Genomic DNA, 576,716 nt, shown 5'->3' on the forward strand with positions numbered 1-576,716 from the left:
TGGAGAATATTTCATTTTTAATTGATTTCCTTTTGTTTCTCCATTATATTAATTTAAGGCCTTATATCAGTTTTCCACTTCCCTAGATTATGTGTAGAGCTAGACCACATGGCTGTAAATGTAATTTCAGGATAATAAAGGTGGCATCATGAAATATTTGTTCTCAAAAAGGGCTGTAGGTCGTTTAAAACTGCAATTCCTGTTCTACTACCAGATTATTATTTATGTATAATGACTCTGAAACTAACAGAAGTTGAGAAATTTGCCCAAAGCCACAGAGAATATTAATACAATTACACACATACATACTCTTAAATGGTTAAAAAATGTTGACATGACAAGCATGGGGCTAGGAATGTAGATGAATAAAAATGGCTTTTTCTGTCCAGTAAAAAAATAATTTCTACACAGAAATGATAAAAACTCAATTAAGAAGTGACTGGTTTAGCAAGCAAAAATTCCTAGAAAATGTGATTTCTGATAAGTACATTAATACAAACTTTTCATTGCTGGAAACTTTCTTGCTATATTTAAGACATATGAAAAAGCAAAAAACAAAAACCTCTAGAAATCTATTTCTTAATCTGCAAAATGGGGATAAAAATATGTACCTCATAGCATTGTGTGACTCAAACAAGTAAGTGATGTGATCCATGATTTCCAAACATTAATGTTCTTATAAATTACCTGGAAATTTTGTTAAAATGTAGAATCTGATTTTTAAGTTTCTGTGGGAGTTAGAATTCTGCATTTTGAACAAAATCTTCAGTAGTTACCAATGATACTGGTTAGAGATAATTTTGAATGGGAAAGATGGAAACCCCTTGGCACATTGGAAGGGGCCAGTGTTGGTTGGAGGTCCTTGGCTTCCACTCTTGTACTAGCTCTTTTTGAAGAGGCATTGGCTGGTTCCCCACAGATCTCACTTGCTTCTTTTATTTTTAGATCACTCCCATTTCACTCATTTATAGGTTTTAAGAATGAGGGGAGTGATTAGATGAAGACTGTTTGATGGATTGGTAATTAATACTCAAAAATAAATTTTTGAATATGCTTCTTTCTTCTTCCTATTAAAAGCATAATGTTCTGGTACTTTGTCCACGTTTAAAGCAGCCTTTCTGCGTTACTATAGCTACTAATAGAAAGGGGAGAAAAGTTGCTATGGTTAGAATACGTGTGTTCCTCTGAAATTCCTGTGTTGAAGCTTAACCTTCACCGTGATGGTATTAAGAGATGGGGCCTTTGAGTGGTAATTAGGTCATGTTGTAATTAGGTCATGAGGGCTCTGCCTTATTGTGGTGAGAGGAGAAGGACTATTGCAATACAGTGAATGCTCTGACCATAAGATCTGCAAGCATCTCAAAGGGCAGGCAGAAAGGGCTCCTCTTTTATAGGAAGGAGTAAACAAAGCTAGAAGGAGCTGGCTGTGGGAGTCTCTCTCTCTCTCTCTATATATATATCTCTCCAGACAGATAGATAGATAGATAGATAGATAGATAGATAGATAGATAGATAGACAGACAGACAGACAGATAGACAGACAGATAGATAGATAGATAGATATAGAGTCTCACATCTCACTCTGTCACCCAGCAGGCTGAGATGCAATGGTGCAATCGTTGTTCACTGTAACCTGAAATTCGTGAGCTCAAATGATCCTCCCACCTCAGCCTCCTAAGTAGCTATGTTTTATTTTTTTTTTAGGGATGGGGTCTCCCTGTGTTACCCAGGCTGGTTTCAATCTCCTGGTCTCAAGTGATTCTCCCACCTTGCCCTTCAAAACTGCTGGGATTACAGTCATGAACCACCATGCTGAGTGGTTAAATACGCTTCTAAAAGAGGCTTCAAAGAACTGCCTGTCCCTTCCATCTCCTCTGCCATGTTTTTACAAGATTCATCCTCTTTTGCCCATCTGCCTTCCACCATCTGATGAGATGCCACAAAGTGCCACCTTGGAAGCAGAAAGTGAGCCTTCATCAAATATGGGAAATATTGGCATCTTGATCTTAGACTTCCCAGGGTCTAGAACTGGAGACATAATTTTCTTTGCTTATAAACTACCCTGTCTAAAGTATTTTGTTACAGCAGCAGGAATAGAATAAGATATAGGTATTATTATTATATTCTTCTGGAGTGACATTCTTATTACTAATATATAAATATTCATATCTACTTATCTAAAACAATCACATTTCTTATTTTACAAAATAGTTTTACAGTTCCTCAACTGGGATACAAAAAGCCCACTTTTTTAGCGAGAAAAAATGATAAAATGAAATACAAAACAGTTCTACTAGCCTCAATATTCTACAGATGCTTCTTCAATGGACCTAAGAATGGTGAACAGATTTTTTTTTAAAGACATCCAAATCTAAGACACCTTGTATTTTTCAGTTTTACCAATAGATGACACTAATGATACACACACACACACACACGTATATAATAACATTCCAAGAAAATTCTTCAAGTCTGCAGTCTTGGGGATAAAAGCCCAAGGTAAAGAAACCAGTAACACTGAGTTGTTAACATATTAACATTGTTTTTATAGAGTGTTTTTTATTATTTTCATAGAATTTGCAAAAGCATCTTCAAAGACAGTTTTTGTGGCAGATGACTGAGCATCTGAATTATTTTTATCAACACACAATTATAACACTAATCCTGAAATGAGAAAAAATCAGAGGGACTTCATGAAAGGAATATGTGAATATATATTTCATCTTGTAAAAATTGGTTGCTTATTCCTTCATCTATAAAACCATGTGGTCTGAATATATTGTTTCTCAGGCTCTGGATGGAGTACCAAGAATGCAGCCTAGTAAGGCAAGACATTGCCTAAAAAGATGGTCAAATTATCTAGAAAAATTAGTAATGTAATCACACTCTCCAAAGTCCCCATGACATGGGAGTTTCAAGGGTTGTCATGCCTTCCAGATGTGAGGGACCATAGTTTGTAACCTGCAAAACAATATTATTGTGAGTGGTGCTTTTCTTTAAATGATGTCTCTAAAAGCGATTCACATTCTTGATACCACTTTGGAATTGGAGATATTTCATTTAGAGCCCTTGAGATCTGAGTACTAGTGTGCATATTTTATGCCTGCCTTTTCTCTTGTTACTATATGCACCTAAACCGAGTATTTTTATCATAGGTTTTTTTGTTTGTTTGCTTGTTTTGCTTTTTTTTTGATAGAGATTGGGGTTTCTCCATGTTGCCTAAGCTGGTCTGGAACTCCTGGACTCAAGCAATCCACCCATCTTGGCTTCACAAAGTGCTGGGATTACAGGTGTGAACCACCATGCCCAGCCAATTTTTATCATAATTTTAAATTGGCAACTAACCAGATGCTTTATGTTACCCCCCCATCATCTCCTACAAATGACTCCATGTCAGACACAGACATTAATCGGTTTATGGAGTTAAATTTACAAAAAGGAAATAGGAAAAAGCGACAGGTGCATGGTATTACGTGCTGTGATGTGTATTAAAAGAGAGATCTCACAGATTGAAAAGGAGATGTAAATACCAGCAGGACATATTTTTCAAAAGACACATTCAGAAGAATCCCACATAAGGTTGCCTGTCAAAGGAAGCCATTCCATTTTAACTGAATATTTAAGAATTTTATAGTGACATAGGTTTCATTTGGTTCATATATAAGTGATATATTTTATTAGTAAAATATGTAGTGCATGATTATCACTACCCAGATATGAAGCAAACATTGCATAAATCATTGTAATTTTTGATGAAACAAAAGAGTATTTTGTAATGCTAATTGTTATTTTATTTTTTCAAAAATTTGTAAAAGTGAGAGGCTAATGGGAAGCCTAACCATTGGCAATGAAATAAATTCCATTTTGATTTTCTTTTTTAATAAATATTGCTGCACATTCCTTTCCAGGATCAAGTTAAACTCCTTGCTGATTCTTTCATTGAACAAAATAATCGTAAAGAAAACTCGTAACATATTCCGATTTCAGCATCCGTGGGTATTAGTAGTCACATGATCTACCTTTAGAGACAGAAAGTTGAAATCTGATTTTTTTAAAGAAGTTAAGTGCAGTGGCTATTTCAAGTGATTCTATGCTTTTAGACAGTATTGTCTTCAATAATTAATTTGTATAGATAAATATAGCGTAGCATCTTTACATATTATTAAAATATTGTTTTGAGATTGTCATGGCAATATACATGCACAAAATATGTAGACTGGAACAACAACACAAGGTACTCAGTAACATTATTAAATGAAAAATAAGGTTTTTGGTTACGTACATCCTGGTTCTACTCTTTTTAAAAAATCTTAATTCATTAAGAAATATTTATTACAGAGAAAATGATATATATTCAAATATGTATTTATATGTATTCACATATATAATACATAAGATATATATAAGCTATGAAACATATTAATTAAAATAACCATCACTACCCTACTTAACAAAAACCATATATTGCAGTCTTAGATAAAGTTGAAAAAAAATTATTGGTAAAAGTTTCTAAGTATATCTACTAACAAATAATTAGGCCTTTTAATTTTTAATTATCAAAAACTGTATGTTTATTTTATTTAAGGGTAAAGATTCTCACAGCACACATGCACAACCATGATATATAACATCTAAGAACTTATTTCTGTATACGGTTGGGCAGTAAGCAATTCTATAGATGTATACACCTATATAACCTATATTAAAATATGGAACATTTCCAACTTCATAAAAAGTTCCCTAGGGTTCCATTTCAGTCAATATACACCAAGATCCAAACAAAACTGATCAATATTCCACCAATATAGCTTACTTATGCCTGTTGAGAACTCAATATAAATAGGATTATACAATATAGACTCTTGTGATATTGTGATATAATAAGTAAGTTACATTTGGTCTCTGCTCTTGCTTCCTGACGCACCGCTTCGAAAACCCTTAGAGAGTGTCTTTTGTATGCCAATGAGCTGACTGGTGGCAAGGGTTCCTGAGATAGCTTCAGGATGGGGGCTGTTCACCAGAAAGACGGAGGCATGATTAGAGAGTTGAGACTTTCAGGCCCACCCCGCAACCTCCATGAAGGAGGGAGAGGCTGAAGATCGGTTGAGTTCATCACCTATGGCCAGGGATGTAATCAATTATGTCTACATTATAAAGTCTTCATAAATGTCCAAAAAGACAAGAGTGTGGAGAGCTTTCAGGTTGCTGAACATGCGGAGGCTCCTGGAGGGTGGTGCACCAGGAGAGGGTATGGAATCTTCAGCTCCTTTCCTATACCTCACTCTATGTATCTCTTCCATCTGGCTGTTCATTTGTATCTTTTCTAATACACTTTGTAAAAAATGGATATATGTAAGTGTTTCCCTGAGTTCTGTGAGCCATCCTAGCAAATTCACAGACACCAAGGAAGGAGAAAATTCACTGAACCTGCGATCTGTAGACAGTCAGAAGAATGGGTGACAGACCATTACAATAGTCCCTTGATGTCTTCCAAGATACCTTGTGCGTACCAAAATCCACAGATGATAAAGCCCACAATTGGCCCTGCAAAATTCCCAGAAACAAAACATCAGCCCCCTGCATCCCTCTAACTCTGTATTTTTTGATCCTCAGTTATTTATCCAAGAATATGGAACACTCAGATTCTGAGGGCTGATTGTACATGTGATTGGTGTCTGAAGAGAGGCAGTCTTGTGGGACTAACCATTAACCCATGGGATCTGACTCTAACTTCCTAAAGTTACTTCAGTTCTGACATGATAGTGGTAGAATTGAAATGAATTATTGGACACTTAGTGTCCACTAGAGAGTTAGTTGTTAGTGGGGAGAAATCCATACACATTTTGGTGAGCAGAAGTGAACTCTTCTCTGTTGAGTTGTGAGTTGTGTGCATGAGAGTCAAAAACAGTTTGATGTTTCCCATCTTTTCCAATGGTTCCTTTTCTAGCTCAGACTCTCCTCTGTGTCCAGCTTCACTCACATTATATAAAGTCTGTGAGGTTTTTTCCTTCTGTATGTACAGCAACTGTTTGTTCCTTTTAATAGTTGCGTAGTATGAATATGTAATTGCTGGTGTGCAGCTATTATGAATAAAGCTACTGTTAAACATCTGTGTATAAGTCTTTAAATGGACATGTGTTTTCATTTCTCTTGGGTAAATTCTTAGGTGTGAAATTTCTGAATCCTATAAGTGATGCGTGTTTAAGAAACTGCCAAACTGTTTATCAAAGACCTTCCACCATTTTATGAACCCCTCAGCAACGTGTGAGAGCTGCAGTTACTCTGCTCCAGGCAGTCATCAACTATTACCAGTTGACTCTCCACTCCCACATTCTACTGAGTGTGAAATCATATCTTATTGTAGTTTTAATTTGAATTTTCTTGATGATTGCTGATATTGAGTCTCTTTCCATGTGTTTGTTTTCATGTTTATATTAGTTACAAAAGGCCATTAAATAATTTAGAAACAAATATTTTGTCAGAAATGTTACAAATATTTCTTTTTAGTATGGGGGTTGACTTTAGAATTTCTTCGTGTCCTTTGAGATTAGAAGATTTTCATTCTCTTGGAGGCCAGTTTTTTTTGTTTTTTTTTTTTTTTAATGTTTCAAGCTTTTGTGTGTTCTATCTTTGAAAACTCATAACAACATTTTCTTATATTTCTGTCTCTGGAATTTTTATAATTTTACCTTTTATGCTTATATCTATAATTCATTTCAAATTACTTTTCATGCTTGATGTTAGTAGGGGTTGTAGTGAATTGAATTGTGGCCTCAAAAAGTCCTATCCCCAGTACCTGTGAATGTGACATTATTTGGAATAGGGTCTTTGTAGATATAATTAAGGATCCTGTGATTAGATGATCTTAGATTTAGGGTGGGCTCTAAATCCAATGACTGGGGTCATTATAAGAGAATAGAGATGGTGATTTGAGACACGGACACAGGGGAAGGTCATGTGAAGGCTGAGACAGAAATTGGAATTATGCATTTTCAAGCCAAGGAATGTCAGGGTTCACAAGCAGATACCAGTAGCTGGGAAAGAAGTATGGCATGGATTCTCCTTCAGAGCCTCCAAAAGAACTAAATCTACCAACACCTTGATTTCAGATTTTAGGCCCCTGGAACTGTGAGAACATAAATTTTTGCCATTTTAGACCGCCAGTTTGTGGTAATCTGTTGCAGCTAGCACGCGGGGCGGGGGTGGGGGTGGGGCGTCAAGGTTTATTTATTTTCACAGATGGCATAATACAGTTGTTCTAGAACACATATCGAAAAGATTGCCATTTCATTGTTAATTATTTTGATGCCTTTGTCAAAAATCAAAGTGCAGGTCATTCCTAGACTTGCTGATTCTGTTCCATTGATCTATTTTTGCACCAATACTATGCTGTACTTCACATTTTCCTGTATGTCAATTCTCTACTGTCTTGATAACAGTAGCTGTATAACATCTTTTGAGATCACATAAGATAGCTCTTTCAAGTTTGTTCTTCCTTTTCAGATATGATTTTTGCTATTCTCAGTGTTTTGTATTTCTATATGAATTTGGGGATTGACTTGTCAATTTCTACATTTTTTTGTAGAAATTAGCCTAGGATTTTGATTTAAATTGGTTCATGTTTATAGGTCAATTGGTAGAAAATAGATATTTTAAAAACGTTGAATCTTTTGAATCATGAATATAGTATAAATGTCCATGTTTTTGAGATTCTATTTTTGTAAAATTTTCAACTGCATTTTCCAGTTTTTCTGTACAGTTATTGCATAGCTTTTGCCAAACTGATTTATAATTATTTTATATTTTATATTATGGTAAGTGGTATTTTAAAAATTTATTTTTTTCAATTATGTTAGTGCTAGCATATAAAAATACAGTTAATATTTATATATTTACCATGCATCCTATGACTTGCCAAGTTTATTTCTTAGTTCCAGCAAGAAATTTTTGTACCTATGTCAAGATTTTATAATGTGGAATATCACATAATCTCAGACTAAAGAGTTTTAGCAGTTCTTTTTTTTAATCTCCATTAATTTATTTGCCTTTTTGGCTTATTGCACTGAATATGATCTGTAGTACCATATAGTATAAAATTAGTGAGAACAAATGTTTTTTATCTAGTTTTCTCATATTAAGAAAAAAAGCACTCAGTCTTCAATCATCATGTTATGTCAGCTGTAATTCTTTCAAATATGTACTTTATCAGGCTGAAGATGTTTACTTTTCTTCATAGTTTGCTAGGAATTTTCATCATAAATTGGTGTTGAATTTCTAACTGCTTTTTCTGCATCTATTAAGATAATCATAAAATGTGTATCCTTTGTCCCTGAGATTTAATAGATTTTATTGGTTGATTTTTTAAAAACATATTGAACCAAATTTGTATTCCTTTAATAAGCACCCCTTCAGTCAAGATGCATTTTCCCTTTGTATTTTATTGAATTTAATTTCCTAATATCCCATTGAAAATGTTTGTGTTCATATGGGATACTGAATAGTAATCATATTTTTTTCTTTTATTGATATGTCATACTAGTACATATTTTGATGGTATGTGTGGTAGTACATGTAGGCAGTGTGTAATAATCAGCTTTTAATATCAGGGAACTTCCAGCCTCACAGCATTTGTTGGAAAGAGTTTCCTCTTCTATTTTCTAAAATAGTTTGTGTAAGATTGGTATAAATTCTTTATTTAATGTTTAATGGATTCTTCAATGAAAGAACGAGTCTGGTGTTTTTCTCATAAGAAGCCATTCCTTTTCTTTTTTGTACTTACTAAGTTACTAAACTTTTTTATTTTATCTAATGTTTCCAATTTTTGGGATATATTTCCTCATGATTTTATTTTATGTTCATATTGATATTTGTAGGTTTTATAGAAATATGCTCATTTTATTTCTGATATTGTCAATTTGTGTTTTCTCTCTTTTTATTACTCCTGTTTGGAATAATAAGTTATCAATATTATAGATCAATACTATTGGTCTTATATCAATATTGATATAAAATTGATTATTGATCTTTTCAACAAACCAACATTTGCCTTATTAATTTTTTCTATGGTTTATTTTTTTGTTTTGCTATTGTTATTTTTGTTTATTTCTGTTTTACTTTTGCTAAAAGTACTTTTCAGCTTCTGTAGGTAAATATTTAAATCATTAATTTTAAATATCTTTTTCTAGTATTGATACTTTAAAAATTTATATTTTATATTTAAACTGTACCACTTTTGGATAATGTATAATTGGATCTGCTTTACTTCTATCTAGCCTATCAATTTCTGTCTATTAATTGGGACTGTTTAGTTTATTTACGCTGAATATAATGATTGATCTCATTGGTTTAAGTGGACGAGCTTACTACTTGTTTTCCATTTGACCCTTTGGTGTCTTCTTCTCTTTTGCATCTTTTTTGCTTTCCTTTGGGTTATTCTTTATTTTAGCATTCTATTTCACTTCCTTATTGACTTTGCAGCTATATCTCTTTATGTTTTTAATTGGCTCTCTATGGTAAACAATATGCAGCCTTAACTTGTCGGAATCTGTTACCCCTTCACTCTTCACATGATCTGAGAAGCCTAAGGAGGTTTGGCCCAGCACAGGGATAGCCCAATCCTAAACCAGAGTCTCCTACCGTGAACTTAAGAATCCCTCTCCATTTTGCTCAGCTCTCTTCTCTCCTGGGTTCTGTCCTGCAGATTCAAGCCACTTCAGCTGCCTAAACTCTCTTGCCTGCCCCATCAGGTCAGTGGAACACTCCAGCTATGCTTGGATTCCAGTTCTCTCAGATGTGATCATAAAATTATACTCAGGTAGCAGTGGGTTTTCAGAGTACTCACCTTGTCAGGTTCCCTTCTCAGTCATCACAGTTTGTGCTGCATGTTGACCACTGCCTGAATTCAACTGCTTCATGTATTTTGTCAAGTTACAAAGTTTTATGTGGTCAATGGGCTAGTCTGGTACCAGTTATTAAGTTATGACCAGAAGTAGAAGTCTTATTAGAATGTACTGTTTTGAAAAGGAAAAATACTGACATGTACAGCAAGAGCAAACTTGGGGTTGGAGAAAGATTACCGTATAATTATAAAGATCAACAATTGAAAGGAATTTGTGTGGGGAGGCACCACAAAAAGTAACATGATTTATAAGCAGACACGTCTTTGTGTCTCATTTTTCATACGTATCTGTAATGTAAGATGGAGTTAAAAATCACAGTCTTTTGAGTTACACAAAAACGGATTTGAATCACTTTTGCCTCATATAAGTTAGATGAATATTTCTCTCTTAAATATCAATTTACCCATCTATGAAGTTGAAATAATAAATAATATTACATATCACAAACCTTGTTTTGATGGTCATTGAAAGTAATTAATGTAAGTTATGTAATGAATCTGAATGTAATGAAGTTATGGAATGAATAAAATTATGTAATGAATCTCAATAAATGTAAGTTATTATGTTTATCATCTGCAGTAGAATTATTATTACTGCCTTATCATTAAGGCATTCTTAAATACTTTGTTACAATTAGATGGTTAATAATATAAAAATTATTTTTTTACAAACTTAAATTCTTACTGAAGAACTAGGTTTATATGTGGGTGTGTGAGTGTGTGTGTGTTAACTCAAAATATGCAATGCCCACACACTATATATACACAGTCCTTTGAGTCAATACATAAATTTAGGTACAGCATAGGTCCAACTGTACTCTATGTTCTTTAACTTGACATTTAACTTGACATATGCTGAGTATAGCTTTGACCCACAAACGTAACATTATTTAGATGTATTTTAGGATAAGAATGTAAATGTGAGTCATCATTTGGTTATGACTTTATATTTAGTTAATTCTTAACTAAAATTTTAACAAGTTTCAGAAAGACATTGCAGCCTGAGTTTGACCTACAGATCAATCAGATGAAGATCAAATTTGAGCAGGACTTTTTCTTTCCCCAATTTATCTGTCTCTAGAATGGTTATCTATGTAATACAAGAGAATTCTTAGCTGCACTCACCCATGAAAATAAAAATTCTACATTATCAGCAGATAATTTCTGTTTTAAGATTTCTGGGTGAATAATTCATTATTATGTTCAGCAACCCAAATAGTGACAAGTTAAAACTTTACTCAGTAAGGACAATAAAGGAGATAGTACCCATTCTTATCTATCACATTGGTCTAGTTGAAAATAGAAGAGCTGACATCAGAGGCCTTTATAGTCTCAGATAGTAGGTATTATACAAAATTCTGATCACTTCCATATAAGATTGAAATGGAAAGAGTTGGAAAACAGCTGTTTTATCTTGTCAGATCCTTTAATGGGACTTAAGGTTCACACTAGCAGAACCCAAGAATATTTGCAAGAAATTGCTAAGTAATGAAAATTTATCCTGCAGTTCCAACCAGAAATGAAAGTATCATGTCAGTGCAATTCCCATCAGATGGTCTTTAGATAAAGAATCTGGGCTTTTAACTTCATTTAATGAAAAAAACCTTGGTAATCAGTCTTGTAGTGTAATGGAACTTTTATCTCACTGTGTAAGTAAATTATGGATGGAGTTATACACCCAGGAGGTGACCTACATAGTATATTCAAAAGGGAAAATTAAGAATGGTATTCGACCTTGAACCAAATTTCACACCTGTACTGAAAAATTAGGGGTAAGCTTGGTCAAATGCTGAATGCAAACATCTCCCAGACAAGCCAAAGTATTTTATTCCCCATACATTCCTCCTGGATGTGGATCCTTACTAAATCTCAACTTTAGGAGTTCTTCTCTTGGTTGGGCACGGTGGCTCAGGCCTGTAATCCCAACACTTTGGGAGACCAAGGCAGGAGGATCACTTGAGCCCAGGAATTCAAGATGAGCCTGCACAATGTGATGAAACCCCATCTCTACTAAAAAAAAAAAAATACAAAAAGTTAGCTGAGCATGGTGGTGCGTACCTGTTGTCCCAGCTACACTCAGTCCCCGGCTGAGTTGGGAGGATCACCTGAGCCATAGGAGGCAGAGGCTGCAGTGAGCCAAGATGACTCTACTACTGCACTCCAGCCTGGGCATCAAGCAAAACCCTGCCAAAAAAAAAAGAGAGAAAGATAATTTTTCTCTCTTTGTTTTCTTTGTTTTTTAGAGAATAAATCTGAAACTGCTTGAAATGTGTTAATCTACACCTTTGGTTGAGACCATGACCTTTGGCATTAGAAAGACAATAGTTCAAACATCAGCTTAGATATTACTATATTTGTGACTCTGGATGATTTACATACAACTTTTGAACCTCAATTATCTTATATGCAAAATGGGACTAGAACTTGCCTGGCAGAGTTAATTTGGTAAATCAGTAAAATAATTTAAAAGAAATGATATTACTATGCTTAACACATTTTAAATACTCAAAAGTAGCTATAATTATTATGGATGATATCTATTTCAAATGTGTAAAGTTTTAAGCAAGGTACTAAACCTATGGCCCCCTTTTCCTATAGTTAAAGTGTGGATTATTTAAAGAAAAAGAAATCATTATATTAAAGATACCTGCACTGGTATGTCTATCACAGCGTTATTCACAATAGCAAAGATAGAGAATCAACTTAAGTGTCCATCAACATGAATGGATAAAGAAAATGTGATATATAGCTATATATATAGGCAATGTATAATATAGACATATATCTCATATATATATACCTTCAAATATATACATCTATATATATACCATCAAATATATACATATATATATACCATCAAATATATACATATATATATACACCATCAAATATATACATACATATATATATATAGACACACACACCATGGACATAAAAATGAATGAAATCATATCTTCTGCAGCAACATGGATGGAACTGGAGGCCATTATCTTAAGTAAAATAACTCAGAAACAAAGAGTTAAATACTGTATGTTCTTACTTATAAGTGGGAGCTAAATACGATGTACACATGGATATAGAGAGTAGAATAATAGACACTGGAGACTCAGGAAAGTGGGAGAAGGGGAGGGAGTGAGGAATGAGACATTACCTATTTGATACCATGTACTCTATTCAGGTAACGGTTACATTAACAGCCCAGATTTCACCAGTAGGCAATATACTCATGTAACAAAACTGTACTTGCATCCATTAAATCTATAAAAATAAATAAGTCATAAAGTGAGGATATTATAACTATATTATAAAGTTGTTGTAAAAATTAAACAAGTTATTGCATGCCACATGAGGGAAACAGTGCTTGCCATTTTGTAAGTGTTCCATAAATGTTAGCTTTTATTTCAAGTGAGAATATCAGATAGCGTTTAAGAAGAACACCAGCTGGCTGTGGAACCTTCCTGCCAGGAATTTAATACTAGCTTTCTCAGTTACTTAACCTCTCTGTGCTTCAGTTTCCTCATCTGTAAAATTTGTGTTTCAATAATAGCATTTCCCAAACAAACTACTTGGGAGGATTAAGTGGGCTAATACATATAATAAACTCAGAATAGCACCTGGCACATGTAAATGCATGATAAATGGTTTTGTGCTTTTGTATGTGAGTATATGCTATTTTTTCCAAAAAACAAAATAGAGAAAATTATAAAGACTCATATAACAAGCATCCATATGCTCAGTACTAAAAAGTAACAAGTGCTAACATGTTGTATCATTCTAACAATATAAAAATATTTCAATACCCTTTTTATTCTGAAGTGAAATATTGAGAGTTTTTTCCTTTTTTCTGTAACCCTGCCACACTGAATTTTAAAATGCGAAATACTAGATATTAGTAAAGACCATGTGTCCTTGAAATCAGATTTCTTAAGTTTGAATTCTAGTTCCACTACTTAGTACCCATGAAATCCTAGCTGTTTCCTAAACTTCTTTTATCGTGCTTTCTCACCAGTAAAATGCTGGTGATACGTTCTTTGCAGGTTTGTTACAAAGGAAAATAAAAGTAGGAAAAATTCTCAGCACAGAGCTTTGCCATATAGTAAGTGCTCATTTCACTGGAAAATAAATTCCTGAAATATTTTCATAAAGTCATAGGAGTAAAATGGGATTTGAAAAGCCAGCTAATCTACTCCCTTTTTAATGCAATTTTTACATCTTTAAATTTATGAAGATCTCACTGGTATATTTAATCTCCTTGAATAGTGATTTTTTTGGACTATTTGTTTTAACATTTTCATAGGATGTAAAGTTATTTTAATTAGTTGTGATCAGAATTAAAAGATACTCTATTTCAATTTAAGCTCTACAAGGGCAGGGTTTTGCTTATTTCGTTATGTATATATGTATACGCACACATACACACACACACACATCTCAAATGCCACATGGTAGATGCTCAAATATGTTCTGAGTGTTAAATGAATAAATGAATAAGAACAGGATTGATTCAAATGGTTATTTTTAACTACATAGATTTCAAATATTTGTTTGAATAAATATATAAATGTTGTATTTCCTTCTGACCTGAACCCCATCATATAGTCTATATGATTTACGCATATAGACTATGATAGCTAACATTTATTTAGCATTTACTACATGCTAAGTACTATCCTCAGCACTTTGCCAGTATTAGCTCATTTACTCCTCATCCCAATCCTGTGAGGAGGCCATTATTAGCCTATTTTTAAAATGGAAGCTGAGATACAAAGAACTAAGTAATTCTCTCAGGACTAAATAGCCAATAAATGTGAAAGCATTTCACAAATTCAGCTGTAAACCTTGGCAGTAAAGCATTTGCTTCTGGCTAGAGTCCATGTCAGCCCGTTTGTTTGTATTTAACAGACAAAGAAGAAGATACTTTAACAATGAATCATTCTTGTGAGAAAAAAAAAAATGGTGATGGTAGATTCAGTTCTAAAATCTCACCAGATGACACAATCTTCTACCTCGTGAAATACTGCAGAACTTAAAAGGAGAAAAGAAAAGAAGCCCTCTTTCCTCCTACAGGGTAAAAGGATTGGAAAATCACTTGCACTTTTCTCTTTATCACTTCTGTTGACTTGGAATGCAAACTTTCAAAAAGTAACATGTGTGGTGTAGTGTGATTTTTAACTAAGGTTGGATTTCAGTTTCACTAAAGAGCCAGAAATAGATAGAACAGACCAACTAAGCCCTGCTTTGTTTTCCTAAAAATCTTTCCTTAAATATAAAACTGTCCTTGGACCTGCTACCATCTTTCTATGCTACACCAGAGTGCATTTCACCTTACTCTGGGCCACCTTTTAAAATGTCTATTAACGGTCTTGTTTTATTGACACATCTCTGCTGTCTACATCGCTGGTTCAAGAAATTCTCAAGAATGGATTGTTTTCTCAATCAGTTTTATCCTAGTGCTTAGCACAGCCCAGAACTTCTTGAGCATTCCACAAATATTAGTTTAACCAGTGAAAGAAGGATGACAATGGTTTAAGAAAAAGGGATTCTGTCTATACTCCCAACAGGCACACTGTACTGTGGGCTGACAATCAGAGGAAAATGTGTTCTTTTTTAGCTGTAGGTTTAAGCTCTTAAATGAATAACAAGTGAAGACCTTCACCCACACTAAAGAAGGCAATTTCATTATTATTAGGAAGATGCTTAACACATTGTTGATTGTTGACACTTGATTGAGGTATTCTTTACTTGAGATGGCCATTGAAGCCTCTAAGGTTGAAAACTGCTCAACTGTGAAGGGAAACACAAAAGATAAAGGTCTGCATTTTCTTCCATCTAGTCAGGGTGTCTGATTGCATTTTACTCTCTTTAAAAATGGTATCGGATTGAACCTTAACTGAGAAAAGAGCGATAGGAGATAGACTAATATTTTAGACATTTTCATATTAATTTAGAGAAGTAAGGCAACAATAGGGCTGCACCCACAGACCTTTATTCAGTTTTGAATCTAAATTACTTGGGGATACCAATCCTTCTTCATTGTGCCACTACATGCACCCGCACAACATATACAGAAATATATATTCCCCCCTTTCTCTCTCTTTATTCCCAATTGTATGTTCCTTTAATATGCTGTACTTAGATTTTTATTCATATGTTGTTTCACCTTTGCCAGAAAAGAATGCAGAGCCTCCCAAGGGTAAGAAATACTTTGTTTGTGTATCTGTCATACACATTCTCAGCACTTTCACCCACTTGGGTTTCCTGTCATAAGCTTTTCTTTAGATTGAGCAGCTAAAGCTCAGATAAATCAGAAGAATTGCCTCAAAGATGCACAGATCATATGCTTTATTTTTGGACCCCATACGAGGGACTATCATAGGGTTTAGTGCTGGACCCCATACAAGGGACTATCATAGGGTTTAGTGCTGGACCCCATACGAGGGACTATCATAGGGTTTAGTGCTGGACCCCATACGAGGGACTATCATAGGGTTTAGTGCTGGACCCCATACGAGGGACTATCATAGAGTTTAGTGCTGGACCCCATACAAGGGACTATCATGGGTTTGTTATCTGTGTGAAATGAGAGTACATATCTGTGTGAATTTGATCTGGGTGACATGCATAGAATCAAGTTGTGTTTACCTATATGCCTATTAAACCCATTCCAGTGTAGGTTTCAATTGAGTATTGAGTAGTGAAATCTAAAGAAGATGCATGTGTTATTTTCTGGTGGAATAATTTTATTTTCCCTTTGTAGATTGGCAAAAAAAAAAATGATGAGAACAGCTTAAATTTTGTTTTGGCGAAAATCTTTTAACAAAAAGTTGTTGTCATGAATTTTGTTGCTTTATGTATCTATATCTATATCTATATCTATATATATATATATTACTTCTTCAAGGTCCTTTAGGGACTCAACCATTTTTCAATAACAGATTTTTAGCAGTAAAGTTGCATATATTCCCTATATCATCCCTTCCATGAAAGGAAGTGGATCCTAAACAACTTGGGTTGTAGGAATGATAAATCCCCAATGTTTATGTGACTCAGCAGATAGAGGATAAAGGCTTAATTTTTGAAGGTATATTAAGGTAAGTAATTAGGGAACCATTATGTGCTAGAACAGTATTAATGTATCTCCAAAGACAATCTACTTCTACTTAGCTTTACTGACCTGCCCAGTAAATTCCACAGAAGCTGATGGTGTAATCCAAATCCAGCCTATTCCAAGAAACACATTTAGATATAATTTTAGTTAGAGTCATTGTTGAGTTTGAAAGAGATGAACACATTTCCCTTCATCTTGAAATGTTCCCTTTTGGAAAATCTAATTCTCCCCAAGAAAATGATTGGATACTTAAATCATCTTTGAAAAGTAAAATCCTTCCCTAGATCTTATCTCATATTTTAAAGCTCATGTGTTTGTCTCTGACAATGCTATAAATGCATTTTCAAGAGAGGAATTTGTCCTACTCTTTAAATTACTTTTATGAATAGTCAAAGTAATTTTCCTTTAGTGTTCAAACTTCCTGCTGATGATTAGTCAACACTTCCAGAAACCAAAATATATAAAGACTTCTTCCTAAATTAGTCATATAGCTTTATATTGGGCAATAAGTGAATACTGTGCAATTTTGCTTTGTCAGTAATCTGACAAATACTGAAAAATACTGATGTATATCAAGATTCAACTTCTGAGTGCCCAGTGGCTTTCTAAACTGATCAGTTAAAAAGTTTTGTCAGACGCCTGTAGTCCCAGCCACTCAGGAGGCTGAGGCAGGAGAATGGAGTGAACCCGGGAGGCGAAGCTTGCAATGAGCTGAGATGGTGCCACTGCACTCCAGCCTGAGCCACAGAGGGAGACTCCGTCTCAAAAACAAAAAAATAAAAAATAAATTTTTAAAAAGTTTTATCATCCAATGACAACAAGTTTAAAAATATTTTAAGAGAAGTATGAATAAGTAAATACTGTATCAGATTGATTATAAATTATAGAAAAGTTAAAATAGGTCAGATTTTTCATTCTTCATTTTCATAGTTTGAGATTCTTAGATTATTAAAATAGAAAGGAACTGGTTTTCTAAAGGAACTGGATTCAAAGTCACTTCTATCTTATGAACCCATTGTATACATGACATCTGATGAAGAAGACCAATATGAAAAGCAGGGGAGAGTCTCTGGTTGAATCAGAAAGCTCCTGGCCACCACAAAACTTGTAACTTGCTCCTTGCCCTGGTGGCTCAAGAACTTTGTGAGGTATAGTTTGAAAACTACTGATCTAGTCAAACAGTACTTTATAGAGGGATAAAAAAAAATTCTGGAGATGTGGCATGAACTGAATTATTTAGGATCACACATAGAAGTGAAGGCAAAATTTAGAATGGAAATCAGCACACCTTTAAAACAACCTTCTCCATGGAAACATCCCTGAGAAACTTTCACCCTTACTTATCATTTTGTCTTCCCATCTTCTCAGCAAACACATCATTTATTGGCTATGTCCACAGTAACATAATGTAATTTGTGAAATGTTTCAGGTCAGTGAAGTAATCTGGGAGAATTGAAAATGTTTTGAGGGTAGAACTACATATCACAGCTTTTTGAGTCCCATAGAGTGCTTTTGGTCTATATAAACAAACAATGGGATAAAAGGAAGATAAGACCAACAATACAGTATTATACAGTATTGGTTTGGAGGCAATATATAGCACAGAACACTTTAATACAGAACGTGACAAGTGTTTCAAAGGAAAGGATTTCATGCAAAAGTAAACTTGATAAAGTCTGCACTAAACAAAGTTAAACAGTAACGATTGCCTCCTCTGAGTTTTGAATATGCTAATGTATATTAAGAATCTGCAATAATGGGAATTTTTCAAATTTTCCATAGAGCCTTAAAAATATGATAGATATTGCATGCCTCAAGTTAATGGTCTGCAGAATATATTTAGTAAAATTTAAGAAAGGAACAAGACTAGAAGTCAGAAGTTTGATGTTTTGAACTCAAACTCTGTGCCACAAAAACTTTGGAAAGCAACTTCTCTGATCCTCAGTCTCTTCATCCATAAAATAGCATTGCCTATCTGAGAGTTAAATATCAAAGAAGATTAATATAAAAGGCTTTGCAAAAAGTTAAGCTCCACTGAAACATAAAGCATGTTTATTGTGTTGTAAGTTTACAAATATAACTTTACTGATTGACTTGAATAGAGGCACAAACAGCATCCCTTCAACAACATTTTCAGAATAAAACTGATATTTCTAGACAATAGTGTCTCAAATAAAAAACCAAAGTTTTATTCAAATAACTTGCAATTATGATAGACATTTTTCAATTTTATTTAGTAGCCAGGAATTTGAATGTTAATTACTTTATCGTGAACTTATTTCTTCCATGAAGAAGCTAATTGAAAAATTACCAAATTCTGTATTTTTGTAAACATAACAAAAAGATACATTGAGTAAATATTTTAAATCTACTCAAGTTACTTGAAGATTTTTCTTTATGAGAAGTTACAAAAATTAAATTCACATTTCTAACAAAGAACAACATATTCTCTCTACAAATATATACATTGTATAATGTAATACTAAGTCTAAGAAGATATGCAAGGCATGGTGGCTCACACCTGTAATCCCAGCACTTTCGGAGGGCAAGGTAGGAGGATTGCTTGAGGCCAGGAGTTCAAGACCAGCCTGGGAAACATAACGAGACCCTGTATCTGCCAAAAAAAAAAAAAAAAATCAACCAGCCATAATGGCCATGGCCTGGGGTTCCAGCTACTCAGGAGGCTGAGGTGGGAGGATTGCTTGAACCCCAGAGTTTGAGGCTGCAGTGAGCTATGATCACGCCACTGCACTCCAGCGTGGAAAAAACAGACCCTGTTTCAAAAAAAAAAAAAAAACCTAGGAAGATAAATTTAAGCTATTGGTTATTTTTAAAATAATTAGTCACAATATTTTTCTAAGGAAATAAAGCTCTTTTGAAAGAACTAATATTTTGATTTACTCTAATTTGCCTTGCCCATGTCATCAAAACACTTTTGTTATAGAAGGACTACAAAAGGCTCTCATAACTAATAGTCTTATTAGAAATGTTTTAATGCATAGAAGTAGTCATTTAAAGGAAAATGAAGACTTTTATGCCAAAAGAATGTTGAATTGATATAAATGGAAAAAGTAGAACAGGGTTTCCCTGTATTTACATTTGGATAAAATCAAAGAAGAATATAAGTTCCATGAGGGCATGCATTCTATCTACTTAGTTTACTACTGAATCTCAGAGCCCAGAAAAATATTTGAAATATGCAAGGTCCTTTACACAAATACTTGTTCATATGATCCAGGATTGACAGTGCCCTGGTGCCTGATGGTGGCAAACAAATATCCTTTCTGGAAAAAGATAACATTGTCCAAGTTTTCAAATTATTTCTACAAACCCTGTTTCAATATTTCCTACACATAATAAAATACATCCAGGTAGATAAATAAATTGCAACACAAGCGACAGGAGAAACAGAAGCACAGGTACTACAGATAACTGGAAATAAAAAAAAACAGATAAATTTGCAAATTTGTAATGAACTCTCAACTCAGAATTATATAGTCAATTAAAATATTGTTCAATAACCAGGTTAAATAAATAAAATGTAATATAGCAGGTCTAAAAATTAACCAAATAAAATCCTATAATAGATAAAATAATCTAAACCATTTAATAGATGTTATAGTGGAAAAACTAGATTTACTGAAACAGTATTTGGTTAAAACAAGTAATATGCTGAGAGATATGTTAGAAGAAACTATCCAGAATTAAGACAGTCAAAAGGACACAATATAGAAATCTGAGTAGAAAACAAAAAGAGATGATGAGAAGGTCTAATAGAAGAGTCATGAATGGAAAGAATAAGAAGAATTAGGCAAAGCAATATTCCATAAATGTTATGATCTGAATGTGTCCCTCCAAAATTCATGTTACAACCTAAGACCCAATGTGGTAATATTAAGAGGCGGGGTCCTTTGGAAAGTGATTAAGTCATGGTGGCTCTGCTCTCATAAACGGTATTAGAGCCCTGGTAAAGGGGCTTGAGGACACAGCGTTTGTCCCTTCCACCATGTGAGGATGCTGGGGTAAGTCACCATCTACGGAGTAGAGAGTGAGATCTTACCAGATAATGAATCTGCTGGCACTTAGTTCTCGGTCTTCCCAGTCTCCAGAACTGTGAGAAATAAATTTCTATTATTTATAAATTACCTGGTCTAGGGTATTTTGTTACAGCAGCATGGACAGACTAAGACAATGAGGTTGATCCTTGCCCAAAAGAAGTAGAATGCATAAATCCACAGGATCAATAGGCCTAACAAATATGGAGCAGTATAAATGGAAGTTAGCACCTAGTCATATTGTAGCAAAATGTCAGAAAAACAAATAGAAACATAAAATTATAAATGCATTAAGAAAAAAAAAGAAAATAACAGGATGCCTTCAAAGGAGCCCCAATTAGAATGGCAATTAACTTCTTGAAAATAATAATAAAAAACAGAAAACAGGCCCGACATGATGGCTCACACCTGTAATCCCATCATTTTGGGATGCCAAGGTGGGCAGGCCACTTGAGGTCAGGAGTTCAAGACCATCCTGGCCTATGCATTGAAGCCCTGTCTTTACCAAACATATACAAAATTAGCCAGGTGTGATGGCATACCTTTGTAATTCCAGCTACTCAGGAGGCTGAGAGAGGAGAATGACTTGAACCCTGGAGGCACTGGTTACAGTGAGCTGAGATTGTGCCACTGCATTCCAGCCTGGGTGACAAAAAAACCAAAGCAACAACAACCAAAAAAACAGAAAACACTGGAATAATATCAATGCACTGCAAAAAAACAGAATTAGATAATATTCAATGAAAATATTATTTTGTAATACTGAATATTAATTTGTTAATAATATTCAATGAAAATATTATTTAGTAATATTGTTTAATAATAATTTTATTATTTAATATTAATAATTGTTTAATAATTAAGGTGAAATAAAGACATCTTTCAAAAACAAAAATCGAGAGAATTTACCAGCAAAACCCCCTGAGTCAGGTTACATTTTCCAATTATTGTTTTTTAAAAGTGTGACTGGCACTGCACCTGCTCAGAAATAGGATCTATGTTGTCTCCCCTGGAATCTGAATGGGCTTTGTGACTCCTCTTATAAATAAGTATGGAAGAGGTAATACTTTGAGATTTCTACAATAAGGTCACAAAGATTATTCTCTTCTCTCTGTCTCTGTCTCTCTTTCTTGCTTTCTTGAATTTTGCCTTTGGAACTCATGCATGCTGTGAGGAACTCCAACCCAGGCCACCTCTGGGAGAGCACACAGAGAAAATAACAGGAAAAGAAACTGAAGTTCCCCATCAATAGGCAGCATCAATTCCAGACAAGTAAGAAAACAAGACTTCAAAGATTCCAGTCCACAGCCTTTTAACTCTTCCAACCAAGGCTCCAAACCTGTGGAGTAAAGATTAATTATCCCCCTATACCCTATCTACATTTCCAACACACATAAACTATAGAGACAATATAAACAACTTAGTGTTGAGACTTGTAATGTAATCACAGTACCTGAAACTAATTTTGGTACCAAGAGTGGGGTCCTATGTAACAAAGACTTTAAAAAGCCACAATGACAATGAATGGGACAGATGGAAGTTGAAAGGGCTTTGAACAGGCTGAGAGTGGAAGCCTGATGGAGACGATCAGTGAGAGATTATTTAAAAAAATAATAAAGGAGGAAAATTTGACACTTGAAGAAAGGGAATCCTTGTTAATATACTGGCAAAAAGTTTACCAACACTACACTCACAGTAAAGTAGTAAGTAGAAAATGTACTTAGTGAAATGGATAATTTATTTAAGGAGATTTCTGGGTAGAGTGTAGAAATGCTTCCTGGCTTCTTTTTGCTGCTTATAATAAAATGCTAGACAAGAGAAATAAACAGGAAGGCCTGTTAAGTAGAGAGGATCCAAGACTTGGATTCAAAAATAAAACCGTCTCTCTTTCCAACATCCAAGATTCTCAAAAAAGAAAGTATTTCAGAGCAAAGCAATATTCTTTATAAAGACTGCCAGTATATGAAATGGTGCCTATGAGAATTGTAGAGTGAAACATAAGTTCCTTTATGGATCTTAAAGACATGCTATATTTTTTAGAATTTCATTTAAAAAATCTCAAATTCAAAGTTAATAAAACATAAGGGTTGACTTTTCCTGTTAGAATAATATTTTTCCAATGCCCCCAAATTGGATTGACCAATAATTTTCTATTCATGCAATATAGCATTTAGCTTCTTGCAATATGCTGGGGTCTTCATTGACCACTTAATAACCAGGAAGCCAAATTAATAATCTACAGCATAAAATGAATATAATTTCTCAAATCAAGAGTACTGTATTTCATTAAATCCAGCCATTGATAGATATATCTTTTATATAAAACTAAAAAAACTGACAAATAAACTATGACACAATACTCTCTTATTTTATAAAATCTTATTACTAAAATTTGTATTTATACTCATTACGTTCAATTATTTAAGGTTTTTTAGCTTTTTTTCTTATAAATAATTTCCGTGTGGTATGTAAAAAGATAAATACTTTTGAAATGTTTAAAGTACTTCTAAAACATCTTAAAATTAACTTCTAATGATCTTGATTCCCTTTGTATCTCAGAGCTGTTGATGTCATTGTTTTCCCACACCACAGTTTCTTTTGTGCCATCCAAGACATTATTGCTGCAGCATTTCTGAAAGATTCCTCCACTGTTGTCTGTAGGATTTTCTTCTAAGCTCTGACATCTCATCCATTCTGCAAATTTTACTGCTTTCCTGATTTTACCAGATGATAACAATAGAAGGTTTTCAGGAAATATCTAAAACACATAGTTCTCAAGTGATTCTTAGGCGATTTAGTATTTTAAATGTCAAAAGGTCACAGGTATCCAGTGATGCCACAAATAATAATGACAAAATTTATATGTGTGCAAGCCACTACTTCATGGATGCCTTCTGGCCAAAAATAATTTTAAGATGTTCTGATTGTGAGCTCTCTCTAGATTAAGATGCTAAATTATGACAAAATATGCATGCTAGAATCAATAAAGGATGGTATTTTGGGTAAAACTATATGTCACTTAATAGCATGTGTTGTCCTAGGCCTAGAGTACTTTATTTTTATTTTTTATTTTTATTTTATTTTATTTTATTACATCATATTTTATTTTATTTTATTTTGAGACAGAGTCTTGCTCTGTCACCCAGGCTGGAGTGCAGTGGCAAGATCTCGGCTCACTGCAAGCTCTGCCTCCCGGGTTCACGCCATTCTCCTGCCTCAGCCTCCCGAGTAGCTGGGACTACAGGTGCCCGCCACGACGCCCGGCTAATTTTTTGTATTTTTAGTAGAGACAGGGTTTCACCGTGTTAGCCAGGATGGTCTCGATCTCCTGACCTCGTGATCCACCCGCCTCGGCCTCCCAAAGTGCTGGGATTACAGGCATGAGCCACCGCGCCCGGCCAGTCTAGAGTACTTTAATAAGCTCACTTAGATTTTTTGTGGATCCAAGAGTGACATCCAGTAGGATATAAATGAATTAGATTTTCCCTTTCCCAAAGGCAACCTGAAAGTTATATTAGAGACCCTATAAAGTGAAGAATTGGACCCTGCCTACCTACAGTGGTTTAATTTAATCAGAATCACAAACCCAAGCTAGTTGGTTAGTTACTTCTGCTGCCTAAGCTCTAGATAATATAAATGAAAATTTATATGGTGCCAGTGCTCCTCTGATCAACATAGCTTTGAGTAGCAATCTGTTTGGTGTGAGAAAATTAGTAAAATTTTGATAAATATCAGGGCTCTGCAAGTTGAATCTGATGGTATCAAGCAAGTCTAATAATAGGATGGGGTATTATCATTCATAGGTTTTCAAGACTTTCATAAGCTCATTTGTATTTCCACAGTTCCAAATGTCCTGGAGAATAAACACAAGAGTTACAACTTGATGATAGATCCCTGTGCATTCCAAATGGCCACAAACAAGTACTCTATTCATGGAAATTTTGCTAACCCTGGATATTTACACTGGTTTTAAACCAAGTTCAGTGTTCCAAATAACAAGTGCTCCAGAATTATGAGAGTCAAACATTCTCTTTAAAAAATTTGTTTAGCTAGTATTTGGGCATAAAAGTACTTTTTTTGCTAAGAGATATAGAATGTATTTGTACTGATAGCTCACTATTTATGAAATGTATCATTTATATCTGCTATCTGCTATTTAGGCCCATCTATATGTATATGATTATTTGCAATCTGCAAATAGTTATAATTAAATGTAGCCAAGCAAAAGCATGATACCTGCAAATTTCTCTCCAAACTGAGTATAATTGCTGCTGATCAACTAGTTATCCAATGTCTTTTTTCTGCTTGCTTTATATCAGTAATTTTAATATGAACGTATTGATATTTAAAGCATCATCAGGGTAGTATGTTTCTTTCTGTTAAACTTTGCTATGTGTTTTAGTGTTTGGATAGAATCAGTGAGTGAAATTTTGCAGGCGTGTGTTTAACATGAGAGGAGGCAAGATAAAGTATACTGCTTTGACCAGGTCTGCAAGTAATGTATTAATAGTATTTACATTCCTGACCTCAAAAATCAGTTCATGTAAATTTCTATCTTGTTCAACATATTGGCAAAGGCAAGACTGCCGGAAAGACAATTTAAAATGCCAAGGTGGTACAAAGTAATAGGGATGTCCAGGAGAGTTTGGAGTGAGTGAGGCTTTCAAATCTGGGCCCGTGGCGGAAAATGGGGGGAAAAAGTGCACGTTCTCTGGCTTTGTTACCAAAGTAGGAGGGTAGCATTCAGATGTTGCTCTGTCCAATAGCAGGGTACAGTGGTAAACGCTCTGAGCTTAAGATTTAGAGGACTCAGAGAGAGAGGTTAAGAGGCTGGCCCAAGGTAACTAACATAAAAAAAGCAGGATTTGCAGTTTATTCTGATGTTTTGTTTTGTTTTTTTACTCTATAAAAACAACCACTATTATAGGTAATCTTGTGTATCAGAAATATACATATATATATATATATATAAATAATTAAATCTCCATAGATAGCTCTTCTATGGTCTTGAATTCACTTCAATGTGCATGACATCATCCATAAAACTTAGTGGTTTAAACTAATAAGCATTTGTGATTGCTTTGACATCTATGTGTCAGCTGAGTGGTTCTGCTGATCTGAGCCAGGCTTGGCCCATCTTGGCTGGGCTTCCTCATGCATCTGTGCTCAGCTGGCAGGTGAACAGGGCAGTGGGTGTCCCTTTATGGACCTCACCCATGTCTGGCACTTGGCTGGCAGTCACCTGGCACAACAGTGCACAATAGGCCTTGTGTCTTTCATTGTCCAGCAGAGTATACTGAGCTCGTTTTTATGTTTATGGCAAGTATTGAGAGTGAGAGGCAATGTGCAGGCCCTTGGAACTGGCATTTTTCACGTCCATCACAATCTTTTTGACAAAGCAATTCATGCAACCAATCCAGATTCAGGGGGTAGAAAAAACATACTCTCATCATGATGGGAAGAGCTATAAAGTCACATTGCAAATGGCTTGAATACAAAAAGGACATATTTTTAATCATTCTATCAAAGCTTGAATAAGAATGCTTTAGAAATCTCAGATAAAATATTTCAAAAGAGGTCACAGTTTAGCTGAAAGTAAGAGTTAAACAAATGTTATAAATGCAACAATAAAAAAAGTTGACTGTTTTGGCTCATGTGGAGATAAAGGAGTAGAGTACTAATAGTGTAAATAATTGAAGTTTCATGATATCAATTTTATGTAGAAGTACTTACTTTAATTTATATGAAGTGTTAATGGTCGAAAAAGTGAGATGAAGAAATTACACTTATTAAGTGAACTGATTAATTCTAAAATATTACTGTAACATAGTTTATCTTCTACTTGCAAAATTTCTATATTTGGCTACTGAGCCTAAAGTATTCCGATGTAGATTCATATGAAAGGTTCTACATATCAGACAAACCCAATTAAGAATGTGATAGGGATATAGCATCACAGAGCAATTTATTACAAGTTTTTTTAAAAGAAAGTAATTGTTAATGTAACTATTTGTTTTATTTTTCTTCTAATATCCAAGTACATAAGAAAATAACAAAAAAGACTGATTGCATCAATACAAAAATAAAAACAGATGGTCATGAACTTTTACTTAGAATTATTCAATGACCTTAGAAAAATATAAAGATCATTCTCCTGCTTTGAACGAATATGAAAGGTCATCTGGTTTATCTTTCTGACTTCAGATGGAAGATTCTTCTCTTAACACACAGTTCTATATTTAGCAACAACATTTTTTAGACCAGCGTACACAAAACAACAAGAGATTAGTCGTTTCAAAAAACGAGGTTAAAAAAACCTTGATTTTCTACTGCAATTAGTATGTCCCTGCCCCCCACCTTGAACTTATTCTGTACCTCCATTCTGCATCTCCATTCTTTCCAGTGCATTGTAGCCTCTGAATATGTTACCCAGGGACAAGACACTTATCTTCACTGGAGTCATTTTCTACTTTTGTGAGCAGGAGACTTATATACTGTTAAAGTTGGATGCTGTATTACATGTGATTACACTAAAAACCAGAACACTGTAAATGTTAAGTGTGGATTTTGCAGACACATTGGTCTTTAAGTCCTTTTTCTGTACTTTCTAGTTAAATCTCATTGGTCAATCCTTGAGCTTTATTAGACTTGATGTCTACATATGAGGCAAGCAGATAATGACATTACCTCCCTTAGTTCCCATGACAAGTAACTAAGAAAATGCATTAAATGAGTCCCTTGCACATTTCCAATGTGTGGCAAGTGCTTCCATGGTAGTCATAAAATGAATAAAAAAATGGTTAGACACGTCAGTTTTTCCTAACTTATTTGATATAGATGATAAGCTAACTATTATTAACAAAAGAAGATAAAAGACTGCGGTACCAAGCTCTGAGCTGAATAGAGCATCGGTCACTGGATTACTCCAATCAACTTCAGGTTTCGTAAGCTTAGGACCACAACAGATGCACATTGGACTCGATGTTATTCAATCACCACAAACAAAAACATCCACAATCTCTTTGGAAGAAAATTTTTTATTAATTCATTTAGTGTTTTATTTAATATTATAATTACTTAATTGTTAATGACTTTCCTGCTCTACCTAAAAAGTTTCCATTTAAAGGTTATCTTTCTCATTTATTAAGAATATTCTAAAATCTCTTTTTTTCTTCTTATCTCTCAATTTTCTCCAAACAACAAAATTGTCCAGTATCTCCATTTTTCCGTAGCTATCTTTAGCTATTTTAACTCTGAACACATCAATTGAACTGTGCAATAATTTACATTTGTTCAACAATAAATAAACATATAGAAAGCTGATAGATCAATGTTTCCCTAGGCTTACAGTGCAATTATTTAATCTCTACATTGTATAAGTCACCCATATTTATTTTTCTCCTGTTCATATATTTTTATGTCCAGGACAGTAATTTCCTTACAGGAGAGTTCCTAATGTTTTTGTTTGTTTGCTTTTATCAAAGCAAAAATAAAACATGGAGCCCTAAATTGTTTTCAGGAGTCAACAGGCTTTGTTGGGGCAAGAATGTATGCATACCAGAGGAAGTAATGAAATCATTTACTCTATTCACTTTCCTCACAAGAAACCTGCCAAGAAAACGCGAGTAAAGACACAGATCGATTTTTAAAACTGGAAAGGACCTAAGAACTTCTCTAGGTCAATCTTTTTATTACATCATTGAAGAAACTGAGGCATAGAGTAAGCCACTGTGCAAGGACGCAAAACTATGGAAAAATCTCGATAAGAATATAGGCTTTTCTTCTTCCTAATTCAGCATGCTCTTCTCTACACCATGGTAAGAGGAAGGAAGGGAGATCTATAGAAAACTTTGGTCCCTATGTGGTTCTGCAACCAAGCATCTGGTGATAGACCTGGGGCTGCTATGGGCAAAAGCCATCCGTGGAAAAAATGATAGGCACAGAGTGGATGAGAGTGAGTATACCTGGAGCCTGCCAGGCACCTTCGTAGTTGCTCAAGGACTCCATCTGACTATGACAACCTACAGAATGTAATGGATGTACCACTTCACTCACTCCTTCCAAATCGCATGAAAGTTCATCTTTTGACCAAATCTAACCTGTCACCATAGAGTGAATAGGATTCTGGGAAAAAGAGTAAAGTTTAGCTATGCTCTCCCAGTAAAACCACCCCAGCTGGTAACCTCTGATCCATTCTAAGTGTAAAATTCTTCAGGCATCACTCTGCTAAATTTATTATTTTAGAACAGCAAAGTTCTAAGGTGAATAGAGTGAAATACAACTTTTTGAAACCTTTTTAAATTTCTACATTGTAATATTATTGTGAGCCTTGATGAACCTCAGTTTCTTTCTTCAATATCTCTCATCAACCAAACCTTTAAAAAAATATGTAATACTCCTTCCTGTCAAAATGTTCATAAAACAGCTATTTGGATCTCTCTTTCTCTCTCTCTCTGTCTCTCTCTCTCCTTGTGTCTCTCTCTCTCTTTCTCTCTTGTTCCATCTCTCCCTCTCTTCATCTCTTTCCATTACTCTCTCCATAGCTAGCTAGCTAGTTAGCTAGTTAGGATGGATAGATAGATAGATAGATAGATAGATAGATAATTGAGAGAAAGATAGGTGGAGAAATAGTTTTAAACAGCTTCATTACATAAAAGACTATTAAAGTTCTGAAACTAGATTGGTTTTTTTTGTAAATTTCAAAAGAATGTAGACTTCTCTTTTTCTTTAGTCAAATTTTTGGTGCTTTCCTGGAAGCTAAAACAGCACTGATGCTGAAAGGGTGGCCATTGCGATCATACTGTCTTCCCCATACATTTTCTCAAGTGTGTTGAGCCTTCCCACAGATGAAATGAACTCTTAAAGGGCAAGCACTGTTTGTAGTGCTACCAAGAGGAAAGGTTCCTTCTATAAAACAGTAACATTTATCAGACCCACTCAACACTGAGAAGAAGGATAGGGATATGGAAGCAATTGTCCTGGTCATCTGAGGAAATAACCAATGGATACTTTAGGCTAAAGCATGTTTGGCCTGAACTACCCAATAATGACCTCCTAGCTCCATGTGGATATGTTTGAATGTCCACTTAAGTTTATGTCTCTCTTCACTTTTTCCTCTGTTTGTCCAAATACAATATCAAGATCATCCCCAGGTGATTTTTTATTATACTCTGCTTGGGTCTTTCAGGGAGTACACTCCTAGGTAGAACCAAGGTGCCTCTGTCCGGGCAACGGAAGCCTCTGCTTCCAATTATTTCTGCCCTGCAGGCACTTCTTATAAAGGAGCTTTCTTTGCCAAATTCTAGTTATTATTTCCCGAGGTCTTTTTTTTCCCTTTCCAGATACCTCTTGAGAGCAAACTTCTGATAGAACTGCAACTTTGTGACACTAGATATTACAAGAATCTCTCATTATTTTGGTTTTTTCACTTTCTGACTTTTTACACACTTATAATTACATGCTTTGCAGTCTTTCCATTCAGATTAAAGCAGTATTCTTTAAGACTTTTTTTTCCTTTCCTTTATTTCTGTGGTTATGATTGGAAAGAGAGGCTTCCAGGAACCTCCCTGAAAGTACCAACATATTTCATTCATTTTTAAAGTTCTCTTTAATTTTTTTCTTTCAACTAGTTATAATCTGAATATTATTATAACCATAATATGGTGGCAAAACTGTCACCCTCTTTGCACATTCACAGCTGCACTTAAAGAGACACTTATGGTATCACGGATGGAATCACACGTTGTTCTTACTCGTGTGTCTAAACAAAGTTAGAAATATTGCTGAAAATCGTCAAAGGGACGTAGGTTCTGGATATGCCAACATTTTGCATGATTCTGAAAATACTTTATAATTGTGTCTTTCAGGCAAATCAATCAGAACTTTAGTCACAGTCACAACATAATCAGCGAATCCAGTATTTCCCTTTGGGTCATATAGAAGGAACATATATCTGATCAGTATACCAATAAAAATCAGATTAGTTCTGAGATTCTCCTTATGATTGAGAATCTACTTCATCTCAAAACTGCTTTACAGGTCTGACCTGCTACAGTTCAGGTTAATAGCACACATGTGTGACTTAAAATTACTTAATTGAAGCTACAGATGTGTTTAATTTAGATTCCGTAGTAACGTGTGTGTGCATGTGTTGGCATGCATACATTTGTGCAATCAAAAAGACCATCTAATTACAAAATAAAGTAAAAATTGAGGATTTTAATTATGCATAAATATATTACAGATAGTTGTACGGCTTCAAGTCAATTGAAAAGACCATTGGGACGTTAATAATTAAAGTGTGGATTTAGAAGCTTTATTCACTGCTTATGCTACTTAAATATAATTTTCTTTTAACTTTAAATAAAGGGAAAATTGATTCTGATTAAACAACAAAATGGAACCATTGATGTTAACTAATGCCGTCTATTGAAAGCCAGATTTTTCTAGCGTAATCTTTTTTTTTGGAAGACAATATGAGATGGAGATCATAGGGAAAACTTGACGAAGCTTGCAAGATAATATTCCAATTAGATATACAGAAACATCTTGTTTGAAAAAACATTAGCACACAGAAGGCTTCATATTCTTCAAACACACTTATATACCTTTACTCAATTCAGAAAAATAAAACTGTAAGCTTGAGCAATATGTATAGACATCACCCTTGTGTTAGATTTTTAACCTTGCAAATTTTATTTGCGTTGGAATTCGATTTTCCATTTGTAAATTGGAATCACTGAGTCAGTTAGCTTACTTGCTATAGATATCCAAGGATACCAAGCTGCAATATACATCTGAAGACTTACTAAAACACAAGCAACCTTAGTGAGCAGGATATCTGTGGGATATAATATAGTGGGTTTTGGAACCACATTCACCAGCATTCAGAGCCTGTCTCTGTTATGATTTAGCTAAGTCACCAATTCTGAGTCCCAGTGCCCATGTCTATAAAATAAAGATAACCATATTTAAGGTTTTATAACAATTCAGTGAGGTCACCTAGGTTAAAGACTTTTTACTGAAACTGGCATATAGAAGTTAATGTTATGGTTCATACTATGATATATTTCAACCTTCTGTTACCAATGAGGTAATATGTGACTTGTCTCGAATCATGCTATTATAGCATGTTTGGGAAAGAAAATGAGTTTTCTTATTCTTTTTTCCTGCAGTGACTAAAAGAAAAAAGTATTGTAATTTTTGAGAAACATCTCTGTGACAAATATGTGATCTAGAAGATGTCTCTGGGTACATGGATAAATGAGCCATGAAAGAAATGGGCAAATAAAATTGTCAATTTTTTGATAATTCAATCTGTTTGGGTAGGAACTTTCCTGCTAATAGCTTCCCAGTGGGTAATTCTTTATCGGCTTTTTGTCTTATGGTTAAAACGGCACAAGTGGTCCCAGCGGCTGTTGGCAGAATAATCTGACATTTTATGTTATTGGTTTCAAATTCCCACCAAAAACACCTCCCCATGACTAGAAGATTTAGTATAGTCCATAGACAGCCAATTTCCAATTTTTTGGCTCAACCTAGAAGGGTTTTGTCCCATTAAAAAATATCCCACATCTATTCCTTGATTGATAGGATTCAACTGCTCCACTTATTTTGCCATTTGACCAGACTTTAATCTAATAGATACAGATCATAACTAACAGCCAGCCTGCCAACAAATGATTCAAGAATGCTGTATGGAGAATTTTTTTCTTTAGTAAAATCAAAATCAACTAAGCCGCCTGCTGAATGATATTGCTGGAAGCATTATAAACACCATGACCAAGAAATTCAACTGCAACCTCTTCTGTAACAATCACTAACAATGTTCCTCATAGCTTGAAGCTGAACTGAACAGAAGCAGAATGTATAAAACAGGCATGTTTTAGTCATTGACACCTAGATGGGAGGATCTCACTTTCTTGTTCTATAAATACAGCAATGCTACTTGGCTGTAGGTAAATAATGAAGTAAGCAAAATTATGTTCTTCATACCCAGAGCCTTGAGTTCAAGTGCTGGCTATGCTCCTCATTAGCCAGTTGTGGGATCTTAAGTATGGGACCACAGTATGTTGGGATTGCAAAATGAGAAAAGTCAGAATAAATTACTTTTAAGTTTCTTTTTATCTAAGTTTTAAAGATTGTCCTTTTCTACCCCCAGTGCAGGAACACAGAAGTCTCAAATTTCCACTTACAACATAATAATAAACTTATTTATCCCTTTATTTTCTTTGTTTAATTTGGTTATTCAAAAAACTTGCATTGGATATCTGTTATATGTCAGGCACAGGGCAAAATTCTGAAGATGAAACAACAGTCCACATTATTAGGAAACAAATCATAGCAATGAGTCAAGCTCTGATCCTCTGTGATATTTCTTGCTTCATTCAGGTCACTGCTTTCGCTTATCTAAAGTGGCAATTATTTGGGTACGCAATTCATGCTATTGCAGGTTGCAGGTTGCCCTTGGTTCCTTATGAAATACAATTCTTGACAGTAGTTATGGCGAGGAGTTGGCTCTTTTTATTATTTCAAAAACATTTACCTTTTTTTTTTTTTTTGAGACCGAGTCTCTCTTTTACCCAGGCTGGAGTGCAGTGGCGTGATCTCAGCTACTGCAACCTCAACCTCCCCAGTTCAAGCCATTCTCCTACCTCAGCCTCACGAATAGCTGAGACTACAGGCAAAACCCACCACGCCTGGCTAATTTTTGTGATTTTTGTAGAGACAGGGTTTCGCCATTTGGCCAGGCTTGTCTGGAACTCCTGACATCAAGTAATCCACCTGCCTTTGCCTCCCAAAGTGCTGAGATTACAGGTGTGAACCACTGCGCCTGTCCAGGTTTTACTTTTATTAAAGAAGCACAAACTGAATCAAAAAAGTAAAGTTTAAGGTGAAATTAAATTAATTCTCTGATGTTTCAATTATATTATAGGCTGATAAAAATTTCAGAATGTGGCCAGGTGCGGTGGCTTACACCTGTAATCCCAGCACTTTGGGAGGCCAAGGCGGGCAGATCACGAGGTCAGGAGTTTGAGACCAGCCTGACCAACATGGAGAAGCCCCATCTCTACTAAAAATACAAAAATTAGCCAGGTATGATGGTGCACACCTGTAATCGCAGCTACTCAAGAGGCTGAGGGAGAATCGCTTGAACCCAGGAGGTGGAGGTTGCGGTGAACCGAGATCGCACCACTGCACTCCAGCCTGGACGACAGAGGGAGATGCTATCAAATAAATAAATAAATAAATAAATACATAAATACATAAATAAATAAATAAAAATAAAATTCAGAATGTTAGGTAAAAATTATTTTGATTTAAAAAAGGAAATATGTTAACAATTAGTTAATAAATTGTAGTTTATTTGGTAGAAGATATATTAAGACATGGGATCCAAAATGGAATTAGACTATGATTGAATAAGGTAATATTTAACCTCCCTTTAAACTTAAAATGACAAGATTCTTCATACCTTTGAGTTGCTTCTTTAGGTTTCAGAGTTTAAAATTCAAACTTCCACTTTTGGACCCATATGGGATCTCAAGTTTGATACATGATACCCAGAGCCGATGTTCTTTCTTCTCTTTCTTTCTTTTCTTTTTTCTTTCTTTCTCCTTCCTTCCTTCCTCCCTGCCTGCCTCCCTCCCTCCCTCTCTCCCTCTCTTTCTTTCTTTCTTTCTTTCTTTCTTTCTTTCTTCTTTCTTCTTTCTTTAACAATATAACAGAGAAAGTCTCCAATCTGAGTAAAAAAGAAATGATCCAGCTCTGGAGCCTATGTAACACTAAAATAATGGGTCACAACAGCACCACAACAGCAAAAGTAATTAATCACTTACTTTAAGAACCCTATGAAACTTAAGACAGTAATTTCAAATGGAGTTCACTGCAAAAGCAGCCAAAATGCTGCCACAAAACATTTTAATATTCAAATTAAACTTGAAATATTTTTTACCAGACTGAAACAAGTGTAATTAAATACCACACAAGCACACACACAACACACACACACACACACACGCACCCACACACTTGAAGACAGAATTTCTGATAAGATTCAAATGCTGATTTATATAGCACCAAATAACTTTAGGGTGTCCAGGTGTTAATTTTAACTACAAAGAATATTATAGAAGTAACACATTGCTTCCCAAGAGTATATAAACAAAAATTTTTCTGTTCTTTATTTTTTAATATAGCACCATAGATTCATTGTCAGTTTGCAACAGCATCTTAAAGGTTCATTTAGTCAAAAGTATGACCAAAGGTCCTAAAAAAGCTGTTTAAAATATTATCAAAGATGGGGGGAATGGAGTTGTTTATTATATGTGGCTATTTGTAATCCAACATGAATTAAGATACCAGTAAATTCCTGCCTGGAAAATGTTGTATTTTCTATCAAAACTCTAATTTGTAGTTTACCACATCATATTACTTTTAGCTGTATTGAAAAGTAGTCTTTAAATCAATAGACTACAAAATTATCGCCTGCAAACTTGCAACAATGGAAATAATGAAAAATACAGTCAGGGATCATCTAAATGTTGTAAGCTATGGGAAAAAAGTTCAACAAAAATGAATCGAATTTAGTGTCTTTTTGAGAAACCCCTACATAAAAGCAAGATTTGTTAACAAAACTGATATTTTAGGTCTTAGCTTACAAAATAAATATTAGGAGAATGGAAGCATTCAATCAACTTCTTTTCAAGTCTCATTTTCCATTGCCTAAATAAATAGCCTCTTTAGGGGTACTCAAATAGGCTGGATGGACAAGAGTTATGAAAATTGTGGATTTTTAAAAATAGTTTTTGAAATAAAAATGTCAAAAGACAAAAAATATAAAGTCAAGACCTATAGGTATTATATTATTGTTTGTTTGTTTTTTAGTTTTCAGTTGGAAGGCAGGAATTCCTGAAGATATACTAAACTTCCTTCTGAAATATTGGGAAAAAAATAAAAAGATATAACTGTAGAAAACATAAACTCAAACATGACATTATCTGAATTCTGCCCTATTATATTAATTGCAAAATGTTCCCTAGACTCCATCATTTCTGTGCATTGTCCTCAATTTATATACAAGGAAACTGAGACTTAAGGACCAGAAATAATCCAAAAGAAATGAACGTGAGTGTGGCTTAGTGAAGACTCATATTTTTTAACCTTGAGAGGAATAGAAGCTAGAACAGGAAGAACTCAAAGAACAGTTGTGGTCATCACAATCAAACTCATTGTTCCCAGAAATATATTTGACAAAACTTGAGAGTAGCGTTTATTCTGGTTTTATTATATCAAATTGTTTTTTTCCCCAAGACTTTATAACATGATGTGTATTGGAATTACAAGTAAGAATAGTTCTGAATATATATTTGTTTATTCACCCATTTTTGCATTCAACACCTATTTCTTGAATACATTCCTGTCTCAAGAATCTAAAAATTTAAGATACAGAGGGAAACCAGATAACATAGTTGTTTCCCTCAAAGAGTTTACAGGGTGGTGGAAAAGACAAATGTTAGACATATAAGCCCAGTGAAGTGTGATACACACTATAATCACATAATATGTAAGCATATTACATAATAGAATTAAGTGATTGTAGAAAGTTCCTAAAAGAAGTGGTATTTAAGCTAAGTTCCGAAGGACAAATATGCATTAATTAGAAACCAAAAGGTAATGATTGAGTGTGATTGATGACATTGAACTCAATGAAATATTAATGTGTTCAAGTGCCAACAGCTACATTTGCTACAGTATAAAAATATGATTAACACTTGACCTACTTTATTTACTGAACTCTTGAACTTCTTAAAGTCAATCCAAAGTGGTCCTTTAACATAATTGTTTTCAAACCTTACAGGGAATTGTTGCCATTTCCAGATGTCAGTGATTTTCAGAAAGTGCTTCATGTTGAAATGAAAATCTACTCAATTACATACTAAATCACATTTCACAAGAAAACACATTACATAACTAAATGAAAATAATTATGCACCCTTCAATGAGACTATGAATTTTCTTAACAATATTTTTTTAAAAAACATTTTGATGATACAAAAATTACATTCTTAAATATAAGTAAGTAAAGGTAGTCAGAATACCATGGAAAATAGTCTTCTCTATTTATTTAAAATTCTTGTAATATGAATTGAGCACATTAGATTTTATAATGGACTCTAGTAATTAAAAAATTGATCTAACTATAAACATATCGATTTCCTAATAAAAATATAAACCTAAAGCCCCATTATATTATATAAATATGAAATAACTTTTAGTAATATGGTAGACTGAGTTGGTGTAGAATGACTTCTCTCCTGACCCGCAACTACCCAATAACAGTAGATAGAAATTCTGGATAACATGTAACACAAGCAGATTAATAGTGTCATCGTCCATCTGCAAAGAGGAGGGAATGGAGAAGGTAGGGGGAAAGAAACCTTCAAGATGTCAGCTACAAAAATATTTTTTCCAAGTGGCAAAATGTTACTAATGTTCTAGCTTCTCACATAGTTGGGGGTAAGGTTGAGGGTGGACGTGGTGGGGAGGAAACCATTAAAAATGAGCTTATAGCTAAAATCACAACCAAAGTTGTGATCTACTCTGAGGCATAATTAACAGGATCAAGAAGTAGGAGAATCAACATATAGAAAAATACAAACATGATACTTTAATTATATGTGTCAAAAGTTACTAAAAATCAAGAAAGTTTTATGACTAGTAATTATTTATTTTTAATTTTATTTTTATTATACTTTAAGTTCAGGGATACATGTGCAGAACGTGCAGGTTTGTTACATAGGAATACATGTGCCACGGTGGTTGGCTGCACCCATCAACCCGTCATCTAGGTTTTAAGCCTCGCATGCATTAGGCGTTTGTCCCAGTGCTGTTCCACCCCGTGCCCCACACCCCCCAACAGGCCCCTTTATGTGATGTTCCCCTTCCTGTGTCCATGTGTTCTCATTGTTCAACTCCTACTTATGAGTGAGAACATGCGGTGTTTGGTTTTCTGTTCCTGTGTTAGTTGGCTGACAATGATGGTTTCCAGCTTCATCCATGTCCCTGCAAAGGACATGAACTCATTCTTTTTTATGGCTGCATAGTATTACATGGTGTTTATGTCCCACATTTTCTTTATCCATTCTATCATTGATGGGCATTTGGGTTGGTTCCAAGTTTTTGCTATTGTGAATAGTGCTGCAGTACACATACGTGTGCATGTGTCTTTATAGTAGAATGATTTATAATCCTTTGGGTATATACCCAGTAATGGGATTGCTGGGTCAAACGGTATTTCTGGTTCTAGATCCTTGAGGAATCTAGAACACTGTCTTCCACAATGGTTGAACTAATTTACACTCCCACCAAGAGTGTAAAAACGTTCCTATTTCTCCACATCCTCTCCAGCATGTGTTGTTTCCTGACTTTTTAATGACCACCGTTCTAACAGGTGTGAGATGGTATCTCATTGTGGTTTTGATTTGCATTTCTCTAATGACCAGTGATGACGAGTTTTTTTTCATATGTTTGTTGGCCGCATAAATGTCTTCTTTTGAGAAGTGTCTGTTCAAATCCTTGGCCCACTTTTTGATGGGGTTGTTTGTTTCTTTCTTGTAAATGTGTTTGAGTTCCTTGTAGATTCTGGATATTAGCCCTTTGTCAGATGGATAGATTGCAAAATATTTCTCCCATTCTGTAGGTTGCCTGTTCACTCTGATGACAGCTTCTTTTGCTGTGCAGAAGCTTTTTAGTTTGATTAGATGCCATTTGTCAATTTTGGCTTTTGTTGCCATTGCTTTTGGTGTTTTAGTTATGAAGTCTTTGTCCATGCCTATGTCCTGAATGATATCACCTAGGTTTTATTCTAGGGTTTTCATGGTTTTAGGTCTTACATTTAAGTCTTCAATCCATCTTGACTTAATTTTTGTATAAGATGTAAGGAAGTGGTCCGGTTTCAGTTTTCTGTATATGGCTAGCCAGATTTTACAACACCATTGATTAAATAGGGAATCCTTTCCCCATTGCTTGTTTTTGTCAGGTTTGTCAAAGATCAGATGGTTGTAGATGTGTGGTGTTATTTCTGAGGCCTCTGTTCTGTTCCATTGGTCTATATATCTGTTTTGGTACCAGTGCCATGCTGTTTTGGTTACTGTAGCCTTGTAGGATAGTTTGAAGTCAGGTAACATGATGCCTCCAGCTTTGTTCTTTTTGCTTAGGATTGTCTTGGCTATGTGGGCTCTTTTTTGATTCCATGTGAAATTTAAAGTAGTTTTTTTTAATTCTGTGAAGAAAGTTAATAGTAGCTTGATGGGGATAGCATTGAATCTATACATTACTTTGGGCAATATGGACATTTTCACAATAGCAATTCTTTCTATCCATGAGCATAAGATGTTTTTCCATTTGTTTGTATCCTCTATTATTTCCTTGAGCAGTGGTTTATAGTTCTCCTTGAAGAGATCCTTCACATCTCTTCTAAGTTGTATTCCTAGGTATTTGTAGCAATTATGAATGGGAGTTAATTCATGATTTGGTCTCTGTTGTGTATTATTGGTGTGTAGGAATGCTTGTGATGTTTGCACATTGATTTTGTCTCCTGAGACTTTGCTGAAGTTGCTTATCAGCTTCAGGAGTTTTGGGGTTGAGGTGATGGGTTTTTCTAAATATATAGTCATGTCATCTGCAAACAGAGACAATTTGACTTCCTCTCTTCCAATTTGAATGCCCTTTATTTCTTTCTATTGCCTGGTTGCCCTGGCAAGCACTTCCAATGCTATGTTGAATAGGAGTGGTGAGAGAGGGCATTCTTTTCTTGTGCTGGTTTTCAAAGGGAATGCTTCCAGCTTTTGCCCATTCAGTATGAAATTGGCTCTTTGTCATAAGTAGGTCTTATTATTTTGATATATGTTCCATCAATACCTAGTTTATTGAGTTTTTAGTTGTTGAGTTTGATCAAAGGCCTTTTCTGCATGTATTGAGATAATCATGTAGTTTTTATTATTGGTTCTGTCTATGTGATGGGATATGTTTATTAATTTGCATATGTTGAACCACCCTGCATCCCAGGGATGAAGGCAACTTGATCGTGGTGGATAAGCTTTTTGATGTGCTGCTGGATTCTGTTTGCCAGTATTTTATTAAGAATTTTCGCATGGATGTTCATCAGGGATATTGGCCTGAAATTCTTTTTTTTGTTACACCTCTGTCAGGTTCTGGTATCAGCATGATGCTGGCCTCATAAAATGAGTTAGGGAAGAATCCCTTTCTTTCTATTGTTATAGTTTCAGAAGGAATGGTACCAGCACCTCCTTGTACCTGTGGTAGAATTCGGCTGTGAATCCATCTGGTCCTGGGCTTTTTTTTTTTTTGGTTGGTAGGTTATTAATTACTGCCTCAATTTCAGAACTTGTTATTGGTATATTCAGGGATTCAGCTTCTTCCTTGTTTAGTTTTGAGAGGGCGTATGTGTCCAGGAATTTATCCATTTCTTCTAGATTTTCTAGTTTATTTGCATAGAGGTGTTTCTATTATTCTGTGATGGTAGTTTGTATTTCTGTAGGATCAGTGGTGATATACCCTTTATCATTTTTTTATTGTCTATTTGATTCTTCTCTTTTTTCTTCTTTATTAGTCTGGCTAGCAGTCTATCTATTTTGTTAATCTTTTCAAAAAACCAGCTCCTGGATTCATTTATTTTTTGAAGGATTTTTTGTGTCTCTATCTCCTTCAGCTCTGCTCTGATCTTAGTTATTTCTTGTCTACTGCTAGCTTTTGAATTTGTTTGCTCTTGCTTCTCTAGTTCTTTTAATTGTGATGTTAGGGTACTAAATGCCACTTTCTGATGTTGGCATTTAGTACTCTAAATTTCCCTCTAAACACTGCTTTAACTGTGCCCCAGAGATTCTGGTACCTTGTGTCTTAGTTCTCATTGATTTCAAAGAACTTATTTATTCTAAATTAATTTTGTTGTTTACCCGGTAGTCATTCAGGAGCAGGTTGTTCAGTTTCCATGTAGTTGTGAGGTTTTGAGCGAGTAGATGCAGTTTCTTCATAGTGTCATTGGTCTTTATATTTTGGTATGTCTTTGCAGTGGCTGACACCAGTTTTTCCTTTCCATATTTAGTGCTCCCTTCAGGAGCTCTTGGAAGGCAGGCCTGGTGGTGACAAAATCCCGCAGCATCTGCTTGTCTGTAAAAGATTTTATTTCTCCTTCACTTAAAAGCTTAGTTTGGCTGGATATGAAATTCTTGGTTGAAAATTCTTTTCTTTAAGAATGCTGAATATTGGCCCCCTCTCTCTTCTGGCTTGTGGGGTTTCTGCAGAGATTTGCTGTTAGTCCGATGGGCTTCTTTTAATAGGTAACCTGACCTTTTTCTCTGGCTCTCCTTAACATTTTTTCCTTCATTTCAACCTTGGTGAATCTGACAATTATGTGTCTTGCTGTTGCTCTTCTCAAGGAGTATCTTACTGGTGTTCTCTGTATTTCCTGAATTTGAATGTTGGCCTGTCTTGCTAGGTTGGGGAAGTTCTCCTCAATAATATCCTGAAGTGTGTTTTCCAACTTGGTTCCATTCTCTCCATCACTTTCAGGTGCACCAGTGAATGGTAGGTTTGGTCTTTTCACATAGTCCCACATTTCTTGAAGGCTTTGTTCGTTCCTTTTCATTCTTTTTTCTCTAATCTTGTCTTCATTCTTTATTTCATTAAGTTGGTCTTTAATTTCTGATATCCTTTCTTCTGCTTGATCAGTTTGGCTGTTGATCTTTTGTATGCCTCATGAAATTCTTGTGCTGTGATTTTCAGCTCCATCAGGTTATTTGTATTTTTCTCTGAACTGGTTATTCTAGTTAGCAGTTCCTGTAATCTTTTTTCAAGGTTCTTAGCTTCCTTGCACTGGGTTAGAACATGTTCCTTTGGAGGAGTTTGTTATTACCCACCTTCTGAAGCCTACTTCTGTCAATTCGTCCAACTCATTCTCCATCCAGTTTTGTGCCCTTGCTGGCGAGGAGTTGTGATCCTTTGGAGGAAAAAAGACACTCTGGCTTTTGGAACTTTCTGCATATTTGTGCTGCTTTTTCCTCATTTTCATGGATTTATCTAGCTTTGTTCTTTGATGATGATGACCTTTGGATGGGGTTTTTGCATGGATGTCCTTTTTGTTGATGTTGATGTTATTGCTTTATGTATGTTAGTTTTCCTTCCAACAGGCCCCTCTTCTGCAGGTCAGCTGGAGTTTGCTGGAGGTCCACCCCAGACCCTATTTGCCTGGGTATCAGCAGCGGAGGCTGCAAAATAGCAAAGATTACTGCCTGCTTCTTCTTCTGGAAGCTTCACCCCAGAGGGGCACCAGCCTGTTGGCAGCCAGAGCTCTCCTGTATGAGGTTTCTGTTGACCCCTCCTGGGAGTTTTCTCCCAGTCAGGAGGCATAGGGGTCAGGGACCCATTTGAGGAGGCAGTCTGTCCCTTAGCAGAGCTCGAGTGCTCTGCTGGGAGATTTGCTGCTCTCTTCAGAGCTGGCAGGCAGGAATGCTTAAGTCTGCTAAAGCTGTGCCCATAGCCGCCCCTTCCTCCAGGTGCTCTGTCCCAGGAAGATGGGGGTTTTATCTATAAGCCCCTGACTGGGGATACTGCCTTTCTTTCAGAGATGCCCTGCTCAGAGAGGAGGAATCTAGGGAGGCTGTCAAGTTACAGTGGCTTTGCAGCACTGTGCTGGGTTCCACCCAGTCTGAACTTCCTGGTTGCTTTGTTTACACTGTGAGGGGAAAACTGCCTACTCAAGCCTCAGTAATGGCAGATACCCCTCTCCCCACCAAGCTTGAGCATCCCAGGTGGACTTCAGACTGCTGTGCTGGCAGCGAGAATATCAAGCCAGTGGATCTTAGCTTGTGGGGCTCCATGAGTGTGGGACCCCCTGCCTGACAAAGACCACTTGGCTCCCTAGCTTCAGCCCCCTTTCCAGGGGAGTGAACGGTTGGTTTTGTCTCGCTGGGGTTCCAGGAGGCACTCGGGTATGAAAAAAACTTCTGCAGCTAGCTTAGTGTTGCACAAACAGTGCCCAGTTTTGTGCTTGAAACCCAGGACTCTGGTAGTGTAGGCACCCTAGGGAATCTACTGGTCTGTGGGTTGCAAAAACCATGGGAAAAGCATAGTATCTGGGCCAGATTGCACCATTCCTTATGGCACAATCCCTCACGGCTTCCCTTGGATAGCAGAGGGAGTTCCTTGGCCCCTTGCACTTCCTGGATGAGGTGACACCCTCACCCTGCTTTTACTCGCCATCCATGGGCTACACCCACTGTCTAACCAGTCCCAGTGAGATGAACCGGGTACCTCAGTTGGAAATGCAGTAATCACCTGCCTTCTGCATTGGTCTCACTGGGAGCTGCAGACTGAAGATGTTCCTATTTGACCATCTTGCCAGATTCTCCCCCATGACTAGCAATTGTAGTATCATAAAATATTAGCTTGAAATGAGCAAGTTAATACACTTGGTATGCTGCCCTTACTTTAAGAAAATGATAAAGAAGTAAATTGACAAGGTGATTTTGTTTTTCAGTTTTGATCTTACCCAGTGCCACCTCTCAAAATATGTATACATGTATTTATTTTATTGTTTTGATTGATTGTGAAGAATCGGTTTTTAACCAAAATAATATGATTTTATTAAATGACACTTTCTCACAAAAGCCATTTGAAGCAATGCAGAATGGGATTTTTCTCTGAACATGTCAAGTTGTGGGAGAACATTTTTAGTGTAATAGAAAACTATATTTTATCTATTCAATTCTGTCATGCAAATTGGAAAAGAACTTCTGAAGGAATTACATAGGACTTCAAAATATAATACTTTCAGCAAGTTAATTGCATGAATTAATAACAACATTTTCAGACAATCAAATCAGCCCACTCCACTATGATATAAGCACGAAAAGCATGGCTCCAGTTTTGTCATTTGTGTGACCAAGATATAACACTGATTTAAGCTTGTCTTGGACAAATGAATTTCAGTTATTCAAATGAACAAATATAACAGCAATGTATATTAATTTGAAAATGTAATTTCACAAGAAAATATAACAAATATTTTTCAAAAAACTACAAGTGAGAGCTTTTCTATGAGAAACCCAGTTAGCTTTATTATTAGATAGTAGCTGTTGGTAATCACACTGTTTACACAGCTGAGGAAGGCCATGGATTCAGTGCTTTGCTGTTAATAACATTAATAGTTGCACTAAGCCCTCGTCAAATGTCAGACCTTTCTCAGGCTTCCCTGTGATGCAAAAGTGAAGATGTGATAAAAATGTTAATGCTGGTGATCATTGTGAATAAGTCCATATATCTTCAGAATGATGATTTTGCGCATATATGCTTTGGTTTGAATTTCCTCTGAAGCAGATCCTGAGACAAGAAGTTAAGAGCAAATAATTTCTCTGACAGGTGCAAATGACATTGATAAAATTATAGGAAAGTGTTACAGGGAAGAGAAGCAGCAAAAAGTGTGATAACAAGCCAGGAACCATATGAATATCTGCAGCTCTGTTCTACAGGAAGACTCTTAACCAGGATGAAAAGCACAGACCTCAGAATTACTTCACAAGTAGGCCAAGGAAGCTGGATAATTATACATATATTTCCTAGAACCATTGATTGAGAACTTCTCTCAGAGGTTATTAATACCCTAGCATTTCCATCCTACAATAAACATGGATAAACAGCTTTCTATGGCTCTGTAAAATGCCTTAGGCTCAAATATGTATTTGCTGGCAATTGGAACTTGGTGGAAACACACCAAAATAGTGAGTTCTGAGGAACATGGGTGGGGCACTGAGAACATCTGCTGCAACTGACAAATGATTTAGCTAATTAAACAATGCATTTTAATGAGTTATCTATGATTAATTCCAAATAAAAGTAGCATCGTATGAAATCAGCTCACAATTGTTTACACATTCTTTTGCTGATTAGCAATATCTTAATGATATAGTGTTGAAAAGAATGCTTTTATATATATTGAAATTCTGCATATTAGAATTGATAATAGTAAGCCATCTGCACTTTTTAATTTATACACGACTACTCTTGGGCTCCAAGGAACCAAAACTCCAACTGAAAGAGCTTAAACCATAAGAAGATTAACTATTTTGTATAAGAAGTCCTAACACGTGATGAATACCGAAATGGTTGGCTCAGCAACTATAACAATATGAGCTAAGATTCATGAGATTCATTGCCTCTTTAGCAGATGGACTTTGGCCCTTAGGACAGACATACCCATGATTACAAGGTAGGTCTTGGAGACCCAAAACTTACAACTGAAGCAATGCACAATAGAAGAAAGGTTTATTTCTATCTAGGTATCTCTTTAGGAATGAAGAAGTTTTGTTCAACATCACCAAGCACAACATTTATTTATATTCTTTTTACATAATTTACTTTTAATACTGATATAACTAATATATGACACAATTTGCCATTTTGAAGTGTACAATTAAAAAATTGTTGGTATATTCACAAGATTGTGCAACCACCTAATTCCAGAACATTTTCATCATCCCACAAAAAAACACAATACCCATTAGCATTTACTTCTAATCTACTTACCCGTCCTCTGTAACTGCTATCTACATTATGTCTCTATGGGTTTGTTTATTTTGGGCATTTCATAGAAATGAAGTCATATAATACGTGGCCTTTTGTTTCTGTCTTCTGTCACTTAGCGTAATGTTTTCAAGGTTCATTCATGTTGTAGCATGCATCGGTGTTTCATTCCTTTTTACGACAAAGTAATATTTTATTGCAGTAGTAATAGCAGTAGGGAGAATATGAGAAGGATGAATTATAATAGTAATAGTAGTAAGTAGCAACAGCAGTAGTAATAGCATTCAAGACCACAGTTAGTTTATTCATTCATCTGTTTATGAACATTTGGTTTGTTTCCATATTTATCTATTATAAATTATGCTACTGAACATTTTTGTAAAGTTTGTATGTGAACATATGTTTTTAGTTCTCTTGCATATGCATATGCAGAATTCAAATTCTTTATTGTATGATAACTCTATGCTTAAGTTTTGAGGAACTGCCAAGCTGTTTTCCACTGTGGCTGCACCATGGTACATTCTCACCAGCAATGAATGAGAATTATTCCATTTTCTCCATATCCTTGGCAGAATTTGTTTTTGTCTGTTTTTCTTTGAATATAGCTATTCCATATGAATATGAAATGGTGTGACATTGTGGTTTGATTTGCATTTCCCTAATTACTAGTGATGTTGAGCAACTTTTCCTATATTTATTGAACATGTACATATGAATTTTAGTGAAATTTCTATTAATTGCTTCCCCATATTTTAATTGGGTTATCTTTTTATTGTTGATTTGCAAGTGCTCTTTATATATTCTAGATACAAAACATTTGTCAGATATATGATTTGCAATTATTTTCTCCCATTCAAGCATTCTATTTTAACTTTCCTAACAGTATTATTTGAAACACAAAAGCTTTAGATATTGGTAAAATCCTATTAATGTACATTTTTCTTTTGTTGTTCATGCTATAGGTGTCAAATCTAAGAAACCACTGCCAAACTCAGGGTCATGAAGATTTAACCCCATGCTTTTTTTTTTCCCTAAGAGTTCAATACCTCCAATGCCTCCATTGTGGTCCATTTTGTGTTCATTTTTGTGTATGGTACAAGGTAGGGGTTTAATATCACTCTTGGATGTAAATATCCAGTATTCCAGCACAATTCCTTGCAAAGCTATTTTTTTCCACAATGAATGTTCTAGCCAGGGGTGTCCAATCATTTGGTTTCTGTGGGCCACTTTGGAAGAAGTATTGTCTTGGACCACACATAAAATACACTAATGCGAGGCCAGGTGCGGTGGCTCACGCCTGTAATCCCAGCACTTTGGGAGGCTGAGGCGGGTGGATCACGAGGTCAGGAGATCGAGACCATCCTGGCTAACACGATGGAACCCCGTCTCTACCAAAAATACAAAAAAATTAGCCGGGCATGGTGGCGGGCGCCTATAGTCCCAGCTACTCGGGAAGCTGAGGCAGGAGAATGGCGTGAACCCGGGAGGCGGAGCTTGCAGTGAGCCGAGATCGCGCCACCGCACTCCAGCCTGGGAAAGACGGCGAGACTCCGTCTCAAAAAAAAATAAATAAATAAATAACAAATACACTAATGCTAACAATAGCTGATGAGCTAAAGAAAAAAAAATGCAAAAGACCCACCTCACCATGTTTTAAGAAATTATACAAATTTGTGTTGTGCATATTCAAAGCCGCCCTGGGCCACATGAAGCCAGTGGGCCGTGTGTTGGACCAGCTTGGTCTAGACACCCAAGTTGAAAATCTATTGGCCAAAGAAGTATAAGTTTATTTTTGAACTCTCGATTCTATTCCATTGATCCGTACGTCTACCATTTTGCCAGTGCTGAACTTACTGGACTATTACATGTTTGTAGTCCATTTTACATTCAGAAGGTGTAAGCCCTCCATTTTTTTTTCTTTCAAAATTGTTTTGGCTATTTGGGGAACTTGCATTATCATATGAATTTTACAGCCATCTTGATAATTTCTGCAAAAAAAAAAAAAAAGGCAGGTAAAATTTTAACAGGTATTGTTTTGAATCTGCAGATCTATTTGGATCTATTGGAGAGTACTGCCATCTTAAGACGTTAAATCTTCCATTAGATAACTACAAGAGGCTTTTCCACTTATTTAAGACTTCCTTAACTTTAGTCAACAATGTTTTGTACTTTCATTGTAAGACTTGCACTTCTTTTGCTATGTTGATTTCTAACTTTTTTTATGCTACTGTAAATCTAATTATTTTAAATTTCATTTTCAGATTGTTCATTGCTATGATTTAATGCAACAGAATTTTGCATAGTGATCTTGTATCCATAACCTTGCTGAACTCTCATTTATTAACTCTATTAGTTTCTTTTTGGAGGATTGCTCTATCTTACCATCTGCAAATATAAGTAATTTTAACGTTTTCTTTCCAATTTGGTTGCCTTTCCTCTATTTTCCTTGCCTAATAGTCCTGTCTAGAACCTCCAGCTCAATGATGTATAGAAGCAGTGAGAGTGGACTTCTTTGTGTTATTTTTGCTTTGGGGGGTTAATTATCTGGTTTTTTTACAGTTTAGGATGATATAAGATTGTGGTTTTCTATAAATAACTTTTATCAGATTGAGGAAATCACCTTCCATTATAAGTTTGTTGAGTGTTTTTACCATGGAATTATTTTTTTTTTTCTGCAATCATCTGCTCATTTGGCTTACTGGCTAATCTATTACCTCAGCATAGTGTATTACATTGATTGGTTTTTGTATGTTGAATGAACCTTGCATTCCAGGATAAATTTTGCTCTGTCATTGTGCAAAATCATTTACATATGCTGCTGCTGGATTCAGCTGCTGTTATTCTGCTGAGGATTTTTGTGTCCATATTTGTAAGAGATATTGGACCGTAGTGCTCTTGTAATGTTTTTGTCTGGTTTAGGTGTCAGAGTAATTACGGCCTCAGAAAATGAGTTATAAATTGTTTCTCCTCTTCTAAACTTTCAAAAGGGTAGTGAAGGACTGGTCTTAATTCTATAAAAGATTGATAGAATTATCCAGTGAATATCCCTTAGTCTTGAGCTATTCTTTGAGAAAAGTTTCAATTACTAAACCAATTTCTTTACTTGTAGGTTTGTAAATATTTTCTATTTTTCTGCAGTTGGTTTTATTAGTTTATGTCTTTCTAGGAATTTCTTTTTAATATCACTTGTTGGCATACAAGTTTTTATAGTATTTCCTTATAATCATTTTTTATATAAGGTCATTATTAATGTTCCCTCTTTGATTCTGATTTTAGTAATTTGAATTTTCTCTCTGTTTTCATGGTCTGTCATGGTAAAGTTTATCAGATTTGCTAATCTTTTCAAAAAATCAACTTTTGATTTTGTTGATTATCTCTATTATTTTTTCTACTGTTCATTTTATTCACCTCTGGCCTTATCTTTATTATTTCCTTCTATCCACCAGCTTTGGGTTTGGTTTTCTCTTCTTTTTCTAGTTCCTCAAGGGGTAAAGTTAAGTTATCATTTTGTAATCTTTATTCTTTATTTTTGAAGGTGTTTACACCTTGTACTCTCTGCCTGCCTTGCTTCTCCTACATTACAGCATATTATGTTTTCATTTTCATTAATATCCAAGTATTTTCTAATTTTCCTTATGATTTTTTTCTTTGACTTATTAGTTGTTTAAGAATGTGTTGTTTAATTTACATGTAGTTTTAAAACTTCCAACTTTCCATCTGTTACTGATTTCTATCTTTATGGTAGTTGGAAAGATACTTTGTAAGCTATCAGTTTTTAAAAATTTATTAAGGCTTGTTTGTGACCTAACAAATCTGTTCTGGAAAATGTTCTACATGCACTTCAAAAGAATGCGTATCCTGAAGTTTTTAGGTGAAGTGTGGTCTATATGTCTGTAAAGTGTGGTTGGTTTATAGTGTCATTCAAATCTATTTTTATATTGAACTTCCATTTAGATATCCTATACATTATTAAACATTGGTTATTACGTCTTCAATTACTACTATAGAACTATTTCTACCTTTCATTCTGACAATGTTTGCTTCATAGATTTTGATGCACTTTTGCTTGATGCACATATTTGTTTTTTTTTAATTTTATTATTATTATACTTTAAGTTTTAGGGTACATACACACAATGTGCAGGTTTGTTACATATGTATACATGTGCCATGTTGGTGTGCTGCACCCATTAACTCGTCATTTAGCATTAGGTATATCTCCCAATGCTATCCCTCTCCCCTCCCCCCTCCCCACCACAGTCCCCAGAGTGTGATGTTCCCCTTCCTGTGTCCATGTGTTCTCATTTTTCAATTCCCACCTATGAGTGGCACATATTTGTTAATATTTTTATTTCTTCTTGGTGATTTGAGCCTTTTATTAACAGATAATATCCTTCCTTGTCTTTTGTAACAATTTTGACTTAGAGTCTATTTTGTCTGATATTAGCATAGCCACAATAGCTCTTTTTTAGTATATATGTGCACACACACACACACATACATATAAAATCTTTTTCTGTACTTTTACATACAACCTAGTTATCACTTTGGATCTAAAGCGAGTCTCTTGTAGACAAAATATATTTGGATTTTTTCCCATTCTGCAAATCATTATCTTTAGATTGAGGTTTTGGTCTATTTACATTTAAAAATGTTACTGATAGAGAGGAAGTTATTTTTGATGTTTTGTTATTTGTTTCTTTATGTCTTAAATAATTTTGTTTTTGTTCTTATCAGTCTTCATTTCTTTCATTATTGCATTCTTTTGTGCTTAGTTTATTTTTATATCCTCCTAATTTCCTTTTATGTATATTATTGTATTGGTCAGGGTTCTCTAGAGGTACAAAACTAAGAGTACATATATTACGTATATATATAGTATATATACTATATATATTATATATGTATCTAATATAATATATATTTTATGTAGATTGTATATATATAATTATATATAATGTCCTTTCATCTCAACATGAAGATTCTCTTTTAGCATTGGTTATAGGGTAAATTTTGTGGTAATGTTCTTCTTCATGTTATTAAGGTGAAATGTCACAATCTCTCCCCTATATATATATATATTTCCCATATATATATATATATATATGAGTTTATATATATATATATGAGTTTAGTAAGTATTAACTCACATGATCACAAGGTCCCACAATAGGTTATCTGCAAGCTGAAGAGCAAGGAGAGCCAGCCCAAGTCCCAAAACTGAAGAACTTGGAGTCTGATGCTCTGGAGCAGGAAGCATCCAGCACAGTCTAAAGATGTAGGCTGGGAAGCTAGGTCAGTCTAGTCTTTTCTGCCTGCTTTATATTCTAGCCATGCTGGCAGCTGATGAGATGGTGACCACCCAGATTAAGGGTAGGTCTGACTTTCTCAACCCACTGACTCAAATGTTAATCTCCTTTGGCAGCACCCTCACAGACACACCCAGGATAAATACTTTGCACCCTTCAATCCAATCAAGTTGACAGTATTAACCATCACAATTATTAACATATTTTTGTGTTTATCATTGAGAGTATACTTAACATTCTAAATTTATAACAATCTATTTTAAGTTGATACTAATATAACTTTAATAGCATAAAAACTATGCTTTTATAGTTTCATTCTCTCTTCTTTATGTTGTTGTTGCCATGTTGTCACAAATTACTTATTTATACATTGTGTACCCCAAAATACAGCTGTATATTTTTAAAAGTTTATTTTATTTTAAAGCTTGTAAGATAAGCTTTATTAGGAGTTGCAAACTCATAATACCATAATACTGACTTTTTAAATTGCCTATGTATTTAGTACAATCAGAGATCTTTAATTATTTGTATGGCTTTTAGTTAGTCTAATATATTTTCATTTCAACCTGAAGATTCCCTTTTAGCATTGGTTTTAGGGTAAATTTTGTGGTAATTACTTTTTCATGTTATTAAGGTGAGATGTCACAATCTCTCTCTTTGAAGGATGATTTTGTGGGTATAGAATTTTTGGTTGACAGTTGTTGTTTCCTAGCACTTTTAATGTAACATCCCACTGTTCTCTTGCTTATATGAATTCTGATAAATAATTAGCTGTTAATCTTATTGAAGAATCTTTGTATGCAATGAATGTATTTTTCTTAGTGCTTTTAATATTTTCTCTTTTTCTTTGGATTTCAAAATTTCATAATATGTCTTCATATGAGTCTCTGAGTTTATCCTATATGGAGGTTATTGAGGATTTTGGATTTATAGAATCATGTCTTTCATTAAATTTAGGAAGTTGTTAGCTATTTCTTCAAATATAGTTTCTGACCCTTTCTTTCTATATTACACCTTCCACCTCCACCACACCTGGGAAATTCTATAATAAATATATTGATTCGCTTGATGGTTTTCACTGGCCCCTCCATTCTCTGACTCTTTCCTTTGTCTGCCTGAATCTATGGTTGAATGCCTCTAGTAAATTTCTCATTTTACTTATTGCACTTTTCAGCTCTAAAATTTCTGCTTTGTTTCTTTTTATAATTTCTCTTCATTGATATTCTCATTTTGTTATACACAGTTTTTCTGATGTCCTTTAATTCTTTATCTATATTTTCTAATATTGTCTATGTTTTCCTTTCCTTGGCCTTGTGATTTTTCTGTTAAAACTTGGACATTTGAATATTATGATGTGGTGGTCCTGGAAATAAAATCTCCCCCTTTATCAGGGGTTTGCATTTTTCAATATTATTAAGGCTGTTATCCTCCATTTATTTAGTGACTTCTCGAAACTTTATGCAAAGATGGTTTCTTGTTGAGTGTGATCCCTACAGTCTGTGGTTTCTTGTTTGTATTTACTTAGTGTTTTAAAAGAGATTCATTTAAATTCCAGAAGCCAAGAACAAATATACAGAAGAATAAAAAAAAATAACCCTCCTCCAGTCTTTGCATCTTGGGTCTATGTAGGACACTTTCTCAATATTTAGCCAGGCTTGCACTGAAGTTTTAGCTTAAGATGAAAATTTATGACCTTCTCAGATTTTTCTCTGAGCATGCATCTTATCCTAAACAAGGTTCCTAATATAGATTTTTTAATTCCCTTCACACACAAGTCTTTTTGGATGTCCTAATTTTTTGAAGATACTCTCCCAGCTTTTGATCCTGGGTCTTACACAGTCTGTTATATGTTTTGACTGTAATCATTTGGCCCAGAAATCTTGGTTGGTTAGTTTGCTTTGCAGTGTTTTTGAGCAATGCCCGTCACTTTTCCAGCCTATGTTTAGAGGTAGGTAAAACAAATAATAGTGTCCTTAATCAACCTCCCCGCTATCATTCAGGCAGGTTAGAATAGAAATACACAATAATCTGTGAATAAGGTCTTTGCTCTTTCCAGAGCAAGAGATCAGGGTTCCAAACTGGGAACCCAAGATTTCCTCTTCGATTTGTGCTGTGCCAGAAAGTGGTGGCAAAAGTACAATTAAAAATGTCACAAAGCTTTCCTATCATTTTGGAGTTACATTTCTTGATTCAGTGTTTGCTTAACTGCTGTAAACCTTTGACTCTCTCCCAGAGTTTTGACAAACTTGGTTCTGACACTTTCTGCTTGGTTTCCAATGTTTTAGCTGGGGTACAGTAGCTTGAAGCCATCATTTTGCTGATGCCACTGCTTTGGCTATGAGTGCATTGTCTTGGTTCAGAGAAATCAGAATGTATGTCTCAGAGCTTGGAATAAGGCCATCCACTCCAAAAGGACAATGTTTTAAAGAGAAATGTAGCTGGAACTCCCTGTGTCACCATTACTTAGTTTTATGTTCAGGAAACTTTGTCTAGAAAAAAAAAAATTAGACCACCTATGTTAAGATGTCTCAATTGTATTTTCCAAAAAACCTTCTCTAAGAAAGCTAAAACTACGTATAAATACTTTTTTTTTCTTCAGGGAATTCTTGAATATAAGGGTATCTTAGATAACTATTTGCTCACCTTAACAACCTGCTTGCTTATGAAACAATAAATTACTTATCAAGGATTACTTAAAGACCTTTGCCTTACTATGTCCATCAAGCTTAAGTTGTTATCTTAAATGTTGTCCTACCCAAATAATTTATTTTCCCTGAAAGACCTTCCTTAACACGTGTAAATTCAGACCCCAAGTTCTGTAAATACCCAGCTTATTGCTTCTCCTTCTGAAAAACTGGCAAAACTGTGTCAGGCTGGTGTCTCCTTTATTGCATGTTTTTTAAAAAATGTTAATTTTGATTTATGAACAGATTGGTGATATTTTGAAGAATTCTATATTAAGTGAGCAACAGTGTACATTACAATATCTAATAGTTACAGTAGAAGTTATTGAAACTTTGAAATATTAAAAAGTGTGTTTGAGTTCTATACCTGCCTATAAGTTTTAACATCTGCTTAACTTGGAGTATTATAATAATCTAATCCTGAGGACTTCATAAATTCTAATGTAGTATTACACTTTACATATACTGATGGTTTTAAAATAATTTACAAAAGTTATGTTTTTTTGATAATAATTCTGTTCCACAAAAAAATCATGCATATCATTTTTCCCAACCTTTGAAAACCTTGTTGCTAGATTATATTATGAAAAACTAGCAAATAAGTAATTGTGACCACTTAGCAAGTGTCACCGTCTGAGTTGCCACAAGTATCAAGTAAACTTCTTTGAGAGCATAATATAGATTGTAAAGCAGCATGTTTGTATCCACAGATAGAATTATCTGTCCACCAAAGATAGTGAAGTAATTAGTGTCACCTCTTGCATTGTGAATAGTTGGATGGATAGAGTTGGTTGAGATTGCTGAGGTGCTTATTATTAACGGCTTAACTCTTAAGTATTTTCTCTCTTTAAAATTTCCCATTAAACTACCACACCCACTGGTTAATTTCATTATTAGTTAGCTTTAAGTTTCAAGTTAGTGGAGGAAAAAATTTTATGCGCTTTCTCCTCCTATACTGGAAGAGGAACATGAAACAGAAACGCAAATTCTGGGTTTAATGAATCTAAGATAAATCAATATCTTCAAATGGCAATATAAAAAGATGGAGAGCTGAAGACATAATAATAGACTAAGCAGAAAATCAACAATTGTGAAATTTTCTTCCTTGGTGAAGAAAATATTAACAAAGTATACACTGACTTACTCCGGGAAGGTTAACGTTTTGAGGCACAGGTTGATAAAAATACTGTAATTTAAGTTGGTGTTGGATATGATGAAAACAGACACTGTTTAAAAGTCTGATTATAGGACAAGAACTCAAGATTGCAAGTTCCAATATTCATGGGCAGGTGGATAACTCTTCCACATTTCAAGAGATAGAAGATTTAATCTTTGAAATAATTCAATTAGCTACTCCCAACTTCAGGATCCAAAGAAGTCAGACACTGCTTTCTGAATTATGAGACTTGAGTTCTCATTTTCTTCTTAACTTTTAGAAAAATGACAGAGAGACTTGTTACCTTCAAGGAAGAATATAGGTGTATCCTTCTCTGGCTAAACCGGACAACTCCAGGTAAGAGACACATAGATAATTGACATTTGGGAGCAACAAATAAAGTTCAAACAAATTGCCAAAGCTGGCCAGAATTTGAGGAAACACTCTAAGGTGGGAAATGACCAAATAAACACACTTTTTAAAAAAGAAAAGCTTTACAAAAAAGCTCAGGATGAACAAGGCTTTGCAAAGAGTAGAACACTTCAAAACTGTATAATCTGTACCCCTTGGGAAAACCCAAAATAAGAGCAGAGGAAGCTATACAAAAGCTATAAAAATTGCAATTAGAGATCAAGATAAGAATTTTAGAAACTCGACAAATGAGTAGATAAAATTAGAAACATCTGTGAAATTTTGCAGGATATAAATCAGGAATTCTTTTGAAAATTAGGGGGATAAAAATCAAGAAAATAGTAGAGAACATATAAGAAAATTGAGTGAGTTAGGCAGAACAATATCCCTCTAGGAGATGTCTCAGAAAGAGACAACAGAGGAAATACTGGGGAAGAAATTAAGAAGGAAATAATACAAGAGAAAACAATCTCAGAACTATAAGAAATAAGTCTCCACATTAGAAGGGCTCACCAAGTGTCCAAGAAAATGAAAGTAAAAGAATTCACTCTGAGGCATGTAGTCATACATTTTCTTCAAAATACTGCTTATAAAACACATATCCTGAAATCCTCCAGATAGTGATAATAAAAAAGTTTCATACAAAGAATATGAAATCAGCATGACATGAGGCTCTTTATCTGCCACACCAAATGAAAGTTAGAAGATAATGGGTAAAACGCCTTCAGAATTCAGAGAGAAATGATTTTCCTCTTTAAAATGTATTTCCTCAAATAATATGACTGAATCTGGATTTCAGTATGAAGGTAGAGTAACAATGTTTTCAGATATTCACTGTCTCAAACATTTTCCTTCCATGCACCCTTTAAATAAAAATTGAATATAGGATACACCCCAAAAATAATGAGAAAAGAAAGAAAGGGGAAGGATAGGATTCAAAGAACAGAGGATCTATTGCAAGAAAGAGATCAAGAGAATTCCCAAGATGAGGTCAAAGGAAATATTGTGAAAAGAGCCTGACAACAGGTTTAAATAAAAGCAACTGGTATATTTTGGAGCAGTATGAAAGTAACCCCAGAAAGGATATCTACAGAGGAAAAAATAAAATTGACAGATTTTCTGACAGGTCTTTCTATATGAATATTTTATTGGGAGGACTTTTCGGATTTTTTGGATAGTATAAAAATTTGGCAAAAGATCCACAGACTATTAAACAATAAAAATGAATAATGTTTAACTATAAGGAAACCAACAGGGGAAGTGAAAAATATGAAAGTATAATTGTAGTAAACTATGACTCAATAGTGAACAATATTTATTATGATGTCATAATAATTAAAACACTGATTATGGCATTAAGCAAAGATTGTGATATAACTACATTTGAAATATAAAGGTCGGGAAAGTAGACAGTAAGAAAGCTTAAATCCTCACTTGCCACAGTAGAAAATTTAATGAATAATGTCAATGTACATCTATCCACCAACATAAGCATGTTATTTGGAACTATAGAAGCAAGATCCAAAAGTTTCTCCTTCCATGATTGGCATGATGGGAGCAGGAACCCTGGTGTTTATTCTATGCACTTAGCACTATTGAATGCTCAAAATGTTTTCCTTGTTTTCCTTTGATAAAATATTAATTAATTAAAAATTGTTTGGCACCAGTACATGTGCTTGGCCATTGTGAGGAGTGCTAAGAAAAAACTTTGTTCTGAATTAAGAAATTGGGTTAAAAGCAAGATGCCCAAAGAGTTTGGCTTTAAATCTTGAGTTCTATTCCACGTATCTGTATCTGCTTGAACATTTATTTACTCTCTTTACTTCATATGCAAATATCAGATAATTTTACTACTTACCTTGTGAACTTGTTGATTCTTCTCACTTCTTTGTCAAGGTAGCAAGATAATGATGTAAAATGCTGGGCACAGGAATAGCAACTGTTTAATGAATGAATGACTGATGATGATGAAGACAATAGGGAAAATGGTGATGAGACCATCATAAATCCAACAAAACATTCATTATTTCCCAAGCATCCTCAAAAATTCACAAACTATACAGTAACCTACCTTATTCTCTATTCTTTTATAAAACTGTATCTGATAGTATCATCTTTATTGTCATCAAAATGGCTGATAAAGTGAGAAGCATTTTCATAAAGACATACAAATTTGGATTATCCTAATAGTAATTAACACCAAAGTTATTTGGATGTGTATTTTTTCATCATTTTTCTTGATTATGACACCATTTTTTGTTGACGTTTTTTATCCAAGTCGATATTTTTCATTCACTTTGACTATTCGATGTTTTTAATATGCATCTCTATTTAAACTTGAAGAAGGCTCCACACATGTAAGATATACACAAGTGGGAAGGTGGGGAAAAGAAAGATGCCCTCAGTGGGTGGATTGTTTGATGAGGAGTGGGTTAGAAGAAGGCAGATAAATTATCTATTACTATGATTTTTTAATAAAACATTAAAGAAGGATGTAAAGATTGAAAGCTAATTGTTTTTTGCCTAGTGAGATTCTGTCCTTGCCATTTTGACTAATGTTTTCTCAAACATTAGTTTGAGAAATCATACCATGATTTGAGGCTATTAATTCCCAGGAAAAGAGCATATGACATTTTGCTGCTGAATCTTGTTTTTAATTACTAATTACTTAAGGAGATATGAGAAGCATATAGTGGCTTTTAATTTCTTTTCCAGTTTACAATTTAAAAAATTAGTTTAAATTATTTACAGAGAAGATAGTGTCACATTAGTACACTAAATTGAAATAGAATTGTATTCCACTGCCTTGGCTTCAAATGACTTAGTGTGCTTGAAATGACTACCTGTATATGGATGGCTAAATAGAGAAATATTAGGTGTTTAGTATGTTGTGAACTTCTTCCTGGCCTATTTATTGCCTAAGTGGCACTTAAGAAAATTAGACAAAATTTTACACTAAGCCTGATGCATAATCAATCTATTCAATAATTCCCACTACGCCTTGACCTTCATAAGGTCACTCCACTGTTGACAAGTCTTGACTCAAAGTCAGTGACTTAAAGTTACAGACAGCTGGATAAGCCCATCGAGTGTCACGGACACATCTATTTGGGCACTTCTTCAATACTTTGACTTTGAAAAACTTTCAATTCACCAACTGGTATCAGTGGTCTGAAGAAGGTCACTTCTTGATTATCTGACAGCTCCAGGAGATCTCTGTGTTTTTTTTGCTTCTCTCTAAGAATAATTATAGATATAAAGGCTTGGAATTCATTTTAAACCTGTGATAGTGTGACTACAGTTCAACATAAAGATTGGTAATGTAGTGTCTGTTATGACTCATATCTTAGCCAGTTTTTGTTCCCCAATGTCAGTTTTCATGTTGTACACATTTCCTTTTAGTTGAGTATGAAAAGTAGAGCTAGCAACATATATTTGGAGTTTTTGAGTTTGTGGGCATCATTGCAATTGTAATAATTTTATACTCACTGAGAGGGCCACAGTTATGTTTTAGGTACATTGTAATTGCCTGTGATTCCTAGCTTTGGTTGGCACTGCTATTTGGACATTAGTCGTTGATCATCGACCTATCCACAAATTGTTATTCAATATAATGGAATATTCTGAACAAGAAATTTTGCAATGATTTTGAAAAGTTCATACATTTTGGCTATGTTGACCGTGGGCTTCAGACTTGTTTCCAAGAAGCATCAAGATAATTAAAACTAAATTTCAGGCACAATAAATAGCCATGTCAACTTCCATATCTACATGATAAAGTGAGAACGGTTTGGGAGTATACAGCTGGGTGCATAAAGTTACAAGGGAGTTTCTTTGAAGAAAACAATATTTTTCTCTTATAAGAATTAATTCAAATGCTGCTGGTTTGTGGTGCTAAAAAAATGTTTCTAGCTACAGTGTTTTAAATTCCCCTGAAGAAAACAAAATGTGTTATGAATATTAGGATTCAGTTTTAGACTTTCTTACATTTGGAAACAGGGCTCCTTGTTGGAGGGGTTCTCATTTAACTTCACAGTGAGTGAGTGGCTCCAGCTGACTTCTTGGGTGCTTTGATGAATTGGTGGAATAGGCAATAGTGGTGAATGACTAAACATAGCAGACATAACCATTAGTAACTCATAGTGACTTGGAAGACACCTCAAGGGAAACAGAGTTCAGCCCTTTCATCTTTTGTAGCTAGGCCTTCGGTCTTTCAGTTGCAAGAAACTTAAATTCAACTCAAACTAACTCAAAGAAAAGAGAAATTAATTGACCCATATAGTCAAGGAGGGATTTAGGAGTATTTACCGAATAGAATTTTTAAAAAAACAAACAGCAGATGAATTAAAGATTTGGAACCCACAGTTTAACGGTGCTGGGATTTTCTTTGACCTTCTCTCGCTTCTGTTTCTTGCTGTGTGTTGGCTCAATTTCCTTCTAGTGATCATAAGCTTTAAAACAACCACATTTTAGCAACTTCAGTGGGAAAGCACATGAAATTTGTAAATACTTATGGATTAATATCAAGCAGAGAGTTGGATTTATCCATCCTTTGAGCCAACCACTATTGTCTGGGAAATAGGTTATAATATTTGCTAACTCCTATTGCTCATCGCTATGACCAGAGGGCTAGTGCAAACTACAGGTGGAAGAATATAAAAGACATTCTTTTGTAGAAACAGGAAAAAAATAACACTGGCTAGCACGTCCACTGCACCACTTCTTGTGCAAACACCTGTATTACATCCTTACAGGTACTCCTCAGCATTAACTGGGTAAAATGTAGGATATGATGAAAAGTTTATTAGACCTGGCGTCTATCTCATCTCTGTTTCTAGCCAGTTTTGTGGTGATGAAAAAGACATTTTGCAGCTCTGAACTTTATTTCTTCATCCATAAATTTGTTGCTCTATCATTTTCAATCTCTATGAGTAGGAATTACTGACTGACAATCTCATTCTGTTGTTGTGGAACTCAGATCAAGCTCCACTGAGCTAAATGTTGTCTTTCTTGCATTATAATACAGAAATTAAGAGTGAACTCTTATATCAGATAACCCTTAGTTTGAATCCTAGTATGTGGTACTCAGCAATTCACTCAAACTCTCTATGTCTCAGTTTCTTCATTGAAAGGATTTAGTTAGAAAATGTATATAAAGTGTTGGCAAAATGCCTAGCACATATAAACACTGGATAAATATTAGTCATTGCTCTTATTAGTATTTTTGTTTTCATTATTATTTTTAACTTACAACAACTGGAGTTTGGCTTGTCAAGAGTCGTGCAGAATTAAAGAGTCTGTCTTTCATGGGGACAGATCTTTCTTTCCCTCCTGCTTCACTATAGTTTACAATTCTTTAGAGAAGAGGCGCTTTGGATACTTCCCCACATAATACAGACAGTATCTTTCATTTCTAATTGCCCAGGATCAGAGACTAGTTCCACATTAACTAAACGGCCTTACCATTTTAATGTGTTTTGAATCATTTACAATCCAGAGATATGGAAACATAGAAAATTTTACAGTAGTGGTAAAAAGCACCTGGGAACATGGTATAGGATGGTGTAGGAGCAGGTAATTGAGCACAGACAGTTCATTTAAATGCCTAGATCGTGTAAAATTATTTACTTGGAACTGGCCCAAGTAATTTGCAATAAATGACCTTATTTTTTGCATGTTGAAAACTGCTTTTTTTTTTGCTTCAGACAAAATCTCCCTCTGTCGCCCAGGGTGGGGTGGAGTGGCACGATCTCGGCTCACTGCAACCTCCACCTCCTGAGTTCAAAGGATTCTCCTGCCTCAGCCTCCTGAGTAGCTGGAATTACAGACACCTGCCGCCATGCCCAGCTTTTTTTTTTTTTTTTTTTTGGTGGTATTTTTACTAGAGATGAGATTTCACCATGTTGGCCAGGCTGGTCTCAAACTCCTGACCTCAAGTGATCCACCTGCCTCTGCCTCCCAAAGTGCTGGGACTACAGACGCGAGGCACCACCCCCAGCTAAAAACTGCTTTTGATCATTAATTTTTTGGCATGTGCTATTATCTGGAAGAAAGTAATAACAGGTGAAAAAATAATTGTTACTTTAAATGATTTCTTAGGGACAGCCAAAACATACCATTAGCTAGGGCAAAAATTTATTCAAACTACTTCGGAATTATGTAGACAGTTTTTTTGTTTGTTTGTTTGTTTGTTTGTTTTTTAATGGGATGGGCATTTTTGACCGAATGTGCAAAATACCTTAGCGTCATTTTTTATGATTTTTAATTTTCTGTCTTAAACTTATATACTTTTTTGAACAGTGGTATTTTAAATTCATATTAATGTGGAAAATTCAGAGCATTCTTGTTTCATCATCTTGACAACCACGTTAGACTGGTAAGGTGGGAATTATAATGATTATCTTCATTTTACTAAAACAATTTTCCCAAGGTTACACAGCTGGTCTATGGCCAACACAGACTTGCACACATACGTATTATAACCACAAGAAGGTGTTCTTATTAATAGAAAATAGGGTGAGGCATTTGTTCTGTTTTTTTAATGTTGCTTTAGATTCTTTAGACACATCATCTGTGCTAAGGTTGCTTATAAAAGCATCTGAAGATCAATGGAATTAAGTTGAGACAATTCTGAAGTGAAAATTCAAGTGATGAAATTCCCCAGAGTTCAATTATTTGAGTTAAAAGTGTTTGTAATAACAGATCTATTTACATAGCTGGCACATTTCTCCGTTGTGTTTTTCCTCTTTCTATCACCTTTCAGTTTCTATTACAACACTCTTAGGAAGTTTACTAATAAATTAATTATTGGAAAGCATATATTGCCTCAAGGTTTATGTACCAGTAGCCATTAGCCACAACATGCCTAGAATAGATATGTCATTTCCCGGTTGAAATACCGATCCAGGAGAACAAATGAACAAATGATCAATTTGGACATGCCAAGAAAAAAAAAAATTGAATAGTAGCCATGTTTATTTGAGACATTTTACTCCATAAAGCATGTTTAATAAAAAGGATGAGTTCATGCAAGAATTGCAAACAGCCAGTCAGAGCCACGTGATGGTACTGGAAGTTGTTTTACAAATGTGTGTTCCAGTTTAGGAGCATCCTGTCTTAGTAAAAACTTCCTTTCAATAGCAGCATCTTAGGCACTTGATCCACAGAAGGAAGTAATTAAATTTAATACATGCAACACTCATTTTGAGGACACCCTCGATTTAAAGTAGCGGGGGGGGGGGGCATAATTAAGTCTAATAGAAACCATGGCTTGAGAATGAAGATACACTATCAAGCAAACACAGACCAAGTCTACACAGAACCAATTACCTGGTTAATTAGGGCTACAAGCTGCGTTTATTTCATGTTATTCAACCAAAGCACAGCTTGAGGGTTGATATTTGTTTGTTTATTTATTTAGTTGGAATTACATTTATAATTGGAATTAAATGAATATAAACCACAATATTAAATGAGCTTAAGGCTCATATATAGCCACCCAAAAAGAAAAACAAAGAAGTGGAATCATTAACTAAGTGTTTTTAACTGAAAGAATAAATTTGGAAGCATACATATACATAGCCTAAACCATCAGAAAAAAAAACTATATTCCCCTTTCCACTCTTTATCATAAGTATAACTTCAATTAAAGGAAATAACTTTGATTTATAGTTAGACCACAACATAGTATCTGTTGTCCTGTCTGTTATAGATCAAGTCAGCTTGGTGTCATGGAAACAACCCTGGCTTAGGAGTTAAGAGTTCGTGGTTTTTATCATTTCAATTCATTTATACTTCTGTTTGTCAAACATACGTTGACCCTACAGTGTGGTAGTCAGCAGAGGGAAAGAGGGGGAACATAACTAAACCAACAAGATCTAATTCTTACCATTGAGGAGCTTGTAGAATACTGTTAGAAGTAAACATTTGAGAATAATTATGGTAAGATGTATTTAATAGTAGAATGGATGTTTGTAGAAAGAGTTGTAAGACATAAAGGAGGAAGAACTGAAAAATACAACAGGAATCAGTTACTCTGTATTTTCCCGGACCTTAAAGGGTGATAACCAAAGGCCCAGGGAAGGGCAATGGAGGTAGAGTCAGCAGCACATGCAAGGACATGAACAGAGGCCCAAGACATTCCTTTGAGATTCCAGATTATATGGGGGATCTGTAGTAAAATGGGCGTGGGACTAGGAAGTTCTGATTGTTCAGAGCAGATGAAAGCTGAGGTGAAAAAGGAAAAGGGAGGCCAGATGCTGGGTACACTTATGGGATATATTTAAGGTTTGACTTTACCTTTTGGAAAACAATCTTTGAAGCCAAGAAGTTCTTTATGTTTTGCCTATATTGTTACCTGAACCCTGAGACCTTATACTTCCTTTTATCCAAACAGTGTCTGGTATGCTGTGTGTTGAATGAATATGAGTGAAGAAATAATTGGTAACAATTAGTATTCAATTTTATATCATAATTTTTAATTTATGATTTTAAGGATCATGCCCTTAATAAATTAGACATACAGTGGCCTTCCTGGAATACTTTTATGCCTAGATACAACACCAGAAGCACAATGTAAATTGCCGATAATAAAGAACTGACACATGTGTCAAGAAACAGCAATGTAAGCAGTTGTGCCTCAGAGAAAGGCATAGACAGTTTTAGCAAAACCTGTGCATTGGGTAAAAATCATGGAAAAAAAGCCAAAGAAAAGTTAACTCAGGCTCTCCAATAATCCGATTGTGAGGTTTCATTCACATCATTCCTCTAAGTTTTATTAATTAATTATATAAGTTTTTTGAGCACTTACTGTGCTCAAGGACATTAGGGCATGAAGCAACAATGGACACTGTTCTCGTCCTAATTTGGCTTGCATTTGAGAGCAAGCAACAGACACCACCATGAGTTCTCACTAGCCAAAACGGACTTAATTAGAAGCACCCAGAGTAGCTTACAGATGGAAAGAAAGATGGAAATCCAGGCTTTGGAAAGACCAGAGATCAACAAAATAGAAAATTAGGTAGTAGGAATTAATAGAATATGGAATATGTATACAATGGACCATGGGGTGCAGTGGGGGAGCAATTTTGCAAAGGAGAATGGAATTATCATTAACAGAAAAGATAGGGTATATTGAATAGGCAAAATAGAATGTTTGTACAAAAAAATCTCTTTTTCTTTAGATAATTTCTGAGGCGTTTTCTGGTTGTAAAAGTTCTGGAAGTTGGCAAAGGATCATGGTTTGGTGTTTCCTACTTTTTTTAATCATATTTTTCTTTCTTTAGAATGCAACCCTGCCTTTTGTGAATAGAATTTCATAAGTGAAGGAAGCTGGCTTTCATCTCAAAGTGAAACTAAAAAAAAAATAGTAAAAAGTTTTCCTTTCAAAAGAAGAGGCTGTGATTGTCTTTAAAGTAGTTCTATAAATAAGCATTCTGCAATCTGTGACACACTTTAGAGAAAGAGCAAAGTTCAGTTCTATAGCTCATTTAAAAATATCCTTCTTGAGTTGAGATGGTCCCACAGAGATTTATTTTCATGGATTTATAAGCTCTGAGAAACTGCAGTTTAAACATAGGCTGGCTGAAAGATGCTTAATTCCTCAGTTTGGTCACTGAAGCAACAGCATTAGCCCTCTAGTTAAAGAAAATGACAGTGTTATCAAAATTAACCTGCAAAGCTTTATTAAAACTATCTTTGGTGATAATCTCTTTTAAGAATGCATTGTTTTTAATTAGACCTTGGCTTTGAAAGCAAGAAGGGTCAATGAAAAAAAATTTAATCATGTCCAAGCTCCTGTGCTAGATCTTTACAAAATTCAATTATTTCTATCCAGTGTGGCACAAGAAACATTTGGCAACTGATTAAAACAATTCTTAAAGCAAATTACAGCACTGTCAGAAAACAAGAAATCAGAATGTCAAAATACAAGGACATTTCTATGCAAAATGTCTTGCAAGTGTCTTTGACAGAGTATTTCTGTCTGCTTGTTTTATTACTTTCATTAATTTGGTCCACATCAAGTAAAAAGGAAAAAAAAATACTTCCAAATGTTAGCTATTTGAAATAAAAATTCTCAAATGAATAATATTCCCAAAGATAACCAAAGTAGCCATGTGGGGAAATTTTATGCTTTAATTTTATCCAAGCTTACTCAGCACTGTAAAAATCTATGTTGAGGTTTCTAGCTGTAGGGATCCCAAAATAACTGCTTTTTTTTTTTTTTTGGCAGTAAATCCACATCTATGCAATTTCAGCTACTACTAATATGTAGATGCAATTAGACGTAGATATTATGTATTATTTCAGAGCAGAATAAAACATAACAATATGTAATTTATAATATATTTGATGTGCATTTTAAAAAGTGAAGTTTCTTAAAGTTTAGAATGAATAACAAGTTTGTTTTTCTTAATTATGCTTTAAGTTCTGGGATACGTGTACAGAACATGTAGGTTTGTTATATAGGTATACACGTGCCATGGTGGCGTGCTGCACCCATCAATCCGTCATCTACATTAGGTATTTCTCCTAATGCTATCCCTCCCCCTGACAGGCCCCGGTGTGTGATGTTCCTCTCCCCGTGTCCATGTGTTCTCATTGTTCAACTCCCACTTATGAGTGAGAACATGTGGTGTTTGGTTTTCTGTTCCTGTGTTAGTTTGCTGAGAATGATGGTTTCCAGCTTCACCTATGTCCCTGTAAAGGACATGAACTCATCATTTTTTATGTCTGCATAGTATTCCATGGTGTACGTGTGCCACATTTTCTTTATCCAGTCTATCATTGATGGGCATTTGGGTTGGTTCCAAGTCTTTGCTATTGTGAATAGTGCTGCAATAAACATATGTGTGCATGTGTCTTTCTAGCAGAATATTTTATAATCCTTTGGGTGTATACCCAGTAAAGAGATTGCTGGGTCAAATGGTATTTCTAGTTCTAGGTCCTTGAAGACTTGCCACACTGTCTTCCACAATGGTTGAGCTAATTTACACTCCCACCACAACCTCTCCAGGATCTGTTTTTTCCTGACATTTTAGTGGTCGCCATTCTAACTGGTATTTCATTGTGATTTTGATTTGCATTTCTCCAATGACCAGTGATGATGAGCTTTTTTTCATATGTTTGTTGGCCACATAAATGTATTCTTTTGAGAAGTGTCTGTTTATATCCTTGGCTTGCTTTTTGATGGGATTGTTTGTTTTTTTCTTGTAAATATGTTTAAGTTTCTTGTAGATCAGGTTATTAGCCCTTTGTCAGATGGATGGATAGGTTGCAAAAATTTTCTCCCATTCTGTAGGTTGCCTGTTCACTCTGATGATAGTTTCTTTTGCTGTGCAGAAGCTCTTTAGTTTAATTAGATCCCATTTGCCAGTTTTGGTTTTTGTTGTCACTGCCTTTGGTGTTTTAGTCATGAAGTCTTTGCCCATGCCTATGTCCTGAATGGTATTGCCTAGGTTGTCTTCTAGGGTTTTTATGGTTTTAGGTCTCATGTTTAAGTCTTTAATCCATCTTGAGTTAATTTTTGTGTAAGGTGTAAGGAAGTGGTCCGGTTTCAGTTTTCTGCATATGGCTAGCCAGTTTTCCCAACACCATTTATTAAATTGGGAATCCTTTCCCTATTGCTTGTTTTTGTCAGATTTATCAAAGATTAGATGGTTGTCAATGTGTGGCATTATTTCTGAGACCTCTGTTCTGTTCCATTTGTCTATATATCTGTTTTGCTAACAGTACCATGCTGTTTTGGTTACTGTAGCCTTGTAGCATCCTTTGAAGTCAGGTAGCGTGATGCCTCCAGCTTCGTTCTTTATGTGTAGCATTGTCTTGGCTATGCAGGCTCTTTTTTGGCTGCCTGTGAAATTTAAAGTAGTTTTTTCTAACTCTGTGAAGAAAGTCAATGGTAGCTTGATGGGGATAGCATTGAATCTATAAATTACTTTGGGTAGTATGGACATTTTCACGATGTTGATTTTTCTTATGAGGATGGAATGTTTTTCCATTTGTTTGTGTCCTATTTCCTCAAGCAGTGGTTTGTAGTTCTCCTTGAAGAGGTCCTTCACATCGCTTGTGAGTTGTATTCCTAGTATTTTATTCTCTCTGTAGCAATTGTGAATGGGAGTTCACTCATGATTTGTCCCTCTGTTTGTCTATTATTGTATAAGAATCACAAGTATAAGAATGCTTGTGATTTTTGCACATTGATTTTTGTCTCCTGAGACTTTGCTCAAGTTGCTTATCAGCTTCAGGAGATTTTGATCTGAGACAATGGGGTTTTCTAAATATGCAAATATGTCATCTGCAAACAGAGACAATTTGACTTCCTCTCTTCCTATTTGGATACCCTTTGTTTCTTTCTCTTGCCTGATTGCCCTGGCCAGAACTTCCAATACTGTGTTGAATAGGAGTGATGAAACAAGGCATCCTTGTCTTGTGCCAGTTTTCAAAGGGAATGCTTCCAGCTTTTGCCCATTCAGCATAATATTGGCTGTGGGTTTGTCATAAATAACTCGCATTATTTTGAGATACATTCCATCAACACTTCATTTATTGAGAGTTTTTAGCATGAAGAGGTGTTGAATTTTATCGAAGGCCTTTTCTGCATCTGTTGAGATAATCAGATGATTTTTGTCATTGTTTTTTTTTTTTTACGTGATGGATTACATTTGTTGATTTATGTATGAGAACCAGCCTTACATCCCAGAGATGAAGCAGACTTGATCATGGTGGATAAGCTTTTTGATGTGTTGCTGGATTCGGTTGCCAGTATTTTACTGAGGATTTTTGCATCGATGTTCATCAAGGATATTCGTCTGAAATTTTACTTTTTGTTGTGTCTCTGCCAGGTTTTGGTATCAGAATGATGCTGGCTTCATAAAATGAGTTAGGGAGGAGTCCCTCTTTTTCTGTTGTTTGAAAGAGTTTCAGAACGAATGGTACCAGCTCCTCCTGGTAGAATTTGGCTGTTGATCTGTCTGGTCCTGGGCTTTTTTTGATTGGTAGGCTATTGATTACTGCCTCAATTTCAGAACTTGTTATTGGTCTATTCAGGGATTTGACTTCGTCCTGGTTTAGTCTTGGGAGGGTGTATGTGTGTAGGAATTTATCCATTTCTTCTAGATTTTCTAGTTTATTTGCATGGGGGTGTTTATAGTATTCTCTGATGGTAGTTTGTATTTCTGTGGGATCGGTGGTGATATCCCCTTTATCATTTTTTATTGTGTCTATTTTATTCTGCTCTCTTCTCTTCTTTGTTAGTCTGGCTAGCAGTCTATTTTGTTAATGTTTTCAAAAAACAGCTCCTGGATTCATTGATTTTTGAAGGGTTTTTCATGTCTCTATCTCCTTCAGTTCTGCTCTGATCTTAGTTATTTCTTGTCTTCTGTCAGTTTTCGAATTTGTTTGCTCTTCCTTCTCTAGTTCTTTTAATTGTGATGTTAGGGTGTCAATTTTAGATCTTTCCCTCTTTCTCCTGTGGGCATTTAATGCTATAAATTTCCCTCTAAACACTGCTTTAGCTGTGTCCCAGAGATTCTGGTATATTGTCTTTGTTCCCATTGGTTTCAATGAACTTCTTTATTTCTGACTTAATTTTGTTATTTACCCTGTAGTCATTCAGGAGCAGGTAGTTCGGATTTGAGTGAGTTTCTTAATCCTGAGTTCTAATTTGATTGCACTGTCTGAGAAACTGTTTGTTATGATTTCCATTCTTTTGCATTTGCTGAGGAGGTTTTTACTTCCAATTATGTAGTCAATTTTAGAATAAGTGCAATGTGTGTTGAGAAGAATGTATATAATGCTGATTTGGGGTGGAGAGTTCTGTAGATATCTATTAGATCTGCTTGGCCGAGAGCTGAGTTCAAGTCCTAAATATTCTTGTTAATTTTCTGTCTCATTGATCTGTCTAATATTGAAAGTGGGGTGTTAAAGTCTCCCACTATTATTGTGGGGGAGTCAAAGTTTCTTTGTAGGTCTCTAAGAACTTGCTTTATGAATCTGGGTGCTCCTGTATTGGGTGCATATATATTTAGGACAGTTAGCTCTTCTTGCTGCATTGATCCCTTTACCATTATGTAATGCCCTTATCTCTTTTGATCTTTGTTGGTTAAAGTCTGTTTTATCAGAGACTACGATTGCAACCCCAGCTCTTTTTCGCTTTCCATTTGCTTGGTAAATATTCCTCCATCCCTTTATTCTGAGCATATGTGTGTCTTTGCACATGAGATGGGTCTCCTGAATACAGCATAGGGATGTGTCTTGACTCTTTATCAAGTTTACCAGTCTGTGTCTTATAATAGGGGCATTTAGCCCATTTACATTTAAGGTTAGTATTGTTATGTGTGAATTTGACCCTGTCATTTTGATGCTAGCTGGTTATTTTGCCCTTTAGTTGATGCAGTTTCTTCATGGTGTTGACGGTCTTTACAATTTGATATGTTTTTGCAGTGGCTGGTACCAATTTTCCTTTCCATATTTAACACTTCCTTCAGGAGCTCTTGTAAGGCAGGCCTGGTGGTGACAAAATACCTCGGCATTTGCTTGTCTGTAAAAGATTTTATTTCTTCTTTGCTTATGAAGCTTAGTTTGGATGGATATGAAATTCTGGGTTGGAAATTCTTTTCTTTAAGAATATTGAGTATTGGCACCCACTTTCTTCTGGCTTGTAGGGTTTCTCCAGAGAGATCATCCACTGTTAGTCTGATGGCCTTCCCTTTATGGGTAACCCGACCTTTCTCTGTGACTACCCTTAACATTTTTTCCTTCATTTCAACCTTGGTGAATCTGACGATTATGTGTCTTGGGGTTGCTCTTCTCGAGGAGTATCTTTGTGGTGTTCTCTGTATTTCCTGAATTTGAATGTTGGCTTGTCTTGCCAGGTTGGGGAAGTTCTCCTGGACAATATTTTGAAGAGTGTTTTCCAACTTGGTTCCATTCTCCCGATCATTTTCAGGTACACCAATCAAATGTAGGTTTGCTCTTTTCACATAGTCCCATATTTCTTGGAGGCTTTGTTCATTCCTTTTCATTCTTTATTCTCTAATATTGTCTTCACACTGTATTTAATTAAGTTGATTTTCAATCTCTGATATCCATTCTTCTGCTTGATCGATTCAGCTATTGATATTTGTCTATGCTTCACAAAGTTCTCGTGCTGTGTTTTTCAGCTCCATCAGGTCATTTATGTTCTTCTCTAAACTGGTTATTCTAGTTAGCAATTCATCTAACCCTTTTTCAAGGTTCTTAGCTTTCTTGCATTGCATTAGAACATGCTCCTTTATCTTGGAGGAGTTTATTACCCACCTTCTGAAGCCTACTTCTGTCAATTCATCAAACTCATTCTCCATACAGTTTTTTTCCGTAGCTGGCGAGAAGTGATCTTTTGGAGGAGAAGAGGAGTTCTGGTTTTTGGAATTTTTAGCCTTTTTGCACTGGTTTTTTCTCATCTTCATGGATTTATCTACCTTTGGTCTTTGATGTTGGTGACCTTTGGATGGGGTTTTTGTGTGGATGTCCTTTTTGTTGATGTTGATGCTATTCCTTTCTGTTTGTTAGTTTTCTTTCTAACATTCAGGCCCCTCTGCTGCAGATCTGCTGGTGATCCTCTTCTTCAGACTTCTGTGCTGGCAGTGAGAATTTCAAGCCAGTGGATCTTACCTTTCTGGGCTCCATGGGGGTGGGATCTGCTGAGCTAGACAACTTGGCTCCCTGGTTCAGCCCCCTTTCCAGGGGAGTGAACAGTTCTGTCTCGCTGGCATTGGGGTATGAAAAAAAAGAAAACTCCTGCAGCTACCTCGGTGTCTGCCCAAATGGCAGCCCAGTTTTGTGCTTGAAACCCAGGGTCCTGGTGGTGTAGGCACCCAAGGGAATTTCCTGGTCTGTGGGTTGTGAAGACCATGGGGAAAGCATAGTATCTGGGCCAGAATGCACCTTTCTTCACAGCACAGTCCCTCATGGCTTCCCTTGGCTAGGGGAGGGAGTTCTCCAACCCTTGTGTTTCCCAGGTGAGGTGATGCCCCACCCTACTTTGGCTCACCCGTGGGCTGCACCCACTGTTTAACCAGTCCCAATGAGATGAGTACCTCAGTTGGAAATGCAGAAATCACCCACCTTCTGCATTGATCTCACTGGGAGCTGCAGACCAGAGCTGTTCCTACTCGGCCACCTTGCCAGCCACCCTGAAAAGTGAACTTTTAAGTTACATAGGTCTGAGCCATGTGTTCTAAAATATATTGTTGTTTTGACTTCAATTTAAGTGAGATTTGTGCTTTTTAATAGAAGGTTGCACATTTTTCTTCTCTTTTAAAGCTTAACAGAAATCCAAAGATACACATTATAGAAAAGTGAAGCTCTAGGTTGATAATAAAATAAGATAAACCACAAAAAAACTGCCTTTTATTAATGTAGTTCTTGTCCCATGTCAAAATTCAAGCACTAGAGTTTTGTATTCAGCCTTATTGAGTCAGTTAGCTAACTCTATGCTTTGCTTCTATGTGGCTGCTTGTTTTAGTGAGGCAGAGCCTTGGCTATAGTAGTTATCCAACACATTTGTTGAAGTATATTGAGATAAAGAGCTATAAGAACAGTTGAGCCTATTTGAAGTGCTTGGCAAAGAACTATATATTCAATGTTCACAAATTTTATGGAATTGGGTCTTAACTTAAATAGAGAAAGAATTTGAATCATGGAGGAGTTTCTAATTATGCCTACTATATTGGCAACTATAATGTTGTATAAATCAGATCTCTTTTAAGTAATAAAACCTCAGCTGAAACTGGTTCAAGAGATAGACAATAGATAGATAGACAGATGGACAGATAGAGTTTTTTAGCTCAGGAAATAATGTTTCATAAGTAGTTTGGATTTGATTTAGGAATTCAAATAATGTAATCTGGATTTATTCTCTTTCAGACACATATGTGCATAGGCACACCCACACAGACTTACACACGCTTCTGCTTTCTTGGTTGTTGACTTCATTCTCTAATAGCTCACTCCCTCTACGTAGTTGACTCCAAATTTCTAGGCTTACACTCTTATATCTTAGCAAGTGGCCCTGGTGGAAAAGCGATCATCCCTAATTGAATAGACATAAAAATGTCCCAGATTTGGGAATCATTCCTTAAAGTCAGCTGCTCTCTCTATGGGCACAGAGATGAACTGGACTGGCTCTCATCATAGGTCTGTGTTTGTGTCTGGGATATAGTCTCCAGGGACATAGATCAGTCCCGTGTCTGGGATATAAGTTCCAGGGATATAGGTTGGTCCCTCCTGAAAGTGAATGAAAATAGAGACAGATGGCTCACCACATGAAATATCATTGTGTTAATTCCAGATGAACTGTTAAAAACTATTAAAATAAGTAAATACAGTCAATGTTCACAACTGGTATGAAACATAGTAGTGAAAAAATATAAGGGAAAATTATATACTGTAACATCACACTTGGCTTGTGGTCTTCATTAATATCTCTTAACTTCAACATGAACCTCACACAATGATTTAGTGTCCTCAACTCCAGTGATCTCCATTCATTAGAAAACAGAAGTCAGTGTTTGTGGCTTAAGTAGGTACTGAAGACAAGTCTTGGCATACATATGGGATGGAGGTAGCTTAGTGCTGTAGGTTTGAAACCATGTGGAGCTAAACAGTCTCAAAATTCCAAACTGACATTTCCAACTCTATCTGCATATACCTTAGTATGACAAATTCAATTATTACAACAGTAAACTCATTCAGTATGTCTCAAGATGAACTGATTCTTTCCTGCCAAATCAGTTATCTTCTAACTTTCTATTAAACTCCTCATGATTCTTCATTGGAAGCTTCCCCATAATGGCTTCTACAACATATTTTGTTTTTTAAAAATTAATTTAAATTTTGAGTATATAATTAATTCACTTTTAGCAGTAAAAGGTTTTTCTCTCTATCTGTTAGCTCCCTGTATGATAGTGTATGCAAACACTACTATAAATTTCTTATAGGTTATCTTTTAAAAGATACATATGTATACACCAAAATGCATACTTAGGTTAGTCTAAAATAAGTTATGTTCCAGGATCTACCTTATTTTTAAAAATACATATTTTTTCAAGAGACAGAGACTCACTGTGTTGCCCAGATGAAATGCAGTGGCTGTTCACAGGCTTGATCCCACTACTGATCAGCCTGCGTGTTTGGATCTGCTCCACTTCTGACCTAGGCTAATTCACACCCCTAGGCAAGCTGGTGGTCCCCCACTCCAAGAGGTCACTATATTGATACCAAACTTATTGTGGATAACCCAATTAGTATAGCAAACCGCAGCCCAGAGCTCTAGGGCTCAAAAAATCCTCCCGCCACAGACTCCCAAGTAGCAGGGACTCTAAGCACCTGCCACAGTGCCTGGCTGGGCTCTACTTTTTATCCCTTTACAATATATCTTATAGCATGTTTTTATATCAATTTAAAATAAACAATCTCATTTTAAAATGGATACCTAATATGACCTGATATCCATGCATATAATATATGTAACCAGTCCTTTTTTGATGAGCATACATTTCCAACTTTTTGCTGTTCCAAGCAATGCTGCAATAAGTAACACTGTACATATATTACATATATATTTTATTATTGAGTTTTAAAATCTCTTTGTATGTAGTGGAAATTAAGCTCTTGTCTATAAATTCTAAAGTTTTTTTATTCAAGTATGTAATAGCCATGCTCACAGAGAGGAAGAATCAACATTGTTAAAATGGCCATACTGCCCAAAGCAATTTATAGATTCAATGCTATTCCTATTAAATTACTGTTGATATTCTTCATAGAACTAGAAAACACTATTTTAAAATTCATATGGAACAACAACAACAAAATGTCCAAAAAACCAAGGCAACCCTAAACAAAAAACAAAGCTGGAGGCATCACAGTACCCGACTTCAAACTACAGTAACCAAACAGCATGGTACTGGTACAAAAACAAACACATAGACCAGTGGAACAGAAGAGATAACACAAAAATAAGGCCACACACCTACAGCTATCTGATCTTCAACAAAGCTGTCAAAAACAAGCAATGGAGGAAGGATTCTCATTTCAATAAATGGTGCTGGGATAACTGGCTAGCCACATGTGGAAGATTGAAACTGACCATTTCCTTATACCACATACAAAAATTAACTCAGGATGGATTAAAGACTTAAATATAAAACCCAAAAGTGTAAAAACCCTGGAATACAACCAAGGCAATACCATTCTGGACATAGGAATGGGCAAAGATTTCATGATAAAAACACCAAAAGCAATTGCAACGAAAGCAAAAATTGACAAATAGGATCTACTTAAACTAAAGAACTTCTGCACAGCAAAGGAAACTCTTGAAAGAGTGAACAGACAACTTATATATTGGGAGAAAATATTTGCAAACTGTGCATCTGACTAAAGTTTAATATCCAGCATCGATAAGAAACTTAATGAAATTTACCAGAAAAAAATAAACAACCCCATTGAAAAGTGAGCAAATGAAATGAAGATGCTTTTCAAAACAAGACATGTGTGTGGCCAAAAATCAAATGAAAAAAAGCTCAACATCACTGATCATTAGAGAAATGCAAATCAAAACCACAGTGAGATACCATTTCACACCAGTAGGAATGGCTATTAATAAAAAGTCAAAAAAGTAACAGATGCTGGTAAGGTTGCAGAGAAAAAGGAACGCTTATACACTGTTGGTGGAATTGTAAATTAGTTCAACCGTTGTGGAAGACAGTGTGATGATTCCTCAAAAACCTAAAAACAGAAATACCATTCAACCTAGCAATTCCCTTACTGGATACATACCCAAAAGAATCTAACTCTTTCTATTGTAAAGACACATGCACACTTATGTTCATTGCAGCACTATTCACAATAGCAAAGACATGGAATCAACTTAAATGCCCATCAAGGTAGACTGGATAAAGAAAATGTGGTATATATACACCATGGAATACTATGTAGCCATAAAAAAGGACATCATGTCCTTTGCAGAAATATGGATGGAGCTGGAGGCATTACCCTTAGCAAATTAATACAGAAAAAGAACCAAATACTGCATGTTCTCACTTATAAGTGGGAGCTAAATGATGGGAACACGTGGACACATGGAGTGGAGCAACACACACTGGCACCTATTGGACATTGGAGGGTGGGAGAAGGGAGAGCATCAGGAAAAATAACTAATGGGTACGAGGCTTAATACTTGCATGATGAAATAATCTGTGCAACAAACCCCCATGACACAAGTTTACCTATATAACAAACCTAAACATGTACCCCTGAACTTAAAATAAAAATTAAATTAAAAAAATAAAAACTAAAGTGTGTGGGTTCTAAATTCAGAAAAATCATATTTCAGAGTTTTGGACCTACATATTGAAGCTGTGTGAACCAAGACTAACTTCCATGTAATGTGCAACTTATGAAAGTATCTATAGGACTCTATTTCCTCAACTATGTAATGAGGTTAGTAAGACTCAGTTGCTATGAGAAATAAATGAGGTGATGCCTTCAAGCCACTGATTATTTTCATTGACATAATATTTGAATTTGCATCATTGGGTAGACTGAATCTCTTTTATAACATTGGATATATACTCTGCTTTATAAGATAACCTCACCATGTAAGATAATTGCCATGCATAATGTTCAAAGGATCAATATAGACCACTCACATGGCTTGAGGATGAAGACATGTCAGCGTTTGAACCAATTTCTTAAGCAATACCTACTAGAAAACAGATGCCTCAAAAAATCCCGATTGAATATTAAGAATTTTGTCAGTCTTCAAGAAAAAAAAAAAAAGATACTGTATACCTTCACAGTCAAAATACTGGAGATTTAAGGTGACTGGAATACTGCCAATTCTTTTGTTTGAAATTGATTTGCCCTTTGAAGTGTTTTGGCAGAATTTTGGCCTCATTCTCCCTTTTCCCAACAAATGCATCTATCCGGCTACCATAAAGAAGTTACAGAAATGTTTTGCTTTATATAATCAAGGGAACTAGCTAAACTTGAAGAATCAGCCTGAAAACCATAATCCAGGGTGACTATCTCTATATTTTATCAAATTGGTTTAAAAAGTGCAGGATCTTTACTTCTGGTAACTTCAGGTGATGCTCTGTGCACATGCCCACTGCCTTATCTTGAGGGAGCAAGAACCAGGGGATAATGTTTCCTGATTTCCTGCTTGAAATCCCTTAGGTGAACATTATCTCCCATCTCCCTATTTACTTGTAAACAAAATAAAATCCAGAAGATTGAGAGTGTTGCTTCTTTCAGAAACTTCCCTTTTGGTGAAAACCATTAGTCAGTGAAAAATAGCTCTTCACCTAGGAGACAAATAAATTAGAAAAGGCCAATATGTTTGTGAGAATTTCAGGGAAAGTATAAATGGAAGAACCAGATTCACAAGGAAAAAATATTTCTTCAATTCGGAGAGGACACTAGAACAAAACAAAACAACTTGATTTAATACAATCAGAGGGAGAAAAACATTTAAAATGTGTTGTGTGTAGGTGTGTAATGCCCTAACGGAGACAGATGTTTATTACGTATCATTTATTCAAAATTTTAGTGTGCGTGTGTGGTGTTGTGTATTTGCTGTACACGTTTCTGAGTAATACTTCCACCAGTTTCAGTTCAGCAACCTTTGGAATTTGTTGAGAAAAGCCAGGAACTGTACTGTAGGGTCAGAATGGCTGACTTCACTCCATGCTTTCACTTGGGTAACGAGGCAAGCTGTCATAACTATGGTTTCTGGTGTACAGGGGAGGTTTTGACTCCAATGTCATAAATCTCAGCAGTAGAAATAATCAAATAGGTGAGTTCTTTTTGTAGGGCATGTCAGTACATGTCCTCTGCCCAATTTCTAAAGTATAATGTATCTCTTGGGTTTTCAAAGTCAGGCACAAAATCCTCAGTTTAGAATGTACACAGTGACCCTTACCATTACTGAATGAATTGCTTCATGCTGTACTGTCCAGAAATATCAGAGAGTAGGTCTCTGTGTTTAACAAACACAGCACTGACTCTATTTGGTTATTCCATTTGGCTAGGTTAGCAGTTGTCAACTCGGGGTGAATTTGCCCCCGCCTCCCCAGGGGACATCTGGCAATGTCTGATCATGTGTTTAATTATCACACCTGTAACCTAGTGGGTAGAGGCCAGGGACCCTCCTCCACCACCCAAATGTCAATGGTGCCAAAGTTGAGAAAGCTTGGGTTAGTTTTTGGGTTGGGCACAAATTCAGATAAAAACATAACTCAGCTCCTTAAATCAAAATTTGATAAAGGAAATGTAACAATGAATATACTGAAATTTCATTTTGAAGTCCCTGAGATTTTGTCATATAAAAACATGTGGGCACAGTTTCTTACCCCTTTAATTCTAATTCTCTTCTGACAAATGGATTTTGCCAAGTGAAAGAAGACTGAAACTTACCTTCTCTAGGAGAAAAAAATAACTTGGTTGTTTGCATTGCAGTAGCTCAATTATGAATAATCTATAATTTTCCAACCCTTGAGAAATGGCTTTTAGCTATTTTTCTTTTTTTTCTAAGAAAATGTAAGATTAAAATGGTTTTTACCTATGCAGGTATACCTTGCCTTAAGCAAGTTCTATATATACGAAAACACAAATTTATAAAGAATATTAATCTGGGCCAAGTGTTTGCTTTAGAAAAAGAATTTGCTGATTTAAAAAAGACAATGTGGGAAGTTACCTGCAAATTTTTAAATCATGGCACATTTACAGATAGTTTGACCCATTTTCTGCTTTGGGAAACACATAAATATTAATTGAAAAATTAAAAATATAAAATTAGTGAATCAATTAGCCGTCTTAAAAATATCTGCTAATTTTCTAACAGAAATCGCTTCATTTGGCTGAGTAAATACAATAGTTGAAGTATAGGCTTTACATAAGTATTGTATGTATTAAACAGGTTCCAATAATGTGCTTTTCTTTTCTCTACACTGCTATCATTCTTCTGTGAAGAATGGTACCTTAATCTTATATTGAGGTAATCATTCTTATGTGAAAAACTGCCAAAATTAAGACTTTTTGTTTTTCTTATCAGTCTAAGTTTTCAGGGGTGTTAACACAACTGAACAGGCTTACATCTAATGCAGTATTGCTTCATGGATATGTCAAATACATATTGAAAATCACAAGAAAAAATAGAATAACAGCATTAAATATAATCCAACACAAATCCCTAGCAACTATGTTCAAAATTTCTGCAAAATGCAGACTTTATTCACTTATTCATTCATCCCTTCCAGCAACAATTATATATCTAGTACCTGTGGGATTTTAGTACCCAGGAGAGGCACTCTAGCACCTGCATCTTTGGTTATGGCTATTCAGTTTTTAAACCACATAGGCAAGGTCCTTCCCTAAGTTTACAGTATAGAGGTAAAGAGGATGAGTCAAACTCAGTCTGCTCAGTGGACAGCTGATGAAGGGCAGGGCCATGAAACTGTACAGAAGCAGCAAAACTAGCTTTGTCCAGAGAGTCAGGGACAACCTCTTAGAGAAATAACTTAGGAAGAAAATCTTTCAGGAGATCCAAGAAAAAGAGATGACAAATGAGAAGATAACCTCCTTAAGTGCTCATGGAAATTTGAAGTTCACTTCAAACCATTCATTACATTGTTATTTAATAAACTCAGATATAGTGGTGGGAGCATTTATTTGTAATAGAATCCAAAAGCTAGACTAGAATATATAGAAGATTTTTTTTTAATAATCAGTACCTAAAAGTGTATCAGTGATATAATCTCCAGAGTAAATTCACCCCTATTTTTTTTTTTTTTTTTTACTGACAGGAGTCTATCTTTGACCAGGGTATAGATTCAAAGAGTAAATCCATAATCGATGAGCTGCACACCCTTGGAGAATTCATGAGTCTACTCTGAGTCTCAGTTTTGTCATTCTTAAAATAGGCATAATATCTACCTTTAGAATTTTGTCCTGAGAATTCAAGGTAACTCCATAATTTCTAGCTCATGGCAGGTACACATCAAGTGGTAGTTTAATTTTTCTCCTAACTAAAAGAAATTGGTCATCAAATATAAAAACATAGTTCCCAGACAAAAATTACTTTTTAAAGATAAATGATAAATCTACACATATATAATACATATATTATCTGTGAAAAGCATTATAAAATAATTTAATTTTTGATAAGAGAAATAATTTAAAAAGAACATTTGATAAGACGGACTGGCAAACCTGAAAGAGATTTTTATTATTGCAATATAAAAAAATTATATAAAATTGTTAAACATGACAAAAATGGAAGATGAGTAATAAGCAAAGACTAAAGTAATATGTACACAAAACTGTATGATATGGAAGATAATCAATTCATATTTAACCTATTACGTTTTATAGTAGGCTGAATTATGAGCCCCAAAAATATGTCTGTCCTGATTTTCAGAACCTGTCAATATGTCAACTTGTGCAATAAAAGGGACTTTGCAGATGTAATTAAGTAAAAGATCTTAAGATGAGGAGATTATCCTAAGCTATCTGGGTGAACCCAATGTAACCAAGCATTAGGATTTTTATAAGAAGGTGGTGGGAAGATGAGACTTAGTAATAGGAGGTGTCACTTTAGAAGCAAGAGGTTGGTGTGATGCAAGAAAGGGCCTGAGAGCAGGGAATGGAGGAAGCTGGAAAAGGCAAGAACGTGAACTCTCCCTCTGAGCCTCCAGTGGAATGTAGCTTGGCCAACACCTAGATTTTGGACTTCTGACTGCCAGATCGGTAGGGTAATACGTTTTTATTAGTTTACCCGTTACGTTTGTGGTAATTTGTTACAGCAGCAATAAAAAAAAAACTAATACAAGTCTAAAAATGCCCAGGTGTTCAGAAAATCATGTGAAGGAAGACGGCTGACAATGGCTGATACAATAAATGAATTGAACAGAGAATGTCAGAAACCAAAATGTATTATAGATGTATATTTTCTGTTGCAAAAGTAAGCAAAAACATTTATTTATTTATTTATTTATTTATTTATTTATTTATTTATTTATTTATTTTTGAGGTGGAGCCTCGCTCTGTTGCCCAGGCCGGAGTGCAGTGGATCTCGGCTCACTGCAAGCTCCGCCTCCTGGGTTCACGCCATTCTCCTGTCTCAGCCTCCCGAGTAGCTGGAACTACAGGTGCCCGCCACCATGCCCGGCTAACTTTTTGTATTTTTTTAGTAGAGACGGGGTTTCACTGTGTTAGCCACGATGGTCTTGATCTCCTGACCTTGTGATCCACCCACCTCGGCCTCCCAAAGTGCTGGGATTACAGGCCTGAGCCACCACGCCCAGCCACAGACTTTTTATATATTTAGAATTACATAGTTTTCGAACCATATTAAATCCATTTTATAGCAGTATGAAATGAGACGAGGGTAATGTGTATTGAAATACCCTGCGACATTTGTAGAATAATATGGAAGTATCCTAGAGATACCTCGTTCCTCAGTGAGATGCATTGCCATTTTTGTTTATTAACAAAATCCTCCTGGTCACCATTTCAGCTCACCCAGAAGTTAAACTCCTTATTCTGTATGTTTGTTCATTTGTAATTAATGATAAGTGTTTTTAGTGTTAGTGTCTTCGTGGTTAGCACCAAGGAGCTTTAGAGAAGCCTCAACTTGTTTCTAGAATTTTAGTAAAGTTGATTTCACCATAGAGCAACTCCTCTTTGTGTATTTACATATCTCTATTACTGTAATTTTAATTTACTGAGCAAGAGTCAACATCTATATCATTATGTGTGATTAGACAAAGAAGATCTATTAACGTTTTCCTAAACTTATATTGCTTTCCCCCCATGGTTGACCCTACCACATGAAAAAGGGACTTGTGGTTGAAATGGTACATTGGATGAAAACAATGAATGACAATAAAGGTGGAGAGAGGGGAGAAACAACTGCTGGAAAATCTCTCTTATCCAATGTCCAGAATGCTGATTGTTGTGGGGAGGAAATAAATTTGTATTGGCTTAGGGGAAATCAGTCTGTGGATAATTCTGGTTTGGGGAAACTTTGTTGCATTTCTAATTTCCTGACCTGGGTCGTTACAATCAAACAAAATTTTATTCTTTTCACTTGCACTCCAGATGGAAGAAAATGTAAACAGCTGTCCAAGCAGTGATGGAGCCTTTTCTTCCACATTCTTGCATGTCGTTATGTTAGAGATTTACTTTTTCAGCAAATTGAAACCTCTAAACCAAGCAATCAAATTTTTCCCCCTCTCCCTCTCTTTGTATTCCAACTGTCATCAATTGCTTACTTTCAGAAATAGTTTTCTAAAGATGAAGCTATGTTGAATATGCATGGTCATTATCATATTTACTCTCATCAGTACCATATAGCATTATGTTGTTTACAATAATTAGCTGCTGGAGGCAATCCTCTAAACACAGCCATGTGACAGCCCAAATGGAGAGAATCAAGTCATTGTTAAGAAAGAGAATAGGAATGCGCCGGTTGGACTCCTATGCTGTGGTTATTGGTGGTGATTGCAATGTATGGGTCCAGTCCAAAAAGAAATCTCTTACTCAATACTTCTCTAGTTGCTGGGCACATATGAAAGAAATGAAGACATGAGGGAATTTAGATGGTTAAATAAAGCTAACAAGACAGATTTTTCTTTTTAAAATTTTGTTTAAGTCTGTGGGCTAACTATATTCACTTAGGAAGCAATACATACAGTAAAAATGCAAAATTAATATATTTAACTTAAACAAATTTAGATTTATGCATAGGGTATGCCCCTATTTAGGGTACACCCCTATTAGTCATATTAAGCAGACAGTTGATGCAATCACACAGAAAACAATCAATGCAAGCTATCAAAATCTATGAAAGTATGTATAAAGTTTATTTCAGGGTTTCCTGACCATTAGAAAGAATTAAAATTCACTGTTTAAGCGAGCCTCAAGTAGATAGTGATAAAATTATCACTATTCTTAGGGAAGAAATTGAAGAAAATTGAGGGCAATAAAGAAATATTACTAATATAGAATTAGAGGAGCAGATATATATCTGTGTGTATATATATATATACACACACACACACACACAAAGCTTTATATGTTACTTAATGGGAGTTTTATAAGCTTTTCAAGGATTATTTTAATTTTATGGAATTGCTGCTTTCCTTGAACTGCCTTGAAAAATGTTACTCCACAATCTATTAACTAATTCAACACACATTTATTGAGTACCTCCTAGATTGAAGGCACTACTCCATGGAGAAAACATGAAGAATCAGACACTTTTGCTTTTAGGAGCTGACAGTCTCAATGGTACTGATACATCAAAGTAAAATGTGATGCAATTTCATAGCAGAATCAACAGTGTGCTAACCAAGCATGAAGAAGTATGGAAAGTGATGTGAGAGGAAAAACTCTTTATAATTTGTTCATTAAAATATATTGCAGTTTTAGAGTTCCATTGTGTTTACCAAATTATCAAGAGAATACAGAAAATTCCAATAAATAGAGAAGAAGTGGGTAAAATGTAGGTCTTTACTAGCTTATTTTAAGATAGAGTAAATGTATATTAGTGCATATACTTTTGTGTTTTGCTTTTCTTTTTCTTTTAGTGAGAGAGGGCATAAATTTTCAAAGCTGTGTTGTGGCTAGATAGGGAATACACAATTTAGATAGTGAAACAATCAAGCCCATTCTAAGTGCCAAAAGTTTAATCCCTTAATGAGAATCTAAAAAAGGTTTTTTTTTTTTAAGTGTCTCTGAGAAATACTAATGGTAACTTTAAAAATGTATATATTTATATGCTTACTTTTATTAGTGATTCTTAGTAAGCTCCCCCATACCAATAATTTCATATTACTGAGTGATACTGAGTGATTACATGAGTGATTACTCCATGTAGTTAGAGCAAAAGTCTTCTGGTGTTGTACGGAAAAATTGATCTTTAGCATGTGTAGTGGATGTTGTTGTTGATTGGCACAGATCTTTTCTGGGTCTGCACTTGTCCATCAGCTGCTGTGAATATTATCTCAAAGTTGTCTTTTGTCGGCCAAGCCAGAGCCCCTATGGCTAGGAAGGTATGCTGCTCTCTACCTACCCTCTTCCAAAGCCCAGAGCCAAGACTGACTGTTTTTCTTGCCATAAAATGGAATCAACTTTCTGGCACTATCCATACTCTGGAGCTTCCCACTGGACAGGCTGAAGTTAGGTTATAGCTACTTAGCTTTTTCCCCCTGGCTTATCCTGCTTTTTTTACTCCCCTTATCCAGAGAGCACGTGTCCAATACATTACTGGAAAAAAGAATTCTCATCTCAGACTCTCTTCTAGGGAGCCTGAACTAAGTTAATATCCCTACATTCCCAGTACCTAACCCAGTGCCTGACATATGTCAAATTCAGTTAGTGATAATTGAATGAATGCTGAATGACCTTTGCATTCATGGTATTAGCCATTTGGCAATACTCAGGACTCTCAGTTTATTGCAGGATATATGTCTTGATAGACCTCTCTACACTACAACATTCAAAAGGGAAATCATTTTAGTGACCACTTACGGATTCATGAAGTACAACATTGAAAATCCACTGACATTTTTGTTCTTTGCTTTTTTTTTCCTGGTTCCTCTCTACTTAAGGAAGTCAATTTTAGAGGTGATCCACTTATCTGATACTAGATTCAGCCAAGTTGCAGAAGCAACAACCAACACAACTAAGAAAAAATAAAATGAAAATAAAAATTTAAAAATCTGGAGTTTAAAAACCAAGCGTGTTGTAGTCAATAAAGTGTTAAAATTTTTTAAAAGTTTTCAAAACTACATGCTGTAAATAAACTGAGGATTGACTAGCTGCACAGCTTCAATAAAAATATTGAAGACATTATGAAATGGTACACTTGCATGATGATTTATAATTTACACATGGATATTAATTTGAAACTACCCCAAAAAATATAGCCTACTTACATAGCTTCAGAGTTTAACCCTTCTCCCATTTTTCCCCCAAAAGTGTCCAATTATCTCCTGTCAGACCTGACAGTGAGTTATCTTGTTAAAGAGCTTGCAATTCCATTATAGACAAGCTCCAAATATTGATTTGTGCCTTTTATTTCCTTGGTCTGTGACATCATTGTAGGACTAAAAATGTTCAAATCTGTTGCTGCATGACAGAAAGAAAATGGTCAAGAGATCTCAGATACATCAAAAAATAGTTTACTGAATTTATACTTCACGAGACACGGTTTTTGTAGTGTAGGCCAACGTGGGTCCAAAGGAGAACCAAGTACAAAAGTGTGAGCAAGGAACAGCTTTGGAACACACTCAGTAAAGGTACCTGGAAGGGGCTTGTCAGGGAAGCCTCCATGGAGTGGCCTCAGAGAGGCACATTGACATCATGGCAGCCAACAGAGAAGGAAATACTGTCTTAAACAGAATTCACAATGCCTATTTTGTAGGCATGCAAATTATTAAATATTTAATGTGAGCTCTTGGGGTAAAGCAAACAAATATATAAACAAAAACTCTTTGTCTCTTTACCCTTTGAAATCTATGTCACCATAAATAGCTAGAAAAATGCTCATTGAACAAATAAATGAATGAGTGAATGAATGAATGATAAATTCGGAATAATTACTTTGTATTTATTTGGCACTAGATGGGGGAATAAGATATGTTTCTTGAACTCCAGTTTTCATAATCGGTTTGTTCACCTGTAATTGATGATTTTCACTTGATTTTAGGAATTTTTGGTGTGATAATAGGTGGATTTGAAAATGTCAGGTTTTATCATTAAATAAATAGTATTCTAATAGAGAAAGTAGAAATTGAATAATTATCTAATAAATTCCAACAGTGAGAACTACTAAGTTAGATAACCACCCTGAAGTAATTTGTATTTTTCTTTCAGAGTAAATTCTTTTAACATATGTTTAATTTCTTTAAATGACTCCACTCAACCTAAGATAATAAGAATAGCAGTGGCTTTTTAGAGCATTCAGATTTCAAATACATTTTCTGGTAATAATGTTTCTACCAAATAAAAGAGGATTAACTCTGTAGAGTATTTTAAAGTTGTGTTCTTACTGTATAATCACATAGACATTTATAGTTAATGCTACATTTCTTCCATTTGCAGATTTAACTAACACTTTCATGAACATTGTTCCATTTTTTTTGTTCCAGTAGTTTATCTTTACAATAAACAGGTAACTATAAGCAAAGTGCTATCCTGAGTTCTGTGAATCCTTCTAGAAAATTATGGAATCTGAGACAATGTAATGGGAACCCCCAGATTTGTAGCCTGTGGGTCAGGACCCAATGGGAATTGGTTACTGACATATTAAGTGAGAGCAGTCTTGTGGGACTGAGACCTTAACCTGTGGGCCTGTGCTATCTAAAGACAGTGTCAGAATGGAATTGAATTATTGGATATTCAGGTAGTGTCAGAGAGCTGGAGAAGACACAGCATATTTGATATCAGGAGGAAAAGATCCTTTTATCAACTGAGTCAAATTTTGAGCTACACCATAAAAGAAAAATGTCAAAATTGAAAAAATTTTAAATACAATTAAATGTGTACAGATAGACACAAAAACACTGAGTGGAATAACTTGGAGATAAATTTGAAAAAATATCCCTTAATTAAGATAAAAAACAGTCAAGGAGAGATAGAGAGTAAGAAAAGATATAACAAATTTCATTGGATCAATCCGATGAATTAAACACAAATTTATTATAATCTTTTAGAGACAAAAAGCAGACTAAGAGTGGGGGAAGGTGTCATCAAATAAAAAAAATTACCAGCACTTGAAAGACACAAATGTGTCTAGGAATACAGAGAATCTAAACTGATAAGTGAGAGGAATTTTTAAAAATAACATACCTAAACATACCATCATAAGATCTCAAAACACCAACAGAATGTGCTAAAAGTTCCAGAAAAAAGAAATCTACAAAATATTGAGAATCAGGCTGGCATCACATATCACATCAGTAAAACTAGTCTCTAGGAAATAATGCTTTCAAAGTTTGTCAGGAAATTATTTTGACTATAAGTCCTATTTCAGTCAAATAACCAATGCCAAAATAAATATTTTTCAGACAAGAAGACTCACGGGATATTTGCAGGTATGTGCCAGAAAAAAACTTAGAGTGAAAACCAAGAGAAAGGAAGATTTGAGATACAAGAAACAATGACAATAACTTAGAAGTGCAATGAAAATAAGCCTCAGGATGATGCCCAAAAAGGGACCAATTTAGAAAAGGAAATTCTAAGAGGATCTAAGTTGAATGTCTTCAGAAAATGAAATGGAGTCAATTAGAAGTAATAATGAATAATAAACTAGAAAATGCTAATTAATATTTGAAAAATATTTTCCTTCTCTGGACAAGAAAAATATAAAATAAATGAGAAAATTACAAAAATACTCACAAGGCATCCAAGTTTCAAATAAAAAGTAAAATAAAATGTACTATGATCCTAAGCAACTGATGAGTTCAGAAAATAAACAATTTATCTGGACGTGACTCAAGAAATAGTTTTTATTAAATGTCTTAGAAGTAGTGGACACTGAAACCACAGGAAAGAAAAGTGAATCCAAAATAGTTTAAATGTTGCTAATGGTTTTCAGTATTTCAAATCAATTGGTAGAAAACCCACAGAAGTCTTAATTATGTTTACTGGACCAAAAACAATGTTATCACAACTGACAAATGTAAAGGAAACTAGAGGCTGGTGGACAAAGTTGAAGGAAGAGTAGGAATACTAATTTTTTTGTTTTTTTACATAGTGGAGTGTGTAGAAATAGTTTCTAAATGTGATGAAATAGTGAGATGTTTAGGTGTAGTATTTGCAGATTTAAAGGTAACCAACAGGATAAAAATAATAAAGCTCAAGATATAGGGAGAAAAGTTAGCTGATAAATCCTTGTGTTAGTAGAAGCCGGAAGATGCTGTCTAAAGTTACTTAAGCAAATAGAACTACAAATAAGTATTTGTAAACTAAACATAGCACTTTGAATATAAAATTTGAAATAACTGAAACCCCATAAAGTTAAAAGTACTTGCATCTGGGAAGTGTAGCTCAGCATGAGGAGGGGCAGAATGCAATCATTGGTAAAACACAAAGCAAATCTTTGCTTTTCTTCCACATTCAAAAGTGCCAAAATCACCTTTTTTAAAAGTAAAACTAAATAATAAAAAATGCAACAATTTTATTTCCATTTCTTTGTTTCTCATAACATTTATTAATAGCTCTTGAGCACCTCTTCCAACCCTTTCAGCCTCCTGTCTTGTGTCAGCTGATTCTGTGCAGTCTTTGACCAGCACACAACTGCCATCTGACAGCATTTGCCTCCAGTCCTGCATTGTGCCCTTTGTTTTCTGCCTCAGGGCTTCTGTGTCCTCATAGCTGTGAAATACCCATGACTACCTGTTTAACATACACATATACACACAGCAGATGGCACATGTATACATAGGTAACAAACCTGCATGTTATGCACATGTACCCTAAAACTGAAAGTATAATTTAAAAAAATAATTTAAAAAATGATAAAAAAAAAAAGAAGTGTGAAGGAGTTAATGACCTTCTGGGACAAATCTAACAAAAAGGGAGTCAGAAGCTGGGGGAAAGATGCTTCTGAGACTTACTTAAGTTTCAAGTGGTCCAATGGGACAGAGCAACAAGTCATCATAGCAATAGAATAGACAATGACACATCCTTGTATTGACTCTTCTTTCTTGTCTCCGCCATCCCTCATGCTTCTTGAGTTCATATTCTGGATTTAACCACCCACATGGAAGCCACTATCTCTGGTTCAGCTTTGAAGAAAACCAAGGCTAAGACCCAGGACGTGTAGACTGTAAGGGAAGTGGGAAAACTCAACTGTGACTCCCTATTTGATATTCTGAGAAAGACAGGAATCAGTCTTTAGTATTCTTGGTGAGAGTTCCCGGAAACTTGGACGTGACAATCCCTAGTAAATAAAATTAGGCAGCAAAACAGCCTCACCATTGTATTGAAGAAAGTTTCAGAAGACTTAAAATGAGGAGGTTAAAATGAATTTTCAGGAAAGCCTACCCCCTTACCATGATTCCTTGGAAGGCTTAAAGGAGAATCCCTTCAAGAAGACAGCGAAGCTTGCCCTGGCAAGGGGAGCAATGGTCTCTTTGATGGTGGCTGTCCTTTGTAGACTAGATTCAGCATCATTGGATGTAATGGAACAGGGCTCCCTCGTATTAATAGGAGAGGTGAAATTCCAGAATGGTGGTGACATCTTTCAAAGTTTATTTTTAAGAGCAAGGTAAAGACCATAAGCATAATTGGCAGTAAGGCCTGAGTGACAGCAAAATGCCTTTACTGTAGAAATCAGTGGCGACTAATAGATTATGATGTTCCTTTGGACGTAAAACATTGCCAGTCTACTAAGGGGTTACTGGACTTGTGATATTAAAAACAAAAGTTTAAAAGAGAGCTAAGGAGCAGAAGGCTGATATCAAAGATCACAATGAAAAATCCACTGTGTTTTTGAGTTGTAAATTTCCATATGTCAGTTCTAACCCAGGGCTACTTGGCTACCTGATTCAAGGTGGACCAGGAAGAGCCTGTAATGACACTACAATTGTACATAGTAAAAATGCCTCTGATTCTTCCTTAGAGAGAACTGTGGCCATTTACCACCATATTTGTACTCTGGGAGGAGGAATATCCAGAATTTGGGGAATTTTTGAGAATTGTCGGTTATAAGTCTGAACTGACACCTGTCAAGCTATGATAGTCCACTAGTTAATGTGGACTTTGGAATCCAGATTGAAAAAAAAAAAGACTGACCCAAGTCTGTGTGTGCACTGTATATATGGACCAATTATTTGGTTATTTCCCCAATTCCTTAATATAAAATTGGATAGATATGCCTAATTGGCTTCCTACCATACAGAGTAAGAGTTGCTATGATAGAAAAGCCAACTGAAAGATTCCTAAATATCCTTTCCTTTCCCTACCCCCAGGCAAAAATATGAAATCTGAAGAAATAACACATCCCCTGAGGAAATGTGCAAATTAGCACCACCAGAAAAGATTTAAAAATTGTAATGTTAGTACTCCATTATATCTCTGTTTAATTGAGCTACAACAACAAAAACAATAACAACACCAAGTGGGTGGGCAGTTGGTGAACTACATATACCATTAAGGTTGTAGCCCCAAATGTAACTGCTATGCTACCTGTGTTCTCTTTGCTAGAACATGTCAACACAGCCTTTGAAACTTAGAATGTAACTATTGGTCTAATGATTGTGTTTTTTGCAACTCACATCAGAGGAAGAGAACAAAAGCAGATTGTCTTTTCATGTGAATGACAGTAGTACATTTTCAGCGTCTTGTTACAGGGCTGTTTACATTCTCCTACCTTGTTTTCATATTATAGTCCAGGGCACCTTGATTATCTTTGAATTATTCAGAATATTACTCTGTTGCACTATACTGAAGATTATCCTAATTGACCTGGTCAGCAAGAAAGACAAGTAATTTAGATGTCCTATTAAGATAAACATGCCATATGGTGGGACATAAATCCACAAAAGCCCTGGAACTGTTATATTAAAAATACCTTTGGATTTCCAAATATCTATGGCATCCTAAGACATCCCTTCTAAGATTAAGAAAAACACCTTATTTCATCTTATAATTCTTATTATTAAGGGCAAGTCCTATTACTTGGTGGGCTTTTGGATTTTTGAGCCAATATCTATTGTACCTATAAATACTGACCAACTGAAGAGGGAAGAAAATACCTCAAGCCTATGTAACAATTCACTTGGTGTGAAATGTTTCTGTGAGCCAAAAGTGGGCTGATGTCTCATTGTTTTTCATCTCAGAGGTGGTTCTAAACAAAGTGGCAAATAGAAATCTTTCTGGAAGGTGGAGCTGTGAGCTGTGCATTCGTTGTTCTCTTTTTAGGCATGGTAAAGTGACCAGAGTTACAAATACACATCAACTCTTGACCAGTGGTGAATGGTTTGTCTGGTTAGTAAAGAGTCTGGTAAGGACAAGAATGGAAGTTAAAAACAAGGAACAAATCTTGATGATGATGGACTTTTGGGAGTAAGCATTTGCTCATTTCTTTGTGTCTCATGTTAGTGTCCACCAGAGGGCACCCACTGCAAAGAGGCGGTCAACCACCTAGCTGTTGACCAGTAGAGAACAACCTGCTTGGTGAATGTCAGTTTTCTTTCTTTGGCCACAGGAGTGCTAGTGCAATGAGCCCATGAATTGAGTGTCCATGGCCTCAGGAATAGTAGTGAAGCATGGATTCAACAGCATGGGCTCCCTCAAAGCAGAGAAGATGAGGTGCTGCCACTGCTGATTGCCTAGTCCACTGGCAACAGAGACCAATCATGACTACTTAATATGACATCATTCCTCAAGGAGTCCAGCCACACTCTTGATGATTATAATAGACATTATCTACCCTAAAGGGAACAGTGATTTATTCTTATCAGTACTGAAAACTACTCAGGATATAGATTATTTTTTTCTCTGCCAGCAACACCATCTGAGGACAGAATGCCTAATTTATCATTATGGTGAGGTATATGTGTGTGTGTGTGATGTGTGTGTGTGTGTATATGTATATATGTCATATATATGTCATATATACGTATATATGTCATATATACGACACACGTGTATATGTCATATATACGACACACGTGTATATGTCATATATGCGACACACGTGTATATGTCATATATACGACACACGTGTATATGTCATATATACGACACACGTGTATATGTCATATATACGACACACGTGTATATGTCATATATACGACACACGTGTATATGTCATATATACGACACACGTGTATATGTCATATATACGACACACGTGTATATGTCATATGTCTATATATGTCATATATGTATATGTCATATGTGTATATATGTCATATATGTGTATATATGTCATATATGTGTATATATGTCATATATGTGTATATATGTCATATATGTATATTGTATATATGTCATATGTGTGTCATATATATGTATATATGTCATATATGTGTATATGTGTCATATATATGTATATATGTCATATATGTATATATGTCATATATGTCATGTATGTATATATGTCGTATATGTATATATGTCATATATGTATATATGTTGTATATGTATATATGTCATATATGTATATGTCGTATATGTATATGTCATATATGTATATATGTCGTATATGTATATATGTCATATATGTATATATGTCGTATATGTATATATGTCATATATATGTATATATGTCATATATGTATATATGTCATATATATGTATATATGTCATATATGTGTGTGTATGATATATATGTCTGTATATGATATATATGTCATATATATCATATATATAAAACTAAGATCAAGGGACCCATTTTGTAGCAAAGGATGAATGACAATGAATGAATGACAATGGAATTTTCAACGGTTTTCTCATGTACCCTGTCACTCAGACGCAGCCAGTCAAAAATAGTGATGGAATAAACTGTACAAGATTCAACTAAGTTGAGAGTTCCGGGAACATACCCTGCAGAGTTCATGCTCGGTCCTCTAGAATATGAAATATGCACTAAGCCTGCATTTAATATATATGGTTCTGTGCGTAGTGGGTGGAAGACATGGATCCAGGAAATAACAGGTAATGGTAACATTAGTCTTTCCATTTGCAGAATTTTGGCCTCCCATCCCCATGAGTCCTACCTGTTCTCTTTAACTATCTTATTCCAATAGACCCAAAGAAAAAGAAAAAAGTTAATATATGAGTGGATATAATTAACCCATAATGCCATAAGAAGCCTTATTTGCTGCTACACAGTGGCATCTGGAAGAAGTATGTTTGCAATGCTGGCAATTCAGTGGAGTATCTCCTAAGATTTACTGTACAGTAATAATTATGAAAGGGCAAATACAGCAATATAGTTTCACTAGGGCAAAGTATGTAAGATTATCATCTCTTCAAGGAAGACTGTCTGGATTACTCAAATAGATAAGCAACCTGGAAAAGTAAAATTAGTAGTGAAGGATGAAAAAAGTCTAGATTTGGAAGTAAAGAAATGAAATGATGGATATGAATTACGGCTTAAGACCAAGTTCAGTAAGCTTGTGAATTTTTTTCTCTAAGTCTGTTACCCTTAAGTCATTGCAGGCAATTTGGCTGACACAATTCAGAATCTGACTTAGTTACTGATTGGACTTAAAGAAGGTCATGAGTAGATCTGAGTGGTTCAAAGGAGGAACTATATTCTATGCCTTGTTTTTCTGCATCATTTCAAATATTCTCATCCTGACCAAACATTCAAGCTAATGCTTCATTCAGCCTAACATAAATATTACCTGACAGTGATCCATTTCTCACAATTCTCATTTCCCATCCGGCAGTTTCTCTGATACTGAGTACTCACACAAAGCTGACTCTTACTCATATATGTATGTACTCTAGACGTGTAGAAGAGTTAATATCCCACAGGACAAACTTTGACCAATATGTGGGGTGGCCACACAGCCTCACTGGCTCAGGATTGATTTCAGCTATACCAGTTGTTTCAGCATTACTATTATTAATACTTTCTCCTTTCACTCTGGTTATTGCCCTGTTTTACATAATGGGGTATATGGTCACCTTGTTACTAAGGTATCGGAGCCAATAGATAGATGCTTCTTCCATGCTTAATTCAGGTGGAAAGCCCTGAGAGGCATTTGATACACTTTAAAGATGTCTCTATACTATTGAACACGTATTCCTATATGGTGTTGAAAAACTCAATACATCCTTTTATTGGCTTTTCCTTGCTCCATTTTTAACTCACACTGTGATTACTGTTTTCTGAGATCACATTTTGAAATGAGTGGCTAACGTGACAAAAGGCAAAAACTCTTTGACTGAAGCTCCGCTCTTGGGAGAACCCAGACTAAGTCAGCTTGGTTTCAATAAGTGATAATATTGCATCGACTAGTTATGGTTCCATGGAAAATCATTTCAAAATTCAGTGGCTTAAGACAAGAAGAATTGATTTCTCTCCCATGTATACAAGATGGATGAGGGTCAGGTCATCTAGGCTGTGCTTAGTTGGGCAGCTCTGATGTTTACTGAGATCTTTGGATCAACAGGAATAGCTCTGTTCCAAGTACTTTTCATCCTCCATGGATTGCAGTTTAGCCAAAGTGAGTTTTTCTATGGTAATAGCAGAGGTAACAAGAAGGTGAGAAGAAACACAAACGACAATTAAAGCCTAGGCTTATAGCCAGCACGTTGTGACTTCTATTCACATGTTATTGGTCAAAGCAAGTCACATGTTTAAGCCCCAAATCAAGGGGCAGAGAAGTATACTCCATCTATGATCAGGCAATGGCAAGAGTGTATGTGCAGGGAAAGGTGAGGAATTGAGGCTAATAAATCAATCTACCATATGATTGTAAAAGAAATATCAGTATATTTCCTGTGAAAGAAAAGCCTATGACGTGTTTCTGGTAATGATGCTAGTAGGCCAACAGGTAAATTCTATTTAATGGGAACTAATGACTCTCATGTTTTCTATGTCTAAACATCAAAGAAACACAACACAACAATTTTTACACTTCATAAATTACAAACAAAAATGGAGGAGACAGAAAAGTTATTTAAGAGACTACACTCTTGATGCCTAGTAAGATTTTAGAGGGTATGGCTTCTGACCTCTTCATTATGTCTGGGAAATAAGATACAGTAATAATTATTACATGTGGAACATCTCTCAATCTTCAGAGTTGAAAAAAATTAGAGTAGAAGAAGAATAGCATTAATGAAATACATTTATTTTCACTGGGGCCCAAGCAATGTATTCTATAATTTAGAAAGATCACAATGGGCTTTATGGTAAAAAATACCTCTAAAATAATAAGCCTTGCAGAGCAATTGGCACTCATTAAAATTCAGTGTTGGAAGCAGCAGGTGGCAGGCAGTTTCATGGAACAATTTTGCAGTGTCCTTCCAGGGTTGAAGCAAAACAATTCATGTCATAAGATACCAGGTCTTACCCAGTCCCCATTTTAAGTTGCCGTAAGTAACAGTTCTTCTATTTTCATATGAATAGATTCAAGGAACTTAAATTGAATGTATTACAATAGCTTTCTAAAATATACATTTTCCTACCATGTGGTAGAAGGTGAATATATGCATTTCACTTACTATTTTCCCTTTGAAAAGGAATACGTTTCACGGCAAAATGTTGTGACTTGTTTTTCCAGAGGGAAGTGAAATTTGAATATCTGTAAAATTACACATATGTGGTATAAGTGAAAAAAATGGTTTTGGGGGCAAAAGACTAAGGAAATTGTTATCACCCTCCCTTCAATGCACTTTTTCCTGAGGGAAAGTAAACGTTGATATGTGCAGTGGATTTCTCTTCATGACACTCTAATCCCTACCACTCCCTCACCAAAAAGGAAAAGAAAAGGCAAGAGAAAAAAAATGATTTCCATTTCCTGGGACCATTTAATATTTTCTATTCTTTACCAAAGCACCGTGGAGGTTTGAGACAAATAATTAAATTCAGACCATTTTCATGAAAACAAGCAGTTCTTTGAAGAATGTCGGACTTAACTATCTAATTAATTGTTAAATCTTGGCAGTTATAGCCTAAAACGTTACATATTTAAGAGAAACTTTTTACTATACCTTCAACACTAGAAATAACCATAAAATTATAGCACTTATTTTTGCCTTCTATTTGATATACCAATGGACATAGCAGGGGACTCTTGACAAGAGGTTTAGAATACAAATGCTGGGGTTAGGTGGACTTGGATTCACATCCCCGTTTATCTTTTTACCGTTGTGTGATCTTGGCAAAAACCTCAATTGCTAGTCAAAGGTGATAGGAATATCTGCCTCATAGGGTTGTTACCAGGACTAAGTGAGATTTTGGATTTGGTGTCTAGCTCACAGGAAGCACTCAGAAGATTATAGAAGATTATTCATATTTTGGTAATATTAGAAGTGTCTGTGGTGAATGGAAGAAAAGTATGTTATAGAAAATAGTTTTTTAAACAATGGTTATTTAGAAAAGTTGTACATACCAACGGGCATAACAAACCAAAGCAATAAATAACACCGAGACAATATTACTCATGTTGGTATATGACAGATCTTTAAAATAATTGTGCATGTTCAATAAATTATTATGTGTTAATCTTTGCTTTTAATTTATTTGGAGAAAAAACTGTCATTACAGGTTTCTTCACAACAAGGCAATTATTTAAGAGCAATAGTCAATAATATTTTCCTGTAGGAGGCAGAAGTAGGTCAGGGTTTTGTGGAGCCTGAAGTTTATAGCATTTTGAATGCCCACTTCGAGAGTTGGCAGTTAAGAGCAACCCAAGTATTTCACTGGAAAGTATCAGGAAAAGTACAGACATTGGATTTTTTCCCCCTCTTTGGTAAGGAGAGAAGAGGAAATAGCAGCTATAGGAAGAGGCTCCCCTTGGGGCCTTGAGGGATTAAAAAAAAAAAAAGGCAGTGCTTCCTGGTTCACTGAAGTGGATTTTACTGGCAAAGAAACTTTGCCACAGCATTCCTTCAGAGAAATTCTACTTGTGAGCTTCTGCCTAATGTCAGCGTCCGCTAAGCGATGCAATTCCACTGGAATGTGTGGAACTGAACTGTTGGGATCAATACCTCCCAGGCCTTGTGGGCCTGTGTAGGCTACTTGCACCTAAGGAGACTCTGGAACCGATGCCTTTGCAGACCTCAGAAGGAAAAAATATATTCAGTACAAATGTTAGCTACTACACTAAATACAAATGGGACAAGCTACCCTGTAAAAAGACAACGTCAATTTTTTTTTCAGTCAAGCTGAATGATGTTTATAAGAAAGGCATCTAAAACAGTGAGAAAAAGTGTTAATATTCTAGTATATACAGGAAAACAAAAACCAGAAAGAAAGGAGAAATGCTAAAAATAATTCATGTCAAGGAGATGTAAACATATTTAAAAGGATTCCTAAGATGTTATATAATCATAAAAACAAAACCCACTAGAGATATTTATATATATAGTGTGTATGTGTGTGTGTGTGTGTGTAGCCTTTATTGGTTAAACAGTTTAGCAGCAGAATATATAGTACAAAGCTTCTTGAAAGATAATTGCTCCATTTGAAAAATATTTCTGGGAAATATTTAAGATACCGCTCACAGAACTTGACATGTCAAGTAGACAAAATGTGAGAAAGAGTATAGCGATTTGAATAATAAAACAATATTAGTCTAGATTCTTGAGTCAGGCTGCTTAGGTTTTATTCTTCCCCCACTGTCACCCAGTTGGATGTTCTTGGGCAATTTAGTTAAACTTTTTATGTTCCAATTTTCTTGTTTGTTAGATTTTGCAAATAATATCAAACCCATCAGGTTGTTATAAGGATTGAATAAATTGCTAATGCCAATGTAATGCTGAAGACACTACCTGACACATAATTTGAGTTATAGAAGTTGCCTATCAATATGATCATCATCGTCTTCATCATTGTCCAGAAAAAATATAAATGAATAAAACTAACTCAGATCTATAAGAAACTAAAATGTCTAAACATAAATTGAGATTAGAGAGGTGATTGTTTCACTAAACTCAATAATAATAATAATGTACACAACAATATTTTGGTAGAATGATAGACTTATTGATTTTATTTTTTCAAAGCCTTTGAGAGAATCTACAGTCTGTCATCATTTAATTCATTAAAAATCAACTTTATTGAGGTATACTTTACATGAAATGACATATACCCATTTGTCTAGGTTGATAAGATTTGTCCAATACATATACCCTTGTAATCAGTGCCACAATCAAAAACAGAATGTTTTTATTACCCGAAACATTCCCTGTTGCCCATTTGCAATTTATCTCTTTCTCCTTATCCCTAAACAAACATTCTGTTTTCTGTCAGTATAGAATTGCTTTTTTTTTTTTGATATCTTTCTCTTAGCATAATAGCTGTGGAATTAATCCAAGTTGTGAATATCAGTAATTTCTGGCTTTTTATTGCTAACTTGTATTACAATTATGCATTCACCACAATTTGTTTATCCATTAACCTGTTGATGGACATTAGTGTTGTTTCCAACTTTTGGCTGTTATAAAAAAAATTTGCTATAAAATTTCCTTGCAAAAATTTCTGTGGACATACGCTTTCATTTCTTTTGGGTGAATACATAAGAGTGGGGTTTCTCAGTAATATTACTTCAAGAGTGCCAGCTTGTTTTACAAAGTAATTGTAGCACTTGATATTTCTACCAGCAAGGTATGAGTTCCAATTGTCTCACATACTCAAAATCCTTTGGAATTTTCAATGTTTTTATTTTATTTTATTTTATTATTATTATTATCATTATTATTTTGAGATGGTGCTCACTCTGTTGTCCAGGCTGGAGCACAGTGGCACAAACACAGCTTACCACAGCCTCCATCTCCCGGGCTCAGGTGATGCTCCCACCTTAACCTCCTGACTAGCTAGGACTACAGGCACCTGTCACCACGCCTGGCTAATTTTTTGTATTTGTTGTAGAGATGGGGTTTCACCCAGGTTGTTGCCCAGGTTGGTCTCAAGCTCCTGGGCTTCAGCTGTCTGCCCACCGTGTCCTCCCAAAATGCTAGCATTACAGCTGTGAGCCACCAGGCCCAGACTGGATTTTCAGTGGTTTTCATTTGAGCCTGTTTAATTAGTGTCTAGTAGCTGTATCTTGCGGTTTTGATTTGCATTTTTAAAATAATGATGTTGAGCATCATTTTTATGGGCTTAAATGTCATTTGGATATCTTTGCTAAAAATGTTCATTTTTTTTCATTTTCTAATGGGTTGCTTATTTTTTTGTTACTGAGGTGTAAAAATTTCTTAATGATATATTTCAAAAATCAGTCTTTTTAAATTTAATGAAGTCCAATATTTCTATTCTTTATGTTCTGTGTTTTTATGTGTGTGTATGCACATGAGTTTTAAGAAATCTTTGCTTAATCCTAGGACTCATACATTTTCTTTCAGAAGTTTTTTTTTTTTTTCAACTTTTATTTTAAGTTCGGGGTACATGTGCAGGATACGCAGGTTTTACGTAGGTAAACGAGTGCCACGGTGGTTTACTGCACAGATCATCACATCTCCTGGGTATTAAGCCCAGCATTCATTAGCTATTCTTCCTGATACTCTCCCTCCTCCCACCCGCCACCATGGGTACCAAGATGTGTGTTGTTCTCCCTCCATGTGAGCATGTGTTCTCATCATGCAGCTCCCACTTATAAGTGAGAATATGTGGTGTTTGGTTTTCTTCCAGAAAATTTAATGCTGTACCTTTAAGTGTGTGATCTATTTCACGTTAGCTTTTTGCGTGTGGTACGAGGTAAGGATTAAGGTTAACTTTTTTACAAATGAATGTTCATTTGTTCAAGCACCATTTCTTGAATTATGATGCCTTTGTCATTGAATTACCTGATAACTTTGTCTAAAATCCATTGACCTAAAATCGGCACATATCCATTAGCACAATATCCATTGAATTACCTGATACCTTTGTCTAAAATCCATTGTATATGTGCTGATCTGCTTTTGAACACTTAATTATGTTTTGTTGACCTGTCCTGCCAACATCACACCGTCTTTATCGCTCTATTACTAGTAGTAAATTGTAAAAATCACAGGCTATGTCTGCCAACTTTGTTTATCATTCGATTTTACTTTCCTGGTTAATTTTATTGCTACGTAAATTTTAGCCTCATTTGATGATTGCTACAAGAAAATCTCCTGATATTTTCACTGAGATTATTTTAAAGCTAAAAACCTATTGGGAGATAATTGACTTCTTAAAAATATTGAGTGTTTTTGACCCATGAATGTGGCATATTTCTTTACTTATTTAGGTCTTAATTAATTTTCCTTAGTAATTCTGTGTAGCCTTTAGTGTACAGACCTTGTTTTAGATCCTTGGTACCCACACCTCCTCCCCCAGTGTTTAAAAATTAATAAAATGAGAAGATATCAGCAAAGGGATCTGAGAAGGAGCAGATAGTAAACGAGAAGAAAATTTAAGAAATTAAGCAAAAGCAGTGCTTAAAGGAGGAGTACTTGGTAAACCATATTACTTGTGAGTGATACATCAAGTAAAATTAGGACTAAGTTGACCATTGCATTATTCTATGCGTAATTTAATATTGACTATGACCAGAAACACTTATGTGGAACAGTGGGGACAAAAGACTAATCAAAGTGGATTCAAGATAAAATGAGAAAAGATGAATGGAGACAGTAAGTACAGAGAATTCCTTCAAGGTGTTTTACTATAAACAGAAGCGAGGAAATGCAGTAGTAGACAGAGGAAGACGGTATGTTAAAGGGGTGCTGACTTTTAAAATGGGCCATCTAGCAGCAAATCTCTATGTTGTGATGCTACAGAAGGTAGGGAGAGTTGATGATTCCACAGAGAGAGACAAGTGGGTAGAATGGTCCCTTGAGTAGAAGACTATATAAAGCACAGGTGGATGGCTTGGTCTAAGGAGGGAGCACGGTTCACCTCAAGTAACAAGATGAAGGGAGAGTCTGTGGTCACAGGGGCAAGTATGTGACTAGATGTAGTGACAGGAGCTTATTGAAGTTTTCTTCCGGTTCTTATTCCTTTCTGGGTAAAATAGAAAGCAAAGCAATCAGCTGTCCTTGCATATGAGTCAGACTGTTGGAGATTTGAGTAAAGGGATATTCTTTAAGTTTGAATGAATTTCTTTCCACAAAAAAAAAGCCTACTACATAATGATTATTTTTCTTAAAACTCTGCAGAAAAAGTCATCTTGGCATTTTTACAAATAAGATATATTTTTATTCCTAAAGAGCAAGAAATACTTCTTTTTTAAAAAAAAAAAAAAGAGGCAATAAAAACAGATATTCTTTCTATAAAATTATTAGTCTAGTTTGCCTTCTTATGAATTGGGAGAAACAATAGGGTAGCCCATTTTGAGTTTACCTTGTGTTAGGAAGCATCATCTCCTTTCTAAAGCCTCTTATAATGTTGGTTAGACCCTGTGAAGAAATCCATAGACATAGTCATAAAATGTAGTCATAGAAACCTTCTTGCTCATCAGATGAAAGTAAACTGAGGCCAAGAAATATCTTTTGACTTATTTCCATTTGATTTGGGGATTTCATTTTCTCAGTATCCACTTACTTTAAGATGCTAAGAGTATAATTTCTTTGTATGCCAACATGAAAATAAGTCCAAACTATCATTCTTTTCTCATGTTATAGTTATGTTCGTATGCATTAGAGTCTCAGTGTGCATGTATGTGTAATTCCTATTCCTTAGTTTTCATCCTTCAAGCAGTTAGTCCCTTCAAAACCCAATGACAAGACCCAAACATATTAAAAAGTTTAGTTGGAGGGCCCAGGGTGAAACACAAAAACAATTCTTCTTACAGAGCTCTTAGACAAACATCGACACTTGTTCTCTGCCTCTGGAATTACAAATATGTTACTTGGAAAGCAGCAATACTCTTTTGGACTTGTTTGACTTCACTTTCTTTACCTGTCTTTAAGAAGCCTCATACACACATTTAAAAAATACAACTTAGAAAGGTTTTAGTGATAGTGCATACAATCATTTGATTTTATTTCCCTTTTCTCTTCACCTTCACTAATAGGAGTTACTGGCATGCTTCAAGAAGCTTACATTTGAATACTGTCTAAATCAGTGCAGACCCTTGACCAGCTTAATCTTTGCTTGCAAATGACAATGCAGTGAAACCAGAGGAAGAAAAAAATTACTTCCTTTCCTGTTGGAAACCTAATAAGTAGTTAGTCTGACCCAGTTTTCAATAAGAGAGATTTTCTGATGACCCGACAGGAGTGACTATCTCCAGTCAAAGAAAGAGGAGGGTGAATTTAATCTTTCATGCCCCTGGAATGGCAGCTGCTCTCAGCTCTCTCTGATTCTGTGAAGGTTGATGAAGATAGAGCTGGCTTTCAATGTAGAAGGAATTTTCCTTTTGAATATTCCAAACGAGAGCTTTGCACATGTGCCTCAAGAACTGATTGCCTGGGCTCCGACAGGAATGCAGCAGGAGAGGAGCGTATTTCATGCTTAAGACCAGAGAAGAGCCACGCAATACTCAGTGGATAAAAGGCTTGCAGTCCCAGCTGGGAAAAAGAGTCCCATTATCTCCCAGCTGCATAGACATTCCATACGGCTTGGTTCTGCCTGGACGCACAGCATGCCTGGCTGAGAGCTTGAAACAGAGTTCTGCAGAAAAACTGTAAAGATCCCGAGACGTTTCCCTGGTAAGATCTGTAAGTACAAAATTGTGCTGTCTGCTGCAATGAGAATATTGCTGGGCAAGCTGCAGCTTTTCTTCCTTTCAATGTCTTTGTATTAGCATAACAGGTAAAAGCTGGGGTTGGGGGAGAAGTCACTGCTTTATTGATGCTGTGTTTCTATGATGCTGATGTTTAAAATGCATTTATTCCTTGTGTGGGAGAAATGTATTGAATCTGTATTCCAGGAGGTTAGGATCAAACCAGGGAAAGAAAGACTACAGGTATATTTCTCAGTGTTTCACTGGTCTTTGCTGCAGTGAAACTAATGGGCAAGGCGGGATGACAGTGCTAATTCTGGGAGTTTCAGATGGCTACACGCCCTTTCTGTAACGGCAGATGGGAAAATGTGATTGCTAAATGTTTTTTGTCTTTTTTTTTTTTTTAATCAAAGGGATGAGGGGTGGGGTTTGCAGTTTTCACCGGATGATTTAAAAGAATGGTTATAAAGTTTCCTAGGGGAGAATTTGGTAAGGGGAGCAAAGCAAGACTGGAGGTCATATGGGCTCACCAAATTTTGTCTGGCATTTTGCTTTATACCCAGCTTCTAGATAACAGCCTCTGGAGTTTCCTTTCCCATTTACACCAGTTAAGTTGTCAGTATTAAGGTTCTTATAATACTTTATGAAAACTTTCAGAAGTTGATGACTTGGGAACAAAACTTTTAAGAGCTCTGAGATTAGCCACGTATAACCCATTATGTTAATGGGATACTGTAACATTGGGGTTTGGGGGGAAAATTGGAATTCATAGTTTTTGCTTCTCCAAATGAAAACTACTTATGTTTAAATAATCAGCATCCTGACTATGTCCTCTGAGAAACATTCACAGAATGATTAAATAGAAGTTATACTGAGAAAAAATAGAGAGAACAGTAGAATCACACAGAACTAATTTGGAAAATGAGGTATTCATAATTTTATCTACAGTGGCAATGTTTTCTGAAGATGTCTGTAAAAGAAGGAGCATATGCTGAACATTGAATTGCTTGTTTTGAGCAATTTTCATTTATCTGATGGGTTTATCATCTTTTTATTGTTGTTGAAGGTTTCACCAATTTATGTGCATTGTATTTTATAAGGAAAGAAATGTTTAAGCAGACTCTTTTTCCCTCCTCCTTCACACACATGTGTTAACATACGCGTGTTCACAAAACAAACATAATCATACAAAAATACTTACACAATTTGTGTAAAAAAACAGAAATACAGAAGCATTTCATCTTTGATGTTTCAGTGGGGTTTCTTTTTCTTTTTCTTTTTCTTTTTTAGCAATAATCATGGCTGTGCAGTCCAAAGATTTCAAATATATAAATGTGGAAACTTTTATATAAAGCTTTATATGAGGTTATATAAATGCATAACTTATCACATCTTAGCAAAAAAGTCAATCATTTATAAATGACTTCATTGCATTACTTCCTTTGAATATTTGTAGTGAAGGACCAGAATTTTTTTTTAGAATTTTTATGTAGCTTTCCTTAATGAAAACAAATTCACTTGTTTACTTAGGAAAGGATCACATATTTCCTCTGAGTTTAGACCCCCCCCTAAAAAAAATCAATTATGTTGTGAAAAGGATGTGTGGTATATTAAATTGATTGCATACTTCTGGGTTTTTTTTTTTTTGTAAGTAAAAATGCTCAGTAGTATAATAGTAAATTTGTACCTTTTAAATTCTTTTATGTGAGGAGAAGGAATACAAAATATTTGCTTATTTATTCACTGTTTATTTTAATAACATATTAATTGGAATGCAGAAGTATAAGTTCTACCTATTAAAAATGACTCAAACTATACATAAAAGTTCAAAAAGGAAACCCCATCACCTGTAAATAACAATCATGAAATTTGGCGACTATCATTGGAGACATACTGATGTCTAAATTCAGATAAGATGAGAGATAAATACTTTTGTAAGAATGGTTTCTTACTATACACCTTTTAAAAAATAAATAATAAATATTTAGATAATATAGTCAATAATAGATACTCTTCTGTAAGAATGAGATCTTATCCTACACTTAAAAAAACAGAAATATTGGCCGCGCGCGGTGGTTCACACCTATAATCCCAGCACTTTGGGAGGCCGAGGCGGGCGGATCACGAGGTCAAGAGATTGAGACCATCCTGGCCAACATGGTGAAACCCCATTTCTACTAAAAATACAAAAATTAGCTGGGCGTTTTGGCGTGTGCCTGTAGTCACAGCTACTCAGGAAGCTGAGGCAGGAGAATCACTTGAACCCGGGAGGCGGAGCTTGCAGTGAGCAGAGATCACACCACTGCCCTCCAGCCTGGGTGACAGAGTGAAACTCCGTCTCAAACAAACAACAAACAAAAAACAGAAATATTGAGTTTAACTTTTGATTTTAGATTTTAATTAAACTGAAAAAAGAGAAGTTGAAACAACATTGAAGAAATTGTTAAATTTCAGGTATAGATTTCTCTCCAAGGGAGATATTATGTCCAGAATAATACCCTTACAGTTAAGACCAAAAATTTTGAAAATAGAAATAGTTTGAAGATTTTTTTGGATGCACGTTTAAATAGTAAACAAACTTTTATAACCCTTGTTATGATAGTTAAATGCATTTGCAATGTGATTTGTTGTCATCAACTCCATCCATACCACCTCAATTTAAACTACAGCAGTTTTACGTTATTGAGTACATACATTCTGGCTGAATTCCCGTGGTCTCAGTTTAATCTTATTTCAAATTTGTAAGGAATTACTCTTTATCAACAGGCTTTTACTACCCAATTCACCATTCCTGTGTTCTTTATTTTCAATTATTTTTTGGGTTGTTAGATTTCAGTAAGTAGTACCTCTCCACCAAAGAAATAGTCATAGGTGCTATATTTTCTGTGAGTTTGCATACTTGAACATGTATTTCTTTTGCCTTAGACATGCAAGATACGTTATCTTTCTTGGATCAAGCTTAATTTTTTCTTTTGGAAATGTGTAAATGTTTAAACATTTTTGGAGACCCTTCCTGTACTGAAAGTTGTTTTGCAACATTTTTAGGTATGTCTGCAATTTCCGTCATTGAATGTGACTTGCTTTTTTTCTGATAAATGCCTACCTGATTCTTTTGTTGTGTGTGTCTTTGTGTGTATGGGTGTTTGCTTTTACAGAATATTCCTGGATTTGTTCCATTTTCATTAACTTTTTTTGAGGTTTGCCCCATTAATTTAAGATTCTTTTATTTTAGGATTTGTTGTACAATTTCTTTTTTGTCCCTTAACTGGGCGTGGCCAAATTGTGGTTATCTTGCTTCTTTCTTTTCTTCAGGATCACCAATTTTGTACATGTTGTATCTCATTTGTCTACTTTCCACATCTTTCATATCCAAATTTCTTTTCAATTTTAATTGACAAATTGGTTATCTTCTTTATTTGAGAGCCACTTGTTCTCTTGTTTGCCACTTGAATGAATAGTATAGCTTACAATAAACCTATTAAGGCACAACCTTCTGTATTGTGATCTTGTAAATACATGTTTCCTTCTCTTAACACTCTAGCAATTTCCTCAGCTGGCAGGTTTTTGGGCAATCTGTATCCTCCTGAAAGTAAGAGAAAAAGAAAGTACTTATCGGTTTTCTCTGATGTCCCCCAGAGGTCCATGATTTTTAGTATTTGGCTACAGTGGAAATGGGCTTCAAGTTGTGTTTTGGGGTTTTGTCCACTAACATTTTCATTGAAGACAGAGGGTTTTTGCTTTGTTTTTTATCCGCACCACTACCACTGCTACCTTTTATATTTCTCTTTATTGTTTCTGTGGGACAATAGAGGAAATTTAAAAATCTCTTTATTTAAGGAGTTTTAAATAGCAATCTTTCAGTTTGGAAGAATTCTTTGAATGAAAATTTTATTAGAATGTTGTTATTCTCAGTATTCATATTGAAAAGAGCTGTTCTAGTTAAAACTGAGTTCATCTGCATGATGTGTTGTAGTATTAAACATTTATTATAGTAAAGGCATAACACAGGACATAGTAGAGGAAAAAACGGAGCCATTGGGCATGCCTTCTGATAATGTCCCCTATTAGTTTATATTGATGAAGTCTGTGGCCTACTTAACTATTTTGCAATGAGTCCTAAGGTAATTTACCGAAACTTTACATCATAGTAACATGAATCAAAATCTGTAGACTCAAATCCTTTTTGAAAGTATACTGAGTATAAAACTTATATGTATTAGGTTTACAATTAAATGATAAATGAATGAATAAATAACTGAATTTCCCTATATCTCAAATCCTTAAAAGAGGCAATAAAAGAACATGATGTGTCCTATCAAGTATTATAAAAAACTAATGATCTTACTAAAAAGCAAATAGCAATTTCTCAGTGTCAATAAAATGATAGTGAGAGCAAGATTCAGGAGGCAAGCTCTTGAGCTGAAGTGCCGCCCATTGCAGATTTCCTCCCTATATCTAGCACAGAATAGCTCTATGGTCTTAGGCAAGTTTCTTAGCCTCTTTATACTTCAGTTTCCCCATTCATAGTGGAGATAATATTAGTATTGACTTTACAGTATTTTCAAGAGAATTCAGCAGGTAAATATGTAAAAAATCTTGGAAGAAAGCCTGGCAATTAAGAAGCACTCTATGTGTTAGTTGTTTAGTTATTGTTATATTATTATTGCTATTATAACATTTATATATGAGCCTTGGGATCAATTGGGTAAAAATAATATAAAACAATGAAAAGACTAAAATTATAATTATCATCTAAACAATTGTATTGGGTATTTAGTAGAGAATTAAATTTGGAATGTAAATCATAAGTGGATATTAAAATAGAGCTCAGGAAAAATGGTGAGAAGATACAGAGATGCTGGTCTCTGGATCCAACTAGATTAAAAATAGAAATGGTATTTCTGTATACACCAAGCAATGGGCTTGATCAAGAAAAAGGGTATATTTGCAGGGGGGGAGGGATAGCATTGGGAGATATACCTAATGCTAGATGACGAGTTAGTGGGTGCAGTGCACCAGCATGTCACATGTATACATATGTAACTAACCTGCACATTGTGCACATGTACCCTAAAACTTAAAGTATAATACTAATAATAAAATAAAAATAAAAAAATTAAAAGGGTATATTTGATGTTTTGATTATAAAAGCAATGAACAGAAAAGCACGAGAACAAATAAGCCAGAATTTCTTTCTTCAAAGAAAAACATCACAAATACTTGTACATTTCTTTCCTGTTGTTTTATGTTGTTGTTGTTCTTTTTTTATGATAATGCCTTAATCAAGTAATATATGCACCTGGAAACAACAACAATAAAATTGGAAATTATAGAGAAAACAATAAAATAAAAAATAAAGACCTTTCCATGATTTCCTGTCTTATTTCACAGAGATATTTCCTATACTTTATTTTATTGTAATGTTTTCCTTCTGACCACCATTATACATTTGAATAATATATTTGACTTCTATTGCAGAATCTATAAACTCAACATCATGTCTGCTGACTCCATTTTTTTAAAGATGGGCAGTTTTTCCTATTTTCACACTTTCACAAGACAATTTTAGGTGTTACATAAGTCTTTGAATTCTTTTGGCAGTAATGCACATATATATATATATTTTTTGGTAAAGTGGGAAATTTTAAGTATTCAGGGAAGGATTAAATTGAATAATGACCAATTCCCACCCCCAGAATTACCAAATGCTGAATTTTATTGGAGATTTAACATCTTCAGTATTCATAAAATGAAAATACTAATACAATATATAATAAGGGCCTACGTTGTAACTCTACCTAGTCCATTCCTCATTTTACATTACCATGAATTGTATATTTACATATAATTGCTATATATGTATGCCTATATAAAATATTGTTTTAAAATATTATGGAAATAGTATATTGAAAGCAAACTTATTTAACTTGTGTAACTCATTCCGTATTAGACTATTTAGACTCATAAATAAACACATTTCGCCGGGCTCAGTGGCTCACGCCTGTAATCCCAGCACTTTGGGAGGACGAGGCGGGGCGGATAACGAGGTCAGGAGATGGAGACCATCCTGGCTAACACGGTGAAACCCCGTCTGTACTAAAAATACAACAAAAAATTAGCCGGGCGTGGTGGCGGCGCCTGTAGTCCCAGCTACTCGGGAGGCTGAGGCAGGAGAATGGCGGGAACCCGGGAGGCAGAGCTTGCAGTGAGCCGAGATCGCGCCACCGCACTCCAGCCTGGGGACAGAGCGAGACTCCGTCTCAAAAAGTAATTAATTAATTAATTTAAATAAATAAATACAGTTCTAGGATATAGTTCACCTTATGTATTTTATATTCTTATTATTCATTCCCTTATTGAGGGATATTTAATTTATTGAAAATATTCACTATTGCAATGTTCTATTATCACATACATTGAAAACTTATACACATTAAGTGAGATTTTCATTAAGAATATCAAGTCCGTGCTGCATGTCAACAATTTCATGTTTGTTATTTCTGGTGTCAGAATTCCTATGTTTCAACAAATGTACTTAATTCATCCGCACCTACTATGATGTTGATGAAGTTGGACCTATTTCTTACTTCTTACTTCATATTCAACTAAAGTGTTTTTTAGTAAACAGTCTTTTATTGGTTTGAGGAAATATTCTTTATTCATTTTTTCAACGTTTATTAGTTAAAAATGGTATACTCCCTTTATCGTGTTTTAGTAAATAACTATTTTAACATAAAATGTACTTTTATATTTTCAAATAAAGACTAAAGATAGTGTATATATCTTCTTCATAAACAGGACAATGACTTGTTTAAATTTACTCTGAGATATTTCTCCCAGTGCTCATATTTGCACTATTTATTTTTAAACTGCCCCCAATATTTTTGTCAAGGTTTTTTTAGACTTATGACGTGATTTCCTGAGTTCTTTATTTACCATATTCTTGCTATTTATGTGCATCTCCTAGATTCTCTTCTTGTGCTCTGAAGACCATTTTAAGGTCATTCAAAAATTGTTTTAAACTCCCTTAAAATTTATTTGTTGAAAATCGCTTATGTTAGTCACATTCTAAAATAATACTGTAGTTCATCAGAGCACTCTATGTGGAAGATACTTTTCTCTCAACAATTTTTGCATATTCTGTTCCATGATCTTCTGGAATATAATTTTGCTTATGAGGGGACTGTTTATGATGTAATTATCACACTTTTGAATAAATATTCGTCTTTTCACTCGGACAGATTTTAAGAATTTCTCTTTGTCATTGATTTCTTCAAGTTCACTGCAATGTATGTAGTTGTGGAGTTGTTTCAAATTTATCTCATTTAGGCCTCTGCAAGCTCCTAAATCTTTCTTCCATTCTGAAAAATTCTCAGCTATTATATATTTCAATCTTGCGTCTTTTAAATCCCTTTATTTTCTCCTTCAGGAATGCTCATTCATTATTTCTAGGCTTCTGTCTTTGATTTCTTTGCATTTCTTTCATTTTCTAGTGTTGCAGTCAGTGTAATTTCTACCAATCTGTATTTTATACTTTTATTTTTTTAAAAAGTTTTAATTTCTATAATTTATATTGCTCTTTTAAAAATTATCCTGCTATTCTGCTTGTTCTTAATAGTTTCTCTCCCATTCTTAAGCTCTCAAAAAAATTTCAGTAAGTTTATTTTAGATTGTGATTGTTTTACTATTTTAATTTTTAGAGTCAAATTTCTTTATTACTTATGTCTGCTGGATTTCCCTCATGGTGGTTCATTCTTCCTGGTGCTCATAATTTTTTTATGACAAATTCACCTTCAACAGATGTTGTTTTCTATGGGAGACCAACCTTGTTTGAGTTGTGTATGCTTTTGCATAGCATCGCATTGCTATTGATTCTACAGTGGCTCTACTAATATCTCTGGTTCTGGACTATTTTATATGTGAATTTTTTGGCTTCAAATTATATCACCATATAGACAGAATGAATTTGGGCCCTACAACCAAGCATAGTACACATTCTGGGTTCTGATTGCCTTTTTGGGATTCTTTTTTCTACGAGATCACCAGGTTTCTATAAGGTCAGCTATGTAATGCAAAGGACCCCTTTTGGGGATGTTATTCCAACTTTACAATCTCCTTGCCAGTCTGAGTTTCTCTCCATTTGGTGCCTCTGAGAGCTTACCTCTTTAACATTTAACCTCGGCTATGTGTACTTCTTAAAGAGTTTTATACTTACATAGCATTTACATGTGTTTGTAGTGGAACAGAAATCCCTCTTCACGTTGCATGGTGCCGTGTACTTCCCTATACTTCCATGTTGGCTGGACTTGTTCCCATCCGCTTTCCATCATTTAGAAAGTCATCAAACTCTCACTCGCTGGTATTTTATTTTTATCAGGTACTCTCATGGTTTCATGGAGTTATTTTGTAATAGGCAATGGAACATTTGCTAATTTTTTTCTGGAAACATTGTCAAGTCTCAGGTATACAATCTAATAAGAAATGGTTAATGTCAATTGTATATGTCTTTCCATTGGCTCCACAAACACTACTGTAACAAATGAAAGTGCTTGGTTTAGTCCAATGAGAGAATATGTTAGGGAGCTCTAGAATTTAGTTAGAAAAGCAAGCCAGTGGATGTTATTAGTTTATATATTCTTTGGGAGTGGCAGCTCTATTAATTCCTTAAGTTTAATGGTGTGCAAATTCTTAACATGTAGAGGCAATTATTCAAAAACTTTGTTAGCACAGCAATTCCTAGTGACACAGTACAAGCTGAATGCTAAACGGACCATATTTTTAAGATGATTTCTGCTGAATAAAAGTGAGAATATTGGATGGGTCCTTTTAAAATCCTTTTTTAAAAGTCTTCTTTTAAGGCGGGAAGGAGAGATCAAATAAGATATTTGGTGAAGTTTCTAGTAATTTATCATTCATGCGTGTAAGAGGCCAACATGAATGAGCTCTCAAAAGAATGTAGACATTTTATTTTCAATGCCTTTTTTGCATATTGTTTCAAGGTTTATTTGGTTTCCCATATTTGTATGTCTAAGGTGGTTGTGTAAGGAGCTCTATATGGAGACCGCTGAGCTATCTTTCTAAATAGCAGGAGTGCAATATACTTGCTGGAATAGAGCTTTTAGTGAAAGAACATGATTTTCCTCTCTGGCATCTATCAGGGTCTCCCAATCAGTAAAGCGCAGTAAATGAAAGAGAAAGTCAGAAATCAGGTGAAAGTCAGAAATCAGGTGTGCTGCTAGTTTTCTATCAGCAGAGTTAAGAACAAATTAAGAACAGTCCTGCCGGGCGCGGTGGCTCACGCCTGTAATCCCAGCACTTTGGGAGGCCGAGGCGAGCGGATCACGAGGTCAGGAGATCGAGACCATCCTGGCTAACACGGTGAAACCCCGTCTGTACTAAAAATACAAAAAATTAGCCGGGCGAGGTGGCGGCGCCTGTAGTCCCAGCTACTCGGGAGACTGAGGCAGGAGAATGGCGGGAACCCAGGAGGTGGAGCTTGCAGTGAGCCGAGATCGCGCCGCTGCACTCCAGCCTGGGTGACAGAGCCAGACTCCGTCTCAAAAAAAAAATAAAAATAAAAAAGACAGTCCTTAAAGCTGTGCTGAGATGAAAAAGTTTCTGTTATTCTAGACTTGATAGAACACACTTGTTTAAAGTGGAACATGAAGGTGTTTTCTAGGCATTTAATGTCCTTAGTCAATTCCTAAACATGCTCAGTTGTGAATCTGTGTTGCTGACAGGTAGAATTTTGACAGCGCTATATATAAATTTACCACAAAAGTATATGCTGAAAATGGTTCTATTAGAATTAGCCGGTGCTTATAAAATATAATTTTTTCAGAGGTGCCGACTTTCCTTTTTTGTTGTCCCTTTGTGCAGACTGTGCCTATGCGGTTTGTAGAAAAGAGAAGGAAGCTTTCTATCTGCTTTCTTTAGGGCACTTCGGTGGCAAAAGCAATATTTTTACTGACTTCACCCTTATTCTGCCTTTTGTCATGCAGATGTGCAGAGTGATTATGCAATAAACAGAAACAACTTTCTCATAGAAAAAGAGAGACTGGAGTTTAAAGAAAAATAATCTATTCATTATGCGTAGTTCAACATAGGAAGCCAAACAGCAGTTTTTAAGAAATTACACATGCAAGACACAATGCCTGAGCCAATTGCTTTTACCATTAGGGGGCTCCTTTTACTTATGAGGCAAAAGTCATTTTTCCAAAGAAACATGGAACAAAAATTCATTTTCTGCCAGTGAAGTTTCAAGATTCACATATATCTTTAGATATCCAAAAATAATGTTAGTCTTTGAGTATTAGCCCCTGGATATTATTTTCTTTTATGATTTTTTTCTACATGAAACGGTCTTCAATTCGTACAAAAATTCTAGTTAATTCTGATAAATAATTTAACGTACTAAATTACCAATATTAATAATATTTTTATTCGACAATATATATTAGTAATAATTCCACAAATATTGGCTGAATACTTACTATGTAATAGATGCTATTTCTGGCACTAGTGATGCAACTATGAACAAGACAGAGAAGAGTTCTGCTCCTGTAAAATTCACATCTGATACGTATTCTTGAATTCAATGAAGTATACGACTCTACCAGGTGGAAGGGGGGGCTAGCATTGTTAATTTTAGGTCTTACCTGACAAATGAGCATTAGAAGCTATTAAATTATTTAATTCCAAGATGATTATTTTAGTAAAGTAAACTTGCATAGTGAGACTCACCAAAAAGACTAAATAAAAAGAAACATATATTTACTAAGAATAATAATTATTCCTCTGTTTTTATAGAGAGTGAGATATTCTGGATTTTTCAGAGGATTAACAAAAATAGGATCTCACATTATACACGTTTATGGAATTTCCTAATCACAGACCCAACTCTTTCCCTGAAAGTTATTTATTTTCGTCAAGTGAATAGTACCAGTGGATTTACTAAGAGGGTAAAATTTGTTCAAAATTTGCAAACTACACTAAATTATTGAATAATCTTGGTAAATTAGTACGTATATAACAAGTGAAGGAAAATTAATAACCAACAGAATATTGTTTAATACAGTTTTCCAATTATAAAATCACATATGTTTATTATTACAAAATGTGGAGAAGACAAAATATGCATGATTGTTATTCTATTACTCTGCATGTGGCATCCTTTCAGTCATGTTGTATATGTGCGTACGTGTGTGTGTGTGTGTGCGTTTAAAATACAAAATTGAAATTAATGCTTACGTTCTGCTTTATACCTTGTTTTTATTAATTAACATCTTATAAACAGTCTCAAGTATCATTACATATTCTCCTAATGCTGAAAGATTTTTCACCAGATGGGTGTTCCCTGTTTACTCAAACCAATAACCTATTGTTAGATATTTATCTTTTACACAATTTATTGAACAATGCTATGGTACATATCCTTGTACCTGAATCTTTTAATATGTGTCTGATTATTTCTTAAAAACAAATTCCTAGTAGTACAATTTGCATGTCCAATTGTGGGTTTTTAAAAGTGTGAGTGTGTATATTACTAAATTGTCCTTTAGGAGACAACTCCCTCTGTACTTTCAGGCAGGTGAGTGCTCTTTGTGACCATCCTTGTTAATACTAAATATTATTAATTGTAAATACTCTCCGATTGGATTACAAAACAAATACACAGATAACAGTATTTCAGTATTGCTCTATATTACATTTTTTGGAAAATGCATGCCTGAATGAATATTTCATGAGTGTTTGAACCATTTGTATCTGCTCATTTTGCTGAAGTCAGCCTCTGTCCTTTGTTTATTCTTTTGATATTTTACATTTTTTCTTATGCTCAGGAAGTTCATCAGATATCGATGAGATAACTTGTAATTTTCACTTTTCTTCAAGTTTATAAGACATTTAACTTATTACATTTTAAGTGTGAAACCTTGAAAAATGTTTTATAAATTATTTGAACCTCGGTTTTCAAATGTACACAGTGCAGCCAGTAATACCTGACCTGGCTTTCACAAACTCAGAATGGTCAGATAAAAACTGGAATAGTTAATGTTTCTAAATGTATTTTTATAGCTATAAGTGATATAAAGTTATTGTTCTAGTCTTATTAAAGATAAATCAGTGTTTGTCCCAAATTGCACGTCTGGTCGTAAGCAAGTCTACAACTTAAAGTTTCCTAAATATAGGTCCAATGTTATCAACTTTTTAGCTCCGGCACCTAGCGTTGTCTGGCCTGTGGTGTGTGATCATTAAGTGCCTGCTTAATGAATGTAGATTCTAAGTATACTAGAGAAACATAAATTAAATACATCTGTGCTCATTCCAAGTATGCTATTACAGTGTCATCTAAATGTAATGGTGAACAAAATAGCACATATTAAGATGATAATTAATGTTAAACTTCAATTTATGCCTCTGCCCTTGGCAACCATGATAATCCACTCCATGATGAAGCAGTCAGGAAATGTAAGTAGCTATTTATTTCATCACTACAAATTGTATTTGAGAGCTGTGTTTTGGAGGTAATCTACATTGTGGGCTCTTCAGGAATTTGGTATGTTAGGAAAATTCAGGACTGCATAAGGGGAACAGGAATAGGTTTGAGGGTAAAAGGAAATTGTAATCATCCCTGAATTAAAAAATAATTTATACGTTACACATAGGTAAAGTATACACAAGGTGTGTGATATTTTCTTCTTCAAAAACCCTCCCAAAATGTGAGATATATAACTTGCTTTTCCAGATAGTCAGAACAAGAAAGAACTTCTTATTTTTGTTTTAACTTGCATTTACGTTGCCATAACACATTATGTTAATATTTGATGTTATTTGACTTTGGCAGAACATAATGAAATAAGGTGTTTGACTTTGCCAAAGAGAGTTTTAGGAACAAATTTGTGTTTGATTTAGATCTGAGGCCAGGTGTTCAAGACGAGCCTAGGCAACAAAGTGAGACCCCTGTCTGTAATACACACACACACACGCACAATCTCTCTCTCTCTCAAACTTTGGCATATTTAGTAATAAATATTAAAGCCATGAAACAAACATATTTTACTTTTAGCTTAGAATAATCACCTTTATAAATTTCTTAAGTGATTTGTAGTACACTGTGGACTTGACTGTTACTTTTATATCAGGTTATAAGTAATGTTGGCTAGACGTCTATCCAATGAACTTTCCCTTTCACTTCACATATCCTCTGGGCTCATGGTTAGCCAGAACAATTTAGAAGCCAAAAACATAACCAAAATTATCACATGTATTTTTACTGCATGGTGGGATTATTTTGTTTTGTTGACATATATCATTTTGGTCAATAATAATAATAATAACAATAAAACAGTGTTGAGTTACTCAAATATTAGTTGGGGCTCTTCAGAGAAATAGAACGAATAGTGCCACATTATCTATCTATCTATCTCTCTAAATATATGAATTTTCCCTTTCTCCATTTTCTGTTTTAAGGGTCTCAATGGATTACATGATACCTACATTGGAAATGGTAATCTACTTTACTGAGTCCCCTGACTCAAATGCTAGTTTTATCTGGAAACACCCTCACAGACAAGTCCAAAATATTATTTAATATGGGCAAACCATAGCCTAGTCAAGTTGACACATAAATGTAATGATCACAATGATACTAGTAAGAGAAATTCAGTTGACCTTGCTGATAAATAGGTATTTTTCACACAAAAGCCAGAAAATGATCATAAAATATGTCATATGGTTTAAAATTATAATTGTTGAGTACCCATTTCAAAATATGATTGTTCATTTGAAGAATACATTTTAAGTTGGTTCAATTCTATAGATAATTATGACATGACTGAATATTTATTCATGGCAAATCCAAGAGCATTCATTTGCAATTGCCATTCATGTAGATGTCAAAGATGCCGCTTTTTATTGCACATATTGTGAGAGGGTAAAACAAATAACCTTTCCTCCTTAAAATTAGATTGCTCATTAAATGTGTCATTAATCATATTTTAGACTCCAAAAGATCAAAGTAAAATGGCTCTGAATTTTACATTTTCCAGGGTGACAAAAGCTGAACAGTTTATTAATGTTTGACCACGCTCCAGGTGTGGTGGCTAATTTCTGAAGATGATGTTCCTCTCCTTTCAATTGCCTTTCAGCTCTCATGGTAGGTGCTAATGTGTATAATTAGCATGATTTCAGAGTTGTGACCTGAACAACAGACCAATATCTGTAAGGGTTGTGGTCCAGCCAGGTTAGAATAATACCAAATTGATATGCAATTAATTGAGCTTACAAAGAGGTTACTGAAAGAAGTTAGGTCTAAATTGGGGTTTCAAAATAAATCACCCGAAATTATTTAAGAGTAGAACTGGGACTCCCCCAAAGTTACCTCCATCTGAAAGGTTTCGATTTGGAATCTCCAGTTGTGATGATAAATATAATTATAATTAAGGCTCTGGGTGTTAATGTCAGTGTTATGCAGAAAATTACCCTAGACATAGATAGCTCCCAGCATCTACATCCTGTTTTCAATTTTATTTCTAATAAAAAAATTTAACCCATTTGAAGTGACAAAATTCCTTAGAGAATAAATGTTTTTTAACCTTTGGTAGTAGAATAAAATATAGAGACAATGACATATATCAGACTCATGATATTACAGGTTGTGTATCCCTTATCCAAAATGCTTGAGACCAAAAATGTTTTAGAGTTTGAAATTTTCTGAATTTTGGAATATTCGCATATATATAATGAGATATCTTGGGGATTGGGACCCAAGTGTAAAAACAAAATTCATTTGTATTTTATATAAGCCTTATACATATAACCTGAATGCATTTCTATATGGTATTTTTAATAATTTTGAGCAGGAAACAAAGTTTTGACTACATTTTGACTGTGATGTGTCACATGAGGTCAGGTGTGGAATTTTTCAGTTTGGAGTCCTGTTGGTGCTCAAAAAATTGTAGATCTTGAAGCGTTTCAGATTTTGGATATTGAGCTCTTGAGTGCTCAAACTGTAATATCATTGAACTATTTAGAATTAAGTTTGTATTAATTAGAATCGTTTCTACATGTTTGGTGTAAAAAGTGCTTGTTATATTTAAGACTCTAAGGAGTCTTTGCCAGATTTGATTTGTATTTGCACTTTTAATTTTGTAAATAAATAACTGATTTTAGACTTACCCGTTTAAGTTGAAAAGTAATGTATATAAAAATTAACTAACTTTTTAGAAAAAGTTTTGAAATATTTAAAAGAAGTTAAGATTTACTATTTTGTAAGGGCAAATACAAGAATTAAATGCCTAGGTTTATCTTGTTAAGGACCTACTGTTGATTTGTCAGACTGTTTAGACACTTTAAGAGAACATAATAATTCAATTTTAGAATTACCATTTAAAATATTTAAAGCAATTGTAGTAAAGTAAGTCAAAAGTCCTGATTGTTTATGTGTGTTTAGTCTGTTCAACATGAAATAATTGAATTTTAATTGTGGCAAAAGAGAAGAAAGTTTTTCCTGTTTTAATAAGATTATAAAAAGAATAACAGACATATAAATGAGGCTAAAAATTTTAAGGAGGAAACAGCGTTTGCATTTGAAATTATAATAAATTTGATATTGTGATCCCCGATGAGCACTGAGGCTCTAAGAGGATTCAAGGGACTTGCCTGAGACTACAGAGCAGGAATTCACATTCAGATTTTCATATACGAATGCAGTGGCTGTGGTTTCCACATTCATTCTCAAAAACTTAATGTACCTTTTTGGAGATGCATGCAAAATTGTAGAGGAAAAGAAAGTAATATTTAGAATATAGTTTCTAATCTTTTATTGTTAATCTTCTTGTTTACAATTTACCAAGGCAAAAAAGAAACACTTTTAAAATGTCAAAATAATATAAATATTATCTACCATTGTTTTTCTATTCCCAGTTTAATAGACAAGTGTATCTGTGTGGCAATAATTTTTAACTCTAAACAGAGCCAGTAGCTCCTCTATTACTTTGGACTTTTTAAAAGATATAGTTATTTTGAGTTTGCATTCACACATATTCTAACTTAGAACATACAAAAATTTACTTTACATTATTTATTTTCTCTTAACATATTTGCAAAGATTTAGTTATATCTGCAAAAATGATATATTTTTTATTCTTCTATTTTTACCCAAGTTGTTGATGATCTTCTGAGATCCATCTGAACAGACAAGGAAGAGACACATACTTCTATTTATATACACACTCATATTTTGTGTGTGTATACAACCTTATTAGCTTCTTGACAAAGAAACTAAAGAGATTTAATTTTTAAATGCTTCTTCCCATACTCTATCCTTTTATTATAATTTTTAAGTCTTTAATTATTTTTACATATCTCTTCTATATACAGGTCTTTATAGCTGGGTCCCTACTGCTGACTCAATTTTGAACTACCCATCGATCTTATCTTAAAATTGTTGTCTAGTTAGTGGAGCATTTATTTATCAGCTTTTCCATTTGCTTGAATATTTTACATGGCCAAATATATATCTGACCAATATCCTTCTTTAGGAACAGTGCTTTGTGTTTTTCACATCTGATATTTGCATCAGGTGCATTCAAAAGGCGGTGAACCAAGTCCTATAAAAACAGATAGAAGAATCACTTTTAAGTATTAATGTCAGAAAAAGAGAACTGCTTTTTGATTTAGGAAATGTAAACAGTCAATCTTATTAAAAGATTGACTTTAAAACATATCCAACTCTGCTAAACAATGGAAGAATCTAATCTTTTTTTGATTGAAGAAACCACATAAAACAGGTATACCATCATGGGGAAAGTAGGTACTTTCTGTATTACTGTCAAAAGACAAAAATTGCCTCTTGATTTAGGATTCCATAAACTTTTATGGAGGTGTGCATGGCTGGAAGACATCAATACCATGCATTGTTCCTTGGATGGTGGGCTAGGCACATATTCTAACCTTTAAACATTTCTAAAATAGTATCTTTCAAAGCTGGCAAATTTGAGGAAAAAGAAATTCCTTATACAGATGAAGCTTGAAGGAAGGTGATGTATGTTGTAATGGGTTTGCTAAGATTTTCACTTAATATTCAGCAGCCCTGAGAAGCTTTCTTATCTTCTACTCTAAGTCAGTACTTTGAAAAAAAAAAATATGAGGAGCAGGTTTGACAACGTCGTCAGGATTGTGATTGAGATGAAGCTAGAACGATGTGCAGTTGAAGAGTCCTCCCAGGTCCTGATTCAAATCTACATCTGATTTCATGACCTCTGCTGCATTGCTCTGTCATGAGAAGAGCAGGGACTCTTAGTCCCATGACAGAATCAACCTTACCCTTTGGTTAATTAGAAGGGGCAGTAGTAAAGAACTCGAATTTTGGAGCCAGGCACATCTGGATTTGAATACTGGTCAGATGAACCACTTACTACATGATTGGCCAGAGACATACACTTTGATTTCACCGGCCTCATTTTTCCTATGTGTAAAATTGGGAAATAATAGTTGTCCCACCTCATATGATTGTATGGAGGATTAAGTGAGATTATTGAATCTAAAAGTCTTAGCACAATGTCTGACATACAGCAACTAGTAGTGAATTTCAGCCAGTGTAGCATTATTGAAATTGTTATGAATAAGGGACTATTGTAGATGTTATGCGGAAAGTGGTAGTCCCCTGGGGCCATATAGTGAACCCCAGTGCTATTTAGCTCATTTCTATTGTCTACGCATTATATGCAGTTCAAATTAGTAACAATCACAACAAGAACCACCACCAATTGATATAGTTTCAGGCACTTTCTTTAGTACTTTAGGCTAACATATTTAATTCTCATAAAAACCTCAAAGGATATGTGGTATCATTCCCCATCTTATAGAAAAGTAAAATGAGATTCAGAGATGTAAAGTAAATTGGTTAAACAGAAAAAACAGTTGTTAGATCGTAGAGTCAGAATTCAAAACCAGGCAGGCTTTTGCCAAAATTAACGCATTTTACCGCCACATTCTTAATTCCCAGACAGAGCACCAAGCACCCTGGGATGCAACAGTGAACTCAGAGAAGGATCATAGGATGTAATTAAATATTCCGGTGAAACAGTGATGCTCAACATCTGTCAATTACTGAGTGTGAGGTAGTTCCATTTCAACACGTATCTTATTCTATTTCTTTCAATATCATATATTTATTAAAGCTGGGTTTCCAGCGGATGTTGTGGTAAAAAGGAAATACTGTGTGAAATCAGTGTAGAACAGGAAATGAGGCTGGGCAATCTTATTCCAAGTTTTGAAAAGTCGTGCCGTGCCCAATGGAAGTATGCTTGTTATAAGTAGAAGTGGGTACTTAAGAATAAAATAAGAATGCTATTTTTCCTCTAATATATACATATTATATTTTTAAAGCATCCTGTAAGTCACTTGAATATAACTTCTTTGAACCAAAATACTTAAAAATGGAACTATTATATAGTTATTTTGCCCTAGGGTTGCCATAAAAATGATTGATCCACTAAGGAGATCATGATACGAATAAGCTGGGGAACCTCTGAACTACATTATTCAGTTTATCAGGGAAATATGTAAAACTTAAGGATCAGTTCATCAAACCTCATTAACCACCTGTTACTTCTCAAGTACTTAGAGATTCCTTTGTAAAAGAGCTCACAGCATAATAAGAAAGATAGACACTGTATTAGTCAGGGTCCTCCAGAGAGACAGAATCAGTAAAGTATGTGTATAGCTATTATGACAGAAGTTTATTAGAAAAATTGAGACTCTCGATTATGGAGACTGAAAAGTCCCAGGACAGGCCTTTTGCAAGATGGAGCCCTTGGGATGCTGGTAGCCTGGCTCAGTCTAAGTTCAAATGCCCCCAAACCAGGGAAGCCCATGGTTTAACTCTCAGTCCAAAGCCAAAAACCTGAGAATCTGGAGTGCTTCTGGTGTAACTCCAAAAGCTGGAGTTTCAATGTCAGAGGCAGGAGACTAGTGTAGCCCAGCTCTGGAGGCAGAGACCAATTCACCTTTTCTGTTTTTGTTCCATCCAGGCCCCCAGCTGATAGGATTGTGCCCACCCACTTTGAGGACAGATCTTCCCCTTAGTTCACTCAGACTCACATGCTAATTTCTTCTGGAAATGTCCTTGCAGACACGCCCAAAAATAATGCTTCACTAGTTCTCTAGGTATTATTTAATCCGATCAGATTGATCCCTAAAATTAACCATCACAGACACAACGTGCATACTGAAATACAGTGTGTGAACCAAATTTCCAAGGGGCCAGACTCCCAGGCAGGTCACGTAAATATTCAAAAGGCCATAGCATTAAGAAGTGAGAGGAAGTTGTATTGGGGAGAAAAGCAAACATAAGAAATTTTCCAGAAGAGATCAATGAAAGAGGTCCAAATGCATGCTATTTATAGAATAATGAGTATGGTAATAATGGAGCCCCCGCTAATTACACTATCACTTATTAAATACTTGTTACGTTCCAGGCAATGCATTAGGCACTGGGTTGTAAAGATGAAAGTCAGAGTGACTTTCCTCAGGCTCTGACGTCTCTTGAGGAGTCTGACAAGAAAAAAGTACATTCAGGCAAATGATAAGAGATGAGACTGGAAAGCATGGCTGCGGTAGAAGTAATATATTGCCTGTAACTTCTAAAGAGGCCAGGGACTTTTAGAATAATTAACACAAGGTCTAATTACTTTGGATTAACTAGTAGCCAAATGCATTCACAAATATTGATGTTATTCAAATTTGCTTCATCTTACTAAAAAAGATGCTGTATTTGTGTATTCGTCTGCCAAATAAACGAGAGGCATATGTATATTTTTCCAGAATCATGACTTATTCAGTTTATGGACTAATTTTTTGTTGAGAAGATAAGTAAATAACAAATTATCATATGAAAAATGTGAGACTGGGAGTAATTAATGCAATAAAATAGATTGCTCAATATGCGAACAACTTCATTGTAAATTCTAGGGAAAGGGCCTGATTTCAGAAGAAAGATAAAGTCATCAAAAGTCTTAAGGATTAAATTAAAAGATAATTTTAAACATTTACTGCTGTAGTATTTAAATTTAATGATTCTGGCACAGTGAGAGTATTGAATCTATGCTGCGTTATATGTTTAAGGGGATGGACTCAGGTAGTTAGGATGTGATTATTACTGTCCTACGCCCTCTAGTTAAACCTGGATAGAATTCTAGTTTTAACTGAAGACCTGTATTTAATCATAGGCTGCATCAAGTTGCAGACACAATTCATGAATACTCGTATATAATGGTATCATGCTACTAAGACACATTAGTTAAATACTCTCACTCACTCAAATGGTAGAGGAGAATCATCTTTCTAAGATATCTCTCCATGAGTACAGTATAGGCACAGAGCAAGGACAATCCTGTCTCCCACATGGTCACCATTCCTTTATTTATTCATTCAGTAGAGATTTTCGTGCACAGAGGCAGCTACTGTGATAGCACAAGTATTACAGAATTCAAAAGAGGAATAGATGATTTCCAGCTCGGCAATCAGGGAAGTCTTTAAGAAGTAGGTGGCATTCGACTAAAGAATACACTCTTCGGTTCTGTGTGGCTTGATGAGTATACACCATTACAATCGCAGACTTTGGCAGAACGGGAGGGTTGAAATAAGATAAAAGAAAGGAGAAGAGTGGTGGCAAAGGCAGGATGGCTGGTAACATTAATTGAAGAATTCTTTATTTGTATTCACCAGTGTGGGCCTCTTTCCTATTTAGCCCTCACTTGAATGCACGTTGTCATTAGCTTGCTTTATTCATCCTATGAATCAAGCCTTGGAGATGTTGAGAACCCAGTTTCTGTATGTGGCAGAAAAGTAAAGAGATGAATAGAAGTAGTGACATAGAATGACATCCTCTTGCTTTTTCCACTACTAATTCTATTCTGCCAGCAGATATTTAGCAGCTTTTTTGTGTTAAGTCCTATGTGGATACAAATTTAAGAAATGACACATTTTCTTTCTCAAGGGGATCACAGGTCAATAGGAACACAGGGATCTGTCAAAGATCATGATAAATGTAATAAATAAGAGAACATAAATGTGGACATAGTAAAATGGTAGACCAGAAAAGGCAAAAGATAATTATTGATGATGGTCAAGGAAGAATACTTCGCAAAAGTGGTATTTTTAGTCTCAAGACATTGAGCAAAGACTTTTTTTTGCTCTGGTCATCCCATAAAATGACTCTCAATAATGAATAGAACAAGAAACAAAAAACTAAATTTCATTTTCAATGAAACATAGAAGAAAAAAGTCACACTAAAGTGCTTTCAAAGGAAGACAACTGGAAGAAGCAAGTGAATTACTGTGCAGACTCCCCTAGAAGGCTCAGCAGCTGGGCATCTTAGGAGGCAGGGGTAGAAATGCTTAAACCTAAAATAGAGGGCTCATCTGAAAGTCTGTCACTTAGACCTTCTTTTTCTCTCAACCTACGGGAGGTTGGAAAATATCTGTAGATAAATTGAGCTGCAGGAGCTGCACAATTTCAGTTTTAAGACCAAAAAAAAAAAATAGCAGAAAGCTGGGAGTTTATATGATCCTTCTGTGTATAAGGTGAAAGACACATAAATATAAATAAATGTAACATATGCACATAGGCTCTTAAATACCCATGTTTAGAAATTCCCCAGTAAAAACCAGAGTTAGCCTTGATAACCTAAGAAGAAAGCCCACAAGTCGACAAGCCACAATGATGAGCACAGATAAATGAATGTATTGCTAGGGTTATCACATTTGAGGAAGTCCTCAGTGAAAGAAGGTAGGACCCCAACTAACTAATTACTGGCATTATGAAGAAAGATTAAGAACAGTTCCAAAACATCACCATTTTCTTCATAGAGATTTTAAAGCCTTTTTCAATCATAAAAGGGAAGCTTAAACAATAAACAAAAGGGCCGGGTACGGTGGCTCACGCCTGTAATCCCAGCACTTTGGGAGGCCAAGGCAAGCGGATCACAAGGTCAGGAATTTGAGACCAGCCTGGCCAATATGGTGAAATCCCGTGTCTACTGAAAATACAAAAAAAAATTTAGCCGGGCATGATGGTGCATGCCTGTAATCCCAACTACTCAGGAGGCTGAGGCAGGAGAATTGCTTGAACCCAGGAGGCAGAGGTTACAGTGAGCTGAGATAGTGCCACTGCACTCCCACATGGGCAACAGGGTGATACTCTGTCTCAAAATAAATAAATAAATAAATAAACAAACAAACAAAAGAACACCAACCGAGAATAAGAAAGAATTTGAGGACGTTTCAGTTATGATAGCCAGACTCACAACAAACAAAAAAGGCAACAAAACAACACTTATTACAAGAACTGTAAGATAAAATTGAATAAATTATCCAGAAAGGAGACTGGAAATAAAAATAAGTTGATGATAGTAGCAGTAACGTCAGAATGCTAAAGAATTTTTAATCCTAAATAAAATGATCCATATCTTGGAACCTTAGTGATACAGAGGACACCTTAAGCAAATATGAGAGTAAAATAAAAATCCTTTTTGTATTCCAAAATTATGTAAAATTTATTCCCTGTAATCAGAAATCTGAAGACATGCTCCAAAAATCAGGAATACACAAAGGAAGCTAAAGACAAGTAGTGTAAAGCAGGAGAGTCAACAAGGAGAAGGATTAAGGGAAGCCCATTAATAATAGCAGTTTAGCAGGCCTGGAGAAAAACAAATGTGTATTGTAGTAGTGTAGGAAAGGGCTTCAAAGAAATAACTCTAGCAAAATCGAAGGAATGAGTGGATTATCTGACAGGAACTATCATGAGGAAAATTGTATCAAGACGGTTTTATAGAGTACTTGAATAGCAAAAACAAACAAACAAACAAACCCTCTTCTGTAGATGCCAAAACAATAAAAGCAATGAAACTTACAAATAAATTATTAACTCTTAAATAAAAAAGCAAAAGTTATTTACAATGAAAATGTGATCATACTATTTGAATCTTCAGTGGACAACATTTGTATAGGCTTAAGCATGAAAGTACTGAATATGGAATATGGATGGAAAGAAAACCTGATATAGAATTATATTGGAAAACTGAGTGGAGAATAGAGATACAAGAGGGTCGTATTGTTACCTGTTAAAATTGGATGCCAATGGAGAATGCCAAGTCATCAAATCTTTTTTTTTTTTTTTTTTTTTTTTTTGAGACAGGGTCTTGCTCTGTCGCCCAGGCTGGAGTGCAGTGGCATAATCTCAGCTCACTGCAACCTCTGCTTCCCAGGTTCAAGCGATTCTCATAACTCAGTCTCCCGAGTAGCTGGGATTACAGGCGCCTGCCACCACGCATGGCTAATTTTTGTATTTTTAGTAGAGACAAGGTTTCGCCATGTTGGCCGGGCTGGTCTTGAACTCCTGACCTCAAGTGATCCACCTCCCTCGGTCTCGCAGATTTCCCTCTGTGGCTTCACAGGCATGAGCCACAGCACCCAGCCGGGGAATGCCAAGTCATGAATCAAAGTATCACCGTGTCATAGACATTATTTAGAGATATGGAGGTAAATGCCAGGGAGAATAACTGGAAAATAGAGTGGATGCTTACAGGGAATGGCCTAGGGAAGAGATTTATATTGCCTTTGTTGTTCTCAGGTTTATTTGGCTTCTTAAACACACGTGTGCATTACTTTTATATAAATATAAATAATTGCTTAAAATTAGAAAAATGAATCTCTGACAAAGATTTGGAGTACCATTTGGTGTTTACCAGGTGGACCAAGGACAGAAGAACATGGTAGCCAGAGAGGTAAGAAAGGTTAAAAACAAAAATCAGAAACAGTAAGTCCTGTTCAGGGAACTGCAGGTGGTTTGATATGGCTGAATAATTAGGAGGCAGAGAAGCAATGTGTTATAGTGGTTATGGGTTCAGGCTCTGGACCTTATGTTTCTAGTTTTGTTTGATCGATATGTGACTTACTGTGTGACCTTGCTAAGTTCTTTAACATCTCTAAGCTTTTGTATCAATTTCCATATGTGAAAATTGGGAACTTTAATTTGTACTGCAGGAAATGAACCTACAACCTGTTAGTATGCATTTAAGTTCACCTGCAGATACTACTGGAGAGTTCCAAGCTTCTCTCCTTCAAGTTCCTGCATTGCTCCCTGCATCTTTGAGGCTCCCCAGAACTTGCTAACCAATGCATAGGGCAAACCAGAAATGCTGACTGGAAGTAGCAACAAGTGATTTAATGTTCCCAGAGGTATTCCTGAACTGATGAAGTAAAAGAGTAGGTTGATAAATATACCAGGTTCTCCATCCCTTTATACAGCAATTCTAAAGTGTATATTATGTAGAACCTCAGTGGGTCTACAGAGAAACTGAGCTTCAGTTCTTTGCAGTGTGATTCACACCATTCTGCACATTTTACTGAATTTTCTCCCTTCCCTGTCTCACTTTCTCCACACTCTGATTTGTGCTTCTGGTAATCACTTCCCAAATAAGCCCTTGCCTCAAGGCCCACTGTTGAAGAAAGACAATCTAAACAAATACCTATGCCATGTTTTCAAGAGGATTAAATTATATGCTCCGTACTTAGTAAGGCTAAATATGTAACTCTGCCGCGGTGGTTGTTAAATGCCAGGATACGAGGAAAGTTCATTTATGCCTGTATTATCAGTTAAGTTATTATCCTAAAGGTGAAGAGAAGCCTTTCACAAAATGAGTTCAATCCACAGGACTCAGTGACTCACTGAACACGTGTGGTGAGGAGCAGGGCTAGGGAAAGATAGTGCTCTGAATGACTCACAGCTTTCTAACCTGTATATGACCTGTACGGAATAGTGATGCTCACAAGCAAGAAGCATAATAGAACAATTACAATTTTATTTCTAAACAAAGCCTAAAGTCCTGGTTTCATAAATGAAGAAAATAATGCTGTCTAGGTAAACAATTTGGCCAAGATTCACAATTCACTGATCCAAAGTCCTAAGTCCCCCAATAATGTCCTTTTTCTGTAAGTTTTTTCAACTGTCATTCGTCTTTATTATTCTTGTCTCTTGAGGTCATGATTGGTGCACAGGTGGTCAATATAGGTAACATAATTGCTGAAAGAATTAATAAAGATTTATTTCCTAAATCGATCCAATTCATGTTGTTTTCTTCTATTCAAGTACTGGTCACTTGGTCTTTCATATAGTCATGTCTCTCTAATTCATAATTTAATGGAAATTATTTTGGCAACTCCAGCAGACATCTGAGAGATAAGCATAGCTTTTGTATTGCTAGTGTTTTCTGCCAGACTGAAGACCTTAGTGTTAATAAGATGGCTGCTTTCCAATACCTCTAAAAAAACAAAAAAACAAAAAAACAACAAAAAAAAATCCATTTTCCTCTCTCCTTTTTCTTTTATTTACAAATGTAATCTCTGATCCATGAATTCATAAGGTGAGAACGGTGAGTGGCTAGCTTTTTATAGGACCATAAATAAATGGCTAAATTCAGTGATCCATCTCCCATCTTTCTAACTACTTAGGGAAGGAATTTGAACAGAAGTCAATGTGGCAGATTTGAAGGAGGGGCTGTTGGAAAGTGTGCCACAGGCTTTTTTACATTCTGTCTTCGAGACAATTTGAGTCTGCATTTTTTAAGTGAAACTATTAGTAACGTAGTGATTTCAAGTTTTTTTTTTAAGTTGGTAGATGTAGGTCATAATAGGACTATAATTTTATTTATTTGTTGATGGTCTGATTTTAAGCCCTTAGAACATTAATGTCTAGGAACATTTGAGAAAGAATAACAGAAAAGTCTTGTGTGTGTGGGGTGGGGGGCGGGGAGGGGGGAGAATGTCTCTTTGGCCCAGATAAACTCTTCGAGCTTTGACATCTTAAAAACTCTATGATTACCATATTTTTATACATAGTCAGATACATATAGGTTCATAGTCCTGAGAACTGGCTAAACTGAGTTGTCTTATTGCCGGGGTCTGAGGAAATTTGAAAGAGAGCAGCATAGAAGACAGTGTGTTGAACACTGTTAGGCTAGTAACAGAAGAATGAGAGCCACAAGACTAAAAGAGAATTCCGCTTGTGTGTAAACAGAACTTCAGTTACTAGATAAGCATGGCTTTTTCCTCCTTATTTTTCTACCCTTTCCTTTATTCACTTTCCATCACCCCCCTTAGTTCCCTCCAAAATATGAAATTGTGATTGACTTTATTAAGATATAATTCACATACAACAAAATGCACACATTTTATGGGTCCAGTTAAATGAATTTGAAAAATGTGTATGCCCATATAAATCCCTGTTCCTCCCTATCAAAATACAGAATACTTATATCACCCAGAAAAGTACTTTCACACTTTTTTGAAGTCAATCCTACCACATTTCTTGCCTACAATGACTGATCTGATTTTGATCACCACAAATTAGTGTTTTTCTGATTCTAGAACGTTATATAAATGGAAGCATGTAGTACGGTGCTTTATGCTGGACGTTTAGTTCAGCACATTGTCAGTTTCATCCATGTATTTACACAAATCACTACCTTTTTCCTTTTTATTGCTGAGTAGTATTCCATATGCCACAATTTGTTTATCCATTCACCTATTGATGGATGTTTGGTTTTTTTCGAGTTTGGGCTTATTATGAATAAAATTCCTGTTAACATTTAAGAGCAATTCTTTGGGTAGATACATGTTTTCATTTGTCTTACATTCTACTTTAGAGAGGAATTGATGGGTTATATGTGATGTTTATCTTAGTAAATGTTTTTGAAAGTGGTTGTGCCATTTTACATTCCCGCCAGCAATATACGAAAGGTTTAGCTGTTCTACCTCGTCATCCATGTTTGGCGTAATCAGTCTTTTTAGTTTTAGTCATTATTCTGGGTATGAAGTGCTATATCTCATTGTAGCTTTAATTTGCATTTCCCTAATGACTTATCTTTTTATGTACCTATTGACTCTACATATTTTACTTTGTAAAGTGTTTATGAAAATATTTTGCCTATTTGCTTCTTTTTAATATTATTGTTTTATATATTTTAGACACAACCTTCTATCAGATGTATGTATTTTGAATATTTTCTCTCAGTCTCTGAAGAGCAGGTAGTCTTAATTTTTATAAAGTCAAATTTATCTATATTTTTATGGTTGGTCATTTTTGAGTCCTAAGAAATCTTTGCTTATCCCAAGGTCACAAATATTTTCTCCTATGTTTCCTTCTAGAATTGTATAGTTTTAGTTTTTATGTTTACTCTGTGATCTATTTAAAATTGATTTTTGTGGATAGGGTAGAGTTTCATACAGATATCTTGTTTTTCTGATGTCATTTTTTGGAAAGATCATATTCCTGGCTAAATTACTTTCTTTATTGCAAACTTGGAAAAGCCTTTTTAAAGCCTCTTACCTTTTATCTAATGGTAGAGTACATAAAGTCTTCTAAAGTTTGTTTGGAGATTAGCATTATTCCTTTGAATATTTTCTACATTTCTGATTTTATTTAAAATACGAACATAGTAGATAGGACACATACTACATAATGATCATTGTTTAATAATATAGAAAGTAAATTAATATAGCCAAGTCACTGAGTTGGGAAGAAAGTGTGTGCAGTTACTGGCCTCTTTATTTTCTATGTAACTCCCTTTCCTTTTTCTGTGTCTTCATATGTATGTAACTATTTCTTGAGAGGTATGTAGTACTGAGCTACTCTATTGGAACACAGAGTTAAACAAATTGACAGGATCATTATTGATAGGAGTTTCAGGGAAAACATTGTTAGAACTAATCATTACAAGTTTTTTGAAATTGAATCTCTTATTTATAAAAAAGCACAGAAACATCAGTATTCCATAGCTCCTGTATAAGGTCTTTGTGTTATGAAGCTCATGTTGCAAGATGGATATTGAGTAGTTTGCCATGTTAATTTTGATTTGTATTTATTTGTAAGTATGATTTCATCACATTAAAACAAGAGCTACAATAACAGAACTTTAAGTAAGAGTTAAAAATATTCACCACCAATCTATTTCTCCTGCCTTACTGATTTCACTTGCCTGTGTTCTTTTGCTAATCTTTGTATATAGTCAGAATGTTTATATAAGGATAACCATACTACAGAAATGGTTTGCCTTTCTGATTTTTTTTGAAATATATAAGATTACAAATATTTTTTCATGTTGCTACACACCTTCATATTTATCCATTTTAATGACTACGAAGTAGTCTAGTAAGTGATGGTTAGTAAGACCATCATTTACCTATTTTATTACTATTGATGAGTTTCGGTAGGCCACACATTTTTGCTTAGAGCTGACTCCAAACATGAGAAAACACATGTGTATTGCCTTTTCCTTCTTTGTATAATTTATATTTAGAATATCAGCATAATTAAGTGCTTGAGAATAAAGAAGCTAGATTTTTGTATTGAAATCCCACTTTTGCCATTTTCCAGCTATTTCACTTTGGGCAGGTGTTCTGATCTCTCTAGACCTCAGTTTTCTTATTTGTAAAATAGGGATAATAACAGTGCCTGCCTCATATATTTTTCATGAAGATTAAATGAATTACTTTTTTGCAAATCAATTACAGCAGTAAAATGAATGTAAAAACTATATAAATGTCTTCTTAAAGTTCTGGTTAATGGAACTAGTATATTAATTTAATTTATATTGTCACTGAATGTATGTGCGTATCCAGATAGACCACAGTATGACCCCAACCTTGCAGGAAATATACATTTACAAGAAAAAAGAAAGAGAGAGAGAGGGAAAGAGGAAGAGAGAAATAAATAAAGGAAAAAAAGGAAAGAAAGAAGGGAGGGAGAGAGAGAGGGAAGGAGGGAAGGGGAAAGGAAGGAAGGAAGGGAGGGAGGAATGAAGGAGGAAGGAAGGAAGCAGTTCTCAACCAGGGGTGATTTAAAAAACACACTTTATTGAAGTATAATTCCCATGACATAAAAGTAACCGTTGTAAAGTGGACAATTCGGTTGCATTTAATACAGGCACGATGTTGCACAACCACCACTATCCTCTTGGAAAACATTTGCATCAATCCAAAGAAAGAAGCTCTTACCAATTAGTAAATTTCTCCCCATTTTCTCCCTTTCACTTCCCAGGCCACAACAACTACCAATCTGTCCTCCGCCTATATAGATTTATCAGTTCTGGATATTTTGTATAAATGGATTCATGCAATATATGACCTTTGTGTCCAGCTTCTTTCACTTAGTATAATATTTTCAAGGTTTATCTACGTTTCAGCGTGTGTCAGAACCTCATTGCTCTTTATGGCTGAATAATATTCCATTTTATGTATATATCACAATTTGTTTGTTAATTGAGCATTTGGGCTGTTTCCACCATTTGGCTATTTTGAATGTGCTGCTATAAGCATGTGCGTACAGGTACTTGTTTGAGTACCAGTTTTCAGTTATTTAGGGTATACACCTGGGACTGAAATGATAGGGTTACAAGGTGGTTCTATGTGGAGTTTTTTGGAAACCACAAAACTTTTCCAGTACCACACTGTTTTGATTATCATACATTCATATTTAGCTTTAAAATTGGGAAGTATAAGTCCTTCAAGTTTGTTCTTTTTCCAAGTTATTTTGGCTATTCAGGCCCTTGCAATTACATAGAAATTTGAGAATCAGCTTTTCCATAATCGTTTTCTAAAAAAGCCATTGGAATTTTAACAGGGATTGCCTTGAATCTGCAATCACATGAGTAGTTAACACTGACATCTTAACCATATTAAGCCTCCTAATCCATGAACATAAGATATCTTTGTATTTATTAGATCTTCTTTAATTAATTTCAGCAATATTTTCTAGTTCTCAGTGTACAAGTCTTTCACTTTCTCTGTTACATTTATTCATGGGTATTTTATCCTTCAGAATGCTATTATACATTGATTTTTTTTCTTAATGTGCTTTTCAGATAATTAATTGCTGGCATATAGGAACATAACTAATTTTTGTCCTTATTTTTTATTTGTTTTTTAATTTAGTTTATAAAACTAATTTTTATATTTTGATCTTGTACCTACAACTTTGCTGAATTTGTCCTTTAGTAGCTTTTTGGAAGATTGAGATTTTTATATGTAAGATTATGCAATCTGCAGATGGACATGGTTTTGTTATTTATTTTCTTCCCAATTTAGATACCTTTTATTCAGTTTTCTTGCCTACTTGCTCTGGTTAGAACTTCCAGTACAGTGTTGAACAGCAATGGTGAAGGAGACTATTCAAGTCTTGTTCCCGATCAGAGTGGGACAGATGTCAGTCTTTTACCATTGAGTATGATGTTAGTTGCAGGTTTCCCTCCAATGTCCTTTATTTTGAGAAAGTTTCTTTGTAGTCCTAGTTTTCTGAAAGTTTTTGTCATGAAAGTGTTTTGGATTGTGTTAAATGATTTTTTGTGCATTAATTGATTGATCATATGAGTTTTTCTCTCCCCTTCATTCTATTAAGATAGGGTATTCCTCTGATTGTTTCCTTATGTTGAACCACCCCTACATTCCTGGGACAAATCCCGATTGGCCATAATGTATAATTCTTTTAATATTCTGTTGGACTAGAGGTGATTTTGGCTCCCAGTTTACATTAGCAATGTCAAGACATTTTTGATTGTCATAACTGGCGGAGGGTGCTACTGGCATCTGGTGCATGAAGACAAGGATGCTCCTGGATGCTCTACAACAGAGAGGAAAGCGTTCCTTTCTCTCACAACAAAGGATTAGCCAGGCCAACACGTCAACACCACCCAGATTGAGAAACCCTGACTTATACCAACCCTGCTACTATGCTTAGTATACCCCACCTTTATCTCTCTAGCCTGTCATTCTGTCTTTTCCCCCTCCATCTCCTCCAAACACATAACTTTTTGTTTCAGTACTCCAACCACACTGAACCCCACTTAATTTATTCTCTTAGTCAAGTTACCTTTGGCCTATTATCTTCCACACCTGTACTTTTTCTAATCCGAACATCCGGTCCCATGAGAATGATATCATGGACTTTGGGGACTCAGGGTTGGGGGAGGTTGGGAGGGACCTGAGAGATAAAAGAACACATATTGGGTATAGTGTACACTGGTCTAGTGATAGGTGCTCTAAAATCTCAGACATCACTGCTAAAGAACTTATACATGTAACAAAAAACCACCTGCATCCTAAACATGATTGAAATATTTTTTTAAGAGAAAGAACATCCCTTCCCCTTCTTCACTCCCCAACATCATCACCTGGTTTTACTTATTATGATTCAATTTTCAGCCACTTCCTCCATGAAGATTTTCTGACTTTCCTTAGACCAAATGAGTTACTTGTGCTGCATTTTCCCCAAACACCAGCATTGCCCATGCCGTAGCACTTATCAGGGTTTATTAAAATCACGTGTTAATTTCTACAAGGTCTGGGAGGGTCGTATTATTGCTCCTATTTGCTCACTATTGGATCTTCAAGACCCAGATCAGTGCCAGTCACAAAGCAGTCATTTTGTTATTCTTGTTTTTAAGTTATAGAATGAATACAAGAATAAATGAATAAATCAGCCTAAATTTTTCTGTATCTGGAACATTCAGGAAATGTGATAGTTAAGAAATATGTTAATGTTTTATGTGTGTACACCTCAGATATGCCTGAGAAACAGAAATAACCAATGGAAATATTTTTATTTTAGTTATCTAAATCTTTACTTATCTGCCTTGGCCCTAATTGACTAAAACTATATCTGATTTTTAAAAAATTCTCAAATGTTTGATTCAGTATCTGTGCAGACTGAGACACAGACCCAAAGCTTTACAGTGTGAATTTTTAAAACTAAATCTTGAATAAATTATCAGATACATAAGCAAAATTTGGAAGGGAAATTTGGGACAAAAGAAAGCAGTTCATTTTAGCCTTTTACATCAATGGGCTTGGAACATGACTTCCAAGGAATTGCTGGTGTTCCCTGGCAGTGCCCAATTTCTGAAGAAAGAAGCAAAATGTAATCTGCACACAGTCAAATGCCAGAGGCAATGTGAGTATTGTGCAGGTTCAAACCAGGTCAGAATAAAAATGACTACTAACCAGCCATTCCGCTTGTAAAATGATAGAAGAACTAGTTCTTGCTTATTGCCCTTAACAAATATTAAAAAATAAGTCAGAGTGTCAGCTACTAGATGCACCAAGTTTTAGTGCTGCTTTATGGGCTAGAAGTGTTTGAAGTAAGAGTTGGCTGTGATGTGAATTTCTGTAAATTAAAGCTTAGCTTTCCACTTAATCTAATCAAAGTACCGGTAATATATTCTAATGACGATTTGACCACCCCAGACATATTGAGATAGTATCATTTTAGGAGAAAAGATTTGAGACAAAAGCCAACTCCATGTTGTGATGGTGAACTAGATACTGTTCTGCCTTTTGGGCACTGTAGTTTTCAGTTTGCTTTTAGTTTCAGTTTGGCTTTAGTTTGGATTTCTATTTCACAGGATTTTTCAAATTGTATTCTCTCTTTCCACCGTTAACTATACCCCAAAACACGCTAGAATCGTAGGAATTCTCCTAGGCCTAAGAATCTTCTCAAGCAATACTATTTACCCCAGAGTATTTTTGTCTTTCTCATATGAGTGTCTAAATATTTAAATCAATGACTGATTTTGAGAAAGTTGCTGGTTTTACTAGCTTATTTTCCTTGAAGGCTTTCTAAGCCTCCATTCCTCACTGGAAAATGGAAAGGTATACCGAAAGTTGAATCAGTATGTGATTTTCAAAAACATGTATATACATGTATTCAAATGTGTCCTAATTATAAATGTTTATTAAAATAAATATGATTCTACTGGTTAAGATAAACCAGATTCTCTAATTTCCCACCTTTGTCTTGCCATGTAGAATGGTGAGAGTCCATTTGGCTCAGAGAATGTTCAGATATTTGACCTTTTCCAGTCAGTTTATCTAAAGCAGCAGCAATGATTTCCAATCTCATCATACCCCAGGTCACTGTCTTCTTATCACATTTATTCCCCTCTTCATACTTATCACAATCTTTGTTAATTGTAACTCTGCCTATTTTCCTACTGTCTGTCACCACCATCTTTAGAATAAGAGCTCCATCATGGCAGTGAGCATGTTTGCCTTGTTCAATTTCGTATCACTGACATGAAGAGCTCTTAGCACACTCATCAATCAATATTTGTTAAATGAGCTTTTCTTGGCTGCAGACACCACATTTTATTGACTGGAAACAATGTCTTGAGCCAAGCCTGAAGAGAAGAGAAAGTCATAATCTTTACATTCAGAGTTACTTCCTGTGTCTCTTCAACGTGATTCTTCCAACATCACCAAGGAACTTCCTACATGATTGAAGACAAGATAGAAAGAAAGTCATCTGGAGAGTTAACACATTTCCCATTGGTGCTGAATATTATCTCCTAATATTCTGAAGATGTCATCACCAGGTCAATGGAATCTCAACATCCTAAGTTATATATAGATATCTGCATACATATGTACATTATATACAAATACAATATTATTCAATACAAATTATATAAAAGTATGCAAATTATATAAAAGTAAATTTAGTTTTTATATATTTTATATGTGCTATATATAATTTATACATGCTTCTGTAAAAGTGTTTACTAATTCATTTACAAGCAAAATGGAAAAGTTGAAAATGCCTGTTTTTCCCTACTAAGGGATGTGGAAATAGGGTTGCTTCAAAGACACATTCTAGCACAGTTTAATAATAATTACTCAATCACCACAGACAGGAAAAAGTTAATTTATTTGGAAATGCAACTTTATATAAATGTTACTAGTATATACCAATGATAGTATTACATAATGGACAAAAGGATAAATATTTAATAAGTTTGATACTTCAGGTACAGTAAGTAAAAATCCATTTTAATTACATAAATTCTTTAAGTTTAAAGTTACCTAGTCAAATTTATCTGTACTGATAGCTGCTGTCAGAATTACATGTAAACACATAGACCTCTCTAAGTGATTATGTTGTATTCTTCTATAACAGTGAGATTCAGTAAAAGCCGTGAATGATAACACTAGCCAATAATTTGATTCAACCAACACAACCAGAAGAAGCCTGTGAAGTCAATAAACCAGTTCCATGTCTGATATACAAAAATAATAGGTTGATTGAATTCTTACTTTCTGAATCTATTACTTTGATATGTATTCTAGACATTAAATATATTTTGTTGATTGAATTTTTGCACACTGAGAAAATACAATCTAAATATAGCTGGAGGGTCTTTTCTATTTTTTTCCAAATTTTTCAGGCCTTTCATTAGGCCAAAGCAACAATTGATGTGGTATTTTCTAATATCTGATACAGCTTTTCAATTTTGTGTGTGTGTATATATACATGAAACACAGATTGTTCAAGGGGAACAGAAGCCTATGAGATATAGAAACCAAAGGATATGCCTTTTAAATTGAGCGAGCACAGTCTTTAGGACCTACAGTTTCAAAGTTTTGTATTAGGGAATGGCTGACCACAGAAATTTTTCTAAATTAAGTGCATACCAACTAGAATTACACAATCGGCTTCCCTTTTGCTACTTGAAGCTCCCACCTTGAGCTGGTTTCACTCACTTATTGTTGAATTATAGAGACATAGATGTAACTAAATTTGGCTCTTTTACCTCATCCTTTGGAAATTGTTATCTTTCTTCCATCTCCAAATATAGTTTTGCAGACCATGACCTTCGACATTACTTCTGCATCATAAATGTGACTTTGGCATCTTGTTGCAGAATGCCTACTCTGAGGCCTTAATTCTCACATCTAATGATACCCTGAGGATGACATGTGAGGCCAAGAGGGAGTGAAGCCTCATCCCCACTTTGTGCTTCTCTGTTAACCAGGTAACAGTTATAGTGTTCTTTGTCATCTGGTCAACATCACTAATTTATCCTGTGCACAATTTGAGGATCACCTAGTCCAACTGCCTCCCCACTCCACAATTTGTCAAAGAGCTAACACTCAATGAAGCAAAGTACATTCCAAAAATCACACAGAAAATTAGGCATAGTACCTGCACCAACACTTAAGCACATAAATCAATGATTATCTAGAGAAGCCTGGAGTGATGGGATCATTGAGTTTAGAAACTAAGAACATAGCTGTGCTGGTTTTAGAGAAATAAAGTCACTAACTATTCACCTATTCTATTTTCCTTTTCCTTTTGAGTGCCAACAGCCTCCTGCAGATGCATATATTTATTTACAGAGCAACATGCTTGTGTTAGCTGTTTGTTTCTAAAGTTTTTTAAAAAATGACATTAGAACTTCCAATTTTATCTTTAGCAACCCAAACACATTTAAATTGAAAATTGAAATATATTGCACTTTTAATAGTTCAAGCTTTCTGAGTACTATTCAGTTCCATAAAACCATTTTGGATAGGTAACTTTTTTATTTCTTATCTTCTCTAATCTTCACTTCAATATTGGGACAACTAGATATATGCCTTCTTTTGTTTACATAATTTTTCTTTTTAGTGTTTATGTAAATACATAGAAGGTAAAAATTAGTGAACTATATTCAAGGAAGGGTGTTAGAATACTAATGTAGCTAATGCTGTGCTTGGGAACTACTTAGGAAGAAATAGATTGGTTTAAAAAGAAAGTTATAGAATTTAATCAATCTTAAGAGACCAGCAGCATGCTATTGTGGAACTATAACTTTAGAGAACATCTATATGACAGTATGATCACCAAAAACTTCAGCATATGCCGCCAAGGTTATGTGCATATTTTAAGTGCAAGTTAGAGGGCTCCACCTTCCCTTTTTGCCTGTGGTCTCCTGATTATAGCACTCAAAGTATTGCATCTGGGTAATCCTCCATTCCCAGGCGACTGGAGAAATTTGATCCCGTTGGTGTGACCAAAATTTCCAAGTGAAATACAGAAATTGTACCGTCTTCATGCATATAGGCACAGGCTGGGGAAAGGTTTGGGATGATTTTTGGCTTTGCCCTTTCCTGTTTTGTGACCTACAGTAAATTACCCAACTTTCTGCACAGTCACTTTGCATTTTTTCGTAAAATGTGAATAATAATGCCTTTCTCACACTTATTTTGGAGATTAAAGATAAATATGAACGTGCAATGAATTCTAATATGCAAAGTGCTATATTTATTAAATATAAGATGTTTTCTGTAACTCCAGCAAGTTTCCAGTGTCAATGTTGGTATCCAACACTTCCTACATGACATCTGCTGGAGGCACATGTCTATAACTGAAAGTTAAATGTATGTGACTTCTACATGAATTTAAGTATGAATTTCTATATATTTATCAATAGTTATTGATTTCACGTCTCAAGTCATGCTTTTGAAAACTATTTACATCAAGACTCTATTCATTTGTATAAAATAGTTTGTTTTTTAAAAACAGTTTTTCAAGACTTTTATAAAATAATATCCTTTTGAATAGATACATACATATACAGGTAAATCTAGATATATTTTTAATGTTGAGTTTAAGAAGTAGTTTAAAAAGCAAATCTTTAATTTTTAGTGTGATTTATCTATTAAAAGTCCTGTCTTCTCTATATTCTCTCTACTTAATGAAAAAGCCGATTGCAAAACAAGAAGATTGATTAGGGGTAATAAGCTTGGTATTCTAGTAATAAAAATCCTTGCCAAAGTCCAATCTTTACACAAGACATTGACTATATTTCGAGGCCAATTTCTAACCCTATATCTAAAACATGGCAGGGGTTTAATCATTGTAGCAGACGCTGTCTATGCCCTTAGTGAATCTCCTACCCTCGCTCCCTTTACCCCTAGGATTTGCCACTGTAACCCTGAAAGATAACACGGTGAAAACCTAACTAAGTATCCCTGACTGAAGGCTATTTTCTGACCTAGGAAGAGTGCTTTCCTCCAAGCAAGAAAAAGCAGAAGTGCCTGAGAGTTAATGCTCCCCAGAGCAACTCTCAAGCAATTATAGATGGGGAATTGATAAATAAATACCCATCTTTCTAGCCCCGTTGTTGAGTTCCTGAGCATTGTTCTGCACCACCTTCCAGTGGTCCCCAGAGGAACTGAGATCCAGTTGATGACACTGGCAAATGGCTTGATAACAAACCTTCACTGGTTTCATTCTCTTTCTGAGTAACCCACTATCCTACCAATGTTTCTTGGGATCCCAACTAAACTTGCATTCAAATCCTTGATTCAGATTCTATTTTGGGGGGATCTCAAATGAAGACAACAATGTTTGATCAGTACATCAATTGACATGTATGAAAAAATGTGCACATATGCAGACAAGAAAGCTTCTGCCTGTCTGTGTCAAAATAGGAACGATTTGTCTTTCTTTAACCTGGTTTATAGCAACTATTAGAAATGGAATTCAACTAAGTGTTGCAAGAAGTCCATCATTTATAAATTAAGATGGAACTTACTTACTGTACTTTGTCTCCAGAAATTCTTTGAGTGTAAATAACATAGACAAAATCATGGAATATTAAGAATGGCAAAGGAACTGAGAACTCTTTCTCACAGCTATCAGGTTGGCCCAGTGAAATAACAGGCAGACCCTGGAGATGTTCCGTAAAGCTGGCTGCTGCTAAGGTCTGCTCTGATACCTGCTATGTGATAAAAGTTCCTGACACTTAGCAGGAGTTGATGTCCTGGTATTCCACCTGCAAGTGGTAGGTCTGCAGGGCACACCAAGCACGATGATATTCATCCTGGAAATGTAGTGCTGAGCTCAGAAGTAAGTAGGGTGTTAATTATCCATGACTAGTCACATAAAATCATGTCTTATACTCAGTTCTGGCCTGGAATGCAGGGTACACAAAGGGAGGTACTCACTGATACCAGCAGGAGCTATATGCAAGCTTCCAAAGGAACAATTAGTCCTTCAGTGCCTCATTCAAAGGCTGCTTAGGGGGTTGTTCTCCTTGAGTTAATGGGAGTATGAGTGTTCAATGAATGGAGATTAGCCCCAGAAGACAGGGAAGCAAATTAAACCCCTATTTTGATTTGAATTGGGAGTGAATAAAGTGTTCACTGCTCACTAAACTCAAGTGAAGTTAACATGCAAGAATGAATGGAGACTAACTTCTCTGTGTGGCAAGGAAGACCTCAAGGCAGTTAGCACCTGGGAACCTCCAGGGATAGAGCTGAGACAGAGGTGGTCATTCATCATTCTCTGGGGTGATAAGAGTTTTTCAGTAAATGCTGTATCAATGTAGATAAATCTTCCTAGAACCAATAAAAATGCCCTTTGCCTTTTCTATCTTCTGTTACAAGTAATTGCTATTCACCTTGTTATGAATATCTTGAAAGTAGTCACAGAGTACTTGGAGTGCCTGCGGGATGGAAAGTTTGAAGGAAAAATGTAGCCGTATATCATTGGCATTCATGAGAAAATTCAGATTAGATGTTTGAAAGGCAGGTCCCCAGGAGGCAATAGAGAAATCAGGAAAAATATTGTGCCAAAAATACCACTCTGGCCAGGACATCAGGGAGTTTATGTCAGGTAGAGTGAAGGAAAGCAATTTGGAAAGAAAAGATATATGTGCTTTTCGATATGCATTTAGTTTATTTATATGCACACATCCTCTGAAAAACTAGTATGTTCTGGGAATCGACAAGCAGATTGGGCCTGACACTTCTAAAATATGTAACTGTGTTTATGTTTCTTTTACTCTAAAAACTCGGAATAACATCTTGCAATATGATCAATACTTTTTCAAACTCATGTCTTTTAAAAATCTGTTTGCAACCAATAAGCCAAAAATGGGATGTGCTCAGATATCACTTTACATTTGGGAGGTCAAGTTTATGCCATTGGAGTTTACGTGCAGATTACAAAATATTTTTTCTTTCTAAAGACACACCTTCTCTGGTGTCCTAAAAATCAGTTGTCTCACTGATGACACACCAGAGATACATGTTTTTTAAAATGTGGGCTGGGTATGGTGCTTCAAGCCTGTGATCCCAGCTCTTTGAGAAGCTGAGGCAGGAGGATCATTTGAGACAAGGAGTTTGAGACTAGCCTGGGCAACATAGAAAGACCCTGTTTGGGGCAGGAGGATCATTTGAACCCAGGAGTTCAAGGTTGCAGTGAGCTGTGATCCCACTACTGCATTCCAGCCTGGATAACAGAGGGAAACTCTGTCTAATAAATAAATAAATAAATAAATAAATAAATAAATAAATAAAAACGTGAAGATGTTGTGGATGATATCATCCTTGCTGGGGTGATATTTCTGCACAAAGAATTTCACTTCTTTCCCTCTTCTAGAGTGTCTGAATAACAGTCACTTGACGACAGTTAGTTCAGCTTAAGCCTACTTACTTTTCTTCATTCCCTTTATTTAAAAAAGTCTTATGTGTCTGCTTTCAAGGAGACTCTACTGAATTCTATCAAGATAACAAGAAGAACAATAACTCAAAATTATTATTGCTTCTGAGAGGCTTTTTCTATAATATACCTGAAATACATTTAAGGCACTCATAAGTAGCAACCAATCACCCACTCATTCATTGAATGAATATAAGTTAGTGCATCATGTATACAAGGACACATACACACGATCCTGAAAAATACACCAAGCAATATGCCGAAAAAGGAGACATGCCACAAATATTTTGTTTATTCATTTATTAAAGATAAATTGATTAGAAGTTGAAAGGAAAGTGGAAGTACTTTTAAATGAAGGTTTAATGAAAATTTCATAGAATAAGGTCATCGAATCTTGACAATGATAAAAATTAGAGAATTCCAAGGAGATGGACCAACATAAACAAAGATAAGACATTCTTCAAATAACTTGATCTTTTCAATTTGGTTGTTTTGTACTTACTTTTGTAGTAATAATAATAATAATAGCAGCTAGTATGTATTGAGAGTGCAGACTGCCTATAAAATATTGTTGTAAGCAGTTTATATGAGTAAACTTATCCTCACCTTAAATGTGGAAAGTAGCTACCATTGTTAGCCCCATTTTACTGATGAGGAAACTAAGGCACAGAAGAGTTAAGTAACTCACACAAATCCTTCACCTAGTGAGAGCCACAGGTCAGATTTAAACACTGGCAGCCTGGCTATATAGCATGGACTCAACTGTGACTGCCCCCTATTGAGGCGCTCATGGAGCCAGTCAGTGACTTTATTTTCTTTTCCATTTTCCTACAGACATGGGTAGACTGACAAAGTCAATGCTGTCTTGGATATGTGAGCTCAGGGCCATGCAAGATAAACTCCTAGATTAGGTTGGTAGCTATGCTCTAGAATTAGGACTTCTGATTACATCATGCAGGGAAAAAGGATTACTGTTAGGGAAACACGTATTCTCATATTCTTCTTTCCTTCCTTGGATCCTCTAAATCTAATCAGTAGCCATCAAGACTGAAGCAAAGGCAGTATCTGGAGCAACCGCCTGCTGTGGATCTCACTACAGCCCTTCCCTTCCTGGATGTTTTCTCAAAAGTACCTTCACAATCAATCGGCCTCCTGTGCTGTAAGCCAGTTAATTTTTTTTTCAGACTAATTCCAAATACATATATCCAGGTAGCTAACAATAATACTGTGCTTCCTGTAAATAATATGGAAAGACCACTCATTGTGAAGTCAAAAGATCTGGGTACACGGCCCCGATCGACCATATAACATCTATGTGCTTTCGATCCGTTACTTGAAGTAGTGTTACATTACTCGGAAGTCGGCCTCCTCCTTTTGACCACAGCATCTCGACTTTCACACTTGTCGTTACTGAGTTGCCTGCTCTCCCATCTCAATTTGGAAATCTGAGACCAGAGTTGTTGCTCCATTTACTCAACTAATGTTGCTGATGATAGATAGCAGGACTGTCACGGAGTCCTTTGGATTCCTGGCCCAGTGTTCTTTCCACTGAGCTAGTCTCCCCCAGTGTGCTCTGTGGAACCTAAGCCCTTGGGGAAGCTCTGCAGAAGGTACTTTTTCTTCGCTCTAAATGTGATTTTAGCATCCTGACATAATCCCCTCCACACTGCTAGTAGCCCGTGATACTCTTGCCTAGACCTGGATACAAATTAAGATCATAGTTTTGTCCCAAGTCACCTACATTCAGAGGGTCCAAAATGTAAAATAATGCTTTTAAAAGAATATGAAGAATTTATCCTCTGTGGTTACAGGAAAGTTAGCTAATCTCCCTGAACCTGAGTTTTGTTTTTTTTTTTGTTTTTTGTTTTGTTTTGTTTTGTTTTCTGGGTAGTGTAAAAAATCAAATGAGACAATTTATTTAAGAAAGCATCTTTCACATTATAAATCAGTTTACAAAAGCAGGGTACTATTTATATAAACATGAATTCCAGATATTGGAAGGTGGCAATGTCTGCTGTTAGTAAGAATGCAGGAAGCACACAAGCAGTGTTGAAAAATCTTAGATAATATTTTAGTCCCCTGCCCTTGGAGAAATGTATCATGAGGTCAGTGGGTGAATTTCTTTGCCTGCAAATTGTATCTCCTTTGGATACAATTTGCAAAGGGCTGAGGAATGAGGTTGGACCCCCGTGCCCCATACCACAAAGTATTTCTGCTCAGCAGTCATGTATTTCGCAAAAATAACCCATCCACAACGAAGTATTGCCTGATTTAAGTTTCTGCAATTTCTAAAAGCCAGGGCACTTAAGATACTGAGATGAAATAACATTCCCTGTTCCCAAATGAATAATGCATTTTCTCACTCTTTTTTATTTTTATTATTTCAAAATTCTTGCCCCTCTTTTGCAGAGAAATTTCCCAGAGTTTTACAGCATCACTGTTGACAGGCAACCACATTTTCCTCCCAAGGCGACTCCTATTTCTGTGAGGTCAAGATTGACAATGGGAGCACATATCAGGGGATGGGTTGATGGAAGAGAAGGCAAAAGGTCCAATTGTCCAGGGGCTGGGGACCGTGAACCTTAGCCAACAGAAACAGAATGGAATCAGTGTACATCCTGCTGTCAGTGCTCTGTGATTATTCTCCCCTTTCCTTCTCCTAATGGATAAGCTTGGAAGAAAGTGCATTCTTTCTCAGGAGAGAGCTCAGAACTGCAGGGTTTTACTGTATTTATTGTGCTACATATATACACACACACATACATAAATACACTGTATATACACTACATATATATTAGTTTCAATAATTCTTTCCTAGGTAGGTCAGAAAATTCACATTTCTATGCATTATTAAAAAAAAGTTATGAGGCCAGGTGCAGTGGCTCACGCCTGTAATCCCAGCATTTTGGGAGGCCGAGGCGAGTGGATCACCTGAGGTCAGCAGTTCAAGACCTGCCTGACCAACACAGTGAAACCAGTCTCTACTAAAAATACAAAAATTAGCTGGGCACGGTGGTGAGCGCCTGTAATCCCAGCTACTCGGGAGGCTAAGGCAGGAAAATCACTTGAACGTGGGAGGCGGAGGTTGCCGTGAGCCGAGATTGCGCCACTGCACTCCAGCCTGGGTGACAGAACCAAACTCTGTCTCAAAATAGAAGAAGTTATGCCATCATGTGTGGTTAGAGAGTCACTGATTGGCATGAAAGCAATTAAAACCCACCCAATTTTCCTGACCACTTTTATAAGACAGAAAATTTAATAAGTTAATCCCTTATGGATATCTTGGGCTCTTTGAAATTTAGAGAGCTCTATTACATCCTTTATTAATTGATCCTAAAAAAAATTAGGAGCAGTCTGTGTGGTAGGTAGTATGGTCACAAGATTTACAGTGGGCAACCCAAGAACAGAGATTCTAAGACTTACTCAAACTACATTGTTAGCTATTGACACGATTAGGACTCTAAGACCTCTGTTACTCTTGTCCATGGCTCTTTCCCCTTGATTAGACTTTCCCAAAGTGTGTTCTGTGAAGCGTTCACTGTTGGAAAAGCACTACAGAAAGCCGAATCCCATGATCATGGAAGTTTGGGAAACAGTGCAGGCTATACCCCTGTCTTCAAGTTCTGTAATGTACATTGGCCCTGGAGAGATACAGAAATCCTGCAGGAAAGGAACTGTTTTGCCTTATTTAGCCTTGCATTTTGCATATTATTTAGCTGCATGGTGCTTTTTTTAAGCCCCATAAACACACTGTAGGAAGCCTTACCCTGTGCCATCTAGCTTTATAACAACTCAGGGTGGGAGTCCTCAATTTGCACCTCTAATAAGTAGAAATGTTTCTCTTTCCAATGTTCAGATTTGAGCAAAATCTCCCAGAGTAAGCTTTCGGCAAAATTGTAAAGTCTGTAAGATCGGCCATCGGGATGAAAAACATGGACTCAGGATTCTGATGATACTGGTCAAATGAGGGATTTTTCTGCCACTTATCAGCTGTGTGCACTTTGTCCAGTTACTTAGTTCCTCCCAGTTTCAGTCTCTTCACCTGTAAAATGAAAGCAATAATGGTATAGCTCGTATTTGACTGCCGTGAAGATGAAATGAGGCAGTGCCTGTAACTCCTGGCATAGAATCTCGCTTCTGTTGGGTATTTGATAAACTCTATTATTACCATTATTCTCATTATCTTCCCTTTCAACCTACCTCCTGGCACCCCATTCTGTCTCTTCCTCCTCCTATTTTTCTATCTTGTCACACAACCTGAAAGGACTCTGCTTCCAGCTATCTTGCTTACCTGGTATAGTGCAGAGATGGTATACACGATGCCTTCCAAGACTGGGCAGGTAATATGAAAGAGTGAAGGGAACTAGGTGTGAGACAATAGGGGGTGTCCCCCAAACTATGGCAAACACTTGTGTTAAAGGGCCAGTCACTCCGGATATTTGTTGTTGTTAATGCCTTTTTGTTGTACTTTTACCGCATGGAAATATGGACTAGTGATGCCAAATTTTCAGATAATTAATGAGAAGTCAAATGTTTATTTTTATATGTAATTTTCCAATTTTTAAACACTCTTTTTAAGAATCTGTTAGACTACCAGTTGATGACCCCTGGATCAGGGGATTTTTAGCATCCTGTTCCTATATAGTAATAAAGAGCTGCAAATTTAGAAGTGTTTAAGAGGTCATCTAGTTGAACTTCCTACTTGATCGAAATATTATTTATAATATACTAGAAAAGGTGTCATTTATCTATTCCTAGTCAGAGAGAACTAAGCATCTCATGGAAAAAAACATTACACTTTGTATGTACAAACTCACTGAATTCTCTTATGAACCTCATGAGGTAGATGCTACTTTTTCCATTGTAATTATCATGTCATCCAGGCTCAGAAAACTAATTTACTTCTTCTAAAGTCACAAAGCTATTAAGTGTCTGGTAGATTTTAAGAATGGAATTCCAGACTGTTTAGGTTTCAAAGCCAGTGCACTTAACCACTGGCTAAACAATTCTACTTGTTAAAATGCTCAGGGCTGATATTAAGCTGAAATTTGCTGCCCTGAAATGTCCACTATTTGGTCCCAGTTTTGCTCTCCTGAGACACAAATAATAAGTTTAATCTTTCTTCCACAAGACAGCCCTTCAAATATTTGAAGATGACTCTCCTCTGCCTGCTAAATCCTCTCTTCCCCAGGCTAAACATACTCATTTCTTTTCACTGACCCTCATAAGTCATGGCTTTCAGCCACTTCATCATCCTTGCACTGCTCCCCAGGAGAGTATTTCAGTTTGTCAAAGTTCCTCTTAAACCATGATGCTCGGAAGAGAACACAATCCCTCTATGTAGTTACACAAGTGCAGGTCAGGATGGAACTAGCACCTCCCTGGTTTTGGCCACCATGCTTTTATTAATGCAACCTAAGTCATGCCAGATTTTTAGCAACTATGTAAAAAGAAAAGCAAACATTGAATATTGGTCCAACTTCACACTATAGAATTTTATTCTCTGCTTTTTTTTTTCCAAACTTGAATTGAAGGAAAGCCACTTTTACTCACTCTACTCCTACCCAATATATTTAAGCAGATCATTTTTAAAACTCAAATACATTACTTAGTATATATTCTTATTAAATACCATCTTTATTTATTTACTGTTTTGGCCGATACTGATCTGTTTTGTTTTTTCTTTAATTTGACAATTATAGCAAAACAGAAGAGAAAGAAACATTTTCTGTAGTGTGACCACTTTTTCTTAAATACATTAAAAAAGGGTTTTTTCCTCTACCACTCTAATATTGCTCACAGATAAATCTATTTATATTTTCCCAAAAACAAAATTTTAGAAAGTGCTTTGCACACATTCCTGTTTTAATAGGACCTTGCTATATTATTGCTTTGTTTAGTTTTTTTAAAAATTTGGAATATATGAAGAAGCAAAAACACTGAAAAGAAAATCTGCTGCTTGCCATTTTACTTACATATATGTATTATATATCTATATAATTATATGTTATATCTATTTGTATGTATGCATCTACCTTTTCATTCTTTTCATTCCAGATATTTCTGATTTCTGCTATCTTATATACTCACTATCTCTTCTAGCTTTCTGTGATTCTGAGGTTAATCAAATATTCAGTAGGATTGGGCTGCAAACTTACCACTAGAAACTTCTCTCTAGGCCAACCTTTAGCCCAGGGGTGGGAAAACTATGGCCATGAATTAATTATTCTTCACCTGTTTTTTGCAAATAAAGTTTTTATTTAAAAAACTGCCACTTCCATTTGTTTATGTCTTGAGTAAGACTAGTTTTGCATTCTAATAGTACAGTTTAGTAATGGCAACAGTGACCAGGCTGGAAGTATTTGCTATCTAGTCCTTTACAGTCTTTTACAGAAAAGATTTCCCAATCTCTGCTTTAGTCATTAGTAAGTAGTCCCTGCATTCTATTATTGAATTCATTGCTGAGAATTGAAACTAGCATAAATTCCTATCCCTGTACTAAACGGCACTGAAAGCAAAAATAATTTAGCTACTTGCTTCAGGAAATTCTTGCTTCTAGAGGACAAAACTTACTTTTCAAGACCAACATCATCATCTGTATCAAGAGCCTGACCTTCTTGTACTCATCAAATTAAAGCTATTATGCCCTAATCTCTACCCACATCTAATCAGCTCCTCATCTTGCAAGAACAACCTTAAAATCACCTAACCCAGATCACGAAGCCCTAAAAATATTGTTTAAAAAAAAATTTCAGCTGAATTAAATTGAAAGGAGTTTAATTGAACAATGAACAATTCACCAATCAGGCAACCCCTGATTCTGGGGCAAAGCCCAGAATCACAGCAGATTTGGAGAGACTCCAGGGATACCTCATCATCAGAACAAATTTGTAGAAAGTAAAAGGGAAGTGACTTACAGAAATAGGAAGTGACGTACATAAACGGCTGGATTGGTTACAGATTGGCATTTGCCTTACTTGAGCACAGTTTGAACACTCAGCAGCGTATGACTGGTTGAAGCATGGCTGCTGGGATTGGCCAAGACTCAGCTATTGTTTCAGGCACATATTCCTAAGTTAGGTTTTCAATCTTGTCTACCTATTAAGTCAGGTTACTGTTGGTCCTCAAGGACTCAAATATAGAAATATGAATTTCTTCAGGCCATTTCTAGTTTATATTAACAATATCACCCACTTATTTCTCCTTCTGAGAAAGTATTACAACTATGCCAAGTTGTATTCTCCCTGACTGTGGAAAGTCTAGCAAACTTAGATTTGTCCAATGAATAAGTATTTCTTGTCACCTTTTTAGGAATGGAAAGCCAACACTACAAATCCTCAAAGCTATAGCAGCGTCACTCATCCACATTCTTGTATTCTGATTTATATAAATACAAAGAGCATTTCCATAAGATATAATTACCTGCACATTGCAGATAGAAAAACAGGTGCACACAGAGGCTGGAGCTATGCTTTGGTGATGTGTGCAGTGCCCCAGATCAAGAGATCACATAGTAGGGGGGGACCCTCAATCAGGGATCTGCCTTCAAGTCCCAGCTCTCGTTCTAGGTCATGGACTAAATTTTATTTAGTTAACTATCACCTATATATGTAAATAATGGCAACTACTTATCTCCTCTAGGCCTCAGTTTCCTCAGCTATGAAAATAGAAAGCTGACTTCTATTATCTATATAGTTTCTTTCAATTGTGAAATTCATTGAAAGTATGATTTTTTAGCAGTCTTAAAACTAATTTCTTCACACTAGTATCTTTCAGCAAGACTTCATGGCGTCAAGCAAAAGGCATATGAGAGATACTCTCTTGATGACTGAGTTAAGTTCTACAGCTTGGTTTCTCTGATTAAAAAAAAATTGTAGAAATGATTCTGACTATTTCCATAACAAACATATTTGCATTTATTTCATGCTGTTAACAACTTAACATGTAATCATGGCTCCTCTAGGAAAAGCAGTACTGCTCCTTCTATGATCACATTAAACACGCTGTTATATCTTTCTACTAATCTATCATCTATTATGGCTGCGTATTTTGAGAGTTTGGCATAACAATTATCATAAGTGATAGCATTATATTCTGAAAACAAAGAATTTGATGGCACAATTTATCTTGCTACTTGGCCTAACTTAATGGTGGTGGGGTTTCCTAGTCTATACTATATTTTTCTCAGATCACAAATAGTTCACTTTTTAATTTATTATTGATTTAGCTTAAAAGTAAATAACTCCGTGAATGCTAAAGTTGGAAATCTGTTATAAAAATTATTAAAAATCTTCTCTTCCTTCTGGCCATGGATGTTTATCACACTGAAATAAAACTGTGGAGCTACCTGAAGAAAGTGAATTTGAGATTTTTAATTTATCTGGTGTAATTAACTGGTCAACTAAAAACAAAAGGGCAATTAGCGCTGCACACATTTGTTCTGATGATGAACATGGCAACTGAAAATGGATCTTGATCTTCACTGTGGAATCCTTTAGTATCAAAGCAATGTTGCTGTAAATAAGGGGAGAATGAAGCCCGTGAGGAGTCACGCACTTGCAGCCATGATGTCCTGATAAACTAAAGCCACACCAGTAAGACAACTAGAGAGAGAAGTTGGCCAATATTTCAAAGTAATATTCCTCCTTGACCATCCTACTGCCCTGTACTTACAGCAATAACCAAAGCCTTTTAGTAGTAGTTTCTACTTTTCCTGCCACCAATGTGAGAAAATCATTTCATGTACTGCCAAAGAGGTAAGAAAAAGGTATAATTTGTAATTGACCTGAGTATTTCCATAAACAGTATGTATTAATGCACATAATTCTCCAGCGTCCAAGTCCGTGTCACCTAGATGTATTTATAGAAATTAAAAAGCACAATGTTGACAGAATTGGACAAGAATAATTTTCTATTTTCCCCCACCATAGAGTAAGATGTTTTAAATTATTTTAGACATTCTCTGTAGCTTCTAAGTTAGGTTGGGAAGTACCAACCCTTCATGAGCACCTTTCAGAAGCTTATTACAGAGCTATGCATGCACATCTACTCTGCCTTTTTATTCAAGAAATTGACCCTAGTTCTCACTGGAAAAAATAAAGTTGGAAAGCTCCTCTGTAAAAGATAGATAAGAGAATAACAGAGGTGCCATCTCTGTTTAGGTTAACTCTCATTGTCTCTCAAGCCTGCTGGACAAACCAAGTTTAACATGGCAGCCACCTTCCAGAATTTTCCTGATGCCTGAGGTCCAGCCATTATTTGACTTACACATTTAGTCCTGGTTTACTGGCAATTGTGCACATTTATAGACTGACGAATGGTTTTAGAGCCAGGAGATGGAGTGAGAATTTTCCTAAAAAAACATGATTATTCTGAACCAAACAAAGAAACTCTTAATGTTGTTTGGGTTAAGCATAATTAGCACTGCGTATAACCTCACTGTCACAGCAATAATTGCTGAGTTCTTTCATCTGCCTTCTGGGATCAGAAGCAAGTCAGTGATACATGGTGAGAAGAGGTCGTATAAAGGCAGGGCTCACAGTCTGAAGCTACTTCAAAATACAGGATGGCATCTTTTTCTACTAAATACATGGTATTCTTGTTGAGTACGTATACACTGAATTAGAAAAATACAGTTGGATAATACTTTAATAGAAATCTTCACAGCCAAATATATTTTAGAGTTTAGAATTCATTAAATGAGAGATCAGCAAAAGAAAATTCCAGAAGCTCGAAAGCCAGAAAGGGTCAGATAATAAATATTTTCAGCTTTGCAAGCCATATGGTCTCTGGAGCAACTATTCAGCCCTGCCTTTGTAGCACTAAAACAGCCATAGACAATACATCAATAAACAGGTATGTTGGGTTGCAGTGATATTTTATTTACCAAAAAAAGGCAAAGAGCCAGATTTGGTCAGCAGGCTATGGTTTCCTGACCCTTGTTTTAGCCTTTAGAAAGGCAATGGGGTACAAATTCATATGTATTTCTATATATTTATAAATTTGTGTGTACAAATTTATATGTATTTTTATTTGCATGCATATACATATTATAGACAGATATGTACATTAAAGATACATATAAATTTGTGTGTGTGTGTGAGTGTGTATATATATATATACATATATATATGTATATACCCAATGAACAATACACTTATCATCAACCAACATCTCTGTTTCAGCAGAAAAATACATCAATATTTATAATAAGCTGGGTAAAAAGATCTAAGCAACCACACATTGCTTGGTGTGTATTGCCTGGGGACAGTTCTCTGCCACCAAATAAATTTTGCCACCAAGCTTACATGTAATTTTCAACTTTCAAAGATTCTTTTTAATTGCAAGAAAAGGGATTATAGGCCTGTACATACTCTTTCCTTGAAGTGTTTGAAATTATTACTTTTGTACTGAGCAATTTCATGCAAGAAAAAGTAAATACACGTTAGTTTATGAACCAAGATACTCACTGCTCTGGGCCAAATTATCATTTAAAAGACCTCATCTAAAACAAAATGCTGGTGATACATTTTTGAGACTCTTTTTAGGTTCTAGAAGTTTCTTTAAGTTAGATTTATATACTGGTTTTCCTTTATTACACCATTTTGCCTCAAGTGACCTGTAGGATTCTAGGAACCTAGAATGAATTCCTGTGGCTATTTTGCATGTCAGTGACTAGCAGAAATTTTACTCACTGAATATTTCTACTCGATTCTGCTGTGAGTAAATAACTACACTTTTCTTAACTACATTGTTGTCATTGAGCCAGAGTATTCTCCTTCCTCAGGCAATTTAAACTTTCACAAATGAAACTTTTACAAATGGCAACCGATGCGTAAATATTAGCTCTTTAGGCTAGCAGTATAGAGGAATGCCAAATAAAACATCTTTCGGGCTTTGGCCTCATTATAGTATGCTGATAAGCAATCAGATGATAAAGGGCAACATTTGCTATGAAATTATACACTGGATGGAATCAAACCATCTTAGAATATTAGAGCTGGAAGAAACTTGAAGGTGACTTCTAGGTCAAACCCTTCAATTTTCAAAGGAGGAAACTGACAATCAATGTGACTGTACATGAATCACTCAATGTTACTCAGCTGGTTAAGAGAAGGAGACAATAGTAGAAGCAAAATCTCTAGATTCCCAATGTAGCCTTTTTCTCTCTACCACCAGGTTGTTCAGCTGTCAAATGCAAACCTAGCTCATGCTTGCTGAATAGCTATGAGCTCTGCATTAGACACCACGCCGAGTATTACGAGTAAGTGTTACACATGGTGTTTATCGTCAAGGTAAAGTGCAAAACCCTTGGCAATATAATGGAGTCTTTGGTAAGTGCAAGCCTTAAGAGAAATACATTGAGTCAGTGTGCTCTAGAATCTTTAAGAGAAACTTCATATAAATTTGAGATAAACGATACAGGGGACTGGGCACTGTGGCTCACACCTGTAACCCCAGCACTTTGGGAGGCCAAGATGGACGGATCACTGGACATCAGGAGTTCAACACCACCCTGGCCAACATGGTGAAACCCTGTCTTTACTAAAAATATAAAATTAGCCAGGTGTAGTGGAGTGTGCCTGTGTAAGCCCAGCTACTCGGGAGGCTGAGGCAGGAGAATCACTTGATCCCAAAAGGCAGAGGTTGGAGTGAGCCAAGATCGCGCCATTGTACTCCAGCCTGGACAACAAGAGCAAAACTCCATCTCATTAAAAAAATAATAATAATAAAAAATAAAAAAATAAAAATAAAGAATGAAGGGGCTTGGGGCTTGTCGGATTACTTAGGAGAAGTAGACAAAAACAAAATACAAACAGGACTAGGCAAAAATTTGTCTTCTTGGCTCAGGTAAGATGTTTCATGATTCTACGATACTGGGTATGATTCTAGGTTCTTTGGATGATGGAATGATTCCCAGTAACACTCATATACAGAAAAAGCAGAACTCTGCTTCTTACAGCTCCAAATGAGGCAAAGGGCACAAAGGAAATTGTACCCAGGAACAGAACTACAGCAAGCTGGGACTGTTGGAGGTAGCTTGCGAATGGAAAATGGGATAGAGATGGCTAGGCTTTGCAGGCCTCTGGAGGATTGGGTATTTTAAATAATTTTCTAGCCCAAGGAAGCAGGGGCTGTTTCTGGGTGTTAGAGATTTGGAGATCTGTGGTATTTGGGTCTATGTGTATTATAACCCGGGATTATTAAAGCCTAATAAGGGATATATTTGGGGTGGAGTCTTAGCAAACTGTCCATGAAGGGGAACTGAAAGTTTTTAGCTGTAGCTGCAAACTTTCGTCAAGATAACAGTTGTGAGATATACCAGATCAACAGGTTTATTATCTCTTGATGACTTAATGGAGAGATTATACACTTTTTCTGATAATATTGACAGAGGTCCTGGCTTCGACTGCCATTGGTTTCAATTAAGCAATATGCTGAATTTTTTACAAAATATTATAGCCAAAGAAATAGATAACTGATTGACAATGACCTGGTCATATGCTTGTCCCTGGAGCAAGAAGGTGGAGGCAAGTAACTCCCCAGCTGTATTGTCTGATGGTACATAGGGAGATGGTTCCTCAAAAGAAAGTCACGGACCTTTTATCACAAGAAGGAGACAGAATTATTGGGTAAAAAAATAATGAATATCCGTTAAATAAGTGTACCATGTAATTTACGTTATAAGCTGAGGCTTTTTTGAGAAAAAGAGTCTATTGATAATTCTGCCATGACAATTGGATACATGGAAACTGTCCAGTGAAAACAAAGATTTATGGCCATGCTACCATTGTACAGGTTTTTAGGGAGATACAGACCCTAAGGAGGAATTCTATGCAAATTAAATGACATCTATATAGAGATAATACATAATGCACGTGCACAGGAAGTAGATCTTTGTCACTAGATTGGAAGTATTTAGTAGTAGTCTCCTTGGAAAAGGAAGATTAGAAACCTATTGTGTGTATAGTCTTGAATATCATTCCGAAGACTTTGGATGTTTGTGAAATTGAAAATGATTAAAGTCTCCATTGCATAAACTGGCATAATTGGACCAATCTTTGTTTTAGGAAGAAAATTTTGATGGTAATATTTAAATGAGTAGAAAGGAGAAGAGATTTAAGGCAGGAAGACTATTCAGAGATCCAATTTTTTTTTTAATCTTCAAAGCCACTACTCTATTTAAAACCTTCATTATTCCTTTCTTGTACTACAAAAGTAGCCTTTAATTACTCTGTATAATTCCAGTTTTTACTCCATCTCTTTCATTCTCCACGGTAGCCAGAGATATAACATAAATTTTGATTCTGTTCTGCTTAACATTCTCAATTATGATCTGAAAGTACAGCATTCATATGCATTAACATGACCTAAATGTCTTGTATATTTCAGCCTCTTTCCCTTTCTCCAACCTTGTCTCATGCCGCAGTTCTTCTGAATATCAAACCGGACTTTCTCATATCTTTGAACGTGCAGCTCAAGGCTTGCTATAGGACCTGAGCCCACTGTCTCTCTTTTGTTTAGGAAGCTAGTCTCATCCTTCCTTCATACCTACTGTAATCCCTACAGCTCTGCTGTTTTCACCCCATGTACACACACTCTTTGCCTGGCAAAGAGCTACTCATATTTCAAGCCTCAGCTAAAAAATGCTAACTGAATTCCACCCTATAAATCTCAAACGTATTACATTTTTCTTTATCATATCATATTTTTCTTTATCATATCATATTATTGTGTAGTAAACATTATCATATTTACTACACAAATATTTTCCTGTGTGTGTAAGGTTTTTTTTGTTTTGTGTCTCTGTTTTTGTTAAATGTCTCTCTCACAAGGGAACAGTGCCTCAAAGGTAGAAATGAAGGATCTTAGGCTCACCATTAACACCATAGTGCCCATTGTCTTGCAAAGAATGTGATTATATAAAGAAGCAAACAAATAAATAAATGCTTATGAAAATATAATTAATGAATGAATAGATATAACATATGATCTAATTTATGTAAGGCATTAAAGGCTGTGGTATCAAAAGGAATGGAAAGATGATGTCAGATATGAGAACATTTGAGAAAGAACATTGACTCAATATATATGTCGACCCCTGAATATTGTTTATTTTTCCTGTGATTTTTATCCTTTGATTAAATTTGGAAAGCATTTAGCTTAAATTTTATTTAAATGTTAAGTATAATCAATGTTTTTGGTTTAAGATGAAGTAACTCATGACAGAAAGAAATGATTTTTACAATTTAAAAATACATCAAGAAATAAAAATTTTATTATTTATTATCATCACACTTAAACTCCATACACTTCCAATAAATATTTAAGGTTGCAAGAAAATATATTTCCACTATGTTAAAGTTTCCAAAGGATCTTATCATTTGATATATAATAGTTTTATCAAATGTAACCTACTACATCTCTTGATAGAAAAGCTGCAAAATTATACCATAAAAAGGCCATAGAAATAATAAAGGCAATAATAGTGGCTGTTTTTGTAAACAATCAACCATAGTCTGTTACAATCATACAGTTCATAATAACTGAACTTAATTGTCAAGATTAATTGTTGAGCTTACCTACATGAGTTGTTACAGAACATGGACATAGATAAGTTTATTCTGAGCTTATTCTAAATTTTTATGAGTTTAGGAGTTTTTATGAACCTCTTATTAGATTTCTCTTTTGGGCTAAAGGCCAAACTAACATTTTATCTTGATTTCATTTATCACTGCATAGCTTAAATGTCAAAATAAATTAGAGAAAATTATGATGCAACCCCTTAGGAAAAGCAAGTCTCGTACCTGAAAGATAACACTGCTAGAAATTGATTTCTTGCAGAAATTTTGTAGCACAATATTAATTTTATTTCTTGTGATATTAGGACAAATAATGTTTTCTAATATTTGAGGTGTGAATTGAAATTAAGAAAATATGAGCTGACATTACTGGAACTCGCAGAACAAATGTATGTGTAGAAAGCATCCATTTAGGTTGCTTTATTTTGGATAATAATATTAATATTAAATTGAATTAATATGCAACAAAAATATGCTTATTAAAATATTCGTGTTTGTACGTTTTTTATTTCATGACAATTTTGTCTTTTTCAGACTCTTGAGATACTGACTGGAAGATAGACTGTTTTTTTCCACCTGATTGTATGGGAGAAATTTTTGACCTTAGAAAGTGGAAATGAGGTTGCTATGGAAACTGGTAATTCTGCTGCCACTCATAAACTCTTCTGCAGGTAAAGTGTTCTATTATTATAAGTTTTGATTGATAAATATATTGGCATTGTATTTCTTTCTACGGGTGAAGCAATTTTCAAAATGCACAATTTGTATGTTATTTGAATGACTAAGTGATAATGTTTTGAAGGTAACTTCTATGACTCAGACAGGGAAAGTTTAATCCTTAAAAATGTATCAAATGCAAGTTTTAAATGGAAACTAACATTATTACATTTATAAATTGGCAAATATGACATTTTTATACAATGTAATTATGTAATATTTAATTATATAATATACTATGACATTTTTATAAAAGAATGTAATTAAATATTTTTATCACCAATAAACAGTGAATAATTATTCTTATTTTCATTATAGTGAAGTCTTTAAAAAATTAAAATTAAAATACATATTTTCTCTCATGTTTAGAAATTGATATGGCAAAAAAATCAAAGCTATATTCATTTAGAAGAAAAGGTGATATAGAATGTTACCTCAGAACTAGAAATAACCTTAGATATATTTTCTTTTTAATTATTTTAAAAGAATAGACAAGAACATGTTCTTTTATTCAACTTGAACATATTAATATCTGTGTATCAGTTAACTTTTGCTTTGTAATAAGCCACGCCAAATGTGAGTGTAATAAAATAACAAATAATCATGTATTTAGTTGACAAATCTGTGGGTTAACAATTTACGATGGACTCAAATGGGTCTTCTTTTGGTTTTTGCCTGGGTGCACTGCAACTTCGATGAGCTGAGCCATCTGAGACATGACTAGTCTAGGACATTCGTAACTGAGACAGCTGTGCTGCCATGGCTGTGGTCCAAATGTTACCCTCTGTGAGTCTGGGTTCTTTTACATGGTGGCTGCTCAGGGTTCCAAGAAAACAAAAGACAGAAGAATGCAGCATTTCTTGATGCCAAGGCTTGGAACTGCTACCTTGCCATTTCTGTGAGTTATTTTGACAATTATAAGTCACAAGACAAGTCCAGCTTCAATAGATGTGGAATGACACTACATCTCTTGATAGAAAAGCTGCAAAATTATACCATAAAAAGGCCATAGAAATAATAAAGGCAATAATCGTGGCTGTTTTTGTAAACAACCAACCATAGTCTGTTACAATCATAGAGTTCATAATTACTGAGCTTAATTGTCAAGATTAATTGTTGAGCTTACCTACATGAGTTGTTACAGAGCATGGACATTGATTAGATCATATGATTATCAAAGAAGCCTCTCTTCTACCATACCATGCTTCTTCCCCCCGACTATGTGTTGATAGGTACTAGTGAAGTTTCACGTACTTATAACAAAGCAGTAATATATTGACAGACATGCAGGAATAAACATAATAATTTAAAAGGAAGAAACACAGTAATTGTAAAGGACATATATTTTATAGCAATCCTGAGAAATAGATATGCTGATCTTAAAATGAATGACAATGCTAAAATATGCAGAAATCAAACAGGAGAATCAGAAAACCATACAAATAAAAGCAATTTTACCACTAGCAAAGCTAGCAGCTAGAAGTGCCATAGTTATATTTACTCAAAGTGATTACAGTATTTTGATTGGTGACACCTCTAAGTCTCTATAACAAAGATTTGGGGTTAAATAATAATGTATTCTTTTTTTGGTAATAGATTAAGACAGAAAAAAACTCATCAAGGTGCCCCCAAATCATATATGTGTGAATAAGAATTATATTCCTACCCTTAAGTTTCATCTTCCTGTCAAAATTCAACATTAACATTTTGCCCTTTAAATATGTATATTGAATTAGCATAGGATTTCTAAAAGACCTTTTGTGTTAAATTAAAATAAATTATTAGTCTCAGAACATGTATCAAATCTGAGAAATACTCCAGCTCTTATGTTAACTTTTATTTATCCAAACTGGATGTGATTCAACATGTCCTGTTGCTTTATTCTGATGGGAGAAATCATCATATACCCTTGGTGCACAATTTCATTGTGAAAGAACAGATTGGATCTATTTTTTTAAAGCCATAGCTACTTAAATGAGATAATCTAAGCTAAACATTGCCCCAGAGGTAAGGATGTTGATAATGATATACACAAGACAACATTGCTTTAAATCTGTTTGTTTTGTTAGAGGTTTCATGGTGTGTCTCCCTATTCGCAGATACTATTTTAGTTTAGAAAATTAGATTGTCTGATGATAGAGTTCTGTGACTATGCATAGTGATAATATCTTGTGTTTCCAAAACGTACTTTTTATTCATTCTGAAATGCCAGCAAATCTTTCACAATTACTTACTTTTTCCTTGCTATTTTAATTATTATAATTTGTCTAACAGGTTGATACTTTAAATCTCCCCAGACTCTAAATTAAAACTTAAAATTTTTTGACAACCTCTCCTCTCATTTTCTAAAAATTAACTGCAACTTCTAGTGCTTTTACTATAGTCATGGCTTCATAGGCCTTTACAATGAAACTTAATCCATACAGTCATACATGATTGATTCTGGGACACTTTTAAAGTTTTGAGAACTTAAAAGTTTAATTGTTCTATTTTAGTATTTTTTAAATATTAGAAGAAAATGAAGGCCCATTTAATTAGGAAATACAGTTAATAATTATATACTTTTTAACTGTTTCATTGATATGCATGACAGGCTAAATAATGGCCCCAAAAGATATCTAGGTCCTAATACCTGGAACCTGTGAGTGCTACTTGATACAGTAAAGTGGATTTTGCAGATGTGATTAAGTTAAAGATCTTCAGATGGGGAGATTAAAATGGCCCTGGACTATCCAGATTGTAAGAAGGAGGCAGAGTTAGACCTGACAGAGGGGAAGGCAGTGAGGCAGCAGAGCAGAGGGAGATGTGAAGATGCTGCGCTGCTAGACTTCAAGACTGAGGAAGGGATCATGAGCCACGGGGTGTGATGAAGGAAGCTCTAGATGCTGGGAAAGGCAGGGGGACAGATTCTCCCCTCTATCTGTGGACTGAGCACGGCTCTGCCTGCACCTTGTTTTCAGCCCTGCGAATCCCATTTTGGACTTCTGACCTCCAGGACTCTAAGAAAATAAATATGTACTGTTTTAAGCCATAACATTTGTGGTAACTTTTATAGAAGTCATAAGAAACTGAAGTTTCTTCCTCACTATGCTTTAAGCTTCCAGATGGCAGGGACTATATCTTGCTGGTACTTGGTAGGGATTCAGTAAATATTTGTTAAATGAATGAATTAATTAATTACCAAAAGTTAATGTTGTTGGTTCTATTTATGTTATCACAGTAGAATAAATTTAGTCATATAATATCCTCTGGGGAACTGTTAGTCTGGTTCATTCCTTTATGGTTGCCAGTGTGTATTAAAGTTACAGTCATAAGTTTCTAGAAATAGAATTGTAATAACGTTTTAAAAGTTTTAAATCATGCCGTATTTGAAACTCTGTGAGGGCAGGAAATTTCATCTGGTTTATGCTTTACTGATTCTCCATCCCCTAATACACGGATTCTAAATATTTGCTAAATGAATAAAAGAAAGCAGGTTCATTTACTTCAACAAATATAGAAATATATTAGAAACGATGATGTGCCAGGCAAGGAGCTTGATGTTGACCTTCAACAATAGGCCCATAGTCCCTGCCCTCTTCAACCTGACAGTCTAAACGGGGAAACCAGCAAGTAAGTCCACTTAAACTGAGATTCTGCCCCTTGTGACAAAAAAGTTCTTGACTAATACAGCTTTAAAAATTTGGTTTTGAGGTTGAGTTAGTATCAGAACTCTGCTGGGATAAATGCTTATTCACTAATGAAAATGAGGAAAAGAGCAAATAAAAGAATTTTAAGAAGTCACAATAATTCCTGGAAGGAAAAAAAAATCAAGAGGTTTAATATAGACTAAGAACGTTTATTCTCAGCCCTGAGTTACTGAAAAATCTACATTTCTTAAAGTAGAAAAAATATGTTAATGAGATAATTTGGATAACCAAATTAATCAACGGAGAAAAACTTATAACTGTAAGTCTACTTTTTGTCTTTGTAGACAATGCACAGATTGTTTTCATGAAGAAATATTTTATTTATTTATTTATTTATTTATTTATTTATTTGTTTGTTTGTTTGTTTGTTTTTTGAGATGGAGTCTCCCTGTGTTGCCCAGGCTGGAGTGCAGTGGCGTGATATCAGCTCACTGCAACCTCCACCTCCTGGGTTCATGCAATTCTCCTGCCTCAGCCTCTTGAGTAGCTGAGATTACAGGCACGCACCACCATGCTGGGCTAATTTTTTGTATTTTAGTAGAAATAGGGTTTCACCATGTTGCCCAGGCTGGTCTCAAACTCCTGAGCTCAGGCAATCCACCCACCTCAGCCTCCCAAAGTGCTAGGATTACAGGCATGAGACACCACACCCGGCCAAGAAATATTTTATTTTTTAATAAATACTAAACAATGTCAGTAATGGGTAGAAGCTGAAAAACCACATAGGGTCAAATTTTGTTGACCCTAGAATGTCACCTGCATAAGAAACCCAAGATTAACTGATGTGATTAACTGTCACATTTTCCCACAGTGAAAAATTCTCAGAATGCACAAGATGATTCTATTTTATTAAATCTTTGACCTTACCATGGCTTTTATGTAAAATTTGAAAAATATTAGACAGATTTCAAAATTTAGTTCCAATCTTTAAAAATTTGATAATTATTAAAAATGTTTAATAAATACTTGATAATAATAGGTTGAATCGTGTGCTATATCTGTTCTTATGAGTTAACCAGGGTTAGAGATAGCACAATTTTATCTGCGGACTGTTAGAAGATCTGCAGTCCTTAAGAAGAGTGTCAGTGAGTGTCAATGGCTGCTATTATAACTCAAACATAATAAACAATAGCAGAATAGTAGTTACAAGGAGTGTGATTTTCCTGATACTAAATATTCATATCATCTTAAGAATTTCTGCCTAATGTATTCTCTTTTAACATTCTTATTTTAACTAAGTACTACTATTTAAATGGTAGTGTATAAAACATTCACTTGGTTCACAAATATAACCACTTTTTTGTCATTTGTGTTTGTTTTGCCATGGGTTAAGGACTTTTATATGTATTTTATGAAATTACGGACTGAATACCTATTTGGTTAGTCCTGAAGAAGTACCAGTTATTCAGTATGAGACTTGGTTTTATCATGAAGAAGTGCAATAATTCAAGAAAGTCAACATAGGGCTAGTCACATGTATTGGCAGAGTAGAATCAAAGCCCTCCTTGAGGGATTCTAATTATTGTGTTATGCCAACAGGGCCTAATGAGCTGGTTTCTCCTACTGTATTAATTACTCTTGAAGAATAAACTGAGGCTCAAAATTATAATAAGTCTTTGCAGCCATCATTTTTATGTAATGTTTGCTGACAAATGTGGTTATATTATTTTCAAAACTTCTCCCAAAGTAGTTGACTTTTAACACTAAAATAAAGTTGTTTTTAGGGCTGATACCCATAAAGAAAGAAAAAATCTATTTTGTCAGTATTTTTACATAGCTTACTTCCTTATAAATAACACAGCCTGAAAGTGAATCTGGGAGAAACTCTACCTCTTTCTAAATACTCACAGTCAGGCACCTAGGAAAAAGGGACATTGGAAAGTATTTATGATTGCTTGAATTTCACTCTATTTCAAACATAGCCTTTTATTGAATTGAGAGGCAGAGCAAACGAACTACCTGCGAGAGAAAACCAGAAGAATGAAAATATTCACTATGACCAAGATTTCTTCAAAGACAACGATGTATCACACAGCAAATCCATGAAAATTGGCAGGTGTAATAAACCTGCTTTGCTCAAGGATCCCAGAAGCACATAATGGATATTCCTCTGGGTCAGAGTGTGAATGAATATTGAGTACGTCACAACCCACACTCTGCCCACGGTCTTGTTTGGATTTATTGTTAGCATAATAACACCTTTAGGAATGGAACACCAGGCTGTATTTTTCAGCCAAGTGACATCTTTGCAATTTCTAATAGAAATGGTCCAATTTAGAAATGCTGAAAACACCATTTTCATGCAATGCCTACTGATAAAGGTGGTTATATGATTATCAAACCTTCTTCCAAAGTAATTGATTCTTAAACCTTAAATGAAATTGTTAGGACTGATAACAATGTAGGAAAAAAATTATGTTTTGTCAGCACTGGGGGGAAATGATTGGTATGCAGACTGGCATACTATAGGAAATGTAGGCTCTTAGTTGAATGGAATGTGAGTAATTGTGTTTTCACCATGAAGTCTTTGAAGGAGAGGGTCAAGTATTCTATGGAAGTAATAACACCAGGTCATATTTTCACTTTAAGGGTACTCAAAAATAGCTATGCTATGACTTGAAAATAGCATGGAAGGATTCATAATATTTTTCTTTTCTTTTTTTTTTTTTTTTTTTTGAGATGGAGTTTTGCTCTTGTTGCCCAGGCTACAGTGCAGTGGCACAATCTTGGCTCACTGCAACCTCTGCCTCCCAGGTTCAAGCAATTCTCCTGCCTCAGCCTCCCAAGTAGCTGGGATTACGGGCATGCACCACCACACCTGGCTAACTTCGTATTTTTAGTAGAGACGGGGTTTCTCCATGTTGGTCAGGCTGGTCTCGAACTCCCGACCTCAGGTGTTCCGCCCGCCTCAGCCTCCCAAAGTGCTGGGATTACAGGCGTGAGCCACCGCGCCCGGCCCAGGATTGATAACATTTTTCTTCCCCCGATTTAAACAACTCCAGATGCTTAAAATCAAACTCCTTGCCATTCCATCAAGTCATGAAACAATCTGGCTTCTTCTGCCTACCTCTTTCATCTCTACTTTTACTTAACTTCCCTTTGCTCATTTCATTAGAGTCACATTTTTTTCTTATGCTCATCAAAATACCAAGATTGTTCTCTGCTTAGGGTCTTTGCGTGTGCCGTTCAGTCGTGTGAAACACTCTTCACATCTTTCTATGACTGGCTTTTGCCATTATACCCATCTCCAATCAGTCACCTCCATAGTCTGACGTTCCCTTAGGACCTTGTCTGGGAAAGTAGTAGCTTATCCCACTATTGGTCCTAGTCACTCTTGTCAACCTTTTTTACTGTTTTCAATGAGCTCGTTGCTATCTGAAATTAACTTATTTATACATTGTTTACCAGTGCACTTTCTGCCTATACCTAGAGGAATATAAGTTTTATGTAGTTAAAATATTGTGAGTCGTATAAGTGGCTGCATCACTGATGCCTAGTACAGTGCCTGACACATGGTACACACTCAATAAATATTTAAAATAAATGAGCACGTTATTGACCTCTCAAAATAAGACCCCAAGACTGCTTAGGGATAAACCAATATTCCCAAACACCTTTAGCAATTGAACTGGTTATTGTTAGAATCTACTTTTAGGCATAAATGTTTTAGTCACAATATATATTTTGGGCTTAGGATTTTTTTTTAATTTTTAAAAACTATGCTGTGTACTGAAAGTAGAAAGCTATTCCTAATTTTTGAAACGAATACAGTTTACTTAGACACACTTGACCTAGGCAGGTGTAACTTCAGTGTGGTTTGTTCAGGGAGTAGCACATTTAACATACAGCCAGTGCTGTTTCAGTATTACTGGGTAGCAAATACACGTTGACTTTGTGTTACAAATAATTTAAATATTTAAACTTGTGGGCTGTATTTTATCTCAAGATGTATTTTTTTATTCCTTTTTAGTTCTGTCATTACCAGTCAAGTTGATCCACCATTGCCTCTCCCCAAAGACATTTGTACCAGCCTCCTACAGTTTCTCTCTATTTTGAGACATCCTCTGTGTCCTTTCCAAGACTTAGCTTATTGACACAGACGCCTATGCAGAGAAAACTTCATAAAGCACGGCTGATTTTGTCATTACTCTATGTCAAGACCTTTACAGATCCCATCTCCTATAAAGTTCAAACTGTCTAATCAAGCATTCAAATTCAATTTCCTTCAACAAATATTGGAAGTTCTCCAATTAATTCAATTCTACCTGTGTCATGAGCCATGCCTTCCCTTACTCTCCTTCATGTATCCTTTATTCAAGTCAGACTGTGCTACTTGTAAGATCTCTGCACTTTTTAAAAATCCCCAAGTCTCTCCTTATATCATTGTGATATTCTGCATTGTTCTTCTTCAGATCCATTTCCATTTATTAAAGGCAAATCCAATCTTTAACACACTTATTCGAATGCTATGTTCATTCTGATTAATCCTCCCGGTAACATATTCTTCCATTTTCTCCTTAAACCTTGATTCTGTGGAGAAGAATTTTGTCATTTCCACACTCTTTGCTTAGAATCAGGTCATTTCTCTCAAATATATGCTCATTCTGAGAAATATATAGTATTTACACTTGTTGAATTTGTAACTGTAGAATTCTTAGTCTTAAAGGGAAAATAAAAACTCAACTCAAATATTTGACTCGTTATACCTCATAACTAGTGCATTCGAGTTTATAAAGCACTTTATGAATAGTGTTTCATCTGATCTTGATAGTGGGCAAAGGAAGAAACTATATTTGAGTCTCAGACTTTCTTTCTTTCTTTTTCTTTTCTTTCTTTCCTTTCTTTCTTTCTTTCTCCTTCTTTCTTTCTTGCTCTTGCTCTTTCCCTCCCTTCCTTCCTTCCTTCCTTCCTTTCCCTCCCTTCCTTCCTTCCTTCCTCTTTCTTTTTCTTTCTTTTTTTCCGGTCTCGCTCTGTTGCCAAGGCTGAAGTGCAATGGCGCTATCAAAGCTCACTTACTGCTGGCTTGACCTCCTAGGCTCAAACAATCCTCCTACCTCAGCCTCCTGAGTATCTGGGACTATCAGCATGCACCATCGTGCCTGGCTAATTTTTTATTTTTTGTAGAGACTGCCTCTCACTGTGTTGCTCAGGCTGGTCTTGACTTCTTGGCCCAAGCAATCCTCCTACCTTGGCCTCCCAAAGTGCTGGGATTACAGGCATGAGTCACTGCACCTTGCCTCTTTTTTTTTTAATTTTTAATTTTAATTTTTCTGTGTACATAGTAGGTGTATATATTTATGGGGTACATGAGATATTTTGATATAGGCATGCAATGCATAATCGCAATAGGGAAACTGGGGTATCCAGTCCCTTAAGCATTTATCCTTTGTGTCACAAACAATCTAATTATACTCTTTTATTTATTTATTTATTTATTTATTTAATTTATTTATTTATGTACTTATTGTCTCTGTTGCCCAGGCTGGAGTGCGGTGGCACGATTCTGGCTCACTGCAACCTCTGCCTCCCAGGTTCAAGCGTTTCTCCTGCCTCAGCCTTCCAAGTAGCTAGGATTACAGGCATGTGCCACCACACCTGGCTAATTTTGTATATTTAGTAGAGATGGGGCTTCACCAGGTTAGCTAGCCTGATCTTGAACTCCCGACCTCAGGTGATCTGCCCGCCTTGGTCTCCCAAAGTGCTGGGATTACAGACATAAGCCACCACGCCTGGCCCTGTTATTTTCAAATGTACAATTAAGTTATTATTGACTAGAGTCACCCTGTTGTGCTATCAAATACTAGCCTTTATTTTTTCTAACTTTTATTTTGTACTCATTACCCATCCCCACCTGTCCCCCTCCCACCGTCCCAGTTTCCTTCCTAGCCTCTAGTAACCATCCTTCTACTCTCTATCTCCATGAGTTCAATTGTTTTCATTTTTACATCCCATAAGTAAGTGAGAACATGTGAAGTTTGTCTTTCTGTGCCTGACTTAGCTTAATGACCTCCAGTTCCATCCATGTTGTTTCAAATGGCAGAATCTGGTTCTTTTTTATGACTGAATAGTACTCCATTTTGCATACGCACCACATTTTCTTTATCAATTTATCTGTTGATGGATACTTAGATTGTTTCCAAATTTTGGCTATTGTGAATAGTGCTGCAACAAACATGGGCATGCAGATATAGCTTCGATATATTGATTTCCTTTATTTTGGGTATATGCCCACCAGTGGGATTCCTGGATCATATGGGGGCCCTAGTTTTAGTCTTAGTTACCGGATCATATGGTAGCTCTAGTTTTAGTTTTAGAGGAACCCCAAAACTGTTGTTGATAGTGGTTGTACTAATTTACATTCTCATCAATGGTGTATGATGGTTCCCTTTACTTCACATCCTTACCAGCATTTGTGATTGCCAGTCTTTTGGATATAAGCCATTTTAACTGGGGTGACATGATATCTCATTGTAGTTTTGATTCACATTTCTCTGATGATCAGTGACGTTGAGCACTTTTTCATATGCCTGTTCGCTATTTTTATGTCTTCTTTTGAGAAATAGCTATTCAAATCATTTGCCCATTTTTTAATTGCATTATTAGATTTTTCCCTATGGAGTTGTTTGAGCTCCTTATATATTCTGGTTATTAGTCCCTTGTCAGATGGGTAGTTTACAAATACTTCCTTCCATTCCGTTGGTTGTCTCTTCACTTCATTGATTGTTTCCTTTTCTATATAGAAGCTTTTAAACTTGATATGATCCCATTTAAAGACTGTTTCTTGACACAGACTCAATTTTTTTTGGTGGCAGGCAGGATTTTCCTCTGTCACTCAGGCTGGAGTGCAGTGGCAAGATCATAGCTCACTGCACCCTCAAATTTGTGAGCTTGAACTATCTTCCCACCTCCACCTCCTGACTAGCTGAAACTACAGGCTCATACCACAATGCCTGGCTAATTATATATATATATATATATATATATATATATATATATATATATATACACACACATACATATATACACATATATATACACACACATATATATGTGTGTATATATGTATATATACACACATATATATACATACATATATACACATATATATACACATATATATATATACACACACACATATATATATACACACACACACATATATATATATAGACAAGGTCTTGCTAATTCTTAAACTCCTGGCCTCAAGTGATCCTTTTGCTTAAGACTCCCAAGGAACAGACTCAAATTTATGTAACAGTTAACCTTTAAAATCTGAAACCAATTTTAAGGGGGAAATCACCCAGGGCCTTGTAAGTCATACTAAGGAACTGGATTGTGTTCAAATTACCGCCTAATTACCATAGTGGGGGCTTATTCATGGAGGATATGTGTCAATCCTCCCAGTGGATGCCTACAACCATGAACAGTCCCAAGCCCTATACGTATTATGTTTCTTCAGTCTGATAACAGAGCCAGCTCCTAAGTGATTAAAGGTGGGTAGCATACACAGCGGGGGTGCACTGGACAAAGGGATGATTTCCTTTCTGGGTGGGACAGACTGGAATGGAGCAGGATGGTGTGGGATGACTGGAGATTTCATCACACTACCCAGAATGCAGTTTAAAACTTATGACTTGTTTATTTCCAAAATTTAGCGTTTAATATTTTTGGACCTTGGTTGAGCATGGTAGCTGAAACTGGGGAAACTGAAACCACAGTTTTACTTGTGGATAAGGCGGGACTATTATATATAGAATTTTTTTTATTTTGGCAAATATACTGTCATTAATTTTATTTCTTTTTATCTTATAAAAATAAATACCTTAATATATTTATCTAGTATTAATTGACAGAACAATTAATCTATATAAAAATAATCTGGTTCTCAAACTTAACTTCACATTGGAATCACTTGAGGACATTTAAAAAATACTGTTACTACAATCCCACTTAGAAATTTAGAGTTAATTTATCTGTGTTCGATGTAATCATTCGTTTTTTCCCCCCCCCCCTCAAGACAAAGTCTTGCTCTGTCACCCAGGCTGGAGTACAGTGGCGCGATCTCAGCTCACTGCAACTTCTGCCTCCCAGGTTCAAGCAATTCTCCTGCCTCAGCCTCCTGAATAGATGGGATTACAGGCATGCGCCACCACACCTGGCTAATTTTTGTATTTTTAGTAGAGACAAGGTTTCATCATGTTGGCCAGGCTGGTCTTGAACTCCTGACCTCGTGATCCATCTGCCTTAGCCTCCCAGAGTGCTGGGATTACAGACATCAGCCACCACGCCCGGCCAATCATTCAGTTTTTAATTTTTATTAAAATCCAAAATATCTCAGTAAGTATAATGTGCATAAATTGTGTCAGTTCAATGAATTTTCATAAATTCAACCTACCCATGTAAGCAGCACACAAATCAAGATGCAGACCATGGCTGGATCCCAGAAGCCCTTTCCAATCACAGCTGAGACACAGAAGGGTAGCCATTTCATCACACAATTTACTTTTACTGTGTGTATATATATATATATATATATATATATATATATATATATATATACACACACACACACACACACACACACACTACCTATATGGTCATTTAGTGTGTATTCTTTCGTTTCTGGCTTCTTTCATTCAATATTGGGTTTGTGAGATTCATCCAAGTTGTTGTGTATAATGGCAAGTTTGCTTACTCTCATTGCTGCGTAGTACATTATTCCATTGTATGAATCTTTTACATCCTGCCTTTCCATTCTACTCATGATGGACCTTGGTGTTTTTACAAGGACCTAAGTGCTTTTAAAAGCTAAGCAAATGATTCTAGTATGCTGTTTCTGGGGTTGAGTATCACCAATGTAGTCATAAATGTACGTAAAAAAAAAAAAGAAAAATTAATTTGATATCCCATTAGGCTTCCATAGAATTTGTGGTAGTGTTTTTAAATTTGCATAATTCTCATTTTTATTTATCTCTAGTTGAAAATTTCCGACATATTTAGCCAGGGTGTGCTGGAGCTGACTCGTAGCAGCTCATGAAAGCTGAGTGTTAGTTTCAGGAATTTTGTAAGCAAGTTGTTTAAACACAGCTATTATTAAAAATTAAATAGACATCCAATTAAAATAATTATATTCAAAATTTCATAAATATTTAAAATTCATTACTTCCAAATTATTTTAGAATATTTTCCTATTACTTATGGTCTTGAGGTTGTTCATATCTATTGTATTTGTATGGTGGAATTATCATATCATGGAAACTACTGTGCATTTCTTCCCAAATTATGTCATGTTATTATCTGGAAATCACTCATGGGGAGTATTTACACCACAGCAATTGGCAAAAGCGACAAAGCAGGTCCTCACTTAGTGTTGATGCTGAAAGAGTTTCAGTAATGGATATAATTTGTATGACAGTGAGAAATACTCTAAGATTATATTGCATATAAGCTGTAATGATAGCAAATGTTTACTGGGAATAAAGTTAGCAGATTGGGATACAATTCCAATTGTCAGATCATGGTTGAATTGCAACTGAAGCTTAGCTAGAGATATAAATATTCAATAAAACTTAGCAAAAGCCTTCTATGAAAATCAATTGACTTATGGAATTTATAATAAATTATGATATTATATATTTTATTATTTTTAATTGTGGGCTACACATCACATCCATTGCATTAGTAAATTTGATAATAAACATGTGTATATGCATATATATACATTTATATGCACACAAATATATGTATCCACATTCTTTTCAGAGACATGGTTGTTAAATAACTGCTAGCATGCTGCTCTGTTGAGCTATGTTTTATTTTTTAGCCATTTTTATTAGTGGAATTATGCCACGTTTTGCAGATTTATTCGGTACAAAAAACAAGGTAGAGAAGTAAGTACCAAGACCCCATGGTGCCCTTAGGAATATATATACATATATATATACACACACACACACACAAATATACATATGTTCTGTACATGTATATGTGTGTAGATATATATTTTCTATACATGTGACATTACACTAAATGATATTGTAATTGTTTTGTCTATTTTAGCACTAATTTAGATTTTGATATTTTATTTTTCATACAGAATTAGTACTAAATTGAAGAACAAAGATAACATATTTGGACTCAGTTAAAAAAAAATCTCAATCTGAAGATACCTAATAGGTTACCAGAAAACAGATGAAGAGTTTCTTTCCTCCCTCATAAAAAATCAAACTTGGTTTACCTAACCTTGCAGCTAACAACAGGTGCTGTCTGCTCACTTTGCCAGAAGCTCACAATAGAACAGATTGGGTACACATAGAACTAAAAACAACATTTGAGTGAGGAACAAAACCCTCCCAAATGTTCTGACCAGCTCTATAATCAGTTCTTAATATTGAGCCTGGAAACAATAATGATTTCTTTAATGTCAAAATGGGCAAAGAACCTTGTTTGTTTTGTTTTGTTTTACCTGTATTTGTGCACATGGGAATTTCAGAAAACACTTATAATCAAACACAAAAGTGCTACATTTGGGGTTGTACAGCTCAGAAGGGAGGGGAAAAAAAAACCCCTTCTTCGTAAAAGTCTTACAGAGAATCACCAATCACAGAGGGAGAAGTGTGTTCTAATATCAAATCTGTGTGGCTACACCATCCCTTCGTAATTGCCAATTGTCTTTTCCACTTTGTCCTCTTTCTGTAACATTGCTAAACTGAATCTGAGGCTAGGGCTTTAACTTGATATATCTAAGTTCATGGCCGTACATTTATTTTACTTACTCAAACACTTAGTCTCTCAAATAGAATTGATGATTTGTCAAATGATTTGTTGTTGCATAATGACATAGCTGTGGAAGCCGGATCTTGCTTTATGTTTGAGAACACATTTCCAGAGTCCAAAAGCACGTGAGGATTGATGGCACAGATGGGCTTGAAGAACTGGTTTCAGAAGTGCCATCTTCTACTCAACTGCCAGTTTTTCTGTTTATCAGCTAGACATTCTGACCCTTTGTATCCTCCCATTGCTTATATTTTTACAACGTCAAAATCACTCCAAATGAGAAATGTGGGAACAGAAAAGCAAAGCAAAGAGTATTCAGACCACAGAAAATCATCTGTGCCTAGGGACTGGCCTGGCAGCCTCTTGTTTTCTGTTTGTCCCTTGAAGACAATGGAATTGTAATCCTTGTGCCAGGAGATCACAACATCCTTTCCAGTTCTGATTACCCAATGATTCTAAGATGAGAAGCGTTACACAGTTTTACAATTTCTTAATAGTTCTGATGAAAGAATATATGAGGACAACGCAGCTTGTTTTAGCTAAAAGGCAATTTGGGACTCTCCTGTGAATTTTATTTATCCATCTTATGCTATTCCCTTGGGTAATTATGAGTGAATTGCTCTGTGCTGTTTTTCATCAAACTTTTTCTGACTGTTATTTTGAAATTATTATCAAGAGCATCACTGAAGGAACATAGTCACAAATGGATAATGCTTATTAAACTGCAGTGTTATATTTGAATGCCACTATTCTATGGCTAAGGTTGTGCTATGCCCTCATGTGCCAGCCTTGAAAGCTCATTAATTTGTTTGGTTCTGCCAGTCAGGCTGGAGTGCAGTGACGCGATCATAGCTCACTACAGCCTCGAACCCCTGGGCTCAAGAGATCCTCCTGCCTCAGCCTCCCAAGTAGCTGGGACTGCAGGCGCATGCCACCACACCTGGCTAATTTTTAAAATTATTACTACTTTACAGATGAGGTTTTGCTATGCTGCCCAGGCTGATCTGGAACTACTCGCTTCAAGTGTCTTCCCACCTCAGCTTCCCTAGTTGCTGGGATTACAGGCATGAGCTACTGTGCCCAGCAAAGCTCATTGATTAGTCTGCCTGTCTGTCAATGCGGTCAATCAGTTAATTCAGTGAGATACTCAGACACTCCAAACAAACTATTAATCTGAGGAGAACAACCTGAAACACATGATTAGCAGCTGATGTCATAAGAACATAAACACTTAGCCAATCTGTAATCAATGGATTCATCTCAATTTAAACTACTGCTTCTTTTAGTGGTAAACATTGAAGAGCAGGGGAAATCTGCACCAGGAAACAAGAAGTTTCACTAGACTGACAACCTTGGCTGAGCTAGAACTATGTTTTCAGAATTTCTCTTCCCTATCCAGATCTGGATTAGAGATGAACAAAAAGGAAATTTGTGTGAGATTTGGAAGGTGGAAATGATGCTACTCTGTGAAAGCTGCATGTAAGTTTGTCTGGTGAGAAAGAGACACAGGTTAACAGAGAGCTCGTCCTCTGTTTCCTTCTTCATATCCAGGTTTTGGCACAACTGGTGGCACTACTGACCAACACTGACCTTAGGTCCACTCCAGTTTTAGAGGCAACAGTTCACAAACGCTTCCCCTTCACAAGCCCATTCTGGCAGCTGAACTTGCTGGCTTCCTTGCAAGATCTGACTTGACCACCTGCTCCAGTGCCCAAGAGGGCTTGTTAACAGTATCACTGTGATATTTCCCCTCTCACTTTTGTGCCATCATCTTCTCTTACAATTACATAAGGTCTTCCTCCTAAAATGAATCCTCCATTTTACATGATTCACAGTAGTTTTGCTTTCCTGATTGAACCTTAACTAATATCTGTACAGTTCAAATTTGTCATACATGACAGGGGAATGATATCCAAATCACTATACTTTGGTTTTTCCTATGATAGCTGGTGAATATGGAGGCTTTGGAGGGGCTATAGTTTTCGTGTAGAATGTGATTAGGATACTAAAGAAATTCTTGACATATATTAGGACTCAGAAGCCTATGCAACTTGGCATAGGTTTTTTTGGTCTCTTCCTCTGTATTGTGAAGCCTCCCTGTGTCATTCAGTTTTTAGGCAGCAGTTCCTGCTTACCATCCAAACCCCTTTTGAACCTTACAGAATCCCCAAAAGTCAGCCTTGGCCTTAAGTCCCGGAGTACTGTGCTTTACCTAGGGAGCATGTTAATTCATGCATAAAAATTAAGGACTCAAGGTACATTATATCACTGTACATCTGAGTGGATTTTTTTGTGACTTAACCTTGATTTTTAGTGCTGTAACCCAAATAAAGAAAAATGCAAGCATGCATTGGAGGGTATTGGGCTGTAACAAGGTAATAAGGACTGTTTCAGTGGTATCATATATAGTGCTTTACAGAATATAGGGTATTTTCACACCTCACCTCATTTACAGTTCACGATTTCTCATGACGTTATTAGAAGGTCAGAGATGTTACATGCTTGTCCTGGGTTATTTGTGTGGCTTGGAGGAACCAGAAACCAACCAAGTGTTCATATCCTAGTGTTCATTTCACTGAAAGATCTGGCTTTTTAATGAAGCCGTTGGCTCTTCCCATTCCCATTCTCATTACCGCTCATCTGGGCTGTTGCGGAAGACTCTGCAATCCTCTTTTCTCCTATTGTCAGCCCCACTCTTCCTCCCATTACACCAATAGGAAATCATAATAGTTTTATGTTTCTCATTTTGCAAATGAGTTTCAATGGTCCATCTGCTTGGATCAAACACTTCAAGTGCTGTCCCTTTGCTGCAGAGCCAGATAGATTCTTCTCAACCTTGTATTGAAGCTCTAGCAGGATTCCAATGAGCTTTTTCAAACTTTTTTTCCTACCTTTCTTCTATAAAGACACTTTGTGCTGGCCAAACTGAGTGCATCACCCCCACTACACACACACACTCACTTCTGCAAGGACTTATAATAATAATAATCACAACAGCTACCTGCATTGACCATTTAGTAGGTGCTGAGTATCTCACTAGTTCTTTACCTATATTACCCAGGCAATAACCATATGAGATGTGCATTACTACTGTTTCCATTTGTAATGAAGAAATCAAAGCTGAAGAGGTTAAGTGACTTACTCAAGATAACATGGCCGGTCAGTAACAGAAGTTGTATTTTAGCACGGACTGAATTTAAAAACGGCACTCTCAAACTCTCTGTGCCACTGCCTTTCTTCAAGCACTCCCCATTTCTTACAGTGCCTGATCCCTCTGAACGCACATTTTGATTTCTTCCTTCCCTTCAAGGGCCACTCCAAAATCAGTAAGTCTTCCATCATCTCCACATGACCACTTACCCACAGAGTGTCTCCCTCTCTGAATTCCTACATCTCTGAGAAGATGCATGAGGAAAGAGAAGTATAACATATGAGTCGGTAACATTCGGTGCTCATTTCTCAGTGCGTTGCTTGGATCCTGGCATGCAGGGGCAGCTCATTGGCATCAACTGTTCTAAGCACTGGCTAAAGACAAGAGACAAGCTCTGAGGCATATAGTCACAAATACGGGCAGTAAGGAGTTATCGTGGGAGTGGTGAATGTGGAGGGGCTCTGAGTGGGGAATAGTTCAATCTCATTTTATAGATCCCACATCTAGGATACAAATCAGTTAAGCCACCTGCCCAGTGTCATTCAGATAACACAAGAGTACCTGGGAGTGCTGAGATCTGAACCCAAGTGCACACATATTCTTCCTGCATTTTGCCAAACACAAGGCAATTTCTAGGCTTAGTGGAGTTAATGATGAGCAAAAAAAGGCACATCCTAGAAGCTTCTGGTCAAATGGCAGAGATGCTAAGATACAGATTAAAATTTTTTTAAGAAAATACAAGTTTTTAAAATTGTTTTAAAGGAATCAAACTACACATCTCATCCAGATGACAGATGCTGCTGGGGAAGGAAGCACAGCACTTATCTATCAGTAGGTCTAGGGAGCTCTTAAGCTGATTAAGGACACAGGCTCTGCAATTAAAAACACCTGTGGCACATACACACCACAGAATACTATGCAGTCATAAAAAAGAATGAGTTCATGTCCTTTGCAGGGACATGGATGAAGCTGGAAGCCATCATTCTTAGCAAACTAATACAGGAACAGAAAAACCAAACACTGCATGTTCTCACTCATAAGTGAGAGTTGAGCAATGAGAACACATGGACACAGGAAAAGAAACATCACACACCAGGGCCTACTGGGGAGCTGGGAGCAAGGGGAGGGAGAGCACTAGGAGAAATACCTAATGCTTGTGGGGCTTCAAACCTAGATGATGGATTAATAGGTGCAGCAAACCACCATGGCACATGTATACCTACGTAACAAACCTGCACGTTCTGCACATGTATCCCAGAACTGAAAATTTAAAAAAATAAAAAAAAGAAAGAAACAGTGGTTGTGAGAGAACAGCGCAGTAGAGTGGTAGGGATGAAAGACAAATTATAAATGGTGGAGGAGTGAGGGGAATAAAACAAAAACAAACAAACAAACAAACAAAAACACCTTGGTTCATACCTGGCACCTGACTACTTGTGTGGCAGGGCAAGCTACTGAACCCCTCTCTGTCTTACATACTGCATGACACATGATACACATTCAAGTCACGCTAGTTTTCATTTTTTCCTATCAGTTGCCGATTTCTTATACTAGAGATCTTTACGGGAAGGTCTTACCTAGGTGTTACCTTCCTTGTCATCTAGATGACGTATCTGAAATGTTGCCCAGATGGGGATCCATATCCAATGTATCTTTTTACTCTGTCTCCGAAGTACCTAACATGGCTTTGGTAAATATCTTTTTTTTTGGCTAGCAAGCACATATTAAAATAATGAAGTACCCCGTGAGTCACAATAATCATCACAAACAGCCATACAACATTTCCTATGCACTTTTACACTCTTTTAATCTCCCAGGTGATTATATAGATATATAGCTTAAACATACCACAAGTCCCTCAGGTGGGCAAATTGTATTGGCCCTGTTTTACAGATGGGGAAAATGAGGGAAGGGTAAGAAGCTTGCCCCAAGGTACAGAGTGAGCCAGTGGTGGAACCGGGATTTGAATGCAGGCTGTCTCGCTCCTGAATCTAACTTCTTAGCTGCTAGATTCAACCGCTGTTCAACAGAGTGAAGGGATGCTAACACCCAACATATATTGAGCACTCATATGTGCTTTCAAATAATTCCATGAGTTAGGATCTCAAAATAATTTGACGACATAGGAAATGTCATTCTTTTTTTCATTTCATTTATTTATTTTGAGATGAAGTCTCACTCTGTCACTCAGGCTGGAGTGCAGTGGCACAATCTCACTGCAACCTCCGCCTCCTGGGTTCAAGCACTTCTCCTTCCCTCAGCCTCCCAAGTAGTTGGTACTACAGGTGCACGCCACCACGCCTGGGTAATTTTTGTATTTTTAGTAGAGAGGGAGGTTCCCCATGTTGGCCAGGTTGGTCTCGATCTCCTGACCTCAGGTGATCTGCCCACCTCGGCCTCCCAAAGTGCTGGGACTACAGGCGTGACACATCGCGCCTGGCCTGGAAATGTTATTAACCCTGTGTTTTAGGTTGGGCTCCTCCAGAAGCCGACTTTCAGAAAAAAATATGAGTGAAAGTAATTTATTTAAAAGATAATCCCCAAAAGCCCCAGTAAATGGTAAGTGAGACAGGGTGAGAAAGGATGAGGTTTGTTATTGAGCAGTGCACATCTAGTATGACTGAGACTCTGTATACAGGAGGTAGTGTAGAACGCACCTCAGTGTCTTATCAGAATGTGACTAAGGGACCAGGAAGCTGCGACACTTGCCCGTCACTGCCCTTTCATCACTGGCATCAACTGTTCTAAGCACTGACTAAACAAGAGACGAGCTCTGAGACATATAGTCACAAATATGTGCAATAAGGAGTTATCTTGGGAGTGTTGAATGTTGAGGGGCTCTGGGTGGGAAATATTTTAACCTCATTTTACAGATCCCAAGTCTAGGATACATATCAGTTAAGCCACCTGCCCAATGTCACTCAGGTAACACGAGAGTACCTGGGGGTGCTGAGATCTGAACTCAAGCACACATATATTCTTCCTGCATTTTGCATGTTCTCTCTAAGCACAGAGCAATTTCTAGGCTTAGTGGAGTTAATGATGAGCAAAAAAAGAGACATTCTAGAAGCTTCTGGTCTAACAGCAGTGATGCTAATATATAGGTTAATTTTTTTTAAGAAAATACAAGTTTTGAAAACTTTTAACGGAATCAAACTATATTGCTGATAAAGAGAATAACTCAGGTGGACGTGAGTGGGAAGGGTGTTTAAAAAGGCGCATTCCTGGCAAGGGAAAGCCAAAGTCACTCATCTGTGGAGACAAAGCAGGCCAGAATGACTGATGGGGATGCACTGAGTGGCAGAGGAAGGATGGTATGAAATGAGGAAGAAGGAAGGGAAAAGGCAGACATACTAGTCTCAGAGGCCCTAGTCATGCTTTAGGATTTAATTCTAAAAGCAATGAGAATTTATCAAAGAGCATGCAATTGGCAGAGGATTTGTTCTTCTATTTAGCCTAAGAGGCCTCCAGATTAAATGTTCTTTCTAAATACTTAAAAAAAGGTGACATAGTCTAAAAGGGAGACAGCAAACCAGCTAGAGGCTGTGGTCAGGTGTGGGGAAGGGGGGGACATTCAGCCTCCTCGTTGTATTCAACCGCCTTCCTCAGCTCTGTCTTCTCTTTTCTGATTCTGTCCACATTCCACTTTAATCCTCAATGCTTGTGAGATGATCCAGAGTTTGACTGCATATTTAGCTTTTCAGGGATACTACAGATAATGATGAGAATTATTCATCTTTCTTCAGCATAAACCGTATTTAACGAGAGGCTAGAAAAATAATATAAAGAGGCTTTATGGTCAAGTTTCAGAGCTGAGTTAGGAAAGTAATTCCAAGTAGTAGAGTTTCAGCATATTTTATTTCCTCCTTTTACTTCTCTAAATTTTCCAAATGGATTTATACTATTTTTAAAATAATAATGGTCAAGCCTTTAAACATTTGTGCCAATTATATAGATAGCCTGCAAAGCTGAGACACTTCTCACTATACTAATCAGATAACTGGCTCAGGCTTTCTATTTTATTTGATAAACTTTGGTCATTCTGAATTTCCAAATATCACCAAAAATTCTGACTTTGATAAATAATCAAATATTTAGCTCTATTGTGTATTTTCTTACAATTTTCAAGTGATATGGGTGGCCCATATTATATTCACCTTAAATTTTATTAGAAAAAGAATACTTTTGCCAGTTGCGGTGGCTCATGCCTGTAATCCCAGCACTTTGTGAGGCCGAGGCGGGCAGATCACTTGAGGTCAGGAGTTCAAGACCAGCCTGGCCAACATTGTGAAGCCCTGTCTCTACCAAAAATACAAAAAAATTAGCCGGATGTGGTGGTGCAAGCCTGTAGCCCCACCTACCTGGGAGGCTGAGACAAGAGAATTGCTTGAACCCGTGAGGCAGAGGTTGCAGTGAGCTGAGATTATGCCACTGCACACCAGCCTGGATGACAGAGTAAGGCTCCATCTCAAAAAAAAAAAAAAAAAAAAGCAATACTTTTAATATGCTTACTCACACTATTCAAAGATCTTTAATTATAATCATTTAAAAACTGTGAGGTAGAAAGGACAATAAGTGTTATTCTCCCCAATATACAGACCAAAATATGGGTAACGTAAGCTAAAGACCCACAGTTAGTAGCAGAACCCGTTGAAAATCGAGTGTCTATTTAAATAACAAACCTGGGTGTCTATTTGGGGATAAAACACCCAATCTCTAGAGCCCTTTGATTTCAAAAGAACTGATATCCCAGGAAGATAGAGAACTTAACATAAATAAGAATAACCAAAGTGAAGCTTAAACATTTGTACAAACCTTGACAATTTCATTTTTTGTATTGTTTGTATTACCCAAGTCTTATCACAGGGGACACTGAGAACCAAATTAAGTGTGTCAAAAATCAAAAGAAAAGATACATAAGCCATGTCCTCTGAATTTTTTCCTCCTTCCCTTGTTTCTTCCTTATAAACACTGCTGTGTACTTAACTTTTAAAAACATGGGCTTTGAGGAAGGACATAGCTGGGTACCAATCCCATCTCTGCTCTTTAAGAAGTTGGGTTACCTCTGACAAGTTACAAACCTTGCTTAGCATCCATCTCTTTACCCTTATATTAGCCATAATACCCACTCCATGGAGTGGGTTTTATATATTACTATTTGTACAGACTTGCAAGAATGCAAAGTGCGTAGAAAGTGCTCAATAAACAGTAACTAGTGGTGACTGGGGTAGGGGTAGGGCCAATAGTTGCTTTAAGAACAGTTGAACTAGCAGCAATGGCCAATGCCATTGGCAACCAAATTGTGCTCATAACTCTATGGACCAGATCTTAAGACTCCAACACTGGGAAATTTGCTGTCATTCTTTGATCCCTGGGCTTAAATGTCTACTTCTTAATGCTATGAGCTAAATATTCAATGTTAAAATGGACAGGGGGTCATGCTCCATCTCATTTATCATAAGTGAATAACTGGGTTATTTTGACCATAGATCAAACTCCAAAAATTTAAGCAAAGAAATAATATGTGTAGGTTCCAGAAAGAGATGGGGAAAATGTGAAAATACAGCTAAAATAACCCACAATTTAAATTTTGGCTACAGAGTTAATATCCTATTTGTAAACCAGAATTTTATAATCTCAACACTACTGAGCAGATAACTAATCATATTTTGAACAAAATAATTATTTGCTGTGTGAGCCTGTAGATGTTTAGCAGCTTCCCCGCCTGTACTTATAAATGCCACTTGTGCTACCAACCCCCGGTTGCGACAACCAAAAAATGGCTTGACTCCCAAATCCACTGGAGCAAAAGTACCTTCGATTGAGAACCACTGCTCTATACTCTTTTTTTTTTTCTTTTTTTTTAGGCAGAGTCTCACTCTGTTGCCCAGGCTGGAGTACAGTTGTGTGAACAAATTCATTGCAGCCTCGACCTCTTGTGCTCAAGTGAGCTTCCCACCTCAGCCTCCCAAGTCCCTGGGACTACAGGTGCATGCCACCATGCCTGGCTAATTTTTTAATTTTTTGCAGAGACAGAGAGTCCCCATGTTGCCTAGGCTGTTCTTGAACTCCTGGGTTCAAGCCATCCTCCTGCCTCAGCCTCCCAAAGTGCTCGCATTTCAGGCGTGAGCTACCACACTCGGCCTGCTGTATACTCTTGACTTTAGAATGCTCATAATTCTAAAGAACCATGTTGCATCATGCCTTCTCATAAAGCCTCAGCCTTCAATTTCACACCATCCAAACCCACTGAAGCTCTTGAGTCCCTTGACATGGTAACTCCTATCCCTCTCCCATCAGACCATCTCCTCATGGAGGTGACAGACAATTCAGGAAAATCTCCCGTTAAATCCACTCCCCTAAAGCCCTCTTGGAAGAGTAACTATATGAACTTCATACTTCTCTCCCTCCCAACTTTGTACCTACTTTCTCAGAGGTGCTTAAAAAATATCACTTCTCTGAACCCCAGTTCTCTCTTTTATCAGTTTCATGTCTTCAAAAATAGCAGGATTATATTGCCCTCTGCAGATGCTACTGGTGATAAAGAATAAAAATTGAAACTGACTTTTTATGTAACAGCAGGAGGAACACAAGAAAGAAGGGAATTAACAATGATTAAACACCTACCATGTGCCAGCCTCTGCACTAAGTACCTATAATATTACTTCATTTAATCTGTATAGTGAAACTTCCGAGTGAAGTTTTCTGAGATCAAAAGAAAGTGCATTTCTGACATTATCTTGTAAATAAATGGTCATTTCAGATTGTTCCGCCCACTTTAGTGTACTATTTCCCAAAAGCATCCAAGAATCCTTGTGAAAAGTGAAGACAGTCTGCAATAACTGTCTCTCTCTCTGTGTGTATGTGTGTGTGTGTGTGTGTATCACAACTTAACCCATAGTTTTGGAATGTCAGTCATCTCACCAAAATCCGGAATGAACTATATCCCAGTGGATCACATATTCTTGAAAGGGCAGTCAGATTTCTGATAAGCAACTCATGTACACGAGAGCAAAGGCAAGGTTCTATCTATAGCCCTGTCATGAGGCGAGCTGTCTCTTTTTGAAAATGATTTAGAGGCAGCTGGCCTCTGGTCTGCTGGTCTGTTGGTGTCTTACTTGGCTGTTCAACATCAGAGGCAGGAATCTCTGCCCATTTTCACATAATGCACGTGTCTTCCTACTGGAAGATCTTTCTCCAGGAGTGGAGGGTTCAGGTCAAGGTCTCTGCTCACAAAATAAAGACAGAACTCAGCACTATTTATATCACACCAGAACTGACTCAGCGCCATTGCCCATTTAACTCACTTGTCTTGCTATTTGGAGATGTTCTCTCTCTTCTGGCTTTTCTGCCATCTGTGACATCTCTCCAGGCATACAGTAAGGAGAGGACATTTTGAAGGATCACTCTATTTGTTTCATCCTAGAAAAGTTTATATCAGTCCAATTCTGCTGCTAACTGGACTTCGTCTCTGGCTTCTTCATTTGGAAATGCTAAGTGCCCTTATATCACCTGGCGGTTTGCAAAGAGGTGAGTGTGAATGCTCCAGTAAAAACAGCTGCCTTTATTAAGCTTTACAGCATGTGCTCGATATTGAGCTAAGTGCTTTACGTGAATTATTTCATTTAATCCTCAGAAAATCCTCTAAAGGAGAGGAAGTATTATAATCTCCATTTAGATAAAGGCAACTAATTAAGATAAGCTAACAGCTGCCAAATTTCATACAACTAGTACATGACGAAGTTGGGATGTGAACCCGGACCCATCCAATCCCAGTGCCCGAGGATGTTCCACTGTATCACACCGCCTCCCTGTGAGCTTCTGTTGAGGTTATTTTTTTATTGCCTGATCCACAATATTATTTTCATCTTTATTTGGCTTGGCGGTTGACAAAATGAATGCATTTCTAGAATCTTCAATGACGTGAAAATTGGATTACAAACAAAACCATCTCTGGAACTGCCTGTTTCCTGTATTTTCCTTTTGGGGAAAAAAAAAACTAAAATAATGAGCTAGACGAGAATTCTGATCTCAGATATGCCACTACATGCTTCTGCACACCAGAGCAATGATGTACCTCTCGAGACTTCTGTTTCTTTATTTGTAAACTGGTGGGGTTGGAATTATGAATTGTAAATTCCTTTCTATCTCCAATACACTGTGATTTTCTGATGCAGTGGGTATTACTGCCTCACAAAGGGCTTACAAAATACACTGGAGAAAACACCAGTAATAGAAAATTCTACATTCATTGCTACTTAACTTTGTGCTCATTCAAATATCTTCATAGTGCCTCTCTCCAGAGACTCCAAGCACTTACTTAATTTAATATAGCCCTTTATAAAATGGGTCTTCTCTGCAAATCTCAGCTTGAGGCATTTCTCTGGTACCCACACAATACATTCGCTTTTACAGAGGCTTTATTTTTTCCCCTAAGAATTTCCTGTTCATTTAGCTACAGCCAGAGGTAAAGCTAACAAATTCGTACATCTCTTCAGAGGCACCCAATTTACTAAATGTCTTTTAATTGGCATAGGAGCTCATAGAATGTCCTCTGAGAGGTCACGTTAAGAGTTATTTTGTTAAATACAAAGGTAGAGAGGAGGTATTTTCAGGTGGAATCTGAAACTCAAAGGGAAATTTTTTAGCAGCATCTCATGGAACTTCTCAGTTTTCTTATCACAAGTGTGCTCATGTCAGATCTTCTGTCGTAAATATGACCCTGTAGACTGAACAATGGAAATGACAGCCACTGAATCCATCTCTCTTTCTCTTTTCTGCATTTAAAATTCAAGATTATAATTTTAGTACAAAGTATGATTAGTAACTATCAGTGTGAACTTTGGAGTCCACACTAATCTCCTAAAATTTCAGTCATCCATTCAACAATACTCATGGCTTCACCCACATGCTCACTTCTGTGTCCCTTAAATCAGTGGCTGACACATAGAAAGAACCCAATGAATAATAATGCTAAATTGATATGCCAAGCACTGTGCTACAGGTAAAGCACTGAACAAAGCTGACATTGCCCCAATCCTTAAAAAGTTTATAGTCCGGAAATAATTGTTTATTCTTATATGCATGTGCCCGCACACGCGTGTGCACACACACAGACACACTCCCAAGCACATCTATAATCAGTGTATTAAAACAAATATCTTGGCAGAGTGTGGTGGGCCATTCCTGTAATTCCAGCATTTTTGGAGGCCAAGGTGGGTGATCTCTTGAACCCACGAGTTTGAGACCAGCTTGGGCAATATGGTGAGACCCCATCTACAAAGAATACAAAATTTGGCCAGGCATGGTGGTGTGCCTGTAGTCACAGATACTCAGGGAGCTGAGGAAGGAGGATTGCTTGAGGGTGGGAGGTCCAGGCTACGGTGAGTACCACTGCACTCCAGCCTGGGCAAGAGAGTGAGACTTTGTCTCAAAAAAAAAAAAAAAAAAAAGACATATCTTTAAGAGCATGTAACAGGAAAATTCCACTTGATCTAAGGAGTTCAAATAACACTACCATAAAAAATTGACTTTCTAACTAAAATGTGAATAAAATTTTACCAATGATTAGATACAGTGGAGAAGAGGCATTTAGGATATAGGCAAAAACAAACAAACAAAAGAACAAAGTGAGGTATGGGAGAAAACACAGTCTACTCAAGGCTAACAGCAGGTTAGCCAATTGCAGATAGCAACTGGGAGCACAGCAGATGAGGCAGCAGGGAGAGGCAGGGACCAAACTATATAGGACTTTGTAGGTCCTTTTACAAATTACTAAGGATACTTTACTATATTGTAAAACAATATGAAGTTATTAAAGACTTTCTAGCTGTAAGAGGGCGGTAGAGCAGGAGAGGCAAACAACAAAGACATCATCTGATTTGTATATGCAAAAGACCCCATTGGCTACTCTTTGGTGAATATATTGTGAGAGTGGAAAGAATGAGAATTAAAAGGCAGTCATAGAAATCAAAGCCAAAATAGCAATAGTGTGATGCGGGACTCTTGCTGTAGCAACAGAACTATTTGAATAGATTTAGGATGTAATTGAAGGGTTAAAAGTGAGACTTGGTATTGCATTTTATATAGATACAATGGAGAAGAAGGAATTTGTCAAGGAGGACTCTTAGGTGTCTAACCTCAGCAATTGGTTCACTGGTTGTGGCATTTTCTGAAATAAAAAAGGAGAGAACTAAATCTGGGGTGAGATTTTAAGTGCTTCCTTCTACATTTTGATTTGAAAAGCTCTGAGTTTATTGTCCCTGTAGAAATATTGAGTACAAACAGTGGATGTTTGTGGAATAAAAAGAAGGAAAAGGAGTCGGAGTTGTGATGAATTTGGGAATCACCACAACATGTATAACAAAATATAGTAGAAATATTGGGAGGCCAGGGTGGGCGGATCAACTAAGGTCGGGAGTTTGAGACCAGCCTGACCAACATGGAGAAACCCTGTTTCTACTAAAATACAAAATTAGCTGGATATGGTGGTGAATGCCTGTAATCCCAGCTACTCGGGAGGCTGAGGCAGGAGAATCACTTGAACCTGGGATGCAGAAGTTGCTGTGGGCCGAGATCGTGCACTGCACCTGGGCAACAAGAGTGAAACTCTGTCTCAAAAAAAAAGCCCCAGATCAAACTTGAGGCTGTTTGATTCAACCTGGTTAGCCGAAGAGAGTGGCTGGTAGAGAATGACTAGCATGCAACAGTGATGGAGAAATATTAGCCACAAAGATCGAGGCAAACTAGAGAGTATGGAATCACAAAAAGCGAAGAAAAAGCAAGTTTTCAGGTGAGGGAACAATTTATAACTCTTGATTATTCAAGTATATAGAGAAGTTAAAAATATCTACAGGTATCATAACAAGCATGTCACCTACAACTTTAGTTGAACTATGTCTGTTTATTTAAGAGATAAGTAAAATTGAATTTACTAAGTGGAAAGTGTGGAAATAGAAGCAATAGATATAGACAACAATTCATAGATGTTTAGCTGTGAAGGGTTTTAAGATGTTTATGCTAATAAAGTATTAATGAGTAAAATGTACTACACATGATCTCTAAATATCACTCCACAGATTATTTCTTCATTACAAGCAGAGTAAAAGGCCTCCTCAATGCTAAGAGGTGCACTTTCTACTACAACCAAGTGATCAAATTTTGCATCACTAATAATGAGACCAACTGAAATAATACACCTCTGGATGACAAAAGAAAGCATAGAATATTACTCATGTCCTTTTCTTGCCATAATGTTTAATCTTAATCTAATCCTGAGGAAACCATCACAAAGTTCCAACTGGGAACCCTTCTCCATGGCCTGGGATCGTCAAGAACGTCAACGTGATAAAAGTAAAAAATGTGAGGCAAATGTTCTAATTAAAAGAAGCTAGAGATTGCATAGTAAACACAATGTTGGTTTGATATTTTAAAAATCAGATATAAAAAATTTGGGGGGGGTTGTTGAATAAACGAACATAGATTATAATGAAGTATTGTGTCTACCTTAGTTTTCTCAAGTGTGATGTTGTTATGATTATTGAAAGAGAATAGCCTTTTTCTCAGAAAATAATGCTGTGGAATTTAGGGATGAAATGTGATACTCTGCAACTTCTTTCAAAGCAGTTAAAAGTAAGAAATTTAAATTGTATTTTTGTCTTCATTTATTCCATTTATAGAACTCTTAATTTCCTTGTCGAGATTCAAGATTCTATCTAGCATCATCTTTTTTCTGCCTGAAGAAATTTTTAAAATATATTTTAAGTTCAGCTGTGCTGACAATGTAATCTCTGAATTTTTGTTTACCTAAGAAAACCTTTATTTCTCCATAATTTTTGAAAGATATTTTCACTGGGTATAGAATTGTGGGCAGACAGATTTTTTTCTTTCAGCACTTTAAAGACATCACTATGTTTTCTTCTTACATGCATGATTTCTGAAGGGAAATATTCTTTACTTTTTTTATTTTTCTGTATATATGTATAAATTTTTTTTTCTTTATTGGTAAGATTTTCTGTATGTCTTGATACTTTTATTTGAATATGACTTCTGTCTTGATTGGTGTTCACTGAGTTTCTTAAACTCCCCCTGCCCTTTCCATTTTTTTTTTTTCTTTGAGACAGAGTCTCACTCTGTCACCTAGGCTGGAGTACAGTGGTGCAATCTCAGCTCACTGCAACCTCTGCCTCCCGGATTCAAGCAATTCTCCTGCCTCAGCCTCCCTAATAGCTGGGATTACAGGCACCAACCACCATGCCTGATTAATTTTTGTATTTTTAGTAGAGGCAGGGTTTCACCATGTTGGCCAGGCTGGTCTTGAACTCCTAACCTCAAATGATCCACCCACCTCAGCCTCCCAAAGTGCTGGGATTACAGGCGTGAGCCACCACGCCCGGCCTCCCCTGCACTTTTCTTACTTTATTCTTCCAGGATTCCAATTACACTCAGCTCTTAGATGCTCTGTTCTGCTTTATTCACTCTTTCTCTCTTAGAGTTATTTCAAATTCTCTATGTGATAGTTCCAATACCTGTGTCATATCTGATTCTGGTTCTGTTGATTGCTTTGTCTCTTGGTAGTTTCTTTCCCCCCACTGTTTTCTCATACGCTTAATAACTTTTTGCTGAAGCTCAACATTTTGTCCAAAAGAGTGGAGACTAAATAGTTTCTAAACCTAGGAATAGGCATGTTTTTACTTCTGATAGGTCTTTAGTGTGGAAGTTTGAGCAATGTAGTCAGTAGTTGTGCTGGGTTTGGGTTTGTTATGTTTGCACTCTACCACTGGCTTCCACTTCCTTTGGTTATACTTGTGTTTACAGTGAGGACTGGTTTGCCAGAGAGTAGTCTGCTTCACTCCCATCTTTAGGGTAATCTCTTCACACTGCAACTCTCTGTTAGTCCATTTGCACTGCATTCCTATGTAAAAGGAAATCCTGAGGCTTGCATTTATAAAGAAAAGAATTTATAAAGAAAAGAATTTTATAAAGAAAAGAATTTATAAAGAAAAGAAGCCTATTTTGGCTCATGGTTCTGCAGGCTGTACAAGAAGCACGGTGCCAACATCTTCTGGTGAGAGTCTCAGGACACTTCCACTCATAGGGGAAGGCAAAATGGGAGCAGGAGCATCACATGGCGAAAGAGGGAGCAAGAATGACAGGGGGGAGGTATCAGGCTCGTTTTAAACAACCGAATCTTGCATAAACTCATTGAGTGAGAACTTACTCATTACCACAAGGACAGCACAAGCCATTCATGAGGGATCTGCCCTCAGGACCCAAACTATTCCCACTAGGCCCACTTCCAACACTAAAGGTTATATTTCAGCATGAGATTTGGAGATGACAAAACATCCAAACTATATCAATCTTGGAGTCTCTACCTACACACTTTTGTAACTCTCAAAGCTCTTAATCACTGTTAGATGTCACTGGAGGCTTTTCAGCCCGGCAGCGTGGTGGTAAGAGGAGCATTGCTGTTCTAATTAAGCCTTGGTTTTAGGCGAATTATGTCCTTAGGTTGGGTGGCTGCCTCCGTGTTCCAGTGTTTCCCACAGCTGTAATTCTGGGAAGGGAGTAGAGTTTTATTTTTAATGCTTCTTATCTCTAGCTGCAATGGCTGTTCCCTAGTTCCCTAAGACACTTCCTCCTGCAGTTTAAAGTTTTTCTCCCAAGGAGAATTAGGGGAGGGTGGGATACAAGCAGGACTTCTTGCCTTTCCTGCAGTGGCTGCTGTTCTCCTCCCCATGTTTTGTACGATGAGGATTCTACCACAGTCATTTTTTTGTGTGTGCATGAGCTTCTGGTGGGGCCCAAGGAAAGAGCCTATTCTGGGTGCAAATTTCCCTGTTATCTTGCCCCAAGGTTTTCTACAGTGAGAATCTACAAGCCAGTTAAAATTTGTTTTATGCCTGCAGCCAACTGAACCACATTCCTTCTTTACTAATTTGTTACCAGGTGAGCAAATGCTAGCTTACCCTCTCTCCCCATAGGCACATATCTTTTTTTAGGTTTTAAGTTAGTTGGTATTCCTGCAATCACAGCTCTCTGACTAGTTCAAGAAAAGTTATGAATTTGCAACTTGTCCAATTCTTTTTTAAAGCTGAGAGTGGGCATAATCCTTTTTTATTCCAGCTTTGTTCATCCCAAGCAGAAGTTGGAGGTCTCTGAAACTTAATTTCAAATAGTTCAGCAAAAAAAAGAAAAGAAAGAGAAAGAGTAAATGAAAGAGAAGGAGAAAGAGAGAGAGAGACAGTGAGAGAAAGATATATAAAGAAAGAGCACAAATGTAGCAACACATCAAGAATTAATGAATCAAGATGAAGTGGGTATGGGTATTCATAATACTTTCCATTTCTGTGTTGACACACAGGCAGTGCTCAATTAATTACCTTGAATGTAATTAAGACATAATTTGCTGAATGACAGTATTATTCTTGTTATTAGTTCCCACCAAAATAGATGAATCAATTTTTTTCCCTTTCTAGTTTGACATTGTTACCCTAAGATACTAATCCTGCTAACTCTATTTTTAAAATCCAGGTTTACTAAATATTTTGTCTACTTATCTGTCAGCAATGTTTCAACTAGAATAGAAATGCTTTTGCATAAATTCATCAGTCATTGAGGGATCAGCTAATTGGAAGGAGCATTAGATATGGAATTTTGAAAAACAGGCTTAAATGCAAGCTTATTCATTTCACCAATATTTATGGAGATCTTACAGTGTTCTATTGATTGTATACGAGGTTTGGGAGTGAATAGTAGCTCTGCTGCCTCTCAGTCCTTTGCACCTGCACAAATTGATATTGTTTAAGCCTTGGTCTCCACCTCTGTGAAGTATGGATAACAATGCCTCCCTCATTTGTGAGAGTTAAATTCCCTGTTATATGATAAAGTGCTTTGTGAATCATAAACAAATGATCCAAAAGCATATTATTCTAATTCTCTTTTAGTTTCTTCCTCACTTGTTCTTATTTTTTGTACTTTTTTTCTTTGCATTTTTGTAATGTCCTTGGCCTTGGTTTCTTTATTTTATTACGACAGCTTACAATGTTGTAGTCATTTACAACTTCATGTTAATCAAAATTGTGAATTTCGGCAAAGGCAACAGTCCCTGCCTAGTCTATGACCTTTTTTTCCCTTTGATCTTGGCATCTGAAAGCTTTTTATACATTCTAATTCTCTTCCATTTTAATAGCTCTGTGAAGCAGTACTATTTTCTTTGACTGATAAGATCATTGAAGGTGACCTGATTTTCTCTAGAGATGCACAATGAATAAAACACATTCTCCACTACACACTCACTTACTCACATCCCATGAAGGGGGAAAAATCCTGAGGTTGCTCTCTCTCTCTAAAGGTCACAGAAAAAGGAAATGACTTCTCAGATATTGTGATTATGCATGTATCATCAAATTATGCAAGCTGCTTATTATTCCAAATCTTAGGGGTTTTTTTGTTATTTCATCCTGTTTTACATAAAACTGAGTAGCAAAAGTGGCAAAACAAATATAGCATTTGTCTTTGTTTGTGTATTTTTAATGAGCCGAATAACACAAACACCTTAATTTTGAGGGTGCATCTTGTTGAGACACAATATTATAGATACCTATTTGTACTTGTGTGTATGTGTGTCTCCAGGTATTACATTTATGCAGTTTTCAGTTGGAAAGGTGACCTCTTTCTATGGAGTATGTGCCCTGCACATAGGGTATATCCCTTGTGACTGGTTTGTGTGTTAATGATTCATGGCTTAAACAGCTAGGTTATTCATGGGTGTGGAAAATTGATATTTGAGAGCATTTTATTCTGCTCAGTCAGGCTTATTCTTTATAAGGAATCAAAACAGTGATAACATTTACCAAAAACTACTGAATAGAATATTCAATGTGTATCTAGGCCACACATTGTTTCTTTCCATACACTCCATCATAAAATACCTCCTCTGCCTATCATCGCTCTGACAACATCACTGCCAAACCCCTATCCTCATACACTCATCACAGAACATCTCTTCATTTTGTTCAGAAACTGTGCTTTTCTTTCTTAATCGTTCTGCTTTTCAAAGCTTTATTCTTTCTAGGCATTCAATATATATTGAATAATTTCAAGGTATTTTTATATTCATTCATTCTACTAATATTTTCTTAACTATTTTCAGCTACTCTTCTAAACATCTTGTTCAGGAATTGTGGAAGAATCTACTCACTGTTTTGTCCCAATATCCAAGGGAGAAAAATAAAACTAGCTCAACATCCCTGTGCATGAACTTTCAGTAATTTTATTTCCCCACTAGAACTGGAATCTGATGATGAGCATCTTTGTTCTCCAGATTTCAAGCAGGTACTCCAGGTAGCTGACTTTCCACAGAGCCCTAGAAAGTAAATCATGGAGGTGAGGATGCTGTTCTCTGAAATTAATATAGAACTATAGTTACTTGGTAGTTTATCTTGAGCAAGTCTTGTTAATTCTACTGTAATTCAAAATGGTAGTATCATCCTAAGAAAGGATGACAAACATGTAGTTATAGTGAGTATTCTCTTGGTTTAAATCACAGCATTAATCAGCATTCTGTATTCAGAAAAAGGCAATCATTTGCCCACATTCTATTCTCCTTTTCCTTAGTTTTTTTTTTAATTTTTAGCTTCAGAAATGTAACTCATATACAAAGTACATTACAAAGTACATATACAAAAACATATACAAAGCCTATAGTTATACCATGTATCACACATTTCATATGAGTAAAAGAACAGAAATTTGATGAAACATGCCTGAATGCTTGTGATATAAAATTATATTTCAGTTCCAGCTATAAAAGTGTAATACAATTGAAATGTTTATCATGCATCTATGAATATTTTTTCTTGCATGCATAATGGTGTTGCATGAACAATTTAATTTCTTTTCTGAGAAAAGTCATCCTAGAGAGGTCTATTCTATATCTTTTTGACAGATTCATCTAAAGACCAACTCTATAAAAGTCCAGATTGAATGCATAAAATGTATTGTCTCAAGTGATTATTGCTTAAAAAAATCTAACTGTATTGTTAACTTACTGAAAAGCACTGGCATAATTCCGCAGGCATGGCCTCTTTTCTTCTTATCTTCATGTGTGTGCTAATGTTGTGATCTTTTTAAAATGCCAAGATGAACTGTCCAGTATACGAAGATAAAAGATTTTAAAGGCAACGCATAATGCCACTGAATTCCTATTGAAATTTACAGTTTTCAAAGAAATAGTATTCATTCTAACATCAAAATTATTGTCAGAAAAATATAAACATAGTAAAATAAAAGGCACCTGTGAATCCGAAGCTATCATGGTTCAAACTCTTCTATGAAAAGACAATGGCATTCAAAGACTTACTATGGCTTAATATCTATTATTAATCAATTAGTATTTTTCATTGTATGAAAAATTTATAACTAAAATTTTAAATTTAAAAAGAAATGGATTGATTAGAGGCCAGGTAATCAGGCTGTTGGCCATGACCATATTTTTTTTTTCAGTATTAGTTAAGTACCAAAGTATTTCACAAAGACCAGTATTCAATTGATTGCACAATACACAACTAGATTTCATATTTTTGTAATCCTTGGCATTACTTATTTTCTGCACATTCTGGACACATTCCTACATTTTTATTTAAATGGCTTTTACATCTTATAAAAAGAGTACTTTTTGGATTCAAATCCCTTATTCCATTTCTGGCAACCTTCCAAGAGAACTCTAGTCTGAATCATTGCATTGATTTTCTGTTGCTGTGTAATAATATTACCACAATCATAGTGGCTTCAAAACACACACATTTATTATGTCACCTTTTCTGTGAGTCAGTAGTCTGGGCACAGCTCATCTGAGTTTTTGCTTCAAGTTCTCATCCGAAAGCTGCAACCAAGGGGTCACTCATGACTGGGTTGTCATGCGATGACTCGACTAGGGAAGGACCGGCTTTCAAACTCATTTGGTTGTTGGTAGAACTCAGTTACTGATTGTTGGATTGAGGGCCTCCATTCCTAGCTGGCTAGTGGCTGAAGGCCATTTTCAGTTCCTTGCAATTAGGGCCTTTCTTACACAGATGCTTGCTTCATTACAGTGTGCAATTTGAGTAGGTAGTAGAGATACTCTCTCACAAGATGGAAGGTATAATCTTATGTACCTGGTCATGGAAGTGATATCTGTCCCATTTTCTGTGTTTTATTGGTGAGAAATAAGGCACAGGTTCCACCTACACTCAAAAACAAGGGATGTAACAGGGATATGAATGCCACGAGGCTGGATCATTGGGGGTCATCCTAGGATCTTCCCAGCACACTTTTTTTGTTTTACATTTGGTAGTTTGGTAATTTTTCCAAATGAATACTATAAAAGTGTAATAGAAGAAGTAGTATATGTCATTGAATGTAGTTCTAACCCAGAAATTACAGTGAAGGTAACGCTCATATGATAGGATGGGCAGTTTCATTATTATTTGTCTTGCCTGTTACCAAGCATTCTAATGATGTTTCATTGAGAAGACTGTTCTTTGAGATTAGTATGTATCATAAAAATGCCTCTCTTTAACTAAATTGTGGATATTTGTCTATGAAGTTCAGGTATTTGTTTTCATAATAGGCCGTATTTGAAGGACACAAAAATTTATATAAAAATACTAAACAAACTGAAGCCCAAATTTGTTACTAGTTCTAGTGCACCACCATGACATATTGATTACACTGAAATACAATAATGACTGTCAATATGGACATCTGAAAATTAATAATAACTATTTGATTGTCCTAGAAAATGATCTGCATAGCTAAATATAGTCTGACTAAAACTTACGTAGCCCAGGCATTAAGTATATATTTGAATGGGCAAATCTTATGAAATAATGCATTATTTACTAGAACATTTTCCCTACTGGTATTTTCTACTAGAAGTCCAAATTAGGGAATCATATGAGGATATAAAATTAATTCAAATATATAAAAATATTTTGGCCGTGTTTACAGCATTAACAACAAGCTGTACTCATTCTAGCATTACGTTAATGTACACTTGGTATGTATTAGAGGAATAAACAGTTCTAACTACCAGAAACAGTAAAAAAATAAGATATATATACTCATAAGTCTTCTCATTCTGTTAAGAGCAGTTGGTAAAGAATTATTTCTAAAATTTGTGGAATAATTATTGCTCATAAAATTTTTAGCTAATAAGAAACTTCAGATGGTTCAGAAGGTAATAGAATATGTCCTATTTGGCTCAGGAAACTTAAAATTCCTTCTCCTTAAAAGTGTTGGATTAAGGCGTTTCATAATTTTTGAAAAATTTTATATTTATTGGCAGTGGTTTTTACACTTAGAGATTCTTATTTCTTCCACAGTGAAATTGTTTATTTAAAAAAGATGTTTCTAAAATATGTGAAGAGAAAAAATGGTGCAAAATATTTACTTTGATACCAAGAAGAGCTTTGATTATACAGATACTCTAAAAAGGTATTAAGAACCTCCAGGGGTTCCATTTCCACAGTTTGATAACCACTGCATTAGCACAAATCCTTGGATGTATGAAGCACTTTGTCTATGTTTGGTATAAAGGCCACTGAATGTGCTAATCTGTGTGGCCTTGGCATGTAGTCAGCATCTGTTAATAGATTTCAGGATATAAATGAGATAGTGCATGTAAGGTACTTACAACAATCAATGACACAATAAATAGTATGTGTTAGAAAAGCTACATGTAGCATAGTAACTGAGAGTACAGACTGAAGACTGCATTGGTTCAAATCCTTGCTCTGCCCCTCTGTAAGCTTGAATAAATTATTTAATCCCTGTACCTCACTTTTCCCCTTTGTAACACTGAGTTATTAGTAATAACAACTTGTGAGTATTATATAAATGAAAAACACAGTGCGTTGATCACATTAAACACTATGTAATTTAAAAGATCATTGTAAATTATTTAGTTCCTAGAGACAGATATATTCTTAATACATTTTAGGCCTTTGTTACTTTCAGTCGTTTAACAAATATCAATTAATTCACCTACTACATCCAAAACAATTCACCAAACAGTATGAAGAATACAAAAGGGAATATAAATGTGATTTTTGTGATGGAAGTGTTTATTGTTTAATATAGAATATAATATATTCACATATATATTAGTAGCATATGGAAGAAAACAAAAGCACAAGAAATTAAATTCTCAGAGAAGAGAAAAAAAGTAAATTCTATGTATTTATGAAAGTCATTTTAAGAAGTGTTCAGAAGGTTGTTAGAATTGAGTCACAGAGATGGCTGATGTTACCAAGGGTTGCTTATCATTGGAAAAGAGATTCATAGGTACATGTTTAAATACGGAAATCTTTCATATCTTCAGACGTTATCGTCAGCTCAAACCCGATTTTCACACATGGCTTCACACACTGCAACTACTCTCTCATAATTACTTATGAGAGAAAATGACCTGTTTCCCTTTGGCCATTTTGAGAAACTTTCAGGAAAAAAAAAAATCTTTAATTTAGAATAACTTAAATATTGGGCCTTACAGATTGACTGGCAAAGTCAAATCCAAATGCAAGTTATTTCACTACTCTGCATCCCACTTAGGTGTTTTTCTTTCGTGAATTATTTCCTGGGACTTAGGGCTCTTCCATCTTTTATTCGCAAAGTGAAAAGCAAAATTGACGCCTCTTAACTGCTAATTTCGCTTTCTGAATGGGAAAGACAACCTGAAAGTGGCTGTGGGGAGGAGCGCGGCTTGGTCTAGCTGGCTGGAGACCTTTTACAGTGTGGATGGAGCCGCTTTCTCAGTGGTTAAGTGGCTGCCACACTCAGTAGCCTTTCGGAAGTCGCTTGGTCCCATTCTTTTTTTTTTTTCTTTTTTTAATAAAGGGGTTAAAAGAAAAAAAAAAGAGGTAAGATAAACTGCCCTTGACAGTATGATTCCGTTCCCTTCCCTCTGCCCAAATACAGATAGAAAAGAAGTCTTTCCATCTATAAAGGCCTATTTCATGTTGCCTAAGAGGAAAAGAGAAGTTGAGAAATGCAGCCAATTAGGAGAAAGGAGAGCAAAACAGGTAGTACCTCCGTGTGTCCTAGCAAATGGCCCAACACGAGGATTTTTACCTATTTTATCCACATAGAATGGCTTGCAAAAAGCCTTTGTTGTTGTTGTTTTTACAATTCATAGACTTCCCACTGATAAATTCCAATGGTCGATTTTCCCCTTAAAGTGAAAACCTTCCTCTGGGAGGCAAGCAACTCAAAAAAACCTGCCTGATGCGTCATGAAGTATGTTTTTTGTAACCCACACCAGTTCTATCCATACATACTTTTTTTTTTCTTTCTGACACCTTCACCTCCTGCCTTACGTTCCTTTGAGCTATGGAAGCCAATGAGGATGAAATAATTAAAGTTTGTGCCTGCTGTACAAAAATCATTCTCCATAGGCTCTGTTTTTATTTGATCTTTTGTAGAAAACACAGCGTCTTTATGTACACAGTTATAGGCCCATGGTGTCAGGCTACAAAGGCTTCATGTCCTGCTATCCAGAGTCCTGGTGTTATTCTCCAAGCATAAACTCCATAGTTTCCCTCCTCTAGCCCAGCAGCTGTCTGGGTTTCATTTTTGGTTGTTACAGTTTTCAGAGGGAGGCTGGGGTGCTCTGAAGTGTCACAGCAGGGATCCAGCATTACCCCTACCCAAAATTTGCTACATAATTTGTGAGGCCAAGGGAGAAATGCAAACGCAGGACCTCTTGTTCATAAATCATTAAGTGGGTGTTTTTAAACACAGTGTGCTGTGAGGCCACACAGGGCAGATGCCCAAGAAGCTGGCTCTGCCCCTACTGTGCCAGTCCCTCCTGGGCACATGGATGGCAGGGACCCTGTGTGTTGCCCTTCTGTGAAACAGGAAGTCTGTATGGTTGGTTGGGCAGTCTGTTCTTTCCCGTGCACTTCCTGTGCCCCCTATGGTGGTCCACACCTCGAAAGCCCCACACTGCATCACCTTCCTTGGAGAACAACTCTATGAAATTCGGCACAGCCGCCACCCCTGCCAAATCTTACTCTTTGTTTTCTATTTAAATGCCATTTATTCACACCCCCTACAGATACATACATGCAAAATCCTTCATAATGACCCGATGATGCAAGCAAATAGTCAAGCGATGCTTAATAGCAGTTGAAAAACCGTACCCCCACCTCAAGGGTAGAGAGGACTGAAGTCTTTATGAAGTCAATGGCTAGTCTGCATCCCCAGAACTGGAGGGGATGCTTGCATTTCTTCATTTAAGACTTCTCCCTCCTCCTTTCCAGAATGAACTGAAAGACTTCTTACAAGGCAGCACCTCTTATAACCCTTTCCCCCAAAAGGAGATCTTTATATTCAAAAACATTGTACATTCATGTATTAAGGCGTTTAGAATTAGCAAGGACTTGAACTCTTTGGAATTTGCAGAAGTTGATAATGCAATTATATTTTTTAAAAGTTTACATTTTAATTGCTTTAGAAAAAAATTTAGTGATACTGCATATACGGAATTAGCCACGCCTGTGTACACTTGCTTTTTCTGTGGTCTCCATGGACTGGAATTCGTTTAAAAAGGCAAGTTTATCAATTGAGGTTTTTAAAAATGCCTGCTCTTTCAACAAACCCAACAATAAATAATGAAACATAATTAACACTGTAATATCAAAAGTGAATATTGCCAAGGACGAAGATAAATGATAGCCAAAATTACAGTGAAAAATCTCAATTTAAATATAGGAAAAGGGAACTTGGCTTACAGAGAACAGTAGGTTTCCTCCCAAGCCTATGCTGAGTAATATGATGTGAAATTGTTACCACTGCTTTTCTATTAGAAATCTTCCAATTCAGTTTTCTTTATTGACCCAATTCCCTGGTGTTTAGGCCTAGGCTGCTTTTTTCTGTACACATGTGTGATTGCTTATCCGTCTAGCCTAGGCTTGAGTTATTTTATTTGATTGGTAACACAGACCTGGCAGAAGCTTCACCTTTGGCATGCAGATGTCCACAGGTGATGTGAAAAGAGATTGAAAAAGGCATTTGCTGATAAAAACAAAACAAAACAAAACAAAAAAACAAGCTCAGCATGATTTGATTGCCATCTAGCTACAAAGTGTAGCTAGAATTGATGCAGTAGGCCAGAAATTATAATTCTATCCGCCTTACAATTTCAGAACAGCCATGTGACCCAAGTTTACAATTGTTGGTGCCATAAGAGACAAAATAGCTGAGTAAACCACTCCTACAATGTTTTTGAATATAAAGATCTCCTTTTGGGGGAAAGGGTGATAAGAGGTGCTGCCTTGTAAGAAGTCTTTCAGTTCATTCTGGAAAGGAGGAGGGAGAAGTCTTAAATGAAGAAATGCATTTATACAAAACATTATACATTGGACCTTCATGTATTAAGGCTTTTAGAATTAGCAAGGACTTGAACTCTTTGGAATTTGCAGGAGTTGGTAATGCAATTATATTTCTTAAAAGGTTGTCCAGTTCCTTCCTGAATCCTTTAAAGTGCTTACCACATTGACTTGTACATCCTGAATAGACTTAGTATTTGTTTAATGAAGGGATATATGAAATAATTTTGGGCTGTTAGAGCCAGAACTTTAGATTATATATACCTTGACTGGTATTACATTGCCTCCTTCACGTTGACTCCATTTCATTATCTGTGGATGCTTGCATTTAGTACTAACTGCAATGAGAAGCCTTTGAGGCCACATCTGAACCCAATGGGAAAGAATCCTGTGATTGAATAGTAATGTCTGCCAAACCCAAGGAAGAGAAAAAAATGCCACCATCTCTACTATAAAGTGACTCTCCTCCACCAGAATGTGTTCCATCCCCTCTTTTTACAGGCAAACAAATTGGGGATCAGAGTGGCAAAGCATTCTATTGCATATCACAAAATTAGTAGCAAAATGTTGATATGAATTTAGGTTCTCAGACTCTGGTTGTATTAGTCAGCTCAGGCTGCCATAACAAAATACCACAGACTGGCTGTCTTAAAGAACAGACATTTACTTCTCAGTCCTGGCAGCTGGAAGTTTGAGACCAGGGTGCCAACACAGTGAATCTGGTAAGGGCTCTCACTGATTTGCAGACGGCAGCCTTCTCACTGCATCCTCACATGGCCTTTCCTGTGTGTTTGCACAGGAGAAAGGGAGAGAGAAAGAGAGGGGAGTGGGAGAAAGGTCTCTGATGTCTCTTTTTATAAGCGCGCTATCCCCATTCATGAGGAATTCACCCTCATGAACTCATCTAAACCTAGTTACTCCTAAAGTCCCCACCTCCAAATACCGTCACATCGGGGGTTAGGAATTCAACAAATACATTTTAAGGGCACATAACCATTCGGTCTATGACGTTAGTCACATGCACTTTATATGTCACCATGTCTCTTCTCCTATTAGGCTGACTCTAGTTCTCTTTTTACTGAAACCGCCTTGCTTTTTTATCATCGTTTTAGGCTTGGAGAATTATAAACAGCCTCTAGGAAATACACATGGTTGAGTTGTTTGACAGGTTATGAACACAATGTGATCAAATGCAGTGTCTGTTTATAAAATGGGTGCCTTGCAGAGGAGAGTTTAAGCAAAGTTTAAGAATTGAGAAAATCCTTAATCACATCTCTACAGAAAGAAAAAAATCTGTAAGAGGAAGCAGAATGGTACAGGAAATACTCCTCAGAGAACAGCGGTGAGGGAGGGATAATATGAACTATCTATAAAATATGCTCTTGACCAAGCATATATCACCTTCAGCCTGTTCTTTTTGACGCGTGACTCACTATCTAGGGATCCCCTTCTGTTGGCTCACTTGGCAGCCTCTGAGATTAGTTTTCCCAAAGCAATTTATTACCCAGGTGGTGGGTACATGTTACATAAGTCCAAAAGTCATTTCTCACCACTTTTCTTGTCTTCCTTTTATTATTCTTTTAAAATATATGCTACTTCTACTTCATTATTTTCAACCATCTCAGAGCATGGTTATTGACATGTACTTTCAGCATGAGGAAAGGAAGTTACTGCAGATAACATAAGAAGAAATATGTATTTAGTCTCTGTCCCTGGTTCTAATACTGAGCTCCTAAAACTCTTACAATTTCCTTAGTGATGAGTGCTATGAGCATCTTTTGTCCTAATATTTGTTTTTTGTCCCTGGTTCCTGACTCTGGAGCTCCTGATTCCAGAGCTTGGAATTTCCTGGATCATAGGAGTGTCATTTGTTCTAATGATGTGACTCATGGTGGGCTCCTGGATAGCTTCAGAATGGGAGCTGGCCATTGGAAAGCCCAGGTTGTTATTAGAAGCTTGGAACTTTCAGTCCCATCTCCCATCCTCCAGGAAGGGGAGATTAGGTTAATAATTAATAATGTCTATGTGATGAAGCCTCAACACCAGCCCCTAGCCTATGAGGTTGGGAAAGTTTCTGGGTTACAAATGCATCCATGTGCCAGGTGGGTGGTGCACCCCAACTCCACAGGGACAGAATCTCCTGCACGTGGGACCCTTCTGGATCTCTCCCTAGGTACCTTTTCACCCAGCTGTTTATTCGTATCTTTGTAAAAACCTGTAAATGTGACTAAGGTTATAGCAAATTATCTCATCCTAGAGGGAACTGTTGAAACTCCTAATTTGTAGCCAAGTTGAGCAGAAGTGTGGACAACCTGGGTACCCAATACTTGCAACTGGCACCTGAAATGGAGGGTGTTCTTGTGGGATTGAACTCCTAACCTGTGGGGGCTACACTTACTCTAGGTAGTTTAGTGTCAGAATTGAATTAAATTGTAGGACACTCCCAATTGGCATTTGCAGAGAATTGGAGAATTACTTGCTGTAAAAGAAAACCCCATACATGTAATGTCAAAAGTGTTGTGAGTAGAATAACAGCTTTCTTTTACTCTAAATTATAATTTTTTGAAAAATCACTGTTACAGTTCACATTCTGATCACAATAATAGGTAAGCAGAGCCTCATCTTGACACCTACCTACTTTACTGCGGTGCCGTGCTCTAGTATTTAGTCTGTATCTCAAATAACTCTTCAATCTGCCTCCTCCTTTTGATCCTTTTAGGTCAGTCCTTCATTATCTCCTGTTAGAAGTCTCCTAATTTTCTAATGGATAAGCTCATCTAGTGGATAACAATGGGATAATATTCAAAATTCTTACATGGCCAGAAAGCCTTCATTGATTCTTTTCTGTAGGGTACCACCAATTCTCACTTTTCTGAAGTGCTTATCTTTCCCAAGGCACTAGGATTTTAATTTCTCTACATCTTTTTTACTTGCTAGTGCCTCTTCCTAGAATTTCTTCCCTTACCATGTATTTCTGGCAAGCTACTACTAATCTTTCAAAACTTAAAATTAATATCTTCTGGCCAGGAAGCTATTTCCTGTCTAGCATTCTGGTTGCAGGAAACTGGAGCCCACATGGACCATACTATACATTATTTGCAGCATTTGTAGGCAAAGGTGCCTCATTTGCTGCAAATGTATAATCGACACTTTGCTCATTGAGCTCTATCTTCAGTCTACAGAGTCCAGAACTGCTTTCAGAAGTTCTGTTCTTCTGGAGGTAAATAAATGGAACCTAAGTCCAAAATTATTTATACATTGTCACAGGTGCACACCTGCTGCTAGGCCTCACATGTGCACCCCAACAACAAAGATGGCAATGACAACCACACACACACACACCCCTGTTGTGCTCATATATGTATAAATACACTCATTGTACAGAAAGCCTTAAAACTGCCCTTGAATATGAAAATAAGATATTTCTCTTTTATTTTTGTCCTCCCTTATCCAGCTTAGAATTAGTCTACCTTCAATGCATCCATTATTGCTTCCTCAACTTAGCTCACCCACACAGCAATTAAACTCCAAGTATTTGAACAACTCAAAAATTCCATGTGTGCAAGAGGCTAAGTGCATAAGAATCCTAGGGCCTAGATGACAAGAATTACTAAAGAAACGTAGCCCACTCCTTCTCACTCTTTTGCAGTTTTGTATGTTATATGTACATTAGTATGTTACATGTACATTAATTTGCCTGAAGTTTCTGTGTTGGCTTAATGGAATACCATTGCCACCTGCTGGCCATATTGAGCTATTAAAGTCCTGCAATTAACCAAATTAAGCGCAGGTTAACACAATCAGGTTTTGCTGTGCTATTGTTGTAAATAACTTTTACGTATTTAAATTTAGAGTGCACAGTGTGACACAGCTTGCCATTTAATGACTCAGCATGCATACAGTAACCTCAGCTAACCAGCATTAAGTGGAAGTATTATGTCTTGGCACTGAAGAATATAGACTGACATCAAAAATAAAGAGTTTCAAGGCTCAGTTCCACCATTTGTTAGTTATATGATCTTCGATAAATCACTTAACCTGTCTAGACTCACATTATTTAAAAAGGTAAAAATAGAATAATAGTAGTGCCTTCTTCATAGGGTTGATATAACCATTAATGAAATAAGAAATTTGAAATGCTTACATGATAACTACCACATGGTCACAATCAATGGATGTTCCTGCATATTATTTCTCTAGCATTATTACACCTTTCTTCTGATTGCCAAATATGTAAATTCAACTGTCTCTCTGGGCCTCCATTTTCTCATGAACTCTATGGTTTAATTTATAAATATGTTCCAGTGTAGTTTCATTTGTTTTATAAAATACAATCCACTACAGGTAGTGCTCCATTTGTTCAACCTTATTTGTATATGATGCAGTCCACTCTGTGAACATCAGATTTCAATCATCATTGCCTTCCCACTGCACTCACTTTTATAAAGTCAAAGCATAATTTATAGTAAATAAAATACAGTGATCTTAAGTGTTCAGATCAATACATTTTAAGAATTGTATATACCATGAAACTGCCATCCAAAACAAGATATGAAACGTTTTCTTGCATATAGGAAATGCCTCATGGCTTTTATCTATGTTTTTTTTCCCCAAAGCATGTGTTATCCTTATGCAGGCCCTATGCTAATCTCTGCATCATGTCCATTTTAGTTCACGCAACCAAAGTAGACATGACACATTGCAATTCTGATCACCTCTCTTTTTCTCACAAATCCAGTAGAAATTATAAAGAAGAAAAAGCAACAATTAATCCAGAAATGCTATTTGGTCAATTGAAGATCAACACATTCTAGGTGAGCGTTGCCCCAAGAATGTTTAAAGGGAGAAATCTTTTAAAATAAAATGCAACTATAACATTACTGATATTTTTAAAGGGAGACAACAGGATATCTCTTAGAGAAATGGAAGTACCTGTACAGGGCATCATGTTCTCACACTCCTCACTTCAGAATCTGATTATTAGCTCTGTGGACTTGGGAGACTGGGTTTTCTTAGCATTCTCAGAGTGGATCAGATCTTTATGGAGAAAAACTTGCAAAGAAAATTTAGAAAATATTTACATATAAATCAGAAAAATGATATATTTACTTACATTAATATATTAATATGCTAATAATGTATTATTGTAATCTGCTGTTTTCTTTTTTCATTTACCATATACTTACATCTCTTATCTAGGATTCCCTGTTCTCAACCTTTAGTTCATTATCACCCTCCTCTCCTCACAAAGGAGACTTTTGAGACCACTGCCAATGAAATTTTGATACTGCATTTGTATTGTATATCTGTATATATCTGTTTATGTATTTCTGTGCCTTATACATGGAAAGTAACATTTTCTTTCATTTCTCCCAATACCCCAGAGCCAATTTTCACCTCCTTGGGGGTGATGTCAACTCCATTGAGAACATATATCTTATTCCTTTTTTCCTGCTACCTGGCAGCATGAGATGTTATTTTAATCCTGCCTTTTTATTTTCTGTACTTTTGATGCTTTGACATCTAGGGACTTGCTGACTCTGGAAAGACTGCCCTTTCCAAAGTTAGGCAATTCTTAGAGATTAAAAAAAAAGACTCCCCTTCCAGCATCCTTTTCATATGCCTTTAATAGGCAAACCAAACAATCTACTACCCACATCCCAACCATCTCCTTTACTGATCCTTTACACTCCACGCCAGGTTCAGCTTGTCCTAATTATTCCGGGGCCAGGTTCCAGACAAATAAGACAGCCTCTGCACCCCAGAATCTGAAGAGATGATTGAACTAGCCATTTCTAAGCCTTCTGACATTGTATTCTTTTCCGTGGAAACCTCCACACAGGCTCTTGCCTATTTTTTTCTCCACTTTCTCTGCCTCTAAACTGAGCCTGGTGATCCCTCTGAAACTCTGCATGGTGGGTCCTGCCCCCTCCTCTTGGGACCTGTGAATAATAAACCATCTTTTCAATGGTAATCTTCTCCTGATTTCTTGGGTTCATGATACCTGAATAGTAATAAAACCTAAATTTAAAAATACCTATGTATCAGGGAGTTGGTTGGCCAGTATGGAATGTGAATGATCTTGAGAGATATTTGTTAGAGTTTTGATGAAGCCTTGTAAATTCCCCCTGTTCCTTAGAAAGAGTGCTATGAAAACACTACCAAACTCTTGTTCTTTTTACTTTTACTTTTCTTTTCTGGGTCTATACAGACATCTTTATAGTTAATTGACTTTTTAGTAAAGAGTAACTGATTAAACTCATAGCCTTTGTTTAGGCTCCACCTGGTTCTGCCTTCTTAGTTTACCTTTTGAATGAAACTGAGTGTCTCCAAACATTTTCAGGCATATATTTATAGTCAACTCTTGTGGCTATTTTGACAGGTGGTTGACCTCATTCATTATGTATTGAATCTTACTATTCTCACCTTTAGTATAATCTTATTTCTACATTTTTGGGACACATCACCAAAACCTTCTGTGTTCCATACGAGACCTGTACCAGATATTTCTGCAGCCAAAGAGTTTTTTTTTTATTTTTATTTTTTCATGAGCTAACACAAGGCTTGCACAAAACTCAGCAGCAAGTAATTCCTTTCTTGTCCAGTCTGAAAAAGTGCTGTCTTTGTCATAAAGCAAAAAGAGACAATGAAAGGTTAGGTTCTTATTGCCCCATCTCATTATTGTTAATGCAAAACTAGACTAATTTGCTTGTGGTTATGGAAATACCTCCTTTAACCTTGGCAACTGAATCAGAAAGAATTTGTTTTAGAGATGGGCATTGCTTAACAGCATTTGGCATTTGCTCAGGCTGAGCATTCATCGTGAGAGTATAAGCCTTCTTTCTTTCTTTAGTGTAGTAATCTCTGCAGAAATATCACATGAAATATGGTGCAGAAAACCTTGAGCATAGTGGCTGGGATAGAGGCAGTGTGCTTTGAGTAAGGCCCTTCAGTTGGGGCCTGCATTTTCTCTGGAGCCAAGATACTTCTGACCTCAGCAAATGGCTTAACTGCTCTGATAAAAAGTGGATGATAATGATAACACTTCCTTCTTTTCAGATCCATAAGAAGAAGAGATTTTTTTGTTTTTGTTTTTGTTTTTTTTGTTTCATCTCCTGCTGTATGCTTGGTCTCTAAAAGTGACTGGCAGAGGGAAGACAATAAATATTTGTTGTTGAATGAATGAAGTGTTATGATGAGGGTTAACTGACATTATAATGCAAAGCTCTTGGACCAAGACCTGACTTATCATAGGCCCTCGAAAGATATTCCTTCCAAAAACAATGACAGCAAAAACAAAATAAATGCTTCGTACTCAATAAAGTGTCTGGTGATGGGTTTATAGGAAATTTAGTAATTTTAATATTAAAAACTACCATTTACGTCATCTGATTATTTATTCGCCAAATATGTATCAAGCAATCACTACATACCATGCATTATTGCAGGTCCTGGAGATTTAGAGGTAAACAAAAATAGCCACAAGTAAAAGCTGTCCACCTATAAAACTTTCTGCCCAGCCTAGCGCAGGTTAGAGTTCCCATATGTCTATCAGTGATCAATAGCTGTGGGAGAAGAAACCTGTAGACCACTGAAAACAATAAAGCATTCAGATCATTAACTTTTTTATTAATCTTTTGCCATTTGTGGATCTGTTAGCTTCTCTAAAACTCTTGAGGTACAAAAGCATCTCTGAGACAAGAGATAATTCCCAAGCTCTCCTCTTGATTGCCCACGTTTGCCTGAGAGAATTTCTCAACCAGTTGTTTCAGGTTATAGACATAATTGGCTATTAGTCATTGCAGTGCCATTGTTCATTGACATACCTCTCAGCATCATCTCTCAGCCATCTGCAAAGCAAGGTCCTGGTTTCTGATTGATCTTTGGCTGGTCATTGACGATACTGAAGCAGCTCCTGGTTAATTAGCCCATTTTGTCTCTAACCTCATCCATTCTCTGGATGTAATAATAGTGATAGAGGTGGCAGCAATTGTAAGCACAGCCCTGAAAACTTGCTAATCGGCCTTTGTGATTTGCCAGAGGTGCCATTGTTTAAATTGTTAAAGCCAAATTGTTGTGAGAGGCAGTAAGTGGGCATTTTTATCTCCAAGTCAATTACACACATTTAGTGAAACCTAAGGAGCTCATAAATTAGAAGTAAACAAGTAAATAGGAAAGCAGCATCTACAACACTTAGTGATGTAAGTCACACACATACACACCACATACAGGGTGATAAAATAGCGAAATGTGCACTTATGTGGAGAGGAAGCCCACATAGTGATAAGGGGTGAGGGCTCCTGACTTTACCAGCTGTGTGAACTTGGGCAAGTAACTGCTCTCTGAACCTTCTTATCTGTTAAATGGAAGTAATATTAAAGCCTACAGGGACATCGAAAGGATTAAATTACATTAATATTTTATGTTATTTCATTAAACAAGATTTTATAAACTATCTCAAAGTCTGCTCTATTACGTGTGCTAACTATCTGGTAGTTACTATTATTCTAGAAAAGCATCCTATCCCCCCTAACTCATGCAAAGAAACAATGAACGTTTCCAGTACTTCACATTAAAAAAATTACTTTTACAGTATCCACAGGAAATCAGGTAAAAAGCAAAGACAGACAAGCTTAGCTCTTTCCACTGGACTTTGTGAGATGTGTCTAGTTGTACTAGAGTTCAGGCGAGCATTCTAAGAGATGCTGGAGGGCAGAAAATGAAGTGAACTTCATTCTATGAAGCACTTGAGACTTGTCTTTCCCAGTATTTCCCCATCATCTCTCAAAGAACTGCCTATTAATAAAAAACAAACAAAAAAACTTATTCCTTGATATGCTACCAAAAAAATATTCTTCATTCAAGTAAGTTTGGAAACCACCGAGTATTACATTTCCCTGTGAAGTATCATAATCATTATTTTGGTGTTAAAAGGCCTGAGAAATCAGGAAAAGCTCTAATAAAAGGAATAAAAAGAATAGCTTTGAATCCTTTAACCTAATTTTTCAAAAATACCCCACACAACATGTGTTACCACACAAATTGCATTTTGAAAAAATGCTGGCCAGGCACAGTGGCTCATGCCTGTAATCTCAGGGCTTTGGGTGGCCAAGGCGGGTGGATCACCTGAGGTCAGGGGTTCGAGACCAACCTGACCAACATGGTGAAACCCGATCTCTACTAAAAATACAAAATTAGCCAGTCATGGGGGTGCATGCTTGTAATCCCAGCTATTCGGGAGGCTGAGGCAGGAGAATTGCTTGAGCCCGGGAGATGGAGTTTGCAGTGAGCCAAGGTTGCAACATTGCACTCCAGCCTGGGCAACAAGAACGAAACTGTCTCAAACAAAAAAAAGAAAAGAAAAGAAAAAATGCTGAGCTACAACATAGTAGGTTGAAGAGTGTCCTCCAAAGCATCCGCACCCACTCAGAAACTAAGAGTGCGATCTTATTTAGAAACAGAGTCTTCGCATATGTAATTTGTTAAAAATCTTGTAATTCGTTAAAACCTGGATTTTGACTGGGCCTTAAATCCAGTGGCTGATGTCTCTATGAGAAAAGAATAGGACACACAGATTCAGAGAAGATGGTGACGTGAAGATGGAGACAGAGATTGAAATCATGCATCTACAAGTCAAACAATGCCAAGGATTGCTGGCAACCACCAAAAGAAACCAGAAAGTCATGGGATGGTTTTTCCTTCAGAGCCTCCAGAAGGAACCAACCCTGCTGACACCTCGCTTTCAGGCTGTAGACTTCTAGACTCCTGAACCATGAGAGACAATATATGCTTTTTTTTTTTTTTTTTTTTTTTTCCTGAGACAAGGTCTCCCTCTGTCACTCAGTCTGGAGAGCAGTGACACCATCACAGCTCTCTGCTGCCTCAACCACCTCAGGTCCAGGTGATCCTCTCACCTCAGCCTCCCTAGTAGCTGGGACTACAGGTGTATGCCACCATGCCCAGCTAATTTTTGTAATTTTTGTAGAGACGGGGTCTCACCATGTTGCCAAAGCTGGTCTCAAACTCCTAGGCTCAAGCAGTCCCCCCACCTTGGCCCCCCAAAGTGCTGGAATTACAGGTGTGAGCCACCACACCCAGCCAAATTTGTTGTTTTAAGCCACCTAGTTTGCCGAAATTGGTTGCAGCAGCACTAGGAAACTAATTCGTATTTAGTATTTTTAAATGGCTATTTGAAATGTAAAAAAAAAATGCCATGAAATATATTGCAATTAAAAACTTTGTTCTCTCTGCTGCCTATTTGTTTTGGTTCCATTTTTTGGCAATTTGAGGTAGAGGAATTGGAACACAGAGGGGAGGAGATAAGAAGCACTCACTGCTAAGTGAGTGATTAAGAGCTCACTCATGGCTCAAAAGGAAACTCTCCATTATATTTTCTATTATCACTTGCGTTCTTGTCAATATAAGTACTTGCCACTTGTGAATCATTTTGGCGTTTGCAAAAACTTTCTTAAACAGTCAATTTCTTCCATTCTACCACCAAAAGAAACAAATAAAATAAACAATAGACAAATGCAATAGCAATGTTTACTAAAATTAAGTTTTTCACTCTGCTTAGCTTTGAAATCTGTATGGAAAATTAAGATAAAGGCCTACATTTTCATAGATAAAGCGCTAGAAAACTTTGTTTTTAGACATATATATATGTCTTTTTTTTAGACATATATATATGTCTTTTTTTAGACATATATATATGTCTTTTTTTTAGACATATATATATATTTTTTAAGATGAAGTCTCGCTCTGTTGCTGAGGCTGGAGTGCAGTGGTTCAATTTCTGCTCACTGCAGTGTTCACCTCCTGGGTTTAAGTGACTCTCCTGCTTCAGTCTCATGAGTAGGTGGGATTACAAGTGTGTGCCACCACGCCTGGCTAATTTTTGTACCGTTAGTAGAGATGGGGTTTCACCATGTTGACCAGACTGGTCTCGAACTCCTTGCCTCAAGATATCTGCCCTCCTCAGCTTCCCAAACTGCCAGGACTACAAGCGTAAGCCACCGTGCCTGGCTCAGCATGTATTTTTAATTCAGCTCTTTGGAGAGCTGCATCTACTGAGCACTGCGTGGGCTTCGTCTCACTGTGTAGGTGAATCCTGGTGGATGGAGGCCATCTGTGGTACCTCTAAAGCTACAGTAAGAACAGCCAATGCCATGGCATCAAAGGAAGCCAGAGGCATTTGGACCTTTTGGGGTCTGGCAGGCAAATAAAGAAAAGACTAGATTTGGCCTTAGTCTAGTTTCTTCTCATCTGGACACTAGCTCATAGCTCATAACTGGGCTCTCTTTTTTAAGTTCCATAAATGCAAGCATGACATGCATATGTGTATACAGAATTTGGACATGTTTTCCAAATTGTAAATGTGATCACAGCCTTAAGTAAAATTTATGTCTCCCAAAGCCCTCAGGATTAGTTCCTCATTCTTTAAGGAGGCTCAAAATAACTTCATGTCACTTTGGTTATCTGTCTAGCCCCATTTCTTGTCAACTTTTTCCTTAAGAAGAATAACTTGACTTCTCTAAATACTCCTTTATTTCTCTCAGGGCATATGCATTTACTTACCCTATACTCTTTCTTCTTTCTTTCCCTTTCTTTCTTTCGTTCTTTTGTTCTTTTTTTTTTTTTTTTTTTTTTTTTTTTCCCCAAGGTCTGATTTTATCGCCCAGGCTGGAGTACTGTGACACAATCTAGGCTCACTGCAACCTCTGCCTCCTGGGCTCAAGCCATCCTCCCACCTCAGCCTCCTGAGTAGAGTAGCTGGGACTACAGGCACCACTGCGCCCAGCTAACATTGTGTGTGTGTGTGTGTGTGTGTGTGTGTGTGTGTGTGTGTGTGTGTGTGTATTTTTTGTAGAGACAGGGTTTCACTATGCTGCCCAGGCTGGTCTCAAACTCCTGAGTTCAAGTGAACCACTCACCTTGGCCTCCCAAAGTGCTGGGATTATAGGAGTAAGCCGCCATGCTCAGCCCCTATTCTCTTTCTAAAAGAATCCATTCGCTCTTTATTTCCCTATGATTGGGTTAGCATCATGGCTTCCAATGTTTGACTGAATGGTTTTAAATTCTACTCTCCATGAAACGGGAAAATTAGCTTTTTTTTCTCATGGAGTTTTGTTGAGATTTGAATCAGATAATAAATGCCAAGTTACTACATATAACAGAGAGTTGTCAAAAATATCATCATCACTCTCATTTTTCATATCCCAGCTTAACTATCATTGGAACTGAAAAACACTCCCTGAACCTCACAAGGTTCGATTAGATAAAATTAGAACAATAATAACTATTAGAACAACCCCAACATCAATCCCCTTGTATCCAGTAGTTCCACTTCTAGAAAAGTTTGCTAAGAAAGTAATTCTAAATTTAGGAAAAACTTTTATTATTGCATTATTTATAATAGAAAACAAAAATATGGAGCTACCCAAACATTTTCACTTCATTTAGACTTATCAGTCATGTGATGGATTGTTAGGGACCTTCTGAATCATATTATTCCATTAAAAATAAAAATTCACAAGGACAAATTAATAGCATAGAAATTCCTATGTTATATTGTTAACCGAATAACAGCAGGGATTAAAAATTGATGGGATAGTATAGAAAAAAATCCTGGAATTACAGGTGCAAATATCCTAACAGAATTATTTTGTAACGTAATAATTGGGTATTTTTTTCTCTATTTTTCTGAGTCTTGCAAATATTCCATAATGAGCATCCATTACATTTATAATGGCATAAAATAACAACCTTAATCTTTAAAAAATGCTAGTGGAGTAAATGAAACTTTTCCTGCATTTTCTTGCCAGTTCATGTCGCTGGGGAGTGTCACTTATTTCTCTTGTCTAACCGTTTCCCTATGGTGAAAAACATAGAAACATGTTGATAAAGAACACAAAGAAAGAATGCATGACTAGGAGTGCGGAGAAGGAAAAGCTTCATGCATACACAGCTGTAACATGTTTGGGCCGGGCGCGGTGGCTCACGCCTGTAGTCCCAGCACTATGGGAGGCCGAGGAGGGCGGATAACGAGGTCAGGAGATCGAGACCACCCTGGCTAACACGGTGAAACCCCGTCTCTACTAAAAATACAAAAAATTAGCCGGGCGCGGTGGCAGGTGCCTGTGGTCCCAGCTACTCGGGAGGCTGAGGCAGGAGAATGGCGGGAACCCGGGAGGCGGAGCTTGCAGTGAGCCAAGATGGCGCCACCGCACTCCAGCCTGGGAAAGACAGAGCCTGACTCCGTCTCAAAAAATAAATAAATAAATACAAATAAAATGAAATAAAATTTTTACAAAGTCAATGTAACAACTCAGGGAAACTATTTGTCTTCAAACATTGAAGTAAGAAAGACAGGAACCCAAATTCAGAACCGGCTGAACCTTGAAGGAATAAACAGTAAATGTCAAGGGCTTTTCTCACACAGGGAATGAACCGGTTTTCCTGCTCATAAAAGAAAACAAAAATATTGAGTATGAGTCTGAAAAATATGAACTTCCTCATGTTTGTCATCTCCATAAACTATCCCTGTCATTTTATCTTTATACTGAGAGGGAGATAATTTAGCAAAATGAAGCACGGGCTGCTATTTCATTTTCTTATTACATATTTGAATTCAGTCTAGTATAATTATGGTGTTTATGAAGTTTAAACTGATGTAGCAAGAGAGTAATAGGAAGAATAAGTGATCATCCACTCTCAACATGATAAGGAGCATTTCTTGATAAGAAAGTTGACTTTACCAAGTACAGGAAATATGTAAGAGGTTTTATCAGCCAATAATTTTAATTTATGAGATGCTTTCATTGTGTTCCACTAAGAAAATATACATTTATTTCTAAATAAGTTAAATCAAAGTGAGAACAACAGTAGCAAAAATGTCTCACAGTTACAGACACAGGCAAAACAAAAACAAAAATACCTGCCCCCATCTGTGAGAAAAGAGCTCACAGAGAACCAGGAAATTATAAATGAGCAGATTTGCCCTTGGCTGTAGGCAAGATCCCTGAGACAGTAATAAGAAATGAGGTTACCAAACATCCAGAGAGATATGAGCTGATAAAACTTAATCAGGCTAGTTTCACAAAGGGCAAATCTTTTCTGACGAATTTGGTGGCATTTTTGCATGGCACATGGGGCAGGAGAAGTACGTGACAGGAATGCGGGATAGAATTGAACTGATGAAGGTAGAAAGCCATGGATGATACACATGAAAATGAGGTACGGTCTTAGCTTTCCGAAGAAGAGCACTTGGGAGACGTTTAGCCCAAATGCGTTGATTTCATGAAGATATTTATGTTGACAATAAACATGAAGCGTGGTTGATGGACTGGCATGCTTAGCAGTGAAACCACGGTAGCAAAATTATATCTGTTATCATCAAATAATGCATGCTTGGGGTGTGTATGTATGTTTGCCATTCCAGATTTTTTTTAGAGTATTCTCATCAGTTATTTGCAGTCATGCACTGCATAATAACATTTTGGTCAATGACCGACTCCCCCCTATGAGATGGTGGTACCTTAGGATTATAATACCTTTTCTATGTATAGATATGTTTAGATACACAAATACTCCCCATTGTGTTACAGTTGTCTGCAGTACTCAGTACAGTAACATGCTGGCTGTGCAGGTTTGTAGCCTAGAAGCAATAGGCTGTGTACCATACAGCCTAGGTGTGTAGCAGGCTATACTGTCTAGGTTTGTGTAAGTGCACTCTGTGATATTCCCACAATGACGAAATTGCCTAATGACACATTTCGCAGAATGCATTTCCATGGTTAAGCCACTCATGACTGTATTTACTTTTTCCAAATGTTTATGTTATTAGTATATATAGAGAGAGCCAATGACATTTCAGAGAGACACACTCTTATCTCAAAGAGGAACCAATGGGCCACACTGCAATATCTCAATGATAATAATAGGTTTTACAGCATTTCTAGCATCTTTACTCTGAGACATTTTTTAAAAGCGCTTTTAGTTGTTTTGTGTACTTGACAGTAGGCTGTTATTTTTCAAAGGTTAATGTTGAAGTGTTCTAAAATTGGGAAAGTAATAGGGTCAAATACACAGAAGTTCAAAAGAAAGAATCTGAGTTTCCTGCTTAGTTGGTCCCTCAGCGTCAATGTACAAATAGGCTTGTCTCTTTCATCTTAAAAAGATAAATAATCAAAACTGAAATACATACGTACAATTTCTCTACGTCCTGCTGTTGTTTCTGCTCACCTCTCCCTTCTCTTTGCTGTCTGACTTCTTTATAGAGTAACCTGTACACCATTCCATAGTTTTATTTTAGTCCTCAGTTTATCTCAAGTTTGGCCTTTATGTCTCAATTCATCTTGATTTGAGAGTGAAATTTCTCCCAAAGAAGAAACAAGAGACTTTCTGATGATCAACATTAGTGCCTTATTGCTGTTGCTCTTGTTTTTCATGGTTACTCTCTAACATATGTAACTCTTAACATATGTAACCAATATAACTCTTAACTACATCCTCCTTGTTAAAAACTCTCCTGTTTTGGCCTCCCATATGATGGATGGCGTAGGCAGAATAATGGCCCCCAAGATGTCAATATTCTAATCCCTGGAACATGTGAATCTGTTAGATTACAAGACAAAGGGAAATTACGGTTAAAAATGGAATTGAGGTTGCTAATAAAGAGATTATTTTGGATTAGCTGGGGAGGCCTTTGAAGTAGAAGAGGGAGGTAGAAAAAGGGCCAGAGGAAAATGTAACTATGGAGGAATAGCAGAGTAATTTAATGTGAGAAGGACTCAACATGCTGTTCCTGATTTTAAAGATAGAGAAAGGTGTCCACAATCCGAGGAACGTGGGCAGTCTCTAGAAGTCGTATAAGGCAAGGAAACAGATTTCACTCCAGAGCCTCTAGGAAATGCAGCCCTGATGACATCTTGATTTGAGCTCACTGAGACCCATTTTGGAATTCAAACCTACAGAACTATAAGATAGTAAAATTGTGTTGTTTTACACCATTGAGTTTGAGGTAATTTGTTACGGCAACAATAGAAAAATAGTACGATGGTGTTCTGGCAAAATAGTCTCAACTTCTCATGCAGATCTTCCTCAGAACATTGGGCTGTTTTCTTTCTTTCGTCAATTCCCTAGATGTTGACAGTCCTTGGTTTTCATCCTTAGCTTTCTTTTTATTCAGTTCCATGCTGTTGCTGCCTTTTACAAAGCAATGCCATCAAACTCGGTCTCTTTCCCCAACCAGACTCCTGCTTGTGGCTACCTATCTACATCTACAAGTCCCTCACAAAATCCAAATTTAACATGCTTTATGATAGTTTTTAAAAGGGCAAAATCATCAATCTCAAAGAAATGTAAATGAACACATGAAAGATTTTCTTTAACTCACTGATCAATGAAGGGACCAGTAAAATGTTGCAACTTGTTCAAAGAAGAATCCAAAGTACCACACATGTGTAGGTGATAAGGAATGCTAAAATAAATGTATAAATAGATGCAAAACAGGCTTACCATGGGTAAATTGGATGGTATGTGAATTATATTTTAGGAAAGCTGTTACAAAAGCAAACAAGCAAAAAGGTTGGCTTATTCATTAGGGAAAAATAGAAAAAAAATCACCTGCGTTTCATTGGACACAGTTTATTTGCATTTCAATGACCAAAAATTATTTGCATTCTTAATAGTTTTCTCCTCTTTACATTGTTGCAAAGTAGTTAAGAGTCATTGAAAAGCAGGGTTAATCTTATAATCTGCAATCTGCAAGAGTACCTAATTGCAGGGTACTCTGCAATCTTTCCATGTCCATATTGAAATTTTCGCAAGTTTTCCTGATATGTCCTATCACATATCTCTAGTCCAAATACTTTCTCATTCTCCCGAAGATCATTTCACACCTACATCCCTCTTCAACCTCCCGTACTTCCTCTCCTATCATCTGTCTCAGCTGATGATCTTCCTACTTCCCAAGGAAATAAGAGAAAAAAACAGAAGATAATTTTAACTTGCTTTCCACCCCACATGCATCAGTGTATTTTCCATCTGTCTCCACTTACTGTGCCTTCCCTCCTGTTACTGTGGATGGAAGCTTTCTTTCTAAGGCCAACCACTGCACTGTGAACTCAGTGCCTCCCTGTCACCTGCAGGGTGTCACTCAAGGTATTGTCTTCTCCCTCTCCTGTATCATCATGTTCTTATGCAACTGCATCATGCCCAGAATCATGTCAGTATAAGGTAGTATCCCATCTCAACCAAATGCACCATTGACCCCATGTCTTTCTGTAGTACAAACCTATTTCTCTGGACCCTTTTATGAGAAACTCCTTAGAATTTTTTCTTTTTCAAATTCACTGTCTTCAATTCCTCTCTTTACATACTCCATATCCTCACTCCATTCAGGATGTACACTCCACTCAGCAACTCTTGCTAGGTCCTTAGTAACCTCTTCCACATTGCTAAATGCAGTGGTATGTTTTTTACTCATCTTATTTGCCTAGCTTCCCTATTTGTCAAAGCTGACCATTCAGCTTCTTTAATTTTAGATTCTAGTCCATCACTCTCATAGGACACTCCTGCAACATTGGCTACTGTTCCTCAGTCCCTTTACTGGTTCCTCCTCACCAGTGTGATCTTTAGTTGTTGCTGTGTCTTCAGGATGGGTTTGGGGTCTTTGTTTGTTTGTTTTGCTTTGTATACACTCAATCCGATGACCTTCAAATGCATATACCTTCAGTTCATAATTATCTCCAGAACTCCAGATTCATCTATTGGATGCCACCTTAGATATTTTAGTAGAAAGTCTCACAGACACCTCAAACTCAACATTTATAAAACCAAAGTCTTTGTCCTCCTCCCAACCCCCAGCACAAGCAAACTGTTCTACTTGAGTGTTTTCTCTCCCCAGAAAATGGAAAACCTATCCCTCCATTTCCTTAGGCTGAATACCTGATACTCATTCATGATTTTCAAATTTTTCTCCAACATATTACAAATCTCATTGCTTTAATATACAAAAAAAGATCTAGAATCCAATATTATACATCTATACCACAAATACTTTGGTCCCAGCCACCATTATTTTCCCTTAAATTACATCAATGCTTTCAGCCTCAGGGGGTTGACACTTGCTGTTCCTCTGCCTGGAAATTTTTCTCAGTGCATGTTTTATTATCCACTTTTCTTCAGATCTCTGCTCAGATGTCACCAGACCAGTGATGCCTTCCTTCACTGCCTTTTATAAAATAACACCTCACTTCAGCATTTCTAGCTCCCTTACCCTTTATTTTCTCCATAGCACTCACAACAATCTCATATACCCTCTGTTTGTTTGTTCATTTATCTTATGCCTCCCTCAGTTAGAATACAAGCGCTGTCACAGACTCAAAGTTATCTGTTTTGTTCATTGCTGTATTTTCAGGCTCTAAGATGGTTCTTGCACGTAGTAATCCCACAAATAAATGATTGTTCAGTAAATGAATAAAAAATAAATTAAATTTATATCTCCTTTCTCATCTTCTTTCATTCTCACTGCTCCTCATCTTTCTCTTCTCCTTCTTCCTTTAACAGCTAAGGACTTCAAGGTACATGCATTCTTCCATTCATCCCTAATAGCTAACTCAGAGTAATCTCTAATGCTGTCTTTGCCTCTTTCCTCACATCAAATCATTTATAATATTTTGTTGGTATTGTGCCTACATACTCCAAAAAAGCTCTCACATCATTCTTGTCCTCTTTATTCCTACTGACAATGCCCAATTATCTCAGTGGTTTCAAACGTTTGACAAATAATCTCCTTGATCTGTGGTTTCTCTTTCCCTATCCTTCCTCCCGTGAGTCATAGATCTAAACATATGATAATCTTGCTTAAAACTGAAAACACTTCCATGTTTTCTAACTGTTTACAGGTCAAATTCAAACCTCTGTCATATCATTTAAGGTCCTTCAAAACTGTTCTAAATCTGCCATTCCATCTTTTTATTTCATGACTCTCCTACCTTCCAGACTAGTTATATTCCTTTGAATGACAGGTATTTTCATATCTTTATTCAAGCTTTTCTTCTTCTTAAAACTTCCTTACTGTAACTCCTGTTTCAATGCCATTCTTATTTTCATTCTTTTACACATAGTTCAAATGTTGCCTCTTTTGGCATTCTTCCAAAACCTCTAGGTAGAATTAATTGCTTCCTTCTCTGGGCTCCTTTAAAATTATAATTATACTTTTGGTGTAGTACTTATCCTGTAATATTGTAGTTCGTTAATTGTTTTCTTATTGGCTTCCCTTTCTGGAGTATAAATCATAGTGATTTACAGTATGAGTTCTGGAGTCAGTTTGCCTAGACTCAAAATTGAGCCTCACCACCCTTTAGCTATTTGATATTGAGCAAGTTATTTCCATTCTCTAAGCCTCATTTTCTCATCTTTAAAATGGAAATATTAAAATCTGCCTTGCAGAGTTCTTGAAAGGACCAAATAAGATAATTCATATACAAGTTTAACTTTATTCCTGGCACTTACTATGCTCCCAAATTATTCTTATTTGAGTGTCAGCTTCTTGAATGTAATCCACTTATTTATTTTTGCATTGTCAGTGCATAAAGAAGGTTCAACACAGAGTTAGAGCTAATAAAAGTTGGTCGAGTTTACTTATGTTGGATTTATCACTGTGTGCTGGCAATATCTAGATAAGCAATGATGTAGAATTTTATTTTGGTCTGGCTTTAACCTAAAGAGATCAACAGAATGTGAAATATATGCTAATGAACTCTTCTTATTATAATTTACTTTATGATCTGCATGCCACTTCCAATATGGCATATACATTTCAGGCAGGTTTAATGCTTAATCTCAAATCACAAGGTCACCATAGATGTCTGACTGGACTGAAATACTTCATATTTCATATTTGAATACTGGATCTTCAACTTTATACCATGTGTATACCATTAGTTCATTCTGCTAGAGTAACATAAAAATAACCAGAATGATTCCATTATGTGAAAAGCAGCTTTCACATTAAGAATTGTCTTCTCAAATGTCTACTGCATGTAAGAAATAACAAGCATGGCCACTGTCAGGTGACTGTGCAGCTCCTCTTCTTCACATCTTTGGTGTTACCTAGAGTAAGAGGCCACTGAGTGTCCAGTCCTTAGACACAGTCCAGCTTTGCATCTTCTGAAGTGAGTGCTGATTTCAAGTATGGCTTGAATCTAACTGATGCTTGATGTTCAAGCTTTATTGAACATATACTTTTGAAATAATTCCAAATACATTTGTTGAAAGTATTATTATCAAATGATTATTACAATGAAAATTTATTTTTATTACAATTTAAAAGGCAACAATTCAAAAATCAGTCTCCCATCCTAGCCCTTAATACTGAGCAACATCAGTGTCTCCAGTTGTTGGTTGGACAGGTAAACCTGTGAGCCCCAGCACCCATCAAAATCAGTATCTGTATACCTGAATTAGTATTTTTTCCTAGTACAAGCATTCCTCTTTTCTTTATTCCTCTATTTTGAAAAACAACAAATATCTGAGCAATCTTTAATGTTTTCTTTTCCTTGAATCATGCTCCCACATTCAATTAACTGGCAAATCACCTTTTACCTTTGCTTTCAGTTCTTGCTCCCACCACCTTAGTAAGATGTATCTCTCTACTTAGACTAGTATAAGAATTTCATAACTATTTTTAAAACTCTAGCTTTATCATCTTTATTTTTGAACACAGCTGACAAAGTTTACCTTTTTCCTTTTTTCTTTCTCCTATGAAGTAAGTCTGACATATCTTCGCTGCATAAAACCCTTCAAAAGATAAACATCAACAGGCAGTGGGATCTCAGTTCAGAGCTCGATCTTTTGACTTAAAGCTCCGGTCTGCCTCTAGTTCTTAAGTAGGACACTTGACCTCTTTGGAATTACTTTTCTGTTTTATTTTTTTTCTGTAAATTAGGTAAACATTTCTCTAAGTATTTTTTCTATTTTAAAATTTTTTGACTTGACTGGAAGTTTAAAGAAAATTGGTAAAAGATAAATACATGTGGTAAGGGGAGGGAGAAGGAAGAAAGAAGGGAAATGAAGGGAAGGGAAGGAAAGGGAAGGAAAAAGGAAAGGGAAACGGAAGGAAAAAGGAAAGGGAAAGGGACGGAAAAAGGAAAGGGAAAGGGAAGGAAAAAGGAAAGGGAAAGGGAAGGAAAAAGGAAAGGGAAAGGGAAGGAAAAAGGAAAGGGAAAGGGAAGGAAAAAGGAAAGGGAAAGGGAAGGAAAAAGGAAAGGGAAAGGGAAGGAAAAAGGAAAGGGAAACGGAAGGAAAAAGGAAAGGGAAACGGAAGGAAAAGGGAAAGGGAAGGAAAAAGGAAAGGGAAACGGAAGGGAAAGGGAAGGAAAAAGGAAAGGGAAAGGGAAGGAAACAGGAAAGGGAAACGGAAGGAAAAAGGAACAGGAAAGGGAAGGAAAAAGGAAAGGGAAAGGGAAGGAAACAGGAAAGGGAAACGGAAGGAAACAGGAAAGGGAAACGGAAGGGAAATGGAAGGAAAAAGGAAAGGGAAAGGGAAGGAAAAAGGAAAGGGAAAGGGAAGGAAAAAGGAAAGGGAAAGGGAAGGAAAAAGGAAAGGGAAAGGGAAGGAAAAAGGAAAGGGAAAGGGAAGGAAAAAGGAAAGGGAAAAGGAAGGAAAAAGGAAAGGGAAACGGAAGGAAAAAGGAAAGGGAAAGGGAAGGAAACAGGAAAGGCAAATGGAAGGAAAAAGGAAAGGGAAAGGGAAGGAAAAAGGAACGGGAAAGGGAAGGAAAAAGGAAAGGGAAAGGGAAGGAAAAAGGAAAGGGAAAAAAAGGCTTAACTCCTTATAGACCCTGCATTCCAAGAAGGTATTAAGTGAGTTTAGTCCAGCTTAAGCTCTACAGGTTAAAGAGTATCAGTTTGAAAAACTAAGGTGGAAGCTTGGTAATAGAAGAAAAATAAAGTCAGGGAGGGTAGAGCTTTTATAGTACTGAAAGTATGCAGAACTCAAGTGGATGTATAATTTGTGTCACTCTGGACTTGGAGTCAAACCTGGATTTGAATGCCAGCTCTGGACTATTAATAGGGATGTGATTTTGAGCTAATTATTTAATGTCTTTAAGTTTTAGTCAGGTTCAACTACATCATTTGCAGACCCCAGGACAAAAGGAACATGTGAGGCCCCTTGTTCAAAAGGCAGAAAAAAATTGCCATTAAAGGTATTAAAATATAAAATGTTTTCTTACTTCCCTGGTATCTTTCTTGATCTGGAATGATGTTTTTTATTTGCTTTTTAATGGCACTTTCCTTTTGGGCATGGGAATACTTTCTCAGCGACCCTCACATGCCCTGGGGGCCTTGCCCCACCATTCAGTGTAAACATGACTCACTGCTGACCCACTGACTTCCAAGTTCTCCCTTTCATCAGCTGCCTAACCAATATGCAATGCCCCAGCTCATAGCCCCAACTCACGCAAATGGAAAATCCTCAAAGGCTTTGCAACATTTGTGCAAATTAGACTTCTGCAGTAGAAGATATTCTGGAGGTTCCAGGAGCCACGGTGGGGAAATAAATTGGGAGCAACAAAATTCTAACACAGAAAGATCTCAGGTACTTTATATCTGGGTGTGATCTTGGAGCTCTCTAGTCTTATCCCTGGGTGAAACCTGAAATTTACCCAGGCTCATACAATGTGATTCAGGTAGAACCAAAAATAATATGACTTTTAGTTCTGTGTTCTTTTAGATACAGGCTTTCTAATGTATGTGAGTTTCCCTTATGATTTCCTCTAAAAGCCCAGGTTGTCTGCACTTTTGTAGTTCTGGAGAGGAAAAGCAGCCAAACACTGGTCTCTTTCTATGGTTTATTTAAAGCTGTCTTTCTCAAGGCTGTTTTAGTTGTAAGAAACAGAAACCATACAATTAGTGGTTCATGTAACCTAGAGGCAGATCTCACTAGAAATTGAAACCAAAGATCTAAAAATTCAGGGAATAAAGCCTCTCTCCTCTAAATTACTCATTCTCTCCATCATTCTGTTCCCCCCACCCTCTCTCTCTATCATCTACTTATCTCAATTTCTGCCTTTGTGTAGACTGGTGTTCTCTACCTCTTCATGAGTTTTATGGACGATGGATATTATAAAAGTTATGAACATCCTCATCTCTGCTCAAGCAACCAGCAGAGACTAGCATCTCTTAATATTATATCTAAATTCTTGGGAGAGAGAAACACCAGAGCCCAAGAAGAACATATTCACTTCTCATCCAGTCAGCCATGGCCCAAGGAATGGCCTAAAGCAGATTGAACATGCCGTTAAGGATCTCCACAGTTTAAGAGCTACTTCTCCATGAAATGGTTCATGGGCCATTCAGAAATGCCAGAATGTCACTGCATTCGAATAAAAAGTTCTCAGTATTTAGGGAATAATAATGAACATTAGATACCGGCAGGTTAGATGTAATATTGCAGTCAGATCATGGAATTAACTTTTTAATTCCATAGAAGATAATGGAGGAAGAAAGGTAGGGCAGAACCCTATATGCATTTTCAACAATATTGTACAATTTTCATATAATTATTACTTAGAAACATTTATTTTTCAGTGTCCACCTATTCCAAAGTTCTTGCCTTACTGCCAAATAAAACTTGTTTTTTTTTGTTTTTTTTTTTTTGAGATAAGGTCTTGAACTTCTGGGCTCAAGCAATCTGCCCGTCTTGGCCTCCCAAAGAGTGGGGATTACAGGTGTGAGCCACCATGCCCAGCCTCTCTAATAAAACATTTTGTAGAGAGTACCATTATAATCATTGGTGATTACAATGTATAGTAGTATGTATACAAGTATAGTTTTTATATGTGTGTGTATATATATACACATACGTGTGTGTATATATATACACATACGTGTGTGTATATATATACATATGTGTGTGTGTATATATATACACACACACATATGTATATATGTGTATACACATACACATATAGTAGTATGTGTCTTCAATACAATTACTCACTGATTGTTGCAGTGGCTCAAAAATACCAACACCATTCTTTTTCCCAAATACATTCTTAAAGCACAAGTATTTGAAAATGCATTTTGATTTCTTGTTTTTGATATCATATTGTCACGTTTTCAGCTGTTCCTATACAGAAAACCAACGTTGTTCTTGCTTTCTGATTGTATAGACAAAACAATAAAGACTTGCTGTTATTTAATCATTTCATTACAGTATGAGAAAAATCTAACAATTTACCAAAAGACATTAAACAATTAGTTGAAACTAGACTTTTTACTTATCAAGTGGTATAAATTCAAGCTCCTAAAAAGTTGATAACAAATATAAATGAAAAAAAGGAATGATATCAACTGACCAATGATAATTCAACAAGAACTAACTTCTGTGTCTTTCAAAATGACCTAAAGTTACTTAGAAAAATATCTTTAAGTTTCTCATCTATCAAATGGGAACAGAAATGTGCATCTCACAAAAGGCATCACAGGGATTTAATTTGGAAACTGCTGTATGTATATATTTTTTGAAAACCACTAATCATTCTCACAAGTATAAGATATTATTAAGCCAAGTTATACCCTCAATTTGGACTACATGAAGTTTAAACCAGACTTTTCTCTGAGTGAAAGTAAAGGAAACAAATGAATTAGCATTTGTTGTGTGCTTGTTTTGTGCCTGGCATAATGTATGTTGCTTAATATGCATTATTTCAACCAGGTTTTCTTTTTTTGTGTAGGAGGTAGGGGGTTGGAAACTTTAAAGAGATTTTATGGAGATCTGCAAAAAAGTCATTCATATTCCCACCATCAAAAATTAAGTTACCATCTCAGCATATTTATTTCCCATCTCTTTTCTTCATTTTTTAAAAATCTGATGTTTCTTTAATATAATGCATTTTTATTTTAATCATTCAAACTATGAAATATTATGCAAAGAAATAAAAAACCTATCTCCAATAAAACTTTCTCTAAAAATAAAAATTATTAATATTTGGTAAAATTATAGCCATCTTTATATATAAATACAGAAAAGATATACTGTATTCATGTATAGATAGATAATAGCATAGAAGAATACAAATATTTTATAAAAATGAGATCATACCATAGATGTTACTTTTAACATCAAGATTAAATTTTATTTTAGAAAACAGAATAAAAGTAAAAATGATAAATAATTTGAACTTCTAATAAATGATTTGAGACAAAAAAAGAAATTTTTGAAATGATTTCTCTAAGGTTAAAAGATACAATGAATGATACAAAGAGGTCAGAGTGCCTTAGTTTGTAAATACAATAATATTATATGTATATATGTGTACATGTATGTATCTATAGACTTTTTGCTGTGAAAGATGATACTAGCGCTCATACTAGCTATTTATATTCCCTCATTCACTTCTCATTTTTCTATTTTGTTGTTTATCTTATCGAGCTTGTAGCATTTATATTCTGTTCTATAACTAAAACTAGCAGAGTTCTTAAGTGTAAGTTTGTGTTTCAAAGTATTCTGTGTGTGTCCCATTATTCCTCCTTCATTCTCAAGATCTGCATATTGATTCATATTTAATTGAATGGATTTCATTGTTAAGTGATCTCTTTAAGAATAATCATCTGTTATTTTTCATATTAGCTTTTTTATATTAGTTTTTTTAATGTTCAAATTGTTCAAATGCATTTGTTGGATGTCTTTTTTTTTTTTTTTTTTTTTTTGAGACGGAGTTTTGCTCTTGTTGCCCAGGCTGGAGTGCAATGGCGTAATCTCAGCTCACTGCAACCTCTGCCTCCTGAGTTCAAGCGATTCTCCTGCCTCAGCCTCCCTAGTAGCTGGGATTACAGGCGCCCACCACCCCGCCCAGCTAATTTTTTATATTTTTAGTAGAGATGGGGTTTCACTATGTTGGCCAGGCTGGTCTAAAACTCCTAACCTCAGGCGATCCACCCACCTCCACCTCCCAAAGTGCTGGGATTACATGTGTGAGCCACTGTGCCCGGCTCAGATGCCATTATATTTGAAAGATATATTGGTGATAATACTAAAGTCATCCTTCCATTTGGAATATTTACAGACTTTTCTTCATTGTCTTCTGGTATAAAATGGTACTGTTTAAAATCCCAGCTTATTCTGAGTTTTCTTTTTTACTCTGTGTATGTATGTGTGTGTGATGGGGTCTTGCTCTGTCACCCAGGCCATAGTACAGCAGTGTGATCATAGTTCACTGCAGCCTCAAATCCCTGGGCTCAAGTGATTCTCTCACTTCGTCTCCCAAGTAGCTGGGACTACAAGCACCCACCACTGCTAATTTTTCTTTTCTTTTTGTTTTTGGTAGAGACAGGGTCTCCCTATAGTACCCAGGCTCGGTCTCAAACTCTTAGCCTCAAGTGATCCTTCTGTCTTGATCTCTCAAAGTGCAGGGATTACAGGCATGAGCCCCCTGTGCCCATCCTTTCACTTTTACTTAGCTTGCTATTTCTGTCCAGTCTTCTTAAAGAAGCTTCCTCTTGATGTTCTTCAAATATTAGTCACTTAATCAGCAAATGCTTTGGTGTTGAGTACTCACTCTTTCAAATATTTCTGGAACATGTTCTTTCCATTTATAGTAACTTTTCTTAATGGTATTTACTGAGACATGTGTTTGATTCTATAACTCGGTGACATCAAGGATCTTAATGGTGAATCATCTTTATCTATGTTTCTAATCCATTACCTTCTCCTCATTGTTTTATTATCTGTGCTTTTTTCACATTATGTGAGATAATTACAATCATCTCAAAACATTATAGCAGTAATGTGACTTTCAGTGGGTATCTGTTTTGTTGCTTGCCTATTCCAATTGATTTATTTGTTATTTATTGATGTTGCCTGGGTTACAGTTTGTATCCTTAGGTTCATGGCCTCCAAATTTATCTGGTTCTATTGTCTGTGTATTTTTTTCATATTGACATTGTTATATTATTTTTAAAAACTCATGCTCTTATTCTATAGCATAAAACTGTTTTGAGGAATTCCCTAGGTTTTCTTGAGTTATGTTTTCTTTTAGATTGAGTATTTTCCCTGTCTTGGTCATGCCATGTTTTACTCTTTTATTGCTGCAATATATTTGCATAGTTATTATTCCATTTCTTTTCATATTGTTCATGCTTGAGAAACTGTGTACAGAAAATTCACTTTTTACTTAATGGGGAAATATATTTTTTGAACTTTCTTTTTATTATATCTGGGAACAATTTTTTTTCTCCTTCTTAGCTCCAGTTTGGAGACAGGATTTATGGCGAGTACCCACATTTTGTAGCCTGAGAGAATGATGGGGCCAAGGAAAGTTCAGCCTTTTTAGGATACCTGGGTGCTTCTCTCTATCCTAAGATTTCTTTTTTAATGAATTGTAGCAAGATTATTATTCGAAGAGACTTCAGTATACTTCATTGGAAGATGTAGCACTTTTCTAATGGGCTTCAGAGGCTTCACCCCTGAGTGCATGGGCATGACATTATGAATTGGTTAAACAGAGTCAGCTTTACTCTCCATATTTCCCCACTTTACCTTTTTTTTTTTTTTCCTAGAAGCCCTTTTCATTGCTCTTCAGCCAGAAAGAGGTAAAAGACAAAGATAAGACCTTTCCATCTGTGTACATACAAATCTGCTTATCTCCAGACTTAGAAGTTATAATGAGAATTCCCAGAATGCTGTTATTTCATCAGTAAATCCTATAGGGTGTGAGGACGACATTAGGAAATCAAGAACTCCTTCCCTTCTCTGAGCCTGACCAGACTGTTTTTACTCCACAGTTGTTTTTGGTTTTTTTCTTTAAGTAATTTTGTCAGGATATGTTCCTTTTCTTTTCAGGCATTGTTAATTTCTGTTTGTTTGTTATTTGTACTTACGACGTCTCACACATTTCATTAGGCACTGATACTGATATAAGAAAACTCACTCAAACATCTTCAATCCACTTGCTCCATCATCATTTACAGGAACACTAAAATATACGACATAGCATCCTCCTTTAACAGCTGAGAAATCAGAGAATAAGAGTGGTGAAGTAAATTGTCCAGCACTGGGGAGCCAGTAATTGACCAGGCTAGAATTAAAACCTCTATCTATCTACACTTCCAGGTCACTGATGAAAGGTGCCTAAATTACAATTTTAAGATGAGGTTAATAAAAGAACTTATTTTACCCAATTGCAAATATTTTAGAAGACTAATATGATGGAAGCAGATCTGAGTGGATGGTGAAAACAATGGAGAGGGAATCAGGAAGCTAAAGTTTAATTTCTTGCTCTCTCTTAAGACAGATGGCAAATTTGGAAAAGATGATTCAACTTCCTGGGTTTCAATTTCCTTCTCTGTAATAATAATGATGGATGATGATGATGATGCTGATGATTGTCATAATTTGATGACTATATATCTACTCGTTCTGAGGCACAATGTGACATATTTTATAAACAATATATTATTAAATCTCAAAACAACCATCTGATAGACACATTGCATCTATTTTAATAACAAGGACACAGAAGATCGCTTAAATCCCCTGAGGCCCATTTGATTCCAGAGCACACGTTCTTAACCATTAGCTCTAGTGTCTTTCCAACCAAGAAGTCTGACCTGAGTGGTCTGTAAAAGATCTTCCAGCTTTGAGGTTCTCTAGTGCTGTGGTTGATATAGAAGGAAATGACTATGGGTTAACATAGGAGAAGCAAGCTCACACATCACTCAAGTACAATTATTAGAGTTACAGACTGGACTTCAAATTAAGTCCTAACATGATCAGGTTTACGCTTGATGTTGTGCATTGCACTGGAGGGGAGAAAACATAATTTCTTTTATTTCCCTTTTTAGGTTTTTAGTTGAGACACCCTCCTACAAACAAAAATCAAATTAACAAAAGAAAAGCAGAAATGTATTAACACATGCTGGACCCATCATGCCGAGAGACATCAATTCAAAAGTATTTTTCTCAAGGCAGTGGCTTGGGGTGATGTTTCAATAATATTTTATCAAAATGCCATACATTCTACATAGTAACAAGGCAAAGGAAAGAACAGTTTTAGTCCTTTAAAAGGTGAGAAAATGTGAGAGGATAGTGAAATCTGTTCTCAGATTCCTCTGGTGCCTGCTGGTGCCTTCTCTGGGCTGATAACAAGTGCTGTCTGCAGTAAGGAAGCATGGATGTCCTGCCATCAAGCAAACAGAGGCTGAGGCCGGGTGTTCTCCTGCCTTTTCAGTGCCTTTAACTCAACAATCCTCAATATTTGGGGAAGAAATATTTTGGTTTCTTTCAAGACATTAAAAAATAAAAACCACAGAATTTCACCTTATACATGAGTACTAAGCTCTTCCTCATCCTCTTCCCCTTCCCTTTCTTTCATAGCAATTTAGTCCAAATGCCATGAATTGCAGCTGAGTGAGGTAGGCATCCATGTGCATGTGGAAGAGCAGAGCCACAGCAGTCCAGCCCGAGGTGCTGGAACCTAAGAGGGGCGAGAGAGGCATCCATGCAGGGCAGGGGTTAGGACAGTGGTGACTTGGTGTGAGTGGCAGAGCCCAAGTAAGGTGAGAAGGCCATACCTGTGGTGGGGTGGCCTGGCAGAGGGTATCAGAGCCTGAGGAAGGGGAAGAGGGTTCCATTGTTAGGGGAGGGTGTTGAAGGCAGAAGCCTGGAGTCTGGTGTTGGAGCCAAGGAGAAGGAGGGTGGTTTCTGGGGGAAAGAGAGCTCCCGTGTGATCTGAAAGATGTGAGAAAGGGAGAAAGCTATCCATGTAGGAATATGTCTGTGGACCAAGTGTCAGAGCCCAAGTGGGGTGAAGGAGGACATCCACACTGGAGGCAGACCCTAAACAGGGTCAGAATCTGAGTGAGGTGAGGAGGGAGGGATCACCCAGCTAGTGGTGTCAGGGCAGGTATAGGAGTAAAACTGGGAGTGGACATCAGGACCTGAGCAGGGGGAAGAGGATACTGACAGTAATACGAGACTAGTCACATACAGGGGAATTGAGCAAATGCATAAATATGTCAAAGGTAATGGGCACCAGCGTTCTCACAGTCTAAATGGGAGTTGCAAATATAAACCAAGGACAACTGTAAATCACCATAAATGAACACAACACACACATATAAAATCTATGCACACACACAAATTTGCTGAGAGGCTCTGGGCAAGAGCACCTCAAAAAAAAATGAGTACACTGAGCATCCTCATGATGGTTTCTAAATACCAATCTCTAATAAAGGAAGCCAGGTTGTTTTGTTTTGTTTTGTTTTTGTTTTTAACAACAACAACAAAAATGGCTACTTTGCTGGCAGAGCAGGTGAAATACAAGATGATCCTGGAACCCTTTCTTGTATCAGAAAGGAAGAATTCAAAGAAGGGTAAGGACATGCCAAAGGGCAAGCCATTTGAAAGCATCAAATAAATAGCAAATGTATTATAACTCATTTACCAAAATAAGAAAGCTTGGATTCACACCGATAAAACAGATCATCCTCATAGAAATATATAATAAAAAGTTTAAATGTCCAGTGAGGCATATTTGCATTGTCTAAAGTCCCTAGCCACAAAACACTAATTATAAAGAAAAAAAGATACTTACTTTTATACTGGAGAAGTCTGACAGGTACCACCTTAGACAAATGATTATTTAACTTCAAGAGCAATGGGACAAATAGAAGTCTTAACCTTCTACCTGACAGAACGCAGCATAAAGAGCACAGCATCCTGAATCCAATTGTAATGAAAGTGGTTTATTACCTCCAATGGTGTATCCAGTGAAGGAGGAGAGGATAGAGGGAAAGAGGGCAAGACAATGGGATCAGTGTACTTGCTGGCTGGGAGAAGCCTTTTTTATAGTGATTTTTAAAGCCAATTTTTACTGCTTTTATTATTATTTTTGAACATCTTTATAGACCCTTTTATTACATGTGCCCTTGGCATATAGCTCCTACCAATACAGGGAAGAGTCTGTGACTTGCCATTGATACCTGACTATTCAGACAAGCCCAAATTAGGTGAAACTTTACCACATAACTGCCTTGTGATCTAAGGTGTTAAAGTCAGGGAAATCAAGGAAAGACTGTGGAATTGTTGCAGATTGAAATAGACTAAAGAGACATAATTAAGAGAGGCCATGCATGGTGGATCGTGCCTGTAATCCCAGCACACTGGGAGGCCGAGGTGAATGGAATGCTTGAGCCCAGAATTTTAAGACGAGCCTGGCAACATGGTGAAACACCATCTCTACAAGAAAACAAAAATTAACCTGGCATGGAGGCAAAAATTAACCCAGGAGGGCTAGGTGGGAGGTTCACCTGAGCCCAGGAGGTTGAGGCTGCAGTGAGCTGTGATTGTGCCACTGCAATTCAGCCTGTGCAACAGAATGACAATCTGTCTCAAAAAAAAAAAAAAAGAAAAAAGAAAGAAAAGAAAAAAGAAAAAAAATTATCAACCGGATTCTTTTGGTGTAAAAGATTTTATTGGAGGCCAGACACAGTGGCTTAATCCTGTAATCCCAGCACTTTGGGAGGCTGAGGTGGGAGAATGGCTCGAGGTCAGGAGTTTGAGACCAGCTTGAGCAACAGAAGGTGACGCCATATAGCCAGGCATGGTGGCAGGCACCTGTAGTTCTAACTACTTGGGAGGCTGAGATGGGAGGATCACTTGAGCCCAGGAGTTAGAGGCTTCTGTGAGCTATGATCACACTACTGCACTCCAGCTTGGGTGACAGAGTGAGACACTGTCTCTACAACAAAAATGAAACAACAAAAAATAGAATTTTATTAGAAAAAATGGGAAATGGGACCTGAAGCTTAGCTGCTTAGAGCTGAATCAATGTTAATTTCTTGATATTGTTGGTTTTGGGGGTGTTATGCTCTTTGTTTGTTGGAAATATAAACTAATTTATTTGGGTAATAGGGGATTGGTTTACAAGAGAAAAAAATTCTTTGTCCATTTTTATAATATTTTTGTGAATTTGAGATTGTTTTAAAATAAAATAATTTTAAATATGTATATTGAATTGATATTTAATATAGACTTGCATTCAAAACAGGGCCACATTTTTTTTCATGTGATTTATTCTTTTCTTTTCCCAGGTGATGGTCTTTTAAGCCGTCCTATTTTTACTCAGGAGCCACATGATGTCATTTTTCCTTTGGATTTATCAAAATCTGAGGTCGTCCTGAATTGTGCTGCTAACGGTTACCCTTCGCCTCGTTATAGGTAAAATCCTACCTGTGGGCACCACACTATTTTGTTCTTCCTCACTGAACCAAAACATACACAAAATAAAGTGTTTTATAAAATGTCCTAATTTGTAGTGTACAGCTCAAGGAATTTCTCTATGGGTATGCAGCCATGTGACAATCACGCAGATAAAGATATAGGCATTTCCAGTACCCCAGGGTATTCCCTCATGCCGCTTTCCAGGCAATAATTAACCCCCTACCCACCAGCTCCAAGTAACCATACTAATGTCTCTGTCTTATTGATTAGGTCTGCTTAGAACATTTATTCTTGAGATTGGTGCCATGCATTGCCTTATTGTGGTCAGAATTGAGAGAGAGAGAGAGAGAAGAGAGATAGGGGAGAGAGAGAAGAGAAAGACAGGAAGCAAGTAACACAGGAAGCCAGGAAGAAAAGAAAGATAAAAGGAAAGAAAAAAATGAAGAGAAAGGAAAAAAAAAGATTTGTTTCCTCAATTTGAAAGACTAAAATGTAAGCTCATTTTGCATTTCCCACCCCTACCTCAATGCGGAACTGCAGCCTCAGTTGCTGCATATGCAATGATTATGAAAATGTTCTATAAAGAATGAATCAAGATGGATATCTAGATTTATTTCATCAGATAAAATTATATGACTTCACTGGTGGGTCACATCACCCAAAAATACTGATTTTAGAAAAATATGTTGAAGACAGCTATGTACCCTCTAAGGCAGAAAGGGAATTTTTATTCTGGGCAAATAAGAAAAAAAAAACCTATATTTGTTTCTCACATATTATTTGTGGAATTATAGGGAGAAAGGGTCAGTAAGTTTTTGTTCTTATTTATCAAGTTGCAGCAAAGGCAGAATTTGCTTCATATTGTGGGTGGAATTTACAAATTTAAAAATATATGCATACATAAATATACTAGGTAAATAATAAAGATATTTAGTTAGTAGAAACTTCATATGTAGTGTTAATACAGGAAAAGAAAATACATATTAAACTTTTGTAGCTTTGGGTTTTAAAACCTTTTTTTAAGTCTTGTTTTACAGATGTGAAGTTGATATGACACACACAAAGAGTAACAATTTCAGTGTATTTTGGCAAAATAAGCTGGTTTAGCCTAATTTTATTTTGCAGTAAAAATACACTCTTGATGTGCATAGTTATTTAGATCCTAAAATTGTCTAGATTAATTAGTTAAATGACTTAAATGCACTTAATTAGCTAAATGACTTCAAAGCTAAAGGCAATTCTACCTTATCTTGAATTTTTCTGAGCTAACTTCAGCATCTTCTTTTTACAACAAAGGAGCTGAAAAACCATGTCTTCTCATTACACATAATAAAGCTTCCTTGTCTTTATCATACCCAAACCAGTGAAACTCATCTGTCAGGGGAAGATCCTTCACTTTGCAAATTTGGGACACTCAATTCAGAGTTTGTTGATTTGTTAGTTTTTCTTAAATGATGAGCTGTCCTATTAGTTTAATATATGGTTAAATATATGAAATTTTGATTAATACATTTAGTAAGATCACCTAATACTTAAAGTAGTAATTTTATGTTTGAGAGCTAACTAGGTTGATCCTAGGGGTTAGTAGAGAAAGAATATAAGAATTCCTATAACATTTTTTGAAAGTTTGCTGAATATAAGACAGACACATAAATTACATATTTATATAAAAAATCTATTGGCTTTTAACAGTTAGAAGGATATAAAATAGGTTCTCAAGATAATTTGCTGATTAGTTTTATCTGTGAAAAAATACACAGAATGAAGGCGACAGTTTTCAATGTTGTTAAGTGGCTTTTATTTCTAAGATCCTTGTAAGCTAAAAGGCTAAAGACAAGTAATTTATGTGCTTATTTCCAGCCCCCATAACCTGGTTTGGCTCATTTCTATTTTTTTTAACTTTTAAGTTCAGGGGTACATATGCAGGTTTGTTATATAGATAAACTTGTGACATGGGGGTTTGTTGTACAAATTATTTCATCATCCAGGCACTAACCCTGGTGCTTATTAGTTATTTTTCCTGATCCTCTCTCTCCTCCCATCCTCCATGCTCCAGCAGGCCCCAGTCTGTTGTTCCTCTTACTCATAGACAAGAAACTATGGAAAGAGAGTGAGAAAAGAATCAAGTTTTTAATGCTTAAATGTCAGACTCAGGCCCAACTTTATTGATAATAAAGCAAAGGACAGAGGTATTTCAGATAACGTGCATTACCAAAAAAATGTAAAAGTTTAGTTTTAATATGACCCTTTCTAACTTAAATTTTATTTTTTAAAAAGCCTCACAACTATATTCACCTTAGATGGTGTGTCTGTGCATGTGTGTCTTAGAAGGAAAGCCTTCACAATTCACAGATTCTAACGTTATTTGAGGTTACCTGGGTATAGCGTAAAGCGACATAAAAGAATCCTTGACTTAAAGTTATCATTTCTAGTCACAGCTCTATCAATCCATTGGTGACTTTGGAATAATCATTTTTCTCTCCTGGCATCATCTTCCTTATTCATAAAATGAGGCTGGGTTTGATTTTAAGATGTGTTTTCTTTATTTTAGTAAATTCCATACAGCAAATGAAATCTCAGGGAAAATAAGCAATCTTAAAAGCAAACTTTTTGAAAGAGCTTAAGCTTTCCCATGAAAAAGGATTACCCTTTATTCTTTCAAAGATCACATAACACATGAGAATATGGAGTCCAGCCCTGAAGCCCTGCAAAGGGAAGAGAAATGGGCTACCCAAAGATGGTGCTTTGGAAGGATTGCTTATACCTGGAAAGTCTAGGAAAATCATGTAGCAATGAACTTAGTTCTACCTCAGAATATATATTTGATTTGGAAAAATGAAATAACATGCACATAAATTATTTCTAAATAGAATATACTCTCTATCAGAAAAAAGGATTTCTGACAATCTTCTCTCTGCCTGGTCACCAGAGGAGACTCCTTTCTGTAATTTAGTCTACTCTACCCTAGTCATGAACACAACCTTAAGTCTAGAGAAGCTCTAGGCCTCTAAGAAAAAACTATAATAGTATTGACTCTGCCTTCTGTTCTTTTTATTCATTTCCCGCAACTTTATCCTTTTAACAATCCTGTGAGATAAGCAGAATATACATTATTGCACACATCGTATAATTTGTGAAATGACTTCTGGAGAAATCAGAGGGCTTGTTCAAGTATACGCAGCAAAGGAATGTTAAAGCTAGGACTAGGATTCTTTGCACAGGGGTAACAGACTCAAATTCAGTGTACATCACAATCACCCAGAGAGACTTAAAATTTAGATTTTGATGTTCTCTGTCAGAGGTCTGGGGATGGGCTCAGAAATAAGCCAGGCAGAGAGAGACAAATATCATCTGATCTCACTCATATATGGAATCTAAAAAAAGTTGATTTCATAGAATCAACTCATAGAAGTAGAGTGTAGAATGGAGGTTACCAGAGGCTGAGTCAGGGAGGTACAGGAAGGGAAAGGGGACACCTGGGTCAAAGGGTGCAAAGTGATCTTTAGACAGGAAGAATAAGTTCTGGGATTCATTTGGACGGTAGAGGGACTATACTTAATGATAATGTATTGTATATTTCAAAGGAGCTGGAAGAGAAGATTTTGAATGCTCTCACCACAGACAAATGATAGATTTTTGAGGTAATGAATATGCTCATTACTCTGATTTGATCATTACAAAATGCATACATGTATGAAAACATCACATTACTCCCTATAAATATGTGCAATCATTATTTGTCAATTAAAAATAAATAAAACTCAAAAAAAAAGAAACACATTCTTTCAGCAAATATACCATGTAATTCTAAAGCAAAGCCTAATTTTGAAAAACACCAACAGGCACAAGCGCGCACACATGCACACACACACACAAACACACACATATTACGGAAGGACAGCCAACAAACACAGCCCACAACCATTATTCTTTTTTTGTTTTTGTTTTTGAGACAGTCTTGCTCTGTCAGCCAGGTTGGAGTTCAGTGATGCAATTTTGACTCACTGCAACCTCTGTCTCCCAGACTCAAGCAATTCTCCTGCCTCAGCCTCCCGAGTAGCTGGGATTACAGGCGTGTGCCACTATGCCCGGCTAATTTTTGTATTTTTTTAATAGAGACTGGGTTTCACCATGCTGGCCAGGCTGGTCTTGAACTCCTGACCTCAGGTAATCAGCCTGCCTCGGCCTTCCAAAGTGCTGGGATTACAGGCGTGAACCACTGCACCTAGCCCAGCCATTATTCTTGACACAGGACTGAACTACTTAAAAGTGAAGGATGTTTCCCAACAAAGGGTCAAGATTTTAGTTCACATCCATTATGTTTTCTGGAACTAATATGATATTAATTCAGATGCTAAAAGCAATCATTTAAAACACATTTCCTAGGTTGCATCATAGGAAGACACTTGTCAGTATGCAATTCTATCAGAAATGTGTGCATGACAATCATTTGAATTCATTAATACTGTTTCTCCATTGATTTAGACATATTAATTAGGACAAAGCCCACACCAGGAGTTGAACCCCTGATCTATATGTACAGTTTAATAATCATTGTACCGTAGCGATCAGAACGATTATGGGGATACTGTGAAAAATTCATTTGCTGCCGCTAAGCCAACAACTTTGAATTTGTGTTGAAAAAACAATTACTGAGCTTAATTAGGAGCATGTAATGATGACAGCGGTTATTTCAGTGATTGATTCCAAAATTAAAAGGAGCTGGCAAACTAAATATGGTATATCCTATGCTTTGAAAACGATAGGGAACATGGAAGTCTAAAGAGCAAATTATCAAAAACTATACTAGAGTGCTGGCAAGGAGAATATTGTTGTCTTGAGACAGGCCTAAAGAAAGAAAAGTTTTGAAGGGTTTTATTATTATTTTTTTTTTCACTTTTTTCTTACCCTAATATTGAAAACGAGCAGTCTCTACAAATTCCTCTAGAAAAAAACGATCGCAGAAAATCTAGGCAAATGAAATGTGCTCTTTGACTGCTGTCTTTCAGCTTCCAGGTGTGCAGGAAATGGCCAAATAATTTCAAAGTTAACAGAGTTAGTTCAAAACCTTTGACTGATTTGATATCTGATCCATCACATCTCATCTTTAACGTGGTAGAGGATTACCTGAATTCATATTTCTTTTCTACTTTGGTAGGCATTTGTCAGATTCTCCCCACGGGATGTTTGAAGACGCGCCCGAAGAAGTCAATGACATTTGAATTAATTCTGTATTTTTAGTAGAGGCGGGGTTTCGCCATGTTGCCCAGGCTCGTCTCAAACTCCTGGCCTCAAGCTATCTGCCCACCACGGCCACCCAAAGGGCTGGGATTACAGGCCTGAGTTTCTGCACCCAACCTCTTTGAATTAATTATGTAAAATGTCATTTTTTAAAAAATTAACCACTCCCACCAAAATATTTTTAATATGATTTTGGTATAAAGGGGAGAATCATAGCAAAGCTGGCATAAACCCTAAAAAACACAGTTTGGAAATTGGCTATATTCCATAGGAAAAGATCATTCACTTGTTTTCCTAGACGACTGTGATGGGGTTCAGGACATACCACCTCAAAATATGGCACCTTGGCATTTGAGAAAATAGCAGAAGCAGGAAGATCATTCTCACCTTCCCCTCACTCTTCTTCTCTGAAGCAGGTCATAAAACCTTTATTCCAGAGGTATCATTTCTATATCCAGAGGAAAGAAACACCCTTTTCCTCCTCAAAGACACAGAGAAATCAAGAAGAATTGGAACAAAAGGCCTTGCTAACTTCCCGCCAGTTTCTTACCGTTAGATCATACCGTCTTTTTACAACCATACTTCTGCAGGACTGTCTACTCTTCATCAAAACTAGCATTAAAAACACACAGGTTTTCCTGTTTTTTAGGATTTTTTTTTTCTGAAGGCTTTCATGTCATGGAATATTTATATTAAATAAAATTATATGTTTTTCTGTTATTAATCTTCCTTTCCTTTTAGAGACCTCAGCCATGAACCTAGCAATGAGTAAGAAAAGATATTTTTCTACATGTACAACTGTTTGTCGTTATTCAATAGTTTTAAGTGTTTATTTTAAAAAATGGTCTATGTGACTATAAACAGCCTGTGCCCTAGGAATGTATCTCATTAGATATATACGATTCATGCTTCAAAATATTTGGGGATTTTGATGGAGTTGGGAGTTTCAAGGTAGGAAAAGTGAGTCTGGTTAGAGATAATAATCAGGTATTCATTTGTCTTAAAAATGACCAAATAAAATTTCTAAAACTAGTTATGAATCTTTGAAAGTAAATATAACTCTAAGACCCTTCAGCTAGTTAATTCATGTACTAAAGAATTGTTGACTAATAGCTAAGCCAAGAGAATTTTTGCTTCTCAAAATAAAAACCTCTCAAACAGCATTTGCTTTGCTAAAGTATAATTTCAGTTTGGCATTTCTAAGTACCATTGAAATATTTTCAACATGATTAATTTTCCAAGTCACATACTAACAGAGGTAATCATGTTCTGAAGTAGTCAGGTTATTATTGTTTTGTTATCAGCCCTGAATTGGCATTGTAAAATTATGCTTGCCGTTTTCAATATACGCTTCTTGAATTCCTATCTTTAAATCATTTTGACATTCAATTTTGTGCTACCAGTTGTGGATGTTCAGGTAAGGTATATGTTATTTGAAAAGTCACTAAAGGAATAGGTTGGCCTGTATTATTGACTGACTGTCTAATTTTTATTTCTCATGTTGAGAGTTCTGTTTCCTCTTTGTATACATTTGGGTGAATGTAACTTATAAAAAGTACATCTTTCAAATAATCTAGTTACTGATCTCACCAAACCCACCAAGACAGCTACCTTTGGTAAAACTGGTAGGATTACCTCCACATGTAATCATGTTTTTTGGTGTTTTTTATAGTTGCAGGAATTAGAACTACATGTTTTTTAAGACAAAGATTGATTGACTCTGTATATTATAAGCATAATTTTATTTTTTTTTCCTTGAAGGTGGAAGCAAAATGGCACAGACATTGATTTTACTATGAGTTATCACTACAGGTTGGATGGAGGCAGTCTTGCAATCAATAGCCCCCACACAGATCAAGATATTGGCATGTACCAGTGCCTGGCCACCAATCTTCTGGGGACAATTCTGAGTCGGAAGGCAAAGCTCCAATTTGCATGTGAGTTTGGGGTAAATTTTTTAATCTTTGTCTCTGAAAATATAATATTCTTCTGATACACACATTTTAAAAATCTAGCTTTGCCAATAATGTATTTGAGAATGAATATGACTTTATGGGCTTTTGACAATGTTCATTTTGTGAATCTAGATTCTTGGGTATAATAGAAACCTGCTTCTAAAAAAAGAATAAAAAAAACAGGGAAAAGATCAATGTTATTATATTTTGTGAATTATTTTTAGAAACATTTCTAAAAGTTTCAGACATAAATATTAAGATAAAGATATATGATATAGCATTCTTTTTCTTTTTCTTTTGCATTGGATATTAATGCAATGTGGAGAGCACAGGAAGAAAAAGCTGAGGGCAGAGATGTCATCTGGGGGAGGTGGGCGCTCTCCCAAGAAAAGTGATTATGCACCCGTAGTTTGATGTAGGTGGAAATAAAGTGGTTGCCAAAGGCAGGCTTTATATTAACTGTAACAATGTCCAGCTGCATCACATAAATGTCATCCAAGTAATTACCTTGGTGACATTTGGGGACATTAGCAGATGAACAATAGACATACTGCGTCTAATATCCTTTATATATAGTGTTTCCAGGGACTGAAATGTTTCATATTGGATTCAGCAAAAGCCTTGCTTGAGAGTAATTATATCTGTTGATGTGGATAAAGTAGAAGGCTTGCATTTCTCCCTTTGCACCAACCATTATGTCCCAGAGGATCTAGCCAAGGAACCAAAAAGTGAGCTGCTATACCTGCAGGGCTCATAGAAATGTCTATACTGTCTGTTACTTTGAAAAAGTAATTGTTCTGAAATTTTATTAACAAATACATGACCAAAACTCACCTTGTGAAACTACTTCAGTCATCAGTAGATACATGAATTAATAACTGGGTCTGTTTCTCATTGCAAGTCTTGTGTTCCAAAGATTATTCTACACCAGAGATCCCTTGATCTACACAGAGTTCTCTTTATGTTGACCATTTTGGGGATGGCCTTGCTTCTGATTTTACACACACCACATACACATACACACATGCACACACATATACATATATACAGATATACACGCATAAATATGTTGCTAACTGTATCCAAATGTATTTGTATCTATGGAAGTAAGAAGTGAACGTGGAAGTTTATTAACCTAAATAGAAGGTGGGAAAGGGCCAGTGGCTACTTTGGAACATAGGATAAAAATATTTATAACACTTGATTTCTTCATTTCAGCTAAGACTATCACCTGGAAAAATAATAGGGAACAAAATAACATAAAAACTTATGTTATAGAAATAAAGAATTGTTCCAGACTTTGAACGATTCTGCCACAGTAATTGTTTATTTCTCCTGCTTGGATAGGAGATGACCCTACAACATACACATGATATGAATCAGATTCCATAATAATAAATTTGACTCTTTGGTAAAGGAAACTCCATACAGCATATTTATTTGCTATACCCTCGAGTTTCTCTACAGTTATGATTCTATCTACTCTCGAAAACAGTTGAATGTCTACATCTCAAATCAATGCACTCTTTTATATAACCATAGATTTCTTCTCCTTTGTTCTGTACTTTTTAACAAAAATATGTTTTAAAATGTCCTACATCATTATATCATACCTTCTTTCTGCTTTAAAAATTTCTTGCAACTAGAAGTTTCTCTAGTTAAAACTTATTTTGTTTATGCCATATCAGAATAAAAGTCTCAATTAAGAAGAAATTATATGCTTTCATCTGGCTAAATGGGACAAATCAATTTTTCTGTCCTTATTGACTTTCCCATCTTATCATAAAATTTTCCGTTTTGGGGCAGAAGGTGTATGACTGTTGATCTTGAAAAGCATTTCTATTACCTTTAATGCAGAAAGTAAGATGGCCTATATCCATTAACTAATCTTTCTTCTGCAAAGTTAAAGGATCTTAGGCTCTAAGAGCTTGCAAAAGCAAGGACCACAACATGGTGGTGGTGTCATGTCTGAAATATTTCTCATTGTATCCGGGGAGACATGTGCGAGAGTGTGGAAACAGAAAGAGTAAAGGGTATAAATGCCAGTCCCCAACCAAATGGAAAGTTCCTAAAGTGCATGAACTGTACCTTCATCTTAATTATAATTCCTCACAACCTCCTTCATAAATTTTTAACAATATCAATTTTGATAGAAAAGGCCTTTGGTAGGATAACCACAGCAGATAAATGCTGAGATTTTGGGAAACAGAGAGGTGTGAGTTCAAATTCTTTTTGTCAAATATCTAGTGGTATGAAATTAGGTCTTTTCTTAACAACGTTAAGCTTCTGTTAAGAAATCTATACGATGAGGATACAGCAGTAGCCACCACATAGGACAGTGACATGGAGTCACTGAGAAAATGAACGTCAAGTCCCTGATCCATTATGGACCCTAGGGAAATGACAGCTCTAATTATTCCTTTCACTATTATTACCTCTCAACTTGGACAGACATCTGTATATTTCAAACCACTCGAGTTTCTTATGGAAACTCTCCTAGTTTAGTTTACATTTGAAAACTTTCTATAGGCTAGTTTCTTGTTCTTTTGTTTTCATGTCAAATATAATACATGTGCTTTGACATATATTATTTCACTTGAATTGGACAACAGCTGTAGGAGGCAGTTGCTATCATTGCCCCCATTTTACAGATTAGAAGCCTGAGGCTCACTGATATCGGGGCTTTCTTAAAGTATGTTGTTAGAGAAAAGTTGGAACTTGTGTATAGACAAAGAAGACTTCAGACTCTAAAACTCATGCACTTCATGTCACAGTATTGAGTCCTTCTCAAACACTGACCACACAGTTCATGTGGGCCTTCTTTCTTTGTTTCACTTGCTGGCACAGTAATTGTCTAAATAATAAACCATATCTTCAGGACAGAATGGTTCAAATAAGCCTGGTAGTAGATGCTGGTGATTCCTTGTCCACATCCGCTTTTGCAAGTGATGTGCCAACCCCCAGCTATGAATACCCACAGATACCCCTTTTTGCATTTCATGCCCCAAACCTCTCCGTGGGATCAGGCTGAAACTAGACAACAGCTGAAACACCTTAATTAGCTTCTTCACTTGCTGTTTCCTTCTTCCCTCCCTGCCTTTCTCCTAAGAGGATATCCTCAATAAATCATATGCACTTGAATCCTTGCCTCAGGCTCTGCTTCTAAGGAATCCAAAGCGAGACAGAGATTAAACATTTAATATGAGATTGCCGATCTACTTACTGACAGAAAAAAACAGGTGCAGAAGCCCCACTCCCATGAACTCCCATAGATAAGAACAAGCTATGCATCAGAATAAAAATGGATCAACTCCCTTGCTTCCTGTCCGTTGGCAGTCCATTGTAAAATGTCACTTTGACCTTCAGAACGAATGGCCTTATGAACAACCTTTCAGAATCTACCCTGTCCATGGCAGAAACGCTGCAGGGACATACCTCTAGATAATTGATGGCGTTTGTTTGTCACTTTTATCCTGGTATTCAGTAATCCAAAAGCACACTTTGAGTTTATTTTAGACACAGACTGTAACACTCTGCTTCATTATGAATCGTCTCATCATGAAACCATCCTGAAATGTGGCCTGTATATAAAAACTACCTGTTGTGAAATATACTCCTAAATCAAATCTGTCTTTAACCAACTATGTAACTTAGACAAGTCATTGACTTCTCTGGATTTAGCTAAAGTATATTTTGAATTATTTGATTACAAAAGTCTCTTTCAGCTATTGTCATATAATCTGTCCTTCCAAATACTCAGGTAGATCCTATTTTAAGTATCTCTTTCTTCCCCAACCCAAACTCTACCCTAAAACAAATTCAGCAGGAGTCTAGTCACCAAAGGGTTCTGTTATCATCCTGGCATTCTTGAATGATAAAACTAGTTTGACTTCTGAAATCACTTGTAGCTGCTTTGAATTTCTTTTATTTATCAAAGATTTTGGTGGTAAAGGTTGAATGTAGACCTCTTCCTTTTGTATGTATGTATGTTAATGAATTACTCTGTACTTGTGTGAGAGAACATTGCATCTGTCATTGCTGTTTAAAATGTCATCCTTGAGAAAATGAGATAGGTGTTTTGAAAGAAACCCATGATATCACTCAGATGTAATTTTTAAATGCCCTTATAATATATAACTCTACCAATGAAAAGATAAACATGATAAAAGGTAGTCATGAATGGGACTTTTTGATCCTACATTATTTAATGTTTAATCACAGCTAGCATTTCAAATAAGTTTGCTCCATTATTGCAAAAGGAAAGGCAGCGGGGCTGGAGCCTCCTAATTGACCCTTCATTTATTCATCCTCCAAGCAACCGGAGAACACCTAATTTATACGCATCAAGTACTACACTAGGTCCTAAAGATTAAATGGTAGATAAGAAACAGCTACTTCCTGTCTCCACAGAACAGACAGGGGAAACCTTTAATACAATTAAAAATAAGAAGAAAAGGAAAATAAAGGAAAGTGCTAACGCCTACAAAGTATTATGTGGCAGGCATTGTTCCAAACTCTTTATGTAAATTAGCTCCATTGATCCTCACAATAACCCTCTGAGAGTATCACGATCTTCACTTTCAGATAAGCAGATTGAGGCACAGAAGAATGAACTAGCCTGCCTAAAATCACACACCGTATGTGGGAGAGTCTGTTTTCAAATCCAGACAGAGTGAAGAGTCCTACCACCTACTGCACTGTCCCAAAACATCAAGTGAAGTGAGAAAGTTGAAATTGACCTATAACAGAGTGGAGCTCAAAGTGAGAAGTAGTGAAGTTTGTCTGAATTGGAGAAAAGGCAAGGGAAGCCTTTCAAAGGAAATGGGGCTTGCATTGAACCTTGACATGTTAGTTTGTATTCTGGACAGAGAAAGTGGTAGAGAAAGTACAGGTCGGAAGAACAGTAAGAGGAAATGCAGATGTGTGAACAATCTTCAAGTATCGAAGAAAGTGTGGGGAGGTGGGCAAAAGACCTGAGAACTGAAATGCAGAAAGCTAGGGATCAGAAATGACTGGTTTTCTAGGTTGAGACTGAAAACTAATTTGGAGCCACTTATAAGTAGTCCTTTATATCCGGGCCTAATCTGCAAACAATAGGATAATTTAGAGATATTATGAGATGCCAAAGAAACATGCAAAAATCCATCATAGTACAATATTCCACACTCAGTATGACACTGTGTACGGTGTTAATTTATGGTTAAGTGCCAGTATTGCCCATTTCATATAGGGTTACTATGAGGACCAAATATATTATGTGGAAAGCAGAGGGCAAGGGCAGCTGATAGACTGGTATGAGTTGAAGATGGTGAGATAGGCAGGGGTCTGGCCATACAAATAGTAATAGGCCAAGTTTTGTATTTTACTGCTTATCCTAAGAGCAATGGAACCATTCTGAATAATGTTAAGGATGTTGAAGTTGTTTATAAAATGTAGTTTGAAGCCAGGCGTGGTGGCTCACGCCTGTAATCCCAGCACTTTGGGAGGCCAAGGTGGGCGGATCACAAGGTCAGGAGTTTGAGACCAGTCTGGCCAACATAGTGAAACCAGGTCTCTATAAAAAATACAAAAAATTAGCCGGGTGTGGTGGTGTGCACCTGTAATCCCAGCTACTCGGGAGGCTGAGACAGGAGAATCGCATGAACCGGGGAGGCAGAGGTTGCAGTGAGCTGAGATCGTGCCAGTACACTCCAGTCTGGGCAACAGAACGAGACTCCATCTCAAAAAAAAAAAAAAAAAAAAAAAAATGTAGTTTGAAATACCACATACTATTTCCTTAAATATGTTAGTCTGACATATTAATGATATTATTAATATTATCAAAACCATAGCACATATACTTAGGGGGCATCTCAAACCTCAGTTTTTATCATATACAATGGAGTGAACGAATTCTTGCACCACATCATAGGATTGATTTTAAATGGTTCAAGGTTAAAATGCAGTAAGAATGCATTTTAAAGGGCTATAAACATGTAGGCATTTACAATTATCATAATTTTTTCCAGAGGAATGCAAAGGGTTTTACACCTGCCATGCCATTCATCTTTATTCTATACCTGTAAGCTATTCTTAACCATGTTTTACAGGTGAAAACATTAAAAGGCAAGACAACTATGTTACTTGCCCAAGGTCAACTAACCTACAGCAGACCCAGAATTTCTAACATTTCCTTCTTGAAACAACTTTTTAAATTTATATTTATTTTGTAGACAGAGGAAGTAAATCAGAATTCTCATGAATTTAATGCCATATTCAAAGAAAAACAAAAAAGATAAAGTCGTAACATAAAGGTCTTTGACTCCTTGCAGAAGGATTCTAAGATATTTGTGCATTTAAAGGTGATAAATATTTTTATTTCTATCTTTTGACCAGGGTCTTATAAGCAAGAACAAAACCCCTCACATTCAGAAATAAATTTTAAGAGTTTCCAAATTTCTTTAAAATTCGTTCATATATAAGAAATGTAAAAGCAGTTATACATGCTCCCGATGATATGGTGATAAAGTGCATTTATATCAGAAAAAGAAATTAAGACCCAGGAGAAGAAGCTTTAAAAATAACATTTAAAAATGCTTTTGGAAATTGTAAAGTCTCCGATAATTGCGAAGTGCGTATTAAGTGGGTAATGCATACCTAATTATAAATGAAAATGCTAAATGGCTTTTAACCTTTTTTCTACATCAGAAAAGAACTAACTGAACAAAAGCCGTGAAGAAATATTTTTTCTTTAATTTCTTAAATTAAAAAAGTTGGTAAATTAGTATTGATTTTTTCAGTATCATTTGCAAATAGCATAAACAATGTTACAATGGATTTAATATTCTCAATTTGTCTTAATGAAATAACAGCATAACCACCAATTGTTATCATATCAAGGAGAAAACTTTGTCTTTGCTTTTAAAAATAATTCAGATCTTAAACAAATAGACTGTAAGCAGTTGCATGGTTAAATTATAGCAAGCCACTGTTATATTTATATTTAAAATCAACAGGGTAGTAGATTTTTCAATGCTTTAACCTCATTTTTTCCCACACTATCGCTGCTGGAAATCTATTTATGTGTCTTATCAGAAATGGTACTTTTTCAAAATTCAGGCCTTCTCCCACTGCCTACTTCTACTTATATTCAGCAGGAGCTAGTCTTTTTAGTTCATTTGAATAAAATTGCACAGGCTAAGAGTTGGATGGGAGAGGAAAATATAAGAAAGTAGGGGATCCATTCTATCACAACTGGGAGTTTCTGATTTACAAAACTGAGACAGATGCACAAGCTGAAATGCTTGTTTATTACTCCTATGTTATTTGACAAACTGTTTCAAGGAATTTATGAACATAGCACATAAAGATTTTGCTTCTAAGATTTATAAAATTGGTTCAAATTACAGTGACAGTTTTTTGCATTAAAGGATCAAATATTTCTATTGTTTATATATAAATAAATATATAATACATATAAAGAGCATTTATAAGTAATAATGTGTATATAATTATCTGAATATATATCCAATATTGTCTAAAAAGTAAATCAGATTCAGGTGTTTAAATAGCAAATACAGGAGAGAAGATGGCGGATAAGCGGCAAGACTAGCTTGCAGCTCCTGCTGGGAGGGACAGAGCAGCATGTGGAGACTCACATCATAGTTTGCCCCAGAAACTACCCCAGGAACACACCAGGAAAGCGAGAGAATCCACAAACCCTTTGAAAGAACTGGATCACCGCTGCAGGCTCCCTGAGATGCAGAAAAACTGTTGAGTCTGCTTGCTTTCTCAATAGGGAGGCTGGTGGTCGGGGGCAGGTTCTCAGCCCTGGTCACTAGCTGTCCGGAAATAGACTCAGTGCCGCTGGGGGCGGGTGGGGCATGATGGGAGTGAGACTGGCCTTTAGGACTCACGCTGTGTGGGGGTGGGGTGAGGCCTGTGACTGCGTTTTCCCTCACTTCCCTGGTGAACTGTATGACTCAGCAGAGGCAGCCATAATCCCCCTGGGAATATAACTCCATCGGACTGGGAACTGTACCCCCATCCCTCACAGCAGCTGCAGCAAGCCCCACCCAAGGAGAGGCTGAGCTCAGACACACCTTATCCCTATCCCAAGCTGGTGGTCTTTCTCTATGTATCCTTGTAGCCAAAGACAAAATCATAATGTCTTGAAAGCTCTATCGCCCTGCCCACCACCTGAGAAACCTGAATACTTAACAAAATGTCCCTAGAGCAAGCTTGCATCCTCCGTATAGGACCACAGCTGATGCACTCCCGAAGCGCCATCTCCTGACTGGAGGCCAACCAACACAAAACCAGCGCTAAACAAAAACACAACCAAGGACCCTCACAGAGTTCACTTCACTCCCCTACTATCGCCACCAGAGCAGGTGGTGGTATCCACAGCTGCAAGACCTAAAGATGGATCACATTACAGGACTCTGCAGACACTCCCCAGTACCAATCAGAGCCTGGTAGCTCCACTGGGTGCTAGATCCAGAAGAGCAAAGCAATCACTACAGTTCAGTTCTCAGGAAGCCCCATTCCTAGGGGAAGGGGGAGAACACCAAAACAAGGGAGCACCCCATGGGACAAAAGACTGAACAGCAGCCCTTGAATCCCAGATCTTCCCTCTGACATAATGTACCCAAATGAGAAGAAACCAGAGAGACAATTATGATAATATGACAAAATAAGGTTCTTCAACTCCCCCAAAAGATTATGCCAGCTCACCTGCAATGGATCCAAGCCAAGATGAAACTTCTGAATTGCCAGGAAAATAATTCAGAAGGTTAATTATTAAGCTAATCAAGAAGGCACCAGAGACCAGGCGCGGTGGCTCACGCCTGTAATCCCAGCACTTTGGGAGACTGAGGCGGGTGGATCACGAGGTCAGGAGATCAAGACCATCCTGGCTATCATGGTGAAAGCCTGTCTCTACTAAAAAATACATAAAATTAGCCAGGCGTGGTGGTGGGCACCTGTAGTCCCAGCTACTTGGGAGGCTGAGGCAGGAGAATGGCGTGAACCTGGGAGGCAGAGCTTGCAGTGAGCTGTGATCACGCCACTGCACTCCAGCCTGGGCAACAGTGCGAGACTCTGTTTCAAAAAGAAAAAAAAAGAAGCCACCAAAAAAAGGTGAAGTCCAGCTTAAAGAAATTAAAAACATGATACAGAAAATTAAAGGAAAATTCTTCGGTGAAATAGATAGTATAAATAAAAAACAATCACAAGTTCTGGAAATCTAGGACACAGAGTAATGTAAAATGCATTGGAAAGTCTAAGCAATAGAATCAAACAAGCAGAAGAAAGAACTTCAGAGCTCTAACACAAGGCTTTCAAATTAACCCAGTCCATCAAAGACAAACAATAATAATAATAATAATAATAATTTTTAAAAAACGAGCAAAGCTTCCAAGAAGTTTGAGACTACATTAAATACCCAAACCTAAGAATAATTCGTGTTCCCGAGGAAGAAGAGAAATCTAACAATTTGGAAAATATATCTGAGAGAATAATCCAGGAAAACTTCCTCAGCTTTGCTAGAGATCTAGACATCCAAATACAAGAAGCTCAAAGAACATATGGGAAATTCATCACAAAAAGATAATCACCTAGGCATATAGTCATTAGGTTATCAAAAGTTGAGACAAAGGAAAGACTCTTAATAGCTATGAGACAAAAGCATCAGGTAACCTATAAAGGAAAACCTATCAGATTAACAGAAGATTTCTTAGCAGGAACCCTACAAGCTAAAAGGGGTTGGGATTCTATTTTTAGCCTCCTTAAACAAAACAACTATTAGTCAAGAATTTTGTATCCAGTTAAAGTAAGCTTCACAAATGAAGGAAAGACACAGTCTTTTCCAGACAAATAAATGCTGGGAGAATTTGCCACTACCAAGCCAACACCACAAGAACAGCTAAAAAGAGCTCTAAATCTGAAACAAATCTTCAAAATACACAAAAATAGAACCTCCTTGAAGCATACATCTCACAGAACCTATATAACAATAACACAATGTAAAAAAAAAAAAAAAAGAAAACAGAAAACAAAACAAAAAAAACCACAAGGTATTCAGGCAACAAAATAGCACGGTGAATAGAATAGTACCTCACATCTCAATACTAACATAGAAAGTGAATGGCCTAAATGCTTCACTTAAAAGATACGGAATGGCAGAATAAACGAGAATTCTCCAATCAAGTTTCTGCTGTCTTCAGGAGACTCAACTAACACAGAAGAACTCAAATTTACTTACAGTAAACGGGTGGAAAAAGATATTCCGTGCAAATGGACACCAAAAGCAAGCAGGAGTAGCTATTCTTATATCAGACAAAACATACTTTAAAGCAACAGCAGTTTAAACAAACAAAGAGGGACATTATATAATGATAAAAGGATTAGTCCAACAAGAAAATATCACAGTTCTAAATATATATGCACCTAACACTGGTGCTCCCAAATTTATAAAACAATTACTACTATACCTAAGAAATGAGACAGATGGCAACACAATAATAGTGGAGGACTTTAACACTCCACTGACAGCACTAGACAAGTCATCAAGACAGAAAGTCAACAAAGAAACAATGGACTTAAACTATATTCTAGAACAAATGAACTTAACAGATATTTACAGAAAATTCTATCCAACGACTGTGGAATACACATTCTATTCATCAGCACATGGAACATTTTTCAGGATAGACCATATGATAGGCCACAAAACAAGTCTCAGTAAATTTAAGAAATCGAAATTATATCAAGTACTCTCTCAGACCACAGTGAAATAAAATTGGAAATCAACTCCAAAAGGATCCCTCAAAACCAGGCAAATACATGGAAATTAAATAATCTGCTCCTGAATGATCAAACAAAAAGCTGCCTCTTTGAAAAGATCAATAAAATTGATAGACTGTTAGTGAGATTAACCAAGAAAAGAAGAGAGAAGATCCAAATAAACTCTATTAGAAATGAAACGGGAGATATTACAACTGATATCACAGAAATACAAAAGATTATGGAAGGCTACTATGAACACCTTCACATGCATAAACTAGAAAACCTAGAGGAGATGGATAAATTCCTGGAAATATACAACTCTCCTAGATTAAACCGGTAAGATATAGAACTGGAACAAGATAGGGATGCCCACTTTCACTCCTTCTATTCAACATAGTACTGGAAGTCCTAGCCAGAGCATTCAGAAAAGAGAAAGAAATAAAGGGTATCCAAATTGATAAAAAAGAAGTCAAACTGTCTCTGTTTGCTGACGTTACGATTGTATACCTAAAAAACCCTAAAGATTCATCCAAAAATCTTCTGGAACTGGTAAATGAATTCACCAAAGTTTCCAGATACAAAATTAAAGTACACAAATCGGTAGCTCTGCTGCCTACCAACAGCGACCAAGCTGAAAATCAAATCAAGAACTCCACCCCTTTCACAATATCTGCAAAAACAAACAAACAAACAAACACTTAGGAATATACCTAATCAAGGATGTGAAAGACCTCTACAAGGAAAACTACGAAACACTGCTGAAAGAAATCATAGAGGACACAAACAAATAGAAACACATCCCATGCTCATGGATGGGGAGAATCAATATTGTGAAAATGACCACACTGCCAAAAGCAATCTACAAAGTCAGTGCAATTCCCATCAAGATGGCACCATGATTCTTCTCAGAACTAGCAAAAACAATCCTAAAATTTACATGGAACCAAAAAAGAGCCCACACAGCCAAAGCAAGACTAAGCAAAAAGAACAAATGTGGAGGCATCACATTACCTGACTTCACCTTTTTCTCTGAGGCCATAGTCACCAAAGCAACATGGTACTGGTATAAACATAGGCACATAGACCAGTGGAACAGAATAGAGAACCCAGAAATAAAGCCAAAAACTTGCAGTCAACTGATCCTCAACAAAGCAAACAAAAATATGCAGTGTGGAAAGGACATCGTATTCAACAAATGGTGCTGGCATCATTGAAAAGCCCCGTGTAGAAGAATGAAACTGGATCCTCATCTCTCACCTTATACAAAAATCAACTCAAGATGTATCAAAGACTAAATATAAGACCTGAAACCATAAAGATAATGGAAAATAACATTGGAACTACACTTCCAGACGTTGGCTTAGGCAAAGATTTCATGACCAAGAACACAAAGCAAACACAACAAAAACAAAGATAAATAGATGGGACTTAATTAAACTAAAAAGCTTCTGCACAGCCAAAGAAATAATCATGAGAGTTTACAGACAACCTACAGAGTGGGAAAAGATCTTCACAATCTATTTATCCAACGAATGACTGATATCGAGAATCTACAAGGAACTCAAATAAATCAGCAAGAAAAAAACAAACAATCCCATTAAAAAGTGGGCTAAGGACATGAATAGACAATTCTCAAAGAAGATATACAAATGGCAAGCAAGCACAAATGGGAAAATGCTTAACATTGCCAATTATCAGAAAAATGTAAATCAAAACCACAATGCAATACGACCTCCCTCCTGCAAGAATTGCCATAATCAAAAACTCAAAAAATAATAGACATTGGCATGGATGTGGTGAAAAGGGAACAGTTTTACACTGTCGGTGGGAATGTAAACTAGTACAATCACTATAGAAAACAGTGATGGAGATTCCTTAAAGGATTAAAAGTAGATCTACCGTTTGATCCAGCAATCCCACTACTTGGTGTCTACCCAGAGGAAAAGAAGTTATTATACTTAAAAAAAAAAAAAAGAAAAAAATTTCATGCGTGTCCGTGTGAAGAGACCACCAAACAGGCTTTGTGTGAGCAACATTGCTGTTTATTTCACCTGGGTGCAGGCGGGCTGAGTCTGAAAAGAGAGTCAGCGAAGGGAGATAGGGTGGGGCCGTTTTATAGGATTTGGGAAGGTAAAGGAAAATTACAGTCAAAGGGGATTGTTCTCTGGTGGGCAGGGGTGGATCTCACAAAGTACATTCTCAAGGGTGGGGAGAATTACAAAGAACCTTCTTAAGGGTGGGGGAGACTACAAAGTACCTTCTTAAGGGTGGGGGAGATTACAAAGTACATAGATCAGTTAGGATGGGGCAGGAACAAATCACAATGGTGGAATGTCATCAGTTCAGGCTGTTTTTACTTCTTTTGTGGATCTTCAGTTACTTCAGGCCATCTGGATGTATACGTGCAAGTCACAGGGGATGCGATGGCCTGGCCTGGGCTCAGAGGCCTGACATTCCTGCCTTCTTATATTAATAAGACAAATAAAACAAAATAGTGTTGAAGTGTTGGAGCGGCGAAAATTTTTGGGGGGTGGTATGGAGAGAGAATGGGCGATGTTTCTCAGGGCTGCTTCAAGCGGGATTAGGGGCGGCGTGGGAACCTAGAGTGGGAGAGATTAAGCTGAAGGGAGGTCTTGTGGTGAGGGGTGATATTGTGGGGATGTAAGAAGAAACATTTGTCGTAGAGAATGATTGGTGATGGCCTGGATACGGTTTTGGATGAATTGAGAAGCTAAAGGGAAGATACAAGGTCCGAATTAAAAGGAGGAGAAAAATGGGTATTAAAGGACTAAGAATTGGGGGGACCCAGGACATCCAATTAGAGAGTGCCCAAGGGGGTTCAGCATAATTACTTGCTTGGTTGGCAAGTTTTTGGGCTCTATCCTTGAGTTTTTTTATGTTGTCATACAGCAGGCCAGATTGATTTAGGTAAAAACAACACTCCTCATTTAAGAATATGCAGAGTCCTCCTTTTTCAGCAGTAAGTAAGTCAAGGCCTCAGCGGTTTTGGAGGACAACTGCAGCTGAAGAGTCAACTTGGGCCTGGAGGACTGATAACGTTTGTGATTTTGAGGGCCTCTAAAAGTATTAAAGCAGCGGCAGCCACTGCACGCAGACATGAGGGCGAGGCTAAAACAGTAATGTCAAGTTGTTTGGACAGAAAATCTACAGGGTGTGGTCCTGGCTCTTGTGTAAGAATTCCGACCACGCTAACCATGCCTAGGAAGGAAAGGAGTTGTTTTGTAGAAGGTGCTGGGGTTTGAGAGATCAGTCGGACACGATTGGCAGGGAAAGCACGTGTGTTTTTATGAGAATTATGCCGAGATAGGTAACAGATGAGGAAGAAATTTGGGCTTGATTGAAGTAATGGGGGCTGTCTGTGAAGCTTTGCAGCAGTACAGCCTTGGTAATTTGCTGAGCCTAATGGGTGTCAGGGTCAGTCTAAGTGAAAGCAAAGAGAGGCTGGGACGAGGGGTGCAGGGGAATAGTGAAAAAAGCATCTTTAAGATGGAGAACAGAATAGTGAGTTGTGGAGGAAGGTATTGAGGACAGAAGAGTGTACGGGTTGGGCACCACAGGGTGGATAGGCAAAACAAGTTGGTTGATAAGACGCAGATCCTGAACTAATCTGTAAGACTTATCCAGTTTTTGGACAGGTAAAATGGGGGAATTGTAAGGAGAGTTTATAGGTTTTAGAAGCCCATGCTGTAGCAGGCGAGTGATAACAGGCTTTAATCCTTTGAAAGCATGCTGTGGGATAGGATATGAGCGTTGAGCGGGGTAAGGGTGATTAGGTTTTAACGGGATGGTAATGGGCATGTGATCAGTTGCCAGGGAAGGAGTAGAGATGTCCCATACTTGTGGGTTAAGGTGGGGGAATACGAGAGGAAGACGCGAAGGAGGCTTTGGGTTGGGGAGAAGCGCGGCAATGAGACACAGCTGTAATCCAGGAATAGTCAGGGAAGCAGATAATTTGGTTAAAATATCTCGGCCTAATAAGGGAACTGGGCAGGTGGGGATAACTAAAAAAGAGTGCATAAAAGAGTGTTGTCCAAGTTGGTACCAGAGTGGGGGAGTTTTTAGGGGTTTTGAAGCTTGGCCGTCAATACCCACAACAGTTATGGAGGCAAGGGAAACAGGCCTTGAAAAGAAGGTAACGTGGAGTGGGTAGCCTCCATATTGATTAAGAAGGGGACGGACTTACCTTCCACTGTGAGAGTTACCCAAAGCTCGGCATCCGTGATGGTCTAGGGGGCTTCCGAGGCAATCAGGCAGTGTCAGTCTTCAGCTGCTAAGCCGAGAAGATCTGGGAAGGAGTCAGTCAGAGAGCCCTGGGCCAGAGTTTCAGGGGCTCTGGGAGTGGCTGCCAGGTGAGTTGAACAGTCCGATTTTCAGTGGGGTCCACACAGATGGGATGCGGCTTAGGAGGAATCCTGGGCTGTGGGCATTCCTTGGCTTGGTGGCCAGATTTCTGGCACGTGTAGCAAGCTCCTGGGGGAGGAGGTTCTGGAGAAATAACTGGCCGCTGCGGTTCAGGCATTTGGAAGTTCTTGTGTGCTGGAGACATGGCTGAGGTTTGTCTCACAGTGGAGGCAAGGAATTGCAACTTTTTTCTATTATTGTACACCTTGAAGGTGAGGTTAATTAAATCCTGTTGTGGGGTTTGAGGGCCGGAATTTAATTTTTGGAGTTTTATTTAATGTCGGGAGCAGATTGGGTAATAAAATGTATTTTGAGAATAAGACGGCCTTTTGACATTTTAGGGTCTAGGGCTGTAAAGCGTCTCAGGGTTGCTGCCAAACAAGTCATGAACTGGGCTGGGTTTTTATATTTGATGAAAAAGAGCCTAAACGCTATCTGATTTGGGATAAAGAAAAAGGGGCATTAACCTTGACTATGCCTTTTGCTCCAGCCACCTTTTAAAGAGTAAATTGCTGGGCAGGTGGGGGAGGGCTAGTCACAGAACGAAACTGTAAGCCAGACCGGGTGTGAGGAGGGGAGGCTGAGGAAGTATTGGGACTTAGCTGGGTCTGGCGATGAGCAGCCTGGGGAGGACGGGAAAGGTCAGATGGGTCTGTAGAAAAGGAAGACTGGGAAGACTCAGTGATGCTTGGGGTTGGGACCGAGGGGACAGGTGGGAGGGAAAGAAGGAGGATCTGGGAGGAATCGCACTGGGAACAGAGGCTAGGGAGGGAACAAAGTGTGAAAAATGCCTGGACGTAAGGCACCTCAGACCATTTGCCCATTTTTCGACAAAAATTATTTAGGTCTTGCAGGATGGAGAAATCGAACGTGCCGTTTTCTGGCCATTTAGAGCCATTGTCAAGTTTGTATTGGGGCCAAGCGGTGTTGCAGAAGAAAATAAGGTGTTTAGGTTTTAGGTCAGGTGTGTGTTGAAGAGGTTTTAAGTTCCTGAGCACACAGGCTAAGGGAGAAGAAGGAGGAATGGAGGGTGGAAGGTTGCCCATAGTGAAGGAAGCAAACCCAGAGAAAAGAGAGCATAGAGACACGGAGGGAAGGGGTTTGGGGGTTCTTGCCTCCTAGAAAAGTGGGACTTGCCGCTGAGGGTGAAGGAGAAGGAGTTGAGGGGTACTTGCCCCTGCCCCAGGAAAGCGGAGAAGAGGTAGAGAGGTAGGAGCAAAGAGCAGGAGGACGGGGGATTGATCTCCCAAGGGATGTCCCCCGATCCGAGTCACGGCACCAAATTTCATGCGCGTCCATGTGAAGAGACCACCAAACAGGCTTTGTGTGAGCAACATGGCTGTTTATTTCACCTGGGTGCAGGTGGGCTGAGTCTGAAAAGAGAGTCAGCGAAGGGAGATAGGGGTGGGGCCGTTTTATAGGATTTGGGAAGGTAATGGAAAATTACAGTCAAAGGGGATTGTTCTCTGGTGGGCAAGGGTGGATCTCACAAAGTACATTCTCAAGGGTGGGGAGAATTACAAAGAACCTTCTTAAGGGTGGGGGAGACTACAAAGTACCTTCTTAAGGGTGGGGGAGATTACAAAGTACATTGATCAGTTAGGGTGGGGCAGGAACAAATCACAATGGTGGAATGTCATCAGTTAAGGCTGCTTTTACTTCTTTTGTGGACCTTCAGTTACTTCAGGCCATCTGGATGTATACGTGCAAGTTGCAGGGGATGCGACGGCCTGGCCTGGGCTCAGAGGCCTGACAAAAAAATCTTTGCACACACGTGTTTATAGTAGCACAATTTGCAATAGCAAAATATGGAACCAACCCAAATGCCCATCAATCAACAAGTAGGTAAAGAAAATGTGATATATATATATATTATATATATATTATATATATATATAATATATAATATATATATAATATATATATAATATATATAATATATATATAATATATATATATATAATATATATGTTATATATATATTATATATAATATATATATATTATATATAATATATATATAATATATATATTATATATATATTATATATTATATATATTATATATATAATATATATATAATATATATAATATATAATATATATATAATATATATATAATATATATAATATATATAATATATACATAATATATATAATATATATATAACATATATATTATATATATATATACATATAATATATATATTATATATATATAGCATTGAATACTACTCAGCCATAAAAAGGAATGAAATAATGGCATTCACAGCAACCTAGATGGAATTGGAGACTATTATTGTAAGTGAAGTAACTCAGGAACGGAAAATCAAACATCATACGTTCTTATTCATATGTGAGAGCTAAGCTATGTGCACCCAAAGCATAAGAATGATACGTTGGATTTTGGGGATTGGGGGAAAGGGTGGGGGTTGGTGAGGGATAAAAGATTACATATTGGGTACAGTGTACGTGGCTCAGGTGACGGGTACGCCAAAATCTCAGAAATCACCACTAAAAAGCTTATTCATGTAACCAAACACCACCTGTTTCCCAAAAACCTATTGAAATAAAAAAGGAATATAAATAAATAAATAACATTATTGGAACAATAAGAAAGCCAAAAACAAACAAATAAACAGCAAATACAAATAATAAAGAGTTTTGATGGAAATCCATTGAAATGTTAATTATGTTTTAAAGCAGGAGTGTCCAATCTTTTGGCTTCCCTGGGCTACAGTGGAAGAAGAATTGTCTTGGGCCACATATAAAATACACTAATTTTTAGCTGATGAGCTAAAAAAAAAAATTGAAAAAAAATCTCATAACGTTTTAAGAAAATGTATGAATTTTTGTTGGGCCACATTCAAAGCCATCCTGGGTTGCATGCAGCCTGAGGGCTGTAGGTTGGACAAGCTTGTTTTAAGGTATTAACTTATGCTCTTCTTTTCCCTAGAAGTATAATATATACAGAAAAGTAAAAAAAAAACATGAGCAGATAGATCAATGAAGTATTATTAAGCCAGATCCAGGAATAGATATTTCCAACACCCCCAGAAGGTCTGCCCATTATATCCCCTTCTAGTTATGACATCCTCCTTCTGCCTCAAAGATGAGCCATATCTTGACTTGTGAATTTGTAATTATTAGTGCTTTTTAATTTTATATGAATAAAATCATGCAATATATAATATATTGCTTCAAGTCTGGCTTATTAGCCAACTATGTTTCTGAGATCCTTTTATATTGTTGTAGGTAGCTGTAGTTCATTTTTCTGATCACATATAATATTTTATTGTATGAATATAATGCAGTTTATGTGGAACTTTTACTGTTATTGGAAAATTGTATTATTTCTAAGTGCATTCTTCTATGATTATTCTTGCACATATCTTTTGGAAGATCTGTGTAAATATTTCTCTGTTGTATATACCAGAAATCAGAATTATCGGGAAATTGGGCATGCATATGACAATTTTAAAAGATAACACCAAATTGTTGTCTATAGTGATTTTATTAATTTGTACCCTTTCCAGTAATGTTTTTTTCTATATTCTTGACAATACTTGATATGATCAGTCTTTTTAAAAATTTTAGCCTTTTGCAGGGGGATAGTAAAAAGTATCTCATTTTGGTTTAGCTTCTGTTTCCTGATCACTAATGAAATTGGGCACTTTTTAAAATTATTATTGGCTATTTGGAAACCTCCCTCCCTCTCCTTGGTTTCTAGGAATAACTTAATTCATTTTTCCATATTTTAGTTGGGTTGTCTTTGTTTTCATTAGTGATTGATTCTAGAGAAGAGCACAATGTTGCTTTTTTGTGTAGGAAACCGCTTCTACTGTGTCGCTTGCCTTTTCACTCTCTTAATCATGTCTTTTGATAAACAGAAAAATATAAATTTAACATAGTTCAATCTATTTGTCTTTTTCTTTTTGAGATGTTTTTTGTAAAAAGTTTAAGAACTGTTTTCCTTCCTTGAGATCATATTTTCCTGTTATCTTCTATAGTGTATTTTGTCCTTCGTATTTAAATTATAATGCACCTGCATTTTATTTATTTATTCATTTATTTTCATGGTGTAAAATTGGTTCAATATACAATTTTTTTCTATAGGGATCCAATTGAGCCAGAACATATATGAAAGATGCAGTCCTTTCTTTGCTGTTCTACAGTGCCATTCCTAAAGGGAATTAAATCTGCATGCCTGCTTGAGCCTGCTATTGACCTCTTTTTTCTCTCTTCCTTTGTTGTATTTGTAAATGCCATATTCTAGTAATTACTGCAGTCTTACAGTAAGTCTTAATATCTGATAGCTATTAAAATAGACTATATGGTTTTAAAAAAAAAAAAGAGGCTTGAATTGTAAGTGAAACCAAAGGAGAATAAAATCCAAAGAGAACCAGAGGAGAATAAAAATTCATGCCATGAGATCCAATCCATTATGAAAATTGAGCTTTAAAAAGCTTTAGAATTAGTGACCAAGGCAAAGAGCGGTACATATCTTTCATTGGATAAAAATATAACAACTGTTTTTGTGAGTATAATCACTCTGAGTGTAAAAAGCCTGAGGGAAGCTTCTCCTGTGAACCTGCATCAAGAGCAGTGGGTGATTCCGTGGATTATAGTCCCTCACAGACATGCAATGCTGGCTTTCTTATGGTAGCTTCCTATAGCATATCTCAAAAATAATAGCTACCATGTATTAGGTATCTATTAAGCCTTTTACATAACATTTGTTAAAAAAAAAAATTCCCAAACTATGTGCCTGGTTTGCTACCACTATAGCCAATGTCACTGGGCATCTCACTATTCTCTGACTGTAGCTGTTACAAGAGCATCAATAGATTCTCTAAAATGCAGACAATAGAAAGGAGTTGCTAAATTTGTCAAATTTTAAGTGAATCTAATGCTTATTTTGTTGGTATGTTAGGTGGCTCTTCTTGGTGGAAGGCTCACAACCTGTAACTGACTCCAGAGCTTCTGCTTACCAATTTCAGAAAACTAGGTTTCGAGTATTTCCTTTGAGCATTCCTTCATGTGCTTTTATGAGGCTAACTCTCCTTCCCTATTTCCAAGATGGATACTTTGGGAAGGTAACATATTCTAGTTCTCAAATTGATGTAAGTACATTTATGTTACTTTCTTCTCTATTTTTGTAGCAGTGAGGGAATAATGGGAATTTATACAAATAAACCACATGAGTATTTCAAGTTCTGTGATGTTGATCACATTCTCTGTGATGTATGCTTTAGTTGTATCTTCCTCAAAGTAAGTACCAACCTTCCTACAGTTATTTCTAATTAAACAGGATAATCTAGTTTAATCCTCAAAACTACCATGTAAAATAGAAGCTACTATTATAATTTCAATTTTATATATAAGGAAAATTAAGTTCAGAGAAGTGAAGTAATGTGCCCAAGGACATCAAGAAATAGTGAAGTTGGGCCTGTAATCTCAGCACTTTAGGAGGCCAAGGTGGGTGGATTGCGTGAGTTCAGGAGTTTGAGACTAGGTTGGCCAACATGGTGAAACTCTGTCTCCACTAAAAATACAAAAATTAGCCAGGTGTGGTGGGCGCCTGTAATCCCAGCTACTTGGGAGGCTGATGCAGGAGGATTGCTTGAACCCGAGAGGCGGAGGTTGCAGTGAGCTGAGATCGTGCCATTGCACTCCAGCCTGGGCGACATGAGTGAAACTCCATTGCACTCCAGCCTGGACAACAAGAGAGAAACTCCATCTCAAAAAAAAAAAAAGAATAAGTAAATAGTGAAGCTAGGATTTGATGCCAGACATTCTGACATCTTAACCGCTTCCTTAATCATTCAACTAATGCTTGTCAAATTTTAATGTGCACAGGAATCACTTGGAGATCTTATTAAATGCAAATTCTGATTCAGTAGGTCTAAAGCCAGGCCCAAGATTCTACATGTTTAACAAGATCACAGGTAACACTGATGGTGCTGCCCTGGACAGATATCAGACGGTGGGTAGCAAACAGTCTCAAAATGAACCTTAGGTTAATGTCTAAAGACAATCAAATAGCATTACCATAGGGGTCAACACAAGGTGATAGAAGGAATAGCTCTATTATGATGTAAAGAAATCTTAGGGGAAAAACAAATGGTAATTGCTATTTCCCACCACTAAGATGGTCATTCAACTATCCATTTATGCATCCAAACAATGCATATTTATTAAGCACCTACCATATGTGTCAAACATAAGTCCAAGCAGTAAGTAAAATAAGGTCTATTTTCTGTATTTATGCATCTGCCAAAGTATAAATGCAGACTCACTTTTTAAAAAAGGAATTATATGAATGCCATTGGAATAAAGCACCAGGAAAAAAATGTGCTTGAGCATTAACCAAAGCAATAGGTTTTCAAACTGTATTTCCTTGCCAGAAATACTATCCTCCTAGGCAATGTTTCTACTCATGACAGAAAATGCAAATAAGGAAGAGTCTACATCTATAGACGTGATTTAACAAGTCAATTGCAGGTGTTTTTCCTCCTTTTTGAGAATTGTGCGGTTGAGAGATCTACTTTCACATACATATTAATGAGTTGTTTTGCATAAATCAATTCTATTTTTATGAATGGAGATTATATAACCCTCCTGTGATTCTTCCAGAAATCCCATCCAAACAAGCTACTAGAGTTCTTACTAGGGTATGTCCCTTGAGCACAAAGGATTTTATTTTAATTATTTCATCCATTTTTAAGCAAAAGTAATCAAATATAAACAACTGTGCTGGAGGCTGCACCCTCTGCCAGCTGCCTCTCAGCCTTCTGAAAGGCTGTTTTTGTGTTGTTTCTGTTTTGTTTTTTTGTTGTTGTTTTTTGTTTTTGTACTTTTCTCAGTACTCATTTAGAAAGCAATCCTATTGTTTTTATTTAAAAAGGTGTAAAATGTAGCTGATTCAAACGTTAAAATTTATGACATTCCTCTTTGGCAAGTCTAGCTGACTATGGGCCCTCAATATTATTATTGCTATAAATATTAAAATTAATAAAAGCTTATATGTGTCCAGTAAGCCAAAATATGGGAAAACATTTCCTGAGCTTGCTGAAATTTTCACAGCAAGTGAATGGCAGAGCCAGGACTTTAAACCTCGGTCTAATGGACAACAGAAATCAGGCTTCAAACACAACACTGGCATTTCAAAGCATGTCCCAGGTGGCAGATGTCCTAAAGAAGCATCTCACCTCTACCTGTGGTTCCAGTTAGCTCACTCTATCCTCCACCTTCTTTCCATAGTTAACAGGGGAAAATGTCAGAGTCTGTGATGCACTGGATAAAATTGTCCTCCCCTGAGCTCCACACTTTCACAGCTGGAGTGAAGAAGGTGTCTTGGCAAGACTCCCACAAACACACACTCAAAACACACATCCTCACTCCCATATTTGCCTTGACATCACCATCTCTGCTTTTACGAGGTGTTGACTCCTGTGTACATAAGGCAGCAAGCCTAGAATTCTTAGGTCACCCCTCATTGCCCAAACCTTCATCTACATAGAGCTCTGCATGTTCCCGTATCTGAACCCACTTCCCAATCCTCCGCAGCTTGTGAAATTCTTTCTTGGGCCTCCTAAAACCAAAATCAATAATTAGCAAAATCTTTGCACACTTAAAGTTTTCCCTGAAAGTCCCCCTGACTGTGTTGCTTCAACTGACATTTGTCTTCCATCTGAAGATGCTTCTCCTCTCTGGCTGAACTGCTGATTCTTTTCTCCAATACCCCTCTTACCACAGGTCTGTCAGTAGGGATACAGTCGTCCCATCTCCTCCGTGCCATTTCCAGATGATCCCTCCTCCCTCATATCTAATTCCTTTGCCATTAAAATCATGCCATTAGCCCGCACTACTCATAACTTCTCTTTGTTGCAATCATGTTCTCATCCCCTAAACTCCAACATTTCTTGAAGATTTTACCTATTAGCTCACTGTCATTCTCTGCATAATACTCCTGTCGAATATCTTGGCCATTTCAGCCTTTGGTGAATTTGGTATTCAGTACTCAATATCCTGATTTGCCAGTTTCTTGACTTCTTTCCTTCCGTTGCCCTTGTTTATCGACCCATCTTAGCCAATAGCCACGCTGCTGAGATGACCCTTTTAAGACTTTGTCAATGTCTAAAGTTGCCAGTTCCACCCATAATCTGATTTTCAACCCTCCCAAATTTGAGTGTCTGATTCACTCTCTACAGTCCATGGACTCCAGCAATACTTTGACTCTGCTAGATCCTATAATTCACAAATCCTAACAACTACTCCTGTCCTTCTCCTGCTTCACCTTGTCATTCCCTCTGTACTGAGACAAAGGCAAAAAACACTTCTTCTCATTAACTTTTAACTCACTTGCTCATCACTTGCACATCAATGATTCACTTTCACTTTCCCCCTTATTTCATTCATCTGGTGAAATCTAAGCCATGATGAAATCCAAACCAAAATTTTAATCTAGAGAAAAATCCAACCATGACACCTGCTTTCACTTTCCAATTAATGACCACCGACATCAGTGGTCCATTCAGTGGGCCATTAATGTTGCCTGACATTAAGTCATCATGAAGTTCAAAGATGTTACTGTATTGCCGGCATCTTCAGTCTAGAAAGGCCCTCTGTAGGTGGAAAAAAGTATGAGCTAGTATTTTTCTCCTATAAAAGTCAACTAAATCATCCTCACATACCTCAAACAACATTTTCCTGACCCTTTAATATAATTTATGTTATAAACTGCTTGATACTTAGTTCTGATTCAGGTCTGACTCATTGCCTAGTCCCTGAGCCAGGATGGACTTTGGCTGTAGTTGAGATGTCAAGGTAATCTAGCACTCTGACTAACTACATGTGTTTCAGTTGCTTACCTCTAGAGTTATTTCCCCAAAATAATTCCAATGAAACGTTAAAACACATAACAAAGGCAGCCTCTTTCTTTTTCCAATCCCATCTATCACATACCATTGGATTTCTGTTTTGCTACAAAGTCCTGAAAGTTTTGGCCTTTTATTTTTATCTCACAACCTAGGCCCACTTCTTAAACATTGCCTAGCTTGCCTTTCCCTTTTAAAATCTGCCAACAATCACTTTCTCTGTTGAAATTATCTCTTCCTACATCCAACTGTGGGAAGAACAGCCTTTTCATTGTGCTGTTCTCTGAGGACAAGAATAGAAGCACATTTTTAAATTCTTATTCTTGTGTGACTTTTTTCTCCTTAGTAGTTACCAGTTTTTACTACAATTGTGATTCCTGACAATATATAACATTTAGAAAATAAGGAAAAGCTATTAATAGTATCACCTGAGCCAGAGACAACCACTGTTAACATTAGTAGATTCTTCTAAAATTTTTTCTTATACAAATCATAAACACACACACAGATGGATGAATATTTGTTAATTGTGGATAACTATTTCACTTTACAAAAATAATACAACAAACACTTTAAAACATTTTCCCTACTAGTCATTTTAGAGGATATTTTAACAAAAATAATAAAATACGGAGAACAATTAAGATTTCAGAATTTTCAAAGTTTGCATATTCATGATCTGTTTTTTAAAATTCAGGTCTCCTGACTAAGATGCTTATTTTACTGCAGAGAAATAAGCTTTTGTGGATACCACACTCAAGGGGAAAGACAGGCTTATTCTCGAAGCAAATAGAGGGTCCTTCCTGCCAATATGACCTAGAGAAACAGACAAATAGTGAGAAGATGCATCTCCGAGAACCTTCAGGCTGGGCCACTGTAAATCCTGTTGGATTTGACTCAACCCAGGGCATAAGTAATGTTCTCAGGGCATTTCCTTAATGAAGACTCCCTATTGAAAGAAGGTATAGCATGAACAATGTCAGGAAGTCAGAATGCTTAATTTCTGCATTTTCTTCCTCTGAACTGCTAAGATTGTATTTAGAGACAGGTAGAGTCCTGTGTGCATGTTCTGATCTAGTTAATTCACTTCAATCATCCTCTTTTATTTTGCCAGCAGGCAAAGCCCCTTCAGAATACCTAATTATTATTCCAGACTCCTGTCTTAGTTTTCATCAGAGGACTTGTATATTTCATTAGCTTCAGTCCTTGTACCACCTCTCCTTACCAAGCCCAGCATTGTGACACCATGTCCTTTACCCTTGTGTTTTTGAAAGCAAAAGAAGAAATGCATACATTTTTATTATTCATTCTTTTATCTCACTAGTCTTGTTCTGCAAAAATTTGAGATCTCAACAGATAGTGAAACAGTCTTTCACCCTTTTCCATGAAATAAATAGTTATTGGTGTTTATATACTCTATAATTATTATATGTTGATAAATGGTTATGTAATAGCTGCATGCAGGGAGGAAAAGTCCTTGCAGGTAATTTTGTCTGCTAATTACATATAAATTGGTTAAGCAGTCATGCATATTAATGACATCATTTTCAACGATTTGACTTCTCAAAATTACTAAACTTCTACCTGGTCATCTAAGGCAGGAAATTTTTCCACAGGATGAGGGGTTGGAGGGCAATGGTTTCAGCAGGTATTAGATTCTCATAAGGAGTGCACAACCTAGATCCCTCGTATGCGCAGTTCACAATAGGGTTCGCACTCCTATAAGAATCTAACGCCACTGTTGATCTGACAGGAGGCAGAATTCAGGCGGTAACACTCTCTCACCTGCCACTCACCTCACCTCCTGCTGTGCAGTCAGATTTCTAACTGTCTATGGCCCAGCACTGCAGCCCAGTGGTTGGGGACTCCTGATCTAAGGAATAATCTCAGTCTTTGTCTCTCTTTATCCAAAACAACCGTAAGTCTATTATATAAAAATAATGTATGTGTGTATACATTTTGCATGTGCTTACATGTCTCTGCGTACACACATAAATTTATATAAATGGGATTGTTCTAGTAACCGACATTTTTCTTTAAAATTTTTAAGATATAAAAAATTTCAAACATACAGAAATGTCTATAAAAATATTATAAACAGATTTTTATTTAAATGTGTGTTAATGTTTTTGCATTTTTGCTTCAGATCTTTTTTAAAGACATAAAATATACCAATACTGCCAATTTTCATCTCGTGCTTTCTTTCCCTCCCTTCCCAGAAGTAACTGCTTTCCTGAAGTTGGTGATAATTTTTTGAAGTATGGCTTGAAATTTTTATTGTCTTTGTTTATAATATTTATATAAATGTCATCAGAGTACAATTTCTTTGGCACCTTTTTCACTCTACATTCAGTTTTTGAAATTCAGCCGTATTTCTACGTGTTTACTTATTTTAAATGTGTAGTATTTCATTGGATTAATGAAAGAAGTTTACTTCGTTTCAACGAAGGAATGAGAATAAAATTTAATCCTGTTTTTTCAGGAACAATACACTATAAAGATATTTTTATTTATATCCATCAATTTCACTTGTTTTTATTGAGCTATTATCATGTGTCAGACTCTATCATGTGTGGAAGTTACAGTGCTGATAAAACAAACACATCCTTGCCTGCCATGAGTCTACGAAAGCAGTAGGAGAGGGATCACATAAATATGTACAGCATAAAAAATGTAATAAATAGTCTGAGGAGACTCTGAGAGACTAAAATGAAAAAGTTATTTATTGGAGGCTCAAGAAAGCAGGATTCAAGATGGATGAAATTTTCAATGAAGGAAAATTAAGGTTCATCAAAATTAGTTATCTGTTAGAGTTTTTTGTATCTAATGCCACAATAATGTGCTGAAACAAAGCATGAAAAAAACCCATGATGTCCAGCAGTAAACATTTATTTTTGGTCACAAATTTTTGGTTTACTCGGTGGTTCCTCTGGTCTTCTTGGGGTTCAGTTTTACATTGGTGGTCACATATGCAGTTACGTTAATCTTGCTGGGCTAATTCATTACGTATTGTTGGCCCAGGCTGGGGCAACTGAAGTGATTTATTTCTTCTGCACATGGCCTCTCATGCTCCAGCCTGCTACTCCAGGCTTTTACCATGGTAGCTGGGTGGGGATCCAAGAGCAAGGGGATAGAAGGCTACACAGCTACTTGAGGCATATGCTCAGAACCAATATATTGTCACTTCTGCTGCATTTTGTTTGCAAAGTCAGACCAGATTGAGGAATGTTGAAAGAGACTATACCTCTGATGGAAGATGCTGCAAAGTCATTGCAATAGGGTACAGGAAGGTGAAAAATTAGGACTAAGTTGTAATCACTCTCCCATGGTGATATGAGGAATGGGGTAAGAATATTCCATAGACGGAAACACCACGTTTAAAGCCTATGAAATTGGAAGGGGCTATGTAAGACATTTGAAAATGAAAAAAAAAAAGAAAGGAAGGAAGGAAGAAAGGAATTGTGGAGCTTATTGAGGAAAAAAGGGAATGGTGTCAGAAAAAGCTGGAGAAATTGGCAGGGACTATATTATGCTGGCATTATTGCTAACACTCAGGATTTTGAATTGTATCCTAGGAACAGTAGAACTCCATACAATTTTAAGAAATGTATTATTTAATTGATGACGTTATCTAATTTATTACATGATTTCATCGATTATATATAATCTAAGTTTTAAATTATTTTTATTATTTCTTAGAGTCAAGGTCTCACTCTATTGCCCAGCTTGAGTGCAGTGGCACCATCACAACCTACTGCAGTTTCAAACTCCTGGGCTCAAGCAATCGTTCTGCTTCAGCCTCCTGAGTCCACAAGCTTGCACCACCAGGACTGGCTAATTTTTTATGTTATTTTAGTTTAGTTTTAGTTTTATTATTTTTTGAGACAGGGTCTCGCTCTGTCATCCAGGCTTGAGTACAGTGGAGAGATCAAGACTAACCACAACGGGCATCCACCTAAGCTCAAGAAATCCACTCAGCTCGGTCTCCCAAGCAGCTGGGAATACAGGCGTGTGCCACCATATCCAACTAATTTTTAAGATTTTTTTGTAGAGACAAGGTCTCCCTGTGTTGCCCACGCTAGTTTTGAACTCCTGGGTTCAAATGATCCATCTGTCCTGGTCTCCTAAAGTGCTGCGATTACAGGCATGAGCCACCAAGCCTATTATAGAATGTAATTTTTAATTAAAGTTATTTGCTTTATCTGTATTAAAATATCTTAAGAATTATAATTTTGTAAGTTGTGAAATAATCTGGGAGCCTATTGAGTCATTAAGATGTTAGACGTGAAAGTGTGGGTGAGAGGTAGCAATGGAGACTAAGAAAACTGAGATATGGTTGAGAAGTTTTGGATGTTAAACCAATAACATTTGCTATGAGGTGGGATGTGGGTTTTGAGAAAGAGGATGGTATCAAATACGGCCAAATGGATAATTGATATTTATTATTTACTTTGACGAGGAAGACTTGAAGAACTACTTTGAATAAAGAATTAAGAGTTCAATTTCAGAGATGTCCTGAGGTTGGATATAAGGGTCTGGATTGCCAACAGAAAATCTGTGCTAACCATATGAATTTGAGAATTATCTACATATAAATGTTACTTGAAGCCTTGGGAGTAGTTGAAGTCACCAGGAGTAAATTTTTCAATCAAGAAGAAAAGAAGACAAAAAATAAATCCCAAATAATTCCAATTATTAGACATCAGGGAATATAAATAGATATGTTCATGGTTTTAAATGGCTACATATCATCTGATTATATGTCTTTACCATAATTATTCCAAATAAATGTCTCTTATTGGACTTTGTTAGGCTTCATTAGACAGTAATAAAATAACTCTCTATTATATACTTCTTTACTCATTTGCCAATTATATCCGAACAGTAGATACTGGGAAGTTGAATTGCTGGGAAAAGTAGGTTATACATTTTAAATGTGAATGCATCTTGATTAACAACCTTTGAAAAATGGTTATGCCAAATGATACTTTCAACAGCACCACCCGAATATGCTATTACATCAATCCCTCTTGATATTATGTATTGCTTAATATGTACCCTTAGCAATCTGATGGGTGACAAATTCTTGTTGTTTTCATTTGGATGTCTAGGTTTATTTGTAAAATCAAACTTTTCTCATCTGCTTATTGGCAATTTAAAATTATTTTGTAAATTTCCTAAATTGGGTCTTTGCCTAGTTTTCTGTTGAAGGATTCAAATTGATTTCCAGGAATTATTTTAAATATGTTAATATTTTTCTTTTACAAATTATGTGAAATGTTCCTATTTTTATTTTAACTTTGCTAGTTGTGTTTTTATGATACAGAAATTTTAGCAAAGAAATTGTTTTGTAATTCAATTTCTCTCTCATTTTCTTTATAATGCTTTTTGTGGCACATGCAGAAACATTATTTAAGCCCTATGATTGTAAAAACTATTTTTGGTCAGCACTCTTATAATTTCATTAATTCCTTCGAGGCCTTCGATTCACCTTGAATTTTTTGTAATGAGCCTGAGGTAAACACCCAACCTTGCTTCCCCACCCCTGCCCTATGAAATTTCCCCAATTCCATTTAATAAGTAGTTCAGTGTTGACAGAGCCCATTTTCTACTTCAAATCCAAGAGGTTTTCTGCTGTGGAGGCAGTACAATATAGTAGTTAAGAGTAAAGTTTCCAATTACTCTAAATAATTTTCCCCCTTCACACCCCTCCCGGCAGGGTAGAACACTAGCTGGTGAGAGCGAGCTATTCTACAAAGTTCAAAGCTACACCGAAGGGTCATATTTCTCCTCTAGAGAAAGCCCATTTAACAACAAAAGACAAACTTTTAAAATGGCAACACTGCCTAGATACTAATGGTTTCTGATGCCTTATTCTTCCTGTAAATAGGTCAGATACAAAGGTTTAGAAGTCAGCATTAAGACCAAATGCAGCATCTAAACTAGAGAAAGTGAGTGAGGAGCTGCCTTGAAGTCCATTCTATCAATTTCATTTTAACCTGATTTATTTGGCTATATGTTTGCCCCCTCTGCATTTCCTATATCAGCTCCATCACAAATCAGTCCCCTCCAAGTTGTATTGGAAAAGCAATATATGTGATTGAGATATTGTTAACAACAAAGCCAATTCTGGTCCCAGAGCTGTTAGATTGTGATTGATAAAACTTAATATTTTGAAGGGAGGAAGAAAAAAAAACCTATTATTCCAGTTCTTTTATTTGTAGTGTGGGTGAAGTTCCTTTTATCTCCTCTACTTTCATTGTAGCAGTATGACTGAAATTCCAATAAATTATTGAATGCAATATCCAGATGTCCAGATGATTTTTTGGTGCTGCTCCTACTTCTTAGTGAGCAAGAGAAAAGATAGTTGAGGTTCTGCAAAAAGTGTCAAAGCTTAGCAATAAAATAAGATTTCATTGAACAGAAACTAATGGAATCATTCAATTTATTTCCCTTTCACTGTTGTAATGCAGGTAAATCTTGCTTCGTACGAGTCACAAAGCTTGAGTGTGCAGTGGCCTGGCTCTGGCATTGCATGGTTTGTGTGTGAGGGATTGGAAGAGTACTCATAAATACCTTTAATAAAAAAAGTGTGGGGTGAAGCAGCTTAGTCTTTCAAATAAAAGAAGTTTCAGTGTCTGGGGATCATGGCTGCTTAAAAGTCAACTTTTTCAACTTTTTCTCCTCATGTCACCTTTTTAATATCCTTGGGGTCCCTGAAGACCTCCAGTTCATCTTGGCATACTTAGGTTCAGGTTTTATCTGCTCCGTGGGGACAGCTACCTTTTTCTTAGAGTGCTTCCATTTTCTTTTCTCAGATGCAATTTGTGGCTGTGTCATAGATTAGCCAAGCGTGCCTGATTGAGATGTTAATCTGAAGGAATGTTGGTTAAGAGACAGGCCAGTGGTCAGCAAACCTTTTCTGTAAAGAGCCAGATAGTAAATATGTTTGATTTTCCGGCCAGTGTCTCTACTGTTATTGGGTGAAAGCAGCCACCCATAAACCCATTAATGTGGCTGTGTTCCAATAAAACTTTATTCACAAAACAGACAGTGAGTAGGATTTAGCTCATGGGTTGCAGTCTGCAGAGCACTGGAGTTCACTCAGAATACTTTATAGATGTGTCCTACCAATGATGACTGTTAACATTTATTAAGCATTTGCTAAAAATTCTCCTTAGATAATCTCATTTCTCATATTATTTACTAAAACTAAAGTGTGGGTACTATTTATAACCATGTTTATAGATAAATAACTGAAGACAGATCAAGTAATTTACTAGTACATGGTAGAAGGGCATTTGAACTCAGGCTCACTCTAGGGCCCAAGCTTCTAACCACTCCGCCATAATGCTTTTCTCATTAATTAATAGAAATGCAAATGCTGTGAAAATCCATTTTGTTAAGATATTTTTGTCTAAGTAAGTTTTTTTTGTTTTTAATTAATGAAGTGTCACATATGTTTCAGCTTACTATTCACAGGACACTAGATTACTATTATTATTTAAGTGTAATTGTTTAATTTCTATTTTGGGAAGATTAACCATGAATTTACTGGCAGTGGAAAAACACAAAGGACTAAATACAAGATGCATAAAGTCAGCATGAAGAGATGAAAGCAGACAGGGATCTGAACTTACATGAGTTGAGTCTTTAAATTCTGGCTCTGTGCTTTACAATGTATGACTTTGCATGTTACATTCTGAGCCTTAATTTTCTCATTCATGAAACTAGAAAAACACTAGCTCTATATCTACGTTAAAATTATTTTGGGAATCTATTAAATTACCTAATGTAGACATGCTTGTATAGATGTATCCATGTATAATAATATTTGCAGTATACTATATGTAATTATATACACACATACATACAAACACAATAGTATATATTAGTCATTTTTATTTAGAGGAATAAAGAAATTCTGTGTTTAAATGATATAAGTTAAAACTGCTTTGAATTTGGATCAAAATTTAGAGTAGATTTTCACAGGTTCTGAGGCATAAAGAGTTCTTAAGGGTCATGTAGGCCATGCCTCTGTCTTCAGGAAGAGATATCCTTAAGCCAATGCAGATGAGATCCTGTCTATTTCTTTTAGAGAAGCAATTGAGCGAAAGTGCCTGTAAACCATTTGCTGACAGAAAGACAACCTCTTGAATACAAATTGACTCCCTGATTGCGAGTGACTTTCTGATGACGAGCAAGAGAACTTTTCACAAACACAGAATATCAAAAACTTTTTTTATTTGTTTGTTTTCGTGAGTCAGTTGCCTGTGCGCCTGTGGCTTCCGGATGGGGGTTCCGATTCAAAACATCCAGAGGCTCCATCAGTACTTACTATGCAACATAACACCTCTTAGTGTCTAGAGGTGAGTCTTAATATTTTATACCATTAACTGTGTAGTCCCAAAGATAGATTCAGGGCAGATGTTTGATGTTTGGTTTGCTGAGTACCACAGCGAGTTTCTCTGCCTACCTTTGATATTTTTGTAGCACTAACCACATCGCCCTTCTTATCACTGGTGCTTTAGATAATAATTCCCTCAAATAAAACAAAAACTGAGGTGATTTTATAACACATTATGATATGGTTTGGCTGTGTCCCTGCCCAAATCTCATCTTGAATTGCAGTTCTCACAATCCCCACCTGTTGTGGGAGGGATCCTGCGGGAGCTAATTGAATCACGGGGGCGGTCACCCTCATGCTGTTCTCTTGATAATGAGTTCTCACGAGATCTGATAATTTAAAGGGGCTTTTCTCCTTTTGCCTGGTACCTCTACCTGATGCCGCCGTGTAAAGAAGGACGTGTATGCTTCCCCTTCTGCCATGACTGTAAGTTTCCTGAGGCCTCCCCAGACATGCTGAAGTGTGAGCCAATTAAACCTCTTTCCTTTATAAATTACCCAGTGTCAGGTATGTCTTTATTAGCAGTGTGTGAACAAAGTAATACACATTATATTCTCTACTTTTTGAAGAAAAAATTAAGAAACTGGCTGTTCAAACTTAATGTGAAGTATCAGAGAACTCTATGTGCGATGGGGAAAAAAAATTAGAGAAACATTGGTTTGCCACCAGTGGAAACTAACCAATCTTGTCTATTTAGTTCATTGTTGCATTTTCAGCTGCTAGAGCAGTACGGGGCACATTTTAGTTACTTAATAAATTTGGCAGATGAGACTTGCTGCTTTAAATGTCTACAGCACAATCTCTTTGGCTTTCTGTGAAAGCAGATCTCATGGCAAAGACATGGACTATGTAGTGTATTTAGGCGGTATTCTCAGAAGTATGGTGAAGGAGTAGGTAAATAGATAGCAAAAGGAGAAAACCCAAAAACTGATGAAGAATAAGGTAATTAATTGGTTGTCATTGTGGGCAATTGTGGCTCAGTACAGCTGAGTGCCCCCTACAACTATCAAGCACATCTGATTATTAGCCCAACATAGGCCAAGGAAACTGGGACATTTACTCATTACCTTCTGTACCTCATTGGTTAAGGATCAGTCCTCAGGACTTCAATCTCTGGTAATCTGGCCTGCTTTCTATGTAGACAAGTATGTGTCTGTGGAATAAAAAATAATTTCTCAGAGCATTCTCAGGCAGAGCAACCCAAATGGAGGCAGCAAACCCTCTAACGTAACTGTCCCCCAATGTGACAGGTAACTTCCTAAATGGGTTGAACAGATATATGGGATATGGGGCACCTACAGTGGCTGCTACAATCATACTTTAAAAGAACTATAATACTTTTGGTTTCCCATGTGACAGTCATAATGTGAGAAAGTTCAAGAAATTAGCTTGATATTTACATTTTATCACATAATTTTAATTTAAAAGGTCACATGTAATAAGACAAGAGGAGGTGTAAAAGTTCAGAGACAGCAGTTCAGGAATTTCACATTTTTTCCCATATACTTGGCCCTAGTATTTCTATGAGTAAATAGGTTATTTTTTAGTTGTTCTTGGTAAATTACTGGATATGCGACTGGACTGCACTTACGTTATCCTTCAAATAAATGAAAAACCCAACTGAGACAACTGGACAGTGATCTCCTGGATTAATTATTATACTGAAGATGATAATTACAGTTTCTGCCTGTCTTATAAATAAGCAGTCCTCAGTTGCCAAATGGGCAACCTCTTTTCTGCAGTTACAGATGTGTGGCATTAAACATCTCGAAAATCCGAAGTAAGAGCCACAAGAGGACTTCATGGTAGGCTCAGGGGCAGAGAAGCGTATGCAGTGTTGTGGCTAGGATAAGCCAAAGCAATATGCAGTCTGAGATGTTATGGGGGCATGAACTATAAGTAAAAACAAGGAGACTGATCAGCTGGGAAGATAGTGGAGCAGATATTCATGCAAAGCAGAGTTAACAGAGACTGGGACACCTGTAGATAAAGGAACCTAGAGAGGGAGGAAGAGAATAATTGGCAGGTGTCCTTCCTGTTCCCAGATATGCCTCCTGTACTTTGTTGGTCTAAGATTTCTCTTGATCCTTTTTGACTCCACCCCCGCTTTAGTTTATACTACTTTAAGTGAATTTCGTTTCCTGGCATGTAAAGAGACCTGGCGCAAACAATGAACACACAATAATCATTGTAGCAGAAATTGAAATGAACTAGAAAATCAACCAGTTGGTCGTCTAGGCCTTATGGCATTGTGCTAAAGACTATAGGTCGTACTTTTTGGGATTTGAATCTTTGTTCTATTAATTAGTAACCAGTTCAGTGACCTTTTGGCAAGTTTTTTGAATATTTCTGGGATTTAGCATTTCATGTGTAAAATATATGTAATAATAAATATTTACAATATGCTTATATAGTACCCACATATATAGTATAAATTTTATGAAGATTAAATGTAAATATAAATAAATCCAAGAAGATAATTGGTATAATAAAAAGAAAAATAACTAAAAAATAAATAAATGTAATAATTAAATCTACATATCGGTTAAATCAACTCCAAGTCTTTGTAACAGTTATAACTTATTTAGGGCCATTTGACATGTAGTTTTTAAACAAGTTACTTATTTCATTTAAGTCTCACAACAATCAAATAATATATCTATTTTCAGAACATTTTCTAGATCCATCCACCCATTCCTCTTTTCAGCAAATATTCTCGAGTGCCCTTTGTGTATTAGACACTGAGCATATTCAGAGACATTGAAAAAGAATGAAAAGTACCATTTTAAATGTCTCACAGCTTATAAATCCAAGCACTTCATTCAAGCACAGATTTATCTGACTCCAAAGCCCAAACATTTTCCTTCAACTATGTGAACACTCTTTTTATGTAAAATAAGCAAGCTTTCCGTCTGTCTGAGGGTTTTTCTGTCTCCCCTGGGCCCCAGTCTCTTATAACCTAATTTTGGAAGTGACAAGCCATAATTTGAGCAGACTCAGTTGGTTGTGCAGACTAATGCTGACACAATGCGGCAATACACAAAGTGGTGGATATTGGCAGCAAGTTCATTCGGGGCCGTTTTGCAGCCTAGCTACCACATCATGTTTCCAGGTCGATCCTAGCCTCTTCTCTAGGAAACCTTTAATCAGACAAATTTGGTCTTTTCCTCTCTTCAATTCCTAAAGGAAATATTGTAGACTATGTTTGTAGTATTTTGTATGCATTCACTCGCTTTAGAGGTATAATTATTTCTTAATTTATTAAACATGTTCTTGTTGAATACCTGCTTTTTGCGAGCACTGAACTCGCGGGAAAACAAGGTCCCTGTTTTCATGAAGCTTATGGTCTATTTAGAGCACATTGAAATAAAGTAAATCAATAATCATTGCTGACAGTGACTGGGCCTTTGGGGAAAAATACAGAGTGATAGGGAACTGCTACGTTAGATTGGTTAGCCAAGGGAGGCTTCACTAAGTGGTAGTAGCAAGTAGGCTGAGATCTAAATGTCAAAAAGAATCTAGAATGCAAAGATCTGAGGGTAAGTTTTCAAGGAGAAGAAACAAGAAGACCAAGGGCCGTCGGGGGAAGAAACTCATTATGTTCTGAAAAACAGGAAAATAAAATGGCAGCTGTATTTGGAATGTTCTGAACACAGGTGAAAGGATGGGGTAAACAGGGCCATATCATATGGGGCTTTAAGTAATTTAGTAAACTATTTAAAGTCATCTTTATTTCTCTGAGTTGACTGATCATTAATCACATATTTTTTGAGTACCTACTGTGGGCCAGCACTTACTGGTACTGCAAAGGTAAACCTGTACACATTTTGTGGAAAGGCGCTGATACAAACAAACGGTGGCAGCCAAGTAGGGTTATTTTTTGAAAAGATTTTATAAATACATGAGTTAGTGAACAAACTCTACATTTAAATTACTGTTACAGTAAATTATAACGCAATGCAAGCAGTTCACCTCTTTGTAAACTTATTGAATCGGCCAACGTGTCCTGAACCACCTGTCTTGGAGGAGCAGCCACATAGAGAGAGGTTGAGTGATTGATGTCATTTGGGACTAAAAGTTCCGGTTTCGGCTTTGACTGTAACCTATAGCTTAAACCAGCTTCATTTGTATTTTTTAAATTATTTTTAAATTTTATTTTTAATTAACTAATAATAATTGTATAGATTTATAGGGTAAAATGTGGTATTTTGATGTATCTTTAGATTATGGAATGGTTAAATCAAGCTAATTAAATTTGTCACCCTGCATACTTGTCATTTTTTGTGGTAAAAACATTTAAAATCTACTCTTCTAGAAATTTTGGAGTATACAATACATTATTATTTATTATATTTACCACTCTATGCAATAGATCACTAAAGCTTTTTCTTCCTGTTTCACTGAAACTTCGCACTGTTTGACTAACATTTCCCCATTTCCCATGCGCCCCTCTTCCCCAGCCTCTGGTAGCCACCATTCTACTCTCTACTTACATGAATTTAACTTTTTTGATTCCTTGTATGAGTGAGATCATTTGCTATTTGTCATTCTGTTGCTGGCTTATTTTACTTAGCATAATGTCCTCCAGGTTCATCCACGTTGCCACAAATGACCAAATTTCCTTGTTTTTTTTTTTTTTTTTTTTTTTTTTGGCTGGATAGGGATAGTATTTTATTGTGTATATATGCCACATTTTTGTTATCTATTCACCTGATGATGGACACTTAACTTGCTTCCATGTCATTGCATTCACCAGAATGCAGATATCTCTTTGGCATACTGATTTCAATTTCTTTGGATATATACAAGAAGTGGGATTGCTAGATCATATGGTAATTCTATCATTAGTTGTCTCAGCTAGCACTCTCTGCCTCTTCACCTCTAAATGAAACCTAGTCACTGTTCTCTGGAAAAATCAGTGTCCAGATAATTCCAGTGTAACCCAATGAACAGACATTTCCATGACTACTTCTGGCTCCAACTTTTGCTAAAGTCCCATTCTCTGCTCTGGGTCTTACAGTTTTCCCTCCTTCTCCATCCTGGTTCTTACTCAAGAGTAGAAATGTTTTCTTAATTCTGTCCCTCACACAACACACTTGATAAAATAAACACATGTCTATAGATTTTTGTTTGTAACAAAATGTTTGTAGACATTTAGGGGAGGAGTATTGGCAAAGGAAACACAAATTACTATAAGCAGAAAAGACTATTTCTAAGAGTCCTTCAGCATTCTATATCTTGATTTTCGTTTTGTTTCTGTTCTCTCCCCTCCACCAAATCCTTCATCATGGCAAATGCAGTCAGACCACTTTGGTTGTCTCAAAGATGTCTTGTCTCCTGATATGCCATGTCCTCTGGAGCTCAGATGGCCCGTTTTCCTCAACAAGGTTTTTCAGCTTTAGCCTGAAACACAAAAAACCTTTGTGTTTTTTGAAATATCAGTGTACTATCTGTACTATGTTTTATTTTTCCCAAATTGCTTTGATTTTTTAATGAGTAAATTTGTTTGAAAAAACATATTTATTACCACTGTATGTAGAAAGCCAGAGTCATTCATCACAAATAGAACAAAACTTTAAAAGGCAATACATAGTTATATAAAGTTAAAGGTGTTTTTTTTTTGCATAACACCTAAGTGTGTCACCCATGCAACCAGTGACATCTCTCCCACACATGCGTAATGTCTCTTCTGCTTATCTCTCAGGGTTACTATCAACATTGAAAATGATGACAGAAATGAAAGTGCTTTGGAAAAAAATGAGATTTTATTTAACAGTCTCTCTTTCCCTCCCTCCCTTTATCTAAACCATAATGCATGCAAGGGTCCTTATCGCTGAACCTAATTCTCCTTAGTGCTGAGCTGGAGAAAGCTACAAAGAAAATGCAGATTGCAGCTGTGATTCCAAAGACCTTGCTTGGACTAAGAAAATTCAACGGAAAAATGTCAGTGTTTAGCATCAACCCTGAAGTCACTCTCCCAAATTCCAGTTGTGGAAGTTCTTGCAAACTGAAACCAGTAGGATAAAAATCTCTGGTAAACTCAGAGCTTACGTCCATGGGAGGTCTTTAAAAAAATGTTCTTGCTTCACACTTCTTGTATAAACAGGAGCATTAAGACCTTTACCCAGGAGCTCTGTCCCATTACCTCCAAAACTCGGCCTTTTGTATTTTACATAGGTTGCAAATTTTGCAATCTAACTTTCTGATTAAACCATCACAATGAATAAAAGGGCTTATTAAGGGCTCTGTCTATGAAGGACCATAGCAGGTATAATGGTTCGCATAAACCACTCTTTCCAAGTGACCTCGGGCCTCACTCCATTGAAATCACTCTCCTTTACTCTAATGAGAGTCACACATGTGAATCAAGAGGGAGCTATAAATGCAGTTGTTCTTGGAAGGGCACAGGCGCACCTAATTTGCCACCAAAACCAATGCCTTCAGCCCCCTTTGCTGATGACCTGGCCCAGGAGCGAATTACAAGTGAGCTTCTGGCCAGACTCCCTCAGACCTCTGGGAAGCCAGTGGTCAGCCTGGCCCTTTTTTTTTTTTTTTTTTTTTTGGAGACGGAGTCTCTCTCTGTAACCTGCGACCCCCAGGTTCAAGCAGTTCTTCTGCCTCAGCCTCCCAGGTAGCTGGGACTACAGGCACACACTGCCACGCCCCGCTAATTTTTTGGATAGCCTGAACTTTCTTGTTACCTACCACCTGCTAAGACTTAAGTACAAAGTCAGGATGTACTTCTCCCAGTGACAGGGCAGACTCTGTTTGCTTGCTCTTGGATAAAAAGAAACTGTTTGCAGCCCTCTTTTTCCTCTCCTTCCTCACTTTTTTTCCCTCTCCCACCATTGAGCTGGGAAAGTGGTATCCTGAACAGCTGAAAATGAATCAGAGCTGGGTAGTAGTCCCTATTCAACAAAAGGCCTCCTTTTATCTTTTTAGTTATGTGGTCTTGAGCACATTGCTTAACCTTTCTGAGCACTGGTGTGTATATTTATGAAATGGGAGTCACATGGGGTACCTACAACTCATTTTGTTTATAAAGTTCAGGAATTGGGAAGGTCTCAGTAATTAAGAGGTCCCCGGCTCCTGTACTAGGAAGCCCCTCTCATGGTACACCTCTATAGCTCTTAGCTGTTGCCATCAAATATTTAACCAAAATCTAATAAACACTTGATATTGGACAAAAATTGGAATGCTGATATCCAAGTAGGAAGTAAGAAGGTTTTTTAAGAGTTTATAGTGTCGAATCCATTTACAGTCCAAGTTAAAATTTCTCTTTGGGAAAGATAAAATAGTATTTAAAAAAATTAACAAATAAGTGGAGAGAAAGTGAGTTGGTTTTTGGTCTCCTGGGAATAATGAATTCAACAAGCTGATCTTTGGATGAATCACTTTAGTGTCTGCAATGGCAATGGAATATACACACGTTTCTGTTGCCATTCAGGGCTTCCTCGGCAGAAACCTCACATTTCTTTCTGAAAAAAAAAAACACGTCCCTTGATGACACCGCTGATGACACCTTGATGACTTTCCCACATGAGGATGATTTCCCTGAAGATTTGGCCTTTTCTGGATACTCCCCTTTTTGCCTTTGAACAACATTTATATCACTTATTAATCCCAAGAAGCACAAATTGCCCCAAAGAAATCTCTTTAGAGATTATTGACTACAAAGGTTTTGGCACTGTCCTCCCTGCAGAACAAAAGATGAGAAAATGAACATTTGCCAAAAGGCAAAGCCCAAGACTATGAGAAGCAGGGCAGCCTAGGATTTTTCTGGCTATTGTATGTCCACCCAAGAGGTCACTGCTGCCTCCAGCTGGGCTGTGTAGCTTCCTAGGCAGTGAGGGTCACTAACCATCAGTCTAACAACTTGTGTCAAGTTGGAGAAACATTCTCTGGCATAAAATAGAGAGTGGGCTGGGCGCGGTGGCTCACGCCTGTAATCCTAGCACTTTGGGAGGCCAAGGTGGGCAGATCACGAGGTCAGGAGATCGAGACCATCCTGGCTAACACGGTGAAACCCCATCTCTACTAAAAATGTAAAAAATTAGCCAGGCGTGGTAGCGGGCGCCTGTAGTCCCAGCTACTCGGGAGGCTGAGGCAGGAGAATGGTGTGAACCCGGGAGGCGGAGCTTGCAGTGAGCCAATATCACGCCACTGCACTCCAGCCTGGGTGACAGAGCGAGACTCCGTCTCAAACAAAAAAAAAAAAAAAAAAATACACTGTGATGTGGCAGTGCTTGGAATAAAATTCACATATTTTTGACTTTAGGTCTCCTTTTTGTTTTTTTCCATTCATTCATGAGCATTTAAGCTGCCACTGAATAGGCACAGAAGTAAGTCCTGACTCAGTCTTCAAGAAAATATGTCTGGTTACATCATCCGACACTGAGATGAAAGCTGAAAAAAAAGCCAGTTTAAAAGTTCAAGCTGGGATTGGTGGCACACACCTCTAATCCTAGCTACTCAGAAGGCTAAGGCAGGAGGATTGCATGAGCCCAGAGATTTGAGGTTACAGTGAGCTATGATCAAGCCACTGCACTCCAGCCAAGGCAAGAGAGTGAGACCCTGTCTCAAAAGTTATAAAATAAATAAAATAAAAATAAAAATTCAAAACATCCTAATTTTGTTGATGTGCCCTCGTATCATCAATAATATAATTAAAGTCCCTCACATCATATATTTTGTACTTAACATCTTCTACACACTTTAATTATATTATGTCATTTTTTTTCTCTGAGGCAGGTACGATTGTTAGCTAGCTTATTTTAAAAGTGGAGAAAACTGAGGTAGAAAGATACTAAATAATGTGCCCTAAATCAATAGCTAGTGCATGCATGGCCAAGCTAGCATTTGAATATAGATAGTCTGACCCTAAACTTGCATTTTTCATCATTTTGTTCCATCACTAAGCCTTTTAAGGAATTCATTAGTGGGTTATTTAATCTACTTTGCATGCTACCTACATCACCTTCCTTTCAGGAACACCAAAGGCCAGTTGCCTTTTACTAGTTAAGTAATCTGGCATCTCAATGTATCCTATGCAGTTCCATAATTGTGTTCTGTTTCTCTCATCTACTTTTAAATGTAGGGAATATGCCAGCTTAGTAAGAAGCGAGTTTGAGTCTAGCCCACATCTAGCACTTGTATATTTATTTTTGTCATAAGTGTCACTGTTCTTACCACCATTTGTCAGGCAAATGTGTCCATTATAGAAAATCAAATCCAGTCTGACATGTATATTATCATAGACCAATTACCTAATTGATATTTCATACTTGTTTACTTTTTTAATTTATGAAATGTTTACCTCCCTGAAAACTTAAGTGCTGGGCTGTTAGGGAAAAACATGCATTATGTGCTCCTTACTATTATCCTATCTATTTTTTTCATTAAAAAAATGCTTCTCAGTGAATTCATTATATTCCAGAAAAACAAGAAACAACGCATTTTTTCTCTACTTATATATAAATTTTTACGAAAATTCTTTTACACCCCCAAAAGTGAGGAATTTTAACTTGGACTGTAAATGGATTTGACACCAGGAGCTCTTAAAATAACTTCTTACTTCCTACTTGGATATTAGCATTCCAAATGTATGACCAGTTCTAAGATTTAGCTATTGCCTCTTTTACAGCGTTTGACAATAGCATTGTGCTTGATTAGGTTATGTCGTGTTGTGTTACTGAGTTATGCTAGGAAACATAATAATATCATGAATACCATGACTGAGTATATAGCATCCGGAAAATGATGGTGGAAAATGAAACTGGTTTCAGTAGAGATATTTCTCTGTGCCAATTAATAAAGGCATGGGAAAATTAATTACTATAGAACTAAAAGAAAATCACTCAAGAAATAGGAAATAGCAACATGAACAATTTTGGTATTATTCATAACTGGTCCTCTTCAAAGAAGAGAAGGACGGAGACATACAAATTTAGAATAACCTCACTATAATGTATTGAGATTCTTAAGAGTATTTTAATACTGAAAGTTGCATATATTATATCTGGGAGTTCTGTGAGACTTATGCAGATTTGGGGATTTGTTTTCTTGGTGTCTTTGACCATTTCTCTTTTGCTGGGCAGAGTACTGGCATTTCTTTGCCCAGCAAAATGTTTTTGCCATAGGCCAAAACAAAATACATACCTTCAACATGGGAACCGCATCATGAAGGTGAACAAGTGCCCCAACATCTTGTTTACTCCAGAACAAGCTTTCAGTGCTGAAACTTCTTCAGAAGGACTCTCAAAGGGGGGAAATAGTATTTGGTTGACGGAAACCAGAAAGCAGGGTAAAATAAATCATAGAGTTTAAAATTAGACCTAACGTCTTTGAAGTGACCAATAATTGCAATTGCTTCTGAGGTGTGGAAAGAGAGAAAAGGTCTGTCTAGGTGACGTTCTAGATAGAGAGGCAATATGGTCTGGTGGTTAAGCGGATGCACTCTAGAGCCACAATATTTGTTTCTTTACTTTGTCTTTGTTTGTTTTTGCTTTTTGAGACAAAGTCTGGCTCTGTCACCCAGGCTAGAGTGTGGAGTGCAGTTGTGCGATCTTGGTTCACTGCAGCCTCTGCCTCCTGAGTAGCTGGGACCACAGGTACATGCCACCACATTAGACTATTTTTTATATTTTTAGTAGAGACAGGGTTTCACCATGTTGCCCGGGCTGGTGGCCAACTCCTGGTCTCATGTGATCCGCCCACCTTGGTGTCCCAAATTGCTGGGATTACAGGCTGGAGCCATGGCGCCTTGTCTAGAAACACAGCATCTGGAATTAAATTTTATTTCCTTTACTTACTACCTGTGTGAACCCATACAGATCAATCAATTTCTGTGTGTGACAGCAGGAGCAGAGAGAGCTGAACATCTTGGCAGATGAAAGCAGCGGGACATTTTCTGCCTGCTCCTGAAAGAGAGGATTGTAGTAGGGAAGTTATAGAAGAGAGACAGCAGACGCAAGTAAGAGGAGTAACTAAAGGGACTTTAGGAGCCATATACCCAATATTTCATTCTAAGGTGTTCAAGTTGCATATGAATATATCAGTAAGGCTGACACAGGCTCAAAATTTGGTAGTGGTGATGCACCACACCTCTGTTGTATGTGCTGGTGGGGGGTGCATAGCTCTCTATGTTGGTCAAAATAAGGGGCTACATTCTATGTTCATATGCAGCTAAAGGGAGAGATGTAAGGGTGGAGATAAATCAAGAAATATAAGGAGAGGTACAAATAAGGATTCAGAGGATTCAGGACATCAGAAACAGAGCCACTTCTAGAAACTACAAATTCTTGGGGGAGAGAAAGCACCTTTACCCCTCCGCTAGCAATTTGTACAACTTTTTGGAAAACCATTAGGCTTTTGATTGTTTGAGTATGGAGTATTAGTTTATGTTAATTTTGTAAATTATAAGTGGCAAGGAGACCCCAGGTAACATCTGGAGAGCAGTGTTTTAGTGTGAACCGTGGAACCAGAGGGATATGGTTTTGATGTATCCCCACCCAAATCCCACATTAAATTGTAGTTGCCATAATCCCCACATGTCATGGGAGGGACCCAGTGGGAGGTAATTGAATCATGGGGGCAGGTTTTACCCATGCTGTTCTCCTGTTAGTGAATAAGTCTCACAAGATCTGATGGTTTTATAAAGGGCAGTTCCCCTGCATATACTGTCTTGCCTGCCGCCATGTAAGACATGCCTTTGCTCCTCCTTCACCTTCCACCGTGATTATAGGGCCTCCTGAGCCATGTGGAGCTGTGAGTCCATTAAAACTCTTTTTCTTTATGAATTATCCAGTCTCAGGTATTTCTTCATAGCAGTATGAAAATTGACTAATACACAAACTCTGTTTTTCAACCTTATCTGGACACATAGAAATTGGGTCAACTTTGGTCAGTGGCCAATCATCTGTGAACCTCAATTTCCTCCTTCACTAAATGAACGTGACAATGGTACAGGTGATTGTGAGGATTACAGGTGGTTCTGAGGATTCAATGAGTGTACTTATCAGAGCATCTGACATATAATGGCTATTCTCCATATATTAAAAAATGAAAGAACAAAGAAAAAATTTAAAACATTACAATGAAATAATTCATACATAGTAAATGGGAAAAAAATATATATCATTATTCAGATTTTTAACAACTCAGCTGAGTGTACTATGTCCTACTGTAAGCATGCCCATTTTTCTGGTGAATATTTTCCCTATCTCCAGCTTTTCAGGTGCTGTCTTCTTGGTCCTGATCAATGGACCCTGGGTACCCATAGCCTTCCTTCAAGCTTATGAGACTTGGCAAACCACTGGCCTCCTTCTGTGTCAGGGGCTGGCACTGCCAAGTGCATCTTCTGATTGTGATCCTCAGGCCTTGGCAGCAAATGTACAGTTTTCTTGCTTTAATTAGGCTGAGATTCATTCCTACACATGGCAGCTGCAAAGATATATTCTCTTTACAATTAGATGTTACAATACTTGTATTGCCTGAACCTTAATTTTAAGTACATTTTGGTGGCCCTTGTCCCTCCCTTGCACCTTGGTTGCTCCAAGAGAGAGCATATGGCCCAGTAATTCTTTAAAGCTCATTTTATGGGCCATTCTCAGGCACTTCCTGCTGGCCTTTGGAACAGAGCCTTATTCGTGACTGCATTTTTGCTTATACTCCTGCCAAATGCTTCCTCCAAAACCAGCAATAAAACCACAGGACCTGATAAGCCATGGCCATCAGAATGGCTTAATGAGAGCAACCTCAACAATCAAGGTCGTTAACAGCAACCAGCACTGCAGGATTTGTATCCCGTGCACAAGGGCAGCCTGGGCAGGTCACCTTTGTGGTCTATGAGAACATCTCCAAATATTATAGAATTTGAGGCCATCTCAGAGAACGATCTCATTCTAAGCAATTTTCTTTTAAGCGAAAATGGATAGGACAAAAATAGAAACTGGTGGTTCTCTCTGGCCTCTCCCTGTAGAAGAATAAATCTAGAGTTCTTAAAGGTCTTATAGAGCAAAGAAAATATTCACTGAATGCCTGTATGGCTACCTAATTCAGTCACCCTTGCCTCAGAAAATGATCTGAATTAAATCTTGTTTCCAGCTAGCAGAAGGGTATTTGAAATACAGATTGGATCTGTACAATAGACCTTGTTCAAAGCATATCCACATGAGATGGCACGTAGTTTAAATAAGGCAGACTTATATCTTGTCTATGATCTGTGTGCTGTTAAACAGTTTTAAAGCGTGAATTATTAATTAAAACCTGTGAACTACTAACATTTTGGAATGACTGTTTTGATAGCTAACAGGACTTGTGTGACTTTCGAGAGGCGTTGATTTCCTTTCATGTCAGCTAATAGAAATCCCATTGTAATCATAAAAGGCACAGAGAAATTATGTCACAAGCGGATGCTATTTAAGTGGAAGTGAACACAGAATATATTAAAGTATCAGTGTTCTTATCAGCAGTGTCTTATAATGACTTCTGATTAACACTGAAAAGATGATTGATGTTCCTAGGATTGTGGAGCACTGACAATGTGACACTGAGAGAATTCAATCCAAAGCTTGTTAATTTCATAGAATCATTCAATTTCTCATTACTCCTTTTTGACAGTGTTTGTTTTTGTGACCATTACAATATAGTCACAATTTAATAGGGCCTTTCAAAAACAATAGTAAGAAAAAAACCTTAAAATTGTCACCTATGATGATTATTACTAGAAACAGAAACAATGATTTCAATATATTAATGTTTTTTGTTTTAAAATAAAGCTTATTAGGCTGATTTTTATTCAGGAGTCACATTTAAACTGATACAAGCCAAAGTCATAAAGGACTCCCAAGTCAAGGCAATAGTTCACATCAACAGTGCCAGCATATGTAGGCTGATTTAGTTTTTTCATGGCCAAAGAAGAAAGGAAGCATATTTGATGTAAATTCCTCTATGAGAAACATGGTAGGCATGCCAGGCCCTAAATTAATATAAAGCTAATGACTACTGATTGAGAGCAGGTGGAGAAAGGGAAGGGGGTGTAGTTGAGGATCAGTAGAGTTTATCTTAATACTTTTGTTATTAAAAGTATAGAACATATAAGACTTTCTCAATTTACATATCAGATCTGGTGAATCTATCTTATTGAACTCATACTTTACATGGATTGAAAAGCAATGTTTACAAAAAGAACACTGATATGGGAAGTAATGTAGTTAGCAGAGATAAACTGCGGATGTTTCAAATAAAATCATCTACCTCCAAAAATTTTACTGGAACTAGAATGTGATATTTAACTTGTATTTTTAGATTAGTGTATCTGAACTTTGTATCAGTCAGAGGAAAATGTATGGTTGGCCCTAACCACTTAGAATGTCATAATCATAGTAATTACCACTACCCAGTAGTAGTAATTACCAATATTCTAGGCTTCAGTCTAGATACTTTAAATTCATCATTTTATTTAATCCCCATAACAACCCTGCTAAAAATAGGTGTGTTTATTGGATCTTTTATCTTCCCAAATGACCACCCAACGCCCCCACCCAAATCAGTTTGATTGAAAAATTTGAAACCACCACCAAAAACTTTCTCATCTAACCCAGCAAAAACTCCACAGTCCATCTTATACAAGCACATGTAAGTTTTGTTTTAATTTCTCTTTCCTTACAAAGGCCAATCCTTCCATGTGGGTTCTCATTATCACCCTTCAGGCTTTACAAGGACCTTATTTTATCTGTGTCCTGAATCATCAATCTCTTTCCTTACTTGATCATTGATTTCAGCATAGTGGCCTCACCCTCCAAACCTTTTGGTATTCTTCCTAAATCTCATCTCTTACTTGTAGCCAACTCTAAAGAGTTCTCATGACTGTGATCTCCATGTCCTTATCTGCTATCTACTATCCACTTCTCAATTCATATTGGCTTTTTCCCCAAACTCTACTGAAACTTCTCTTGGCAAGATCACATATGACCAACATTGTTTTGTCTTTTATGTTCACGTATTATTCACCTCTAGCTTTTTACACACACCCTCTCTCTCATATCTGTGGTTCTCTACCTCTAAATATGGAGATTTTCAAGGTTAACTCCTAGACAACTGTCCACGAATTTGCTCATGCCAAAAGTTTAAGAGTCACCCCATCAGGTTTACATTCATACCTATGACTTCAAATACGGTGTATATGCTTATAAATCCCATTCTTAGCCCTAAGCTTGTTTTCCTGCCACTAGATGGTCCCATTTGGGGGTGATGGGAGACAGTGATAGATCATCAAGCATTAGGTTATCACAAGGAGTGTGCAACTTAGATCCCTCACATGCGTGGTTCACAGTAGGGTTTGTGTTCCTATGAGAATCTAATGCCACTGCTGATCTAACAGGGGGCAGAGCTCAGGAGGTAATGTGATTGACAGGGAGTGGCTGTAAATAAAATGAAGCTTTGTTCGCTTGCCTGCCACTCATCTCCTGCTGCGTGGTTTTGGGATTGGAGATCCCTGTTTTATAGTATTTGTAATATTGTCGCTTAGATAGCTCGTGGATAATACAAATTTAATAGATCCAAAATGAAATTCTTGAATTCGTCTAAACAATACCAATAATTTGTTCCAATTATACCACAGTAAGGTTGTTAAAAAATAAGCAAAACTAAAAAACTACAATGTGTAATCTTTAGAAGACTTTAAAAGATAAAGATAGATGTAAGTAAAGATGGATAATCTCTACTTTCACATCTCCCATCCATTCCTCTAAGATAACCAATGTGCATTTTTTTTAAAATTCATTCTGTAACTTTACGCCAATTTAACAGGATGCTTATATTAGTTTTTTACTGTTTTTTTCTTCCACAGTAGGATAATGGTATATCAATATTTAGTGACTTTTTAAAGAACATGACATTAAGAATGTTCCAAGTCAAACCATTTAGATTTGATGTATTCTTTCTAATTTTCAATGACATGACTTTCTATGCATGTTCCAGGTATGATTCAACGATGTGCACTGCTGTATTATTAGATTATTTCCAATCCATTTTATTTGTATTTTAAATTTAAACTAAATGTATTATACACACATAGCTCACGATATATTGCTTGCTACTGCACGTGCACTGAAACCTTGCCCATTATGCACTAACAACACTGGCTTCTATTCAGTACAACCAAACGTCCCTACATTTTTTATATCCAGAAATTTAGTACTGTCTTTTCATTCTGGAAGCAATTCTTTCCCTCTACCTTGCCATCATTGCATGGCTGTCTCTTTCTCATCTGTCAGATCAGTGCCCTCTTCTTTTCTTTTACAGGGTATCTTAGGGTAAAAAGTTAAACTGATGGGACAGAGACCCCAAAACAAATGCCTCAAACAAGATAGAAATTTACTTATGTGTAATATAATGATCTAAAGTTGACGTTCCAGATTAGCTATGTTTCTGCTCCAGCTAGTCACTCAAATACCCGGGTGAATGGTGGCTCTTTTGCATTCAGCAAGTGGCTTTCAAGACCTCCCATATCATTGGCAATTTGGCAATTTAGGTGGGTGTGGTGGTAGGTGGATCAGGAACATCAACATTTTTGGAGATTTCCTCTCAAACATAGTAAGTGAAAGTTTCATTCATCATTTTTGCTTGCCATATTTAGCTGCAAAGAAATCTGGGAAATGTCATCTCTGGTTAGACAAGCATGTTTGACAACAAGTCTATTATTATGGGAGAAGGAAGAATAGATCTTGGTAGACAATTTCAGTCTACACTCAAGGACACGTACCACAATTTGTAAATGATGTATTCATTTTTAAAACAATCTTCTGGTCTTCCCATTAGATAGTAAGCACAATAAAGGTAAAATACCTGCCTGTTTTATTGTTTTATTCACAAATAAACCGTCTCCCCTGAATACTACTTCTGTCTTTCAGTAGGTTTTCTTTTTTCTTTTTTTTTTTTTTTTGAGACCGATTCTGGCTCTGTCTCTCAGGCTGGAGTACAGCGGCGCAATCTCGGCTCATTGCAACCTCTGCCTCCTGGGTTCAAGCAATTCTCATGCCTCAGCCTCCTGACATAGCTGGAATTACAGGCGTGTGCCACCATGCCTGGCTAATTTTTGTAATTTTAGTAGAGATGGGGTTTTGCCATATTGGCCAAGCTGGTCTCAAACTCCTGGCCACAAGCAATCTGCTTGACTCAGCCTCCCAAAGTGCTGGGATTACAGGAGTGAGCCACCACACCCGGATTAGTAGGTTAATTCATTAAATAACTAATTGAATGAATGAAAGGATTTTACAGGTAAAGAAACTGAGGCTCAAAGAAGTTAAACAATTTAGGAGAATGGGTGACCATTCTTCAGGAAGGTGGAAAGATTTATGCCTCAGATGGCTTAACAAGGTAGCTAGTAAGCACTCTTTCAACTCTGAATTTCTGTGATTCTGTTATGTAGGAAATCACCACATTCCAAATAAGATCATGAGCCTGCTTTGTAAAGGAATAAATCAAGAGAAAATTGAAAATACACTTTTTGTCTCATTGGTTCTGTCACACAGAACTCTTTCCCTCACACCATTAGATCCTAAATTCTCATAGATGCCAGCCACACTTTAAAATGGCAACCATTAATCTAAGATGTTGGAAGACTGCAGCAAACTTGTGACATACCTTTTTAAAATCACACCTTCCTTGGACAGACAAAGTAAATATGTGTTGGGCTTCACAGATTTCCTGCTAGGCTACACTGTCTGGAAGAATAAAAGCAAACAGATAGTGAGTATTGTCTTTATCACATACTGTGTTTAATTAAAAAGAAAGAAAGAAACACAAGATTTTGCAAGATAATAATAAGTGCAGTTAAATTGATTGTCAACTAAGTCTTCTGGTCAGCAAAGTATGAGATTAATTCCCCTTAATAATAAAAACATTCTTGAGATTCTTCTTTAAAATATTTATTCTGCAAAGTAACTAATTGTAAATCTGCTTTTCTTTGTTTTCCAAGATATTGAAGACTTTGAAACTAAAACAAGAAGCACAGTATCTGTCCGGGAAGGTCAAGGTGTGGTGCTTCTCTGTGGCCCACCGCCACATTTTGGAGGTATGATGGGGTGATTTTGGGTCATATCATCAATGCGGTCACTTGGAGAGTGATGTGAGCACATCTGGTCTTAGGCTCAATGATCACCTTTTATCAAATCAAAGAAATTGTGACTCTCGTCAAGTGCATCTACTGCATACAAATAGTTCTATATCTAAACATTTTCTTTTAAAAATATTCGTTCAAGCAGCCACGCAGCAAATACGTTTTTAAGGAGATACATCATGGTATTGTACGTAGTGTGAGTGCCAGGGCTTTTTAGAGAAACTGACCGCAGCTGTAATTCGGTGCTGTGACAGGCAAACTTCATGAAAAGGGGACAATTTATTTACCCCACTTTGAGGCTTGGTTTTCTCATCTGTAAAATAGAGACATTAACTGTTTGTTTGTTTGTTTGTTTGTTCAGTTTTGTTGTAAATGTTAAATGAGCTAATAAATGTAAATTGAGTAGCGTAATAACTAAAACTTTAGTAAGTAAAGAAAGTTAAGATTGTTACTACGTTTTTATTTTTGGGCTCTATGGAGAAGCAAATTCCAACTAACACTCCTCTTGGCAATGTCACATTAATTACTGGAAGGGATAGATCACCATTAACTGGAAGCAATGGTAAAAATCAAGCAATAAATGCCAGCCTCTGCTTTGGAAGACTCTGGATTGGTCAGTGGACTGGCCCGTTGTCAGGGATCCAAACTACTTACTGATTCTCATCCTCTTGGGAGTGGATTTTCTCAAATTTCACATGATTTGGTAAATTTAGTCGTGATTCTCAACTCACAGTGAACCTGAAGGAGGTAGTGTGAAAACATCCATGGAGTCATTTGGTACAAACCAATATCACACTAACTGTATTATAGGAAGCTTAATAACAGCAAGGACTTACACAGCACAGACCCAAGGACTTTAACATGTATTAGATTCTTAAATTTTCACAAAAACTTATAAGAGATATATGAGTATAATTATTGTTTTACAGGCTCAGTACACTATAGAGAAATAGAAAGACGTTAATTAACTGGTCCAAGGTCACGCAGCTGGCAGGCAATGAAGCCAATATTCAAATCCAGGAAGTCTGGTTCCCAGACCCTCAGCTCTTAACTATCACTGCAGTTGTTATAATTGATTTCCACTCTGGAATGGGAGAACTTTTAAAATACACAGGAGAGATGTTTAAAAATAAAATTTAAGCAATTTACTTTTAATGTTAAACCAAATCTTATTTATGAGCCTTGAGAAACTTGAAAGCGTTTTTCCATTATTATTTTTACACAACCTCATGAGTTGCCATGACCAAAAGAAAAGAAAGCTAATTCAAAGTTAACAATATCTTATTCGGTATTATTACAGAGTATTATGGCATTATATTCACCTGATATGATAGGGAAGAGTTGCAATGCTTTTAATGCTATATTGAGATAAAATAATATTGTTTCAGAACACACAATAATTGCTGAGGCTCTTTTGGTGCTTATTTTTTAACGGTATAGAAGATTATTTTCCAGCACCATAATCTAAGATGACAAAATATGCAAAATGGTATCAGTTTGTCCTGTCAGTCTATGTCATTTTATGCTCTTATGATATTATTCAAATATTCTTGACACTATTGAAAATTGTTTTCAACTTTGTTTAATCAGGAATAAAAGAAATGTAAAATATTTGTAAATGAATCAGTTCCATATGTAAAAAAATTTAACAAATTAAAAGGCAGCCAGACAGGAGACGCTTGTCCTTGTTACCTTGTCACCTATCAACATTAAAGGATAAGTGGATCTTTGAAAGTGTGTGAGGCCCTCATTATAACAGCGCCCGTGGGGTCGATGCCATAAAATTAAGTCACACATTTACAAAAACTGCCTTAAATTAAGACCTTTGTAACTGAATAATCTTGCTGCATGGGAGTAATGGCAAACTTGTGTAATACCAATTTTGTGTGTGTGTGTGTGATAGCATCTCGCTCTGTCTCCCAGGCTGGAGTGCAGTGGCTCGATCTTGGCTCACTGCAACCTCTGCCTCCTGGGTTCAATCGATTCTCCTACCTCAGCCTACTGAGTAGCTGGGATTACATTTGCACACCACCACACCCAGCTAATTTCTGTATTTTTAGTAGAGACGGGTTTTCGCCATGTTGGCCAGGCTGGTCTCAAACTCCTAACCTCAGGTGATCTGCCCACCTCGGCCTCCCAAAGTGCTGGGATTACAGGCATGAGTCACCGCACCTGGTCCGAGATTTAATTTATGTTACAAGTAGCATCTCATCATGATTCCAAGCATATTTGTCGGCTGAATCATGTTTCTTGCTGTTAAGGTCCCTGTTTCCTTGATAACTGGCTGTTAAGGGACACTCTCAACTTGTAGAGGCTGCTGAATTTCTTGCCATGAGCATTTGTCCAATGTCAAAGCCAGGAACAGAGAATCTGTCTCACATTTAGTCCCTCGAACATTTCAAATTTCTTTAGTCAGGAAGAGCCCCATCTCTTGTAAGGGCTCACCTGATACAGATCATGCCCACAAAAGCTGAAGTCAGTTTCTTTAAATCAACCTGTGCCATCTAATCTTATCTAATCATGGATATGATCTCTCATCCTGTTACAAGTCGCACTCACACTCAAATGAGGAGAATTATACAAGGGCACGGGTCATTGAAGGTCATCTTGGGATTTTGCCCTACAATATGTTTCTCAAATATTATTTCTTCTATTTCCAATCTCCCAAAGGCTCTATATTTCCTACCACACATGGCTTTCACAGAGCAACGTCCTAGAAATATATTCATGGGGGCAGACGGAGTTAACAGAGCACTGTAAAGTAAATGTTGGCGTGGCCAAATTATTTTTTAAATCTCATGTGTAAATATTAAAAAAAAGCTTCTCATAAAGAAAAGTAGCACAGACTCCACAGAGATAGAAGGCCATAAAAGTTGATTTTTTTTTTTTTTTTTTTTTGAGACGAAGTCTCCTTCTGTTGCCTAAGCTGGAGTGCAGTGGCCCCATCTCTGCTCACTACTACCTCCGCCTCCCAGATTCAAGGGATTCTCCTGCCTCAGCTTCCCGAGTAGCTGGAACCACAGGCACGTGCCACCATGAACAGCTAATTTTTGTATTTTTAGTAGAGACGGGGTTTCACTTCTGACCCTGTGATCCGCCCGCCTCCTGACCTCGTGATCTGCCTGCCTCGGCCTCCCAAAGTGCTGGGATTACAGGCGTAAGCCACCGGGCGCAGCAAAGGCTGAAATTTTTACATCAAATTTTTGATAACTTAGTTCTTTTTTAGTTGTCTTTTTTAGTTGTCTTTTTCAACATAGACAGTCAGCAAGAATGAGTCTCACAGGGAGTTCTGCAATAAGGGAGAAATGATCTTAAAGTTGATATTATCAGAATATCCTGAATTCTTTATGCTTTCCTCTTAGTGTATTCACATAAATTATACAAAACTTTTTTTTAATAAGGCAGGCCTATCAAATATATTTTAGTGTGATATATATAGGTATATACACACACACACATAACTTTATAGGAGAGTAAGAAAAAGTATCGACATGGCTAAATTTTATAAATTTACCCAGCAAAGAATGGCTCCATGTTTTAAAAACCAAACAGAAAAGTGTCTAGATGGTTTTTCCATGTAAATGATTGGTCACAACCCCATGAAACAGAGTAATCAACAGAAACCAAATAAACTTTTATAGAGCTGTCCTTTCTTCTGCATAAACAAAAGGAGAGCTGACTCCAGCGTAGGCCTTCTGTGGATGCTTTCCACCCAGTTTTGAAGCACAAACACAAATGTCCTGCTCCTCTAGAAAGGAAGGGTTTTACACGGAAAGGTTATTCTCGCAGAGAAGGCATCATAGTGAAAAAGAAAAATAACCTAAGCAATAATGCCAGGACACAGTTCAAGACGCTCTATTTTATCATTTCAAAATGTGGAAGCAGAATAGGCACCATTCTCTGTAATCTGAGTGGAGGAGTATATTTCTCTTTTAATCCTATTCCCCAATCAGAGATGGGTTTTGTGATTGTAACTGAATCTCTGTCCTTAGGACCAGACTCAGTCCTTGTTCCCATATTTCCAAAAAATCTTATCTGTAAAATATTTCCGAGAAATGTAGGTTTCACGAAGTTTTGTAAGGACAGCACAGAGAGGACTGCAATGCACATCTGATTACAAAACTTCACTAAGATTCCTGTTAAACGTCTCCTTCATTCCTCCTCAACGCTCTCTCACTGGTAGGCTGTGACTTCCCACATCTTTCCAACAATCTCCAACAATTCCCTCGAGTATCTATTATAATTCTTCCCTATTTGGACACCTATCTCAGAAGAATTCAGTACTCCTTTAGCTTCTCAGTGCTTGGCAGAACGAAATTTACTAGTTGGCCAAACAAAAATATTTTATTTCTTTCACTATGTCCCTGCAGGGTTCTAAGGTCATCCCTCAGTTCATGCAACAGAAAGAGACAACACAAAACTCTTTTTTTTTTGGAGAGGGAGTCTCGCCCTGTTGCCCAGGCTGGAGTGCAGAGGTGCCATCTTGGCTCACTGCAATCTCCACCTCCCTGGTTCAAGCGATTCTCCTGCCTCAGCCTCCTGTGTAGCTGGGACTACAGGTGCATGCCACCACACCCAGCTAATTTTTTATATTTTTAGTAGAGACAGGGTGGGTCTCCAACTCCTGGCCTCATGTGATCCGCCTGCCTCGGCTTCCCAAAGTCCTGGGATCACCGGTGTGAGCCACTGCTCCCAGCCCACAAAACTTATTTTGTATTTATTTTATTTTTTTATGGGGAGCAGGATGTTACCGTGCCTTTGGCTGAACTTTGAGCTGTATGCAGAGAGGTCTTTCCACCATGGATTCTCACTCACCTCCAAAGTGAGCTTTTGTTAAACTTCAGTCACTCGTCACAAAAAAAGTCTGCACAAACTATCTGCAACAGAGCTGAAGGCAGAATTTCCTTTAAATTTTGGAATAGATATAACGCCCTTGAAACCAAAACTGAAGAAGGAATATGAAAACAAGCAATCAATAAACTTCCATGGACCCAGTGAGTTAGTGCAGCCTCATAGGAAATCTTATTTAAAAATGACAGAATGAAGCAACGATACATGTTATCTACAATTATTAAACCCCCCTTCACTATGTAGTAATAGTTTCACTTTATCCAAAGTAAAGAACACTCTTTCCCTTCATTGGTTGGATATGAAACTCTCAGCGGGGCTCAGTGGCTCACACCTGTAATCCCAGCACTTTGGGAGGCCAAGGCGGGCAGATCACCTGAGGTCAGGAGTTCGAGACCAGCCTGGCCAACATGGTGAAACCCCCTCTCTCCTAAAAATACAAAAATTCGCTGGATGTGGTGGCAGGCGCCTGTAATCCCAGCTACTCTGGAGGCTGAGGCAGGAGAATCACTTGACTCTGGGAGGCGGAGGTTGCAGTGAGCCAAGATCGCGCCATTGCACTCCAGCCTGGGGGACAAGAGTAAGACTTCGTCTCAAAAACAAACAAACAAACAAAAAAGAAACTCTAAATCCCAAGCTCATAAAAATTATAGGTTTAAAATTTGATTTAGAGGAAATGTTCCATTCTCTCCTCAGATGCAACTTTCAGGTTGGTAGAACAATTGAACTGATGCCAAAAGTTTGGATCATCTGTGTCTGTAGCAGGAAGATAGCACGACTGTCTGAGCCCATGGTTTGTATTTGCATCAGTAAAGACGTTGACAATTCCACTTAAATTAAAAGTCATTCCAAGCAAAGGCTCACAATTGTGTTATCGAATAAAGAGGAAAATTATGTAGAGAAAAAAGTGCTAAAACTTAACATCCCCTCCCTCCAGTTGGTGTGCTTGCTGTTTCTGGAGTAAATGAAAGTGCTTTTGTCTTAGTGGGTAGGTCAAATTGGCAGTGGATATGTTACTCTGAGGCTCTCTGAAAGTGTAAAAGGCAGACAGGCCCAATAGTTGCCTCTTGGTATAATAATAATAGTAACGATAATAACCGTATTATTGAACTTGTACACTGGGTATTCACTCAACAAATATTTATTATGTAGTTACTAAGTGCCACTCGTTTTTCTGCATTTTAGTGATAAAGTGGAAAAGAGAGACAAAGTTTTTAGCTCCATGAATCTTATAATAAAGAAATATAAAGCATGACAGGTGGTAATAAAAGCCAGAAGAAAAATAAAAGGAGATAGGAAATAGTAGATGTTGCTATTGTATATTCTAAGGTAAAAGAAGGTTTCACTGCTATTTGAGCAGAGAACTAAAGAAATGAGGGAGTGAGACACATTAAGTAAAGGCAGTTCAGGTGGAGGAAATAGCATGTCAAAGAACCTGTGGGGAAACCATGTCTAGCATGTTGGGAGAACGGCACTGAGGTCAGCATAGGTGAAGTAAAATGAACAGACAGGAGAGTAAAGGAGGACACACAGCCTTACTTTCAGACATTTTAGGGACTTTGCCTTCTCCTGGGAGTAAGATGAAAATTCACTGCTTTATATTCAGAAGAGTGACATGCTTTCTCTGACTTTCATTTGTAAAAATTTACTCTGGATAGTAGACCACAGAGGGGCAAGAACATAAGCAGTTAAAAAGTGATTGTGTTAATTCAGGTGAGAGAGAATGGTGACTTGGACCAGGTGGATTGCTGTAGACAGGCAGATAATTACCAGTCTTCAGTATGTATTTATAAGGTATAAGTAAAATAATTTCCTGAAAGATTGAATGTGGGTTATAAGAGAAGGAGAAAAGTAAAAGATAACTCCAAGGATTTGGGACCGAGCAACTGGAAAATGGAGTATCATTTATTGGGGTGGAGTTGATGAAGGGATAGCAGGTTTAAGGATGGAGTAAATCAGGAATTTGTTTTAGGAGATGTTAATGTTCAGATGCCAGTTAGATACAAGGGTGAAAGTTTCTAGCAGGCAGCTGGATTACATGTTTAGGGCAAAAGCTCTGGTTTGAAGAGCTAAATTTGGAACTCACCTTATATAAGTAATATTTAATACTATATAATTGGATAAGATAATGAATACTTACTATGTACTAGGCACTCAACTCAGCATTTGCAATACCTCAACGCATTTAACATTTTCAGGGAAGATATCTCAATTTTACAAATTGAGTATTGTGTTAAAATTGTTAGTGTTAGCTAACAACTATAGTTAACTAAACCCAACTAACTATAACATAGCTTGGCCAAGATCTTGTCTCTGGAATTCAAAAGATCCTGTCTAAACATCAGTGCATTTATTCCACTCCCTAATTTTCTCTGGCATAATCTGGTCCAGAAGAGACACTTAAAAGTTGTTAAATAATACAAGGAGATAGCAAGAGTTCTTTACTCTACTGGAGACTATGTAAACAACACACAGAGAGGTCTACTGATTTGCCTAAAATTAGTGTACAGTGTTAGAACCAGGAAGCTCATGGCTCTTCCCACTCTTCAGAGCTGGCCAAAGTCAGCTCTCTAGAAAGTTTATTTCTTTAAGTCCCGTGCTGCACATTCCTTCCCTCCACTTTCAGACTCCATTCACTCTTAGAAAGACTGTTTTCCTTGCTTTCCAGCACATCAAACAGAACTCTCCTGTTGCAGCCTGTTACCATGTGTAGAAGTCAGGGTTTTCCAACACTGGTACACTTTGTGGCAGTAGGGCCAGATGTCGGGGAGATAGGAAGTAATTCTTTTTTTCTTTTTTTATTATCATACTTTAAGTTCTGGGCCACATGTGGAGAAAGTGCAGGTTTGTTACATAGGTGTACACGTGCCATGGTGGTTTGCTGCACCTGTCAACCGGCGTCTACATTAGGTTTTTCTCCTAATGCTATCCCTCCCTTAGCCCCCCAACCCCCAGTAGGCCCCAGTGTGTGACGGGCCCCTCCCTGTGTCTATGTGTTCTCATTGTTCAACTCCCACTTATGAGTGAAAACCTGTGGTGTTTGGTTTTCTGTTCTTGTGTTAGTTTGCTGAAAATGATGGTTTCGAGCTTCATCCATGTCCCTGCAAAGGACATGAACTCATCCTTTTTTATGGCTGCATAGTATTCCATGGTGTATATGTGCCACATTTTAAAGAAAATGTGACAGTCTATCATTGATAGATAGATAGACATAATATCCAGTCTATCATTGATGGGCATTTGTGTTGGTTCCAAGTCTTTGCTATTACAATATTAACCTTAAATGTAAACAGGTTAAATGTCCCAATTAAAAGACACAGACTGGCAAATTGGATAAAGAGTCAAGGCTCATCCGTGTGCTGTATTCACTATCTCACATGGAGACCCATCTCACATGCAAAGACACACATACGAGACCCACCTCATGTGCAAAGACACACACAGGCTCAAAATAAAGGGAAGGAGGAATATTTACCAAGCAAAAGGAAAGCAAAAAAAAGCAGGAGTTGCAATCCTAGTCACTGATAAAACAGACTTTAAAGCAACAAAGACCAAAAGAGACAAAGAAGGTCATTACATAATGGTAAAGGGATCAATGCAACAGGAAGAGCTAACTATCCTAAATATATATGCACCCAATACAGGAGCACCCAGATTCATAAAGCACATTCTTAGAGGCTTACAAAGAAACTTAGACTCCCACACAATAATAGTGGGAGACTTTAACACCCCACTGTCAATATTAGATAGATCAACAAGACAGAAAATTAACAACGATATTCAGGACTTGAACTCAGCTCTGGACCAAGCAGATCTAATAGACATCTACGGGAGTAATTCTTTATTGGAAGAACTGCTCTGCACGTTGTTAAGATGTTTAGTAATATCCCTGGCTTTTACTTACTAGATGCCAATAGCACTGCCTCCTCCAATTGTGGGAAAATTTGTCTCCAGATATTGCCAGATATCTTCTAGAGGGCAAAACTATCCTTAGTTGAAAACCACTGGTACAGCACATCTCTTACATTCACTGTATTAAGTTCATCCATAAAAGATGGAAATTGGGAAGAAAAAGAGAAGTCTAGTCCTCATATATTTGTATCCTATGACTTGCTTGGTCTCCCTAAGAATTGGAGGTTTCCTAGCAATTCACTCAGAAGCTGGCTATGAGATAAGAGTCCAGTAGGACTGGCTTTGCAAAGTACAAGTCAAAAAGAGCCCACTGATAAAATAAGATGTGGTAAAGAAGCCAGCCAAAACCCACCAAAACCAAGATGGTGAAAAAAGCTATCTCTAATCATCCACACTGCTCATTATATGCTAATTATAATGCATTAGTGTGCTAAAAGACACTCCCACCAGTGCCATGACAGTTTACAAATGCCATGGCAACTTCTAGAAGCTACCCAATATGGTCTAAAAGTGCGAGGAACCTTCAGTCCTGGGAATTCTCCTCCTCTTTCCCAGAAAACTAATGAATGTTCTTCCCCATGTTTAGCATATGAGCAAGGAATAACCACAAAAATAGCCAGCTATGGAGTAGCCACTGTTACTTATTCCTTTACTTTCTTAATAAACTTGCTTTCACTTTACACTGTTGGCTCGATCTTGAATCCCTTCCTGTGAGAAGCCAATAACTCATGTGGCCTCCCAGGCTGAACCCCAGTTTTGGGGTTTGCCTTGAGACAGCTGTGTTTTCGTTCCTTCTCCAAGTAGGTTTGGCCAATGTACAACCAGTTCTATAGTTATGTGGAACTTAGCAATATTAGGAACCCATGAGACCTTTATTTAACTGTCATTCGTAGGCCATAAAGACCACCATCTCCTTGATTCGAAACAGTAGACGTGTAAATCAGAAGGGATCCATTAAAATTCAGGTGATCAAACAGTAATTGTGGAACGAATGGGAATTCAAATAGGAGTGGATTTTAAAGGTGTTAGGCACGTTTCTGGATTACATCGTAAACTTCCTCAGCCTAATATCAATGACTTCAGTCCAGAAAAGGAATTATTCTTCTTGGATTAGGTTTTTGCCACTGAGCTAGCATAACCATGATTGACCACCCAAGAGTCAGTCACATTTAACCCTGGAGCACTACACAAGGTTTGCAGTAAAGTACACACATTCTGGAATATTCCAAAGGGGGGATTTACCCAGTAAATCTGAACACTATACTTCAAGTTCTTTATTCTACTCATTTATTTTCTGCCTCAGGAAACATGCTATCAATTTTGAGATCTGTTCTAAAGTGCCAATAGAAGTTGTCAGTGTCAATGTTTATCATGATGCTTCTCTTTCACATGAGATATTTTTCCTCTAATAAAAATTACATGCTATATAATGGGTATAATTGCATATATCTTTCTTGTTTGTATTTTAAATATTACAGTACAAGATAGAGGGCTGTAAAAGATGTCAAAACATAATCATGCTCTGGGGAAAATAGGATTTGTTGTATGCTTGAGAGAGCAGCAGATAGAGTCTTCAATTGCTTACTGCAGATCTGCCGTTTCTCATAAGAATAAAATTGTAGAGGATGGAGTCATTGTGAAACTACAAAAAAATGCTTCAGGAAGGACCAATTCTCATTCAGCTCTAATGCTACTGCTGACTCATCACAGGGAAAATGCATCACAACCGTTAATAACCGATAAATGTCATAGATGGTGGAGAAAATATTTAAAAATTCAATGGTTTCAACCTAAGTGGCTCATGAATTATACATTTAATTAAGAAAAGCCAAATGGGAAGGTTTTTAAACTTCCAATTTGGAAGGTTTTTTTTTTTCTTTCCCCATTAAAAGATACACAGATTAAGCACAGCAGTGGCTGATGCTGGAACAAAATAGATAAAAACCCCCAGAGCAGGCTGGCTCTTCAGATGACTGGGAAGAGCCAGCCCATGGGGAGAAGGGAGCAGGGCAGGGTGAGAAACACTATGACAGCAAAGACTTGCAGCTTTACGTCTTCACCAATTCAGAGGGCACAAAAGGGCACCTGGATTGTACTCCCAGAGCTGCTGCTAACTCTATTCCCCTCTGCTTCTTCACTTGTAAAAATGAAGTGGTTGGGCTGGCAAGTCTCACAAATCCTTGCCATCCCGGACATTTTATGAATTTATAAACTAAGAGACAGCCTTTTCTCCAGACTCCAACACACCACTCAAATGCAAATATACAAGGTGGTCCACCATTCAAAATCCAGGTGTTTCCCTTCCCAGTGTGATGGTGCAGAGGAGACTGAGTTTTATCTTTTTTGTTTTTTTGTGTGTGTGTGTTTTTTTTTTTTTTGAGATGGAGTCTCGCTCTTGTCGCCCAGGCTGGAGTGCGGTGGCGCGATCTCGGCTCACTGCAAGCTCTGCCTCCCGGGTTCCCGCCGTTCTCCTGCCTCAGCCTCCCGAGTAGCTGGGACTACAGGCGCCGCCACCACGCCCGGCTAATTTATTTTTATTTTTACTTTTATTTTTTTTTGTATTTTTAGTAGAGAAGGGGTTTCACCGTGTTAGCCAGGATGGTCTCGATCTCCTGACCTCGTGATCCACCCGCCTCGGCCTCCCAAAGTGCTGGGATTACAGGCGTGAGCCACCGCGCCCCGCGAGTTTTATCATTTTTATCAATGATTTCCAAAGGGTAGCTCCAGACCCCCAGTGTCATTGTCACCTAGGAGCTTGTTAGCAATGCAGATTTCCTGGCTCCTCCCCAGACTTCCTGAATCACAAAGTCTGAGGGTGGAGCCCAGCGGCTTGTGGTTTAGCAAGTCCTCCAAGGGGTTCTGATGCATGGTGAAGTTTTAGAACCTCTGCTTCAGAGAGGCCCATTTAAGAGGGAAAATTCAAGTTTTTATATCTGTTCTACTCCCTGCTAATATTAGCAGTAAGTACTTTACAGTAATTTCACATGGCAGTTTAACTTATTTATCTACGAAGTTCTTAAGAAATTGGACGCAGGACAGGCAATGTTAATGGGGGAGGGAATGGACAGTGAGGAACATTTGTCTTAGAATGTGAGTAAGGTTGGTTACTTGTGGAGCTTGGGAGTTTTGAAGGAAGGTTAAAGGTGAGGAGGAAGAGCTAAGGAGAGGAAATGAACATGGAAAAAGAGGATCAATTGTAAAGACATTGAAAAGTAGAAAGCTATTGTTATGGGAAAGGGGTTCAGATCCGGACTCCATGAGAGGGTTCTTGGATCTTGCACAAGAAAGAATTCAGGGCGTGCCCACAGATTAAAATGAAAGCAAGTTTATTAGGAAAGTAAAGGAATAAAAGAATGGCTACTCCATAGACATAGCAGCCCTGAGGGCTGCTGGTTTTCCATTTTTATGGTTATTTCTTAATTATGTGCAAAATAATCATTATATACCTCCTGTTTTTAGAACATATAGGGTAACTTTCTGATGCTACCATGGCATTTATAAATTGTCGTGGCGCTAATGGGAGTGTAGCAGTGAGGACAGCCAGAGGTCACTCTCATTGCTATCTTGCTGTTGGTGGGTTTTAGCTGGCTTCTTTACTGAATCTGTTTTATCAGTAAGGTCTTTATGATCTGTATCTTGTACTGACCTCCTATATCATCCTGTGACTTAAAATATGCCTTAACTTTCTGCAAATACAGCCCAGTAGGTTTCAGCCTCATTTTACACAGCCCGTATTCAAGATGGAGTTGCTCTGGTTCAAACGCCTCTGACAGTATTATTAGGGAAAGAGCAAAGATCTGGCATCTGAAGGATCTAGGTTCAAGCCCTACTCCTCCCACATGTTATGAATACAATTTTGGGAAATTACCTTTATACTGTTAGTTCTTGCACCCTTAGCCTCATAAAGCAATTGCTGGCATGATGAAATGGAAGTTTTTTTCTGAATTTATTATTAATCTTTATGTAATCGTCCCTATTTCTGGATTAGATTCTTCCAGCAGCTTCTAAATATCTCACTATTAAAGAAGGACACACCACATGTAGGAATAGATTGGAAAGTTTTAGCAGCTAAGGTAAAAATGAATTCACCAGGGGAGAGAGGAAAATTACAGTCTCAGGTCCCAAGATTACAGCTTGAAGAATACAAAGATTTCTTGGGCACTAGTGGCAAACTGTAATTTTTGTTAAGTGAAAGGGGTGACATTGGATTTCAGAGAGCTAAAGCGTATTTCTCTCCACAAATAGGCATTGAATAAGGATCCGTAAGCTGAGACATGGCCCTGGGAATTTGCCCAAGATTGTCTTTATTTCACAAAAAGGTTCAAAAGATGAGGAGTCAATGACAACAGGGGAATCTGAACTACATTCTTTCCTTCCTCTTTATATTGAAGAAAAATTTACTATCTAGATGACTCTGATTTCAAACAAAAACCTTTGAGCATCTCTTTGGTGGAGACAGCAACAGGCTTAGAAGTGAGGCAGCAAAGGATGTCAGTAAAGAAACTGAAGCAAGAGACCACATGGTATGATGAAAGACTCCAATAGAGACTTGCAAAAGAAAATAAAGACTCAATACATGAGAACAGCACGAGCATCTCAAAGCATTTTTCAAAAATTCAAAGCAAATTGCATTTATGCGTACTTGATCCAAAAGTATAGACTCTTAGGGAGATCAAAGGAATGTTGAGGCTGAAGTAAACCATTCGTAGAAGCTTAGGTTTAACCCCCATCCATCGTCAAAATAATTTTTTTTTGCTACATCCCGAGTAGTGTTCATGCATACTCTGCTTGATCATGTCTAATGATAAAGAGCTCACTACCTAGTAAATCATCCACTGCGGTCCTTCTCAAATTTAGACTGTTCTTTATTATATTAAATCTAACAGCATTCTGTCACCTCCAACAGCCAGGAGTCCTACTTTTGCCTTCTGGACATTGATAGAGTGGGTTTTATTTAACTTTTTATGCATGTGGCATCTCTTCAATGTAAAGAGACGGCTGTAATATGCTTCCAGAATCTTTTTTTCCAGAGGCAAAATCAAAGTTTTATCACTTTCTTTTGTGACTGGCTTTTGCTACATTTTATTTTTTATCTCTTGTTAAACTTGATATTTTTAATTCCTCTTTCAATAATGGGTGCTCCGAACAAAATATTTCAGTCAATTGCATGCGTCATTTGGAGGGTGTTGAAAACACAGATTCCATGATACCTGGCTCAGACAGAATAAATAAAACTAAATTGCTAAGAATTGAGTTAGCTATTTGTATTTTAACAAGCCTCTTTAGTGATTCTAATGTACATCAGGTTTGGGAAGCAGTGCCTGCATAAAACATAAAACATCCATTTGAACGGTTCGGAGTAAGAATAAGAAATATTATCCACCCTGTTTTTACAAGTTGCAGCTCATTCTGGTGTTTAGCCTTTCTGACACTATTCTTATCCTGTTGATTCTTTCTTCCATTTACACAAAAAATGCATAGCAATTTAAAATTATAATACGACAGAAACACATTACAAAGAGAGTAAAAGCCTTTTGTATTTCCCTCCACTCACTCTGAGAAAACCACTGTATACATCTCCAGGTTTTTAAATGTAAGAATTTGCATAAACATATCTCACACACACACACACACACACACACACACAAGTTCCCACACTCATAACATGCTTTTTACCTAACAATGCTGCTTAGGTTTTTTTTCCCACATGACGCTACTTTTATGGTTTAATGACACTTTTTGCATTTTCTCACTTCATGCGCAAGTAGCATTTACTGTGCTCCTGCTGTTCCTGGTCTCATCTTTACTTGATTTCTTCTCTGTTCCTGGGAACGATATCAGGGTTCTGTCTGCAGAGACAAATTTCTTTTTACTGACATCATCTATAAATTGTTGTGAGAAATTCATGGTTTTGCTCCTCCCCACTATTAATAGATTAACTTTTTCCTTCTTTCTCTTTCCTTCCACCTTTTCTTTCCCCTTTTTTCCTTTATTTCTTCCTTCCTAAAATCTCATTCCTTTAAGTATGGTTCATGCTTCATACATTTTTTTTTCTCGATGGAAGGGATGACAGAATGACAATACTCCCTCATTCCCATTTTCAAGAGTTTGTCTCTATAGATCAGATTTAAGTCCAAAATAGCTGTCAGTTTGTTTTGCCACCTTTTACTTTTGGGAATTTAAACTTAGTAAGGTTAGTGAAGAATGTTTCAGGTGGTCTGTTCCCAGCTGAGGAAGCCTACCGGAACATATCAGAAATAATTAGCTTCTTTTGTCTCTGCCATGTCTTGCTTCTGTGCCAGTTTTTAATGTAAGTACAGTTGGCAAACAGCAACTCAGCTCTCTGTTTGGACAAGAGGCTCCAAGATGCATAAACTACTCCCCTGTGAACTATAATTCCAAAGTGTATGAGGGTCCATCCAACTGAAGACTTTTTTTGACTTAGTTGCAGTATATTCCCCTTCTCCACCCTGAGTGCCTATATACTCCACCTATTTTGGGGATCTCCTTTGGACCAGCTATATTCTTCTACTTCCCTAGACATAGTTCTACTCTACCTAGTTTCCACAGTACACCTAATGTCTTAGCTTCAGGAAGAATTATATTCACCAAGCTTTAATACATATGAATATTTGCTTTTGCTCAAAGATTTCTGGCTAAAACGAAAGAAATTGACAGCACATGATTTTTGTGAGGTTATGGGACAACTGGAACTCTCAAATATTGCTGGTGGAAGTATAAACTGATACAACCACTTTAAAAAATTCTTTTGTCATTTCTTATAAAGTTAAACTTACATCTACATTATGGCTTACTCCTAGGAATCTAACCAAGAAAAATAAAAATGTATACAGACAGTCTTAGACAAGGATGTTTATTTCCACCTAATACATAATGACCTCAATCTGGAAATAATCCAAATGCTCATCAACAGGAAGGTGTCCAATCAAATTATGGTATATTCATAAAATGGAATACTATCCACAATATAATGGAAGAAAGGACTTATAGTCATGAAAACAATAGGTGAACCTTAAAATTATGTTAAATGAAAGAAATCAGACATAAAATAGTACATTCTGTTTGTTTTATTATGACATACAAATGACAGCAGAAATAATCTATGATGATAGAAATCCAGTAGTGGTTGCAGTGGTAGAAAAAAACAGGGGAAAATTTCTGAAGACATGGAAATCTTCCTTATTTTACTTGGGGAATGATGGTTACAGGGGGTATATAATGGTCACAAGTGATGAAACAGAACACAAGTTCTGTGCATTTTAACATATGCTCATTATGTCATTTATACAGTTACCCGCAAGATTTCCAGAGATGGACTGATTGATGTTCAGTAAAAACAATGTGTGCCCTGTTTCATGTTTATGCTCTTGATAGTTACTCGGAGAAATGCTTGTCGACTCCTCCGTCACTTGGATAGCTCTAGTTTATCCTGCTGGTTTCAAAATGGAATTACTTCTTAGAAGTCTTTTCTGATGACACATCATTCTAGGCTCCTTCTCTGGGCTCCCTATAATGCCTTTGTCAAAGCATATGTTATCCTTCATTGAGATTACTCACATTACTGGCAATTAGCAGTAACTGGTGTGACCTTTATAGGGCACAGGTTTTGTTTGGTTTTACTGTAAGACCTAAAACTGTCACAGAATAGCTGCTTAAAATTATGTAATAATCAGGCCAGTGCAGTGGCTCATGCCTGTAATCCTAGCACTTTGGGAGGCTGAGGCAGGAGAATGACTTGAGCTCAGGAGTTGGAGACCAGCCGGGGCAACATAGTGAGACCCCATCTCTTTAAAAATAAAAAAGAAATTATGTAATGATCAAATGAGTGAACTTCAAGGTCTGTGGTAGACTTCTTGAACTGAAATTTTTAAGTTAAATTTTTAACAAGTACCTGTAAGTATGTTTAATTCTTCTGATAATGCATTGAGAAACACTGCTTTGAAGCAGCATAAGTTTTTCTGAAGGAATTCAGTGTACATTTGGAACCGTTATTACTTTATACGTCTTATGGTATTTCTTAATAAACTCATCCACTTATTTCCATAACATCCTATTGTTACATCCTTAATGCCAAAAAGTCAATGATGGGGAAAGTGCCCACATAATTTATCATCCAATCTGAGCTATATTTCAATATAAGGGACTATTACAATTACACCAGATGACGGCTATCAACTGAGCAAATAGAGGCACAATTTTCTCCTAATTATGGGGAAGTAGGACAAAGAATTTTCAGATATGAATGAATGCAGTAAGGACAGTATGGTTTTGTTTTGTTTTTTTTTTTTTTCTTGTTTTTCAGATTTATCTTATGCATGGACCTTCAATGATAACCCCTTATACGTCCAAGAGGACAATAGGCGATTTGTATCTCAAGAGACGGGAAACTTGTACATTGCCAAAGTGGAACCATCAGATGTGGGCAACTACACTTGCTTTATAACTAACAAAGAGGCCCAGAGAAGTGTTCAAGGTCCACCCACTCCATTAGTGCAGCGCACTGATGGTAAGATAAAGAGTTATCTTGGGAATATACTTTATCTGTGGCCCTTAAAGCCTGGGAAGATTCGTAAAGCTTTCTGCTTCCTTCTTGTTTGGTGGAGCCAAATTACGAGTTTAGGTTCAATTCACAAATATATAAACCAGAAATATAACAGAAAATTATCTAATTCACCCACATGGTGCAGTAGACATGGTTCTGGGTATACCAAGCCATCTCCTTGCTGGCATTGAAACAGCTTGTCTTTTTGTTGCGTAAAGACTGTTTTGTAAAAACAAAAATGATGTTCCGGGGAGTTGGCGTGTGTGTATGTGTGCACGTGTGGGTGCTGCCAAACATATAACTGAATCAATGTATTTTTAATGAACATATGTTGCAGCTACTTTTTAATGGCCCCTTTTTTCCATATTTGCCCTTTTTTTTGTTCACCCTTTATTTACGTGGCTGGCAAAATGGAGGTAAAAGTTCATATCCAAGGAAAGCAAAGCAAACCAACATTAATTATGAGCATTCCAGAGAAGAATGAAACACAAGATTTATACTAATTATATTCCTCCAAGGAACATAATTCACACTAGTCTCTGACGAGCTTTGTAGCTTAGTCAAGTCATAGCTGGTACAAGATTTAGAGAGCCAGAAAGTTTAAGGAAGTCATTGAAGTGGAGAAATTCTCTAGTTGTTTTTTAATTAAATGTTCACAGTGGGATTCATACAGGTAGAAAATTTGTTGGTGCATTTTATGATTGTGTTCAGGACTTGAAATGCAATACCTCGTGGAGTTTTTCTCCCCTCTGAAGAGTTGAAGAAAAGCAAGAATATAATGCTAATGAAGCATAACAGAATTGTGGAACAAGCCCCATAGAAGGAGTTCTTATAATAGAGCTTTTATAATCACTAACCACCCAAATGTATTTGCAAGGTCTTCATTAAGATTTCAGCAACCATTAGACTTATTCCTAAGTCCAATTTATCTCCTTCAATGAATACTCCTATTTATGACCAGAAGAATTCATGAGCCAACAATATACTTGGAGATTCTACCACGTTTTTCCTTTTTTTGTTTCCTGTCTACTCTGAGTTTCTGCTTCTTCCCTTCTTAATTCCTTCCTTTTTCTATCCCCTCTATTCCCTTGAATACATTTACAGGAAAAATAGAGCAGAAGTATTATATATAATATAAAAATCAAACCTCTTTTAAAAGTGAGCATGTAGGAAATATCAGATGTCAAGAAAGTGAAAAAGAATAAAACCTACCAACTTAGTTGAATGAAGTAGTACTCACTACCTTCTCACCATAACCTCTTTGAATGTTTATAATGATCAACTCTTAAAAATTAAGTATTTTTATTTCATATATATTTTGTAATTTTTACTTTTTCTGCAATTATATTGGCCACCAACAATGTATTTATTTTAGGAATGTATTACTCTGTCGTTTGGTACATATGTTAAAAATGATCAAAGTATTTAAATAATCTTGAGATGTCACTGATTAAATTAATTAACTTAATGAGAATAGCCTACAGATATATTTCTGTTACAACTCCTCTGGTAGGTAGTGTATTTACAATAGGTTATACCATCATCTTATTCTTATCTTAGCACATATCCCCAATTCCTGGGATTGAAAGTTTTAAAACTTAAAACAAATTTGTATAGGTATACAGCAAACTTAGTGAGCGGCAAAACCTTATTGTACTAATATGTGAATATTTACATTTTTATCTCAATTAATGTGATGCCTTTATATGTTCTGCTGCAGAACTACTGTTATTTTGGACTAAGACCTACTGCAGTGGACTTCTACCAGTGTTAGCTGAAAACATCCCATTGTTGTTGTTTTTTTCTTTTTTTTTTTTTTTATTAATCAGATCTGGCTCTCTGAGTTCCCTGAAAGGTAGATAAATGTGGATGTCACTAGAAAAGTGTCTTTTTTGAAAACACAGAAGCATTTTAGAATCTATATGTATCCAATTCTTAACTGAAAACCCTAACTCTTATTAAGAAGAAATAATCAGGTTTTGGTTAATGAAGCATTTACTTCATAGAAAACTTCTATTCTCCAGAAATGCTGCTAGCTCTTTTGATATTTAACAGGTGTGATGGGGGAATATGAACCAAAGATTGAAGTGCGTTTTCCTGAAACTATACAAGCTGCAAAGGATTCATCTGTAAAACTGGAATGTTTTGCCCTTGGAAAGTAAGGTTTTTGTTTTTGTTTTCCTGGTTGCATTAATTTTTTTTTATTAAAAACCTTTTTGTTTTTCAAATATTGCTCTAAGGTAAATTACCAAGTAGATTTCAAATGCTGGGCAACAGTGGAACTTTCTGATTTGAATTTAAACAAACATGTCTAATACTGAGACAATGACCAGGCCTGTAACTGAAAATGATCAGGGCTGCAATTCTTCCCTACAGGTGCTGATATTTCCTTAGTTTAAGCATAATGAGACCCATTTAGGCAGCACATTGCAAGGGAATAAGTGCACTTGTATAAGATGATGGGCAAGTCACTAAACCTTCCACGTATCCTTCACTCCATCTTGTCCTACATCCAGAAATACATTGCCTGGAGTATTTCCTTGCTTAATTAACTAACAATTCTGATAAATAAAAAACCACTGCTTGTTTCCAAAATAAGACTAATTAAAGTCCATTGTTCATAGTGGATAATTAGAATTGAGCCCAACCTTCCCTGATAGTGGAGGCATTTTGTTTTACTCAGATAAGTATTTATTAGGAACAGGGTTGGAATACTTTTAAGCCAGGAAAATACCTACACTTTTGCATGGGATATCTAGAACCCCTCTTTGCTTTTTGGAGGTATACAAATTTCATTTTTGTGCCTATAAACACCAGAAAAAAAGAGACAGATAGACTAGACGGTCATTTTCAAATGTTAGCATGCATGTGAGTTACCTGGGGACATGGTTAAATTCATATTCTGACTCTAGAGGTCTAGGGTGATGTTTGATTCCTCCATTTCTAGAAAGCTCCCATATATTAGTCATGCTTCTTGTAAACAGAACATACTTTGAATAGTAAAAGACTTGACTGACTCAGAAGTAAGCTCGGAGGGCTTACCTCTAAATCCAAAGTCTATTCCTCATGTGGCCCTCACATTTAGAAATAGTGACTTAGTCTCCAAATTCTAGAAAACATCCTTAAATGTCTCAGTCATTTTATTAAGTTAAACATACTCAGCAATCCAAATAATGGTGGTTACTAAATCTTAGTTTGTTTTCTATAGATGGAGTTTTGCATATCTTTGAATGAAATTTCTCAGAATAGTCATTTCTCATGGATTTAAGAGACCGTATTTTATTTTCATAGAGTATGGGTCTCATAGCATTTATCAAATAAATAATTATTGGTTGATTAAATGAGTCTTAAGAAAGTGACAAATAGGGGCTTTACATCAGTTTTTAATTGTTTGTCTGCCTTTTAAGACACGATGAACTTTCACCATTTTCAGGCTTTTTCAGAAGTTAAGGTTTATAAAAATATTAAATGTCATCAAATTCTTTGATAATTAGATAATTAATTTTAAAAGAAAACCAATGAAAGAGAGTATCTGAAAAGAATATTAATAGCTTATTTAATCATATTTGGCATCAGGAAATATAGATTCCTGAAATTAAAAAATGGTCTTCCACAATAAAATAATTGAAAATGTTGAGGCTATTTCTCAAGAATCTAATGAAAATAATTTCATTTGCTAAGCACCTATAACTAAGCATTTATGATACAATATATATAATTGTCATAATCTTGCAGGGCAAGTTACGTTTTCGTTACATATGAGAAACTGAAGCTCAGATTGGAGAAGTAACCTGTTCAATCTTATGTTTCTATTCAGAGGAAGCAAGCAATTCAAACCCAGGCCCACCTGATTTTAAATTCTGAATTTAGGAACTTCTAAGTAAATAGTAAGAGAACTGCTTTTGAAATCCTGGGAGACAGATTCAATTCCCAATTTTCTGAAGAGTTATTTGATTGTTAGCAAACATGCTTATAATCTCTATGAATTACCATATTTTCATCTGAAAGGAGTTATGATGATTCCACCTTGTATGTTTGTTGTGAAGATTAGAATGGATAATACACGTTAAAACATTAAGACTTGGCATTTATGTAATAAATGCTCACTGAATTATTCTAAAACCAAAATCCAAATTTCATTCTACTTTTTTTTTTTTTTTTTTTTTTGAGACGGAGTCTTGCTCTGTTGCTCAGGCTGGAGTGCAGTGGCTTGATCTCAGCTCACTGCAAGCTCTGCCACCCGGGCTCCTCCTCCTGGGTTCATGCCATTCTCCTGCCTCAGCCTCCCAAGTAGCTGGGACTACGGGCACCTGCCACCACTCTAAGCTAATTATAATTTTTTTTTTTTTTTTGTATTTTTAGTAGAGACGGGGTTTCACCACGTTAGCCAGGATGATCTCGATCTGCTGACCTCGTGATCTGCCCGACTCAGCCTTCCTAAGTGCTGGGATTACAGGCGTGAGCCACTGCGCCGACCGCATTCTGCTTTCGTATAAACAATATTTGAATTAGTGAGGATGTTCAAAGGAGAGTAGGTATCTCAGAGGGGGTATAAATTCTCATCTTTCCCAGCCCAGTCCTGTTCTCTCTGTCTCAGGATTGATGACAGTATAAGAGAGAAAGGAGCAATTAGGGTCAGTTCAGGAGGAAAGAAAGAAAGAGAGAGAGAGAGAGAGAGAGAAGGAAGGAAGGAAGAAAAGGAGAGATAACATGATCAATATAGTCTTTGAACTGCTCACATACCAGTTTCTTAAATTTATTTATTTTTATATTATTCAAACCTATAGAAAAGTTGAAAGAGTAACACACGGACATCATATACTCTATCTGAACTGACCAAGTGTAAACCCGTGCTACATTCCCTTTCTCTCTCTCTCTTCCTCTCTCTCTCTTTCTTTCTCCACACACAAATATATTTAACCAGATACATGATAAGATCTAATCAGGAAAAATGAAGCTTGGAATATATGAGGTATATGGAATAATTTAAAAATAAATAAAGCAGTGTCTTATTTTCTATTAACTCCATGGTGATGGAAATAATCAACGTATTATTAAATTGCAAAAGGTAAAATTTATAATACAGGAGTCCCTAAACTTTTTTTTTTTTTTTTTTTTTTTTTTTTTTGAGACGGAGTCTCACTCTGTCGCCCAGGCTGGAGTGCAATGGCACGATCTCGGCTCACTGCAACCTCCGCGTCCCCGGTTCAAGTGATTCTCCTGCCTCAGCCTCCCGAGTAGCTGGAATTACAGGCCCCTGCCACCACACCCAGCTACTTTTTGTATTTATAGTAGAGACGGAGTTTCACTGTGTTGGCCAGGCTTGTCTCTAACTCCTGACCTCCTGCTCCATCCGTCTTGGCCTCCCAAAGTGCTGGCATTACAAGCGTGAGCCACCGTGCCCGGCTCCTAAACTTTTGACAAAAATTAAACTAGCAATATTTGACCCAGAAAAATTTGAGTTGGAAAATTAATAGTTTAAAAAACTCTCAAAATGTAAAATCTGATGTGTATGTACAAAAGAAACCCCCTGATAAATAAATCATGTTGGTTAAGTTTATGCAGGAAATAACCGTTGAACATGAAATAATGTTAAATGGGAATAGGAAAATAATATAAATTATGAAACCATACCTCATAGAAAACCAAACACCGCATATTCTCACTCATAGGTGGGAATTGAACAATGAGATCACATGGACACAGGAAGGGGAATATCATACTCTGGGGACTGTGGTGGGGAGGGGGGAGGGGGGAGGGATAGCATTGGGAGATATACCTAATGCTAGATGACGAGTTAGTGGGTGCAGCGCACCAGCATGGCACATGTATACATATGTAACTAACCTGCACAATGTGCACATGTACCCGAAAACTTAAAAGTATAATAAAAAAAAAAAAAAAAAAAAGAAAATTGTCAAGGAAATTCTTGATTTAATAGAGTACACTTCCTAAATTGTTATCTAACAAAATTAATCAATGTTGAGATTATGTTTATTAAATGAAGGCATTAATATAGAATTGAAATACCTTGGGGTAAAAATGGAAAGTCTGGTAGTGTTAAGATGCCCTGTATAACAATCTTACATTTTGTGTAGTTGAGTGCAGATACATATCTCATTTCTTCAAAACAACGAAATGTATGTGAGAATACTTTGACTACTTTGGAAAACTTACAAATGTGAGTTACTACCAAAAAGAGTTTTATATATGCTTGCCAATAGTTTTCAGAAAACAAATTAAATTATCTTTGACACATTGCAAACATACTGAAAATGCCTTTTAGTCCATTATAAATTATGGTATTTACCAAATGCCATATTGTCTTCTAAATATATAAAATTAACAAACATAAAATGTGACACGCTCACTAGAAGATTAATTATGTTACAGGTATAATTAACAATCTGAAAATAAAAAGTCCAACGTCTTGTCTTCAAAATTATAAATCTGTATTTGTAAGTTTGTTGCCAAGTGTTTTTATAAAGTCTATTGAGTGTTTATTATAAATCAGATTCTCTAACATCTCTTCATAAAAATATTGCTGTGCAGCATTTGGTTTTAGTCATTTTTTTTCCCAAATGTGGGGACTCTCTTTTACTAATCCTTCTAAATCTTCCTGTCTACTTTGTGAGGTACTTCACTCTTTTGTAAGATGTTGCATAACCTCAAAACTGAGAAAAGCTAGTTGACTTGAGGAATAAAATCAAATATTTTTTTCTTATTACATTACTATTCATTGACTGCTATTTAAGCTATAGACTACACATTTATTAAACTAAGATGTATATATTTTAATAGATGGGGGAAAGAGAGAGAGAAGAGGGAGGAAGGAAATCAATAGGTGGGTAGAAGGAAAAAGAAATGAAAATATAGAAAGACCAGCTCCAGTGCCAGATCTTATTAAATTTTTTATTTTTAGGACATAAGAGAGCTCCTGATATAAAAATTGGCTTTCGTTAAATGTTTGTTTAATGTACCCCATACATGTGCTCACATAACTAGGAAATATCACCCCCTATCACTGGGAATATTTTTTCTCTTGAGGTTGTAGATTATTTTTGTTATTTATTTATCTTGCTTTGTTTTCTCTGAAATTCCTGAGTCTATGGTTTGGTGTTTGTCATTATTTTTGAAAACTATTCAGGCATGATTACTTCAAACATTTATTTGTTTGTTTGTTTGTTTCTCCTTTTAGTATTTGTTTTACATTATCTTTTATGCCATTTGTAATCTCCCTTCTGTCCAAGTTCTTAATCTTTTTAAAATTTTTAATTATTTTTATCTTTGCATTTCAGTTTGCGAAGTTCTATTGATACTGCTTGTCATCCATTTACTTCCCCCTTAGCTATGTTCAGTCCACTGGTGAGCCCATCAAAGCCATCCCTCATTTGTGTTATAACTTATTTTATTTCCAGCATTTCCTTTTGATCCTTTCTTAGAGTTTTCTTCTCTGTGCTTACATTATCCATTTGTTCTTGTATGCTCTTCACTTTTTTATTATAGCACTTAATATATTAATTATAGTAATTTAAAATTACAGTCTGATAATAACTGTTCAATTTTAAATCCTCAGCCCAATAGTCCTAAAAGTTTCATTGTATTTGAGTCTAGTTATCATGGTTGTTTTGTCTCTTCAGACTGTTTTTTAGCAGGCTTTGTACTTTTTTTTGAATCCTGGACATTATTATATCAGATTAAAGGAACTTCAATAACTAAACTTTTAGCCTGAGGTTTTATGTTTTTCTAGCTAGGGTTAGACTGTAATTACTGTTGGCTCTAGCTGTGGTATCAGAGGTTAAATTTTAGCTAGTACCTTTGCTTTTATCTCCACTCTTGCCCTTGGGTTTCCCTAGAGACTCTTTCCTAAATAGCATCTAAAGTTTGCAGTTATTTCAGCTGTAATTGTCTGCCCTGTAATTACATAGGAGCCCTAAATAAGTCCTTGCTTGCTAATTATATCATCTCAGTTATTTGTGGGTCTGTTTCTATTGGCTGCTTTTTCTCCTTGTCACAGTTCTCATTTTTTTGCTTGTTTGGATATCTAGTAATTTAAGATTGAATAGTAGACATCATAAATGTCATGTTGTTGAATGCTAAATTGTGGTGTATTTATTAAAAAGCTTTTTGAACTTTATTTTGATAGGCAGTTGTTATACTACTGTGAATCCTCGAGTTTTCTGTGGTTATTAAGGCTAGTTTACTACTAAGATGAAATCCCCAACTGAATGCTTCAAATGTTCACCAAGTTTTTCTTCTCTGGCGTAGTGGAGCTCTCATGTCTTCCAGGCCTATTTGAGCTCTGAAAATTATTCTTTGCCCAGCCTCATGTGACACTCCTATGCAGATCTTCAGAGCACATTATTTGAGTAATGCCATTCTTTCTAACACTGTGCTCTGTAATTCCAGCCACTTCAGCCTCTCCAAATCTTATCTTTGTCTTCTCAGCTCAGTGACACAGTACTTTACTACTTATGTCTCCCCTACCTACTCCCTGATCTTGATGGAAAGCATCTCTACACAGAAAATAAGGGCTACCAAAACCTTACTTCATTTATTTCCCCTCTTTCAGGATCATACTTTTGTGTTGCCAATTGTTCAAGTTCCAGAAAGAGGTTTTTTTTTTTTCATATATTTGTCTAGTTTTTCACTGTTTTTGAAATACTAATTACGGAGGTAAATACAGTGAGGCTTAGATAAATTAAGTGACTTAACCAATGTAAATTGCATATCTGGGATTCAAATCTACATCTCATAGATTCTGACTTCAAAACTCATGCTTATAACACTTTCATATTTATATTGAATTAACTTCTAAGTATCTGACTTACTTAATCCTCCATGTGCAGATGTAGTATGACCCTCAATTATGTAAATATTTTACAAGAAAAAGGCTTGAAAAAATTCAGCAAAATGTTAAAAAATGCTTTATCTGGGGAATGGAATTATAGATATATTTCCCATTTATATTATCTATAATAATATTCCAGCAACAAGTAAGTTTTAATTTTATACATTAAAAATAACCCTTGGCCGGGCGCAGTGGCTCACGCTTGTAATCCCAGCACTTTGGGAGGCCGAGGTGGGTGGATCACGAGGTCAGGGGTTCAAGACCAGCCTGGCCAAGAAGGTGAAACCCCGTATCTACAAAAAATACAAAAAATTAGCCGGGTGCAGTGGCAGACACCTGTAATCCCAGCTCGGGAGGCTGAGGCAGGAGAATCTCTTGAACTCGGAGGGTGGAAGTTGCAGTGAGCTGAGATTGTGCTGCTGCACTCCCGCCTAACGACAGAATGAGACTCTGTCAAAAACAAAACAAAACAAAACAAAAACCCAAAATTCAAAAGATAAACTTGTAAAAATTCAAGCTGTGTTTTAATGAGAAGAAAAAAGTGTTTTCAAAAATATCAAAAATCAGGGTTATACACCTTATTGTTTTATAGATGATGATGGCAATGTACACCATTTCTAAAAGTCTGGTATACCTGATTAGGTAGCACTCAGAAAACATAGCTTCTGTCACAGATACCATCATGCAGACAGAATGTATAAAAAGTGAGGTCTGGAGAAGAATAGGTGAAGTGTTTACTCATATAATCTAACAATCTTAAACCACTATAAGCTAGTGTGAGTATAGAATAATTAAGACAAAGCTTCAAGTAATTGTCTTAACTTTAATTGCTATGACTTTGGGGATATGTAACTGACTTTCTGTGTTGGAGTTTCAGAGCTGACATGATCACAGCTTTCAACTCTCAGCTTTGTCTCATTTGTTTAACATGGTGGACTCTTAATTATGAAAGCTGCACATTAATTGTATTGTGAAATACCCTGAGAAGCTCCTTGTATAGGTGCTATGCAAATGTAGTATGATTGACTGATAGATATGTACGTCTCCTTTGAAAAAAATATGGGCTCTTGCTGAGTGAAGAAATTAAACTGATATCCCCCATAACTCTATTCTGCTGCTTTTATAAACAACCAAACATATTTTCCTTTTTTTAAAAAAATCTTAATTTAGTACCTTTTCTGTCAGTGTTCTGGAATGTAAATAACATTAGTAGCAGCACTGAACGTTCCTGTGTGTTCTGAAGCCTTCACACAGAGGACTATATTTATGTGTACATGTATAACTTATTTTTTTTTCTAATTTATGAAGCTAAAGATACCCAGCTTGGCTATTAATGTCAAGCAACAAATCTGAAGTCTCACCATTATGTTGTTAGGTGTTCCAGAATTGTCAGGTGACAGAGGAGCTGTTTCTTATAGTGTTTGCTTTTCATCTTACTAATATGGACATCATTGCAGATTATACTGCAGAAAGATTTTTCAAGTCACTTAAGATGAAAATAACATTTTTAAATCAAGCTAGGCACACTGAAATTTTTCAGTTCCTTAGCGATTATTTTTGGTTTATTGTTTTAATCACTCAGGTATCTTAATGATTTTGAAACTGGATGTCTAAAAAATTGTTTACCTTTTGTTTCCCCTCATTGAGTTGAGCAGACAGAGAACAGAATCTCTTCCTAGGCATAGTTTACCCCATTCACTCCAGAAATGTATACTGAAACCTAATCTTTAGATTCTTGCTAATGGCTTTTTCTATAACACGATATTATCAATAACTTTTTTAAACATGACATGGTATTGCTTGGCATAAAATAATAAAGTAAACTCTATAGAACACTCACCTCTGTTGACCATGCTCACAAATCTGAGAACTAAAAAATCTTCAAGCCAATTATTCAGAAATTGAAAGATAACATTAAACCCACTACGCTCTCACATAAATAAGCGCTCAACCTAGCAATAAATAATTTATTAGTGAATTTACTAGCATTTGAAGGCAAATGGTATGCTGAAAAGTGTGGACTTTAAGTTCAAATAGAGCAGGATTGAAGTCTTAACTTCACTTGTCAATAGCTGGATGACTTTGGTCAGTTTTCTTATGTGTATAAGGAAGGCAAAAATGATAGATAGAGAATAAATAGATACAGCAGAATGTTTGTAAGGACTGGAAATACTATTAAGCTCACTTACTAAGTTTCCTGACCCATAATAGGCATTAAATAGTAACTACTTTATTAATCCTGGGAATTGTCAAAGCTGCTTTGACTGAGGAGGTAAAAAGGAACATATAAGAAGGAGCAAAGTGGTTTCTGTATTATATTTTTGTGTTAAGGAACTTCCCCAGAAGAATAGATTTATCATTTTAAATTCTGTTCAATCTTTCTAAGGGTTACTGACATTTCCTCACTCACTCATTTGACAAAGTGAGCACCAATTATTCATTCACTTAGCAAATATGTATTGAATACCTCATTCCATCATTAATTCCTTCATTTCTTCATTTAGGTAGTCAGTCAGGAGGGATTCTGCAAAGGACAGCCACCTGGCCCTGGGAGATAAAGAAGATTACATAAAGGCCCTGGGGAGGTTGCAGGCTAATGAAAATAAAATTGATGTAACAATGTGCAATCACACATTCTCTTGGGATCAGCTCTTTCCTTCCAGACTTTCAGTGAAGGAAGAGTCAAGGATCCTCACTTTGGGAGCTTTACTGATTATCTTTTTCCCACGCTGCCCTTTATCAAATAGAGACTGGAGAGGGTCACTGTCATTTCTTTAGCAGAGCTAATTTTAGGCTATTATTTAAGGGCTTCTTGTATTTCTGAGAAATGGAAAATTATTTCTTCCTTTTTTCCCCTCTGTTCACAAATACATTTTTTAACTAATGGATTTTAAAGAATAGTTTTAGAACAGAAATATTGAACAGATAGTACAGAGAGGTCCAATATAACCCCCCCCCGACACAATTTCCCTTGTTACTAACATCTTACGTTATTATGATGCATTTGTTACAATTAACCAGCCAATACTGATGTCTGATTATTATAAAGTCCATATTTTATTCAAATTTATTTGGTATTTATGCCCTTCTATTCCAAGATTCCATCCAGAATACCATATTACATCGAGTTTTCTTGTCTCATTAGTCTTCTCTTGTCTGTAGCAGAATCTCAGACATTTCTTGTGTTTGATGTCCCTGACAGTTTTGAGGAGTGGTGGTTAGTTTATTGTAGGCTGCCCCTCTGTTAGAATATGTCTGTATTTGTCATAATTAGACTGGGGTTACAAGTTTTGGAGAGGAAGAACATAAAGGTAAGGAACAATTTTCATTACATATCAAGGTTAACTTTATCATAATGATTTATGACAGATGATGCTGGCCTTGATTACCTGGCTGAAATACTTTTTATCAGGGTTCTCCACTGTAAAATTACTCTTTTCTCCCACTCCATACTGACTCTTTGGAAATGGGTGACTATGTGTAGTCCACACTTGATGAATAGAGTGTTGTGCTTCACCTTCTGCAGAATAATGAGACTATAGAATTCTTCTACCTGTGAACTGTGTCCCTTCTTCCTCATTTATTAATATTTAATAATTTACTTATGTCAGTACTGACTCACATATAATTATTTTAGACTTTGGGTTGTAATTCTGTGCTACTTTGTTTATTTTCCTGCTCAAATTGTTTTAGCTTTTGCCATTGGGAGCCTTTTAAGTTGGATCTTGTGCCCTTTGTTATGCACTCATCAATGTATGGGGTGTTTTGTGTGTGTGTGTGTGTGTGTGTGTGTGTGTGTGCACCTGTTAGCACTTTCTTATTTACTGGCATTAAAGATGTTCCAGGTTCATCTTGTATATTTCATGCCCTAGTCATAGAAGCAGTCATGTCTCCAAGGATAGGTTCTTGTTATTGAAGAATGACATTAGAAACCAATATCTGGGTACTAGGTGTGTTTGTTGCTGCTGGAGTGTCATTTATTTAGGTGCTCTCAGATGACAGAGAAAAGAAGTATGTGTGTCTATACTAATTATTATGTACATATATCTATAAGTATTTCCATATACAGCTATTTGTATTATGTTAAATTAAACATATGATCTTGCTGTTGTCTCCGACTCTAATCCATTACCACACGGATCACTCTGCTCTCCTCCACTTACTGATCAGTACATTTCCACTCCACACAGTGCTGTCCCATTTTGCAATACCACCAGTAATAAATTAGAATTTTGATTTCTCTTAATCTACATCAGCATTTGATATTGTGTGGGTTTTTGTTTTGTTTTGTCTTTTAGCCATTCTTACAGGTGTATAGTGGTATTTCCTTGTTTTAATTGGTAATTCTCTAACGGCAAAAGATGGGAACATCTTTTAATGTGATTATTTGCTATCTATTTATCTTCTTTAGTAAGACGTCTGCTTACATCTTTTCTACATTTTTAATTGGTATGTTTATTTTCTTATTGATGAGCTTTAAGAATTCTTTGCATATTTTGAACATAAGCCTTTTATCAGATATGCGTTTTGCCAATATTTTCTCCCAGTCTGTGACTTGTCTTTGCATTTCCTTAACAATGTCCTTAACAAAGCACAAGGTTTTTATTTTAATGATGTGCAGGTTATCAATTTTTTTCCAATAAAAGGTGTTTTTGTCGTTAAATACAAAAACTCATCGCTATATCCAAGGTTACCTAGATATTCTCCTCTGTCATCTTCTAGAGCTATGATAGCTTTATGTTTTGCATTTTCATTGATGGTCCATTTTGCATTAATTTTTGTGAAAGATATGACTTCTGGGTCTATTCATTTTATAACATATGGACTTCCAATTGTTCCAGTATCTGTTAAAAAGACAAATTTTTCTACACTGTATTGCGTTTGCTCCTTTGTGAAAGATATGCTGACTGTATTTGTATAGGTCTATTACTGGGATCTCTTTTGTTCCATCGCTCTGTCTATTCTTTGGCCATTACCACATTGCCTCAATTACTGTAGCTTTACAGTAAATCCTGAAGTCAGGTAATGTCAGTACTCCAACTTTATTATTCTTCTTCAGCATTGTGTTGGCTATTTTATTTTGCTTTGCTTTCCTTGTCTTTCCATACAAACTTAGAATCATTTTGTCTATATCCATGAAATAGCAGTTGGGGTTTTGATTGGGATTGACTTAAATCTGTTGATCAAGTTGGGAAGACTTGACATACTGACAGTGTTGAGTCTTTTAATCCATGAACACAGACTATTTCTCCACTTATTTCGATCTCTTTTAATTGATTTTATGAGATTGTATAGTTTTCTGCCTATAAATTCTGAAATACTATTTTATATAAACCCTAGAATTTCGTGTTTTAGTACTAATATAAATGACATTGTATGTTAATTGTGGAATTCAAATTCCATTTGTTAACTACTGGTATAAACAAAAGTTAACTGACTTTGATATATTAACGTTGTATCTTGTTGCCTTGCTATAAGCACTTATTAGTGCTGGAGTTATTTTTTGTTAATTCTTTGGGATTTTTCATTGCTGCCTGGGACCAAGTATTATTTCCTTCTTTTCCATCTATATACATTTTTTTGCCTTTTCTTGTATTATTGCACCAGCTAGGATTTCCAATACAATGATGACAGTGAGTGATAAGAGTAAACATGCTTGCCTTTTTCCGCTATCCAAAATGAAAGCATCCAATTTCTCACCATTAAGTAGGATGCTAGTGCTACATTTTTTGGCAGACATTTTTATCAAGTTGAGGAAGTTCCTCTCCATTCCTAGTTTATTGAGAATTTTTATTTTGGATAGGTGTTGCATTTTTCCAAATGCTTTTTTTGGCACCAATTGATATGACTATGTGATTTTTCTTCTATTCATTAGTGGATTTCATGAATTAATTTTCTAATATTGAACCATCAGTCCTGCATACCCAAGACAAGTCCTACTTTGTTGTGGTGCATAAGTCTTATTTAATTGTTGCTGGACTCAATTTGCTAATATTTGTTGAGGATTTTTCCATTTGTATTAATGAAAGATATTGGTCTGTAGTTTTACTTTCTTGAAATGTCTTTATCTTATTTTGGCATTATGGTAATTTGGCCTCATAGAGTGAATTTAAAAATATTCTCTCTGCTTCCATTTTCTAGAAGAGATTATGTACATAAAGAAGAAATGTATGTACATCAAGAAAAAATAGAGGCCAGGCGCAGTGGCTCATGCCTGTAATCCCAGGACTTTGGGAGGCTGAGGCGGGCAGATCGCCTGAGGTCAGGAGTTTGAGACTAGCCTGACCAATATGGAGAAACCCCGTCTCTACTAAAAATACAAAATCAGCTGGGTGTGGTGGTGCACACCTGTAATCCCAGCTACTCAGGTGGCTGAAGCAGGAGAATTGCTTGAACCCGGGAAGCAGAAGTTGCTGTGAGCTGAGATTGTGCCATTGCACTTCCCACAGGACAAAAACGAGCAGGAGAACCAGAGTTCTAGAAGTGAATTTGAAATGAGAGCTGAGGGCAGGCAAGGAAACAAGCAAGGAGATTAGGAAGAGTTACTTCCTTTGCTTTAAGGAAAACAAATGCTTAGTTAGGTTTTTATATATACATAGGTGTATGTATATATACAATGTCTTCATATATACATAGGTGTATGTATATATACAGTGTCTTCATATATACATAGGTGTATGTATATATACAGTGTCTTCATATATACATAGGTGTATGTATATATACAGTGTCTTTATATATACATAGGTGTATGTATATATACAATGTCTTTATACATAGGTGTATGTATATATACAATGTCTTTATATATACATAGGTGTATGTATATATACAATGTCTTTATATATACATAGGTGTATGTATATATACAGTGTCTTCATATATACATAGGTGTATGTATATATACAGTGTCTTCATATATACATAGGTGTATGTATATATACAGTGTCTTTATATATACATAGGTATATGTATATATACAATGTCTTTATACATAGGTGTATGTATATATACAATGTCTTTATATATACATAGGTGTATGTATATATACAGTGTCTTCATATATACATAGGTGTATGTATATATACAGTGTCTTCATATATACATAGGTGTATGTATATATACAGTGTCTTTATATATACATAGGTATATGTATATATACAATGTCTTTATACATAGGTGTATGTATATATACAATGTCTTTATATATACATAGGTGTATGTATATATACAATGTCTTCATATATACATAGGTGTATGTATATATACAGTGTCTTCATATATACATAGGTGTATGTATATATACAGTGTCTTCATATATACATAGGTGTATGTATATATACAGTGTCTTTATATATACATAGGTATATGTATATATACAATGTCTTTATACATAGGTGTATGTATATATACAATGTCTTTATATATACATAGGTGTATGTATATATACAATGTCTTTATATATACACAGGTGTATGTATATATACAATGTCTTTATATATACACAGGTGTATGTATATATACAATGTCTTTATATATACACAGGTGTATGTATATATTACAATGTCTATATATACATAGGTGTATGTATATATAAAATGTCTATATATACATAGGTGTTGTATATATAAAATGTCTTTACATATACATGTATGTATATATACACATATATATTTGTATGTATATATACACATACATATTTATATATACATATACGTATATATAAAGACGTTTTATATACACGTAAAACGTCTTTATATACACGTATACGTGTATATAAAATGTCTTTATATACACGTATACGTGTATATAAAATGTCTTTATATACACGTATACGTGTATATAAAATGTCTTTATATACACGTATACGTGTATATAAAATGTCTTTATATACACGTATACGTGTATATAAAATGTCTTTATATACACGTATACGTGTATATAAAATGTCTTTATATATACGTATACATATATATAAATATGTATGTGTATATATACACACAAATATGTATGTATACACACAAATATATATACACAAATATATAAAACGTCTTTATATACACGTATACGTGTATATAAAACGTCTTTATATACACGTATACGTGTATATAAAACGTTTTTATATACATGTATATGTATATATAAAATTTGAAAAAGTCAGATATACTCATTTAAGAAAATTCTGAAAATATAGGCAAGAAAAAAGAAGACAATAAAATCCTTTTTATACTTAATTTCTCCCCCAAAGGATAACTACTCTTATTTCAGCATACATATATCCTTCCCGTCTTTATTCTACTTTTAACATAATTATTATAATACACTGCATATTTGTTTGTAAATTTTTTTAATTCCTAAAAATATACCATGAACATATATGCAAGTCATTAAACAGTCTTCTGCACCCTCATTTGTAATGACAATGAGATATTTCAATATATATTTATAGCCAATCTCCTATTGGTGGACATTTAGTTTCCATCAATTTTGTTTCCAATTTTTTGTAATCATGAATAATAATGTAATGAATATTCTTGTGGCTGTATTTTGCTTATGTTCATGTAAACTTCCTAAGTATATTTTTAGAAAATTAGGATTATTGGTAAATGGAACACTATGTAAAATACTACGATTTCTAAATATCTTGCCAGTTTCTCAAGAAAGATTATAGAGGGGCCACTGTCAAAGACCAGGGACCTGCCCTAAAAGTTGGCCTCTTTTAATCTTAAAGACACACTCCGAATCTAATGTCAAACATTCCTTTCCATATAGTTTTTCAAAATTTTTTTTTCAAGGAGCATAGAGTGGACCGTTACAGTGCTGTTTCTAAAATTAAACTAATTTAAAGGTTCTTAAAAATCATCCAAGAAGAATATATATATATATATATATTTCTGGAAGCAACTCTTCATCCTTTCCATCCCAGTCTATCACCACCTCTCTCAGGAGACCTACAGTTCTTACTTTTAAGTAATTGGCAGTTTACAGTAGAGAAGGATTTCAAATCTAAGTTGGAACTGGGCTCAGGAAAAAGAATAAGTTGTTTGTTTCCTATTTTCCAGCTGACCTTGGAGCCCATCTCTAAGCTTCTACTGAAATTTGGAGGCATCTCAATATGTTTTAAAAATATAGTCTCCGTGATTTCACCTTTGGCCTCTTATGCAAAAAAAAAAAAAAAAGGATCTATTGACTGGTTGCAAGACACATTAGTTCCTTAGGTGAAGAATGTATTGCTGAGCACATGTTATACACCCTAATAAGGTTTGCTCTCATTTTGTACCTGGTTAATTCATGCAGGTGGAGCAAAGCATGGTGATTTAGAGCTCCGTGTCTGTGGAAAGACAGACTTTGGTTCAAATCCTTTTTTTTTTTTTTTAATTTACTGTATGATGTTGGGCATATTACCCAAACTATCCTAATCCCAATTTGTTCATCTACAAAATGTGAACAACTGTAATCGTATGTTTGATAGTGCTATAGCATGATTTAAAGAAAATACTTAGCATGGAGCTAACATATAATATGTGCTCAATTCATGTTAAATAATGATAAAATGATAAACTATTAATATGCCATTTCAGTGTCTCTTTACTTCTTTATATGAAAATTTATGATTCCAAACTGAGACAAGATCAAACGGAATAAATTTGAGGTAACACAAGGCCCACCTACCTATACCAAATTATCATTTTCTCTCCTAAGAGCAGCAGAGGTATTTATCGAGGCTTAGTATTATTTATGAATAAAAAATTATGGACAAGCTGTTAGTGAACTGCTAAGTGCAGTATCATATTCAGCTCTACCACATCTTGAAATAGTGGGCTTCAATTCATGTTTCATGTGCAGATTAGTATTCATATTACTTACATTAAAAGGAGTAGAAATTGGTAATAAAATTCTTAGAGAATCTTTGGACAATGGTCCTTTCATGTCTCTGTTCATAATCTTGGTATTAAGGCAATTTACTAAGCCTTATTTATGCTTCAAACATTGTATTTTAGAATGTAGTCTCGTGGATATTTCCTCATTTGCTCTTCCTGTGTACTCATTCTTATTTCTAGTTAATGTAAAGAGAACACTGAGTCTCAGAGAGGTTAGGTAACTTGTATTCAGCTCTATAAAATTTGCCTGTGTCCTTTTTTTCTCCCCCAACTGCAGGTGCGATTCTGTTACCAGTGCTCTTATAAACAAGCCATTTGTGGCTTTTCAAAGATGTCCTCCCCAAGGGAAAGCTGATATAGGCATCATCTTATTCCCATTGGGCTGCCATCACAAAATACTATAGACTTGTAAACAACAGGAATTGGCTTGTGAACAACAGAAATTTGTTGTTCACAAGTTCTGGAGGCTGGGAAGTCCACGATCAAGGCAACAGCAGACTTGGTGTTTGGTGAGATGTCTGGTGAGGGCTGATCTCTGGTTCATCTAGCTGTGTCCTCGCATGGTGGAAGAGAAAAACAAGCTCCCTCCAATCTATTTTATAAGAACACTAATCCCACTATGAAGGCTCTATCTTCATGTCATAGTCCCACCTCCTAATACTATCACCTTAGGGGTTAGGTTTCCAACCTATAAATTTTGGGAGGACACAAACATTCATTTCCTAGTAGGGACTGACTGCAAGGACAGAATCATGACTCCATTTACACCACTCAGAGTAAAATAAAAATGTTTTCTCTTTTCCCGTAACAGTGAGATTGCTTTTCTACAGAACTCATGAATTTATCCATATTGTATTGCCATAGGACAATCTTACATTCCAAGCTCTTTGTATGAATATTTCAAATTGGGGAAATGAAAGCAGCTAGCTGAACAGTCTGAAAATGTAGCAAAGGCATTCTTTGCTGGTTTTGTTATTCTGCTTCACTCTCTTTGATTAAAACTGGCCCACTGACAGGATTTCCTGAAATGAGGTTCAAGTTAATAATCCCAAATACAAGCATCTTAAGAAACTCATTCTCTGTACCAGTCTTTAGTTAAAAACTTAGTATGGCTTGGATTTAAGCTGTAGATAATGAGGTTTAAGAAATCCAGGGGAGAAATACAAGCTTTCTCAAATAGCACTAGTAATAAAAATTCTATTTATGGGCTAAAGGTATGGAATTGAAGCACAGTGTGCTTCTACTAGTGTATGTAGAGCTTTAATTTAACTCGAAATCAGGATGAACTAGGCCAGATGGTTAAGAAGTGTATTCTCTGTCTTCAGATAAAATTAATAGGATGCTCCCTTTGTAAAAGCATAATGACATGACAGGATGAAGTAAAAGTCCATATTTATGGCAATGCGTATTCAAGAAGCACGAAACCACAGCAGAGGAAAAGAAAAAAAGAAAAACTTTACTTTTATCATCTAGTAGTATTTCACAATTGTGAAGAATCACATTTCAGGCAACCTTCATTTAGAAAATAGGAACAAAATAAGAAAAGGCTTTTGCAATGCTCCTTTTGAAATACAAGGTTCAAGAACCCCTCATCTATGGTCTGAGGAATCTTTGGATAAGAGAATTGCTTCATATTGGTTTTCTTTATTGAGATTTGCATCCAAGCTCAATTTTTGTAAAAAGAGAGAGGGGAGAAGTGTAAAATTGGAGTTTAAAGGGAAATGTTGCCAGAAACGACTGATCTCTGTAGTTAAAATGATAATGGCACCATTTGTTTTGACTCTGTAACATCAGTTTCAAGAGATTTAACAATAATCTCCATTCTGAAGACCCCTTCAAAGATCCACCTTCCTCCATGGTGTTCTTTATCTGATTAATATATTAACTTTTCATTTTAAAGAGATCATTTATCTTGAAGCAAAACGAACTCCTAGTAAATACTGCATTGCTAGTATCAACATGGACAAACTACACAGAGTCTAAAAAGAATACTGAAGCCACAGTAGGAGAAAGAGTCTATTAGTGCTTTTAATTTAGTGGGTGGCAACTCAAAGGAATTAGAAGGTAGATCACAATAAATTAGCGTGCTCTGGAACTCTAAGTGGAGGAGAACTGGCAGGTAATAATTTAGTTGAAATTACCCATCTAAACGTGAGTATCATTCCAAAAAGTTAATTAGCATTGTTAGCAGCTGCAAGCTGGGTATTTAGCTCAGATGGCATATGGAAGCCATCTGTCACAATGCCTGGTACATAGTAAGCACTCAGTTAATGGTTATTAATATTATTTTAAAGTATCTAATTTTCCTATACCAACTTCCTTCTGTTTGGAGAGCACTAATTGCTTTCTTCCCTACTGAAATGGTACTAGATGATTAACCACCTTAAAGAAAAAGGTCCTCCACACCCACGCATCCATGTCTCACCTGAAAGATTCCTGCCCTTGTCATGATGAAGTGAACATGACTACTATGATCAAGGTTGTATCTCCATAGCAGCTAGGACATTAAATGGTGAGATGCAGGAAATTTACACACACTCATGCTTGTGTGGCCATTTCATTCATAGTGTGGAGATCTGATTTCAGTGTATAAATGATTCGTAAATCAGTTTGTATCAAATGCGTAGTCATATGGATCCCTTAACAGAGAGTAAAAGACAAATACATGTGAATTAGGATTCCTGGTTTTGAAATGATAGTAATCACATTATAATAATCTTAAAATATTTTTATTAATTGAACACTCAAACATATTGTTTAATAGGTGCTAGGCAGTATGGTAAGCATGTGACATGAATTTTCTTAATCCTCAAAATAAGCCTATGAATTATGTACTATTACTAATTACCATGCTGTGAATGAGAGGCATATTAATCTATTCTTGCACTGCTATAAAGAAATACCAGGGACTGGGCAATTTATAAAGAAAAGAGGTTTAATTGGCTCACAGTTCTGCAGGCTGTACAGGAAGCATAACAGCTTCTGCTTCTGGGGAGGCCTCAGGAAACTTACAATCATGGTAGAAAGTGAAGGGGAAGCAGGCATGTCCTACATGGCTGGAGCAGAAGGAAGAGAGAGAGAGGGAAGGTGCTACACACCTTTAAACAACCATATCTCACAATAACTCACTCACTGTCATGAGAACAGCACCAAGGGGACAGTGCTAAACCATTAATGAATGATCCACCCCCATAATCCAGTCACCTCCCATCAGACCCCACCTTCAATAGTGGGGATTACATTTTTACATGAGATTTGGGCAGGGACACAGATCCAAACTATGTAAAGAAGATTCTTGCTTATAAATGTGCAACAAAATTTAACTAAGGATGAGAGCCACATTTCTCTCTTTACTACATACATATTATTATACTAGTAAACCTTATTGTAATTATTATTAACACAGAATGATATCTCTTGGGAAAATACACTTACATTAAAACATTAAAGCTCACTACTAAAATAATTTTGTTTTTCATTGATTCCAGTTTTTCCCACCCACTGTCCATTTAGGATGGCTTCAGAAAAGAGAAATGGTGTCAAATCTGAAGCAGTTTACTTAGTGTCTTCATAAAAAATTCTGGGATGAAGTGGGAATTGCTCATTAAAATGCATACATATTTTTAAATAACCTGTGTTTTGCATTTATTCTTTCTGCCTCTGTACCTTACATTACCAATGATAAGCAAGAAGAACATGGCATTCAGATTTAGCAGTTATATAACTGAGCTGAAAAAAATCTCAACATTTAATTAGGAACTGTGAAGTTGTATAAACCTGCTTCACTTTTCTCCCATTAAAAACTTTGTTAACACAGACTATTGCCGCAAAATGCATTTGATTAGACTTTTCTTATTTAAAAGGTTTTTATCATTATTTTTTGATAATTTTTTTTTTTTTTTTTTTTTTTTTTTTTTTTGCTGTGAGAATTCTAAAATATCTAGAGCACACACTATAATAGCCAGGAGGAATCCACCATATCATGTAATTCAATCACACAGATAGAAACTAACTTGGCTAGCATTTGAACTGAGGCATTCAGAATCTATTTGTCAGGTCTGTTCTGGATGAATACAGCAGGAAAATGACTCAAAATGGGCTTAAGAAAAAAATAATATATTGGCTAACTGAAATGTTCAAAAAGGTTGATGCTTGTTTGTTTTTCGGGGGGTGGGCATCAAGCATGCCTTGAGTTAGGTGTGTGAAGAATTCCAAGTTTCTTTCCTCTGTGTTAGTTTCGGGTTTCAGAGATGCTTTCTCTATTTGGTGGAAAATTATTGACTAGAATCTTGGAGTTTATACCTCACTGTCTCAAAAAACCTCAGTGGAAAGAGATCTCCTCTTCAAGAGCCATTCTGCAAGCAGTCCTGGAACTGAGTCTAATTGTCTCTGGTTGCTTTGTCTTCATCCCCATGTTTGTCTAGTCAAGGTGGCTATGCCCTACGAGCCTCTCATGGCAAGACCTGAATTATGTGCTCTCACCTAATGCCAGAGGTGTGGTCAGCCCAGCTGAAATGAGATGGGGAGGATTGGGTTTTCTAGGGAAAATAAAAATGCAGGTTAAAAAAAAAAAAAAAAAAAAGCAAACACGTGTCCTCTGCAGATTTAGAATCCAGGACATTAATTCTTGTAACCGTCTTCAAAATGGAACAATATAAGTTTTAAAGCCCAGTACTGTACCCTGAATCTTATAACCTTCTCCTTAATTGAATGGTTTATCAGACTTACAACTCCAAACACAATTGAGAAAGAAGAAAAAAAGAAAGGAAAGAAAGAGAGAAGGAAAGAAAGAAAGAAAGAAAGAAGAGAGAGAAAGAAAGAGAGAAAGAAAGAAAAAGAGAAAATTCTAGAGGGGTTTCTTTCTTAGTGAGATTTTCTTGTCTCTTTTAAGTCTCATGTCTCTTGCGTTTCTTGCCTTTTGCTATCATTCTGGTGTGATGGTAGCTCTGCAGAGCAATAAGTTATCAACATATGTTCACAATTCATGGTTTTTCACAATGGTTCTACTACTAATTTTTTTTTGTCTTATATGCCATTCATGTTCAATTCTCTAGACTTCCATTTTGATGTGTGTCTAAAGCCTATATAAAAATACTATAATAAGAAATATTTAAGGTTTCCTACAGTTGGTATTTTAACTAAAGTAGCACATGATTAGAGCCCACTGGGAATTCTAATTAATTGAATTTTTAAGAGGCAGACCCTGAAAGTATAATTTTTTGCAAGTGATTTATTAGATGAGTTTTTAGAAAGAACCCAAAGGAAAAGAGGGAAGTGGGGCAGGGAAGAGATAGTACCAAGCTCAGTATACTGTCAAGCAAAGTTCCACAGAAGGTAAATTTGATTCAATCCTATAGCTCTGGAGAGAATACAGGTCACACCTAGAGTTGTCTCACAACTAGGAGCACGGGAGCTGGAGAAGTTATACCCTAGAAGCCAGTCATTTATTGGTTAATGGCTGCTCCTGGGGCTATGTAAATTCCTAGGTACTTTCAGTTCTCTCTTTGTGAAGATAAATTAGCTATAACAGCTTGAGGACAGTGTCCAAAAAGAGATAACATGTACTGGCTCTTAAGGGTACAAAGTACATAGGAATCTGGGGCGGAAGAGGGATTAGAAGGGATGTGAGTCCAGCACTGACATTTTCTGCTACATTACTCCTCTAAGAAAAGTGTATCTAAATAGGATACTCCATTTCTTGTATCAAAGGGAAAAAATGCTTGTCCAGTAAGACTTCAGTGTTGTCACTGAGTTATTTTTCTTTGGACAAGGTGGAATTCTCTTTACACCCACACAATTGGGCCACTTAAAATGGAGATCCACTTTTGTAAAGTAACAAATACCTAGGCTGCAAGGGAATGATCTAATTAGGTTTGTGCAAAAGTAATCCTACTTTTGCCATGACTTTTAATGGCAAAAGCCGCGATTACTCTTGCACCAACCTAATACAACAGCTGTGAAGTCAGTATTCGTTTGAATTATACTCATAGCTTCTACTTCAAGAAAACCTGAAAATGAATCCCAGCTCCACCTCTTTAGCTTTAGAGAAGTAAGTGAAATTATATGTACGTATTGTACAGATACATAGTACTTGGTACTCTGTATTGTACAGGTACTGTGAGTCTGCATAATATATGCATATAAGGTAGCTATTTGTTGTAATATTATTACAATTATCATAATTGTCAAAATGTTCAGTTAGGTATTTAGTTATGTTAAAAAATGACTTCTGTCTTCACAATATAATAACTAAGAGCAGTGGGAAAAATACACAATTTTTACTTATATTTTATCTGAATGTTTTAGATTAAAAGCTTTTTCAGTTGGATACTTTGCATGTATTTGTTATAAATCTCAGAGATTTGCTGTCATAAAAAGACAAAGGATCATGAATTCAGACAAATATTAGAGCTCTATTTTTCCTTTGTAAAACAATTTTCTCAGAAAATTTTTATTACACTGGTAATGCATGCTCAATGCAGGAAAATAATGAAAACCAGAAATAAACAGCAGAAAATAAAATAAAATAAAAGACATTTATATCACAACTACCCATAGATAAAAACTTCACATGCAATACATACAACATATGCATTTTTAATTGAATAATACCTCATATCCTATAAAATTCACTAGACATTGCGAATATCTATGTGAATAAAGTTCCTTCTAGAATTTCATTCTTATTGGTTAGTATGCCATAAAATGAATGAAAAAGAACATCAGTTATCTGAGGTTAATTGTTGCCAAGAATACACCAATTTACTGAAATGTCAACTTAAATTTGTGGCAAGTGGCAAGGCTTTTTAAAAGGACAAAAACTTAGTATATGATAATAATTATTTTGTACTTAAGGCAATTCAAAATTCAAGTTTTCACTGTAATTGTATGTTAATTCTGAGAATAATTGAATCAAACATTGATTTAGGGCACATTTTCTGACAAATATGTTTGAGTGCATATGATTTTTATCCTTGTGCTTTATCCTTGATGTACATAGGAGGATAATAATTTTTTCCAATAAAAATGTCTAAGACTTCATAAGTTTTCTTGCTTGAAGCTTCTACTGAGACATCCCAACTTTCTGCAGTTGTTTACTGCTCAAACTCTCCAAATCTTTATTTGCCAAGCACTTTGCATGTAGTTGGATGAGGCTCCCACATTCCTTCTGGTGACTTGAAGAAATTCTGCCTCTTCTTCAAGGTTTACCAATTGACTTTGCAAAATGACTTACTACCATTATTATTATTAATTTGAAATATAATTAGAATAGAATTATTTAAATCATCTAAAAATCTATAAGGGAATGAAGAATGACTTGACAAGAGGAAAGGAGAGATATTAATGTGAACAGACTGGGGATTCATTTTACAATTCATTAGTTTAGTAGTGAATATTTTCCTTCCGGAACTTTGCTTGCAGCCTGCCCATTCTTATTTTATGCCTTCTAAACCGTTAATTTCTAAATTCATCCCTTATTGTTAAACACTTGGTTTCACTTATTATAACATGTGTTTTTGCTCCTTTGAAAGATACCCATATTAGACTAAAAATAATAGATATGAGAAAGTAGACGAAATTAATATTAATAAAGTAACTTTATTTACAAGTTCTTTATAACAGGAGACAGGGTGCGATGTAAATCCATCTTTGTTTTACTTTTTTTTAAATCGTATATAAATGAGTACTTTTTTTGAGGATCATAGAGCCTATTTACCAGTTCATATGGGTCTGTTTTATAGTGCTGTTTTCCCTGGATAATTTACGTCACCCATCACATGTCTTCAGTTACCTATTAGTACCAGTTTAGATCTGGAATACTTTATATTTTTACCTTAGAAACTATAAATATATATATAAAGCCTGCCTAGTCTTAAATGTCATGTTCTCACAAAGAATTTCCTCGACCACTATAATAAATTGACATAATCTTGTTACTATCTCTGCACTCTATTTCTTTTGTTTCGGTTATTGCAGTTTGCAAGTGTACTTGTTTTTATTATTTGTTTATGGTATGTTTTCCCACTAGTCTGTAAGCAACATAAGGGGAGAGGACATGTCTATTTTATTCACCAGTATTTTCCCTGAACATAGCACAGTGACTTGCATACGGCAGGCACTTAATAAAGTGTTAAATAAATGACTGATTGAGTGAATGGCGAATGATTGCATGATCTGAAAACTAGTCATAATACAACAGATTGATAGAATATTTTTCTTGAGAGTTATTTGTAAGGATGCTCTTCTTTTATTTTGCTGTCATAAAGATTAAACCGTCTTCTATTCTAATGAGGTGTAACTGTTTAGTCCAGTCCCCGATATTAGTTGGAGAAGGTTGGACGGGAGCCCGTTGCCAGGGAAAGTCAAGTACAGCAAATCCCAAGCTATCCTTGAAATCCCGAACTTCCAACAAGAAGATGAAGGCTTTTATGAGTGCATTGCAAGCAACCTTCGAGGAAGAAACCTTGCAAAGGGTCAACTCATTTTTTATGGTGAGCTAATTGGATTTCAAATGTATATAAAATATTTGGTAATGCCCTTCATAATAAATTGTGGAAGTCATTAGCATGTTGTGAAAAAGTGTCATGGGAGAAATAAGGAAGGCATATTTCCAGGTTTAGATGCTTAATACCATGATCAGCAGATGGGAATGACTACCTTTAAAATACGGTTTTAATTTTAGCATGGTCTATGAATGCTATTGTTTATTATAATTGCCTTCAAAATATCAGCAGTGTCATGTTAAAGCCATAAAAGTTTATAATAAAAGGAAGCATGAACTCCATATATTTCCCATTAAACGTTCTGCAGCAGATTATAGCAATCTTGATTCTAATTCTAAGTAGAATTAATAAATGAAGAAAAAAATTGATAGGAAAAATATAATACTGCATGGTGGTTTATAATATTTGTTCCTAGTTTTCATATTTTGTCTACTCATAAGTAGGTAATATAAAAAGGCGATTACATTATTTAAAATTATGTTTGTCTCAGTTACAAAAATCTCTCATAAACTTAAGAAAGACGATGAATGCATATATTATCTAAAAGCTGTCTTTGTGTCTTCTTTAATCCAGGATTGAAATTTTCTCTTACTTAACATTAAGTAAACAATACAATATATCTCAGAATTTGCAAAATGCTGTATACTATTAAAAGATCCTTAACTTCTTTGATAAACTTAATGTATCTGTATTAGATAATTTTTAAAAAGTATTGATATATGGCCAAAATACTTTCCTATGTGACATGTTTATAATCAATGATAAAGTAATTAGAGAAAATATGTGTGTGTGTGTGTGTGTGTATGTGTGTATGTGTGTGTGTGTAATAACTAGAAAAATCCAGGATACTGTAATTATCCCATAAGAATGTTGATTGAGTGCCCGTGGGGAGAACATATTGTGTTTCTGTAATACTATTTTCCATTTTCTTTAGAATTTCCAACTTTAACCTGCAATGAATACTACTATTTTATATATAGAATATAATTTCCTACTCATTATTCTCCTACAGTTTTAGCAAAGCTAGCCAAGAAAAACAATATTTTTTTTCAGTAGTACCTACACTTTAAAGGAAAGTCTTTGGAATTTAGTATCCTTTGTAAATAAAATAGGATACAAATGGGAGTTTTAGTAGAATGAAGATATTGAATGCTTTGGCTAGTTTTAAAGAAATATTTTCCATTTTATATATGATAGACAAAGATATAATCAAGGGATGAACCAGAACACAAAGGTATCTGTAAACTGGAAATCAATAATAAAGTACCTTTCTCTATACTGATATAGCAAATGTTAGCTTACATAGCAATTTTACAAACATTCACTTATAGAATTCTTAATCTTAAGAAGTAGAAATCTTAAGATTAATATTAAGAGGTAGAAACAATGTTCAGTGATACTATAGGCAAAAATATCTTAAGTTAATTGTGCAGGATCTCACAGATAGTGATTGTCAGATTCAAGATCAGAACCTTGAAATGTCTTCTGAAACTGCCATAGCATTTCAACATGGTGGTCTAAGCTCATTGTACTATATCTCACCACAACCAAATTAGCCATTTAATTAGCCTGAAATGGTCCTTGTAGGGGAATAATGGATACTTAATAACATAATCATTATGTTTCTTAGTCACATATTAATTCACTTTCTGAAGTGCTTTCAAAAGAAAAGAGGATTACTGACTCAGTTACCTCAGAGTTGAATAATAACTGAGAAATTCAAGAAAAGAATCTCTCAGTCTGTTATATTGCTGTGTTTAAGTTATAATTCAGAAACAAGTAATATTGTATATCCATCTATATTGTAATTTTATAATCTCTAAAAGAAATCTCTAAAGTATTATTCATCATAGAAAATAGAACATGTTCAGAGGAGTTAAGTGGCTTTTCATAACCAGTCAATATGGCAGAAAAAAAATCTAAAACTCAAACCTGTATGGTAGACCTAAAATCCTAAGCATCTTCTCCCATGAATTTCCTACCTAGTTTTAAATTTAAAACTTTGCTCTCCAGAATTTTAATCATCCAAAGAATGTTCACGTTGAATAAATAAATGTGTTCTATAGCCACAATTATTGCATTAAGCATAAAATCAGATATATCTGAAACCTTTGTAAGTTATGTGAAATTACATATGAGCATGCATTTAATTTCCCAGGTCAAACATATATTAGGACAATTTCTAAACAAATATTTATGAATTATATAATTTTGTTAATAATACCCAGAAACATGATTCAATTTCATCAGTAGATCTAGTTCTTCTAAGTTTTGCCTTGATTTGTCCCTCAAGGCTGCAGGAAGCATATTCTATAACTGGAAGTTGTCCTGATTCCTGCAAGAGGTAATCCTAGGCTTAGTTCCCACCACCCAGAGACATCATGATTTCTTTTACTCATTTGTAGTCTCATTGAAGGGTCTTCTGTCTTGGTGAAGGCAGGTTTTGCAGTAGAAAAACTCTAGAAGTCAGACAGACTTGCGTTTTATATTGTATACAATTTCGAATCCTCTTGGTCCTACTTCTTACTTCAGCCATTGCTACGGTGACCAGTTCAGCACTGTGTTTTGTAGATGTAACCTGAAAGAGTGTTGTCTCAGGTGCAAAACTACTAAGTACATCTTGTTTTCTGTTCTGGGTTTCCTTTGGCTCCTTCGTGAGCCTACTCAGCATTTAAGCATGCCCAGTTTGGATGTGCCAGTAGTTTACACCTGCTCTACCCTTAGATGACCATGGATGGGAACTAAATGATCCCCCTTCATTTCCCTGGGCAGACAGCTCTTAAAGACTGCTTAGAAGTTGACATAAGCTGGAGAAAAATGGATCATGTTGGTGGTCAACTCAATAACTCAGCCTTGCATTGACTTTTTTTTCCTTCCCGGTGATTACCTTTTTTTCCTGATGCTTTTCCCTTGGGCTCACATTCTCAAATGAACATGTGGAACTCAAGCCCTTTACTTAGGTTCTGCTTTTAGGGTTCAAATTTTGGCTTCCCTGTTTTCTACCATGTCATCTTGAACAGGTTACCTAACATCTCTGCGAGAATCCACTGAAAGATTGTAGAGGGAATTAAGTGCAATTACAAATATAAAGCATCTGGCTTGCCACAGCCTGAGAGTCCAAGGGAAGCGTCATATACTTCTATATATCCAAGGACAGAACTAAATAAAGGAGAAGGATTAATTGGCACCTCCAGGCAGTTTCCAGTCAGTTTATGAAAGAGATATTCACGTGAAAACATTTAATTTCCAACCTGCCTGTTTCCATAAATGATGGTAAAAATAATACAATCTTACTTTCACATCAATTATGCCAGTTTCTTGTTGTCTCAGTACTATGAAGAACTTTCTCAAATTAAAGAAAATTTGGAAAACTCACACCCAGACTTAAAGTAAGATACTGAACCTGTATAAAACTCCAAATGTTCACCATTCCTTGTCAAGAATTTTATCTAGGAAAAAAGAAAACTGGATTATCTTTCTACCAAAATGCAAGGAAGCTCATGTTTGATTTATGCTTCAAGGTATTGAGTTGTAATTGTGTCTGAAATAGATACAGATTTATTACTTTTAGTTTAGAACAAATATAATCAGTGAACTTTCAGATTGATTACACAGGTTCAGATTTGATATACATTTTCTAACTCGACCTATGTTCTAATATTTAGCACGGATTTATTCCTTGTCCCTGTTCTACATTTTGCCTTTTCCCACAGCTCCCAAGTTGTTATACAGGTGGAGCAAAATGACAGATGACAAACATTTAACTTGAGCCAAATGCCCAATGATATTTGCAACAGGATTTCTGTCAACCCACATTGAAGCTCCTGCATTTCCCCTCCCTCAAATCGTGTGTGTGCAATCCAACTGGACCCAGTTAGCCTTGTCCTTCTGATCTCCACAGCCCTTGTAATGTAGCATAATGTCTTGGATAATTGCCTTACCAAACAGTGGCACTTGCCTTTTTGAAACAGCTCCTCCAGAATGGGAACAGAAAATCCAAAATACATACCTCTCTATCTATGACAACTTGCTCTGGGAATGTAAAGCTAGTGGAAAGCCAAACCCTTGGTACACATGGTTAAAAAATGGTGAACGACTCAACCCAGAGGTAAGCAACTATGTTGATATTAAAAGCTTAACTACTCTACTAGGTAAATTTTGTTACTAACAGTACTAGTAACTAACAGAAACAGCTAATGTTAATGGAGTCTTTGGTATGTTCCAGGAAAGGATGCATACACTGATTTATTTGATCCTTAAATAAACTTACAAAGTAACCCATCTTTCAAAAGAGAAAAATAAGTGTAGACAAGACAAATAACTTTCACAAAATCACACAGCCAGTAAGAGATTCACATTTAAATATCATCATCATCATCACCGTCATCATCGACACAGATAACACTTACTGAACTCTCATATGAGCCAAGCCCTGTGTTAAATATTTTTCCGTGCATTATCTTATTGCACCCTCATGAAAACATTATGAGAGAGATACAAGTATTATTCCTTTATGTAAATGAAGAAAATGAGTTTCAAAGAGGTTAGGCTATTTGTTTAAGGTCACACAGCAGCTAGTAAATGTTAGAATTAGCATTTTAAACTTTTATTTCGGTCTGATATCAGGACCCAATCTCTTAGTCACTACCCAGTATTTTGCTTTTATGAACACTGACGTCTGTCTTTAAACCCCTAGGAAAGTAAATAACTAAGGCAGTTATCCACATTTCTCAATTTAAAGCATACTTTCTTCTACAATACCTAGAAAATGAAAGATTTGTTTTTTACCTATTAAATTATCCAGATAATTGTGTTAATTCTCCATTTTACTTTGCACATGTAGGCATAGCCAGAGACACAAAGAACATCTGTTGTTTGGAAGCTGAATATAATGCTGTTCTTTGTTTCAGCATCAGTGATATTTTCTTCCTGCATGCCTTTTGCATATAGCATTCTGTTTCCTCCAGCCTATTTTCCTTTTCCCTAGAGGATGGTAATACATGCCTTGAAATATTTAGTCTTAAGTTATATTTGTACTATTAATTAAGTCACTATGTGCACTCAAAATTGTATTTCTATACCCCAAATGGGGTTCTGTAACAGATTTTGGCTGTTTAGGCACACTTTATAGTAGTTTGTAGAAAGGAAGGATTTAGCTACTCCAACTCAAGACTCAATTAGAAAATTATCACATCATCACATTTCAAATGTTTTTGAAACTTTTGGAAAATGGAAAGCCAAGGCAGTGTTCTAGTCGTGATATACATGTCTAACATTATTGTTAACCGTGTTTTCCTGGAATAATTAGGATGGTGGAGTATTCCAAATTACTATGTATACCAAATAACAGAAAGTTAACACATTTTATGCAAAGTATGTCAATTGTCAAAGAAATGAGATAACATAAAACACACTAGTGACCACTAAAATTATCCTAAACATATTTTCGTTTTTTAAACTTAAAAATGCTGCTCAGAATCTAGTAGTGTATTAATACACCAAATTATCAGATCTCATAGATACACAAAAATGTTGTTTAATAACATATCCTGGTTAAGAGAATGCTATATTAATGTACAAGCATCTTTATATGCCTTTTCCTTTATTAGGAGAGAATTCAAATAGAAAATGGGACACTCATCATAACGATGCTGAATGTGTCAGATTCTGGTGTGTACCAATGTGCTGCAGAAAACAAATATCAGATAATTTATGCAAATGCTGAATTGAGAGTTTTAGGTAAGTCATTTATTTACAACCAACAAATTCAAAATGACGTTTTAACAAGCTATAATTATACATAATCCCAACCCAATTTTTTTTGTAAATTAGAAATTGCTGTCCCATCAAATAATGGGAAATGTCTACATTAGCTTTTTACAAAATTCAAGGTGATAATTATTATTCTGCTTGGGCAATGCACTGGGGCTTCAGAAAAAAACCCACCATTGGGTGCATCCAAACCGGAGGAAGCTCTTACAAAGCTGATTCTAGCATGAATTTTTGAGTATAACTCAAAGAATATCTTTAGGAATATTTTCAGCTGCAAATTAAAAAGTAATAAAAAATCACAATTCACAGTAACTAAAAGAAACAGTAATTTATTTTATCTCTTAGCAAGAGGGGCATTGGCTGCCGGGCATGGCACCTCAACTTGACAAAATCCTTTACACCTTCCCTTCAGGATCAAAGCCTCATGGTTACAAGATGGCTGCTCTAGTTATAGAAATCAAGTCTATGCTCAAGGCAGAAGAAGAGTGAGGTTACAGAACTAATCACATTTATCTCTTTTATTAGAAAAGCAGAATTTCCCTTAGCTTCCATAGTAAACTTTTTATGTCATTAACTAGAGTTCTGTCACATGACCATCCAGACATCAAGAGGAGGTAGAAAAATAAGTCCCTATAGTGAAAAGTGCTGAGATTGAAGCAATTTGAGAATGATATTTTGGGAAGTCCAACCAGTGGTGTCTGCCACAATAAATGACGCACTGATAGTTTTCAACCCAAGGGTTTCTTAGTGGTAGGAAGAACAGAGGAGATAAAAGAGAGGAAGGATCAAACAACAAGACACAAAGTTTTATGAGCTTATGGGTGATGAGCACTCATTCATTTGCTCATTCTTTCTATCGCTACTGTTTGATTGAACATTTATTATGTACTGAGCTGTATCAAGATGAAGTGATCTTTATCTTCACTCAACCTATAATTTCAAGGAGAAAAAAGTGTCAGATTTAAAATATGGCAATTCTTATGGCTAAGAATTGAGGAGTTGCTATCGTTGCACATGACAAGTTGAACATAACCTACATTGAGGACATTCCCTTTAATTTAAGATCAGAAGTAAAAACGTGCATCAGTAAGGTGAAGGGTAGAGAAGCAACATCTGAAAAGCCCAGAAGCAAGAGAGCATGGCATACCCGAAAGAACTTCAGTTCACTTGAGCTTTAGATTAGAAATGGAGACTGGACACATGGATTCCAACATTCATGAAGTTGGAAAGATTTAGATGCACCCTGACAGCCTAATAATTTCTTGTCCTTATGAACTGGCATTTGTTCAACATGTATTTAGTGGGGGAAAAAACCGACATAGTGATACAGCATTTCTGATTTATTTCAATAGTATTTGATTGCTAATAGCAATAAAATATTTCTGATTTATTTCAGTTGCTAACCACAATACAATACCTCTGAAATAAATCAGATTGGTATATATACATATATAAATCACATATATATGTATATACGTATATATGTATATGTGTGTGTTTCTTCAACATCATATGTTCCATTGCTTATATACATATATAATAAATCAGAAACACACATACATATATACATGTATGCACATACATGTATATATATATATGGGTACACATGTGTGTGCATATGTGTGTGTGTTTCTGATTTATCATATGTACGTATATGACATATATGATCATTGTTTTGGCTGGAATAGACTTTCCTGGTCAGAATTAAAATTCCTTCTTCGGCCTCTTTTGAAACCATCTTCATCCTCTTTGTTGTAAATGCTATTAGAAAAGTGACTTTGTCTAACTTGCCTCCTCTCTACCCTTGCTTTTATTATTGCAATGACCACCAACAAAACAAAAATAAGTTGCATTTATTGAGCCTATACTTTGCGCCAGGCACTATACTATAATTCCCTGCAACTGTTACGTCATTTAATCTCCACACTAACTTCCTAAGGTAATATCTTTTGTCATCTTCATTTTACAAACAAAACATAAACTCTAAAATGTTAAGTCAGTATTTGGTCCGAGACCACCTTGAGCAAAGTAACCTGAAAAGAGGTTACAGCTATAAATATTAGATTCTGTCTAGCATAGCAAGTCACCCCTGGAGTCACTACATGTTAACTGAGTAATTAAACAATTTTGTTTTTGATTTTGTTTTTAGCCTCAGCTCCAGATTTCTCCAAAAGTCCAGTTAAAAAAAAGTCTTTTGTTCAAGTTGGTGGGGATATTGTTATCGGATGCAAACCAAATGGTTTTCCCAGGGCAGCTATCTCTTGGAAAAGAGGAACGGAGACCCTTAGACAAAGCAAAAGGTAAACAAATCTTTATTTTTAAAAATATTTTTAAGTGTTTGTAATATAACATCTTCCAAATTTTTAGGTTTTAGTAGGCCTTTCAAAATTTCCTCTTTTATGATAAAGTTTCATTGGCATACCTAGAGACGCCAGCATTCTTCTCATCATAGTAAAATTGTAAAAAACAAAAGGATCTTATAAAATAAAGACCTGTTTGTATAAATTAGCTGCAATATTTTCAGTGCATGCACTTGTAATAGATTTTTTAAAATCTTTTAAGACCTTTTTCTACATTCAGTTTGAAGGCTTCCTCCTGAACCAGCCTGCTGAGAAATCAGTGCGAAGAACATTTCACAAAGGAGAGAGACACTCATTGGCACACACCTGGTGTTGTGGTTTTTAAATAGTCACACAGGTGTTCACCCCATGACAAAATGAATTCACCACATGAAGAAATGTAGAGAGGTTCCTGTAGAGAAAGAAGAGAGGTTTCCTACCATAATGGATACAGTCGAGAAACCCTAGGTCAGCACTGGCATGTTTTCTAGGAGACTTTGACAAAAGAAAAAACAACAACAACAACAAAAAAAGACAGATGTTTTTCTCTACTTGTAATATCTTTTATTCTATTGTACCGTAGAGCCTTGTATACATGAGGTGACTAGACCATAGATGCTGCTCTCTTTTGATGACTCACATGTGTTACTCTATAATCAGATATGCAATTAAATCCTAATGTGAACGAGCCATTGTGCTGAAGATATGAAAATAGTCCCTTTCGTTCAATGAGCTCTTCTTCAGCATCATATGTTCCATGACTTATATGCATACCAGGATGGGCAGGTAAAAGGCCAGGTGAAAGAAAGGACAACTAAAATGTGTTAAAAAATGACAATTGTTACTCTTGGAAGAAATGACTGACGGACTAGAAAGTGAGTTCCATACCTAAAAAGGATAGTCACAACTCCAAATTCTGTCAACTGGTTGTCTTGCGGGAAATGAGAACTAGGTTTGTAGAACTTCCAATGTTTCAGAGAAAGCTAGAAGTCTGCATTCTGGTATTGAATCTCCCATGCCAGAAAAAAGTAGCCATAGGATGAATGCAGGGCCATCATTTTATCACTTCTAATCCCAAGATTTCATTTGTGGCCGAGGAAAAAAGAGGTTAAAACAAACAAAAGCAGGGGTCTCTGTAGTTTGTGTAGAGTCCCTTTGTGGTTATAACTGCTGCCTTGAAGATCCTTTCCATTTACACAGTGAGGTGTATATCAGAGAGCCCCTTTCTAGGGCATTCTTTCTTTCCTTATTCTCTGCATTTCTTTACATCCCTGGACTAAAGCTTCTCCCAGGACAGGAATTATGTCACATTTATCTTTGTATGTCCTGTGCCTTGGCACAGAACCAAAGCTTAATAAATATCTGTGGAATAAATGAATGAATCAAAAACGGTGAATATGTAAAGCGTTACCAGCTTTACAGAAAGGCAGAAAGGCTGTTCTTGGGGAAATCCCTCAAGACATAGGAACAGGTGCTTCAGAACTAAGGTGAAAGAAAAGGTGAAAGGAAACCTGTTGTCCTGACTCAGGTTGGGTCTCTTCTTCTGTGTGCATTGCCTAGGAGATTTGCTCCCAACAGATTTAGATGTGAATTCTTTTTAAATGTTTCCTCATGCATTCCTAAAATCTAATCAAGGTTTGAATACACTGCTGTGGAACAGAAAAACATAAGAGATCCTGCAGTGTCAAACACAGCACCTTGTACTGAGGGTCTGGACAAATTGATTAACTGTGCCTCATTTAATAAAGTAACTCACCCAAGGAGCAGAATGATGGCATTTACCTTCCACAAGCTTTAAAGGTCCAAACACGAAGTATGTGGGAACAAGACAGAAAAGGAAGAGGAGAATTTGAGTAAAGCTAAGATAATGAGAAAAAAAAAAAAAAAGCTAAGATAATAAGGAAAAAAAGCACGAGGGAAACTGCTTTTTAAAACAACTTTTCAGGTTTTTGCTTTATTTTGTTTTGTCCCATAGAGAGTAAATTTGGGGTCATTTTCACCTCACCACAGTTGCTAATAATCATATCAGCTCAGCATTGTCTCTCTGTGATTAAGGGAATGAACCCTGTGAGTTCTATTTATACATTATTCTTTCATTCTATCTTTTCATTGCTTTAGGGTTTCACTGCAGGTCTTAACAAAAGAAAACATACATACAAACAAGCAAATTATCTCCTTACTGTGCATTCTTAAAAGGTGAAAATAATTGAGCTCTAGCAGAATGTAGTAATTACAGTCACTACATCTCCACCCGGTAAAGATTACACTGAGCAGTAATTTTCAAAAGGTCACACAGTGAACTCCATGAGTCTATGTCCCTGCACACTTTCTAGCCTGTCCCTTCTTCTGTTGCCATCTGATCTGACTGGCTTTATTAAGTGCATGGCTTCAAGCTGTTTGTTGAGAAATACAGCATCTATGCTTCTGTTTGTGTCGGACTATTGCCTTTTTTATAGTCTTATCATGGGACTTCCAAACAGATTGAGGTAAAAAATTAGAGTAGTGATAAGAAAGAGAGAAAGAAAGGAAGGAAAAAAGGAAGGAAGGAAGGAAGGAAGGAAGGGGCGAGCAAGGAATGAAGGAGGGAGGGAAGGAAGGAAGGGAAAGAGGGGGAAAGAAAGAAAGAGAGAGAGGAAACAGGAAGGGCAAGAAGGGTCACTGCTGTTTACTATAGATGTGGTGTGATATAGTAAAAAGATTTCAGCCCCCACCCTGTTGAGAGCATGACTTTGGCAAAGTCATTTGTCTTCTATAGAACTTCGTATGTAAAATGAATTAGAGGTACGTCATTTTCCTAAAAAAGGAGAGAAAGTCAAACGGTTTCTTCAAGCCTGTTCAGGCCCAAGGTTGATTATTTCTTCTACATCTTTGGTCTGAACCATTACGTGGTAGCCAAATTCTTTTTTCCCTGATCAGAACCCCCTCTTCTTTTTCAAAAGAGTATTGACAGAACAGATCCTAAATCCTAGCAAAGTAGCTACATTTAGCTTTCAAATTGTCATGGCTTTAAGAAGACAATATTAACGAAAGCTTTGGAGAAGACAACATCAAAATAGCAGTTAATTTCACAAAATATGTTTTCTTACATTTGAATACATAAAAAAGTTTGTTTGATTGAGTATGTATGTGTGTATTTGTGTGGGTGGGGTGTGGGTAGATGGGTACTTAGGAGTTGGCATCAGATTTCCAAAGCAAACGAAATTAAATATATTAGGAGCCAGGGACAGAGTATTGCACATAAAGGTTGACTGGGCAATTTATTTTTAGATTTGATTACAAATGCAAGGGTTATTGCATGTGTACATACACTGTTCAATGCCATATTTGAAAGGAGCACTAGAGATAATGTATCCCGTTTTCCGAATTCACAGTGCCAGATCCTAAACTCAAACACAGGACGCTGAGCCCAGTACACATTTTTTAATGCCACACCAGACTGACTATTTCACTCAAATAGCAATATATACATAACTTCTACCATCTCATACCTCTGTTAAACATGACACAGTTGTATATATACAAAGAATAAAAAAGTCAGATATAGGAAAAAAGTTCAAAATTTTACAATGATTCCAAGTAGAAATAGTTTCTAGTTCTTGACCTTGGAAATACCTATGTGAGGAAATGTACATTTTTAGTTTCTGTTATAAAACTTCTATATGGTACTGTCTACTTTGAAATTTCATTGTCACTAACTCTTGCAGCCAATAAAGTATAACTACCTAGAGATGGTTGAGAGGGCTCTAAAGAAACCTATTCAAAGTAATCAGACTGAATTGCTGACTTATAAAAAAATGGTGGCAGTATATATATTTTGACAATTTCTTCTAGTCTTACATGAATTGAAACAGCTTCCATCACACAGCTAGTAAGTGAAGAAGCTTAGACTTGGTGCCAAGTCTTCCATCTCTGTATTCACGTCTTTTCCTCTCTATGGATAATGGAGAACACACTCAGCTCTTCAGTTTTTGAAAGGTTGTTGTCACATGATTCAACGTAATTTGATGTGTTGATAATTCAGATTAAGTTACATTTCTCAATACAGTGAACATGTTTCTTATTAGCCTATGTGCCATAATTGAAGTCTTGGCTGTTTTAAGAGTTCTGTTCCTAAAGCAAGGATCTGTATTTATAGCTGCCTGTCAGAGGAGAAAAGTGTTCCTCGAACCAAAAATAGGTAGATGGCATTACAGAGTCTGAAGACTGCCTGGTTTCCTGCTAGGAATGAATGGTCATGCAACATCTGTCTCATTCTTTTTAGACCCACCAGTGGTTTAGAAATAGCACTTATATTGAAGAGAAGCAAAAGGCACATTCCTGCAGGAGAACCAGGAAGCACTGGGAATTAGAAAACACGGGTTGTGGTCTCAGATCTATCACTGATAAGTGGCGTGACTTGAGTAGAAATGCTAGACTCCTCTTTTTTTTTTTTTTTTTTTGAGGCCACTGTTTCCTGGATTTATCTTAAGATGAAATAATATGAAAACAACTTTAGGAAATATTAAACACTATATTCATGTAGTGTCTGCTTGCACAGAGATTACATTTTAGAAATCAATAGAGAACCTTAGCCCAAGAGGTTGAAATTGAAAGTTCTATCTTAGTTATAACTTTGTATATGTTTTAATGATTTGCTTGGGTGACCAGGTGACTGAGCCAAACATGGCAATTGCTGTGAACTGTCAAAACAGCTAAAATGATTTGGCTGGACGGATTCAGAGTTTACAGAGAGCCCTATCAGCTAGGCTGTAAGCTCCATGAAGGCACCAAGCGCCATTCTTTAATTCACCATTATAGGCCTAGCATCCACCACAAACCTGAAATATAGCACACATTCAGTAAATATTTTCTGTGTTGCTAAATTAATAAAAGTTAAAATTTAATTTAACTAATTTTAGATATTTTGCAGCTAAGCCAAAAATTTTAATAATTAATAGACCGATGGTATGATTATTCATTTATTAATTTCTTCATTCATTTGGCAAATATTTGCTGAACACCTATTATAACCTAACTGGATGCTGGGGATAAAGTGTTAAGGCAGATAGCCACATAACATATAACATTCTTCTTGCCCTTTCTTATGATAATGTTTTTCTTTAAAGTGATTTGAAGTCAAAGATCTGGGTTAAAGTCCCAACTCTATTTCTTAGCTGATAACTTCTAGCAAGTCCTTTAACTTCACAGGTTCTTAGTTGGTTCATTTCAGAGAAAATGGTACTTGTGTCTCTGATGAGGTTATAAGAGACTCAGATTTTATGTCCGGAATGACAGGTGAGCTGTACACACACTGCTACATTGGATGTATTTGTTGCTGTCATCGTAACTTGTATGTATATCCCAGTTGTGCATGCTTTTACCTCTGGCAGCCAAGGAACAACCACGGAAAATCAGGATGAATACAGATTAAGTTTATCTCTGCAAGGCATTCTCAGGCAACTGAGGGAATCAATTCCACATCTGCTAAGTTTGATTAATCACTTCTTTTTTTCCTTGTGGATCTACTTAGCAAGTGAACTGACAGAAATCAAAGTCCTAGATTTGTCCCCTTATGCCCAGTGACTGCTGTCTACCTATTCAGGAATCACCTCCTGAATTTAATAGGAAGTGTTAACCCACTGGAGAGACAGTTCAATGTTGTTCTCTGACAGGCAGCATTAAATACAATTCCTGAATTACCTGGGGTTTGGTCATAGTGGACATACAAGCTATCAACAATAAAAACAAAGAGATGGAGAAAAGAAATGTTGTCCTATTATTGGAAGAATAGTATTATACAATTGAATCTGGTTGGGTGCAGTGGCTCATGCCTGTAATCCCAGCACTTTGGGAGGCTGAGGTAGAAGGACTGCTTGAGTTCAGGAGTTCGAGACCAGCCTGGGCAACATAGTGAGACCCTGTCTCTGCAAAAAAATTTAAAAAAGGAATGGGGTGGAACATGGGGCACACCCCTGTGGTGCCAGCTAATGGATGGGGGTGGGAGGGGGTGTTGAGGTGGGAGAATAACTTGAGCCCAGGATGTTGAGGCTGCAGTGAGCCATGATTGTGCCACTGCACTCCAGCCTGGGTAACAGAGGGAGACCCTGTTTCAAACAAACAAAAAACAACAACAAAAAATCCCTGAATCTATGGTAATTGACAGCATTTTCTCTCATTTTCCTTAACAAAAAGTCTACTGCACTTTGCCCAGATTTCTTAAAATTAAATAAATAAAATAAAATACAATACAGTTAAATGTCAGAAAAAGTCTCATTAATAATGATGATAACCACTTTAAGCACCTTCTATATGCTAGATGGTGTACCAGGCACTTTACATATCTCAAAACATTAAAGCACATTTTTTTCATATTCAGATATATTTCTGAGGATCACAATTGTCACTGATTATATGATTAAATTTGTATCATTTTTACCCTAGTAATCTCAAAAAGTTAAACACAAAGGCATTTTTAAATTTACAGAGAATCAAACTGACTCAATTACAGAGATTCTACCCCTTAGCAATTGTTTTCAGGAAGTGATTATATTCCCCAGAATTGAAATGAGCGGACAGCTGGACTCTCTGGAAACCAATTCCATTACCTTCACCTACTTACCCCAAGTATATATATTTGCAGACAGGTGTTATCAAATCATGGATTCTGTGTGATTTATCCTACAATAATGCTACTGTTAAAACCTGCATGGCCCTGGGCACCTGGCAAATGCATGTACCTTGTGGGAAAGAGTGAACCCATTAGGTGAATTGGAGTCTTATTCAATTATTGAACAAGCGGTGCTTCTTCAATATTTTTGCCTTCAAACCTCAAATTTAGAGCAGACCCACTGCACTTCCACCTGCCTGGCTCCGCAATGCCCAGACACCTTCCTCTTGGACACTATATTCCATTGTGGGAAAACTACACAAGGAAGGTGTAAAGATCGTAGGGAAAGTGGAAAGTGGGAGAAGGAAGCCAAAGTAAGAGAGAAGGAAATGAGAGAGAAAGAAAGATGAGAGAAAGGACCAGGGAATTCCCTGTGACAAGATAGAAGTGCTAGTTATTGAGCAAGTCACTGGATCTTTCTTTTCCTCATGGGTAAAAGGGTCCCCTTGGGAAGACCTGTTTGAAAGCCGTTAGCATAATGCCTGACACAGACAAGGAACAGAAAAAAATTAGTTTGTCTTTATTCTTCTCATTGCTAAGTTATGTGGACAAAGCAGTTCTTCTAGTTACACAGCCATTGCCCAATACTTAGCTATCATTACATTTTCTTCTTGGAGGTTTTTCCAATCATCTGATCTTGCGGAGGCACCAGCTAATGGGAGTCTGGCTGCCTGAATGCAAGACAGCCAATTATATGATTCTTCCTCCCTGTCTGACACTTCTCTACATATTTTACAGTATCTACCTTCTAAATTATTACTGTTCCTTTTGCTTTTGCCTTTACCCCCAAGTGCTCAGTCTTAATAAAATATCTCCGTTGCACATGCCTTTTCAAGGCAACATTAACCATTATTCAGCAACTGCAAAGCAGGCTTCTCTACCCCTTCCTCCTCTTTGCAGAGCTTCCTAATGGAACAAGCAAATAAACTTAATTTTATTTTGTATCTCCAACTACTTAATATAATAGTGCTTAGTACATCAGGTAGCATGAGTATCAAACAGGCAAATGAACCATATGTTCCCCTGTTTAAGGAAGAATGACAGTCTGCATAATGCCAGGCTTATTACAATCTCCCTTCTGTGCTGCCTCTTTGTAATAAAATTTTAAATTGTTCATACTCAACTCCTGAGAGCCTTGTTAAGGTGAGCCTTTCCAAGGGAATACATGTTGAAGATGTCAAGAGCCATCTGATAGTCTTGCCTGTGTCACATGAAGATGTAACAAGCTAAAATCCTGTGTGTGCCCCTGTCAGTCTTGTTTTCATTTTCCCCTCTTGCCATCCAATTCCCCTTTCTTTATCCCCACTGACCTCCACTGATCTGGGGCACTCACCTTTCACACAGTGCCTGCAGAACCACCCAGATGCCATGGTCTGAAAAAGCTCCGGTTCATTAAAGATATAAAGCCTGCCTTTAAATCCAGCCTGCCTAACTCAATGTACGCTGTTTTACCCTGCTGCCTTGTGTTGGCCTATTACTGCTGTAGTCCCTCTCCCATGTTTTCGTGACAGGTAAAGCCACCCTTGGTGGCTTTCAACCAAGGGTAAATAGGAGAAAACAAAGAAGTTTCACAAAATAAATAGCATCTTATAAATTCTTAAACTGTATCTTACAACAGAAAATGGGTAGGCTTCCTTGTAGAGTGGCTGTGAATTCACGGGCTGTGATATCAGTCAGTTTCAAATTTGATCATACACCATAAGAATCTTGTGAAAAATGCAGATCCCAGAGCCATGCCCATGATTTTGATTTAGTAGGTGTGGAATAGGTTAAGGAATCTGAATTTGTATAAGTTCACTCCCTCTGCCTTCAACAGAGGCTGAAGTTGTTAAATACCATCTAGAGGAGCACTGGTTTGGTGCACACATATCTACTTAGATAGAAATGTGCTTCATTTTATCTCTGTTCCACCCCAGAACTTTGATTCCTATCCTAGCAGTTCAGCCGTTCATTCTATCTCACTGTTGAAGAGATATAAATCCTTAGTTCTCTCCTTTTTGAAAATATGAATATAATTGGCTCTAGAATGGTGTCCACTTATTTTACCTCTTGCTTCTAATTTCTGAGTGACATTTGTATCTTCAAAATTTTACATAAATATTCAACAGCAATAATTTTATAGACAGAAAAGGTCAATTATTCATGTAATTTATAGAAATGACCTTTTGTTCTTGGTTTGATTTTTGAGAAAAGAAGTGGTTACTTGATATATTTTAAAGTATAATGTCCTTCTTTATTTACTTAAAAAGAAAATGGTTGATGACAGATATTTGTTACACTCACACCTTCTAATGCCAGTGAGTGTATTTAAAAAAAAATAAAAATAAATAATTAGAAAAAGAATTGCTGTCTATGACAATCCAGTAGAAGAAATAAAAGCTGGAGTAACAGTGTAGAAATCAGTCTCATTAAAACCTTCCAAATAAGCAGTGAAGCTGTCAGAGCACTCTTTTTTTTTTAAAGCCACTGACTAGAATTTTTCAATTTTTTCTTTTTTTCATAGTAGAACTTTTTAAATTTTTTTTCAAATGAAATTTATGCAAGAAAACCTTTCATTCCACAGATAAAATTGAACTAATCTGGCTAATGTCCCAGAGGGAGAACCAGAACCCCACTCAATGCCCTCCTCAATCCCTCTCACCCTAAATCTCCATGGTGTGCCTTAGAAATCCCCGAGCTCTCCAAGGAGCATAGTTTGAGGACTACTAATTTGTAGTGACAAATCTGATTCTCAAGTGTGACTTGCCAAACGATTCATTTATTTATAAGTATAGTGGCAAACCAATTTGACGGGCGTTGTGAAAGATTCTGGGTTTATAACTTGAATGAGCTCAGAGTCTCCTGGGGAAGGCAGACAAGCCCACAGCTCCGGTGCAGTGGGGCATGTGTCACCACTAACATGTGAACAGAGTGAGGGCAATTCACTAACTTGGCTTACAGGAGTCTAGAAAGGTTTCAACAGGTTGCAGGTAACTGAACTGGCAGTTGAAGAGTGAGTGGGAATTTTTCCCGGAAGAGAAAACTGGGAGGTACAGGCTTATTACGCGACTGTCTTACTGTATATTTGGTATCCAGACTTGGTGTCATTTCGGAATTTTGGGTACAGATTTCCCTTCCTCAATACAAGACACACTTCTCCCGTGAGTCCTCTAAATGCAAGTAAAGGGTACTTAAATCATTTTGCAAGGCATCCAAGAATTGACTCTTCGACTACTCAAGGAATGCTTGGATATACCTAATAACATATATTTTAATTCTATCTCCAATTAAATTAACCAAATACACCCATAAATCTATCCTCCCCATATTTAACCATGAGTTTCATTATATAAGAATAATAATGATGATGATATATCCATTTATATGCTGTCCATCAAGGGCAGATAGTGTGTTAAGACGTTTGATACATCATTTCGTTAGATTTTTACAACATACCTATGAGAGGCATTTATTCATATTTTTAGATGAGTAAAACTAAGGCTTAGAGAAGTTCAGCATCATACTGCGATCAGTAAGTGATAGAGAAACATTCGGTTCTGAGAAGCTCTGACTCCAAAGCCTTGTATAATCTTAAACATAACACTGCAGGATTTTAATTAGATTTCTGGTGTCCATATGTGGAATTAAAGGCAGTCCTTCATAATATACACATTTTTTTGTTTCTTCAGAGTTATACTAAAAAAATCTTCTGAAAATAGTGATATGCAAGGTAAAACTCTATATTTATGTCATTAAAAGGTATAGAATAAGTCAACATGTTGTCCAAATACTGATAGATGGAGTCTTATTTATTCACATCAATACAAAAATATCAGTTCTTTCAGTGGCACAGCATCCTGAATACACAATGTTTGGAAGACTGATTGGATTTTTAACGTAACATACAATGTAATTTTTGATGGCATGGAGAGATAGATATGTAAATTCAATAAACAGGTTAAAGTCGCTAAGCCCCACAAAGGAATTAAAATAGGTGTAAGACTGTGTATTATAACTAAGAAGAAAGAGTTAAAGTTAGCAGACAAAGAGTCATACCCAGGTTGGTCCCCTACTCTCAGCCACTTTTGTAAACCTAATTTTGTAGACTCTGAGGAATGCTATAATTCAGTAGCCAAAGGGAATCCAGGATTGGAAATTCCACTAGCATCCATCACTTTCAAAACCATGTTCTATGTTGATACTCAAGTTTTCAGACACTCATGTCCTGAAATCATCAGATTACAGGGAGCTGGAGTGAAAGGGTTAATAATCATTAGCGTTCCAGCCCTGTTCTCTCACCTTTTTATATGTGAAGGAAGCCAAGAACCTTAAGTTTCAAGGTGGTGGTTTAAGGTCATCTGACTTGAATCTCATCTGTCTATCCCAAAGCTTTGAGCAGAAACAGCTTTACATTTATAAAACTTCAAAGCCCTGAGGAAATCACACAATAGGTTCATAGTCATAAATGTAATAATAGCATAGCCGGAATGTCCTCACAATGTTCAGACTTCTCCATTCTGTTCTGCATAACTCTCTCCTCTATTGTATTTTCGATGTGTTCTACTCTAGTAACTTTGGGAGCATAGTTTGTTGTTTTTTTTTTAAATTTATTTCTTTAAAGTCCTGCATTCACACATTTTTGTGTCCTTTGCCAACTTCATACTTTCTCATCTTTTCTTTTGATTTACTTGGGCTATAAGGCATGTTAGCATATGAATCTATATTCATTCTCTTTTGTGTTTTCTCAGGCATCCCAAAATGCTGCAGCGAATGGAGACACTTTATCTTTCCCTTCTTCTACTGAAGAGCTAGATATTTCTCTTTGGCCTATTTCACTGGATTAATTTAGTTAGGCTTTCCATCTGATGCTGTTTTGTTAATGTTAAATTGTATTTCCTTAACATTTTATGGGAGTCAGCATAGCAGCACACTCTGGCATGCCATCAGAATAAAGACACATCATGGCACCAAATAACTACGTTATTTAGCAACTGCTCTTACCTACCATCTCCTAATTTGTGCCATAATTCAGTCACCGTGAATCTGTGTTTGTGTTGCGTCAGCCACTACAAAGATGACACTTAAATTATTTGTGTATATTAAACAAGGTGACACATTTTGATAAGTTTAGAGGTCTGAATATTTGATGCTTGCTTTCTGCTTTGGAGTTTAAGACAGTTGAACCAAAGACTTAAGATTGAATCATTTGTTCACTCCAGTAATTATGCACTAGTTGTAAATACAATTACAGACACTAGGAATTCTGAAAAAGTAGAAACGGGCACCAGTAACGTTCTCATTTAAATTAAAATGTATTTGAGTCTATTTCTAATATCTAGGTAACCCTTCTGAACAACTATTTGCTAATAAAACCCTTTCACTTAACTACCTAAAGACCCTGAATCATCCTTGAAAAATCAGTTAATGGGAAGTATATCCTTAGCTATTTAATAGTTTAAAATATGTATTTCTCGATTTTGTGGAAGAGTTGCCAAAAAAAAGTAACATAAAATTACTCAGGTCTATTTCTTTTGTTTGTTTGTTTGTTTGTTTGTGGTGGAGTCTCCCTCTTTCACCCAGGCTTGAGTGTAGTGGCACGATCTCGGCTCACTGCAACCTCCGCCTTCTGGGTTCAAGCAATTCTCATGCATCAGCCTCTGGAATAGCTGGGATTACAGGCAAGCGCCACCACGCCCGGCTAATTTTTGTATTTTTAGTAGGGAAGGGGTTTCACCATGTTGTCCAGGCTGGTCTCGAACTCCTGACCTAGTTATCTGCCCACCTCGGCCTCCCAAAGCGTTGGGATTAAAGGTGTGAGCCACCCTGCCTGGCCTGTCTGTTTCTTTTATAAGCACTTGCTTTCCAGCAAAACATAGCAAATTGGATTTGTTACCTGTTTATGATGTCACTTCATGTAGGTTTTCATTTTTGCTTCCTTTCCTTTCCCTCTTCCTACGGCCCATAAATATTTAATTACACTCTGCCTAATATAACTCAATACAGCTGCCCAAAGGAACACTATTATTTGCCTGGAGCTAGGACAGAGGCTAAAAAAAATACTAGAGATCTTATTGCAACAATTCTGTGAATCAGATGAATATTTAGGAACCACCAAACGGGGTCTGTATTATTATAATAATTAAAAATATTTTACTCTGGCTTGTATTATACCCTTTAGTTGCATGATCAGAACTGAAAAAAAATAATGATTAAGATTTGTTTTATACACCAAGTCTTATCCTAGTGATTTGAATGGAGAGTTGACCGTTGGACAACGGGGATTGAACTGTGCAGGTCTATTTATACTTGAGTTTTTTTCATTAAAAGTTATACTGACTGTGCCTGCCCCTCCTGCCTCTCCTTTCACCTCCTCCACCTCTTTCACCTTTGCCACTCCTAAGACAGTGAGACCGGACACCTCCTCTTCCTCCTTCTCCTCAGCCTACTCAGTGTCAACATGATGAAGAACTTTATTATGATCCACTTCCACATAATAAGTAGTAAATATGTTTTCTCTTCCTTATGATTTTCTTAGTAACATGATATCTTCTCTAGCTGACTTTATTGTAAAAATACATTGTATAATGCATATAACATACAAAACTTGTTCATGGACTGTTTATGTTATCAGTAAGGCTTCTGGTCAGTTGGAGACTATTAGTAGTTAATTTTAGGAAGTCAAAAGTTACAGGTGGAATTTCAACTCTGTGAGAAAGTTGGCACCCCAACCCCTGCATTGTTCAAAGGCCAACTCCGTTTCTTTGCATCAACGTTTGTACTGCTTTGAGGGGCATCAGCAAACTAACAGAATGATCAAATAACCACATTGTTTATAAGTATAAAGTTTATACTCCTTATTTATACTTACAAATAATGTGGTTGTTTGACTAAATCGCTTTCTGTTAGGGGACTGAATTTATTGATAATATTGACAAATATACCTCTGGGTCTAGAAACAAAAGGCTGAATATTTAACAGTAAATGCAATCAGAAAAATGCATATTTATTAAGTACCTGCTAACTGTTGGGCTTCTTGGAGAATATAAACAAATAAAGAATATTAGCTACTATCTTGGGACACCCATTATGCTCTAGGCTCTCTCTCTCTATATATAGCATAATGTATTTAATTCTCAAAACAAGATGATGATGTTATTACTACTCATATCTCCATTCTATATAAAGTTGGCATAGAAATCAAGCAACCGCTCCTAAATTGACATGGCCAAAAACAGAAACTCAGGCACGTATTCAAAGTGATCTGACTTTAGAGTCCATGGTCTTATAATCCCTGTATCACCTGCCTCAAACAAACCTTAGATTTTACAGCATATTTGGAGAGCAAAAACTTATCTAAAAGAAAATTAAAAGTACAAGACAGTAAAATGATTTAGATAATGACTCAGTAGAAAAAACACTGACTCCATATCAGAAGACCTGTATCAGGGCTGCGGTTAAGTTAGTTATTGAATCTCCCTGCATCTCAGTTTTTTGATGTGGGGAGAAAGAGCATATCGTGAACTCTAGTGACTGGAGAAGGATGTGATAGAGAAAGCTGTATATCTTGGTGGGGTTCCCCAGGAAACAGTGCTCAGTTCTGCTTCTCAGGGAGGTCCACTTGCAGGACAGCAATGGATGATTGTATCTTACTGCACACCTGCTGCCTCACTTCAAGCCATAGTCACATCATTGGTAGCTTGACATCTTAGGTTGTCAGCTACATAGGTTGCTTCTGGACAGGCCGTAGAGAGAAACCACTTGGGAACAGTCTGTGGAAGGAAAGAAAAAGGGATTAATTTACCTGACTGCCCCCTTTGCTGGTGGAGCTGCATTACCTGAACCTTTGACAGTCAGTGGAACTGAGAGAACCTAAAAGATTCATAAGGTGTGTCTGAAACACTGGGAATCAAAGTAGGTTTTGGAGGGTGAATGGGATTCAGATAAGCAGATTGGAGAGTGAAACCTCTGCTAGATATGAGGAGAAGAGAGTTTAGGCTTTTGTCTGGCAGGTTCTGTGAAGGAGGGTACTCAAAGAAAGATTTGCAAATTATAAACATTTGTTTCCTCTTTGGGACTCACACAACTCTTCCCTGAAAATAAATATTTGTGTTCTTTCCCCAAAGTCAGACAAAATAAAAGAAATGAATATAATATTTAACAGTCCTTTCTATAAATTTTCCTGAATTTTTTGATATGTGTTTCCTCTTGTTCAGAACTGATTAACAATTGTCTGTGCCTGTGCTTTGCTGAAAGTGTGATCTCCGTTACTTGGTACAGTGGCCAGATTTAGATTTGTTTCCTCTGGTCCCTCGATCATGACTCTCTTGAGACAGTACTTCATTTTCACTTCATCTCTGTCTCTTTTGCTTTTTTTCATTTTTACTACATTGATGATCTTATAAGGACTGATAAATTAGGTTTTCATCAATCCATTGATTAAATCTTTGACTTTTGCCTGGACAGGGGTATCAGATGTTATCTGTGTTTAACTACTTATGTACAATTACTTTATTTTTTTGAGACAGGGTCTCAGTCCGCCAGGCTGTAGTGCAGTGGCACGATCTTGGCCTACTGCAACCTCCACCTCCCGGGCTCAAGTGATTCTCCCGCCTCAGCCTCCTGAGTAGCTGAAATTACAGGCACGAACCACCATACCCGGCTAATTTTTGTATTTTCAGTACAGACGGGGCTTCACCATATTGGCCAGTCTGGTCTCGAACTCCTGACCTCAAGTGATTCACCCACCCTGGCCTCCCAGTGTGCTGGGATTACAGGCATGAACCACCATGCCCAGCCATACAATTACTTATAATTAAAGTTACTGACATAAAATGATGGAAAGGACAACCTTTATTTTGATTTAAATGAGCAAACTTTGTAATGTACTTGTTTGTAGATTGACTTTTTATGTGGTTTGTTAAAATAAGAAATTTTTAAAAGATAGCTTATTAAATGACAGTGACATTAGCGTAGATATTACACATTAACTATAATAATCGGGTGCAAAAATCATTAAAATGCAATATTAATATTTAATCTAAAACAGATTCCGGTGGGACATTTTACCACAATATCAGTATTTGATCTAAAATAGATTCCAGTGGGAGATTTTACCTAAAACTTAAATTGTGAACAGGAAGAATTTACACCCACATTTCTATTTCTTATCTAACTCATTTTAATAAAATCAATTTTACATTTTCCAAATATCAGTAAAATTAGAGAATCAATTGAAATTTCATGGTCTACAGCATTATCTTTAGACAGAACTGGAAGCAATACTCCAGTTAATAATCTAACTATAAAAATAGCAGTATTGCTCTAGTTTCAGCAATAAGAAATTATAATTGCCCGATGACCTATTTTTTTTTTTTTTAAGTTTTAGAAATTTAGCTATTTATAATCCTCTTTGTCCTCAAACTTTGTACAAAGTTATGGTTGATACCCAACAAAAAATCTGGAGCATTTCTTATTTTCTATTCACACCTTGGAATCTACATGTACAGATCTGTTTTCCGTATGTAAATAAATTAAGGATTGGGTAGATATTAGATTTGTTATAGTGACAAAAAAGGATGTGAATGTTAATCTCTATTGTATTGAAATAGTTAATTATGAGCAGGTATTAGTTCATGCAATGCAGGTGCTATGGTTTGGATATGGATCGTCCCCACTAAAACTCATATTGAAATTTTATCTTCCATGTGGCAGTTTTGGGAGGTGGAGCCTGTTTGGGCCTTGGGGACAGATCCCTCCTTAATAGATTAATGCCCTCCCTCTGGGTTGAGTGAGTTCTTGCTCTCTTGAGAATAGATTTGTTCCTGCTAGAGAGCGTTTGTAAAAGAGTCTGGCTTCCTCAGTCTCTCTCTCTTACTTCCCCTCTTGCCATGTGACCTGTTTGCACATACCAGTTTCTTTCTGCTTTTTGCCATGAGTTGAAGCAGCCTGAGAACCTCACCAGCTGCAGCTGCCCAACCGTGAACCTTCCAGCCACCAGAATCATGAGCCAAATAAACCATTTTTCTTTATAAATTACTGAGTCTCAGGGAGTCTGATATAGCAGCACTAAATGGACTAAGACACCAGAAAAACGAGGGTAAAATATTCCGCATTAGTCTCGATGTAGTTCGTTAAAGTAACACAAAATCTGATGCACATGCTGCGGGTAAAGAAGCCCTCCAGGTGGATGCGATGTGATCCTTCTCCTTCCTGGTGTTCTGTTCATAATGACCCATCAAATAGAAGGTAATAGGTATAAAGTCAGGCAAATGGGCAGGACATCTGTTACTTTTGTTTTCTGTGTAGGACTACCTACCTTCCCTGACAGTGGGAAGATTAAAATGTCGCGTGTTCAACTGCTCTTTAAAAATCTGCCTTCAACTTATCAGTTAACCTTGAAATATTTATACGTTATTGGCTTAGTTTTGTACATGCTCTATATTCTAAAGCCACTATAAAATCTACCCAGTGTCACTTAACTGTCAGACACAGCTTGTTCTTCTGAATTTTGACTCATAATGCATTAGAGGAATTGCATGGTACAATACAAACGCTATTAATTTTTCTATTAGTTGAATAGTCATACTATATCTACACATATAAATGCCTTTAAATTCTAATTTTACAGAACATTTTAAGTGCAAATGCTATAATCAGTGATTTAATTATCTAAACAGAATATTGAGGTTTGGTAATTTGGGGAAAATTTTTCTATTTAATTGTGTGAACAGTTAAAATATTCTAATTAAGTGGATATTAGAGAATAAAGACATGAGAGAAATGGTGTTATCACTAAACTTATTGAGGAAATAAGGAGGAAACATACCAACACCGTAAGTCAAATGTCAGAATTTGGTGGTGCCAAAACCAAGGAGAGTCTAGGGACTGATAACCAGAGCTTAGTTAAAGCCACATAACATGCTTCTGAGTCCAGCCATAGGCAAGAATTTTAAGAAGACATTAGGCATGAGCAACAGAGTGAGAATCAGAAATAGTAACTGGAGTCTTGGAGGAGAGAAAATGTCAAATATTAGTATCAGCTAAGAATAAGAATTAGATTAATATCTAGCATTTAATTAACTTTTACAGCAATCACATTATGATTTCTAAAATAAAAATTAGAGCATTGTAGATCAAAAAGATTAAGTAGCTAAGAACACAGACAAGAGGTTGCATGAATTCAAGGAAGGGTTTTAAGCAGTGAAACTTAATGCTGAGGACAGTTTTGCTGGCATTAGACTCCTTTCGAAAAGCCCAGTATATAGTTCTCAGGCCTCTTTGTTCAAAATGCAGTGTGATAAAACAATTTCTTCTTTCCTTGTTGTTTATTCCTCATGGAGTTATAGATATGCCTACATTCTTAGGCAGGATGAGAAATCAGTTCATTAAAAGCCTACCTATTGACTGCTAAGGGAGTCAGGTACAGTGCTAAGCATTTTGGAATATTTATATCAATTAATCCTCATGACTCTGTGACACAGGTAATATTAGTATTTCTATGCTATAGACAAAAAAAAAAAAAAAAAAGGACTTGGGCCATTAGTTAACTTGGCCCAGTAACACAAAAATCAAATGTTGGGATTCAGATTCCGTCATAAGTAGTTTGTCCTCAAAGCCCAAGTTTTTATCCACTCTGCTAATTACACCATAATTGCACAGGATGGCACAAGAAAAGAGGAAAAACAATCCTTAGTATCAGCATGACCATTATTAGTACCTCACGTGTTAAGATATCTATGGTTAAAACTCTCTTCCAGAGCAGGGGAATGGATATTAAGCCTGTCTTTAAGATGCCACATAAACTAAGAATCTTGAGAAAATGCACATACATGTACACAAATGTTGCATCACATTTTAGAGAGTTATTAGACTCTGAAGGTCAGATTTTAAATCTTCAATATTAAAGGTCATTCTATGCAAATAAAATTATACATACATATATACACACATATGTACATGCACATATAGCTTAAATTTATGCTGCTTTTAGTAACTCTGCTATTAGTAAACTATGTTTTAGAAATGAACTGAAAGGGAACTTGCTAAAATAAGTGTTTTCTGGTCTAAAGAAAGACATGGTTAGAATCTGAGCCCTCCGCCATCTAGTGGGTACCTTGAGTCACCTATTGCTTCTCTTTATGCCTGTTTCCTGATATATAAAATAGGGGTGCAAACAATACCTAGCCCAGAAGTTTGTCTTAAGCATTCGATGAGTTGACATTTATTACACACTTACTAGAGGGCCTGTGCAGAACCAGCTCCCTATAATATGTCATAGCCTCCATAAATTTATAACAATGAGTTTTAATATGGAAAAGAGCACCTTTAACATCTAACACTTTTTATTTTCGCATCCCCATTGTAACACCTAACATACCGTTTCAAACACAGTAGACATTTAGAAAGTATTTGCTGATTAAGAAGGAAAAAATATCTTAACATTGCTCCAGTTTCAATCATGTATTTAAACTGCTGTTGAATTTTTGGAAGTCTTCCATCATTTCATGGTGCTCACAAATTTCCACACATATTTTTATGACTCATTATATATTAGTAGTATAACTTCAACCTTAAATCCTCATATAATAATATACATATAATATGTAATCATGGTATTACCTTCTGCTTTTTTTCCCTGTAACTATATGCTTTTTACTAATCATTCATGCATATCTCTACTTTTATTATCAGAATATTTTTCCTGCTTTTTACAGATAGCCAAGCTTATCTATTCTTCTGGCTGTGTGTTTTTTTTTTTTTTAATGCCAGAGAAGCGTATATGCAAATGAAGGTAGAATATTTTAATATCGTTCATTGATATGTTATTACCAATCCTTGAGATAAAGTATCTTTTTTGCATATTGTAAAAGAATAGAAAAAAATCAGTCTCTCTCTATGAATGTTACCAAAACCATCAATTAAAATGTTCCAGTTAATTCTTACATGTGCATTTTGACTTATCTGAAAATGCCAATTGCTCAGTACCATTTGATCTTCACTGAGCGTTCCTTCTTTTGGCTTTTTTAAAATCATTTCTGCTAAGACGTGTTTAGATATGTTAAAAAACTGGAAATTCTTACTTTTATAGTTTTTGTTTAATTTTTTCTTAATAAAATTAAGACAATGATCAGGTTGTTTGATTCTGTTTATATTGTCACGAGATTAATTTTTTTACTATATTTTAATATCTCATTAATTAAAGGAGAAATCTAAGTGATACATTCAAATATCTGTACTGTTTGTTATGCCATAAAATCTTTAGTTATGATTAAATCTTTGAATGTCTATATCCTAGATCAACAGAGAGAACTTTTAAAGTTTATTTTAATAAATCATAAATCAATTTGGTTACTAGTTTGGCTATTTTTATAAAACATTTAAAATGTATGTTATTATTCTTTTATAAATTATTTTCATAAGATCATAAGTAAGATGTAGTCTTACTTTGAAGTAAAGAAAAAATTTTCAGATTAAAGTTTAATAGTAAATAGATCAGTACTTCTCAAACTTTATTGTACATGCTAGTCACTGTATGTACTACAGTGCATAGGGTGTCTTGTGAAAATGCAGTTTGATTCATTAGGTCTGGGATAAGACCACATTTTGAGGAGTAAACACATGGAGTATCTTTTGGGCATCCAGTGATGACTCTGCTGAAACTTCTTGGACCATATAATTAACATGCAGAATTATTTTACTAAACGTAAGGCAAAGTAATGGTTCTGGAAAAAGCCTGAGTACTAGGATAATTAGATATAACTTCATTCTCTCCTACTTAGCTAGTTAGTCTAGGGCAGATTTTAACTTTTCTTAGTTTGCTCTCTCAGTACCTTCAACAGTAGTAAGCACTTAAGAAATATTGATGTGTTGATTAGGATTTCATAGAAATAATCAGCCTCGATGATGGCAATTTCAACTCGATTTAGCAAACATTGAAGACCTACTGAGCCTGAGAGGGGTAGTGTACTCAGGGTACCACTGCACACTTGAATTATTCCTTTCTGGAAGTTATGTGAAAAAATATATGAAATAAAGACATTGGCATTGACTTAGTGGCTGGAAAACTTTCTTGGTGGCCTTTAGATATCAGCAGACCTATCATTTCTGTCATGTATTTTTTATTGGCCAATAGTTCAGGTTTCTGTGTTGCTCAAAATTCCTAGTTATTCCTAAATGTTAGGGGTAGATGCACCCAAAAGCTTCTCACATTTACCTCTTCTAATTGAAATCAGATAAAGAATTATATTTGGCCTGAGTTTGGTGCATAATAGAATAGTTTTGTTACTCTGTCAATAATGGCATAACTCAATTGTTAATGTAAATTGGGATCTAGTACACTAGACATCTCAGAAATTAAATAAGACATTAAATGTCTCCTATGGGAGAATACTCTAAGATAATGACTTTAAAAAATCTGATTACATGCCATGGAACATTCTAAATTCAGATGTGGCTCCTTCCACTCACTGATAACAGAATTTGGAATCTGTTATTAATAATAAATCCAATGTCAGAAGCTGGCTTCCTGCAAATTGTCGTTGGCTGGTATTCTCTGTGTTTCAAATTGAGTAATTAATTATATTAGCTGAATTTTGTGTTATACATATATTAGAAACAACGATATGTTTGCAATGCAGCAAATACTGTTTTGTTACTGTTAATGGATATGGCATGCATGCCAATTGTCTAGCCTTTCTTGCCTTTAAAACTGTTGTTAAAAATTAGTATGTTGTCACACATTTTGATACAATCTTGACTACCTACTAATGTTTTTAAAAGGTTGATAACTACATTTGTAAGATATAAAATATGGTAGCCTAAAATTGGACGAATGTTTTTGTTTTTACATTTTTTCAGTCTCCTCTTATTACATTTGATGGTGAATTTTTCAGGGAACAAATCTCGGGTTTTTTTTTTCTGATTTCAGTGGCATTGTGCTTTAGACTATGCTAGAGTTTCAGAGAAAATTTAATATGGATTATTTTATGAAAGATGGGAACTTCTTTGGCAGATGAACCTCCTTTTTGTACTCTCTCTTTTAGGAATATTAATATTAATTCATAATTAACCCATGAAGCCTTATTCTTTCTACTCCTTCCTTCCTCTTTTTGATGGGATAGCCACATAATAAGCATGGCCCTCTGGCCATGGAACCATATAGATAGTTTCTTCAACTCATCAGCACTGGCAAATGCTGTCGTGGTTCAACACCCCGTTCTGTGGCCACAGAAAATGCTGACAGACCATGTTTAAAAATACACAGACTAATTGTGAAAATTAGCTTGCATTTCTCCTAAGCCAAGTTCAATTTTTGCCAGTGAGTTGACTTTGGAAAATACACAGTAAATAGTTGCATTTCTTATTCATCAAGCAACTTGACATTATACTACCAAGCACTGATTTTATTTTTAATATGCTTTGAAATCGACAATGATAATTCAAGTTATAGAATGATAATTATCAATATCGTGTCAGAATAAAAGCAAACGCCATTCACTCTAATATGTAGACTCAGAGATAGCTCACAATGAAGAACGGAATAATAGGAAAGGAAAAAATTCATATTAACACATACACCCATGATTTTAGTAAAGTTTTAAAATAAAAATAAGCACTTATGATTTACCAGTGTTGAAGAGCCTTACTTCTATTAATGATGTATTTTCTTTTTAGAGTATTTCTCTTGGAGGATGGCAGCCTCAAGATATATAATATTACCAGGTCAGATGCTGGATCATATACATGCATAGCCACAAATCAGTTTGGCACTGCAAAGAACACCGGCAGCCTCATTGTAAAAGGTATCATATTATCTTCATTTGTGCTTGATGAACATTGTAAATATGCAGGCATATTATGACTTGTGTTCTGGTGTCGAACCTGTACCATATTGTGTATGTAAAATTGTTGATTTCACAATTTATTTAAGAGATCCTTTCCCGTACTCATTAATAACATGCACACTTTGCCAGTGGGATACCATGGTAGATGTGAATACTTTGGCAATCGAAAATGCTGTCAGAGTGTCATTAGAGTTAAAACCTACACCTAAATTATTTGGCTTTTTACATAAGCCTTAATGTTAGGGGCCATGGATGTTTTGATAAAGTCAGTGGATAACATTTTTTTGGTCAAATATCTTTCAGAATCTTTATTTTTATGTGAAATATTTACATGTATATAAGGCTACCAAATACATAACTGGCTAATTTGTTTATATAACTCCAGGTACAAAACTAATGAAATGCAGGGTCACAACCTTTAGTAAGCAGTTCTTTTCAAAGAGAAAAAATTAAAATCTGTGTGAATCATTATTATATTTTCATCACAGTAAACAGATAAACTCATACAATTTATAGAGATAAATTCTATACTTTTAAGATTTCTAAATCAGTATCAATCCAAATGTTCCTACATTTATCACCAAGGACATAATTAATATTAGAAGTATCTATTCCCTTTCTTTGCTGCTTTATTTTGTTGAATCTCAGCTCATAAAACTAGTGTGTTTACTGGAAGCTGTATCACTTCTATCATTTCATTGCCTCCTGGATGATAAAAATGGCTCTCTTGATAAAGCAGTTTAAGCGGCTAATTAAGCCCAAATGATTAAAATCAGCATTTGGTGCTTTCTCATCTTTTCCATTAAAATAAATATATTCAATAAAAAGTAGTTAGCTGCTACACTTCAACCATCCTTTAAAATATCTCAAGGAAAATAAACACCCACCTTTGAGCCTGGAAGATATTTCTGCCAACTCGTCTCAAGCGTATTACATTATGACGACAATTGTCTGAAGTATTCTGGGGAAATGTGACTGATAAAACTTGGTGTGTCAAAATCCAACCAGTGTGGCATATTTTGAAAAACTTCTCTTCCTTAAGATTGTATTGTCATCAATTTTTAAGACAGAGATGGACTTAAGTGTTTCAAGATAGATGTTATGGCTATATTTAGGAACAGACTATTTCTCCAGCAAATTTTTGGCAATACTCAGACCCTGAAAAATGTGAATGCTTTATATTTGAAAAAGTAACAAGTTCATTAAGGGGAAAAAAGATATTTATTATATCGTTTCAAATTAAGAAGGTGTAAGTAGTATGCAAATTTTATTACAGCAGAAGATTAAAATGTGGTGAAGGATAAAAAGGCATTTTGCAGTTAAATCTTCTAGGTATGGAAAAATCCAGAGGGCATTAAAACGTGAAATAGAAGGGATAGAAAACATCAGCAGTAGCCAATGTAGTTTTTAAAAGAAAGTTTCTTTAGAATACTGGTGATCTGGGAGGAGGGCCAATGGTTTTGCTGTTAAAATACAATGATGGGGATTCCTTCACTCTGGAGGATAAGAAAAACAAAAGTTAATGGTAGATTGAACTGAATGAATAGGCACTCTTCCTCCAGTGTTTCTTAAACCTTTGACATCATAATACTCACAGTCCACTAATAACTGATGAAAGAAAAATAAAAGGTGACGGCTAACAAAAATATTAACTGAGAAACTCGGAAGCCACTGGACTGCATTCTGGATATAACATTTGCATATTTCAGATGTGTAATATAGCCATGTTTTCTGCAAGTTAGATTCCTAGTACTTATGATGGAAATAAGTTTATCTACGCTTTCAAGTATTCCATAAATCTAACCATAATCCCCAGCTACTCTGCTCTTTCCATAAGTAAAACAATAATTAATCAAGATAGCTCAGTTAAAAAAAAAAAGCCTGACTTACATTTTTGTTTGTTCATTTCTAGTGCTCTTTGCTGAGGTTGTTGAAACAAAATTATCCCACTAGGCATTCCTTGTTACCTTAATCAGTTCCACTCTTTCTTCTTCTGTACCACTTTTTATCTTCTTACGAACTGTATAACTGACTTACTTATTATGTTTTTGTTTTTGTTTTTTTTTTTTGTCTTTTCTTCCCTTCTAGAACAGAAGCATAAAGAGGGCAGGGATTTTTGTTTTAATCAATGATGAATCATAAGTCCTAGAACATTGCTGGGAACTGTATGTGCCCAGTAAATATTTATTGATTTAATAAAATGTTATTATCTTATGCAGCTTAGTTCATAGGGATACTTTTCATACTGGCTTCCTTGCTCTAAAATCTGACAGTTTTCAATTTTTCAGGGTCTGAGCTTCTTAGGACACTTTGCAAAAAAAGAACATCAAAGAAAAAAACCAAACTTTTTACATGCATTCACTTTCTAATTGTAGGGTTTGTAATCTTTTATTTCTGACAGACATCGATCACCTCACTCTCCTAAGGGGGTACAAGCCTGAACCTACGTCGAAATCCAAAAATTCGTGAAGAGAATTCATTGTTTTGGTATTTCTAGCACAGTACAGGAGAATAACTCACATATACAAAAAGGGTACATGCTAACATAACTGATGTCACTATGCATGATTATCAAGTTACTTTCATGCATTTACACCTAATAATGGGAAGGAAATTTTGCTATATTTTAACCTTCATGACACATCCACTTCCCATTTTAAGTGGATTTTGGGGTCTTTTGCTTCTTTGTCATTAACAAGAACTATCCTATGCAATATAAACATGTACATACTTAACCACACAAATACATATAAATAAAATAAACACAAAATGTGTGTACAGTATGAAGAAAAACAGCCTTAGAAACGTTGCTTTATTATTTATCTGTAATGTTTAATCTTTATGAAAGTGTGTGACTGTCATACAAGCACAGTTCTAAGTCTATTATTACCATGTCCTCTTAACTAGACTGTTATCTCTAATTCCCTTTCATGTAAAAATGTTGAAGACATCACTGCCAAGGAATTATTATTTTACAACCTACAAATTTGAAGCCTAGCATAGGAAAAAATTATAATAGTGTACATCAATTCAACCATTTTCTTGACTATTGGGTGTATAGTCATCTGGTTGTTTGTTAAGATGGCTTAATAGTTGTGTATATATGTATGTGTATTTTCTCATCAGTAATATTCATATGATTGCTGTTACAGAATCAAATATAATTTTGTTTCTCAAGCCAAAATCAGTGTATAGTGACCTTAAGAGTAATAGAGTGTTAAGGAGCAAATGAGAAATTTCAGTAAAGCTGATAAAACAATCATCTCCCTTTGAATTTACTTATCAGCCTCTGTCATGCAAGAAATGTTGTTGTTAGATAACATCGAAAAGATAATAGTTACAAGAGTGAGATATTTTCCAGCTTAGTTTTTAGCTGATATGGCTTATCTGTGTTAAGAGGATTCTGAAGTTATCTGCACTGTATGTTGGAAATTTCTATTTCACTAATACAGCAGGATAAGGCGATTTTCCATTCAAACATTGTGAGTGCAATGAGCAGCAGCCTTTCCAGCGCCTCAGAAGATGCCCAGTATAATTTAAGGACATGTTTCAGAGGCACAAACAAGGAATCAAGAGGAAAGAGAGTTTAAGTGTTTTCATTTTGGAGGACTGAGATTAAAATTACAATGTGTACATACACTAAGAGGTATATGAAAATCACATAAAAGGAGAAATTATTTGATCTGGCATTTGGACAATTATTAAAAAGCAGAGTAACAGCAGGCTATAAAAATGATCTGGTTTGCAGGCAACATTTGTTTTTTGTTTCCCCACTGGAGAAGTTTTGGATGTTCAATTATAGGCCTCATTGCTTCAGTGTTATTTTCAACTGAAATGTCGGAACTTGGAAAAGCATATCTAATGTGCAAATTAAGTTTATTGCTGCTCATTTAGTTGTTTATTCTTCGTGATAGAAGTCTTTATTATACCAGCATTACAGAGTGGCCCATCCATTTTCTCCAGCAGAATGATACGGGTCTAAGTTTACTAAGAGAAATGCCCAAGATATGTAGATAATTGGAGGCTTCGTGGCTCTAGAAGGCAGTTTGAAGGATTTGAGGTATCAAGCTCAGCTTTATCGACAAGCCCAGTTTGATTGAGCAAACCAAAAGTACAATTTCAGAGAAATGACAAGATGTATTGGAATACATTTGTCATATCGTAGTACTTGAAAACACCAGAGAAGTCTCCAGTAGCACTAAAATCTCCCCAAAAATGTTCAGTTCCACATGCCACTTTCCTACACAGTATGACTGAAAGCATTTCAACAGAATGAACATTTGATTTAAAAATTAGTGATGGTAAAAATTACTTTCAAGGTGAGAAAATATATAATGAGTTATTATACTGGTCAGATGAAAAAATTTCCTGTTCCAATATTGAAAGTGATGCTGCGTGAATTATTGAAACGTGAATACTACAATCTCTTCAAGTAAAAATGTAAAAACAAGCAAAAACACGCATCAAATTAAGCAAGCCCACTAAGATCAATGTTGTCTTGGTCTTCATGACAATTTAGTTCACAATCTTTTTTAAAATGCAGCATATGTCACTCAGATTAAATTATCCCATATGACATACAGCTGTGTTTTTTCTTAATGTATATTTTACAAAATATAATGTAAAGGATAGATGTTAATACAGTATAGGTTTTACCACTTTTTTCAAGATATTTTTACTGCATAGTTTAAACCTATTATTGGTCAAAGTTTTGTTTTGTTTAATTTTGATAAAAATAGGGGGTGTATAGCTAGTGGTTTATGCCAGTTGAAGGAGACCAGACACAGAAGAGTATAGAACTCTTACTAAAGTGGCCAATGCACAGCCTCTGGAATTATATTAACCTGCCATTACTAACTAACGTGGAACTTGACGACTTAGTTTTTATGGTTATTCATCTTGTTTTCTTTATTATTATTATTCATTACTATTTGTTAAATACATTCTCTGTCCTAGGCACCATGATAGGTTCTTTGTGTATATCATCTCATTTTAACTTTCAGAGTAATGCTTTGAAGCAGATATTATTATCTCAATTTTATACAAGGGAGATTGAGGAATAGGTTGCTAAAACCACTTGCCCAAGGTCCCTGCATTAGTAAGTGGCAGAACTTTAGCTTTCTTTTCCATCTTCCAACAAATGTACGTATTAAAAAATGCATGAGACAATTTTACATCGCATTGTTCAAAGTCTAGCAGGAATAAAAGTATAGTAACATGCAGATGTTAGTACTTCCTCCTAAATACCGCAGTCTTCATTCATTAGAGTGCAATTTTATATGTACATTTTTATATGTAAAAATTCATTTGAGTGCAATATTTGTGTGCATTTACATTTTATTATATGTAAATCTTAAATGTGCATTTACATAAATGCACATTTATGTAAAATTTACATATAATAAAATACATAAATTTTAATGTATATTCACTAAATTTTGAAAATGGCATTTGTAACCCAAAACACACAAGATATAGAACATCATTATCATCCAACATCTAGAACTTTTTTTATGTCACTTAATCCTTGTTCCTACTACACTCCTAGAAGCAGCTACTGTAATAATTTTCTCACCATAGATTTCATTCAAATGCTACCTTATATTGTGTATTCTTTTGTGTTTGGTCTCATTCATACAGTATAAACCACTGGCTATCCATCTCCTATTTTTATTAAAATAAAAAAATAAAAAAAAAACACTTCAACCAATACGTTTATTCTGCAGGTAACTAAATGCATATATACATGTATGTATATATAAATCTCAAACTATTAAGTCTTTTTGATCTTTAGTTTCCTGCCCAAACCTGCAAACACTTGTGCTCACTTGTTTCTTGGGTTTTTAGTTAAGAATTGGAAATTTAGTAAATTTACCTTGACTCTATTCTGACCGTAAAAGAAGCAATTAGGCTTCTCTTCTTCTTAGGCATTCTCTCTCTAAATTAGCTCAGTGGTCACTTATGCTCTAGGGCCATTTTTTTTTTTTAGGAAGAAACTATGTCGTTAAGATGGAAAAGACTTCCCCAGAAGCAAGCTATGTTTTCAGTCTCTGGATCCTGAATACTCAAGCAAGTAGTTACCAAATGCTTTCAAGTCCAAAAGAGGAATGGGGTTGAAGGGCGTGGAAGGGGAAAAAATAATCACATGAATCAAACTTAGCCTTATCCTCTTTTTTGGGGTTTTATTTTCTCATTTTGCCTCCCTCATCCCAACATGAAACATTCAGAAGAAAATATCATTTGTATTAAGACCTATTGACAGGCACAATAAAAATTTCTACTTTCATCTTCTACAAAACTACAGACTGGGTGTGGTGGCTCATGCCTGTAATCCCAGCACTTCGAAAGGCTGAGGTGGGAGGATTGCTTGAGACCAGGAGTTCAAGACCATAGCAAGACCTTATCTCTACTAAAAATAAGAAAAATTAGTAAGGCATGGTGGCATATGCCTGTTGTCCCAGCTACTTGGGAAGCTGAGATGGAAGGATCACTTCCATCTCAGAAATTCAAGATTGCAGTAAGCTATGATCATGCCACTGTACTCCAGCCTAGGCAATACAGCAAGAGCCTGTCTCAGAAACAGTCCCCCAAAACAAAAAAGGTACAGAAGTCTTCTATTGTATAATTCGCTACAGCCAGCATGAAGTTACTATTGGAGAATAGTCTGAATGAACACTATCTATTTATAAGAAATATAAATATGATGCCATAAATATGTAGTCACTGCCTATTATGTACTAATAGCTTTGAAACAGAGTAGTTGTCATATCTAATTTATTACACAGAATCTACAGAGCATGTTCTGTTTAAATAGATGTCAGGCCCTGCTTTGACTATTTGTTAATATAAAAGATCTGTGTTTACATTTTACATTATTATTTGCTAGGGAAATAGGGTAACATTGCATGTTTTCTCATTTAGACATCTCAACTTTTAGACAATGCTTTCTCTAGACTGGTTCTTCATTTGTTTCTTTTAATCTGGGGTTCTCAGTAGTCTTTTAATATTTATTCCAAACCATTTAAATGTTGAAGTAGTAAATAAATGAGTAATGGTACCTGAAGGTAAATTGGAATATATTGACCATGATTACTTTATGCATTGAAATTAAATTTTACTCTGTGGTGAAATATGATAAATGCTGCATGTAGATTTTAATCTGTAGACACACGTGTGAGCAGATAATCATGCACTTGTCTAAGAGGATATAAAACATTTTAGACTTATGGATTGTATTTGCAAAAAGGAAAAGCTTATTAACTAAAGACTAAAAACAACTCCTTTATTTCTGGCTTGCTAGACCTGGAGAAATGAAGACCCCATCACACCGATTTCCTTGTTCGTTTGCCTGCTTTTCTCTGTCCAAGGTTTATTTCAGAGTATTAGCTTTGATTTTCCCGTGTTTGCTTTCCCTTCTTTTGTTCGTTTGCTTAGTTTTCTACAGACTTGCCAACAATTCATTTCCCAAATCTATCTCAATAGTCTCCCTTCAATATCAGCCTGCCCTGTGTGTTGACGCTCCATTGCCTAACTCCATGCCTTTCTGTTTCTTAACATACTCCCTCACTTTGGTTGATTAAACCTTCCAGTGGATTTTTGAGAAATAATCCAAGAGATATACAATTTTTTAAATCTTTCATGTTTGAAAGTGCCTTTCTTCTGTGTTTACATTTTATTAGTGGTTTAGTTTGAAGTAGAATTCTAGACTGGAAGCCATTATTTCTCAGAAATTTTGAGCTGTTACTCTGCTCTGAAAGCCTAAACTTTTTTGATTTCTAATCTGTTGTTTGTGACATCTTTTCCCTCTTGTTCTCTGGAATTCTGTTTTCTCCAATGTTTGACAATTTCAAGATAATGTGTCATGTTTTAAATATGTTATCAACCATTTCACTGGGCATTTGGCAGGCTTTGTCACTGTAGAAACTCATATTTCTTGGTCCTAAAATATCTTTCTGAATAATTTAATATTTTATTCTATTCCTTTTCCTAAAAGCCCTGTTATTTAAATATTATATTTTCTAAACTGGTAGTCTAGTTTATAGTTATATTCATCTATATGTATGTATATAAACATACATGTATATTCTATACACATTCTATATATTCTATATACATGTATGTATACACGTATTTTTTTCTTTTTTTCTCTTAGTCTTCATTTTATAGCTGTACCTACCCTTTGTATCTCATCCAGTTTTATGTTTCTAAATATTATCTATAAGTTAATTCCCAAACTCAAATCAAGCTAATTCCAGCTCAGATATTTCTCTTCAGTCCCCAAATTCAACAGCCTATTTTATCATCTTCACTTACAAATTTACTATATCCTAACCTTGAACTCCTGATTCTTACTCCCCAAACTTGTTTCTACTGTCTTCTTTCTCCACTATATTAATGACAGTCTGCACTGACAGTTGTTTAGACCAAATCCTTGAGATTATTTTTAATTTTTTTCTTTCATTCAAACCCCATATTCAATTGCCCCAAAATGGTTTCAGCTTCAAGGTACATACAGAATCTAACCACTTCAATGACCAAACTTTAAGCCATGCCATCTCTTTCCCAGAGTATTGCTATAGCACAGAATGGCTCAACCAGGATGATTTTGTCTCCCAGGGGACATTGGCAAAATATGCAAATATTTTGGGTTTTCACAACTGAAGGGTCTCACCCGACCCCACCCGCTGCCTTGCACCACACACACGCTAAACCCACACCTTGACACACACAAGAAAAAATTATTTGGACCAACTGTTCATAAATGTTAAGCTTGGAAACCCAGTAATAGCTTCAAAAGCATTTATCCTAATTCTTTGTTTCCCTTCTAGAAGCTACAATGTTCCTATTAAAATATAGGCAAGATTTTGTCACTCTTAGGACTGAAATCTTCTAATGGTTCTTCAGTTCAGTTTTGTTCCTTTTGTTCAGCATTCCTACTGATGTATAATTTGGAATAAGGTAAGGGTGCAATACTAATTAAATGGTTTTCAATAGATGATTGAATAAACAATTAGTATATTTCTATGTTAGGAATCTCTACTTCTGTCCAAAATTATACTTCTTTCTTTCTCTAACTGACAGCAATTATCATACTCTTCAAGCTATTATCCAAAAACCTACTGATAAATGGCCTAAATATTTTTACCAACACACTTAATCTATTATGAAACATTAATAATAATGGAGAATAATCTGTCTTAACTAGTTGAAGTAAGCTTATCACACCAACCTCCCACTGATGTTCACCACAAATATTGTTAAAATATTTAAAAATGAACAAAAACAGTTATTTCAAGGAATTGTGACAACAGCCAAGGTGTTTGCAACATGAGGTGCAGAAGCCTGGAGAAAACAAAAGCACAGAGAGGTGAGCCCCACATTCCCTGCTGTTTTTCTTCTCAGAAATTTGCCATTTCCTAAGCAGTATAAATCAGGAATGAAGAAACCAAACAGAAAGTAGAAAACATCTCAGCAGAAATTTTGGTAGACTTACAGTGAAAGGGAGACACAAATAGAGGTTCAGAATAAACCAAATAGAATGAAGTCTGCTAAGCAGCTCAACCTTGAGTCAGGACATCTGAAGGACTATGTCCTAGTAAGAAACAAAACAAAATAAAATAAAATTGACCAGGACTTAAAATGACTAAGATCCAGACTCAATTCATATCAGTTTCGGACCAGCTTCTGGCTCTTTTTATAATTGCATGCTTGAAAAAGTAAATCTTCCCGGTACAAATATAACACTATAAAATCACTTACATTTTTGATCCACAATGTCTAGCATTCAATAAAACGTTACTAGGAATAACTGGAGCTATGACCAAATGACCAAAACTCAGAGAAAAAAACAGACAATAGTAACAGGTCACAGCGATAGAAATATTGAAGTTCTCAGACGAGGGCTTTAAAATAATTTTGATTAATATATTAAAAAATAGATGACAAGATGGAGAATTTCAGAAAGGAAATGGCATCTGTTAAAACTCCAATGGAAGGTCTAGAACTGACAATTGCAAGTGCTAACATTAAGAACACAATACATTGACTTAACACAAGAATAGATATAACAGAAAGAGGGTTAGTAAAGGGGAGGATGCGTGAATAGAAAATATCTAAACTGCAACATGGAGAGAGAATAAAATGGGAAAGACAGAAAGTATCATAAGGAAAATATGGAATATAGTGAATAGCTTTTAACATATATAAAATTGTTCCAAAAGGAGCAGAGAGGACAGAAAGAAAATTAGGCATGAGCAATATTTGAAGAAATATTTGCCAGATATTTTTTAAAAACTGAAAATGATAATAAGTATCCAATTCAAGAAATTATGTGAGTCCCAATTCGGACAAATGCAAAGGAAAGCCTAGCTAAGCACACAGTAGCAAAACTAAAGGGAAAAAAATCAGATAAAAAAGATACATTAAGTCAAAAAAACAAGACTAGCAGTTGATATAACAAAGTAAAAAGGAACCCAGAAGAAAATGAAATGACATTTTTAATGTGCTAAAGACAATACCAATAAGAATTCTATCCCTATTTAAAAATCCCCCCAAATAAAGACAAAATAAAGATGCTTTCAAACAAACAAAACCTGAGAGAATCCCCATCACTTAAAAAATAAAAATTTCATATATTTAAGGGGTACAACACCTTAAATGTTTGACCTACTTATGTGCAATAAAGTGGTTACTATACTAAGCAACTTAACTTATGCATTTCCTCACATAGCTGCCTCTTTCGTGTGTGTCTCTGCGATGAGAACACCTGAAATCTAAACTCTCGGAAAGTTCTCAGTATACAATACAGCATTTATGATACAGTATACAGATATATATATACACAGATAACTGTATCATTGTGCTGTGCATTCTATCTCTAGACTTATTTCTTCTACATAACAATAACTTTGTACCTTTTGACCAGCATCTTCCCATTTTCCTCACTTTTCTGCTCTGAGTGACCACCATTCTACTATCTATTCCTATGTATTTGACTTTTTTTGATGCCACCTATAATTTAGATCATACAGGATTTTTCTTTCTGTGCCTGGCTTACTTCACCTAGCATAGTTCTTCCAGATTCTTCTATATTGTTGCAAACGGTAGTATCTCCTTCTTTTATAGAGCTGAATAATATCCCATTGTGTATACATATCACAATTTCTTTATCCATTCATCCACTGATGGACACTAGGTGATCTCCATATCTTAACTATCATGAATACTGCTGCAATGAACATGTGAGTGCAGATATTCCTTTGACTATTGATTTTATTTTCTTTGGATATATATCCACAAGAGGGATTGCTGGGTTGTATGGTATCTCTATTTTTAATTTTAGGGAAACCTCCATACTGTTTTCCATAATAGCTGTACCAATAAATATTCCCACCAACAGTATGTAAGAGTTCCCTTTTTCTACACCCTAGATAACAGTTATCTCTTGTCTTTTTGACAGTAGCCATCCTAACAGGTGTGATGTGACATCTCATCATGGTTTAGATTTGCATTTGCCTGATGATTTATGATGTTGAGCACATTTTCACATACCTGTTGGCCATTTGTGTCTTCTTTGGAAAACTGTCTATTTAATTAAGTTTCTACAGTTGGAAGGAAAACCATGTATATAGAGGAAGTAATAAAGAGCAACAGAAAGGACTAATATCTTAATATGTAGCATAATTTGAGATTCTGAGGAATTCATTAGAAAAAAGACCAATTTTTAAAGGTATTTATTTCTAGACATTACAAGTTAACTAGCAAGAGAAAATATGAGAGAATTTTGTCACCTATTTGAAGTGTTATTTATATACTAGTTTACTTAATATTGATTTCTTAGCAACATTTTCTATAATGTCATAGATAAATAAAGGAAGAGCCCCATGTTTGTACAGGAGGAAGAGTTTGATAATTTTTCGTACACTTTTGTCTATCCTTTGAGAGGAGTTTATAACTTCAGAAACACCTTAGCAGTTATTATGCTGAAAAGTGACATTGATAAGTGTTTCAACTGAGTTGAAGGAAAAAAAAACAAAACAAACAAACAATATTTTCTGTATGGTCAGGAAAGATGAATTATACATTTAACTGCCATCCCCTTTCTTCTAAAAATGTAGAGATCATGAAAGGTAAGAGTGTATTTATTTGGCCATTGATAGAGAGAAGCAGTCCCATTTTTAAGTGTTTAAGGAAATCACAATAAATGGTCCTGACATAAGTTTTGATGTAATTAGTCTTCATGTCTGCTGGGGTCCCCGTAACTAAAATGCATTCTGGAAACATCATTGGCTATTATGAAATGTGAATTTCAGTAAGGCTATTCATCAAAAGCGTCACATCATATATTCTATTACTCTTCTTAAGAATAGGACTGCTAGATGAAGCTGTTTTTATATAATAACTTTTACCTCACTGACAGAGATTGAAAATGGTAAATATTAAAATTCTGTGGTTTTACAAACTCTTCACGAATGATTGTCATTTATATTTAGGACAATCTTCAAAAAGTGGCTAGTTCTTATGATTTCAGAAAGTGAATGAGAAATGTTCCTCCCTATTCTGTATGTAAATATTCACTCTCCCCCAACATGTTCTTCCTTTTATTATTGAAAATTGCAAGCACACACAGAAGTAGAGGTGATAGTATAAGAAACTCTCATGTATACATCACTCAGAGTCAATAGAAGGCAACTCTTATCAATCTTGTTTAATCTATACACTAACCTACTTCCACAACTCCGATTATCTGGAGGCAAATCCCAAACCTCAATAATTTCACCCACAAATATATCAGAATGTATCTTTAAAAGATTAAGTAATCTTCTTTTTAGTATAACATAAAACCAGTTTTCTTATGGTAACAAATTATTATTTCTAAATTATTTAGAATTCAAATTTCCATAATAGTCTCATAAATATGTAAGCTTATATGTGTATGCATGTTAAATAAAAACACATATATTTTATATGTGAATATATAACATATTTATGTTGTGTTTAATCCTCTTCAATCATGAAAGCAACATTTCCAGACATTGTTTCTCAGAAGTCCTTATATACCAAGATATACTTCCATTTCTATGTACGAACACTGTGTGTATCAAGAAATGTTACATGGATTAAAAATATTCCATACTCTACTAAATGTAGGAAACCTTGAATTAAATAAAATTTTAAAAATAAATAACCTTACTTTTAATGACAAAAACCGCAATTACTTTTGCACCAATCCAATAAATAAGAATTCCTTTCATTTAGGAATTCTCAGAGCTTTTAATATGTTAAAATGTTTAAGAAATGATAAAAGTGGAGATAATATACAGAATTAATTACAGTTAACCTTGGGACTCCATCTTTCTTTCTTGAAGTATTGCTAACCAGGAACACTTACTGGATATAAATTTTTCCTAAATCCACAGTATTAGAGAATTTCAGACAATATATTTTATATTTGAATGTTTCTTAAATAGAAATTTCAGGTTCAAGCTTTAAAAACTAAGGGAACATTTGTCAAAGCATGGTCTCTGGAATAACTATATCAAAATCAAGTGGAGAAGCCTGATAAAAGGACATATTCAAGGTCTAGACACACTGAATCAGTATTTCTGGTGCAATATGAGGAATTCACATTTTGAACACATGCTCAGGAAATTCTTACACATGTTAAAATTTTAAAACCACTAGATCAGACTTCCTACAAATGGCTAAGGAATATGCAAGAAGAATAGCATGACATGAAATGAAAGCGAATAAGTAACTCTTTGTTTTGTTTGAAAAGACTTAAAGAATCTCAAATTTTTACAAACGATAGAGTCTAGCATAGTCAACTTTCCTCCTTTTTAATTTGTTATAATTCAGGCCCTAAAGATCTCAGTGATCCATAAATACCGAGAAGTGTTTCAGTGTCAATGAGCCTCGAGTAACTGCAGCTACTCTACTGGTATATATGCACTCTTAGGAAGTGAGTAGAATATAGGATCTGAGTGGTTTGAAGAAATCTCTCAGATGCTTGAGTTTCTTAAGAATTTAAGGTGTACTTGATGAAGGAATTAATGGACTGAAGCCCCTCTTCTTTCCACAAAGTAGCATGAACAGTTTTGCATATTTCAACTGTGCAACCACCATTCTTCCAGTCCCTGCAAGTGTGATTTTTGTCTCTGTGGGGTACTCATGTTAGTGCTGGGGCTGAGGCTGCACATGGCTGTAGAATGAACTCTTTGAGAGAGCAATCAATGGCCTCATGGCTATTAGACAGCCATCTGCGCAGGATGAGGACAGGTCTGCCTGTGGTGGGTGGAGAGGATACAGCAGTTAAAAATGTTCTTGTCCAAGCACCTCTTCACCCACACAGGAGGCTACTCCCTGGAGGAACTATGCATCCCCTTTTTCTGGATAATAAGCATGCTTATGTAGAGCTACTTCTTTTTAAATACAGTCTATTTTTCACACTGCAGATAATGGTATGTCTTCATATCATTCCTCTGCTTCATACTTCCAAAGTTTTTAACTTTTTCAGCAAAAAATGCATTTCTAAAATTTTTAATTGATGAATAATAATTTTATGTTTTATGTATTTATGGGATATAATGTGATATTTTGATATATGTTTACATTGTGTAATGATTAAATCAAGCTAGTTAACACAGCCATCACTTCACATCCTATCATTTTTTTGTGATGAGAATTAAAATCCTCATTGGGTAATTTTGAAATATGTATTACATTAACTATAGTCACCATGCTGTGCCGCAGGTCTCTAAAACTTATTCCTCCCATCTGAAACTTGGTACGCTGTGAACAACATCTCCTCATTCCCCATCCCTCCCTCCCACCAGCCTCTGATAACCACCATGCTACTCTCTACTATGCTACTCTCTACTTCTATGTAAGAATATATTTCTTAGCGTGACATCCAGAGCTGGGTTCATGGACATACAATCCAGTCACACAGAGCCCTGTGCTGAGGAAGTCCCCATGTTTGAAATATTCTGCTGTGACTGTCTTGAAATTCTTAATCATTTTACCTCTCAATTTGTGTTTTGTACATACTAAACCCAAATTGAGAGGTAAAATGATTAAGAATTTATTTGTAACCTGTGTGTGCATGAGCTGCTGCTGCTGCTGCTTCACCATACCCACATGCATATGTGGCAGCCTATGTGAAGCAGCAGCAGCAGCTCATGCACACACAAGTTCAGGCTTAAGGACCCAGCAGTCGGCATGCGTGCATAGCAGTTGGTGTGGTGTGCAGGTGTGCACATGCATGCCTGGGTAGTCATAGTCCTGGAGTCCTGAGGGCATGGGCACATCAGAACCTGGGCCTCTTAAAGGGATGGAGATAATGGTGGTAGCAGCCATAGAAACAGCAGTGGATGGCAGCAAAGGCTGCAGGAAGCGACTTCAAAAGTAGTCAACAGGAGGATCCAAGGTGGGAGGCCAGCTTGCCCATACATTGCCGGAGACTGTCTCTGTGGGATTTGCAAAAATATTAACTCTCCATCCTGAGCACCAGAACAGAAATTGTTAGTGCTCAGGCAATAAACTTTGTCAATAAATTATTGTAAAAGGAAGGCATACACATGGACATTGCAATAAAATCCACAGGCTTAGAAATAGAAATTAAACTTAAAGATTATTCCAGTCAATGATAAGAACATTATTTTTATATGAAGCTTTGGGGAAACCAATAATTGATGAGTTTTGCTTCGTAATTGAAGATACAAAAATGGAATGGTAAAACAGGCATTTTGAATTATACGAAAATCATGAAGTCCCTTTCAATTTCTTGTACAACCTCCACAAGTTACAGTGTATGTCAGAGGAAACATTAAGATTCCATTGCATACATTTATATTTAAAATTAAATTCAGGCTTTCATAAAACAGATTTGTATAAAGAGTTAAATCTTTTTAGAAAAATATTGGTGAAGAGAATCATCAGCTCTAGATATTTTAACATTTATATTTCAGTGTAATTCATCAGAAACTTCTGAATGTTACTACGGTCTATAAAACAGTCTTAATGATTTCATAAAAGTTGCATCAGAGAAAGATACTTTGCAAAATAAAAACTTATCAAAAAGTATTTGTGATCTTGCATTTGCCAGGAGTGACTGATGTCACTGAAATTATATCAATTGAAAATGAAGTTGCTAAAAATATAAATTCTGTTGATCTAGTAAACAATTGACCACAAAAGTAACAGAGAAAATTATATAATCAATCAAGATATAACCTTAATAAAGTATTATTATATCGTATAAAATTATGACACCAAAATCATGTAATTTGTAAGTGTATGTCATCACTCATCTATGAGTCATACCCTAATTTTATTTTATAAGTTATAAATTATTTTAAAGCGAAAAGCTTTGTATTTAATACCTTTAATGACACTTTTTCCTCTTTTTCAAAAAAGACACCCCACGCTTTCATTTTGCACTTGGACCCACAAATTATGTAGCTGACCTTAATGACGTTTGTGGCTTATATCCTGACCATGGCTATCATCCAGCTTCATCTTCTTCACTTTCACTCCTCTATTACTCTTTGTTTAATCCTTTCGTTTTCAGCACATGGTTGCACGGAGTCTGCCGATCACAGTTCTTTTTCACACAGTTCCTCTGTGAATGCTCTTGCCTGTGCAGGAAATCTAGTTTCCTCTCTCTACCTGCTACCTTTACCCGGCTCATTACTATTTGCCTTTTTCTTGTCAGCTAAAACAGTTCTTTCTCAATAAACTGATCCCCTCAGGATTTGCCAAACATTTCAAACAAGTCACTTCTAGTATATGGTGCTTATCACACATTACTGTATGGTAACTAATATGATTTGATTCATGCTAGCTTCCTTTTGTAGACTTTCATCTCTGTGAAGCAACACTCCTTATCTTTTTGATTTGCTGCAGGGTTGTTTTTTTTTTCCCCTCATTTTCTTCCCCACCTTGACTCCAGTACTTAGCATAGGATTGGACATACATTACATGCTCAATAAATATTAGTTACAAATGAGTTAACTAGTGAAAAATGTAACCATTATAAGTGATGAAATAAACATTTCTTATTCATAAAGCTTTAATCATTATTACTGTACAACAATGAGCTACGTAGATAGGGAATAATTTGTCCAACTTTGCCACTATGTGGTGTCATAAATGGAAGGACTTGCTGTCATTTTTAATGTCTGAAAATTACTTTAATTGCATGATCTAAAACTTTAAATCTGGGCAGTTTCGCTCTGTCAACACATCCAATTAGCCAACTTATCCTCCTATAAATGTAAATAAGACATTTGTGATTTTTTTTTCAGAGCAACTACAAAAGGAAAATATTTTCTCTAGTTCTAAAAACTTTTCTTGGATCCCTGGATATCTATTTTTTTTAAGGTTCAATCACACTTTATTCATTTATGTTTTTAAGTTTTTTAGGTCATAGATTTCCTCAATTCTTCATACATTTTATTTCAGTCAAGTAAATTACAAAACAATACAAGCTTTTTAAATTCAAAGTCTAAAGTATATAAAGTAATAATGATTCCCTCTCTTTCTCTTACCCTTCAACTTCACCTTGCTAATGTAACAAACTATTAATAATTTAATGTGTATCTTTTTTTAATTTTCTACTAGTTTATTCTTTGATTAGAATCCAATAAGATCCAAAAAAAAAAAAAAAAAAGAATCCAATAAGATCCATACATGGCAGTTGGCTAAGTCTTTTCTTAATCTATTGGTTTCTCCTCCATCTCTCTTCTTTTTCTTTCTTTTTTAAAAAATTTTATTGTTATTATAAGTTTTAGGGTACATGTGCACAACGTGGGAATTGAACAATGAGAACACATGGACTCAGGAAGGGGAACATCACACACCGGGGACTATTGTGGAGTGGGGGGAGCGGGGAGGGATAGCATTAAGAAATATACCTAATGCTAAATGACGAGTTAATGGGTGCAGCACACCAACATGGATCCCTGGATATCTTTTACCCTTATTTTGGTTGCAAATCTGTGAAGAAGCCTTGGAATTAAGAATGGGCATAGTCCACAAAACCATTCTTTAAATTTCTCCTTAGACAAAATTAGAATATAAAGTGCATGCATCTGGTTAGGTGCGGTGATTAACGCCTGTAATCTCAGCACTTGGGAGGCCAAGTCAGGTGGATCACTTGATGTCAGGAGTTTGAGACCACCTGGCCAACATGGTGAAACTCTGTCTCTGCAAAAGTACAAAAATTTACCTGGCATGGTGGTGTGTGCCTGCAATCCCAGCTACTCAGAAGGCTGAGGCAGGAGAATCTCTTGAATCTGGGAGGCGGAGGTTGCAATGAGCTAAGATGGCATCACTGCACTCTAGCCTGGGTGACAGAGCGAGACTCCATCTCAAAAATAATAATAACAAAAATAAAAAATAAAAAGTACATGCATCTAATATAAATATGGAAAGTATTTTAAATAATAAAAAATGAAGACATACCTGATATAGAATGAGTTTGATTTTCTCTATTATATTCATATTCAGAACTATAGCATGTGTTTTTATTTTTTCATGGCTCTTTTGTCAATATGTACCTTAAAACCCCAAATTATTACTTCCTACTTTCTACTTCTAAATATTTATGAATGAAGAAAACAATAAAAAATGTTTAAATGGTCAAATAATTATTAAACATTCTATTGGTAAAATGCAGTTACGCATTAATCATTGTGAACATATAAATGCAATCTCAGTGTTAGTTTGGTTTCTTGAGCAGAATGAAGAAGGTAGAAGAAAGTGAAGATTTTAGTCCATTTCTTAGAGAGCTAAACTTTATCTTATAAATTACCCATAGAGAAATAGATTCTCCATGGGTCATTTCACTATTTTTAAACTTCTTCATGTATAATTTTTTTTTTACAATAACTTGCCTAAAACCTTTATTCTTAAATGTAAATCTTTCAAAACAATTTATTCTTGGTAAGATGGTACATATCTAAATCCAAATATTTGTCCAGGGCCCCTTCATAGATATTGAGTTGCTCTTTGATGAATTCTCAACTCTCTGGAATCAGAACTTTATTATAAACGAAGTAGTCATAACGATCTACATTGTGAGTCTCTTTTAATCTGAACAAATATAGGACTCTCAAGTACAACTGGCACACCCTGGGATTGTCCCTTGAAATTTTGGTCAATGAAATGCTAGGTCTTGTAAAAGAAAGATTGACATAGAGAACATTTCTAGAGGGAAGGTTTTTATGTTGGATGCATAATTTTAACACTGGAAAATCTGAATTATAAAAGGGAAAACTTCCATCTTTCCTATTCATGTTGCATCTTTAACAAAAAGAAAATTATATCAGAGCTACGTCAAAGACAGAATAAATATGTTGCATTCACCCTCTTAAATATAAACGTATGACTAAATCTCTATAGAAACTATGGTGGTCATAATCTTAGAAACATGGTTTGTCTTATGGTATATGAAGCTAACAGAGAGCATTTAGAGCTGTTACCAGTGTGTCAATTGTAATGTTATGACTAAAATGTTAGAATAAAATATAACAAAAACAATGCAGTGCATTCTGTATATATGGAATGCCACTTTTTGAGGTCTACAGTTTTCTGTAAACTATTTTCATATAAGGTGTGAATATATTTTTAATTTTAGTATAAGTAATAAGCTACAATAATAAATACAAGACATTTAAAAACAGGCAAAGGAATATTTCATACTGGACATTGTAGAACTCCAGGTTGCATTTATATAATTTCAAATGAATGAAAAAGTATTCAGAAATATGTATTTTATAACCATAGGCTAGCATTTCATAAGCTTTAAAAAAATAATTTTTTTTCTCAACAGAGAGAACTGTCATTACCGTCCCACCTTCCAAAATGGATGTTACAGTTGGCGAGAGTATAGTGCTACCATGCCAGGTGTCCCATGACCCCTCCATTGAAGTGGTATTTGTATGGTTTTTCAATGGAGATGTCATAGACTTAAAAAAAGGAGTGGCTCATTTTGAAAGGATTGGAGGAGTAAGTTACTGAAATTGTTAAGTGCTTAATAAAATGAATCAAGTCTTTTACATGAATCACCATTTTTCATAATTACTCTCTCCATCTTTATTTGCATGGATAATCACTGACTGTTTTTGAAGCTACATTTGTTTTTGTTTTGGTTTATTTTGTTTCGTGTCTTCCGTAGAAATACTTGTTTTCTAGATGTAATTATAATAAGGGGGATAATAAAAGGGTTTAGATACAAGAAATGACAATGATACTAGTATATCTTTTAATTTCAGAGTTGTTTTATGTTTCGTATTTATCCAGCTGTAACAATAAAGTAGGACTTGTTATATGGGCTTACGTTTTTGTCCATTTCTCCCTTTCTGTCTGCAGGAATCTGTTGGGGATTTGATGATAAGGAATATTCAGTTACATCATTCAGGAAAATATCTCTGCACAGTACAAACAACCCTAGAAAGTTTATCTGCAGTAGCCGATATCATTGTTAGAGGTAAGCATAAATGGTGAAAAAGTGATCACATTGTTTATTCACAGTTACAGTGTTCATATCTAAATTGTAGACCTCTGAGAAACCACATCATGTTATGGAAGTGAGATGTAATCAGATAGATTTTTATTTTTTAAACCCCAGGACTCCATGGTATGGGTAGTGTGAATACAGACATGGAACTGGGTGAATACAGACATGGAACTGTATAGGATTTGACTATAATGAACAGTCATGCTTGGCAAGCAGTGTCAGTACCTAAAACTTAGACATACCTTCTGTTTATAATAAATCATTCTTGTCAATCCAGAGTCAAATCCACATGCTCATGTAGTTCTTCATATTAGCTGCAATTACTTGAGTTAGATTTTAAGAGGAATTAAAGATGATGGTTCTCAATCTTTGAGTATAGGTTGATATGCAATCATCCTATGCCTGATATTTTCTAATCTCCAGAGGAGGCACTACTACATTAATGTCATTTACCATGTAAAGGGAATTAATAGAACTTTATCGCTAATAATGTGCTATAAATACATTATGGTCAATACTTTACTTTCTAAGCACAACAGGTAAAAATAAACCATCCTTGTACCAAATTAATGAATGTAAGTATCTCCAATGGAGTCATGATAAAACATTTTTTTCAAGGTCCACCAGGTCCTCCTGAGGATGTGCAAGTGGAAGACATTTCCAGTACTACTTCTCAACTAAGCTGGAGAGCAGGCCCAGATAATAACAGTCCCATTCAAATATTTACTATTCAGACTCGGACCCCATTTTCTGTGGGTTGGCAGGCTGTTGCTACAGGTGAGTGACAAAAGTGTTTTGGTTTACTTTAAAAATAATATTTTAGTCCAATAATGTTAATAAATGCAATTACATTTTAAATTAATAATTATATAATTTTGTATAATTATTTGTTTTTGAGTAGTCCCAACCTAGGTGCCTTAGTGTCTCATTCTTTTTAGTTCCAGAAATTCTCAATGGTAAGACATACAATGCAACAGTGGTTGGTTTGAGTCCTTGGGTGGAATATGAATTTCGTGTTGTTGCCGGCAACAGCATTGGGATTGGAGAACCAAGTGAACCATCAGAATTGTTAAGAACTAAAGCATCAGGTAAAGAATCAATGTGTTCTAAAAGTGTGGAAGATTTCGTATGATACAGTTCTTAAAACAAAACAAGTATTTTTATGTGTCTTCTAATACTTTTGGCTCAAAATTGTGTGGCAGTAAACAAGTGGCTCTCATTTTTTTTTATTTTTACATACACAAGGCAAGGTGTATTTTCTCCAAATAGTAGGTTCAATAAGAAATGATTACCTTTAAGCCAACATGTCAAAATCAGAGTTCTTAAGAAACTGTGTTTGCATCGCATCTATTTTCTAGTCAAAATTCATTAGAGAATCTGTAGATTTGTATATGCAAATGAGTTACTGCTTGTTTCATTAAAATGTTGTAGCCAGGAATTAATTGAGACTCTGTTGGTGCAGTCAGCCATATATTTTCATCTATTTCTCAACTCTGAACTAGTTGTAGCTTCATTGAGCAGTCGTATAAATTTTTTTCCATGCAAATGAGGTAAATCCTAAACTCATTTAACAGGGGCACTAATTGAGCATTAATTGGTTCACTGAACAGCAGAACACAAGAACCTGGCTCAGATACCATGCCTTCTTAAGCTCTTTTCAATGGATCCTCTTTGTTCCACTCAAACTTTTACATCCAGGGTGACATTTAATCTGCTAGCTGTATATAGCCCACAAAGTTCACATTCTTATTCGATCACATAAACAAAGGATCACTTGTCATGGCTAGCTTAATTTAACAAACACAAATTACCTTACTAAAGTGTGCACAATTGTCAGAAGTCAATAAATCAATCCTTAAACTAAAGATAATGTTATATGTTTATCATAGAATTGGGGCTAGAAAAAGGACATACTTGACAGTGATATCATCCAATTAAATCACGCTAGAAGCTTACAGCTGAGAGGAAATCCCTTTGTTTTACAGAAGAGGAAAATGAACACCAGGATATTAGCTGGTTGTTTGTGACAGAGCTAGATTTTGAATCCAAACCTCCTGATTTTTACACCCAGCATTCTCCATAAAAGAGGATCTTAATGTAGATGAGCAATAGATTAGCCAAAGAAAGTGTGTAAATATAGAAATTCCCTGGCCCTCCTATATACCCCCTGGATCAGAATCTTCAGGTGTTGTCCATGACTCTGGATATGAGCTTTAGTTTCAGGTTGTTTGTTTACAGTTAATTTATATTTTGGTAGCTTTGGACAGGGTTGACAGAAACTCTTACATTTTCATAGCAAAGTTTGTGTGCCACCTTCTAACCATTAATACTCTCCTGTTTCAGTAGCAGAATGAGACTGGTGATATTCATACCTACCGAGTCAAACTCTACTAACTAAAAACCTACTGAGTCTCTCGTCTCTCCCTCTCTCTCTCTGACATCATCAAAGACTAACAACTTCTTCTCAATATGGTTTTAGGCTTAAGTACAATTAATTTAAAATTGAATAGGGAAAGGAATTTTCTATTTCTCAGAACATTGGAAACTTTGTAGAAAGTAAATCAAAATATAATTCAAAATACTTTTCCTTACACAGCTAAACTATGCAAAGATCCTGAGATAGTGTGCAGTTAGTCACTGTAAGCTGTCAAGCACTATAAATTCAGCAACTGTAAAATCCACTCTGATTCACATCGCTTTTGATCAAAGACATTGGAAGACTTAGAAAATAAGGTTTAGGTTCACGTAACTTTTTTCTAAAAAATTATGAAGCTTAAAGCTGACAAAGTTAAGGGTAAATTTAAATATGAAAAGGTATATCTGAAAGGTGCAATTTTGAAAAAGAACAATCAGATTATCATATGACTATTTTCTGGTCATGTTTATAGAGCTAAACATCAGTATGAAATGGAAATAAATAAAATAAGCAATCTAGATTTATTTAGGTGGTCTATATGGTGGGGAAAAATTTGAAATGAGGAATTAAAACTTACGTATTTTAATCCCTGCCTACCAATCCCCAGACATATCCAAGTGCTTCCTCAACCAACCACCTCTCATATTGTTCAGAAATGGTCCAGTATAGACAATTTCATGTAATTCCACATTTAGAAAGTATACCCTGCTGATTTAGCCATTATCACAGATTTAGGATACTTTTGTCATTACGTCAAGAAAAATAATGCTTTTAAACACTTACGCATGTGTAAAGTAAAACCTCATTCTCGTGAGGCACTACAATACCATATACACACTCAGCATTTCCTCAGTTTTACAGTTTCTGTGAACTGTTATTCATTGTGTTAGTCCTTACAAGGATACAGAGTTGAAGGGCATACTTTTTAAAAACTCATCAAAATTACTGGTTTCTGAATCCTCTACCACAGAGCCTTAGATCCCAAGAAATAAATAGAAAGAACCTCTCCCAGTCGCATTCTTGACAGGAGAAAAACCTGACTTTGCAAGTGAAAAGTTAGAAGAAAATCCCTCTTCTTCTCTCCCGAGAGATTTGAGATTGTAACGAGGAGTTTTAAAACAAGAATATTTATTTACATATTTTTCAATATTTAATTTTAACTGGTAAAATATCCTGATGACTAATAAAAGGAAAAATTATTTTAGTTTGTTTATTGAAAAAAATAATTAATTAATATACTGCCTCAGTAACTTGTTTACAGCACAACTGTATAATTAGGCACTAAATCAGCAGTGTCACTGTCACCATCTGAATGGAACATCATTTTGCCAATTAGTAGATGATGCATAATGATGTCAAATACCCGATGTTACTCAATTTTTAATTAATTTGGGAGCCAGGGTGCTCATGTATCAAACACAACTGTGTCCTCTCTCTTAGAAATTTGGATATGTGTAAACATAATTTACGTTCATTAAAAATGCAAGACTCTCTCACAGTATGCCTGTGTGAGATTTTGAAAAGTGAAATTCAAAAACAAAATTCTTCCTGATGAAGACGTACTTTAATAATTGCCATCCCACATTTCTCTTGGTTATTTTTAGTCCCTGTTGTGGCACCAGTAAACATCCATGGAGGTGGAGGAAGTCGGTCTGAACTCGTCATTACGTGGGAGGTAATTTTCTGTCCAACTGAGTTATTTTGAAGAAAAGAGATTTAACTGGCCAGAAAGAAACTGAAAAACAAAAAGATTTATTTGATCACTATTGAGAGCGTAAAAAAATATGGTATAAAAATACATCATCCTGATGATGAATTATTTAGAGGAGGTATTAGGAACTTTTCTCATGGTGAGACAGTATGATGAACTCAGCACAATTTTCTCCCAAATACATGAAAAACAACTTCAGTAACTATTGAGCGTGGGTCAGTAGCATTTTCATTATCGCTTGATGAATTAGGCATTGTTGGATTTGTTACCTGTGGCACTGTTGTATTGTGAATAAGTTGAGCCCAGTAGACTGTAGGCAAAAAATAGTTCTTGTCCTAACCCTGCTGTTCACCTCTGATCAACTCATTCTTCCCTGCATCTAGATGAAAGCTTAGGCACATGGAGTAGATTTTGTGGTCATTCTTATTACCCATTAACATACAGGCTCATTTTTTACCTTATTACAAATTTCAGTCTGGTGTGTACACTTCAAACTGGAGTATAAACGTTATCATTTAGACTTTCAACCAATTTAAAGTTTCTCATTTTCAGTAGCTCAGTGCCTCAGCCTAAGAATTCTATAGCGTGAAAGGGAATATGTGGTCAGTTCAACTTCTCTCCATTCTGCTCTTTAATTTATCTTTCCCCATTCACAGTGTTACCTCTGGATTCTCCAGAGCTGTAGAAGGTTGGTGTTGGTAGGGGAGGAGAAAGGAAGAGGTCTGGATTGCTGGTACATTTCTCGTTTGACTTTGGTGTGCTCTAGGTATGGCAAATTATCAGACGCTGCCGTTTCATAGGGTAGGGTTTCTGGGTTTTTTTATTTATTTTTTATCTGGGAGATGGCCACTGGATGATCCCCCACCAAGGACTCCCAACTGCAATTCCTTGGTGCAGACCCAACTGGCTGCTGAAGGGTATCAGTTCCTGGATTTTGGTGGTCCATTTCCAGACTCTTCCAGTGAATATTCTCTCTCTTGTAGGTGGTCTTTGTGGATAGAGTCCCCTTGAAGGCTGCCCATGGATGACCCACTTGCATGGGTTTCACATTTGTCCTCAGCAGACACATACCCTGCTCCATGTTTAGCGGAAGTGCAATGCATACCCACTTAGCATCTCTCTTCACTCTGCCACCGTGGGCTGTCTGGATCTCTTCCCCACTTTAAATTTCTCAGACATTTGTCAGTTAAATGAACCTGCGTCCCTTATGTTCCAGAAAATGCAAACCAGGTGTTTCTTGCTGTGGCCTACTTCACATAGCTAGGCTATGAGAGATAACTGGGAACCAGAGACGTTATTCTTTATGGTTATAAATGACAGTGTCAGAAACTAGATGCAATTGCCCTGAAAGTCACCCTTTCCTCTGGATTATCTTGTTTCATGTGGACATTACAGGCCTAGCACAGTGCTTGGAAAGTGGTGCGCCCTCCATGAACACTTGTTGAATGGAAGGTAGTGTTTTCAGAGAGTTGGGACTCTCAGAGGCCAGACAGAGGGGGAAACCCTATTTTTTCAAGCAATTACAGGGTTTCAGGTGCCACACAGAGCATTTCATATCATTCAGTCCCCACAATAATGCTATAAGGTGGTTATACCACTTTCAAGTAAGAAAACTGAGACTTAGAAAAGTGACATCATTGGGCAGAGAAGCATTTGAACACAGGGTTCTCTCTTTCTGTTCTTTTACTGTATCCTGTATTACAATCCCAATTGTCTTCATGCAATGTGATGGCTGAGGGTGGGCCTGAGTCCTTGAGTATATCTACCTTAAGTAGTAAGTTAACCATATTATACCTACTACTCCAAACATATTTCCCATAAAACACTGACTTTCAAATGAGTCTACAAGAGAATTGTTTGTGAGTAGTTTATTTAGGTTTCTATATTCATCAAAGGCCAAAGAAGCATTATCATCATAGTGTACAGGAAGTTTTGCCTGACTTAATAACTTATTTTGTTCTCCTCCTTGGTCAGAAATTCCTACAGGCTGTTGTTGCAATTGCTTGTACACAGTCTATAATGAGGGCCCAAATGCTATGCATTCATTCTTAAATAGAGATGAGCATGAATTACCAAGAGAATACTGTCTTTCCACGATTTATAATGTTCTTTTTTCTTTAAGGCAAAGGTACACAAACCATGACCTATGAGACAAATTTGTCTAGTTTCCTGTTTTTATAAATAAATCCACCCATAGCTACATCCATTAATGTATTGATGCTTTCTTGCTGTTGCATGAGACCATATATCCCACAATGTTTAAAATATTTACTATCTGGTAGCAACAATAGACGCTAGAGTCTACTAGAGTGACGAGAGGAAGGACGAGGGTTGAAAAACTAGCTATATTAATGGGTACTGTGCTCACTACCTGGGTGACGGGATCCATCATACCCCAAACCTCAGCATCACACAGTATATCCATGCAACAAACTTGCACACGTAGCCCCGAATCTAAAATAAAAGTTGAATTTTTTTTTAAGTTTACTCTCTGGCCCTCTACAGAAAAAGCATACTAACCCCTGTTTTTAAAAATTAAACTAAATTAAAGCCGCTTCCTCTGTGTTTATTTTTTCTTCCTGAGGAGGAGGTGGGGGGTGGATATCTGATATGCAGATACTTGCAGAAAGTAAATTAGTGAAATCGGTTTCCCATTTATCACTCATATTTGACATTATGTACAAGCAGATACTGAGCCAACTTCTTCTGGTGCCCAACTTCTTTATGGAATAAGTTATGTATAGTTAGGAGAAGATTCATACATTAGTATGAATCTGAACCACCAGAATGCGGGTAGTAATTCCTTCAATTTAATGAACTCTATTAAGTAGCTTCTCTGTCCCTATCAGTGGAATACAAAAATGGATGAGAAAAGGTCTGAATGCTCAGAAGCGTAGAGGACAGAGTGGTCTTAACCCAGCCTGGAAGGAGGTCAGGAAAGACACCATCAGAACTGAGTATATCTGAACTATGTTTTGAAAAGTGACTTGGAAGTAGAGAGGCCACCCCAGGTCAATGTCACTCCTGTTGTAGTTGAAATAGTACCTGTTGGACTTTGAAAGGCACCGCGTGACACAAGACTGTTCTAAATTCAGTCACAATCTACCATTACGTTTCATAAGTGACAACTTTAATGATTATCCTTCATTTAGGCTCCCTGTGGTATAATCTGCCTGAACTGAATAAATATCTTTCCCGTGTTTTCCCCAGAGCCACACAATAAATGCAGATTTTTTGTTTATTTGTTTTGATTTGGTTTGTTTCCAAAAACCTAGACATAATATCAAATTTTTAGAATATAGCAATGGCTAATTCCTTTTTAAGGGCATGTTTATACATTATTTTATCATAATGTGTATACTCCCAAATACTTCCAGGTTTGAGGTGCTTCTGGTGAATGTCTCAAAAATATAACTATAAAATTAGGTACACAGGATAAAGCACTATAGAGTAAGAGATACATACCTACACTGAGGGTTGGCACGCTTTTTATTTAAAGGGCCAGACAGTAAAAATATTCAGTCTTGTGGGCCACATGACCTCTTTTCTCATGTCTCAGTCTGCTTTTGTAGCTCAAAAGAGCCACATACCACTTACAAACATATAGGTGTGGATGTGTCTCAAAACCTTTATTTTCAAAACCAGGCTGCATGCCAGATGTGGCTAGAAGTACATAGTTTTGCTGATTCTTAGTCTGTACTAAAGATTTGGTTTTTACAGACACTGTGGTTGACAATTACATTATTAGTTTATCAATTTTCATAGATTTTACTCCCAGGAGAATTTCACAATTTCTTTATTTTACTGAACACTGTCTCCACTTAAAGAAAACTCTTTTTCTGGCCTTGTTAAATAACTATATATATTTTTTAATCACTTGACTCTCTGTTCATGTAAGAATAACAGGAAGTATCTAAATAAGTCTCTTTTTCCCCCTCTAATCTGCATATGTTGGACTCAGGTCTTTCTTGAGAGAGCACCATGAGAAACACTAATTGTACTTGACTAACAAAAACAAAACTCCCCTATTTATGTAGATGAACTGACTAAGCATCTTGATTAAATCCGAGATCAAAGAAACTTCAGAAATGAATCAAATGCTCTAGCAAGTAGCTTCGATTCTTATAAATCTCTTCCATGCCATTCAAAATTAACTGGTTTAATTCTAGTCTCCCTGTGAAAAAGAAGAGAAGTGTTCATATGAGGAAATACTTTGTTTCCCCAGATGTCCGGAGCAGCACTTTTCTTCCTCTTTTCATTTTCTGTTTTTGTTAGACTGTTCCACATGGCAAGAAATAGAGACCAGCTCAGGTCATCTCGGGTAGTGGGGATTTATTTTAAAGCTACATGGGAAGTAATGAGGACAGGAAAAAAGTCTCAGCACCAGGCAGGAAGGTCAGATGAAGAACCGGAACATCGTTCATCACTGCTCTGGGCACTCGGGCACAGGAGCTCTAGCCAACCATCAACAACCCCTCTGCTGATCCAGCCCCGGCTTGAATAGTCTCTCATGCTTATGCCTCAGTTCCTCCCATTTCCTTTACTTCCAGTTTTCTACCTGGCTGCCAGCTAATTTGGATGCCCTCTCTCTAATTTACAGCATCTGTTTTCTCTTAGCTTCTATTGCCTCACTGTTCCTGCTACTGCATGTTCTCTACTTTTTACCTGCTCTGTGTATATCTATTATTGTTTTGCCACCCTCCATGTTTCATATGCAAACTCTGTGAGAGGAATTGACCAGGTCTGTTAGTCACTGTAGAGTGCAGAGATTCTGCCCTCATAGATACTCACCAAGACGGTGCCTGTGGTTCTGGCGCTCCTGAATTGGTGCTCACATGGGTTCCAAGTGGCAAGATAGTGTGACTGATAGAATAAATGGACTCCCATGAATAAAGAGAACCTCTGAAATGGAGTTGTGGACACGAGGGACTAGAAGCACTGTGTCCTGTCAGGTGTTGCCTTTATTAGTCTGTCGTCAGAATATTTATTAAAAAAAAAAAAAAAAAAAAGCAAAGCATTTTCCTTGGGAAAAACCAAATAAATTCCATTGATTTTTCAATACAAGTTTCTTGCAATCAGGAGATATGTTGCTCTAAATTCAAGTACAGATTCATTCCTTTTAATTTGCTAAGTTTATGTGATTATTTACAATTTTTAGCATCTGCAGAGTACAGGGGGAATATTATCTATTTCTATTTTGCTATTTTAGTAATTTTAGATTTGAAATGTATTTTATAGAATCTGATCTTTGTGAGAGTTAACAGTTTATTCTTTCATATGAGGAAAAATGCACATATGTCACTACCAATGAAGATGTAGGCCTAAAAAAATGACGGGAGGTCTTTTATGCTTTTTTAAAGAAATATTCTATGTCTTACAGCATATGTTATTTCACAGTAATTCCATCACACATGTCTTACAAAAACTTGTTTAAAATGTTGTGAAAGGAAAACATATCTAGTCTTGAAATAAATAGTTAATAAGTTAATTTGTGCTGAGTTTAAAAATTCATATCAAACCACATTTGAGTATCATAAAATCTTTTAAACTGTTTTATTATTATAATTTATGAATGATCAAAGAAAAATACATAAATATGTAAAGCTTGTTTTATAGTTCTATCTGAAAACTTAAACTATTTATCTGAGTATCTTTAACTGGGATCATTTTTCTAATTGGCATTCCAAATAAAAGTGTTTTTTTAATACACCATTAAACAGAATAAATATCCATATTTGTCTCTATGGAAGAAATGTGAAATAATCAATAAACATTATAGTAGCTTAATAAAATATTTTTGCAAATACTCAGTGATTGATCACATTCTGCCCAAGTCAATTCCAGAAGAACTGCAGAATGGGGAGGGATTTGGATATATCATCATGTTCCGGCCAGTGGGCTCGACAACCTGGTCCAAGGAGAAAGTATCATCTGTGGAATCATCAAGGTTTGTTTACAGAAATGAAAGCATCATCCCACTGTCTCCCTTTGAAGTCAAAGTGGGCGTGTATAATAATGAAGGAGAAGGATCCCTGAGTACTGTGACCATTGTCTACTCTGGGGAAGATGGTAAGTTGTCCTCAACTCTGGTTTTCTTTGAGACTCTATGCATAGTTTGTGTTCCCTTGTTCCATTTTTCAATGAACCACTCTGCTAAAGATGGTTATGTCTTTCTCTGGATGGTAGAACCTCAACTGGCCCCAAGGGGAACTTCTCTCCAGAGTTTTTCTGCTTCTGAAATGGAGGTTTCATGGAATGCTATTGCCTGGAATAGAAACACTGGAAGAGTGCTGGGCTATGAGGTAATCCACATTAATTTCACTTTTGCTTATGAATGTGCCAATGGACTTCGCAATAGCTCCTATTCAACAGTCCTATCCTACTAGCCTGTTGTTAGCATATGATAATGTGTGTCTAAAGCTAAAGCAGAGAATGAAGTTGAGACAGGGTAGGTGAGCCCCCACATTGAGAGGCTTAGCCTGGGATGTTTCTTGTCCTCGCTCAAGACAGAATTCAAGAGTGAGCCAGTGGTAAAAAAAAAAAAAAAAAAAAAAAAAAAAAAAAAAAAAACAGCTTTATTGAGGCAGCAGTGTTACAGTTTTGAAATTGCTTCTGCAGAGCAGGGCTACCCCATAGGCAGTGTGCTAACAGCAGCAGCTTGGAAGCAGTTCTACACTCATATTTATACCCACTTCTAATTATATGCAAATTAATGGGTGAGTTATTCAGAAATTTCTAGAAAAAGGGTGGTAACCTCCAGGCCATTGCCATGGAAAGGGGTGGTAACTTCCAGGTGTTGCCATGGCAGTGGTAAACTGATATGTAACTGGTGGTTGTGTCTTATGGAGAGGTGCTTTAGCCTCTTCCCTGTTTCAGTCAGTCTTCAATCTGGTCCACAGTAAAGTCCTGCCTCCTCCCTCAAAGTAAGGGAAATCTTTCTAGGAAATTCAAAGCAAACAAATTAACACATAGTAGCCATTTTTAAAGGCATACAGATTCGGTAAGTAAGATGAGTAAGCTCTAGAGATCTGCTGTACAACTGTGCACACAGAGTCAACAATTATGCATTGTACCCTTAAAATTTTTCAAGAGGACAGATCTCATATTAAGTGTTCTTACCACAACATCATTTTTCAAAAGTGATCAGGTGATTATATGATTAATTATTCAAATTGCAGTCATTTTTTTTTTTTCCTTGGTAAGAGGTAAAGTCTGCTCCTCAATCATCTTACACCATGGAAGAATTTCATTGAGAAACCTGCTTTGTGAATTGCAGTATAACTTGGAAAGATGTAATCATCTCAGAAAAGGCAGTTAAGTAATGAAAAAAAATACCTAGATTGTCGTGAATCTGCTATTTTTAGTCTATGAAGAATAAGGCAAATTACATTTGTAGGCCTTCATCTCACAAAGTAAAGAGAGAAGAACATTTTAAGGGAAAGTTGTTCATCACTCAGTCTTTTTCAACTTGCAAATTCAGTGATTCACAAAATGGGTAACATAATTTATTTAACTTTGGATTTAGAATAAATGTATAATCCTAAACATTCTTAATTTTGCCTATATATATATATATACACACACATATGTATACATATATATATACTATATATACACACATATATATACATATATATACACATATACATATATACACACACACACACACACACACACACACACACATATATATATATATATAAAACCATAATCCTCTGATTCCAACAGAAAGTTCTACTCTCAGGACAGGTGTCTTTTCCACTCCATGCCAAGAATGCCTTACCTCTTATCTGAACCCTACTTACTTCTCAAATTTCATCCCTAGTCGCCTCTTCTCTCTGAGCTCTACTCCCATCAATTCCTGATGTATTTTGTCAAATTCTTGTAGCATATTTTTTCTATACCACTTCTTTGCAATGCATTCTGTGACTTATTTTCACATACACTGTGGATTCTAACCTCTTAGCTAGATGATAAGGGGCTTGAAAATAAATAGGTACTTAATTTATTCTCTTTTTTTTTTCAGTGTACCTAAAACAATGCTAATGCAAAGGTAGGGTTCAGTATAAATTGAATTATTAATTAACCTGTGATTCAAATAACTCTGAAAAGAAATGCCAATAGCAAGACATTATAATGAAAGTCTTTGACTGATTATATACAAATGTGTTTTTGTCTGACTTGTTATACATCATTTGCTAAAGCTGGTAACCTTTAGATAGCTCATAAAATACTTTATTTTGGTAATCTAAAAAATCACATTCTCTAATTTCCATTGTGAATTTGCATTCATGACTTTTTTCCTCATAAATATTAGAGAATAACAATTTTGTTGTTGTATAACCATTTTAATTAGAAAACGTTTTTGTCATCTATACTTCTGTCTTCTTCCCATATCCCTTGTGGTTGTGGTTGATAGTTGTTGGTAAAAAATGATTGATAGTTATTGGGGAACAATAAATTGCTTGTTTTGGTTTTTAATTATCAGGTCTTATACTGGACAGATGACTCCAAAGAATCCATGATAGGTAAAATTAGAGTCAGTGGAAATGTCACAACCAAAAACATCACGGGGCTGAAAGCTAATACCATCTACTTTGCTTCTGTAAGAGCTTACAACACTGCTGGGACAGGGCCCTCAAGCCCCCCAGTCAATGTTACCACCAAAAAGTCTCGTAAGTATGCATACACTCCAGGAAACAAGATTCATCTGTGGAGAGAAACCTATTCCTTTGCTTGATGTTCATTTCATTCCCACACCTCATTTCTTTACTAATTGGTTACTTTGGTTAGTTGGTTTGTCCCTTAAATATGGATACTTGTTGAAATCTTTTGGTAACAATCAAGGTAATTGTTTTCATATTTCTGGAATTCCAAAAGAGGAATATTCCAAGTATATCAATGAAAGACAGAAGAGTATAATGTTTAAGACTAGCCCTGATGCCCTCCTTCTAAATGCATTCAAAAACTGACCTCCTATCCTTGGAATGTTAGGTGGTATTTATCTTTGAGTCTCAGTTGCCTACCTATAAAATGAGGAAAAAGTCATATTTATGTTTTCATAGGTTTTGTTCAAGATTGAAAGAGATTATTAATAATAAGTAAGTAAGTGTCCAGTACACACCTTAATATATGCTCAGTAAATGGTTTTTGGTTTTGTTTTGTTTGTCATTTGAGTCCGAGTATATTCACATGTGATCCTACAACTGTCAGACAGACACCTAGATCTTTCCTTTTAGGATACCTTATTACTACAGCTTACTTGGAAGTCCCTGAAATCTAAGAATGAACTCTTCTGTTTTGTCTTATATCCCTTGATAATCAGCCAGGTGATTTCACAGAATCAGAATCTACTACATAAAAGAAGATGAATGTTTTTCATCTTTTGGTGATTGTTGCTGCCTTTATTTTCTGACTGAGTCTGGTAATGCACAAATATTCCATAATACGAGGCACAGCAATAAATTGGGAAAGGTCTGATCATCCGACTTAGTTGTTCCTGCAAGATGAATTTTTTGTGGTTGAATAATATTTACATATTCCTTATATATTATTAATGAACACAAATTATTCATAAAATCAGACTTTTTAAAACACATTTTTTTGCTCTCTGAATCCTGATGAATGAAAGATAACAAATATAGTTGCTGAATTTTGAGAAAGACTAAGACAAATTCAGTGCCACTTACAAAAATCTAGTTTACCTATACATGCCGTATTCTAATTACACCACCATATTTGGAAAGAAGACATGGTTAAGAGTTTGAAAATAAAGTTATATTAAAGTTATCCCCCTTATGCATATATTTGTCATGTCCAAAAGAAGTTAGGAACCATCTCAGAGAATAGGCCCTTGATTAAATAGATTATCCAGTTATTTCCACACAACCAGATCAACTGTCAGAGATTCATGTTCCAATTCTGGGTACATCATTGACTCACAACTTGAAATAGGACAAGGCATTCCATTTTTTTGCTTTCATGTTCTTATCTATTAAATAGAAATTATCTCTGTCCTCACTCCTTCCCAAATTATCCATGAGGCACAAACAAGGTACTGATTCTGGAAGCATCTTAGAAATTACAAAGTGCTGTGGAACTGCAAAAGCCTGTGGAGCAAAAATTTTTGAACAAAATTTCCTCCAGTCCACCCAGTTTTAGACAGGCTGGGCTGTGAGTTATTTTCAAGAATGGATTAGTTAACAATGAAGTTCTATTCCTTTTCCTGTTTTACTCAATGTTGACTAAATCAATGAAGTTGTTGCCAGATAACTTGGATGTATGATTTGCTTCTTTGGTCTTCCTGGAGTGGTTTAGCTTCTTTCAGCTAATCTGCAAATCTGAATGAAAATCTCCAATCAATCAGCAGTTTTCAGATTACCTAGACATTTAGTTCTAGTTGACTGAGAGATGCCAAACTCACAGAAACTCTTGTGTGTAGGGGGAGGAGCCAAGATGGCCGAATAGGAACAGCTCCAGTCTACAGCTCACAGCGTGAGCGACGCAGAAGACGGGTGATTTCTGCATTTCCATCTGAGGTACCGGGTTCATCTCACTAGGGAGTGCCAGACAGTGGGCGCAGGCCAGTGGGTGCGCGAGCCGAAGCAGGGCGAGGCATTGCCTCACCTGGGAAGCGCAAGGGGTCAGGGAGTTCCCTTTCCGAGTCAAAGAAAGGGGTGATGGACGCACCTGGAAAATCGGGTCACTCCCACCCGAATATTGCGCCTTTCAGACCGGCTTAAAAAACGGCGCACCACGAGATTATATCCCACACCCGGCTCGGAGGGTCCTACGCCCACGGAGTCTCGCTGATCGCTAGCACAGCAGTCTGAGATCAAACTGCAAGGCGGCAGCGAGGCTGGGGGAGGGGCGCCCGCCATTGCCCAGGCTTGATGAGGTAAACAAAGCAGCCGGGAAGCTCGAACTGGGTGGAGCCCACCACAGCTCAAGGAGGCCTGCCTGCCTCTGTAGGCTCCACCTCTGGGGGCAGGGCACAGACAAACAAAAAGACAGCAGTAACATCTGCAGACTTAAATGTCCCTGTCTGACAGCTTTGAAGAGAGCAGTGGTTCTCCCAGCACGCAGCTGGAGATCTGAGAATGGGCAGACTGCCTCCTCAAGTGGGTCCCTAACCCCTGACCCCTGAGCAGCCTAACTGGGAGGCAGCCCCCAGCAGGGGCACACTGACACCTCACACGGCAGGGTAGTCCAACAGACCTGCAGCTGAGGGTCCTGTCTGTTAGAAGGAAAACTAACAAACAGAAAGGACATCCACACCAAAAACCCATCTGTACATCACCATCATCAAAGACCAAAAGTAGATAAAACCACAAAGATGGGGAAAAAAACAGAACAGAAAAACTGGAAACTCTAAAACGCAGAGCGCCTCTCCTCCTCCAAAGGAACGCAGCGCCTCTCCTCCTCCAAAGGAACACAGCTCCTCACCAGCAACGGAACAAACCTGGATGGAGAATGACTTTGACGAGCTGAGAGAAGAAGGCTTCAGAGGATCAAATTACTCTGAGCTATGGGAGGACATTCAAACCAAAGGCAAAGAAGTTGAAAACTTTGAAAAAAATTTAGAAGAATGTGTAACTAGAATAACCAATACAGAGAAGTGCTTAAAGGAGCTGATGGAGCTGAAAACCAAGGCTCGAGAACTACGTGAAGAATGCAGAAGCCTCAGGAGCCAATGCGATCAACTGGAAGAAAGGGTATCAGCGATGGAAGATGAAATGAATGAAATGAAGCGAGAAGGGAAGTTTAGAGAAAAAAGAATAAAAAGAAATGAGCAAAGCCTCCAAGAAATATGGGACTATGTGAAAAGACCAAATATACGTCTGATTGGTGTACCTGAAAGTGATGGGGAGAATGGAACCAAGTTGGAAAACACTCTGCAGGATATTATCCAGGAGAACTTCCCCAATCTAGCAAGGCAGGCCAACGTTCAGATTCAGGAAATACAGAGAACGCCACAAAGATACTCCTGGAGAAGAGCAACTCCAAGACACATAATTGTCAGATTCACCAAAGTTGAAATGAAGGAAAAAATGTTAAGGGCAGCCAGAGAGAAAGGTCGGGTTACCCTCAAAGGGAAGCCCATCAGACTAACAGCGGATCTCTTGGCAGAAACCCTACAAGCAAGAAGAGAGTGGGGGCCGATATTCAACATTCTTAAAGAAAAGAATTTTCAACCCAGAATTTCATATCCAGCCAAACTAAGCTTCGTAAGTGAAGGAGAAATAAAATACTTTACAGACAAGCAAATGCTGAGAGATTTTGTCACCACCAGGCCTGCCCTAAAAGAGCTCCTCAAGGAAGCGCTAAACATGGAAAGGAACAACCGGTACCAGCCGCTGCAAAATCATGCCAAAATATAAAGACCATCAAGACTAGAAAGAAACTGCATCAACTAACGAGAAAAATCAACAGCTAACATCATAATGACAGGATCAAATTCACACATAACAATATTAACTTTAAATGTAAATGGACTAAATGCTCCAATTAAAAGACATAGACTGGCAAATTGGATAAAGAGTCAAGACCCATCAGTGTGCTGTATTCAGGAAACCCATCTCACCTGCAGAGAGACACATAGGCTCCAAAGGATGGAGGAAGATCTACCAAGCAAATGGAAAACAAAAAAAGGCAGGGGTTGCAATCCTAGTCTCTGATAAAACAGACTTTAAACCAACAAAGATCAAAAGAGACAAAGAAGGCCATTACATAATGGTAAAGGGATCAATTCAACAAGAAGAGCTAACTATCCTAAATATATATGCACCCAATACAGGAGCACCCAGATTGATAAAGCAATTCCTGAGTGACCTACAAAGAGACTTAGACTCCCACACATTAATAATGGGAGACTTTAACACCGCACTGTCAACATTAGACAGATCAACGAGACAGAAAGTCAACAAGGATACCCAGGAATTGAACTCAGCTCTGCACCAAGCGGACCTAATAGACATCTACAGAACCCTCCACCCCAAATCAACAATATACATTTTTTTCAGCACCACACCACACCTATTCCAAAATTGACCACATACTTGGAAGTAAAGCTCTCCTCAGCAAATGTAAAAGAACAGAGATTATAACAAACTATCTCTCAGACCACAGTGCAATCAAACTAGAACTCAGGATTAAGAATCTCACTCAAAACCGCTCAACTACATGGAAACTGAACAACCTGCTCCTGAATGACTACTGGGTACATAACGAAATGAAGGCAGAAATAAAGATGTTCTTTGAAACCAACAAGAACAAAGACACAACATACCAAAGTCTCTCGGATGCATTCAAAGCAGTGTGTAGAGGGAAATTTATAGCACTAAATGCCCACAACAGAAAGCAGGAAAGATCCAAAATTGACACCCTAATATCACAATTAAAAGAACTAGAAAAGCAAGAGCAAACACATTCAAAAGCTAGCAGAAAGCAAGAAATAACTAAAATCAGAGCACAACTGAAGGAAATAGAGACACAAAAAACCCTTCAAAAAATTAATGAATCCAGGAGCTGGTTTTTTGAAAGAATCAACAAAATTGATAGACCGCTAGCAAGACTAATAAAGAAAAAGAGAAGAATCAAATAATAGACACAATAAAAAATGATAAAGGGGATATCACCACTGATCCCACAGAAACACAAACCCATCAGAGAATACTACAAACACCTCTATGCAAAGAAACTAGAAAATCTAGAAGAAATGGATAAATTCCTGGACACATACACTCTCCCAAGACTAAACCAGGAAGAAGTTGAATCTCTGAATAGACCAATAACAGGAGCTGAAATTGGGGCAATAATCAATAGTTTACCAACCAAAAAGAGTCCAGGACCAGATGGATTCCCAGCCGAATTCTACCAGAGGTACAAGGAGGAACTGGTACCATTCCTTCTGAAACTATTCCAATCAATAGAAAAAGAGGGAATCCTCCCTAACTCATTTTATGAGGCCAGCATCATTCTGATACCAAAGCCAGGCAGAGACACAACCAAAAAAGAGAATTTTAGACCAATATCCTTGATGAACATTGATGCAAAAATCCTCAATATAATACTGGCAAAACGAATCCAGCAGCACATCAAAAAGCTTATCCACCATGATCAAGTGGGCTTCATCCCTGGGATGCAAGGCTGGTTCAATATACACAAATCAATAAATGTAATCCAGCATATAAACAGAGCCAAAGACAAAAACCACATGATTATCTCAATAGATGCAGAAAAAGCCTTTGACAAAATTCAACAACCCTTCATGCTAAAAACTCTCAATAAATTAGGTATTGATGGGACATATTTCAAAATAATAAGAGCTATCTATGACAAACCCACAGCCAATATCATACTGAATGGGCAAAAACTGGAAGCATTCCCTTTGAAAACTGGCACAAGACAGGGATGCCCTCTCTCACCACTCCTATTCAACGTAGTGTTGGAAGTTCTGGCCAGGGCAATTAGGCAGGAGAAGGAAATAAAGGGTATTCAATTAGGAAAAGAGGAAGTCAAATTGTCCCTGTTTGCAGATGACATGGTTGTATATCTAGAAAACCCCATTGTCTCAGCCCAAAATCTCCTCAAGCTGATAAGCAACTTCAGCAAAGTCTCAGGATACAAAATCAATGTACAAAAATCACAAGCATTCTTATACACCAACAACAGACAAACAGAGAGCCAAATCATGAGTGAACTCCCATTCACAATTGCTTCAAAGAGAATAAAATACCTAGGAATCCAACTTACAAGGGATGTGAAGTTCTCCTCTTCAAGGAGAACTACAAACCACTTCTCGAGGAAATAAAAGAGGATACAAACAAATGGAAGAACATTCCATGCTCATGGGTAGGAGGAATCAATATCGTGAAAATGGCCATACTGCCCAAGGTAATTTACAGATTCAATGCCATCCCCATCAAGCTACCAATGACTTTCTTCACAGAATTGGAAAAAACTACTTTAAAGTTCATATGGAACCAAAAAAGAGCCCGCATTGCCAAGGCAATCCTAAGCCAAAAGAACAAAGCTGGAGGCATCACACTACCTGACTTACTTCAAACTATACTACAAGGCTACAGTAACCAAAACAGCATGGTACTGGTACCAAAACAGAGATATAGATCAATGGAACAGAACAGAGCCCTCAGAAATAACGCCGCATATCTACAACTATCTGATCTTTGACAAACCTGAGAAAAACAAGCAATGGGGAAAGGATTCCCTATTTAATAAATGGTGCTGGGAAAACTGGCTAGCCATATGTAGAAAGCTGAAACTGGATCTCTTCCTTACACCTTATACAAAAATCAATTCAAGATGGATTAAAGACTTAAACGTTAGACCTAAAACCATAAAAACCCTAGAAGAAAACCTAGGCAGTACCATTCAGGACATAGGCATGGGCAAGGACTTCATGTCCAAAACACCAAAAGCAATGGCAACAAAAGACAAAATTGACAAATGGGATCTAATTAAACTAAAGAGCTTCTGCACAGCAAAAGAAACTACCATCAGAGTGAACAGGCAGCCTACAAAATGGGAGAAAATTTTCGCAACCTACTCATCTGACAAAGGGCTAATATCCAGAATCTACAATGAACTCAAACACATTTACAAGAAAAAAACAAACAACCCCATCAAAAAGTGGGCGAAGGACATGAACAGACACTTCTCAAAAGAAGACATTTATGCAGCCAAAAAACACATGAAAAAATGCTCATCATCACTGGCCATCAGAGAAATGCAAATCAAAACCACAATGAGATACCATCTCACACCAGTTAGAATGGCGATCATTAAAAAGTCAGGAAACAACAGGTGCTGGAGAGGATGTGGAGAAATAGGAACACTTTTACACTGTTGATGGGACTGTAAACTAGTTCAACCATTGTGGAAGTCAGTGTGGCGATTCCTCAGGGATCTAGAACTGGAAATACCATTTGACCCGGCCATCCCATTAGTGGGTATATACCCAAAGGACTATAAATCATGCTGCTATAAAGACACATGCACACGTATGTTTATTGCGGCACTATTCACAATAGCAAAGACTTGGAACCAACCCAAATGTCCAACAATGATAGACTGGATTAAGAAAATGTGGCACATATACACCATGGAATACTATGCAGCCATAAAAAATGATGAGTGCATGTCCTTTGTAGGGACATGGATGAAATTGGAAATCATCATTCTCAGTAAACTATCGCAAGAACAAAAAACCAAACACCGCATATTCTCACTCATAGGTGGGAATTGAACAATGAGATCACATGGACACAGGAAGGGGAATATCACACTCTGGGGACTGTGGTGAGGTGGGGGGAGCGGGGAAGGATAGCATTGGGAGATATACCTAATGCTAGATGACGAGTTAGTGGGTGCAGCGCACCAGCATGGCAGATGTATACATATGTAACTAACCTGCACAATGTGCACATGTACCCTAAAACTTAAAGTATAAAAAAAAAAAAACTCTTGTGTGTAATTCAGTTTCTATCTCAAGCAAAATCAAGAGTGATTAGAAATGTGTAAGAAACATTAAAAAAAAAACCAGATTGTATCATGGTAGACTGACAGACATTTTAGTGCAGTTATTGAGCCAAGACTCAGGTCAACTTTTATTATACATAATCCCATCAACCAGTTTAAGGTGGATTGAAACTTGAACACTGAACTAATCATTTACCTCAGGAAGAGAGAGATATATCCATATGACATATATAATACCTATACATGTTTTAAAATTCTTATTGAGATTTTCTGTATGATATATACATATATATATTCACATCTCACTACTAATTTTATATAAATATATAAAAGTGAGTAGCCCCACACTCCCTTGACCTCAAGGGCAGTCTTTGTGAAGCAACTTCTTCCCTGCTATTCTTAAGCACTGGGTGGATCTGATTGCCCAGATAGGGCACTGCCTTTCCCCAAGGTCACACAGCAATGAAGGGGGACAGATGGAGGAGAGGGGGCCTAGATGTGCAGGCAGCCCCACACAGTCTCATTGGAGTACTGAGAGGCCCAGGCCTCAGCTACATAGGAGAACTGCTCCTTGCTGCTGGGCCAGTAGGTGCCCTCCGTCTGCCTCATCTCCCGAAGCTTCCGCACCAATAGTGCCAGCCCCACCGCCACGAACAAGACAGCCAGGAATCAGAGGACCAAGATGATAGCAGTGACGGCCCCCGAAACAGGGCTCCACTGGAGCTGGAGCTGGTGGGTGTAGGCCAAACAATGGTACTCTCATTTGCAGAAGGGGTTGATATTTGCGCCCAGGGTCGTTCCCAGGGACGACAGCAGCGGCAGGCCCAGCGCCAGGAGCAGCCCCAGGCCGAGCTGGGTGACGGGTTGACAGTGCCGAGGAAGGGGCTTCTGGCGCACGCCCCTCCTACAGCATACAGGGCGGGCCATGGGCACCTGCAACGGGGCACCTGACCCAGGTGTCTTTGAAGTCGCTCTGTATATATTCTATATATATATATATATATATATATATATATATATATATATATATCAGAACATCTCAATAATAATTTTTTCTGTCATCTGAATTTGCTAGTTTCATTGTCCATGAAACCTAAATTAAACGTGTTAGTTTGTGCTAAATTATTCTATGTTTTTAAGCAGAAACAAATCCTTGTTTTTGACACTCAATTTGTTCAGTTGGCCCAATTGATCCTACAAATGGGTTGGACAGAAATTCACATCAAATGCTAAAGATTATTGGTTTGTCTGATGGTTAACGTATGATCAATTTGTCAAAGAGTAGGAGATAAAAATTTTCGAAAACAGTTTAATTAATGAGTAATTTCACCCAAGACACAACGTTAGAATACCTCTGCTAAGGAAAAAGTGAAATAATAATCAGAAATTCTAAACTGAAGATTAGCGTTTCTTTAAGTATTCAGCTTTCTTAACTAAATCAAACAAGAAAAACCTCTGTAATTCCTAGATATCTAGTTTCAATAGCTCTTAAATTTGACTCTTACCAGCCTGTATCCTTCATTGACCCTATAAAAATAGCCAACAAGCACCTGAGAATAACAAGAATATACAAGTCTCCATCCCTTTGCATTTAAATACCTATCCAACCTCTCATTTTATTACTTTGACATTCTACATCACAGACATTGTGAAAGCAGAAGAGTAACTTTTCTATCATTCTATTAATGGCCTTAAACTCAGTGTTTTAAAACAATATAAGTTGCTTATCAATCACACATTTTTGGAGGTCAGGAGTTAGTTAGACAGGGGTTTGACTGGGTAGAAATCCAGATGTGCTCAAGGGCTGCACTAGCTTTGGAAGCTCCAAAGGATAATTTGTTTCCTGTTTTCTGGCTTTTGGAGACCACCCACATCCCTGGCTTGTGACCCTCCTTAGGCTCGTGACCCCTTCCTCCATGTTCAATGCCAGCAACAGTACCTTCCTCCATGTTCAATGCCAGCAACAGTACGTTCCTCCATGTTCAATGCCAGCAACAGTAGGGTACCTTCACATCTCTGCCTCTAACCCTCTGCTTCTGTCATCACAACTCCTCTCTCACTTTCTTGCTTCCCTCTTTCCCTCGTAAGGACCCTCCTGATGACATTGGAGCCACCTGAATCATCCAAGATTATTTCCTCATCTCCAGACTCTTAATCACATTTGCAAACTCCTTTTCCATATAAAGTAATGTGTCCACAGGTACTGGAGATTAGGATGTGATCATGTTTTGGGGGATCCTTATTTTGCTTGCCACAGTTTCAAAATATTGAGCACTTCTATGTCCCCAGCCCTGTATTAACTTTATCATACTAAATCTCACTGAATTATTACAATAAGTCAAGGAGTTTGGTATTTTAATTTCTAGATAGGAGGACACAAATGCTTAGAAAGGTTTTGTCATGGCCTCTGTTAGACTGATGAGCATGAAATCTCTTCATCCCACTACCACTGTGCTCCTTTATCACCTTCCTCCCTAACCATCCCAGTAATTTCTCTCCCTGACTCTCAAATCTTCCATCTAAACCTCAAACTGCTTTGAAATTTTTCCTCCTAAAATGCCGTCATACTTCTCTTCATCAAATGTCATTGTCTCCTCTATTCCAGAGAATGTAGACTAAGAAAAAGGCAAGCAAGATCTTTCACAATGTGTCTCAAAGCTCCTTTTTATAACATTCCTCTTCTAGCCCTGACATCCCAAACTCACTGATCTTCTAAAGTTTAACATTCACTTACCTAGCTTCATGAAATCTCTCAGCTTGTAGTACCCCTGCCAGGCCTATATATGGTCAAATGGTCTTTTTTCTGCTCTATAGCTTCCCCCAAAATTTCCCCTTTAATGTATTTGCGTTTTTCTAAGAATTCCAATAACTTTGGCCCATTGTGAAACAGGGTTGGAAAAAGTTGGAATGGGACTTCAGAGAGAATTGTGGATATGGATCCCTGCTCAGCCATGTACTATCTGTGTGCCAGATCTAATTATTTGATAACTCTGAATACATTTTCTCATCTGAAAAATAGAGATGAAGATACTTACCTCTAGCGATTTCTCTGAGAACCAAAGGATATAATGTACACCAAGGTGACCCAGAGGCTGTCATACATCAAGGCTCAGTGCCTGGTAACATGTGTTTTTATACTCCTCCTTTAGAGGCAATTTACTTTCTTTGCATTTTTTAAAGTAAGAAACCACAGCTACTTTCTTTCGCTTTATAAGTTTGTTGCAGAATTTTCTTTTCTTTAAGGGTCGTAGAAGGACATCCAAAGCATGCATGAAAAACAGCTTTACTGAAACATTGATGATAACCATGATTCCAGGTGCTATTCCTGTATGTAACTTGGACTCTCCAGGTCCTTGAGATGACATCAAGATTACCTCTCAATAGTGGTGACTGAAAAAATTCTGCATTCAGCACTGTCACTGTCTAGATTTGTAATCTGATATTTGATCTTCCATTGGAAAGTCTGAAAAAGCAGAGCTCACATTTACCCAAATCTCTGCCTGTTCTAATTGGCTAAGCTAAAGAGAAGACAGAGGTATTTTCTTTGTTTGTTTGTTTTCTCGCATGATCATCCAGTCATCTACTCAAGAGATAGTGCCTCCCATGAGCCATGCCTAGAGTTAGATGCTGAGGGCCTAAGAGCAATTAAACCAAGCAAGATCTTTGCCAACCGGCAATTTCTCTTTTAGAGAAGAGGCAACCTAAAACAAGAAAAAAAGACAAATGAATAAAATAATCATAAATTATGAAAAGAACAGTGAAGAAAATAAATGAGAAACTAAGATGTACATAAGAAGGAGCATCTATATGGGATAGGCTACGTATTTTGATACAAAATTAAAGATAAAGAGGAGTTAAAGGACAAAAGAACTTCCAGACAGAAGGAACAGCATATGCCGAACTTCTTAAGTATTATTGTTGCTGTGGATGATGATGATACTAGTATTATTAAACAAATATCAGTGATTCATCTGCAAGTACCAAAGCCTAGTGGAAATGATGGATTTCCAAAAGAAACAGAGTTACTGCAAATATACTGTGATCCACACAGACATTACTTAAATGGAATTTAGATTTACAAGGAAAGAAAGAAAAATATTTATGTCAATTCCAAGCAGAAAAGAAAAGTGAAACAAACAAAACACTACTTATATGGAAAGAAGTATTCAGACACAATAACTAAAAGTGTTTGCAAATGTTGGCTCAATTTGGCCCTTGACGTTGACTGACTAGCACTTTGTACTCGATTCTTTCTTGCTGCAAATATGCAATCAATCCATATTTAAACATAAAGGAAGCATTAAGCTTTTATTTTATCTTGCACTTATGTTCTTTCTCTTCTGCCCAAATGTCAACCCCATGCTGTTACTTAGAGGTGTAACATAAGAAGTTGTTTTTGAATTGAGTTCACAGTGTGAACTACAGTTGAAAAGAAATGCCATCTACAGAAAAATTGATTACAGGGAAACCATTAGAATTCTGAGAGGCTAGTTTAATGTTGCTCTGTCATTTGATTAATAGAAAGTGATTTAGTCTTTGGAAATTGCCTGGAAAGATTTTAAAAATTAGAAAAGTGCTTGTTTGCTGAGTTTACCATTGACAGACTTGGTACAAATATCATGACATGTGTTTTGTGCTATCCATGTGGCAGTGTTTTGGTTTCTCAAAATGATAGAAATTTTAATTTTATCATAGATATTTGCAATCCAGTTTAATCAACTATATCAAACCAGAACTGTTAACAGTGCTCACATTAAGGTGATGGCCTTCTAAAGCAGCTTTCGGAAGTTTTATTTGTCAATGTCAGACATAAAGGATTGACACTGGAGAAACATCCATTGATAAAAATAAGAAAGGATGTAGACTAAGAGATATTCTAAGATAATTAGCTGAGACTCTCCCATTTTATCTCCCTTTCTAAAAACATATCAAGAATCTAAGTAAGAGCAATATTATTAAGGGGAAAACTTGAATGTACACTAATTGTATCTAAGAAGTGAATCTTTTGCAAACTTCAGAGTTGGATTATTAGCAGCAAACCACTTCGAACACAACTGAAAAATTGATTATGTCATAACACCACAGTGGAGAACTGCTACTCTTGGAAGAGAATTAACAGTTACAGGGCTTTTTAATATATACCACTAACCAAATGAGGAACATTTCATATTTTATTTCATATCTCATAAACTAGGAGTTATTCGTTTCATTTTATAATGGGAAAATCCTGCTCTTGGAAGAGATTGGATACAAATTCAAGTCTCTCTGACACCAAAGCCCAACTCTTCTCATCTCCCAGAGAGCAAGAGAAGTAAAACATTCTAAATAATCTGTATAATTGGCTATTCATACCAAGGTACTCACTCAGAATGCAACTCTTCTCGTTTTATGCCCACAGAAAGTTGTGCTTCTGCTTTGGTAGATGAGGACACAAATGCAAACATGTCAATGACAAAGTCATTGCCAACATTGCAAACTGCTCCTTTATATAGCTGGAAGAAATCAATTCTGTCTCCTAGTCAGTTGATTTTTTCAATGGATTTATAGTGTTGAAAACAATACTTTTTCCTAAAACAAACAAAACATACAGAAATACATAAAACATTCAGAATCCACACTGCCAATGACACTGAAGTGGTGAATTTGTATTTTCTCTGTATTGATTATATAATGGTAATGTTAGTGCTGAATTTTAAAGAACAGAGATAAAAAGAAAGGTATCAAGAGTACACTAGATATTAAAATTGCAATATCCTGTGAGAATTTTGATATTATATCTTTTATAGCTGAGAAAAAGATTTTAAAAGGCACTGGAGGATAAGTTGAGGAAGGATAGTTACAAAATAATTATTGCTGCCATTCAGACCTTTAGAAATAAATATGTTGATAAGCATTATAATTGACAAGTATATTGTACATTGACAAGCACATTGTACATTGACAAGCAAAGTAATGAATGCTTACTAAGCTGAAAGCTTTCAGGCCTTTAATTATGGGTTTATATTGTCAAGAAATGTACCAGGACATGGTCAATCCAATTGGCCTGTCCATCTTATAAATAGGTATGAATTGCTATGAGTCTGACCACGGCAATTGGCCTTGATCATAGGACAACGTAATGAATGGATTGGCTGTATTGTGTCACCTATGGATCTGCCCCGAGCCCAGTGCGTAATCAATACAGCCTGAGAAGATCACCACAGGACCCTGAGCAGTTTTCCTTAGCCACCTTATTGTACAGTCATTTATTCAACGTGTATGAATTGGATGTCTCCTATGTGCCAGGCACTGTGCTAGGGGTTAGTAATACAGAGTTGAGTAAGGCACTTGCCCTCAAGAAATTTAAAGAAACACATAACCAAGAATAAATGTAATCCAATGTGATAAACCTATAATAAAATATGAACTAAGCCTCATGTAAGCATACAGGGAAACATTTCTCTATCACATCCCAAATGTACTGTAAGTGATTGAGTGAACAATAGTGATATCCCAGTGGAATTGGGGTGGAAAGAGAATGTATGGTAATATATTTGAGACACCTGGATTCAGCAATATGTGAATCTTCCAGTGACACATAGGAGATTAAACAGCAGTTGACTCAAAACTATGAAAGAAATAGTTTCCATTTCTACCAGTGTTATAATGAATTAAATATTATGCTCATTCAGCCTCACAAATTCAAAAAAGATGCCAAAAACATCTTGTTGGGCAGTTTTATCTTTACTTCCACTTTCCAGATGAATTATTTTAAATCTCTCCAGTTTCAATCTCAAAAATAGTCGTGTGGACTCAGATAAGCAGCAAGTTGTTCTGCAGAAACACTAGACTGAAAGCGATAGACCAAGATTCATCAGCTGCATGCTTTTGGATAAGTGACTTCCCAACCTGGATTCTCGTTTTCTTGTATGTAAAATTCTCTAGTTGGACTATATCCATTACTTTAGAAGCCAGATTCTAAATCTTTCATCTCTTATCTCCCACCATCTCTCACGCAGACAACATTAATTTCAGAAAACTAAAAGTCGCAGTTTGGATTTAAAGTTGATGTCCTTTGGGATGATCAATCAGTTTGTGATGATTTTTCCCTTTTCTGGGTTCCCAAAAGCTCCATTTGTTTTAAATGGCATGCATCTTTCACATTGTCCAGACACAGTTGATTAAGCTAAGATAGACATACGACCAAATGAAGTCAATCATCAGCTTTCTCAGGGGAACTCAAACTTGGACTATCTCTGAACAGAGGAGGTTTTAAGTTTCAGGTGTGGTGAACAGTCATGATTTCTGCCGTGTGCAGTGAGAATGACAAAGAGGTACTCTCTGGCAAGATGAGTATACGGCAGACCCTGCTTCAATAAGCAGAGTGAAGACTGTGGCTTTGTGACATTTTTTTCTCTCCTCAGACTCTGCTGCAATCTGCTATGACTTATAAGAAATATCCTTGATAATTTACTACAAATATTTTGCTTAAAATATCTTGAGTTAGTTGTGTTACAGTTAGAAAGCTAACTAATACAGTGTTAAAAAGTAAAGAATTTTAGGAATGAACTTCTATGTGTTGATATATATAAAATGTTTGCAACTTGAATTTGCCAAACATGCTCATTGATTGATGGCCAAATGGAATCCTAGATAAAGAGACCCTCTGTCTGTTTATGTATGATAAAGTAAACAAACTCAACAGCAATGATTAATAAATTAATACTGGACATGCAGCAAGCCATTATTAATTCATAAGTCTGTCACAAAGGCATTCCCAAATGACCAGATTTGAATAAATTTGCTTACTGTGATTAGAATTAATATATTTCAAATGACACTGAAGACATTTTAGCTCCTTCTATGCAAATCATCGAAGACTTATTTTTTCTTTTCATGTTGATGCATCATACAGTGACCATGAGCTAATTAACATTCATTTGGATCTTTGATTATCTCTTTAAAGCTCCAAGCCAACCACCAGCAAACATTGCCTGGAAGCTGACAAACTCTAAATTATGCTTGAACTGGGAGCATGTAAAAACCATGGAAAATGAGTCTGAAGTTTTGGGGTACAAGGTGAGTGTTTAGTTTTTCCTTTAATCATATCAATTAAGTTACTAAGGAATGAAACATGTGACACCCAAATGGAAAACAAATTGGATGTATATGGAAACATTGGAATCTTTTTCAAAATTATTTTGAAAATATCATTGCTGCTTTCTAATTTTCCATTGAAAATGTTTTACATTCCAAGGTCCAGTAATGTATTAGGGAACATCAATAAATCAAATTCCATAGGATGTAACATTTTTTCTTCAAGTGATGTCCCTTGCCATCATAAGATGATGGCTTATGTGCATAGTAGATGTGATGACAATGAGATCAAAAAATATATCTAAATAGAGATTTTAGAACTTAGGCTACAGTATGATGTGATCTTTTAACAACATAAAAGGCATCTAACAAGAGTACAATCAAGTACCCAGAGCAACTCATTTCCATCAGTGACAATGGACATCATCTCTTGGCAGACATATATTCAACATTTGAAATGGGTCCAAACTCAACAGTGACTTTCCACAGCAAGCTCCAATGATAATAGCCTCAAGCTATTTAACTAATAGGGATAAATCTGATCTCCTTCCAGAGGCATTGGCCAAAAAAAAAAAAAAAACCTCTGTTTCTTAACAGGAGCAATGGAATATAAGGAAAAGACATCACTTGGATATTTCCATCTGAGGAGTACAACATTTATGATGATGTATCTTATGTCTTACAGTGTTCCAGAACAGTTGTGTGAACCTTAGAAAAGCAACATGTCCATGTTAACTTGATACCTCATTTTATTCAGATTCTGTACCGGCAAAACAGACAGAGTAAAACTCATATTTTGGAAACAAACAATACATCAGCTGAGCTTCTGGTTCCATTTGAAGAAGACTACTTAATTGAAATAAGAACAGTCAGTGATGGTGGAGATGGAAGCAGCAGTGAGGAAATTAGGATTCCAAAAATGTCAAGTAAGTTGAGTCACCATTGCTGTAGTAGATTCTGAACCTAGACAGCTGCAGCATGAAATTCAGCTCCATGAAACCTTCCAGTTATGGCTTAAATGTTGGGTGATAACATAAATTTTCAATTGTGAGCAAAAGGTGATGAGCCTTTTTTTAAAGTTATTCTCCAAAATTATAACATACTTATACACTATAAATGGTTTTATGCTTCCTCATTTGAAAACCAAAAAGAGAACAGGAAAAAAAAAATCTTTGCGTCATTAGAGCATAATTGTATCACTCATTCTATTATCACAAAAATCAGAAAGATTTTTCATAGATTCTTTCGGGTCTTTTACAGCAGGAATGGCAAATATGAAGCACAGGTAAATATACACCCTTTCCCATGTTCATGGCAGACATCACTAATCAAGTGTGGCTTTCATAAGGAGCTGAGTCACAACTTTCAAGTCCTCCCCAAAACAATTTTCTAAGCCAACCAACACCAGTCAGAGTTAGCATGCAATAATAATGTATCATTTTTGCATTAGAAAAATCACTTACTCATCTGCCTGAAGCTGTGATTGAGTGCAAGTCATTAGCATCCAATGTTGGCCAATCCTTTAGGCAGACTTTGCCAATTTAGGGATTTTCCTTTTGCATTTTTATACTTAAATCAGATGTCCTTGGACAAAGACACGGTAAGGCACTTTCTAAAATTAAATATAATGTGAATGAGACAAGTATAATAAAATATGTTACTAGAAGAGAAATGATAGTATGAAATTGGGGTTTTGAAAAATTAATCTAACAGGCAATACTTTATCTCAAAATATTTTTGTCTTATTTTTATATTTTGCAGGTTTGAGTTCCAGAGGAATTCAATGTTTAGAACCTAGCACCCATTTTCTTTCCATTGTCATTGTGATTTTTTACTGTTTTGCTATTCAGCCACTTATCTGACGAATAAAACCATAAATCTTTGAGAGTTTTTTGAAAGCAAATCATTCTGTATATATGCTCTCCAGCCTCTGACACAAGATGCGTTCTTAATACAGACTTGTTTGCAAAGAAAAAAAAAAGTATATTATTAAAATCCTGTAAATATCTATGGTACATTAATAAAACAATTTTAAACACTTTTGAATTTTAAAATTCGCACATGATTACATGCATTCCTAGGTGCCACATTAACCTGGGGAGTTGTAACTGCTGTGTCTTTTAAGTTACTTATATGGAGAAAATAAATAACTCCCCTCAATGATGGTGATGATGAATACAAACTTGGCTCCTAGTTACCATAACTCACATGTACATTTTTATGTATTCCAGACAATCACTTCAGTATTTAAAATTTCCACCCTACTTCAAAATAAAATACAATTATTTGTTTATAGTTGGGATTCTTTAAAAATACAAACTATTCCAAAGCATGGGGTGCTTTTATCTCTGAATCAAGTTGGAATAAGAAATCTTTTTACTCAAGAATATTTCAGTATACATGATGTTCTTCTCAGCTCACTTTTCAGAAGATTCAGTCACAATAAAGGCAGAAAAAGTATTTTATGGCAAAGAAAAATAAATGATGGGAAATGAGCACCCACCTAAAATAATCTAACAACTCTGGTATATATTAAGCAATTGCTCATGGCAAAGTTGAACATTTGAACTGCTGCATGAACAAATCTCAGGTAATTATGACAAGTTGATTGCAATGTATGTGGCCTTATTTTTATAATAAAACAATGTGCAAACAGAATTATTTGATCAAGTTTTCTACACTTTGGTCAAAATATTATTTTTTGCCAATTTTCTCTGCAGCTATGAAAACAATTCTACATGAACCAGGGTTTAGAAAGATTGTGCGGGTTGACTTTTCTCTAGGGTGAGCCTGTTTCAGTCAGTGGCCTCACTTCTTAGGATTGTGTAGTCTGGAGAAAGCAGTCTGGGAGAAGGTGAGATTAGTGACCTGGCCCATAGAATGCTATGTAACCACCCCCTTTCCTCCACAAACAGCCTTGAGAGGTCAGTTCCTGCTGTCAGCCTTCTCTGGCTCCCAGCCAATCACGTTTGTTGTCCTTTAGAGCTAAATGTGAGAAATGCTCACGTGACTTTTATCTTCTTAACATGGTGCAACCTCTTAATTATGTTGAGAATATTTGAGCTATTCTCACAACCCTCAAATCATACAATCCTCAATATGGGATTTTGTCATTTGCATGTCTGAAGTATTTTAGAACTCTTTAAAATACCCCATGTAGTCAGCAGCAGATGGACAATGGCTTTCATAGTTCAGAACTTGCTCCTTGCCTGAACAGTGTGTCAAGCACACAATGCAAATTAATGAGCCTTATTCTCCCCATTGCCATATGATCTGACTGTGCCTTTGTGGAGCAAAACAAATAAGCAACAACAAATACTATTCGGCACACCCGTGTTAACAGCTGCCTGGCCAAGATACATCTGAATTGACCAGAGATACCAGTGCTGGCATATGGTCTTAATGGTTCCCTTAATTTGGTAAGAGACAAGATTTGTGTCCTCCTCCCCAAAGAAGACATCGAGGGTTAAAAATACTGTGAGGTTTTTGTTTCTGCTAATTAAGTGAATCAGATATACAGTCATTTGTGTGTGAGTTCAAAAGCTAAGTCAGTTTTTATCAATAATACTTACTTATATGTTTGCAGAGTGCTATTTAGTTCATGATTTCTGGAATATTAAATGTCTGTATTCACTGTCTACATATCTAACATATTATTTATCTTTTCATCAATTCACTAAATTTTTCAGAATATACTTTGGCATTAATATAAGCAGCATGGGCTTTGGTGCAATAGGAATCTCTCCTCTTATTGAAAACTTGGATATATTTCTTTTAACATCTCCATTTCACCAATATCAGAACAATAGAGTGTTATGTACATAAGGTATTTGGCATGGTGCAAGGAACATTGTAAGTTGTCAATAAATGGAGCTGCTGTTATCTGCTGCTATGAATTAAATCCCAAATGACATAAGTTATTACGTTTACACATCCAATATATTATGAAAATAGTTTCAACCTGTGTTTATGTCAAAATCCAAACCAGCTTCAAGAAAAATGAATTGATCACCTACTCTCCATACTACATGGCACTCAAGGATGAAAACAATGGTGATTCTAACAACCTATTTCAGGGAAATGTTCTACGTGATGTATATACTCCTCTGACGTTCAAGAAGGATTTCCAGTGCATCCCTGTATTGACTGAGTAGACTGCTGTTATAAACATGATATGTCATTTCCATACTTCCTACAAAAAAGGGAGATAATGTGATTGTACCTGGAAATGGCTGGAGAAGGAACCAGAAATAAGGTTTAGGAGACTCAACACAGTGGAAATATACCACTTTAAAGCTGTGGACTGCCTAGATCGTGTAGAGTTCAAACACAGCTTCATTTTTTCTCTTTTGTTCACACTGTAATCCTCCCTGCTCAGTGTCTCTTTTCTATCTATACAGCAGAGGGTGAGGAGGGCATGGCTGCTGTCTTTAAAAACAAATGCAGATGGTGAGGGATGACCTGGAACCTATATGGATTCTAAATGTAATAACATAATTATTACTTCTCATAAGTAAATCTAGTATTTTTATACTTCTATGTATGTCAGTCTTGAGATGCAACATGGAGTACACACTCCTGTATTAGTCCATTTTCATACTGCTATGAAGAAATACCTGAGATTGGGTAATTTATAAACAAAAAGAGGTTTAATGGACTCCCAGTACCACATGACTGGGAAGGCCTCATAATCATGGTGAAGGGTGAAGGAGGAGCAAAGACACATCATACATGGCAACAAGCAAGAGAGTGTGTGTAGGGAAACTACCCTTTATAATACCATCAGCTCTCATGAGACTTATTCACTATCATGAGAACAGAAAAAAAAAACCACCCCCATGATTCAATTACCTCCCACCAGGTCCCTCCCATGACACGTGGGGATTAGGATTATGAGAGCTACAATTCAAAATGAGATTTCGGTGGGAACACAGCCAAACCATATCAACTCCCTGTGTACAATTATTACTTAATGTGCTATAGAACTACATATTGAATTCAGGAGATATTTTGTTCTAGACAATCACATCTTTGTTGAGGTCAATACTTGCATTAGTCAGGATTCTCCAGAGAAACAGAGCCAATAGGGTGTGTGGGTGCATGTGTGTGTGTGTGTGTGTGTTTGTGGAGAGAGAAAGAAATATATTACAAGGAACTGACTCATGTGATTGATTATGGAGTCTGAGAAGTCCAAATGCAAGAGAGCCTTTGATGCAGTTCCAGACTGAGCTGAAGGCTAAGAACCAGGAGGGCCAATAGTGTAAATTCCAGTCTGAGTCCAAATCCAAAGGCAGGATGAAACTTATAACCTAGCTCAAAGACAATCAGGCCAAGAAGAATAATTGTTTCTTACTCAGGCTCCTTGTCTATTCAGGCCTTCACCAGATTGGATGATGCCCACCTGCAATGAGGAGTACAATCTGCCCTACTCCATCTACCAATTAATGTATTAATCTCATCCGCAAAATCCATCACAGACACAGCTAGAATGTGTAATCAAATATCTGGGCACCAAATGGCCCAGTGGAGTTGACACATAAAATTAACTATCACAGTATTCTTTGGGCTGATATTAAATAATTCAATTCTGCTTTCATCAGCTTTTGGAATGAAATTATTTAAATGCTCCTCTCAATTTATTCATTTGTAAAATCATACGTTGGGATGACAAGATCTCAGAGTTCTTTTAAAACTCTATAATTTTGTACTAATGTGCATAATGTGTGACTTCTTTGGGTATAAGACAGTATTTCAGAAACCTTCGCAACCCACACATACTCTACAGTCCTTTCCCTTTTTTTCCCCTGTGTTTTTACCCCTCGTTCCGTGCATTTTAAACTGGAGTTTACATTACTAAAATTGAGCATGCTTTTTCAAACTACAAAAGACCCTCAGAGTTTCTAACCCATCTCTACACTCCATTGAGAATCACTGCTGTATTGCAGTGGTTCCCAAGGGCAGGACTATAATGAAGTTTTCACTGTTCAGTGAAAAAAATAAGAAAAATATGTAGAGTTTGGTGAGATATTCATAATGAATAATTTGTGAAATATGGCTGTCCTGCATTGTGAAATGCTCATTCTTTGGGGAAACAAAGTTGAGAATGGATCACAGTTTGTTTTACCTGCTCTGTTTTAAAATAATTTACTTGGGAAAAGAGTAGATTACTTTATATCAAGTTCAATTATTTTTATTATTAAAAATGTTTATCTTCTAAGGAAAATGAAAAGTTGAAAACCACTGGTGTTAAGTCATCTTTTTAATACTTGTTTGTTTAATCTCATAACCATTAAATTAGCAATTTGACTTTGTGTGTTGAACTGTAGTTTATATGCCAAAACACCAAGGTTCTGAGTTCTATAGAATTATTGTTTACTTATATAAATCCTTATACTTATAAATTTACTTATAGAAATTATATTAATTGACTAATATAATTATATTAATTTACTTATATAAATTACTTATATAAATTTACTTATATAAATCTAGGAAATATGGCCTACCACTTATAACAAAACATGAATATAATTAGATTGCAAGAAAAATAGAATGTCAAAATCCTGACTTTTTAAATATCTTAAAATATGGAAATTATTTGCTTTCCACTTTTCTATGTTAAAAATTCTTTCATGAAATTAAATATAGTTAGCTGTTAGGCTTTCTTTAATGTATTTACAAATGATTTTAGCAAAATAATTTTAGCAAAAAATTTTTATTGAAAGATAAATTTATTTCTTCAGTTTTTTTCAAATATTATTGTTCTTAACAGTGCTTGGTGTGGTCCTGGGCAGAGAATGATGCTTAAAACATGTATTTGCTTTCTGGACTGATTTATACAGCCAACTGTTGGCAATTTGTTTTCCCTTGGTTTCCTTAATAAAATAAGGGCCAGGCACGGTGGCTTATGCTTGTAAACTCCCAGTAGTTTGGGAGGCCAAGGCTGGTGGATCACCTGAGGTCAGGAGTTTGGGACCAGCCTGACCAACATGGTGAAACTCCATCTCTACTAAAAATACAAAATTAGCCAGGCGTGGTGCACATGCCTGTAATCCCAACTACTCTGGAGGCTGAGGCAGGAGAATCGCTTGAACCTGGGAGGAGGAGGTTGCAGTGAGCTGAGATCGTGCCTAAACTCTGGATTTTGGTGGGTAAATAATATATCTCTGAAATAAATAAAATAAAAATAAAATCCTTGGAATATTGTCATTTGAAAAAACATCAGAAATGCTGGTATGTTGCTATTTTAAAACACATACTTTAAAATCTAGTTGGATGTGCCTTAGAAGATCCTTATTTTGTTTGGAGTAAAGCTCTGGAGGAAAGCTCACGCGATGACTCTTTAAATAAAGATAGCAAGTTGCAGCTCAATGAGAGTGAAAAGAAATCTTGATGTAAAGTGTTTTGTTCCCTACACCCGTTAAAGAGAAGGAGTAAGCTAGGCTAAAATGTTTGTGGGTTTATCATGTTATTCCTGGAACTGAATGCTCTATTGGATAGAACCCTATTCTTAAGCAGTGATTAATTAATGTTTATAAATCACTTCAAAGATGGAAAGCATTGTATAAAGTCTAATCATTTCTATTATAGTGATTTTTTTCCAAGAAGTATATTGACTTTTTGCAATAGCAGTTTGAAAAAGCATGCATTCGTGACTGAGGCCAGGTATCACGCCTGGAGGAAAATAGTAATTGGAAAGTTTGAAAGGTAATAATTCTGAGATACTGAAAATTTAGGTGAATTTATAATAGCAGACTATTATAAATTAGTCCAGTCTGCATGGACTAAATAATTTTAATTCAAACGTGAAGTAATCTACATCTATTCATGACAGTTTTCAGCCTGTGAAATAAATGTCATAGCAACAGACTGTGTTCCTGAAATGATATATACCTGTAACAAACCTCAGGTAATCTCAGGGGCTTTCATAGTAACAATAATGAGTTTAGGGAACTTTTATTACCTGTAACTGCAGTAGTTATAAAATCCCCCAAAACTAAAACTAACTTTGAACAGATTCATTTTAGCCTATTTCTGTTGACAGAAAGCGTAATTAGATATATTACTGGCCTTTTCTAAATCAGATCATTTTCCTTATCTGTGTAAAAGTGAAAGTGTTATAATTTAGTCATCTAAATTACTGTTGTATTTAGACTTGCAAACATACTGAGATATTTTCATCTTCTAAATTCTTAAAAGAATAGAGTCTAGATTTTTTTTTTTTTTTTTTTTTTTGGAGACAGAGTCTTCCTCTGTCGCCCAGGCTGGAGTTCAGTGGCACGGTCTCGGCTCACTGCAACCTCTGCCTCCCAGGATCAAGGAATTCTCCTGCCTCAGCCTCCCCAGTAGCTGAGATTACAGGCACACACCACCACGCCCAGCTAATTTTTGTATTTTTTTTAGTAGAGATGGGGTTTCACTATGCTAGCTAGGCTGGTCTCAAACTTCTGACCTCAGGTAATCTACTCATCTCAGCCTCCCAAGTGCTGGGATTACAGATGTGAGCCACCGCCCCTGGCCGAGTCTACAATTTTCTAAAAGAGATTCCTAAGTCCAAGGACATGGCTCAGGTTATTTTGAGTAATGTTTGGACTCACATAATATTTCAAACTACATGACAGTGGAAAAAAGACTGTAACTAGTTAAGGAAAATCTGAAAACCCACAACTTGTTGGTGTCAATAGGTAGACAGTACTGGAGAGGCTGAGGCTGGAAGATGACTGGATCTCAGGAGTTCAAGGCTGCAGTGAGCTATGATCACGCCACTGCACGCCAGCCTGGGCAACAGAGCAAGACTATGTCTCAAAGAAAAAATTGACAGAATGGAAATTAATATTCATTTAATATCTGTTGATAACAACTAAGATACCAGATTTTTCTATCTGAAATTGATATTCTTCATCAGAAAACTTCATGCCTTGCATTATATCATGTTACATTAGGTTGCCTTACACTATATTTTATTATTTAATTATCATATGTCTCATTTTGTTTTAGAAAATGAATAATGAGTTCCAGAGGCGATGGACCTTATCTTTGCATTTCCCCTTGCATCCATCACACCCAGAAGAGTACCTGACATCCAGTAGTTGCTCAACACATATGTTTTGAATGAATATACAAACAAAAGAAAGTGTTGAGTGTGCATTACTTAATAAAATCTCATTGCCACTCCTGGAAAAGTGGCAAAGCTAACCTAAAGAATTTTGTCTTTTGTAAAGCTTTCATATTAAAATATTATAATTTTTTTTTGGCCTTATTATTTTTAATAATTTATCATGGGGGATTTAACACACTTTTAAACATTTTTATCATCTTGTTATTATTGCTCTTTTTTGGGGTGTCTTTATTTGGGGGCTTTTATTTATTTTATTTTATTTTATTTTACTTTAAGTTCTGGGATACATGTGCTGAACGTGTAGGTTTGTTACATAGGTATACATGTGCCATGGTGGTTTGCTGCACCTATCAACCCATCATCTAGGTTTCAAGCCCCGCATGCTTTAGGTATTTGTCCTAAGGCTCTCCCTCCCCTTGTCCGCCCCCCCCAACAGGCCCTGGGGTGTGATGTTCCCCTCCCTGTGTCCATGTGTTCTCATTGTTCAGCTCCCACTTATGAGTGAGAACATGCAGTATTTGGTTTTCTGTCCCTGTGTTACTTTGCTAAGGCTGATTGTAAAACAGTATAATTTAATATGACATACAGTTGATGCAGCACTCTCTGCATATAAAATATTTTAATTTTTTAAAGCTTTCTAAGATTAAAATAAATTTTAAGGGTAATGCTTTTTTAACAGAAAATACCATGTAATTTTATGAGAGTTTCTTTTCCTTCCCCTCAAAGATTTTTAAAAGACAATTCTCAAAATTTGTATAAAAATGGCTATTAGAATTGCATAACCAAGCCAGAGAGCAACATCCATGGTGTCACAGAAGCCATGAGGATCATTCCAAGGTCTAAGTTGCAATTATTTTCCCTGCAGCCAAATTAACTAAAGTCTATACCCTTGATCATACACATAACAAAATGTAATAATCTTGTCATGCTACAATATTAAATCCATATATTCAGCCAGGAAGATATTTTTAGTTGGCAGATATAACACACAAACTTATGACTTCCCCTTTTTAGGTGCTACTTCTTTAGGTCATGCTGTAAGATTCACTCAGTTTTATTTCCAAAAGCTCAAAATAACTGATGGATTGGCTGAAAATTTCAGAGAAAAAATAGTTCTTTGGCATTAAGGAAGTGGCAAACTTTCAGTACAAGGTCAAACAGGTTAGATGTCATCAGTGTCTATTTACTTAAAGACTAAAATAGCTGTCAATGTTTAGATGTCAGATTTCATGTAAATCTCACTGTCCTTGAGCCACTCGCAGTCTGCCTTCCTTCATGGCACTAAGCTAGTGAACTAGTGAGTAAGTCTTCTCTTTGAGAGGGAGCATTCTTCTCTTTACCATGCTCCTTTCCCAGCTTTCATAATCCATTTATGAACCTATCTGGCCCTTTTAGGCATTTGAGTTTTGACCCTTGTTATATACGATGCAATGTACCTAGATGACAATATTTTATGGTGTCATTGTCTTTTACACCATATTACCTTATACTCATTTATATGAACACCTCATTTCAGCTGTCATGAACTATGAGCATTTAATGTAAGAAAGTTGAACATTTACATAACAAGAAAAATAAAATTATAATGATAAGGAATTCATCTTGTAAAAATATGTATTTCTTTTTACATTGGGGTCAGAAACATGGCAACTACTCATGGAATAGATACATCCACATTTATAATTGATCAAATCTGTCAAGAAAACATTACTTGTTTACCATGTTCTATGCATTGAACTTGACTCTACCAAAAAAAAAAAAAAAAAGCGTGAAGAAGAGAAACATGCCACCGAGGTGGGGAGCAGGTAATAATTAAGCCAACTCTTCTCACTTCAAAACAACAATCACCTGTTATGATAAGTGCTGAGGAAAAACAAAGAAGATGCTCTGATAGAGAATAAAACATGGGGCCAGATGGGTACCCCAAACTGGATTGGCAGATGGCTATTCTTAGAGAAATATCATTTACAGAGAGACTTGAATGATGCAAAAGGTAGGCATGTTAAAAACGGAGAAAAAAGTATTCCAGACAGAAAAAGAAAAAAAGTCTGCAAATGCCTTGAGGAGAGGAAGAGCTTGGTATGTTCTAGTTACTCAAGGAAGTCTGGTGTGGATGGAAGATGGAGCTGAAAGGAGACTGAGGCATGAGTTCACAGAGCCAACTGGAACCTGGTGATCCTGAAAGTTCCAGGTCTTCAGAAGTAACTTGGATTTAGGTTTTAAACGTTACTTATGTTTTAAGAAGATCACTCTGGTTACTGTGTGGTAAGTGGATTGCCATGTGTCAAGGAGAGAAACAAAGATTCTAATAGTAGTCCTTGTAATAGATCAGTGGTGGGTAGACTAGTTCGGTGGCAGGTAATAGACCTGTAGACTTGTCAAGAATTGCCCATTGATGAGATATAAGGAGGGTGAGGGATGCCTCTGAATATTTTAAAGCTACCTTTATTTTATCACATGGAGAATACCAGGGAATGATCATTCCTAGGAATACAGAAGATAGGGTGGTAGTCAAGATTCAGTTTGGGACATGATCAGTTAGAGATCTCTATGAGAGATCTGGGTGGAGTTGTTAAAGAGACAGATCTGGCAATTAGGGTCAAGGAGATCTGGGTTTCCCCAGAAGTTCTAGCTCTTTTATTAATGAGCAACACTGACCCTTGCCTTGTAAGGTGACATTTGAGGTGACCTACTTCACTTTATGAGTCTCAAATTTTTCTTCCATGGAATGCACTGCTTTGTTAGAGGAACACTTACATTATTATTAGTACTCAAGCAGTATAAATGTTGGACATTACTATTTTATGACAAGAACTCTCAAACTGCAAGATACTGAGTCAGTCATTGAAAGAGTTAAATTCAGATTACCATGATGGCTTTATTAGGCTTAAGAGTGTTTTTGCCTTTAAGATGTTCAGAAAAAAGTTAACTATAATATACACAATGGAATACTACTCAGCCATAAAAAAGAAGGAACCCTTGTAATCTGTGACAACATGGATGAACCTGTAGGATGTCTTGTTAAATAAGCCAGGCACCAAAAGACAAATATTTCATGATCTCACTAATATGTGGAATCTTAAAAAGTTGATCTCATAGAAGCATAGAGCTGAATGGTGGTTATCAGAGGCTGGGGTGGTTGTAGGGGAATGCAGGTGAAGAGTTGGGAAGATGATGGTCAAAGGATACAAGCTTTCCATTAAATAGGATGAATAAGTTCAAGAGATCTGTTGTACCACAAGGTAACTATAGTTAGCAGCATATTGTATTCTTAAAAATGCTAAGTGGGTATAAAGTGTTCTCTCCACAAAAATGATAGTTAAGTGATGTAATGAATATGCTAATTAACTAGATTTAGTTGTTCCACAATGTATATATTATTTAAAACATCATGTTGTGCATGATAAATGAATCTAATTTTTTATGTCAACTTACACATTTTTTAAAGATCATAAGAAGGAATTAACTGGAAAACTCCATTCCAAAATTAAATTGGTCATTAAGATTTAATACTGATAATTAATTCAGAACAAAAAGATTGTTCAGGTGTGACCAAATTCTAAAATGAGAAATTAACAAGTTTTGTTTTTTATCCTTGACTTGATTCTAAAAACAGAGTTCTCAAACCGTAAACTCATAAGCTTAAAGTAAACTTACGATTTGCTGGTCCTTGGCATCTTTCTTTTGCACCTTTAGAATTTTGCTTATGCTCCTTTTTCTGCATGGAATGTTCTCTTTCCTTTTTCTGCCTGGAATATTCTCTTTCCCTTTTCTGTGTGAAATGTTCTCTTTCCTTTGCCTGGGGAGCAGCATCTTCAGTTACCAGCTCCAGTGCCAGCCACTGCACTGCTGAGACTTTTGCTGCAGCCCACTCTCCTCAGACCACTCTCGCATTTTACTCAGTCCCTGGAGCTCCCTGTGTCCGTCTCAGTCATAGCATTTGGCATTTGTTTTCTCAACCGTTGGTTTCCTTTCCTGCTTCTCTCACTTGATGGTGGATTAATTGGGGATTGTAAATTCTTCAGCACTGATTATTATGCTGGGAACGTAGTAGGTTCCTGAGATGTATATAAGGTGATTATTATGCTGGGAACGTAGTAGGTTCTTGAGATGTATATAAGGTGATTATTACGCTGGGGAGGTAGTAGGTTCTTGAGATGTATATAAGGTGATTATTATGCTGGGAAGGTAGTAGGTTCTTGAGATGTATATAAGGTGATTATTATGCTGGGAACGTAGTAGGTTCTTAAGATGTATATAAGGTGATGATTATGCTGGGAACGTAGTAGGTTCTTGAGATGTATATAAGGAAGACAAATAGGCAGAGAGGGAAAAAAAAGAAATTCAATTTTTGTTTTTCAGCAAGTCTGACTGTATTTTGCCAATCACATATTTTAGAATAAAATGAATCAAAATACAAAAACATAGAATTGTAATACTAAATACTCTAGTTTGCCTGAAATTTTTTTCTAATATTTATAAAAAGCACACCTTGAAATATCTTGAAATAAGAAGAAAAAAACATATTATCAACACAAATCTTTTATTAGAACATTTCAGGCAAACTGATGAACAAACATTTTAAGATATTATGATAAGTGGCTCCATATGAATTATTTTCTGGGATTTGTAGTACATAAGACAACTCTATTGTCTTTGTGACAGTTAAAGAAGCAAGTTTTTTTCTGTAAACTGATATTTCCAGGCAAACAAAATTCCAGCACTACTGCCTCCTTTGTCCAGAAGACAGGTTAATACCCAAAGGCAAATGATTTCGGCATTTTCATCACCAAGATCAATGTTTAATTTCTTCACCTAAATAGATTCCTCTTTACCCTTTTGACCTACCTACAGAGTCCCGTCATTCAGCACCCCTAGAATCAGAGTTGGGAGGGTTCTTGATGGGGGGTAATTCTAGCTCTTCCCAAGCTGCAGTCTCTAGACAGGATGAAATATGTGTCCTTCAAGGTACAGACATTCACCAGTTTATGAATAAATTGTATTGTCTTAAGAAATCTGTCATTTAGTTGTTGGGACACATATTCACTTTGTTAATAGAAATACTGCTGAAAACAGTTTTTTCTGCAGCCTGTAAAAGCCTATTTATCTTATAATGGATTGACAGTGTAGCATTTCATGGTACTCAAGAACCCAATCTTAAAATGAAACCGCGATTCACCAACAAAGCATTTTTAGAGTTCTGGCTTTGCTTATGGAAAAAACATCTTCTTCCAACATACTAGCAACTTGACAGTAGCAACAAGGACTCCATGAGCAACAAGGACTCCATGACAGCATATATGGTGTCTCTCATGGTGTAGGACAGGAACCCCAGTAAGACAAGAGGGGAGAAGCAGAAACATAAGATCCAGGTTGTAGGAATTAAAGAACTGTAAGGAAAGAACCTTCCATCATGAAACTCACTTTATCAGGTGATCAGCTTTCATCCACACACCATGTTCCCACTCTTCTCAGGAACTTTCCAGTCTTATCTTCTTCTGTTACTTTCTCTTTTAATAACCTTTTAAAACTCATCTAGTATCACTTTACTATTAGCTTTTTGTGTTCTAGCCCAAGAAAATTTTATTCTCTCTTACTGATAAGCTGGGCCTCCATCTCACCACAGGGCCTTTGCACATGCTAGTACCTTTTCCTGCAATTTCTTTTTGCCCTCAACAATGTATTCTTGCTCCTTTCATCTGGTTAATTGCTATTCATTCTGATTAGGTAAAACTCTCTCTATATTTCTCCATTGCACCAACATTATTCTTCCCTAACACTTATCACAGCTATAGTTTATTTATTTCTGTTATTCTCCAATTAATTCCTATAATTTCCAAACAATCTACAAGATCCATGAGGATAGGAATCCTATTGTATTGGGTTGATCATTGATTGTATCCCCAGTACCTAACACAGTGCTGGCACCTGGGAATCTCTCAGTAAATGGGATTTATTTAGAAACAAGTGAGTCACAATTATAATAAATATCTAATTAAACATAAAATTTTACATTATAAAATAAAAAGTTAATAACTTAATGACAATTACTTATATCTTCTCTTAAAGACTCCTGTCCATAGGACTCAATTTAAAGCTTTAATTATGCTACTTATTCCTCAAAACCAATAGACAGTTTTTCTCATGTTTTCTCATCATTCTTACAGCACTGAAAATAATAGGAAATCAGAAAATTTTTCATTAAATTCTACTTTGAATGCCTCCTTCACCTTACCTCCAATCTATACTTTTTTCATTAACCCAGTTGTATTAGTCCGTTCTCACACTGTTAATAAAGACACACCTGAGACTAGGTAATTTATACAGGGAAGAGATTTAATTGACTCACCGTTCAGTATGATTGGGGAGGCCTCAGGAAATTTACAGTCATGGTGGAAAGGGTAGCAAACATGTCCTTCTTCATATGCTGGCAGGAAGGAGAAGTGCTGGGCAAAGACGGGGAAAGCCCCTTATAAAACCATCAGATCTTGTGAGAACTCACTCACAATCACAAGAACACATGAGGGTAACCACCTTCATGATTCAATTACCTCCCACCAGGTCCCTCCCATGACAAGTGGGGATTACGGGAAATACAATTTAAGATGAGATTTGGGTGGGGACACAGCGAACCCATATCACCAGTGGAATGAAGGTGGCAATATCTGGCATGCATAACTCTGCCTCCTGGTGATCCTTAGAATCCTTCTTAACACAATCATGCAGGCAACTACTACTAATTAATTTTATTGGCACCATGAAATGAAATTGATTTACAATTCCTTAAAGAGGTAAAGTAAAAAGTCTCCTTTCTGTTTACAGCAATATAAACTTTTGGGGAATTGTGATGAGAACTTACTTTCTAATTATTGGCATTTCTCCAGCTCCAACCATACATTAAGAACAGCTTTAAACTGTTCCATAGTTTTGTTGTAAAAAGATAATCTTGGATTATCCAGGTGGACCCAATGTAGTCACAAGGGTCTTAAAGGTGAGAGACAGAAGATGAGTCAGAATGAGATGATGTGAGAAAGTCCACAGGGGCCACTGCTGGCCTTGAAAATGGAGGAAGGGGACACAGTCCAAGGAATGTGTACCGCCTCTAGCAGCTGGAAAAGGCTAGAAAATGCATTTTCTTCTAAAGCCTCCACAAGAGATGCAACCCTGCCAAAACCTATATTTTGGCCCCGTGAGATCCATTTTATGTTTTTGTAAGCTGTTAAGTTTGTGACACAGCAGTAATAGGAAGCAAATACAGTGAGTTTAAGAAACTTGCCAAGTTCACACAGTGAATGGATGGTTAGAAATAAAACCGGGCAGTGTGTTTTACTTAGCTATCATTTTATTTAACTGTCAATGTAAAAACAAATACGTGCATGCACACACACACACAGATGTATATATAAACATAGCATAAATATACATATATGTATATGCATACATAAATGTAATATGTGCATATATCCATGTATACACATATATATGCATGTGTCATTTCCAATGTTGTACTGCCTCATTAATTTTGGTAATTTGAAAATAATACATTTCTATGGTAATACAAGAGCAGAGATATACTCGGTATCAAAGTGGTACTAAATACTGTTTATACAGCCTGTTTCATGAGATGCTGAAGACGTACTGTAAACAGTAATACTTACAAGAAATGAAAGTCTACCAGTGTTATCCTTGGGCAGCCAATTGATTGTGGTTCATGGATTTCATTTACTTTGTGTGAGTGCATCAATCTCCTTTTAAAGCGCAGGGAGAGTTTACAACTAGAATTTTTACTAATGATTGCTGATAGGTTTTTCATGATTTAGATATCAGGAATCTTGAAATCAAAACTAATAGCAATAGACAAGAAGTGATAAACAGATACTTAGAAAGGTATAAGGAAACAAGAGAAGGGAGCTTCATTACAAGAATGAGCTTGGGGAGCAGGTGTGACCAGAGAGTGGAGAAGCTGTGCTAAAAGCCAGGCTTTGATATAACTTGGAGGAAGTATTTAGAACAGTTAGAGAATAGCCACTTCCTAGAGCCAGCAAGAAGACAGATCAACTTGTAATTCCATTATTTTCCAGGTGGATGATACTGAAATATATAGTTAACCTCTCTGAGCTTCTTATCTCTTTAAAAAGCACATTAATATCTACCGCTGGAGGCTGTTGTGATGATTAAGTGAGCCAATGCATGTAAATCACCTAGGATTGGTAGATGTTCAGCAAATATTATTTCCTTTCTTCCTCCCTGCTGTCTCCATTGATTCTTTGCTACCATGCTTTAAGGTCATACATCCTGAAATTTGCTGCCATCAAAGGATATAATAGAGTTGTTTGCCCACTTTTTAAATAAAGTAGGTTAAATGAATTTATTTTCTTTTATTATACCACCTCTTTGGGCCTTTCTTATTGAACTATGCATTATGATTCTTTGAGGAACATAACATTATATAATAGAAATCATTTCTCAATTTTATTTTTCAACAATTTTTTTCACAGGAAATTACATGAGAGAATTGACATGAGACTAGTTCAACAAAACTTATCACAAGAAGCTCAAACTTAAAGTAAAAGCTTGGAATCAAGCATCAGAATATATGAGTCTATAGTTCTATCTTCACTGTTTTGTGGTTGAGTTGAGTTCAAAACAAATATGTAATGTTTTAAGAACTTTGTTCTACCTCCGTTGTCTTTCTATGAAGAGTTTTGAGGATGAAACTGCAAGCAGTATGCAAAAGTAGTATCTAGAGTTAAAAGCTCCATGCAAGCATGAGATTATTATTACGTTCTTTTATCATTTGACCCACTATTTGTTCCACAATGTGAAAGGAATATAGCTGATTGCTCCCAAAGACCTTGGTAGGTCAAAGTAAAGAAAAGTGCATAATATCAGGCCAGAGGCCACAAGGTGTGAGACTGGATGAAATGAACACAATACAATGATCTCTGTGAGAAAATAAGTTATTTCAAAATAAATGCCCTAACTCTAGAGAGCTGGTAGAGTTTGGGACATGAGGTACACAGGCTCTTTAACATTTTCATTGAATTTTCATGCATTGTTATGTAGACCATAATAATGCACAAAATTCTTCAGAAGAATACCTGTCTCATAACACCCTCCATCTTGCTGAGAAGCTACATATAGGTCTCTTCTTTTCTCTGAGACTCAGTATTGGAAATGTTTAGAGAGATGGGGGGAGGATTATAAATTAACAGATTTTTATAGTTAAAAAAATTTCCAAAAATGTGGTCTGTGGAATATTTAAACCTAGAGAACTCTTCCCCCCAAAAAAATTATTCCACGGTCAATGACATTTAGGAGACATGGCTCTATCCCCCCTCTAGGAGCTTCACAAGGCACTTGATCAATCTAAAAACTCCTGGAAGTCCTGAAGTAATGAAAAAGATTACCTTGTTCTAATGCAATATGTCCACAATTATTTAATCATGTTAAACATTATTTGCAAGAAACTTACAAAAATTTCACTAGATAATATTCCACCAAACCCGTGGGGGGAAGTGCCCCATGAGATAATATCCCAGGTCCCCAAGTCCTCTACCATTCCTGGAGTGTATATGATTCCCCAGGAGGGTGCAGGAAGGACTTGGTGCCTCTACTTCTACAGCCTTGAGACCTTCTTTTATGACAGTATTGGTCCGCCCCCATGGAGTCAGTTTGTGGCTGGAAGTACAGTTTGCACGATTAGTGTGCGGAACAACAGTGTGGGCTGAACAGGCTGGAGAGAAAAGGCTGCTTCTTGGGGACCAATTTTTAGAAGAAAGTGCCTCCTCTGTCTCTGTCTCAGCCCATACCAATTCTTCTTGCCAGCTGTGGTGTCTGTGTTTGCCCACTCCAGGGGGATTACACATTCATTTCATGTGGCACAAGAGGATGAGAAGAAAAATTGCTGGCAAATGAGACACCTGTGACATTTGGGGTAAACACAATTACATAAAGCCCTGGTTTATGGGCTTCTGTCATCACTATGGGAGGGTCACCTTCCCCCTCCTCCAATGGATGGGAGACCTGGCTATAAGCAGCAGAAGCGGACTTTATAGGCTGTTAGACAGGCTTGACATGGGCTCTGGGGGTCTTCCAGTCAGGATTTGCCTACCCACGCAAAGTGCAAAAGAGAAATAAAGCATTTAACCAGAAAATTAAGACCCAACCAAGTCACAAGAAGTTGATTGTAGCAAAAGCAATGTACATTGGTTTTTTCTAATAACTGTTGACACATAAATCTTTAATTGCTAATAATGTATTGCTTATGCACTCTGCTATACCATATATATATACACATATATACATACATAATCTCATTTATACCTCACAATAATGCTCCAAGGAAGACATTTCTTATACTGGTTTTATAAATGAGAAGCTGAAGCTGAGAGTGAAGATATGGTTTGCCCAAGTTATTACATACAGGAAGATAGCAGACCAGAAATTCAGATCAGGTCGAGTCAACTATAAAAACCCATGTTCTGGAACCACTAAGGTATGGACTCTTCCTGTTCTGCATATCTTCCTTGTGTTCCTCCAGATCGATTCTCCACCCTTCTCTGCCCCTCTTTTTGTCCTAGGAGGATGATCTGCATGGATTATTTTTATAAGTTCCATTTTCTCTGGCTTCTTGTTAAATGTGACCAGTAGAGGTCACTGGCAGGGTTGGAGGGAGTTCCTTTAACTGACTCTATTCTACCATCATTGCTGTTCTCAATGCAGCTAATTCTATGTCATTTTCTCGCTCATGGTTCTGGTAACCACTTTCTTCTCTTTTCCCTTTGAACCAAGGGTTGTGTGTTAGATTGCTCACAGAGATAGCTGCAATTATTATTTTCATTCTTGTATAAATATTCTTTTGTAATGAGACTTTGTTTCTTCTCCAATATAGGGGTGGAGTCTATTTCCCCATCCCACTAATTAGTGGTGTTCTTATCCCTTGCTTTAACCAAGAGAATGTGACGAAAGTGACATTTTCCATACGTAAGTTCCAGAACCATGACCTCAGGAGGCCTTACAATTTCTGCCTTTTCCTTTTTGAAACTTTAAGATCATCGTATAAGGAATCCCAGTTACACTCGAGTATGAATGACCACAAGATTGGACTGCCCCAGCTAACAGTAAAAACAAAATTTCAGAAATGTGAATGAGGCTACCTGGGACCTTTCAACCCATTCAATCTGCCAGATCACTGCACTTACATGTGAAATCTCAGGCCAGGCTAGCAGGAGGACTGCCCAGATGATCCTAGCCTAAATAACTAAATCACAGAATTGTGAGCAAATAAATGTTTTAAAACACTAAGATTGGGAGGTGAGGTTGTTATGCAGTAGCAATAGATGACTGATAACAGTTGTTGAACTGTCTTATGCTTCCATAAGTTCATTTTGTTCATAAATCCCCCTCAAATTATCTGATTTTATGTCTACCACCTGGACCCTGGCTGATACCTCCACCATGACAGTCTGATAATTAATCGAAGACTTATTTGAAAAAGGATTACCATAGGATCCATCTCCCCATGCTCCTGAATCCATAGAAGTGTTTCTCTAGGAAATCTTTATTAATAGTTATATATCATAGTTACTTGGTGTCTGGTGTGTTGCTTACATTATCACTGCAAAACTGGAATTAAGTATTATTATCATCCTATTTTACTTACAAAAAAGCAGAAATTTGGAGATAAAATACTTAATTAGGTGCAGTGCTAGTAAGTACCAGGCTCTCAGTTCAAACCTAGATCTTCAGTTTACTCCAACACTTATGTTCTTTCCACTTCATCAAACTGCCTCAGAAATTGAAATTTTAGTTCTAACAGCTAACCAACCATAGACCTCGAGCACAAACTCTGTCAACTTAGGAATCACTGGATGTCCATTCCATAAAAGGTGTTTTGAACCTGTAATTTCTTCTCTCAGGGAATAAAGGTCAGATTAGTAAAAGCATATTTTGACACTATCAAATGAATGTAACTTACTTGGCCTTCAAATGTAGAGATGTCAAATCATTGGTGTAGTTTGATCATAGGTCATTGCCTAATGTTTGTGCAGTTTCATAGTAAATCTACTCTAGAAATCCATCTTGTAGACCCCCAGGAGTAAAGGTAGATGTTCACAAATAGAGGGGGAAGTAGCCTGTGCTTCTTTTTCACTATACTTTCTATATTTAACATTTAGGTTTCCTGTAAGAGGCTCCAGAGATAAAGAATTTATGTTAACATAGGTCTCTGAGGGAATATATCATCCGAAGTGACTCTAGCAGATTCCTGAGTATGGCAAGAGCAATACTAACTTAAGGATTTGTGCTGAAGTAGCAGGCAGCACAGAGGAGATGAAAATATATTCTTGTGACAGAGTACAGACCACATTGTTAAAGGCCAGTTATAGAGGCTATGATGATAATAGAAACATTTTTTTCTTCCTTTGGAGAGATAGCATAGATATGGCACAGTACATCTTAGGTTTGGACACTAGTTATGATGTCTTCTCATTGTGTGGCATGAGGCAAGTAACTTGTAACCTATAAATCTTGTTTTCTTTCACTATGAAAAGAAAGAATAACAATGACATCAACTTCATATGCTATTGTGAAGATTAAATGAGACAATGAGTGTAAAAACTTACTTGAATACCTAGTATATAAAATAAATTAAATTGTTCTTTATCATTGGTGTGCCTAACACAACAGGGGCTTTACATTTATTGCCCCATTTGGTACTTCCCCATTCCTCTATGGTGAATATATTGTCCATTTCTGTAACTGAGGCAAGTTACCTACCCAAGGCCTTGCTGCCAGTATAGGTCACAATTAGAACTTGGTTTGTCCTCTGACTACATAAAAATCGATCTTTTTCCTCCACATATTGTTTCCCTGCATCAATCTGCCTCTCCCTGGATGGTGCATGCATGTGTGTATGTGTGTTTATGTGTGTGTGTTTAAGAGAAAGTTTGTGTGTGTGTCTGTGTCTGTGTGTGTGTGTGTGCCCAATCCCTTTCATAGAAAAAGCACAGCCATCATACCACGCACTTGGCTGGGGGTGGGGTGTAGGAAGGGGGCTTGTCCAACAGAGGGGATGCATTTGTCAAAATCCATCCTCTCCTATGTGCAGTGACCCCCCACACGTTAAAATAAGAGAGCCACTGCAGGAAGCTGGTTCCATTCATAGCTTCAGAACAGAGGGAAGATAATTGGGCTATGTAGGGAGCGAGCCTATGGCCTTGGCCTCATTAGCAACATGGTTTAAGCATCAGAGCCAAGCCACCACAGGTGGCTGTGCCCCGTGCAAGTGTTTTGCATTTCATTTCCTGAAAACGTCAATGTCTGAGAATATAAATATTACTTATAATCCTGGGATGATTGTACAGGTACTAATGGAATGGTTTCATGGTATTGATTTTCAATAGCTCATTTGCTATAATCAGCTTAACTTCATCTGCTAGAAAACGAACTTCTAATTCCAGTCTGAAACACAGTACAAGCAAATGATTTTAGGCTAGTCTGCCACCACCTTGAATCCTTTACGGAAGTAGGCTGGGTATAAATCTTAAATAAATAAATCAACTTTAGCTCTTCCCAGATTTTCATGATCTTGCAAGACTGATTTTCTTCCCTTCAATCTGTTTTTAATAAAAGAGATATTTTCCTTTGAGACATGGTCCATAATCTTTTCCATGTGTATTATCATTCTCATAGACATCCTCTTTTCCATTTCAAGAGAAGCAAGGCCTCTTAGAGGAAGGTAGCTTTTGTGACGAGCCAAATCTGCACAAAGTTGGAGGAATTCTAGGGAGACGGATGGGCCTTTGGTGTAGGCTGGAAAGAACAATGTTTAAAAATACCCTGTCTCCTCCCTGAGAGGTATGATACCATGATTCTCTCTCTTTATCTAAAGGTATTAGTCTAAGAAATTAAAAGCCATTTTTCTATGAGAAGAAAAATGAACAAGATATGGGAAGGTGAACTAGCAGAGCAACATACAGAAATAATAATAAAAGGCATTATTCAGAATGTAAAATACACTATACTAAAAGGTTTACCTTGATTATAGCACTCAATCATTCCAAGACTCTGAGATTGTAGCTATTATCATATCCATATCTTATAGAAGTTTATAGAGTTACATGAACTTCCTCAATGTCTTGCAGCTAGTGTGAAGGAGTCAGGACTCACACCATAGCACCCATATTCCAGAACCCACAGCTAACCACTGGATTCTATGCCTATGAGGATACATAATACTTACTGTTTCAAATAACTTTATAATAGTTTTCAGTTAAAATCTTGTCTCTAGGCTTTTGGGCAAAGAACTTTAAAAACTCTGAGCCTCCATTCCTCCAGCTTAAAAATGGAGACAGTAGGTAACTCTTACCACTGAGACAATGTATGTAAAACATATACACATACATGCGCACATATATACCCCCAAAATACTGGTGTTCTGATTCCCATTTTACAGATGTAGAAACAGGGACTCAAAGTTGTCAATGTGTTCAACGTTTTATAAAAGCAGATGAAAGAGTCAAGATTCAAACCTAAATCTATCTGACTGCAAAAGGTGTGGCATTACCTGGGCATCCCATTGAGAAATGTTGGAGGAAGTGCTCGGAGCTCATTGAGTGGGTGAGGATCTTGGCAACCTGGCCAGGGAGGCAATGGGAGAATGACTGGATGCCTACATGTGACTGTGATAACCTGTGTCTGGAATCATTTGAGAGAAGCATCAATTGTCCTCTACCAAAATGTCTACCGGAGCAGTGAGGGTGAGGTAAATAACTGAAATGTTTGTTCCTGAAGATGGGTACAGTATTAAGAGTTTCTAATGATTTCTTATAAGCTCCTGTAACTTTGGGATTTTTTGTTTGATGATGTACTTGAGGCGAATGTGACATCATCTGTGTGACGTGATCAATGCAGTAGATGAAATGAGTATTTAAATACCTGACTTAACCTGAAGCAGGATAATTGTTAAACCAGAGGTGAGAACACAGACTGAGAAGGTGACCATCTCAACCTTGGAAATTTGAACAAGGATTCCCAGAGGAAGAAGCATTTGACTCAGGACTTACAACGTGTAAGAGTTTTACAAAGAAGGTATTAAATAAGAGAAAGGGAAAAAAGAAAAATGATGTAGTACATTCTGGTCAGTCAACAAAACATACTTATTTAAAAGCTATGAATATCCTTATAAATTAAAGGCACAGAAAGAAATGCTTTATATCGGTAAAACTCTATATTTTGGAGGGAATAACCCTTTCATTTTCAAAGTGCTTTCATTTATATTAACTCATCTGATTCATACAACCCTGTATATAGAAGGAAATAATGTTTGGTAAGGGAATTGGGAAATTATTTAAATGAGTTGATCATCAAACAAATAAGTGCCAAAGCTGAACTAGGACCCAAAACCTTTACATCTTGATTTACTGCTCCAACTAGATGCAGTATAAACAGGGTGTTTACATGTTTAATACTAGGAGCAAGGGCAGTGCCATACTTTTGGAAATAGTAAGAAAGAAATAATGCGCTTGTAGATCTTTAATGCTAAGAAAAAGAATCTCCTATGGCATGAGATTGAGGACTTTTAGAAGCAAAGAGGTGAAAAGTGAGAAGTCTTTATTTCAGAAGCATCGTATAACGAATGTTCATAGTCAAGAGATAAATAAATTATTCATTATTCTCTCTGAGAGAAAATCAAAGGACTGATTTTGAAATATTAGACATTTGTAGCAGTAGACATTTGTATCTAGTGTCCACTATGATAATCTTTCTAATTTATTTTCAACACTACACTCAGAAATATAGATTCCTGATTATCAGCAAGTAGCAAAATTTCTTCAGGTCCTGGCTGTTTCTTGTGTTGTATTGTTGGTTTCCAGATTTCTAAGTCAATCTGAAGGTTTTTTCTAAGTAACACGACTTGCATCGTAAGTACTTTTTTAGTAAAAAGTTGTAGTAAAGAGTTACTGGTCTTGCATTAGATATAACCACTTTATGTTGTTTTTGGTTATCCCAAGCAAACTGCTTGACTTCTGCCGCTCTCTCTCTGTCTCTCTCTCTTTTATTTTTTTTCTTTTTGAGACAGTCTCACTCTGTCACCCAGGCTGGAGAGCAGTGGTGTTATCTCAGTTCACGGTAGCCTAAACCTCACGGCCTCAAGCAATCCTCCCTCCTCAGTCTCCCGAGTAACTGGGATTACAGAAGCACACCACCATGCTAGGCTAATTTTCAAAAAAATCCTTTGTAAAGACGGAGTTTCACTACGTTGCCCAGGCTGGTCGCAAACTCCTGGGCTCAAGCAATTCTCCTGCCTCAGCTTCCCAAAGCACTGGGATTACAGGCATGAGCCATTGCACCCAGCCTGTTTTCTCTATTTTATAGCTAACCGCAATACTAATAACAGCTAAAATTAATTGAGCACTTACTTTGTAGCATGTATTGTGTTAAACATTAATTCAAACATTACCTAATATAATCATCATGGTACTTTGATACTTTGTGATAGTTTTTACCTCTGTGAATACCAAGAAAGAAGCAATTGTTTAAAAGCAGGAAAATCCCTGAAATTGAGGAGGCATGTGTTCCAACCCCAGGTCGGCTACTTACCAGCTATATGACCTCTGGAAAAACATATACAGCAAGTCCTCACTTCACATTGTTGACATATTCTTGGAAACTGAAACTTTAAGTGAAATGACCTATAATGAAACCAGTTTTATCGTAGGTTAATTGATATAAAAAAGGTAAGTTCTTATGGCATATTTCTGATCACAAACATATCACCAAACATCAAAATGAATACCCAAAACACTTCTAACATTAAACATTGAAATAAATGTGAGCTACACATATATTTAAGAAAGATTAAAGGCCAGGCATGATGGCCTGTGCCTGTAATCCCAGCACTTTGGGAGGCCAAGGCAGGAGGATCACTTGAGGCCAGGAGTTCGAAATCAGCCTGGACAACCTAATAGTCCACTTCTCTGCAAAAATAAAAATAAAAAACAAATTACCCAGGCATGGTGGTGTGCACCTATAGTCCCAGCTACTCAGGAATCCAAGGCAGAAGAATTGCTTAAGCCCAGGAGGTCAAGACAGCAGTGAGCTATGATCATGCCACTGCACTCTACTAGCCTGGGCAACAGAGCAAGACTCTGTCTCAGTTAATAATTAATTAATCAGTAAGGTCATTATTTACCCACTTATTCATAACAGTTCATGGTCTCGGGTGGTCATAGCCTATCACAGCAGCTCAGGGAACCAGATGGGAACCAACCCTGAACAGGACCCTGGACAGCATGCCATCTCATGGGAGGGTACACTCACACACACCCGCACTCACTCAGACTGGGACCATTTGGACACAGCAATGAACTGAACATATGCATTTTGGGGTTGTGGTGGGAGACATGAGGGTCCTGATAAAACCCACATAGACATCAGGACAGCATGCAAATTCCATAAACACAGTGGCCCTGGCGGGAATCAATTTTTTCATCATCAATGTTATAAGGAAATAACAGTGAAAGAAACAAAGTTATTTGAGGACCTGCTTATCATAAATAGAATAAAATCAATTTCCTGAACTGGAAAATGCAGATAATAGTCTCTGATAAGTAGCTTAGGCAGGTAAAAATACCTAAAATAATAAAGCAGAACATACAGCTGTGTGTCTGGTATGTTTCGGAGGCCCAATGTTTTCCGTTGGGTTTATTTACCAGTACTTTAGTCCACTTGAATACTTAGTTCACATAATCCTGAAAATACAATTGAGAATTTTATTCTCTGCTTAATTACCAGGGTTGATGTTGTGGATCTAATGAAATAATGCATATGAAATGACTTGAATATTGCAAAGTACCATACACATGTAACTGTTGTTATGATTTTCCTTGCAACTTAGGTGGAAGCTATTTCCTATTTCAAAACTTTATGATCGGGGAAAAGTAATCCCAAAGGACCTAGAAATAAGTCCTATGCAGTCAAAACATGAGAAAATGGTTGTAATTTTACTCAGACACTATCAAGATTCAACAACCTGCATATGTGAGCAATGTTTCTTAGAAAGGCTCAGAACACTTTACCATTTTCTGTTGTGTTCACCACCTAGAAAAAAAAAAAAAACAGGTTTCAGAAGAGATTTCTGCAATTTAAGGAAGAGTTTCTAAGACTGTCAAGGTGATAAAACCCCAGCAAGGATTATTGAATTAAGTTCTTGAGACTCCTTCCCAGGAGAACTTCAAGATGAGAACAGGCATCTATCTGTCCTACATGGCTTAGACATTTAACTGCTGGAGGGCAAGTTAAAGGCTTCCTGCCAGACTAGATGAGTCGTCAAGGTCCCTTCTAGCTCATTCATTTCTTATTCACCAATTATATTCCAACTGACAACCTTCCAGTTTTTTAAAGGGACTCACCATATTTCTTAAATTACAACTCATTGCTAAACTTTAAAATCATTGCCATTGATTACACTTTATATAGGATACACACAAAATAGATGTAATGATCTGTAGCTGGATTTAACCTACAGCTTGCGGGTTAATGTGTAGGGAGAGTGGGAAAGGTGACTCTATCTGATGATTCATTACATGTAGAAATTCCATGATATAAAACCTGAAATGACAGAAACCATTGCCATCCCATGATAATAATTTTCTTGGGGTTTACTTTGTGGTTCAATGTCCAGGTCAGACATGATGACATTTTGGCAGGGATTTTTTTGTGTTTGGAATATTTTCTTTGTTGTTTTTTTTTTCTTACTTTCATAACTAATTTCCCTTGAAAGGGTATGACTTGGATCTGACTTGTTCTGAATTTTACGCTACAATAAAACATGTTAGAGAGAAACTTCTGTGTCTCTGACAGCCTGTCCTCTAAAAGACATCTCAACATGTGAATTGATGAACCAAAATGCCACAACCCTGAGAAGAAATTAACTCAGAGTTATTCATCTTCGAAATCCATGTTTTAGGTGGTTTCCATGGTGACTCCCTGGCTAGCAGCATCTTTGTCTACCAGATGTCTTATTGTTCAACAGCTCATCTGTCTTCAGAGTTTAAGGTTTGAAAACTGAAGTCCAAGCAGAACACTTTCTCTAAATGTCACAGAGAAGGGGGAAAAAGACAATAAAATCATTAGAATGTTTAACGGACATAAGATGGGAATGGCGAGCAGAGACATTGTTCTGCCATGGTCCAAATCAGTGCATGAGAAATGATTTAGGTTTTCATTGGGTTCTGAGGGCATAAATATGTTATAATAATGAAAGAAGGCTTAATTATACTTAAAACAGAACTCCTACTCACTTGGCAAATTTTATCTCCCTATTGGCTCCATGATAGATTAGTTCACATGGTAAGTCACTTACTTCTATCAAGTCCTGATTGTTGCAAGACAATCTGCAAGTTGATATATGAAAGTAACTTCAATTCAGAGGCTTTCTTTTTTTCTTGAAGAAATGAGAGTAAGTGGCTGCTAAAAAGATTGTACTTATATATTGGCTTCCATGTCTAAAGTTCTGAAAACATCCTGGAACAAAGTCACTCACTCTGTTATGTTTTAATTCGGTACCAATTATGACTGGCCATGCTTCAACATTGTATTCCAGAATGAGAAAACAAGTAACAGTAATGATAACCAAAAACGTTGGAAGCAGTGTAGGGCCAGGTGTGAAGTTGAAGAAAAAGGCTGAAAACCAAAGCTCTGATCCTAGGGTTCCTGTTCAGTGAAGTGCCTGGTTTGTGTGAAGGCAAGCTGGAAAGAGCCATGCTAGGCTGGGCTCACTTGTCCACATTCCTCATGGAACAGCCAAGGAAACTAAGATCTAGTGAGAGAAGTAAATTATTCAAGGTGACAAAAATTGGTTGTGTGACTGAAATCAGACTTAGGATCAGTGATTTCCCAGTTCACGTAGGTGGAAATAGGTGGTGATAGAGGTTAAGTGATTTGTACAATATTACCCAGATCTCTAGAATGTAGTTTTCAAAACCAGGCCCATAAACTGTAGTTCTGTTTCGCTTTTGAATGATCACCAGCATTGACTAGTAAACCTCTCTCCCAACCTACTCCACCCCAAATTGTCTTTTCCTTGTTCTTGGAGCCGACTTTGAAACTCAACCCCTTTCATGCTGAGCTAAATATCAAATATGTGAAAGATGATAACATCCACTAACTATGTTTAAAAGACAAGTTTCAATTTCACTGACTTTCTAGCCACTGCTACCTGTTAAGTCAATTGCACAAGAGGGATTTGCCAACCGTCTACCATGTATGTGCAGGGAGGGCATGGTGCAGAGCAAGACCATGTACAAAACAGTCATCGCCCCCTCAGAAAGTTGACACTCTAGCTGATAGAAAAATGAACTGTCCCATAACAAGATGGAATGGTATGCTGTCCCCATATTACAACCTCATGTGAAAAGATAACACAGTTTGCTAAGAGTTTTTCATGGAAGATCAAACTAAGAAGAGATAAATTTCAGCTAGAGTAAGAAAGATAAGACGGTGGGAAACAATGAACGACATTAGATCCTGGAAGAGGAAGTGCATTTGGGAGGAAGAAAGGAGAGTGAGGAATATTTTTATCTGTAAACTTGAGATTCTTACCTCATAGGGTTATGATGAGAATTAATTCGGAAAATTATATAAACCATTTAGCACCTTGCTTATCATGTTAAAAAATCATGTAAAAATAAATGTCATTTTTATTATTTAATGATCCATACAGAGTTGGGGTGGAAAGAATATTATAGAAAGAATCTAAAGTTCTTGGTTCTTAATCCAGTAGCAAAGAGAGTAAAATAGGAAAATCATCTACTATTGCAGGATTTATTTTATCATTGATGAAATGAAAGATTTAGCTAAAATGATCTCTGGGATCCATTTTCACTCATAAATTCTATGATTCTGGGACACCAAATAAATGTTTTATTCATCTATATTTGCCCACAATACGCATTTTTTACACCCACAGGGAATTTTTTCTGAATTGTGGACTCAGAACCAGTTAAGTGCATGACTGACACAACACATGAACTTTGAACAATTACATTCAAACATCAGGACAGTCTTTGTTAACATCACCAACTCTCTTCCTTATTACCAGTAAGTTTTTTTTAATTCGCTGTGTAAGGGTGATTAATTCACATTTCTTATAAAGTTGTACAATACAAATTGCATAAGAAAATAAATGACTCTTTTCTATTACTTGGTGGAAAAAGTTGATTTATAGTCCCTGAGAGAAAGAACTAAGGAAGAGAGTTAAAATTCCATTTACTATATGAGATTTTAAAAAATCTAGCATTCATGCATGTTGCAAAAATACTAAGTATCTCAAATAATGTGTGAGATTCTCCTTAGAGGTAAGGTTTTATATTGTCAAGACATTTTTTCTTTTATTTTTTCTATTGAGTAACTGTCTTTATGCTTTACTTGTACCTCATACTATAAATTAAAAGATTAGTGTTTGGTGTCATTGCATTAATGAAGATTATTATTTACAACAATAGCTAGAAAGTGACTGGAGGTTTAAGTCCAGTAACTTGAGCAATTAAAACCCTTGTAGATTCCTATGAGGTTTAAAAAATACATGCTGTTAAGGGAAACCTATGTACTCAAGAAAGATAGTTATTGCTAGTGTACCTTCTTCAGGAAACCAAAAATGTCTCTCATCAAAAACTGCTTCTGGAAAAGACTGGAGTTTTATTAACATCTTAGTATAGATTTCAAGAAATGAATCTCTTCTCCTAACAACTAGATTTCAACCCTCTTTTCAGATTCTCTAACCATAAAAACTAAACATCATAAAATAATTGAAGACTAATTGATAATTATAATGAACACCTGTCATTTTGCCCACCTACTCTTTCTCTTTTTCTCATGCATTTCTCTTCTCTCTGTAGAAGTAAAAGCACTTTATTTTATTTATTTTATTATTTTATTTTATTTTAATTTAATTTTAATTTAATTTTATTTATTTTATTTTGGAGACAAGAGTCTCGCTGTTGCCCAGGCTGGAGTGCAGTGGCGCGATCTCGGCTCACTGCAAGCTCCGCCTCCCGGGTTCCCACCATTCTCCTACCTCAGCCTCCGGAGTAGCTGGGACTACAGGCGCCGCCACCACATCCGGCTAATTTTTTGTATTTTTAGTAGAGACGGGGTTTCACCGTGTTAGCCAGGATGGTCTCGATCTCCTGACCTCGTGATCCCCCCACCTCGGCCTCCCAAAGTGCTGGGATTACAGGCGTGAGCCACCGCGCCCGGCCAAGCACTTAATTTTCTCTGGGGAACTGCCCCTCTATGTTTCAGTGTATCCCTTTTGGAAATGTCAACTGCAGTGACTTGCCTCTTCATCCTAACTTCTGGCCAGTGTGGGCTATTGACGTAAACATGAATGATGACACTTGTTTTCCCTGAAAGTTGGGTCTTGAGCAAAGTGACACACAATTAAAAATCTGGATGGAGAGTTATTTTGGGTTTTGAGACTGCCAAAGACTTCCTGCAATGAAGATCTGCACTCTGACCTTCTGAGCTGCTTTGGTTCCCATCTTTCCTATGGCTGGGTCCCTCCCTCTCTCTGTTTTTCCTGTGAGCACAGATGACTACATTGGTGAATTCAATCAAACATTTAAAGAAGACGTAATACCAGTTGTAACTGTATTCGGACAACACAGTGTATGTGAACATTTCCCACCTCATTTGATAAGGTCATTATATCAGATATTAAAGGGTAGGGAAATACATATACTTTCTGCTATATATAAAAATAAATCTTTTTTTATATATAGTGTTGATAAACAGATATAAATATATGTACTATAATATAGATATAAAAGAAAAAACTACATACCAATATCACTCATGAACATAGATACAAATTTTTTAAATTATAAGCACATAGTATCTACAGATATATATATCATAAATATATCTATGGAATATATGGAATAATGCACTATAACCAAACAAAAAATGCAAGATTGAATATTTTAAATTCAGTCAATGTAATCACCCCATTAACAAAAAAAAAAGAGAGAAAAACCATATTATTTGAATAGACGCTAAAAAAGCATTTGATAAAATTCAACACATATTTATACTTGTGAGGCTAAGGAACGTCCTTGGATGCTAATCCACCATGCTGATTTCTGATTAACCTCTGTTCTGGGAATGCTTTTCAGCTTTCTACTTTATCTACTATTACCGTAAACCCTATGCTTCTGTCAAAACAACCTTGACCATAAGACCACAAGTCTTTCCCTCAGGCAGATTCACATAACTTTCTTGCCTTTTCTTGGGGAGTTGACTTCAGTTGCCCTGCACGTTTCTTGTCTATGATATATAAGCCCTGGATCTTGGTGGTAAGCACATGGATCCATGAACTGGTCTCTCGGCTGCCCTAGACTATTGCTTCTGCTTGTAAATCTGTATTCAAGGTTTCTGAGAAACTGGGAATGTCGGGCTCTTTCTTTGTCCCCACAGCTTCCTTGGCCTTTTGGGGGAAGGTTTGCATATGCTTGCTCACCATAGAACAATACTAAGTAAAAATGTTCAGCAAACAAAAAAATAGAACATCTTTAAGATATAGTGCATCTACCAATATCTTAAAGCCAACATCATACTTGATTCCGAGAATTCAAATGCTTTCCTAAAAGGATCGGGAACAACACAAAGGCATTTTCTCAAACAATTTCTATTCAACGCTGTACTAGAGATCTTGCTGAATACAATATAAAAGAAAATAAATAAAAGGCATAAATAATGGAGAGATCACAGCACTGTGTACCTTAATAAATGTAAAGGAATTTACAAAGACAATAACAGACCTAATAAGTGAATTTGACATGGGTACAGAACACAAGGTCAATGTAATACATACGTACACCCATGAACAATCAACAAATGGTTGGGAAATAAAATTGTTTAAATACCATTTACAATGAAATCTAAAAAGAAACAAAAATTATAGGAATAAATCTAATGAAATGTGCAGAAGGCATTTTTAGTGAAAGACATTTATACTGAAAGCTACAAAATAGTACTGATAGAAGAACAAAACAAATACAGAATTGACCTGGCCATGAGTTAGAAGGTGCAATATTAAGATACCAATTCTCCTCAAATTGATTTACAGAATCAATAAGACCCAATAAAAATCCCAAAAGACTTTTTAAAAATAGAAATGAACAAGTTCATTGTAACAAGCATATGAAAAGAACAAGAAGACCTAGAATATCTAAGGCAATCTTGAAGAAGTACTGCAAACTCAAAGGACTTACTATAACTGATGTTACAACTCATTTTGGATCTATAAAAATTAGACATTATGTTGTTCATGAAAGGGTACACAAATAAATGAAGGCACATAATCAACAGTACTGAAACAGACACCTATATAAGTTAACTTGAATTTTGATGTAAGAATCAATGCATTTCTATGTCTAAATGAAAAGTTCTTTCAACAGTTGATGCCACAGCAACTTCTTTTGAGGGGAAACAACTTGAATTTTACTTTACATCAGACATAAAAAATTAATTTTAGGTTAATCATAGTCCCAAACATGAAAGCTAAGTCTATAAAGCTTTTAGAAACAAACATGGAAGAATGCCTTTATAATTATAGTATAGGCATATATTATTTAAATATTTCTTTAAACAATAGCCAGCCAAGAGAATACGATAAACTAGACTTCAAAAAAATGAAATATTTGCTCATCAAAAGTTATAGTTAGTAATGCGAAAGGGTAAATCTCAAACTAGGAGAAAATGTTTGCAATATGTATCTTACAAAGGACTATTATCCAGGATACAAATGAATTACAAGAAGACAATAACTCAAGTTAAAAAGTTAAAAACACTTGTGAATACATACTTCACAGGAGATGATGAAAACCCAATAAACACTTCATATTATTCGTTTCAATGCTAATACATTTTAAAACCAAAATGTGACATCAATTTACATCCACTAGAATAGTTAATAGTAAAAAGTCTAACAATTGCAAGTGTTGAGGAAGAGATGAGAAACTGCATGTCTTGGGTAAGAAAAGTGAAATGTAAAATGATACAGTAATGTTACAAAACTGTTTGACAGTTTCTAACATAGTTAAATACCCAACACCTTATGATTCAACAATTCTACTTCTATTAATAGTTAGGTACCTAAGAAAATTGGAAGCATACATTCATAAAAGATTTACATTGTAGGCCGGGCATGGTGGCTCACGCTTGTAATCCCAGTACTTTGGGAGGCCAAGGCGGGTGGATCACTTGAGGCTAGGGGTTCAAGACCAGCCTGGGCAACATGGTGAAAACCTGTCTCTACTAAAAAATGCAAAAATGAGCCACGTGTGGTGGTACGCGTCTGTAGTCCCAGATGCTTGGGAAGCTGAGGCAGGAGAATCACCTGAATCCAGGAGGCAGAGATTGCATTGAGCTGAGACCGCACCAGTGGACTCCAGCCTGAGCAACAGACTGAGACACCACCTCAAAAATAAATTATATAACATTGTCGACGAGAGTCTTATTCATAATAGCTCAACACTTGAAATATCCCAAATTTCCATCAATATAATAGATAAATTGTATATTCATTAAATGGAATACTCAGGAATAAAAAGAATACATTTCTCAACCACACAACATGAATTACTTTTTAAAATACTATTTTAAACAAAAGTAGCCAGACACAAACCGGTACATACACTAAGATTCCATATATATATATATAACTTCAAAAACAGGCAAAATTAATCTACAGTAAAAGAATTAAAGCTACAGGTTACCTCTGTAGGTGGTTAAGATTGGCCAATAAGGAACATGAGAAAACATTGTGGGATGATGAGAATTTCTATATCTTAATTTTAATGATGGTAACAGGTGCATATATAAATACACACACATATATAACTGAAGTGTATACTTAGTATCTGTATGTTTTACTATAGATCAACTAACCACATTAAACAAAAAAAGACAGAGAGACACAAAAGTATCTTTATTTCTAGATTTCATTTTCATCAATACAGTAAACCATAGGAAGACACTTTCTTGATAAATATCTTAATTAAAGAAGTGTAGCAAAACAAAGGGTAGGAAGTTGAACTTAGGAGGATTTAATAATCAACTGGTATTTCTAGGTATGGCTTTTAAAGGGCTGACTTTTCTGGATATGACAAGCTGGCAAATGTTCTCAGAGTAGGCTTTCAAAACAATAATGTTTTCCATTTTCGTAGAAATCAAGATTTAGTCCTTTGAGTAACTAAGATAATATAGTAGACTTGAAATGATTAATTTATAGAAGTCACTACCAGTTGTCATTATAATTATGATTTTTTTATTATTAAAATAATTATTCTTTGAAAAGAATAATTTGCATATGCCACACAGAAAAATAATGTATTTTAGTAAATGGAGGACTTAAATATTTAGTCAATGCAACATTAAGTCTACTCACCAGATAATCAAGATATAGCAGTATGATTCTGACAAAAATATCTTTCTTTCAATATCTGGAATATTAATAAATAGCAGTAAGATCCAGTTTGATTTTTTTCACTCTCTCAATATCCTCGTAACTCAAGCAAAGCAAATTGTAGATAATTTGTTTTTGAAATCCAGATTTATTCACTGAGTGTAAAGATGGCAATTTCTGTTTTTTGTTAAAATGAAATATATTTTCCCTTCAACTTGTCATATAATTTACCCACTGTCCTCACTGCTTAGAATGAAAAGAGCTAGTATTTTACAATTTGAGAAATTGTTGTACTCAGAATATACACACACATACACACATGCAAATATACATATCCAGATTGCTTTGTGCTAGCACCAAAATCATCATGAAAATACCATTTTGAAACTTGAAACCCCAAAATCCTTTTGGACTTATGTTTTAGTTACTAGTCTGTTTACACAGTCATATGATGACTTTTCTCTTTTTTACGAGTCTGAAAAAGTTTCTTTGCAATCTAAGGGTCCAATATTACCTTATGTATCATTATAGTATGTATGCCTAAATATTTTTGCATTAAATAAGTAGAGCTCTCTTAAAGTTAATATATCTTTATGAATATTATAAGCAGAGTAGAAATCCATACAAGTATAGTATAATTGGTTTCCTGTATATGCGTTGGGCCTTTTTACCCAGTGACTCCAGGAGAAAGATCTGAGAAAATACAGAATGTAGCAGGACTTCTACGAAAGTTGAGTTACCAAAGTCAAAGTCAGATCAAAAGGAAATAAAGGACAGAACACTTCAGGGAGTAGAAAATATTCCCTGTTGGGTAAAATGTAAAGATTCCATATGGTGCTGGAAATGTGCCATGTCCTCGGCACCCCTTGTAAATGTTTTGTTAGTTCACTGGTGGGTCTGCCTGTTTCTATCTGACTTGATTTCACAGCTTTGGTCACTGCTGTCCACAATCAGGCAAACACAAAAGGAAGCATTTAGCTGTTCTTCGGCACTGAAAATTTTCTTCATACTGAAAAAGGCAGCAGGGAATACCATTTGTCTTTCACTTTATTCTAAGCTATGGTAACTAAGGCTCTGGGTCCCCTGGTTCCCATTGATCTGTGCAATACAGAAGAGCAAAATTGGCTACTGACAGCCAGCTGGGGCAATCAGCACCAAGACATTCAGAGGGCTATATTTTTCTTCCGTTTTAACTAGGTCCAGTAGCTACCTGCGTTGCAACAGCACCAGGGTACGAGGAAGGACTCCTTTTGAACACCATTGCAATCACGATATTCAGCATAGCCTCTATCCCAGAGAAGGCATTCAATGCAACTTTGTGAATGATTGAATATAATAGCCCACTATATTACTTTATAGCCATTACTCTTTATATTATTACTCTAAGCCCAGAGTTGGGAGCTGCACAGTTGAGAATATTGTTAATTCCTGACTTAAAATGAAATGTGTTTGGTATTGTCCCCATTGCCCTCAAATAAGGCCAAGCCCCCTTAGATTGACACACAAGATCGCAACCCTGATTTTTTTCTAACCTCACAATCAACATCCAAAGCCCACATGTGATGAGTAATTCAGGGGTCATAGTCTCTCTTAGGTCTGAGTCTTGTGCATCTTTTCACTCACCTGTGACAGCCCCACCCCCTTCCATGGAATGCCTACTCAGCTTTCAGATCTCAGACTCAACACCTCTGGCTCTGGGAAGACATGAGGCTTTGGGAAGTCCGGGCTGGCTTTCCCTTCTAAGTGCTCCCACAAAGCCCTGAGAGCCCCTTATTCTTCACGCAGTGCATGGCGATTGCATGTCTCAACCACCAGGCCACGTGTTTAGAGACGCCAGCCACACCCTTCCTTGTCTTCGTTACTGCTGCTGACAGCTGCTCTCAGTACACAACCTTTGCGAGAAAGAATAAATGAGTGAGTGGAGAAGCACTAGCCATTTTCAGGGTGAATTGGTGGTAATTAGATGCTGGAATTTGCTGGTGGAGTCACTCAGATGAGGAGAATGGCCAAAAATTTCCTTGAGGTACTCAAAAGAAGTTTAAAAATGAAGAAATAACCCCAAAATCGAGTCACAATAACTAAGTTATATTTTAAGTGATTGTATTTAACATATTAGCACACACAGAATATATAAGATATTTGGAAAAAAATAAGAAAAGTCTCACTATAGATACACGAAAATGTTGTGACCCAGCTCCCCCTGGTCCCCAGCTCCTTAATGCTTTGTTCCATGGGAGTGGTTTCCAGGGGATTCAGGAAAACACACCCTGTCCAGACAGAAATGAGAATAGAGCCTCTGGGAGAAATAAGGCCCCAGCAACCACTTAACATTTTTCTTTCCATATCCCAGGCCCAAATAGGCACTGAGGGAAGAGTGAGCCTTTCTTCCTGCCCTTCTCCTCTTGCAACATTTCCTGGAGAGGGCAGGAAGACCTAGGTAGCCAGCCTGCGTCCAGGAAGGGAGCCTGGGGCACCTTGGTGCGAGGGATGCTGAGGGGACAGGGCCACCAGAGGGAGCCTGAGAGTCCAGAGAAGACAGAGAATCATGTGACCCTTTGAGGGACTTGAAGGTAGGCTGTGGGGAGTGGAAGGTCCACAAAGAAGGATAAAGGGGCCCAGCTTTCCTAGGTGAGCCTTGAGGACCCTGGAGAGAAGCTGATGAGGTCTGAGATTACTGAAAATACTACAGGAGCATTGGGATCACTGGGGGAGGATCTGGGGGACCTTGGGGGAAAGCGTATGGGGTTTGGGAGCATGGAATGAACTAGGGGAGCTAGGGGTGGTCATTGGTGGAGCCTGGACGTGCCTGGAGGAGCCTGGAGGGATGATCTGCCCCTCAATCAATAGAACCAGTTAAGAAGAGACCATCTCCCAACCCTGAATAGGCTCAGTGTCCGAAGGTAGGTTGTGTAGCAATGCATCCCCACCATCACAAGAATCAACGTGAAAGTAATATCAGGAGTTTTATTTCAGCCATTGGTGGGTCAATCTTTTTTCTCTGTGGATTTTTTTTTCTTCCAAAGTTTCCTCTTTTCTTCATAATTTCATTTCCTTCTTAGCTTTTTTTCCTCCCATATATGTGATATTATGAAGTATATATTTGGTCTTCATCCTGTTTTGTGACATACAGCTGCTAAAACCTTTGAAATCTCTGGAATGAAGAGTGTCTTCTGCTTGCTAATGAGATGACTTGTGTCTGGAGGCCCCAGTATAGCTTCAGGAAGCGGGCTGGTCTTCAGAAATAAAAAGGCATGATTAGAGTATTGGACCAGTCGGCCCCACCCTCAAACCTCCCGGGAGGAGAGAGGGGCTGAAGGTTAAGTTCATCCCAAATGAATAATGATTTAATCAATCGTGTCTACATAATGAAGCCTCCATTTAAAAAAAAAGAGAGAGACATATTTCGGAGGAACTTCCTGATAGCTGAACCTGTGGAGGTTCCTGGAGGACAGTGTGCCCAGAGAAGGCATGAAAGCCCTGCACCCCTTCCCCATACCTTGCCCATGCATTTCTTCCATTGGGGACGTTCATTTGTATCCCTTAAAATATCATTTATAATAGACAGGTAAACATAAATAAAGTGTTTCCTTCAGTTTTGTGATCTGCTCTAGCAAACTCATAGAACTCACTCATAGAGAAAGGGTAGTAGAAACTTTGTTCTATAACCAGTCCATAACCCATCCATTAGAAGACCTGCACAGCTTGCAATGCCCGCCTCAAGTAGGAGGCACTCTTGTGGGACTGAGCTCTTGACCAACCTGTGGAATCTAACCCTACCTCCAGGTAGACATTGTAGAATTGAATTGAATTAGAGGACACTCAGCTGGTGTCCATTGCAAAATAGATTGCTTGCTTGGAATTCTCCCCATCCGTGTAATGTCAGAAGTATTGTGTTGTGTTTGAGAGTATATCAGGAGAAACAGGATTTGTTTTTTTCTATATCCTCAGAGTATAAATATTGTTTATTCATTGGTTATTTTAAACTTACTCATGTTTTTTTATTCTTGGCCTCTCTTTTTTCCCCTAAAAGAATATTTTTCATTTTTTTAATTTCTTCTCACCTCTCATTCCTTCTTCATAGATTCTTATTTCCTTGTATTTTTCTTTATATTTTTCTTTCTGCGCAATTCTTTTCTTTATGTTCTTTTTAGTTTTTTAGCATTAACTTTTCAGTTTTTAATAATTTCTTATTTTCTTCTGTTTATTTTTTATTTCTTCACAATTTCCTTCTTCTTTATGATTATTTGCTAAGTTTCCTTTAGCTTCTACCTCATCATAACTTCTATCTGGTCTTTTTATATATTATTTTCTTCTTTATAATAATTCCCTTCTTGGGGGCTTCTGTTTATTATTTCTTTATTTATATTTCATATTTTGTTTCTTTCTTTATAATTTCTCTCTCTCCTCTATCTTCTTCATGGTTTGGAGTGTGATTCTTCTCTCTCCCCTTCATGGTGATGGACACTTGCTTTGGGACCAGGCAGTCCTACATCCATTCCCAGTTATGGCTCTGGTTAGCTGGATGTCCATGAACTAAATTTTGCTTTCTGAACCTTATTTTTGTGACTTAAAGGTACTTATGTAGTAACTGCAATATTGTTTTTATTTATAGAACAGTTTGCCAGGAAAGAAAATATTTCAAAGACAAATTTTCCACTAAAAAATAATACAGATAAAAAACACAAAATATGGGCAGACTTAGACTTGAGGAGGAGGTGCCTACACAGACTAAAAAGCTGATGCCTCTTCAATGTGATTTTCTTTAAATATTTATTTGTTTCACTTTGTGGCTGAGGGTAGAGTCTTGTTTCTCTTGCTCTTTCTTTCTTTTAGAAAACATCTATCTTTAAGCAAGACATTAGTTCCCAAAACCTGACTTTTCTCAGAAAATAATACATTGATACTATTCAGCTTCAAAATTTTGACTATGACTTCAAGATTGACACATTTTTAATGTTGCCCCCAACAATATCGCCAACTAATTAAGCAAAAGTCCACCCTAAACGTAAGCATCTAATAGATCAACCATTACAAGGAGAGCGTTTGCTTCTCTTTAAAGTTTCTTTCCACCTCTAGGTGCATTCTGTTTCACCAGCTATATAAGGATCAACAGTGTGGAAACCGGCATCAACTGGCACTGTATTTGTAATTTATTCTGATGATTGTTTAGTGTCCTTTATATTTACACAATTTGTGGAACCCAGTGTAAAATGAAAATGTGAGGCTCCTTGTTCAGAATTATTAATAATTTCAAGAAGGCAATTGTAGGGCATTAGGCCAAGTGCAGGACTCTGCTGAGTCTAGGTCCTGTACAGTGGCAAAGGTCACACGTTTGTATCACCGGCCCTGTTGATGTTGAAGTTCTTAGCAGGAAGCTGGCTGACCTGGTTCCAGGTACAGGAAGTGACACCCATGAGGAACTTTCAGATCCCCTTTATACTCTCAAAATTTTAGTTTTTCTTTTAACTTTAGAAAACTTGCCTGGATTTCAGTTATTCATCCATAGCTTGAATATGTCATTTTTCTTACTGCCCTTCTCTCCTCTCAACAACCACTAGTCATTCCCTGTAAAAAGTTTGGGAACATTCAACAGACTTTTACAGCAGAAAGTACATAATGTGGTGGCAGAGAAGCCCTCTTCTCAAAGTCAGTATATTTCAACCAGTGGCATACTTAGGATTTTGTTGTAAGTAGCTTAAAAATAACCTGCTTCATGTCTCAGCCATTATTTCCCACAGTTGAGCCCTCTGGCCAAATCTAAATCATGCAAAGGGCCAATTGTTAAAGTGAATGCCTGCTAAGTAGGATGGCTTGGAATCCAGGTTGAGGATGAAAGTAGCAACAGCAGGAAGGAAAAACAGTGGAGTAAGCCAAAAGAAAAAATTACTGCTGGCACACTTCTGTTCACCATACAATTCATCCCCCCTACATGGCAATGGAGTTGGTGAACAAACAGGTGCATAAATTAAAATCATGCAATTAGCGGCCATGCTGCCCACCGCTGCTGCCCCAGAGCTGCAGTAATGCTGACACTAGTTAAACAACCAAAGCAACTGTCATTAGCTAAGTGTGTTCACTTCTAGAATATCCTTTTTATTAACGTGTTTAGATAGCTGGATGGCAGAGATTTGCTGTGAGTTCTATAACAGAAGCCAGTTAACAACCTTAAAGACCAAATTAATTGGAAAGACATATTTTAAAACCAACACAGAACATAAGCTAGGGTGCATAACCAGAAGCTACAATTGCTCAAGTTTTTTAGAAGAGGCCATTTACATTGTAACATCCTGCCAAAATAGTATGATTTTTTAAAATCACAGAAATTGCACAGAAACTAGATGTTTCAAGGTATTTACGTTAACATTTCAGGATAAGGAATGAGAGTCTTCTCTGGTGCTCATCATTTTCAGGATGAACAATTAGCATTGAATATGCAATGTGGTATTTCACTTCAATCTCCAGAATTCCTCTCAATGCTTCATTAGGCTAAAGAAATTCTTTTGATACTGCACAATAAGAGTTTATATTTTATTCCCTATTTTTAAGCAAAGACAAAGAGATGTATTTAATATGTAAGATTTGGGAGAAGAAAAGTGAAAAATCATCAGTGATGTGAACTAACTTTAAGATCACACAAACTTGAAACTACTAGAGTATTGAAATAACACTTGAGCAGACTTAACTCTTCATCCAGAATGCCTGGGTATTGATAACTTTTATAGTGACATTTGAAGGCTTTTTGTAAGACACATTGAATTACAGGGAAAATGGAGATTTTATGAAATTATGTTCTACATGAATAGTCATAGTAGTTGAAATGTGAAGATGAAGGAATGAGGCTTAATTAGAGAAGTACCAAAGAAGATCAAGATGATTATCTCACAACATCCCTCAGGTTGTTGTCTGAAAGTAATGGTCTCCATGAACTATAAAGACAGGGTGTGTCGTGTTCAGAGACGAGACCCAGATCCAGGTTTTTTCCCCAGCTCACTAAATGTGTAAAATTAGATAAATTCTTTAACTTTTCTCAGCCTCTGTTTTGTAACCTCTCAAATGGGGATAATAATACATGTTTACCTCATAGTCTTTTTTTAAGTGATTAAATAAAATAATTCAAATAGTGCTTAGCAGTGCCTAACACTACCTTTATGTATGTAACTTAATAGGTGATACAAATTTATCTCCCTTTACCAGTAGTTTTCCTTGACTACAAATTGAAATCTTCTGGGAAGTTGTGAAAAGCACTGATGCTTGAAGTCACACTTGGAGCTTCTAATTGAACATTCTCGGGTGTGGCCTGAGCATCAGGAATTTTGAAAGTTCCCCAGGTAGTTCTACTCTGCAGCCAAGGTTGGGAATCACGTTGCTTTAGACAGTAAATACTTCATTAGTAACCACATAAATTTCCATTACTCAAGAAATTCACTGAACACCCTGGCATATTCTAAACATGACAACTTGACCATTTCCCCCTGAGGCTCATTTTCTCTTTGTTGCCCTTCTGGGGTTAAAAACAACAACAACAACAACAAAAGTCAATGAGACAATAATTTTAGCTTAGAACTTAAGGATCCTTTTCATGCTCTACTTAATAATAAATAGCAGAGGACTTCTTGAAAAACATCTTTAATGTAGTTGCTAAAACAATAAAATACACAACAGAGTACCCATCCTTTAGGGAGGCCAAATATATGATGCCCTCTCTCTTTTTTTTTTTAATCATACATGAGTATTTCCGAAACAAGTTGAGCTAAACTTTGTATCCTTTGATATCATGGGAAATAAGGAAGCAGTGCACATTCTCTAAAGAAAATGACAATGATTTCTCATTCATTCTCTCATTCTTCTGTTTCTGTTTTCATTTGCTTTAAAAACTTCTTTTTCTTTTAAGATCTGACTTTCCTTCCAGGTGAGGAAAAAAGAATTTCCAAGTGAGGCCAATTAGAGTTGCCCAGATGAAGCAAAGTCCCCAGGGATCAATCAGAATGCCTACATAGATGAGAAAGCAGGAATATGTCCTTTCCTTCTCCTTGTTAGAGTTTAGTTTCTGCCCTGAGGAATTCTAGTTGTTTATTTTCTATCAGAAAAAAGAATGAGCTCTCCACAGCACTTAACTCTTTCCTACTTGATAGAAATATCCACCTTCACATTGTAACCTTGTGCTGTACCTCATTGACTTGTCCTTAGTTAATTATACAGAACATCTCATTCATTCAGATTATGCTAACTGGGAAATAAAATATGTTTACAAGAATTCGGCCAAAACATAGAATTGCACTGGAAATGGTGTAAAAGAGATTTATCAGACGCCAGCTTTAACTAGGAGATTAGATTTATGAATACTTCCCAGATTGTGTACTAGGGAACATTAGTGTTCATCAAGATATTAACGAGGAGTTTCGTGGTCAGATTAAATTGAGAAATGATAATTAACCATTTTCATTATAATGATGATAACCATTTTCATCATGCCTTTCTGAGCCTTGCAGCTCTGAATGTAGTCCGAGATTGGCTGCATTGGCATTACATAGTTACTTGTTATAAATGCACAATCTGTATTAATTCTGTAGTCCCACCCCCATACTACAGAATTAAAATGTTCATTTGAACAAAATCCTCAAGTGATTCCTATGCACATTATAGTTTAATAGACACTACCTTGGATGATCTCAATTCATATTAGTATGGCAGCAAAAAAAAGTTTTTTTAAGTTGAATTTATAAATTTTTAAAGTCTTTTTCACTTTGTTTATCCTATGATATAATGAAATTATTTGACCACAGAAATATAGCTATTCTGTTTTTGAAACAGTTACTAATATTTCATGGCCCAAAACATTTTCACATAAGATAGGAAAAAGCTAAGTCAAATTATATTTCAAAGGTCCTGGTAATTCTCATATTCTGATATCCTAAAAAGATGGTAAAGAATATACTTACCTTCTCAGAAAAGAAATATTATTTAAAAACGCTGAGCATCCTCTATTGGTGATATTGTCAATTACCAGGTAGACTATAGTACTATACTGGTAAAGAGGCTTTTTCATGTGTAGTCTGTTTCCATCTAAAATGATGACCTCTGAAGATATGGGGTGTGTGTGTGTGTGTGTGTGTGTGTGTGTGTGTGTGTGTGTGTGTGTGTGTTGGCAGTCAGTGTTCAGTTTCTCTTGGCTGCATCCACTACAGAGGATGTCCTGAAATGGTCAGCCATGTCTCCCTCCAGCCTCAACATTACTACTGTCTCCCTGCCCTTCTGTATTGAGTGGAATTTGGCCAGAGTTCTACCAGAGTAGTGCCTGGATCTTCATCTAACTTTTAAGGAATCACCAGACTTAAATTTATCCTTGAATTAAAATTACTTAAATAACTGAAATATCCCCTCCATATCTTCCAAAGTCTACCAAAATTTAGGATATGGTGGGTGTTATTCCTTTCCTATACCCAGGCACACAGGTCTTTTCCTATCCTGCTGGTATTAATTATTCCAATGCTCTTCTTGCTTTCAGAAATCCCTAGATGAAAGTAGACACCAACTCTGTTCCCATGTGTTGCACCCAAATTCAGGGTCCAAACACAAGCTGCACTGAGAACTCTTTTCTCAACCGTTTGCTCCAACAAAGTGAGAATGGGTCTATTGTTTCTTGTCCTAGTGTATACCCCCATGAAGAAACAAGATGTCATTGTCCCTTTTTGAAAGACAGAGAATAAAGTGTTCCTTCTTGAAAGAATGATTTCTTAGATCATATGTTATCTTATAAAACCAATGCAAAGTGTGCTTTTCAACCAACCATTTTCTGAGACATCAATAAAAATAATTTTATGCTTTGTATGAATAAATCCAACAGGTTTTCAGTCTTATTTTAGTCTCTTGCCTTAAAAAGGAATAAAAAATGTATGTATTTCAGAAAGAAAATGTAGAATTTAGGCTGTTTTCTTCCATTTTCTTCCTTGAAAATAATCTACTTTGGATTTCTTTTGAAGACAAGTGGACATTTGGCATTTACAGCTTCATAGAATTTTAAAGTTATGTCTCTCTAGCAACAAAGCACAGTGCCATATTTCTGAATAAATACATTCTTCCTTGAGTTAAAATTGCTTACAAAGAATCTGTAATAAATCAATCTTAGTCTTTAGATTTACTGTTTAAGGTCAAACTATGTCAATTGTGTTTTTAAATTCAGATTTCATTTTGAAGCAACATTTTATAATTATGTCTAATTTCTATTTGTGCTTATCTGTTTTGAAAAAATTTAGATTAGGTCAATCACAAGTCAAAAAATGACTACCTTCTGGCTCCCTCTCAAAAATGTCCACTGTTCAAATAAAAAAAATAACATTTTGCACACAAATTCTAATTTTTTAAGGGGTGAAAGTAACATGTGCTTATTTATGGTATATTCATTCCAGAGTATTCTTAAGAATGCCCTTACTGGAAAGATGTTAGGTCTGAGAAATAAAGAGGAGCTTGAAAACTCACAAGAAAGCGTTTTTTAAGCCAGCAGTGAAAGAACTTTCGATGTTTCAAGGTCATTTCACTGTGGGAGGAAATTGATAGAGTCTAATTAGAGTAGAAATGCTATGAAGTCTGTTCAGTAGAGATGTACTTGGCTAGCAGGATGAAGTCAGAGGAAGTATATAAAATTTTCTCTTATTGACTTACATTTTCCATGGTCCCCAAAACTTAAATGTATGTTAATATCACCTACAGTGTTTTTATCCTTGTTGAGATTAAAATATGAAATCTGGGAGTTTTCTCCTGCTTAGTTCCTTCCTTATTATGGGTATTCAAACAAACGCTGAGTTGTAGATTTAATTCCTTATGAATTGCCTCCACTTACCAAAATCCCAAAACATTTACTCAGAGGTTGCTATGCAAAAGCCACCGCAGATGCAAAAGATCCTAGAGATGCCTACAATTTGGACCTTGGATTTAGGTGATTATAATTATAGTTGCAAATAATTATGTGTCAATATTCCGTATTTTACCTGGAAAAAAAAATTCTGTTCAAAAGTTTTAAATAGTTTTAAATGTAATGTATTTACACTCACTTTCCAAGGTAGGGGGTGATAGTATTCATGTTAGTCATATATTTATATTTGACGCTATTTCTCTCTTCTGCTTTCATCAGTTGAGAATAGGGAAAAATTATTATAAACTTAATGCCTCTGCAATTTTTCTGTGTCACTAAATAATGAGAGTCTGAGAAAATATGTATTGTTTAGCAGGACATCTTCATGTGTTTTCCAACTTAAAACATACAACATGCATGTTTTCAATTGTAAGTGGGAGCTAAGTGATGAGAACACACAGACACATAGAGGGGAACTGGGGCCTATCAGATGGTGTAGGGTGGGAGGAAGCAGAGGATCAGGAAAAATAACTGATGAGCACTGACTAGGTTTAATTCTTAGGTGATGAAATATTCTGTACAAGAAGCCGCCATGACACAAGTTTACCTATGTAACAAACCTGCACATGTACCTCTGAACTAAGTTACATAACAAATAAATAAATAATAAAATAATTGTGATTAAAAAGAGTCAATATGCTGTAAAATATTTATTTAATAGAATAGCTTTTTAATCTGTACAGAATTGAATAAAAAATAAAATAAATAAAAATATAACATACCTGTTTCCAAATCTATTCTTATTAAACTATTAATAAGCTAGGGATTTTTCTGAAAAACACTACTTTTTTCTTAGAAGAATATAATGTTGAATTCCTCGCTTTAACTTTGTGATGCTTCATGGAGCAGCTATCTCATATCTCTCATTCTACTTAATGACCCAGGTTTCTTGAATTGAGTGACTAGAGAAAGGAATTTATAGAAGATCTTTAAGATGCTTCATTTTTACCCCTAAAAGAAAAACAGTGAAACCAAGAGGACGGCGCTAGCCGTAGATAATTTAGGGTAATTCAACCCAGAGATGGAGCAAGTAATTATTTCTGTTCGTGTCTCATCCTGGTTGCTTTCTATTTATCCTAACAAAAAAGCCACAACAATTTCCCTATAAAGAGTTCCTGCTGTCCATTTTATAAAGAGGAGGAGGATCAACTTTATTTATGAACATTATAATTTATCAGAGGGACTCTGGTTCTATGTAGGCAAATTCCAAATAACATTAAATTCAATTTCTTTTTATTCAAGTTCTATCAGATTTGCTGCCCATCTGTTAATCCCACTTGACTTCACAGTGCTGTTTATCTCCTAATAATGTTTTTATGGGATTGCCATTGCATACTATTTTTTTTGTGTGTGATAGGTACACATAGAAGGCACATTCATTGTCCTTCCTAGTAAAATCTGCATAGATTCTGATTCCATGACCCTTTAAAATGAGCAAAGTGAGAGGTACCATTCCAGAAAGAACAAGTCACCTTGTAAAATGATCTGCATTTTTGTCATGTCAGGAGCCTGCACGTGTTGGGTTACTTCATGAAGCATTTGTTGCCTACAGTAGCATTTCAGTTCAAAAGCCTGTTCCGTTAAATGCCATTTCCCAGTTCAAATGGACTTGAACTGATTCAGCATACAAATGGTAACATACTCTTTAAAAATATAGTGCAGTGGTTAAACGTGAAGATTCTGGAGACAGGTCATCTGGGTTCAGAACCTGTACTTGCTGTGTGATCTTAGGCAAGCTACTTGATCACTGTTTCCTATATTTAAAATAGGGGGACAATAACACCAAGCTCATAAATCACTGTGAGAATTATGCAAGTTTATTATACATGCTTCTCATGTGCCTGGTACACACTGAGCAGTCAATAAATGCTTGCTGCTTCTATCTGAAATCTTAAAGAGACCATATAACAAAACCTCACCTTTGTGCAAATGAGCAAACTGAGGCTCAAATGTTAAATAATTGACCTATGTGTTCTGTCCATTAGAGTCCACCTTTACTTTCTCCTTATTTAAAGAAAGTTGAATGCAAAGGCATTACTTGGAAAACCTGAGTTCAAGTTCCAGTTCCACCCTACATTTGTTCCATAACCTTGAGCAAGTTCCTTGATATTTCTATATGGCTCAGAATGGTTGAGTAATTTTTCCAAGGTCACACAGCTAGTAAGTAGTGGGACTTGGATTCAACTTGAGCAAGTCTAATTCTAAAATCAGATTTTTGTCCCCACTATAATGTCAAAGGTTGCTTTAGGTAATATGTACATATTACTTTTGGTCAATGAAGAAACTGAAGTTAAATGTCTAATGCACAGTTACAGCAAATTTAGACAGAGCTTGGACTACAACTGAAGTCACTAAGCTATCAATTAAATATTCTTCCCACTAGATCAGTGATTCTTAACCCTAGCTGCATATTAATCTTACCTGGGTAACCCACTTCAAAAAGACACCTTTACCTGGGGCCCTATCTCAGACAAATTATTTTTTCAAAGTCTCACTGAATTAATTGTAAGGTGCTAATGTGAAGAACTGCTGACCTTGACTGAAACAGTGCAAAGAGGATTATTTTGCCAAAACAGACTCACTACCAGGTTGCTTCCAAATTAATTAAACTCAGAACTGTCCTAACACAAACACAGGTGGGAGTGACTCTAAGCCCTGCTTATTTACCCTTCACTTTCTAACATTTTATCAAAGTCAGTCTCCAGTATAGATGAGTAGCTATGGGAAAATACTAGGAATAATCCTCCCAGGCCCTCTTATTTTTTTCCTGGTTTCTTATTTCTTAACTGGATTGTCTCCTCCTCTATGCTATTATATTCCACTGCTGGATTAGTCTTACTGACAGCTCTTACCTTGCTATTCTGCTTTCCAAGAGTTTCAGTGATTCCTCAGCACCCGCAGAGGAGATGTAAATACACTTTATCTGGAGCTACCAAGACCTCTAGCATCTTTCCAAAGTGACCTTTCCAAACTTTTCCATGACTAATTCACCTTCATTTTACATGCCTTAAAGAGCATTGTAACTCCATAGGGCTTTCTGAAACTGCACTGTTCTGTCACCCTTTGTGCTTTTGCTATGTTATTCCTTTGTCTCTAATGTTTTGCCCTGTAACCCTACTTGTGAGTATCCTACTTATTGCATCATTAAGCCCAAGCACTTTTCTGCTTTCCCATCTTGACTATGACTGTTTATCCTTGAATGCACAAATCCTATCCAGACCATTGAAATGCCATTCCCGGCTTTGAGCTCAATGGTTCAAGACTAGCCTGTCCAAAATGACAAAACCCTGTCTCTACCGAAAAAAAAAAAAAAAAAAAGGCAAAAATAGTCAGGCATTGGTGGCTCACTCCTGTAGTCCCAGCTACTCAGAAGCTGAGGCTGGAGACTCACTTGAGCCCAGGAGGCCTGTGTTGCAGTGAGCCAAGATCATACCACTGCACTCCAGCCTGGGTGACAAAGTGAGACCCTGAAAAAAAAAAAAAAAAGAGAGAGAAAGAAGAAAGAAAGAAAAAGAAAGAAAGGTAATTTTCTTGAATGTTTCATCCATCCCTTTCTCTTCTCAACTCCTCACCAAAACTTTTTTTAATTTAATTTTTTGAACTTCCATAGAATTTTTTTTAATTTTTAATTTAATTCATTAGTTTGTAACTTATATTTAAAGGCAGAGATTATTTTGGATTTATCCTTATATCTCACACATCCCAAAGCCTAGTAAATAATACTATAGACACTTCTAGTTTGCCTTCTCCTATGAAAGAACAACAACAAAATACTAGATATAACCCTCTCAGGCCCTCATTATTTCTTTCTTGGTTTCTTATTTCTTATCTGGATTGTCTCCCCTTCTGTCTTATTATATCCCATTTCTAGGTGAGTCTTACTAACAGCTCTCACGTAATTCTGCTCTTCTAGAGCTTCAGTGATTCCTCTATGCCTACAGATTAAAGGTCAGTGCCCTTTATCCAGAACTCCCTAGACTTGTATAATCTAGTCTTAAGTGACCTTCCCAAACTTATCTCTGACTATCTTGTTTACCTCTCCCTTCTAACATTTTATCAAATATTTAATCAAAATTTTATCTCTTCTAGTCTCAAGCCACACCCAACCTTCAGATGGAACGTGTGGATCTGGCCTAAGCCCACCTGTGCACACCATTCTCTGGTCCATGGTGACTGCTTCCAGGCACATGACCCAAGCCGGTCATAGAATAAATTTTAGGAGTCTGCTTTAGGGTTTGAACCATTAAATGTGTAGATAGCAAGGTTCTGGTAATTATTCTACAACTAAGAGAAAAAAAAAAAACTGTTTCAAATAAGACTAAGAGATAGAGAAAGAAAGGTTGAATCCCAGAGACACATCTAGGACCTCTCTGTCCAGGATAGCCTAAAACTAGACCTCTCTCTGAACCATCCAGTTATATAAACACCACACATTTACTTTTATGTTTACATTAGGACTTCTGTACCTTGAAATCTATGAAATCACAAACACAAGACATTCACTCAATAACTGTTAGGTAACCAATCAACCTTTCAACCGCATTAAAATATGCCAGGAGGAGGCTATATAGGATACCGCAACAACTCTCTGGTTTAATTTGACTAAGTTTTTATTTTTCAATTTTTGTTTTTTATCTCAGCGTAAGAGATGTAATATACTAAAGCTTATCTGATATGAGGCTACAAAATAAACACAAGGATAGAAAAAACGCTCATGTCCCTCTCTCTATTAACCTCATGCAGCAAGGGTCTGTGTTCATCGTTAGTTTGACTTTGCAATGCAGAAAATAGACAGTCTCCTCCAATCCACTTAATTGTAAATCAGGATCTTCAGCTAAGGCTCAGAACAAAGATCAAAGATAAAAAAGGAAAAAGAGAAACCTTCATGTCCGGATCATGCTCTTATCTTCAAGACAACTTGAATTTCTTTCAGGTATTTGTAAAAGCAAGAGAAAATCGATGAGAATTAAGGTCGGAGGAGACGACCAATTGGACTGTTACAGGTTTATCATGTTTTGGATGCAAAGTGGCTGGTGCTCATCCTGAGTCCATCATCTGTCTCAGGAAGACAGCAAACTATTGTGTTTGTGTTTTCAGAATTGCAGTGGAGATAATGCTGTTAACACAATGGGGCACTGCAAGAAACTCATAGGCACAAGGATTGATCACAGATATTGCTTATGGGATCTCAGAGGGTAAAGAATACCCTTGGATGAAGAGCTGCTTAAAAGATCATGGACAGTTATAGCAAATTTAGACAAAGCTTGGACTACAACGGAAATCCAAGAAGGTTGAAGAGTTCTATAGAACCATCCAGGAGGCACTAAACTCGAGATATATTTATTACACAGCAGAAAAAGTTGAAAAAGGAAAGGAGGAAGGTGGTAAAACTGAAGTAGATGAAGAAATCTGGGTAGCCTAAAATAGTATATTTATATACTAAAATAATACATTGAGGCTGTTCTTTCCTTGTGTTGCTGGTGGAGATACAGATTTGGAATACATAAAGGAGCAAGTTACTATTATTATGTGGAACGATTAAGGTGGAGAACTTCAAATGCCACATCAATTATTATGTAAATCCTAATGATGACAAGAAACTCACATTCAACTAAAGGGTCCTATGTGTGTGGCTGAGGTAAAATGTGGCCTTTTGAAGTTGTCAATAAAGGAACAAATAGATTGTTATGAATATATAGGGTCTGATGAGCCACTTACCAGCAGCTTCCAAGAGGAAAATGTACAGGCCCAAAAAAATGTCACAGAACTGCCAAAAGGATAGGAAATCGATGACATAAATGATGAAATAACTCATTCTTCTACTTGCTCTTTGTTGGTGTTAGACATTTGCTAAATTTTTATTTGAACGGAAAAACGGAAGGAAATTGGTGAGTGACAGCTCCTTCAAAGATGATCCTCTAAACCAGTGGTCCCCAACCTTTTTGGCACCAGGGACCAGTCTCATGGAAGACAGTTTTTCCATGGATGAGGGGTGGAGAGGATGGTTTGGAGATGATTCAAGCACATTACATTTATTGTGCACTTTATTTCTATTATTATTACATTGTCATATACAATTAAATAATTATACAACTCATCATAATGTACAATCAGTGGGAGCCCTGAGCTTGTTTTCCTGCCACTAGAGGGTCCCATCTGGGATGACAGGAGACAGTGACAGGTCATTAGATTCTCATAAGAAGCATGCAACCTAGATCCCTCACCATGTGCAGTTCACAATAGGATACACACTCCTATGAGAATCTATTGTTGCTGCTGGTCTGACATGAGGCAGATCTTGGGCCATAATGTGAACAACGGGAAGCAGCATCTGTATTGAACAGATGAAGCTTCACTTGCTTGCCCACTGCTCACCTCCTGGTGTGTGGCCTGGTTCCTAACAGGCCACAGACTGCCACCGGTCCATGGCCCTAGGGTTGGGAAGCTTTGCTTTAATTATGTCCAAAAAAATGTATGTCCCTTAAACAATTTAGATCATCACCAATGGGAAAACAGTGGATACTTCTCACGGTAAACAGAGGAAACAGAAAAGGAAGTAAGCTAAGCAAGTCATGAGTGAAATTTACTAGGCTTTTGACCTGGGAGAGTAGTTATCTGAGGAAACTTAGTGTAGAATTGACTATAGTTTACCCGGGCATTTGGATAGCTATTGTTGGTGAAATATTCACACTCGTTCATGCAACTACTTTATGACATATGAACTCTTTGCCTGCTTTATTTTCCTCCTTAGTATTTAACTTTAAAACAAAATTTTAAAAAAACCTAACATTGTGTGTGTGTCTAGATAGATAAGAGAGAGACATAGAGACATCAACACATAGATACAAATATACAGATATAGATGATATAGATACAGACACATGAAAATATCAGCCTATCTCAGAAAATAGGAAGGGGAAGAGGTTACTTATAATTTGACCAGAATTTAGAAGGCTAAGTAGTATGTGCCCTTGGAGTTAATAGTAGCAGTACCCAGGTTGAGAACCACAAGGAAAAGACAGCCCCATAAAAAAACAAGGACTCACTACTCTGCTCTCTCCCACTTTTCAAAGTGATTGCCATTTGCCCTCTATTGACACTCATTTGTTATTTTCCCCAGAGAAAAATAACTATGCATTATTCTAGCAGGTGTACTAGTAACCCTCACTTGTCTCCATTCCCACACACCTGAAAGTTCCCCTTCCAGGGATGGGGAATCCCAGAGACATATCTAGGGCCTCTCTGTCCAGGTCCTAGACAGGGATCTGGGTCTGGATTAACATAGAAAGCCCTTCACATTTTACAATGTGGATGTGCATGGTTCTGAGAGGTGAAGCCAGCTTCTGGGTCAGATGGGGAGCCTCAGAACTTTTGTGTCTAGCTAAAGGACTGTAAATATACCAATCAGCGCTCTGTGTCTAGCTAAAAGGATTGTAAATGCACCAATCAGCATTCTGTAAAATCTGTGAAGGTCTGCGGCTCACTCCTGAAGTCAGCGAGACCACAAACCCACTGGGAGGAACAGACAACTCCGGACGCACCACCTTTAAGACCTGTAACACTCACTGCAAAGGTCTGCGGCTTCACTCCTGAAGTCAGCGAGACCATGAACCCACCGGAAGGAAGAAACTCTGGACACATCTGAACATCTGAAGGAACAAACTCTGGACACACTCTTTAAGAACTGTAACACTCACCACGAGGGTCCACGGCTTCATTCTTGAAGTCAGTGAGACCAAGAACCTACTGGAAGGAACTAATTCCAGACACAGTTCTGCCATGACACTCTTCAGCCTGGTAGCCCAGGCAATTTTGCCATTGACTTTTCTAGGTTGTAAGACTTAGCTCTTCCTTGAAATAGAATGAATCTTCAAATTCTGTATACCACATGTTAATATACTTAAAAATTAACAAGACAGAGAGGTGGTTAGTGGCTATAAGGTGTTCACTGCAAAATTCAACTTTGCTGAATTTCGAAACTTATCTCTTAATAATAAAAACTGGGAAGTATTAGCAAATGAGTATTTTGGGTTTTATGGGGTTTTTTTCTTTTGCTTTGTTTCGTTTTGTTTTTACCAATTCTGTGTCATTCTTTATTTGAAATGCAACAAGAAAAACAGCAGACTGTCAGTCATGCCATTAACAAATGGATATTATAAAACCCATGCCTGTCTGGGTGCGTTGGCTCATGCCTATAATCCCAGCACTTTGGAAGGCTGAGGTGGGTGGATCACCAGAATTCAGGAGTTTGAGACCAGTCTGGCCGACATGCTGAAACCCCATCTTTACTAAAAATACAAAAAATTAGCCAGGTGTGGTGGCAGGCGCCTGTAGTCCCAGCTCCTCTGGAGGCTGAGGCAGGAGGATTGATTGAACCCAGGTGGTGGAGGTTGCAGTAAGCAGAGATTGCGCCACTGCACACCAGCCTGGGCAAGAGAGCTAGATTCTGTCTCAAAACAAAACAAATCAGAACAAAAAACAAAAACAAAACTAAAAATATTATTAAACAAATTAAAATATTTAATAATTATTGTACAGTTACATTTATGATTTATTCCTATGATTATAATTATTATTACATTCCAAATACTGAGTCCTTACTATGTGTCAGTTACCCTGTATGCATTATCTAATTTTATTCTACAGCCATTCTATGAAGTAGGTAGTATAATTATGAACCGATTTACAAGTGAGTTAGCCAAGACTCTGGGCCATTAAATATCCTGCCCATTGTCCTCAGACAGAGGAGCCATGTGTCAAGCTCATGTCTTGAGCACAATTCCTTAGATACAGCGTTATAATAAATTCCTTTCAAGAGATGCAATGAGTAGACATTTTCTCTACATAACATGTGAATAAGACACATTGAGGAATGCCATTAGGACTTGCCAAGTAAGGACAGAGAGGATACACTAGCAACATTTTAATCCCTGATAGTATTTGAAATTGGCCAAGTACAAAATAAACATCAAAGGCAGCTGTGGCAGCCAGATGTCTTCTTTGTTTCTTCTCATGTGAGCCTTCTCCCTGCTCAAGAAGAATGAAGCTAAGTGTGATCTAAAAGGCTATCTCTGCTGCCCATTCATTCTTTGGCCTTTGTACAAACACTGCCAGCAGTACATCACTTAGAACAGCACAGCACAGCAATGATTTCTATAACAGAAACATTAATCAATTAAAACCGGAAGTAAGCCAGCAAACACATTTTACTGAGCTCACCAGCAAGTCATCATCGCATAGATCATCAGATAGAAATGTTTCTTGACTAAAAAACAAAAAGAAAACGAAACTGTGAGTTGGTGACCAGGTACCAGGCCTTGTTTTGTCTACTTGTGTACTAGAATATTCTCTCCCTTTCTATTTCACTAGTCACGTGATGACCACAAGTCACAGAGTAATATTTTTTAACTTACTGCATAAATGGTGGGGTTTATCACTTTAGTTTCTGCCACCTTAAAAAAATATGGTTTCTTCAAAGAATTTAGATAATCACCAATGGGAAAAAAATGAATACTTCTCATGGTAAACGGAGGAAACAAAGAAGGAAGTAAGCCAAGCAAGGTGTCAGTGAAATTTATAGGCTTTTGACCTGGGAGAGTAGTTATCTTAGGAAATTTACTGTGAAATTGACTATAGTTTACCATGGTATTTTGATAGCTCAAAGAAACCGTATTGGATCATTTAAACTGGAATGATTTGCTCTACCCCTATTTTCTCCAAGGAAGTCAAATAAAAAGCATCCATATGGTTCTAATTTGCACTGCTATAAAAACTCATATTTAGGTGGCATGACACTGCAATATACTTGGTATAAAAAGCAGCATTTTTGAGCACTTTCTATTTGTCAGGCACTTTTCAGAACAGTTTTTTTATATTAACTAACTTAACACATAGGTCACAGTGTGGTTAAGTAACTTGACCAAAGTCAGTAAGAGGTGGACCTACCTTCTCAGCCGTTACGTTCTACTTCTTAAATATCACAATATGTTACATGTTTATTCAGCAATTTAATAATTTAAAAAAATTATTACCAATTTCAAAAGCATGAGTATAATCCATTTGATATTAAGATAATATCAATAAGGACGTTTAAAAATATACTTGTTTATGTCTAGCCTTTATATTAGAAAGACCCCCCCACCCCATGACCATAGGAGTCTTTTTAGAAGTAAAGTAAGGGAGGAGAGATTTAATTTTAGTCACTCTCCTTTTTAGTGTGACAGAGAAACCTGAACATTGTTACAATGGAGAATTGCCCTGTTGCCAGTTACGAATGTCTCCATTACTGAGTACTTAGGAGAAGACTATGGACTTGGTGATGAGATAAACATGCTCAAAATTTGACATGGGCATCCAGTTCTGATCAACAGTAATACTTTCTCTTATTGCTCCCAGAATGCCTTACTCCAAATAGAGTAAACACTCTTTGCTGTCCTAAGTATCACTTTCTGCCTTGGTGGCAGTGGGGCCAGCCAAACAGTCACTGTCAGCTGATTCTGGTTCAGTGTTTAGACAGGATTCTTTAAGTGATGACCATCACAAACACAACCCAAAATATCTATCAAAAAAAAGGAAATTTATTGAATCACGTAGCTGAAAATTCCAGAAGCCTCTTGTTTTAGACAATGCTAGATCCAGGTACCAATAAAAATCAGTTATCATTAGAAATCTCCCTCAGCTCTACTTCCCTCTGTGTTTTATTTTCAGAACATTCTCCATGATATCAGAGAATGGTATCACTCGCACATAAAATAATATTTTGACCAAAAGAAGACAGAGATGCCCGGCAGTAGGAAATAGCAGACTTCAGTGTGCCATGATTTCTTGAATGATAACAGGCTTATTTTCGATGGGGTGGCTATCAGTGTTGGAGCCTTTACTCTTCCTGGAAAAAACTGCAGTTGCAAATGCCTTTTTCTCATCCTTCTGCTCTCACCTTATTCTTCTCTCATATCATTGCCACCAGTATATACCTGGTCATCAAACCCAGAATTCCAATATCATCCTTCTTTCTCACTAAGACCTTTATTTCTTTTTTATTATGATTATACTTTAAGTTCTAGGGTACATGTACACAACGTGCAGGTTTGTTATGTATGTATGCATGTGCCATGTTGGTGTGCTGCACCCATTAACTCGTCATTTACATTAGGTATAAATCCTAATGCTATCCCTCCCCCGTCCCCCTACCCCACAAGAGGCCCCGGTGTATGATGTTTCCCCCATGAGTCCAAGTGTTCTCATTGTTCAATTCCCACCTATGAGTGAGAACATGCAGGGTTTGGTTTTCTGTCCTTGCAATAGTTTGCTGAGAATTATGGTTTCCAGCTTCATCCATGTCCCTACAAAGGACATGAACTCATTCTTTTTTATGGCTGCATAGTATTCCACGGTGTTTATGTGCCACATTTTCTTAATCCAGTCTATCATTGATGGACATTTGGGTTGGTTCCAAGTCTTTGCTATTGTGAATAGTGCCACAATAAACATACGTGTGCATGTGTCTTTATAGCAGCATGATTTATAATCCTTTGGGTATATACCCAGTAAAGGGATGGCTGGGTCAAATGGTATTTCTAGTTCTAGATCCTTGAGGAATCACCACACTGTCTTCCACAATGGTTGAACTAGTTTACAGTCCCACCAACAGTGTAAAAGTGTTCCTATTTCTCCACATGCTCTCCAGCACCTGTTGTTTCCTGACTTTTTAATGATCGCCATTCTAACTGGTGTGAGATGGTATCTCACTGTGGTTTTGATTTTCATTTCTCTGATGGCCAGTGATGATGAGCATTTTTTCATGTGTCTGTTGGCTGCATAAATGTCTTGTTTTGAAAAGTGTCTGTTCATATCCTTCGCCCACTTTTTGATGGGGTCGTTTGATTTTTTCTTGTAAATTTGTTTAAGGTGTTTGTAGATTCTGGATATTAGCCCTTGGTCAGAGGGTAGATTGCAAAAATCTTCTCCCATTCTGTAGGTTGCCTGTTCACTCTGATGGTGGTTTCTTTTTCTGTGCAGAAGCTCTTTAGTTTAATTAGATCCCATTTGTCAGTTTTGGCTTTTGTTGTCATTGCTTTTGGTGTTTTAGACCTGAAGTCCTTGCCCATGCCTATGTTCTGAATGGTAATGCCTAGGTTTTCTTCTAGGGTTTTTATGGTTTTAGGTCTAACATGTAAGTCTTTAATCTATCTTGAATTAATTTTTGTATAAGGTGTAAGGAAGGGATCCAGTTTCAGCTTTCTACATATGGCTAGCCAGTTTTCTCAGCACCATTTATTAACTAGGAAATCCTTTCCCCATTTCTTGTTTTTGTCAGGTTTGTCAAAGATCAGATGGTTGTAGATGTGTGGTATTATTTCTGAGGGCTCTGTTCTGTTCCCTTGATCTATATCTCTGTTTTGGTACCAGTACCATGCTGTTTTGGTTACTATTGCCTTGTAGTATAGTTTGAAGTCAGGTAGCGTGATGCCTCCAGCTTTGTTCTTTTGGCTTAGGATTGACTTGGCAATGCGGGCTCTTTTTTGGTTCCATATGAACTTTAAAGTAGTTTTTTCCAATTCTGTGAAGAAAGTCACTGGTAGCTTGATGGTGATGGCATTGTATCTATACATTACCTTGGGCAGTATGGTCATTTTCATGATATTGATTCTTCCTATCCATGAGCATGGAATGTTCTTCCATTTGTTTGTGTCCTCTTTTATTTCATTGAGCAGTGGTTTGTAGTTCTCCCTGAAGAGTTCCTTCACATCCTTTGTAAGTTGGATTCCTAGGTATTTTATTCTCTTTGAAGCAATTGTGAATGGGAGTTCACTCATGATTTGGCTCTCTGTTTGTCTGTTATTGGTGTATAGGAATGCTTGTGATTTTTGCACATTGATTTTGTATCCTGAGACTTTGCTGAAGTTGCTTATCAGCCTAAGGAGATTTTGGGCTGAGACGATGGGTTTTTCTAAATATATAATCACGTCATCTGCAAACAGGGACATTTTGACTTTCTCTTTTCCTAACTGAATGCCCTTTATTTGTTTCTCTTGCCTGATTGCCCTGGCAAGAACTTCTAACACTATGTTGAATAGGAGTGGTGAGAGAGGGCATCCCTGTCTTGTGCCAGTTTTCAAAGGGAATGCTTCCAGTTTTTGCGCATTCAGTATGATATTGGCTGTGGGTTCGTCATAAATAGCTCTTATTTTTTTGAGATACATCCCATCAATACCTAATTTATCGAGAGTTTTTAGCATGAAGGGCTGTTGAATTTTGTTGAAGGCCTTTTCTGCATCTATTGAGATAATCATGTGTTTTTGTCTTTGGTTCTGTTTATATGATGGATTACTTTACTTCTTAAATAGTTTTTTCAAATCAATCCAACTTATCCCTATTACTGTTTCTCTCCCTTGGATAATAACAGTGGTATTATAGTTAGTCTTTCTGACTCCTATCTTGTCCCTTCAAATCCATTCTCCATGTTGTTGCCATTATAATCAGTCTGAAACACAAATTCTGCCATGCCACTTCCCTGCTTTAAAATTATCAAGGGCTTACAATTGTTGTCAGAATAATATCCAAGCGATTTTACCTGCTGTGTATGAATAGTATACACTTCTAGAATTTTGCTGCATCAAATGGTTGCCATTAGCTGTATGTAGCAATGTAGTTTTAACTTCAATTGAAATTAATTAAATAAAATTTAAACTTCAGGTCTTCAGCTTCACTAGTCACATTTCAAATGCCCAATAGCCACAGGTGGCCAGAGGCTATGTATCAGACAGTGCAAACGTAGATCATTTCCATCTTCACAGAAAGTCTTAATAGTGCACAAAACACTGAGGTTCCATGGCCTCATATCTGTCCACTACCCAACTATTTTCTTAAAATAGTGCTGAACAACTGGTAGTTTTTGAGTGAATCATACATATTCATGTCTCTGTAGCTTTGCTCCTTCTAGTACTGTTTGGATTGCTCTTCATGTATGGCTAGATAATAGCCACTGAACATTCTTTAAGAGTCAGCAAAAGTGTCACCTTCTCTAGAAGCCAACTCTGAAAAGTGGGCTTCAGCCAAGCGTTTTCAAGGTATTCTGTGCATTTGCTCACCTAACCATATCACAGAAATATTATCTGGTTTGTGCCTGACTTCCTAAGTGACAATAATGGAACAAACAAACAACAACGTCTTGTTCTGTGTTGTTTTATCAGCACCAGGCAAAATCTGTGGCATGTAGCAAGTGCTCTGATATACGTTTTTTGAAATGTAATAAATCATGTAAAGAGGCAAATTAAGCATTTTAACCTCATTAAACAAACAAAATACCTACTTTAATTTTTGCAATTAATGTAAGTAGTAGCTATCCTTGATTTTGTACTTGTCTGTAGTCCTGGCCTAATGTCAATTCAACTCCAACATCATATGTCAGCCTCAGACCATATTCACCCTAGAGCTGTTTTCCTAATTTCTTTACTTACTTAACACAGGGCAAACCTAAGGAATGAGTTGAAGTAAGAGGATCTAGGTTGAACACCTTTTCCAAGAATAACAATACAGAAGGAAAGTTTACATTGTTATAGGTTGCCTCAGTGTCATACATTCCTCAGAATATTTTTACCCATGAGAGATCATATTTCTTCTTTATATGAAGCACTGATGGATACAGTATCCATGAAAATAACAGGGCCCACTTTTCTAGAGGTATAACATGGTTCATTTAAAACATGTTTAGGGACGGGAAGCCCAGCATTTTAACTTGAAACTGTTCTCTTCTTTTTATGTTTAGATTTCCCACATACCTTAGTGTAGATGGAGGTTCCCCCACAAAAAGTATATATGGCTACTTCTCCTTCTTCTTCCTTTCCAGGAGAAACTGGGAGAGAAGTGGCATTCCAAAGGGACTCTGCAAGACTGTCCCATGAGCTTTGGTAGGTTTTGCATAATTTAGAACCTAATATCCCAGCAATTCAGTTAAACATTTTGCAAGTCAGTCTAAATAGCATCTAAATCTTTTGTTCTTTGACATTTAGCGTCATTCTGTTCATTCCAGTAAAGGTTGTTGCCTTTTTTTTTCAATGACTTTCTGACCTGTCTTTAAAGTCAGCATTCCAACCAGTCTCCACGGACATACAGAGAATAGTGACATATTGACTTTTACAAGAAATGAATCAAAAGGTGACAGAATATGAGTAGATGGAACCTTAGCACTAAATTTTCCATATAAATGCAAGTGTCAGCTAAACAAAGGGCTTGCCTCTTTGCATAGTCAATGCAAAGTGCTTTATCCACATAATACACACTTGAGTCAAAACTCTGCATAAGCTTGGCCTGGTGCTCCAGTGGAATTGTGGGTCATAATTTTTTTAAACATAAAGTTGACTTTTACTTGAACACTGGCTCACCTTAAAGACCTGCTCAGTTGGAAAAGTTGATCGTTTAAATTAGTCCTCCCCAGTTCTAATTTTAGCTGTGAAATGATGAATGGAATGAAACCCCAGAAATTTCCAATACATTGCAAAATACAGATTACTTAAGTTACTTCATCTTTAAACTTCCTTGGAGCTTGCTTTCTTCTGCATTTACATGGGTATTCTGATGTTCCCATTATACTGCTAGTACTCCAGCCCATTAGACACTCATTCTTCCATTGTCAAATTCTATTTCATGTTTCATTCTGCAGAGTCCCTTGACTGTTTCCGGTTTTCTCTAGGTCTTCTTTCCATAATCCAAGAGACCCACACCAATTAATAAGTCATTAATATTAATTATAATAATGCTAATGTTAGCAAGAGTTGATTGTACGTTTAGTTTATGTCAGTCACTATGCTTAGAAGTGTACCCAAATTATCTCAGGCAATCCTCAAAACAATTCCATACAGACAGTATTTTACTGCTATTTATCCACATTTTAGAGATAACAAAATTGAGACAAAGAGAGGTTATTTAAGTATCACATCCATGGCCACACATCTAGTAAATGTCAACGCTTTCTCATTCAAGCCCAGGACTGCCAAATTTCAAAATCCAAGCTCCTAAACAGATATTCCTATTCCCCATTCTGATGTATTCAAGTTTAATTTTTGAACTACAAAAAAATCTATTTCCATGTCATAGTTTTTAAGAATATATCAACAATGTACATTATGTCAATCTTATCATTTGAAAATTATTTTAAAATAAGACACAAATATTAGCTAATGCACATTTACTTTTCCTTTTCTGACTTTAATATATTTAGTTATAAATTCTAATCTCTATAAAATCATTACCATAACTAAGAAATATCAGCCAAACATTATATGAAAATAGTTTTTTTAAGACTGTCAATTGATAACGGAAAAGAAAGGAGCAAGAGTGTTATTGAGAAGTTATATTACTGCACAAAGTAGAGGATTGCTTTGTGATAGATTCTCTTTGAATCTGAGAAGTCATTATTTCTAACAGTACATTTCAGATAACACATGCAATTAAAATGTCTTCTTTAATTGTCACTAAAGAAAATTATTTCAAAGGACAGCAGCCTATAGAGGTACTTTGCCATGACAGACAAACTTACAAAAAGGATAAAGAAAGAAGAACACAATGGATAAGGAATGTAAACAAATTTATGAAGGAAATAAAATAAAGGGTGGCAACTGAATTAGCAAGGTGGAATAAGTAACAGCTAAAAGCCTACAGGATATTGACGTAGGAGTTGGAACTAAAAACGAAGGAAAACAGAATTAGTTTTGAGTGTTACATGGCGGATGAACCACATAATCCTCACCCACTCTGAGCAACAATGAAATGATGGTCTCTCTTATCTCCATCTGGCAGGAGAGAGGAGGGATAGTTTCTAGAGATACAAAAAAAAAAAAAAAAAAAAAAAGATTTTTGACCTCAGGCCACAAGTACAGTGAACGTCTGGGGTAAAGTATGAGTTTAAAAAAGGGCGGAGATACAGAAGAGTCTCAATGCCAAATTGTAGAACCCTGCTCATAGGACTCTAGAAAAGGTTGACAAAACCATGCACCCAAGCCCTCCTTTTTTTCTTTCTTTCTTTCTTTTTTTTTTTTTTTTTTGAGACAGGGTCTCACTCTGTTGCATAGACTGGAGTGTAGTGGCACAATTTTGGGTGACGGCAACCTCCGCCTCCCAGGCTCAAGCAATTCTCCTGCCTCAGCCTCCTGAGTAGCTGGGATTACAGGTGCACACCACCACACCCAGCTAATTTTTGCATTTTTAGTAGAGACGGGGTTCTACCATGTTGGTCAGGCTGGTCTCGAACTCCTGACCTCAAAAGATCCACCTGCCTCGGCCTCCCAAAATGCTGGGATTACAGGCGTGAGCCACCGCGCCCAGCCGCCCTCCTCTTACCATAAGCATTAAGGCAACAGAAAACTAGAAAAATGTTCTCTGGAAGAACTGAATAATTACAGGGAAACAATCTTTGCATACTCTCATTGAGAGTCCAGCTGATTGTGCAATGACTCAGCAGTGAAGTCCACAGAACCATAAATACCCCCTTTGCCCATCAGTCTTCAACCTTTTAATCAGGTTTTTATTCTTTCATTCTTACATATGTACAGACACGTAGACAGCTGATGAAAGCCTTCAGTGTGGGGGAAAAACAACTACCAGCAAATGGAGGGCAAAAAAGACACAAAATAAGGTAAGGCTAACATTTTCAAAAAACTCAAATTTATGTCCTCAAACAAGTAAGAAAATGTATTGGGTTAAGAGGACAGTAAGACAGAAAGAGAAAGAAAGAATAAGTCAAAGAAAAAAGATAGCTCTTATAACTTAAAATTGGATAATCAAAATAAAATTTAGGCAGTGAAGTGGAATAATAGTATAACAGTTGAGGAATATCCCAGAGTAGAATAAAAAGATAAATAAATGAAAGATACTGGAACAGTATGAGAAAATCAAAAGGTAATTACAAAAGATTTGACATTTAGATAATAGAAATTTTAGTAAAGAAAATAAAAGTGAAAGGATTATACATTTTTCTAAAAAGTGGAAATGTTCCAGATGGAAGGACTGATGGGATTAGCTGAAGATAAACCTGCATTATGAAATTTCAGAATTCTAGAGATTAAGAAAACTTCTAAATATTTTCTGCATGGACTGAATTGTGTCCCCCAAAATTCATATGTTGAAACCTTAACCCCCAATGTGACAATCTTTGGAATAAGGAAGTAATTAAAGTAAAACGAGGTCATAAGGGTGGGGCCTCAATCGGATAATATTGGTGTCTTTATAAGAATAGACATCAGAAAGCTTGCTCTTTCTCTTCTCCATGTGAAGAAACAGCAAGAAGGTGATGGTCTGCAAGACAGACAGCCCTCAGAAACCAAATCAGCTGGAACCTTAGTCTCGGACTTCCCAGCCTCCAGAACTGTAAGAAATCAAGAGCTATTGTTTAGGCCACTCAGTCTTTAGTATTTTGTAATTTTAGTCCCAGCACACGAATACACTTTCATAGAGGAAAAATAATCACATGCAAAGGATAGGGATCAAAATAACATCAGACTTTCCAACAGTAACTTTGGATGCCAGAATACAATACAGCAACATCTTTAAACATTGAGAGGTAAGTGACTCTGAACCTAGAATCATAACCAGATATGGGGTTAGTGACTAGAATCCAGACTGGGGTTTTCCAGAGTAAGTGGACATGTAGCAAGCAATTAATCTCCATCAGTTTAAGTTTAGGGTATTTTGCCATAGCAAAACTAATGTATTGAAAATTTATGTCAGATAATTGTATGTTCTAGTCACTTTAATATTTGTAGTCACTGTAATATTTCCATTTCTGACATAAGGTGTACCACCCAGTACCATCTCTCCCTATTTCTAACAAATATGTAGCACTCTCACATAAAGTATCTTAAAAGGCAACTTTAAATCAAATCATGTACTTTCATTCTACACTTTATGGGAGATCTAACATCTGGACATGCCCAACAATCCCTCAAAGTTCGTCAGATTTTCAGTTAATGCTTAATTTTTTATTGTATCCAAGGTATTCCTTTTGGATAGGGATACAGTGATCCCAATCCGCCTTTGAATAGTTTATTTATTTATGTATTTATTCATTTATTTTTGAGACAGAGTCTTGTTCTCCACCCAGGCTGGAGTGCAGAGGTGCAATCTCAGCTTCCTGGCTCAAGTGACCCTCCCACCGCAGCCTCCTACGTATCCGGCACTAGAGGTGCACACCACCATGCCTAGCTAAATTTTGTATTTTTTATTGAGATGAGGGTCTCACCATGTCACCTAGACTGGTCTTGAACTCCTGAGCTCAAGCAATCCCCCTGCCTAGGCCTCCCAAAGTGCTGGGATTACAGACATGAGCCATCATGCCCAGCACCTCCCTCTCACATATTTGATACTTGATTAAGAAACTTGAACTCACTGTGCAGCTTAGCAGCTTATAATTTAGCTATTGCTTAGTTAACTGTAGTCTTGTTTGAATGATATACTATTTTGGCATTTGGAGTACTCTCAACTATTTTAAGTTTGCTCAAGGAAGAGACCATAGGTTTTAATTTCTTTTCAGACATTAACACAATTTTAAACACAATAGGTAGGCACAAAATAGGCACTTACTAAAGGTTTGCTCAATAAATTATGTCTTCCGCAGGGTACTGTGGCTCACGCTTGTAATCCTAACACTTTGGGAGGCCAAGGCAGGCAGATCACTTGAGGTCTGGAGTTGGAGATCAGCATGGCCAACATAGGGAAACCCTGTCTCTACTAAAAATACAAAAATCAGCCGGGCATAGTGGAAGGCACCTGTAATCCCAGCTACTTGGGAGGCTTTGGCACGGGAATCGCTTGAACCTGGGAGGCGGAGGTTGCAGTGAGCCAATATCGTGCCACTGCACTCCAGCCTGGGCAATAGAGCGAGACTCGTCTCAAAAAAAAAAAAAAATAGATTATGTCATGTTCTCCACTAAGGACATGGGAGATCATGTTCATTTACCCAGAAAATACCATCAATGACTTCTGTGTTATTGATTATTAAATATTGTCAATATTTTGAGGGGGCTTCACCCTTTGTCCATGCATGAATCTGAATCATCTGACTTCACTGTCATCTGGTGTGACCCAGGAATGGAAACTAGTTTTAACACCAGCTCAGGCAGAATATAAATATGAAAGTAATTTCCTGAAAGAAAAGTATTGCATCCTAAGGCTAAATGTTAATGACTCCATATTTTCCAGGTTTATGCATTATCTCAGCCACATTTCCCTGTTAATTTATATATTATATAATGGTAGAGTGAGAATAAACACTGGAGAGCACTTAGTCCAGCAAAGTATTTTTTGCATGAGATGGAGTGACGTGCCCAGAGTCACATGACTTGATAATGATAACAGAAGCAGTGGAGCCAGTGTAATCAGATTCCAGTGCATGTACCTCCCAGAGACCTAAGAGTTGGATGATGTCATTTCTCTTGTTGAGGTTTTTTTTTTTTTTTTTGTATGTAGAGATCGAGCGCCATGTCTATGACAAAGCATATGAGCTGATGTTTCCTGGACTTAACGTATATGACACTAAATTTCAGGAAAATAATTTAGCAAGGTAGCTAAATGCTTCTGTATATAGGAAATGCTGGGTACTGCACAGCATAATCAAGACATTTTGTTTCTAAATCTAATTCTGCAAAATTTCCCTTCCATTTCCCCTTCTAATTTTCTATTAGAATAAAGCAATAAGGTAAAATATATTAATCAAAGTCATCGGTTCAGGAGAACAGGAACCCCTGGAATTATTCAAACCATCGACTTGGATGAGGTAGTTCATATTATTAAATTAATTTGAAGAGTCATTAATTAACTTCCTTGCATTTTTTAATTTCATAGTAACATGTTCAAGGATGATAGAGCATTGAACTTCATTAGCTGATTGTTTGACTCAGTATTTATAGAAGACTGCTACTTATTCAGAAATTCAGTTATTTGTAACACTGTTTTTCTTACTGTTACATTTTAATGAATCTCATGTCTTATTGTCAGACTCACTCACATTCGATAAAGGGTAGTGGTAGGAGCATCTTTTATTTGTATTAATCTCTTTCCCGAGGTTCATTAGCAGGGAATTCTTTCCTGTTAGATCAACGGCAAAATCACCGTCTGAAGTCATTTTGCCTTGAGCAATAATCTGAACATCTTTCTTGGAAATGATCCGTGTGCCCACTGGAAACTTTGAGAAGTGGTTTTTAATTGCATTTTTGTTAGATTCTGGTGCTGCCAAGCCCTGTTTTGATGCCTGAGACAGTATAGAAACAATTTGAAATCCACAACATGGGAAGATTGTGGTGCTAGTCAAGCTGACTGCACATTAGCACCAATGTTCTTTACATACAGGTTTAATAATCAGAAGAAGAATCCTAACTGTTTAATAATTGAACATGTGTTTAATATTTAAGCAGCCAGATCTTTCCAGTTGTTAAACTAATACTGAAGTAGGGTGAAAGCATTCAACTTACTGGCAACTCTCCATCTTACAAATATCTTTTGAAGTTCAGTACAGTATAGGGTCTATCACTATACCGTCTGGCGGACAGTGTTACTTATCATAACCAGGACCAAAGACAATGCAGAAGCTTTCTTCTTGTCATTACAGCCATGTGTAAAACTTATATGTGCAAAAACTATAGTCATAATTAATGATTTTTTTAAATCTCACATTTTATGTTTTTTTCTTTCTTTGTGGCTATTGAATGCAGGAATAGCTATCCTGAAAATGAAAAAGAAAATAAGGCAATGTTTACATCAGGTTATGTGCTGGGAATTATTTCACTTCTAACTAATCTTCAAATTGCAAAGGAGATAATTATTTACTTAAATACTTGTTAGCCCAGAGTTTTCCTGTACTGTCCACAGTGACTTAACAATTTTCCTTAAGGATTGTTACATATTGACAACACTTGTAGCCTTAGACTTCACAGCAGTGGCTCCACCCCACCTTCCAATTGACCTTGTACATTCTTGTTGCAAAAGATATGTTCAGTTTACTGATCACAAGGTATTTTGTATTGGAGCAGTTGATTTCACCTACGTGAATATGAGCCAGAGGGTTTTAAAAATCTTATATTTCTTCCAACAATACCTGTTCTTGATATTTCTGCTCTAAATTCTGATTTTAAAATGATAATGGTGACTTTGAAATTCACTTTATTTGATTGCAGCCTTATCTTTTCCACCAAGGATTTTAGGTGACTGCCATGCAACTTAGTTCCAGATGGCCTTGAATTTTCCCAGTATAGCTTCTTTTAAAATTTGCATAAGGAAATTAAAATGACTGTTTTGTTCTTGATGGATACTTCACGGCAATCTTTTAGCAAAATCTCATACTTTTGCACAAACTTTTAAAAACTTTTAAGTTCAGAGGTGTAAGTGCTGGTTTGTTACATACGTAAACTTGTGTCGGGGGGGTATGTTGTACAAGGCTTAATATCTGGGTGATAAATTTAAACTTTAAAAACAATTAAAGGTATCCCTTATAGACTAGCAGTTAAGTGTGGCTGCTCATTAGAAATCCTTAGTGAACTTTGGGAGACCAAGGTGGATGGATCACCTGAGGTCAGGAGTTCAAGACCAGCCTAGGCAACATGGTGAAACCCCATCTCTACTAAATTCAAAAATTAGCTGGGCACAGTGGCGCATGCCTGTAATCCCAACTACTCGGGAGGCTGAGGGAGGAGAATCACTTGAGCCCAGGTGGCGGAGGTTGCAGTGAGCTGAGATTGCACCATTGCACTCCAACCTAGGCGACAGAGTAAGACTCCGTCTCAAATAATAATAATAATAATAATAATAAATACTTAGTGAATTAAAGATGCCTGGGCTCCACACCCAGAAAAGCTGATTCAGTGTCTGGGGTAAGGTCCCATCACATCCGTATTTTTCTCTTTCCCACTGATTCTACTGCCTAGCACTGTGAACTGTTACGGAATAACTGATGGAGAAGAATTTCATCTTTAATTTTTCTGTTTTCTTAATCATGTGAAAAGGAAAATATAAAATAATGAAACAAACAGTTCATGAAAAGAATTGGACAGCAGAGATCTTGAGAAATCTTAGTCAATCAATACGGTCAGATAAGATTTATGAGGTACGAGGCCATGTTAGCCGTGACTATTCTCTTTCTCCTTGCATCATCTTAGTAACTCCAAACACTGTGTGATATTTGACTTTGATTCTTTAATCCTTTTTAATGTTGTAATATTTCAGGACTCTTATATCAGGAAAGGCTTGCTTAAATTTTCTCCAAATCCCTCACATCATAATATTTGCTTCTTACATCTCTTGTGTTGTAGGATTAGGGAAAATTCTATTTTTCACCACTGGACTTTAATTCTATGAAGTTGCATCTCATCTTTCCCTCCTAGAGATAACGTGCAGCTTACATGATGACTTATGAATCCATAAATGATGTTCATTTGTTTCTGCAAACTGAAAATATATTTACACTTTGGTACTTCTCTTAGGTAATCAGAATGAAAATTTCCTAGGGAAGAATTTTCATTTAAGTGGCTGGAGAAAATATTTTGCATCAGTGAAGATGTAGTGAAGAGCACTTGATAAAAGACATTGTCACATTTATGTCTAAGGTTTTTCCTCTCTAATTAAAACAGCAGAGCAGGGGTGTTCACTTACTGTTTCAACTTACCAAATGATTCTGAAAGTCTGTGACCTGTGAATATATTCTTTCTTCTTTCTGCTGCGTGAATTGAAACCCTGTGTGCAGGGTAAGGAGTGAATCCCACTTAGATAGTGACTAGCGAGCAGCAGCAATAAACCTACACTAAGGCATATCTTCAAACATACTTATTCTATTTCTTCTTTGCACTGTTAATACTGGCCTTTCCTGACTTCAGCCTGGATTATCCATTGCCTGACTGGGAAAGGCAGATTGTTAGAACATAAATGAAAGAAAGAGTCAGTGCTCAGTTTCTGAGCTCCAGAATAGGCCCTTGAAGCTCCTTTTGAGGGCAATCTTTGTGAAACAAAGCTTCTAATTTGCCAGACCCTGGCTCTCTAAAAAGAATGAACATATTTATATCTTTACAGATATAAACTGGAGTTTCTTCCACAATGTAGGAAAGCCTCCTCTTCTACAGAATCACACCCTAAAATAATAAGATTTTTTGAAAGAATAAGATGGAACAGTAAAACCTATGTAACTTTGTAATCAAAGAACTAATAAAAATAAAAATAATCCTAACGTAAGTAAATATTAATGTAGTTAAATTTCCACTGGCCTTGGCACCTAAGATGATAGTTGATCAAATTTTTATAATATAAAGTTCATACTTCTTTCTCCAAGATAAATTTCTTTGGAGACATTTACTTCCAACTGAGACCAGTTTTATCGAAATAAACAACATAGACCTCTGCATAAATCAATTTTTTTCTAAACAGAGAGAAATATCTTTGCAGATTCATTTGCATGTGCAGTTTTAGCAGAGAAATTGTGGAAAGTTTAGTGGTTCTCGAAGCCACTAAACAGCCACAGTTGGCACAAATGGAAATCACTTATGCAGTATTTTCTCTTTCCTGAAGGTTTTCTTTTTTAATTCTGGAAAAGCCTGTCTCAGATTATTTCAAAATATTAACATACTGAGAAAGTCAAATACCAATTAATGCAATTTCCACATTTTGCTGATATTCTTTTCTTCTGTTTGTTAATTCTGTGTATATGTATATAGCTATGTATATGTATTTATATTTATATATGTATGTATGTATATATGTATGTATATTTCCATATGTATGTGTGTATGTGTATCTGTATGTATATATATTTATATGTGTGTATATGTATGTATGGTATATATATACACACACACACACACACACACACACACCCATGAAGTATACACATATGTCAGCTCAGGTCTTGCAAGAAGCAGACACTTCATTCAAGAAATTTACTGGAGGGAATAGACCTGTGAAGGAGAAACGGGGAAAGAGAAGGAGTAAGCAGGGAGAGTCTTTATACCACAAGTTAGGTTTGACACCTGGGAAGGGGAAAGAAGAGAAGAATCGGGCAGAAAGAGTCTCAGACCACAGCTCAGGTTTGAAAACTTCTCTCCCAAGCCAATGACGAGATCCCCGAACAAGCTACCTATGCAGAATCCTTCACTGGGCAGGAATGGGCTGGCACTGGTACCCTCACTCTCCTCAGTCACTGGCTGGCTGAAGTGCATGGGAATTGAGGCCTCCACATTCTCTGGAGTAGCAGCTTGAGCTCTTAGTCAACTGGTCTCCGTAGCAAGCTGTCTTGAAATATCTGAGTGGCTCATCCTGATGCCTCCATTAACAAATATCCACCCAACTCACCTCCAGCACACACACACGCTTGCACACATTTTTTTCTCCAAATTGGAAGGCCCTGATTTAGAAGGACATAAAGAGTATCCATAAATACCTTGGAAAGCAGACAGAAGAGACATTTCTTGCTGGACAAACTAAGAAAAGGAGGTATGTGAAGAGGGTGCTTATAAAGCATCTTGAATCTGGAGAAATCTTGGAGGAGTCTAGTCCAGACCACTCAACTGGTGCTCGAGCAAGTGACTGATTCCACAACCGGGGTCTGGGATGACAATGGGAGCTGAACCTATTGCAAAATGTCAGTCAATCACAATGTTACTGAATTCTACACATCGTGCCAACCAAAAAGCTATATTAGCCACACTTTACTGTGTTTCTGGGGAGAGAATATCTGTAAAAGTTGCTTGTATGTTGATCTTTTAGCAGAAATGTTGCCCCCTTGCACCATCTTTACAAATAATACCAACACCAAAATATTAGATGACTTTCCTACACAGTGCCCTAGGGCATTTGAAACAGACTGCTTAAGACGCTTAGGCTGGGTGGGGGTTGGGGAGGGTGGGAGCGGTGGGGGAGTGGTGGGAGGAGCATTGGTATGGAAGGAAAATCACACAATGCCCACTCCCCAAATACACCCTTAACCTTGATGAAATTAAACAGGAACACCTGTGATTCCTCTCTGTACTACTCCCCTGGAAAATGCTGAGTTAAACCCCCTATTTCCAGATATCTGTCGTACATGATGTTAGTGACTACTTGCTGTCACATAAGGAGAGAAGCAGCATTATTAGGAAGTAATAAAAGTACCTATGTTTATAATAAATAAACTCCAAGAGAACACCGTGCTGTAGTATTATTTATAAAACAATAGTTTCGTAAAGGCTCTGAGCATATTTTTTTACTAAATTCAAGCATCTGCCATATGATTAGCCCTCACTATATCTGACAGAAGTAATAAACGAATAACGTCTGGCCACGTACCATCTGCAGATAGCTTTGGTTTGGCCGGCATGGTCAGTCTTTAAGAAAATGAGTCACTATAAGGAGCACTAACATTACTGGCCTAGGACTCTTACTAGTCGACCATGAATTGAAGTGAGTAGGGGTAAAGGTTCTGCCAGCCCCATTGAATCAGACATGCACATCTGAGCTGGTCTCTTGCACTCACAGATAACACAGATAAAAGAAAACATATCCCATGCTCATGGATGGGTAGAATCAATATAGTGAAAATGACCATACTGCCAAAAATAATCTACAAATTCAATTCCCTTCAAAATACCATCATCATTCTTCACAGAACTAGAAGAAACAATCCTAAAATTTATACGGAACAAAAAAAAAAAAAAAAAAAAAAGAGCCTGCATAGCAAAAGCAAGACTAAGCAAAAAGAACAAATCTGGAGGTATCACATTATCCAACTTCATGCTATATTATAAGGCTATAGTCACCAAAACAGCATGGTACTGGTATAAAAATAGGCACATAGAACAATAGAAGCAGAATAGAGAATCCAGAAATAAAGCCAGATACTTACAGCCAACTGATCTTCGACAAAGTAAACAAAAACATAGAGTGGGGAAAGGACACCCTAATCAACAAATGATGCTGGGATAATTGGCAAGCCACATGTAGGAGAATGAAACTGGATCCTCATCTCTCACCTTATACAAAAATCTACTCAAGATAGATCAAAGACTTAAATCCAAGACCTGAAACAAAACAAAACAAAACAAAAAAATCTAAAAGACAATGTCAGAAAAACTCTTCTAAACATTGGCTTAGGCAAAGAATTTATGACCAAGAACACGAAAACAAATGCAACAGAAACAAAAATAAATAGATGGGGCCTAATTAAACTAAAAAGCTTCTGCACAGCAAAAGAAATAATCGTCATGGTAAACAGATAACCCACAGAGTGGGAGAAAATATTTGCACTCAGTTTTTTTACCTGCCTTGTCCTTCTAGACATCTGTGTCTAAGAAATAATCAAAAAGTGTGTAATCCAAAACAGGGTGTGTTCTTTTTCCCTTTTCCCAGCAGTCTGTCCTTGCTAATTATATTTAGAATGAGTTAAATATTAAAGATTGCATTCCCAGAGCACACAGCCTTGCAGAAATTGACCATAGACATTATGCATAGTGGGACTAGACTAATATTTAAATTCTTCTGTACATTGAAAGGTAATTTTCTGCATACTGAAAATAATTTAGACATGGTAATTGAGACTGTATGGCATTCAGCATTCTAAAAATCCTAAATTTAGTAGATAACTAAAAGTCAAATACTTTATTATCAAATACCTTTAAAATAATTTTGTTTTATTATAGAATTACATAGAAAGAAAAAATCTACAACCTATTTCATTTTTAAAAGAGAAGTTTAGTGTTTGTTATATATGTTGTCGCCTTTGTCATCAAAAAGCAGTTGAAAAACAGGCTGGACGTTTGCAGACACTGAGATACCCAAAACTCAGTTAATACACAGCTGCCTTCCCAATCCCCAATTTAATTTTACCTCCATCCCCATTTTAGCATCAAATCCTGGGAATCTTCAGTTCAGACACCTTTGCAGGTGCTACACATAACTAACCTTTCAATAAGATTAACTGCCAGACTGTGACATTTGATGTGTGATAATGCAAGGCTTTGTGAATTTTAAATGATTCTGCAGATGAATTTGAGATATAGTAAAGCCTTCATTAGATATAATTTAAGGACCAACCACTAAACAATATTAATTGCAGAAACTTTTAAAGATATAAGCATAAAAAAGTTAATTTGTGGAGGAGAGTCAAACATTTGCACATTTTTCACGGGGTATCCTAAATGACAAGACTTATACAGACGGAGGAACTTTAGTCGTCATCATCACTATGGAGCACTTTGTACAGAACACCTACTGAGAGAAGAAAAATGGTGCAATACTCTTCCTTTACCCACTGAAAAAGTAATAATAACAACAATGAAAGTAGCAAAGACTGATTGAAAATAATTTATTCTAGGTACTATCCTAAGTGCTTTATGTATATTAATTCCATCCTCATAATTATCCAGTCACCTAGCTTCTTTTGAGTTTTCATATTAGAAAGGAAGCAACTGATGCTCAGGGAATGTAAATGTCTGAAATAAAGTGGAAGCCAGGCATGATGGCTCATATCTGTAATCCCAGTACTTTGGGAGACCAAGGCAGGAGGATCTGGATTGAGGCCAAGAGTTCAAGACCAGCCTGGGCAATATGGTGAAACCCTATCTCTACAAAAAATACAGAAATTAGCCAGGCACGGTGGTGTGCCCCTATAGTCCCTGCTACTCTGGAGGCTGAAGTGGGAGGATCAATTGAGCCTGGGACACGGAGGTTGCAATGAGCAAAGATCATGCCACTGCACTGCAGCCTGCGTGACAGGGTGAGACCCTGACTCAAAAAAAAAAAAAAAAAACCTCAAAAACAAAAAACAAAGAAGTGGAACAGAAAGTCTCATTTAATCTGTTCCTTTGACTCCAGGGCCAATCTTTTAAAACCCTGAACAAATGTTCCCGAAATTTTCCTGATGTAAACTAAGAATCTCCCTGACATATTAATTCAGTAACTGTGAAGTAGGCCTGGGGATCTAAAGTATTTTAGGCAATGTTGAACGCATTGGCCAATGTTGCTATCTAGCTAATGAGTCTACTGCCAGGAAGATAATCCTAACACCCACTAGCACACCCAATCCACAAGGCTTTATGACCATCAATATAAGCAAGGCAAAATATAATAATTTCAATATATGAACACATAAGTCATTTCTGGCTGACATTTGAGGGATGTTTACTTCATTAGGAACTAGTAAAGTTTATAACAGAACAAAGTATTTAAGAATACCTTTTCATATTTACAGAATTTTTATTTTGGATGTCCATTACATATGCTAAAATTTATAATGTTTTTATATATACTTTACTTGATAACATCCTCACATCAATCCTATGTTGATGTCATTTAGTTCTCATTTTGCAGATGGGTGTAAAATACATTTGATTACTTTCAAATAGGAAGAAGAAATAATTCACTGATTGTCCCCTTGTTTTCACTTGCCCAACAGAATTCAGAAAACCAGACCAAATAAGAACAAATCATATGTATTATTTATTGCAAATAAAACTGGAAGGGAAAGTCAAGCAGCACACTTTGGTGTGGCAATTATGAAAATGCATCCTTGGGTTCCAAGATGGCCGAATAGGAACAGCTACAGTCTACAGCTCCCAGCGTGAGTGACACAGAAGACGGGTGATTTCTGCATTTCCAACTGAGGTACCGGGTTCATCTCACTGGGGCTTGTGGGACAGTGGGTGCAGGACAGTGGGTGCAGTGCACTGAGAGTGAGCCAAAGCAGGGTGAGGCATCGCCTCACACAGGAAGCACAAGGGGTCAGGGAATTCCGTTTCCTAGCCAAGTGAAGCTGTGACAGACAGCACCTGGAAAATCAGGTCACTCCCACCCTAATACCACACTTTTCCAATGATCTTAGCAAACGGCACACCAGGAGATTATGTCGCATGCCTGGCTTGGAGGGTTCCCCACCCACGGAGCCTCGCTCGTTGCTAGCACAGCAGTCTGAGATTGAACTGCAAGGTGGCAGCAAGGCTGGGGGAGGGATGCCCGCCATTGCTGAGGCTTGAGTAGGTGAACAAAGCGGCTGGGAAGCTTGAACTGGGTGGAGCTCACCGCAGCTGAAGGAGGCCTGCCTGCCTCTGTAGACTGCACCTCTGGAGGCAGGGCATAGCCGAACAAAAGGCAGCAGAAACCTCTGCCGACTTAAACGTCCCTGTCTGACAGCTCTGAAGAGAGTAGTGGCTCTCCCAGCACCGAGTTTGAGATCTGAGAATGGACAGACTGCCTCCTCAAGTGGGTCCGTGACCCCCGAGTAGCCTAACTGGGAGGCACCCCCCAGTAGGGGCAGACTGACACCTCACACGGCTGGGTACCCCTCTGAGATGAAACTTCCAGAGGAATGATCAGGCAGCAACATTTGCTGTTCAGCAATATTCACTGTTCTGCAGCCTCTGCTGCTGATACCCAGGCAAACACAGTCTGGAATGGACCTCCAGCAAACTCCAACAGACCTGCAGCTGAGGGTCCTGTCTGTTAGAAGGAAAACTAACAAACAGAAAGGACATCCACAACAAAACTCCATCTGTACGTCACCATCATCAAAGACCAACGGTAGATAAAACCACAAAGATGGGGAAAAAACAGAGCAGAAAAACTGAAAATTCTAAAAATCAGAGCGCCTCTCCTCCTCCAAAGGAATGCAGCTCCTCATGAGCAATGGAACAAAGCTGGATGGAGAATGACTTTGATGAGTTGAGAGAAGAAGGCTTCAGACTATCAAACTTCTCTGAGCTAAAGGAGAAAGTTTGAACTCATTGCAAAGAAGCTAAAAACCTTGAAAAAAAATTAGATGAATGGCTCACTAGAATAACCAGTGTAGAGAAGTCCTTAAATGACCTGATGGAGCTGAAAACCATGGCATGAGAACTATGTGGCAAATGCACAAGCTTCAGTAGCTGATTTCATCAACTGGAATAGAGGGTATCAGTGACTGAAGATCAAATGAATGAAATGAAGTGAGAAGAGAAGTTTAGAGAAAAAAGAGTAAAAACAAGCAAAGCCTCCAAGAAATATGGGACTAGGTGAAAAGACCAAATGTACGTCTGACTGGTGTACCTGAAAGTGACGGGGAGAATGGAACCAAGTTGAAAAACACTCTGCAGGATATTATCCAGGAGAACTTCCCCAACCCAGAAAGGCAGGCCAAAATTCAAATTCAGGAAATACAGAGAACACCACAAAGATACTCCTCGGGAAGGACAACTTCAAGACACATAATTGTAAGATTCACCAAAGTTGAAATGAGGGAAAAAATGTTAAGGGCAGACAGAGAGAAAGGTCAGGTTACCCACAAAGGGAAGCCCATCAGACTAACAGCGGATCTCTTGGCAGAAACTCTACAAGCCAGAGAAGAGTGGGGGCCAATATTCAACATTCTTAAAGAAAAGAATTTTCAACCCAGAATTTCATATCCAGACAAACTAAGCTTCATAAGTGAAGGAGAAATAAAATCCTTTACAGACAAACAAATGCTGAGAGATTATGTCACCACCAGGCCTGCCCTAAAAGAGCTCCTGAAGGAAGCACTAAACATCGGAAGGAATGACCGGTACCAGCCACTGCAAAAACATGCCAAATTGTAAAGACCATTGAGGCTAGGAAGAAACTGCATCAACTAACGAGCAAAATAACCAGCTATCATCATAATGACAGGATCAAATTCACACATAACAATATTAAACTTAAATTTAAATGGGCTAGATGCTCCAATTAAAAGACACAGACTGGCAAATTGGATAAAGAGTCAAGACCCATCAGTGTGCTGTATTCAGGAGACCCATCTCACATGCAGAGACACACATAGGCTCAAAATAAAGGCATGGAGGAACAACTGCCAAGCAAATGGAAAACAAAATTAGGCAGGGGTTTCAATCCTAGTCTCTGATAAAACAGACTTTAAACCAACAAAGATCAAAAGAGACAAAGAAGGCCATTACATAATGGTAAAGGGATCAATTCAACAAGAAGAGTTAACTGTCCTAACTATATATGCACCCAATACAGGAGCACCCAGATTCATAAAGCAAGTCCTTACAGACCTACAAAGAGACGTAGACTCCCACACAATAATAATGGGAGACTTTAACACCCCACTGTCAACATTAGACAGATCAACGAGACAGAAAGTTAACAAGGATATCCAGGAATTGAACTCAGCTCTGCACCAAGTGGACCTAATAGATAGTTACAGAAGTCTCCACCCCAAATCAACAGAATATACATTCTTCTCAGCACCACATCACACTTATTCCAAAATTGACCACATAGTTGGAAGTAAAGCACTCCTCAGTAATGTAAAAGAACAGAAATGATAACAAACTGTCTCTCAGACCACAGTGCAATCAAACTTAGAACTCAGGATTAAGAAACTCACTCAAAACTGCTCAACTACATGGAAACTGAACAACCTGCTCCTGAATGACTACTGGGTACATACAGAAATGAAGGCAGAAATAAAGATGTTCTTGGAAACCAAGGAGAACAAAGACACAACATACCAGAATCTCTGGAACACATTCAAAGCAGTGTGTAGAGGGAAATTTATAGCACTAAATGCCCACAAGGCAAAGCAAGAAAGATCTAAACTTGACACCCTAACATCAAAATTAAAAGAACTAGAGAAGCAAGAGCAAACACATTCAAAAGCTAGCAGAAGGCAAGAAATAACTAAGATCAGAGCAGAACTGAAGGAGATAGAGACACAAAAAACCCTTCAAAAAAATCAATGAATCCAGGAGCCAGTTTTTTGAAAAGATGAACAAAATTGATAGACTGCTAGCAAAACTAATAAAGAAAAAAAGAGAGAAGAATCAAATAGCTGCAATAAAAAATGATAAAGGGGATATCACCACCGATCCCACAGAAACACAAACTACCCTCAGAGAATACTATAAACACCTCTACACAAATAAACTAGAAAATCTAGAAGAAAGAGATAAATTCCTAGACACATGCACCCTCTCAAGACTAAACCACGAAGAAGTTGAATTTCTGAATAGACCAATAACAGGCTCTGAAATTGAGGCAATAATTAATAGCTTACCAACCAAAAATATCTAGGACCAGATGGATTCCCAGCCGAATTCTACCAGAGGTACAAGGAGGAGCTGGTACCATTCCTTCTGAAACTATTCCAATCAATAGAAAAAAAGGGAATCCTCCCTAACTCATTTTATGAGGCCAGCATCATCCTGATACCAAAGCCTGGCAGAGACACAACAAAAAAACAGAATTTTAAGCCAATATCACTGATGAACATTGATGCAAAAATCCTCAATAAAATACTGGCACACCGAATCCAGCAACACATCAAAAAGCTTATCCACCATGATCAAGTGGGCTTCATCCCTGGGATGCAAGGCTGGTTCGGACTACACAAATCAATAAACATAATCCAGCATATAAACAGAACCAAAGAAAAAAACACATGATTATCTCAATAGATGCAGAAAAGGCCTTCAACAAAATTCTACAGCCCTTCACACTAAAAACTCTCAATAAATTAGGTATTGATGGGATGTATCTCAAAATAATAGGAGCTATCTATGACAAACCCACAGCCAGTATCATACCGAATGGGCAAAAACTGGAAGCATTCCCTTTGAAAACTGGCACAAGACATGGATGCCCTCTCTCACCACTCCTATTCAACATCGTGTTGGAAGTTCTGGCCAGGGCAATTAGGCAAGAGAAAGAAATACAGGGTATTCAATCAGGAAAAGAGGAAGTCAAATTGTCCCTCTTTGCAGATGACATGATTATATATCTAGAAAACCCCATCGTCTCAGTCCAAAATCTCCTTAGGCTGATAAGCAACTTCAGCAAAATCTCAGGATAAAAAATCAATGCGAAAAAATCACAAGCATTCTTATAAACCAATGACACAAACAGAGAGCCAAATCATGAGTGAACTCCCACTCACAATTGCTTCAAAGAGAATAAAATACCTAGGAATCCAACTTACAAGGGATGTGAAGGACTTCTTCAAGGAGAACTACAAACCACTGCTCAATGAGATAAAAGAGGATACAAACAAATGGAAGAACATTCCATGCTCATGGGTAGGAAGAATCAATATCGTGAAAATGGCCATACTGCCCAAGGTAACTTATAGATTCAATGCCATCCCCATCAAGCTACCAATGACTTTCTTCACAGAATTGGAAAAAACTACTTTAAAGTTCATATGGAACCAAAAAAGAGCCCGCATCGCCAAGTCAATCCTAAGCCTAAAGAATAAAGCTGGAGGCATCACGCTATCTGACTTCGAACTATACTACAAGACTACAGTAACCAAAACAGCATGGTACTGGTACCAAAACAGAGATATAGACCAATGGAACAGAATAGAGCCCTCAGAAATAATACCACACATCTACAACCATCTGATCTTTGACAAACCTGACAAAAACAAGAAATGGGAAAAGGATTCCCTATTTAATAAATGGTGCTGGGAAAACTGGCTAGCCATATGTAGAAAGCTGAAACTGGATCCCTTCCTTACACCTTATACAAAAATTAATTCAAGATGGATTGAAGACTTAAATGCTAGAGCTAAAACCCTAAAAACCCTAGAAGAAAACCTAGGCAATACCATTCAGAACATAGGCATGGGCAAGGACTTCATGTCTAAAACACCAAAAGCAATGGCAACAAAAGACAAAATTGACAAATGGGATCTAATTAAACTAAAGAGCTTCTGCACAGCAAAAGAAACTACCATCAGAGTGAACAGGCAACCTACAGAATGGGAGAAAATTTTTGCAATCTACTCATCCGACAAAGGGCTAATATCCAGAATCTACAAAGAACTCAAACAAATTTACAAGAAAAAGAAACAACCCCATCAACAAGTGGGCGAAGGATAGGAACAGACACTTCTCAAAAGAAGACATTTATGCAGCCAACAGACACATGAAAAAATGTTCATCATCACTGGTCATCAGATAAATGCAAATCAAAACCACAATGAGATACCATCTCACACCAGTTAGAATGGCAATCATTAAAAAGTCAGGAAACGACAGGTGCTGGAGAGGATGTGGAGAAATAGGAACACTTTTACACTGTTGGTGAGACTGTAAACTAGTTCAACCATTGTGGAAGTCAGTGTGGCGATTCCTCAGGGATCTAGAACTAGAAATACCATTTGACCCAGCCATCCCTTTACTGGGTATATACCCAAAGGATTATAAATCATGCTGCTATAAAGACACATGCACACGTATGTTTATTGCGGCACTATTCACAATAGCAAAAACTTGGAACCAACCCAAATGTCCATCAATGATTGACTGGATTAGGAAAATGTGGCACATATATACCATGGAATACTCTGCAGCCATAAAAAGGATGAGTTCATGTCCTTTGTAGGGACATGGATGAAGCTGGAAACCATCATTCTCAGCAAACTGTCGCAAGGACAGAAAACCAAACACCGCATGTTCTCACTCATAGGTGGGAATTGAACAATGAGAACACTTGGACACAGGAAGGGGAACATCACACACTGGGGCCTGTTGTGGGGTGGGGGGAAGGGGGAGGGATAGCATTAGGAGACATACCTAATGTAAATGGCGAGTTAATGGGTGCAGCGCACCAGCATGGCTCATGTATACATATGTAACAAACCTCACGTTGTGCACATGTACCCTAGAACTTAAAGTATAATAAAAAAAAAAAAGAAAGAAAATGCATCCTTGCTGATTATGGTAATCCACATTTGGTCCCTCCTGCATTCACAGCCCACATCCTCTCACCATGCTTAGCAAAGCCTGGACCAAACAGCGCATTAAGGGTCCACTAATACAAACAGTCAGGTATTGCCAGATTATTTTATGCAAAGCTTTAGAAATCTGTGTTTAAAATTAACAAATAACAAAAACCTCCTTAGTTGAGAACCCCTGCTTTCAACAGTGTTAGCACCTCTGTTGAGAAGAATTAGCCATTACAAGGTATAAATATATATATATTAAAATTAGATATATATATATGTGATGTATATAATATACATATATGTATTTGAGACAGTTTCAATCTATCCCCGAGGCTGTAATGCACTGGCCCAATCACAGCTCACTGCAGCCTCAATCTCTGGGCTCAAGTGATCCTCACAACTCAGCTTCCAGAATAGCGGGGACTATGGGTGCATGTCACCAGCCTGGCTAATTGTTTTCAAATTTTTTGTAGAGAAGAAGGTCTCACAATGTTGCCCAGGCTGGTCTCGAACTCCTGACCTCAAGCGATCATCCCACCTTGGCCTCCCAAAGTGCTGGGATTGCAGGTGTGAGCCACAGTGTCTGGCTTATATTTCTTATTTCATGAGAAAGAAACACTTAACATTGAAAAATTGGAAGGTAAATTTAAGTGTAAATATAAAATACGAGGCTCATTCATGATCCCTCTACAAATAGGTAGCCCATGCTGATATTTTGGTGTATTTTGTTATTTTAGGCATAGAACATGATCTGTGCACAAAACTAAAAGAATAAAACATGGGAATTTGGGTTGATGTTGGTTTAATCCTGTTCAGTAGTGGAGAGAAGGATGTGTTTGATTGTTTACAGGTAGGAAAAGAAATATGTCAACCAAATGTCCCTTTCTTTTAATTTGTGCCACAGAACAATGCATAGTTGTAATTAAAAATAAAAATTTTTATTGACATGTAATTCACATACCATAAAAGTCACCATTTTTAAGTTTACAATTCAGGAAAAAAAATTTTTTAAACAGAAACAATAACTTGATTGTTTATTAACACCTTTTCATGTTGCTGTGTTCTACAATATCAGTTTTAATGATTTTATAGTTTTCCATTGACAGTATTAAAATAATTTAATTTGTCTTCTATAGATATTTAAGTTGTGTCATGTTTTCATTACTACATACAATATTTAAATCAATATCAGTGTAATGTTATCTTTCATATCCATTTTTATTTCTATGTTATACATTCTACCACAGGGAATCTGTTTCAACAGGCATATACATTTTTAACCTAAAGAAAAAATAAGTTAAATTCTTAGGTTTTATTTTCAAAATTGCCAAAGGCTTTTGAGAAAAAGGAGAGTACTAAATAAATGATACACACACACATACACACACACACACATTGATAGATGATAGATAGATAGATAGATAGATAGATAGATAGATAGATAGATAGACAGACAGACATAATTGAAACTGAACAGATCCTAAAACTGTGAACTGATGTTGCCCAAGCTGGTCTGGAACTCCTGTGCTCTATATACTATAGAGGGTAGGATCTTATAATATCCAGTACTACCTTGGGGCCAAGTATTTGATAAGACAGAGTATGAAGTCAGGAATATCTGAACGAATCTAAATTTTGGCTCTTCCACTAACTAGTTGCCTGATTTGGAACACATTCCAATGTTCTCATGTATAATATGTGCTATGGTTTGGATATGGTTTGTGTCTGCCAAAACTTATGTTGAAATTTAATTGGCAGTATGCTGGTCTTGGGAGGTGGTGCCTTTCAGAAGTGATTAGGTCGTTAAAATAGATCAATGTATTTTCCACAAGACTGGTTAGTTCTTGCAGGAATGGGTTAGTTCCAGAAAAAGTGGGTTGTTACTAAGCAGGTTGTTACACACTCCCCTTCTCCTTTAGCTCCCTCACCACACTGTGTGACAGCACAAGGTCCCTGCCAGAAGCTGAACACATGTTGCTCCATGCTTCTTAGCCTTTCCAGACTTCAGGATTGTGACCCACGTAAATATCTTTTCTTTAGAAATTACATGAACTCATGTATTCTCATGTATTCTGTTAGGGCAACACAAAGACAACATCAATATCAAACAAAGCCATTTCTGAAACATATTAAGTACTCTAAAAGTGACGCTTGGTTTTTTTACATTTTAGTAATAATAATCATTAGCACATTATTGTTAATGTTATTTAACTATATGCTTTCCAAATATAAAGTTATATTCTGTAAGGATATATATATATATATATATACACACACACATATATATATATATACACACACACATATATATATATATATTTTTGTCATTGTCTAGCTCTGTCGCCCAGGCTGGAGGGCAGTGGCGCGATCTCAGCTTCCTGTAACCTCCGCCTCCCAGGCTCAAGCAATTCTCCCACATCAGCCTCCCAGGTAACTGGGACTACAGGCGTGCACCACCATGCCCAGCTAATTTTGTATTTTTTTGTAGAGACAGAGTTTTGCCATGTTGCCTAAGCTTGTCTGGAACTCCTGAGCTCAAGCAATCCCCCCACCTCGGCCTCACAAAGTGCTGGGATTACAGGCCTGAGTCACTAAACCTGGCCTATAAGGATATTCTTATATGGTGTTTAGCATGAAGAAATTCTTGGAACAAATCCATCTACTTTGTTACATTATTTTCTATGGGCCAGTCTTTCAAGTTACTAATGTAATTTTTGTGAGTGAACTATTAGGGGGTGATTATTAGGAAATGAAAAAAAATTTTAATATGGCTTGATACCTTTAATATGATTCAAAAGACATAATTTCTAAAGCAGAAGCAGAAAGCCAAATGAGATAATAGATTATGATATGAAAATACAACTTCATAAGATGAAAAGGAAGGTCCTTGTAAGAAGAAATACTTGCAAGAAAACTAAAAACATATAAACGGACTTAAGACACCATTGGAGTCAGGTTTCAACAGAGTTATTAATGCTGCAAACTAAGTCAATGATACAGAGACATATGGCAGCCAATAATATATTTAATTTTTTAATTGATGTTTATAATGAAATTGACCTTTAATTCAATTATCTTAGACTGTTCTTATCTCAGTTTGGTACTAGAGCTATAGTGACCACATCAAATAAATTAATGAACATTCCATCTTCTTCTGTATTCAGAAACAACTCATTAAGACGGGGTCCTGGAATTTTGGCAGTGATCATTTGTGAAGCCATCTGAGCTTGATGATTTTTCAATAAAGGAATTTTAGAATATCACTGCAGTGTCTTCAACAGCTTGGGATCTGTTCAAGATTTTATTTATTTTGGATCTTAAAGTAGAATTTAATACTTTTTTTAGAAAGTTGTATATTTATCTTAGATGTTAAATTTTGTGGCTGTACAATTATTCATAATATTTTAAATTTTAAAACTATATATGTTTTATTTTCTTTCTGTTCTTTCTGTTCTTTTTTTTCCCTTGTTTAGTCATGTCAGAGAGTTGTCTATTATATAGTATGCATAACCATTTATTCTTTTTGTGTTATTATAAGCTATGACATTAGGTTTTGACTTTATTGTTTTAAAATGTTTTATTTAACCTTATTTTTTGCTTTCTTTTATATTGTTTTTCGATTGCTTCCCTATTGTTTTTCTTTTGATATTAGAAACTGACAATTTAATGCATTTTATGACTGAAAATTAAGTCTCAGACTTTCTTCTTTACTGTAAAATGTAGTCAGAACTACTATTACCACTCACAGGTGCCACTAATTTAGCCATATTCCTTATTTGTCTAGTCTGTGTCTTCATTCAGCCTTAAATAAGTTGCGATTTCTCTCTTCAAGGATCATTTTATAATATCACTTTTTTCTATTTTCATATCTAATTTTAGCTATCCTTTTGTTGTTTTTTAATCTCACTGCAATTTGGTAAAAGAACATAATCAGTGGTGGTGGTGGTTTATTTGTAGCTGTTTTGTGTCACGTTGGAGTCTTTCAAATTTACTCAGGCTTTCCTTGTGGCCCAGTACACGTCTGACATTTTGTGAATGGGCCATGAATATTAAAAACATAATGCGTTGACTGGGCGAGCTGGCTCATGCGCAGCACTTTGGGAGGCCCAGGCAGGCAGATCACTTGCGGTCAGGAGCTAGACACCAGCCTGGCCAACCAAATGGTGAAACCCCGTCTCTATTAAAAATACAGAAATTAGCTGGACAGGGTGGTGGGCACCTGTTATCCCAGCTACTCAGGAGGCTGAGGCAGGAGAATCGCTTGAACCCGCGAGGAGGAGGTTGCATGAATCGAGATGGCACCGCTGCACTGCAGCCTGGGTGGCAGAGTGAGACTCCTCCATTAAAAAAAAAATACCCATAATGTGTTTTGTCTGTTGTATCTATCTATCTATCTGATTTACCTACCAACCGATAGCGATACCTCCATATTAGATAATATAATTTGTCATGGTATTCATATTTTCTGTCTTTGCATATTTCTGTCTAGTCAGGTTCCAAGTGGGGTGTACTGAAATATAGAACTGTAATTATGAATGCATGTTGTTCTCAATGTATTTATATAACTTGATGTTTTATATATTTGAGACTATGTCGAATGATCATAGTGACGTGCTGGATCAAGTTTATACTATTAATACTAATAATAGTATAATACTGTATAATAATTAGTATTAGTATACTAATAATAGTATAAATAATAGTATTATTTATACTATTAGTAATAGTATTATTTATACTATTAAAATAAACAAGAGCCAATTGTTTATTTTCAGGAATTTTATGAGTCAGTTGTTAAACATAATAATTTTTAAAAATTAAATTATATTAATTTGTGATTAAGTACAGTATAGTAAAAACAAAGGTAATACCAAAATCCATACTTCCTATTTTACTACATTTACAAAGAAAAAAAGATATTTTACAATTCACAGATCTGCCAGACACCAGCTTACTCAAATGATCAAACACAGCATCACCAACAGTAGAACAAACTAACCTTAGGTGTCTCTCTAGTGGTGCATTGAGACTAATTGACAACGCCTTGGTAGAAGCATCTGTGTGTCTAAAATCAATCTTATCTAGAGAAAAGAGATAGATATGAACTGTTACACTATAGACTACCAGACAAACCTATCCTAAAAAATATGAGGTAGTAACTTCCTGTGGTTTTATTTTCCACCACTCTATTGACTAATGAGGCTGAGCTCCCTTGTTTTGTGAGGTTACTGGCCATTCATATATCTTCTTTTTTGAACCATTTGTTTACATTATTTTCTCATTTTTAATGGGTTGTTCCTTTTCCTATTGCTGATTTGAAGGAGTTCCTTAGTCAGAGGTATGCGTACTTCTTTATCAGATGAACCAGAGTGGAGTGCTTTGTTGGTTATATGTATTAGAAATATTTTTCCCCAGTCTGTGGCTTGCCTATCCATTTTTGTCATGTGTCTTTCGATGAGAAGATCTTGTGCTCCTAGAACATGCTCCCCCTGGTCCTTGATTCAGACTCAGTGTATAATTTCTGTGTCCCAGGCTCCAAACCAGCCCTTTCTCTACAAGGTTTGACTCCTTCCCACCCCCAAAGATAATGCTATTAGAACCCATGTTCTGGAAACTAGATGTTCTTGTTACAATTTCATTTAATCCTTTCAGTGTAAAGAAGTAGAAAATGTTTAAAGTTTAGAAATCGTGAATTTATGTTATCACTGCTAATTCTATTGCAATAACACAGAGATTTTCCTCCCCTTCCTTAATTCTATATTGTCATCTCTTTTCTCTCATTGAGAACATTGGCTCCAAAATACAACAGTATATTTATTCATTTATTCTATCATTTAATTCATACAAAATACTTTCAGGATTAATATATTCATTCTCTCTACCAACAAAAAACCTGCTGTATAAAGTTTAAACTGTCTTTCCAATTAATTTTGAGACTGAATTCTGATCAAGTATAACCTGAAACCTTCTTTTATTCTGGTGTTTGTATTATACATATATATTAATTTGTTTTTCATTGCATTCAATTTCAGGAGTTTCTTTTTTGCATTTGCCTTAAATTTATTTTGTTTTTGAATATGTGAAACATCTATGTGGTTCCCAAGTCAATACAATATAAAAAGGTAAACTGAGAGCCTCATTTGCCTTCTACATTCCTCCCACTGACCCATCTACAAGTACCTATTTAAATTAGTTTTTGTGTTGTTATTTGTGTTTCTTAATAATTTTTTTAAGTGTGCATAGGTACATGCATAACACACATAAAATAAATCTGATTATGCATATGATAATCTGAAGCTCCTCTCTTTTTTCTATGGAAGGTTTACTCTATATACCTTTTTACACTGTAATCTTGCTTTGTTATTTGTTATTATATAGTGGAAATCACTCTTTATCAGTTCATAAAAATCATATATACTCTTTATTTTTTAATGCCTACACAGTACTGTACTGTGTGGGTATACCATAGTTTACTCACCTTGAACGACATGTAGATTTTTCCAGTATTAAAAATAGTGCTGCAATGAATCACCCTGTAGGAATGTTGCTTTGTTTCTGTGCATTTTTTAATACTGATAAATCTTTACTTTAAAAAATGGCCTTATCACTATTCTCAAGAGCCCACAATATTTCAAAAATTACCTCATTGATATACATACATTCAACATTGCATATTAGAACAAATTAATTGGCATACTCCTTTGAAATCTGTCTAAAGTAAATAAAGATATATGATGTGAGTAAAACTAGTCATCGTACTAGAACGTGATTTGCTATTTACTATGTTACATATGCAGACAAATTTTCATGTGACAATATTATTCCAGCCACACCTAACTCTTGTTTTTATGATTTTTCTGGGAAAAATATGGTCCAAATTCCAACAGTATCTTTTAAAAAATATCTTTTAGACATGTATAACGCTAATTTGCAATTTCTTGTGTATAATTAATTACCAGGGGATCCATAAACATGGCTGTATACAGAAATCAAACAAAACCTTAAAAAAAATACAAATTCCTGAGTCTCATTAAAGTAGACAGAATCGGACCACCTAGGTCTGTGGACCGAGCAGTTCATTTATACCACATTTGGTAACTCCTATGTGGTAAATATAGGGAAAGGGACTAGAAAATTAGATAAATTGTCACAGGCAGAGGTGGTCATAGAATCTTCCTAGACATGGTGACCTTTGGTTGGGTTTTGAAAGCAGAGAAATGAAGCAGGGGAATATGGTTCTTTTTAAATATGTCCACAAATTTTTCTACCTCTTCCCCATTCAAAAGTGGAGTCTAATTCACACTCCACTTACGTGGAGTTTTATTTAGCAACTTGCTTCTAGTGAGTAGAGTATGGAAGAATTAATGGAATTAGTCTTCCAACAGTAGATCGTAAAATGCGCTGCAGCCTTTCAGCCTTTTAGATTATTCACTAAAGGGAAAGTAGGCTGTCTTGTGGGATCCTGTGGAGAAACCAATATGACAGGAGCTGAAGACTTGTCAAGAGCCGGAGGAACTGAGGCTTCCTTTCTACAACTATGTTGGTGAGCCAGTGAGGAGGTGGAACCTTCAGCCCAGGCGAGCCTTTAAATAACTGAAGATGCAGATGACATCTGGACTGCAACATCATGAGAGACCTTGAGCCAGCTGTTCTCATGACTGGCCCACAAGAAAATAAGATTAAGACAATGTGATGTTTTAAGGTGCTAAGTATTTGGGTAATTTGTTATGCAGCAATAGAAAACTAATGCAGACAGTCAACAGGGTTTTCAGTATGTGGGGAGTTTGAGAGACTGGATGTCATGTAAGACAAAGGAAGAATATATTATATATGACTCCTATAATTATTCACAACATTTCTGACATCAAATGTATGGGTTTTCTACACCAAGTAATTCTCCAATTCCCTGCTGTCACCAAGTGGGTATCCTACAATTTAATTAAATTCTGACACTATCCAGAGTCAGTGCTGACACCAAAGGTAAAGAGATCAGTCCCACAAGACTGCCCTCCACTTCAGATGCCAGTCACAAATAGTGGGTCGCCAGGTTACCCACACTTCTGTCTACCTTGCCTACAAATCAGAGGTTCCCATTACCTCCTCCTCGGGTTCAATAATTTGCTATAGTAGTAGCTCCCAGAAAAGTGGTTACTGGTTTATCATAAAGGAGAGAAATTAACAGCCAGATGAAGAGCTCCACAGGGCAAGGTCTGGAAGGGTCCTGAGTTCAGGAGCTTCTGTCCAGTATGATCTGAGATGTGCCACCCTCTAGGCATGTGGATGTGTTCGTGAACTAGAAAACTCTCTGAATATTTTTATTTAGGAGTTCTATGGAGGTTTCATTACATAGGCACGATTGACTAAATCATCGGCCATTGGTGATTGAATTCAATCTCCAGCCTCTCTCTCATTCCCAAAGGTTAAGGATTGGGGCTGAAAATTCCAAGCTTCTCATCACTTAGTTGGTTCCTCTGGCAAACATTCCTCATCCTGAAGCAATCTAGGAGCCCCATCAAGAGTCATCTCATTAGCATGAACTCAAATATCACAATGTCATAATAAACAAACATAACACTTTAGTAAATGAGAATAGAGCATTAAAGTTAAATGACAACAAATATTGAACTAGTGACATAATATATGAAGTCTAATAGAGTCTAAAATTTTTTGACATTTGTGCTCTTTGATTATATAAGTACCTACATAATGTCTTCAGTTTTGTCTCTTTAAAATTTTTTTTTATTTTATTAGCTTTTGGGTTACAAGTGTTTTTTTTTTCTCCACAGATGAATTGTATAGTGGTGAAGTCTGAGAATTTAGTGTACCCTTCACCTGAGTAGTGTACGTTGTACCCAATACATAGTTTTGTATCCTTTGCCTCCCTCCCACCCTCTGTTTTCTGAGTCTCCATAGTCCATTATATCACTCTTTATGCCTTTGAATACCAATAGCTTAGCTCCCAATTATAAGTGAGAACATATCATATTTGGCTTTTCATTCCTGAGTTACTTCATTTAGAATAATGGCCTCCAGATCTGCCCAAGTTGCTCCAAAAGACATTATTTCATTTTTTTTATGGCTGAGTATTTCATGGTGTAAATATACAACATTTTCTTTATCTACTCATTAGTCAATGGGCACATAGGTTGGTTCCATATCTTTGCAATTGTGACTTGTGTTGCAATAAGCATACGCATGCAGGAGTCTTTTTGATATAATGATTTATTTTCCTTTGGGTAGATACCCAGTAGTGGGATTGCTGGAGCAAGTGGTAGATCTACTTTTAGTTCTTTAAGAAGTCTCCATACTGCTTTCCATTGAGGTTGTACTAATTTACATTCTCACCAGCAGTGTATAAGCATTCCCTTTTCACCACATCCAAGCCAACATATAATATTTTTTGACTTTTTAATAATGTCTGTTCTTGCAGGGGCAAGGTGGTATCTCATTGTGCTCATCAGCCTGATAGCTTGTGATATTGAGCATTGTCTCATATGTTGCTGGCCATTTTTATATCTTATTTTGAGAAATATCTGTTCATGTCATTTGCCTACCATTTGATGGGAATATTTGTTCTTTTGGTGCTAATATATCTGAGTTCATTGCAGATTCTGGATATTAGCCCTTTGTCAGATGCATAGTTTGCAAATACTTTCTCTCATTCAGTGGGTTGTCTGTTTACTCTGATGATTATTTCTTTTGCTGTACAAAAGCTTTTTAGTTTAATTAGGTTCCACTTATTTATTTCTGTTTTTGTTGCATTTGCTTTCAGGGTTTAAGTCATTAATTCTTTGCCCAGGACAATATCCAGAAGAGTTTTTCTAGGTTATTTTCAATAATTTTTATGGCGTTAGGGCTTAGATTTAAGTGTTTTATCCACCTAGAGTTGATTTTCTTATGAGGTGAGAGATAGGGATCCAGTTTCATTCTTCAGTTGGCTAGCCAAGTTTCCCAGTATCATTTATTAAATAGGGTATCCTTTCCCGTTTGTAAAAGCTAATTGAAGGAGGATTTTTACTATGACTACAATCAAGAAAATCATTATGCAATTCTAATGATGATACGTTCAAGAAAGGTACCCATAGAAACAGAAACAACACTATTTTAAGGTATGAAAACAAACTGGGGTCAATATGGTTAAAGAGAAGCCAAAATTGAATGGAAGTTGATTTGGAATTTCTCATTTTGGAGGAAAGTATATGGTGTATTAAATATTTATTGTTTTATTAATTTAATATTTTCTTCCAAATGAAAATCTCAATATTTCATAGACTAATGTGCAGAAATGGTTATATAACAAGTTTGAAACTCTATTTGATATTTTACTGAGATTAGGTACTATTCGCTTTGCAACTAAGTAAGATTAAATCATTTTTATTACTTTTTTAAGTAGAAGTCCAACGAAGCCACAAATATGCAACAACAAACATCTTAACTACTTTTTCTTTAAAGGAGATTGTGAAAACATTTCCCAATATACTTAAGGTTTTTTGGTTCCATTTTTGAAAGAGAGTTGTTTTTCTGACTAAAAAGGCTTTCAAAGATAATTATAAGCACTTATGCTCCCTTTTTCTTATTAGAGATCTTAGACGAGAGATTTAGGAGAAATTATCAGTAACACCACTTGAAGTATCCTGAATTGAAACTCAGTTAGCTGAGAATTTTGACTAATTTATTCCCTGGTTCCACTTGCATGATGGATGCAGTTTTTTACAATATGTTGATATTTTTAAGGCAATGCCAGATAGTGGAATAATTATTATCAGATGAAAACCCACAATTGTGCTGTAATAAGATATTTGTCATGAAAATCATACAAATGCATGTTGAATATAAAATTGTCTTAAATGAGTTGAGTGATCATTTTATAAGAAAGATAGATTCATTTAATTGAGCCCTGCTTGGGGAAAGTCAATACAGAGATTGCCAATATAAGCAATTACATGTTAAATGGAATTTGTACAGTACATCTGAGCGTAGATTTTGCCTTTCAATGTTTTTGCATAATTGCAAATGATTACCTTCCAAAGAGACAACTTGAGCTGCAAGTCATGGAAAACGTCAGTGCTTCTTATTGCTAACAGGCTCAAGTGAGAGCTTTAAGTATTGGATGGTAACAATAGAATCAAAGGATAAAGAGAACAGTGAGAGACAATGTTCAGGTTTCTTGCCTGACATGGAATTACATTTAATGATTGAATGAATATGCTTGTTAAAGAAAAAGCTTCTTACCTCAATAACTTATTGCAATTTTTTAAATTTCCTATCATGACATTCTTCTATGCCTTGAGTCACTTATATTACATCTTCTCTACCTCTGTGCTTCACGAAAAAAGGGAGATAATTTAGTTCCTATGTTAGACGGCTATCAGAAAGTCAATGCATCTTGTAAAATCTAGAATAAATAAATTCCATATTTTTTAATTCATTGAGGGGCACAGATTAATATTCAAGAATTGTTTACATGGCTTCTCGTTTCATTCATTTAGTAAGTGTTGAGTATTTTGTAGTTGCTATGTACTAATTCCCATACTAGGTGCTAAGATGGAATTTATCCAAAAATGTTTGAAAAGCAAAATCTACAGTAAAATGTATTGAACTCTAAAAGTATGAATACAGCACACTCTCCATTTCCAGGGTGCCTTACAGAGCAAGAGAGGAGAACAACCCCCCCCCCCACAAAAAAAAATCGATACTTTTTATCTTGTATAACAAGTCCTCTGATAGAAATGTTAACCACTCTACTTCTACAGTACTAATTATACTTCTAATTTGTACTTGCAGATAAGAAGATAGAATCTGAGTTTTAAAAAAAGGGAATATTCACTCTCTCCTGTAGTATTGAACATTTTACTCAAATGATTAAAGGAGTCTTTTTCTTTCAAAATTTCAAAATATCATTGTATTTCATTCCAATATGCAAATGCAGATTCAAACCTTTTCCAAGAGTATATTGTTCTTAAATTTCTGGAAAAGTTTTTGAGGGTTATGAGAGCTCAAGGGAACAACTAAAATGTAGAATCCTTTAAATAACAACAGATGTCTAAGTATTTTATCTCCTTTTACCACATGAACTATTTGCTGACTTCTGTCTGTGTATCTTCAACTAGTATTTGTAAAGCATGTAGCTGATTAGGTCAAAGGAACTTGAAGTTTTCTTATTTATGCTGAACATAAATTGCAACATAAGTCTGGATAGGATGTGATTTACAACATTACCATAGTAACTACAGTTGATATTTTTATATTTAGGTTTGTTGTTGTATTGCCTATAATAGATTTAAAATCCAAATATGTTTTAATAGAAAACAGAAGTAAAGTATCTACATATCAAATCACAAGAGTTAATTGCCTGGTCTGAAGTCTATGGAATAGGGCTAGAAAGGATTAGAAATATTTATGTGATCTTCCTTACAACTAGAGAGAAAATAGGCAGAAATAGGGATTCTAAATCAATAATTCTGAAAATGATACAAATAGACAGTTGTTCCCAAAGAAATATGTAGGTGACGTGAAATCTGGATGAGCATCATTCTGCTAAGTTTGGCCCTTTTCTAGTTGTCATAACCACTGATGCAATTGGCATCCACACATCAAAGCATTCTAATATCTTTTTCACCTCCAGTCTAAATGAAGCTCCAGTTTATTCTCATTGGCCTATGCAGCAGAAAAGGAGTGGATACGTGGCAATATTCCGATGTATTATGTCAGCATAAGCAGGTAATTTGGATGTAATCCCGAAAACTCACCCCTTAACTAAGAAGTTGTGGAGTAGATTTGCGTCTATTTGTTCAAATATGTTACTCACTGTCCAATCAGCCTCTTAATTTGGAGCATAAAGCCTATGATCTGTGGAGAATTAGAAATTGTTTGATTGCAGATACTGTAATCAAATAATATAGAGCAGCAACAGCTCTATATTCTAGTTCTAAATACTGTACTAAGGAAATTAGAGGTCCCGGAAAAACAAGTACAAGGCTATTCCTGGATTGTTATTTACTCCAATACATTATTGCAACTACCTAAGATTCTGGTACTAGAAAATTGGTAGGAAAAATTGTGATATATTCATATGATGGAATACTTATGCAAACATCACACTATGTATTTTTAAAATAGTTCATTACTTGGGAATATGTTCATTACATAATATTAAATGAAAGTGGAAAACACAATCTGATTTAAATTTGTAAAAATAAAACTGAATATGGAAATATGAGTATACATTTAAATTCAACACTTTTCTGAACAAACAATATATACCAGATTGTTATCTTTAGTTGATGTCATGACAGCTGATTTGTATTTTATTTTTGTAAATTGTGAGTGCTAGCTACTCTTTCTAAAGTGATCACATAATGTTTTAAACAAATTAATTATTAACAAAGTGGAGGTATATAGGGATGTTCGAGTAATTTATTCTATAGAAACATTCAAAAGTCCTGTATAATACCAAATAAGAAAGCATATCTGATACACATTGTCTAATGCTATAGAGACCACACAAGAGTAAACCATAATTATCCCAGGCAACATTTCTTTCCCGAGAAATTCAACAGCTGCTGGTTTTCCAGAGTAATATAAAAATGTATCCTTCGGTGATAAACAACAAATTAAAATTTAAATCACATCAGAAAAGCCAAAGTCAATTTGGCTGAACCCTTCCCTCATTAATTTGGTCACAGTTTGGGGGAAATAGCTCCTAAGAACATTTGAGAAGAAACTCCCAAATGCCCAACTCCTAAAGTGTTAAATCAGGATTGCAGTTGAACTAGAGGCACCATCCTTGATCTGCATTTCCTGACGAGTTTTATGGTGTGCTTAGATCTTAAAATATTTAAATCTCCCCAGTGCCTGATAAGTTGCTAAGAGCAAAATAGTTGCTTTAAAGAAATATACACCGATGCACGGTGATTGCAATTTTTACAAAATGAAATCTATCTCAGCAGGTTGATTTTGTCACTACGTCTTATTCTCCTAGACTCTCTTATCTAATCAAAGTAAAGATCTGACCTTTCACACAGTACTAGATCCAATTAATGCTTTGTAGTTGCTACATCTCTATGGAGACCCTCAATTTTTACTTGTTTGTACTGATTCACTATAAGAGCTATAACTTACATTTTATAATTAAGAAATAAATAACAGGATCCTTGGTATTTATCCAAATGAGTTGAAAATATGTCTACACAGAAATCTGCACCTGAATGTTTATAGCAGCTTTATTCATAATTACCAAAACACAGAAGCAACTGAGATGTTATCCAATAGAGGAATGCATTTTTAAAAACTGTGGTACATCCACAAAATGAAATATTATTTAGCAATATGAAGAAATAAGCAAAATGAAGAAAAAAGAAAAATAAGAATTTTTTTTTCTTTTGCTAAGAAAAAGAGAAAACAATCTAAAAGGCCACATACTGTGTGATTCCTACTATTCTGGGAAACACACAACTATAGAGGCAGTAAAAAGATGACTACTTCTCAGGGGTTGGGGGCAGGGAGGGATGAATAGGTATAGAGCTCAGGATGTATTTAGAATAGTGAAACTATTCTATATGCTGTTATAACGGTAAATACATGTCATTGTACATTCGTATAAAACCACAGAATATAGAATACCAAGAGTGAACCCTAATGTAAACTATGGGTTTTAGTTAATAAATATTTATTAATATTGGCCCTTTAATCGGAACATGCACCATACTAATGCCAGATGTTAATAATAGGAGAAACTATGACAAATATGTGGGAGAATTATATGAAAAATCTTGTAATTTATGCTTGATTTTTCTGTAAACCTAAGACTACCCTAAAAAAGGAAAATCTATGAAATAAATAAATAAAAGGAAAGGAAAGAAAAAGAATTGAGAAAAGACCCTTTTATGTCTATTGTGTTGTTCAACAAGAAATTTAGGGCTGAAATAAACTGTTGGTGTTTGTATATTTATCTTAGTTTAATAATTTTTAACTCATGTTCTGCTATTTTATTAAATAGTTATAGCATTTTTATATAATGACAATTGAATGTCTTTTTACACTTCAAATGTATTTTATCTTTCCCCTCTTTCATTCCATTCTTCCTCCTTCTCCCTCCTCCCTTCCTTTGTTCCTTCCTTCATTCTCTCTGTCTGCAATATTTTGTTTTGTTTTTCTATAATGATTTTGAAATGTCAATGACAGAAGTAATTTTCTTTGTCCAGTGCATTTTAGGAACATGAGGATGGGAAATATCTTGAGTTAAGGGATTGAGCTTTAGGTTCATCATGAGTATTACAATAATCTATATATTATTCCTAAATATTAGATGTATAAAGTACTGCATCAAAAACTGATAGTAAGGAGAATATCAGAAATATTATAAAGATTGATTCATACTGGTACATTAAAACACAAAGTACATTTTTATGTGGATGTTAAAGAAAATATTTTTATAGGAAAAAGGTGAACAATTATAGACTAGAAAAGTTGATATGTAAGAAGATAGAATGTATTATCATAGGTTTCATAATGACATTTTGTTAAGTAATATATAACTTAGTGATGAGTGCAAGAAAGGGAAACCAGTGGCTTGTAAGACCGAGGGTTGGATTTCAAAGTTCACACGTCGTCAGAAATACCTGATATATTAAATCCATCTGTGCTCTGAAAAATCAAACAAATAATAAAAGAGGGGAAAAGGAAGAATCTGACATCAAATTCAACATTTTAGGGAGTTCTGCAAATGGGTCACCATGAGAAACATGCTTCTGCAGAAAAAGAAAAAATTTTGAGAAGAAACCAAACAAACAAAAACCTTTAAATGGCTACCTTCTAAGGTGAAGAAATTCCAGATCCTATCTCAGGGAGAGATAGGTCAAAAAAGGGAGGGAAAAAAGAGAGAGAGAGAGAGAAAGAAAGAGAGAGGGCCTCTAATGTGGTGCTGTTAAGAAAGTCCACTGTTGTTTATGTTCACTCACACTATTATTTTAGGGAAGCATCATCCTTCCATTCCTAATTGGCTAAAAGATGTCTTTCAATAGAAATATCTTGTCTTCATCTGTTTTGTGTTGCTATAACAGAATACTGCAGACTGGGTAATTTATAAAGAAAATAAATCTATTTCTAATAGCTATGAATGTTTTGAAGTTTAATTTCAAGGTGCTGGCATCTGGCGAGGGTCTTCTTGCCAAGTCATCCCATGGCAGAAGGAGGAAGGGCAATTGCCCACAAGACAGCAAGAGAGAGTCAAACTTGTATTTATAACACGCCCACTCTCTCCATAACTAACTCTCTCCAACAATGATGACATTGATCCCTTCCTGAAGGCGGAGGCCTTATGACCTAACCACCACTTATTAGAACCCTACCTCCCAAAACTGTTGCACTAGGGATTAAGTTTCCAACACATGAACTTTGAGATACACAATTCAAACCTTAGATATTTCCGTAATCACCAATCAAAGTCATAATAAAATGTTCCTTCATTATAAATCAAGATACTCTTTTTTAAAAAATTTAATCTATGAGCATAACAAATTGTTATTAATACAATTTTGCTAAAGTTGAATCATCTTTGCACATCTGGAATTAATTAATTCCTGGTACATTTTTTAAAACATGCTGCCTATTTAAATTTTGTTTACTTTCTTTCTATCTCTTATAAGTGAGGTATATCAGTGGCTTTCCTTTTTCTGCTACCTTATCAAATTTGAGATGTGGCTATGCTAATCTTATTAGATGAAAACAAGAGCTTACTCTCTTTTCTATGCCATTGATCAATTTAAATAACAGGAGAATAACTCATTCCTCATAGATTTGATACATCTTGCCTGTCAAAACATTAAGTGACAAAATTCTCCACTCCTTGTGGTTAAGGAAGATATTTTCACATACTTACCATGATCATCCTTTCAAAAATGTCCTCTAGAATATTTTCGGAGAATTAAGATCCTGCTTACCAGCATCTTTCCTTCTTACACATCCTAACCACATCAACTCTTTTAATGTCCATTATTTCCCAAAGTTGGATGACAGAAGGATCAAATTATTTTTGTGTCATAAATCATTTCCTAAGAACAGATAGTATAAAACTAATTTAAACTTGTACATTGAAGACTGGCAAGAAGGGTGACTGGTTATCTCATCAAAATAGCAGTTACATTTTTAACAAAAGAATTCAATGCCTTCACTTCAAGAAATAAATGACTATAAAGTGATATTTGAGAATTTATAACATGTTTTAGGTGAAATGTAAAGGTAGAGAAAAAATGTTTGGTCAGGAGATGGCTAATCAGACATAGGTAGAGGGAAAGGCAGCCTTGCTTTCTAATATATTAAGAGTATTTCAGAAACAGGATTATTGAAGATTTCTTTATTTTATTTTTAAAACATACCACCAATATTTTTCATTTTGCTCAGCTAGCCTAATGTTGACTGTTTCTCCAGGATCTCTTCTGTTAGGTGAAAAATGGAACACATATGGGGTGAGGTTGGCGGGAAGGAATAATAGAAACCAAAGCAGAACGAAGTGCAACAAAACCACAGAAACTGTCAATAAAAAATTGCACTGGATAAGTTAAAGCAGACAAAGAAGACTTTATTCAGGACTATTACAATGGGAGACAGAGATGGAATGCAACTCAGTTGAACCAAAAAGTGGGAAAGCGTTTAAGCACTGGGAGAGTTGTGTGTTTGCTAATTGGTGCTTATTAAAGTTAGAGTCCTACTTTCCTACATACTAGGAGAAAGAGTTGAACAGAATAGGTAACCCAGAAATAAACCCAAATACTTAACACCCAAGTGATTTTTGACAAAGGAAACAGAAACATAAAGTGGGGGAAAGGACACCATATTCAACAAACGGTGCTGGAATAATTTGCAAGCCATATGTAGGAGAATGAAACTGGATCCTCATCTCTGAACTTATACAAAAATCAATGCAAGATGGATCAAGCACTTAAGTGTAGGACCTGAAATTATAAAAATGTTAGAAGATAACATCAGAAAAACCCTTCTAGATGTTGCCTCAGGCAAGGATTTCATGACCAATAACCCAAAAGCAAATGCAATAATAACAAAGATAAATAGCTGGGTCTTAATTAAACTAAAGAGATTTGCATGGCAAAAGGAACAGTCAGCAGAGTAAACAGACAACCCACAGAGTGGGAGAAAATCTTCACAATCTGTACATCTGACAAAAGACTAGCATCCAGAATCTACAGCAAATTCAAACAAATTAGCAAGAAGAAAAAGAAACAATCCCATCAAAAACTGGGCTAAGGACATGAACAGACAACTCTCAAAAGAAGATAAACAAATGATGAACAGACATATGAAAAACTGCTCAACATCACTAATGGTCTGGGAATGCAAATCAAAACCACAATACGATACGACCTTACTCCTACAAGAAGGGCCATAATCAAAAAATCAAAAAATAATAGATGTTGACGTGGATGTGGTGAACAGGAAACACTTCTACACCGCTGGTGGGAATGTAAACTAGTACAACCACTATGGAAACAGTGTGGAGATTGCTTAAAGAACTACAGGTAGAACTACCATTTGATGCAGCAATCCCACTACTGGGTATCTACCCAGAGGAAAAGAAATAATTATATATAATATATATACATATTATATAAAATATATATTATATATATCACAGTTTCTTTATGCACACATTGATTGATGGGCATTTGTGTTGGTTCCACAATTTTGTAATTGTGAATTGTGCTGCTATAAACGTGTGTGCAAGTATATATATATATATTATTGAATACTACTCAGCTATAAAAAGAAATGAATTAATGGCATTCGCAGCAACCTAGATGAGACTGGAGACTATTATTCTAAGTGAAGTAACTCAGGAATGCAAAATCAAACAGAGTATCTTCTCACCCATAAATGGGAGCTAAGCTATGAGAACGCAAAGGCATAAGATTACACAGTGGACTTTGGGGACTCGGGGGGAAGGGATGTGAAGAGGATGAGGGATAAAAGACTATAAATCGGGTTCGGTGTATACTGCTCGGGTGATAGGTGCACTAAAATCTCACAAATCACCAGTAAAGAACTTGCTCATGTAACCAAATACCACCTGTTCCCCAAAAACCTATGAAAATAAAAAAAAATCTAAAACCTATGGAAACACACACACACACACAAAGAGAGGGCCCAGGTCCTTGGGAAAAGCATCCCTGGATTATAAACCTGGCAGGTGGCTGGGAGAAGATTTACATCTCAAACGACCAGATAAATAATTTACAGAGTAAAATTTTCTAAACTAAATGCTCTAAGAAAAGAGAGGTCAGGAGCTTCAAGTCAGGAAGAAGCTTGTCTCAAATTTAGCCAAGCTTAGGGGAATATTAAGGCCTTTTGATCGAAACCACTTTATACTTCTTGTGACCTCTTCATCAAGTGCTGCTGGCTTACTTTCATAGAACTAGGGTTTGGGAGATATTTACTTTTCTGAATTTTAGTTTTATTTATTTATTTAATCATCCACTCATTCATTTTCAGAAGACACTTTCAAATTGGGCAATGCTTAACAGAGACTTACAAAGGTCTCTAATTTTCTCAAGCTCCTAATTCTGAATACATTCAAAACTTCAGATGTAAGTTTATTAAATGGCCTTAGCCTAAAATCCACTTGGGAAATGGAATTTGTTTCTTTGTTTTCTAACTAAGAACTCTTTAATAAGTCTGATCCCACAAAGAATTCTCTAGCTTGTTTCTTACAAAAGAGTAGAAGGAACATATTACTTTATATAGTAAAAGAAAGCATTTTGGCCCCAAAGATAGCAACTTTATTAACAGCGAACAGGTGTAGGAAAAAATAAAATAAATGCCCTACCACTGATGGCTTTCTCTATATGTCTGTTGAGAAGAGGACAACTGGAAGAGTGTGAATGATGGGGCTTTAGATACTGAAATTTGATTATGTGGCAAGGTTCTGGAAAAATCTTGACTTGTGCTAGTGTATAATAATAATAATAATAATAATAATAGAGCAAACAAAGATAGAAACTGTACTTCATTGAAGGGGCTGTGAAATAGAATTTTTAAAGTGTTCAAAGAAAGGCTATTTGCAGAACTTTATTGACGTTGTCAAGTAAAAAGTTAGCAGAAAGAGAAGAAAATGAGAAGGAAAGCAACTTGTAAGCCACTCACGAAATCTGTTGTATTAGTTTCTGTTTCTCCTACACTTTCTGTGCTCCTGTCCCAAGCATTTTCTGTATTCTGAGCCCAATCCTCTCAACGAAAAGCAAAAAGATATATAGATTCCAAAGACACTCATGCCAATAACAAGACTCTAATGTCATTGAACCTGAAGTTTTTCTCTTGACACTAGCATGAATATAGTTGACATTTCCTTAATAAAGAGCACTGCTTTCTTCGTAAAAATGTGTTAAGTGGAATGCCAATGTGGTATATTTTTTGACTAAAATGAACAACAGGAAACTGGGATTTGAGAATTTATAAGAAAAGTTGTGGTAAATGTCACATCCCCAGATCACCCTGTATATGCTCTAGTTTACATGTTCTCTTTTTGCTGATGTATAATCATAATGGCATTACATAGGGTGGTTGAGGGAGAATCCTGTCATGGTGACTTTGGCATCCCCTGAGCCAACAGAGCATTTTGTGGTGGTTGAACTTTTATTAAATTAATTGCTCAATGCAATTCACATGGGGTCACTTGGGATACAGACAAGGTCTTTATGACATAATTCAAGGTAGTCCTTAATAAGAAATCTTATTTTTGTACTCGTTATAATTAAGATTCTAGATGCATAAGAGAAAATTTTTATTGTAGGGAACACTAAGACAATGTGCTAAGGCTCTTTCTGTTCTGTATTAATCTATTCTGAAACAACATATCTTTCCTAAGCATGATAATTTCACTACAACCTATGGTTATAAATACTCATAAGTATTAATAATTCCTATGGTTATAAATACTCATAACTATTAATATTTCCATAGATCAATCAAAATTCTTTTCCAAAGTCATCATGATATTATTTAGCAGGATGAATTCTTTTCCCAAGGTTAATATTTAAACATGAAATTTTATTCCCTCGTACTTATCAATCAGTTCTAGTGAGGAGAGGGAAAAGGCAAGGTTGGGATTATACATTTTTAAAGATACTCTAAATATGGCCAATAAAGAGTTGGTTCTTCCTATGGGTACACAGAACAACAATATGATAAGAAAAGTTGAAGAAACTTTTTCATCTTATATAGAGCGTCCCAAGTGTTTCTGGAGAAAACAACACAGTCTGTCAAAGCATATGTTTGAAGCTTGGTTAAAAATGACATATACATTCTAATCCTGGGATGACAAATCGATGAAGAATTTTAGATGTCACTCAGTCTAAGTCTTACATTAAAAAATAAAGTACTTTTATTGGTAATTATTGCTAGGAATGATATTTGGCATATTTAAGATTAGAAGATTACAACTCAAACCTCCTGGCTGTGATTGCAGCATATTTTCCATTACACCAGACTGCCTGTTGTGATTTACATTCAAAACAACTTTTTGAAGCAAATGGTGGAAGCTTACAGATGACTGAAGAGATTAGTCCCTGTTTTATCAACTTCCCTTTCACTTCTCTAGCAAAATTGAGCTGGCACATAGGGGCTATTCAATAAATTTCCATTATTACAATATTAGCATAATTTATTATTCACAAATGAGCTTCTCCTGTGAGCACAGAGTTACTCCAGTCTCGAACTAATCATAATGGGGCAGGAGGCTTCAGTACTAACAAAAAGCATGGATCAGAATTATACCCTATGGGCTCCTACTTTGGTTCTAACATCCGCTGAAATAATTCTCTCTGCTTTTTATTTTAATATTGTGTTTAAACTATTTTTAAAGCCTTTTATTTTCATGGATGCTTGTCTTACTAATACAGTGCATTAAACAGTTCCTTCCTTTCTCCTCAAATCCCTCAAATCAGGATTAACTTGTTGAATTAGAAATGCGTCACTTCCTCTGTGACTTGCAAAGTATCTGCCCTGATTACATTTGGTAAACAAAATGAATAAATCGGCATTTCAGTGGTGTTCTTGAATTTAATTCATCCTGGAACTAGCAAAATAAATAACTGTTTTGTAATATATTATATATAACATATACCCGCAGATGAAGAGTGTTTGGCATTAAGGTATAATACAACAGAAACAGTCACAGGAAAGATTGATTTAAAGATGTTGAAGAGAGTTCAATTCTAACTAACGACTGAAATCACAATTTTAAAAATTCAACTTAATGTTCCTTTTAACAGAGAATTTAAAACTGCTTTAATTAGGAACAAAGCTTGGTTAACTAAAATGTTAAATGTGTCAAGTGCTGTAAGTTTCAAGTGAAAATAGCACACAATTAGAATTTGCAGATATCACAGTAGACTGCCTGTGTCTTTTCAGCTTCTTGAATGAAGGAACTCATCTTAACCCTACAGGAACAAACCAGAAACCAGCTTGTTGTTTAAATACATTTTAGTATCAATTTATGATTGGAGACAGTAGAGCATAGTGGTTAAGAAAAGTGTGGTCTCTGGAATTAGACTACCTGGGTATGTCTCTGAAATCTGGAAGTTCAGGTCTTACTACAAGGTCAGAGATTACTAGTCTATAGCAGGTGTTAACTGTAGATGGCTCATGGAACAAATCCTGCTCACTGCCTGTTCTTGTAGATAAAGATTTATTGGTACACAGTGGACACCTGTTCATTTATGTACTATGTGTGGCTGCTTTTACTCTACAATAACAGAATTCAGTAGTTTCAACAGAGACATTGACCCACAAAGCCTAAAATATTAATTACTTGTCCCTTTACAGAAAGAGTTTGCCTAATTCTGGGTATAACAGTAATTAGATATAGGTTTGCAAGCTGAGTAAATTCAATGGTTTTGCTGGGAAGGACTTCTGTAGATTTAATACTAAAAATGTGCAGAATTATGTTGAAAAAGGTTCATAAAAAGTAGATTATCCAAAATTCTACTTATTTATATTAAAGCTTTATTGAAGCATAATTTATATACCATAACATTCACCATGGTAAGCACATGATTTAATAATATACTGTGCCATCCAGTTTTAGAGTGTTTTCATTACGCTGGAAAACTCCTTTGTACCTGTTTTTAGACAATCTAGTCTCAAACAACTACTCATCTCCTTTTGGTTTCTATAAATTTGACTTTTATAAACATTTCATGTAAGTGCAATCATATAATATATCAACTAATGCATCTGCCTTCTTTCATTTAGAATATTGTTTTTTAGGTCCATTCATGTTGAAACATTATCAGTATTTTGTTCTCTTCAATATTAAAATAGTATTTTGTTATATGGATATACCATATTTTATTTATTCACCAGTCATGGACATTTGTATTGTTTCTAGTTTGGAGCTTTTATGAATAATGCCACTGCTGTGAACATTCAGTAACAAGTCTTTATGTGAACAATATATTTTTTCATTTATTTATTTTATACAGATTCTTAAAAATGTGTGATCTGCTAAATTTATGCGTATTTTTTTCAGAAATTGCCAAACTGTTTTCCAAAGTGACTGTTTCACGTTACATTGCCAGGAACAGCAAGGTATGATGGTTCCAGTTTTTCTTCTTCCCCATCAACACTTGTTATTTCCTCTTTCTGATTTTACTATTCTAGTGGATGTAAATGATATCTTGTTTTCATTTGCATTTTTAAACAACAAATGACGTTTCATATGTTTATTACCACTCACATGTTGTTTTTGGTGAAATGTCTACTCAAAATCTTTGCCAACTTTAAAATTTGATACTTTGTATTTTTAAGTTATAGAATGGTTAGAGTTCCATAAACGCTAGATTCAAATATTTTATCAGATATCTAGGTTTATTTTTAACAACTCATTTCTTCAGGTCAGACGCAGCCCAGAGTAGCATTATCCTTCTGATTTCTGACAGATGGAACACTGTGTAGATGATGTGTAGACTTTGAAGTCAGACAGCCCTAGGTCCATATTTTATTCCTGCTGTTACCACCTCGTAGACTCTGACTGAGTTGAATCTCAAAGTTTAATTTCCTTCTCTTTAAAATGGAATTAATAACACAAACATCGTGTGAGAAATTAATAAGCAAGTTCAAGTCAGCAACTTACCTCAAAATGAATAGATAAAACCCAATTCCTCCCCTCTAATACTTATATTATCTTTGGAAGAGAAAGATGTTTAAATAGAGACTGTCATCCTGCCAGGTTCTATTTTTGAGGTATTTACAGGATCTAGCAGATATTCAAAAGAAGGAAATTGAACTCATCTAGGTGGGGTGATCAGGAAGTTCTTGGTGGCATAATATGGATAGTAGGCATTGTTAAATGCTGAGTGGAATGAGCCAGGAGGAGGAGAAATGCAAAGCTAACTCTGTATGTGAGGGTCTTTCTTTACATTCCCTCTGTGTTTGATTACCAAATAAATTTTTTATGTGGGATTTATAAGTGAATTATTTTTTAGAGAGTGTTTGTTTTCTACCCACTGACAAAGAAGCGGCATTCATGTCAAAGCCTTCATGGCAAATGAGGGCTAAACTTATGAAGATTGGTCAGTTGCAGTAAGATTTGTGAATAATTTGATAATAAGATTCAGAATCGTTTCTGAAGGATTTGTAAATAATTGCTAGAAGGGTTAGGTTGTAATTATGCATTAAAAAGAAACCAGAGTAACCCAGTTTCCATTATTTTCTATTTCCTTGCAATGATATAGAGCTATAAAAATGGTTGGATTTTTTTGTGCAATCAGCAGAGAAAGTAAGAAAGCTAAGAAATCCTGGAAGGCACGTTAACTTTTTTAGGCCAACTCACAACCCCCTAGTATTATTAATGAAACTTTAGGACAGACTAGTTGTGCATGTGTTTTGTGTTAAATTGATAACAAAATGAAAGTGTGATAGGCAAAGCATTAGGGGAAATTTTGGGTGCCATTCGATGTCCTTTTTTTAATTCTTATTAGGAGCCTGTCTTCAAAGTGTCTTTCAGTTTGGCTTAATGTGAAAAAGAGGAGAATACTTATTTTATATAATAATGTGACATTATACGAAATGAGAATAAAAGGATGGAGGGAGTTCAAATCTGGGAGAGGCTGAGAAGAGGAAGGGTAGCAAAAAGCCAGATGGAATGTGGAGAGAAGATAAATCAGGATATGGAATGTATGCACTCTTCTTTTCCAGGTAGTGGTCTTTCAGAAAGTCCAGAAGCAGTTCATATCCTGACATCACTTCCTCTCAGGAGAATTGGAAACTTATATACAAAAACAGTGTTACCAGGAAGCCACAGACAATATAAAATGTGTAGGCTCTTCCAAGAAGATTTATCATCAATTACTATGAAATGCAAAAACAAACAATCACCTGTAAGGGGAACGCTGGAAAAAACTGTAAACTGTCAAGTGTGGAATTAAAAAAAAAAAAATCCAGACAAGTCTCATTCATGAACCCTTCACTCCCTCTTCAGCAGAAAATAATAGTATACATGAACAGAAGTAGTGCTATCTACGGGCAATTTTCAGATAAGTCAAAATTATTAGCATGATATGGGAAAGGGATGGGAGAGAGAAAGGTAATCCAAAATAAAGCAAAGAAAACATTTTAGTTAGTAGTGGAAGCTAAAACAAAGAATTGGCTGTGGGAAAATATCTGTGAAGGTCTATAGGGACTGAGATTTCAACTCCCAGTATAGAATAAAGCACAGCTTTGATGGTTATCAGTTTAATTTGTTCTTGAATTAAAGTAGGATTTTCTTTCACTTGTTTCCATGGATCCACTGAACTGGGTAGCTGCTAGCTAGAGTTTCAATAGGGATATACAGACACAACATTTAGATTCAAGTGAATAGGCCATATTATATAAAAAACATATGTGGCAGAAAAATCTTTATTTGAACCATAAAGAATGGATGAGTTTATGAGATAAATCAAAGCAACTATATAATAGGTGATTTGCATAGACACAGAAGTCATAACAAATGGCCTATGTTTCTTTCAAGATCTAGTTCAAAGACCTTCCCTTGATCTCCTGATCAAAATTAATCATCCTTCCTCTTCACTCTCATTGTTCTCTATTGTAACAATTATTTCATGTTCCCTTTATTATTATATACATGCTTTATCCTTGAAGACAAGAACTATGTCTATCAGAGTTTTGTTTGACCACTATACACACACATGCATCTTTCACCGAGCATATGGGGATAATATTGTGCAGGTATTGGCAGCATGAACTCTAATCACAGAGCAACACAAAATTTTGAACATGGCTCACCATGTAAATGTTAGGTTAGATTAACTATACAAATCTGAGATAACTTACTTAGCCTTTTAAATTTTGTTTCTTGTTTTGCGAATTTGGATAATTCCTATTGAACCAGTTGCCACAGGGTGAATTGAGATATATTTGTCCCACCTCTTTCAGCTGCCATAGAAAGACAACTTGAATCATCTTACACAAGGAAGAAAAAAAAAAAAAAAAAGCAGATGGAGAAGGTGGCTTTGGCTAGGGAAATGAAACTGGGAAAGCTCTCAGATCAAAGAAAGGATTCAAGGATTCCAGGACACTCCTGGGTTTTTAGGTATATTTTTTCCCCCAGAGAGATGGGGTCTAGCTCTGCAGCCCAAGCTGAAGTACAGTGATGCAATGGTAGCTCGCCACAGCCTCAAACTCCTGGGCTTAAGCAATCCTCCTACCTCAGCCTCCCAAGTAGGTGAGAATACAGGTGCACACCTCCATGCTTGCTTATACTTTTTATTTTTGATTTAGAGATGGGGTCTTGCTATGTAGTCGAGTCCGGTCTTGAACTTCTGGCTTCAAGTGAACTTCCCACTTCAACCTTCTAACGTGCTGGGATTACAGGTGTGAGCCACCACTCCCGGCTGAGTCTTCAGGTATTTCTGAACTCAACTCCAGCAGCACCATTTTCCTGAGCTCCTACCACATTTTAATAAATGTCAGCTTTATTTCCTCAGCCTTTGTATATGTGAAGGGAGGGGCTTTCAAAACAACAAAGAATTCATTCTCCCTGTGAACTCTAGCATTACAAATGCCAAGAAAGGACTTCAGGTTGTCTCACTGAGGGCCCTGTGTCCACTCCTGGTTATAATCAGGAACTTACTAGAAAGAGGGAAGAAATGGATTCTTAGCAGATAAAAGACAGTAACTAGAAAGTGCACCCCACACCAGATGCTTAGCACAATGATTACATATAGTGAAAGCTTAATAAGTGGTGTCTTTTTTAAAAATAATTTTCATGAACAACCAGTGAACTCTAGATAAACAATGATTTTACTATCTGCAGTGGCTTATGCAATACGAATTTGTTACATGTATATCTGCGGACAGGGTGAAAAAATAATGATCTGGATTATTATAGTGCACATCTTTCCTATATCAGTAAATTGCAATATCCACCCTAAGCATACAAGTTTAGCAATTGATTCTCTCTAGACTGTATAAAGACCCAGTCCACTTCTTTCCACTTCCGTGGATACAAACCCAGACTAAGGCACTGACATGCCTCAATGGATTGCTAGTCTTCTAAATAAATTCTCTGCTTTCACTTTTTTCCTTAGTGGCTGATTTCACCACAGTAACCACAGTGATCTTTTAAAAGCATATTCAACTCTTCTGTTTGAAACGAGTGTCTGCTCATTGCAATAAGAATTTAATCTAAATCTCTAACTAGGCTTAAAATTCTTCCGCCATCCAGCCTCTGCCTCCCACGGCACCCTCATCCCTTACTGCTCTATGTCCCTGTATGACTAGCCTTCCTTCTGTCTTTCAGGAACCCAACATACTCCCAGCTCAAGATGTTGACACTGTTTTTCCTTTCCAGAATGTTCTTCTTTCAGACTGTTATGAGGCTGCCTCTTCTGTGATCCTTCTTCAGATTGCTAATGAAATGCATCGCCATAACCAGGAGCCTTCCCTAATATTTTTGGCTAATGTAACACACCCCCATCTCATTTCCCATTCCCTTCGCTAGAATATAAACTCCCAGCAGGTAAGAATTATAGCTCTCTTGTCCACTACATTATCCCTAGGCTTAATATATAGGAGGGACTTAGTAATTATATGATGGTAATAGACCAAGTGTGATTAAAGTAGAAAAAAGAAAAGTTGCCAGCTCAAAACTCCCACATTAATAGATGTTAAAACTTGGAATTAAGAAACAGTCTCTGTAGGGCTTTGTTAGAGAGATGATTTGACACACTGTCATTGAGATGTGAGGGGTATTGCAGACCGGATAAGTAAGTGGTTACCTAATAAAGTCCTAAGGGAATGGAACCCAAATTAAATATTTTTGAGGAACAACAGAGAAATAAACGTCAGATAGATTTAGGAACCTGCTCAGACTTCTTATCCTGTGATTTGTACAACCAGGAAACAGTATAAAGTAAAAGACCACTAGGCTCCTTAGAAAGACCACAGTACTAATATTTAAGGCAATCATGGTTCCTAATTTTCTGGAAATGTAGACATTGAAATGGCAGAATAACAGCAGGCTTAGTGTTGGAAGACCAGACAGAGGTAGTCATGACCTTGTTGGGTGACCTTGAACAAATCCCTCTTGTCACTGACCTCCAGTTTTCACCTCTGCAAAATGAGGGTTGGCTTAACGACATGTAGAGCCTTTCCTACCCTAATATATATGAGCCTATAGACTTCCTCACAGAAGCATTCTTCAAATGTAAAAGAAAGGTTTACAGAGCCTTGGGAGTCTTCCTTAAAGTCTATAGGGAGTGAACACCAAGAAAAAGTATATCAATTGCCAGGCAGCTTCTCCCAGGTACAAACTAGGATGGATGTGGCAGTAACCATCCTGGGACTGTCCTCTTTATTTTGTCAGCTCAGTAGGGGATAAATGAGGAATGTTAAGATGAAGTCATGGGTGTGTGTGTGCTTGTGTTTTTATGCTTGTAGATTTTGTGTCTTTTATTATATTGGTTGGACCTTCTTTAAAAATTAACAACAACAAAAGGCAGTTTTATTTAAGGGCTTTTAAAAAATATTATTAATAGTATCTTTGTCATAGCTCCCAAGAATCTCAACTACAGCTGAAGCTGCAAAATCTTTGTCTTGTTAGCTGCAGGTATTACTATCTTAATGTGGGTTACAGATTCTACTACAAGCCTGAAAAGAACCAGAGATCCAGCGGAAGAGGTTACATGCTTAATTCTTAATTCTTGTATCTGTTATACTTTGAGTGCACCAAAGCAGTGAAAATTTTCCAGAGCAAACTCAGATATGCCCCAGATTTTGGAGGACAGGATCTATCCATCAAGGATTTCAGGTTAGATTCCAATAGCCAGTGACTGAGTCTCACAAGCAAAATGAGGAATTGCCTCTTTAAGAGAGAATTCCACAGAAGGGAGGCACCTCGTGTGGGATGAAATGAAGCTTGCTAATGGAAACAGGTCTTCATGAAGACTAGTCACTACAAAAGTTTTGGTGATATTAGAAACAGACACTTTAAAATTCCATCTTTATCAGAAATGTTTCTGCTTGCTATTTACAGGATGGAACTGAACTAGGAAAAGCCAAGGGTAATGGTCTTATCCTGATACAATTTGCAAACCTCACTGTTTTCACTGTTCTGTGGCCATTTCAAGACAGGTTTAAGAAGTAGGTATAAAATAAGTAGTAAGTTTGATTCTCTGTGCAACAGGTTAGAAGATAAAAAATAGATATTTGCTACTAATGATTTAAACAGAGGTCCTCAATTTTTTAGCATTTAGACAGTAATTTTTTACAGATATGTATGAAATGTTCAACCCTCCATGTGAGAGGAGGCTGGAATACTTTGCCCCAAAATCTACTTCGCCCCAAAATCTACTTCTTTGGCATATTTCAAGATGGCTATTCAAAGGGGCTGCAGACAGTAGAATAGCTCTGAAAAGCTGTCTTTTTGTGGGAGGGATTTTCATCTGTAGAGGAAATCTACATTAGTGAAGTAAAGAACAGATGCAAACAGGCTTTCTCTGAGACTCCCCTTATCTGCCTTGTCTAGATCTAGGAAAGATTAACTCACCGGAAAAGGAGACCTAATAGTCTGACACTTTTAAATGTCTGAGAGAGAAACTTTAACCACAGCCTACTGTTTATCCTTTCTCCTGGCAGCTCGAAGATTACCTGAGAGGTTTTCATCTGCATAACAAGACAGCCTTTGCTTGGCATGCCTTCCTCCCCTCACTCTTCCAGAACCTGTGATGCCACCTCCCCCTGGGAAACCCCAATCTCCTGTTCTTTCTGTAGCCTCAGGATGATAGAAACATTTTAGCCATCTGGTTCCACCTTTGAGCCTCATACATAGCACATGGCTTCTGTGCTGACGCACATGATAAAATTTGTATTTTTTATACATTTTTTTCTTTTAATCTATCTATTGTCAATTCATCTCAATAGACTTAGACCTGAACCTTCAAAGAGAAAGTTTGAACTTTTCTAAACATGAAAATAATAAATAGGAACACACACACACACACACACACACACACACACACACACACCCCTTATTATCTGGACAGAGGAAAATAATAGCAAAAGAAATCTCCTGCTAAAGAGAATGCAAGGAGGGTTAAAAGATCGTTATTGCATATTATAAATATAAAAATGTTGTAGAATCCCCAAATCCAGTTTTGCATACCCAATGCATGGTAAGCCAAACACTGACACATCAGCACGTAGGAGCAGAGACGTATTTGACTTTTCCAAAGCAAGAAAGTCGGAGAGACAAATTTCACAAATTCAACCTGCCTTTGAACGTAACTGGGAGCTTAGCTTTTATGAGTAAGGTAGGTATGCGGGAGGTGAGATCCCCAGATGATCAAAGATGTTTTCTTCCCTCAGCCTGATCCAACTCCTGGATGCCATCAAGGAGGCCTGCATGACCTAAGGATCATTTTTCTTTAAAAGAAAAACAAGTTCATGAATCTTGCGGGCAGCCCTCCGGGGTTAGTATATGAAGTTAATCAATTACTAGTGACTCCTCTCTATAGAAATGACTATGAGCAATAAGCGTGTGTGGAGCGGGAAAAGGAAAAAGAGAAAGGCAGGTAAATAAAACAAACACCTTAAAATTTTTATAACGCAGGCTTGGTTACAAAAAGAGAAGAAATTCATTCTGATTCCAATAATCTAGAAATGTGGAAAGGTTCGATTTGAGTAAGGATATCACTTAGGAGTGAACCTTTCCTGAATGGGCATTGGGTTGTGAGTATATGCAAAAGGCTAGAAAGAGCAGGTACTATTTGAAGAGAAGTAGGCAATCTCATGTGACAGAGGTATAGGTAAGTGAAAACGTGATTGAGAATATAGCTGGTTGTGGCCAACATTAGGGTTATGAATTTAACCTCATAAGAATATAAACCCCTCACAGCACTTTGGGAGGCCGAGGCGGGTGTATCACCTGAGGTCGGGACTTCGAGACCAGCCTGGCCAACATGGAGAAACCCTGTCTCTACTAAAAAAATACAAAAATTAGACAGGTGTGGTGGCACATGCCTGTAATCCCAGATACTCAGGAGGCTGAGGTGAGAGAATCTCTTGAACCTGGGAGGCAGAGGTTGTGGTGATCCGAGATCATGCCATTGCACTCCAGCCTGGGCAACAAGAGTGAAACTCTGTCTCAAAACAAAACAAAACAAAACAAAACAAAACAAACAAACAAGAACATATACCCTTTGTTATAGTATCCAGTATGGTACCATTCACCAACTCAAGGATGAGTATCAAGGATCAGTTCAAATCCTATACCTTTAATAAAGCCTTTCTAATTATTGTAGCTCACAATGATATCGCTCTACTATGACAATCTTTATTAGCTAATACAGATTTTCCCCTTAATTACAATCCATTTTGTCTCAATTTCTACCTGCTTCATTTGTGTTCATCATGTTTCTCACAAGAAACTTAGAACTCTTTGATGACTAATTTTATAGTAAAAAATGGTCAGACACAGTTTTAGGTACTAAGCACTAAATAAACACATTACTGACTACTATAAAGTGAGGAGGAAAATCACAATCCAAAATCAAAACAATTACAGTCACAACCTCATGTGCTTTGCTTAATTCGCAGGACAGATATTGATCCCGTCCAGCGACAAGAAGGGAACTTGCATAAAGGGTTTACTTTATGTACACTTCAGTCATATTCACCCGGCTGTGTGGTCAAAAACTCATATTATCAGAGTGCCAACAATGCATCAAATGTGCTGTTAATTTCACTCACAGCAGAGGTTCTGCACTTTGATGAGAACCACTTAAATTTAATAGAGAAGCAAGCTGCCCTATGCCTGGTCTCAAACTGGAAAGTGACCCAAAAGCCAGGAGACAGACTTATGTGACATGCACAGAAGGTGATATGTGCCTCTTGGCCCACAGAGCAGATTTTTGGCCAGAGCTTGATGAGTAGATACGGCAGTCTGGAGACAGAACCTCCGGTGTGCTGTGCACGAGTAGGCAGGCTTGTTTCTTTCATGTATGGCCCAGAAAAAGGACAACCCTCATTTTAGAGAGCTGATAAAAGTGCAAAAAAAAAAAATTTATCCAATAGAGCAGCTCTATGCAGACACCAAGGCAACCAGCAGTCCTGGAGGGAGGGTGCAGCCTGCCAAGACGATTGTCAGAAATGGTTGCCAGAGTCAGATGCTATGGATGTAGGAATACTGTCTGTAGCTTGGAGTTTGGAACCTACATTAAGTTCAAAGACGAGCGGCAATGACTGATTCAATTCCCAGGGGAACACACAAGCTATGTTATCTATAATTTATTTGACTTTAAAGGCAATCTTTGATTTTGAGGACATACACAAGGAATGATGTTTCCTCTGTAAGAGAAACTGCCTTAGAGCGTGTGTGCTCTGGATCTCTCTAAAGATGAGCATGAAGATTGAAATGACAGAGGGTGCTCATCATGAACTGTCTTGATTAGGTAAATTCTGATTATATTTGAGTCAAGCCATGGCAGTATAAGCATAACTCTAAAGCAACAAGCCTAATTGGTTCAACAGAGTTATGAAAACTGGAGCAGAATTGTCAATCGCCGTACCTAACTAACGGAACAATAGAGCCACCCTACAAATAGTTGGGAAATTTAGAAAGTAATCTGTCAAAGTCTGCAGAGCAGTTGTTGAAATGCTTGTCCCCAAATTGTAACCAGAGTGAGGATGGGTTAGGTAAGTGATGATGGCTGGAACTCAGATCAAAACTTAAGACTATACTCACCTAGCTAATATCCTCCAGTAGTGTATTAGGCTGTTTTAAGGACAATCAGATTATTGATGTAAATGCAACTGAAAGGGATGTAATCTTTATTCATGTCTTGCAAAGTACATATTCTCTCTCTCTCTCTCTCTCTCTCTCTCTGTGTGTGTGTGTGTGTGTGTGTGTGTGTTTAGGGAGTGTAATTATTAAAGTAAACAATATAGCAACAAAATCATCCCAAGTTTTAGCATATATACACAACATATCAGTGTCAGATATATAGCAATTGCATAGTCTAATAATTACCCAATAGGATACCTTTACTCTAGGAGATGAAGTTTGAATAATTACATGCACAGCTTATGTCTGGCCACAACTTCAGTTGCTATAATCAGAAGTATCCTTAAAAGAATGAGGTCATACACAAATGTAATCAACACCTGCTATACTATGCTTTTATGACCCAAGCATGTCGGGACGTCCATCAAACCTTAGATCATTAATGTGTTTTAGCAGTGATTAGTTAGCAGCAAGAATTAGGCACATTTATAACTACCAATTATTCAGCGAGCTACTGTGCTATCATAGTAGAGTGTTTTTAGTCTACTCAAAAATTACAAAGTTTCATTTGTTATTTTATGTAGAAAGAAATTGATACCTAGAGAAGTTAAATAATTAGCCTAGTAAAATGCTATTGATAAACAGTGTTCCTGGGTGTTACATAACGCTCTAGGTGATACTAAGGATTCATCTTTTTTGTTCCTCTTTATTCTCTGATTCATATCTATGTTTCTTTGATTCATGTCTATGTTTCCTAGTGACATGGGAAGTGGGATGGAGTTTTTAGGACGAAGGAAATGCATACTGATGGAGAATGTGACAAAGGTACCAAAGATTGCATACATCTATGTTAAGATTCTGTCTAATAATGTAAATGAATGACTTACACATGTATATGTTTTATAGTTTGTGATGGGTTTTCTATATATTTCCTTACACAGTGACATTGTGAATTGCTGTAGTTTACATTTTGCAGATGTTGAAATTGCAGAGCTCAGAAAGGTTATGTGGCTTGCCTAAGGTCAAACAATGTAGTATATAGCAGAGCTGGGTCTTAAGCCCAGATTTTCTGAGTCAAAATCTAGTTCTTTCCATTACAGCATTCTTATAAATCCTCAGAACATAGCTGTTCCTCCAATGTGGGTCTTGGATATATGGTATCAAATCACTTCAGATGATAAATTTAGTTTGTTGCAAAACCATTACTAAGGTAAGTGTAAATATCTTATCAATCATCTTATTGTTTGTTGTTACTTTTTGGCATAAGTGAAATTGGATCTATAGGCATTTGGATTCAGACTGTCGATAACTTCCTTCAGAAGACATTGTAATTGATTCTTTCCTGCATCTTGTTATCAATGTTAATAATATATGCTACTCCAACATAATGTACCAGTTTACTGAGTTCAGTGGGATATTCCTGCATCATCAAACTTCAAAATTGGAGTATTGCTATGAGAAGCATTCATGCTATATTGTTAGCAAGTATAATATTTTATAAAGTTCTTGCTTATATATTTATAGAAACTGTGAGTTCTAACCAAATTATGACTGACACACCTTTTACTGTATCAGACCCAGTTGTCTTCTTTTCTGAGGCAAAACACATATAAGGAGAATTTGGATGCAGCAGCATTGAAGAATAAGGTTTTTTTGTACTATGCATTAATGCAGACAGCGTGTAGGGTTGAATTCCATTATGAATGCAACTATTTATATCCAATATCCATTATCATTAATGGACAGATTTTCTTGTGACTCCAGTGTGGAATCCATAAAAGATACAAATTTAATAGCAAACAAAGTCATCATGTTCAACCATGAAACAGCTGAGAAAGAAGGGGGTGAGGGTTGCATTTTCTATTCCAAGATACCTGTCTTTAGGATTCTAAAATACAGATAGTATATGCCTATCAGAATGCATGTGTGCACACTCCAAATTCTGTCTGATTACTCAATCTGGTTTGTTCTATGATTTGGAATATGTCACTTTACCTTTCTTTAGTGTCATTTTATCCCTTCATAGTGCTTACAATTTTCAAAAACACACTTCTGACTTAAATGAAATATATAGTCAGAGACAACCAATAAAACAAATATTTCCAGTGCTGACTCTTTTTTATAATGTAGAAATGTAACAACTTGATTCCTGCGTTTGAAAAAGTTTAAAAGAAAATGACATTTTCTCAATTGAAATATTGCTCAAAATAGAAAGATGGACAGACCTCTTGTGGTGATTTTCGTTCCAACTGACTATCCAACTAGGGAAGGAGTCAGATATTATGCAAAAAAGGAGGAAAGACACTTATTTTGATTACTGATTTCTACTTTGAACAGTTAGTATTTTTAGACATGCAAGATTTATCGGGAAATCTAAAAGTTCTTAAAAAGATAATACCACTATGTATAATCAAAATATTGTTGTGAAATAAAAATCTATTTTCTTCTTTTTTAAAAACTTTGAAAAGTTAAAAAAAATCGTATTAATTGAAAGAGAACAACAATCTACAGTGAAAGCCATTGTGGAGCTACTTTAACGATACACAATCTGTGAGCTATCTGAAGACTGTAAACACACTAATATTTCAAGAAGTATAGGATGAATCACCCATTTAGAAACATTGAAGAGAAGATGAAGAAGCTCGGAGTGAGTTGTGAAGCAATGAATAAGGATGTATTACACACCAGGAAGCCATCAATATTTGTTTATTATGTCAGGGTAAGGAATAAATCTGTGAGCTAATTTGTATTCTTCACAGTTAATTCCAGTGTTCCTGCTTGAGCATTTTTGTTTCAGAATGAGTGCTGCACAGCTGTTTAATGGTGCCATCAAGAATTCGGAAAGTCATGGTCCCTTGGAGATAGAAAGGCATTGTAAAGTATGATATCAAACCACAAATAATGAAGCACCATTACCTTACAACATCCTATACTTCTTTGCGTTCTCTTTCTCTTCTCTCTCCCTGCCACACTCTCTTCCTCTTAAAATAATTGGACTTGTTAACATTCCCTTCATTTAAAAAAATACATCTACTCAGAAGACGAGCAAACCAACCATGAGTTTAAATGATCAAAAGATTACTTTTGTTGCAACTGCAAGCTTTTTGGAAAAGATTTTTTTTAACTTAGTTTGCTTTAGTAATGACTTTGTCAATAAAATTAAACACAGAAATTAAACAATTTCATATGTAGAAAGACCTACGCTTACACATTGCTCTTAGGTAAGTCACTATATATATTATAGCTTAGGTTTATACATGTACCTATGTTAAAGTAGACTTTTTTAAAAATTATTTATTTCACTTAGATACTAATTGCTGTCCATCTTTTGTGTTCTGTAATGCCACATACTTTGCCTTCTTTTCTGATTTTGCTACCCTACAGACAAGATTTACACTTGCTGCCTTACCTTACTTTAAAGGAAAATTGAAATTCTTAACTCTGCCTGAAATTACGAGACGAAAGTGACAAAACTGGACTTGTGCTCTCAAACTCTCATTAAATGAGGTTGAAGTTTGCTCAGTCCAGTGTCACAGAAAGTTCCAGATGAGAATTCTATTCTAGTGATTACAGTCCTGTACATGTATTTATTGTAGATGTAAAGGCTGAGATACCTACAGCCTTGTTTTTGTGATTGCTTTCCTTGCTGGTAAACTAAAGAATAAATTAGTGTCCGTCTACCAGTAGTTTCAAAGTCTTAGAAAACTGAAGAACAAATAATCTAAGAAATATTTGATGTCCTCTCCTACTAAAAAAAAAAAAAAATCCCTCTTCACCAAATCAACTACAAGCAATTTCAAAATCACATGACTATATTGCTAGGCCAGTCATCAAGAGCTTGTCTTGTCTTCAAATATGAAATTCTATGTATGATACTCACATTTTTCTCCTACCAAATATTTTTAATGACAATTTCTTTCACTCTGATTGCTTTTATGTTCTTAGTGTTATGTTAACATCAATAAATATTAAATGGCCTACTCTTGTAAGAAAAAAATATATGTTTTTCTCAAGTTGTATTTTAATCCACATATAAGGATATGCCTTTTCAAATATGTATACAGTATATATAATATGAGTGAGTCCACATATATTTGTACTTATAAAATATCAAACACTGGTTATTAATAAAAAATTTAACCAATTACATTGATATTTGTTTGCTTAATCTGAAACTTCTGTCCATTTGACAAGATCCAGATGATGCAACGAATATATTTTTAAATTTTTGCAGGTATGTACATGACTAGTGCAACTGGTAGAATAAAGAAAATGTAAGCACATATAATAATTTCTATTATCTGGGTGCTAAATATTGCTATTTAAAGATACTGATGAAAGGGTCATATTTTTCAGGGTATATATTTTTCCCCAGTAGTAATATATTAAAACTATGTAAATCAACTCTTTGTTGTCTTTTTTGTTTTGAGGGGAGGTGGCAAAAGGAACACTTTTATAAATGCTCAGTTAAAAACAGAGCACATTCTATTTCATAAGTCTCTAAATTGTTCCAACAATGAAATAAAAATCTCAATTTTTATTTGTTTGTTCACTAAAGAATTATAAAGTCTTCAGAGCAGAACTGATTTCAGAATCACGGCTATGAATGTAAAGAAGGTCATAAAGGCTTTGTGTTGACTCTCACTTCTGGTTTTCCATTAATCATCTGGTTCTATAACATCTAGTTTGCAATACTATGAAGTTAATCCCTGATTCACTTTGAAGGGCTAAAGTTATGTCTTAGAAAATCGCACATCTGAGGCAAATGATGAAATGTATAATTAAATGAGAAATAACATACTTCGTAGGAAATATTACATGTTGTAAACTTGTTTTGTACACAAAGGATTTAAAGAACTTCCTTTTTCCCAAAAACATTAATTTTAGAACTTTACATTCTAACCACACATGCTTAAAGAGAGGTTTTATACTGTCCTTGGTCCTGAGCAAAACCCTAGTATATTCTGTCAACCAACTGTACATACTAGGTAGCTTACGGATCAGTAGTCTAATTTTTCTCATTCAGTAGCATTAGATTTGATATGCTTGTGCAGTTTGCTTTATGTCTGCCTTCCTACAGCTACTCAGACATGGTTTTTTTCCTTCAAAGCTTCAGTTATGTATTGACCATAAAGTGTACCAAGCCTCAGAGAATAGGAAGAGTCAAATGTGTTATAAAGGCACAGCGCTTACATGTATGTAGTAACATCTCTACCAGGAAGCCAGTGTCTGAGAGTCAACATAATTCTTTCTCCTATTAACTCTGGCACCTGCTTGAGATCCAGAAAATAGAAAGATTGTTGTTCTTTTGTAGCTTTTTAGAGAAGGGGTCTGCAGTTCTTGTAGCTCTAAGTTTCCCAGTGCAACTCAATAATTTGTACTGACTTAGCTTGAAAGTCAAACAAAAAGGAAAGCATGCAAAACCTTTCAGTTATATCGAGAGAGGTAGAGACAGCCCCATAGTTGATTCCTGTTCAGGATACGTTGTGAAGGCCAACATGGTGTTTATGAAGTGACAGAGATGGAGAATTATTGGAAACAGTAGCAAACTAGAAGTGAAAAACCTTGTACAATTATTCTTAACATATTATTTATATTTAGATGCAATTCTAAGAATGATAAATAGATGCTTTTACTTAGTAAAGTTGACTTCCATCTGTGTTTCTTAACAAAAGAATAATGAAAAATTTGCAGGGAGCTTTACTGCAAATTCAATTAACATTTATATTACTATGTCACTCTTGATCATTTAAATTAGATAATTGTGTTATTAATCATTGAATACCTACTCTGTTCTAGACACTATGCTAGGAACTGGAGAAACAGTGCTATTTGTTGAATATGTCCACTAAAGTTGATGTGTTGGAAAGCTAATCCTCAATGCAATAGTGTTGAGAGATGAGTCCTAATAAGAGGTGATAAGGACATGAGTATTCTGTCTCATAAATGGATTTATGTTCTTATTGCAGAGGGGCTTAGTTATTGTGTGAGAGAGTTTTGTTATAAAACCAAGTTTGGGCCCCTTTTGATCTCTCTCTCTCTTGCCATGAGGAGCCTTCTGACATGTTATGATGCCACAAGAAGTCCCTCTCCAGATGGCGTCAGATGCTGACACCTTGGAGGCTGGACTTTCAAACCTCCAGAACTGTGAGAAATAAGTTTATTTTCTTTATAAATTAACTGTTCTTAGGTATTCTGTTATAGTAGCACAAAACAGACTAAGACAGAAAATTGATACTGAAAAGTGGGATTGTTACTACAACAAATTCCTGAAAATGTGGAAGTAGCCATGGAACTGGGTAAACAATGGTAGAGGCTGGAAGAATCTGAAGGAGTGGACTATGAAAAGCCCAGTTTGCCATGAATGGAATGTTAAGGGCAGTGCTGGTGAGAGCTCAGAAGACAAAAAATGTACAGAAAGTTTGGAACTTCTTAGCGATTACTTAAGTGGTCATGATCAGAATGTCGGTAGAAATATGGTTGGTAAAGGTTTCATGAGGTCTTAGATGGTAGCAAGGAACAACGTACTGGAAATTGGAATAGAGGCCATCCTTGTTAGAAAGTGGCAAAGAACTTGGCTAAAATACTTCCATGATCTAGGGCTTTACGGATGGCAGAATTCAAGGGCAATGAACTAGGATATACATAAGAAGAAGTATTTAAGCAGCAAAGCACTCAAGGTGCTTCACAGCTTCTTTTGGCTACTTACAGTAAATTTACAGAAAAGAAGAAAAGATTTAATGATGGAATTCATAATTAAAAGAGAAGCACAATGGAAAAATTTGGAAAACTTTCAGCCTGGCTATGTAAAGCAAAAAAAAAAAAAAAAAGAACATTTTTGGGAGAGAAGTCTAAGGGCATGGGCGAGCAACCCTTGGTTATGGACAGAATGGAGCTAGGTTCTATTCATCAAGACAATGCGACAATGACCCTAAAGGCATTTCAGACATCTCCAAGCCAAGCCAGCATCTTGAGTGCAAGGTTTCCAGAGAAGCACTCACAAGACTTTAGTATTTGCTGCCCAAGTCTACCTAAGGACTTGGCTCCCAGCATTTGGGTGCAGTGTTTCTCACCAGCCACAGCTCAAGCAGACCCAGGTGAGGCTTATGACACAGTTCCAGAAGGTGGAAGTGGGTAAGCCTTGGTGGTGTTGACATGGTGCTGAACAGAATAAACTTGTTACAAAAACTAGATTGGCCTCTTCTTGTTCCCTGTTGTCATGAAGGGCCTGCTGCCATGTTATGATGCAGGAAGAAGGCCCTCGTCAGAGGCCTGTGTCTTGATATTGGACTTCCCAGCCTCCAGAACTGTGAGAAATAAATTTCTCTTCTTTTTAAATCACCCAATCTCAGGTATTTTGTCACAACAACACAGAACTAGACACTTAACAATTGTTGAACTTGTGATCCAGCTAAAGATATAAGATCAAATATGATTCCAAGTTTTGTGATAAATGGAAGGAAAACACAAGTGGTGTTCACATTTTTATTATGAAAACATTCAAATGAATAGAAACATAGAGAGAAGAGCATATTGAACTCCTAGATGTTCCTATAATCTAACCTCAACAGTTATCAATGGATGGTAGATTCTCACGTGCATTTTTTTTCAAACCTTAATTTCCCCCTTACTCCCTAAATAAAATACTAGACACAATAGCATTTCATCCACTAAAAATATGTTTGTCTACAAGTCCCTTTTTAAAAAGCAGTGCCTATTAAACTATCATGCTTGAGAAAGATAATAGCATTATTTACTTAATATCAGCTAATAACAAATCAGTGTTCATATTTCCCTGATTGCCTAAAATATTTTAGTTTAGTCATTTTTGTTAAGTTATCCAAATCAGGTCAAAATAAACTCTTCATATGACATTTAATTGATTGATAGGCTTTTCTTATCACTTTATATGAAAATTTTAAACCTACAAAGACAAAAAAACCCTACAAATTACACCAAACCCATATTTACCAACTAGGTTAAATCATATATTATTATACTTGTTCTACCACACATCTCTTCACCTATCTATTCCTCCACTCAATCACTAATCTATCTTAATTTTTGAAGGTTTCCAAAACTATGTGACTGGAATTTAAGATGTGAGAAGATTAATTAAAGATTGGTGCAGCTGGAGTAGACTGAGGCCAAATCATGAAAAGCCTGATTTTTGGGGGTTAAGAAGTCAGACTTTACCTTATGTTATTGTGTGGAAAACAGAAAATAAACTAGATAAACAAGTAAGAAAGGTATGTTGTATAGAGGACAAGGAGAAATGTTAAAAAGAGAATTGGAAGCAAGAACAGTTGGAAGGTAGCAAGATTTGCAATTTTAAGCGAGTGGCTAGTGTACATCCCACTAAGAAGATGACATTTGAATAAAGACTTGAAGAGAAGTGAGTGAGCAAGCAAGCCATGGGGATATCCAGGGAATGAAGATTCCAAGAGAGGGAAGGAAATAGTGAGTGCAGGCCCCAAAGCTATGATAAACTGACATTTTAAAAATCATTTTAATGAAGTATAATTATACAAACATTATAAGGATTTTATGAATAATAATGTAACAATAGAATAAAAAGTCACCCATAATTCTGCTACTGCTGGAAAACAAGTTATTTTCATGTTCAATTTTTTAGACTTTTATTTTTCTCTGCACCCATGTTTACCTAAAATTATGCTTATGAAAAAAATTATTTACACATACATGCATATAGTTAATTTTGGATGTTAATATTTTTATTTCTTTTTTTCTTTTTCTTTTTCTTTTGAGACAGAGTCTTGCTCTTTCACCCAGGCTGGAGTACAGTGGCATTATCTCTGCACACTGCAACCTCTGCCTCCCAGGTTGAAGTGATTTTCCTGTCAGCCTCCCTAGTAGCTGGGATCACAGGTATGCACCAATACACTGTGCGTGTGTGTGTGTGTGTGTGTGTGTGTGTGTGTGTGTGTGTGTATAGTTTTTGTAGAGACGAGGTTTTGCCACATTAGCCAGGTTGGTTTCAAACTCCTGGCCTCAGGTGATCTGCCCGCCTCGGCCTCCCAAAGTGCTGGAATTACAGGTGTGAGCCACAGCTCCCAGCCTGGACATTAATTTTGTATAAATATTTTCCATGTATTATATAGCCTACCTATTATTTTAATGCATGTCTATTTCTTATTTATTTATTTATTTATTTATTTATTTATTTATTTATTGAGACGGAGTCTTGCTCTGTCGCCCAGGCTGGAGTGCGGTGGCGCCATCTCGGCTCACTGCAAGCTCCGCCTCCCGGGTTCCCGCCATTCTCCTGCCTCAGCCTCCCAAGTAGCTGGGACTACAGGCGCTTGCCACCACGCCGGGCTAATTTTTTGTATTTTTTAGTAGAGACGGGGTTTCACCGTGTTACCCAGGATGGTCTCCATCTCCTGACCTTGTGATCCTGCTGCCTGGGCCTCCCAAAGTGCTGGGATTACAGGCGTGAGCCACTGCGCCTGGCCGCATGTCTACTTTTTCAACAAATAAAACACCATGAAATCTTTTACTTAGCAATCCTCCTGTTGTTAAATATTTAAGTAGTGCATCTTTATTTTTCTTAAAAATTATAGCAATAAATGTATTTGTAGTTAATTTCTTTTTTTTTTTTTTCTCGGAGTCTCGCTCTGTCACCCAGCTGGAGTGCAGTGGCGTGATCTGGGCTCACTGCAAACTCCACCTCCCAAGTTCAAGTGATTCTCCTGCTTCAGCCTCCTGAGTAGCTGGGACTACAGGTGTGCACCACCACGCCCAGCTAATTTTTGTGTTTTTAGTAGAGATGGGGTTTCACCGTGTTGGTCAGATGGTCTTGATCTCTTGACCTTGTGATCCGCCCACCTCGGCCTCCCAAAGTGCTGGGATTACAGGTGTGAGCCACCGTGCCTGGTCGTTACTTACTTTTCTTAAAAAAATAAATTTTATTATAACTACCTATTGGGTACAATGTACACTACTAGGGTGACAGGTGCACTAAAATCTCAGACTTCACCACTATATAATTCATCCATGTAACCAAAAACCACTTGTACTCCAAAACCTAGTGAATTTTTTTAATTTAATAAATTTTATTATGTATATTTAAGGTATGCAACATGATGTTATGGAATACATATAGATAATAAAATGGTTATTACAGTAAAGCATATTAACATATCCATAATCTTACATAGTTATCTATTTTTTTATTTTTGTGGCAAGGGCAGCTAAGCTCTACTCATGTAGCTAGAGTCCCTTTCAAATCTTTATTTAAGAAAAAATTCAAAAATGAAATTATGGTGTCAAAGGGTGAACATTTCAATGACTTTGCATTCCCAAAGGGTTACATTAAATTGTACTTCAAACTAACAGTATGTGGTTTTACCAACTTCACAAATAGGAGTAATTAAGAATTAGAGGATGTATTTTGATCACTTAAATTATAAAATGGAATTGTATAGCATTATTTTGCATTTTTTATTATTAGCAAATATTAATATTATGCCATGTGTTTCTTTGATAGTTAGATCTGTTAATATGCCGATTGCAGGCTTTAGGCTTTTTTCATAATTTTTTTAATTTTAAGCATTCTACAAATGTTATCTCTCAGGTCCTAGGTCTTAGGTTTTTCTCATAGTTTGATTTTATATTTTAAGCATTCTACAAATGTTGTTTCTCAGGAAAACTTACAACCCACCGTTCTTTTGAAAATATATGCACATCTCTGTAATATACACATGAAATTTTAAATAATTACTATTAAGTTATTCAAACGTTTCAATTTTTCTGATTATAAAATAAATGCTTTTTAGTTTTTTTTTTAACTTTCTACTTGAAAACTAAAAGGCAAGAAAATTAAAAAAATCAGTTCTATTTCTGTGTGAGAGGTAAATGGGACAGCCAGACTTATCTCCCCTCTTTTCCAGTGCCTTATCTCCTTCGTCTCTTTAATCAAATAAAAGTGCATATGCAGACTTGACAGTGGTGTTAGAGGACAATAATGTTTTTACTAATATATAGGAAACAGGAAGAATAGTATTCTGTTAGTAGATAAAACAGAGGAGAGGGCATCCCTCCACAGCAGGCTAGGAATGTACTGCAGTGAAAATGGGGGCCATTGCCTACGTGGCAAAACACTGAAAGTTCCCAAGATAAAAATCAGTGACTATGGGAGAAAATTTTCGCAACCTACTCATCTGACAAAGGGCTAATATCCAGAATCTACAATGAACTCAAACACATTTACAAGAAAAAAACAAACAACCCCATCAAAAAGTGGGCGAAGGACATGAACAGACACTTCTCAAAAGAAGACATTTATGCAGCCAAAAGACACATGAAAAAATGCTCATCATCACTGGCCATCAGAGAAATGCAAATCAAAACCACCATGAGATACCATCTCACACCAGTTAGAATGGCAATCATTAAAAAGTCAGGAAACAACAGGTGCTGGAGAGGATGTGGAGAAATAGGAACACTTTTACACTGTTGGTGGGACTGTAAACTAGTTCAACCACTGTGGAAGTCAGTGTGGCGATTCCTCAGGGATCTAGAACTGGAAATACCATTTGACCCGGCCATCCCATTACTGGGTATATACCCAAAGGATTATAAATCATGCTGCTATAAAGACACATGCACCCGTATGTTTATTGCGGCATTATTCACAATAGCAAAGACTTGGAACCAACCCAAATGTCCAACAATGATAGCCTGGATTAAGAAAATGTGGCACATATACACCATGGAATACTATGCAGCCATAAAAAATCATGAGTTCATGTCCTTTGTAGGGACATGGATGAAATTGGAAAGCATCCTTCTCAGTAAACTATCACAGGAACAAAAAACTAAACACCGCATATTCTCACTCATAGGTGGGAATTGAACAATGAGATCACATGGACACAGGAAGGGGAATATCACACCCTGGGGACTGTTGTGGGGTGGGGGGAGGGGGGAGGGATAGCATCGGGAGATATACCTAATGCTAGATGACGAGTTAGTGGGTGCAGCGCACCAGCATGGCACATGTATACGTATGTAACTAACCTGCACAATGTGCACATGTACCCAAAACTTAAAAGTATATATAAAAAAAAAAAAATCAGTGACTATTGAGCAAAGTGAGTTCTGGAGCAGTATTTAGGGAATTGCATTAAATGGCTCTCACCGGAACAGCTGCATCTGCTCATCTTGTTTTATGTTTCCTCGAGGCATGGACACAACATCTATTTATTTATTTTCCACCACTCTTCCCCACAATGCAAACTCTATCAGAAAAGGGACATCCTCCATTCTGTTCCAGTGCCTAAGACAGTGTCTAGCCCACAAGAGGTCCTCAAGATGTGCTGCGTCAATGAGCCCAATCCAAAAATCTTCCCCACATCTTTCAAATGGTCAAAGTCCCTCTGCTCCCGGATCTGTATTTCAATGTACTACTCTTCGTGTTTCCAATTAAATTCCATAGGCCCTGGGTTCTTTCCGGTAATTCTTTCTATGGAGACTGTCATACCTCTATTTCCATGATGTTTCCTTGTTTATCTTTTCCAGATTCATCAAAGGCATTTAGTAGGTCATACAAGGAGGTTCATCAAGACTGTCAGCCAAGTGTAATTTTTATCCAAACATGTTATGTTTTAATAATTTAAAATTGTATTCTTGGCCTCTCTGGCTACATTAGAATGTGTCATATTTAATTGCTTATGCCTTTTGCTTCAGTAGAATGGGGCCTGGAGGACCTCTGTAAAATTCTTCAGTTACAAACATTTTCCCAACTACTTTAATGGGATGTGCCTTTCTGGCCTCGTGCACTTTTTTGTTGTTGTTTTTAAACGCAACAAAGTGTCAGTTTCGCTTCTGGCCACACTATAACCATTCCCCAACACTGATCTAACTTCAAAAGCATGAAAAAGTGTGCTGTGCTTTTGAAGTTGGGCAGAGAATGCACATAAACATATCCTAAGAGAGTACCATTTCAAAAAAGCCATTTCCTATTAAGCAGTTTCAAATTTTCTTTTATTTCTCTTTTCATTAAAAAAAAAATTAGTCAATGTTCTCTTTCAGTTTTGCTTCTACCTAGTTTATCATATTGGTGAACTTTTGATCTTAAAGTTTTGTTTTTCTACATTTATTCCAACGTTTTGTTTTATACCACATTGCCAAAGCATTTCTGCTGCTGTATTCCTAAGAGTGGTTCTAAATGAGAAGCTCTCAATAATGTTTGTTTAACTGTTCAATCTTCATTTAGACTCTGGATAGCAGCCCTACTGGAGGCCTGGTATAGAGCAAGAGGGAATCATGCATCTGATTTAAGATTTTTAATAAAAAGTGAATGTTAAAAGTAATTTGCCAACAAGGGAAAATGGCAAAGAAAGGAGCAACCCAGTGAAATTCCTGTTATGGTGAATACAGAATTACGAGAGTGAACAGGCATAAAGGGAGTGGTGTATCTCACACTACATTAAATCTGCTAGGGACAGACACTCAAAAGAGGTTCAGAGAATATAGTACATGGAATCTTCATAGCAGAAACTGAGGTTGTGATATGAAATCATTCCAATACTGTGATAAATGGAAAGAGCCAACTAGACAATTGAAGCTCAACATCTTTTATAAATAATTGTTTAGTTTGGATTTTAGTCAATGAATATTAAACATCTTCTGTCTGAATTATTTTTCTTCTACATACTTTACCTCAGATCATTTTAACAATAATACTGGAATGTATGTAGTATTTCCCTTTTACATAAGAGAAATTGAAGCTCAGAAATTTTAAATAACTTGCAAACATTACACAGTTAGTAATTGTTCAAGTTGGAGTTTTATTACCAGATGGTCTGATTCTAAATGCAGTGTTCTTTTCATAACATACAACTTTCTCTGTTGGACCTACAGTGGCCAAAGTGAACGAAAAATAGCCAGATAGCCATTGTGTGCTTTATAGAAATACTCGTGCAGATCAGAATCACGATTAGCAGTGGTCATGAAGCAGATAAGGAAAGTCAGCAAAATATTTTCTGACTTCAGAAAGGAAAAGTATGTCTCAAGACAGAATTTATAAATGCCACATATATTCTTATCTCGCCAGTTCTGTTCAGCTATTTCTGATTTAAACATTTTTCCCATCTTTCTGGTTTCAGATGAGACATTGAACAAAGTCAAATTAAATGAGAGCGAGTTTCTTTTATTGTAACAAGATTATGTACATATACATATGAATGCAGCTATGAGCACAGACTTTTTAAAGAATTTTGATATTCAAATCCTTCTCTTTCAAATATTTCATTCAAACCAGAATATGGAAATATACCAGAAAACAATAGGAGAGAAAAATACCATTCTATTTGTAAGTTACATGTAATTACTCTTTTGTTTTGCTAAGTCATCTCTAGTCTGAGAAATGATTACTCTTATTAAGCATGTGGATGGAATATATTGATGAATATATAAAACACAAATAATGGAAATATGTATTTCTTTAATATTTTTATATGAGATACTTTAAGAGTTAAAATTTTATTTTACAAATACATCTGTATTTAGATCAGGCCAATACAAGGAGGTATAAATATTTTCTTTACTAAACTATTTGATGTTTATCCTATAAGCTCATCATATTGCTTTTTTATTTCTCTCTCTCTCCCTGCCTCCCTTGTTCTTATTTTTGAAAGGGCCACTATGAGCCAAAGAGAGAAGAAAATATTTGTTTTGTGCCTTGCATAATTTTTCATGCACTTTTTGGGTTATATTGTGGTATTGCTCTCACCAAGAGGAAGCAAAGACCTCCTTTTCCTGCTGTAAAAATTTCATACATTCAAAATGAATTGTATCTAAAAGTTCTCTCTTCCTAATCAAGTATACTTCTCCTTCACTGTTTTAATGAAATAGTTTTTTATCTGTAGTCATTAAATCCAGTGTATACTGAAAAATGCATTCTTGAATCTGATCCTTGCTCTTGTAGAATCTCTCTCTTTTGAGCAGGTACTTATGCTCTAAATGATTATCTTCATGATGACTGAATTTTACAATAGATTACGAATAACTACTGGCATATGTTCTTTTTCATATTTGAGGATGACAACCATCATTGGATTCATTAGTAGAATGCATACTGTGTAGAAAGGAAATGTAAGAGGAAAGGAGTACACAAATGCTAGCGTCAAGACTAGTGTCAAGACTATTTGGGTTTCATATTTCTGTCACTTACTAGCTGTAGGAAAACCAGTGAAGCTCTCTGTGTCTTAATTTCATCAACTGTGAAATATACCCACCTTGGATCAATTTATGGAATAAATGACTTAATTTGACATAAAAGTGTTCTATAAATATTAACTATTTAATTATAATAATGCTAATACAATTATTGTCTTATTAATATTTGTTTTATTGGATTTTTTATTGATATACTGATTTTCCTATGAGTTGTGCAGCCTCCACTATTATCCTACATTTTACTAAATTCATAAAATCTGACAGCAGCTTGCTAGTGTTAAACATATTATCTGTTGCCCCTGGGATCTTATGAGAGAATGGCCTTGACCTCATTAAAATGAGGTCATAAAACGAGATAGGTCCAAGTCAGTTGGTGACTGCTCTTACTGGAGTAATTATACTATATGATTCTCAGCTCGTCTTTGGTCTAAAAGGATAACAATGGTACTTGTTTGTACAGCACCAACACAGCATTATCCTGCAACTCGAATTTAAAGCTATCAATTGATTATAATTATTCCTTGAAACAGTAAAATGTTTAATTTCATTTACATTTCATTAGCATCATTATCACTCATAGCACTAATTGTGCAAAACTTTACTTTTTTGGTAACTTGAAAAAGTAATATTTTGAGGCATGGAAAATTGAAGGAATTACATTAATTCTTTAAATTAATTAATTTCTCTAGAGATATCTTCCTTTGATGCTCAAAGAAAATGAGCAATCATTTGTTTCCAGTGTGTGTTGTTTACTGGACCCCTTTCTGTTAGTGTTTTTAATAATTGGGAGTAAAGGATAGTCTAATTCACTGTACATTACTGAAGAAATCTCCTGTATATCCAACTGTGAACTGTTGATAAGTCATGATATTGGCATAAAGAAGTAGGTACGACTGCACATGTGTGATTTATGCATCTATTTCTGTGTTTTCTCCTGCCATCTGTACAGTAGCAGAGAAGCTGAACCACATACCTCAGTTTATTTAATGACCATATTTAACTCCCAGTGTTCCCAGCATGCAATAAAATTATATTAATGATTACAAGGAAAACATTAATAAAGAAGTAAATCAGAGAGCTTGTGGGTTCAGCCAAAATGAACTTCCTAGTTCATGCTGGCCCATGTGAATAGGGATCTGATTCAGGTTAAGTTTTCATTACCTTATTTCTCCATTTGGAAGGCTGTATGAATACTAATGAAAGCAAAGTGGTCTCAAGATGGGTAAACATGCAGAACCTAATAGTATGAGGTTTTCAGTAGTTCCACATGGAATTATAATAATACAATAAACACAGTGGTGAGGTATTAATAATAAATATGTAAATGATTTACTCTTAAAAATAGCTGTTCTTCAAAGGTGAGAAGCCCTTATTTAATTATTTGTGCTGAGTGGCTTGGAGAAATGCTGATTTCAGTGCTTATGTGTTCCTTGGGAATGAGGCAGGCAGGTTAAAATAAAAACAAGCCAAATAATCAAACAGCACAAGTATGTGGGTTGTTGAAGTTTTTTTGTTTGCCTGCATGCTGATTTACATGCCTGAGCAAAATGGAAAAAATAGAGCGTTCAGGCCTATTAGAACAGAGCCTTCCTTTTGCAAATAGACCATGATTAGAATACATAGTGATATGATGTTGGATATAGATTCTCTGAAATGAAATGAAGTCTCTTTGGGCCCATTCTTACTGCTGAATTTTATGGGAGGAAGTGGATTCTCTAGTGGGACTGTTAAGGCCTGCATTCTAAGGAAATAAATGCATATTTAATGAGTTGCAACCACATGTGAAGCCTCATGCTAGGCACTGTGGAAATAAAAAATAAAAGATGTAGTACTGATGCTGAAGGCATTGGACCAATTAGAGATATAAACTCATAACATGAAGTGCTAGAAATAATAGAGTCGTTGAAATTGGATTTGAATTTGAATCCGGGATCACCTGTCAGTTCAATGATGTGCGCAATTTACTAAAAAAACACTTTGAGTTTCACTTTCATATCTTTATAAGAGGACTAATGAAACCTAACTTGCAGGCTTAAAATGATTATAAACAATTATTTGCAAGAAGCCATGAGCCAGAAAATACACTGTGCATTTTTCACACAACCTGTGAATTTCTCCAAATTGCCACTATATTGTAATATAACTGAGCTCTCAAAAAATTTCAGTAAAAAGCTAAACTGCTATGATGAAAACATCCTAAAGTACAGCGGCTCCAACAAGATAAAAGTTTTTCTCTAACATCACCATCTAGGGCAGGTAGGCAGACTCTGATCCAGGAAGTCATCTAGTGATCTCAGTGAGTGGGTCTGCTTTTGTTCTAGCTGCACTTAATTTCAGCCATATACAAGGAAAGAGATAAATATCAGGATGGTGCAAAAGTAACTGTGGTCTTTGCCATTACTTTTAATAAGTTTAAGGTACATGTTGTTAAAGAAAACAAGCTATAGGTTGGCTGCATTCATTTTGTCACATTTCATTAGTGAGGATTTACTCACGTGGTGAAAACTAGGGATATGAGAGCCTGCAAAGTGTGCTGTATAATCATATGCCCAGGAATTTAAAAAAATTGATTTGGAGAGAGCATTTGTTTGCCACATTTGTTCGCAGTTACATAGCAATAATGTAGTTAAATTTTGAAAGTTTATTTCTGCTGGTAGTTGAATCCCAAATTTATATCTCCAGATTATATTTATCTTCTAAGGTCCGTAGCAATAAATCCCTCTCCCTTACTTAAATCATCTTCTTGCAGGTCTCAGAGCCATTGCATACTTAACAAGTATACATCTTATCTCTTGATCTACTTTGTAAATCTGGATCTTTTTCAGTGGTTTCCTACACCAATGGAGCATTTAGTTAGGCAAACCAGACACAGCAGCATTGCCTTTATCAGTCTCTACTCCCTCATCTCCCAAAGCCAGTTGAAAACCAAGCCCTGAAGCCTTTGCCTTCTAAACACAGCACAACTCTAGCTACCTCCCTGTCTTCCCACGGATCCACTCTAAACCATGGCACTATCCTCTCTTACCTGATCTAAGGTACTAGCTTCCCAAATCGTTTACTCAGGTCCACCTTTGTGACTTGTCTAATCTCCACCTCACAGCCAGAGATGATGTTGTGGATGGAGTTTTGTTCTGTTTTGTTTTATATTCTAAAAATCTGATATTATGCCCCTACTTAAAATTTCTCAGTGACTTTCACATGCATGTTCTTAGTTGAAGACAAGTACAAAATGCTTCAATGTCACCTACAAATCCCTCGATGTTCTGGTCCTAACAATGTTCTGGCACCTCCTCCTACATATGCTGACTCATCTCTTATTTTACTTTGACTTCTTCCATATGGACCTCTTGTTGATTTCTCCTAAGTCCCACTCCATCTCCCAGCACAAGGTCTTTTCATACATGGTTTTCTCTGCACATGTTGTTCTTTCCCCCCATTTTCACTGAACTCTCTCCTGTTTACCAAATAGATCTCAGCTCAATAGTTAATATCTAAAGAAAGGTCTCCTCTAGGCTTTTTGATATCATTATATTTTCTTATATAGATTCCAGGTACAAAAAACATGTTATTCTAATAACACAGTAGCAATATTGCAATGATTTCTTTGATTATTTGTTTAGTTGTCTCTCTACCTACCAGACTGAGGTCTATCCATATACACTGACATATTTTTTTCACTGTAGATTACTAAAGCTTAATATGCCTAGATGGTTCATAATAAACATTCTATAGGTATTTTTAGAAGAACTATATTAAAATATTTTATTTCAAAATCAAAATATGTCTCATTTGTTTCAAACGAGTAGTAAAAAATAGTGAACATCATAAAAATTCAGAAGATAAAGAAATAATATCAAATTGAAAGGATAAAGACTGGCATCACCAATAATGCAATTTTTAAGGTATGTAATGAATGAGAAAAAGCTTTTTGAAAGACAAGAAGAATATATACAGAATTCAGATAACAAGAAAGGCAAGAGCCAATATGGAAAGTTTCTATATTACTGGTGCTCAAGGTGACAGTGGCCAGACCAGATTGATTAAAAAGGAGCATTTTTGTAGGAAAATTATGAACATGAAAAGTTGAGAATCAAATTACATCTATGTTAGGAAGGAAAATCTAGAAGATGGATTTAGTGAATGCAAAAACTTAATTCACTTAGGGATCCAGAGAAGAAAGTTAAGGGGAAGTATAGATGAAGAAGGAAGAATATGAGATGAGAAGATATTGCGGCTGTTTACTGAGACATTTTGTGTCAATTTAGGTGATAAGGGTAGAAACAGAGAAAAAAGCAGCTGAAAAAGAATCATTTTTAAAAATGACTTTCTTTTCAGAATGACATCAAATCAAAGGTGTCTACAACACTATTAAAATGTGGAAGTTGAGCCCAGGAAACAGGCCAGGCATAGATTATGAGTCATCATCATAAAGAGCTCAAATGAAAGAAATAAAAAGGACCTTTAAAAAAGAAAACAGAGAATGAGACAGCAGGAGGCTTAAACTGAACAGTTGAAAAGTTCTATATCAAGGATATCAGAGAAAGCATAAGACATAGCAAAGTTATATAAGAGTTGTATTAAGAGTATGGTAAAGTTGGAGAGGTACTTATGAGATCTCCCTTCAAGGAAGTGCAGTGTAGACATCTTTCAGCTGTCAGCTCCTTCAAGATTTGTCTCTGCTGCAGAAAGCTGGTCCAACCAAGGTCACGCTATTCCAAGAGCAGCCTGAACACACTGACTGAGAAAGGCAGAAGTATAAGCATCTGACATCTCAGTCAGATACAAGGCAATTCTGATGGCCAATACTCTTTCCAGAGTCTCTTGCACTCACACCTGGTTGGCCAACGCTATGTCAGACATTCATTACGGTTGTACTTCTGCCCAGTCCTGCTTCCTCCTTCTTCCTGTCATAGGTGTTGATCCATTAAAAAACAAAACGAACAAACAAACAAAAACTTTGCATCCCAAAGCCCACCTCAGCATGGGCTTACTCAGAGACCCAACTGTGATAAGAGCTGGGAGAAAGAGCATATGAGCTTTAAGGATGTATTTCATAATAATCATTTAGGTATTAATAGAACATTACCAGTCTCGGATAACATTTACATGAGTTCTTTTTGATACCTCATGTCCCTTTTTCAAAGTTGTCGAGTCATTTCAGGAAATTGAGTCTTAGGGATTTAATTTCTTCCATGAATTGATTCTGCTTGTTGGACGTGTGAATCTGGAACTCAGAAGAGGAGTGATCAGGAATCATCCAGTTACTCTTCCTGAAAGCTATACCACTTCTGTGGCAGAACCAGGGCCACAAATAAGAACTTCTGTCTCTAAGCAGAAGTTCTTTTCATTTCATCCTGTCGTGGGAAGTCAGGGACCCTGAACAGAGGGACCAACTGGAGCCACGGCAGAGGAACATCAATTGTGAAGATTACATGGACATTTATCAGTTCCCAAATAATACTCTTATAATTTCTTACATCTGTCTTACTTTATTCTCTTAATCCTGTTATCTTTGTAAGCTGAGGATGTACATCACCTCAGGATCACTATTGTGTTAACTGTACAAATTGATAGTAAAACATGTGTGTTTGAACAATATGAAATCAGTGCACCTTGAAAAAGAACAGAATAACAGCTATTTTCAGGGAACAAGGGAAGACAACCATAAGGTCAGACTGCCTGTGGGGTTGGGCAAAATAGAGCCATATTTTTCTTCTTGCAGAGAGCCTATAAATGGACGAGCAAGTAGGGAAGATATCGCTAAATTCTTTTCCTAGCAAGGAATATTAATAATTAATACCCTGGGTAAAGAATGCATTCCTGGGGAGAGGTCTATGAACGGCCGCTCTGGGAGTGTCTGTCTTATGCGGCTGAGATAAGGACTGAAATATGCCCTGGTCTTCTGCAGTACCTTCAGGTTTACTAGGGTGGGGAAAAACCCCACCCTGGAAAATTTGAGGTCAGACCAGTTCTCTGATCTCAAGCCCTGTTTTCTGTTGTTTAAGATGTTTATCAAGACAATATGTGCACCGCTGAACATAGACTCTTATCAGTAATTCTGCTTTTGCCCTTTGCATGTGATCTTTATTCTCCTTTTTGCCCTTTGAAGCATGTGATCTTTGTGACCTACTCCCTGTTGTTGCACCCCCTCCCCTTTTGAAATCCTTAATAAAACTTGCTGGCTTTTAAGGCTCAGGTGGGCATCACGGGTCCTATTGATACGTGATGTCACTCTCAGTGGCCCAGCTGTAAAATTCCTCTGTTTGTGCTCTTTCTCTTTATTTCTCAGATTGGCTGACACTTATGGAATAGAAAGAACCTACGTTGAAATATTGGGGGCAGGTTCCCACGATACCATCCTGCTGCAAATAAAGAGGAAAGTTTATGTAAAATCCTGAACAGCGTCAGATGTTTGAGTAAAGAGAATGACAACTGGCATAACTGATATATTGCTAAAGCTTCTTAGAAAAACCTGAATTTTAAATATAAAAATTGTGAAGATATTGGTACACTCCAAGATTCCTGCAACATGCCTACACTGAAATTCACTTTTATATATAAATAGATAATTCATTTTACAGCATATAGATAAAATAAGGCACAATCTTTTTCAGAAATCATGTTCTTTCCATAACTTTGACTATTTAGCAGGATAGACAAACATTCAAATAGAATGTTTGTTCAATAAAAAAAAGCCTGTAAAAGGGAATGGCAATGGTTAATTTCCAGTAGATACAACAGCACAGTCTCTTATAGTGTCTAGGATTCCCTAGAACTTTATTGTTTCTAAATAAGTCTATCTCAAAGCATCTCATCAGGCGATTTCATAATGTATACTTGTAGACTTTAAAGAATCAGCCCAAATGAAATCAAGGTAATTCATGAATGTTATGTAATTAAAAGAAAGGCATTGAAAAAATATATAGGTTTCTTGGATTGGAGGCGATTTGTAGCTGAAGAGTAAATAAATATATATAAAATGTATCATTTGGAAATACATGATATTTTAACTTCAGGAGGGAGACTTTTATCATTTAGAATTATTTCTACTATATAGAACAAAAAAAATTCTACAAACTCAGACTGCTTTCAAGAATAAGGAAGGTTATCATACCTAATACAAAACTGAAAGGTTGGCAATGACTCAGGTTTGGATAATTCAATGGCTAATGATGCTTTCTGTCTAAATACTCTGTCATAATTACTCTCAGCTTCATCGTAAGGCTTCTGTCTGTTGAATTTTAAGATGGCTGTCCACAGGAGCAACATCGTTATTTTTTTTTAAATATCCAGTGGGAGACAGATAAGCCCTCAAAAAAAATGAGTGATCACTCCCTCAATTTTCCCAAGGATTGTATAGCTAGTTTCTTTTTATATTAGTAGGATATATTAATTAATTTCATACTATGGATGCCTTCAAACATTCATTCTTTTATGACCCAACATGTCTAGGAAGGGCTGGCTAGTAAGCTAACAGAATCATATTAGGGCTATGATAGGAAAGAGGATAGGAGATACTGCATACCCCACGGGTAGGAAGCCAATGGTAACCACTAGATATATTTATTGTATTGCACCTATCAAAATTCCACTGCAAGATACTCCCTTCTTTACTTTTAAATCTGGAAAGATTGATCTTGGTTTGTCACTAGAACATTTAAAGATGGGTGTTTTATATCATTTATCTTCCTTCACCCTGCTGGGTCTCAGTAACAATCCTTGAATATTATTTATCTTGGTTTGATTCACATTTTCTCAGCAGTTGCCTTCAACATGGCTCTTCTTTGTTCACTTCTTATTTATTAAGCAGCAGATGTATGACATTGTTTGGTTTAGTTCTTTCCAATTCAATTCAACAGTGTTTGCCTCAAACCATCCTTCTTCACTGAGCCATCTTTATCCTGTACTATTCTCTTCTTCTCACTTGGGTACATTAGCAATGATTGTATAATAGGATTCAATTTCTTTTATCTCCCATGCATTCAGAAGTCATCTGATATCATTTGCTTCCATCCATTTTGGGTCCGTTCAGAGATTATTTATCTTGATTTCTTTTTTCTCACTGAGAAATTATGGAGTTAATGCCACAGGCTAGCCTTTTCTGTAGGACACTATTTCTGATCAAGATATTAGACATTTACTCATGAACACTCTAGAGACTTCTCAGCTTCAATTGAGTCAGCTATGTATTTTCATCACATCATACAAATTCTACTAAAAATATACTCTAATGTTGAAAAATAGAAATAAAAAGAAGTGACCAAGGACATCCTTGGGGTAGATTACTTAAAGCACACACTTTAAAAAATATATTTTTCCTGGATAAAATTCTCTATATGTGATTGCAGGCAATATTTTGCAGAATCTGCCTCTTACTCCTCCAAGAAGAAAACAAGATTGAATATTTTATGAGGTTCTGACAAAGTATTTACACCTGAGTGTTAACTGTTGGCTTCAATATAAAGCATCTGCAAGTACAAGGTCTGGATTTGCCCTCAGCACAAGCATTGAAATTTCCCTGCCCAGAAGATATGCTACAAGACATCCTTTCCAATTCCAGTTAAAGTTTAACGTTGAAAAGTCTATAGGTAAAGTGGCTGAAAGCTTTATAATTGCATGATAGACAAATTATATTCATTTAATGGCTAATGTACATAGTTCTTTGCTAATTTATACAAAAACCAGTCACAACTCTAGCTCATCACTGCATTCAGTAATTTACATTTCAAAGAGACGATCTGGTACTATTTCAAAGAGTTTATGTTTTTCTGATTTAAAAAAAAACAATTGCTTAAATCTTTTTCTCTCCTGGTGTTCTACTTAAAATTCAGTTATGTATTTAAATCATTTTTATAACTCAGTGTTTTTCAATAGTAACTTCCATTAGAACTTCTGAGAATATTCTACCAGGAGATTCTACCTTGTTGCTTGGCAGGAGATTCTACCAAGCAACATGGGTTTTTTGAAATGGATACACATATAGAAATAGATTCACACATATAAACTCTAAGAGTTGTTTTTCAGGTTATGTAAACCATTTGGTTTTAGACATAAGAATTTTGGCAATTTTACTTCAGATTATGTTATTGATGCCATCAAGACCCATCTCCCTTAGAAATATAACAATTGGGGTGCTCACCTGGCTAGGCAGGTAAACAGTGGTCATAGTGACATCAGATAACCCGTTAGCCCTCATCAGAGTCTTTAAACAACTGGTGCAACACTGAAGTGGTAACCTCTTCTGGTTCATAGAATCTTTGAGAATAACCCTGATTTCATGACATTTCAGAGCACATCATAAGGACAGAATATATCTCCCTCAGAGAGTGATACAAAGAATACAAAAATAAAAACATTTAAATATGCAACTGCAAAATATTGTCCATACTCTCTTCCCATCTTCCCAGTTGTATTTTCTTCCCTTCACCATAACATTATGTCAAAAAAAAAAAGAAAGAAAAAAGAAAAGGAAGGGAAAAAAGGCAATAGAGAAGGTCATTTCTGGTTCTTTTAGGGAAAGTTATCATTTTTTAACAATCAGTGGTCTACACTGCCAATTAGGTGATATTGTCCAGATTCCAGAGTATTTCAAGAGGGGTTGCAATGTTGCCCAAATTCAAAACTATCATTGATATATTCTCTGTGCTTTAGAGGGTCTATATTCAAATAGAATACAATATGAAAGAGCCTTCTGGAATTGTGCCATTTAGCGGTGCTGGTTCTAAAACCTAGGTACATTCTCACATTGTCTAGTATTCATAAATCCCTGGTTAATTGGGTGTCATATATTAGAGAACAAAAAGCCTGACTCTCATTAAGAAGTCAAATAAAATGTGGAGTATGGAAGAAAGAACTCTTTAGCAGTAGAATCCCTACACACAGCCTGAGTGAACCTGGAGGTTTGTAACAAAAAGAAAAATAAGGACCCTTTAGTGAAAGTTTTCCTACAGAGCTAAATTTGTTGAATTTAAAGAAATGTTTTTAAATTTTCCAATTAGGTCTTGGCAATTTTTTAAAATGAGCAAAACTATGACAACAAACTCATTTAAAAATATTATTTGAGATACTATGAGATACAGTAGTTTGGAAACTACTGTTATAAGTCATTAAGATTAAAAAAAAATTGATTATCATCTTTCATGTATATACCGGCTCACTCAACTTCATAACCATTCCTGGTTTGAAGGGAGGAGAGACCAGTGGAAACACATTTGACATGTTTTTGTGGCCATTGTGGTTTATTGCAATTCTATTTTGATGTTAGTCCCTCACATGTTTACTACCAGACTTCTAACAAAGACAATAGTAATAATCAATAGTGATGACATTAAAGCATTTCATTCAAATATTTCAAAGCACGTTAGAGCCATAGAATCTGCTTTATTTACTAAGACAGTTTTAAAAGTTTCATAAAATAATGTTTTGTGGAGGTGAACGGCAATTATTCTAATTCTGAAATTCACAATTATAATTCTTGTTTTATATTAAGTGACTTACAAAGTGTACCATAAAATATAATCATGATGTTATTTTCAGTGTTATAATAGTCAATTATGTGTTACATTATTTTTATTGTTTTACTCGTGTACATGCAGGATTCTTGGAAGGATTTTTGAGTTCCTCAAAGGCAGAGTTTGTCATATTTCTTTTGATCAATGAAAAAACCCATTTCAGGGTTGTTTGCATAATTGGAGCTAAGGAAATACTTCTTATATTCTGTTTAATAATATGTTTAACTTTGAGAGGTAAATATTTTAAAAACATTTGGAAGCATTAACCTAGATATTATAGACAAATTTTTAAAAAGTTTTTGTAAGTGTATATTTCTATCCCAAAGTCTGAAATAGAGTGGCAGAGGGTCGTGAAGAGAGAAATTAGGTTCAATATAACTTTCTGTTTATGTACGTTGAGCATGGAAATCAAAGTTTTACTGCTAGGTTTTAAAGCAATAAACTGTGCTATTCTTATTAATATATTTCAAAACTGGTTTAAAAATAGTATGACTATGTGATAGCTAAATAAATAAAATAAGGTGCCACAGTAACTAATAAGCACAGCAGTTTTTACAACATGTAGTGTCTTAAACTGTAATATAATTAAGAAAATTTACTTTAACTGTCTTAATTTCTTCTTACTTCAAATACTTTCACACAATCCAGACTATCCACTGAATGACATTTAATTTTTTTTTTCATACTATGAGTTTTTTACTCTTTAACCATTACAGAATTTGCTCTTGCTCTTCAACCATCTGGAAACCTTAAAATCCAAGCTTTTGAAAGAACTCAGTGCTAGTGCTTTTAAAAAATGGATTTATTTCTTCCATGCTTTCTTTGTTCTCTTCTATAATTAACTCTAAGAATTTTTAAAGCATTTATATTAAATTTTCATATCTGATTTTGAAACTACAATATGTATTTTCATAAACATACTGATATTATGCCTTTGAACCACTTCCCCACATTTGGAAATAATTGACAGAAATAATCCCATGACTAACTGCTATTTTATAGGTTTGTGTAGTTACATGGTGTATATTTTATCTGACTGTGGCCAATTTTATTTACATAGGTGCAAAAGTGTTATTCATTAACGCACATAAGCCTCCTTGGTCTATGGTCAGTAAATCTAAAGCCCTATAAAATATCCATATGATGAGTCTGCAAGACGTTATTTATCTTTTCTTTCTTTTTATGTTTTCTAAGTCATCTTCTCTGAGAACAAAAAACCACCTATTTCTACTAGTTTTTGTCTTCAGTATTTACAAGAGTTTTTCCCCTTACTCCAAGATCTCCCAAATTTGTCAGTGCCCTAGGATGCCGGGAAGTCATATTTAATGCCCGAGAGGCTTTCTAAGAATTGTTTCCACATGTGAAATACAGACCCTATTCCTTAATGGTGAGCTTGTCAGACCAGATTAGTTGAGATTTATATTAAAATGTGACATTTCTGATTGAGTTCACAGTTACAAATTCACTTTGTCCTATATTACATCCTGGTAGGAGTATGCATTTTTATCAAACCCAGAAATAAGTGCATTGCCATAAATGTAAAGAAAGCCAGTGAAGGCATCCTGTATATATTCTAGCCAACATATCGAGGAATTTTACGGACACAGTCAATTCATATCTGCCATTTTGTGCAGATAACCTGTCTTTTCAAAACAATGGGGGGCACTTTCAGTGCTTATTTACTTTTTATTAGCAAATAAACTGTGCTTTTAAAATGTAAAAGTCATGAATTTCTTAAACTCATATCTTTAGTTCTTTGATCACTTCTAAATCAGCACTCTTCATTCTATGATTTATCAGCTCCTGGAAATGTATAGCCTTTTACTAATGAGACAAATTTTTCTGTAGGCTTTTAAATTTGTTACTTTTCTTTTCTCTTGTGAATTGCATTTTTGTAGAAAATTGTGAACTGTCTTTTTAAATTTTTGTGCACTGATAATTGAAACATTTCCTAATTTGACAATTTACTTAAAGCATAAATATTATATCTGCATCTTCTTATTGAATTCAAACCTACAACTCAATTTCGGCTACCTACTAAGCCTGTTATCTAAATAGGTTTTCTTCCTTTACAGGGAGGTAAGCTATCCATCTTACTTTAGAAAAAAAAAAAAATTAATGCTTTCAGCTTGAGTGCATGTGGAAAACTATTGTTGTACTTTAATTAAGCAAATGCGTTGGTGGGAATTTTGAATAAAAATAAGAAAATCCATTAGAGATAATTGGAAATAAGGTATAATTTTAGTGGTACAAAAATAAAGATTGCTCTATAAATATACCAATACATAATGGGATTTCTTGGCTGATTCAGTATTTACAAGTCATAAATTCACTTGCAAAGATATTAGGCAATACAGAAACTCCAAGTTAAAATGATGAATTCTCTGTCAGATGAAAATCAATCCAAAGTAAATAAAACATATCTCAAAAATTATAAAACTAAAACAATTCAAATTATAAATTAAATTTTAAAAATTATTCATTTAGGATTTTTTAAGAAAACTATTATGTTTAGTGAGCTGTTCTTCGTAACTCTTTCTATAAAATGTAGTGGCCCAAAACAATGACTTTCCCTTTGGAAAGTGATTGCTTTAGTCTTAAGGAATAATTTTAATATTTAGAGATTTTTTAAAGTGTTGCTATTTTAGTCCAATTTGGATTGCTGTAAAGGAATACTTGAGGCTAAGTAATTTATAAAGAAAAGAAGTTTTTTTGGCTCTTGGTTCTGCAGGCTGAACAAGAAGCATGGCATCACTATCTGCTTCTGGTAAGGACCTCAAGAAGGTTCTATTCATGGCAGAAGGTGAAGGAGGAACGGAAGTGTCACAAAGCGAGTGAGTGAGGAGCGGAGGAAGGTGTCAAGCTCTTTTGAACAACCAGCTGTCTCTTGAACTAATAAAGCAATAAGCACCAAGTCTGTTCATGAGACATCTGCCCTCACAAACCAAACACCTCCTACCAGGACCCACCTCCAAGTGGGAATCATATTTCAACATGAGATTTGGAGGGGATAAATATCAAAACCATATCAATTGGCTTCTTAAATTGGTGAGGTTGCATTAAATTGGAATTAGACCTGCTTTTTAAAGAGCTTCATAAAATGTTTCTTTCAGATCAGTACGTGCTGGCTTATTTTGACCTTTACAGGAGGAGTAAGGATTCACCGAATTTTTACTTTTTACAGGAGACTTTAGAGACCATTTAACTGATGGTCTTTATACAGATGCGGTCACTATGGGCCACACAGATTAAATGATTTCAGTCACACAATCAATAGCAACAGTCTGGTGCTCTAGTTGTTTTAAACACTGATTTGGTAACAAATCAGTTACCAAAATGTTAGCTAAAAGGGTAGCCTCTTTTTTAAACTGAAAAAGTATCTATAAATATGAAAGATAAAAATAATAGAAAAGTAGAAGACAGTCGAGGGGTTTGTTTATATCTAATTGAGCCAAATCTCTTATACAGCAGTTCCTCAAATAACATTTTGTTCAACATCATTTCTTTATGATGTTGATGAGAAAATAAAATTGGTTCCTGGCCAGAGCCACTGTCTGTGTGGAGTTTGCACGTTCTGCCCATGCCTGTGTGGGTTTTCTCTGGGTTCTCCAGTTTTCTCCCACATCCCAAAGCTGTGCACGTTAGATGAATTGGTGTGTCTACATTTTCCCAGCGTGAGTGAGTGTGGGCATGGGTAAGTGTACCCTGCAATGGGATGGAATCCTGTCCAAGGTTGGTTTCCACCCTTCACCCTGAGCTGTCAGGATTCTCCAGCTGGGAATCAAATTTCAACATGAGATTTGGAGGTGATAAATACTGCAACCATACCAATTGGTTTCTTACCCCTGAGGTTGGACTGAACCTTAATGAACTGAACTGAATCCTGAACTGTAATAATTGGGTATATAATTATCATACTTGTTTTATTAATCTTTCTTAAATGTATTATAGCTCACATTTATCTCAATGTTTAATATTAGAAGAGTTTTAGTCTTTATTTAGAAGTTTGATGATGATTTTGCGACGAGACATATGCCATAGAAACTTAACTCTCATTTATATCAATCAGCCTATTATAACATTGGTTTCATCATAGGTCATTTCACTTAAATTTGCAGTTGCCAAGCACCTATTGATGATATTAACTCAGGACTTACTGTATACATGTTTGGGTTCATTTATGTCTATGTGTCCATCAAGAATAAATCCCATACATTATTATTATTTAAACTATTACTTTCAAACTCCTCCTCCATCTATTTATATGTCATCTATCATTCTCCTAATGATACATTAGCTTTTCTACATACCACTTACCAACCCTCATATTTCTTATTTCTCAATTTATAGCTCATTATCAGGTATTCTGGTCATAATTGGATTTGGCTAGTAGCTTATTAATCTTTTCAAAAATAATTTGGTAATAACCTATTATATACACAATGTGGGGGATACATTATTGATCAGGGTAGATGGAATTCCTTTCCTGGGAGCACTTGCCATCTAGAGTAGGGGAAGAGCACTCCATGAACCGATGCTAGTGCTTAAACTGTTAGTTGTTTATTACTGCTTAACAAGTTATGTCAAAATTTAGAAGGTGTAAACAACAAATATTTATTATTTCCCAGCTTTTCTAGGTCAGGAACCTAGTTATAGTTTAGCAGGGTCTTCTTTCTCAAAATTTTACAAGGCTGAAATCAAAATGTTGGCCAGGGCTGTGGTCTCATCCGAAGGATCACCTAGGAGAGTATCTACCTTTCTTTAATTTCACTCACATGGTTTTGGCAGGATTCAGATTATTGTTGGTTGTTAGACTGAGGATCTCATCTTTATCACTAGCAATGGGATGAAGGTCTCCATCAGTTCCTTATTATGTGGACCTCTCCATAGGGAAAAAATTACAACAGTGTTTCTAACTTTCATCATAGTAAGCAAGCAAGGGAGAATGAGGAGGGAAATAAGATGGAAGCCAGGGTTCATTCATGACTCGATCTTGGAAGAGACATCCCATCCATTTTGTGATATTCTGCTCACTAGAAGAAATTCACAACACCTGATTCACACTCAAGGGGAGATTACACCAGGGCATGAATCAGGAATTATTGGTAGCTATCTCAGAAGCTATCTACCACAAGCTTGTATTATATAAAAATATCAGTATGTGACCAATTGGAAATGAAAATAAAAAAACAACATTGTGTCAAGAAATTTTATTTATTTGCTTTTTTGAGACAGGGTCTCACTCTGTCACCCAGACTGGAGTGCAGTGGCACGATCATGGCTCACTGTAGGCTTGACCTCCTGGGCTCAGGTAATCCTCCCACCTCAGCCTCTCGATTAGCTGGGACTACAGGTACATGCCACCTTGCCCGGCTATTTTTTATATTTTTCCGTAGAGTCATGGTTTCACCATGTTGCCCAGACCAGTCTCATACTCCTGTGCTCAAACGACCTGCCCACCCAAAGCAAAGTGCTAGGATTACAGGTGTGAGCCACCATGCCAGGCCTGTGTCAAGAATTTTAAAGGGATTCAGATTTTACTCTGTGTTTGTGTCCAAGTTAATAAATTAGAGAGTCTGCCACAATCTCATAGATCTGGTAGGAAGAAAAGGGACTCTCGGCACATAGACTAAAGACAGTTTATGACTTGTAGCAATAAGAGTAGGCAGAGTATTTTTCCATTGATTCACGGATCTGATTCTCAGATAATACAAAGGGTACCGGATTGCAGTTACACATGCAGTGAACTGCACTACAAAAGAGGGATCCTGAATTTAGGCTTCTGGATCTTTTTAATGAACAATAAGCATCCCTGCCCTTTCCTCCAAAGGGAGATACTATCTTTATGTTCAGATTGTAGAAAATGTATGTTTCCAGAAGGAGAAGATAAATTATCTTCTAAGGCTGTGCACTATACAAACATCTTTGAAAATATAGTTTGGAATAAAGGGCTTTAAGTGACTCTGTCACCCATAAGACATGCAGTAACATGAGAGTTCCGTGGGTAATTATCTATCAACATACTGGGTCTTCACCACAGACAGTATGAGAAGCACTGAACTAGAGGTTTTAAACTATTTTTTAAAGACAAATCTCACAATCACTCTAAAATCACTGAGGTTTGTAATACTAAGAGAGAGTACTAGACAAGAAAACTTTGACTTATATATGTTTTATTCTTTTTTAATATTTGAGTCCGAGGTAAGAGTGTATAATAAAGATTCTGCTACAATGTTGAAAAGAACTAGGTAGAACCTGAGTTGAGTGGGAGAAAGATCAGCCAGGCTTCTTAAGCTTGGCTCCAGCCAAATTCTTGCAATTTCATCAAGATAAACCACAAATTGGAACAAGAACAACAATCCTTGAGGGAGTGCTCTGAAGAGCTTGCATCATGATGTATGTTTACACCTTGGAAGACCCATGAAATATCACCTATTAACTTTATAGCTTATTTCACAGAAGAGACAACTTTTGCAATGTTAAACATGAAACACTGATTGAAATGGGAAGACCATGCAAAATCAACTGTGTAAGAGAAGAAAGAGGCATTGTGGTTAGCTTCTAGAAATAACAGAAATCAAGTTAGTAAATTCTAGAAAAAGTATATGGGCCACAAGAAAGTCATGGAGAAGTGAAAAATACAATAAGAAAACACGAAAAACTGTGAAATCGTTTGCATGTTTTTAGTCAAAAGAGTGAGAAAGGCAAAGAATATGGTGGAAATCTAACCAAATAAAGTTAAATATAAGTTAAGGTTGCACTGTGCAGACTCTACCTCGTAAGAATGGAAATATATTGAGGGAAAAGGTCATGCAAATTAAATAATAATTAAAAGCACTTCTGAATATAGTCTAATTTGCTCCATCTTAAGTGAAAATCTGGAGAGGAATTTTAAAGAGAGTTATACTTGAGAGAAACAATGATGTCTTGAAGGAGAGGATTTTGAGTTAGATACACAAGGATAAACTTTAGGTACTCAAGAGGGATTTGGGGGATCCCTGTTACTCTTCCCCCTGACATTGTCAAGTTAGAATAGATAATAAAGAAATAAGTTAGATCTTCATAGTCTCCTCTCTGTTCTTTGATGCTATACAGTAAGCCAGATATAAGGAAAAGTTGAAAATCTTGACTTTGATTCTCTCTGTAAACTGGACTGAGATTGGTGCAGAGGTCGAGGTGTCTTGCTACTTAGAGTGCCCTCCTTGTTTGTAACACCTCCCAAGAGTCATGAATGTTGACCCCTTTCACGTGTGTGTGTCTATATGTCTATATGCGCATATACAAATCCATGTAAAAATTACAAAAATATAGATAAAACAATGATCTGACTTGCAAATTTCCATCCCAATATAATTTCTGTTTCCAGATGTGCATATGATCAGTCTGGTATGTATTTCTTCAGATTTCTACAAAGCTATTTATGTGGTCATACATGTAGACATAGAAATGAGATCATATAGAACAGGGTTCAGAAAACTACAGCCTGTGGACCAAATCTTGTCAACGGCATGCTTTACTGCCTGTGAACCAAGGAAGATTTTTATATTTTTTAATGGTTACATTTTAAATAATTATATAAGAACCTACATAACAACTTCAATGTTCTCTCCTGCCCTGCAAAGCCTTAGATATTTCCCATCTGGCCCTTCAATGAACAGTCTGCCAATCCTTGACATAGAATAAACCTTTTCCTAAAATATCTTTATCTACATTTAAAAACATGTCTTGGAAATCTTTCTGTGAAGCTATCTTATTCATTTTAGCTGAAAGATGATAGTCCATTGCATGAATTATTGTTGCATAAGCCATTCATCTATTGCTAGATACAAAAATATTGTTCCATTTTTTAATATTACAAATAATTCTGAAATATCCACTCTTTATAGTTGCCTTTGAGTGCACACAGGCAAGTATTTGCACATGAATGTCTTCATTAATTTTATAAACACATACATTCTCCACAAATTTGAGGGCATTTCCCACTTCTAAGAATTTTACCAAAGTCAGACACTCTTGGCTTATAACTTTATGACAATTATTAAATCTCAGGGAGAAATGTAACTATCATGTGGACAGCGGTCTTACATCAGCAATTATAATACACTTTTGCATCGGCAGTGCTGTAAAGAATGAACCATTATAACCAGTAAAGTGTTTGGTGAGCACAGAAGTAAAGCAAGAAGTATCACTTATATAAACTTAATGCTTAAAAGCGTCAGGCTAGTTCAGTCGGGTGTATCTATCACTAAAATAGGGATAGTCCTGATAATGGACCATCATATGATAGATTGAGTATTCGTTATCCCATACACTTGGGATGAGAAGTATTTCAGATGTCAGATTAAAACAATTATAATATTTACATTCCACTACCATTTGACATGGTTTGGTTCTGTTTCTCTACCCAAATCTCATGTTGAATTGTAATCCCCAATGTAGGCGGAGGGACCTGGGAGATGATTGGATCATGGATGGGTGGAGAGGATTAGATCATGGGGGCAGATTTCCCCCTGGCTGTTCTCGTGATAGTGAGTTCTCATGAGATCTGGTTGTTTTAAAGTGTGTAGCACTTCCCCCTTCACTCTCTGTCTCCTGCTCTGCTATGGTAAGCTGTGCTTACTTCCCATTCACCTTCTGCCATGATTGTAAGTTTCCTGAGGCCTCCCGGCCACTCTTCCTGTATAGCCTGTGGAACTGTGAGTCAATTAACCCTCTTTTCTTTATAAATTACCCAGTCTCAGGTAGTTCTTTATAGCCATGTGAGAACGGACTAATACACCATTCAAAATCCAAAATACTCCCATGAGCATTTCCTTTGAGTGTCTTGTCAGCCCTCCAAAAGTCAGATTTCAGAGCATTTCAGATATCAAATTTTCACATTAGGGATACTCAACTTGTTTTGGCTACTCCTTCTTTTCAATAGACTCTGTAAGATTCTTATTTAAAATATGCAACTCTACCTCTGTATACTGGCACAGTATAGGAACACTCATCATTTCCTGAAAGTGAAAATAAATATACTGATCTGTCTTTGCTTTTGAGATTGATATTCAGTGGCGCATGATTAGAGGAGCATGTATTATAGGAGAATAGATGAAATTTAATTAACTAAATTCATGGGATTACTATGTAATAATAATGAAGTCATATTACATGTACTGTTGAAAACACTTATTCTAGCCAATTTCAAGTACTATAGTTAATTTGTAGGGAGTACAGAGTGAATCAACTAGAGGAATATGCAAAAGAATAACATATTTAAAAAGACGAAGTATGATTTTGAAACAATATGATTAAAATAGCACATTTATTTACCTGCTCACAAAGGTTTTATCTATATAATGTCAGAGCATATATTTTAAGAACATACACTAACCATATTCCAGTAATTTCATGGCTATCATAAAAAAGAAAGATTGAACACTCTAGGCTGTCCTAAAGCAGTCATTTTCAAATTTAAATATGCATCAGTATCCTTGGAGAGCCTCTTAAGACAGATTGCTGGAACCCACACCTAGAGTTTCTGATTTGGTTGGTGTGATGGCTTTTTGGTGTGTGAACTTGGCTAGGCTACACTAAGTTCCTCATAATTCTTTCTTGTAGGTTTCTACATAGAGTGGGCTACCAGAGATAGCCTCTTAAGAGTTGGAAGAAGGAAGGAAAGCAGCAGCCACTTTGTACCATACACAAACCACCTTTTCCCAGTGATTCAATGAAGCACTGATATTAGTATTGCTGTGAAAGGATCTAGCAGGTGTAATTAACATCCTAATTAGTTGACTTTAAGGAGGTCATTTGGCACCATTGTAGAAAGCCCCCACTAGGACAATGCTTAGTGGAGGCTTGGAGAGTGAGGCTTCCCCCAAGATGCCAGACCTGCAGAGCCACAAGTGTGCAACAACACTAGCCTGGAAGAGCTACGGAACCTAACTCCAACCGCTGAGAGCTGCCGTGCAGCCTGCACCCAGCAAAGTGATGATGGTGGGCTGCCCCAGGCCTTAGGGACCAACCTCCACCCCAGTGTGTCCAGATAGTCATGCATAGAGTCAAAGAAGATTTTTCTCAAGCCTCAGGATTTCATATTGTTTGCCCTATTGAGTTTTGAACTTACTCAGGGCCTTTTACTACTTTCCTTTTATCTATTTCTGCTTTTTGGAATTGGAATATCTATTTAACGCTTGTCCCACCATTGTATTTTGGAAGCACATAAGATGTTTGATTTCACAGGCTCACAGCTTAGAGAGCAATTTGCCTCAGGATGAATCATACCTTGAGCCTCACCCAAATCTGATTTACATAATGTTTAGATGAGACTTTGGACTTAGACTTTAAAGTTGATGCTGGAAAAATTAAGACTTTGAAGGCTATTGGAATGGAATAAATGTATTTTGTATGTGAGAAAAACATGAATTTCGGAAGCCCAGGGATGAATTGCTACAGTTTGAATGTAGTGTCCCCTCCAAAATTTATGGTGAAACTTAATTCCCATTGCAGTGATATTAAGAGAGGGTCTTTAATGAGTTGACCACGTCATGATGACTCTGCTCTCATGAATGGATTAATGCTTTATAAAAGAGGCTTTGGAGAGTGTTTGCTCCTTTTTGTTCTTATGCTCCTCTGCCATGTGAAGATGGAGCAGACACACAACATGCCTGTGCTTAATCTTGGACATCTCAGCCTCCAGAACTCTGATGAAGTTTCTGTTCTTTATGAATTAAAAATAAATAAATAAATTAGGGAGATAATCTTGGGTGGACCTGACTTAATCAGGTGGAAGGCCTTAAAAGAGTAGCTAGAATTTCCATTCTGAGAGAGGGATTGAAAAAGAAGGGGAGGGGAGAGGAAGAAGGGAGAGGAGGGGAAAGTAGGAGTGCAGAGAAAGAGGAGAGGAGAGGAGAGGAGAGGAGAGAAGAGAAAAACAGAAGGAAGAGAGGAAGAGAGACTCCCACTACGGACAACAGCTTCATCCCGTGCTCATGGGGTTTTAGCCTGCCAACTTCTTATAATAGATTCATCTCTCTCTCTCCACTGCTGGTCTGGAATTACATTTTAAAAATCACTATACTAAAGGATTGAACATGAGCCAATGTGTATGAATTACCTAGGGAAAAATATTAAACATAACATAAGATAGAGGTATCAAACAACCTGGAATTTTCAGTAATGAGTAATCTGCCTTGTGTAGAAGTATAGTTTAGTTCTCTCTATTACAAATGTTCAAGCTGAGTTTGGATAATAATGGCACACACCGAGTACTTACCATGTGCCTGGCAATCTTCACAACACACACATATATACACTACCCAAGTTTTTTTTTTTATTATGGCACGCAGAGAGTATACATAATTTGCTCAAGGTCACAGCAGAGGTGGTAAAACTTGGATGACAATGAGACAGTCTGGCTGAAAGCCCATGTTCTCCTGAATAACAGCAATACTGCCAATGTACAGAGATGCCATCAGATACAGAAGAAACAGCCAGCTTGAATAATTCTTTCATTTTACTCTTTTTTTCCCCACTCTCAGAATTGACTCCTTTGATTATTTGTTTGTGTAAACAGTCTTAGTTTTATAAACATGAACACTAAGCCCCCTGGTGACTTGGATAAAATGTTCATATTTTAATTTTTGTAATAATACAGATTATAATTTTTTCTATCATGGGATGACTCAAGTGAATTTAGACCTCAGTTCCTTTATTCATATTGATATTTGTGTTTTTCTGAAAACTTCAAAGTGTGCATACAGCTCTGCTTAAAGAAGTCTTTATTATATGGTACATGTTTGCAGATTAAAGGTTCCAGAAGAGAAAACGTTTTCAGGGCCCAAAATGTTATCAGTGAACTACATCATCTTTATCATTAATCATCATCTGCTATGTCATGCTTGCTCTCCATCTGCTTGGGTATCAGGTGTGATGTTGAATAGTTTCAGTACATTAATTCCCAACTAGTGACTACTGGTGGCAGGCAGATTAGGTTATTCTGTGAGTATTTATTGACTCTGTTAATTGTTTGACAAATCATTGTTGACTACCATACACAGAATGGCAGATGGCCAATAAAGTGTTAAATAAAATTTTCTGTACTTTTGTGATCTCTCGATAGATCTTATATTTAAAAAAATTAAAAAGAAGCAGCATTCTTTCTTTAAGAGGATGAATGAATTATGATATAAAATCAAGGTATGAATAATTTTAGTATGAAAATTAAGCCTGATTTAAAATAGAGTAATGAAGACCAAATTAAACTTAAATGCTCACACAATTAAGGGTTGTTTTCAGGATCTTTTGAGCTTCCCTGATAATAAGTTTATTAGAAAGTGTTCTAGTAATCAATATTATAACAGTAGAAGAGTGAACCTGGGAAAGAATCCAGAGAGAGTGGAATAGTCCGTGGCACAAATGCTTTTTGGATGGAAAAATGAAAGTGAGACAAGGGTGAATTTATGTTCTTTTCCAGTGTTTTTACACATATGAAATTTCAAAATAGCCTGAGTAAGAGAAATTCAGTAATGGAACATGTTTAATTATTTTCACCTTTAAAACTTCAGAAAAAGAAATTTAAATTTCAAAAATTTGCTGATGGAGAAATTTGAAAAACAAATTTAGGAAATATCATGTAGAATGATCTGAATACTGGCAAACCAGTCCTAAGAAATGACAATGAACTGTATAAGAAATTCACAACTACATCTAGAATGGATTTCCCTCTTTCCTTCATTTCATCTTGTGTCTTATTCACCACTGCCTTCCTATATTAACTTGAGTAATGCAAGCTGATTTAATAAATAAACCTCAAAAGTTCAGTGACAACACAACTGAAGCTTATTTCTTGCTAAGATAACACTTCTGGTGCAAATGTTTCTAGTCTGAATGTGAATTTCTTCCATCTAAAGGTTTAGAGATTCATTTTTTTTTCATCATGGAATTCTCCCATTGTCTAGCATTCCAGAGTCTTCTGTGCTGAGATCAAAGAAGGTGAAAAAAGGAGACAGTGAAGAAGGTATTCACACTTCTTAACCTCCTCATACTAGAAGTGACATATGTTACTTTCACTGACATTCTGACAGCAAAAAATAGGCATATGCCCTCACTTAAATGCAAGGGAGGCTGGTACATGTAGTTTCTGTCTGGGCAGCCAGTTCCCAGCCACCACACTATTCTGTGGAGGAACGGCATACATTTTCCTGAATGGTTAACTCTCTCTGACAAATTATTTCACAGATGTTGTGTTTATATTTGTGGAATAAATAGGTTAGGGTGACATTTAATTGGACTACCCTCTGGGAGAGGAAATGATCACCAAGGTGAGAGGTCATCAGTGAAAGTTATGGAGTTTTCTCTCTTGTATAAATGGCAACAGGTAGAAGCAGGTGCCAGCTGCCGTCCTGCTTCATCACACTTTAAGTCTCCTTTTTCTGAATTTTTTTCTGAAGTCTAATGATCAAATTACAAAGTTCATGAGGATAGCGTACAACTGCATGGGACACTTGCTATTTCAAAACTCAAAATACTCATCCATTCCATGAAGCTTTTCTAGACTTACTGAATCTCTTCTAATATTTCCTTATATTTAGCTTCTGAAATACCTCATCAGAATGGCATCTTCTTGATTTGTGATTCAGCTGTAATTAGCAGTGCCCCCTTCTAAATTATCCTTAAGACTTTTAATTGTCTTCTAATTCTTTCTCCCACCACAGTCTCTCCGTCAAACATATCAACAAATATATCATCAAACATCATCTACATACTATAGGGAAAAGTCCTAAAGAGGTCTTGCAGTGAATTAAGTTATGTTTAAAATATTTGCTATGTTAAAATATATCAAATGCTTATTAGTCCAAATAATAATACTAGGATCAATGGGTGGGGATTGGAGAGAAGTAGATCTTAGTGCAATATGAGCAGACACTTATAGAGAGTCAATGAGGTATAATAGGAAGTACACTGAACTTGGAATGCAAACACTTTTGTTTGTATGTCTGCAACAACATGTACTGTACTGGCTGTTGTGGTATCAGAGAGATCAGTTACCCTCTTTAAATCTTAATTTCCTGATGCATAAAATGAGGATTATTAAAAACGATCTTTTCCTTCTACTATACGATCACATGACTATCAAAGGTAATGTCAGTGAGACCCTTTTCTAAACCGTAATGTGCTGTTCAAATGTGAAATTATCACCTGTTAGAACTTTATCTTAATGGAACAAGGTTTCTTGCCAAGTAAGAGATTCTCTTTCACTTGAGTCACGGTGGCCATTCACACTGGGTCTTCCATATTAGCTGGAGGTTAGGATGAGTGCTCTCAAGGGTCTCCCCAAACTGGGAGATCATCTGGTTTTATTCACGTGAAACTCTTCATTTTGCAGGTAAGGAAATCAGAGAGGTAAGGTAACTTTCCCCAATGTAATTGCTAGAGCCAGGACTCTCTTATCATAAACGACATCATTTTTTTTTTTTTCTGGAATCATGTGGGCTTCGATCTTAGCTTTATCTTGGCTTCCTTTAGCCCTTTCTGTCATCTTATTTTGATTGCTGTTTTCTTGCGTACTGACCCAAGAGCACATGCTTTGACTTCATACACAATAATTCCTCCACACTTTGAAGAGATCTAAGTAATATATCTATCAATATCCTGATGGCTCAACTGGTTTTTAGAAGATACAAATCATTCAAATGACTGTTTCACTTGATACTCAAGTTCAGTATGTGTTCTAAGCTTAAGTTAAACTTGGTATGGTCATCTAGGAATTGTACTAGCATTGATACAGTATAACGACAGTACTAGCTACATGAAAGACTAAAACATTACAGAATGATTTTACAATGATCCACAATGTCTGACTATATAAATTGAAATAAAGAAAAATGTCATTACCCCTGTAGCATCTATAAATATTAATATATTTAAATTTTTAAAGACTGGTATTTTCTAATGTCTAAGGAAATATTTTTCAATGAAATAAGCTTTCAGTAGATATTTACTTTGACTGGTTTCTACTATGTAAAATAATAGAAGAGAAGATGGCTTTCCCATTCAAATTTAGCAGTCTAATATGATGGCAATGGAGTGGGAGAACAACAATAGACGTAATCAATTACCAATGACTTAGTCTCGAAGTTTGTCTCAATAAATATATACCTTAGCATGAATCAAGTTACTTTATTTTAAAAATCTGCATCAGAGAAATGAAATTACATGATTTTCTTTAGTATTTGTTGGTCATCTTCACTGAGATTATCAAATCTGTTAAATTGGAAATATTTTCTTTCTCTGCAATCTCACCATTAAAATACTCCTGTTCTCAAACTCCCAATTTGGAAAAATTAATTTCATATTATTCTAAATTTAGAGAGGACAATATTATGTAATTTTAATAGAACAAAAAGGCAAACATATACAGTGAAATTATGATGTATTGATCTGTTTTACCAACAAATCATACTTGCTAATATTGAGAAAAAATATAATTAGAAAATTCTATTCCTTGCATATTGGAAATAATATTTTATGTCTGTAGCCTTTATAGCACTCTGTTTACTATTCCTTTGAAAACTTTATCTGGCCATTGGAAAATGCAGGAAAAGACTGTTGATAGACTCGTGTATCAATACTAGGCAACCTTTTTAAATGGTTTCTTACATTTCTGACACTTGTGATTAACAAGTATATGAAAGATATTGCTATTTACAAATTTCATAACTGGATAATGTTTCTTAAAGCTGAAGCTTTATTAGAGTCACATGCTTGAAAATAACTTCATGAAATCTCAGCATTTTCTCCATCCATTGATGGCTTAGCATATAGTGTGGTCCTTAAATATTAGTTATTATTATCCCAGAAATGGATGAGCTGAGTTAGATGTATGTAACAAGTCACAAGAGACCACGTTTGTTCTTTTCTTGAGTCTTTACTCAATATATTGCAAGCTACATAAGGAATTTACTATTCTCATGGAGAAATTTTAACTTTTAAAATATTCTCTTTTTGTTCTTCATTCTTTAAAATGCAAATGTTGGCTGTCACAAAACAAAGCAGTTTATCACTTTCTCTCAGAGAAAATATTCCTGTTTATCTGCACAGATGTGGGATTAATGACTAGTACTTTTGAGTTTTGCCCACTTAAGCTGTCTGATGCCCACAACAGCTGAAGTGCTCAGGTTCTTGCAGCCAATATGTAAGCAATTCTACACCCACTCCATGACATCAAGCCTAGAATTGTTATCAGACTTTGAATTGAAGAAACTTTTGCTTCACCAGTTTTCATACAGAATATTAGAAAATTATTGTTGGAATTAGTTTTTGAATATTTTACTCACATTGCAAATAGTATGCTAGACTTTGGGAGAACAAATAAAATATAATTCTTAATTTTAAGGCAATTAAAATCAGAGAGAGAGATACAAACACATTACTATTTATTTGTAATGTATTACTATAGTGTCACATTTTATCATCAATAACTTGATTACACAGATGGAGAGCATCGTATCATGAGAGGTGAGTAGGAAGTTTTCAGTTAAAAGTTGCAGTTTCGGCCAGGTGCAGTGGCTCACGCCTGTAATCCCAGCACTTTGGGAGGCTGAGGCAAGTGGGTCATCTGAGGTCAGGAGTTCGAGACCAGCCTGTTCAACATGGCGAAACCCATCTCTACTAAAAGTACAAAAAATAGCTGGGCATGGTGGTGCATGCCTGTAGTCCCAGCTACTCAGGAGGCTGAGGCAGGAGAATTCACTTGAACCCAGGAGGCGGAGGTTGCAGTGAGCCAAGATCATGCCACTGCACTCCAGCCTGAGAGACAGGTTCAAAAAAAAAAAAGTTGCAGTTTAAAGAGTAAGGTTGAATTTGAAGATGAAGAGAATGGAACGAAAGAAAGGGAGAGATATGAAGATATAGAAAGGGACACTTTAAATATATAGGAGTCCAGGCAACATACAAATTATAATAGGATTTATGGGACACTGGGTAGCAAGATTAGCAAGCCAGATAGCAGAAGCAAACAGTACTAGGTGATTAAATAATTTTCTGATAAGTTCTAAAACTTTTAAGAAAGACAAAATTCTAAAACTGATAAGAAAGCATTGGAAGGTCACACTCTCCAAGCTTAATTGAAAGCATTGGAAGTTCTCACTCTCACCACCCAACCTATTGGGACACTATCCCTTTTTGGAACTCTGGCAGCTACATTAGTATTACATATTTAATTAATTTATTATTTATACATGAACTTCCTTGTCATATCTTAAAAATTCCTTTGTCTTAAACTGCAAATGAAGACTTATTGCTTTACTTTTCACATACATAAACTCTTTGAGGGCAGGGTTCGAATATAATAATATAATGTACGCCCTATATTGCATACATGGCTCACACATAGTCGCTATTTAATAGTACTTTGTTTGTTAAACTACATACTTTGTGTGGATATTTGTTTTGATTTATTATCCCCAAGTAATCTTGAATTTTGTTTCCTCCAAAAAAGATATAAGTTCTAACACCCAGTACCTCAGCATGTGGCCTTATTTGAAGACAGAGTCTTTAAAGGGGTTAAACAAATTAAAATAAAGTCATTAGGGTGGGTCCTAATCCAATATGACCAATATCTTCATAAAAAGAAGAAATGTAGATACATCAAGGGAAGATGGAAGAAGATGACCATCTACCAGCCAATGTCTCATAGAGCAGATTCTTCCTAGCAGCCCTCAAAAGGAACCAACCCTACCAACACCTTGATTTCAGATGCCAGCCTCCATATCTGCTAGACAATAAATTTCTGTTGTTGAAGCCACCCAGTCTGTGGAGCTTTTCATGGCAAAAGCCCTAGCAAACTAATACATTCTCTAAAATGACTTCACAATCCTATTGAAATCTTTCAAGCATACATTTTTTTATAAGTCACTTAGGACTCAAAGTTTGTCAAATCCCCTTAATTCCTGATCTCACCAAATAATTGCTCAGTCTCTGCTTCTATTGGCATTAGAAGACCTGACTTTACTGATACATAGGGAAAGTGTCACGATAAACTTTACCATTTCAAATGCAGCTCATGCTCATGAAAGAAGTTTTATACATACCCTCAAAGGTTATTTGTCAAATTGCCAGTTGTCAGTCATCTCTCAATTACCCAGGTATGAATTATTCAGAGCTGGTTTAATCTCAGGCTGACTTCTTTTTGCCTCCAAGCACACATCTGATCTCACTCTCTGTTGCAGCAATTGCTATGTGCTTAGGGAATGCAGACTAATGTTAATATTAGCCCGAGCAAACACTTAAAAGGCTAAATCTGTGTCTAAAAGAAATTAATGCACTGCCCCAAACAAACATGTATCATCTTTGCGTTATCAGATGTTTTGGATTATTTAATACCACGGCTCGTTTCCTTGATAATCGAATCTAATAAGCCCTGTGCTTACACTGTTTATAATTTTGGGTTATAAATCCTTAATCTTCAGTCAGGTGATTTTTATTTCAGTTTTCTACAGTGTTCAGGACAGCATTACAGTGCCTGCTAATATAGGTTGACAACATGATATGGTTTGGCTGTGTCTCCACCCAAATCTCACCTTGAACTGTAGTTCCCATAATCCCCACATGTCATGGGAGAGACCTGGTGGGAGGTAATTGAATCGTGAGGGTGCTTATCCCCATGCTGGTATTCTTCTGATAGTGAATGAGTTCCCGTGAGATCTGATGGTTTAATAATGGGCTTTTCCCCCTTTTGCTCCACACTTCTCCTTGTTGCCACCATATGAAGAAGGACGTGTTTGCTTTCCTTTCCACCATGATTGTAAGTTTCCTGAGGCCTCTCCAGCCATGTGGAACTGTGAGTCGATTAAACTTCTTTCCTTTATAAATTACAGTCTCAGGTATGTTTTTATCAGCACCATGAGGACAGGCTGACACACAACACAAGACTGAACTCTATCCTGCAATCTTAACACTTACATTAGAAGACCTTATTGTATTCTACTCTCAGCTCTGAACAACTCCTGTCTCTTTGGTGACTGCCCATCCTTGATGCACAAGTGAGTCCAAGTTGCCATTTCATGCAACATTATCAACCATCTTCCCAGACCTTATTTCTGGTCTGGGGTTAGATAATAGATTCAAGATAGATGACTCTAATTTCTTTCCTAAGAATTTGGAATTTGGGTTCAGTGAATGAATCCATCTCTTCAGGTGCTTAGATCTTATTATGTAAATTCAGAATCTGTGGATGGCAAAGTTGTCTGGCTTTTGAACTGAGAAGCAGACAGTGCAGGTCAACAAATAAGAGAAAAAGGTGAGGTTTCCAGGCTCTGATTGGTTTTTTCCAGGTGCCCTGTTGCAATTCTGGCCCTGAGTGTTGTGAAACTTCTCCATATCCTTATAAATTCTACCTGTTTGATAAAATGAAGCCTGGTTATGGTTGTGTTTCCCACAACTAACAAAGCAATCATCTGGCCAAATCCCCTTATTTTAAAAATGAGACCGTTGGAGTACAGGAAAGCTAAGTTGTGGGTCCACATTCACAGATAATTTGTATTAGGACTAGGAAAAAGGCATGTAACTCCAAATTCCCAGGCAATAGTTTGTTTTGAGATAACTGTTCAATGCAGTTGTCAATCCTCGAAAATAGTAGAATTAGAGCTTAATAACTGGTAAATTTATCTCTTACTAAAAATAACTGTCATGTACTGAATGGTTGTCTAGTATGTACTATTTACATTCTAGGCCCTTGAGATATAGCAATGGACAAAACAGATGAGGTCGCTGATCTCATGAAGCTTATATTGTGAAAATTATACTCCATCATCCAGATGGTTGAGATCCTTTAAATTTTCCTATAAGCATGAGTACATTTGCACAAATGCATCTCTTGTGTGGAGTCTTCCCTGAGACAAAGTTTATGAATATGCAAAATGGCTGGCTGCAGCCACAGGTACAGTTTGTTCCCCATGGAATGCTGAGAAGCCAGCTGGTCCTCAGAATACAACAGGAAAGGGAAATATAACATAAGGTATTGTAGGGCATATTTACACAGTTTGCGCCCCATGGCTCAGTCCTGTCCAATATGTCAGCAGACTGAGAAAGCTTAAGGAATTCTATCTCCTCAGAGAAAACAGTGGTTGTAAATATATACTAGGCTTCTTGCACTTTTATTTATTTATTTTTTTACTTTGGTCATGACTCTATCACTAATTGCTGTAGACCCCCTTTCATCAATCAACTGACATTTATGCCCTAGTATTTAGGATTCTCAGTATTTCAAAATTGTAAAACTACATTTGCAATCACAATCATTTTAACTCCTTAACCTCACGTTTAAGATTGTCCATGGTCGGGCTGCAAGGTACCTCATATGTATTACAAGCATTTAGTAACTGGTAACTGAAATAATGAATTATTTCACTGTTTTCCCCCAGCTCCACACACTCAGGTCAAGCCAAAATATTTACTCTTCCTGCATACTTCCACCACCACCCACCCCCATGGTTCTTTTCCATCTAGGCCTTTGATTCTGCAATTCAATGTCCTGAGAGTACCTGCCTCCTATCTCTGAGCTGTGACAGCCTCTTCACCAGCTGCTGCCCTACCTGTCTTCACTGATGGTAGGACTTGTTTAAAGAAGCTGAATAATTCACACATGTGCTTGCCTTACATTAGTTATTCACTACAGTACATAGCTATGTGACCTTATTCTGACCAATGGGCTACGAAGGGAAATTTGCTAAGAAAGAATTTTCCTTCACGATAAAATTAAAGCGTGCAAAAGACAGCCCCTTCCTTCCTGTTTTGTCTATAGAAAATAATTACAGTGAGAGGTGAATTTGCTGAAGTCCGCTTGCCACTCTGACTGGGAGGCTGAAACCATCTCTGGGAAACCCAGTCAGAGTCCCACCATTATTTGGCTACTTGACCGATCCAGGATCCAGGTGCGAGCTGTGTCCAGACTTCTTGTTACAAGGGGAAAATGGATCTCCATTCTAAAACCACCTTCAACTGGGTATTTTGGCACTTGCACCAAACCCAAGCGTACCCTTTTATGTTTAGCCCTCTGTATCCTGTATTAAAGTTATTTCCTTATAACTTACATTTATATCATACATTATAAATTACTAAAGTGTTGTTCTCCCGATGGTTAGAAAAAAGAACAAAGTGAAGCTAGAAGCTATGTACTGTTTGAAGGCACACAGGTGGCAAAGAGGAAGGCAAACTTTAAGCTCATAGCATCCTTGAGGTACGGCTTCTCTTGAATAATTAGCCAGATGCTGGTGATTTTTACCAATCCTACATTTTCATGGGTTCCTCTTTTGCAATTAGCCTTCCTTCCAGAATTTATGTCAGTGTTTGTTCATTAATGACTTCATAATTCGTATTATAACTATGCCTGGCCGTGGCTTCCCTGTGGAGATAATTCCATAAACAGCCCACATATTAAGACAGTATAGTATTCCTCAGATACATAAGAAGCAGGATAGCTTAGTAGTTACACCTAGTATGTAGTAGCTGGGAGTTAAAGTGTTGGATTCTTACCCTGGCTCCACTTTAATTCGCTGTGGGCCAAAGAAAAGGTAACGGTAGAAGATACGTTTGAATCAGCTCTTTCTTTCTCTAAAGCCCACTGTAACACTCTGTTGCTGCTATTGCTGCAAAAACCATTTCATAATTGATGTTTTTCTAACCCCAGAATCTGACACACATGGCACAGTATCTTAGGTATAGTTGATATTCAAAATGTGTTCAAATGAATGAAATTTGTTAAGTGAAAGTCACCTAACCTTTCTTTTACTGATATTAGTACTTATTAATCCAAGTTGCCTCAAGAGAATATACAAAGGCAAATAATAAATACTGAATTCTTTATTTTTAGCAATCTGGCCTTGTTATAATTCTCACCTCTCTCTCCCAAATCATAGGAATCATGGTTAAGGTAAAATATCTTTTGTAGCCCCCAAAATGTTACAGCCCCAGAGGTTTGAGTTTTTAGTAATATAAAAATGCATAATTGCCCACAGCATAATTTCCTTCAGGCCTTAATCCCATGGGCTCAATCTAAGGAGTTCTAAGTTTTTGGTTTTTGTTTTTGTTTTTTCACTGTGTTAACCTGTTAAAGCTCATCTTAGCAGGTTTCTTTGCTCTGTCTCTTCATATGCTTCTGAGTGTGTGGGGCCACAGTTACTTTCAGAGTCTTATTTGCTCAAGAAGACATAAGAATCCAGTTCTTTCAAGAAAAAAGCAAATTAAAAAGTTATTAAAGCATGTATCGCCACTTGACAAGCCCCTCTGGATCCATTTGAGCTTATGACCATGGTGAGTCTTCAGAAAGGGTTTTATTTCACAAACCACTGAGCCCTTCCAAGCCACATGCTGTTTGATAATTAGGGGCTATAGTATCTGTGACAGAAACCCAGTACTGAAGAAAACAGTGAAAGCGACTAATAAAGACAACCAGCTGTTGTTTTTCTGCCACTGTACTGGTTGACTTAAACTATGTTGCCATCCAAATTTATTTTGAGCCAAAACTCTTTTATTCACAGTAATGCGATGGCAAACAGAATATTGTGACATCCAGGCTATACTGCCATATCAACAGCCAACATCTGTGTGGTCTTTGCAATTTACGATGTACTTTCACATCATTTATCCTATTTAAACCTCACAATATCCTTGTGAACTAGGAAAGTGTGACCTCCTTTTGGAGGTGAAACAGATATACAGATTACATGACTCGTAAAAGGTCTAATGGTGGATCTGGAACTATCTGGCTTCTACTTCCTTCTTCATTGTCATCCTCATCATCTATGCTTCAGGATTTGGGTATCTGTAGAAACTTCAGGTGGATTTTTCCTATTTTCTTATGTGAGCTGTGCTGAAGTTTCTACCTTTGCCTATAGCAGAGTCATTTGAATAACACCACACAGCGCTCCTCCTCTAACTACCTTTGAATGAAGACCGTTGGTCCTTTGACCCGTTGTACATGGGGGTCAGCCCAAGTTAATTGGCAATTCCAAACCACCATTCTCTGTTGAGCTAATAGGAACGAAAGGATCTTATGGCACTAATTTCTAAGAGATACTTCAAAACAAGGCAACGTGGCTGTTTTAGAAATTTCTCCCTTGGTAACTGCCTTCTCACCATATTTCACTAGCTTTAAATTTGCAGACTATGAAAGATGAAGTTTTACCAACTGAAAACACATCTAGGAAATTTTTCCATGCTCATGGGTAGGAAGAATCAATATCATGAAAATGGCCATACTGCCCAAGGTAATTTACAGATTCAATGCCATCCCCATCAAGCTACCAATGACTTTCTTCACAGAATTGGAAAAAACTACTTTAAAGTTCATATGGAACCAAAAAAGAGCCCGCATTGCCAAGTCAATCCTAAGCCAAAAGAACAAAGCTGGAGGCATCACACTACCTGACTTCAAACTATACTACAAGGCTACAGTAACCAAAACAGCATGGTACTGGTACCAAAACAGAGATATAGATCAATGGAACAGAACAGAGCCCTCAGAAATAACGCCGCATATCTACAATGATCTGATCTTTGACAAACCTGACAAAAACAAGCAATGGGGAAAGGATTTCCTATTTAATAAATGGTGCTGGGAAAACTGGCTAGCCATATGTAGAAAGCTGAAACTGGATCCCTTCCTTACACCTTACACAAAAATCAATTCAAGATGGATTAAAGACTTAAACGTTAGACCTAAAACCATAAAAACCCTAGAAGAAAACCTAGGCATTACCATTCAGTACATAGGCATGGGCAAGGACTTCACGTCTAAAACACCAAAAGCAATGGCAACAAAAGACAAAATTGACAAATGGGATCTAATTAAACTAAAGAGCTTCTGAACAGCAAAAGACACTACCATCAGAGTGAACAGGCAACCTACAAAATGGGAGAAAATTTTCGCAACCTACTCATCTGACAAAGGGCTAATATCCAGA

At 36.2% G+C, this 576,716-nt stretch overlaps 1 protein-coding gene across 7 annotated transcripts; it reads left to right on the top strand.

Annotated features, from left to right (window-relative positions):
* Nucleotides 1-100,935: 100,935 nt before the first annotated feature.
* Nucleotides 100,936-420,862, top strand: CNTN6 (contactin 6). 7 transcript variants are annotated; one of them, XR_010155484.1, is made up of 24 exons: nt 100,944-101,583; nt 156,027-156,163; nt 229,301-229,427; nt 236,433-236,608; nt 287,080-287,175; nt 304,304-304,507; nt 306,599-306,701; nt 331,583-331,767; nt 335,751-335,887; nt 337,389-337,518; nt 339,701-339,851; nt 362,188-362,315; nt 382,192-382,367; nt 382,731-382,848; nt 383,497-383,655; nt 383,817-383,966; nt 386,899-386,969; nt 392,840-393,074; nt 393,192-393,307; nt 395,494-395,680; nt 411,451-411,563; nt 412,339-412,507; nt 413,343-414,171; nt 420,579-420,862. XR_010155484.1 is itself a non-coding variant. In XM_063806584.1 (24 exons), the coding sequence occupies exons 3-24, from the start codon at nt 156,109-156,111 to the stop codon at nt 413,441-413,443; spliced, it is 3,087 nt and encodes a 1,028-aa protein (XP_063662654.1). In that variant the 5' UTR covers nt 100,944-101,583; nt 136,343-136,453; nt 156,027-156,108; the 3' UTR covers nt 413,444-414,239. The 7 variants fall into 7 exon arrangements, 6 of the variants coding, with proteins under 6 accessions (XP_054536337.1, XP_063662654.1, XP_516244.4 ...); XM_063806584.1 differs by lacking the exon at nt 420,579-420,862 and adding an exon at nt 136,343-136,453 and having other exon boundaries at nt 413,343-414,239; XM_516244.9 differs by lacking the exon at nt 420,579-420,862 and having other exon boundaries at nt 413,343-414,239.
* The last annotated feature ends 155,854 nt before the right edge of the window (nt 420,863-576,716 follow it).

The sequence above is a fragment of the Pan troglodytes genome, chromosome 2 (assembly GCF_028858775.2).
Source record: "Pan troglodytes isolate AG18354 chromosome 2, NHGRI_mPanTro3-v2.0_pri, whole genome shotgun sequence".
Classification (NCBI taxonomy): domain Eukaryota; kingdom Metazoa; phylum Chordata; class Mammalia; order Primates; family Hominidae; genus Pan; species Pan troglodytes.

Bases quoted from the DNA above. Each gene is read 5' to 3' on its own strand.
- CNTN6 (XM_063806584.1), top strand. From the start codon at position 156,109: ATGAGGTTGCTATGGAAACTGGTAATTCTGCTGCCACTCATAAACTCT. The intron at 287,176-304,303 runs GTATGATGGGGT...CTTGTTTTTCAG, and splicing joins CCCACCGCCACATTTTGGAG to ATTTATCTTATGCATGGACC. The intron at 331,768-335,750 runs GTGAGCTAATTG...TTTTTGAAACAG, and splicing joins GGGTCAACTCATTTTTTATG to CTCCTCCAGAATGGGAACAG.